This window comes from Asterias amurensis, chromosome 9, assembly GCF_032118995.1.
Source record: "Asterias amurensis chromosome 9, ASM3211899v1".
NCBI classification, from domain to species: domain Eukaryota; kingdom Metazoa; phylum Echinodermata; class Asteroidea; order Forcipulatida; family Asteriidae; genus Asterias; species Asterias amurensis.
In genome coordinates, this window is record NC_092656.1 from 19,096,417 (window position 1) to 19,606,678 (window position 510,262).

The 510,262-nt window shown below is 38.0% G+C and overlaps 17 protein-coding genes, 1 long non-coding RNA gene and 2 pseudogenes across 29 annotated transcripts; 9 read left to right on the forward strand and 11 right to left on the reverse strand.

The window, feature by feature from the left end:
• Positions 1–6,443: 6,443 nt before the first annotated feature.
• On the forward strand, positions 6,444–26,652 carry LOC139941550 (lamin-B1-like). Of its 2 annotated transcripts, none has more exons than XM_071938102.1 (10): positions 6,444–6,942; positions 12,905–13,094; positions 14,489–14,581; positions 15,669–15,839; positions 16,265–16,390; positions 17,580–17,800; positions 19,020–19,212; positions 19,521–19,748; positions 20,225–20,317; positions 23,028–26,652. In XM_071938102.1, the coding sequence occupies exons 1-10, from the start codon at positions 6,554–6,556 to the stop codon at positions 23,058–23,060; spliced, it is 1,737 nt and encodes a 578-aa protein (XP_071794203.1). In that variant the 5' UTR covers positions 6,444–6,553; the 3' UTR covers positions 23,061–26,652. The 2 variants fall into 2 exon arrangements, with proteins under 2 accessions (XP_071794203.1, XP_071794204.1); XM_071938103.1 differs by having other exon boundaries at positions 20,225–20,287.
• Positions 26,653–27,884: 1,232 nt separating this feature from the next.
• On the forward strand, positions 27,885–56,475 carry LOC139942214 (A disintegrin and metalloproteinase with thrombospondin motifs 7-like). The gene is made up of 22 exons (XM_071938993.1): positions 27,885–28,369; positions 32,970–33,331; positions 41,451–41,661; positions 42,126–42,325; positions 42,717–42,800; positions 43,292–43,416; positions 45,303–45,452; positions 46,398–46,544; positions 47,262–47,406; positions 47,861–47,956; positions 48,071–48,216; positions 48,983–49,046; positions 49,373–49,478; positions 50,224–50,357; positions 50,850–50,970; positions 51,520–51,764; positions 52,092–52,230; positions 52,729–52,852; positions 53,199–53,424; positions 53,616–54,173; positions 54,416–54,566; positions 55,003–56,475. The coding sequence occupies exons 1-22, from the start codon at positions 28,252–28,254 to the stop codon at positions 55,140–55,142; spliced, it is 3,792 nt and encodes a 1,263-aa protein (XP_071795094.1). The 5' UTR covers positions 27,885–28,251; the 3' UTR covers positions 55,143–56,475.
• A 4,765-nt stretch (positions 56,476–61,240) lies between these two features.
• Positions 61,241–62,596, reverse strand: LOC139942079 (uncharacterized; annotated as a pseudogene).
• A 3,323-nt stretch (positions 62,597–65,919) lies between these two features.
• LOC139941886 (uncharacterized) lies at positions 65,920–71,276 on the reverse strand. Its single transcript, XM_071938533.1, has 4 exons — positions 71,173–71,276; positions 69,389–70,207; positions 68,235–68,291; positions 65,920–67,059 (listed from the first exon to the last, which is right to left on the reverse strand). Exons 1-3 carry the CDS (start codon positions 71,234–71,236, stop codon positions 68,254–68,256), a joined length of 921 nt encoding a protein of 306 aa, XP_071794634.1. The 5' UTR covers positions 71,237–71,276; the 3' UTR covers positions 65,920–67,059; positions 68,235–68,253.
• A 2,304-nt stretch (positions 71,277–73,580) lies between these two features.
• Positions 73,581–81,598, forward strand: LOC139942268 (dynactin subunit 3-like). Its single transcript, XM_071939064.1, has 7 exons — positions 73,581–73,708; positions 75,388–75,472; positions 75,878–75,964; positions 76,715–76,798; positions 77,508–77,566; positions 78,231–78,290; positions 79,407–81,598. The coding sequence occupies exons 1-7, from the start codon at positions 73,598–73,600 to the stop codon at positions 79,497–79,499; spliced, it is 579 nt and encodes a 192-aa protein (XP_071795165.1). The 5' UTR covers positions 73,581–73,597; the 3' UTR covers positions 79,500–81,598.
• A 1,376-nt stretch (positions 81,599–82,974) lies between these two features.
• Positions 82,975–89,351, forward strand: LOC139942056 (la-related protein 6-like). The gene is made up of 2 exons (XM_071938740.1): positions 82,975–83,270; positions 83,837–89,351. The coding sequence occupies exons 1-2, from the start codon at positions 83,103–83,105 to the stop codon at positions 85,259–85,261; spliced, it is 1,593 nt and encodes a 530-aa protein (XP_071794841.1). The 5' UTR covers positions 82,975–83,102; the 3' UTR covers positions 85,262–89,351.
• A 4,225-nt stretch (positions 89,352–93,576) lies between these two features.
• Positions 93,577–95,625, reverse strand: LOC139942127 (transmembrane protein 53-like). Its single transcript, XM_071938847.1, has 3 exons — positions 95,504–95,625; positions 94,850–94,925; positions 93,577–94,350 (listed from the first exon to the last, which is right to left on the reverse strand). The coding sequence occupies exons 2-3, from the start codon at positions 94,908–94,910 to the stop codon at positions 93,599–93,601; spliced, it is 813 nt and encodes a 270-aa protein (XP_071794948.1). The 5' UTR covers positions 94,911–94,925; positions 95,504–95,625; the 3' UTR covers positions 93,577–93,598.
• Positions 95,626–97,584: 1,959 nt separating this feature from the next.
• LOC139941962 (uncharacterized) lies at positions 97,585–116,789 on the reverse strand. The gene is made up of 11 exons (XM_071938610.1): positions 116,416–116,789; positions 111,018–112,324; positions 109,347–109,487; positions 108,197–108,400; positions 106,818–106,898; positions 105,086–105,295; positions 104,571–104,708; positions 103,981–104,115; positions 103,382–103,530; positions 102,016–102,175; positions 97,585–101,431 (listed from the first exon to the last, which is right to left on the reverse strand). The coding sequence occupies exons 1-11, from the start codon at positions 116,513–116,515 to the stop codon at positions 101,357–101,359; spliced, it is 2,700 nt and encodes an 899-aa protein (XP_071794711.1). The 5' UTR covers positions 116,516–116,789; the 3' UTR covers positions 97,585–101,356.
• On the reverse strand, positions 102,420–103,188 carry LOC139941762 (uncharacterized; annotated as a pseudogene).
• A 3,989-nt stretch (positions 116,790–120,778) lies between the features above and the next one.
• Positions 120,779–134,531, reverse strand: LOC139942093 (major facilitator superfamily domain-containing protein 12-like). The gene is made up of 12 exons (XM_071938785.1): positions 134,408–134,531; positions 132,748–132,976; positions 131,197–131,327; positions 130,220–130,427; positions 129,786–129,894; positions 128,401–128,592; positions 127,374–127,466; positions 126,544–126,636; positions 126,101–126,268; positions 124,238–124,332; positions 122,708–122,838; positions 120,779–122,180 (listed from the first exon to the last, which is right to left on the reverse strand). Exons 2-12 carry the CDS (start codon positions 132,921–132,923, stop codon positions 122,023–122,025), a joined length of 1,554 nt encoding a protein of 517 aa, XP_071794886.1. The 5' UTR covers positions 132,924–132,976; positions 134,408–134,531; the 3' UTR covers positions 120,779–122,022.
• Positions 134,532–137,567: 3,036 nt separating this feature from the next.
• Positions 137,568–140,748, forward strand: LOC139941969 (uncharacterized). The gene is made up of 4 exons (XR_011786637.1): positions 137,568–137,779; positions 138,646–138,758; positions 139,159–139,270; positions 140,017–140,748. It is a non-coding gene; the product is annotated as an uncharacterized lncRNA (long non-coding RNA).
• Positions 140,749–143,858: 3,110 nt separating this feature from the next.
• Positions 143,859–171,529, reverse strand: LOC139942223 (pregnancy zone protein-like). 3 transcript variants are annotated; one of them, XM_071939006.1, is made up of 32 exons: positions 171,168–171,529; positions 169,290–169,485; positions 168,178–168,352; positions 167,882–167,934; positions 167,322–167,508; positions 166,943–167,027; positions 166,409–166,499; positions 165,898–166,018; positions 164,862–164,971; positions 164,030–164,200; positions 163,247–163,480; positions 162,587–162,713; positions 161,798–162,003; positions 161,078–161,227; positions 159,909–160,046; positions 159,484–159,556; positions 158,297–158,498; positions 156,656–156,884; positions 156,053–156,194; positions 155,722–155,825; positions 154,898–154,949; positions 154,024–154,119; positions 153,490–153,609; positions 152,086–152,381; positions 151,505–151,579; positions 150,993–151,149; positions 150,164–150,390; positions 149,236–149,457; positions 147,856–147,986; positions 147,078–147,240; positions 146,048–146,150; positions 143,859–145,107 (listed from the first exon to the last, which is right to left on the reverse strand). In XM_071939006.1, exons 1-32 carry the CDS (start codon positions 171,398–171,400, stop codon positions 145,064–145,066), a joined length of 4,713 nt encoding a protein of 1,570 aa, XP_071795107.1. In that variant the 5' UTR covers positions 171,401–171,529; the 3' UTR covers positions 143,859–145,063. The 3 variants fall into 3 exon arrangements, with proteins under 3 accessions (XP_071795107.1, XP_071795109.1, XP_071795110.1); XM_071939008.1 differs by lacking the exon at positions 171,168–171,529 and adding an exon at positions 170,319–170,444; XM_071939009.1 differs by lacking the exons at positions 167,882–167,934; positions 171,168–171,529 and having other exon boundaries at positions 169,290–169,428.
• A 1,768-nt stretch (positions 171,530–173,297) lies between these two features.
• LOC139941972 (activating signal cointegrator 1-like) lies at positions 173,298–183,273 on the reverse strand. 2 transcript variants are annotated; one of them, XM_071938620.1, is made up of 12 exons: positions 183,083–183,273; positions 182,246–182,373; positions 181,784–181,925; positions 181,089–181,235; positions 179,726–179,983; positions 179,074–179,288; positions 177,928–178,261; positions 177,217–177,401; positions 176,449–176,570; positions 175,631–175,728; positions 175,272–175,368; positions 173,298–174,752 (listed from the first exon to the last, which is right to left on the reverse strand). In XM_071938620.1, exons 2-12 carry the CDS (start codon positions 182,329–182,331, stop codon positions 174,688–174,690), a joined length of 1,749 nt encoding a protein of 582 aa, XP_071794721.1. In that variant the 5' UTR covers positions 182,332–182,373; positions 183,083–183,273; the 3' UTR covers positions 173,298–174,687. The 2 variants fall into 2 exon arrangements, with proteins under 2 accessions (XP_071794721.1, XP_071794722.1); XM_071938621.1 differs by lacking the exon at positions 183,083–183,273 and adding an exon at positions 182,696–182,715.
• Positions 183,274–183,356: 83 nt separating this feature from the next.
• Positions 183,357–186,912, forward strand: LOC139941973 (PCNA-associated factor-like). Its single transcript, XM_071938622.1, has 4 exons — positions 183,357–183,517; positions 184,310–184,393; positions 184,620–184,800; positions 185,242–186,912. Exons 1-4 carry the CDS (start codon positions 183,481–183,483, stop codon positions 185,429–185,431), a joined length of 492 nt encoding a protein of 163 aa, XP_071794723.1. The 5' UTR covers positions 183,357–183,480; the 3' UTR covers positions 185,432–186,912.
• A 763-nt stretch (positions 186,913–187,675) lies between these two features.
• LOC139942362 (casein kinase I-like) lies at positions 187,676–253,494 on the reverse strand. Of its 2 annotated transcripts, none has more exons than XM_071939218.1 (12): positions 253,439–253,494; positions 249,923–250,450; positions 244,274–244,314; positions 227,536–227,605; positions 209,376–209,524; positions 207,323–207,557; positions 203,790–203,875; positions 196,575–196,659; positions 195,519–195,667; positions 194,989–195,087; positions 193,577–193,755; positions 187,676–193,022 (listed from the first exon to the last, which is right to left on the reverse strand). In XM_071939218.1, exons 2-12 carry the CDS (start codon positions 250,098–250,100, stop codon positions 192,968–192,970), a joined length of 1,326 nt encoding a protein of 441 aa, XP_071795319.1. In that variant the 5' UTR covers positions 250,101–250,450; positions 253,439–253,494; the 3' UTR covers positions 187,676–192,967. The 2 variants fall into 2 exon arrangements, with proteins under 2 accessions (XP_071795319.1, XP_071795318.1); XM_071939217.1 differs by having other exon boundaries at positions 209,376–209,527.
• A 57-nt stretch (positions 253,495–253,551) lies between these two features.
• On the forward strand, positions 253,552–268,741 carry LOC139942361 (centrosomal protein of 120 kDa-like). Its single transcript, XM_071939216.1, has 18 exons — positions 253,552–253,708; positions 254,702–254,829; positions 255,325–255,489; positions 255,913–256,054; positions 256,690–256,850; positions 258,334–258,531; positions 258,880–259,116; positions 259,524–259,779; positions 260,127–260,340; positions 261,246–261,395; positions 262,053–262,167; positions 262,616–262,783; positions 263,844–264,020; positions 264,420–264,509; positions 264,765–264,970; positions 265,562–265,733; positions 266,458–266,702; positions 267,090–268,741. The coding sequence occupies exons 1-18, from the start codon at positions 253,663–253,665 to the stop codon at positions 267,352–267,354; spliced, it is 3,135 nt and encodes a 1,044-aa protein (XP_071795317.1). The 5' UTR covers positions 253,552–253,662; the 3' UTR covers positions 267,355–268,741.
• Positions 268,742–268,848: 107 nt separating this feature from the next.
• LOC139941467 (uncharacterized) lies at positions 268,849–437,135 on the forward strand. Of its 5 annotated transcripts, XM_071937985.1 has the most exons (10): positions 268,849–268,949; positions 278,039–278,137; positions 322,528–322,666; positions 366,521–366,652; positions 420,674–421,769; positions 428,505–428,634; positions 429,077–429,164; positions 429,547–433,526; positions 434,372–434,441; positions 434,957–437,135. In XM_071937985.1, exons 5-10 carry the CDS (start codon positions 420,888–420,890, stop codon positions 434,961–434,963), a joined length of 5,157 nt encoding a protein of 1,718 aa, XP_071794086.1. In that variant the 5' UTR covers positions 268,849–268,949; positions 278,039–278,137; positions 322,528–322,666; positions 366,521–366,652; positions 420,674–420,887; the 3' UTR covers positions 434,964–437,135. The 5 variants fall into 5 exon arrangements, with proteins under 5 accessions (XP_071794086.1, XP_071794085.1, XP_071794088.1 ...); XM_071937984.1 differs by lacking the exon at positions 268,849–268,949 and having other exon boundaries at positions 278,028–278,137; XM_071937987.1 differs by lacking the exons at positions 268,849–268,949; positions 278,039–278,137; positions 322,528–322,666; positions 366,521–366,652 and adding an exon at positions 401,332–401,815.
• On the reverse strand, positions 289,796–290,281 carry LOC139941920 (C-type lectin domain family 4 member E-like). Its single transcript, XM_071938564.1, has one exon. The coding sequence runs from the start codon at positions 290,279–290,281 to the stop codon at positions 289,796–289,798; it is 486 nt and encodes a 161-aa protein (XP_071794665.1).
• LOC139941921 (hepatic lectin-like) lies at positions 293,332–293,817 on the reverse strand. Its single transcript, XM_071938565.1, has one exon. The coding sequence runs from the start codon at positions 293,815–293,817 to the stop codon at positions 293,332–293,334; it is 486 nt and encodes a 161-aa protein (XP_071794666.1).
• Positions 437,136–439,980: 2,845 nt separating the features above from the next.
• On the forward strand, positions 439,981–507,016 carry LOC139942280 (protein Wnt-7b-like). Of its 3 annotated transcripts, none has more exons than XM_071939081.1 (4): positions 439,981–440,760; positions 450,433–450,698; positions 490,480–490,769; positions 504,458–507,016. In XM_071939081.1, exons 1-4 carry the CDS (start codon positions 440,675–440,677, stop codon positions 504,917–504,919), a joined length of 1,104 nt encoding a protein of 367 aa, XP_071795182.1. In that variant the 5' UTR covers positions 439,981–440,674; the 3' UTR covers positions 504,920–507,016. The 3 variants fall into 3 exon arrangements, with proteins under 3 accessions (XP_071795182.1, XP_071795185.1, XP_071795183.1); XM_071939084.1 differs by lacking the exon at positions 439,981–440,760 and adding an exon at positions 449,891–449,973; XM_071939082.1 differs by lacking the exon at positions 439,981–440,760 and adding an exon at positions 450,161–450,220.
• Positions 507,017–510,262: the final 3,246 nt, after the last annotated feature.

Consider the following 510,262-nt stretch of genomic DNA (forward strand, 5'->3'; position numbering starts at 1 on the left):
CCGTCAGTTACTTTGAAAACGTGTGCTTTTTTAACGGAGCTTCACACAGCCAGACGGAGCTTCAGCTAAAGCCCGACGAGAAAAACGTGGTTTCGAAAATGGCCAAAGAAATAATTACACCAGCTGTAATAAAGGTTGGCCTTGCACTGGCGTGAGAGGCTCAGTCGGTTACATAACTTGGTCTCAAATTCTGTGAAGCGAATCTGGTGCCAATTTAGAAAAGTAAAGAGTGTAATATAGATATAGTATACGGAATATATGCAACCAAAGTGAGGTTGGTAGAGAACATAGTCAGTCTCCTGTATATGGAAGAGTTTTGGTATCCCTCACTTTCCTCTCTCTAAATGTAAAAGAGTGAAAAACACCACTCTTTACATTTCGAGCTGTCCGTCATAAATAATGGCTCTTCAAAAAAGAGTGGTGGTCATTTCAATCTTTTAGAGGGGTTTCACTCCAGGACAGAGTGAAAAATCACTCCAAAAGATGCAAAATTCAATCTAAAAGAGTAGGCCAGTCGAAAAAGAGTTGTCCTTCATATGGCTCTTCAAAGAGTGCCTTTTCACTCTTTTGCATTAAGAGAGCAGGTCTCTGGGAGCCCAACAAAGAAGGCGGTTGAAGCATAAGCAGATACTAGTATTTAATGAACAACCACCAGTTAACCCATGGAGCAGTAAACTAGTTGCTCCATGGTTAACCCATGGAGGTAGGATTAATCCTACCTCCATGGTTAACCCAACTAATAAATATATATGCATTGGAATGGTCTATAGATGAGTATGAGTAATGAGTATTCATTGAAATTGTATAAATAGCTGCACTTAGATTGTCTTTTTCGTTTAACTATTTTGTTTAACTTTTACTAGGTTTGGGTCTACTAGGCTGAGTTAAATGTGTTCATGTTGACGCCATTTTTAGAAATGTTTTCTGGAATAATACTTTACTTCAAACAACAGTGAATTTTTTACCTCCATGATTTCACCAAAAATAATGTGAGTTGCACATTGTTGTTGTTTTGGCAAATAATTGAGCAAGTCATTTTACATCATAACATTTTGACCACACTTACCTTTGGTTGTGATTATCGAGATCGACAGACAGAAAGCTTTCAAACCGAACCCGGAGCTGAGATTTGACGGCACCCAGACCACCATGCCGTCAGGGAGTCCATCCACACCGTCAGGCTAGCTCATGAGCGGCGACACGTCGTCCGGTGATGTGGTCGCGAACCAAGTGTCTTCTTTGTTACGACGACAGACGACAACCGAACTCCTTGATCAAATCATGCAAAAGCAACCTTCGTATTTCCCGCCCAATCGTCATCAAAGATCATAAAACAAAACTATCCCCTTTCGTTTGATTCAAACTGAGCCTCTCCATGAAATCGAAAAATATGATTTAGCGACTCATCTAAACAGTCAATTTGGATGTGAATTATCAGTTCTCTTTTTCGCAAATAACTGTGGTTGGTTAATCTGAAAACTCCGTGATGGGGACGTGTGTACGGTCGGTAGAGACAGCAGTACTTCGAGAGCGCTGGGACTACGGGGGTCGGTACGGGTCATAAAAGTCGTAAAACCAGGGACGGCCGTCGTCTGTCTCGGCTATCTCTTGGTTCTAACATAGAGTAAGGACAGATCTCTGTCCTTTCTCTATGGTCCTAACAAAGAAACAGACTGTACGGTCGGTGACTGTCTAGCCACAGGGTACATCAACAAAATTTCATTGAATATTCTGTAGATGAGACAGAATATGCTATATGGGAAGTTAGTGTGAATCGAGGTTCGGAATGAACCGAACCGAACTGTTTAACCCGAAAATTTATCATTTGAAAACAAAACAACAACAACGGAGATGCGTACCATGACCCCATTTTGGTCATTCATCTTTTTCAACAAAAAAAATGCATTTATTAAGCTTTTTTGGGCTATCCAGGGTTGGGCCATCATTGGCTTTCTGTTGAGTGCTTTAGACACCCAGCATTCCGGAATCAACAGCGCCCTCTTCACTTCCTTCTTGTGGTATTTTAGAAAACCAGGGTCCTACTATATACAGGGCTTGGCATTCGCTCGTGATTTTGCAGTCGCCTGTCAGCGGCGTGCAGTTAGTTGTGCAATTTGTTTTAGAGATGCAGTCGAAACCGGGATTTGGAAAATGCACATAACAAAATTGTGATGATGGCATTAGATCCAACCGTGTATAGGAGGCTTGCACAAGGGAACAGCTTCAGGATTTCATTAGATATATATATCATTATTTTTGTCTGTAACAAAATATTTCCTTCTGTTGTTTGTTATTTTTTTCCCATAGTTTTGCCCTTAGCCGCGATGGAAAATGTACTTTTGGCGGATTTTAATAAACATATATGAATTATCCAACTGTCATCTTTACGACTCCCATCCTTAAAGGCAGTGGACACTATTGGTAATTACTCAAAATAATTATTAGCATTAAACCTCACTTGGTAAAGAGTAATGGGGGTAGGTTGGCAGTATAAAACATTGTGAGAAACGGCTCCCTCTGAAGTGGAGTAGTTTTCGAGATAGAAGTAATTTTCCACGAATTTGATTTCGAGACCTCAAGTTTAGAACTTGAGGTCTCGAAATCAACCATCTAAACGCACACAACTTCGCGTGACTAGCGTGTTTTCTTCTTTCATTATTATCTCGCAACTTTGATGACCGATTGAGCTCAAATTTTCACAGGTTAGTTATTTAAAGCGTATGTTGAGATACACCAACTGTGAAGGCTAGTCTTTGACAATTACCAATAGTGTCCACTGCCTTTAACCCCACTTCCCTTTAGCTTTTGCTATTGGCCCCTTCACACACAAAATACCCTTAAAACGATATACAGAGGAGGAGGAGGATCAAATATGATGAATGGTTTGCCAAACTAGAGTAAGGTGTAACAGGAACTTGGAAACAATGATAGGATGAGTCTACCGACTAAACGGACTCCCACAGCCAGGTCATGGGACGTATACATCAACCATCTAAGCCCTGATGCTTAAGGCTTGACGCCAAGGGAACTGCCGTACAATACAACCCCATACCCTCGATACAATCAGATATTGAACAAAATATTGTGTATGAATGTTCCGCACGGTTAGGTCACCCCCAGGGTAGATAGAGCTGGGACAAGGTGGGTATGAATTCAATTTTTGGTTTATTCAAATGTTTTTTCTTTCATTCTTTATAACATATTCAGTGATTCGAAAAGCTGCAGCTGCTTTTAACCTTCCAAAGGATAGGCAGTGAATCCACACAATGATCCTGCATTAAAAACACCTTTTTTTCTTCTATCGACACATTGCTAATGACTTGTGCTTTTGAGTGGGTTGTTTTTTCTCGTAAATGGAGAGCTTTATCAGAGTTCAGAACGAGATCGGGACTTTCCGGTTCACTTCTTTTCGTCTGATGCTGATGGGAGTCGGGATTTTTATCTAAAAGGCAGGGTTCAACATGTTGGAAACAAGATATTTAATTTTCCACAAGCAAAACAAAAATACTGTGTGATATGGCGGCCCTGCTATTCTGGGGTTTCAGCTCTGGGTGAAACGTCAGTTTTTCAAACTTCAATTCCCTCGATTATGTGCTGTTGTTTTTGTAGTCTTCCAAACCTGTGGTATAATTACTTTATTGATGTTCCACAGTTTTTGGTCTGTAACCTAAGTATTATGAGTAGGAAAAAAAAATCAACAAAAGTGGAGATCCTCCGCCCCCCCCCTCCCCTCCCCTCAGCAAAAAAAGAAATCACATCACTGCAAGTTTCCGACTTTTTCCCACCGCCAACAACTTCGTATAGGTGACATTCTTTGCCACTTGAGGGCGCTAGTGAAGTGTTTGGCACATGATTTTGCAAAGCAACACATTTTTGTTTTACCTTTTTTTTTTTTTACTTTGATCACCATATTTATGCTTATCACGTCTACCAATAACTTCGATGTTTTTGCTGTTGTTGTCATAAACCAACCAAGTTTTCTTTGATATGCCTACAGTATAAAGTGATACCCACTTTGATTCAAACTCAATACGATTTTATTCTTTTGGTCAAAGGCAAAAAGCAAACGATAATGTTATTTCTGAATTTTGTCATTGACGTGCCTTCAAACAAAAATTATGCCTATTAATTATTTCACTTTCCCGCAGGAGTGAATGCCTCTCTAAAAATAATAACCATTTCACACTTCATCGGTCATATCACATCATAGCAGCTTCACTGGCAGGGCTAGACAGTTTGTTGACTTTTTATTGTTATAGACACTTTGCCATCAAGTTGTTCAGCACACCTGTGACCTTGTAAACATTGTGTGAACCAATATTTCACATACAAAAAAAGGTACTTCTTCCCCTTCTCATTAACGAGGAATAAGCTGATCAACTTAATTCCACCCCCCGCATACCTCGCAGTATTTCACCAGAACCAAAGGAGGGCGCTATTGTAAAGAAGCAGTAGGCCTATGTCTCCCATCTCCCACCCTCGATCTCTTGATAGTGAAGTGATTCTATTTGAAGAAATTGAGTAAGCCTTCATCAAGTGATTATGTTGACCTTTGATATTACACACAACCTGCTGTGCTTAATGCTCAGAAATTGTGCAGGAATGTCACAAAATATTCACCAAAAAAGTATCCTCTACATAACTCACGCGGAAAATGTGTAAAATTCTTTGGAGGAGTGTTGGCTCTGAAAAGAACATGTGTGGTCTCGACGTTTCGATAAGTATTACTGTATTGGTCATCAGGTCATGGTTCAAGTAAGAAGTAATCAATTTGAAATAAGTCGTTCTGCTGATTTCACAAGCCTTAGATGTGACTTTTCACTTCCGGTGACTCATGCGTCACGGTTTGCCAAAGTGACGAAACAAAATGGTAGACCTACATAATTATCTTGTACCATACGTGTTAGAAAGCAGAAATATACTTCCTCATTTTACTAGAAAATGCACAGCTTCCCGTACTCCATTTTGGTTTCCCACATTGTTTTAGAGGCCGGTAGTGACGTATTACACCACATTACAAACGGACATGATGTGTACTACATAAGGACCAGAATGTGTTCGAGAGGGGATGTAAGATCATGTTGTACACCTTTCGTTTGCAAGACTTTCCAAACACCTTTAAAGTCAATCTTTAGGGCCCATCACAGTCGGACACTGTTGATGGTTGGCCCATGGTTTACCCATGGTGGAAGCTGTTAAATATTTGTGTATACCTGAACTATTTACGACTGGGCTGGGACACAACTCGGATAGCTTGAAACTTTCTCCAAAAATGTATGCAACAAAGGAATTAACATTCTAAAATCGGCCAAAACGGAAGGCCTTATGTGACGTATGCTGAAATACATGGGCCATAGTAAAAAAAAAAAAAAAAAAAAAAAAAAAGTTACTGGGGAGGCGAAGCCGTCAATGCTATGCGTCGTATGTGTAGGCCATACAATGGTCATTAGACAGACATCTTATACAACACATGCGATTAAAATGCAGAAAAGAAGACGGTGGTACCAAAAAAAATATTTTAAAAGAATAATTAAAACAGACAACCGCCTCCTCTCAAAACTCGTGGAGACTCATAATCCACCTTTGAATCTCCCTTGTTCAACTCGTTCCCTGACATAGGGGTTTGTGTAGGCTAGGCCTTTCCCCTATATAATAAAATCAGCTTGGTGTATTGATTTTACCATTTATATTGATGCGATGAGAACCGGATTTAGAGGAAGTAACGATCGAATGCCTCAACTTGATAGGGGGTGTTTGAACTCCCGGCTAGCGACCCGCTGAGGCCATTTTGGACTGTGGTTCTAAAAGTTGCGTAGAAGAGCCGTTAAATGGATGATGGCCTAAAGGCCAGCTAATTTGAGTCGGCTAGGCCTAGCCTATGTCTACACGAGCCTAAGGAAAATGGTGGGACTTGTCGCTATAGGGAAGACTTTTACACAAGGAAGTTACCGAAAGCCAGTGTGACAAGAAAATTCAGTTCAAAGATAACTTATCATAGACCCACTTACAGTAGGCCGCCTTCAAAACCAGCTATCGATAGGGTTTGGATGGGGCCACTACAATCATAAACAAAAAGCGCTTTAAAGCCGTGTCAAAAATAACGTTGTTACATGCCTATGATTTCAGCAACCCCCAACTGCTGAACAACTGCTATAGAAAAGGGAATTAATTAATGATATGAATTATGAAGTCGCAAGTTGTTGTTCCACACACAGTACACACATGGAATTCTACCTCCATGGTACACACCACCGTTTCCTGTAAAACTTAATTTGGCGGTTTGTAAACTAAACACGTGTAATTGATTGGTGTATAGTTACCACGTGACATACCCACGCTAGCCAGCTTGTACAGACTTCCGGGCTTGTGTAGTGAAGTACCAAAAAAACATGTGCATTGTATGCGGATGTACTTATACATTATAGTATACATCTTTTGTATACGGTGTACCCGTGCCGCCGTCTGTTCGCTTTCGTCCTTGTGCTGCTGTTTGTATGCCGTGTACAAACATTGCATTTTTGTCTGAATTCTAGCAAGGAATTCTCCAGCAAAAATGGCGACTCCCTTAACATCCCAACGCACCAGTCGCTCTAGTAAGACGGTGAAACATGTGGTCAGCAGCAGCAGTGCTAGGTCCTCTGGTGCACGGAGTCCTACGTCCATTACTCGCCACCAAGAAAAAGAAGAGTTGATGGACTTGAATGACCGGCTGGCTATCTACATTGATCGAGTCCGTTCATTGGAGTCCGAAAACAGCCGACTGACTCTCCAGCTGACCACCGTGGAAGACTCCCAGACACAGGAGATTGACAACCTCAAATACTTGTATGAGAAAGAACTAGCTGATATGAGAAAACTTCTGGATGATACGGCAAAAGATAAAGCAAGACTACAAATTGAGGTCGGCAAGAATAGAGCTGATTTGGATGAAATAAAACCAAAGTGAGTGCAAGCTAGCTTGACAAATTTACATATTTATTTTGTCATTACAAATCTAATAAATGTATTTTTATTTGTTTACATTAAAAAGTTTATTTATTGAGATGTTAATTGACTGGCAATTCGTCAAATCATGTTAAAATAAATGCAGTGAGTGTATATTTTTACCATTCTCTCTTTGTTATTTTAACTTATTGTTTATGTTTACATAATAATAAAATGTAGTAAACAATAATTAAGCTGGAATGGTGCTGCCGCAGATTTCACAAAACTTGATGCAATTGCGTATGTCCACTACAGGACAAAAATCATAGCCATTGAGGAAGTGGACTTACTCTACTTTTGCGTAAAATGTCATTAAAATTGGCTGCTAACTAAACATGCGCAGCCAGTCAGTCACTTTACTAAAGTGCTGAACCAAACCAAAAATAAAACTCACAACAACATTCTTCATTCATTTTAATTCAACTGACTTTATTATCCCAAATGGGAAATTCATTGCAGACTGTACATCAACAAGTTTATATGAATAAGTTTCAGAAAAACAATGCACAAAATATTATTATTGCATACAAATACACCAGAAAGCATCATAAAGGAATACACTCTTAAGATAAACAAATATTTGAAATTGCATTTAATTATTGTTCAAATTGCTTAATAAAAGCTTGGACAGCTGATTGGACAAAAAGAGTTTGTCTTCTGCTGTACTTTGACAATAGAACAAATATAAGGTTTCAAAAGCTATCGGCTATTGCAAATGTGAAAACTACACAAATCAACAATATGAAACAAAGAGTTTTACACTCCCTCATTTTTGTAAAAATATTGCATGAACTGAGAAATTTGTAATTCAAATTTTCCTTTAAACATTTACGTTAAAAAAATTCTTTATCAAAAGATTCATTCATACTTTGAGTGAGTGAAAGTTTACAAAATGGACTTGTTATATTAAAGCAGTTTACAAATATGCCCTGCATTGTACATGGGGTAAAATCTATTAGTATTAGCACTGTTTGTGCATGTCAAAATAATCAATCAGAAATGGAATTTAAGTAGGCCCTACCTCAAAAATTATTTCCAACTGACTTCTTCTATGCCTTTTATGAAAGGACCTTCATATTTTAAATTCAAAACGAAATTTGCATTTACCGACATTGTGTTTCTTATATCAAGCATGATGGTTCAACTTTTTTTCCGCATTGTACTTAGAAAGGCCAAGCGTCTGGTGAATAGAGCCTGTTTTCCCCCCCATAAAGTCTCAAAAGATGCTTCTACAATTTACACCAACCCACGCTAAACCAAGGCCATAAGTGTTACCTGAATATGCATGGTGTCCAGGGAACAAATAAACAGGATCATTGGTGTTGGTATTGTAATGGGCTTGGTTGTTGTAATGGTTGAATGAGGACAGTTTCTGTAGGGCTCCCTTGTCACACAACTCAGTGATTTTGAAGGAAAAAAACCTCAATTATGAGATGTTTGTGTAATTGAATTTTTTGTGAATTTGTACCCCAGCCCTTGACTTGCAGAGGCAGGTTTTGGCCCTGCTGCTCTTCAAACCTTACCCATAAACTAAAGAGTATCCAATGGACTTAGCCTGTTTGAATGATGAATATTGGCCTCAGAGAAAAAAAAGGTTTTTGGTGTTGATCTATCTTATAGTGATGAATGTCTTGTGTATCTACCTACATTTTATTTTTAGTATTCAAGACTTTAAAAAAATTTCAGACAAATATTAGTCTTGCTGAAAAAGGATGTCCCAGTGGGTTTTTTCTTCTTTAAATAGTTTGAAAACATTGGCAATATCTAAACAAAAATGACTGCAGTTTGATTGTTTTTCTGAAAAATTATAATCATGAGGAAGGAAGTGTAAGGTTTTAGTTCATTGTAGTTCAGGCTAAAGGCCCTTTGTACTAAGAATGCGTTGCCATGGAGGCGTGGCTAGATTATTACGGCAGAATCCGGATGTCCGTTTATAGTTCATACATTTCTGTGAACGATAGACAATGATTAAAGCGCGGTTCATACTTCCTGCGAATGCGATACCAATTTTTACCAAACAAATTTGCAAAGAATAATTCGCAACAGTTGAACTGTGCTCAACTGCTGCAACACATTTGCTCCAAAAACACCCATTTGACGTCGAAATATGATTTGCATTCGCAGGAAGTATGAACTGGGCTTTACATATTGGTTCAACCATTCCCCTGCATACACATACAACATGGTGCTAGCACTGACCGACAATGTCCTATGAAAGAACAGGAAGGAAATAGTGTGGATCCCCCAAACCTTTAAACTAATTTGGTTTTGTCAACTCCTGTTTGACCCAAATAAGGAGATAGATTGTGTGTGGTGGATGACGTCTGACGCGATGCACATCACATTGTTGGTGTCACATTATACGACAAACATTAAATACAAAATTATGTTGTTATTTCTCATATTTTGCAAAAAATATTGAAAAAAAAAGCACAATAAAAAGAATCCCACCCGAGTAACATGCCTGTGATATTTTTTCACAGGACTCGGGGAAAGTACTGAGTATACAGTGCTAACACACATCGTAGTATGGGTAAAAAAAACAAAATTAATATTCTTTATCCCCAATGCAAATTTAACATCTCTTACAATAAAAAGAGTTCAATGTTTTATGTTTTTCTGTATATTAATTTAAAGGCTCTTCCTGGTACAAAACAATTACTTCATGTTTTGAGTCGAGCACGGATACCACCATGAAATATTAAAGTCTTTCAGTAAATAAATGGTTTTTTTTTTGTGTTATAATACAAAGCACATGAACCTAATGCTTTGTGGATTGTGGCCTGTTTTATTAATTTATTTTATCCTTACATTGTAAGTAAATAGTGCATAATTAAAGATACACCATGTGACAATCAACACAAAGGCCCAACATGAAAATTGTACAACAAATTTATCTGTTAAAAAAGTGGGCAAGTTTTATGTACACATTTGACTAGCAATAGCACTACAATATTCAGCTTTGTACACGTTTGACTAGCAATAGCACTGCAATACTCAGCTTTGTACACGTTTGACTAGCAATAGCACTACAATATTCAGCTTTCCACGTGGTAAATACAGGGAGTGGCCATTACCACAGCACAATGACATTGACATTTGAACTCTCTCAGTAATGCCATGCACTGATGGTAAAGCTGTATGTAGCTGAACACTCCAGACATTGTATATAAACCAATAGAGCTAGGACAACCCTACACTGCAAAATTGAAGACAGTGTTGTGGGTATGGTTACATACAAGTACCGTGGGTTGAAAGGCAAGAAAATTACCAATTTGGGTCAAGTGTAACTTAACTGGACTATCAATAATTTTCCATGACCAAATAATGTTCTTTTGGGGATGGTGGACAAGACTTTGGACTTTGAATGCTCTTTGTGTACACAAATGTTTGGAAAAACACTTTCTGGCCAGTAGTTTATTTGGGTGTTTTTAGTGCCAAATCTGACTACTAACTTGCACATTGTACTGAAAGTAAAAGGATTGTGTCCAGTACAGGTCCACTGTGGGTAGACAGACGATTTGCACAGACTGAATATTATACACCTCCTCAGTACAGTATGACAATTATTTAAAAATCCCATCCCATTGCTATGGAACAACAACAAAAACGACTGGCACAATGAAGCGTGATCAGTGTAAAATATTTCATAAATCGGTTAAACAAAATGTATCCAGCCAGGGTACAAAGTTCCACAACCTAATCATAATATTGTGACCTTTCCAGAAATCCAGGCATAAACAGCTTGAACAACATACTGCATAATATAATGGGTACTCTTTATATTGATGCACCCCCTCTGCATGTGGTACTTTTTTCTTTTGACATGGAAATGTTTTCAGACGACCTATGGACATGTTATTGTCAGCTGAGGTCTCAAATTGTTTTGAGCTTAGCTGGGATTATTACCAGCAGTTTGTTGATTCAATAAATGGGATGGTTTTCTGCTGGGTTGAGATCGGCTGAGGATTTACATACTGCTCCACAAAGGGGAACTCTGCTAAAATTTAAGCTGGTGGTAGCAGAACTGTGGGCTCTTCTGTGAAAGACATAAAAGGGATTTACACTTAGCAGTACAGTCCCTGCTAAATGTTACTTACGCTTACATTTTAAAGCCATTATACACGTTCGGAACAGAAATCAAAATAAAAGTTCACAGATTTACAAATAACTTACACGGTTTACAGAAGGTAATGGTGAAAGACTTCTCTTGAAATATTATTCCTTGAAATGCTTTACTTTTTGAGAAAACATTAAAACAATTATCAGTTCTCGATATCGAGAATTACGGATTTATTTTGAACACATGTCTTAACACGGCGAAACGTGCGGAAACAAGGGTGGGTTTTCCCATTATTTTCTCCCGACTCAGATGACCGATTGAGCCTAAGTTTTCACTGATTTGTTATTTTTTGTATAAGTTGTGATACACGAAGTGTGGGCCTTTGGACAATTCTGTTTTAATGAAAGTGTCCAATGGCTTTAAGAAGAGTGCATAATTCGATAAGTAGGTTGCATGAGATGGTGAAAAAAATCACACTTTCCCAATATCAAATCAAATTTTATAGCAAAGCTTTTTGAAAATTTTGCTTCCTATTCCTGACATCATGTAGGTTCTTTTGGCCTTGGCTGGTAACCACTAATTCTATTTTCTGTTATCTCATAAACCTCCATTGTATACAGTTAAATTATTGACCTAACTGTTAATCCCTACATGTAGCTTATTATAATAATAACCATGAACCACTGTGTTAGGGTAAACATGAACTGTAGGTTATTAACTGTTATCAATCTATAGATGTTTACTGAGTTTGGTTGTAGAGTGCAATGCAAACAATTAACCCATGAGATATCAAGGTTGTCTTCTAAAGCCAATTAAAAAGGATAACAGGTACCATGCTGCTGTACATGTATCTGTAGTGTAATAACAATGTGTATGGTAAAGGTTCTGTGATGTGATGTATGCATTACTGTATGCATTCAAACCATTGCTCCATGTTCAAACCAAAGACAATTGGGACGTCGCTGAAAAAAAATATCAAGTCCAAAACATAGGAGAACAATGGGGTGTCCTCGGTTTACATCAATGTGTAGAGTGTGTTGAATACTCAAGTACACACAAGGCCTCATGACCCAGGATTCTTGCTTGACAACAATTTACTGAACCAGACTTTGTGAAGTTAAAGGAACATGTTGCCTTGGATCGGACGAGTTGGTCTATAAAAAGCGTATGTAACCCTTTTTTATAAAATGCATATGGTTGGAAAGATGTTTTAAAAGTAGAATACAATGATCCACACAAGTTTGCCTCGAAATTGCATGGTTTTCCTTTAACTGTGCGAACTAACACGGTCGGCCATTTATTGGAGTCAAAAATTTGACTCCCATAAATGGCCGACCGTGTTAGTCGACGAGGTAAAAGGAAAACCGTGCAATTTCGAGGCATGTTTGTGTGGATCATTGTATTCTACTTTTACAACATCTTTCTACCCATGCATTTTATAAAAAACGGTTACAAACGCTTTTCAAAGACCGACTCGACCGATCCAAGGCAACGTGTTCCTTCAACTGTTTTGCATTCAGTGCAGTTGACTCAAGTGACTTTGTGCACATGTAACAAGGGGTTTATGTCAAAATATCAAAAATTAATGAAATGGCAAAATCAGAAAAGAATAAAAACATTTTAAAATATATACTGAAATTTGTTAAAATCAGAAAAGAATGTTATTTTAGTAAGCAAAATAAAAATGTTTGTAAAATCCTTCTGAAGGATTTTTAATGAATTTGTGAATTCTCAAATACAACAATTATTTCAAACTATATTACTATCAGTGCACTCGATTAGAGTCGTTTGTGGCAGACTGTGATACCTATAAAGTGCAGTACTAAAAGTGTTTTTACAATCATCTTGTTTTTAAAGATGGCGACGAGCAGAGAAAGATCTGGATGCGGCCTTCAAGCGTATCCAAGCATTAGAAGCTTCACTGGGAGAGAAAGATGGCCGCATCAACGCTCTGCTCAGTCAGAAACAGCAGCTTGAGGAAACCGTTAATGATCTGAGGAAAACATTGGCCAGCAAAGAGAAGCAGCTAACAGCCGCTAAGAAACAGGTTCGTAAGTCAGGAAATTGTAAATTTCTACTGGAGCATTTCAAGGGCACCGAGGCAGTGACCATCGGGCATGGAGGCAATCGCCTTTGTTCCCATCGTGAAGTACCAGGCCTGAGTTTTTCACCAAAAGTCAAAAATTACATCGTCCAATATTTGGCTATGCTTACTTTGTTAGTACATTTTTTATGTAGCTTGAAAAAAAAGCTGCTTCTAGCTATTGGGCAATCTAATTGGTTTTGATGGTAAGACATCTGCTCTAAGATGGCAAAGGTTGTTGGTTCGAATCCCACCCAAGTAATTTGCCGGTGAATTTTTTTTTTTTCACAGAACTCTGGGAAAGTACTGAGTATACAGTGCTTACATTTTCTATATCAGTGTATGGGTAAAATCAAATTCAATATATACTCGCTCACATACTAATATTAGTAAGAAATTTGTTATCTCTAAACTCATTTTGAAAGAATGTTTCTGAAAAAGACATGACAAACAAACTTTAAGTTTGTTGTGATTAACCGATTGGCCTGTCATTCCTGATATGAAGAAAAAATCAATGTAAAAAAAACAGTGGGGGGGGGGGGGCGACTACAAGACTTGAAATTTTACTAACTTGAAGGTCAGAAATTTTACTGGACCAACTTAAGGTATTTTACTCTTGATGTGTGTATTAAGCACTGTATACTGTAAACAGTTCTGATCACAGGTGAGACATCTGTTATGGGTTCGAATCCCACCCGAGTAACATGCCTGTGATTTTTGTTATCACAGGGAAAGTACCGAAGGTACAGTGCTTAGACACATCGGTGTAAAGGTTAAAACCGAATAATATTCTTTATCACTGGGTACAATTGTAGAAAGCAGGTCCACTCCAGGGTTAGGGTAATTGGGTTAGGGGTAGGGTTAGGGTTAGGGATGTCGCAGAGTGTGGCCCTGGGGTGGATTTCACAAAGGTAGTCTTAACTTAGGACTAGTCCTAGGCAATGCTAAGAGATAGGACCAGTCCTAAGTTAGGATGAGTTACTGGTCCTAACTTAGGACTGGTCCTATCTCTAAGCATTGCCTAGGACTGGTCCTAAGTTAGGATGAGTTTACTGGGGTGGATTTCACAAAGGTAGTCCTAACTTAGGACTAGTCCTAGGCAATGCTAAGAGATAGGACCAGTCCTAAGTTAGGATGAGTTACTGGTCCTAACTTAGGACTGGTCCTATCTCTTAGCATTGCCTAGGACTAGTCCTAAGTTAGGACTACCTTTGTGAAATCCACCCCAGTATTCTATACATGTAGTTGCTCCTATCCCTGATGCATATTTTACATCTTTCAAACCCACAGTGAATGATATCGAATATAAGTCAATCAGTAGTGTAATATTTTTGTTGTCTTTGTCTTTTTAATTTCAGGTGGAGGAGGAAACAGTGATGCGAGTGGATCTTGAGAATCGTCTGCAGAGCCTGAAGGAGGAACTTGCTTTTAAGAAGTCGCTGTATGATGAGGTAGGAACCAAGCCTGTTAGAATTGAGCCAAACCTAACATAATACCCAAACCTACATTAGACCCAAACCTACATTAGACCCAAACCTACCTTGGAACCAAACCTAACACTGAACTGGTCCTTTTTCTTGACATTAGAACCAAACCTTACATTGGAACCAGACCTATCCTTGGAACCAAACCTAACACTGAACTGGTCCTTTTTCTTGACATTAGAACCAAACCTAGCAATGAACTGTACACAACACAACACAACACTCAACTCTTAAATCTCACAACAATGGAACCAAACTTCACATCTCACAACATTGAAACCAAACCAAGCCCGTATGCTTCAGTTTTTGAAAGGACAGCAGGGGCACCCTATGAGAAAATTGATAATTTCTACTGGAGCATTGCCAGGGCACCAAGGCAATGACCGGGGGGGTCCTGCAGGCAATCACCCTTCATTGCCTCCGTGTAGTATCAGGCCTGGCAAACATAAACCAGAACTGTCAAATCTCACAATTGAACCAAACACATAACTGTTAAATCTCATTCATAAATACCTCAGACAGTTTCGCTATTCCTATTGGTGGAGAGCACGTCATAATGACCAGTTGATAATGACCAGCTGGAGCTCTGTTTATAACCGGTTAGTCTTGGTGCAAGACGTTTCTTGTTACGGGCGATGCAGGCGCTGTGAGGTCAGTTTGCTGCGCTGTGCTTGAAAGGCAAATGAGAACGCCTTGAACCAAGACTACAATGCGCCTGAAAGGATATAATTCAGAAACTGGGCGTCTCAGTCATAACAGTGCAACACGGACGTCGTACATACAGAGCTCAAGCACATCGGAAACAGATAAGTTTCTTACTTTATTACGCCTTTTCACCAAAGAGGCATTTATGAACGGGAATAAAAGAGTAGTGACTCGTTCTTTAACATCCGTTTAAAACTTTGCAGAGTCGTTGCCGAGTGATAAAGGCCCTCACTTTCGGCTCGGGCCGTTATACGGCAATGACCCTGCCGATTTAAAACAGCCGTTAAAGAACTCGTCAATACCCTTTTATTCCCTTATTTATAACAATGTTCATTATTTTAACTTGAAGGAACTGAAGGAGGTACGCAGCAAGACCACTATTGACTTCACTGAGATTGACAGCCGAGCTCGCTCAGACTATGAGAGTAAGCTGATTGAGAGCCTTCAAGAACTGCGAGAGGAACACATGTTGCAGAGCACCATGCTCCGTGAGGAAACGGAGACTCTCTTTGAATCCAAGGTAACAATCGTGTACTGACTTGTATAGATCATAACGAATAACCCCTTTGTTGCTATGAAAGTGGCCATATCATATCATAGGACAGGCTGTATGGGCGTCTAAACGGGTAAATCAATGAAGCCCACAACATGCAGCGTTACTGGTTTGATTTTAATGGCTCACATACGCCATGTTGTGGGCAGGTATTTGAATGATAATGTCATATCCGGAATGGTCTACTCATACATAATGATGTCAGTTTAGTTCTGGGATTTTTACGCCAGAAATATCACTATGTGACAGAAATTGCACATTATAAGTCTCCATTATTAATACTTATTTAAAGGTCACAGATTCTCTTTATCTCTGATGCAACTATACATCACTTTTATAACTACATATAATCCAGAAAGCCATATTTTGACTGTGTTTTTGGTGTATTTTAGTTGAGTGATCTGAAGGCCCTTGCAGAGCGTCATCGCAACACGGCAGTAGCCAGCCATGATGAGTTAAGGATAATGCGTACCAAGGTGGACAACCTTCAGTCTGAGCTCACCTCCATCAAATCTCAGGTATGTGCTCTTGTGTATTGTGTCCATTTTTATATATACCACAGGCCTCAAAATAACGAAAGGCATCGCTAGCCATTGACCCTTCCCATGAAATATGTAAATTGCACACAGACTCTGTAGACTCTACACTTTTGAAGCATGTAGAGTCAGTGTAGAACGAGACAAGAGAACTCGCCGTAAAGCAAGTGCCTCCATTCCACCCTCAAATAGTGACTTCACTTGCATTTTCTGCAACAAGATCTATAGGTCAAGAATTGGCTCAACATCCCACATAAGATGACCTCAGCCTAGGCAGTGATCGTTACACCGTATTTTTGCTAAACACTTTGCTGAACACTCATCCGTTGAAGCGTCGAGAGAATCCATCATATAGACCACATGCCTCGCAGTAACCTACAGCGATGGACAGCTCCGGCTTTCCACTAAGCTCCGCCCACCGCGTACGTGAGCAAGACACGTGTACGAACACTCCCAATGACATTCTGCACGATTCTGCCGCGCGTGCAAAATATACGCGCACGCATGACCGAGTTTGTCCGACCACAATCATTGCTGTGATTGGTCAAATGGGTGAACGCGCACAGTTTGATTGATAGGCCGGATCGGTCCATTGCCATGTCGCCCCGACTTTTGCTGTGGTGCCCCGTCCATGGTTCCTGTACAAATTCACATTTTCCTTATATGGAAGTGCCCCTTACTAGAGGGAAATTCTATGCCCCTTCTAGAGCGAAGTTTAAGCCTTGTTTGTATAATACTGAGCTTAAAGGCAGTGGACACTATTGGTAATTGTCAAAGACGAGCCTTCACAGTTGGTGTATCTCAACATATGCATAAAATAACTAACCTGTGAAAATTTGAGCTCAATCGGTCATCGAACTTGGGAGATAGTAATGAAAGAAAAAACACCCTTGTCACACAAAGTTGTGTGTGTTTAGATGGTTGATTTCGAGACCTCAAGTTCTAAACTTGAGGTCTCGAAATCAAATTCGTGGAAAATTACTTCTTTCTCGAAAACTATGGCACTTCAGAGGGAGCCGTTTCTCACAATGTTTTATACCATCAACCTCTCCTCATTACTCGTCACCAAGAAAGGTTTTATGTTAATAATTATTTTGAGTAATTACCAATAGTGTCCACTGCCTTCAAAGCAAGACTTTCCTCAACTGGCGTGTTGTTTTTTATTTGACAGAATGATGCTCTGATCAGTCGTATCAAGGATCTTGAGAACCAGCTGAAGATGGAGCAAGACAGCCACTTCGAGGCTCTGAATGATCGCGACAAGGAGCTTCAACAGCTCCGTGACGCTATGGCTAACCAGCTGATGGAGTATGAGGAACTGATGAACATCAAGCTGTCCCTGGATACTGAGATCAGTGCTTACCGTAAACTCCTTGAAGGAGAGGAGGGCAGGTGGGTCAAGAAGGAAGATTTGCTCATGAGAAAGATAGTTATTATTATTATCATCATTGGTATCTTTATCATTTATGTTCTACTTGTCTGTCTTTGTTCTACTTGTCTGTCTTTGTTCTACTTTTCTGTCTTTGTTCTACTAGTCTGTCTTTGTTCTACTTGTCTGTCTTTGTTCTACTTGTCTGTCTTTGTTCTACTAGTCTGTCTTTGTTCTACTAGTCTGTCTTTGTTCTGCTAGTCTGTCTTTGTTCTACTAGTCTGTCTTTGTTCTACTAGTCTGTCTTTGTTCTGCTAGTCTGTCTTTGTTCTACCAGTCGGTCTTTGTTCTACTTGTCTGTCCATACGTTCTTATTCCTGTTTATGATGTGTTTGTACGTCCATCAGACATCTCACCACAAGCTTCGGCATCTACAGTAGATGATGCCTTGATACTTTATTAATATGTTTTTGTGCCTGGTAAAAGAGCTTTGTTTATTGGTTACTTCTTAATAACATTTCTCCCTTTTTTGCCAAGTACTGTGTTCATGAAGTCTGAAAATAAATGTTTGAATTGAATTGAATATATTTTGTGTTAACCCTTATTTCTCATGTGATTTCATTTGTTTTTACCCATATTTTTACCGTAAGCTGCATCTACATTTATTATTGCTGTTAACTTTAAAAATGTATTATCAAAAACCATATTTATAATGCTGCATTTTAGTTTGTTTATATGGTTTAGTTCTTTTAGTTTGTTTATATGGTTTAGTTCTTTTAATGTCTTTTGTTTGTCTTTTTTTTCTATTCTTACTTTGCCTAGTCACTTGTGTTGATTTAGAGGTGTCTGTCTCCTATAAAGATCCAAACATTACCGATGCCAGCAGGGATAGGCCTATATATATAAAGTAACTTTTAGTTCTCTGTTGGCGAGACAGACATATCCCCACGTGGTTTGGGCACTGGCCTGGTGACCAGTCTTGTTTCTTTATCTTTTTCTTTAATTCTGTGCATTTTATTAAGTGTTGTGCCCTTTTAATAATTTGTATGTAATAAAGTATAATTTGTTTTTTATTTACATATTGATTGTTATTAACTTTCACTCCTGAGTCTGATTCTATGGTAGATATTCTTGAGAGAAATTGTTGTAGCTTCATAAATTAGTAAAAAAAACACATATTACACCTAATACACCAAAGTGCTCGAATTGAAAATATTTCCTATTTCCTACTTTCCTAACTAGGCTGAAAATCACTCCGTCCCCACCACGTAATAAATCTCGATCCTTCACCCAACGCCAAGTCCGTCAGGCCAAGCGACGCAGGATTGATGATACATCCAGCACTACGCAGAGCTCCACCACGACTGGTCTGGTTGCCATTCTGGAGAGTGATCTGCTTGGTAACTTCATCAAGCTGCAGAATACTGCAGATCAGGTCAGTTGTTCATTGACCCCTTCCACCAGTGACTACTGTCAGCTGTGCTTACCTTTGTAGGAGGTCACTCATAAGCCAGTTAGCCTGTGCCGCCAAAATGCTCACCACACTTGCTTTTGGCTGCTGAATGCGCCACAGCACCTTGTAATAGGCATGATATTCTTTTAGTCTTATTTTCAATGGTTTTGCCCTTTGAAAAATTGGCAAAATTATGATTAAATACCCTGAAATGTATAAGTGCACATTCCTACAGCATAGAGGGGCCTTGATTTGGTTCTCATGTGATTTGATATTACTTACCTCTTCAGGATCAACCCCTCGGTGGATGGTTGCTCAAACGTCAAGTTGACGGTGGAGAGGAGCTCAACTACAAGTTTTCCTCCAAGTACGTCTTGAAGTCTGGCAAGGAAGTTACGGTGTGGGCGTCTGGTAGCGGCCACCCCCACAGCCCTCCCACTGACATGGTGTTCAAGAACCAATCTACTTGGGGCGTTGGCAAGGAGGTTGTGAATACACTTACAGATGCTTCTGGGGAGGTGAGTCAAGGAACCAGACATGACTGCACTTGACATATTTAGTTTTTATTGTGGAAAAGTAATTTTGAAGGTCATTTAGTTGACCTCAGGCAGTCAAACGCCAGTTAAAACACCTGAGGACCATTGAAAATTCTCTCCAAGTTGTCTGGCTGGCTAGTGAAGGGTTTGGTTGGAAAGCATCCCGATTTCATTTGAAATAATTGTGGACTTTTGGAAAAGCTGAGAAAAGCTGACAAACTCAGGAAATGATGAGCTTACTAGTCCAGGGGTCGATTTCAAACATAATTAGGACTAGTCCTAACTTAAGACTAGTCCTAAGAGATATCAAAAACATACAGCTAGTCCTAAGTTAGGACTAGTAACTCATCCTAACTCGAGATAAGAAATCCACCCCGGCTGGCTAGTCACTAAACAAACTAGGCAAACTCTGTTAATTATATTCCTTTTTTTTTGTTGCTTTGTTTTGTTTTGTCTAGGTGATGGCCACTCGTACCATCAGTACTTCTACAGTCAGCTACGATTCTGGAGAAACTCAGGAGGTGGGCAATGAAGAATTATTTCATCAGCAGGTTAGGGGGGCTTAAAAAAAAGGCTTCTTTTATTACATGGTGGTTGGGCTAAAATGCTGTACACTTCACATTATTTCAGCAGCTAGGGGGGCTTAAGGCTGTACACACAAAAATGCTGTATGCTTCACTATGTTTCAGCAGGTTCGGGGGGCTTTTGCTGTACCCAAAAAATTGCTAATTGATTTGATGGTTGCTGGGAAAATAGCTGTTCATTTTAACTAATCTCAGCAGGTTAGTGGGGGGGGGGGGCTCGTGCTGTACCAAATAAAGCTTAATTTACTACCTGGTTACTTGGCTAATATGCTGTACACCTCGCATTATTTTAGCAAGTTAGGGGAGGGGGGTGTTGGTGTACAGAAAGGGGCTTATTTATTTGATGGTGGCTTGGCTAAAATGCTGTACATTTCTCATTATTTCAGCAGCTTAGGGGGGCCTATTCTGTAACATAAACGGCTCAATCTACTGTTGCTAGGCTAAAATGCTAAACACTTGACCTTATCACGGCAGATTAGGAGGCCGTAATGCTGTAACATAGGGGCTTATGCTGTGTGTGTGCGTACATTAACAGTTCATGTACACGTAGTATGGAGGTCCTTGATGCTTAAAGCCAATATACACTTTCAGTAAACAGTATTGTCCAAGTCCCACACTTCGCGTATCACGACTTATATATAAAATAACAAACTTGTGAAAATTTAGGCTCAATCGGTCATCAGAGTCGGGAGGAAATAAACGGAAAACCCACTCTTGTTTCGTCGTGTCATGACATGTGTTTCAAATAAATGTGTAATTCATGCTAACAAGAATTTATATTGTTTTAATGTTTTCTCAAAAAGTGAAGCATTTCATGGAACAATATTTCAAGAGAAGTCTTTCACCATTACTTTCTGTAAACCCTGTAAATTGTTTATAAATCTGTGAACTTTTTTTTTTTGTTACCGAAAGTGTATAATCATTGGCTTTGGGGTTTTCTATGCACACAAAATGTACCATTTCATTTGCGGTTTTCTTCTACACATTTAAACCAAACCTATTTCATCTAAGTGCTTTAAAGGCAGTGGACACTATTGGTAATTGTCAAAGACACGAAGTTGTGTGCTTTTAAATGCTTGATTTCGAGACCTCAAATTCTAAACTTGAGGTCTCAAAATCAAATTCGTGGAAAATTACTTCTTTCTCGAAAAACTTTGTCACTTCAGAGGAAACCGTTTCTCACAGTGTTTTATACTATCAACCTCTCCCCATAACTCGTTACCAAGTGAAGTTTTATGACAATAATAATTTTGAGTAATTACCAATAGTGTCCACTGCCTTTAAGCTGTGTTGTCTTTGTCATGCTACCAACTTGTGTGCTTCTTATGGTCCATATAGTCTATGCTCTATTACCTTTAAGGACCACTTTGCATTGTCTGTCAATGTCTGTCTTTTTCTTTGTCATTAGCGCTCCCCATGTGAATGCAATGTCTGCTAAAAAAAAGTCATTCGCAAAATGTTTTAGCTACTGAAGGTAGGTTTTTGTACTAAAACATTGATTTATGTCATGCTGCTAAAAAGTTGTTTTATCCTAGCACAGCAAAACAGTTTTTATTGGGTTGGGTATATATATATATATATATATATATATATATCAAATAATAAACCACAAGGGAAACTGACTGGGTACATTTTAAAATGATTTTGGATTGAACAAAGAAAAATTGACTAGAGCAGGATTTGAACCAACGACCTCCGGATTAACGTGCCGGCGCTCTACCAACTGAGCTATCTAGCCCTATATTGGTGGTCTCCCAATTTTGTCAATATCTTTGTTCGGGGGGTGCCTGTCAGAAGCCGTTAAATCTCAAACTGCTGTGTAGCCAGGGATCACACCCAGGTAACGATACAACCTGGGAAGCGGCAGACAGGGGATCACCTTAAGGGGATGTGACTTTTTATATCAGATATCAAATAATAAACCACAAGGGAAACTTGATTGGGTACATTTTTAAATGGTTTAGGATTGGACAAAGAAAAATTGACTGGAGCGGGATTTGAACCAATAACCTCCGGTTTAACGTGCCGTTAATATATATATATATATATATATATATATATATATTTTTTTTTTACATGCAAGAACAACAAATATTCACAAGTTTTTCAAAGTAATTCTCTGAACTAAAATCTGACAAATGACTGAATGAAGTATTTTACACTCATTTTTTAATTTTTCATAACATCAATGTCAGTATTTCATCATCATGTTTCTTTTGGCAATGTTTATATTACACAGCGTAATTGAAATGTTTTCCCATTCCCAAAACTTCTTGTTAGGCTCCTTTTAAGGCACACACACAACAAAATTATATTTATCCTGGATTAGTCTGTATGTTTGTTTTTTATTTTTTGTTGGAGTGTTTGTTTGGTTGTTTGTTTGTTGGTTTCTTTGTTTGTTTCTTTGTTTGTTTAGATGACATTCCCTTCAAGGGAACTCCAGGAGATGGCAACGGCCAATCTCTCTCATACAAACACTGGTTTATTGTCTATGGTTATGATTATGAATTGCACACGCCAAGAATTAATTATTCAGTAACTAGACGACAATACTTATTCATTGTGGAATTAGCGGTAAGCTTGGGGATTCGAACCCACAACCTTGTAATTGCAAGTCCTGCAGTGGAGTCCTTTTGAAATAACATCATTTATTTTAATTGATTTGATTCTGATGCAGGGGGATCCAAACAAGACATGCAGTGTGATGTAAAACGATGACGGTGCCGTGATGTCTCAGGTACAACTGCTACATCCGAGGAATGGTTTAAATTGCTTGCTTGCTGGGAAGACCGTAAATAAACAAGTATTTCCTTTAAAATAGTTGATGCTCTCTCAAGAAAAAAGATTGACTTGTATTATAAAGTCATTGCATTGCGAAATAGAAAAAGAAAAGTTACATTTGTTGTGAAAGTACTTTGAGGTTAAAGATGTGGAACTATTAGATTTGATGACGGTTATGGGTGCATGCGATAATAGGCCTTAAGCCTGCTCACAAGAGGGAGCCCTTGTGGTAACACCGTGAAAGTTATCCGCATAAAAATAACATGATGAAAAGAGGTGCACAGCAGGCGCCGACCTAGTCGTGGTCAGCATTTCCCGGGTTCTATTTCTGTGAAATAAGCATTTCAATAATACATTTTTGTATTCAATAGTTTGTGCTTTCTGTTTGATATCTACAGGTTACAGTGTGGACTGTATTTTTGGTATTATACCTAAGACATTTTTAATAAGCATATACACAAATACAACCAAAGCATTATTATTTTGTGCAGTGGTACTTATTAGTTGTATAGACGACCGTCCACACACTCGAAGACGAAGCTTTTCTTAATTCCACCTTTGCCGAACGGAAAAACCAATTCAACTTGATATATAAATTATGTGACGGCAGCTGAGAAAAAAACTCAATAAATAATGTTATGGAAAACATTTTTTCCAGTTTATTTTTTGAAGAAAAAGTTAACTTTAAAGTGTTCTATTTCGTATAACAATGAAAAAATTGTTTTGGGAATTGTTGGTGGTGGCAGACTTTCCAGGTTCATGTAAATCCAAAAGTTCTAAAAAATTAACATAACTGGTTTTATCTGCCGTCAGCTACTGCTAGCAACCCAGACTCCAAGATTGATACTTATATAATATATCTGCAACACTTGAAAACGATTCTTTGAAATTCACCATGTAGTTTTTGCGAACTACAACTTGAAGTGTGGAGTACGTTATTTAAGCCTACCTGACTATAATGTGAACTGGTGCTTAAGGATCAAGGTGTTTGGGCTCAAGGGGTTTAGAGTGGCTTGTGATTGGTTAGCCTTACCGGCATCACCCACCGATACCCAGAAGGTTTAGATTAGTCCTTTCTTCTCTTACTTGCGGTCGATTGCCTTAAAGGCAGTGGGCACTATTGGTAATGCCTCAAAATAATTATTAGCATGAAACCTTTCTTGGTGACAAGTAATGGGGAGAGGTTGGTGGTATAAAACATTGTGAGAAACAGCTCCCTCTGAAGTGCCATAGTTTTGGAGAAAGAAGTAATTTTCCATGAATTTGATTTCGAGACCTCAAGTTTAGAAATTTGAGGTCTCGAAATCAACCATCTAAACGCACACAACTTGGTGTGACAAGGGTGTTTACTTCTTTCATTATTATCTTGCAACTTTGATGACCGATTGAGCTGAAATTTTCACAGGTTTGTTATTTCATGCATATGTTGAGATACACCAACTGTGAAGATTAGTCTTTGACAATTACCAATAGTGTCCACTGCCTTTAAAGGAAAAGCTCTCTGGGATTGGTTAATGGGTTATCAATCCCAATGAAACAGGTTACACCACGGATGAAATAAGGCCATGTGCAAACTGGCAACTATGGCTAAGCCATAGGCATCGGTACAATTATGAAGGAAGAAGTAGATTTCTTATAATGTGTCTTGAAATCTCATTTGTATCCATTGATTATGAAATAATCCGAGTTGCCCACACTCCAAATCAATGTTAAGAAATTATCCTTTATTCTTGTCAAAACCTTTGCAGTTATTGCCTACATTTCAAGTTAAACTTAGATCACTGATATTTGTTGATTTCAAAGACTTTCAAGTTTAGTTGTGTATTCCTGTTATAATATGCATGAGATCATGCTGAAGTAATGACCAATGATTTATTGCAAATGTAACATCTATTAGTTCAATGATTTATTATAAACCTTTGATATTATAGCAGGATAGCATCATGACGTTGTGATGTAGCACAAAGGGGTAACAATGGTCTCAGAGGTCAAATTTGAGTTCTGTGATGCACTCATTTTCCAACAGGAGATTTTCAGGGACGATAGGTGGCAGCAGACTTACCAGGTAAATCCATTGTTCTCTGAATTATGCGCATGTTCACAACTACGTAAACAATGGACATTTACCCGTTAACCATGCTGCCACCTACCGCTGGAAAGGCTCCCATAGAGTCGTCATGATATGGAGAGGAGAAATGACAAGTTGCTTTCGTAAGGACTTCTTATTGGAAAATGAGTGGAACACAAAACTGAATTTGACCTTGCAGCCACATTCTGAATTGGGGTCATATTGTCTCCATCTAATTGCTTTGTAAATTTGAGCTTCATAAAAAAAAGGTATTTTTGTTGTATCTTGAGACAATCCTATAGGCCTATAGGAATGAAAAACTTCTAGAGTAACAACACTTAAAGGGCTAGTAGTCGTAGTTTTTGTTAACATGTTTTCTTTTTTAATGATAGATTATATCGATTTTGAGTAGCTTGTTTTTTTAAACTAGAAGCGATTTACAGGGCTGAACTTTAAGTTTAATTTTTTGCTGGTCGTAGTTCGTTATATATTTATGGAGTACCTATAATCTTTATTACATATTACTAACATCTAACACTTGCTTTTATAATTCCAATAACTTACTACTTTTCTTTGCCAGGGTTTACAATAAGTAGATGGCAATCAAAAAGAGAGACTACTATTTCAGGGTTGAAGCTAAACAACTTTTTTTTTTTTTTTACAAAAGCATTAGGCCTATTTAGTGCTTTTCACTTGCCAGAGTCTTGTTTTATTTGAAGTCAAACTTAAACAATATTATATTCCATACCGAAATATAAAATGCCCAAACTTTGCTCATTTAAAGAACAATCTAATGTTTAATGAAAAATATACATTTTAGAAAATGTGCATATTGTTTGTATTTTTTGCGTACATTAAACAATAAAAGTCCAACAAAATTTATAAACAAAAGATAAATCTAATCCACAAAAAAAGTATTTAATATTTTGTGTCATTAACTAGAGTAAAAGCAAATAATAAAATCTCTCCACGAAATACAGTAAAGTTGTTATTTCCTGATAACGTTAATAAAAAATAATGATGATAAACAACACAACGTTCTCATTATTTTATTAGTAATATTCTTTTATGTATTCAAATATCAAAAACTTTATTAAAAGCTTTAGTTCAGTAGCACCTGTGACGGCTAATTCAACTAACTTTTATAGTTGTACTAAAAAAGAATAATTGACTATGTAAACCTTAAAACTCCAAATTTATAATTGTATCTGAAATTCAATAACACCCCTGTATTTATTTTATTTCCTTTCTATTCATTATCAATACTGAATGGTTAACAGTTTTCTTTGTTTGTTAAGATGTTAGGTAATGTCTGTTATTATGCAATTCATAATCGAGGTAGAACAGACGCAAGTCCAAATTTTGACTTTTGGAGATGGCCTTGTTGGAGTTGTGAATTGTTTTCTGATGTTTTGATATGAATAAAATGCTTTTAGAACGTGCCTGCCCAAAACACGTGTATGCGTCTATTTATTTATTCCTATGGTGTGATTGGCAGTTAGTCAATACTAGTTTGGAAGATTGAAAGTAACTTACAAGGTGTAAAGACTATCATGGTATTACGTGCCCTCTTGAACCTTTTCGCTTGAAATGCTACATTTATTTGAGAAGTGAGAAGTGTTTTTTTTTTTTCTCAAGTAGGATTTGAAACTTTGCATGGTGGGAGTATTAGGTGCTGTTTGCGTAGCACTTTGTGTAAATTTCTTTGAGTAGTGTTGGTTCTGAAAAAACCGGTGGTTGACAACTCAATGTTCACGACACATTCTGTGTGTAGTGTTTTCAAGCAATGCTTTTAGCTTCTGATTTTAAAATATCGAAAGAACAAACGCATGGCCAACCCAAATTGGCTCTCATGTTCGTTGTTTGACCACTAGAGGGCGCACCGTTAAGGAGAAGGAGTTCTTGGAACTCTAAGCAGACACCGACAACGGAACAAGTTATTCACCTCTCAGTTGTGACGTCCAAAGTTACAACAGTTCCTCCTGAGAACAGGATGTTTTCCTTTACTTGTGCTTTCGTGAATGTAATTTCAAGCGGCTCTGGCGTGTAACCTATATAGACAAAATATCGCCATTTCATTGGAAGTGAAATGAACCGTCGAGTTCAAGGAAACAAACAGTGTGTTTTACTCCGACCAGATTTACAACTAGAACCAATAGAGGTAGAAATATTCATGGCAGAACGGATATCTCCCGATGATACCATTGCTCTGTGGTACGCAAGAAAGATAATAACATGTCTTTGCTAGATCTGTACCATGTGTTTCCCCACCCTAAATTGAGCTTCGAACATGCTTCAACAATAAAGCAAAAGTATCGCTTCAACATCCTTGAATAATAGAGCGAGGCTTGAATACAATCAATGGACACCCCGTGTTCGTTTACCAGGGCCAACAACAATTATTAATACCCACTGATCTCCATTGTTTTTCATGCAACTAGAAGCAACTAGAAGTAACCAGCACCTTTCCTATAGTCTTTAGATCTGGTGTTGATTTGTATGTGCAGCCTTGGCTACTACTTCGTATCAAATACCAAGCATGCCAAGAACCCTTGTGGACAGCGTGTATAACTTCAATCAACTATCCAAACCATGACGTCACACGATGCAGTGATGACAAGATCGTCCCCCCGCTGGTGGAGTTCTACTACGCCTCCATTCATACCCAGCACTGAACAGCAACAGTTAGCCCCATCATCACTGGGGGTTGTACCATTTATCAAGCTGTGATGTTTGTTTGGGTCCTAACGTTGTTCCCACATTTTGACAGTTAACCAGTTTGAGATCGCGGTGTCGAAGGGGTGAATTTGAGGCTCGCACAGCGCCGCATAAGACAGGGTGATTACCGACTGTGGTGTAGTATCATTAGGTGATGCTCGCTCAGTGAGGAAACTCCACGGACCGAGCCATGCCATAGGATATCAACTAGCCACCAAACACTTTAAAATTTCATCGCAGTTCCATCACCGGGAAGGTTTTTCTTGCAAATCTGTTTCGACTAATGTATTTATTGGCGTCTGGATAACACAACTCATTTGATTGGTGAAAAACAATGTTTGTCTGCTTATCAAGAAAGATGTTGCCAACTTGCTACTTATTGTTGATGGTTCTATGCATCTGCAGGACTATGCCGACGAAAAACAACTTCAAATTAAATCATCCAAAACAAGGTATGAGTGTCAAATAGAATTTGTTTAAATAGAGTTATGCATTTTGTTTGTTGACTTTTGTTTGCCAAATTTAAAAGGGCATAATATTTTGATGGTGTGTTTTGTCTCCAAAGTACACCAGAAGGGTGCATGGTGCGTTCTTATTGCTAACTTCCTTTTTTCCATCCAACGGGGAGTACTGTTTGAGCTGAAGTGTGCCGCGGGCGTAAGATGGGTATCTCTGACTGAGTTGAGAATATTATGTGCACGGGACGCCATTTCAGTAAGCAACTCTTTTGACGCAGCAAGACATCAGTGCATACGAGGACCACTGTTACCAATGATAAAACAAATTATGCTTGCTGAAATGCTGCCACATGTAATTTACCTTTCAACGAAAGAGACTATGTTCCATAATGTGCCGTCCGTACAATCTTTTGTGTTAAATTTGCATCTTGTCATTCTTTTCAACATGACACTGTAATCTTATTGTATTGCCTGGTAACCTATGACGTATCATGTAGGCCTATAGCCTTTATTTGGATCCAATGAAACCAGGAATAGAAATTGTTAAGAAATTTCACATAGATAATAATACACTTTTCATACCAAACGGAATTCAAATCATAGCACGCACCTCTCACTCCCATTTAAGTATTTTCTTCGTTGAACAATCCCAATGTTTTGTTATCTCCAAAAGTTCACCCTTTGGTAAGTTGCCAATTGGAATGTACACAAATACCCTGAATGTGCGTATTATAAACAATACCCCCAATGGTCCAATGTTGAACTGTCATATTAGTATATAAAAAACACTATTCCAATGTTGAACCATGACATGTCATGGTACAATATAAACAGCACTTTGGTCCAATGTTGAACTGTCATGTTAGAGTACATATAAACAATATGGTCCAATGTTGAACTGTCATGTTATACATAAACAACACTGTGGTTCAATGTTGAACTGTCATGTTAGAACATAAACAACACTATACGGTTCAATGTTGAACTCATGTATACATAAACAGCACTATGGTCAAAAGTTGAACTGTGATGTTAGTACATAAACATCACTACGGTTCAATGTTGAACTGTCATGTTAGTACATAAACAACATGGTCCAATGTTAAACTGTCATGAAAGTGGAAAGTGAAATCAGCAGTAAATTTGGTAGGATTCGAACCCACAACCTTGTTTCTGTCAAATCAACTCACACAGGCTTAGAAGTTGAACTATGGTCTTCATTTATTAAGAGAGGCCATCAGTAAAGTGGTATACTAACAAGATGGTAGATCGCGGCTAGAAGTAAATCTCAAAGGCCCGTCGACTTGGCAAGTGATTTCCTCCCAATTGGGTGGTATGCCACAGGTTGTTATGTTGTTTTTCGATTCACACTTTTAGCCCGCTAGGCAATTGGGGATGGGATAGGAGGAGAAAAAACATCAGCTGCGCGACCTTGGAGGAATGAAGACGATGAGTCTAAAGAGGCTAAAGATGTGGTGTAAGACCATTAGTCTCTCTTTTTGTAACAAGAACATTCCATGGCATTTTCTGGCAGGCAAGATACACGTGGTTGTAAGGGAAATTTTACATTATGTGTCATAATTTCCACATAAACTTAGCAGCTTTATATGCGACTCTAGTTTTAAGTGTTCTCCAATCTAAGTATGTGCAGAGATGTCATTGCTCCATCCTAATTAAACCCGCCCGGCAACAACCCAGCCGTTGTCCCTGAATTTATAAACTCATTATTTTCTAAAATGGCAGCTAACTCTTTCAATGTGTTTCGCCATTTCAATTGTGCTAGCCAGCGGTGGTATCGTCTGGTATCGTTTAGGCATCCTATCTGGAATCAATGATACCTTACACTCTCCGTTTATCTGTAATCACATTGTGGATCAGTAATTCGGACAGTCCCTTCTGGTGGATTTGTGACCCTTCTTTCCGACCTCTGTGGCGGTTTCAACTTTCCGCCGTGTTCAGGTTCCCGAATGACCAAAAACGGTAACATTACGTCATGCGACACCTGCGCGCACAGCAAGCGAAAGTAGTCAATGTTAGTGCCGTAGTCCCGGAAAATTGAACACGGCGGAAGACTGAAACCGCCACACCTCCAACACCTAACTCATTTCCTTTTTCATTTTGTCACTCCTAGTTCACAACCCTCACGACAAAAACAAAAAGGCGCCTTTTAAAATATCCCCCATTTGGGAGACCCACTTCTTTTGTTTTCCGTCACCTTCCGATCACCGAATACCTGGCTCGGACACAATATTGTGATGAATTTCGTAGACATTTTAAATATTTTGTTCCCTAAAAGAAAACAAAAAAATACAATGAAAACGTTTACCATGCTGTGTCTCCTTTACAACTGATATAACTGACAAGGTTTTAATGCAGTCGCATCCAAGTGACATCAGGTTGTACAAAAACAAATAGTGCTCCACTTTTTTCAAGTCGTGGATGGAGGTTGCAGGCCATGCCCACCCGAACAGCCAATACGTGTTTAAAGGCACTGGACACTATTGGGAATTACTCAAAACAATTGTTACCTACTTCGCAACAAGCAATGGAGAGCTGTTGACAGTAAACAACATTGTGAGAAACAGCTATCTCTGGATAGTTTTTTGGGGGAAATCTGAAATCACACAGCTTGTGCAAAAAGGGTGTTTTTCTTCCATTATTCTCTCGTAACTTTAAAGGGTGTTTTTCTTCCATTATTCTCTCGTAACTTCGAGGAACAATCGAGTTCAAGTTTTCACAGGTTTATCATTTTATGCATAAGTTGAGATAGGCCCCTACACCAAGTGAGAAGACTGTTTTTTGACAATTACTAAAGGTGTCCAGTGCCTTTAATGGGGGACTCAAGAACATCAAGTCATAATGTGTTTGAAATCGACTTGACCCACTGGCCTAAAAACAACAGGGGCACACAGTGCAGTTGTACCATCGTCATCTTGACATTGCTCTGCAAGCCCCTGAAGCACTGGGCGGTATAGACCTGATATTGGCGTTATCCTTTTAACTAGACGGTAATTTTCTTTTGAGGGTCGGGAGTTTTCGGGACTTGCTGTTGGGTTTGAGGACTGGAAGCAGTTGAACCTTATAGCCCGATAGTTGAACCAAGTAGAAAGGTTTTTTAGTATTCTTAGTTATTTAGTTTAAAAAAAAATTATGACAGGGGGCTTGTGGAAGACACCTCTTTTTTTAAGACAGTTTTAAACCTTTGTACTTTCATCGACTCCAGCTGGACATGTTTTCATTGTCAGAATATTTAAAATAAAATAAATCAGTTAATATCCACAAAGAAATGTTGAATATAGATTTTCTCGGTATAATTCAGAAAATGAGCAGCCAATTTCATTTTCATGCGTTCGAAATAAAGCTGTTTTGCCTCTCCAGTTGTTACTGCGTTTCAAATTCAGAATTCGGCCTTTCAATTTCGTTTGGAGTCGAGTCAAATTCCTTTAGCACTCTGTTCAATTTACCGTATCGTCATTCTTCACGTGACGCACACGCAGCAAGAAGCGTCTGCGAATTTGAATGCTGCTTTGATGAAATGTTAAGTTTAATTAACATTTTGTTAAATCGAATGACGCAACATTACATTTGATTAATCATGAAACGAAATCGATTGACCCTTTTCAGTAGCATTCGATTTCTCGCAAAATAGAATAGCTAGGTGGTTAAATTGGCTGCTCATTTACCGAACTTGTCCGATAAAACCTATATTTTGAAACAAATGTATATTGGTAGAGAGACAAACAAACCAGAACAAGTTTTAGAAAAGTCAATATAAGTTTTTTTTCCTGCGAATTTGAATGCAGCTAGCTTCGATGAATTGTTAAATTGAATGATTATTTTGTTTAATCGAATGAGTAAAAGTACATTTGACTAGTCTTAAAAAGAAATCGAATGACCCTTTTCAGTAGCATTTGATTTCGTGCGAAATAGAATAGGCTGATGGTTAAATCGGCTGCTCATTTTCCGAAATTGACCGAAAAAACCTATATATATAAAGAGTATTGAGTTCGTGTTGTTAATTCGTTGTGTAAACTGACATAGGAATATCTCAGAGAATGTGTTCCTAAACGCCTTGCCACGTCTCAGAAGCACACACCATAGAGCAAGGAAAAGCTGTCGTCGATTTCACAAAACTCTTCCTAACTTAAGACTAATCTTAGGACTTAGGACGAGTCCCAACCCTGCACTGTAGCATGCATACCTTAAGATTAATCCGAAGTTAGGAAGAGTTACTCGTCCTAACTCGAGATAAGACGAGTCCTAACTCTTTGTGAAATCAACGGCAACGTCTTTGATACATCAAGCTAGAATTCATTGTAATACTTCATGATTCATTTCGTTTTACAATGGTTTATGGAATAAGTCAGTGAACTCATGCAGTAGTCATATAAGACAACTCAACACTCACATATTGTTCCAATGTGGCGTTATTAATTACGTATTCATCATTTGGACTTGTGGCATTATGATTATGCATCCGTATGTGTATGGGTTTCTGTTTTTAATTTAAATTTGATTCATTCAACACTGAATTCAAATGGGTGGAAATCATCATATTTCCAATTTCTTTAAGCAATTTCGTCTTTCTTCACAGCCGAGTTTCTAGAGACACTCGAGGATTATGAGATAGTTATTCCATCCCTGATTGATAACTCCGGTGAATTCATCTCCCATGATGTCAACTTAAAACACACCCCGGAAAACAGGCAAATCAACGGCGATGAAGACCCGGTGACCACCAGACACTACCGGATTATTCTTCTGGACAAAGACCTCCACCTTCAATTAGTGCGAAGTCATCGTCTTATAGCACCGGGTTTCATCTTAGAGAGACGGGGGAGGAACATATCAGAGTCCAGCATGAGGAAGGTAGACCACGCCCACCATTGTCATTTCAACGGTCACGTGCGCGGGCACAGAGATTCAAAAGTTGCAGTCAGCACGTGCGACGGTGTGGTACGTATTGTCGTTTCTATTTTCACGCTGTGTTACATGACAGCTGTGTTTTGTTTATCTTGCAATACCCCTAATATTCAAAGATGTCTTTTTAAAGGTTGTTGTTTAAGATTTAACTTCCTTGTCCTGAAAGATTCAAAAGTGGTTCCAATTCACATTGTCTGGTGTGTTTATGTTCTTTACTGGAAGATTTACATTTGTTGTGTGCTTACACCGCTTTGTTTAAAAGGTAATGACTTTCGTCTCGTAATTCATTTGTTACTTTTGTGTATGCGTGTTTATTTCGGTCAATACCGCAGTTTGCCTTTACACATGTTTCCATAATTATACGAACAGATATGTAAACAGTTGGTGCAATTCTGAAGATTTGTTGTCGTGCTGGGGGGGGGGGGGGGGGTGGTGAGTGCACAGAGACAAAAACCAGACCTGACAAAGTGAGATTGCGGTTAGTCACTTATAGGAATGGATAGGAATGTCAACTGACAATGGGTGTTTCGGTCGAAAAGCCGAAATGTGGTTCCTATAAAAAAGGTGATGAGTGTTGTGATGATATATTGGGCTCTGATCTCTGAAACAATTTTAAAATAAAATTCCACTTTTTCTAAGGTACGGGCCTACCACTCAGCTGCCTATCAGCTATGTTCTTATTGTTTTCCACAAAATATTGCTCTTTTCAGTTCACAATTTGTCATCTGATTATGGTTGTTACATGGGAAAACTTCATTCACAATTGGAAGGGCAATAAGTAAAGTGTTAACTTTTGGGAAAACCAGGGATTTGCCTTAAAGGCAGGAAGAAAGGACTCGAAGTCTGTCAAAATATTAAAGGTAAACTTACAACAGAAAATCTCCCGCCGCAATCATAAGGTTTTATTCTCGTCGAGGATGCAATTGCGGGGTCTATTTCAAACGAGTAGGCCTACTAGACATTACCAGAAAGAAAACAACTTTCAAGTTTATAACTACAACTTCCGCTGACCAAGTCAGTGAACGATATGATCATCTTACGTATCTGTTTACCCTGACAGAACGTGCCAACAAAAAATGCTCTCCCCTGAGAAACTTCCTACAAATTGGTTCCGTAATAAAGATTTATGGGCTACAATGTTATCGAAAAGAAACAGTTATTCTAGCATGACCCCCCTGAGTAATGAACGCTGGTTTACTGTTGTTGTTACACGCCACTGTTTCGTGACCTAAACCCCTTTCACACGATAGCAATCCCTTGCTTTATTTTAGCATGGTTGCGAAATTTTACCAAATGCACCTCGTGTGAAAAGGACAATAATGTTTATTCTGTCCAAGGCAGTGGACACTATTGGTAAATACTAAAAATAATTATTGGCATGAAATCTTTCTTGGTGACGAGTAATGGGGAGAGGTTGATGGTAGAAAACATTGTGAGAAACGGCTCCCTCTGAAGAGCCATAGTTTTCGAGAGAGAAGTAATTTTTCATGAATTTGATTTCGAGACCTCAGATTTAGAATTTGAGGTCTCGAAATCAACCATCTAAACGCACACAACTTCGTGTGACAAGGGTGTTTTTTTCTTTCATTATTATCTCGCAACTTCGATGACCGATTGAGCTCAAATTTTTCACAGGTTTGTTATTTTATGCATATGTTGAGATACACTAACTGTGAAGGCTAGTCTTTGCCAATTACCAATAGTGTCCACTGCCTTTAAAGGATGGACAGCTTGTTAAGATTTCACCAGAGAACCTTGGACAGTCCAAACATTTGTGTCACATGAAATGCAACTTGTAAAATGTTACGACCTTGCTCTCAAATTAGGCAAGGTAAATTGCTGTCGTGTGAAAAGGGCTTACGGGTATTACCAGCTTGTAAGTTTAACCTGACATGTAATCAGTTAGAGCAAAGGGTATAATGATCAATTATACAATTGTAGTCAGTTCCAGAATGAGGTCAACATGTTTAGAGTCAACTTAAGGTCTGTTATGAGTTTGGTGAACGGTGTTGAAGGGAAACACCTTCGTTTCACAAGGTTAGAGCGGTTAAATGTACGTCATAGCATGCCAAATGTTGATGACCCCTTTCCACGGGACATCCAACCAGCAATTTTGTATGACACGGCTTAACCTTTGTTTTGAAATTGTTTTGAAATTATGTTATTATTATTATCATATTTGTAATGGGATTTCTCAATACCGTATTCGCACATGTGACCCAACGTACAAATATAATTTCAGTCGGTCATTGAAATATTGAAATAACGAGAAAATAATCAACAAAAACACAAATATGTTTTCACTGTTCTTGCAAGATCCAAACTTACTGTTTTACTCATTTTAAAAGACACAAAATAATAGCATTCCAATCAAAATATATGCAAAGGGATTTTGATTTTGAGTCTGAACGTTTTGTTTCCCGATAGTCACCTTAACATTGTGTTGAAATGATTGGTTTATTAACTCAGATTAGTGGGTGTTTTGTTTTTAAGAGAGAATATTATTTGGAAAATGAAGGTTATCTGTCAGACAGAAGGAGTCACGACTTACTCTCAGCATGTAGGAATCATACTCTCAGTTGTCCAGGGACTAATTTGGGAAATAGTCATTTTAGTCAAAAACTAAATGAACTGAACCCACCTGTTTCCTGTAGTTGGATATTCAGAGTCTCGTGAGAAGTATTGAGACATAATAAATTATGATTGATGTTATTTTTCCGTGAACTAGAATCGGGGAAAAATTCATTAGAAAGAGGGGAACCGAATAGTCAATCTATAAGACACGCATAACAAGAAACGAGAGCGGATGGAAACCATGTCGTTGAGACCCATCCTCCCCAACCCCCCCATACAAAATATCAGAGAATTCAGAATGCACACAGGCCTACCCCCCCCCCCCCTAAAAATATATGACGCTAGACAGAAGTCTGCTCGTTTGATTGCTTCGTAAACAAAGTTGAGGCGTGACGAGGTCTCTCATCCTCCCACCCCACCACGCCCACCAAAGACCTAGCAGGTGTCACCATTGATAGATTATTGAAACTTGATTTCACAAATCTGCCCTGATTCGGCAATACAGCGTACAGAGACTAACTGTTCTGTTTTCGTTTGTTCTTATTTAGGCCTATGTCTTGAAAACAAACAAACAAAACAAACGGCATTTCAGATGGCAAGCCAATCACCTTTTGAGTTCGAAAGAAATCACGGTTGTAGTTTATACTATTAGTTTACTTCGATGTTATCTCAGCTTCGATACAAACCAACAGGGACATTATTTTACTACACACAGATGTGTTTCATTTGTCCCTTGGCACAATGTTGACGGTTTCACCACAAATCCAGAAAACTTGTTGCAATCTTCCAATAAACCACTGAAGTTGAACTTGAGTGGAAAAAGGCCCGAGGCGTCGGAACAAGTCTATTCGTCCCATGGGGTGCTAACCCTCAGCATACCTGATACACATTCACAAACAAGTCCATTGCTTTTTAGTGAGACAAATAGCTGCCTTGATATATTGAGCAACACATTGAAAGAAGAAGTGATTCTGCGGTGCTGCGACAGTAAAAACCTTGTAATATGCTTCACATTTCCCGAGTGAGAAGCAAATTTGTTTGTCAAGATTGATAGTCGTACTTTCCACTTAAGTCTTGCGACACTTTCGAATAATAGAAGTAGATATCTGAGGTCTCCAAATACCTTCTTAAATTACATCCTAAATTTACAGAAAAACTTTGTACGTGTGTCTAATGAAGTAGTTGTTGATGTGAAAGCTCGAGTAGATTTTTGGTTGTTTGATTTTTGGTTGTTTGCTTTATTAAATAGGAACCATTTCTTTACATAATAACACCATAAAGTGCTATTGCGCAATCATCGGCCAATCTATACCAGAAAACGCTTTCTTTTAACAGTTATTGTAACTGACCGATCCTTTTTTTATTCATCTCTTTTTGTTGAATCCTCGTTTGGTTTGTTCCTTCTTGTTTATATGGCAGTACTTAATCCGGCGTTCCCAATCTTCTTGCCATAGAGAACGAGTTTTCCTTAAACCCATGTCACACACCGTAATTTACAGGTAACCCGTTCCATCCAGGCAGTCTCCAAGAAGTGGAGACATTCACATTTGAATGTTCCCTCTATTTTCTAGGGGAATTGTAAGACATTGTTTGAAACATGTGCTTACAAAGTAGTTCTGATGTAGCATGCGCTGCAGTTGGTTGCCTCCAAATTTCCTGTAAAAGTTTACCTCATGTGACATTTATTCTTCAAATAGAATGTTTGACTCGTCTGCTATTGAAGTTATCCGAACTCCAACTGTACAGGTTACATATTTCACATCGAGAAATATTTCACAATGTCAAAGTGGATCTGTCCGTGGGGTCATTTCAGACACTTATCAGTCTCCACTTTGAAAGAATTGATAAGAATTTTCATCAATTCTGGATAAACATACAATGATTTCACATCGCACACACTTTACCAGTCTGATGACATCGGAGAAAAGGTTATCATGTGTCACTAGGGGTTGAAAAACACAATGGTACTTTCCACTGGTACCTGGTACTCCTCAGAAGAACATAACATGGATATAGTGGGATGCAAACGCAAGATGTATAACAACATTACCCTTAAAGGTGAAGACGTTTGGTTTTTTAAACTGTTTGATTGCAAATCTAGACACATTAAACTAGCCTGTGAAAATTCCATTTCAAAATGTGTCACGTTTTTGACAAATCAAGAGCGAATATGTCCTTGCTGGAAGAATAATCCGTAAATTGGAAGACACAATTTGAGAATAGTTACTAGCAGTTAACAGCATGGTGGGAGATATGAATTGATATGACTTTAAATCTACTGAAATGACTTTACTAACTACATGTTAATTATGTATCAGCTTTCCATCAGCAACGTACGTGGGCTTGGAGAAACGCTCACAATTTGAAGGAAAACAAAATCTTGATCAGATTAAAACCACACAGGAAGGGAAGTTCACTTTCCGCGAACTTCATATACATTCTTCGCTTTTTATAAGAGATAGCAAGATGTTATGAAGCAACGAAGCGACAAATATTCACCCGCCTTCTCACACTGACCCCGGCATGCTACAAAAATGTAGCAACTTCACGGGTGAACTCAAACTTGTGGGGTATTTTCACACGTTGAAATATTCGTTGGCATAGCTCGGAGTCCTCGTGCCTCATTTGAATGTGGCGAACCAAACGGTATTTCCTCCTTCGAAAGGTGAAGATGTTTTTGCTCATGCTAGACAAATTTATCGCCGGTATTATCATGGGTATCATGACGTTCGGAAGTCTCAAGCTGAGGTTGTAAATTAAAATGCCCGAGTGTACGAACAGCGCATTTAAGATAGATGACCTTGGCCGTCTATAAAGTTGAACCGAAAAATGTGGTATCCTGACCCGTTAAGACGTAAATTACTGACAATAACACGTGTACTAAATTACACTGCTTCCAGATTTCACGGGAAAATTGTGCCATGTAGGAGAAGAAAAGAACAGTAGGCCCTAAGCAGGTTTTGTTTACCTCTTTGTTGATTGGGTTGAGGGGAGATAATAGCCTAGCCAGGTGCAGGGGCGGGGTGGGCACCCGCCCAACCGGAAAGGATCTGTAAGCATGGGCCAAATTTCATAGAGCTGCTTAAAGGAACACGTTGCCTTGGATCGGACGACTTGGTCTATAAAAAAGCGTTTGCAACCATTTGTTATAAACTGCATATGGTTGGGAAGATGTTGTAAAAGTAGAATACAATGATCCACACAAGTTTACCTCGAAATTGCGTGGTTTTCCTTTTACTTTGCAAACTAACACGGTCGGCCATTTATGGGAGTCAGAAATTTGACTCCCATAAATGGCCGACCGTGTTAGTCGAAGAGATGAAAGGAAAACCGTGCAATTTCGAGGCATGTTTGTGTGGATCATTGTGTTCTACTTTTACAGCATCTGTCTACCCATATGCATTTTATAACAAACGCTTTTCAAAGACCAACTCGACCGATCTAAGGCAACGTGTTCCTTTAAGCAGAACAAGAAGCTAAGCACAACACCATTTTACTTACCAGAATAAGGTTACCATGCAGCCAAACTATCATTTCACATATGTACAATTTGTAACTTTTATCTGCTCATTTCTGCTTAGCAGACAATTATTAAGCAACATTTTCTGCTTATGCAGCTCTATGAAATTGGGCCATGTTGGTGATGTTTGGCGATATTTTAGAATCTGGCGAACATGACTCGAATAATGTTCTTCAACTCTGATAGCTTTACATGTCTTCATCTACAAGTAAATGTTTCAAAGCCAATGCACATTGCACATTTGGCAAAACCATTATCGAATGAATTAAGGTTGTGGAATGCCGCAGCGGCAGATAAAACAATTTCTCTTAGACTATGGTGATGAAACATTAATGACTTGGACCAGTTTTACATGTGGCGTTCTGAGAATTCGCGTGGAAATGTTTGTTGACTGACATTCGTTTTATTCGATTACTGTGACTGCTTCCGTCACAAACTCTGAGTCACTAAAGGTGTTCGGCCAAACAAAGTGAAAGTATAAAGAAACGTGCACACTATTCGTGGTTAATTATGACAAATGTATCCCGTGACTTGTTTCGCAGATTGTGTTCCAATCACGGATTTTTCTTCCTGCGTACCGCTCCGGATTTTTGCCGATATATCAAAAAACGCTTTATCCACCTTTTAAAATGACATGTGTAGGTCCTACGTCTACTTTTATTTATGACTAAAACAACCGAGTGGTATACTTTTCATTTTTTAACTTAGACCCCCAGTTTCAGTCGTAAGACACTACAATTAAAAAAAAATTACTTTCACTTTTAGAAACTGTTTTTAAATACTGGTCTTATGATGAACTTGAACAGCTTTCATACTTTTGCACGAGGACATTTCTTTTAGACAAAGTAGTCAAAATTCAAGAACAAGAAAAATATGACAACCTTGTAATAATGTCCCGGAAGCATTAACACAAACTAAGGAAGTTGTGTATGGTTTCCTCATTTCATTATTTCCTTATTTCATTTTCCTCATTTCATCATCCTTATTAATATTACTATACGTCATGTTTGGATCCAGAAAACTGTTGAGCTTAAAAAACAAAGTACTTGGACCCACTTCTATTTCCTCCCATTCGTCATACACTAAACACTTCCACCTGTTCATGTCAAATTGGGCAGGTGTGTCTAAACTTTCTGGACACTTTTGAATTTCGACTCTTTTCAGGTATTTAGAAAATATCCAAGGGGTTGATTTGGCGGGTCTTAGGGGACAAACATATTTACCAATTACCTCACCGTCGGTGGTTGTTTCTAATCTAGAAGTTGATTTAACCACTTCGCGCTCTCTGTTTGTGAGCGTGAACAATTACTGCAGCCACTCATGTGCCTTTTGAAGTACTCCATTTGGGGGTTTAGGGGATCATCAGCGAGACTGAGTCTGGTGCCTGGCAAGACTCATGATCATATCCTGTTGTTGAAGGTAAATGCACGTCATTTTGCAGCAATTTAGGACTCTCGAGGGCACGTTGTTCCCCCCGGAGGTGGCACTAGAAATTGGCTCACCGCAGGAGCTTCGCACCGGTCGGACGCGAGAGAAAACCCCCTCTAACCTTTATGTATTTAGGGCACACCTTCACTGTAAAGAGGTTGACCTACAGTTCATTATGGGTGACATCGGTAACCAAACACAAAATCATAGAAGTACACATAACCAAGGTCAACTCTAGCAGCCCCAAACCATCGCGGCCTTCCTTTCTGTTGTTAATAAACTGGTTGCTTTAACTGGGATGATTGAATGAAGCTTTGTTTATATTCTTCTTTCCACGGTATCTGCTTGAATAATGTCATTATTTCTCTTTTGAAATGCTTTTGACCATTCCCTTGGACATAGAGCTTTTAGCAGAAACAGTAGCACCGAGAGCATTTGGGGCACCGTTGGTCCCAGTGTCTTTTTCAAAAAAAATAAAAAAAATTGTAAAAGCATTTGTAATGGTATATCAGTTGTTATAAGAGTTCATTTTGAGTTCCAGTACTATTCAACAAACCAGCGAATCTTATGTTGAAAAAAAAAGATATAATTCCTAATTGGGCGTGTTTGGTTTCATTGTTCTCGTACCAGGTTGGAATGATCCGACTGACAGACGAGGAATTCTTCATCGAACCAATTAGGAATTACACCAAGTCCCAATCCACAGACCGTCACCCTCATGTTGTGTACAAACGATCTGCGTTACCACCAGACAAAGGCAGGGATGGATCGCCTCGCCTGGCGAGACGGGACACGACTGCCACGGGGGATCGAGACGATTTCTGCGGCGTCAATGACAAAGGTTAGTCGGCGTCTAAAAAGGATATCGATAAATTATCGGCAACACAGAGCTTACATTTTATAAGTTAACTGAATGTGGTTGAATTTTATTTCCAATTTTCCAGATCCTGGTTTCAAAAAAGTATGAGTTGTTTAAATGTAAGGTTTCAAGACAAAAAGTTTCATAAATAAACTCATGGAACATATCTTATATAGTTTTTCCTTTTTTTAATGTGTTATTTTTTTTTGTCATTTAATTCATTTATTGAATTATTTATTTATTTATTTAAATTTTTTTTTCTCTTCTTTCTTAAAAAAAATATTTTCGTTTAAAATTCATATCCATTGTCACTTTGAAATCTGATTTGTGTATAATTAAAGAGACAATAAATTGTTTAGTTTGAAACTTGAAGCGAAAGTATTAAAAAGACTTTTCTGCGACAAAATGTGTAAAATTATTTTTAATTCTACACATTCCCCTAACAGTTTCCGAAGAGCAGCCGGACATTTCAACGAAGAAAGCGAAGCTTGGTAAATCAGATGTCGACGGGAGTCGATCACGACGTCGACGGCGATCGACCAGCAAGGAGCGAAACGTAGAGCTGCTTGTAGTTGTCGACAAACACATGGTGCAATATTACAAGGATCAAGATATTGAAACATATGTACTGACAATTATGAATATTGTAAGTCACTAAAAATGTTGTTTTTTTTAAATGTTGTTTTTCAATGATTTAACCTTAAATTTCCACTAACTATTGTTATAAACTCAGGTATTTAATGGTTTGAAATAAAATTCGGAACTAAGTTTATGCTAGAGAGACGCAGATTAGGCCTGACTCTTTCTGGTATATCCTTGCAACCGCCGCTTCGCGCCTCTCAGAACGGAACTTTGGAGACGCTCCGAACGCTCCTCGACGGCCTCCCCAAGGCGATATTTGTAAAAAGACCTATGTCTAGTCTTGCCTGACCAAACTCAAAGTGAGTCATATTGATCCCAAAACTATCTCATGATCATTTCTTGAAATTCCTCTGTAGAAATGTAGTATTACACTTGTCTATCTTCTTCAAATGTAGGTGGCGGCTATTTACCATGACGTCACCATTGGAAACTACATCAACATCGTCATGGTACGGTTGCTGTTTCTTGAAGACGATGAGGTAAAGGTGCTGAAACGCGCTGCATGCTAAAACCGAATCCAGTCGGAATCAATCTAGAGCAAAACAACATCTATTTAAAGTTCTCTGTTGCTGATTCTTATACTGTAGAGCGCTTTGAGGCCATGCATAAGGCGCTTTAATGTTCCTTTATTGTTATTTTGTAATTTCTCCGGATGTGGTTTGTTTGCGCATAACCGATCTCATACGAGGCGTAAAGGGTGTGGGGGTAAGGAGGGAACCTTCGGGCCGGAGAGTTTTTAGACTTGACTCAAGTCTAAATCCCGTGCTATTCTCGGGACCGCAGTATACTAGCTACAATTGACGGTTGACGCTTTAGGGACCTCTCTAGGAAAACGGGACTTGAATCAAGTCTGGTGAGTTTCGGTAGTGGTGGCATACTATTCTCACAGCTATAATTACCACTTTTCAGCTTGATTTGGGGTTCTTTACTTCGGACTATTTTGAGACAATTTACTTGTTTCCAACTTCAGGAAGGTTTATCCATAGAGCACGATGCAGATAAGACGCTGAGTAGTTTCTGTCGATGGCAACAGACGATTAACCCTGGTGATGATACACATCCCAACCATCATGATGCTGCTGTACTGCTCACTAGGTAAGACGGTCTTCTTTAATAAGTTCATGTTCTCAAAAGAAAGAGATTAAGTGATGGTGTTGCGTCTTTGCTGTTTGCCAAAGCTATAGCTTGGTAAGGATTAACAAAACCCAAAATTAAATGGAGCCAATGACAATTACACAAGCAAGGTTTTATTTCTACTAAAATCTGATTTTATATTATAGGTTTTCTCGGTCGAATTCGGCAAATGGGCAGTAAATTTTATTTTCATGCGTTCGAATTTAAGCTGTTTTGCCTCTCCGGTCGATACTGCGTTTCAAATTCAGAATTCGGCCATTCAATTTCATCTTAAGTCGAGTCAAATTCCTTTAGCACTCTGTTCAATTTAGCGAACCGTCATTCTTTTTTCGTGATAAACACGCCTCAAGAAACGTCTGCGAATTTGAATGCTGCTTCGATGAATTGTTAAATTGAATGATTATTTTGTTAAATCGAATGACGCAACATTACATTTGACTAATCACAAAACGAAATCGAATGACCCTTTTCAGTAGAATTCGATTTCGTGCGAAATAGAACAGCTTGCTGGTTAAATTGGCTGCTCATTTCCCGAAATTGACCGAGAAAACCTATATTATGTTTTTAAATGTTTCAAAACCATAGGCCCACTTGGAAGGGAATCCTTTCTCAAAAAAAGTTTGCTGTATCAACAGCTGCGGTGCTTCTCATCAAAGTTGTTTTGGTCATTCATTTTTTTGATGAGGTACCAATGACCCTACCTAACTTTAAAGGGAATGTAAAGGTTTGGTCAATGCTACCACCTTTCGTATAGACCTTATGCACATGACGTCATTTCAGTAGGGCGCCCTCACCTAGAGGTCAAAAGGAGGTTGTTCATTGGCCAATCCTGTGCGCCGCGCGTACAGATCTGTGCGTTTCGATTGTTTCGTCACCGTTTTTCCACTAAGATTGCCTGGATGACGTCAATGCATAAGGTCTATTGACATTATCTGAGGTTTAGTTTCATTTGTGTATAGGATTAAAACAATCAATCAGTCCCCCAAAAAAATAAAGGTATAGACTTCCCTTTAAGTGAACTAGTTTGTTATTTACCAGGTGTAAATCAGCTGGCAAGTAATAAAGGGTGAAAATCTATGGAATGTTTCTCAAACACAGGTCCAATCACGAATTTCCCACAAGACTGTCATGGCCAAAATGTAAACACGATAATTCAAAAACCAAACGATCTGAAACAAACAATTTAAAATTCAATCAAGAGACATTATTGGCGCATACCACAGAATATTTCTCTCTGTTCTATTTCTCTCAACACATTAGTAACGAACTGGAATACATTTGCATTGACCCCGCAGTTTGGAAATAATAATTGACAAATTAATTTGGATGTTTATGCTACCCAAAGAAGTCGTCCTTTGACAAGGGGCAGGTCTATGTAGCCTTTTGTCGAGGTCTTCGTGGCTTGGATACTTTCCTAAAGAGCCGCGATCCCTCGCAAGCGACACGAAGGGGAGACCATTGACTCGCGCTCGTGGTCTCCACTTCCAGTCGCTTGGGCTCGCTGCTCTACGAAGCTGACCAAACCAAGGCCCAATTTCATAGAGCTGCTAAGCACAAAAATGTGCTTAGCATGACATTTCTTCCTTAAAAAAAAACAGAATTACCAACCAAATTTCCATTTGTTACATATTGATTGCTACTGGTATCCAGCTGTTGTTTGCTTATCCTGAAAATCATTGCGTAGAAATTTGGTTGGTAACCCTGTTTTTTTTATCAAGGAAGAAATTTCATGCGAAGCAAATTTTTGTGCTTAACAGCTCTATGAAATTGGGCCCTGGCCTTTACAAAAGGCTCGGGTTTATGAAGCCTTCCTTCGCCTCCTTGTAAAAATGTTTGATGTTTTTCAGGAAGGACTTATGCAAGGGATTTGATGCTCCTTGCGGCACCCTCGGTCTGGCTCAAGTATCTGGGATGTGTCAACAAGATTGGAGTTGTAATATAAATGAAGACACAGGTTTAGCATTGGCCTATACTGTCGCACACGAACTTGGGCACAGGTAAGCTGGCTTAGGTAAAAATTAAATTGACTGGATTACGTGGAAGCTTTTTGTCTCTGTTTTCAAGTTGTTTGTCTGAATGATACATTTTTGGTCTGCTTCACAGTAGCCATACGTTGGCCACTGTTCAACCGACTGGTCGGTATTGTTTGGTTTTCTAACATCGTCCTTTGTATGGGACTTCGGTTTGAATTGCACATTCCAAGAAGGCATTGGAAAGCATTGAACTGGCCAGCAGGACCAAATTTGACTGCGCATTGGAATTTATGACTTGCATTTGGCCAACGGACTGTTAAGGGAGACAAATCAGACAATGCTTTAATTGTACTTCACACGTTTGGTATAGGCTATGGACACTCAAACCATGGAGGAAGGAAATTTCCTTTCTTCATGATCAAACAACTTTACTTCGTAACGAGCAACAGAGAGCTGATGAGAAACGACTCCCTCTGAAGTAACGTAGTTTTTGAGAAATGAAAAAATCTGGAAACAAATTTGTGCAACATTGTTGTTTTCTTTCATTGTTTTCTTGTAACTTCGATGCCCATTTTTGGGATTATATAGTGAGAATCATGGTTTGACAATACAACCGTCCAACGCCTTTAAGATTGTACTTATTCTCCCATGCCTATTGTTTTAACCGAACGAAGAACCAATTACCATGTTGACCAGGTCAGGGTCGAAGTGTAAGTATACGGTCAACCTGCCCTAACTTATTGTGCCCTTGGAACGGATTTATTAATATTAAACTTGACAACCAAATTTGAGCTAAATTTTACATTAATTTTGCTAATCAAGTTTGTTTTCCTCACTGCGAAAATTGGGATGTTAAATTAACACCATGGGAATTGCCACATATATATCCAAACAAAGGTATCAACATTTACACCATTGCTGTCAACGCAGTGTTTTCACCATTTTTTTTTTTTTTTATTTTTTTTTAAGTTTTGGCATGCAACATGACGGACTGGACAATTCCTGTATGAAAACCAACGACTCCCAGATCCATGTAATGTCATCGCAGCTAACTGGTGTGTACGGAGCGTTGACATGGTCGCCATGCAGCAGTAATTATGTCACACGGTTCCTAGAGTAAGTAAACTTGTCATTCAGTATTGGAGAATGGCTTTTGCTCCGAAAGATCCTGGGGAGGTTTACACCCAAATTTTGGGTGGAGCGGCCTTTACATTCATTGCAATCCTTGTACAAAAAGCTTTTGAAAAGGGGGGGGGTATGTTGAGCTGTATGGACCCTCTATACGAAAGTGAAAGGCCGTCAGGGCTAGTAGGTGCATTCTTGAAGCCCATCATCATCATCATCATCATCATCATCATCAAGGGCCGACTTCTTGGAAGAATAGAATGTAATCTTTAATGATCATCCGCATCTCTGTCATGTGATGCAACATTCCAAGTACCCCATATAGTCAACTACCGTCATGTGCCACGACTGTCGCTCTTACTGATTTCATCAACGGGATCTGAAATTATGACATATAGGTTTATATTTTAAGTTCGTGTCTGAGACGTGATATTGGATCTTCAATCATCAGAGATGATCTACAGTTTTAGCTTTATGTTTGATTGCTGAAAGCCTAAAAGAAGTTATCATGTGATGTGAAGTGAACGGACGCGTGCACGCGCGTAAGCACCGCGCATCTCTCAGCCGATGAAAGGTCTTCATTGACTCGGGAGGGCGCTGTAGGGGTTTCTGACGTCATATTCCAGCAGGTTTATTAAAATCTTATGAACGTAGAAGCATTTTCTCAATTAGTCGACTTAATTAAACCCTTGATCTTTTTTTATTTAGCCAAGGATTTGGTGATTGTTTGAATGACGAACCAACTCGACATGATTTCAATTTTCCGCTGGTGCCCCCTGGTGTGATGTACACAGCAGAGCACCAGTGTAGACTTCAGTATGGCGTTAATGCATCAGTTTGCTCGCTGCTTGAGGTATGTGCTCTTCTATGGTGCGAACATTTTTATTTAGTCCAAAAATAATCACCGATTTGTGTTTGTTTCGTTTAACTAAACAGAGGTGCTTTGTTCAGAAGAACCTACGTGATCGGGGGAAAGGGTCATGGGTGAATTCTTGGTCTAAGATTAACCGGCCAACATGGCGCACTGTATTTGAAGCAATGTACGCAAAACCCACCATAGTTTTGTTAACTACATACAGTATGTCGTCCATCTTGGTTTTCCAAGATGCATTGAAGTTCATTTATAAGAAGGGGCATGCGCATAATTTATGGACTACTGGGCTGTGAGTTTATTATGAGCCAACTGAGCAGGGACGGTAAAAATGTGAATATTATTTTATGGGCACTTAGATCTCCCCGATCAACAACAACAGTTATTCGTATGTCTCACTTTGATTTTTAAATGGTCTTTTTTTATTTGTTCACAGCCAGATCAATGCTCTACACTGTGGTGTAAGTCGGGTAGTCATTGCCACTCCAAACTGTCTGCCGCTGCACCAGGGACAAGCTGTGGAAGGGATAAGGTCAGTTTTAATACAAAAACATAGATCATCGTCAATCCCAAATCAATTACTATAGTCTTGTACCATGTTATTTTTTGGAGTTTGTTTTATGAAAAAAATCCGTTTAATTTACAGTGGTGTAGAGATGGTGAATGTGTAGATATCAAAGATTCACCGAGACCTATTCACGGAGACTGGGGTCCATGGAGTGAGTGGTCTGCTTGCTCCTTTAGCTGTGGAGGTGGCGTGGCTATCAAAGAACGACATTGCGATAACCCAAGGTAAATATTATATACACAGTCTTTCACTCTCACAAAATGTTGTCAGTTACTGCTGTTTTTCGCTCGTCCCCAGTGCATTGCTTTAACCAAAAGCGCTAGGATGGGCAAACGTATCATGCACTGTAATTGGTTTAACAATGCGCAGTCCCATCATGCATCACACTCACACTTCATTATATTTTTATGCACTGTACGCATGACGTACTTCCTGAACAAGAATCTGTGCAAGCGATTAGCCCATCCCACTGCTGTTTATGCTTGAAAGTTCATTTTAAATTGGATTGGTATTTCCAAAAACAGGTTGGTTCGATGTGTAGCCAGTTGTTGTAAAGTTTGATTTTGTGCCGCGAAATACATTGTCGTCAACATTATTTCAATGGGAGACTTTTGGGACGCTTGGTGGCAGCAGACTTACCAGGTAAAATCTATTGTTCTTGGTAATGTGCGCATGCTCAGAACTACGCAAACAATGGCAATTTACCTGGTAAGTCTGCTGCCACCTAGCGTTCCAAAGTCACCCATTGAATGCGAGGTCCAGTGGTATTATTTGTGTATTTTAAATATGATATCATGCAGATTGTTATTAAAATTATGCTTTCTTTTTAATTTCGGTGTTTTTGTAACTTAAGTTGTTGTCAAGTGTTTCTTGAAAATAACTTGAACTCAATACTTAATCCATTCGTTAACCTGTACTTTTTATCATTATTTGCCGAGATTTCTTTCTTTCGATACTTTTGATTTTTTGTATGTACTTCTTGACGTGAAGACCTACCAATGGTGGCCGATATTGTGTTGGGGTCCGCAAAAAGTATGCCATATGTAACCGTCAGGTACGTACGAAGGGCGTCTTCATTAACTGATCACAGACGCTTAATAAAACTGTGCCTTTTTTATTTACAATACAAAATGTCGCATTTTTCTAACGCATAATATTGGTTCCTCTGTAGACCTTTTCCTGCACTGTTTTAACCCATTGATGTTTCAGGTTTGTGTTTTTTGTTCTCACCTTTTATTGATTTTGGTTTTGTTCGGGTTTTTTTTCTGGAGAACCACACCCTGTAGAAGTTTTGCAACTATTTTATCTGTGTACTCTAAGTATTTAGTGCACTGTTTTCATTGTTTGGTTATTGTTGTTGTTTATTTTGTGTTTATAAAGGACTGTCCAGAAGGAAGCCCAAGTCCTCGTGAGGCACAGTGTAATAGCTACAATGGGCTCGCTCACCAAGGCAACTATTTCCATTGGATACCATACTACAAAGAAAGTGAGTTTGCTATTTGCTTCAACGTTACTATTGCAGTCAATAAGTTTACCTTTGATGATGAAAAAACGCTAAATTGCCGGTTTGGGGTTTTATTAAGTGAAAAGGGGTGTGGCAAGAGATTCTGTCCCTCGGAATTTCTGTCCCCATACGGCGAATTGTGTGCAAACTTCTTCTGATAGCGCCCTCTGTTGAATCAACCTCATTCACCTCAAGTGAATTTTCCATAAGGGAGAGGGAATCTCCAGGGAACAGATTTTCCTACAACACTATATTTTGAATTATCATTATTTCGATTAAAGGCAGTGGACACTATTGGTAATTGTCAAAGACTAGCCTTCACAGTTGGTGCATCTCAACATATTATGCATAAAAAACCAAACCTGTGAAAATTTGAGCTCAATCGGTCATCGAACTTGCGAGATAACAATGAAAGAAAAAACACCCTTGTCACACGAAGTTGTGCGCGTTTAGATGGTGGATTTCGAGACTTTAAGTTCTAAATCTGAAGTCTCGAAATCAAATTGGTGGAAAATTACTTCTTTCTCAAAAACTATGGCACTTCAGAGGGTGCCGTTTCTCACAATGTTTTATACTACCAACCTCTCCCCATTACTCGTCAGCGAGAAAGGTTTTATGCTAATAATTATTTTGAGTAATTACCAACAGTGTCCATTACCTTTAACGTACATAAAAATGCGTGTCCATTTTGAACATTAATTTGTTTATGAATTGACTTTTACTGCAGACGCATTGTGTGAGCTTCACTGCAGACCCCTCCAAAAGAACTTTATGCTACCGATTAAATTCTCTGCTATGGTGAAGGATGGCACGCCGTGCACTGATGATTCAAGAGATATCTGCATTGGTGGAATATGCTACGTAAGAATTTAACAATATTCGTAATAGCGACTATGCTGAAGACAATCAGAGCATACTGATCGAAACGTTTAGTTGTCAACCACTGCTTCTTCTTTAGAACAAACACTACTCATGGTGCTACCACAAACCTCACCTTACTGCACTCCCACCCACGCAAAGTTTCACAACCAACCGGTTTATTTAGAAACAAATGTTTTTTAAACTAGAACGTTCGCTTTGTAAATAATGTCTTGAAGTTAATGAAATAATTTTTATTTTGTTGCAATGGGAAACGGTAGTACGAGAAGAAAAGGGTGTGTTAAAGTATGGGAAGATTTGGGCTATATCACTAGTACTATGGTGCATACATTTTATTCCAATAAAGGGCGTTGTATTTAACTCGCTTTAGCGTGCCCTCTCATGTATTATTATAGACATTATTATAATATTTGTTAACTGTTTGTGGTACCAGAAGCATCTTTATCATGAAGATCCTGTGTCATTCACCAACAGACGGTGGGTTGTGATCTCCAGATTAATTCCAATGCAGTAGAGGATCGGTGTGGTGTTTGCCACGGAGATGGATCATCATGTGAAACGGTGAAAGATCAACTCATTAAACAGTCCGGCTTCGGTGAGACAAATTACATACTCAGTTGTTACTTCTAGAAACTATAAGGCTCTCACGGGGGCCTTATAGTTTCTAGAGGTAATCAGTTGTCTTGTTCTTGTCGTTTCTAGAACACTTATGTTTTTTTTAATATAGAGAAGGTGTGTTCCTAAACTATGTTTGTGCTGAAAGTGTTTGCATGATGAAGACTTGAATATGTTGCTGTTTTCGCCAAAAGAAATCAATCATGCTTTTTTAGTCTGTTCCAAAATGGGGAATTTTAACAAACCCCTAAAGTTTAGATTCTGGTTTCAGACTTTTTTTGCCGGCATTGACTCTCAGCCACGACGTCTATCTTGCACATTGATATTGTACATTGGAAATTCAACATTGATATTCGCTGTACAAACCTATTCGAATGTTCAAAAATGTCCCATGTCAAAGTAACTTTGGTATACAAGAAACATCTTCGAAATCCCTGTCTGTAGTACAAACCTGTTTGATTGTTCAATGTTCAATCTTTAACAATAACTGTGATATAAGTTCCTACATCTTTAAAATCCCACTTCTCAGGTTACGTTGAGGCAATGGTGATACCTCGAGGCGCAAGAAACATTCGCGTTGAGGAGGTAGCAGAATCCACAAACTTCCTTGCCTTGATGAATCCTTCGGGCCACTACTACCTGAATGGTGGCTGGGATATCAAATGGAGCGGGAAATATGAAGCTGCTGGTACTGTAGTGAGGTACGAGAGAGACGACCAGAATAAAGAGACATTTGAAGCTAAGGGACCACTTGAGGAACCTCTACACGTTATGGTAAGAAATTGGGAGGTATCGGTTGTAGGAGGGGTACACGCAAAAGCCCTCATTTTTCAATTACTTCAAGTGAAGGGTGCACTACACCGGTCGCCTCAGCGCCAACACTCACAGTAAAAGAGTTTTACTGTTATAGTTTTTCTTTTGGCCAGTTTTTGACGAGTGCAAAAGAAACATATATACTTCGCTTTCAAAAAAAGGTTACGAAAGCATGCAAGTTATTTTACATTTTTGGGGTCTTTTGAAGTCTTTTCTTTTACAAATTCATAATTAAAAACGTTCGTTTACTTGGAAGTAGTGTATATCTTTCTTGGTTTTGTTTTGCAGCTATTGTTTCAATCCAAGACGGCCGGAGTGGCCTACGAGTATACCGTTCCTAAACCTGGCAACACGACAGTAACGATACCCAAACAGTTCCACTGGCAAATCTCGGGATGGTCGCCCTGCACAGCAACGTGTGGATCTGGTATGTGTGTATTTAAAGGCAGTGGACACTATTGGTATATACTCAAAATGATTGTCATCATAAAACCTTTCTTGATTACGAGTAATGGGGAGAGGTTGATAGTATAAAACATTGTGAGAAACGGCTCCCTCTGAAGTGTGACGTAGTTTTCGAGAAAGAAGTAATTTTCCCTGAATTTGATTTCGATACCTCAACTTTAGAATTTGAGGTCTCGAAATCAAGCATCAGAAAACACACAACTTCATGTGACCAGGGTGTTTTTTCTTTCATTAATATCTCGCAACTTCGACGACCAGTTCACAGGTTTGTTATTTTATGTATATGTTGAGATACACCAACTGTGACGGCTAGTCTTTGACAATTACCAATAGTGTCCACTGCCTTTAATGACTATTATTATAATGTTTTGACATAAATGTTTTGAAAACAATAATTTTGTTGAGATACCTTTTTAACCAATAATTTTAACCACTGGTTTATAAATATCCTTCGTTACAGGCCTGCAACGGATGACAATTTTCTGTGTTGAGCGAGTAGCAGGGATGGTTGATGATAAATATTGCAATGGCACCAGACCTAACGATGAGCAACGGAAATGTAACGTTCATCAGTGCCCCGCTAAGTAAGTACCGTAGACAAAATAGTTGTGTCCGTTCACTTTGTTCTTCTAACTGTCCCTTCTTACCGAACCCTAGTGGTTGCTTCTTAACTCCAAGGTGACTTTATGGGGTAAATAAAAGATCATCGACAGGAAATGTGCTGATGTATGTTTAATTAACAACTCGATTTCGTTCTCTGATCTCTTGGTGGTTCTACTTTCACAGCTTTTGACATGTGTATAAAGCAATATTAAAGCATAGATTGTGCTCTTCTCAAAATGAAAAAAATAACACCATTTGTCGCAACATCACACATTGCAGAGATCCATTGTATAAACAAATAATAATGACGATTGTATGTTCTGATAGTTGGTGGATTGGTCCGTGGCAGCACTGCTCAGTCACCTGTGGACTGGGTGGAAGTCGCAGTCGGTCGGTGTTCTGCATTCGAAGTCTCGGTCAAGATGAACAAGTAGCCCTGGTCGATGAACAGTGCGTTCGTCTTGGGCTGGTAAAGCCACGAACGACAGAAAGTTGCCGAGTAGAGAAAAATTGCCCACTGGAAGCTAATTGGATCGCGGGAGAGTGGTCAGAGGTGAGTCTTTAAAACATTAATTGCTGGCTCGTTTTGACCAATTAATAAACAGTTTCTCAAATTAATGATCTTCAAATGGTTGAGATTTAAAATGGCCGCCCAAACTGAAGTTTGCCTCTAGTCTGCCTTTTCTGGTAGTTTTGTTTGATGTACTTTGTCATGCATAGGTTTCTGTTTTCTTTGTGTTTTAGTGTCTCTTTGTAAGTGGTCGAGCTGAGCAGACAAGAACTGTTCATTGCAGCAGAACGGATACCTTCTGTGACTATGCAAGTCGACCTACAACACGTCAGCCATGTGACCTTTATGAATATTCATATGATTACTATGGAGATTACAGTGTCAAAAGAGACGAAACACCAATCAGCTTCGGGGAATGGGAACGCCTAAAGGAAAAAGGCTTGCTTGAACCGGTGAATGGCCACACCATGACAACCATTGGACCAATAGGGAGGCCTTCAAACGTTGTAGCCAATCAAGTCCCAGACTCTCTGGCACGTAGTTATATACCACCACCCGACACCACTGACGAGTCTCTCCTTGGTTTAGGAAGAGATGACGTCGTTTTAGAAATTGCAAATCAACAAGTTGACCCGGATGGTGATTGGGTGGAGCCCATCAAACCTGGTCACGTGACTGGTAACTCTAAAGTGGCTGATGAATTACCAGAGGGTAATGGTGATTCACCGGTGAGAGATCCCCCTGGGGTGGAAGGACAGACACTCTGGTGGGTTCCTACTCCGTGGTCAGAGGTAAATAAAGGAATGTCATAAAAACAAGCAAATAAATGAAAAAGATCAAGTGTATAGACCAATCCGACGAAACAAAATTGGTAGCGCCCTCTATTGAAAATTACCAACTACGGTGGTATGCGTTTATTCAATTTAGTATGAGTTTCATAAAACTGCTTTGTTTTTTTTAACATAACTTTATTCTCACCAATCATCACTGTTTTAGTTTTAACCGAAATTTGTGTGTCATTTTGAATTTTCAGTGTTCTGTGAGTTGTGGGGATGGAGTTAAACATAGAACCGTGGAGTGTTTGGAAGTTAAAACAGGCCTACATCATCGAGGCTGCGACCAGACCACAAAGCCTTTACTTACTCAATCATGTCAAAATACTGAGTGTAAAGATAGCAATGCACGTACGTAAAGAGCTAATTATTTGTTTAACAATAAGTCATTCTTACACTTGAGTGTGCCAAACATAATTATGTGTTTTCGACTTCTAGCTCTTGGCTAAATAGGGCTCTTGAATTTAACCCAGGCCTACATGTAGCCACCGTGGTATCACATAGTGTTGGTATAACATACATAGAAAATATTCTAAAGTCATCTTAGCAATAATTTAAGAAAATAAACTAATTGTTGTTTCAAATTACAAACACTTTTTCGGCTACTGCTCAGTGATGCATAATGCAACCCACAATGACAATCGTGAATAATTAAATTTAACGTTATGTTATACTGTATAATGAAAGTAAGTTGTCATTTGAAGGTGCCATGCCCTACTAACAATTCTTTTATTCATTTGGATGTTTGTTTATTCTTTCTTTCTTTTTTCCCCTTTTTTTTTTGCAGTTTCAAATAGCTGTGATGGAAATAAACAAACCAACACATGGTGTCGCCTCGTGCTTGTTATGGGAAACTGTGGCAAGTATCCCTACAATGATCTGTGCTGCGAAACATGCATCGCCTATGCAGCTCAGTACAACGTATAGGCTAGGCCTGCGATTTATAGGCTAGGCCCAGTTCACTTAGTCAACGCCTTTCCCGCCAAAACTGACTAAATAATATTTGGTCCAACTGGCTTCTTTTAACTTTACTAAGGTGTAACCCTTAAATTATTGATTGCAATTAAATCAATTCAACTCAAATCTTGATTGTCTTTGACTTAAAACGTTGTTCTTAATTTGTTTATTAATCTCTTTTTTCCACCGACATGGAAATAACTGTTGGTTTGTATTGAATTTGGAATTGAGAGCAAAAATCGCCATACAAATATTGTTCTGTTTTCATACTAACGGGAATTTCTTCAAGGTTTTGAATTGTAATAATGTACCAATGTATAATTTCTACTATATTTTTTGTTAAATTATTTATGTAAAAATAAAACCATATTTCACTTTGTGTTTTTATATCGAAAAATATTGTTTACGATTTTACATAAAACCGACATAACGAAGCACAGGAAGAGTAAAATTTAAGACAGCTTGATGACTTAACAAATTTTCCTTTCGTACTGCGCTTCGGCAACCGATCTGGTAGAAGTTGACTCATGACGTCGCTTGCTAACAAAAATATTTATGTTATAAGCAAATTGTCCATATTTGTTTTAAAGGGTGTGCCTAACATTGGTAAGATTGAACATAATATATAAATGTTTACAGTTTTGCACTAAAGGTATGTTGTATAAAGATGGGAATAGTGAAAACTGTTCTTTTAATATTTTTGTTTAAAATGTTGTTCCTTTTAAAGGCAGTGGACAATATTGGTAATTACTCAAAATAATTATCAGCATTTAACCTCACTTGGTAACAAGTAATGGGGAGAGGTTGATAGTATAAAACATTGTGAGAAACGGCTCCCTCTGAAGTGACTTAGTTTTCGAGAAAGAAGTAATTTCCAACGAATTTGATTTCGAGACCTTAAGTTTTTAATTTGAGGTCTTGAAATCAAGCATCTGAAAGCACACACCTTTGTATGACAAAGATGTTTTTTATTTCACTCATATCTCGCAAATTCGACGACCAATTGATCTCAGATTTTCACAGGTTTGTTATTGTATGCATATGTTGAGATACACTAAGTGAGAACACTGGTCTTTGACAATTATCAACAGTGTTCACTGTCTTTAAGAAATAAGTTGAACAGTTTCAAGGTTTGATGTCGAAACAACTGCCTTTCGCCGAAAACAATGTTGTTTCATGTGCACGCTATAGTCACTATTGTCTCGTGTATTCGGACGTCTTGGGACCATGTTTAGTATTCTGGTGCTAAAAATGTCAACGAGGTGAAGTCATATGACAAATGCTTCCTATGCATGGATAGCTAAACAAATAAAGTTAAAAAAATAAAAGATGCCTCTTTGTTATGCGGTATTTTTATTGAGTTGATGATTTGCGCGTGTAATATACCAGCCACAGTAACTTGTCCAAGTGATCCTTCCGCTACAATGTTTTTAATTTCTTTTATAGACATGTATTTTGTTTAGCACTATTTTGACTAATCCTTGTCTTGACACATGGTGTATTCTCTCTCTAGTACCAATAGACATAGGCATTTGCCGGCGATCTCCTCCTCAAGTTGTAGCCTTCTTGAATCAGTAATACTGCTCCAACCACAGCCCGTCGTGCCGGTGTCAGGTGAAATTGTGTCCGCTTTGCAATACTGTCCGCTCCGGACACTTTTGCATATGCAATCGTGTCCGGGGCTATGCGAAAACCGTCCGGTGGACACGTACATGACTGTACATGTATTGTGCGCGCTTAAGCGAGCATGCATGCACTAAACCTACGTGTACATGCAGCATGAATATTCACGTATATTATTTTATGATTGCAGCGGATACCCAACGGCCGAACATTTCCCATATGCACTAAGCTTGTAAAAAACAAATGGCGAACGTGTTCCGTCGACCAAGGGCGTTTAATTTACTACATGGACGGTTTTGCACGGGGAGGACACAACTGCCTATGCAAATGTGTCCGGGCGGACACAATTGCATATGCAAAACCGTCCGGATGACGTTATTGCTTAGTATTTGCATAGAGGACACAATTGCATGCCGGTGCTGCTGCTGTATCAGTGATATCACAACCTGACCATTCTCAGATGTTGTCTACCCAGCGCATCAATAGACCTTTTCGCAAATACTGGGGCGCGCGCGTAAAGCTTGGAATTAGATGCATTGTGGTCTAGCTGGTAGCAAAATATGACTCATGTCTATCCCACAATGCACCTCATTCAACAGTCTGCGCTTGCGCATTGGTATTTTCGATAAGGTCTATGGTTGGCCCATGAAATGGTGGCATCCCTCTAGCATCCAATCTACAATGGCTGCTGTTGGGTGGATTTCAATTTTTTTTCTGGGGTAAAAATTCCTTTAAAAGAATTGTATCCTGATTTTTTTGTTTACTGATTTCCTTTTTATTTTAAATCGATTTAGAAGGGAAAAAATGAAAAGCTCCGTACAGACAAAATTCGTGCGGAATGCAGTTATTTCAGGGATGATAACAAAACGACTTCCATTTTTTTTACTGAATTAACTATTATCATAGGGGCACAGACTTGCAGCAGGTTTGAGGAGGTTTTTGACACTTTTTTGGCAATTTGAAAACAAAGCACAAACTAGATATAGTGTTTGTAGAAACAAACACTAGGTGTTCGGCTATTGTTGGGTCAGTGTTTGAATAAATGAAACAAGTATTGTCAAATTACAAAGAAATCAAAACCAAACAGTTTTCTCGATGTGTAATAATTTTATGGAAAAAGCATCAAAAAGTGTACATTTCAACCTAAAAGCCTTTAAATAATGCCTTTTCAAAGCATTTTACAGGCTTTTCCAGCTTAAAAAAGTCAAAAAAGTCAAGAGAAGGTCACCAACATACCCATTTTTGTGGAATACGTTAGGCCTTTCATATGATGTATAGATTGTCAAAATAGCTTTTGTATTTGAGGAAACGTGAACTGATGAATAATGGCGACTGGAGAAGAGACTAACTAACCAGAAGGGAAATGTTTGTTGAAAAAGCCTTGAAAACAGACTACGTACGTAGAGCCCTTTCATTTCATGTACAGGTTGTCAAAATAGCTTTTGTGGTTTAGGACATAGGAACTATGCATAATGACGACTGGAGAAGAGACTAACTAACCGGAAGGGAAGTGTTTGTTGAAAACACCTTGAAAACAGACTACATACGTAAAGCCCTTTCATATGATGTATAGATTGTCAAATTAGCTTTTGTGGTTGAGGATATAGGAGCTTAATGCATAATGACGACTGGAGAAGAGACTAACTAACCGGAAGGGAAATGTATGTTGAAAACGCCTTGAAAACAGACTTAAAACGAGGCTATTTATAGGAGAAAAAAAAATTAAATACAAAAATAAATAGTACAAATCTTGGTCGCCACGTGGTCTCCCATCGAATTTCTGACTGGGACCGATTTTGCTTAACCTCAGTGACCGGACGAGAACCGGTGTTATCAACGCAGTATAGTCGTAGATAAAACCAAGTAATTACTTTTGAAGAAAATTGACATTGTGTTGAGAACGCCTCGAACGCAGACTAAAACGATCAACACGTGGTGCAGAGCGTGGTTATGCTCCTCAATGCACCGCATACTTACACGTGGTGACCGCAATGCACCGCATGCTTACACGTGGTGACAAAGTACGTGTACATATAATCGTAAAATTTTTACGCGCAATCAATGGGGAATTTTGTAGTTCTTTATACATGAATTTTGAAATTTTCAACCTCTCTTTTGAGCCGGAAGACAAAATCAAAATGGAGTCATGTCTGTGAGGCGTTTACGGAGTTTTTAATGCCCTTTCTGATGATGTATTGATTGTAAACATCCCTCATGTAGATCTAAAGTTATGATTTTTTTGAAATAATAAACTTTGAATGAGTGTATCTCGTCAACTGATGACGTCGTCGTGACGTAACAACTTTTGTATCATATACTGGTTATCGTCTACCTGTGTGCAAAGTTTCAACTTAATGCAAGCTTCGCATCTATGCTTTTTCTTGCGGACAATCGACGAGAAGAAGAATAAGAAAAACCAAAAAAAAAAAAAAAAAAACCGAACAAAATCAAAGAGTTGTTCGGGCTGTTGCCCGAACACCTAACAAAACAGAAAAAGAATCTGATGTTGCAATGCAGACTTATGATTTATTGACGGCCCAAAATAACACCGATATATTACTTACTTTAAGCCAACACCACGAAGAAGAAAAGAAGCCATATCTGGCAACCAAATAACTATCAAAACGTCAGCTTATGACCCCAAATAGCTGTTAAAGCTGGTTATAATTTATGGCAAGAAGTTCTAGTCAAATAAATAATTATTAATTTAATAAACTTGGAAACTTTAAAGATTTGAAGCGTTATCGTAGACCTATTTTCAATAATGAAACTTTTTGAAAAATCTATAAATTAGGATTTTTATTATAGAGTTTGACGACTTAGCTGTTTTGAATTCTCTTTTTATTTGCCTTTGAAATACTTAATAGTATAAACATTTGTTTATTTACCTCATAATTATGTTCTATTTGCTGGACTGTGCGCCCTTTGCAACATATTTAAGACCATTCTTCAAACTTTCTCAGTTCATTTCTAATGCGTTGTTGCAGAAAATCTGAAGCAGTTAATTCCGCGCATAAAGAATAATCTGTGATTGGAATAGACAATCTGATAAACGTTTCATGCAGAAATGTTAAAGGAACACGTTGCCTTGGATCGGTCGAGTTGGTCTATAATTGTTATGAAATGCATATGGTTAGAAAGATATTTTAAAGGTAGAATACAATGATCCACACAAATTTTCCTCAAAAATGCGCGGTTTTCGTTTTACTTTGCGAACTAACACGGTCGGCCAATTATGGGGAGTCAAGAATTTGACTCCCATAAAACACGGTCGGCCATTTAAAGGGAGTCAAAAATTTTACTCCCATAAATGGCCGACCGTTTTAGTCAACGAGGTAAAATGAAAACCGTGCAATTTCGAGGCATGTTTGTGTGAAACATTGTATTCTACTTTTACGACATCTCTCTATCCATATGCATTTTATAACAAACGGTTACAAACGCTTTTCAAAGGCCAACTCGACCGACCCAAGGCAATGTTTTCCTTTGTAAACCCCTCTCTCTAAAACTACAATCTTTTGACAATAATTGTTTCTCAAAAATGTATACCTTATCATCAACTGCAGTGCTTCAATACTAAGTCAGTTTTTATATCCGTTAATTAATTTTTTGAGTAATTACCAAAGGTATATCTCCCTTTTTTAATTCAATATTTTTAAATTAAATACCCTTCACCAAAAAACACTAAATAGTGTAGACATAATGGTGACGTCACTGTTACATCTTCTCACGTGATGCGTGTTGACAATCAGTCAGCTGGTTCTGGATTGGGACAAAAGAAAACGGTTTTTTTTTGCACAATATTTACTAAAACAATGCATTGCGCTCAATCTGATGCAAGAATTAAAACTACGTGGCAACTACGGAAATTGGGAAGGTGTGCCCCGTTTGGCTTCCTTAGATCATGGAGCAATAAACTAGTTTATTGCTCCATGCTTAGATGTAGACTGGGCCCCTGTCTTTATCCGCAAGGATAAAGACAGGTACCAGCTGTTCAGATCCAGTGATTCCATTGGGTATAATGATACCATTGGATAAATGCAGTGACTGAAAGCTACCGTAGCTGGGTTGTTTTGATTGGTCTGAGGTCACCTCGGTTGGCCAATTAAAACACATGTATGGAAAGCCTACTTTCGGTCGTCTGCACGTGTGTGCCCACGTGTGTGGCTATGTATACAGTACATGCATGGTGAATACGGTATAATACTTGCTTGGTAATGTTGGTGTAGAATTTGTGCGTATCTCTATGAGAGGTCAAAGGTCAAACCACACGCCGGTTTTTGGCCGGTCTCTGGCGTTATTCACGAGCCTCGAAGAATGACGTCAGACGTTCAGGCTACCTTTTAGATGGCACTTTTTCGCCACGGTGAGGGCGCTTTTTGAGAGTGTGACGTCATATGCAAAGGGTCCTATAACGACTATAAACGATACTTACCTTTATCGGCTAGACTTGTTTGAAGTAAGCTCTAAATTAAGAGAGATAGAGAACAATTATTATTCACAAATTTTCAGCGAGTTGTCAACAACCGGCCAGATTTCCGCTTCGTTTTGACCCGCTGAAATCCCTTCTAATTTTCTTTGAAAATAATTAGTATATAAATCCAGGAAATAAATTCAAATACTTCCTACTCATTTTTGGCTTCTACCTTCATGGCTTGCGTGTTTCCCCCAACCCTCATCATCTTCCTCTTCTTCTCTCCAAACCTACCTTTGTTATTCTTCTAACACCTGCTGATGAGATCTTGTTTGCACGGGAACACTTCCTCGATCAGGCTAAACAGTTTGGGGTCGTATTCAGACAAAGCATCACGGGTTGACACATGATTATGTACGGTATCTGTGCGATCCCGATGGGTCTGACAGTTGAAGTAGGACTGGACACCTTCCGCAAAGTACTCGGTGTATTGCCAGATGGCGTAGGTGCTCTGCCAAAGACCTGCTGCTTTCGCCTCGTTCCAGACCGCCTTCAGTCTAGCGTCGAATGTCAGATCCACTTTACTCATGGAAATAAGGTGGATTGAATGCGCGAATTCGTGGACTAAAACGTCCTCCTCAAACCAGGGATCTTCCCAGGAGCGCCAACAGAGGAGGTTCTCTTCACCATCCGTAGCGATGGGTCTGGACGCGGTACCTCCATAACCTCTTGCTCGATCGTTCCACCAAGACGGAAAGTGGCTATACTCAGGGATGTCTGTGAGTTTCTCATCGTAGCCGATCACACCAACTCGCCCGTAAGAACATGGAGTCTCGGACATCTTTTCGATCGGCCAGCATGAAACGTACCACGTAACAGGCGCGAATGAGAGCATCATCATTTGGCTGATTGGACGACACTATAGGGATGCCGTAGGCATGGGTGTACTTCTGGTAGAAATTGTCGAGTGGTATCTCTGCCCGTAAGTCGTCTGGAATGGGTGAGACGTTCATGCAGTCACTGGTATCCAATGCCTGGCCCCTTCCAACTTTACGGGTAGATTCATCCCGGAATTCCCCATCACCCGGAACCACGTCATGGTCAAAATCTTCAAAGTGAGAGAGAATGCCGCTTAGAATGACATTGGAAAAGAATGAGTTGTTCATGTTAAGATTGCATAAACTGCTATACCTAATATATTATACTATCACTCAAAAAAATATTAAGTTTGGGTAAAGTTTAAAACAGAACAGTTTTTATTTTGTGTAATTTAAAAATGATGTTTAATTACTCACAGAATACATGTGCAGATACAGATGATGTGGCAACCAACATGACCAGGAGGGAAACTGCACCCATAGCTTCAATCGGGGATGGATGATCGCAGAGAAATCAGAAATGGTTCTGATTTTGAGTTTGAAATTGTTGGGTTTTTATAGACATTATAGACCAAATAATTTTACATTTGATTCCAAATTACGGATTTAAAGAATCCATAATCAAATGTGACGGGCTTTCGAGTCTTTTCTCGCTTAGCGTATTTCCACATTCGGGGTGTTCGAAATCGTGAGGGTGACAAATATTATGGCTTATTTTTTCATGTTTCATTCCTATTTTTATGTTCATGTTTAGTTAATAGAAATTATTACTTTGATTGATCTAGTGGACTTAGTTACGGTTTTGAGTGTTCTTTTGTTTTCGTTTGTACAATTTCAATGCGCTGTATTGCTTTAAAAAAATGTCTCTATCGTGCTTAGCAAAGCACTAGTACACCCCTCCGTCTACTAATGGTATCGACTGCAAGCTGAGCTCTTTATCTGTCCATTAATGATGTCATGAATGTATGCAGTATGTGTTGCTTTTGAACCATACTGCCTGCTTTTGGGGGATTAGTTTACATAAAATGTCTTTCAATAGGGGATTACAAATTAATTGATGGTCTACTTGTAGAGGTAGCTTTATAGGATAAGGAGATTTCAGGCAGATATCGTTTCAACTTTTTAAAACAAAATTTTACTGGTGGTCTAATAGTTTACTCATTAATTTGCATTATTCACTTCATAACTATGAATGTTGTCCGTTTCTGTAGGAATAATTATTTTCAAAGTTTTTAAGTTAGTTGAACTTTTACAAAAAGTTTAACAATAATGACTATGTCTTATAGGCCCTATATTACAGCTATATTTTCTTTTTGTACAACATCGTATCAATGCGCTTTAGTACTCTTGTCATTTGGCCGATCACATTAATTTTTTTTATTGAATCTTTCTCAGCTCCCTGTGGAGTATGCAGCCTCAGGCTGCCGTTGTGCTCCTTCTTCTTCCTCTCAATGAATGACAGGCTTTACCTTTGCATACTTGCCATTTTTACCCGTGAGTAAAAAGAAGCAAAGCATCTTGCTCAAGTACAGAAGTGTCATGACAGGGATTCGAACTCACATCTCGATGACTTAACCACCGGGTCGAATTCCATAGTGCCTTTTAAGCAGACTAAATTTGCTCACTGAGAATTTTCTGCTAAGCAGAAATGAGCAGGATACAGTCACAGGTACATGAAATCCTGTACTTTTGGCTGGTAACCTCATTGTGCTAAGCATAATTTTGTTGAGCTTAGCTACTTTTTGTGCTGAGCAGCTCTTTGAAATTGAGCCAAAGGAATCTCGATCACGACACAAAGCTATGAGGCGCTTGCTAAAGAACCAATATAGCTGGGGACCGATGAGTCAGAGTCTGGAATAATCTGGTTTCTTCGAGAAAAACATGTCCAACACAAAAATTGTATCCCTTATTAATTCCTTCACTCAGAAGGTTGAGTTTTCCCACTACTATATATTTCTTTCATAAGTTAAAGACTGCAGGGGTCGATTTCACAAAGAGTTATAGGACATTACTTAGGACTAGTCATGTAGGAGATATAAAAAAAAAAGTATGGCTAAGTTAGGTTAGGACGAGTAACTCATCCTAACTCGAGATAAGACTAGTCCTAACTCTTTGTGAAAATCCACCCCTGGACACCTTTGGTAATTGTCAAAGACCAGTCTTCTGAATTGGTGGATCTCAACATATGCATAAAATAACAAACATGTGAACATTTGAAGTCAAAAGTAAATAAAAACACCTTTGTCACACAGAGTTGTGTGCGTCCAGATGCTTGAATTCGAGAGCTCAGCGATGGACTCGAGATCAATTCAAATGTTTTAGTGAGAAATTACATTTTCTCAAAAACTACGTTACTTCAGAGGGAGCCGTTTCTCACAATGTTTTAAACTATAAACAGCTCTCCGTTGCTTGTTACCAAGTAAGTTTTTTTACTAACAATTATTTTAAGTGTATTGTGCCTTTAAAGAAACTCTTGTGAGAAAACGAAGATCAAGGTCATGTGACTTGAATCTCATTTGGTACAGGTCATATTTTGAGACTTATAACTTACAATGACCGAGACTTAATTGGCATGAGGTCATGAGTTATGCTAAAATTATGGTAACATTTATAGTCATAAGTATGTCTTATTTATTTCTTAGCTAACTGATTCTGAAATGCAAAACAAAAGTTCCATGAAGTCGTATATTATTAATATCAGACCGGGTATTCGCATTGAGCACCCCGCAATTAGTTACCTTGATCGGGTTAGGGGGATAAGTGTCCCATATAAATTTATTTATCTTTGTATTATTATCATAACCGATATTGTTGACATTGAGTTATGACGTCACGTGTTTCAAAAAAATAATTATGTTTTAAATGGTGTGCCTAACATTGGTAAGATTGAACATAACGTCAGCGTTTACACGAAGTAGCACTCTACGTGCTGATAATGCACGAACACCTATAATTCCATAATGTTTCGAAGCTCAGACAGCTTTACTTTTTTAATTAAGCTAATTAGTGTTTTCAATTTTGACACAAACGGTGGCATTTTTTGTTTTCACGAAGTAGCACCCGAACCTCTGTTTACCGTTGGATGCATGGCACGCACTCGAGTCAAGTGTGGTAAAAACGTTTTCACGAAGTAGCACGCAAGTTGTGTGAGCGCGCGCGCGCTGACCTAGTTTCAAAAATCAATACAAAATGCTGTGTTGTTTGTTTTTTGCTGGTATAGCAGTGAGTGCTACTTCGTGAAACCGCTGACGATAATATATAAATGTTTACAGTTTGCACTTAAAGACACTGGACAACTTTGGTAATCAACACAAGCACATAATGAAAAACCTGTGGAATTGGTCGTCAAAGTTGCGAGATATTAATGGAAAAAACACACTGGCCACGCGAAGTTGTGTGCTTTATGATTCTTGATTTCGAAACCTCAAATCTTAATTCTGAGGTATCGAAATTAAATTCGTATAAAAGTTTATACTTCTTTCTCGAAAATGACGTTACTACAGAGGGAGCCGTTTCTCACAATGTTTTATACTATCAACAGCTCTCCGATGCTCGTAATTACCAATAGTGTCCGGTACCTTTAAGGTATGTTGTAAATTGAAAATATTGGGAAACTGCTCTTTAAATAGAGGAGGCACCACGATGGTTAATGCTTCTCAGGCATGGAAAGCTAAACAACTGAAGCTTTTTTTTTTAAATGTGTCTCTTTGGGGGGGTTATTAGTTTTTGACCGTTGGATATGCAATTTGAAAACACAAAACACAAACAAAAGAGGAAAACCATCCGAATGTTTGAGACTTAAAATTTATTAAAGACACAAAATGACGCCAATATATTATTAATTTAACACCAACGCCATGAACAAGATAATAAGCTGAACCAAACAACTAAAATTACCGCTAAACACGTCTGCTTTTATCCCAAATAGCTACAGTTATAGCTGCTTATTTAAGTGTATTTTCAAATTACCCCCGGTAATTGGTAGAAGCCAAAAATGAATTGGAAGTACTTGAATTAATTGCTGGATTTATATTCGTTATTATTTTCAAAGATAACTAAAAGTGATTTGAGCTGGACAAACGAAGCGAAATCTGGGCGGCATGCATGTTTGCAGCTCGCTGTGACAACTTTCATAAATTGTAGTTTGAGCATGTTTTGAGCGACCCTGACCAGTCACGAAAGTACGAATCTTCTAAATGAGTTTTATTTCATTCTCTCTTCATAGGAACGAGATAGGTCTATACTTCGATAGTTTTAATCCTCTATGAATGCAGATGAGTGTACAATAACTTGTGGAAATAAATTACTTTCTTTTGGTGGTAGCATTTTTGCTGAAAATCTGGACGGTAGTCTGAATAATGTGAAGAATAGTCCGTGTTTCTCAGAGCAAGTTCGAGTGCGCACATTTAGTCCACCAGTGGTCGACCACAGACTAGCAACGCACATGCGCAGTGACGTACTCACCCGAACGACTCGTTTGGTAGTCTAGCCAACCTTCCACCTTTTCGCTAAAGTGTCACTGGTTCCCCTCTGCGCTTAACACATGTTAGAATGGAACATGCTGTTGGGACCAGTGAAGAAACCATGGGCTCGAGGCTGGTTCCAAATGGTCGATCACAGTAGTCAACCAATGGTCGACCAGCCTGGGTTCGAGTCAAAATAATCAACCTTTAGTTAACCATTGTGCACACTCGAACTTGCTCTCAGATTGAAATGTTTTCAAATCCCTCGCTCTAAAACCACAATTCCTTTGGACGTAATTCATTTTCAAAATTGTATACATTATCATCTACCAAGTCAGTTGTTATGACCATTAATTTTGGGAGTAACTACCGAAGGTATATCTCCCTTTTTAATTCAATATTTCTTAAAGATACCCTTCACCAAAAAACAGTAAATAGTGTAGACATAATGGTGACGTCATTGCACATCTTCTCACGTGATGCGTAGTTGACAATAGAGTCAGCTGGTTCTGGATTGGGACAAAAGAAAACGTTTTTTATCTGCACATACTTCTTACAATACATTGCGTTCAATCTGATGCAAGTATAAAAAGGAGAGTGGCAACTACGAAAATTGAGAAACAGTAAGATCTTGACTCAAATATTGACTGCTTCAAGTAGCGCAACTACGAAAATTGAGAAACAGTAAGATCTTGACCCAAATATTGACTGCTTCAAGTAGCCTACTGTCTGCCAAGGCTCAGGAAACAGAACGCCATTAGCCCCTTTGAGGTATGGTGGCCGCTATAGGAGTCGCACTGTTTGGTGTATGTGTATACAGAGAAATTTACCCACACCATAGTGTTATCGAAGGTAAATGTCTTCACAATATCTCAAAATGGCTCATGGTTTTTAACACAGCACGAGTAAGAGCAGACGTTGTTTTATAACTCCCCGAATAATGTTCATCAAAGACGCAAAGAAGCTGCAGCTGTATCAGTTGGATATGAGCACTGGTGGGTACATCGCCTATAGCCCGCTGGCGGACTTTTACTTTGGTATTATACTGTGCACAGTACGATTCATGTTTGGGGCTTATTTGTTTTCCATGGGTGCATATATAGTTCATTTGTTGCTAAAGGGCCTGTTTTTGCCGAGTGTAAAACGCGGTGGCGTTTCGTCAAAATCTTAGACTTTTGGTAAAGGGTAAGACATTTATAGACGCCGCATCTCTAAACCAACCAAAGAGCAGAATCCTGGTTTAAGGGGTTGTTATAATAAGTGGACACATTACAATTTCACTATGTTACTAATCGCTTAAATCTGTCAGTGTATACACCCGGACAGTGAACTCCATAAAGGTGTCCGCCATCTTCAAAATTGGCTGATAGACACAATATGTATAACCCGAAACGCTACAGGAAAGCTTAAAGTAGAACAGTCACTTGGTCTCCTCGTAGCGGGCGCTACTATGGGTGCGTTCGTTTAGCTTCCCTGGGTCGACCCCGGTGTGTGGCAGGGGGTGTTTTTTTCAGGACGAACGTGGGTTATTATCTGCACACGTTCGTCCTGGAAACAAAAAACGTCACACACCGGGGTCGACCCGGGGAAGCTAAACGAACGCACCCTATGCCTCAGTAAGGGGTGCTTCTTTGAGAGTGTGACGTCATATGCAAAGGGTCCTATAACGACTGGCGATACTTACCTCTATCGGCTAGACTTGTTTAGCAGTCCATCATTAGCTCATGACCTGTAGTAAGCTCTGTGTGTGAGAGAGAGCGAAAAATTCACAAATTTCATTAGAGTGTGACTCTGCTATAGGGGTCGAAACGTCAGGTCATTAAGGCAGTGGACACTATTGGTAATTACTCAAAAATAGTTATTAGCATAAAACCTTACTTGGTAATAAGTAATGGGGAAAGGTTGATATTATAAACATTGTAAGAAATGGCTCTCTCTCTCTGAAGTGACATAGTTTTCGAGAAGGAAGTAATTTTCCACGAATTTGATTTCGAGACCTCAGATTTAGAATTTGAGGTCTCGAAATCAACCATCTAAGCACACAGCTTCGTGTGACAAGGGTGTTGTCTTTCATTATTATCTTGCAACTTCGACGACCAATTGAGCTCAAGTTTTCACAGGTTTGTTATTTTATGCATATGCTGAGATAAATCAAGTGAGAACACTGGTCTTTGACAGTTAGTGTCCAGTGTCTTTAACTCAAGATAAATCACTAATAATCACTTTGTAAATGTTAAATGATTCTCTGGAGATAAGCGGAGGAAACTTCAGCTGGTGCGGTTATCCCATTCCATTGTAAACATGACATGACGTTTGCAAGTCTCTCTAAAACAAAACTTCACTGGAGGGTATTTGTTTGCGATATAAACAATGTCGAAATGAAAACCGTGAAACCACGGAACCTCTCTAACACGCAAATCAAAAACATTAACAGGTAACAAACAATTACAAATTATGTTGTTCCCTTGTTCATACCCTCCATTCATGTTTTGGTTTCCTCGAAATGTGAAAAAAAAATGCGATTCCTAAAAAAAAACCAGTGTTTCCTCGAAATAATGCTTTGTTCCCTCGAAATAGTTCGCTGCAACAATCCAAATGATGATTCGAGACGAATGAAGTGATTTCGAGGGAGCCACAAATTATTGTGAGGAACGAATTGTTATTAAAAAAAAGTTGAGGGAACGATGTAATAATATGACCTATGTTCTGGGCTTGCGTGTTTTTTCTTCGCAGCCCTCCCAATGGTCTGTCCCCTTTTCCCAACCCTGTGGCTTCTTCAGTCTTCTTTTCTTCGTCATCTACTTCTTCTTAACCATCTCTTCTTCTCTTCAAACCTACCTTTATTATTCTCCTCACACCTATTGATGAGAACTTTTTTGCAGGGGAATACTTCCTCGATCAGGCTAAACAGCTTGGGGTCGTATTCAGACAAAGCATTTCGGTTGGATATACCATTATGTATGCGATCGACGAAATCCCGATGGGTCTGACAGTTGTAGTAGGACTGAATTCCTTCCGCAAAATACTCCTCATATCGCGTGATGGCGTAGGTGTTCAGCCAAAGACCGGCTGCTTTTGCTTCGTTCCAGGCCGCCTTCAGTCTAGCGTCGAATGTCAGATCCACTTTTCTCATGGCAACAAGATGGATTGAATGCGCGAATTCGTGGACTAAAACGTCTTCCTCAAACCACCGATCCTTCCAGAAGTCCCAACAGAGGATGTTCTCTTCACCATCCGTAGCGATGGGTCTGGACGGGGTACCTCCAAGACCTCTTGCTCGATCGTTCCACCAAGACGGCAAGTAGCTATGCTCAGGGATGTCTAAGGTTTTCTCACGGTATCCGATCACACCGACTCGCCCGTAAGAATCAAACATGGAGTCTCGGACATCTTTTCGATCGGCCAGCATGAAACGTACCACGTAACAGGCGCGGGTGAGAGCATCATCATTTGGCTGATTGGACGACACTATAGGGATGCCGTAGGCATGGGTGTACTTCTGGTAGAAATTGTCGAGTGGTATCTCGGCCCGTAAGTCGTCTGGAATGGGTGAGACGTTCATGCAGTCACTGGTATTCAATGCCTGGCCCCTTCCAATTTTACGGGTAGATTCATCCCGGAATTCCCCATCACCCGGAACCACGTCATGGTCAAAATCTTCAAAGTGAAAGAGAAAACGGAAAAGACTGGTTTGTTTACTGTTTTGTTTATCAAGCCTGTATATGCTTCATTTATTAAAGGGGCAAGGGCACCAAAGCTTGTTCTTCTTTGATAAAGATAATAAATGCCTATTTTAACTTTAAAGTCACCTGGAAGTGGTATTTTTTCAAAATAAAGCTTTTGTCACTAATATATGTGTTATGATGAGTGGAATGTGAATAAAAAGTTAACTAAGGTTTTAAAAAAATCAGTTATTAAGTTATTTACAAATTTAAGAGTAGACCCCGACCCGAGAGGGCGCTGTTCGTGACGTCAATCGAGGCAGACTTTGCCTGTAATGCGTAGAGTAAACACAATTGCAAAGTACATGTACGGACCAATTCGTGAGTTTGTACGTTTCAAAAAAAAGAAATTTTGTTTTTTTTCCGGCAATGCCGACCAGGTGTATTGCTGCTGAATGCAGAAAAACACTTTTAGAAATGTACAAACTCACGACTTGGACGTACATGTACTTTGCATGTGTGTTTACCATACGCATTGCAGGCAAAGTCTGCCTCGATTGACGTCACAAAAGGGGTAGGCGGAGTCAGCCCCCCAAACAACTTTATATATTTTTTAGACATATAAATCGTGACAAACAATTACTAAAACAAATGTTTTATTGTTCGTCAGCATATACTCTTATGTTTGAAAGAAAAAAAATTCTATTTCCAGATGACTATAAACCACAAGGGAAACTGGCTAGGTTAAATTTAAATGATTTTCTAAAAAGTCTACCGACTGAGCTATCAAACATAGCCCTATATTGGCAGTGGGGTAACAGTCTGACGCTATAAAACTGTTAACTAACGTGTATGCAGGGATCACACCCAAGTTTACGATAACAACCTTGGCAGTAAAGGATGTAATACTTCTGACGGGCACCCGAGAAAAAAATTAAGTGTCTTATTAATTTTACTCACAGAATACATGTGCAGATACAGATGATGTGGCAACCAACATGACCAGGAGGAAAACCGCACCCATGGTTTCAATCGGGGATGGATGATCGCAGAGAAATCAGAAATGGTTCTGATTTTGAGTTTGAAATTGTTGGGTTTTTATAGACATTATAGACCAAATAATTTTACATGTGATTCCAAATAACGGATTTTAAATAATCCATATTAATGTGACGGGCTTTCACAACTGAGTCGTTTCTCGCACAGTGTATTTCTATGTTAGGGGTGTTCGAATGTGTGGGGTGAACAATTGTCTGATTATGGTTTATTTTACTTGTTTGGATCATTTACTTTTCATTTTTAGATTTAGGGACTGATATTTTGATTGATACAAATTAATAAGGTTTTTGGGTGTTACTTTGTTTCATGTTCAGTTTCAACGCGCAATAATGGGCCTATCATGTTTTGCAAAAAGAAAATACATTTGTATGTGACACCCCTCCGTCTAATGATGGTACCGACTACAAAGAGAGCTCTTCATCTGCCCAAATAATGTCATTAATTGAGACATGCAGTATGTTCTACTCTTGAACCATATTGCTTGCTTTAAGGGATCTACATAAATTGTCTTTTAATAGAGGATTATAAAATAATTGGTGGTCAACTTGTACAGGTAGCTCTAGGATGAGGAGATTTCATGCAGATATCGTTTAAACTTTTTGAAATATATTTTTATTCGTGTTATTAGCTACTTAATTCGATACTATTTAATTTATTGTCTTTTAATGAGGAATTCAAACTTGATTGATGGTCAACCGTGTAGGCCTACCGGTAGCTCAAAGGAGATTTCATGCAGATATTTCATTTGTTTCAAACAGCTTTTCAGTAGTTTATTTCTTTTGTTTTCCCGATGTTCCCTCTTCCTTCTGTTGATTTGTTTCTGTTTTCTGTTTTCTTCTTTTCATGCGCTTTGAGCACCTTATTGGGTGGATACATGCGCAATATAAATTTCCTTTTTATATTATTATATTAAAACCTTGTGAAATAATAGTTTACATGGTTTTAAAGACACTGGACAATATTGGTAATATTGTCAAAGACCAGTCTTCTCACTTGCTGTATCTCAACATATGCATCTCTGTTGAGATACACCAAGTGAGAAGACTGGTCATTGACAATTTCCAATGAATAACTATTTTCAAAATTAGTAAGTTGTCTGACCTTTTGAAGAAAGTTTAATAATGACTATTGACTAGGCCCTATTACATCTATTTTTACAATAACGTATCAATGTGCTTAGTTCTCCTGTCATCACCAGGCCGATCACATTCAATTAATTTTTCTCAGCTCCTTGTTGAGTATAAAGCCCAGGGGTGGATTTCACAAAGGTAGTCCTAACTTACTAGGATTAGTCCTAGGCAATGCTAAGAGAGAGGACTGGTCCTAAGTTATAGGACCAGTAACCCATCCTAACTTGTGACTGGTCCTATCTCTTAGCATTGCCTAGGACTAGTCCTAAGTTAGGACCACCTTTGTGAAATCCACCTCTGGGCTGCCGGCCATGTTGCTCCTTCTTCAAAATCAGTCTTTACCTCCGCATGATTTTCCATGGGTTTTCGTGGGTGGAGAAGAGCAAAGCATCCGCAAGAACACACGTGTCATGACATGTCAGGGATTCGAACCCACCGATAACTCCATTACCAGTGCCAGGGCCAAATTTCATAGAGCTGCTAAACAGAAAGAAAAAAATTGCCTATCAATTTCCTGCTAAGCAAAAACAAGCAGGACGGTGACACATTGTACACGTGCAATTGTTGCTAAAAAAAGACAATGTCCCTTGTGGTTTATATTGATAATGTAACCAGTCATAACATCGTCAGGCAGGCCGGTGTCAGATGCAATTGTGTCCGCCACGCAATACTGTCCGCTCCAGACACTTTTTTGCATATGCAATCGTGTCCGGGGCTGTGCGCGCGTGAGCGAGCGTGCATGCACTGAACTCGTACGTAATGCAGCATGAATATTCTCGTATTTTTATGATTGCAGTGAATACCCCACGGCCGAGCATTTCCCTGTCATATAAAAAATTATTCTTTACATGCACTTAGCTAGCTTGTAAAAGAAACGGCAATCGTGTTCCGTCGACCAAGGGCGTTTAATTTACTGCACGGACGGTTTTGCACGAGGGCGGACACAACTGCATATGAAAATGTGTCCGGGCGGACACAATTGCATTATGCAGCAGCGTCCGGGCGGACACGATTGCATATGCAAAACCGTCCGGCACACATTATTGCATATGCAATAATGTCCTCCGGATAGTGATAGAGGACATAATGCGACACCTGATCTGCTGACAAGGATTTTTCGGTACACAACGCGTTGAAGCAAACAGCGCCCTCTGTTGAGAGGGGCGCGGATGATGAATGAACAACAACACTGCAAAATGGCGACCACCTCGGATGTCTTGAAAGTGTTGGACACACGAATACAAATCCTTGAAGAGCTTATCTACAGTAAAGACAGCAGTGTTAATAGCGAATCAAGCACACTTAAGGTAAAATCAGTGATTAAAATGGAAATTGTGAAAGTTTTTATTTTGATCTAATCGTGTTAATTAATGATATGAGAAAAGTCAGAGAGCAGAGACTCATGTCGAAACCGAAGTCCCAACTATAGTTGGGACGATTATCAAGTTGGGGGCGTAACAAAGGCAAGGAGCAAGCCGTCTTGTCTCTCAACCGCTCATTCTCAGATCTAAGGGTAAGGGATGTTCTCTGTTCGTTGACGGAAGTTTTCAGGCAAGATAACTTTTCGTATGGCGCCACCACTTTTTCACAAATTTATACAAAAAGGTAGACCCAGTAACTGGGGCGCTGTACTCCTTTTAAAACAATTTTTGACTTCATCTGTCGTACTAGCGCCCCAGGGAACGGCACAGAATTTTAACATCGCCCCCCCCCCAAAAAAAAAAAAAAAAAAAAACGAAAAAAAAGGGGAAAAAAGATGATAAATAAATAAAAACCGCTGTACTTCATCTAGGCCTACGATTTTTGTGCATGGTTAAATTGCTTCTTATAATGTTTAGTGCTGCCAGTGTCACTGTAGAAAAAAATGGCGTTCAATACAGATACATACCAGGATTTGCTGGAACGGTACCCTCAATTTAACCATGCACAAAAATCGTAGGCCTAGATGAAGTACAGCGGTTTTTATTTATTTATCATCTTTTTTCCCCTTTTTTTTTTTTTTTTTTTTTTTTGGGGGGGGGGGGGCGATGACCAGAAAAATCCAGACCAGCAGACTTCATCCCCCTCTTTCAGACAATATTCCCTTTCTGAGAACCTTTCACCCCCTTTCTGATAATTTTCCAACAACCCGGCACCGTGTAAGTTACGTTGCTCATGATTGAACGCACGTGGGCACTCGCTAGCTGCAGCGCCTGTACCCATCCCAGTGTACAATGTATAGCATTCGCTGCAACGCCTGTAACAAGTGTAGCATTAAACAGCCGTTGATGGACATCCACCCACAACGCGTCACCAGCAAACCGAAGACACGTGATGCGACTACCACCTGATCTATACACCGCGACGCCATGTTTCGTTATCATACACATCCGAAAATTGCAGACTTGTCAATCGCTCCACGATGTGGAGTTAAAAATCATCGATTTGGAGTTTAAAAAAATGATCGTGAGTACAATTAAATGCCTGATGTTACATCCTAGACGTATCGAGAATAGAGTAGGCGATTTTTGAGCTATTTTTTTTTTTTTTTTTTTCATTTTGAGGCATTTTTTGTGGCTGGGTGTCGCGAAAAACAGGGTATTTGTTAAAATCCTGTGCCGTTCCCTGGGGCGCTAGTACGACAGATGAAGTCAAAAATTGTTTTAAAAGGAGTACAGTGCCCCAGTTACTGGGTCTAACAAAAAGGGATATCAATCAGTGATATCTCATCTCTCATCCATTAATCATTGAGGTAAATTTCTAATTACATTAGTTTATGCTATATTATTTCATGTTTCATATCGAATGAAAAAGTGGTGGCGCCATACGGAAACTTTTCCAACCGAGCATCACTTCACAGGTCTCATTAAATTGATTGAGGCTTAATAATAATAAAAATGTGCCACAATGGGTCAGACACATTTTTTCATGAAAAAAAATAACCATGCCTAACTAGCAACAAATTCATATTTAATAATTCTTGATGTTTTTGTCTCTTTATTTTTAGGTTGTGGATTCCCTGAGTAGTGTAAAGCAATCTCTATCCGGTCTGGCTACGGGAAAGGAACGTATCCAGGCACTGTGGAAAATAAGTATGCACAACCAAGAAATGAACGGGGGCAGTTTGGGGTACAATGAAAATATGTATAGAAAAGTTAACTTTGTTTGCAGAGGGGAGGCCTAGAGTTTTATCTTTAAAGGGCAATGCTACTTTCGTTTTGAAAAGGGTAGGCCTACACTGGAAAAAAAAAATTCTTTGAAAAGCTTCTGAAGAGGAGACTAAAGCCAAGACCAGGGCCAAATTTGAAATTTGAAAATATTTATAAATGTATCTGAATTGCATTTACATTATCAAATTTAAATAAACTGGGTCACATTTTGCAAAGTATCATGTTTGGTTTTATTATTTTATAGATGGAAATTTGCGTCCGAGATAAAGAATGTTAGTTTGTAGTATTAAAAATAGTATTTTTCCTTTTGTATTCTTCCTTTTGCAGCTGATGAATTGAACAGTAACCTTACTCCTGAAGCTGTCAGCAAGTTGGTGCTGACTGAAAATGCTAAAGCAGACATCATTTTAGCTGGTGGGTTGGCCTAATTTTGTTGTGATCCAAGTTGCTAGAAAACAAACTGTCAGCAATGTGTACTACGTGAATTAGTGAATTAAACAATTTGCTAAGAGCTAGAGAGCCGGCCCATATTCATAGAGCTGCTTCGGGTCTGGATTTTCACAGGGGCAAAGGCCTCCGTTGCCCTATTCTTGGCCTTGGTGCCCCTTGAAAAGCTTCCCGCGTCCTTAAAGATTTTCAAAGGGAAGTGTCCTTCTCAAAATGAAAATGACATTGCCCTTTTAAAGATGAAATTCCAGGCCTGCTGCTTAAGCACACAAAAAATTAGCTAAGCACAACAAAATTGTGCTTGACCAGAATAAGGTAACCTGCAAACACAATTGGTATGTCACAAGTACAATTTGTGACTGGTACCCTGCTTATTTCTGAATCAGTATTTACTGCTTAAGCAGTTCTATTTAAATTGGGCCCTGGTGAAGGTGAAGGCATTCGTGAATGGACACCAACCCTCTGATGAATCAGTTCTCAAATCCAAATGTCCTGGGGGGAAGAAAAATTATCCAAAATATTTTACTTCAAAAGGGAAATACTTCAAAGGGAGTCCTTTCACGAAATGGTTTATACTAGCAACAGCTGCAGTCCTTCTCTACGAGTAATTTCTAACGGTAATTCATTTTTGGAGTATTTACTGATTAATGACCCTACCTTTGAATATGAACCAACATTAATATTTCAAAGTAAAAGAATTCTGTTATTTATGTGCAGAAGAGGATCAGCTGAAAAGTCTCGCTGTACTACTGGAGAAAATGAAAGGGATGACCGATGTACTAGATAGCCAACATACCAAAGGTAATTTTATGATTTTATGATTGACAATGTTGAGTTGAAGTTAGTGTGATATGCCACCTACTCCTAGGGCTGAAACAGGGTTACCCCTTTTACAGTCGATACGGATGTAGGCTTGGGTATCATCAGTCCGAAGCCTGGCCGGTAGAGCAGAAAGCACTACCTCCCCAATTTTATGTAGCAAGTGTTGCGACTGGGATTCGAACCTACACTCTGCTGATCAAACACTAGAGCTTGAATCTGGTGCTCTTAACCGCTCGGCCATGACACGTCATTACCTAGCATAATTGCCAGTTACTTATGACCCTCTTTGTACTGACAAAATGACACGTATCGCAGTTGGGCAGTTGGTGCAAGCTGCACAATGGAACAGCCGGGTGTGGTTTCATGCCATCTTTAGTCTGCAAGCAAAATTGCTCTGAAGTTGTTCAGTTTGTAATTAACTATCCTCCGCAGGCTAGTCCTGAACAATTGACGTGTTTTTCTCCAGATAAAATAAATCCTGCTCTATGATCTACTTCTCTAGCACTGAGGATTCTGTTCCCAAAAGCTCCTTGGAATCTAGAACTCCAGGAGTTTATCAAAAGGTGGAAATGCCAAAATCTCAATATACCTCCTAAGATCTGCATCCCAGTTTCAGACTTTTTTGTCAGGACTGACTCTCACCCTTGTGTTTTCATAACAGTAATTTTAATTGATTGTTTTTCTCTAGGAGCGCCAGCTGTTCAGGAGAAGCTACAACCTCTGACCGTGATACAACTTGGCCAACAGGTAAGTGTGTCTTTAACTCAAATTGCTTCACACAAACCTCAATTTATAATGGGTGCGTTCGTTTAGCTTCCCTGGGTAACCCCGGTCTGCCCCGGTACGTTCGAATAGCTTTGACGGAGCTCACCTGGGTCAACCCCCAGTGCCCTGCCCTGGAGTGGGTCACTTGGGGGTGACCTGAGATGCATGCCGTCACCACGAGAGGGCGAGTGTTATCGTTCGATTAGCTCTTGTCAGGGGCTCACCCGAGTAAGCACCGAGGGGTAGACCCAGGGAAGCTAAACGAACGCACCCTTTGTCTGCTTGCTGATAAAAAGGAGCTTTTTATGTCTTCTGATTTTCAGGAATATACTTTTGTATATAGAAACATTTTCACCTAACAAGTAGGCGCTTTATAAGGCTCAACAATTTACAGAAAGAAAGCAAAATTAATGTGTAGGCAACTATCATGATGCGGGTTTGAGGGAAGTTTGAGAAAGAAGTGAGTGATGGAACAGAGCGAATGTTTTGAAGAAGGCTATTCCAAAGATTAGGGGTATTAATGTGGAAAGATCTACCTCCCCAGGAACCATAACATTTCAGTTTTTCAGATCTCATTTTCACGATGGAGCAATTTTCCAAACCTTGTCTCTGCTTATGATTATCATGTTATCTTGTTATTCTCTAGGAGCGTGCCGACCAGCAGAGTCAGGAGACCAAGCAACTTCTGGAATCCTATAACAACATTGTATCCTTTCAAAATAATCAGACAAAATATTTGTTTTGAAGCTAGTTCATGATCATGAAAACTCTTGCTCAACTTAATATCTTGCTTTTTATTGACAAAATTTGGAGACCACCCACATTGGGCTAGATAGCTCAGTTGGTAGAGCGCCGGCACGTTAAACCGGAGGTCATTGGTTCAAATCCCGCTCTAGTCAATTTTTCTTTGTTCAACCCAAAATCATTTAAAGCCATTATACACTTTCGGTACAGAAAAACAAACAAAAGTTCACAGATTTACAAATAATTTACAGGGTTTACTGAAGGTAATGGTGAAAGACTTCTCTTGAAATATTGTTCCATGAAATGCTTTACTTATTGAGAAAACATTAAAACAATATAAATTCTCGTTAGCGAGAATTACGGATTTATTTTAAACACATGTCATGACACGGCAAAACGCGCGGAAACAAGAGTGGGTTTTCCCATTATTTTCACCGGACTCCGATGACCGATTGAGCCTAAATTTTCACAGGTTTGTTATTTTATATAGAAGTTGTGATACACTTGGACAGAAGTGTGGGACTTGGACAATACTGTTTGCCGAAAGTGTATAATGGCTTTAAGTTTCAAAGCTCACATTTTAGCAAGATTTAGCCAAATCATTTACAGGAAGGCCTCAAATTTGTCACAAGGCAATTAAGAGTGCCTGTACAGTTTTCCCACCAAGAGGTTATATCTGCAGCGCATCATGGAAAAAGATTAATGTCCTAACACGACTAGCTATTTTATCTACTCCCCAAGCATTGAGGACACTGTTTGCTAAATCTCCTCCAAATTTCCAGCGATAACCAAAAGGTGTAAAAGTAATTATTTTAGTCTACCTCTTAAAGAGCCACTTTGGAGCCAAGTCTTGGACCTTTCTGTTCTTTCACCTCTGAATTGAGAACTTTTGGGATGCTAGGTGGCAGCAGACTTACCAGGTAAGTCCAGTGTACTCGGAAATGTGCGCATGCTAAGAACTGTGTAAACAATGAACATTTACCTGGTAAGTCTGCTGCCACCTAGCGTTCTAAAGTATCCCACTGTCAGGTATTTGGTGACCTCTACATGCCCTTTGACCTTAACTTGTCTATATCAGGTCTTGTTGCTGTCACAGCAGTTTGTACAATGGGATGCAGTGATGACACGCTATGAGATAGCTGCTAAAGTACGGGAGCCAAACGAGTACTAGAAGTCTCTCCTTTTACTAGGACTTTAAGAAAACTTCCAGCATGTCATCATTACTTTTTTTTCCGAATCGATGTTTGTTTTGGTTAGTTTCCCAGGTTGTATCGTACACTTGGGTGTGATCCCTGGTTAAATGGCAAATACAGGTTGAATGGCATCTAACAGGCACCCTTGAACAAAGAAATTTACAAAATAGGGATACCACCAACATAAGATAGCTCAGCTGGTAGAGCTCTGGTATGTTGATCTGGATGTCACAGCTTCAAACCCTACTTTTGTTCAACCCATGGTTAAAGGCAGTGGACACTATTGGTAATTACTCAAAATAATTATTGGCACAAAACCTTTCTTGGTGACGAGTAATGGGGAGAGGTTGATGGTATAAAACATTGTGCGAAACGGCTCTCTCTGAAGTGCCCATAGTTTTCGAGAAAGAAGTAATTTTCCACGAATTTGATTTCGAGACCTCAGATTTAGAACTTGAGGTCTCGAAATCAACCATCTAAACACACAAAACTTTGTGTGGCAAGGTTTTTTTTTTCTTACATTATTATCTCGCAAGTTCGATGACCGATTGAGCTCAAATTTTCACTGGTTTGTTATTTTTTACATATGTTCAGATACACCAACTGTGAAGGCTAGTCTTTGACAATTACCAATAGTGTCCACTGACTTTAATTTAAAATGGTACCCAGTCGTTTGTCTTTATTGTTTATTCCTTGAAAATTTACTTTCTGCTAACTTGGGTTTGACTTCAACAAGGCCTCTTTTCAAAAATCTTTACAAACTTTTAAGAATTTTCTTTTAAGTGGAGGGTCATTTTTAAAGTTTTAAAGTGCAATATTATAATAAATGCCGTTTGGAAGTAAGTAGGTGACAGTTGCATAAACGTAGCTCGAAAGGGTCAATGGACATTGGGGTTAGGTTAAAAAAACTAATTCAATCATTTTACTTTAATTTATTTTATTACTTTTTATTGGAGATAAAAAATTTGCATAAGTCATTGGGACTCCTTTTGTGCATTTACGTGTAGCTATTTGGGGGTATTTCTTTTTGCTTTGAACATTAATTTCCCCACTTATTTTTTATTTATAGCAGCCAGCAGTTTTATCAAACAGAAGTTAATGCAATGCAGAGGTTTAAAGGAGCAAACAAACTAATTAAATACATAAAATATTAATTAATATAAAAACTCTTCAGGTCAAACCAAAACAATTTACATGTACCAACTCCTGACAAAATGTTTTGATTGCCAAGAAATCAAATAATTTGCATCTGGAATTACAGAGGCCATGGTCTTTGTTGCCCTGGTCTTGGCCTTTTGGTGCCCCTTCAAAAGTTTCAAATATACTTTCAGATTTTCCAAGTACATGTACCCTATTTAAAATGAAAATGACCTTAGCCCTCTCAAAGAATTTGGGTCATCTCGTACCCAAGTCAACTCGTACCCAAGTCAACTCGTACCCAAGTCAACTCGTACCTGAGTCAACACGTACCCAAGTCAACTCGCACCCAAATAAATGTTTACAATTTTCTTTTACTCGTCCTGATAAATATTGTAGTTTAATTTATTTATTTATATTGTTAATCATACATTTAGCTATTCATTGTTGCAATGATTTTGTTTTCTTGTTTTTTTTTCATGTTGCAGTTTTTTTTTTACTTAGGCCCTATCGGTGGGGAAAATTAATCAGAGAACTTTTTTTTAATATAGGCTTGTTAGAATGAATTTTTTGGGTTTTTTTATTCGGAAAAAGATAATAAGAATTTACGCAAAGTGTTTTGGTTGGAAAAAGTGGAACAGTATATTTGTTAAAATGTACGAGTTGACTTTGGTACGAGTTGACTTGGGTACAATATTTTGGGTACGAGTTGACTTGGGTACGAGTTGACTTGGGTACGAGTTGACTTGGGTACGAGTTGACCTGTTTCTCAAATACAAAAATCCAGACCTGACATATAAATCATTCATTAGGGGTGAAACATGATGTCGTTGAAATACTTACTAAAATGCATCGGTCAGTTTCTTAACTTATTTTTTCCCGCACCGTGTTATTTTTTTAATGCGAAAATTAAAATATGCATTTACTGTTGAATCAGTAATTTGGTGTCCTTAAACATGGATTTCTTTCTGAGTTTATTGTCACTGTGTGTCAAGCCCATCCATCACTATCAGTTTACTGCTTCAATCTGTATGACCTTTTTATAAAGGAGTGACCATCATCTGATTACAGGATTGGACGCACTTTAGAAAAGGCTAATCTTTTATTATACAGTTCACTGCTTTTATTCAATTCTCACCTTGGTCCAGATATGCGCAAGAAGAGATTGGTACAAAGTTCACACCTGGGCCCAATTTCATAGAGCTGCTAAGCACAAAATTTGCTTAGCATGAGATTTCTTCCTTGATAAAAACAGGATCACCATCTGAATTTCTATTCGTTGCATATTGCTTGGTACTGGTATTCAGCTGTTTTTTCTAATCCTGAAAATCAAGTGGAAATTCGGTAGATAATCCTGTTTTTATCAAGGAAAAAATTCATGCTAAGCAAATTTTTTGTGCTTAGCAGCTCTATGAAATTGGGCTCTGTACAAATTATTATTACTCTTGGGCCATAGTAGTAGAGCAAGTGTGTAGTCATTTAGTTGTGACTGCATATCTTGCTTGATTGACCTAAAATTTGCTTGTTCTTAAAATGCTCACACCCCAAGCTTCCGACACCCCTAACCTGTTTCTGATATATTTGTTTACCCTCAGAAAAGTTAGGAATTGTTTCGTTTATGTCAGCCGTTTGAAACAATTTGTCCATGGCATTTTCCCAACTTCCCAACTTGAACCCCCTCGTAAAGTAATACCCGCCCCCTCTGGGCGCCGTAACGCGTTATTTTGCAGGGGACAGTTTTTGTAAATGTAATTTGTCAGTTACTCTCCAAGTTGATTGGTTATCTGCAGATGTTTCCAGGAAATATTAATGGAATAAACGTATGGTTTTGTTTCGGTTGTTATGAAAAGTAAACGTAGGGTTTATTAATGGAATCACACTAAAATGTAAAACGTATGGTTTTGTTTCGGTTGTTATGAAAAGTAAACGTAGGGTTTATTTCGTCATCTCCCACCCCCCCCCCCCCCCCACCTCCCCGTACATTCCAAAACAACTCATCATTTTAGCCAGTTATTCTTGTGAAATGCCCCACGTGGTTGAATCATCAACGCCCGGTGGTTCACCCGGAACTTCCGCTAACTTTCTTGGTAAAGGACACGTGGGCCTTAAAATTTAGTAATAATAAAGTAATAAATAAGATATGCGACTGTGGGGTGGGGGCGCTTTTTCTCACTTCAAAGAATGATTTCGCTTTCGTTTCTCGATGAACAAAATCTGCATCAAGAGATAGCGAGAACCAGTGAGTTTTGTGCGGTGGTTTGTGGCGTATTAACGGTCGGGAACCATTTCTGTTTATGTGCTATTTTGCTACCCCTCGTGCCTCTCGTCAACTACACGGAAGGGTGCGGATTCGGGTGAAATTTCGACATTCCCTCCTCGGTTTCAGTTGCGTGGAGTAGTTCGTCCAGAGGTTTTGGAGACATCAGTCCAACTCCTGGGACATAATGAGCGAATCTGCGGCATTGGAAACGACTGAGAACGGCTCATGCAGCCCGGTAATGTCGGAGCATCTGGTGATCGAAAAGCCGGTATCGGTGTCGGAAATCGGGTCTTTATCGCCTACTGCTAGTTCAGTATCAACCGCACGCAGTAGCCCTCCATCATGTCCATTGGTAAATAAATATTGACATCAAAATCACATCAAATATTAAATTAAATACTCCTGATTGGCTCCTAGCTTAGGGAAGTACCAAGTACTAAACTAGTTGTCCAGTTAGTAGTGAATTTTAATTTGTCTGTCAACATCTTCATCTTTTTTATTCAATTTCAACAAGAGAAGAGTGACTGGAAGTGCTGCCTTTTTTACTTGGAATAATTTCATTTTCTCATTCTGATCTGAGCAAAAGTTTCCGCATGGTGCCACCACTTTTTCATTCGATATGAAATAATATAGTATCTAATTTACCTCAATGAGATATCCCTTTTTGTTAAAATGAGTGAAAAGGTGGTGGCGCCATACGGAAAGTTATCCTGATCTGATTCTGTATCCATCATCTTGCTACAGTGCTACCACTTTTGCACTTATTTTTACCATTTTACCAGCAAAAGGAATATCTCCCTTGAGTAAAACAAAACCATCAAATCAAAATTGTTACCTAAAAGTTTATGAAACTCTTATTATTTCATGCATATACATGTATTTCAACTTGTTGTCGTTTTGGTTTACACCTAACTGTAGGTTCAAATTTCCAGACCACCCGAGCAAGAACCTACCGGTGAAGATGCCTATCCTGAGTCTGCTGACAATTCCAGCAACAGCTCCCTCAGTGAAGATGCTGACACACCCATCAAGAAGGCAAGTAAATCCGATGACGGAGGAGTGGAGAGTACGGGAGAGAGAGAATGGACGCCCCCTGATGAAGCCCTACAGGCCAAGATCATCAAACAGGTAGAGTTTTATTTCTCCGATGCCAATATCACCAAAGATGCATTCTTGTTAAAGCATGTGCGGCGAAATAAAGAGGGCTATGTCAGTCTTAAACTTATCACATCGTTTAAGAAGGTCAAGAGCCTGACTAAGGATTGGAGAACTGTACGGCATAGCCTTCAGAGCTCAACAACGTTGGAGGTTAACGATGAGGGAACCAAAGTGAAGCGGAAGGCCCCTCTACCAGACTACGATGAGACCACTCCATCAAGAACAGTCGTGGTGGTTAATCTACCCACAGAAAACCCATCTATTGAAAGCATTGCTGAGCTGTTCAAGCATTGCGGTGACATTTCTTTGGTGAGAATCCTACGCCCTGGTAAAGCTTTCCCACAGGATGTCCGTAAGCACATAGAGAGGCACAGTGAAGTCCGTAATAAAGTCTGCGCTCTGGTGGAGTTTGAAACTGGACAGGCCGCCCTGAAGGCTGCCAAGCAAATGAGCGATAAGGACAACTGGCGCACTGGGATGGTCGTGACAGTACTATCAAAGGAGAAGAGAAAAGAGAAAATCAAAGATAAAGAGTCTCACCAACAAAGCAATAATCGCAGGAGTACTGAGGGACTCTCTCCGTCACAAGGTGGCGACCTGACAGGCTCTGACGGTGGCGAAGGTGGAGACTCAGCCAAGAAAAAGAAACGTCAACGGAAAAAGAAGAATGCCAGGATTGATGAACTGGCTGCAGACCGTGTAGAGACCCCAGGTACACCCAGCTCCTCCGATGTAGAGAATTCCCCTTTACCAAGCCGCAGGCACATCAGCAAGCCCGTCATTGTCCCCCTAGGTAAGAGCCCGGTCCATCTTAGCCCGAGCAACACACCCAAAGGAAGTCCCAACCCAAGTCCTCATGGTAGCCCTCGACAACAGAGGAAAGTCGGCCGATCGCCACTCGCTAATTCTCGTAATAGCCCAAGGAATAGCCCAAGAGCTAGCCCAGAGTTGGGTCGCAAAATGTATGATAGTTTGTCGGATCACAGTAATACATCAAGTCCTTGGGTGCAGCGTCGTAAACTTCTTGCGGCATCATCTGAGGCAAGTCCAGTGGGTAGCCCCTTAATGGCTCGAAGGAGCTTAACCCACGCTAATGAGCTAGAGTCATTAGTGAGATTGCCTGCAGGTCCAGACGGTACCAAAGGATTCTCTGTAGGTAGAGGGCGCGGTATCCCTAGGAACTGATCCCAACAAATAAAATTAACATTCTCTGATTAGATAATCAGTGATTTTAGATGGAATGTTTTCAGTATACAATTGTTGCATGCTGTGATGGGTTCCATGGCGTTTTGTACACCTGATGGGGAAAACGGCACCCGTTCGCCTCGGGTGCCGTTTCCCCTTGAGGGTGTACAAAATCCATGGACCCCAGTCACAGCGTGCAACAATTATTTTGTTGTACCTTTGTTTAATTGTTATTCCTCTTTTCGAAGTTCTGTTGTCATCTTCAAACATTATCACGACGGTCTATTCATTGTTTAATAAGCAGACGAACAAGAAACAATTCCCTCGAACCCGCGGTTGTTTCGTATACAGCACTGGAAATCGACCAATGCTAGGAACAATCAAGGTGATGTACACCGGTGTACATCACTTTTCATGTTACCCGGCCCGTCGAGCCATGTAACATGCGTTTTTGTTGCACGTCACATGATTGGTTCTCGACCAATCAAACTTCACAGTTTGTTACAGAGGTATAACAATTACAAATGAAACTTATTAACCTCCTTTCATAGGGATGCCGCTTGGCCCAATTTCATGACATGTTGAAACCCTTGTTCCAATAAAATGTAGGCTACTTTTTTCCAGAGCCAAAACGTATGCCTGGTACTATATTTGTTACAATTGGGTTTTTGAGGCATGTTTATCAATACACATATCACAGACCTATCCACCTTCATGGATTCAATGTAATGGGATTTAACGATAGAAGTGCCCAGCCTCTGAAATGGGCGCAACAAAAACCCTTTGTTCCATCCCGTTATCTCTGGTGCATTTAAAATCCATGGTTTCACTCTCATACAATGATGTACACAAGCTACAAATCAAAGATTGGATAGCTTAGAAATGACAGGTTTGCAAAGGTTGTACATTTTAGAACATTTAATCCGGGCCCGATTTGCAAAAAGCATGTAAGGAAGCACAAAAACTTGCTTAACACAGAAAACTCTTGCTTAGCAAAAATAGGGTTACCAGCCAAAGTACTGTACATTTACCATTCCTGTGACTGGTTCCCAAGTCGTTTCTTGCTTAGCAATGGCATTTGTTCACAGCTTTATGAAATTGGGCCGTGACCTTTTCACTGACTTATTAAATGATATTTTGTGTTCAAAGTAGATTTTTTTATAGAATTCTTTCCAATCAAAGAAATCATTTTTTTGAGGGTTTTTTTGGTCCGTTATGTAAAATGAATTGCAATGCCCTTTCAGGCAAAGGTTATTTGTATATAGTTTATGTTGTTGGATGCAGACTACAGAGGTGTGATTCTCAAATTTTTGTTTATATTATTTTATAGTGTATTTATATTTATGACTATTTGTTTTAATGTAGGATTTCAGGGTATCTGAGTTCATTAGAGAGAACAATTTCATAGAGCTGCTTAAAGGCAGTGGACACTATTGGTAATTACTCAAAAGAAATATAAGAATAAAACCTTACTTGGTAACGAGTAATGGGGAGAGGTTGATAGTATAAAACGTTGTGAGAAATGGCTCCCTCTGAAGTGACGTAGTTTTCTGGAAAAGAAGTAATTTTCCGCAATTTTGATTTCGAGACCTCAGATTTAGAATTTGAGGTCTCAAAATCAAGCATCTGAAAGCACACAACTTCGTGTGACAGGGGTGGGTGTTTTTTCTTTCATTATTATCTCGCAACTTCGACGACCAATTGAGCTCAAATTTTCACAGGTTTGTTATTTCATGCATATGTTGAGATACACCAAGTGAGAAGACTGGTCTTTGACAATTACCAATAGTGTCCACTGTCTTTTAGCAACCCAGTGGAATTGGACTTACAATGTAGGTGACATTTCCACATTTCCATTGACATAATAACAGCTGTACTTACTGTACTTGTACATATATAGTTAGTGTTCAAAATGTAAACACAAACAAATCAAGGTCTGGAATTTCATCTTTGGAAAAGGCAAGACTGGACCATTTTTAATTTAACAAGGGCACTTAACTCTACGGGATACTTTTAAAGGAGGAGTACTTGGGAAAAACAGAGGTCATTGCCTCCAATGACCTCTGTGTAATTCCAGGCATAACAAAATAATATATTGTGTACAAATGCTCATACTGTATGTACATCTAGCCGTATTTTTATGAGTGACTTTTTGGATTGTAAGGACAGGTTTAGTACTAATTTTGTTAACGCTTTTGAGAGAGACAGTGAAAAATCCCATCTAATTCAATAATTTAAATTATTTTTTAAATGCCACACTTGTTTATATGCATTGAATGAAAAATTGTGAAAAAGTGGGGCAACTTTGCCTTACTTATGACAATGCAATTTAAATTGTGCCCAGAAGGTTTTTTTTAGTGTCAATCATTCAAATTGGTAAATTAGGAACTGCATATTATCCTTTAAAGGCAGTGGACACTATTGGTAATTACTCAAAATAATTATTAGCGTAAAACCTTTCTTGGTGACGAGTAATGGGGAGATGTTGGTAGTATAAAACATTGTGAGAAACGGCTCCCTCTGAAGTGCCATAGTTTTCGAGAAAGAAGTAATTTTCCACAAATTTGATTTCGAGACCTCAGATTTAGAACTTGAGGTCTCGAAATCAACCATCTAAACGCACACAACTTCGTGTGACAGGGGTGTTTTTTCTTTCATTATTATCTCGCAAGTTCGATGACCGTTTGAGCTCAAATTTTCACAGGTTTGTTATTTTGTGCGTATGTTGAGATACACCAAGTGAGAAGACTTGTCTTTGACATTTACCAATAGTGTCCACTGCCTTTAAATGAAGCTTACAAAATGCTGAGCGTACATGTACGCGCAGTGTGGTAGTACATAGCTTTTTGTAAGTTATTGAGAACACTGGCTTCCATACAACATCCCTGGAAAGGGAATGGCAATCGGCAAACTGGCTTTCATACACCCCTGGGAAGAGAATGGCAATTGGCAAATTGGCTTCCAACACAACCTCCCCCACCCCTGCCTCATTCATGATGTAGTTCTTTTTTCTTTATTGGTACACTATAAACCCAGAGTTTCAATGCAAGGTGTAAATTTATTATTGTTGTTATTATTTTTGTTCGATATGGTAAGCTGGAATATGCAGCTTGTTCGTATGTAAATACTTCAAAAACTTATTATGTGTATAATTGACTTTTGGTAGCATCGATGGTGTCATTTGGTGCTCGCTATGTGGCATGGTGTACCCCTCCCCTTTTTTTTATTTTGTCACTTCAATAGTCAGCCAGCTGTTTCGCTGGTCCACATCCTGTCCGTTTTTTTTTTTTTGTTTTTTTTACGGTTAGGATTCTAACCGACTCTAGCTTCAGAGCAATCTTGGCGGTCTAGTTGGTAAGACACTGCTCTAGAGTTCCAAAGGTCATGGGTTCAAATCCCACCTGGGTAATATGCCGATGGATTTTTTTTCACAGAATTCAGGAAAGTACAGAATACAGTGCTCAAAAACATATGTGTAAGGGTAAAAGAAAAAAAGTATTTTTTTCTAGTTCATGAATACATTAATGGTAAACTGTGGTTTCATTTCGATTCTTGTACATGTATTTCTTGTATTTTCTCTTGATTCTGGCCTTGCAATCAAAATTTAGGGTTCAGCGAAAATTTCGCCGAAATGTTTTATCAAAAAGCCTTGCGATCTTGTGGACTTTCCCAAGTTCAAGCCCTGAATGAAAGGCTACATAGCAGATGGGCTGAAAACTAGATACATGTATGATGACTATGAGATCTTTGAATAATTTATCGCTATAAGATTGTTGAAAGTAAAAGTTTAATCAAGGCTGTACACACTATGCACATGTAGCTTTCTGACACACATGTACATATTGTGTTTACATACATGTAGTATATAGGAAGTTACAATTGGGGTTTTGATTGCAAAGGTCTAGCAAATAGCAATACAGTTAAGTTATATAATAAGTACTGTAGTGCTGTAGAAATAAGCCAGCTACGTGCGACGACTTGATGAAATAGAGAAATTAGAAGCATAGCCTAAATGCTTTTCATTTATGTACAGAAAATAGAATTTAAAATATCCTTACAACATAATTATTGGGTATCCCTGCCCCCCCCCCCCCCAAAAAAAAGAGAGTATTTTTGGGAGGTACTTAAGGGTTTTAAAGGAACACGTTGCCTTGGATCGGTTGAGTTGGTCTTTGAAAAGCGTTTGTAACCGTTTTTTATAAAATGCATATGGGTAGAAAGATGTTGTAAAAGTAGAATACAATGATCCACACAAACATGCCTCGAAATTGCGTGGTTTTCCTTTTACCTCGTTGACTAACACGTTTGCCATTTATGGGGGGTCAAAATTTTGACTCCCATAAATGGCCGACCGTGTTAGTTCGCAAAGTAAAAGGAAAACCACGCAATTTCGAGGCAAACTTGTGTGGATCATTGTATTCTACTTTTAAAACATCTTTCCAACCATATGCATTATATACAAAACGGTTACAAACGCTTTTGTTTTGACCAACTCGTCCGATCGAAGGCAACGTGTTCCTTTAAGGGTTCAGTATAAACCCTGAAAAGAGTCTGTAAATTTGTATTTATTTGTTTTAATCTACAAATATTGTGTAGCCTAAATGCAAGGGGGAGGTCAAATTTGTTTTCATTTTCAGCAAGGCACAACAGTGTTTAATATAACATTCCGACAGTGTAGTTTTTGTGATCTTTGAGTTTTTGGCGGGAATTCACAATGTTCCATTGAGCCCCAAAAATGTTGCAAGGCCTGTGAAGCTTAGCAAATGTTTTTGGACCTTATGCTTTAACATCATTGCGCTGCCATCTTAGGTGTAAAACGGGGACAAAATAATGAAAACGTACAGCTACATGCGCCAGGCGCACATGAACGGCCCATGAACAATCTCCTTATTACCTCTAGCCAATGGGGCCCTGTTAAACGATGTCATGTGCATAGCTCCTATTGCTTTATTTTGACCTTTTTTTTATTAAACCTAGTGCATTTAAAAACACTTTACTTTTATATGTGTTCATCCAACCCAAATATTTGTACAATTTGTATCCTGTAAATAGTATGTAAAATATTATTTGAATGCATCATTTATCTTGAATTCATTAACAAAAAGTTTGAAACCACTGGTGTATGTTTAGAACCCTTGGAGATACGTCAACAGTTGCCCTGTCGGCCATTTTGGATTGATCAATATCAACAAGAAAAGGTGAATCAGAACCTCCCCCCCCCCCAAACACACACCCACAACTCTGTGTTGCAGTTGCTATGTGGACATTCCTTTTCCTATTCTTCAACACTGTGAATAACACTGTGTGGACGTGTGTAAGTCCACATAGTGTTAAAAGGTCCCTATGTTATGTGGACTTCTTTTATTCTCAGGTCCGCACTTCGTATGTAGCGTAAAACTCACTTAGCAGGAGGCTAGTCATTTTTTATCATTCACTGTTAAAACATCCAGATCAGAGTTGACACAGATTCTTTGTCAAACTGACCCAAAACTGTGTCAAACTGATAATTCAAGTCAAAATCCCATTTTTTTATCAGTTTCCTGGTCAGCCTGACCCTCAAAGGAGTCAGGCCCCCTACATGGTGAGTCTGGAATCCGGGTCAATTCCTTGGGGGGGGGGGGGGGGGGGGCTTTTAGAGTCTAGCCAGTACATTTCCAGTATCCACTGTCTAGTGACAAGAAAGAGAAAGTATTTCTTACTCTTAGGGATAGACCCTGAAAGCTAATATGGGAATATTTTCTGTTTATTCTGCCACCACTTTTTCACTCATTTTTACCAAAAGGCATATCTCTTTTGTGGAAATTAAATTCTAAATTGTTACGTAACAAATGAAAAAGGGGTGGCAGGATAGGAAAACTTCAGAAAATATGACCTGACTGTATTTAATCATGCACACTGCAGAGTCTAGTCTAGACTTGATGACAAGACGTTAGGCGCTGCCTATTTGTCTGCCTTTCATGCAACAGTCACAGTGCGATGTTACACATGCAACAGTCCTAGGTAGCGCAAGGCAGCTCTAATTGCGACTGACTCACACACACATACTGGGATCGAGGGTGTGTGTATCGTCCCCGTAGCTACACCGCGCTTTAACTACACACCGCGCTTACCAATTACCTTCTTGACTTCAAGACTAAGTCTAGTCTGACAGCAACATTTGTCCCAAGACAGTGGATGATGATTTGAGGACGTTATTTGCAAGGGTTCTTTACTGCGACCATGGATTCCCAACTACATAAAGGGAATCCATGCCTTTATAGTGACAGATTCATTTTCATAAAGTTTTATTTGATATAATGAAGTATTACTTGAATATATTTTATTGTATTGTATCATTGAGTAGATATATTTGCATTCAACTTTTTAATACGTTTTAATATACGGTATATTTCAATTGACAAATACTTCTTTGTGAAGTTTCAAATGGTCTTCAAAGAATTGAAGTAGCTTTGAAGTTTCAAAGAAAATCTTTATTTTCAAAATATTTTTGTTTTGTTGATTGATTTTTGTGATTATGGGGCCGTTGTTACTATTATTTGTTTTCATTGATTTATTATAATTTTTATTGCCCTATCCCTTATTCCAAAAACATGCCAGTTTTTTTTACTTGCCTTTAGAATTCCTCCTCACTTTGAATACATTTATTGAGGTTCCCCTTAATTTAAAAAGGTTAAAAAAAAAAGCTGTCATATTATTTGTTTCTTATTGACAACAGATTTTGTTCTTACCGTACTTCGTTTCAAAGAAATCATGAGATGTATACTTAATATGTAGTTGTACTTTCAGCGATAGGGAAAGTAGATATTTGATGTGAAAATGTTTGAAGCGGTTCTTGAAGATGTTCAAAAGAATAGAAAGTACAAATGAAAGCTGCTATTGCAGTAATGTAATTCAATTTCAAACCATTAAGGTTTTTTTCCAGTATCAATACAATTTTTTGTAAAATCCCTATTACAAATACCTGCCACGTTCACATTTAATTGGATTCGTCCAGATTTGTTTTTATTAGAGGCTGCACAAAAATTCCTATTTCTCACAAGATAAGAGTAAGCAATAAACAAGATCAAAATTTCAAAAGTTCGGGTTTTCGAGATATCGCTAAAAACCTGAGCGAATATGTCCACACAGGAATACCCCTAAAAGGAATCCACAATCTGCAAAACATACCTGGGCCCAATTTCATGGCCCTGCTTACTGCCGAATTCTGCGCTTTCGATCGCGATTCCCCGCTTACGTGCAAGCGCCAAATTTCTGCGCTAGCCTTGTAAGCGCAGAATGCCTAGTAACGTGAAGTACGCACACGCAGAAGCCAAAATTCGCCGCTAACCTGTGAAATACGCTTGCCGTAAGCACAGAATTCCCTGCTTCCGTAAGCGTCGATTCTGTGCTTACGGTAAGCAGATTTGAAATTGGGCCCTGATAGTAACGCTTCTCAGATTCCAATTTTGGGGGCAAAAAACTGATATCTTGTGTTCAAAACAAGATTACTTTGAAGTGAAATTTTTCTCTAAATGCTTTATACTATCAAGCTCCCTTAGGCTTGTAACCATAAGTAATTTATTGCCATTACTCTTATTAGTAATTACCAAAGGTGTACCTTTCCTTTAAAGACCTTTATCATGGTGCGGCCATCTTGTTTTTGTCCCCAATCCAAATCAATGTAACCAAACCGAGACTGCGAGAAAAAATAGTCTGGTTACTTTCTTGTGCAATGAGTGTTAGCATTGATTACTACTACTGGACACAGGGAACAATACCAAAATGGTGGCTGTATGGTAAAGGTGTATACCATACCCTATTTAATACATTCCAACTTGAATACATCAGGCACATACAGAGTACACTGTTAATATTAAACCTTGTATTCGTCCATAAGACTTTATTTTCTGACAAAGTACTGTACTAAAACTGTTTCGTTTGACTGAATGAATAAATAGGCATTTAATAAGTTTGCAATGATACCAAGATTGAGCTGTGTCGTGTTATTTGTATAAGTATAAACAAAGGTTTGGTTTCATATGCTTACAGGAGTGAATAGTCATGCATGTATAGAAACATGTATGTTTAGCATGCTAGGATGAATTGTCAGTATCACTATTGTAATTTGTGGTGTTATATTACACTTTGCTTAGCTATTGAGATTGATCTGCACTTTAGATCATCCTCAGCTCTTTATGAAATTAAGCTCAGGGCTGCATTTTCTGGTAACTAGTGTCAAACAAACTATGGGTAGCCCCCCCCCCCCCCCCCCCTCACCCTGAGATTCTGTGTGTGTCCCCCCCCTTCCCCCCATAATTTGGCAAATCGTGTAAAGAAATTCCGTCTGATAGCGAAATATTAAAGCTTGGATGGATGGTTTTGAGCACCCTTCAGCTCCAAACTGTCCATGTATTTAAACAAAGTCTTGGTGTATTCTTCTGGGTATTTCTGAAGCCCTCCAGCGTGAGGTGCATCGTCCCAAGCCTTGAGATGCGCAAGTTGTCCAGTGCGGTCGGCCCAGCACCTGACGAAGTCTTCCATGGTTTTAGTTTTACACATTGGATCAACAGCCGAGTAGAACACCAAGAGAGGAGTTTGAAATGGATTCTTATACATAGCTTCTTTGGCCTCGTTCATTACTCTCTGAGTATACTTGTACGTCAGTAGATAGTACACATGAGCTACAGAGAATATTAACTGCTGCATCAACCAACGACTTGAGAGGATGTGTGCCACGCCCTTCACCCTGTCCCATGGTCCCTCAATGATCATGCTATCGAAGACGTGCCCAACGATGCGGTCTTGAAGCTCGCCGATTTCCTTACTGTTCTCTGCAAGCATCTGAGATAGTAGGATGGAGTACACTACTGAACCGATAGAGAAAGCATGCACGATGATGGGTGATGCTGCCACGTCTGTATGAGTCAGGAGAATATGAATGATTTCCCTGGCGATGACTTTGGCACTGCTCGGCCAGTAGTAGTAGGATGACTTGGGGAAGAGGGTCAAGACATTGTAGCCCCTTCTGGCGTAGAGTTGCCTGTAGCGTTCAACTGCTTTCTCGGTGCATGTCATCCATGGCATCAGAAGAACCAGTGGTGTTTCAGCATCTTCAAGTGAGAGTTGGAAACTATTAAAGAAACTGTTCAAGAAACTGTACAGACTCTAGAAAGGCTTGGTCGGAATTAGACGGGAGAAGGGTGACAGGGAGCCAGACCACTTCTGAATCTGAATCTGAATTACATGTACATAGTCAGCAAAGCATGCTATGGAAACATATAACACCAACTTGTTGAAGAAGCCAATTAAGAAATTTAAGTTTAAGACATGGGAGCAGGTAGGGACTGAAAACCCCAATCCATCCAAGGCTCTGGTCCAGGGCATCGAACCAGGGTCCGTAGAGGTGAATGGCAGGGACAGAAATCACTGAATTATCCCGACTGGCTGCCCAGAATCAAGGACTCAGAAACTGACTTTATTCCTGGTCAATCAGTACAAAGGGAAACCGATCAGAAATGAATGTTTGTTTTATAGAGGTACATTAGTTAATGATGTTTACCTAGTCAGTTTCCCTGGTGGTTTATTACCTTACATTTTTGGTATACTTACGTGTTTTGTATTTATGTAATCTTAGAGAAGGAGACACATCTATGACGTCAGCAGCTTCCATACTGATTCAAGGAACCTAAAATCAGCAACCAATTCAAAATTTACCACAAGTTCATGTAACAAATTGGTTATTTTTCAAAGAGTTGCAGGATTTTTAATGGGATTTGTCTATGTTTGGCAATTGAAACCCACTGTTTTATTTATTTTGATCCTTTTCTTATAGATGTAGATACCATAAAACTAACCTGTGCAAAATTTCATTTCAAAAGGTGGTAGTGTTTTTGAGATATCGCTGAATATCTGCAGGAAGAATAATCTACAATTTGCAATACACAATCTAAGAAGCGTTACTGTCAGTAATGCTTCCCAGATTCAATTTTGGTGGATAACAAGATATATCTTTTTCTACAACCAGTACTTTGAAGTGACAAGTTTCTCAAAATGCATTGTACTCTCCAAAGCTGTGTAAAAAAATAAAACTTAAAAAAAGAAATTGTAGGAGCTAAATAAATCTGCTCATCTGAAGCACAGTTCCATTCTTTTTGATACAAGTTTAAGTACAATACTAAACACACATGTTTTTATAGTTTTCATTTTACATAAACAGTTATCATTAATACGATGTTTAAAAAAATGATTGCTAAGTCTACTTACAGAAATGATTATGATGACTCTGCTTTTGTTCTTCGTCTTTGTTTGACGGTGATCATTCTGAATACACCATCTCACAAGGTAAGGTTAAGTTATCATAATATATTCATGCTGCAGATTTTATTTGTATTGTTGGAAATGGATTATCATCCGATTCAGGAACGCACGACCGGTGTGTTTGCAGAATAGCTCACGCCATCCCTGGTCAAAGTACGTTTGGAGGGGGGGGGGGGTGTATGTGACAGAACATTTCAAGGACTAGACCAAATCAGTTTGACCATTAATATCTTTTGTCCACAGTAATTGAAAATATAATAGTGTGTGAAGAGATCAATGCCCACTGAGTGGGACCTTTGGAATCTTTTTAATATGTTTTAAAAAAAATGTTTCTGATGTAATAGGCTCAATTTGATTAAAATTCTGGACTTGCCCAATGTGATTTGTTTGACTTCTGACCCATACTTTGATAAAAACGATGGACTTATCCACCCCCTTGTGGTTTTTTTCATGTTTGACCCATATTTTGATAAAAATGCTGGACTTACCCCTTGTGATTTTTTTCATTTTTGACCCATATTTTGATCAAAATGCTGGACTTACCCCTTGTGGTTTTTTTTCATTTTTGACCCATATTTTGATAAAAATGCTGGACTTACCCCTTGTGATTTTTTTCATTTTTGTCCCATATTTTGATAAAAATGCTGGACTTACCCCTTGTGATTTTTTTCATTTTGGACCCATATTTTGATGAAAAAGCTGGACTTACCCCTTGTGATTTTTTCATGTTTGACCCATATTTTGATAAAAATGCTGGACTTACCCCTTGTGATTTTTTTCATTTTTGACCCATATTTTGATAAAAATGCTGGACTTACCCCTTGTGATTTTTTCATGTTTGACCCATATTTTGATCAAAATGCTGGACTTACCCCTTGTGATTTTTTTCATTTTTGACCCATATTTTGATAAAAATGCTGGACTTACCCCTTGTGATTTTTTTCATTTTTGTCCCATATTTTGATAAAAATGCTGGACTTACCCCTTGTGATTTTTTTCATTTTTGACCCATATTTTGATAAAAATGCTGGACTTACCCCTTGTGATATTTTTCATTTTTGACCCATATTTTTATAAAAATGCCCCTTGTGATTTTTTTTTCGTTTTTGTCCCATATTTTGATAAAAATGCTGGACTTACCCCTTGTGATTTTTTCATGTTTGACCCATATTTTGATAAAAATGCTGGACTTACCCCTTGTGATTTTTTTCATTTTTGACCCATATTTTGATAAAAATGCTGGACTTACCCCTTGTGATTTTTTTCATTTTTGACCCCTATTTTGATAAAAATGCTGGACAAACCCCTTGTGATATTTTTAATTTTTGACCCATATTTGATAAAAACGCTGGACTTACCCCCTTGTGATTTTTTTCATTTTGGACCCATATTTTGATGAAAATGCTGGACTTACCCCTTGTGGTTGAGTTCATTTTTGACCCATATTTTGATAAAAATGCTGGACTTACCCCTTGTGATTTTTTCATGTTTGACCCATATTTTGATAAAAATGCTGGATTTACCCCTTGTGATTTTTTTCATTTTTGACCCATATTTTGATAAAAATGCTGGACTTACCCCTTGTGATTTTTTCATGTTTGACCCATATTTTGATAAAAATGCTGGACTTACCCCTTGTGATTTTTTTCATTTTTGACCCATATTTTGATAAAAATGCTGGACTTACCCCTTGTGATTTTTTTCATTTTTGACCCCTATTTTGATAAAAATGCTAGACGAACCCCTTGTGATATTTTTAATTTTTGACCCATATTTGATAAAAACGCTGGACTTACCCCCTTGTGATTTTTTTCTTTTTGGACCCATATTTTGATGAAAATGCTGGACTTACCCCTTGTGGTTGAGTTCATTTTTGACCCCTATTTTGATAAAAATGCTGGACGAACCCCTTGTGATATTTTTCATTTTTGACCCTTATTTTGAAGGAAAAAAAACATGTATTTTGGGGTTATAAATAGAGACAAAATAAGTTAACAGATCAAAGAAATACACGAAATCATGGCAGATTTAAAATTTACAGAATGTTGCATTGAATTTTAATTGTGATTAAAAAATATATATCATGGTGCTGTTGAACAAAACATTCTAGACCAAAGATCTGAATTTGTTTTAATATCCCTTCTAGTGGAATGTTGAATACATTAACTTCCTGTTAGATATCTGAATTTGGAATTGCAAAATGAATTACAAACACAAAATACAACTTTTAAAGATGAAGTACTCTACAGAAAAATAATTAAAAATACACAATTTCTGTTTAGCTTACCTACAAAAAAAGGTGGCTCTGTTCCATTAAACAAGCTTAGATTTATCTTAGCATAAACAAGAAAAATAGGCCTATGTTGTAGTTTAGTACTACCAGCCAATTTATAAAGTACTGCAGAGTACTATGTAGTAGAGTAATGTAGTACTAAAGCACAAGTACTAAGGCAATAGAGTACTTGTGCAGGTGGCCTAGTACCGAGTATTCTGATATCCGAGTACCGATTCCCCTGCCGAGTACCAAGTACTCGGATCTCAATGTATGAGTACCAGTACCAGTTTCCGAGTACCAAATACTCTGATATCTGAGTACCGAGTCCAACAGCCGAGTACCAAGTACTCGGATCTCAATGTATGAGTACCAGTACCAGTTTCCGAGTACCAAATACTCTGATATCTGAGTACCGAGTCCAACAGCCGAGTACCAAGTACTTGGATCTCAATGTATGAGTACCAGTACCAGTTTCCGAGTACCAAATACTCTGATATCTGAGTACCGAGTCCAACAGCCGAGTACCAAGTACTTGGATCTCTGAGTGACCCTAAGAGTCACATGTCTGTTACATTGGGTGCGTTCGTTTAGCTTCCCTGGGTCTACCCCGGTGCGTGGCGTTTTTTTTTTCCAGGATGATCGTGGGTAATTTTCTGCACACGCTCGTCCTGGGGGAAAAAAACGCCACACGTCGGGGTCGACCCAGGGAAGCTAAACGAATACACCCATTACAAGTTGTACATATAAAATGAATTTCCTTTGATTTCATTTACAAATAAAGCTAGTGTATAAAAAATGATATAAAGTTGCATTTATGAAATATTAGCATGGAACATTAATGTGACTGAACTCTAAGTGGCAGTTGACTTACCAGGTAAATTTCCATAGACCTTTTCGCAAATACTCGGTGCAAGCAGCAATTAGGTGTGGAATGAGGTGCATGCTGGTCTAGCTAGTGATCAGGTTTAATTACTAGCTAGACCAGCATGCACCTCATTCAACAATTTGCGCGTGCGCAATGGGTATTTGCGAAAAGGTCTATTGTTTAGTTCTGAGCATGTGCACATTTCCAAAGAACAATGAATTTACCTGATAAGTCTGCTGCCACCTAGCATTCCAAAGATCTCCTACTGTATGCAATGTTCTTTTGTCATTCCGCATTGTGTTGACTCAGTTTGGAGAAAGGAATATTTCTAGTACTCAAACAAAAAATACATTTAATTTGAATCCCTCACAATCGATTTTGCATGTAACTCCAAGGATAATTAAGAAAGACACTGTGGTGAAGTGTAAAAACATACACCTTTGTAATTGCAAAAATCACTTTGATATTTACAAACACAAACAACTGTTTTTCAGTTTTCCATAGTGATATTTATTTTTTTTCAAAGAGGAAATCAGCTGATTCTCTGAAAAGTTTCAAGCCTTGGTTCAGGAAAATCTGCTAGAAATGAAAACATATCTTGATACGAATTGGTTAAACCGAGGCATGCATTTTACAACAATTTAATTAGGATATAGATCTCTTTAAAGGCAGTGGACACTATTGGTAATTGTCAAAGACTAGCCTACACAGTTGGTGTATCTCAACATATGCATTAAATAATAAACCTGTGAAAATTTGAGCCCAATCAGTCATCAAAGTTGCGAGATAATAATGAAAGAAGAAAACACCCTTGTCACACGAAGTTGTGTGCGTTTAGATGGTTGATTTTGAGTCCTCAAGTTCTAAACCTGAGGTCTCGAAATAAAATTCGTGGAAAATTACTTCTTTTTTGAAAACTATGTCACTTTAGAGGGAGCCGATTCTCACAATGTTTTATACCACCAACTTCTCCCCATTACTCGTTACCAAGTAAGGTTTTGTGCTAATAATTATTTTGAGTAATTACCAATAGTGTCCACTGCCTTTAAAAAACAAAACAAAATTGTAGCAGAAGACAGTCAGTGTGAGTAATAAACAAACTGATTAAAATAAGATTAAAATACAAATCTTATTCAAGTAAGTAACATTTGCAAGTACACTATAAAAATTATCAATTACTTTGAACTGAATTTTAAAAAATGATAAAATCTGTAAAAAATAACTGTAAAAAACGTGGCACTTTGTTTATTTATTTATTTATTTTGTTTATCTGAATATAAAATATTTTGTATCAAAATAATGTGGCAAGGATTGATCAGAAGTACGTGTCTATATAAAAAAGTTACTGATATAAAAAATTATATGAAATATTAACATGGAAGAGTTTGAAAACTTTGAATGTTTTTTTTAATTTTTACAGATTATAGGATTATATATTTTTTTTACACTAAAGTTGAGCTGCTTATTATAGATTTATATAATTTGTTTAATGTAAAATATTGGCAATTGATCTTTTAAAGAGGCAAAAAGGATGTTTGTCAGGAGTGATGGAGGAGAGGTTAAGTTTTTGCCTCATCACTTGATTTAAATTGAGATTTTCTTTAGTCAAGAAAATCTAAATGAACAAAATTCTAGTTTGCTGAAATGGTTATCCAAACTGGAATACAAAAGTACTTTCTGTACCAAAACCTGTTAATCTGACCATAGTTGGGTCAACTAACAACTAACTTAGTCTCTGAAGGGTCAACCATACCACAAAGCAGGGGTAGAGTTTCCCAGGTATTTACAAGGGTTAAATAATCATGTGTGAATAGTTTTCCTGTGCCCAGTGTGAAGGGTGATTAGAATCCCTAGGTTGTACTGTTATCAGTTACTGTTCGATTAAATCAACCATAATTAGCAGTCCAACTTACTGAACGGTGACTGGGTAGCTTAGCACTGTAGCTAAACGGTGACTGGGTAGCTTAGCACTGTAGCTAAACGGTGACTGGGTAGCTTAGCACTGTAGCTAAACGGTGACTGGGTAGCTTAGCACTGTAGCTAAACGGTGACTGGGTAGCTTAGCACTGTAGCTAAACGGTGACTGGGTAGCTTAGCACTGTAGCTAAACGGTGACTGGGTAGCTTAGCACTGTAGCTAAACGGTGACTGGGTAGCTTAGCACTGTAGCTAAACGGTGACTGGGTAGCTTAGCACTGTAGCTAAACGGTGACGTGGTAGCTTAGCACTGTAGCTAAATGGTGACTGGGTAGCTTAGCACTGTAGCTAAACGGTGACTGGGTAGCTTAGCACTGTAGCTAAACGGTGACTGGGTAGCTTAGCACTGTAGCTAAACGGTGACTGGGTAGCTTAGCACTGTAGCTAAACGGTGACTGGGTAGCTTAGCACTGTAGCTAAACGGTGACTGGGTAGCTTAGCACTGTAGCTAAACGGTGACTGGGTAGCTTAGCACTGTAGCTAAACGGTGACTGGGTAGCTTAGCACTGTAGCTAAACGGTGACGTGGTAGCTTAGCACTGTAGCTAAATGGTGACTGGGTAGCTTAGCACTGTAGCTAAACGGTGACGTGGTAGCTTAGCACTGTAGCTAAATGGTGACTGGGTAGCTTAGCACTGTCGCTAAACGGTGACTGGGAAGCTTAGCACTCAACGAACGCAACCTCTAACACAAGCTGATGTCTGCATCAATGTTAGCAGTCAAACCGCGAGTGAGCATGACGGAATACTCGTACAACACCTGTGAATCAACAGAGAAAGAAATCAGCAAATTGGAGGTAGGGTCATACAATTCCAACTACTCCAAAAATTAATGACCGTAAAAAAACTTACAATTTGTTTTTACCCTTACACCAATGCGTATTCAGTAATTTAGAAAAAAACACAACTCTACTCACATATGGCCCTAGCAAAGAATCGAACCAGGGCACAGTGAGGTCAAAGGTTACGGTAAGGCCATCTCCGAATTAGTGGCTACAGCTAGGGCTACAGCTAGGGCTACAGCTATATTACTGCACCATCATGCGTTTGGGTACAGCATGTCCTTAGCAACACCCTTAGCAACAGCCGTAGCCAGAGCTGTACACGCTAAATCGGATAAAGCCTTAAGCCCGGTTTATACTTCCTTGGAATGCGAATGCGAAGCGAATTTGACGTAAATTTGACGTCACAACCCTCCTTTCGCAGCGATATTCGCAGGTGAGCTGGTCAAAGTTGAACTGCTGCGAATTATTTGTTGCGAATTTGTGACGTCAACATTCGTATCGCATTCGCATTCGCAGGAAGTATGAACCGGGCTTCAGTCTTCTTGCAGGCAAGTCCTACCTTATAAATGAAAGCATAATGTTCCCTCAGTAGCACTGCGGCCCCTCTGTCATGTCTGATGCTACAAACAATAGATGGTACATCCACGGTACACAGGTCCTCTAAGCTACGCATACCACTGTCCATGGCGAGTAGGGTACCAGTCCTACCACAGCCGTCACTGAACAAAAGAATAAGCAAATAAACTGGGTCAATAGCTGGCTACTTTGCTGAGACAGTTAACTCTGTTATTTATTTCAATTCAAAGGGAACAAAATTGGAGGGCCAAAGTTTAACCAAAAAAAATTAGATCTTAACCATCACCACCAGGCACTAGGTGAGGTTTGGGTAGCACCATGTGTAAATTCTCTTTTGAGTTGTGTTGGTTCTGAGAAAAACCGGTGGATTACAACTCAACGTTTTGATCAGTATGCTCTGATCATATAGGACAAGTAGTGGTACTTCCGACGTCCATGTGTGGGCAGATTTGCCTTCATTTGCCGCCAGTGTCCCTCAATCTTGTTTGTGTGTGACCCAAACTCGTTCACAAACTCCTTGGAATGGTTGACGGTTTCATGTGTCTAACCGTGTTTGTCCAAGTTAACGTAAGCTTTCCAGCAGGCGGAAATTATAGTTGTGCCGGGAGCAATCCAGTCCTTAATGATGGGTTAGAGCGAATCCTAAGTACGTGTTTCTACAGTCACAATGAAGCATTTCCTAGATTCCTCTTCGATGCCCCCAAACACCCATTGCCCCTCCACATAATGTCCCTTGTAATATTTTCTCTTGCCGATTTTGCTCTGGTCAATCTGGCCGCGCTTTCCTTCAACACCAATTTGCTCCTTCCCCAGATTGAACATGACGTACGACGACAACCTCAACAGGTGTTTGTACGGAGACCAATACAGATACAGATACAGACTTCCTCACACGTCTCGCGGCAAAACATGTCCCAACAGACCCCCGTGTGCTCTCCCAGCTGTAATTGTTGCTGTATTTGTTTCTGACAAAGGTCACAGCACCACCAATAAGTGAACTTCAAAACTTCCTCTATTGCAAGATTACTGTTGGGAAAACCAACTTGCTCCTGATGGATTTCTCGCATCAATGTTTCTTGCCAGGCCTCCTTCTTCGGCACTCCCATTTCATTTTGTCCAGTCTGTCACTGCACTCGATGTGTTCTCCACCTCTCATAACTATTGAACAAGAACAACCAACCTACAGAATCAGATCGTAGAGGCGGCGCATTTATGCGAACATACCAACAGCAACTTTCTGAAGTCATGAATTTTTGTACTGACTTGAATCAGCTCCACCAAGTCTATTAAAATGCCGAACAGTGGAAACAAAAACTTGACACAGACGTCACCATGATGATGATGCTTACCTACAATGGGCTACGATAGGACCGTAGGATTCTTGTACAGTCTGTCTAACTTGTAGTAAGAATGATATCATAACTGCACTGCTAGCTGGAACATCAGACGTCGGCCATTGCGTAAACCAAAAGTGGGTGATTGGACGACACAGATTCTTCTGTTGAGGGGCAACAAAATAAATACAGGCTATGATTCAAGTAATTTCAGAAATATTGTATATTACCCTCGTATATTTGGTTTGCGGTAACGTATCTGTTAACTTCACTAGCACAGAGTGAATTTCTCTTTGGTCTTAACGTTTTGAATAGCTTGCTCTAGTCATCGCGAGGAGATTGAAGAGTGTGAGACACATTGATCGATTTATAGGGGTTCAGGAGCTTAACTTCATAGACCTGCAAAGCATAAAATATTGATTATACATTTTCTGCTAAGTAACAAGGAGCTGGATACCAGTCATAAATTGTACATGAGACATGGTACTTTGGCTGGACATCTTGTTCTAGTAAGCATAATTATTTCTGGCTTAGCTACCTTTTGTGCTAAAGCAGCTCTATGAAATCGAGCCCAGATTGGTTCGCTGATTTTGAACTTCATCTAAGTATCTTACCTGGATATTCTTAACAAGGAGTGTTGACATACAGTAGTTCTCAGTCAAGATACATCCTTGTCTCATCACCAAGATGTCACCGTAGAGCTGAGCTGCTTGGATGCCTTCCTCCCTCGGCCAGTACCACGGACACACCTGATGATAATCAATTAAGTACTTTAAAATACAGGTGCTTCAAAGCACTGACCAATAACCCTCTAATATACTGGTGCCAGAGACTGCCAGAGGAAAGGCCCAGGCACAGCAAAACTATCAACAACAAAAAACTGAATCTGAATCAACTTTGAGTTAAGCCATATCCGAATTAGCAGTGGCTACAGTTTCAACTGTTACTAAGGGTGTTGCTATAAGGACATGCTAAACATCAACACAAGCTGAAGCAGATATCCAGCCAGACACATAGCTGTAGTCACTGATTTGGACACAGCTTTAGGACGTGTCCGAAACGGTGACTTTTGCTACAGCTACGGCTAGATCGTGCACGTCCCTGCCTATCCTTTAAAACTGGAAGACGCGCTGATCTAGCAGTAGCTGTAGCAAAAGTCGCAGTTTCGTATCTGGCCCTACATTGTGCTCGTCGTTTGACTTACCACTCCCATCTCTTCAGGTGAACAGAGACAGATCAGGGTTCTAGACTGCTGCTCCCATACCATCTCCCAGAAATCAGCTAGACTGGTACCCCATGGAGCTGCAGTGGCAATGTAACAATAGCCACCTTTACCATACCCCTGGAAATACCAAACACGCAAAATTGGTATGACGGAAAACTGATGTTATTTGTCTTTGTTCAAACCCAAATAGTTTAAACTAACTTACAAGAACTTAACAATAGTGGGTTATAGCTTTCATCAACATTCAGGGCTAGAGCTTCTCCTTTCTCCTAGAGCGAATCCCTTCTCTTTTGGATAATTGCACAGGGTTCTTTTATTTGAATAACATAACACACAAGACCAATGGCTTAATGTCCCATCCGAAGGATGCAGCAAATGGTTAAAATAGTGGTAACTTAAATAGTGGTTCAAGTATCTTGCCTAAAGTGTCCGGTGTTCTCATCCGCTCAGCCACGACATGCCAACTTCAATGACTAAGTAGACTTTTGTTTTACCTTGACTAAGTTTGCATTGAGGAATCCATTCGCGTTGCTAGGGGAGACTTTCTCCAGAGTGATTCTCGACTTGGGTGGAGGGTGAAACAGACTGCCTGAATTGCCGCCGTGACCGTGGGCCTGGCTGTGTCCATGACCAGGAAGGCTCAAGAAATGCTTGGGAGAACTTTGAGATTTGTTCAAGGCACTGTTCTGAAAGTCAACTAGTGTCTGATGGAAAAATAGAAAGATAAGACGTATAAATCAAAACAGATTTGAGAATATATCTATATACCGGTATACAATTCAATTCAATTCAATTCAATTGTTTATTGTCACACATATAAATACATATACAGTGAAATTCACTTCGGCTTGCGAGTCTAAAAATATTAACAATCAAAAATTACAAAAAATACAGAAAACCCTAAAACCACATAGGCATACAATAACGAACAAATAAACAGTATGCGCACAATATGCAGAGAGACAATAACAGTAACAAAATTGCAAACCCCCAAAACAAATTAAAAAGTATTAATCATTAAGTAACCTTATTGCACTGGGATAAAAACTATTGCGAGTACGGTTGGAGTCGGCTCTGATCGCTCTATATCGCTTACCTGATCTCATTAATTCAAACAAACTATTCGCAGGGTGAAATTCATCCGAAATAATAGATCTAGATTTCTTCAGAACCCGAGCAGTATAAAGTTTATCCAAAGCAGGAAGCTCACGACCAATGATAAAGCTAGCAGTACCGACTACACGATTGAGGCGTTTTCGGTCATCTGCCGTGGTGTTGCCATACCAGACAGTGATCGAGAGTGTCAAAATACTCTCAACAACTGCCCGATAAAACTTTACCAGCAAATCTTGGCTGACACGAAAACTCCTCAATCTTCTAAGAAAGAACAACCGTTGCTGGGCCTTCCTAACAATGGAATCAACATGAGTCACCCACTTAAGATCGTTTGATATGTGCACTCCTAGAAATTTAAAAGAGTCGACAATTTCCACTTCGGATCCATTAATATTTAGCGGCTCAACTTTGTCTGGATTTCTTCTGAAGTCTACAATAATTTCCTTAGTCTTTTGAACATTTAATTCTAAGTTATTGTCGTGACACCATTGAACTAAATGATTAACTTCATCACGATACATGGAATCGTCCTTAAAAATTAGTCCACCTAATGTAGTGTCGTCAGCATATTTTACCATAAAATTATTAACAGAGTTTACTTCACAATCATGCGTAAACAATGAGTACAGCATTGGAGATAAAATACATCCTTGTGGCGCTCCTGTACTTAGGACAAGTGACTTAGAGAAACATTGACCAATTCTAACCTTCTGTGAGCCTAATATAGGCCTGTTACCCAAGGAACTGCGTTACAGCCGCCTTTACCAATTACCGGAGAGAAATTGTCCTAATATCAACATTAACAAAACAATTTGTGAATACAACATTATATATAATAAAGGCCTATTCACTGTACACATGTATACACTGTTAGTTCTGTACACAGTTGTGTCGCCATACACAACTCATGCTGTAGGTCAACTGGCTGAAAAATGGCACCAAGAGTAGGAGGGTTAATTAATTAAAATAGTTTATTTAGTAAGGTTTGCAGTAACACCATGTAATGATTAAACCTACATGTTGGTTCGACAATGAGCGTACCGATCAAAACGTCGAGTTGAAACCTCTGGTTCGTTTCTAGTCCTAATATAGTTAAGTCTAGTTCCTTACCTCGTATTCCTCTACAATAGCCTCAACGTAGCTATAGAACTGAGACAAGGCGTGCATACTCAACACATGGGATGGATACATCTGAAATTTAACAAGTCAAAATATTCAGTTCAATGTTGCAAACGATGAAGCTTGTATTTTATTTGTGTTCAAAATAAATCATAAGCAATGAATGTCTTACAATTACTCAAAATCGGGAACAGGTGGAGTAAAAATGGGTGCAACTTAAGTTAAGAGGTCACATGGAGTGCTAAGGAGGGGAAACGGTACTGGTTGGAGTAAAGTATGAACCTGTAAGACTAAAGGGGACATATATATGGGGTAGCTAGTATCCTAGACATATGGATGAAAGTGAGGGAACAGGAACAAGCTTAAGTTACAGCTGCAAGTGGGATAAATATGGCACAAAGGCGGCACCCAGAAGAGAACCCAGTTGGGATAACAAGCCGAGGTGCCCAGTATGTAAAGGTAAGTGGGCATAAGAGAAGGGGATAGGCCCTCAAGAAGTGAGTAAACAGGGACAAGCTTAACAGCTGCAAGTGGGATAAAGATGGCACAAAGGCGGCACCCAGAAGAGAACCCAGTTGGGATAACAAGCCAAGGTGCCCAGGATTTAAAGGTAAGTGGGCGTAAGAGAAAGGGGACAGACCCTTCAATCTTCAATGCTGGAATCCTTATCCAGCTATTTATAGCTAAACTAGGATGGTTCAGAAGTGACGTCACAGGCAAAGTGCATAAGAAATAAGGTGAAGTTAAGGTGTCAACAAAACAAAAAGACTGATAGCAAAAGACGATAACTTAGGGTGCGTAAAAACTGACGGATGATTTAGAGGAGATGTGAGCCTACTGGTAGCCTCATCCCTCTAATAGCTGGTAGGGCAGTTTCCTTCAAGGCTGCTATTGAAGGAGACATTACAGTGGCTGCGGGGAGCTGGTTCCATAGTCGGATGGATCGAGGGAAGAAGGAGTATTTGTACGGATCTATGGATGTGACTGGTATGGTGAACTTTAACTGATGGAAGTGAGGAAACAGGGACAAGCTTAACAGCTGCAAGTGGGATAAATATGGCACAAAGGTAGCACCTAGAAGGAGAACCCAGTGGGTATATCCAGCTACGGTACCCTGTATGTACCTAGGCAAGTGGGCGTAACAGAAGGGGAAAGACCCTTCAGTAGTGTGGAGATTGGGTACATACATGTATGCCACTCACAGAGAGCGCGCATGGGAAAAGTCAAGGTGCAAATAATCTGAAAAAGAATTGAAACGCAACTTCTTAAAATAAAAAGTAGGATTCTAGACACATATATAGGGCTGCTGGTTCGAGTCCTACTCTAGTCAATTTTCTTTGTTCGACCCCAAGACATATAAACAAACTCACATCAGAAGATTCTATCTCCTCATCATCCATGACCAGTCCTTCATTAACGGCGGGCATGAGCTGATGGATAGTGGCAGGCATACTAGAGATGGTATGAAGAGGACTCAACTGATGAGACTCATTCAACGTGTCATGTAGTACTTTGCCGTCAAAGTAGTATCGGTTATGAATGGTGCGTCGCTTGGCTAGACGAGATCTATAGATCTAAAACAATGAGAAATCTGGATTATAGTTAGTGGAACTGTCTGATCATTCATTATCATTCACTAACAGATAAACTATGCCAATTCATGTGGTGATATCACACAGGACAACAATTACCCTCCTACTGTCTGACCATTCAATATCATCCACTATAGTTTTATGATGCAATATGATGCAAGATGATATGTGTTGAATGTATTTACTCAGAACACAGTCAACCCTCCTACTGTCTGACCATTCAATATCATCCACTATAGTTTTATGATGCAATATGATGCAAGATGATATGTGTTGAATGTATTTACTCAGAACACAGTCAACCCTCCTACTGTCTGACCATTCAATATCATCCACTATAGTTTTATGATGCAATATGATGCAAGATGATATGTGTTGAATGTATTTACTCAGAACACAGTCAACCCTCCTACTGTCTGACTGTTAAATATCATCATCCACTGTGGTCTTGAATGATAGATAAACTATACCAGCCGGCAGTAAGCTATCATGTGGTGAATGAATCTACTCTGTGCACAGTAAGTTTAATAGTGCACAGTCAAAGATTACCCTCCTACTATCTGACCATTCAATATCATCCACCTTGGTTTTGAATGACAGAACTATAAACTATACCATTATGCATTACAATATCATGTGGTGAATTAATTGCACAGTACACAGTCAACCCTCCTACTGTTCTACCATTCAGTACCATCCACTGTGGGTTTTAAACAAAGAGTGAATGATTTTTCACGGTACAGTCAACCCTCCTACCTATCTTGCCATTATCATCCACTCTGGTTTTGAATGATAGATAAACTATAGCTTCACAGTACACTGACCGTCAGCCCTCCTACTGTCCGACCAATCAGCATCATCCACATTGGTTTTGATCACATTCTTATTGAATTAATATAAAATTAAGATCATGACAATATGCACTTACCCTGTAGGCGAGAACTGTACCAATCACAACAGCAAGTAGTGTTGTTATACTCAGACCTGTTGCTATGCCAACTTGTGGTTTGTCGCTTTTATTGGGGTAGGCAGTTGTTTGGGTCGGTTTGTAAACATGTACTGATAACACCTAGAAAAAACATACACTCAATTTGAATTCTAATAAAACGGACAGCCGACACTAGGGCTTGATGGCTCAGTGGGTAGAGCGCCATCATGTTAATGGGAAGGTACACGATTGGTAATTGTCAAAGACCAGTCTTCCCACTTGGTGTATCCCATCATAACCATAAAATAATAAGCCTGTGAAAATTTGGGCTCAATTGGTCATCGTAGTTACGAGAAAATGATGAATGAAAAAACGCCCTTAGGGGACGAATTTGTGTGCTTTCAGATAGGAATAAAATACTTCTAGCTAGAAGTCTTTTACTATTTTAGTGAGGAATTACCTCTTTCTCAAAAACTTCAGAGGGAGTCGTTTCCCACAATGTTTTATACTATCAACAGCTCTCCAATGCTCGTTACCAAGTCAGTTTTTAAGTTAATATTTGTTTTGAGTCATTGCCAAACGTGTACTTTCCCTTTAAACCAGAGGGCATTGGTTCAAATATTGCTCTAGTCACTTTTCTTTGTTCAACCACAAAACATAATAATATAATAATAATTGGGAAGGCTAACCAATCTTAACCCGATCTGAAAAGCTGAATTGCAAAGGACGGGGCTCTGTGTTTGAGCTGCAAGGATGCAAAGCCATTTTAGGCAGCCAGCCACCTCAACTCATAAACACAATGCACAGACAAAGATTGAAAGACGAAAAAAATACACCTGTGGAATTCAAGAGAGCCAGTGCACAACTCTACTCAAACATGCGCTAGCGAGGAATGGAACCAGGGTCACATTGGTGAGAGAGGAGTGCTTTGCACACTAAGCCACCCATGCCAGTAGAATAATGATCAAAACAAGTGATTTTCTAAGAGAGGTTTGCAGCACCCCGTGTAAATCTCTTTTGAGTATTGCCTCCTGAAAACGATCGTGGGTATACTGGTCGAAACCTTGAGTCTTTAACCAACACTTCTTTTCTGAGACAACACTACACAAAAGAGATGTTCACATGGTGTTACCAAAAACCTCTCTTAGTTATACCTCCACCATGCAAAGTTTCAAATCCGACTTGCGTCTACGTGACTTTCTACATGTATATTGTTTGATATTGATGAAACAACATACCTTTACCTTTGTGGGAGTGTCGTGGCCGAGCGGTTAAGAGCACCGAATTCAAACTCTGGTGTTTCTGATCAGCAGAGTGTGGGTTCGAATCCCCAGCCAGAACACTTGTGTCCTTAAGCAAGACACAAAACCATTGTTTCGTCCTTTGGACGGGATGTAAAGCCGTTGGTCCCATGTGTTGTGTAAACACATGTAAAAGAATCCAGTGTACTTATCGAAAAGAGAAGGGGGTCGCCCCGGTGTTCCTGGCTGGATTGGCAGCATATTGCGCCATAGCACCTTGTAAACCATTACATGGTGCTTAAGGATTAGGTCTTATATCTCAAAAATTCGCCCTACTCCTTGCAGTAATAATACCTGGCGCTTTGTATCCTTTGGCAAAAGGCGCGTTATAAATACGATTATTATTATTTATTATTATTATTATTATTACCTTTGGTTCTAGATAGGTCTGTAATTGAGTAATGTCTCCCTGCATGCTAAGACCCACACTCTCAGTAAGTGGAGAATCACACCTTCCTTTAGACACAATACAAAAATCCACCTGTACCACTGTCAAAGGGTTTCCTTTCATTTTAAGACGTTTCTTTAACGGACAATGAAGAGTGTCATTCAGGAGCTCCACATCGGGCGGGCTGGAACGATTTAGAACCACACCGGCAAACTTTGAGATGGAGGAGCGAAGCTTGGCGACGTCGGGACAGAGTTCAGTCCAGGATATTTGAAGAATTAGTTGAACAGCAGTGTCTTGGTGAGGACTATGGGTGTTGGGTATCTGTGTGGCTGGAACTGCTGTCCATCTTGGAGTCTTTGGATTTTCAGACGGTACAGGAATTACTTTGGTTGCTGGATGAGATGACGCTTGGGGGTTTCTGGTTGTGATGGGTTGGGATTGGGTTGTGATGGGTTGGGATTGGGTTGTGATGGGTTGGGATTGGGTTGTGATGGGTTGGGATTGGGTTGTCATGGGTTGGGATTGGGTTGTGATGGGTTGGGATTGGGTTGTCATGGGTTGGGATTGGGTTGTCATGGGTTGGGATTGGGTTGTCATGGGTTGGGATTGGGTTGTCATGGGTTGGGATTGGGTTGTGATGGGTTGGGATTGGGTTGTGATGGGTTGGGCTTGGGTTATGGTGGGTTGGGATTGGGTTGTGGTGGGAGGGTGTGGTGTTGGTTTTTGCGACTTTACTGGTTCTTCAGTGGGAGGGGGTTTCCCAGTGTCATGATGGTGCTCCTCAGTGGGTCTAACCTCAGTAGGGTTAGGGCGAATGTGTCGGGTAGTAGGGTGACGAATGTGTCGGGTAGTAGGGTGATGCACCTCTGTAAAATGAGGCAGGGTATCTGATTGGGTAGTCTGTGCCCTGGTCGATCGTCTTTGAGTTTGAGGAGCTGGTGTCGACTGCTCAGGGTGAGGAGAGGTAGTGCTTAACTGAGGAAGGCTGCTGGTTACCAGACTAGGTGTGGTTGGATGGATAGGTTCAGCAGTTAACGAAGACCCAGTGTCTAAGTGACTCGTGGTGTGTCGCAGCAGTGTGGTGGTGTCGTCAGTTGTAATATCTATTGAGGATGTGGTCTCCGGATGGAAAAGCTTCAAAGTGGATCTTCCTCCCATAACTGGGGTTGTTTGCTTGGGTAAATACCCATGAGGTCGGGTCATATGTCGTATCCATGGTGTTGTGAGCCGATATTTGATGGGAGATGTCGAATAATCATCGTCCATATCTTTACTGGCAGCTAATCCTATAAAGAAAGTTAAAATACATACTTTTAGATTAGATTTCCTTTTCATGTACAATGTCAAAGTCATTTGGAAAACAACTAGATAGCTTAAGGTGACAATCACACTGTAAGCAAAACAAATGTACTTGATAACGAGCAATGGGGAGCTGTTGATAGTATTAAAGGCAGTGGGCACTATTGGTAATTTCTGAAAATAATTATCATGCATAAAACCTTTCTTGGTGACAGTTAATGGGGAGAGGTTTTAGTATAAAACATTGTGAGAAACGGCTCCCTCTGAAGTGCCATAGTTTTCGAAAAAGAAGTAATTTTCTACGAATTTGATTTCGAGACCTCAAGTTTAGAACTTCAGGTCTCGAAATCAACCATCTAAACGCACACAACTTCGTGTGAGAAGGGTTATTTTTCTTTCATTATTATCTCACAACTTCGATGACCGATTGAGCTCAAATTTTCACAGGTTTGTTATTTTATGCATATGTTGAGATACACCAACTGTGAAGGCTAGTCTTTGACAATTACCAATAGTGTTCACTGCCTTTAAACATTGTGAGAAACAACTCCCTCTGAAGTAATGTTGTTTTGAAAAAGAGGTAATTTCACAAAAGAATTTTAATTTTTTTAAAAAAGACTTCAGACCTAAAGCCTTTTAATACGATCTGAAATCACACAAATTTGTGCAACAAGGGTGTTTTTGTTCTTTATTATTTTCTTGTAACTTCCAGTTTTCCATAGATCCCATTGAATCCAAACTTTTGAAGATTTGTTATTTTAATGCATGTTGAGATACACCAAGTGAGAATACTGGTCTCTTTCACAGTTACAAAAGGTGTCCAGGGGTGGATTTCACAAAGAGTTAGGACTAGTCTTATCTCGAGTTAGGACCAGTTACTCGTCCAAACTTAGGACTATCCATGCAATATGTATATCTACTAGGACTAAGTTAGGTCTAGTCCTAAAATAGGACTAGTCCTAACTCTTTGTGAAATCGACCCCTGTGCCTTTAAAGTAAATAATAACTTATATATTATCACACAACCACACCTTTAATCATAAACGGTTCATTCACTCCAGCAGTTACCTGAAAAGGCACTTAACAAATAACAAGCAATAACTACGTATCCTGCTTCCACGCAAGGCCAACAGTCAAGTGTGCACAAAGTAAACACTGACTACTACCTGTACAATTATGGGGATTTCAGAGATAGCTCCCACCCAGAAATCAACCAGTGTAAACATATTTTACAAGCACTTCAAAATATGGAGAGTTTCGGAGGCTGTTGGGGTTGTGAATCATACAAGAACAAAAATTATGTCATTCTAAAATTACATACACAGCAAGATAAAGGTTGTAGTTGTTGCTACAAGCTCGTTTTCAATGTAAATATAGTTAGTCTTGAAAATAAGCTGAAGTGCTACCACCACTACCTGGGCTGTATGCTTCGTTTTTGAAAGGGCAAGGGCACCAAGGCATTTTCTCTTTGGCAAAGGGCACCCTTTGAGGAAATTGTAAATTTTTACAGGAGCATTTCAAGGGCACCAAGGCAATGGCAAGGGGCAACGGAGGCAATCGCCTCCATTGCCTCCGTGAAGTATCAGGCCTGACCTTCCTTGTTTTATGCACAGGCCTCAAAAGAACCCACAGCGCCCACAACAATTGCCGTGGTGCCCTGTGCTTTTGGTGTTTTGCCCTCTGCAAAGTTCCAATACACAAGCTAACATTTCCCGTCAGAGTGCCCCTTACTATAGAGGACAATTCAGGACGTTATAAATGTATGAAGCTCTTATTTGTGCATTGTATGTAAATGTAAATGTACCCATGTGCAACTCAGCATAGTCTTATCAATTTAGCATCGGCCAATGACCCCAAATCAAAACAAGTCTGAACCCCTAGCATTTTCCCCAACCATTCCTTTATGTTACTTTTTAAAACTAAAAACTTTCAAGATCCAAACCTTCTCCAAAAAGGAGGAATATTATAAATATTTAATGGCCTGACATTTCAAACCTGTCATGACTATTCATTTTGTCACAGGTGTGCAGATCTGACGCACTCCCAAAGTTTTCGGTATTTCCAGTGAACAAAGCTGACCAGTATTAGTTTGTGTTTTTACAAAAACTCATCTGTTTTTCATCGATCAATTAAGCATAGTTCATATAAATTGACATAAATTCTCAATCTGAGAAGACCTTTCAAGAATTGTAAAATACTAGCGATTATTAAGTTATTATGGGTTGTGAGGCATTGCATGGTGAGGTATCAATGTAGTGTTCAGGTTTAATTAGGAGTACTACCATGTGTATGTAGTTGACATGGTGTTACCGCAAACTGAAATAAACCTGTCTCGCAAAAAAACATGGAAGAAATAAAGTACAATTGGTAACAAACAAATACATTATTGTTTTATCCTTTTTACTTCAGATTCTAAATTGAACATTAAGAGAACCCCAAGTTGATAAACCTGGGTTTAGTGAAAGTTTAATTTTGGGTGAATCCGTTTAGCTTCCCTGGGTCGACCCCGGTGTGTGGCGGTTGTTTTTTCCAGGACAAACGTGTGCAGATAATTACCCACGTTTGTCCTGGGGGGAAAAACCGTCACACACCGGGGTCGACCCAGGGAAGCTAAACAAACGCACCCATAAGTGTGTGTCTGTGGTTTTGTTATTATCCTCCGGAATGACTGAATGTCTCTGTGCAAATGTCAAACATTTCCAAATTGTACAATTTGAGTTTTCATCAGCCTATTTGGGGACTTTGGATGGACCACAGCCAAGACAATTAAATCAACAAGAACAATTAGTTTGTGAATCTCTATCTTTGCACAAATGTTTAAAAAAAAACGTTTTAAAATAAATTATTTCAAAATAAATGTTTTAAAATAATAAAGTAAAGGGAGGAGAAACACAGCTGTTGCACAATTTGTCAACTCGTTTGTGATCTGACATTATATGGAAACAATAATAACAAGATGATATCATTCTCCGGGAAGTGGATGAACAGTGTATTGTTTTGGGTACAGGAACAAAGCTAATTGTGGGGTGGGGGAAACTTCACGAAGATAATAATTCACTTCCAGGATTCTCCGCAGTATTTCTAGACCCAAACACCCAAGTTTGGAGGTTTGAATTGAAATAGAGTCATCAGAATGTTTTTTACTAAAAAAACATCTTTGCAATCTGGAGTTTCCTTTCTATTTCTGGATAATTTTCCGTATGCCGCCACCACTTTTTCACTCATTTTTACAAAAAGGGATATATCAATGAGGTAAATTAGATACTATATTATTTTATTTCGAATGAAAAAGTGGTGGCGCCATACGGAAACTTTTCCCTATTTCTAAAAGGTTAAATTATCTTGATTGATTTTTGTAAACTTAATCTGAAGAGTGAGTATTTAACCATGTGGACCGGACAACTACATGTATTGGATGGTCTTCATGAAGTTGCATTTCACTTTGTAGTAAAAGTAGCAGAGTCTTTCTCCTTTAGCCGCTATTCGAGCACACATCTGTCTGAAAAGCTAGCTAATACGTGTAGTAAACTATAGTATTGCTATTAGTACTAGTACGTAGTGCATTGTTAAGAACCGTTTCTCTTATGTAAATTAAAAGACAAGTTCATTAAGTATCTATCTATCTATATGGTGAAGTACATTCCTCTTGTAGTAGAGTATAGTCGTACTGTGAAAGCTGCAAAATGCGCGACCAGGAACACGACATCCTCTATTTACAAGTGGAAAAAAGTGCAACTCAAGTAAAAAACGCCACCCATCTGTGGCGTATCATTAAAGTAGACTGGCCCTACTATTAAAATAGGGCTACCTGTCAGATCACAAACACAGCATGTTTCCTTTTAAATATGTTTTCTCAGTCTAACTCTTTGGTCTACTCAACCTCAATGACACAACTTACTCATGGTGGAAATGAAGATGCACAGTAGATTGTGTAGTGTACTCCCACTACCACTACTCACTTGACTAATTATTTATGCTAAAAAGTTTGCTTTTATCACATTCACAACCAAACAAATACCTTGAAATTAAACCAACAAGAGTTTCAATAAATGTTTTTACAATAGAGGCTAAAACTTACCAATCAAGTGGCAAACCGATAAGCTCATCAGAAGGAGTTGAACTGCAGCTGTCGGTGACACTGATGACAGCCTACTGTTGGACCACAACACAGCCACCATGATTGGCGGTTTTCAGCACGATGCAGATCACCACCAAGCACGACCGAACACCTCTTTTTACACAACACACTGAACCCCCCAAAAACTTCAGCAGACAACTGTTTACCAAATACACATCTTCCTGTCAGACATTGTTAGTGAGCATGCATGTTCATGTTCCACTAGTAGCTCAAGATGAAGTTCACATTCTCACTGTTTCGTAGAGGACTTAAATTTGTTGTTCAGTGACGATCGAATAAATATAGAAATCGAGGCCAAATGGGTCGTGACCAAGTTTTTATTTACTTTAAAGTGTAGTCTGGTAACATTATTCTCCGTATGTAAATGGTTTTCACTTAACAAGGTACCATACACCAAACTTTGCTTCAATTACACAAGTTGGTGCCGTGTGCATTTTTCGGGGTTAAAATAATGAGTTTGGGTTTTGTATTGGGTCATAAATGTATTTCAATATGAAACCAAAGCAAATGCGTTCAAGTGGAAGTGGAAATAAATAAGTAGTCTGACAAAAGAAAACAACTTGAATCAGTTGTGTCAGTCACTTTTATTATAAATTTTTTTCATTTAGTTAATTAATAATCAGTGAACCGTACACTGACAATATAAATTTTCTACGAGAACTTTTAAAATACCTGGGGAAAATTTATGATCTGTGCGTAGTTGTAAAGAAATTTAAACAATAAAGCTATAACTAATTCAACATATTCTAAAAACTATTTACATTTTGTCCTTAACAATTAAGCACCCCCTGTAAACTCTGTGTAATACTGAGTTCAAATGTTGAATTTGAGTCTGATAGAATACCTTTCATTTCTATTTATTAATGAAGAATTTTAATGAAATCTAACTGTTCTTTACATGTCTAAGAACTTGATCCAATACAAATGCATGTTAAAATATAGGTTATTCTGTGTCAGGACTTTATAATAATAATAATAATAATAATAATAATAATAATAATAATAATAATAATAATAATAATAATAATAATAATAATAATAATAATAATAATAATAATAATAATAATAATAATAATAATAATAATAATAATAATAATAATAATAATAATAATAATAATAATAATAATAATAATAATAATAATAATAATAATAATAATAATAATAATAATAATAATAATAATAATAATAATAATAATAATAATAATAATAATAATAATAATAATAATAATAATAATAATAATAATAATAATAATAATAATAATAATAATAATAATAATAATAATAATAATAATAATAATAATAATAATAATAATAATAATAATAATAATAATAATAATAATAATAATAATAATAATAATAATAATAATAATAATAATAATAATAATAATAATAATAATAATAATAATAATAATAATAATAATAATAATAATAATAATAATAATAATAATAATAATAATAATAATAATAATAATAATAATAATAATAATAATAATAATAATAATAATAATAATAATAATAATAATAATAATAATAATAATAATAATAATAATAATAATAATAATAATAATAATAATAATAATAATAATAATAATAATAATAATAATAATAATAATAATAATAATAATAATAATAATAATAATAATAATAATAATAATAATAATAATAATAATAATAATAATGGTAATAATAATAATAATAATAATAATAATAATAATAATAATAATAATAATAATAATAATAATAATAATAATAATAATAATAATAATAATAATAATAATAATAATAATAATAATAATAATAATAATAATAATAATAATAATAATAATAATAATAATAATAATAATAATAATAATAATAATAATAATAATAATAATAATAATAATAATAATAATAATAATAATAATAATAATAATAATAATAATAATAATAATAATAATAATAATAATAATAATAATAATAATAATAATAATAATAATAATAATAATAATAATAATAATAATAATAATAATAATAATAATAATAATAATAATAATAATAATAATAATAATAATAATAATAATAATAATAATAATAATAATAATAATAATAATAATATTAATAATGATAATAATAATTATGATAATAATAATTATGATAATAATAATAATGATAATAATAATAATAATAATAATAATAATAATAATAATAATAATAATAATAATAATAATAATAATAATAATAATAATAATAATAATAATAATAATAATAATAATAATAATAATAATAATAATAATAATAATAATAATAATAATAATAATAATAATAATAATAATAATAATAATAATAATAATAATAATATTAATAATAATAATAATAATAACTTTGGTTTTTGTCACAGCATTCTCTATCGAGAAAACATTTTAACTCTTCACCACCCAATTAAAGTCTATATATTCTAGAAAACAATTCATGATGGCAAAAATACTCTGTGTATTCTACGTAAATGTGAAAAACAAAATCATTCAATTACCATAATTTTTAATTGACTATAAAAGAAAAGTACTTCTTATACATATGCATTATTTTCTTAAATTAACAGAAACAATATTCAGAAAAAAATACATTTAAATAACAATTACCTGAAAAACAGCTACTTTGGTTTTCATCCTGTCACTTTGAAAAAAATATATATCATTTGTTTACATAATTTGTTTACATATATGCTCTATTAAACATAAACATTTTTTCTGATCACAGCCACAGCAAAATTTGAGGTAAAGAGCGTTATTAATAACGGGCAAATGTTTGTGCTGAAACACTACTAGACTTGTGAACAAGTCGTTAAAGGTTTGACGTGGTGACAGTCTAACGATACTCTCATGAGATTGCTCGTCAAGCTCACCTACTGCTCTTGCGACTTCGGCTGCATTTACATCAGGCAGAAGTCGGGAGGCAGCAATATCACCAGAGCAGTACAGAGACCTGAGAGCATTTACTAAACAAACATTTAATGACTTGTCCACAAGTTTACTCAAACACAAGCACAATTTCGTAAACTGTTAAGTGCAACAAAATATGACCAGCACAGAAACATTTTGCTCAGCCAAAAAAACAAATTGTGTCAAAAATTATACGATTTCTGGTACCCTGCAAATTATTTTGCTAAACATTTGCAAACTACTATTTTCTGCTTAACAGCTTTAGGAAATTGGACTCTGCTTAAAACATTCTTCACCGACGCCGGTTTTTCGCTTGAACCAACCCACGTCCACGTGCATACATTTATCATCCCGCTCATCAAGCAAACCATTTTATCAGTTAATAAAAAGGCCAAAAGTTTACAGGTACGATTTGAATCTTTGCAGAGTGGGAATACGATCAAGTGAGGTTTGTGGAGACGCCATGTAATTTACAATATACTCTCTCTATGAGCTGAGGTGGTTCTGAAAAGAACCAAAGAGTACTTAACGACTGGTTCTTCTCAGAAACAACGGTTCTTCTCAGAACCAATGGTTCTTCCCAGAACCACCACTACTCGTATTCAGAATTATTGTACATGGTGCCTCTGTAAAACCCATAGAGTTATATATTAGAACTAGAGGGCGCACTGGCCTATATACGCGCTCCGGCATGCGTGCAGGCGGCCATTTTCTAAGTTGACAAAACTGGCATCTCACAGCGTGTGTTTGTGCGGCCATTTTGTAATTTAAACAGCATCGCGTGAGCGTTCAATAAAAAAAAAAAAAAACGTGTATTTCATATTCAATGCGCGTGCAGAATGATGTGCTTGTCATCTTGCAATCCTGTGGCGTTTGTGCACGAAGCATCACTCGTGCGCCCTCTAGTTCTTATATATAACTCTATGGTAAAACCTCTCTTGATTTTACAAGCCATTACGCTGATAATATCAACGCAAAAAGAGTCAGTTAGACACTTTGAAATACAACTACATGTACCTGAGTGGTAGATTCGATAGCACACATATTCCTTTGTCAAATATGGAACAAGTAACGTGCAGCTACATCCCATATCCAATTCTTCTTCGGTCTTGTTGACTGTGGGATGCTGAATCGCTAATACTTTTTCCGTATACCACTTAGGCGTGTGTGGTGACTTTTTATAGTGTTACTGGCCAATCAATACAAGAATTTATATATTGGAAAATAAAGATGGAAATAAAGAGGGAAATGTTTCAAAGGATGAATACAAAAATGTATATACATGTAAATGATCAACAGTCCCTCATTATTCGTTTTTTTGATCATTATCTATAACTTATTGTTTTGTTCTACTTCTGAAGACAAGCAGAGACACATCAGCTTGACACATCAAGACCACCCGAGTAACATGCATGTGATATTTTTGCACAGGACTCGGGAAAGTACCGAGTATACAGTGCTAACACACATCGGTGTATGGGTAAAAACCAACAAATTAATAAAGACCACACTGGCTCTTTCAGAGCCAACACTCCCTCAAAAGAGATTGTACACAAGGTAGTACCTGCAAGTTTACTATTTATAGTGAATTCTTATCTTTTACTTTTTTACTTGTTAAGTGTAAGTCAACAAGAGATTCTACAATTAGACTCCTTGCGTTAGCAGCCAAGAGACATGTGCCTAATGTTAAGTGAGTCAGTGTGGTACTGCTGAGAAACCTCTAATTCTGAAAAGATGAGGCAATTACTATTCAATAGTTAATGAGTTGACTCAATAGCAGAATCTTTCTTGAATGCTGAATGACAACAAAACTCACATCAACAAGTATACTGGTGAATCAGACGCAGTATAGCAATACAAATTAGATATAGACAACACACTACAATAACTAAGTTTCAAATCATATTAATAAATAATACATTTAATTCCCAAACTAAAAAACTCAATCGCAATCGTTCAATTCAAACCCTGACAAGATACTTTTCAATAGATGTTAAATTTGCATCGGAGATGAAGAACATTACATTTTTACCCTTACACTGATATGTGTTAGCACTGTATACTCAGTACTTTCCCAAGTTCCGTGAAAAAAGGCATTGTTTGCAATGCTAGAGCAGTGTCTTAAAGGCAGTGGACACTGGTCTTTGACAATTACCAATAGTGTCCACTTTGACAATTACCAATAGTGTCCACTGGACACTATTGGTAATTGTCAAAGACCAGTCTTCTCACTTGGTGTATCTAAACATATGCATAAAATAACAAACCTGTGAAAACTTGAGCTCAATCGCTCATCAAACTTGGGAGATAATAATGAAAGAAAAAACACCCTTGTCACACGACACGAAGTTGTGTGCGTTTCGATGGTTGATTTTGAGACCTCAAGTTCTAAATCTAAGATCTCGAGATCAAATTCGTGGAAAATTACTTCTTTCTCGAAAACTATGGCGCTTCAGAGGGAGCCGGTTCCCACAATGTTTTATACCACCAACCTCTCCCCATTACTCATCACCAAGAACGGTTTTATGCTAATATTTATTTTGATTAATTACCAATAGTGTCCACTGCCTTTAAAAAACGATCATTAGTCCAAGACTAGCGGAGTACATCGCTGATTGAGTTCATATCTTTAGGAAGAGCTGCCTGTGTGCACACTTCTTGTACTCCCATAGCCGTTGATTGACGTTGGCTCTTCCTTGTCAATAGGAGACAGTCTTTTGCATTCACTACATTGTTCTGAGCGGTAGTCACTCTCACTTTCGATACTGTTTGTGGTAAACGAACGGGCTAAAGAAGAAGTAGAAAAATAAGTTACAGAAATCACAGACATGGATTGATGTCTTATAAAAACAAAATCAATAATAATAGTGGCTTCTAATATAGAACTCAAAGGAGCACTTCGCTAGCACAAGAGACATTCTTCTAGCTGTTACTCACTATCCACAAGAAACTGATAAGAAACCTCAAGTGAGGATGAATTTTTCTTCTTGGAGATTGCCTTGAAATGGTTGCCTGTAAAATGCCTCGTGTGACATGACCTTTGGTCTTGAAAGTTTTAAGTAAAGATTTAAAATTAAATTCACAGCGACCAAATTTATGGTGCTGATGTTATGGGATTTTCTGCAAATACTCAAGAGTTAAAAATTTATATTTGCATTGCAGCAAATCAATCCAAATCAACAACAATGAAACCATCATCACAGCTATAGCCCAATCCATGCCAATCCCCCCAAAAATTCATAACTTCTGATGAATTTTTTTCTTCTCAACTTTACTACTGGGTCCTGTTTGATAAAGAATGAAATAATACTTACGTGGGTTTTTCCGAACGCCAACCGTTACAGGGATAAGAGTAAGAAGTACTATTAGGGAAAGAACGGCAGCCCCACCCGGAACAAAGACCTGGACATCCCGGTAGAACCAAACACAGGCTGGACAACAATTCCTAAATGGACAACAACAATTAATCGAATCAATTTTTGATTTTTGGGGTTGAACAAAGAATTGACTAGAGTGGGATTCGATTAACGTGCCGGCGCTCTACCAACTGAGCTATCTAGCCCTATATTGGCGGTGTCCCTATTTTGTCAATATCTTTGTTCGGGGGTGCCATGAATTTTTAACACCTATTCTCCTGACACTGTTGTGTTGTTGAGCAAGACACTACAATGTAATACATTTGTTCCGTGGATGGGCCACTATGGACTCGGGCTATGGAGCGTTTCAAAGGGTCTAGGTACTTTTTGTAGGACAAAAAAACACAATGTCCACAGATTTACACTAAACTAACACAGTTTGAAGATAATGATAGTAGAAAGCTTCCCTGAAAATATTACTTGCTGAGGCGCTGTAGTTTTTTGAGAAATGGGTAAAACAATGTCATGAAAATAATTTTCGTCTCAGTGATCATGAGACGAAAATTATTTTAGCATGTAAAAAACGTATTTTCATGACACTGTTTTACTAATTCCTCAAAAACTACAGCACCTCAGCAACTAATATTTTAAGGTACGTTTTCTACTATCATTATCTTCAAACTGTGTAAGTTTAGTGTAAATCTATGGACATTGTGTTTTGTGTTACAAAAAGTACCCAAACCCTTTAAACAAAAGGATGCAAAGTTTTAAGTGTCCAACGGGGCAATGCCATTTCCATTTTGCAAAGGGCACTTCCACTAGAAAATCTTTAAGTCTATGGGAAATATTTGAAGGAGCACCAAGGCCAAGACCAGAAAAACAGAGGCTACGACCTCCGTTTAAAATTCTAAGACTGTTGCTTCCCAATAATAAATATAATTCCAGAGGTGGATTTCACAAAGAGTTAAGACCAGCCTTATCTCCAGTTAGGACGAGTTACCTAGCCTTAAAGACAGTGGACACTATTGGTAATTGTCAAAGACTAGTCTTCTCACTTGGTGTATCTCAACATATACATAAAATAACCAACCTGTGAAAATTTGAGCTCAATCGGTCGTCGAAGTTGCGAGATAATAATGAAAGAAAAAACACCCTTGTCACACGAAGTTGTGTGCTTTTGGATTCTTGATTTCGAGACCTCAAATTCTGAATCAAATTCGTGGAAAATTACTTCTTTCTTTCACTTCAGAGGGAGCTGTTTCTCAAAATGTTTTATACCATCAACCTCTCCCCATTACTCGTTACCAAGAAAGGTTTTATGCTAATAATTATTTTGAGTAATTACCAATAGTGTCCACTGCCTTTAAGTTTTTAAAAACTCCTAGGACTAGTCCTAAGTTAGGACTATCATTGTGACATCGACCCCTGAACTGTAAAAATACACGTTTGGAAAAATACACAGTATTTTACGTCTAAACATGAACTTACACACAAGGATGTAGGTACTGGATAATCATCACAGCAACTCCGTTCGACAGCTTGTCAGTGAAGCTCATCGCTCCATACACAAATGCTCCAGATTCCTATACAAAACATTACACAAAATAAAAGTATGTTCTTGTTGTCATTCCTTGAAAGTGTTGTGCAGAAACATCTCATTAAAAAAATTATATAGTGGACACTAGTGGTAACTACTCAAAATAATTGTTAGCATAAAAAATAACGTGGTAAAAAGCAATGGAGAGCTGTTGATAGTATAAAACATTGTAAGAAACGGCTCCCTCTCAAGTAACTTAGTATTCGAGAAAGAAGTAATATCCAAGAATTTGATTTCGAGACCTCAGATTTAGAATTTGAGCTACCGAAATCAAGCATCTGAAAGCACACAACTTGTTTTCTTCCATTATTATCTCGCAGCTTCGACGACCTAATGAGTTCAAATTTACACAGGTTTGTTGTTTTGTGCATATGTTGAGACACACCAAGTGAGAAGATTGGTCTTTGACAATTACCAATAGTGTCCAGTGTCTTTAACTCCTCCCTTAAAAAAAAAACTATTTCTCAATGCTGAGTTTACACTTTGTGTCAAATGACGACAGTGTAGTGAAAGACAATCCAACCTGATGCAATCTTTCATTTGAAGTTGGAGATTTTACAAGTCTTCACTGAAAACAAAATAAGTTTTTTTGGACTTCCACAAAAAGGCAGAAGAATCTCATCACTGATGCTTAGAAAGACATGGAATGAAGTATCGGACTTTGATAGTATTCACTGTGTGAAATCAGCGACCAAGATAAAATAGCAAAAAAATGGTTAGTGGCCTGACATTTTGATCCTACCAGTGTCTTTCTTGAAGGCTAAAGTAAAGACAGGCACGATATTTTGTTTCTAGAAAAAAGTAGGATTATTGGTAGTTGAGTACAAGGGCCGACTTCCATGTACACATGGTGTAGTCTCTAATAGACCCTTCCCATGGAATATGTAAATTGCACGTAGCGCGTGCGCACTAACGTTTTGGTTGGCAAAATGAGGGAACATCGCGCTGTTTTGTACACGGCTAATGGGTGCGCGACGCAGACGCGACTGCGAGTCTGCTTAGTGCACAACTCTATGGCGTTTGCCAACCAACAGGGTCTGTACGCATGCGTGAATGTAATTAGCATATTTCATGGGAAGGGTCCATTGACTTTTCAGGCTATTTTATCAGAAATTTTCTGATTTTTCCAAAGGGCAAACAAGAATCGGAAACCAGACTGAAGTAGGAAGAATATCATGCATGTAAAGACTCTACTAGGGTGAAAACTTCAGGCCATAAACTATTTTGTTTTTAATCCATACCAAGTCTTTTGGTTGGTGAGCAGTTTGCAACTGCTAATTCTATTTTCTAAGCAATGAAAATTGTAGGAACTACAAATTATTATACAAGTCGAATTCGTGGAAGTGTCGTGGCCGAGTGGTTAAGAGCACCGAATTCAAACTCTGGTGTTTCTGATCAGCAGAGTGTGGGTTCGAATCCCCAGCCGTGACACTGTGTCCTTGAGCAAGACACTTTACCATTGCTTCGTCCTTCGGATGGGACGTAAAGCCGTTGGTCCCATGTGTTGTGTAACGCATGTAAAAGAACCCAGTGCACTTATCGAAAAGAGAAGGGGTTCGCCCTGGTGTTCCTGGTTGTGGCTGCTTAATGCGCCGTAGCACCTCGTAAACCCTTATAAGGTGCTAAATAATTGGGTCTCAGAATTCATCACTGCAATAACCTATCTTTCTGAAAGTTTGTATATACTCAGCGCCTTGATTACCTTGTTTGGTAGATACGTGCGCTATATAAGACTTCGATATTATTATACTCACGGTGTTATGTGCAATGAGGTCTGATGTTAACGCAAGAGATGTTACAAGTAGTGTTGAGCCTCCAGCACCTATGAGTACTGCAGCACCGTAGACTTGTTTATCGATGTCTGGAAACCACAGCCAAGTACAGCCTCCAGAGAACACTAAAACGCTCAAGAAATATGTCAGCTATGGGAAGAAAGAGAGTACGGTTTTCTATCAATTCCTTCTACCTTCTTCAAATTGAAAGCGCTCAAAATAGTTGCTGGTTTGTTTGTTTGCTTGTGTTTATTTGTCAAATAGATTATGTGTAGTCGATTGTAAGATGCTTGCAATGGAATCAAACAACAACAAATTAGTAGAAACAAAAGGTGTCAAACAAAATCCTAACAAGAACAATTTAACAACATCCTAGCCTTTTTTTTGTGTGAAACAGACGTTTTAAGATCTCAGAAAATGCTTACCTTTCGTCCGAGCTTTTTATTTACTAAACTGACAAGGAACGAAGAGATGAATCCACTGACGTACATCACCAATGGTACAATTGCAATAGATGTCTGCGAAAAATTAACAAGAAATTAGGGATCAGAATAAACTTAGTGAGGTTTATAATTGTTTTTTTTGTTTTTTTACCCATACACCGATGTGTGTTAGCACTGTATACTCAGTACTTTCCCGAGTCCTGTGAAAAAATATCACAGGCATACATGTACTACTCGGGTGGGATTCGAATCGACAACCTTTGCAATTCTAGAGCAGTGTCTTACCAACTAGACTACCGAAGTTGCCCGGCAGCTAGAGGCAGTTCGAATCCTATGTTCGAATCCTATGTTTAGTGAGGTTTGACAACCATGTAGTGATTTAACAAAATAAAGGCACTGGACACATTTGGTAATTGTAATAGACCATTCTTCTCACTAGGTGTATCACAACATATGCATAAAATAACAAACCTGTAACTAAATCAGGCTCAATTGGTCATCGAAGTTGCAAGAAAATAATGAAAGAAAAAAAAATACCATTGTTGCACAAATTTGTGTGCTTTCAGATCAGATGCCTAAGAAAGGCTTCAGGCCCTGAAGTCTTTCTCAGATTCAATTATTTAAGTGAGAAATTACCTCTTTCTCAAAAAAATAAGTTACTTCAGAGGGAGTTGTTTCTCACAACGTTTTATACTTTCAACAGCTCTCCTTCGCTTATTGCCAAATAAGTTTTTATGCTAATATATTTGTTTAGTAATTACCAGCTGTGTCCAGTGCTTTTAAAACCATATCATTATGGTGTAGAATCTCACCTTAGATAGTTTTAATGTCTCCGTTATGTACATGGAAATATAAACTTGGGAGATGTTGACCATCAGACGACTGCACATGTATATCAATGCAACCTAGAGGTCAAAACACAACAAATCGATGACAAAATGAAAAATGTGAACACAAAAGAATTGCTCAAAAAAAAAAAAAAAAACGACTGCTAGCCTTCGACCATTATCCATCCCGTTCTTCCCTAAAATCCCATCCCCAAAGACCTTTGGGTTATGTATATTATTTAAAAAGTAAATAATAAATAATAATAACTAGTTCTTTCTTGTATATCATATTTTACATAGCGTATTAACACACTTTCATAAGTGCCATGGTCATTGAGCCAATAATTTTCCTGTAAATAAATCAAACTCAGCTCACTGGGGAGTATACAGCGCCCCCCCCTCCCCCCCCCCCCCCAAGCTGACATGGCACTCCAAGGTTTTTTTTCATACACAATATCAACCTCTACCCTCGCAGGTACCCATTTATACCACTGGGTGATACGAAGCAACTATAGTAAAACATCCTGCTCAAGTCAAGGACGAAAGTGTCATGAACCCACACCCTGATGACTTAACCACCAGAACTTGAATTTGATGATTCTAAACTGCTCGGTAATGACACCTTGTATATTTGGTCACTTCTAGATTTCAACTACCTATAAGAACATCAATTTTGTACTCTTACATCTTATCGGACGTGAACTGGGACTGGTCAATCAATGTCCAATGAGCACAAACAGAGATTGAATTTATTAATCAATGGTCATTGAGAATCAAAGGAATAGGTCAAATGTTGGTAAACAAAAACAATAATTGGTAAATGAGCACTAAGTTTGTTCGATCAATACTCAATGAAAATGTGAACTTCATCCAATCAATACCTAATAAAACTGTTAACTGTGTTAGATCAATACTTGATAAAGCTGTGAGCTACATTCAATCAATAACAAATATAACTGTGAACTATGGTCGATCAATGAAAAGTAAACCATGAACTGTATTTAAGCATTACCTGATAAAACTGTGATTCAAACAGCCAATCTTTCCATGTCATCTTGCATCGTTCGTCAAGATTAAGGTACTTCTTCCTGTTCTTGATGCAACAAGGCATATCTTGTGTCCTCGACTTTAAGGGTTCTCTAGTCCCACAGTGGAAGATTAAGGAGAATACAGCGCCAGTTCCAACAACAATAATCGCAAGGTACTAAAACCAGAAGGAAAAATAGCATCAAATAATTCACAGAAATTTACAAAGTAATCATTTTAAGAAATACACTCATAATCACAGTTATTTACAATTTTTACAAAAGTACTATGTTGGCATCTTGAAACGAAAATTAAGAAAATGTTGATGGTGGAGATACAGTCCTGTATGGTTTGCGGTAACACCATGTGCACGATTAGGATTTGAAACTTTGCATGGTGGCGAAAAAATCTAGTAAGCTTTGCAGAAACATCCTTTAGACAAAGAACCTGGTTACCAGCCTAAAGACCTAGTTATTCATATTGCTGTGACTGGTGCCCGACATTTAACCCAAAATCTCCTCAACGGCTTTCTGAAATTGCAACCAGATGAGGCTGTATCCAATTTGGCATCAACAGCCACACCTACGGCTTTCGCTGTTGCTAAGGGTGTTGCTAAGGATGTCCTATACCTCAACGCATGATGGCAGAAATCTAGCCGTAGCCGTAGCTGTAGCCACCAATTTGGACACGGTCCAAGTTTGATGTGTAACCATTCAAGGCAATGGACACTACTGGTAATTACTCAAAATAATTATTAGCATAAAACCTTACTTGGTGATTAGTAATAGGGAGAGGTTGATGGTATAAAACATTCTGGGAAACGGCTCCCTCTGAAGTGAAGTAGTTTTTGAGAAAGAAGTAATTTTCCACAAATTTGATTTTGAGACGTCAGATTTAGAACTTGAGGTCTCAAAATCAAGCATCTGAAAGCACAAAACTACGTATGACAAGGGAGTTTTTTCTTTCATTAAAATCTCGCAACTTCAACGACCGATTGAGCTCAAATTTTCACAGGTTGGTTAGTTTATGCATATGCTGAAACACAGCAAACAAGAAGACATGGCCCAATTTCTTAGAGCTGCTTAAGCACAAAATTCTGCAAAATAATCCATGCTTAGTAAAATCAGACTACCGGCCAAGAATCCACTCAATTGTTATGCTAAGTAAACAACAGCCCAATACCAGTCACAAGCAATGTATATTGGCATGACATTTTGGCCAGTAATATGTGTAAAATAAGCAAGCTATTTTCGTGCTTAAGCAAGTTTTGTGCTTAAGCAGCTCTATGAAATTGGTCCCTGGTCTTTGACAATTACCAATAGTGTCCAGTGTCTTTAACAATGATAGTTGTTACTAACTAAACCTACATACCCTGAACTGTGGTATATCAGCAGGGGTGAGAACTGGAGTCCCCGTTGCATCCAACAGTACCCAGCAGATTGCGAAGACACAGATATTGGAAAGAACTGTAAATGTATACCTACAACAAAATATCATTATGGTTATAAATTATGTAAACTTACTAATTTTTTAGAACAGTGTACATTCAAACGTTGTTTCCAAAATCAAAGAAAGTCCAGAGATGAAACCTACAGCCAGGTTCATACTTCCTGCGAGTGCGATCCCAATTTTAATGTCACAGGGCTATTTTCGCAGTTGAAAGTTTCAAAGGAGTGGAGCACAAGTTAACTGTTGCGAACTATTCGTTCTGACGTTAAAATCGGTATCGCATTTGCATTTGCATTTGCAAGAAGTATGAGCCGAGCTTAAGCCGAGGTTTCGGAAAAACCTCCAAGGACTGTTACCTTATGGCGTTGAGTGCTACTCTCTCAGCATCCAGAGGGGTTAGCTCCGGTATAAGAGATAAATGAGATATCTGGGTTGACGCCCATCCAAACTGGAAGATGATAATGAAGGGGGCGAAGTAGATAATCTTAGCCCACTGAGAGGCGTCGTCAACACCGATGACTGGACTGAAGATGAACACAAATGTGCTCATCACACATATCGTACCTAGTGGTGGATTGACATTTAAAAAATTTAGTATCAGTAAATCTGAGATCAGTTAAAAAAAAAAACCTGCCAAGCAGCACAGCTTTGCAGTTTAGGTTTTTATTTCATTAAAGTAGGTTAAGTCATGCCAGTGCTGTAATGGGTTATGTTAACATTAGCAAAACATTTTGACATTACACTCAAGTAGATTGTTGTCCTTTGATTGGATAAATGGAGGCCACAAGATTTCATTCATTTATCAAACCATCACATGACCTACGCCATAAACCCTGCAAGAGGAAATTTTTTTTAAAAGCACATTACAAAGTTTTGAGTAATACTTTATGGCTTCTAGAGGATGTTTACTTCATGCTAACCTACTCACGACTAGCAGGTTTTACTTTCAAATTGGTTCTAAGTGGCAAACTGGCCAGGGTGCATAAAATACATTAACTTTTAAACACTTACATGTACCTAGCTTCCTTGAAAGCACTTAGTGATACTTTGTTACTTCTAAAGGATGTTTTCTACTGCTAATGAACTTCAAAAGACCCAGTTTTACTTTCAAATTGGTTCTAAGTTGCAAACTGGCCAGGGTACATAAAATACCTCAACTTTTAAACACTTACATGTACCTAGCTTCCTTGAAAGCACTTAGTGATACTTCATTTCTTCTAAAGGATGTTTTCTACTGCTAATGAACTTCAAACGACCCAGTTTTACTTTCAAATTGGTTCTAAGTTGCAAACTGGCCAGGGCACATGACATACCTCATATTTTAAACACTTACCTAAAAGGTGCCATGACTTCCGTTTCCCATATCGACATGCCAGCGATTTGTCAGACTCGTAGCCAATGAGGGGTGTGCACAAGGCATCACTAACCTGACCAATCAGCATTAAGTATCCAGCGTAAACATTGCTATCAAGATAGGGGGGAGTGGAGAGTGAGATAAAAAAAATAAAACACAAATAAAACAGATCCAAACGAATTAAAAAATGCTCACCGCAAAACATTTGAAATCTGAAAAACAATTTTTGCATGAATCATTTTCTCAGATTTCTGAGGTATGGTGTAGGTTGTGAATGCTGGAGCCATGAGATGCGGTTGATACCCTCAGTCACTTTGCTATTGTGGATTGATTCAACGTTCCTGTGAAAATACAGTGACAATTCTGTTTTCTCAACAAGAGGACTTTTACTGTTACTTTCTTTATAAGTTTGCCAATAAATCAGCGCGACTTTTACATAAAAAAATAAAAACCTGTAACTGTCAAGTGCATGGAATACAAGCATGAAATGACAATCTTACTATTAAGGAAATCAAGGAAGAGTCTATGAGTCTATATATAAAGATTGAACAATGAAATATTAGGATTGCCCATTAGCTATATCCTTGGCAAAATCATTATCATAACATCCTGTTGTAGCACCACAAGTCTCTGTACTTGGGGTGGGTGAGGGGGATTGTTCTAAGGCAGGGTAGATTAAACTTCAAATAGTAATCTGGCCTTGAAATGACAATGTTAATGAGGAATTCAAGGAAGAGTCTAGTAGATACAAAGATCGAACAATGACAAAAAAACATTGTCTGCTAGCCATATCCTCTTATCTAGACACAATCATTGTCATACCATCCTGTTATATAACACTGTACCTAGCGGTGGGGTGAGGGGGGGGGGTGGACCTATGGCATTGTAAACTCAACTTCAATTAATAAGCAGGCTCCGAAATAACCAACAGCACCCACAGTGATTGCCAGGGTGCCCTGTACTTTTGCTGTTGTGCCCATTGTAAAGTTCAAATTTTCCTCATAGGAACAGCCCCTTACTAGAGAAAAATTGCTGTCTGTGCCCCTCCAAGAAAGATGTTCAAGGCCCGAATAATGCTCACTAACATGGCTAATATTTTACCACTTTAGAGAACACACATGTTATCATTTATAATTTAGGGATGTTTATGAATCATGAAAATCATACAAGATTTATTCAGGTTTGTTGTTGTTGCTGATTTAAGTAATTCACAAACTGTTGTATAATACTAAACAATGGAGACTTTGGAACGCCTCATGTAGGTGGCAGCAGACTTACCAGTGAGGTAAATTCCATTGTGTAGGCCAATTTCGAAGCGGCGACTTCGGTTACAGCTACAGCTAGATGCATCTGCCAATGTTGAAGAATAGGCAGACGCGCACGATCCAGCCGTAGCTGTAGCCGAAGTTGCCGTTTTGGACACGGCCTTACATAGTTCTGGGCATGCGCAAATTAAGAACAATAAATTTAGCTGGTAAGCTGGAAACACTGCTGCCACCTAGCATCCTAAAAGTCCCAGATAACACTTACTTAAAAAGAAGAACTTTGTGATAGAAAATGAGCAAGTAGCTGAACCACATTGAAGCACATAGGTCGTTGAGAACGTGGCCGACACCGTATGCATACCGTCGAGGTAGACTTAAGACATACTCTATTTGTGGTTCGGTTCGGACTGCCTCCCGTTGTTCTTCATCACTATCCGACATCTTGGATGTTTATTTATTGTTAGCACACTTTTTTAACTTTGTTTTTTTTGTACCTAGTGACAAATGAAACAGTTATTACAATAAGGATTTAGAACTTCATTTTTTATGAGACAACATTGGTTAATAAGCCATTGCGAGTTAGATTTGATTACAACGACTTGCTTAGTCACACTCACAAGTCATCGCTTGCATTTGAATTCCTCAGAACATGGAGGAACTATTAGGCCACTACTTGCTACAGATGAATGGAGGAGGAAGGTCCAAGGAGCACATCTATGGTCAGTTTGATCCGGCCATTGGGGGTCCTTCTTGTCTTTATTTATTTCATTATATACAACAATTTGTCATACATACATTTTGAAATTCACATGTAGGATGTCTCAAGTGAAATAGGTAACATTTCAATTCACATTTTTTTACTACACATCATCTGAATAGTGAAATTCACAGGTTCAAATGTCAAATGCACCCTACGCATTGCCACGAACTACACGTCACACACGTAGAGCCGAAGCTCCGCCCCACGCAGGTTCGACATTTGAACCTGTGAATTTCACTCCGGTTCTGGTAAGTTTTTGTCCATTTTTTTTCGAAATATTTCCTCAATGGTGTTTTGTTTTGAGTATTATGGCAGGCTGCATTAGACATTGCGGATTAAATTCGTACCCTCAGAATTTGTGTCATGATTTTTGAAAGTGGCAAAAATGGGGCAAATCTGGTGACTAGCTGTCAAAATTGTACGTGTTGGACCAGATCAACCATTTCCGCTCGAAACAGACTCGTAACCCTCCGGCCTGGGCGGCCGTCGGGAGGAGGGTTACGTTATCGCAACTAATTAAACGTATGACAAAATAGTTAAACATAATAACAAAATAGATAAAAAAATAGCCCAGGTTGGACTCCTCCGTTGCAGGCAACGCTAGCCCAGGTTGGACTTCTCAGTTGCAGGACGTCCTACCAGGGCTAATAAAAAAATAGACAAAAAAAAGAAGGACCCCAATGGCCGGGTCAAAATTACAATGGATGTGTTCCTTGGACCCTCCTTTACACATCTGTACCAAGTAGTGCCCGGCCAAAAGGGTGATTACCCTAGGAAATGAATGATTTCTATTTCCGTATAGAACATGCACTTAATTAAGACGAACGTCACACCGGTAACTGTTTTACTCGTTTGATATTGAACGTCAAACGTCAAATAAGTAACCAACTTCACGCCGGTTATATTATAATACTCAATAATAAAGAAGAAGAAGCAAGTCAGTCCGGGCGTACCACATACGGAAAGCAAAGGGGGTGAGGTACTTCTAAAAACTGAGCGGGGGGAGCCAATAGTTCCTAGATAGAAGTAGAAGTAGGGCCGAGGTTTGTGCGCCAAACCAAACATAACTTAAAACATCGTTAACCTGGCCATTGCCAAGACCACTGGTCCTTGCTCTATTTATTATGCCAAAACAAAGGAGAAATTCAAGAAATCTAAAACTTACCAAATGTTACCTCTCGATGACCATCTTTACACGGTTCATACTACAGACAGCAACAAAATCTCAGTGTTCGCACCACCACAAAATAAACGTCGAACTATTTTGACGCTGCCACACACGGTTCGTCACGTGCTGCTGTTTTTCTGTCTAATGAATGAACTACATGTAGTGCAGGAAAAAATGTCGCTGCAGTGAGACATAATTTCCTGAACAGTTCTGACGTTGGATTTGATATTATTTATAGGAAACTCCGTCGTCTAAAAAAGGTTATTTCTGCGCGACTAAACTTCCCGTGTGATTACAATAGAGGGTGATTGTTTGTCATTTTGCTCAGTCGCAGGATTGATAAAAAACAACAATGGGGTCACGAGATATTGACTGGAAATAGAGGCCAGTGATAACTGAACTTATGATTGATGCAAAAACTTTAGTTATGCCACAGTGCCAGGACGTTAAACGGTTCCAATGAGCGGTTGAAGGCACGTGGGGTCCTACTAGTGTTCAGCCCCCCCCACCCCCGCGGCCAGTACAGTGCATGCACCCTCCCCCCCCCCCACACACAAACATGTTCGATCCTCCCCCGATGTTCGACCCCCACCAACCCACTTGAAACTGGACATTATGAGATTAAAAATAACTAACCCTAGAGTAATTAAATGGCATACTGAAGAAGAGATAAAATCTCACAATTAATGTCTGTAAACCTTCTGTTGTTGTTGCTTTTAAGAAAAAACTTAAAACTTATCTCTTTCCTAAATAGTAGATTAATGAATTAATTCTTGCAAGTTTTAATTTATCCATTTTTTGGTTATGCGCTTTATCATATATTGGAAAAGCGCAATATAAATACCTTTTATTATTTTTTATTATTAAACAGAAACTACACTGTCCCCTTGTGCCCAATGTTTCCGAGAGTCAATATCCCAAGTTCCTCAACCAAGCAAAATGGTCCTTCATTCACTTTGCTCGTAAAACCAAAATACAGTTGGGTTAAATTTTATCAAATGTTTATCAAATTTGATCAAATTTTTTGTGCATTCATGCCTACAGTTTCTTCTCCTTGTTAAGTCAGAGTTTGTTGTCTTTTGTAATTTTTAATAATAATGAATTATCAGTTTTATCAAATGTTTATCAAATTTAATCAAATTTTTATCTTTTTGTGTGCATTCATGCCTGGAGCTTTTCTTCTCTTCTTTTAAGTCAGTGTTTTTTGTTTTTTGTCATTGTTAACAATAATGAATGTAAACACGCCAATTTAAGAGTCAGTTCAGGTAAATAATTGACATAGTTGCTCACGGTCAAAAAATGAATTTTTTTTATACTTTGTGGGTGGAAGGGCCTTGGGGTGCAAGTTAACAAAATTGCATTTTCAATTTTATATATAGCCCGTTGCCATGTTTACGGCTCATTTTGTTTTTTGGCCATTTTAGGCCGATTTTGGGGTCTGAAAAACTGGTTTTTAGCTCATATTTACTACTCCACCCCACCAAAATGCAACATTATTTCAAAAAACCTTTTATATCACTACAAAGTATCATCCTTGGCCTTCCTTGAGAAAAAAAATTATTGCTTTAAATATCACCCTTGTGCTATTTTTGCATCATGCATTACAGTATGTTTTTAGAACTTGCAAAATCGACATTTTTACCCTATTTTTGGACCCCAAAATGTCAACTTGCCAGAGGTCTCAGAACATTTTCCTTTCGGCTGTGATTAGGGCCAAATTTGGTCTTGCCTTTTTAAGGGTCTTTTCACATAATATCGACATACGTGTCCACGGTAAAAAAAAGGAATTCTTTTCTTATACTTTGTGGATGGTAGGGACTTGGGGTCCACATAAACAACATTTACATTTCAAATCATAATAAAACACGTTGCCATGGTAACGGTTCATTTGTGTTTAGGCCACTTTAGGCCGATTTTGGGGTCTGAAAAACCGTTTTTTTTGTTAATATTTACAACTCCACCCCACCAAAAAACAAAAATATTTCATAAAACCTTTTCCATCGCTAAAAATTATCATCCTTGGTTTTACTTGAGACAAAAAAATATTTCTATAAATTTCACCCTTGTGCTATTTTTAGAACGTGCATTAGAGTATGTTTTTAGAACTTGCAAAATCAACATTTTTACCATATTTTTTTCCCTCAAAATTTCATTTATTCAGGGGTCTCAGAATATTTTCCTTTCGGTTTTGATCAGGGCCAAAATTTTTTCTTTTTATTTCTGGCAAGAAAAACTCGGGCAATTGTATCCTGATGTAACAGAACTGTCTCAAAAATAGACCTATTTCCCCGAAAACATAGAGAAATGCATTTTGAAATATTTGCTTCATTTTGAATTTATAACATTAAGAAGTTAGTAATAATTCCATCAATCTGGCAGCTTTTCATAAGAACTCTGTAGGCTTAGTGCATTACCAAACATTGATCAGGACTTGTTGATGACCTAAATCTTAGAATTTGAGGCCCCGGCCCCACCCCGGCCCCGGCCCAATCATATTTCTTGACATTGCATAAAAAAAAAAAAAGTTTTGTGAACAGCGCTTTTTTTTTTGAAAGTCACATTTTTTAATTCCCCTTGCACATCAAGAAAGTTTGTACTGTCTTAATTTGTTATTGGTTCGCAGAGTATTTCCCTTTTGGTTGTGATTGGGTTATCATTATGGTTTCCATGTCTGCTGGGGAGAAACACTTTGGTTTATTGTATCCTGTTGTGACACTTCTGCCTCAAACATGGTAATTTTTCCAAAAACAATAAAAATGCATTTTGAAGTTATCCCTTAGTTTGAATTGATAAAAAACAAAAACGAGCATGCTTGTTAAAAAAATATGGCACTGTTTCCATGCTCTTTAAGTAACAAATAAAAAGTTTATAACCATGCTTTGCCACTGAGAGTTCTTGTTTTGTCATGACTACTTTTCCTAGTTGTACAGGTACACTCTAAATTACAGAGATTTAAATTTAAATCTTTTATAGGATTAAAATAAAAATAAGTCCTAAAGATTTATTTTTAGTCCAAATCGATTTAATAAATCAACAATTATCCGCAGAGTCTATTTTGTTTTTCAATCCTCCGAACGATTAAAAAAGGACGCCAACTTTATGGACAGTGGACCAATCAGCGTGACGCGATTTCGTGACGTATTGCACAAACGTACAACTCAAAACTTTGTCGGCAGCCATTAAAATAAACCGACTGTGTGTGCGCTGTTGGCTACACAACTACTGCTGTCTGCTGCATGCTCTAAACGCGCACGTTCAATTACAAATGTAAACGTACATGAACGATGATCAGTCATTCATAGTCACACAAGTTTCTTCGGTCAGAACAGTCGGCAGTAAGGAGGCAAAACTTCAATATTATTTCATGAGGTAGGTGAATCCAATCGTATGTAGGACGTAGTATATTGGATAGGATATGGATAGGTTTTTGCAATGATTGTTTACACGACGATAGTGGTAAAAATTATATCTCGACGAAATTATGTTAATGTTATACATTTTATACAACGTCCACGTATATTTTGGTGTTGTATTAAAGTCAGTGTGAACATCGTTGTTTTAACTAAATAAACCAAACATTAACCATTCCATGGAGAAACGTTATCATGTCCATGGCCATGACCATACTCCGCATAGACAGAGACAACGAACTTGAATTGAAGAGGAAAAGAGTGAATTCAAGACCGATTTTCACTCAGTTTCCCCCACCAAGTTCATTTTTTCCCAGCGACGGCGGCGGACCAGACTTCAGCTCCCCGTTGCATAGGCCCTATAGTCATATTCTCTCTACAGTTCACGAACGGAAGTGTTTTACTGTTTGGTGTTGCTTTTGAGTTTTGTTGGTCACCCAACATGATAATTAATATATGTAGATAGGGCAATATTTTACAATAGAAACGTGTCTAATTTATAGACTATGTGCTCTCTAAAAATGAAGAAAGAACGATTTCGATAGGCTAGCAAATTTAAATTAGTTAGAGAATCATGTTTCTTTTTAATAACATATCTTGAGTGAACTCACATAAATAATTTAAGAAAATGTAGTTTTAAATCCTAGAAAATATAATGCACAGATTTTTTGCGAGTCGAAAAAAACAAAACATGACACAATTTTGTTCGACCAAATTGTCTCTAGTTAAAGCTTTGTTTGAAGTTCCATAGGCTATTACTAAAACTCTTCATAATAATGTGAGGTTTTTCTTAATTGTTATCGTCTGAATGTTTCCATTTTTCAGGTGACCTGTCTTCCTTCTGGTCGCTGTTTACAGTTTTCTTCGTTCAGGCAAAGTCAAGAGATTTCAATTGTATCTGATGCAAATTCCAACGTTATTCCAGTCAGATCAAGCTGGTAAGCATGTCTTGTGTTTTTTTCGTTGATATATTGTTCCAATGTAATACAATTAAGATACAATTAAAATTTTGCATTTGTTGGCATGGTTGCTATAAAGGAAAGCAATACTTTTTACGATATGGTGGGAGATATAATTTAATACAAAGCTGTTTTTAAAAACGAGTGGCTTGTTTGTATATGGCCACATGGAGCCCTATTGCAAGAGCCTCATAACATAAACTAAAAAATAGGGACTGACATGTTTTTTATATTCAACGATTGTGTGCTGGTCAACAGAAAAACAACCGTAAATTACAGTGACATATACTTTACAGTTAGTTAATGCTACCATTTTCCATGGTAATGATGTGGAGGGTTTGTTAACACTAACAGTCGTCAGGATGTTTTCATGTTCCAGGTGACCCTTGTTCCAATAGTGTTTGCTGTTTACAGTTTCCTTCATCCAGTGTAGAGGTCAAGAGGTTTCAATTGTAGCTGTTGAGGTTCAGAACATTATTCAGAACAAGCTGGTAAGTACTATTTCCCCTAGATGGAGGTTGTTTAAAATTGTGTTTCCTTTACTGAAATGTAACAGTGGTCCATTTCACTAAGCAATAACATTCATTGCAAGACAAATTGTCAGTATTACCTTGCTAATTTGTATAGTGACATCACACTTTACTTAGCAACTGCGATTGATTTGCAGCTAAAATCAAACTTAGCTCTTTGTGAAACCTGGGCCTACTAATTCCACTTTAAGCCACAATGTTGTTTAATCAACTCTATCAGAAATAACTCACATTTATTTAGAACTTGATTTCTTTGATGCGATTCCTTTTGCTTTAAACAAGGAGTGAGTTTATAATAATATCATTTGAAAAACAATCACATATCCACGTTTGAGGGGCCCCTATAATAGCTGATAGCTGATAATTTGAAAGTATTTAATCTTGCAAAAAATAGTTAATGGCCTGACGTTTCGACCCTAGCAGAGTCTTTCTCGCAGAGTCTTTTTAATCTTGTCACATAAACATGCGGATTCACCTATATCAAGGTCACATTCACATACAGGTCCAGGGTCACGTTTGTGTTTGTTGTATTATACATACATGTTTTTTATCATGGTTATGTAGACCAGGGACAGAATTCTTCAAAGACGTTTCTTTGGGACTTAAACAGCCCCCCCCCCCTTTTTCCAAACCGGTCAAGAAAAAACTGTGCATTTCAAATGAGAACATTTCATTATCACGAGCATGTTTTGTTTTTTCAAATACAGAATGGGAGTAGCACACACATCGATGAAGCAGTTACAAACTTGACATCTATAGAGATACAGCAACCTGAACAACTTTCCTGAGAGAAAGCTGAAGCAGTTTGTCTTTTGTATGGATTGCATTCCCGTTAGTGTGGGGGGGGGGGTCGTCAGTAGTTGAAACTTTTGATAAGTTCTTAAAATCCGTTATTTTGAGTGTGGGTCAGACTATTCTGAAAAACCAACAACTTTGGAGATCCTTGCTGCAATGAAATCCGGTTATCCAACTGATATCAAACATAATTCACAAATTTAATTTGAAGTGGCATTCCCTTTGATACAGCATACAGTTTTGCTTAAAATAAATTATTTGTAGGAGAAAGGTAGTTCATCAGTTAATTCAAAAGCATTTAACAAATTGTGGCAATGTCTTTTTTTTAAAACAAGTTATTTGAAATAAAGTTAGTGTCGTTACTAGACTGTCCATGTTCACCCTATCTAGGAAACAAACAAATTGTTTTGTTTTAAAATAAATCTCTCAAATGTGCCCAGAGGCTGTAAACAACTGGTTAACAACCACTCGAATCTTCTTAGAATTGTTGAATGAAATTGCAGATTTAAACCTTGAGTGATAAACATGTAGCTACAAAATAGAACTTTTCATGTTTATGGACAACATAGGTCAAATGTATGTCGAGGTTTATTGTCGAAACTATGTGTATTATTTAACTTGTATATTTGAAAATAAAATTTCGAAGGCAAACATTTTAAAACTGTTGTTTTTACTTTGTTTTGTTTTGCCTGCTGGTTCAGAAATCGTGTTTACTGTTTTAATCCCAAGGAAGATTAGAAATGAATCCGAAAAGATTGCTAGCATTTAGGTTTAAATCATTCAATGGGTGAAGGTTAAATCTGTAAAGATTTGGAAAAATAAATCCACTGGGATTGATTTAATTAATCCTCCACAGACTTAATTGTTTTAATCTTTTGAAAGATTAATTTTAAATCCACGCTGATTGGTCCCTAACGACAATCCTTGAAAGATTTAAAGTTTAATCCTGTGGATTTAAATTTAAATCCTTGTAATTTAGAGTGTATGGTTCACATTGCAAGAAGAGAAATAGTGCGATGAGCATTCTTTACTCTTCTTGTCTATACATGGCCTTATAACAGTCTTCTTGGTCCCCTGCCCGCTACCAAACTAAACATTTTCATCCCTATCAGAACAAAGAGGCTCTAAAAGTGAGCAAGTACTGTATCCAAAGTATCTAAATGGTCATTCACCTGCTTTGGCCTTCTGTAAGCAGTTCCCCCATCCATGGTGGGGTTCCTTTCAATTGTACTGTTGCAAACAATAAAAGAGTTGGTTTATTTAACGTGATAAACAATTCAGCAGGTAATGTTTGACAATGTTTTTTGTTGATCGTTCTCAGAGACATATATAATAATTATGAATTAGTAAGATAGTGAATGGAAAAAATAATCAAACTAGCCTGAATAAACTTTTGTCACTGCAGATGCATCTTACTTATTTTTGTTGAGCAGGTGCAAGTATTTACAATTTCTTTTAATGTTGTTTCATTAAAGGAACACGTTGCCTTGGATCGGTCGAGTTGGTCTTTGAAAAGCGTTTGTAAACGTTTATTACAAAATGCATATGATTAGAAAGATATTTTAAAAGTAGAATATAATGATCCACACAAGTATCACTCAAAAACATCTTTCTAACCATGCATTTTATAACAAACGGTTACAAACGCATTTCAAAGACCAAATTGACCGATTCCAGGCAACGTGTTCCTTTTAAATGATCTCTTACGCTCATCTTGCAAATCGTTAGTATCATTGTTTTTAATAAGATCTTGGCAAACTTTTCCAACACTTTTAAGCGGGCTTTTTAATTTCCCACATTTGTGTTGGACATGATTGGATGCTCCAAACCATCTGCCTCAAGCACAGACAGTATAGATGTTGTTTATGATCTCTATCTCTATGAAAAGTTTTACATTTGGTAGCAGGCAGAGACCAAGGAGAGTAGGCCCTGTATTAAAGACAACTTGTAAAGAATGCTCATCGCACTCTACTTGCAATGGGAATCATACCTGTACAATAGGTAAAGTAGCCAAATCAAGAACTCTCAGTGGCAAAGCATTGGTTATGGTTTGGTTGGATACCATTATGTTTAAATAAAAACTTTGTATTCATTACTCAAAGGGCATGGAAACAGTGCCAGATTTTTAACAAGCATGCATTGTTTTTGGAAAAACTATTATAATTAAGGCATGATCAGTCACAACAGGATACAATAAACACAGTGTTTCTACCCAGAAGACATGAAAACACCAATAACAACCGAAAGGGAACACTTTCAAAAAAAGAGGCGCTATTCACAAAACATTGTTTTATGCAACGTCAAGAAATATGATTGGGGCTGGGCCGGGCAAATTCTAAAATTAAGGTCATGAACAGTTCCTGATCAATGTTGGGTAATCCACTAGTGCTTAGGAAAAGCTGCAAGATTGATAGAATTATTACTTTTTAATGTTAGAAATTCAATATGAAGAAAAAAACAGTTCAAAATGCATTTTTCTGTTTGGGGAAAAAAGCCTATTTTTGAGACAATACTGTTAACATCAGGATACACTTGCCCAACTTTTTCTTACCAGAAATAAAAAGACAAATTTTGGCCCTGATCAAAACCGAAAGGAAAATATTCTGAGACCCCTGAAAAAATGAAATTTTGAGGGAAAAAAATATGGTAAAAATGTTGATTTTGCAAGTTCTAAAAACATACTCTAATGCACGTTCTAAAAATAGCACAAGGGTGAAATTTATAGCAATATTTTTTTTGTCTCAAGTAAAGCCAAGGATAATACTTTGTAGTGATGTAAAAGGTTTTATGAAATATTTTTGTTTTTTGGTGGGGTGGAGTTGTAAATATTAACAAAAAAACGGTTTTCAGACCCCAAAAGTCGCCTAAACACAAATGAACCGTTACCATGGCAACGTGTTATATTATGATTTGAAATGTAAATGTTGTTTATTTGGACCCCAAGTCCCTACCATCCACAAAGTATAAGAAAAATACTCCTAATTTTTTTTCCGTGGACACGTATGTCGATATTATGTGAAAAGACCCTTAAAAAGGCATTTTTCACGTTTTGGGGAAAAAATTCTAGTTTTGAGGCAGCACTGTCACAACAGGATACAATTGCCCAAGTTTTTGACACCAGATATGAAAAGACCAATGTTGGCCCTAATCACAGCCGAAAGGACAATTTTTCTTAGACCCCTGGCAAGTTGACATTCTGGGGTCCAAAAATAGGGTAAAAATGTCGATTTTGCAAGTTCTAAAAACATACTGTAATGCATGATGCAAAAATAGCACAAGGGTGTTATTTAAAGCAATAATGTTTTTTCTCAAGGAAGGCCAAGGATGATACTTTGTAGTGATATAAAAGGTTTTTTGAAATAATTTTGCATTTTGGTGGAGTGGAGTTGTAAACATGAGCTAAAAACCAGTTTTTCAAACCCCCAAATCAGCCTAAAATGGCCAAAAAACAAAATGAGCCGTAACCATGGCAACGGGCTATATATAGAATTGAAAATGCAATTTTGTTTACTTGCACCCTGAAGGCCCTTCCACCAACAAAGTATTACAAAAATTCATTTTTTGACCGTGAGCAACTATGTCAATTATTTACCTGAACTGACTCTTAAGTCTTTTTAACTTCTGTCGTGTATTTTGTGGTATTTTTAATAAACCTTAATGAATTAAATTGAAATTGAAATTGAATTAAAAAAAAGTGAAGCAAATGATCGCCACCATTAAAAAGGAAACTCTTCTTGATACATAATGATTACCCAAATACCAAGAATAGTTTATTCAAACAATAATATATTCGACAATACTTAACAACAAAATTCTTTTAAGGAATTGCACTGAAAATTGTGTATTGCACTTATTGAACCAAAAAAACACAACTTTTTGCCTGGGTCATCAAAATCCGCTTGCATGAAACAGGCTTTAACTGTGGAATGAGGTGCATGCACGTAGTCTAGTTCCATCACACACTTTCCAAGTATTCGCAAAGTCTAGAATTGCTCCGAATAATCAAAGGTTTAATTTGTTAAATAGTTTTTTTCCCTTCAAATTTATTTGATCCACCCATCCGCCACTCCAGCGTAACCACTCGACCAAATTTCACTTTTAAGATAACTAACAAATGTAGTTAACACCACAATTTGAATTATGATTGTCAAATGGTTTGCACAAATTCTTATTTAATTCAAAATCTACAAGCAATTTTTAAATTGAACAATAATACCTACATATTCCTCATACTTACCACTCACTACAATCAAGTTAAGATTAGGGCGTGAATTCCTTTGTAAATTTCAGGATTATAAAGGAAAAAATCTTAAGAATAAATATTTACGGAATTAAATTGTACCAGTATACTTTTACTCCCCTTAATAAAATTTGCTTAAACTGTAACTTTAATTATAGGCCTACTTACGTTCAAACATTATTAATGACACTAATAATAATAACAATAATAGGTTCTTATTTATTATTTCTTTATTAATATTACCAAGGTAGGTTCTTATTTATTATTTCTTTATTAATATTACCAAGGAATATTTGTTTGTTAAATGTTGAATAATTTAGACGGGAATGTGCAGTACTGGAACCAGGAATTTTGTTCCGTTGTACGAAGGATCGGTATTCTATAATTAAATGCAGGGGGAAAATCTAAACTTTAAATAATTTTAATTCTATGCAAATCAGTTACAGATTATGAGCTAAAACTACAGGGCCCAATTTCGTATAACTGTTTATAAGCATAAAAAAAGCTTGAACATTTTTTGCAAAGCAGAAATGAGCAAAGTACCAGTCAAAGTTTGTACATGTGACGTGCTAGTTTGACTGGTAATCTTATAAGCATAGTTTTGTTAGTGCTTAGCTTCTTTTTGTGTTTTACTAGCTCTATGAAATTGGACCCAAATGTGGAGCATGCTCCACTGCTGAAGGGAACCGACTAGATCCATTAAATTTAATGAATCCGCCCTATCGTTTACACTCCAGGTCGTACAGTTCAGACACGGAAAGACCTGTTAAGACAGAACAAAATAAAAACAATTTAATTTAATTCATAAGGTATCAGCTATTGGGTTTGAACTCATCCTTACCAGGCATGCTCAGTGGTCTAGTGAACATGTCTACTTTGAATGGGGGTTGATGGTTCGAATCCCACCCTGTGGATTTATTTCTTAAAACACTCCAAAAAGCACCGAGTAGGGCCTTCAAAGCAACTACACATTGGTGTAATAATAATAATAACAACAATAATCGTTTTTCATATCGCGCTTTTCACACCCGAAGACCTTCACTAAGCGCTCGCACCATCATTACCCCTGGTCACTGGGCCATTTAATTGATTCCTTAAACCATCTCAGCTCCTGGGATGGGGAGTATACAGCCTGTGCAACATTAATGTGTGCTACTCGGCTAAATCAATCCCAAGAACCACCTATGCCATCATAAGTAAGCATTTCCCCTGGGGTGGAGAGAAGCAAGTTATAGTAAATTGTCTTCCTCAGGGACACAACTGTCCAACCGGGACTCAAGTGTCACGACCGAGACTCAAACCAACACTCTGCTGAACAGAAACACTAGAGCTTGAGTGAGTAAGGTGTTCTTATCTGCTCGACCAAGACACCTCGAGAAAGAAGAAAAAAAAGAAAAAAAAGAGAAAAAAGCTATTTCCGTCTCTAGGAACCCAGACTATAATCTGAATTGAGTCACCTTGAACTGACACTGTTGTATGAACTTAACCCTTTGGGGCTCAGAACAAACGAGCCAAATGAAACACCTTGATGTAAAAGAACTTCTGTTTGTATACCTGATGTTTCCTCAATTGTTATTTGGCAAAGCACTGACCCAACTCCTGTGATTCGCTCTTTCAGAGACTGTACAAATCTCATCTTTGCTTGAACATTCTTTGAAAAATCTCAGGTCCCCGTCCTTAAATTATTGTTTAGAATGTCTTACTCTTTTCATAGTAGTCGAAGACGGTTACAATACCCTTCCTTGGCTCCTTGACAAATTCTTCTCGAGTCACCATGAAACTGACACAGGTGTCCTCTTTCTCAAGCTGTCATGAAGAAAGAATGGAGCATACAATGAGGTTTATTACTTGAAATTAACTGATGCGAAGAACAAGAGTCTATGGTGGCCTCTGTGTTACTACAAGCCTTAAGCTTACATTTAAACCGACAAAGTTGAGGTTTACAGTTTAATTGTTGCTTGGTATGTTTTCCATATTTCCTCCTCTTTTTTGGTAATTTTAATGTTTGTTTGTGAGTGCATATATTGTATGTAAAAAAAAAGTGCTTGTACTTAAAAAAACAAGACTAATTTTTAAACTCTTAAAGTAAAAACAGCCTGGTTGGACGAATTTGTGTGCTTTCAGATAAGAATAAAAGACTTCTGGCTAGAAGTCTTTTATTATTTTAGTGAGAAATTACCTCTTTCTCAAAAACTACGCTACTTCAGAGGGAGTCGTTTCCCACAATGTTTTATACTATCAACAGCTCTCCAATGCTTGTTACCAAGTCAGTTTTTAAGTTAATATTTGTTTTGAATAATCACCAAACATGTACCTTCCCTTTAATGGTGCACTGGTGTTATGAACCCAAAGAATGATATAAAAGAATCATTTCACAGTTCGACCTTTACCTATACTCTCGTCTTTTAAAGGGACACATTGCCTTGGATCGGCGAGTTGGTCTATGACAAGTGTTTGAAACCGTTTGTTATGAAATGCTTATGGTTAGAAAGATGTTTTAAAAGTAGAATATAATGATCCACACAAATATGCCTTGATTTGCACCGTTTTCCCAAAATTTGACTCAACCAAATGGTGTGCCGCGTTAGTTAACTTCTAGACATTTTTGTGTGGATCACTATATTCTACTTTTAAAACAGCTTTCCAACCATATGCATTTTATAACAAAAGCTCTTCAAACGCTCTTCAACGTCCAACTTGCCCGCTCCAAGGCAACGTGTCCCTTTAATCTACCTGATCATAGTAGAAGTTAACTTCCTTTCCTTCGTGTTCGACCATCTTAGGACCTGCTTCCTCTTGTTCCAGTGCTTGCAGACTGTTTGATTCCGGTTCAAACCCAGACACCATACGCACTTGTATGACTGCCATATTGGAAAATTCATCTTCACCATTGTAGCTAATTTTAAACAAGAATAAAAACATAAAATCTCATAATCAAGTATTCTGTACTCTGTGAATAACATACTATCACCAGTTTACCTTGGCTGAACTTGTTTTATAACTTTGCCGCAAGATCAGTGTTTTGGTTTGGTTTTTTCTGTGACAATGTAAGTTTGACTGGAGAGCAATAAAACATCATCCCGAGGATAATAAAAAAAAATAAAAAAAATTCAAAATAAATAAGTACTCTCTCGATCAAAAAAACATACAAGGTCATTACTTCCTCACTTTCATAACCAAAAATAGATCCAAATGTTTCCTGCTGTCTATGAATCCTATATGCAAATTTTCACAAGGCAACTTCCCAACAATACCTTAGACTACATCTGACATACTTTTCAACATTTAGGCCGTGTTCGAAACAACTGACATATTGTCGTACTTTTCCACTTTTTAGGCAGTGTTCGAACGGCAACTTCAGCTAGATTATCTGTAGCCAAAGTCGCCATTTCCCACCAAACACTCCAAAATGTTTCCACACTGTAAAATGTGATGTCACAATACAAATCACTATTGTGTGCCATTGAGTGTGTAATAAAAATAAAAAAATGTAAAATATAAAAAGACTAACTGTGCACAGATGGTCATGCTGTATGAAGTACATGGTAACTGTCTAGGAATCTGATTGTCGGCTGAAGAGATATCGATGGTAAATGGCGGTTCAGCTGACACCTCAGGTATGATGTTATATGTCACTATCACCTGTCAAGAACAGCAAAAATAATAACTCAATGTTTAGCCATTGATCAGCTGCCATGAAGTTTTATTTGTAATGATAAACAGTGTGCCACTACAATACTAGTAGACATAATAGCGCCGGTGTCCACCAATTTTAGGCAGTCATGGTCAGGACTGGAATTTCATCTTTGACAGGGCAAGGCAATTTTCACTTTGTAAATGGCACTTCCATAGGGCCATTTGAAAGTAAATGGGAAACTTTTGATGGGGCACCAAGAACATGGGCAACGGGGGGCCATGGCCATACGAAGCCCTGCACGATTCCCAATAATGACCCGGGAGCCGCAAGGAGTCTCGTGGGGTCTCGAAACCCATCGCACACTACTTGCAAACCCATTGCAACGTCATCATGACTGAGATATTAATTCTGAAGACTGATCAGTTTCTTGGCGAGTATGCAGCCTGTTTGTCCAAGTAAAGTGGTACACCAAGCTAAATCAGTCTGTGACAGGTGAAACCTGTCATGGTTTTGTTTTCTCTGCTTAATTGGTTAATTTCCTTTGATTTTAACAAAGAGGTGATCTCCATGGTTTTACTCTATTATATATATTTACTTCGTCCAGTACACTGTATATTGCATCTGTGGGAATGTTCTTCTGTTCTTCAGCCAATCTTAATCTTAATCTTTGCACCCCATGGTCATTGTTTGTTGGGACCTGAAACCACAAGTAGCACTAGTCTCATTTGCATACTCCTTGTATTGATAGTTGTTTCATGTTTATTCATTAGCTTAGTCATAGCCCAGGAATGCAGTACACTGGTTCCTGTGGGTCTTTTTTCATAATCTTAATTCAGTTGTTCATAAGACACCATTCTGTAAGGAGTAGTTTTTATAGAGATAGTTTTGTACAGCGCTGGCTGCGCGCGGTTTCCACTGTTGGAAAATAAAACACATTATCTTCATCACAATGTTGTTTCCAGACTTGATAAAGAACTCTCTGTGTCACATTTTCTCGGTGTCACAAGTCACAAGGACCATCTCTACCCTCGTATAACAAAATAGTCTGGTTCCTATTTTCAAAATTACTATTATAGCATTCATTATTGTTATTTGATACAAGGTACATGACCAAGATGGAGACAGCATGATAAATGTGTTCTGTTTTAAGGATACAACTGTCATGACATGATGTTCAGCTGCAGGCAAGTATTTTCAAATCGACAAAGACTGGATCTGAACCCAGTACAGCAAAGATGAGGGATAAGTAGTTACCTGAGTCAAGGCACAGCCGGACCCGGTAGCAGTCATCTTGATTTCTTCTGGAACCTTGGGTATCTGCTCAATCTGTAGAAGAAGACTGTTTTCTTGGGTGACGCGAAGATTTCTTATGTCATCATCGCAAGAGAACTTAATCCCTAGTGATATGTCTAGGTTACCGCCTGAGTACGCCATCATGCTGTAGTCAGCCAAAGCTTGTAAGGCCATCACTGTGTCCTGTGAAAACAACATGTTATAAAATAGGTCTAGTTTGGTTTGAGTGGAAGGCGCTAACTTTGATTTACGAGGTAAAGACAAATGTGGATTAAATGTTTGGATACGGGTTAGAGTAAAAGAAAGGGGTTAAGGGGTATGGTTAGGGTTTGGTTAATGCCCAGGGCTGGGGTTTAGGGTTAGGTTAATGTTATGGTCTGGGGTTTAGTGTTAGGTTAAGGGTAAGGGCTGGGGTTAAGGGTTAGGTTATTGTTTAGGGCTGGGGTTTAAGTTTAGGTTAAGGTTATGGTCTGGGGTTTAGGGTTAGGTTAATGTTATGGACTGGGGTTTAGGTTAGGTTAATGTTATGTCTGGGGTTTAGGTTAGGTTAATATTATGGTCTGGGGTTTAGGGTTAGGTTATTGTTAAGGGCTGGGGTTTAAGGTTAGGTTAAGGTTATGGTCTAGGGTTTAGGGTTAAGTTAATGTTATGGTCTGGGGTTTAGGGTTAGGTTAATGTTATGTCTGGGGTTTAGGTTAGTTTATATGTTATGGTCTGGGGTTTAGGTTAGGTTAATGTTATGGTCTGGGGTTTAGGTTAGGATAAGGTTAAGTGCGGGGGTTAAGGGTAAGGTTAACGTTATCTGGGGTTTAGGGTAAGGTTAACGTTGGGGTCTGGGGTTTAGGTTTAGATTAAGGTCTATGGCTGGGGTTCAGGGTTAGTGTTATACCTGAGTGGAAGAGAACCCTCCCTCAGCATTACGTTGCCCGACAATCCAGCGAGCCACGGGGTTACCCTTGACTAGGGCTTGCGATTTGTCATAAGACCTGACGTAGGTGAGAAGCACGTAAGATGTAATCTCAATGTTCTGGGACGACGCTTGACGATGGAGATATGGGGATCGTTTGTCTGTGTTGAGAACCTCCGCCCCTTCCCAATGCATCAAGCCTTCAGATTCTGTGAAACAAAAGGTTCATTTTTGAAACGATCTTGAAGTCTAAAAGAAACTAAGGTTTGCTGAGGCTCTGAACAGAACCAGAGGTGTGACAATTGTCTTTGTTTTGACCAGTATAAAGGTCTCGATTGAAAATGTCAAAATGTTTAGATAATATTTAAAATGTGAAGCTCTAACAAACATAGAGTTACCGCAATTCTTAGTTTCTATAGTTTTGCCACCATGTTAAAGACAAAATATCAATACACCGCAATTGAAAAAATACAAAAAAAAATTGGTAGATCTATATTTTGACCTATTGAACTCTTTCACAATGCAGAATGCACCTCAGCACAAATCATGCCTACTATTTCCACCATTTCACGAGTCGATTCTTTGGCGCCACAAAATGGCAGACTGGGGCCAATTTTACAAACCCAAAAAATGTATCCAAGAAAAATTGTCAGTATTACTATAGTGATTTGTATTGTGACATCACACTTTTCTTAGCCACTACTACTTGTAGTTAAGATCAACCTTAGCTCTTTGTGAAATCGGTCCCAGAATAGGTGGGTGTAAACAAGTGGGCTGGGCACAATGAAATGAGTAAGTAGAAAACACTCACCCACTGCAAGCTCATTCAGTCTTTCCAATAGAGTATTTGTGTGAGGACTTCCAGCCAAGATGTAAGCATACGTTGCTAAAGCCAATGTGTACATGTCTGCCGATTGGATGTCCACTTCCTTGTTCAGACACTGCACACCTTTTCGGATATGTTCAGCCTGGGAAAAACAAATCAGGGTTTACAGCAACGTGGCAAACAAATCAGGCTCTTTTGGAAAAGTGGAAAGAAAATCAGGCCCTTTTAAAAGAGCGGAGAGGAAATCAGGCACTTCAAAAGAGTGGAAAGAAAATCAGATACTTGTTAAAAAGTTGAAAGAAAATCAAGCACTTTTAAAAGAGTTGAAAGAAAATCAGATACTTTTTAAAGAGTTGAAAGAAAATCAAGCACTTTTAAAAAGAGTTGAAAGAAAATCAAGCACTTTTAGAAGAGCGGAGGGCAACTGAGCACACACTTAACCTCCTCCCCCTTGGGTGCGCCACCGACTGACAACATGGGTACACTTCTAGGCTTACCTCACTTGCGTCTCCTGCTTCAATGAGTGATATCATAACATAAGCAGTGAGTGTTGCTTGGTCGTTAACATTCCCCTGTGAAGAAAAAAAGACCAAGAGGAAATGTTATAAGTACAATTATCGGCTAAATCTTTGATAATGTTAAAAGAAGCTACCTGCCCCCAACTGTTTTACACTGACCAATCAGAGGGTGTGTTAAAGGCACTGAACACTGATTACCTAAAATATGAAACTGATTTATTAAGGAGCAAAAAGAGATGATGGTATGAAAAACATTGTGACCCTACCATTGCAACGTCACATCCCAAGTTTTTGTAAACAAAGGTTGGAAAACTATGGAAAGCCACAAATGCACAGCAACAACAGGTAGATGCAGTTTGCAAAAAATGTTACACAACTATTTAAAAAATAGTAATGGATTTGCTGGAAACACAGCAACAAACTTTTTTTAAATGGAAGTTTTCAAAAAAGTTGAATTTGGTCATTTGTCTGTAAAAACGATTAACTTCATTCGGTCGGACGTGCCAACCAGAGCAGTTTGTTTCTTGACCTTGGAAGGGTCTATAGCACTTCAATCTTACCATCATATCTTTATGGATGACCTTGCCGACAGATTTAAAACATCCATCCTTCTGTTGAAGACTCAACAACCAAACTTTACTCTTTGCCAACTCCTCGGGATCAATAAAGATATACTTGGACGCCTGCGCAAATGACCGTACGACAAACGCCGTCAGCCACGTACTTCCGGACGGGTCACTCATACCAAAAGCTGAGTAGGATCCATCGGTGTGTTGGTACGTTAACTCTCGCTGGTAGCCAATCTCCATGTGTTGCTTTGCTTTAGCTTCAACGCCTGGTGTTAGCTTGTTGATCCCTTAACAATAATAATAATAATAATAATATTAGTGCTTCTTATATAGTGTACATATCCAACGGCTTTACATCCCATCAGAAGGACGAAGCATCATAGTTAAATGTCTTGCTTAAGGACACAGGCGTCACGACTGGGACTTGAACCAACACTCTACTGATCAAAAACACCAGAGCTTGAATCTGGTGCTCTTAACCGCTCGGCTATGAAACGTCACACCCTTGGGTGTAGAGATGTGGAAACTCAAGGTAAGGATGATGAGGTGACCAAGCCGCAGCCACAGTGGTAGCCGCTAACTCAAAAAGGGGCCTTCATAAAAGGTCTTAAAGGCAGTGGACACTATTGGTAATTGTCAAAGACTAGCCTTCACAGTTGGTGTATCTCAACATATGCATGAAATAACAAACCTGTGAAAATTTGAACTCAATCGGTCATCGAAGTTGCGAGATAATAATGAAAGAAAAAAACACCCTTGTCACACGAAGTTGTGTGCGTTTAGATGGTTGATTTCGAGACCTCAAGTTCTAAATCTGAGGTCTCAAAATCAAATTTGTGGAAAGTTACTTCTTTCTCGAAGACTATGGCACTTCAGAGGGAGCCGTTTCTCACAATGTTTTATACCACCAACCTCTCCCCATTACTCGTCACCAAGAAAGGTTTTATGCTAATAAATATTTTGAGTAATTACCAACAGTGTCCACTGCCTTTAAAGTACACTGCCTAGTCTTTTGCTATGGACTACTCCAAACATAAGGTCTGATGATCAGGCCCACTTCAGGGGATCGTATACAATTAGTAACTGGAACCCACTTTACGTTTCAATCAAATATAGTTGTAGATATATACCATAAAATTAACCTGTGACAGGTTTTAAAAAGATGGTAGGGTTTTTGAGATACTGTCGAAAATCTGGAGAGGTTAAGTCCACGCAGGAAGAATAAACTTTCCAAGAAAGAGGTCAATACAATCAGAGAAATGTTACAGTCAGTAATAATTTTCAGATTGAATTTTGGGGGAGTTTTCCCGTAGCTGGGAAGGCATCGAGTTCATGTATTTTCCTGTGACTTAACTTAAAAAAAAAAAAATTTAAAAAAAGATCAGTTCAGTCTACCTGTAAGATAGTGCAAGACAAAGATGTTGGGAACGAAACCGATCATATTTTGTTCACCGCATCCAGTTGGCATACGCAGAAGCTGATCCAGGTTGCTGATTGAAGGACCCATCATATCACCTAAAAATAAACAACGAAAACAGAAATAAGAGAACAAAAATAACAAATATTTCCAGAAAAAATAATTCCAACCACTTGTATCTATATGAAAATTGGCATGGTAAGGTATTACATGTAATATACATTTGGTTTGCGGTAACACCATGTGTGTATCTTCTTGCCAGGTAGAGTTTGTTCTTTTGAGAACCCTTGCCTTATCTTCTACTACCGCGGAGTAGATTTGTGGAATTCGGGAGACTTCTCAGTTCTGAAAAGAACTGTCCTGCTTTTCAACTATTACCTGGGCACTCATATCTGCTCAAATCCACATCATAACTTACCAATGATGGCAAGAACTTAGAAGATTCGTTCAACCTGAAAGAAACTTCTCAGGCTAAATTTTGAGGAATGTTTAAAAGCACAAAAAGGTCTTACCTGTGAGAGTGATGATTCCTCTTTCAGAGCCAGACACAAAGTTCTCAGGTAGACCTTTCAGAATAATGTCCTCAATATAGACGCCGTTCTCATAGTCTAAATCAATCACAAATACAAGATTTAGTTTAGAGATTTTGTAAATTATTCTTGATATTGTTATTAAGATTATGGGATTTGAGGCATTGCATGGGTTGGGCATCAATGTATGTTTGGTTTTGCGGTAACACCACGTGTATATCTACTTGATTGGCAGATTATGTTCTGCAGAGAACTTATCTTACTGGATATCGAACCCACACTCTGCTGCTGACAACACCAGAGCTTGGGTCCGGGGAGCTAGACAGCTCCGCCACACACGCCACAATCGTGATCATCTTGTTGATTTTGGACTATAAATTAAAGACAATGGACACTATTGGTAATTGTCAAAGACCAGTCTTCTCACTTGGTGTACCTCAACATATGCATAAAATAACAAACCTGTGAAAAGTTGAGCTCGATCGGTCATCAAACTTGCGAGATAATAATGGAAAAAAAAAAACTTATCTCACGAAGTTGTGTGCGTCTAGATGGTTAATTTTGAGACCTCAAGTTCTAAATCTGAGGTCTTGAAATCAAATTCATGGAAAATTACTTCTTTCTCGAAAACTATGGCACTTCAGAGGGAGCCGTTTCTCAGGTTTAATGCTAAACATTGTTTTGAGTAATTACCAATAGTGTCCACTGCCTTTAAGTTTACTCAACAAATTTATTGGCTCTGCAAGCTAACCACGGAATTCCATGCTTACATCCAACAGAGTTAAGAGCTGTACAGGATGCGTGAGCGCAAAATTAAGCGGTAGGCAGAAACATTAAAGTGACCCTGAATACTTACCGACAGGACAGAAGAATGTGCTGAAAACTTGTTCAGTTTCTATACCCTCAGGCTGAAGAGCAAAAAATAATTAAAATTTTTATACTTTTCATTTTTGATTAGTCATCCCAAATTATGTTAATCTAAAAGATGAGATATATCCAAGGTAAGAATGCTTCCAATTTGGTTTGTTGTTTAAAGGCTATATGTACTTTTTCCTAACAATTAACACAATGTCCACAGATTTACATTAAACTTACACAGTTTGAAAATTATGATAGTAGAAAGCTTCCCTTGAAATTTTACTTACTGAGGTGCTGCAGTTTTTGAGAAATGAGTAAAAGTAATAATTTTCGTCTCAGTTTTAGCATGTAAAAACGTATTAACCAGTTATGCTATGGTTTTGGTATAATATCATAACTGGTTAATGGGATTTTACATGCTAAAATCATTTTGGTCTCATGAGACCAAAATGATTTTGTTACTTGTTTTACTCATTTCTCTAAAACTACACAACCTTAGTTAGTAATATTTGAAGGGAAGCTTTACACTATCATTATCTTCAAACCCTGTAAGTTTTATGTAAATCTGTGGACATTTTGAAAAAGTACCCGAATCCTTTAATCAGGCAAATGTAGCATCAAAACAAATGTGACTATTGTTACAGACGCTAATACTGAATGAAGAAGATTATATATACTTATAAGGCATGCTTTATCTGAGTTTGAGGCAATGTTCTTGTAGTAGCCATCACAGCCAAAGTTGCTTTATTCTGACGCGTCTTATGAAACCTTCTCAGAGTTCCTTTGGGTGGGGATCTACATATTACACAATGAAATACAAACCTTGACTAGTAACTTCTTTAAGACGGTATCAGAAACTCCAAGCAGAGAGTCGTCCATTTCTCGTCCTACACAAGCACCAGATGCCTCTACGGAAACAGCTGCCACTGTAAAAGATTAGACGGTCAGAGGTCAAGGTCAGTAACTTCAGAGACATATACTAGTATACTGGTATACAAACTAAACCTTTTTAAATAAACTGGAAAAGGCCAGTTTTCTCACTTGGTGTATCCCAACATATGCATTAAATTACAAATCTGTGAAAATTTTGACTCAATTGCTCATCGATATTGCAAGAGAATAATCAAAGGAAAAATACTTTTCTTTAGTTTACCTTGAATGGGAATATCTCCAAGTTCGATAGCCTTGACGTAGAATGAAACTGATTGAGACTCGCCAGCACATACACAAAGCTTCTCCACTCGATTCTGATCGTCAATCTCGTAGCTACTTGACGCTTCTAAAGTGAGCTCAACCTAAAGAGATTGAAAAACAATGACACATTGTCTTCTATTATCAGGGCCCAATTTCATAGAGTTGCTTAAGCAACAAAAAAAAGCTAAGCAAAACAAATTATGCTAACCAGAATTAGGTTACCAGCCACAATACCATGTTACATGTGCAACTTGTGACTGGTATCCTGCACAATATTGCTAAACAAGGGTTTTCTGCTTAAGCGACTCTATGAAATTGGGCGCAGGCACCATGCTTGGCCCTTGGGAAACAAGTAGGAACATTTTATTGAGTGCAGGGCTGATCGTACGGATTCATGGTGTAAGCTTTCACAGGTTTTTTTTTTCAGGTGATTCAACAACACTTTTGCTGACATTTCTAATGGCCCAACAAAATCAGAAATCAGATCGAAGTAGAAAGATTATCATGCCTATTCTATTTAACATAACCTAAAAAAGTTTGATCATTTCATAGTTATGCTCACCATTAGACATTCAGATATGTAGTTGAAAACTACCACAGTGACTGGTACAAGCTCATAGCGAATAACGGAGTAAGGTAATCTCATATCAATGAAGAACGCTTGGAAGGCTGTGATGCTGGTCAAATCGGACACTCCAGCCCCGTACTTGGTGGAGGTACAGAATCCATGGCCAATCCACTCCGTGATGGTGTGTGGAACATGTACATTGATGTCCTTGTGGCCGCTATCGCTGTTAGCAATTTGAGGAAAAATAAATGTTACAAAATCATAAAGCTGTATTCTATTTAACACTACTAGTAACTTTTTTTTTAGTTGCATTGGGGGATTCAAAGAAGTTTACCTCAAACGAGGCAAAATGTCACTCTTGGTAAGGGGCTACATGAAGAAAAATATCTAAAATGAAAACAACTAAGAAGAGGAGAATTGATATTCCTCTTAAAACAGTCTAGATTGTAGGATGGAGGGAAACATGCACCAGGCAAGGAGTGCCAGAGAGAATAAGTAAGTGGAACAAAGCTGTTGGAATGGCTCTTTGTTCTACATCTCAGCAAATCAAAGAGTGAGAAGAAGCGGAAAGTCTGGTTTCATGCTCAACCAATCCTGATAAGAGGAACAAAGAAAAAGGGAGATGAATGTACAAAATTGTGTCTCAAGAAAGCCGAGTGCAAAAGTTTGATTGGGTTTCTGCCATTCTTAAGCCATTGTAGGAAGGTTCAACTCTACATAGGAATGAAAAAAACTTGTCTTTGGGGTAATTCTAGCCCCAAAAAATGCAACATATATTTTTGTTGGGAGCCATTTTGTTGCCCTCGACCTTCTGCTACTGTGACCCCCAAAAAAACTTTATGTGCCTGGGAGAAAGTGTGGAGCTCCATGCCCTTCTTCTGGGCAAGCAAATAAATGAAGTACTATATGTCTTATAATAAGTGGAAGTTCTAACGATTCGTTCTGGCTCCTCACCAGTCCTAGTTGGTGACCGGGCCTTTTCACACAGTGACATTGGTCATGTTCTCTGGAATAAACTACCTGATTCCATCTGGAACATTGATTCGTTTGAAACTTTAAAAACAGAACTGAAGACACTACTCTTTACATGACTGTATTTTTGTTTCTTAGTAATAAGTTTGCACAATGCTTAATCATTGTACATCTATTTTCGTCTTTCTGTAGCACCATGAGAAACATAGTTTAGAAAGTGCGCTTTAAAGCCATTATACACTTTCGGAACAGAAAAAAAAAAAAGTAGACAGGTTTACAAATAACTTACAGGGTTTACAGAAGGCAATGGAAAAGACCTCTCTTAAAATATTATTCAATGAAATGCTTTACTTTTTGAGAAAACATTAAAACAATTATCAATTCTCAACATCGAGAATTACGGATTTGTAGTAAACACACGTCATAACACGGCGAAACGTGCAGAAACAAGGGTGGGTTTTCCCGTTATTTTCTCCCGACTCCAATGACCGATTGAGCCTAAATTTTCACAGGTTTGTTATTTCATATAGAAGTTGTGATACACGCAGTGTGGGCCTCTGGACAATACTGTTTACCGAAAGTGTCCAATGGCTTTTAACTCATATGTAAAACTAAATTAATTAGCTCTTTTGTAATATCACAGCTCTCTGGTATTGTACTTACTCAATTTCAACAAGTTGATACAACCAAGTCTCTGGAAAGTAGGATCTGATAGTCGGCCCAGCAGCATCACTTTCAGCTCCTTTCATCACAGCCCCTTCTATAGCAGAGTCCTCCATCATCGCCATCGCCATCATCGGCATCGCCATCATTGGCATTGCCATCATCACTTCACCACCATCATTTTGAGCTTCCCCTCTAAAATCTGAGGAGGAATTCATCATTTAATCTCTTTTAGGGCTCATTTATTTTTTTTACGACACACAACACAATGTCCACAGATTTACTTCTTACACGGATAATGAAGATAGAAAGCTCTCCTTTAAATATTACTTGCGGAGGTGCTGTAGTTTTTGAGAAACGAGTAAAGCAATGTCCCAAAGAAAAAAATTCACCTTAGGAGATGAAAATTATTTCAGCATATACAACGTATTTACCAGTACTGGTATTTTTGCAACTATCCATAAAACATCACTTTGTGGTTTTTGCTTTTTTTTTTTCAAAAACTTCATGACTAATGAAGCTGAAACTTCTACAGTTAAATTATATTACGTACATCTTCATTTACAGTAAGTAGGGATTCATGTCATGGCCAAACAACTTGATTTAAGCCGTGACACTTGTGTCCTATAAGCAAGACACTTGACCATTGCTTCGTCCTTCGGATGGGATGTAAAGCCGTTGGTCCCATGTGTTGTGTAACGCATGTAAAAGAATCCAGTGCACTTGTCGACAAGAGAAGGGGTTCGCCCCGGTGTTCCTGGCTGTGGCTGCTTAATGCGCCGTAGCACCTTGTAAACCCTTATAAGGTGCTCAATAATTGGGTCTCCTAATTCATTACTGCAATAACCTATCTTTCTGAGAGTTTGTATATACTCAGCGCCTTGAGTACCTTGTTTGGTAGATACGTGCGCTATATAAGACTTCGATATTATTATTATTAATATTATTTTTTACAAATGTATCAAAACCCACTAAAGGCACTGGATCTGTTTGATAGATGTCAAAAGAACAGTCTTCTCACTTGGTGTATCCCAACATATGCATAAAACAACAAATATGTGAATATCTGGGCTCAATTGGTCATCGGAAGCTCCAAGAAAATAACGAAAGAATGTGCACAAATTGTTGTGCTTTCAGATGCATGAGAAAGGCTTTAGGTCTGACATATTAAAATAATCTAAACTTACACATGTACGGGTTAACCTCAGGACAAGGTGCAGTGTCTACTTTGAGGTTGGTCAGATACACAACACCTAAATCCTGAAAAAAAAATCACAAAAAGACAAGCTTTGGCAAAAGTTTACTGACACTTGAACGTTTCTAAAATGAAGTATTAAAGGGCCCAGCAGCCGATTTCACGAACGCTAGGATTAATCCTATCTCGAGTTAGGACGAGTAACCCGTCCTAACTTAGGATGGATTTTATGCATCCTAACGTCTTCGGATACGAAAACTGAACTCGTCCTAAGATTTATCCTCAGTTAGGAGAAATGGTGAAATCGACGGCTGGCAAATCAGGTCAGTTGAAAAAATATCAATTTAGAAGCGATGTAAAGGGGCCAGAGGTCAAATATGCCAGAAATACATAACAGAGAAAGATGAAATGTCTCACTTTAAAAGCCTGAGAGGCGTCGTTGAGATTTTGCGGTGGCATATAACCTCTAAACATTCCCCCTCCGCTGCTACATCTTGAAGGTTCCGCAGAGCCACCCTCCGATGAGAGTTGTAGCCCCTCAAGTGCCTCAAACACCTACAAATAAAGAGACAGTCATATCTAAATACTTTCATTCTCTTCAGGGCCTAATTTCACAAAACTGTTAAGCAGAAGATACTGCTTAGCAAATTTCTATGCTAAGCAAAAGATTGGGGTGGGGCACCAGTCACAACAATAATATAGACTTTATGGACTCTACGCCAGTACCAGTTTCTGCTAACACATATTTGTCTGTGCTTAGCAGGGTTTTTGTGCTTACAGGCTTTATGTAATTGGGCCCATGTGTGAGACCACTTTGTCTGGGGGTACGGGAGAAGGAGCAGAGAGGGTGAGGGGGGCCTTCTTTGGGGAACAGGGAGTGAAGAAGGGGGTCACAAACTCTCCCACAACTTCCTCAATCTGCCCTTCTTAAATATTATACAAACTCATATTTCAATCTTGGCAGACCATTATGCGATGCCTTCAAACAGCTGTTCTGACTCTGTCAGAGTTCTGCTTACGAGCATTACACAACACACAGGACGTACTGCTTTACGTTTCATCCAAAAGACAAAGCAATCATGGTTAAAGACAGTGGACACTATTGGTAATTGTCAAAGACCAGTCTTCTCACTTGGTGTATCTCAACATGTGCATAAAATAACAAACCTGTGAGCTCAATCGGTCGTCGAAGTTGCGAGATATTAATGAAAGAAAAAAAACCTTGTCACATGAAGTTGTGTGCGTTTAGATGCTTGATTTCGAGACCTCAAATTCTAAACTTGAGGTCTCGAAATCAAATTCGTTGAAAATTACTCCTTTCTCGAAAACTATGCCACTTCAGAGGGAGCCATTTCTCACAATGTTTTATGCCATCAACCTCTCCCCATTACTCGTCACCAAGTAAGGTTTTATGCTAATAATTATTTTGAGTAATTACCAATAGTGTCCACTGCCTTTAAGTGTCCAACTTAACGATACATGTTTCAATACAAGGACTCAAACCCACACTCTGCTAATCAGAAACATCAGAGCTTGAGTTCGGTGCTCTTGACTGCAAAGCAATGACCCTCCCAACGAAGAATTACCTTCTTTTTTGTAAGTCGGTTGTCACCGCCCAAAAGATGGACGCTCTTATCAACGACACCGAACGCACATAGGGAGGACGCTTTGGCTCGGACCGACAAGACGGCACTATCTCCAGGTGCTGCTGTCTCTTCATCGAACGAAACATCCACCTAAACGACAGAGAAATTCATCAAACAAAACACTGAAATAAATTTTAATAATATTAATCATAATAACTACTTTTTATAAAGAGCATTTAACAGTAACTGTATCAATGCATTTCACATTAGTGCCCTGCTCTTTGCTAGACAGACTCATGCATGTGGTTTCACAAATTCTTCAATCCCCACCCGATACTGTTTTTTTCCTAGTTGGAGGTTATCCCAAACCAAAATCTAAAACTGACATTCCATTTACTCTTTGGGGGGGGGGGAGATTAAGCGTATCCTGGCAGGTGCCTGCCTTTGCACGATACACAATGGAAAGTTAAGGTGCATAAAAAGTCAGTGGCCTAACAAACACCAACAAAATTGAAAACAAACTTAAGTTATTCTGGCTTTTAAAATATGCCAAAATATGTTGTGCAGGTAAACATCCGACGTGTTGAACACATATCATTATGAATTGAGGGGGGGGTGGTCAGTGTCTCCATAAAATGATGCTTCTTTTGGCTCTTCCATTTTCGAGCCCGAACTTAAAATGAATCCACCAGAAAGAAAAAAACTTTCCCCTAAATATACCTCATTCTGAAACACTTCCTCCACGGAAATCGTAATGGTATCTGCTACGACCTCTCCATCTTCCCTTATATAATAAACCATGACAGAAACAGCGGGTGCCATCTCATATAAGATTCGGATCTTGCGTCTCGTGGTCTTGGACTGCCCCTTGTTTAGGATGTTGACTGGGATGTCTGTTACTTCCATGTTGGTCCGAGTAGGATACTCTGCAAATAATAACAAAGAAATACTCTTCAAAGTTTGACAAATATTTCTAATAACTAGAATCTGCTGCAAATAAAAACAAAAAAAATGCTCTTAAAATTTTCACTATTATTTCTAAGAACTAAGATATTCTGCAAATACAAACAAAGAAATGCACAAAGTTTTACAATTCTTTATATTTACTATGATATTCTGCAGAAAAATATAAAAATTCTCTTCAAAGTTTTACAACTATGTCTAAAAATACGGACATTCTGCACACACAAAAATCAAGCGAGAATAAGTGGTATGTCAACCTGGGTCGTTTTTCATTTTTATGTTTTTTTTTTTAATTTGAAAAGAGCATAATCTATGACTAAATACTCTTAGTATAAGTTGTTTTAAAATCGAGTTGCTCCTTGAAAATAAATCTGCATGTTTTCTTTCAATGCAATTTTAACCCATTTTTGGTGACATCGTTCAAACTATAGTGACTTTTGAGGCATTCTTCACTTCACTACCAAAGAGTATAACCAAAATAACAACATTGAAGATACGAGGTCCTTTATTAGAGCTTTAAGAACACATCATAATCTCTTGTCTGACCTTTCCTGCCATATTTATCAGTATCTACGGGGTACACGCCTTGGGTTCCTGGGCGTCTGAAGCCATCAATGTCCTCTGGTGGAATAATGGACTCAACAGAAAGCAGAATGTTTCCACGAGACATCATCTAAAGACAGCAACAACAAAATCAATCAATTACATCTATATCAGAGATAAGTAAACAGAACAACCAAACATCTTTTTCCCGCTTTCTCCAATCGAAAAGGCACTTTCACTTACAACAAATTTTGACACTGCATAGCGTTACTTTGGAATCAGTTATGATAAGTGCGCAAGTATACTTCAAATCATTAAACATTCATGGCTTACAAATCTAGCCAGTCTACTCTAATCATGGTGATAACCATCAAGCAAACACTGGTTTAATGAAAACATGGACTTCAACCAACCTCTCCTCCCCCCCCCCACCCCCACCCCCCTAGTTCTCACAAAATCAGAATTTAGCTAAAGTAAGGCCATGTAAGAAGTGCCGGCTACAGCTAGGACTATGGCTAGATTTCCGCATCATCATGCGTTGAGGTATAGGACATCCTTATAGCAACACCCTTTTAGCAACAGCCGTAGCCGTAGCTGTAGACGCTAATTCGGATACTGCCTAAGATGTGTATTAGTTGAGATGGATTGTCTTTAAGAACTGACCACAGTGTGCAAGTAGACTCCATTATATTCTGGTTTATCACTAGTCAGATGAATGGTAAGAGACTGGAAACTGTTGACTCCAGCCGTCTCCAGAACGGGATCAATGTGAAGGAAGCTGTTCGAAGGTGAGATTTGCGGCTGTGCAGAATCGTAGGCAGTGGGGTCTTCGATGCCGTGAGTTCCACCATTCTTTGGATGCCATGTTGATTGGCGGAAGTAGCCTTTTGAAACAGCCTAGTGTCAAGAGAGAATCAGGGTAAAGACAGGGTCATTGTTTGGTTTTTATCACCAAAACTCACATTTTTGTGCAAAATTATAAAGAAAGATACCATCTATTTACTTGTGAAAGTTTCAGTAGAATATGGTGTGTACCTGTTCACTGATTATAAAGATCAAAGCATGAGAATTATCTTCTCAACAAAGATTGTATACGCTTTTTGTTTAAGCTTGCAAACAAAAATTATTTATAAATTATTTGGTTTTTGGATGTACTTGTGGCTGGCTCTGACCAAACCCTAAACTTTGATCCAATTTTCGAAAGTAACATTTTGTTATAGTTTAATTCATTTGATTTTCTTTACTGCATTCTGCCTGACAATTATTCCCACATCACTCCAGTGTTTTATACTTTATGAGGATTAAGTGACAGGCATATATACCCCAGTGCCCAAGAGCTTCTTAGTTTCTCCACGGAGCAGAGAACCATTAAGAATCTAATATTGTTCAAACTTAACACTTAACCGAAAGAAATTACATTAACCAACAGATTACAGCTTTACTCACCTTAAGATTGACGCTCTTTGAACCGCTAGGAATTGTCGTGACTGAGAAGAAAGCCATTCCTTTGGCATCACTGATGACCGTCTCCTTAAAGATACTCACACCGTCTGCTTCTATATTGATTTCTGATTTAGTATCAGCGAGAGGTTTATCACTAGGGTCGGTGAACAAAAGCTACAAATTCAAAGGAATGAGAGTCATTAATTCATCATTTTAAAACGCATGAGGCTTGGGTAAGCTTTAAGCATGCGTACGTACGACACCAATATTGAATTTCTATGATTGATTCGTAAAGCGCATACGTATTAGACTATTGCATGCGTGTACCATGGGACGGTCTTTTAGGCATGCACTTCACAAAGCAATCATGGATCTGTATGCGTATTTACACAGTGCGTGAATACTTGCGCTTGCTAAACGGCAAAAATGGACCAGTAAGAAATCAGCTCTCAATCATGAATCAGGCATGCAACTGCCCGGTGGAAAAAAAAAAGGGCGAAAGATTCACAGGCACACTGCAAATGCAGAGCGAGGCAGCCGAAACGCCATGGGACATGAGACCCACAAGGGTACCCTAGAAAATGTTGAGGTTTATTATTCTCTGAGGTGCATTGTTAGCATGTACTAGGCTTATTTTACATTATTGTAATTGTACATTGTTGTTGCCAGGCATGTAATAGGATACAATAAAATATATGTAAAAATGTTTTTTTTTTTCTTTTGTTCTTATTATTATTTTAGCGCCAATCAATTTAACTCAAACAGAAACGCGGAAAAGTTGCATGCCTGATGAATATGTAAAAACATTGAAGACATTTTAAAACTTTATACTCACCGCTCCAGAGTACGAAAGTCCTGGCTTGAACGTTGAAGGTGCAGAGAACTCCAGATTAAAAGGTTTTTTAACAATCTTAGTTGAGTCACTCGTTTTCAACATTATATGCTCTGAAATCAAAATGCATTTTAAAGTTTTGTTGTAAAATTCAACTACAGTATTTATTGTTTTCAACATGGTAAGAGTTGAAGGGCCATGAGAGATGTATTTTAGAATGTGAGCTTTATAAACCCATACTTTATTATTATTTTGTTATATATTATATATCAAAGTTAACCATGAACTTAATGTAAGGGGAGCCGAGGGCACTACAATATTTAGTTGGCACAGGTTCAATTTTTTAGGCAGATGGCTCATTGATTTGTCTTAGCTTGAACTGTCAGCAACAGTCAGTTATTCACATAAGAAGATGAGAAACATTAATGACATTGATAAATATCAATACAGGAAAATTATACATGATAAAAACAACACTTAGTTCAGAATGCACAAGCCTTAAAGGTCTCCTCACATTAAGATTCCGGTACAAATTCAAATGGCCTTGCCCTTTCCTCATGAGCACCTTAGCAACAGTCAGAGTCAAAGCTGCAGCCATAGCCTTAACTGCTACTCCGGACCCGACTTTAAACAATACTAGTCACCATTGTGTTAAAGGCACTGGACACTATTGGTAAATTCTCAAAATAGTTGTCATCATAACAGAGCAATAGAGAGCTGTTGATAGTATACAACATAGTGAGAAACGGCTCCCTCTGAAGAATCAAAGTTTTTGAGAAAGAAGTAATTTCTCACTAAAATATTTCAATTAAATTCGAGACCTCAGCTGAGGTCTCGAATTCAAGCATCTGAAAGCACACAACTTGTGCGACAAGGGTGTTTTTTGCTTCAAGTATTCTCTCGCAGCTTCGACGACCAATTAAGTTTTCAGAGGATGGTTATTTCATACACTTTGTTATAATACACCAAGCGAGAAGACTGGTCTTTGACAATCACCAAAGGTGTCCAGTGCCTTTAGCGGACAAACCAACACACTTACCTGTTGAAGCCTCCTCAAACGTTGCTTCTAGATGTAGTTTAGCGTTCCAGATACTATAACTACTTGACATCAAGTCCAGTTTAGTCATGTCTACCTCAAACGTGAAACATCCGTCTTTGGCCTAGAAAGTTAATTCAGTCCAAATCAATCACATTAAAATGGAGTAGTAACTACATTTAAAAACTAATTGCGAGTTCGAGTCTGAGAGTTTACTTGTGTTTCTGAGCAAGACACTTTACTGAAATTGCTTCTCTCCACCCAGAGGAAAATGGGTACCTGTGAGGGCAGAGATGGTTTTTGTGGTTGGTTTAGCTTAGTGCGCTACATGTTTGATGGCACAGGCTGTATACTCCACAGGGAGCACAGATGGTTTAAGGAATGAAATGGTCCAGTGATCAGGGTAATAATGTTGGAAGCGCTTTGAGACATGGTGTATCAAGCGCTATATAAAACCGCATAACATTATTATCATTAAATCACTTGTCAAAATAATAACTTCTTCTGCCTTTACCTCAGCAGATGTTTCCACACTCTTGTCTGGGTAGTTAAGTACGCCAACTTTCAAAATAATGGAACCAACCACCGGCTGGCCATGGGTATACCTGATGGGTGAAAAAATCAAGTCCTTCATTAAAAACATGTTAATAAATCCAAAAACAATGAAGCATTGTGACAGAGCAGTCAAGCGCATCAGACTCAACATCTGGAGCATCTGATCAGCAGAGTGGATGGTCAGAAAAATGCTTCGGAAATATTTATTGGGGCATGTATCCAAGTTTTCCATCGACAAGATATTTTATTACAAAAACAGGGTTTGAATAGACAAATCTTTCTGATCAGCGAGTGAGACCAATTTCATAGAGCTGCTTAAGAAAAAAAATAAGCTAAGCTCAAATCAATTATGCTTACCAAGGTTCAATGTCACATGTACCATCTGTGCCAAGTCCTGATCATTTCTGCTTACTAAGAAACAGTCAATCAATATTTTCTACTGAAGCAGAGCTATAAAATTGGCCCCTGAACATGAATAAAAATGGCTGATTACCTTCCACAGACTACAACACTAATCTGCTCAACATCCACCACAACGTAGTCAGGTCCTTGTACCATCACTTCATACTTGGGTAAAACTGAAATAATACATAAAAAGGAAAACAGTTAATCTTAATTACGTCATATTATTAAATTTAATTTTATTGCTTTCTTAGATTTCAATTATGGATTATATTTTCTGCTTGGACACAACCGTTCCAGATTTTCAAAAATGCTTCCCCCTATTTGAAATGAAATTTTCACGGGTTATTTTTATTATATTATCCAAATTTATGTGCAAAAAAATCAAACGGTTAAAATATAATACGGTCCAAGGGCATGCCTTTAAGAAAACTTTGGTAAGTCAGTCAGTCCCACCGTTAATAACTCACCGTACTCTCCAACCGTAAATTTCTGACTGAAATCTCTGTTATGATGAAGAACTTTAATCGTCCACTCTCCTTGAGTGGGATTGGTTGATAGTTTCATCGTCTCATCGATCAGTCCCTGGTTTGTTTCGACACCTAACCACTGGGCCATATGAACGCCTCCTGGTGCCTCAATCCAAATCTTATCCACCTGAGCGGGACATTGATGTCAAGATTAATAACAGCTAGAGTTAGAGTAAGAGTTAAAAATTTATTGTCCACATAAAAAAAACAGTTTGGTTTCCAAGAGTAGACCAACATTTAGTTAGAAAAAATCATTTATCAACAACGAAACACAGATTAAAAGGACAGAAACATCACATTGATGTCAAGATTAATTACAGCTAGAGTTAGAGTTAAGATTTTATTGTCCACATCAAAAAACAATCTAGAAGTTTGGTTTCCAAGAGTAGAACAAATATTTAGTTTAAAAAAAATAATTAATCAACAACGAAACACAGATTAGAAGGACCGAAACATCACCCTCAAATAAAACATCCGCCTATAAAGCCTTGACAACTCACCTCACTTATGTCAGGTCGAAGGTCAGGATGCAAAGTCAGAACTCGGAAATGTACTATACACAAATAATATGGAGAATGAAGAGGAAGAAAGTAATTGGATAGAACATTAAAGGTATCAACTTTCATACTCTAATTTGGGGAAATTTCCTCATTATACCAATCTGTCCAAGAATGATATTAAAAGATCACCAACTTCAAATTTGATTACACCAAGTTTGACCATAGTACAGTTGGTTGCGTCAGTTCGTGAAACCTGCGACGATGTGATACCTAGGCTAGAATTTTCTCAGTCTTACCATTTTGGCCTGCCTTGTACATCGGCTTGTCTGTCTCGATGAAGGTCTCAGTGTAGCAAGCATCTAGGTATACCTTGATCTTCTTGACGATTTCAAACTCCTCGCATTGCATGAGGGTTCTCTTGGCATACATGACCAGGGTGACGGTCTTCCGGGGTGAATCACTGGGTTTAAGCTGTGTCAGTTCAAACAATTAATTAGACCAAATAAGAATTCAAATCACTGAAAGGTATGACAAGTACAAATACTCAAGGTTCGAACCTTGCATTTTGCCTTTAAAGGAACACGTTGCCTTGGATCGGTTGAGTTGGTCTTTGAAAAGCGTTCGTAACCGTTTTTTTATATAATGCATATGGGTAGAAAGATGTTGTAAAAGTAGAATACAATGATCCACACAAACATGCCTCAAAATTGCACGGTTTTCCTTTTACCTCGTCGACTAACACGGTCGGCCATTTATGGTTTGACTCCCATAAATGGCCGACCGTGTTAGTTCGCACAGTAAAAGGAAAACCACAAAACTTGTGTGGATCATTGTATTCTACTTTTAAAACATCTTTCCAACCATATGCATTTTATAACAAACGGTTACAAACGCTTTTTATAGACCAACTCGACCGATCCAAGGCAACGTGTTCCTTTAAATACAGCGTTCCGCCGGCTGAACGCCAGTTAAAACACCTAAGGACCGGTGTAATTTCACTTCATATGGCATAAAGCAGGTGCATGCCTTTCTCACTGTCAAATAAAATAAATCACACCTCCTTCCTTTATAAGTATGGAAGTTTTTGAAATTGAGAAAATAGAAGTAGCTGTTGCAAACAACTTACCAATTAAATGGACCGGTGGTATAAATGCAAACAGTAGTTCATGACCTGATGTTTCGACCCTAGCAGAGTCTTTCTCAAAGGCTGAACGACAACACAACAAACATGAACAGGTAACTATAGTGATTGCTTTGTTTCACTTAGTTGCCTGTTCATGTTTGTTGTGTTGTCATTTTAGCCTTCGAGAAAGACTCTGCTTGGGTCGAAACGTCAGGCCTTTACAAAAAAAAATATAAAAAATGTTTTCTTCCAGAAATGTATTTACATTTGTAGCCTACTACTCACATGAACATCCAAGCAGCCACATGGAGTACTGAAAGTCTCCAGCTTAGAAGTGCCAACAGATTTATCATCCTTGTCCAAAACAGAAAATTGGACGTCAACTGGCTGTGTGAAATTGGTAAAGGTGAGGAAGACTTTCTCGTGACCGCCGGCACACATTACTTTGGGAGCAATGGCCAAATAACCTGCTCCGAAAGCTCTGAAATTAAGCAGAGAAGTTTAGAAGTTAAATTTATCATTTTCAAGTTGTTGTTTTTTTACAATCAGGTCTTGTAGTAAACGCCTGTCTTTCCCTTCCTGGCCTCTTCCTGATAACAAATTTGGTCTTACTGAAGTTTACTCCTAGATTCCTAGAACTATAGTATGAGATTCCTTCCGCTATCGTCTCCAAACAGAACAGAACCACATATACCATAGTTCTAGGAGTAACTGAACTGAAGTTGTCTTACTTTGTACTTTAACTAATCTACCATTTATTTACAGGATATTTTCATTTGTAGGCTAGCCACGTCCATGTGGCCTCAGGAACCTTCATAAATGTATACTGTACAGTGTGAAAAGAATTCAAAGACAAGCAGCTCGCTTCACCATAAATAATTACAGCAGAACACCAGGTACAGCCACGTACGACCAGTATACTCAAAGAACTTGGCTGGAAATCACTAGAAATTAGAAGGGAAGCTAGAAGACTAGCTGTGGATAACTTTCCGTATGGCGCCACCACTCATTTTTACAAAAACTCATCACTCATTTTTACAAAAAGGGATATATCAATCAGATACTACATTATTTTATTTCGAATGAAAAAGTGGTGGCGCCATACGGAAACTTTTCCCTAGCTGTTCTACAAACTTGTCAATAATTTAGTTGAAATCACTCTTCAAGACTTTGCATAACATTCCACTCGACCCTCCAGAAAACACAATCTCCAATTCCATCAAATTCGTCACGCAACCAAAATCTACAGTTTGTCATCCATGCGACAGGCTACCTTAATTGCTACAAAAACTAAGAAACAAATGAAGTCCTCACATTAGCCATGTCGTATTTCATTATCTTTCAAAGATCACTTTCGTCTTAGACCGTCTGCACTGGTGGTGGTGACAGTGGAAACATTTTTACTAGTGTGTGTACAAAAAATTATGTTTATGTCCGCCGCCATGATTTTTACCTCAATGCTTTTACGAATGAGCCAATGGAGGGCGCTTTGCACAAACTAAAGTTTCCGGGTGGTTTTTGTTTTTGTTTTTTTTTGGGGGGGTGCGGGCGGCTCCACATCATGCAACTATTGAATGACAGCTAAACTTTGGCCGTAACTAGTGTTACCAACGGCGAACTCCTAATTAATGGTTTAAATGCTTTTTATTTTGTTTGCCAAGGGGTGGGGGTATGATTAAAAATGCCCACCCAAGCGGTGGCAAGCTCCTAAAAACTTAACACGCCCCCCCCCCTCCCGCCTGCCCGAGACCCAAGGCCTCAAGTTATAGGCATAGGCCTAGCCTAGGCTGGAGGATTTATCCACGGGAAGCTAGGCCCACTGGAGCTACCGTCCATGAGGACTCTAGGAGGTCATGTCACTTTCAAAAAAAGTAATAAAGATTCGGCCTATTTGTTTTCTCATTATTTAAAAATGATTTTTGGGGTTGAACAAAGAATTGACTAGAGTGGGGTTCGAACCAACGACCTCCGGATTAACGTAAATTTACCCAGTCAGTTTCCCTTGTGTATATTGATATTATTTAAAAAACTTACAAAATCAAATTGTTGTTTTTCACCAAATAGGCCTATGCCACACCAGCCTACAATGGATAATCAATATGCAAAGGCTGTTTGAGACCCGTGTATAGGCTACGTTTATAACAAGAAGAAAAACGTGTTTACCGGTTTCTTATTTCTGCCTGTTTCTCCAACGCAATTTTCTCTTCAGCTTCCTCGTTGGCGATGTCGACAGGTGGAACGGGAACGGGAGGCATAGGCGCAGGCAGTCCCGGCATAATGAGTGGTTCATCAATAACGGGCTGAATCTTCAAGTTCTGCCCGGTCGCATACGGCAAAACATAGATGACACAGACAACAACAATCCAAACACGGGTTCCACTTTTGCTGAGCCCCATGGTGGTGCCGCGATGACACAATCCTCAAAGAATAATCTTCAACTCTCTATCTCTCTCTCTCTTCTTGCTATGAATTTTTGTAGCAAAAAAAAATAATATGTTCGTATTCTTGCCAGTTAACATAAACGACTACTTTCGTCATCCGATTTTGCTTGTCCTTTTGGTGTTCATAGCAAAGGCAGGGCGTGACGTCCTCTAACTATGAGTTGTGAAATTCTTTTGTTAAGGTGTGGAAAAGTTATTGATTCGACCTTCTCTCCAATTGTTTGCCTTGAATTAGTCTGATTATTTGAAAATATAATAACGAGGATTAACTGGTAATAATTTAGACATTAATGCATGCTGTTGTTACATAAGTTGTTGTCCCGTTTGTACTTTTGAATCCCCCCGACCTACATAACTCATAGAATTGATTAATTTAAGAAAGAAAAAAAACAACAAAAAGTGATTTTGTTTTTCTCCGGGCATAAAAATAAAACCTGGGTCTTATATTAATCTATAAAGGGATTAAAATGAGGGGCCATGGTCAATTTGTTTTTGCAGTTTGCACGCAGAAGTAGAACCTTTTATGTGGGTCACCTATCTGGCCGCGGGGTAGGTTTAGGCCTACACAAGTTCTCCATGGTTTTTTTTTTTAAAATGGTCTAATGCAAATTGTTTGCAAAAATAATATAATAAGAGGAATCCTTCTGATTGATCGATTTTTTCTTAGTGCTGTTTGTTTGTTTGTTTGTTTGTTTGTTTGTTGGGGTGTTTGTTTGCTTGCTTGTTGGGGTGTTTGTTTGTAAGTTGTTTGTTTGTTTGTTTGTTTGTTTGTTTGTTTGTTTGTTTGTTTGTTTGTTTGTTTATTGTCTGTCTATTTGTTTGTTCTGAGCTCTTAAATTTCGTTCCAGTAGTTCTTAACTTAAAGATTTTCAGAATGGAACGTTTACTTTTGCCTTTGGAACCGTTCGAATTGTTTTATAATGGTAAAACCGACCTGCGAAAATTAAAAAAAAAAAGAGATAAAAACTTAGTGTTCAGGACTCGAAATGATTCTCAAAATGCTTTATATCGGCCCCCCCCCCCCCTAAAATGAACCTGAGAATACAAACAACTTTTCCTTTTTCAAAATAACCCTGTACACAATTGAACTAGCATGTTCATTTATGGGGTGATAGACTTCGCAGCATCATGACAAAACATCTCTTATAATCATGACAAAAGTTATGAACATTATAGTTTTGCAAAAATTTATCCTCACATAATTTGCATATCGGCATGCATGCAGGTTTTTTTTTGACAGACAGTTCAAATGGATTAAATTCCACTACGTAAGAGAATTTTTCCTCATCTGTTAAAATATCGATTGAGAACCATGTACTCGTCATTGTTTTATCCGGTAAATGAAAGAGAAACGGAAAACAGCTGGTCTGGAAAAACAACAACTGACATGGACGGGAATATGGATTATTTTTGGAATAGAATAGTGGTGGGAAAATCGGGCCCAGAGTAAAAAAGGTAACGAGAGGGCGCTTTACCAGATTTGGTTGGAATGGCTCACATTTCGCTCGGTCCGTTTTAAATAATGTGTAATGTTTGGAAGGGCTCACATTTCGCTCGGTCCGTTTTAAATAATTTGTAATGTGATATGGCAAACACGACTAGCAGTGAATAATTGTAATTCTTGCAATGGATGCAGAAGAACAAAAAGGTCACAGTGATGTCTGTTGGGGGTTTTGTTTGTGGGGTTTTCTTGGAGGTGCATACAGAGGGGAAAAAATACAAAAAGAAGGGAAACTAGATAAGAAAAAGATTGTCACAATCATACTTGGGCTTTGAGTGAAACTAATTAAATGAAATACAACTCACCATTGACTAATATACTATATCATTATTTTAATACTTTTTTCTTTCTAGCAATAAACCTTTCGCCTTCTTAGCACCTTAAACATTTAATTCTTTGTGCACCTTATAATAAATTATGGAAAGAAGAAACTAAATGGCATAATCGTAAGAATGAGCATTATGCAGTACCCATCATCCATACAAATACCAAATGTACAACACAAAGTAAAACTTGTTTATCTCCTTGAATCACAAGACAAGTTTGAGGGCCAACATTTGTAAAAACCCATTTTCTCCTTTGAAATAAAAATCAATAGACCTTTTTGCAAATTATGTCACTTGAGAAGTGTGCTCTCGGCTGATGGTCAAAAGAAGGTTGCTGATTGGCCATACCTATGCGCAGCGCATACATGTGCAATTTGTTCCGTCATCATTGCCTGACCTCCAAGATGGCATCAATGCATATGGTTCATTTGGGAATTTTGTCGACATGAAAGTCTTGTTGCTAAACTGCATTATTTTAAACATCATAAAATCTTGTGCAAAATACTGTTTTGATAAACTTTGAAGTTTGCTACATCAAGAATCTCTGAAAGAACAGCATATTGTAGAGTTGTTTAACATTCGAAAATCAAAGGATTTTACATGAACTGACAACATTTATGTCCAAAATAAATATATTCTTTACAATCCACAGTTGATTTATTTTATACCGTTTCAAAAAATTAAAGTGCAAAGTGTGCCTTTTTTGTTTTTGGTATTTCTCCAAATTTGTAATTACTTTTTAGCAGCCATATCAACCATTTCTTTAAATATTTGTTCATTTCATTAAAATGTACTTTGATAATTTTTAACAATGTTATTGAAAAATTGTTTAAGAGGGGAGTCAATGTATAATTTTTTTTTTTATTGAAGATGCGCTTGTTTATGTAAGACTGAGAAAAATCCTGACTTTTGGAGCATAAAGCCTTCACTGTTTTACAGACGTATTGATCATCACCCAGTGATTAACAAATAAGGCAATGTTTACAGGCAACTTGAAGGCAACCAACTGCACTGTATGTAAAAGGAACACTTCGCTAGCACAACTTACAGACATTTTCCAAAAGTTTCTTCATTCTATCACAGGGTTTCAATTTCAGGACGGCCTCCACTGGCTTTTTGTGTCTCAAAACGTTCGCCGTACCAAGAAATAATCTTTTAAAAACATTTCATCCTTTATGGTATTTAATTAAGATAAAGATATCCTTGCCACTTATCTGGACATTGAAACATAAACCTTACTTCTTTGAGATTGCTTGAGAGCAGTGATGTGCACATTGTCTCATAAGACATGGTTCTTAAGATGTGATTAATAGTTGGTTAATAATGGCAATATACCCCAAACAACTTCTGTATTGCACGTTGGAGAGTGTGGCTAATTGGTAAGGCGAAAGGGGGGGGGGGGCAGATGGTCTTTGTCAATGATCCTTGGGTCTTCTTAAACCTTTCTTCGCTGCCTTCAAGATCTGACCATCAAGCTTCCCTGCAAACAAAATTTATAAACATGAATCAGAGAGATAGTTTTACATTTTGCAAATCTGAACAAAAAAAAGTGGAAAATTTTGACCGTCACATCAAAGCTCAAAGTGATGTTCAACCGCGTGCAAAATGTTTAGCTTTGTTTTCTTGAAATAAACTCAAGTTTTAAAAGTTCTGCATGTGGAATCGAACCCTGCCCTGATCAGTCGTGACATTTGGGTCCTTGAGCAAGGAACTTCATCTTGATTGATTCTCTCCACCCAGGAGTACTAATTGGTACCGAGGAGAGCTGGGTGTAACCTTGGGATTTTGCGCTAGTTCATCTCGTTTCAAGCTCAATCAAAATTAGACCTGATTGAGGGGTCACTTTGCATACATTTACATGGCAGTACTTCAACCAAAATGTTCAAGTATACTGAACTAGAGTTTTCCGTTTAAAAAAATTGTCATTATTAGTTCAAATATCACAAGTCATGGATTGTACTTTGTAAAATTAAGATATAAATACATTTAATTCACTCACATATTTTATGTTTTCCTTTTAACGGGAATCTCACCACCAGTTCTTGTGGATTTTCACATATAAAGACATAAGGTGATGAGCTGTCGCCATGGGAATACTGTAAACAAAGAATACAACATTCAAGGTTACAGCAAAACAAGAAAAAATGGAATTTGCACCAAGGAGCAAATTGAAATAATCAATGAGGAAAACCTCTACAGGAAAAACGCACGCAGTCAAGTAGGAACTAAAAAACCCAATCCACATGCAAGGTTCTGGTCCGGGCTCGAACCGGGGTCCATAGAGGTGAAAGGCAGGGACAGAAACCACTGAGCCAACCCGACTACCAACGTCTCAAGACACTCTCATTGTTTACCCACCTGTTCTTGGTATTGTTCTTGTGAGAGACAGTCCCTCATGTCTACACAGCCAAGAAGACAAGCTACTGGGTACTCCTCAGGGAAATGAATATCCTCATCTAAAATATTAAGAAGGAGACGAAGTTTAAGAGTCATGAAGAGTGTATTGACCCAATTCAAAAGGGCAAAGTGTCATAGAGCTTCCTAACAACACTGGACACCTTTTGGTAATTGTCGAATATCAGTCTTCTCACTTGGTGTATCTCAATGTATGCATAAAATAACAAACCTGTGAACATTTTGACTCAATTGGTCATCAAAGTTGCAAGAGAATAATGAAAGAAAAAACACCCTTGTTGCACCTATTTGTGTGCTTTCCAGGTGCCCAAAGTCTTATATATTTTAGTGAAAAATTACCTCTTTCTCAAAAACTGCGTAAACTCAGAGGGAGCCGTTTCTAACAATGTTTTACTATCAACAGCTCTCCGTAGCTCGTTACCAAGTTTTAACGCTAACAATTATTTTGAGTAATTACCGATAAGTGTCCATTGCCTGTAAGCAAAACATATGGCTTAAATTGTTTGCTATGTACAAATTAGCAGGATACCAGTCACAGATGGTTCATGAGAGATGGTATTTTGACTGGAACCATTTTATGGTAAGCATAATTTTGTTTTGCTTATTTTTTTCAAATTAGCAGGATACCAGTCACAGATGGATCATGAGAGATGGTATTTTGACTGGAACCATTTTCTGGTAAGCATAATTTTCTTTTGCTCATTTTTTTCGTTTGTGCTTAATGAAATTGGGCATTGAGTAGAATCAGTAGAGGCCCTTACCACTGTGTGATAATCGGTGAAACTTTTCTACTTCGGAGATTTCTTCAGGAGTTGGTTGATGTGATGCGGCCGAGATCCATAACCTGCCTCTATGAGACGAGTACCACGTCCTACCTTCATGCCTGAAAAAATGATAAGACAACGGTCAAAGAATATGGACCACAACTACCTGGATTCCAAAATTATAGTTACAAGGAACTTGTAAGGCAGTGGACACTATTGGTAATTAATAAAAAATAATTATTATCATAAAACCTTTCTTGATTACGAGCAATGGGGAGAGGCTGATGGTACAGAACACTGTGAGAATCGGCTCCCTCTGAAGTGCCATAGTTTTTGAGAAAGAAGTAATTTTCCATGAATTTGATTTCAAGACCTCAAGTTTAGAACTTGAGGTCTCGAAATCAACCATCTAAACACACACAACTTCGTGTGACAAGGGTGTTTTTTCTTTCATTATTATCTCGCAAGTTTGATGACCGATTGAGCTCAAACTTTCACAGGTTTGTTATTTAATGCATATGTTGAGATACACCAACTGTGAAGGCTAGTCTTTGACAATTACCAATAGTGTCCACTGCCTTTAAATATTGAGGTATAATTTTGGGGGGAAATGAATTAAAAAAATCTCTTAACAACATACAACAAGGACTAGACCGATAAAAAGTTATAATACTTTCCCAAGTTCTGTAAACGATTTTATTTAAATCACAGGCATTAATCAGGTCGGATTCGAACCCACGACAGGTGATTTTTTTTGTTTCTTACGTTTTGATTCCAGATATAAGAAGTGATGCCCAAGGTTGATGCATACTTAGACAGAATCCCTCATCAGACATCTCCATTAATTCTCGATCCTGGATCCGTAACGTCCCTTTTGCCGCCTGTGAGAGTTTCTCTGATTTCTGATGTGATGTCTGTATCCTAAACCTATCCTTCTCACTCTGGACAAACTATAAAAAACACAAAATATATCATAATTTGCAATAATTAAACTTATTTTTCAAGAGAGTAGATGTTAAAATTGTATTAGGGATAAAGAATATTATTTGGTTCTACACTACCGATGTGTGTAAAGCACTGTACACTCAGTACCCCTCCCCCTCCCCCGAATCCTGAAACCACCGGCAAAATACTTGGGTGGGGTTATAACCCACAACCCTTGCTATTCTACAGCAAATATCCTACCACCAGACCACTGAGCTTGCGTGGTAGCTAGAGACAGTTTGAATCCCACATTTGAAGAGCGGACGCTGCAACAATCTAATATTCGTTAAGAATATTATTATACTCTTACTATCTAAGTGCAATAAGTACTGAAGTACTTTCCTGATTCCTGTGAAAAAAAGGTATATTACTCGGGTGGGATAAGAACTTGTGTTTGTAGTGGTCAGCAAAACCGCACCTTCTTTGCATAACAATTCACAAAGAGTTTTCAAATGATTCATTTTCATGATTCAAAATGAGTAATTTTCTTACGTGTGGTGCATCTTGAACTATATTTGGATTGATGATGTCAATGTCTCCTACAGTTCCTTTTTGACTCTTGACCTTTTGGCCAGTCTTGCCATAGTTCACAGCTTGTACAACCTCATCTTTACCGTCGTACATATTAATCTTTCCAGAGTCCTCAACGACTTTACGACCGGCAAAGTCCAGAGTAAATGTTTTCTTAAGACGTGAGCCATGCTTGAGTTCTCGGAGTTCATCTCTGCGTTTGCGGAGTTTCTCCCGATCTTCTTTGGTAAGCCACTTGTTGGAGTCAGTGGAGAAATAGTCAGATTCGTCGTCAATGACTTGCGTACGTCGGGCGCTATGAATAGAGTTACAGTTAAAATCAAGTAACAATATATCATCTTCACACTCAACACTCCTACTCGGCCCTTCCATGGCAAAACAGTCATCCCCCCAAAAATTACATTTTGAAAAAAGCAAGTACAGAGATAAGCTGTTTTGTCATTCATTCATTCATTCAGTCGATGCGGAGCATCGGATGATGGCCTTCTAAACACGTTGGTCCTCCATTGCTGTACGCAGCTCTTCCCGACGCAGTCCAGAGTTCCGGCACAAGGTGTCCACACAGGTGGTTTGTGGTCTACCTCGGGAACAATGACCTTGAGTAGGGGCCCAAAGCACAAGCTTGCTCGCTGCCAGCTCAGCATGTCTGAGACAGTGACCTGCTAGTCTCAGCCTTCTTGCCCTAATCTTGGTGCTAACTCTCGGTAGCCCACCGTAGAGCTCCAGGTTTGTGACATGCCTCTCCCAATGAATTTGTTTAACACAGCGAAGCATTCTCGTTTTTGTCATAAAAACAAGATGAAAGTGTAAAAAGAGGCAGAGATAGGATATGTTACATATTCCATGAAAATAAAAAACGCTCTCAATTTACCCAGTATTTTTCAGTTAGTTTTGCCATGGAGGAGCGGTAACTGTTGGTAATATTTTCCAGCATGTAACTAGTATGGTAGCACAACTGTGTACAGTGAACCGTGTAGATGAATTCACCGCTATCCAAAACTGCTGTAGGTTTCTGACCAAAAGTTTTGATCACCACTACTTTTACGAGTAATTACCAAACCTACACCTTCCCTTAAACATTTATTCAGAAAAGAAATATTGCTTTACCTGGACTGGTCATACTCCATGAGTTTGTCCTTGTGTTGAAGAGCCTTCTCTAGTCCTGATTGCTTTTTAGAGGAGGCATAAGGTAAAGAGACATCCCCATTAGAGGTCGGCCCACCCCCAGCTCCGTGCTTCCCTTCACCCATCAACTTCTGTAACAGCTTCTTGCTTGCATTGGAATTACGGGCCAGGACTTCTTGCTCTGCCTTTGTGCAAACCTGCAGACAAAAAAAGAAAGAATTGTTAATCATTATGCCGCTATCCCAAAACACCTGAAAAATAAAATTATAAAAAATTCCCCAAATTCAACCCAAGTTTGATGGTTTTGGTACTGCACAGACAAAACAATCCAAAAGCTTCATATTAACAATGGGCTTGTTCACTAGTTCAGTATTCTTTGGATTTTTATTGATATAAATGTGACGGACCAACTGACCTGAGGTCAGGGTGGTCAGGTGAGGTTGGTCAGTCAGGTCAGTTGGTTGGTCAGGTCAGGCAGGTTGGTGAGGTCAGGTCAGTCTGACTGACCAGATCATCCTAACTTGACCACCTAACTTGACCAATAGACATGGTGTTCACAGACTATATTTAACCAAGATATACTTTAATGTCAGCCCCCATGATGAACACAACATATAATGACGTATGAACTGACCATTGAACCACAGAATAGGCAGGGACCAGAGCCCTCTTGACTGCAAACTACCCGGCCACATTTCAGACAGTTTGCCACAAGGCTGTGTTTCTGAGCTTGACACTCGCACCAGTGTCTTCCAGTGAGATGAATCTCGCTCCGTGCCTCCCCTTCCTTGCTGTACAGAGCCACGTACTTCTGTTTTCGTTTGGCACCTTGTTTGTGAGCCTGGTCCTCGGTCAGTTGCTGGGACACAGGGGTTACAGAGGCTGGAAGAGGCTATGCAAAAGAAAGAGCAAGTTATTGATTCATTTTGTGTGAGCGAAGAAAACTTTACTAGAGCGGACTTGTACCTGGGATGCCCTTAATTTGTCCAGCTACCATCCACCAGTAACCTCTTCCTTTAACTAGCCCATTGGTTTTTTCACTAGTCCATATTTCATATTAAATAGTAAAGCTTTAAATAGTGAAGCTTTTCAACACCAAGTTAGCCAGTCGGACCACTTGAACTGAATTCTAACAGGTACTCATGTGTTTGGCCTTGGGACCACAGTCAAGGGAGAACTCTTTTTTTTTCTTTCTATCTAAAACCTCCAAATCTATACAATATCATTAAAAGACACAAAAGAAAACAATTTACTTCATCAAACTATTTGCTATTCACGCAAACAATGTGTACTTTTTGACTCCCATCAATGGCCGACTGTGTTAGTTCACAAAGTAAAAGAAAAAACCACGCAATTTTCGAGGCATATTTGTGTGGATCATTCTATTCTACTTTGAAAACATCTTTCCAATCATGTGCATTTTATAACAAACGGTTACAAACGCTTTTTATAGACCAACTCATCCGATCCAAGGCAACGTGTTCCTTTAAGAACTACAGGCAGTAAATTACATTCTGAATAGTAATAATCACAAAACGTATACAGCGCCTTAAAGCCATTGGACCCTTTCGGTACAGACAAAAAAATAAAAGTTCACAGATTTACAAATAACTTACAGGGTTTACAGAAGGTAGTGGTGAAAGACTTCTCTTGAAATATTATTCCATGAAATGCTTTACTTTTTGAGAAAACAGTAAAACAATATCAATTCTCGATAACGAGAATTACGGATTTATTTTAAACGCATGTCCTGACACGGCGAAATGTGTGGATACAAGGGTGCAAGGGTGGGTTTTTTTCGTTATTTTCTCCCGACTCCGATGACAGATTGAGCCTATTTTTTCACAGGTTTGTTATTTGATATAGAAGTTGTGATACACGAAGTGTGGGCCTTGGACAATACTGTGTACCGAAAGGGTCCAATGGCTTTAATCATATTGACATGCTCTAGGACGCTGAATTCTGAGAGTTAAAAAAACAATTTGAAGTTGACTCACGTCTCCTGGCATGCGAGGTTCGGAGTTGACAGTCGACAGATTAACTTTGGAGAATCCACCTGGCTTTTTCTCTTTGACCTTTGACCTGCTTTGTGACTTGCTGGGTTTAGATACATGGTCTCTGTCTCCAGTAGGCTTCTTGTAGACCTACAATAGGAACATATCCACAAGGGCTGGGTAAATAGGTTAATGGGATTGTCGTGGCCGAGCGTTTAAGGGCATCGAATTCAAACTCTGGTGTTTCTGATCAGCAGAGTGTGGGTTTGAATTCCCAGCCGTGACACTTGTGTCCTTAAGCAAGACACATAACCATTGCTTCATCCTTCGGATGGGACGTAAAGCCGTTGGTCCCATGTGTTGTGTAACAGCATGTAAAAGAACCCAGTGCACTTATCGAAAAGAGAAGGGGTTCGCCCCGGTGTTCCTGGCTGGATTGGCAGCATATTGCGCCACAGCACCTTGTAAACCATTACATGGTGCTTAAGGATTAGGTCTTATATCTCAACAATTCGCTCACTCCTTGCAGTTATAATACCTGGCGCTTTGTATCCTTTAGCAAAAGGCGCGTTATAAATACAGTTATTATTATTATTATTATTATTACTATTATTATTATTATGTCATCAGGCTGGAAATAAGGCTACAAGTCTGAATTAGACAGGCCTAATCTGCTAAAGGATGTGTGTTTTTCTTACAGTGATATTTTCTGGTAGCGCTGTTCCTTGTTTCTTCTGTAGCAGTTCTTGAATGAACCTGCTAGCCTTGGGGTCATTGACATCAAGTAACCCCTGCAGGTAATCCTCAAGGTCCTTGGGGTCATCTATGGACAGGAGATATCTGCAGGTCAAAGAGAAGACAGCATTACCAACAAATATATTGCTAAGTTATCAAATAAGTAATCGATGTTCACATAACCCTGACTGCGTGGGTTTTCCCTGGATTATTAATTCTGTTGGGTTTTCGTCCCACATCTAAAACTGAACTGTCCTTCTTTGTCTTCTCTCCACTTGGTTCTTGGCTAGTACAGTGATTAAGTTTGCTTATCTAAGAGTCATTGGGTTCACAACCAGAATTAGTTAAATTAAATTCAACTTACCACTTTAAAGATAGAACATTTCATTAATTTTTTCAACACAACAAATTAATTTTTCTCTTACTTTGCAAAGTCTTCACTTGCATCCGCACCAAGGAGAATTGATAACTCATTACTGCACCATTGAATCAACGGACCCATAGACACCATCTTAAATCTCTGCTGTTTAAAAAATTTACTGCAGTGCTACGTCTGAGAGTAATAGACAGAAAAAATGAAATGATTTTAAATCAGGTGAAAACATGGAAAAAAAACACAATTTTTAACATTAAATTTTATTTGCATTGAAGAGAAGCTTCATCCTAGTCATACTCAAGTAATTGTAAGTGACACCGCAGTGCAAAGGAGATTCACGTCCTGGCTGGCTTTGTTTTTAAATGTACGAACTCTAGACTATAATTTTAATTTGAGTGCTGTAAGTTGTAACAACATTCTGTAGATCCTGCCACTACTTTGTCAAATAAAACAGTATTTAATGTAGAATAATAATACTCAAATGAGATATTCCTTTTACTTTTTAGAAAACTAAAAATGGATGAAAAGGTAGTGGCAGGATACAGTTACAGACAGTTTCCCTGGCGAACTGGTGGGAAGACATGGAATTCTTATTCTAACCCGGCCTAGCCCCACTTAAACCCGGCCTACCCCCTTCACCCATCATGCCTATGCCCCGCCCATGTGACTGACACTGGTCCAAATCATGCACTGCTCAGCTGCTGCCACACACACAGTGCAGTGCAGTGTCCACTGACCAGTGACTGACCATGGACTCTGGAGGTAGAACTATATATGGAGTGACTGACCGACAGACACTGCTACAGTGCTAGCTGACGACCCACAGCAGACACAACACAGATGGTGGAAAAATAGAAGAACGCATGTGCCCATTATAAGTGCTTACCTTTCTCTTTGAAAATTGAGCTGATTTTGCAGCCACGTACGCATCTACAGCTCTACGAGTACGTCGTTATTGCACAAGTAAGGGAAATCCCACGACCGTTCATGGGAGCTGCCATGTTATTACCGAAAGTTAACGAACTATCGCGGTGTTTTCCGAAGTACCTTGCTGGTATGTCGCGCAACATTCTCATACAACAGAAAATGCGGAACCAGTCAATTGACCTCACTCTCAGTGACCTTTTCAGTGGCGCGCCAAATTTTGAGATTGGCGCGATCTCATTTCATTCATAAAGCCTACGTTGATCAGTGAACACGTACAATCAGAGAGTTACTCACGTCGTCAAATTAACAGTTTTGTTGTTTATCAGTCTATTATAGTAAATTGTAAAATTAGTAAAAATGGTCCGGACAAAGGCAGATAATTGCAGTAGGAAAGGTGAGTTTACATGTTGGTTTGGCGAGTATTTATAAAAAAAAATATATTCCAAAGTAATCAAATCTGAACGAACTGTGACTCTCTGTGACTCGTGAGCTGGTGAGAGTGTGGTGGTCCTTCTCTCAGTTGCATACAAAAACTAGATATAGAAAAGTGACCATGCAGTGTAATGTGTGACCGAGTCTGTAGTGAATTATGTAGAGAGTGATAAACTTAGTATTAAAACAATATAATTAATTTGTGGCATATTGTTTTACCAAAAGCAGAATCTAATTTGAGTAAAAAGTGTACTACTGGTACTATTTTTGTTCATAATCATCAATCAATGAATCACGACAAAAAAGTGGCGGCGGAATACAGATATTTTCCTATATTTGATAAAATAATTGATTTTATGTATTATTAAACATTCTGACCCACATTGCTACCTTAATTATGATAAATTAAATCATATTTTTATTCAATTCATAGCTTGCTCAAATTTTGTTTGTGATTTGAATATGCGAACTGTCCTCACTCCAATCCATAGGGACACGAAATGTCAGTGAATATTGCAGAGCGATTTTTCTGCATGCGCCCGAACTGTAACAGAAATAATATGATGTACACGGAATCAGACAGCAACTGCGTACGCAGGCGTAACAGTGCCATTATTATTTGGCGTAACTACTACTTTGGTCAGGGAAGACTCATCATGTGACTGTTTAAGTGTTTACAAAAAAAAGTAAACAAATTGTAATTGAAGATATTATTTAATAACGTTTGCCTTTTTTCTTGTATTTCTTCATATAGCTGTCGCCGCAAAGGCACCCCGCAAGAATCTTGGCGCAAGTAGCAGCGGAGTAATGAGGGGCAGTAATTCAATGAAGTCACCAGGTATAAAGAAAATAAGTCTTGTTTGTTTAGTTTTTTTTAGATGATCGCCCAAGGAGAGAATCAGCAAACTGCCATTAGCGTGAACGAACGGCAAGCTGGCAACCAGCCAATCTCTCTCATAAAAAAGGTTGACTCGTCCAGGGGGCGAGTGGAAACAAAGTTAAAGAAAACCCCTGCTGAATGCTGTGTTCGTTTTACCAATACCTTTCACCTTTTTTTTGTTCAGCTGGCAAGAAAAGCAAATATGCAGGTGGAAACTCCGTCTGTCCGAGACCAACACCAGAATGGCAGAAAGAAATCACAAACTTCTTGATCAAGTCGCCGAGGAGTGCCTCAAAACAAAAAGAGAATGAAGACCCTGAAAATGAAGAGGAAGACGAAACAGCAGGATGCAGCAGGGAGGAAAGGTGAGGATTAAATTTTATTTTTAAATTTCTTGAAAAAAAAGCAAGGATTTTATAGTTGTTCAATATCATTTAGCAATTATGCAGTAATGTGTCTGCAAACTCATTCTACCACATAAACTTTGTGGAGTTAAACATTTTGCTTTCTTCAAATACATACCAGCGTTACATGATTGTAAAAACGGCCTCTCCCTCTTAGCTCCCTGTGGAAAAGCTACAGATCATTCCCTCACACTGCCCCCCCCCCCCCCCCCCCCCCAGCGATAAATCAGCTTAATCAGAGCCTTTTGAACTCTTGGTAAGGGGCTACAAGAAGACAAATGTCTTAACGGTGAAGATTATTGCAGCTCTTCTTGGGAGACGCAAGGACAGTTGTTGAAATTGAAAACCATCACTTGTATGCCTGGTCAAGTCTGAATTCATTCTCTTCGTTTTTTTCCTAAGGATAAAAGATGCTGCAGGAAGCAGTAGTTCCAGCAGAGTAGAGGAGGACATCGAAGAAGAAAAAGAAGAAGAAGAAGAAGAAGAGGAGGAGGAGGAGGAGGAGGTGAAAGTCGGTTCTTCGTCATCCTCATCCTCAAGACAAAAATTTGTCAAGAACAAATGCATTAGTGATAGCGAAGATGATTATTGATAGATAAATGAAACAAATTGTGTAAGAAATAAATGTAAATATTTATAATCCCACAACCTGGAACACTAGTGCGTCCTTCCTTGTAAGTTTCTCCGCAGTCAATGAGAATCCTGAAGCAGTGTGAAGGAAATTCCTGTGTCAATAGACCAATTAAGTCGAACAGGTACTCAAACATTTGTGGTTATGTTTGAATCCCACGTACATTCCTTGTTTGAAAGAAAACAATGTGGCCCTTTAACAGAGCTCAACATTCCAATGGCACAGGAAGGAACTTTGTTAAAAAAACTTTTGCAGATTGTGGGAACTTTTTTCATGTGACTTTTTCAAAATGTACAAATACATGTATGTATTTACTCTTCTTAAAATGGATGTTATGTTTAAAATACTTGCGCTACTTTTGCAACCTAAATGAGCTTACTGTTGAAATTCAATTTATATGTCTATGGGAAATCAAATGGGGATGTGAAAGACTATTCTGTCTTTCAGAACATTTCAAACCACTTTCTGATTAAAGGCAGTGGACACTATTGGTAATTGTCAAAGACTAGCCTTCACAGTTGGTGTATCTCAACATATAAAATAACAAACCTGTGAAAACTTGAGCTCAATCGAAGTTGCGAGATAATAATGAAAGAAAAAACACCCTTGTCACACGAAGTTGTGTGCGTTTAGATGGTTGATTTCGAGACCTCAAGTTCTAAATCTGAGGTCTCGAAATCAAATTCGTGGAAAATTACTTCTTTCTCGAAAACTATGGCATTTCAGAGGGAGCCGTTTCTCACAATGTTTTGTACCATCAACTTCTCCAAATTACTCGTCACCAAGAAAGGTTTTGTGCTAATAATTATTTTGAGTAATTGCCAATAGTGTCCACTGCCTTTAATGTGCCTAATCTAAGGGAACAAAGTATGTGCAACCTCAAACTGCATTTTTGGCTGAAAACATTCAAGCCTCGAATGTCATGTGAAAAAATGAGGTTACTTTCTCAAAGGAAGAAAAGTGACATTCAATTAATTTAAAATGAGAATGTCCACAATATTAGAGACAAAGTATCATCCTCTGAAAAGCTTCAAGTCTGATCACGAGTATGATCATCATCATACAATATTTCTTTGTCCTGCAGATGCTCATGTATTTAAGACAACCAATGTGGTTATATATCAAAGTTGAATATTGATCTACAAAGGATCTTGAAATAAACTCATTTAGGAAAATAAATATCAAATCAAATGTTTGTTTTGCCTCAGGAATACCTCTGTAAATTATATAATATATATGAAATGTCAAAAAAACAATATTGAGTTGATTTGATGCACGTGTTAATTGTAGTTCATTTTAGACGGAAGAGGTCGTACTAGGAAGAGAGGTTCAGTCTAGATTTAGAAACTTTAGACTTGTTGGATTTTATCTTGTTTTGAATTACAGTTATTAGATTTTGTACTTGTATCAATAAATAAATACTAATTCTTTTTTGAAAAAAATATGATGCTTATTCTGATACTTATTAATCTCTGTTGTTGGATTAGTCTAAACTTCCTTGGGAGTATGCGGCCCAAACATCCTTAGGTGTTCTTGTCTTAGATCATAGCTCTACTTTACCAAAAGCAACAAATCAGCGCTTACAGAAGCAGGGAATTGCACACTTACGTCAGGCGTATTTCACGGGTTAGCGGGGAAGTTTTGCTTGTGTCAGTGCGTACTTAAAGGGTCTATGTAACTTTTGTAGGACAAAAAACACAATGTCCACAGATTTACACTAAACTTACACAGTTTGAAGATAATGATAGCAGAAAGCTTCCCTGAAAATATTACATGCTGAGGTGCTGTAGTTTTTGGGAAATGAGTAAAACAATGTCATGAAAATAATTTTTGTCTCATCATTTCGTCTCATCAGACGAAAATTATTTTAATCATCTACAAACATATTTTCATGACATTGTTTTACTCATTTCTCAAAAACTACGGCACCTCAGTAAGTAATATTTGAAGGGAAGCTTTCTACTATCATTATCTTCAAACCCTGTAAATCTAATGTTAATCTATGGACATTTTGAAAAAGTACCCAAATTCTTTAACGAAACTAGGCATTCTTTGCTTAATACACTGCTAGCATGGAAATTCAGCGCTTGCGCATAAGCAGAAAATGGTGATCGTAAGCGCAGAATTCTGCGGTAAGCAGAGCCATGAATTTGTTTGATACAGCAGTCTTACTCTAGTTGACACCAGCAAATACACTCGGACATATACGTTTTTCAGTGACTTCCAAATCACTTGCATCGTTTTTATTAAAACATCCACAAAAGTTTTGATAATTAATCATTATTACCTTTTTAAATAAACCACAGTTTTTTCATACTATAATAAACAGGATTGATTTTTTTATTTCTTAAAGTTTAAGACAATTTGCTTTTGTGGAAATAGTATGCTGAGATAGAGGGCCAAATTTCCACTGATGAAAGGAAAGGGTGAGAGTAGATTGGCAAAGGTCTGCAACAAGGCTCAAAGGAGGTATGATGAAATGATAATTTCAACCTTCAAGGAACCTTGTGACTTCAAGGAACTTTCGGAGCAGTATCCTCAAAACTAGAAAAGTAGATAAAAGAGCAGGATTTCTTCATATTAGGGCACAGTTTCTTACAGCTGCTTAAGCACAAACAGAATTTGCTTACCAGAGTAAGGTTACCAGCTCAAATACATGTACCATTTGTGACTGGTGTCCTGCTAATTCTTTCTAAGCGTAAATTTGTCTGTTTTAAGCAGCTATATGAAATTGGGCCCTAGAGAAAATAATGGCAAATTTTCTACAGAACAGAAATCTGGCATTTCTCTTCCCTGAAAGGTTTGAATTTGCTTTGGATTTCCCAGTTGGGATCAATTAAGTGATAAAAAATTTTGAGAGCCAGTGCAGAGTCAGATATTCCTTCTTTTTGTGACACATTTCAAACTGCTTGTTTTGACTACCCTCCCCAGCAGCAAATTTCATTATTATCCAAAGATAAATATACATAAACCTTTCACCAGTGGAAATTTTTCACTTCCGGGACACAAACTAAAATTTAATAATCTAAATTCCTTCAATGTATTTCATAAGGTTGTTTTGTTATTCTCCATTAAAACTACAGGGCACCTTCACTGCATACTATGGTACAACATGTACCAAATGAAAATGTGTGTGAATGAAATATGTACACACAATTTTCCAGAGTTTAAACCTGGATCAAAGTTTGCTTCTTTGCCACATTCCTACCCCAAAAAGTAAAATAAATAAAGCTGGACCAAACACTCACATTACAAAACAGCAAGAGATGTAGGTTTTGTATACAAGGTTTTATCCATTGATCTCCATTATACTTCAGTATAATGGAGATCAATGGTTTTACCACAATGCAGCCATCTTTGTTTAATGCCCTGACCCCCAATTCCACACACAGTCAATGTGGTTGGGATTTTTGATAGGTGTCCGACTATATTTGTGTAACAAGTCATAGGCATGATCACAATCTATTACCCGAAGACAAAAACCTTAAATGTGTACACTGGCTGTATCTTAAAGCATATGTGATCAAAGACATTTTAAGGACACTAATAATTGACATCAGACTTGGCAAACAACCCGGCTTCAGCACTGGCTGTGACTTGTTCTACTGTGCTTTTAACATTGTTTAAGTCAAAATGGCTGACATTACATAAGCCACAGCAGTAGAAGAAGTCAAAGAAGGGCTGTTGTAAAAATCATCTGGTTTTCAACAATTATCCCACTTTGGCTTGGAACAAAAAGATGAAAGGCAAGCTCCATAAATTCATATCAGAGTCAAGTTAAGCAGTTTAGTGTCCGGACACTTTTTACATTTCCCAAACCAAACCCACAGGGTCTTGATATTTAGGAAGAAGAACAAAAATACCTGGAGTTTTTTTTTCGACCAAACTGAAATTTCTGGGTAAACACAAGTTATCATTTACAATCTTTTATTAACAACAAAAGTAATAAAAAAGGGATAAAAATGTGGCCAAAAAGTCTTGTTAACTTTTTTACTAGGTACTTAAACCTTTTGGAAGTAATATGTACAAGTAGAAAGATTCATTTGTTTATATTAACAAAGGGAGAAACTTACAGAGAAATGATCTCCAAGGATTTGTTTTGTTTAACTTACAGCTATTTATACATTCAACAAAGAAAAACATTGCGTCTTTGTTTCTCCCATTTTTTTATTTTATTTATTATTTTTTTTTACAAAGATTTTAAATTTTCCTTAGAAGTATTATCGTAGCTACATGTTTTGAGGACACAATTTCTTGTATTGGTGCAAATTAAATTGACTTTAATTTTCTTGAGTGAAACCAAGCGACACGTTGAAGCGCAAATAAATGCGGACACTTGGAAACTAACAGAAACCAAATTGGGTCAATTCATAACCTCTTGTGGTAACACAACCCCACCACAACAACGGAAAACACAGGGCGACATGCTGGTAGTGTGGCACAAAAAGTACATAACGTTGCAACATTTAAATCTGGTGTATTCGGGTTTACATTCCTTTCAAACTCAAATGACAGGTGCAAACATAAGTACATATACAAAAAAAACCAAAAAAACAGTTGCCTACAAATTTGACAAATAACGGACAAACACGGGGAGCAAAACAATCTCCATAAAATAAAAATGTTGTGAATTTCAGCTTGGCAATTTTTCTAGAGAATAAGCAGAAAACTAACCCAAACCAAGGGTTTAGATTGTTGGAGTTGCAGGGCAATGACGTTTGCTTTCATGTATAACACCACGCAATTATGCAAAAACTAGCAAGTGGCACAACGTTCAACCCTAGCAGAGTCTTTCTCAAAGGATTTTTTTTTTTTCAAGAGAGACTCTGCTAGGGTCAAAACAATTAGGTCATTAGCTATTTTTTTGCATTTGTACCATGGGTCATTTTTGTTGGTAAGCTGTTTGAATCGCTAATCTATTTTCTCAACTTGCAGTTATCCCTAATTTTAAAAAGCTGACTATTTGAGAATGTTTTGAAGATTAAGTTTTTGGCATCAAAGAATTTGAATAAACCAGTACTCTACTTGACATCATTTAATTAACCCTGCCTCTAACCTGAATACAAATTAACTAATCAGATGTGGGAACGGTGGAACCGTAGGGGAAACAAATTATTAAAATAGAATGGGCTGATTACTAGTAACAGAAAAACACTGAATGTCACAATAAACTTGTAGCAGTTATAACATTTGGGACTAGGGCCACCAAGTTCTATCTTCCATTGGTAGATATCTCTTTAGAAGACCTATGCAGAGTTGGTTCACTTTGAAACATAACGGGGAACAAGATTTATGGTTCGTGACTTTGTTTAGATATGTGGTTACGTCAACAATAAATGTACATTCAGAAACTTAAAACGTACAAAATAACAGACAGCAGGCATTTGTAGCGTGACCTTTTGCAGACATGTGTCATCCATTATTCTCACATTACAAGAACAAGTTAAACAATCAAAATTGCCTTCCTACGTTTTTTTTCTCAGACATTTTCTGCCTTTTTCAAAGCACTGAAAAACTTTTCCCCAAGAAGCACAGTAGAAAACTAATCAAGGAACGTTTCTAATTATTTCTAATGAGGTACAACTGTCTTTCCACTTGTTTTCATATAAAAAACACTCTTTGAATAAATATGCATACATTCAGTCCAGTACAAAAAGTTATGCAAAGGTATGTAAATTAGACAAGGTCAAGGGTCAGGTGGGGTCAAAGTGCATGACATTGGCTTGACAATGTCAGTGCAGAATATAGATTGATTGCTCTTTATTTGCATTGAAGTAAATTCACAACACAAGGTTTCAATGAAAAATATTACTCTGTGAGGAATTACCAGTTGAGATTATTGAAATTATTCGACTCCGCTTCATACTTGACGCGACTTGCAAAAGCGAATTTGCCAGCGACAAAATTGTTTGCATCATGTAATTTGCTTCGCATTTGCTTTCGCGTGAAGTATAAACCCAGGCTTCATCTTTTCATATTCCTACAAGTGTGGTTCTGAATACGGCCAACCTACATCTTCATGGAATTTTGTGTACTTCAATTCAAATATATACAGGCAGTAGATTGAAGTAGACAGAAAAGGTGAGGTGTGAGGTTCTGGAGGGGGTGGGGTAGGGGTGTTAAGGAGTGGCGTTTTGGAGGTGGTGGGGTAGCGGGATTGAGGAGCTGGGTTCGGGAGGGGTGTGGGGTATTGGGGAATTGGTTGACATCAAAAACATTTGGACAAGAATAGGGGCGGGGTAGTATTTTGATGGAGTTACAAATTGGGTTTTTTTTCCCTGGAGGGCGAGTCTGAAGTCTTTGCTTCAACCCGAGATGGAAATACTCAAGATTGAAGTTTTGGACAATGTGTAAGTAGAGTTGAAGGAAATATCAATATCATACAATCCAGGGCTTGCCCATCACTTTTTCAGTGACTGGCGAGCAAAATCAGTTAGCTTTACATGTCACTAGTCCATCAGCTATTTCACTTGTACTTTATATTAAAATGAGATGCTCTTCAACACTGAACTAGCCAGCCTGACCACTTGGAGAGAGTTTTGGCTGGTCCTCGGGCGTTTCAACTGGCATCTGGCCAGCGGACCACAATCCATACCCAGTGATACATAGGAAATGTTGGAACACCACCTTGTTACTGGAGGAAACCAAATAATGAATTATCCGTAATTCACTTGAAGCAGTTATTTTCTTGCATTTTGAAGAAGCCTCAAAGTTTGCCTTGTGTCGTACCCCACCTATATACCCCATGTCAATTCAAAAAGGATATAACTGCATACCTATAGGTGTAATTTTAAAACGACTCTTTTCAACATATTCTATTGCAACTGGTAAGACAGTATATGTACATAGTTTGCTCGGATTCACGTTCCCTTTTTTTTCCATTTTGTTAAAATCAATATGTCCATTTACTATACAAACAATTCTGCAGATCAAAGTAGTAGAGAAAAAACCAAAAATAAAGCTTTGAAATTTCAAAATCCTTCTCTGATAAAACCCCTGATGAATGTCGACAGCAAAACGATCCCAGACGACGAAAAAACAATAACAGCAAAAATATTGTACAAATGGGGCTTTCACACTCTGAATTCATCTTGGTCAAATCATCCTCCTCCTCCTGCTACTTTCTTGAATCAATCTTGATGATCAAATGCTAGCCTGGAGTGAGGGTCAAGCTGCTGTCAGCTGTTTGCCCATCCCCTTTTCCGGGGATACCCAGGCTAGTTTCATCTCAGATGAAGCATCTGTTCAGTTCTGTCTTATGGAGCAACATCTCCCAATATATCAACCTGTCGACTTCAAAGACAAACTGGGGTTCTCAATAGCAGATAAAGCTTCTTGTAGCCATGAACAAGAGGAGGTTTTATTCCATTGATCATTTTGGTCTCCAGTCTTAGAGTAGAGAGTCAGTGAAGCATCATTCAGCAGACATCACCAGAGAAGTAAAGCAAGACATCAGACTGGGTGGGGTTGTAGGCGTGGCAGGAGACAGGGATGGGGCTATTTACGACATGATGGACGCTTCTTCTTTTTCCTCTTGAAGAAGCAACAACACCTGGGTAAAGAAAATAAGGAATTCATCATTTAAGACGTTAAGTCTAGTTTATGGGAAGATCCTGCCTTTGATTTATTGATGAAAATAACCTAAACGTGGTGTAAAGAGTATACATTTCATTAAAAAGGTTAACTTGTCATAACCGTTTTGGAGTTTATATGACCTTTCTGATAATGATTTTACAGCAAGTTGTATAAATATAAATTTTGTCAAATTTGTTATACACCTTAATAACAAATGAGGAATTGATAATTCAAAATGGACATGATGGTCATGCTTCCTGTCTGCGATAATGAACACTGATGCCCATCATACTAAAGGTACCAGACTTTATTCTTACAAGCCTCAATTTGGATGAAACTAATAGAAAAGAAGGAAAGATAAACAAACTGTTTCACATTACATACATAAACCCAAATTAATAATACATGACACAATAATGTATATACACTGGGCTTTTACATGTAGATAGCGCCATTCCATTTAGACCACAGCGCTTTGGCAAACAGATAATACAACATTAACAATGAACTAGTTCTGTAGTTATAACTTACTTTGTGTCATCAGGTGAGTCGATTTCAGGCTGGGGTGCAATAGGCACCTCTGAGCGTCGATCCTCTGGTCCAAGCTCCCCATTGGTGGAGCTCATGACCTGTACAGACCCACGCTGGTCTGCCATTGGCGGTGCTAGCTTGGCCGCCTGCTCGGGCCAGGCACGTGCGGTTGTTGGTTGCTGGTGGGAGAAAGATTATGAATATCCGTTAAGAAAGAAAAGAACACCAGACTCAAGCTCTTTTGTTTCTGATCAGAAGAGTGTGGGTTAGAGTCCATGTCATAACCTTTGTGTCCGTCAGCAATGTCCTTCGGATGAGACATAAAGCTGTAGGTCCTGTGTGTTGTGTAATGCAAGTAAAATAAGCCAGTGCACATATCGAAAAGGGGGTCGCAGGTTTAGTGGAAGCAGGTCGATCTTGCAACCGTTTACAACCGCTATGGGCATTTTCCGGCTACTATGCTCTCCAAAGGGTTAAGCAGGGTTTTCATTTTAAGGTATTTAGCAGGGTGCCTAGAAAACACCTTTGGTTTGGTTGTAAGGTCGATGAATCAAAAACCTACCCAACCTGGGGTGCGTTTTGGCGCTTGTAACCAAAAACTGTTTCAAATATTGGCCAGTGATTAAAGATATTGGTTCTGACCACCAAAACACACCCCTGTCCTCCTCCCCCCTACACCCCTGTCCTCCTCCCCCCTACACCCCTGTCCTCCTCCCCCCTACACCCCTGTCCTCCTCCCCCCTACACCCCTGTCCTCCTCCCCCCTACACCCCTGTCCTCCTCCCCTCTACACCCCTGTCCTCCTCCCCCCTACACCCCTGTCCTCCTCCCCCCTACACCCCTGTCCTCCTCCCCCCCTACACCCCTGTCCTCCTCCCCTCTACACCCCTGTCCTCCTCCCCCCTACACCCCTGTCCTCCTCCCCCCTACACCCCTGTCCTCCTCCCCCCTACACCCCTGTCCTCCTCCCCCCTACACCCCTGTCCTCCTCCCCTCTACACCCCTGTCCTCCTCCCCCCTACACCCCTGTCCTCCTCCCCTCTACACCCCTGTCCTCCTCCCCTCTACACCCCTGTCCTCCTCCCCCTACACCCCTGTCCTCCTCCCCCCTACACCCCTGTCCTCCTCCCCTCTACACCCCTGTCCTCCTCCCCCCTACACCCCTGTCCTCCTCCCCCCCTACACCCCTGTCCTCCTCCCCCCTACACCCCTGTCCTCCTCCCCCCTACACCCCTGTCCTCCTCCCCCCTACACCCCTGTCCTCCTCCCCCCTACACCCCTGTCCTCCTCCCCCCTACACCCCTATCCTCCTCCCCCATGGGGTGGGGTTGGGAACCAGGCCATGGAAGAGTGTAGATCTGAACATAATCATATACATCAAAGTGGACCAATGAAGTACCATAGTAACTTACCTTGCTTTGAGCATAGCGTTGCTTGTCCCTATCCCTCCCTGTAGGATTGGCATCTTTAGATTGTGACACATCACTTGATGTGGCTGAAACATGTGAAGTCTGCAACAACAAAACCACAACACAAACAAGCAATCAGAATAATAAATCAGCAAGAAATGACGTTTGTAATAATCCTGGTGTGTAGTTGGTGATGACTGCCAAGTAAAAACGATTGATAGTTACATGAGTAATCAAGCATGTATCCCCTGGGACTCCCCTCAGTTACTTCCCCTGGATCTTCCCTGGGTCTCCCTCTGGTCCAACAGATGACCCTCCTAAGTGTTTAAATACAAGAAAGGCTAGATCTCATCTTCCCATGTAGCAGGTACTTTCAAGAAACTTCCTGCGACAGGAGGCTTGTTATCAAAACCCTGCCATCTGAAAAATGATGGGATGACATCTCATAACTTAATTCGGGTATAGAAAAGGATATTGCTGGCGAAAAATATGGAAACGTTTGACTAATTATTTTTTCTAGACTTGTTACTCACAAGCTGCTTGCCCGTCCAATCAAACTCAGACTCGTGGCCGTAGGTTTTCCTATCATATAGGTCCTGGAAGAGCTTCCTTAAGTAGTTGTAGTCTGGCGTCTCAAAGAAGTCAAGTCTGCGGACATATCGAAGGTAGGTCGCCATCTCATCTGTAATTATCACAGATACATGTAAAAAATACTTAGAGGTATTCACAAAACACAAGCCAAACTAGCCTTGCTCAAGGCAGTCGCATTATTCGCTCCGAAAAGACGCAGCTGTAAACCCACCCGCCGTATACCCTGTGCATGGTGTGTGCGATCACACCGAATGACTCACCCGTATACACACTGTCACATCGCCAAATACTGTTCACACAAGTCATCGCACTCGTACACCACTAACCGCATGCGGAGGCCGTCAGGTCGACAGCCTTGTCGGGTCTGTATCTTCCCGTTTAAATGTGTTGTATTGAAAAAATTCCAATAGTGGACGAAATTGGGGGGGCTCTAGGATATGCTAGTATGCAGCTCATGAATATGTATATCGTTCGTCAGACCTATCAGACAACACAGGATGTGAGGCAAATGAATTATTCATTTTGACGTCCAATCACACACGCCTATCATGCTCGCTGAGCGTCCGTGTGTGATGATGTAGACATGTCTCATCTTTCGCGGGCATTATGGTAATGAGCTGACCGTGGGAACTCTTCGCTTATTATAGTAATGAGGTCAGTGGCTTCAACACAGACCCTACAAGGCTGTCGGCCTGACGGCCTCCGCATGCGGATAGTGTACGGGGGCATCGTGTCGTGCGATGTTATGCACAGTGAATACGGGTGGGTTTTACGCACAGTGAATACGGGTGGGTTTTATACAGCGGCGGTTTTTTTTCGGAGTGAATAATTCGACTGCCTTGAGCAAGGCTAAAGCCAAACTGACAATACAAAAACATTTAACAGTATATTCTCTCTTGCTGATGAATGGCTCAATGTCTTGATTAGACAGGACTGGCCATGATGTCTGTTGCCCTGATCTTGGCCTTGGTGCCCCCTCAATGGAAGTGCCAACTTACCGACATAGCTTTCACATAAGACTTCAATGGGTGTTGCCCTCTTTGTGTCTCCAATTTTTTGATATCTCTCTTTCAGTGTGTCAGCCTGCAATGAATCCAACACAACATCATTCGTTACTTCAATTGTATAATTTTTTAAATAAATCACATTCCCTATATTTTTTTTTAGTAAATAAATATCAGGCGAGATACTTTATGATGGCAACAGAGGTAAACAGCCTTCTTGCCCCTGGTCAATGCCTAAATGCCCTCTATAAGAGCTAGGTATCAGGCCTAGAATATTGTCATTTGCACTGCCCAAACATGAGCTCCTTTGACACCTTCCTTGTTTCTGATAAACACCTTCTAATCTTGGACACCTTTCTGCACAGAAACTCAATCAATCTCCCCCACACATGATCCTTCGTGAAGATGAAATATACCAAACTCTCTTTCATTTGTAAATTCCTAATTGTTGCTTGTTACAATGGAATTATAAAAACTAACTAGACTGCAAATGTCAAATGTCAGATTGTTGTTTAATTTCATTTTTTTTAATGGCTTGACATTTCAACCTTGGTAGGCTCAAAGCCTTTGAGAAAGACTATCTTAGGATCAAAATGTCAGGTCATTAACAATGATTGGTGAATAAGTCATTTAAGTTTGTAAACATTTTGCAAAAGCTAATTTGTTACTTTAATGGCTTGTTGAATTTCAGTCATCCAACAAAAGTGAATGCATTGAATAATTTGCAGTTAATCTGAGGTAAACATTTCTTCATTTTGATAATTACAGATGGAGACAAGAACGGGTTATTTTCTGTTGAAATTTCCATTGGAAGTACCCCTTCCAGGTCAACCTGGCATCTTGACAAGAGTACTTTCCAGCAAGGTCACAACGGCAATGAAAGCATGCTAAGCTCAGAGGTTTATAAGGGCATTGTACTCTACTGGTAAAAGTCACAGGCTGCGAACCGGGTTGTCTCCTAATTACACTTAAGAAAAGAATTGCGTCCGTGTCTGAATACGGGGCCAAAAGCTGCGACTGAATCTATCCAGGCACCTGGGGGCCTCTAAATCTATGCTAAGTGATAAGCTCTCGGGTTCATTTGAATGATTCACTCTTAATAAAGCATGTAATTATACAAGTACATATTCTGATTTTAAGTCACACAGGTCATTTTCATTATGGTGAAATTTGGCTTGTCTGAAACTTGGGTGTCATAAATTTAACTGGTTATGAGCTCTGATTGTTTTTTTCCCCCTAGCTACATGTAGGTTGGAAACGGACAAATAGACAGGTCCCTTTTTGGTGTATTATGATCAAGGAATATGACCAAGATGGCCGCCAGCATAGGAGACAGTATAGTGAGATTTATGTGTCACCGTTGAGGTTGATCACATTATTACACCGTGCCTGCTGACACTGAATGAAGAGATGTGAGTTAGGCTCTTGCTTGCTTCATTCAGTCTAGGTGAATACACAATCAGTTTCTTGAGACACAACGGCTTACCATTATAAGCAGGTGCCTACTGTCTCAGAGTCCCATAATGACAAAATTGCTTAGCCGAAAACGGAGTTTTAAGCAAATATTACCATCAAATCATTAGGGTCTCAATTTAAAAGCCATGTAAAGCAGAATGCTTGATAATTTCATCTGCTTAGCATACAATCTGCAGGGTACCAATTAGAAGCAATATGTTAAGTCCATATAAATTTAGCTGGTAACCAGTTCTAATTTAGCAGAATATCTTCTGTGCTTAACAGATGCTAGCTTTGTATGACCAGGGCACTAGTTAACTAAGTGTGTACTCTGTTAAGCACATTGTAAGCTAAGCTTCAGTGGGTATATCAAATTACAAAAAGCAGGTTCCAAAGGAAAGCTGTCGCACCCAAAATGCCTGATGCCATAACCGGCCACTATCTCTACACTCTCATGCACTTAAGTTTACACCTACATCATGTACATGTAGACTGTATTCCTACAATACAGACGGCAGCGTGCACGTTATAAAGTGGGTCATCACATTCATGCACTGTATGGACATAAAACCTACAATGTACATACACAGGGAATGTACTGAACACTTGAATGAGCATAGGGCCCCCAGCGCAGTGAAAATAGATGATGCAAAGCGTCAAGGTGCTTAAAAGATTATGGGCAAATAAATCAAAGCGCGGACTTCGTCTTTCAGCAGCTTGTAGATTTATTACCACAGAGGAGATGTTGAATATCGGAGCGGATTAAGTTCATGTAAATAGCGCCTGATGCATCTCAAATGGTTACACTGCGTGTTCTAGATTTGGAAATTGTTTGATAAGAAACGCAATCCATCTATGAAAATGTTGCCTTTTGGCTATTGGACACTATGCACACTTGGTATTCACAGCTAGTTCCCAAAGCACACATAAATGAGGAAAATTTGATAAACAGGCTAACAGGTGTGCAAACTGATAACATATCCACTCAAAACCTGACATTTTTAGGGGTCTGGGCCCAATTTCATAAAATCTGTAAGCATAACAACTTGCTAAGCACAAAAAATCTTGCTTTAAGAAACTGATAACCAGCCAAAATTCCCCCAAATTTACACAGCTAGAACTGGTGCCCATTCATTTTATGCTAAGCAAAGATATTTTCTGCTTATCAGCTTCATGAAATTGGGCCTTGGTCAGCACAAACATTCGCTTACTACATACAGAATACTTTTTTGCTTACAGAGAAACAGATTGCCAGCCAAACTGCCATGCATTCACATGCTGTGGCTGTTATCTCAATAGAAATGTGCTGAGCAATGTTTATGCAGAAATTTCCGCTTAAGAGCTGCATGAAATGAGCCTACAGCCTCCTATACACTACTGTTGAGTAGAGATGAAAGAATCCAGTGTGAATAATAAGACATCATGTGTGTCTGGTTTATTTTCTTCTTGCTAAGAGAAAATCTTCGACCTACATCTTTATAAAACGATGTCCTTCAAAGGTCTTCGTCTAAATTATGACCCATTTTGATCACATCCATTGTAATTAGTTATTTGTCTATCTGAGCTTTTAAGGTTAAATTCAGCGTAATAGATCTATTCCTTCTTCATTCTCCCTCATCTTGAATTTATTTATAAAGATGAATATATATTTTAAAGGTGTGAGAAATTGTTTTCAGATGAGTGATGTAAAGTTTTATAAGTTTGAAAGGCAAGAGTTTTATAGTTATTTGATAAGACTTAATTAATTTAAGAATGAAACCGTGGAATATGTTCCCATATGTTTTGAGAGCACAGTGTGTATCCATTGCTTATTACGATCGTATTACAGTGCATTTTTCCACACTTTATCGAAGGAAACATCAAGTTTTCTTCGAATTCCCAGTACCTTACCCAGCATTGTTCAAAATATTTACCAATTACCAACTGTTAATTTGTTTTTGTGCTGATTACTCTCCGGCCATAGCACGCCTTGACGACGCTAGGCTGTTGATAGTGATATGTTATGATTGAAAGCTCAGATACACGAGATGCAACACGGCTGCAACACGGCTCCAACATCTTCGTAAACCGATACTATAATCAATGGATCACGCTTTGTATCGGCGGAGAAGGAGCGAGACGCGCTGGCGATCATGATCAAAATGCATCAACAAGAACGCATAATAACATTCTCGCTTTCGCAGAGCGGGTACTAGGACTATCTGGGCCAAATTTTGTAACGATGCTTTGACTTAGAAAGATAAAAGAAACGAAGCAATTAATTGCTTATTACAGATGGATCTTTGTCCTAAAACAATTTGATAATATAAAAAAGCGATAGACTCCCCCCCCCCCCTCTATCTGCCATATGGCCTCACATTCTGACAATTAAAAATATTTCCATTCAATCTAGAATTGCCGCAAAATGCAAATTCATCTTAATAGATGCTAAATTACTTTACTCAATACATTCTGATATATACGCAAATCCCCTTTTCCCCGAGGAAAGACAGGTGTCCCTATCAATAAAAAAAATCCAAAACCCAAAGATAGTAAACAGGAAGTGCATATTATAATCAATCTGAGAGAGAGAAAGAGAAAGAATAAACAAGTTGAAATAAACAAATCACAAACTAATAAATCAAAACACTGACAATGGAAACATCATAATTCGTACTATGGATTGGATCTCAAAGTATATCCACCTCTACATCTCCCAACGTCCAAAGCCCACACCGCTTATCACTAATTCAAAATCCACCATGCCGATCGATCAAACACTTTCAACAAACTGTACCAAGCTGAAAACAACTGGGCAAGAGAAGCTTGGTTTCTGTGAAACACCCCTACCCATGAGAGCTATCCACAAGGCACATCGCTCAATCCAATGTCTCATCGTTAAACAGAGAAAGAATATCAAACGTTGAGTGACCCTCTTAACGCTAAAAAGCTGACCCTAAACTCCTTGTCAAAACACATCTGCCTTCCTGCCTACCTCCCTTGATACATAACAAGAGAAGGAGATTTGTTAAGACAGTGTCTTAAAGACACAGTAGCTTGGGTCAGCATCTGGAGATACAGGAACATCTTTAATCAACCTTTCCATGGCAGCCTAACTTGAAAATTTGGTTTCTTATATAAGATCATTGCTGAGTAAATTGAGGGTGTTGTTGTTGTTTTTTTTTGTGTTGTTTTTTCATTTCAAAGTTTTAAAGGCATACTATATGCTCGACTTTAACACGTCCCATATTTTTATGTCAACTTCTTTTCACACTTTCAGACAGCTCTAGGGCAAAACAGCTTATATCTGTACTTGCTTTTCTCAAAACTCCTTTTTTGAGTTGGAATCAGACTGGCGTCTATTATTCTGAAAAGGGTACTTCCATCAAAACAGGATCTTATTTCTCTTTATGCCAGATAAAGCAATAAAATCAACATGTACAAAAACATGGAACCTTTATCAGGTATGGTGTTTAGTTCCTGGAATAGAAGTAGGACAATTTTATTGGGCACGAGACCTGACCTACATGTAGATATAGTGTGTAGGCGTGAATAGACTATTCTGGCTTCTTAATACAGATTTTTCTGAGGAAAACAAAATCAGAAATCAAATTTCTGAAAGAATATCACGCCTGCTTTGTATGTGTCTAAAAAAGAACAGCCTTTGAAAAAAAAAAACTCAGACCATTAACTATTTTTTGGCTTGTAAACAAGAACACCTAACTAAATGTACTTCAATGAAACTTTCAAAGATGATTTGGAGGTTTATTTCCTAAACCAATAAAAGGATGACTTGGATAAATTTGCTCTTCCGAGGATATGACTCTTTATTATTAACCGATTAGTCTCCTCAATCCTAAGATGTCCCATCATCATGTTTAAGAAAGTGTACTTTGCCCGGACACTGACGTTACCATTGAGTACACAGCATTACTGACAACTCAACCCAGCGTTGCCTTTGAGATGTCCCATCATCATGTTTAAGAAAGTGTACTTTGCCCGGACACTGACGTTACCATTGAGTACACAGCATTACTGACAACTCAACCCAGCGTTGCCTTTGAGATGTCCCATCATCATGTTTAAGAAAGTGTACTTTGCCCGGACACTGACGTTACCATTGAGTACACAGCATTACTGACAACTTAACCCAGCGTTGCCTTTGAGATGTCCCATCATCATGTTTAAGAAAGTGTACTTTGCCCGGACACTGACGTTACCATTGAGTACACAGCATTACTGACAACTCAACCCAGCGCTGCCTTTGAGATGTCCCATCATCATGTTTAAGAAAGTGTACTTTGCCATGACACTGACGTTACCATTGAGTACACAGCATTACTGACAACTCAACCCAGCGCTGCCTTTGATGTCTATCGGTAGATTACGATCACCACTACGTGTCAGGCTTTTAGAAAGGATTCAACTCTATATGCATGTCTGATTGAGACTCCCCTTAATGTTAATATTCTACTTGGGCTACTTTAAACTTGGCATTATACTAGACTATTGAGAAGATGAGAGGAATTTCAAATTTAAGATAATCCAGATGGATTTTTTCTTTATAACTGATCGCCTGTTTCCTGCATGCATGTATATTATATACTTGTAGGTATTCAACACACAAACAAGAAGATTCGTGAGAAGAAAAAAGAAAAAATTAACTTCAGACATTTATCTCGCAGATTTGATTCTAACTGCCCACAAATTCACCTGGGTCTAATTTCGTTAAGCCTGTAAGCACAAAAACTTGCTAAGCCAAACTCGCTTAACAGAAAATGGTTACCAGGCCAAATTACTTTAAGTTTTGTTGTGACTGGTGCCCCACTCAATTGTTTTGTGCTTAAAAGCAAATAAATTTGTCAAGCAGTATTTGCTGCTTAAAGGAACACGTTGCCTTGGATCAGTCGAATTGGTCTTTGAAAAGTGTTTGTAACCGTTTGTTATAAAATGCATATGAGTAGAAAGATGTTGTAAAAGTAGAATACAATGATCCACACAAGTTTGCCTCGAAATTGCACAGTTTTCCTTTTACATCGTCGACTAACCAGTCGGCCATCCATAATAAATGGCCATCCATAAATGGCCGACCGTGTTAGATCACAAAGTAAAAGGAAAACCACGTGTTCCTTTAACAACTTTTTGAAAGTGGGCTCTGGTCAGTGTCCAAATGTTAAAAAACAAAACCACACATTCTTTTCTTTTTTTCCATCTGAGAATGAAAATCAGTAATTCTAAGAGGCATATGACCCTTGTGCGTAACTAGACTTTCCAAATGGCCATGAACATCGTTCGTCCCCACTCCAACCCTATCATTATGCCCTCAAGTGATGACAAAATGATCGTAAGTAACGTCGAGCTTTATATTTGTGAGCCACAACTCTTCCCGGCTCTTGGGACGATCGTTTTCCTTGAGAACTAATGACGTACTGTGTATAGTACATCTGGGTCTTTAGCTTTTCTCAAAACGTGGAACATTCCATATTGAGAAAAAGATGGGCCGAGTGTGAGTGGAATAAAAACAAACAAAGCTCTTGTCGTGTCAAGCACTACAGCTTTTAATTTGAACCTTCGTCACGGAGGTTTGTTCGCTGGAACAGGGTTTGGGAGGGTTGACAGAGACAAGTTTACATGTTGAGATGAAGTTGGGAGTTATTTTGATTATGTTTTACTCAACTGTTTTCATAAGGTAGTTATTTAGAGGGTGCTCAATGTGGGCGGACTGAAAAAAATTAGGAGCTGGGATGAAAGATTTTTTCTTCAAGAAGTGCTTACCTTTAAACCCTGCCAAGGTAAACTACCTCTAAGGAAGTACATGAACATGTGACCCATGGCCTCCAAGTCATCTCGCCGACTTTGCTCTGAAAGAAGAAGACAGGGAAAATAAACTTTAAACACCTAGTTTTTAATACTACAATGGCCCGCATAAAAAAATAATGGGTACAGGTTTCTTGCCTTTAAAACAATACCCTGACAATAAATTAACAGAATCAAATACATTTTTGAGAGACATTGTTGTCTTCAGAAAACAATAGCAAACATTTCTCATTTATGATTGACGTTTAAGAATATACACCAAGGTGTAGTGAAAACAAAAAAAATCCATTTTGGTTGCTCGTTGAATCAAACATGCTGCTTTAACGATGCCCTTTACACCTCAATGCCAAAGCCAGGAAAATAACACTGTATCAAGAAATCCTAGCCAAACACGTCAACAAAAACCAGCAGCACGATTCTTAAAATGTCACAGCAACAAAAGGTACCCCCCCCCTATTGGCTTCCCTGGATGGTATGACAATGACATTCTGTCCTTCCGAGCTTCAACTGATCAAATTACTCCAAAGAAACTTGGGGGGATAATCAGATAATCCCCACCCCTCGCGGAATTGTCGTTAAACGAGCAAACCCTTAACAGTATCGTGTATTTGTTTGAATTAAATTAAAGATGTGTTTTCCAGAAATTAAAAACCAAAACGGATAAAGTTTGAAATGTGCTGCCTTTAGTCCTTAGAGAGGAGGATTTCCGAGAGAGGACGATTTTTAAAAGGATGATGAAAGAAAAGATGAGGAGTTGGTAATTACTGATGTTTTTATTTGTTTTAAATAGACTAGAAATTCAATAGACTATGCAAGTCTCGCACTCTGATAAGGTATGCAATTTTGTTTCCTTTGCATCTTAAAAGCAATCTTCCTGGAAACCCAAGGTTCCCCAAAGATGTTCAAATACACATGAGGCTTGCTTTCGGTTTACAAACTCTAATCATCTTGAAAACCAGAAGCTGTTTCCGGCTTCATGCATCCGTCATAATTTTTAAAACTGTAAACAAACCCAATCGTATTTCTCTTACAATTCAAGGCTAAGACAAATTTAATTACCGGTATAACAGATTTAACCTGTCACCTTCAACAAAATTTTACTGGCTAGTTGTAAGAAACCGTCTCAAGAACAAAAAAAGTGTGAATAAATGAGCTAATTTAACAAACCAATTCAAAACATTCTCATTAATTGTAAAATCAAAACTTTTGGAACACGTATTTTATATGTGATTTTTTCTTTTCTTTTTTTCCCTACTGTACAATTTTTTTTAGTGAGAGCAAATTTTGTTCTGCCACTACAGATAAACGTTTCCCGCTTTGCTATTAGAGTCTTAAAGAAAGGGGTGTGACAACTTTAATAGTCCTTGCCTCCTCTCTCGTTATTGATTAAACATTCAGATGAAATATCGCATGAATTTGCTCGCTTTCGTCGCTTCGCATCCCTTGTCTTTACCATTCCTTGTTTTTTGTGATGTGGGAATCTAAGACGGCTAGTGGAAATTGATGTTGTCCGTCTTTACTTTCCTGGAGAGCCAAGAAATTATGAGAGCTCGGGCGTTTGTCTTAATGCTCTCAGAGGAAATCTCCAGCCCAAGGTTTCTTTTGATATTTTATTTCTTCACACGGTACTGTCTGTTGATATGACAACACCTAGGTCTGGAATTATACAGGCTCGTCTTGGCAAGGTTTGTATGACAGGTGTTGGGGAGTTAAAGTGTGTTCAGACGTCTTGGGAGGGTACCCAGAGCGGGATTGAAAGTGCGCCTTTAGCTGAAAAGATTTCTTGACAAGTGAGTCTGCGTTTAACATTTTGCCTTAGAAAACAAATAAACAAAAAACACCACAGATATACAATCGTGATTTGTTTGAGAATCGTTTGAGAATCATATCTCTGGTGCATACCTTGCGATATGTTTGAGAATGGTTTGAGAATCATATCTTTGGTGCATACCTTGCACATTAACAGCACCAATTGGAGACTTTGGGACGCTAGGTGGCAGCAGACTTACCAGGTAAATTTCCATTGTTTACGTAGTTCTGAACGTGCGCACATGACCGAGAACAATGGATTTTACCTGGTAAGTCTGCTGCCACCAAGCGTCCCAAAAGTCTCCCATTGTGTAACACAAGCCGGGAATTTCATCTTTGAGAGGGCAGGGCCATTTTTATTTTGAAAAGGGCACCTCCTTTGGAAAAATTTAAAGTCAATTGAAAACTTTTAAAGGGCACCAACATGACCAAGGTCAGTATATAAAACAAGCTTTTTTTAACAACATCAACACATACTTTCTGAAAATCTGTCCATTCTTTCTAACTGCCTCAAGACAACCTGAGAGACGTCACAAGTCTTAGAATTGGTTCATAACCAAAGTGCAGTAAATATTCAGTATTTGTCTGATTCCAGCGTCGATTTCACCAAACTCTTCCTAACTTAGGATTAATCTTAGGACTTAGGACGGGTTCAGTTCCGTATCCAAATACGTAGGACGAATTGAACCCATCCTAAGTTAGGACGGGTAAACCGTCCTAACTCGAGTTAGGATTAATCCCAGCATTTCGTGAAATCGGCCGCAGCACACATAACCATGCCTGAATGTTTACAGGCCTCCCATCTACCTGTACACCCCAAGCACCTGTTTGTCTGTGGGGTATGAATACATTAGGCACAGGGATAATTAATTGACCTTGAGTCTGCAATCTTTGAGGGCAATGACAGCCATTATAAACTGTAAGTAAACCTAACGGTTATTAATTATCATGAGGTAGACATAGCAAAATAGTCACCATCAAGGTTTGGGGGGGGGGGGGTTACGGATCACCTATTCATTGCTAGTTGAAGAGGTTTGCGTATACAGTGTACTCTTAAATTGATAGATCAGTGCATGTTTGTACCTTCAACCTACATGTTTGTCAATTCAGAAGCACCAGGGATAAACATGGGTTAATGTTGCAGCCGAGGGTTACCCTACTTTTGAAACAACATCAGGCAATCACTTCACTTGCATTTTATCTTACTTGGTCACGTTACACAATAATAGTATCAAGATGGCATGTCATGGCTGAGCGATTTAGCACACTGGTGTTTCTGATCAGAAGAGTATGGGTTCGAGTCCCAGTCTTGACATTTATGTCTTTAGGCAAGACACTTGACCTTTACTGCTTTGTCCTTACCCTTTGAATGGGACACAAAGCCACAAGTCTCATGTGTAGTGTACTGCCAATCAAAGAACCCAGTTCCACTTATTGCTAAGAGAAGGGGGTCTGCCCTGATGTTTCTGGCAGTGTTTGCTAAGTGCACTACACCACCGTATACTGTCTTATATACTGTACATGTACTGTCATATATGGTGCTATACAAATCAATCACCTTATTTAACCCCCCCCCCCCTCCCCCCTCAATAATGTTCCTGATCGTTCAAACGCCTTTAGTAGGCTAACTGGTAGAAACAAGTTAAACTCCGGTATTATTACTTTACACAGTGACAACTCACCTTTCCCTAGATGCGTGTTGATGCTCATGTAGCGCGCTGTACCCGTCAGACTCTTGTGCTCCCTGTAGGGAATGTGCTTGTTGGTCTCGGGGTCTATGTACTCCTTGGCCAGGCCAAAGTCAATGATGTGGATTGTGTTCTGGTGTTTACTGGACTGGCGACCGATGAGAAAGTTCTCTGGTTTAATGTCTCGATAGATCAAGTGCTTACTATGTACATATTCTATTCTGTGCAGCTGTGGACGGTGAAGATACGGGAGAGAAAACATCACACAATTAATTTTGATTTTGTCAATAAGTATCACAAAAGAAATGAAGACAAATAAATAAGCATTGCAAATAAACAGTATTTTGTCAGAACCATAACTTTTCAAAAAGTAACCTCATTTATAGAACAAATCCCCTTTAAGAAACACTATTATTATTATTATTTATTTATTTATTTATTTATTTATTTATTTATTTATTTATTATTTTTTTTCTGGGGGGGGGGGGGGTTCGGTGATGGGTGGTGCGTGTGCGCTGAGTGCAAGCAATGCGTTGTCCACTGCTGGTGGGAATCATTCATATATTGTTTGACTAAATCATGGCTCAGTGTACCGTATGAAAACTGAAAGCTAAAGGTAATATTGAAACTGCATATATTACTCAAAACGAATGAGCGATATAGGTTTCCTCAATGTCCAAAACATCCCCCCTCATCCAATCCTCGACTGACCCACCTGTCAAACACTCCTTACGGCCCAAGCCTAAACAAACACATATCAATATCACATGTCACTATCATCCTTTCCATTCTGAATGCATATTTCGGCCCCAGTGGATGTAATATGTAACGCCCCACTGCCTAGCAATCCATCTTTATGTATTCTTAAAGGAAAGATGGCCCGAGGGGTCCGAAGTGTCCAGAAAAATAATGGCTTCCGCTTGTCTATCAAATTCTTAAAGGGCAATATTTGTAGAGCTTCTACGTGGAGAGACGGAATATTCCGCAGATCTTAGAGGTGGGGTAAAAGTATTTTTGTTTCAGACAAATTATTTATTTTTAAAATGGCACTGAAAACAATCTCATCTTCTACAATACTTGGCGTAGTTTCATAAATGTACATCCACTTTGTAAACTCAACAATGCTGCTACTCAAAAATCACAATTCGCTAGTCAATAGTGGCATTCAGTGTGCGAAAATAAGCTCAGTCTGAATGTTTTGCTACACAAGACTGCTTGACGATATCTTTCCCTGCTACATAACCCTAGATACATCATCAATACTGAAGATCCGCTGATGATGAATTCCAGTCAGTAATGACAGGAGATGATGATGATACATTCTAAGGAGGAAGCATAGCTCTCAATTATCTCACAGACGGTAAAGTCTTCCCATTAGCGGTTACATATCCAGGCAAGTATGCACAATGACTAACCCCTACGCCATAGATATTGAGTACGAACATGCACATCAAATACAACATGTGGAAATATCTTTCATTGACAGTCAGTAACTATGACTGATAATGGGAGACGCACCATAATATGTTACACATCGCTAAGGGGAACCGCAGAACTGTTTCTTCATTTGCTGAAGAGACCATGATGAGACAAATGATTCATGCTTAGTGATGCGTGCTTAGCATAAAGTGGTTTTTTAAAAAACTTGCTTTGAAAACAGACATCTCTTCCTCAGCAGAAACAAGGCAAAATTTCATTAAGCTGTTGAGCAGAAATGGAGCTTAGCAAATGACCATTCTGAGCAAAAGATAGGAGGGAACCAGTTGCAAAATATACGATAAGTTGTGTTAGGGCTGGTAACAAATTTCTGCTAACCAAACATTTTCAGTGTTAACCAATTTCTTGTGCTTAACAGCTTTGTAAAGTTGGGTTCAGGTCGCCTGCTGTAATGCAACGTAATATAGTTAGTAACATGAAGTTTGCGTATTTATTGCTTATCTGTGAAATACGCATGTTGAAGAGTGAATTTTTCTGCTAATGCATTACGCGGCAGATTTGTACTTACTGAACTAACAGTAAGTGCGATAGAATCAGGCCATGTACTTACCAATTGGATTGCTATAAGAAGGACTGTCCTTAATGAGAATTGGCGGTCACAGATGTCAAACAGGTCCTCCAAGCTGGGTCCCATCAATTCCATCACCATTGCATTGTATTTACCACAAGGGCCAAAATAGTACACCTGGGGCACTCCCTCTGCTGGTGAAGAAAAAAGGAAAGTGGAAAATAAATACATTTGCATCATGGTTTGTGAAAGGGCGAAAAGGGCGAAAGCTCAAGATCTGGGTACACATTACACAAGAACATGTGCCCAACCTGCAATACACTGGTTTACTATATACAGCTGATTACAATTCAATATTAAACTTTTGATTACAACACTTGGGAAATTTGTCTATACCTGCCATTTTAAACAGCTTATTAAATTGTTTCATTGTCATTGGATTTAATCTTTAATTAACATAATAACGAGATTTCACAACTTAATGTTAACTACAAAAACAAAGCAGTTCCATCAAAGTAGAATGTCAGAGAAAAACTTAAATCTTCCACAATTTTGTATAATTGGAATTTCCCTTGGATTTGACCAATCAGTGAGGGAGATTCCTGAAACCAACGGGTCAATATCCAATCAAACTAGGCTTCAGTGAAGCCATCTACAAGAGAATATGAGAACAATCAAGAAGAGTTGTTTGAAATAAAAAGCTTTTGTTAAAGGAACACGTTGCCTTTGATCGGTCGAGTTGGTCTTTGAAAAGCGTTTGTAACCGTTTTTTATAAAATGCATATGGGTAGAAAGATATTGTAAAAGTAGAATACAACGATTCACACAAACATGCCTCGAAATTGCGTGGTTTTCCTTTTACCTCGTCGACTAACACGTCGGCCATTTATGGGGGTCAAAATTTTGACTCCCATAAATGGCCGACCGTCTTAGTTCGCACAAGTAGAAGGGAAACCACGCAATTTCGAGGCAAACTTGTGTGGATCATTGTATTCTACTTTTGCAACATCTTTCCAACCATCTGCATTATTTAAAAAACGGTTACAAAAGCTTTTGTTTTTACCAACTCGTCCGAATCCAAGGCAACGTGTTCCTTTAATGCAATATGTTGATGAGCATTTGTATTGGGCCAGGTATAAATATTTATCATAATCCTAATTCCTTATTCACCAATCCATTGAATATTCACCAGCTTTTAAATTTACAAATTTGAATAATATGATAAATTTAATTTCCACATTGAGAAGCAGTCCTTCTTTCAAGGAATTTTCTGTCTTCATTATACAGTGAAGATATACAGGCATGGATCTTGCGTTACATGTTTATGCGTGTGACAAACACATTGCATAGGATTCTCTAACACTAACGCAGCCAGCCACAAAAACTCACGCTTTCAGCAAAACTATTGCATTATGCGAAAACATCACGCCTCTGGATGACAAAGAACGCCGCGAGCCTGACAGACTAAATATTCACATTCCTTACCCTGTAAGATTGAGTATCTTATGTATATGATCAAACCACTTTACAGTGGGAAAAAACTCGTGTAATTTCTAGCTTGAACTGGGCATTTAACTAGCCCAAATCCCATACAGTAAATCAGACTGTGTAAGCCATTTGAAGCTGGGAGCTGACCAAACCAGGATGTTTTTCTGATCATAATAACTACCGCCATGCATACACAGGTTGTCTGTGTTTGCTGCTGTAGTATTTGACGAGGTAGAGGATTCTCCCTAGGGTTTCTAAAAACTAGGAAGCATTCTGGACCCAATTGTTTGGGATGTTTGGCCAAAGCATGCTGATTTCTATCTATGATCTATTATCTATCTTCCAACACGTACATCCCTCCAGATGAGTATTGGTTTGTTAAATCCTTCTGTGCAATCTGAAGCACTCTGGTTGTCATTTTGTTGATTTTTATGAAGGTTATATATATTTTGTCCCGTAGTCGTCTGAAATAAGAACGTATCCGCGAGCAATTCTTGCGTATCTGCCCGATGCGCTAGCTTGTATATATGGGAAGAACCCTGATGTATATCTTTTATGCTTTTAACCGAGGGGTGGTCAAATGCCCCTACAATCTATGGCTTCAAAAAATCTTTGCAACTTTGCATGGATAAAATGTGTCTCATCCTGCAGGTAGACCCTGTAATTTATGTCATATTGAGGGTCAGAAGGCTAGTTATGATCAGCAGTATCCGGTTTAGACCACCGCTTCTCCGTCACTTCCATTAGACACGGCATTGCTCTTTGACAGTCAGACTTACAGTCCTTTCACCACATTCCTACACATTTATCATGAGTATTTGCATCCCCATCCCTAAGGTCATTCCAGAGCTCCCGAGACTACGGGACAAAACGCACCGCAAATCAACTTTGCTTCCAACAGCTAATTAAGCATCACTTGCTGTTCTCTTTTGCAGAGACTTAAAAAAAAAAAAATCCCCTACAGCAACCAGACGCTACTGCTGAGAGGCGAGCAGGGACGTTTGTTATGCCAACAACGTACCGGCTCTGAATAGCATTAATCCCTTGACGCTGATAGTATTGGGGATTCCGCTCGCCCCCGGGCGACCGACCAAATGAGATTACAACACACTATACGAGCTGGCCTCCACGCCCTGGGAATGAGGATGAGGTCAAAGTTTAACTGATTAACGGGACAAGATATTAGATTAAGGGTTGTCACAGTATGTTAACTGTGGCACGTATTGAGCAACCGCAAATAGAGCCAATGGGCCAATCAGCCTGCCGTGCACTTCTCAATCTGAAATGCCTTGGAGCATCAACCAGTCATAACACCGGAAATCATTTTCATTATCATAAATGAATGTGAAAATGACCTGGTTATTAAAAAAAAAGGAATTAAGATTCAATTACATTTATTAGTGATTGCTAAACACACTTTCTTCATTAGAATCTTCCATTTTGAAGCGGGTAAATCAAGAATGATACAGCAATGCGTTAGCAAATCTACCCATTAAAAACAACAAAGGGCTATTTGCAATGTTCATTATTTTCTACTAATAAGAAAAATCAAAATTTATAAAGATTTTTGCCCTTCTGTAGTAAAAGGGCAAATATACTCCATTGATGTAGTAGAAGGACTTATCAATTCCTAATTACCAACCAGTTCTGCTTGGTTACCAGTGCGAACTAGCTTATGATCTAGCCTCGCTAAGCTTCTTTCTTTCCAAATTTGTTTAACGCTACTGTTAATTTCCCATGCATAAAAATTGCGTGCTACGGAAAAGTTTTGCCTAGAAGAAAATGGTTGCCAATCCTACAATTGTCTTGCTTAGAAAACAAGAATATTTCACAAATGATTGGCTGTGGCTAAAGCCAATTTATGCTTCAATGCATGTTTATGTAGTGATCCAGTCGTAGCCATATCCACTAATTCAGCAAACAACCCACGTCTGCTGGCAAACATTTCTGCTGAGCAGCTGTGCCAATGTTCTGGTAAGCTAAATCATATGTATAATTATCAGTCTACACCGGTAGCACAGACAACTCTCATTTTGCTATCCATTGCTTGAAGGGAACCAGTTTCATATTTCTCTTAAGTACTGCATAATCATGCAGCACGTGTTATGCTTAACCAGCATGGCGTTGGTAATTCACCCACTACACTATGGCATGATGTCATAATCCAAACGTGCTGTAAGGGTACAGTGGCCATGAACCGATAACAAGCAGATATTTTATAAAGGATTGTACGCCGCCGTTCTTAGTGTAATTATGCTGGCTGTCAAAGTCTATATAGAGACATTCGTGCCTGGCGAATGATGTGGGGTTTTATTTTGTTTTGTTTTTTTCATCACAAAGGAGAGACGGCGGCACACAATGTGTTTGTCATTTTAATCGTATTACAGAAATATTCGTCTGTGCAATCTCAATGGTCCAATATGGTAAATGTATTAGACCAAACATGTACAAGTTTGTATGTGTATAACAGTATCAGACATTTTATTTTGACAAAAATTGTTTTTATGATAAAAATAAAGAAGTTTATTTAGTATATCTGAGCCAACATCTGACGTTGTTTATAATCATTTTAATATTCTGAAGTGATTGTGTATTTTTTGCTACTCTTTTCAAATAAATAAAAACATCACAAACAGTATGTAAAAAAATTGTATTTGGAAGAGAAACATCTTGAAAAATTAATTTTATTTTTTTTTCTCCAGGAAAAAATACCCCATATTTAGGAACTCTTGTTTCAGTATGTAAAATTTCAACCTGTAACAGGTTGAGAAGAGAGAAAAAAAAGAAAATACAGGGAAAACAATTTATAAAAACATACCACATAGACTCTCCTTCAATGTCAGGTAAACAAGTTTTCAAAATATTGCAAGATAAACACACCTCAGAGTAATTTCTTGGAAAGATCGATACAATTATGTGAATAAATCACAATGAAATAGAAATCTTAGCTCACAAAAAGCACTCATCCACATTTTAACACTGAGCTGCTTTTTTAAATTTTCCACTTTCGGGTGGAACTCGGTGTATATTCATTTACATAATAATATCAGATTCACGGGAGGATTCCAATCCCAGCGTGCATGCGGTCTTTATAGGCTTTGTTGGGCTACTCGTATCACGGCGGTGTGACCTTTCCTGTCTGACCTAATTGCAACAAAAGCTTGCGCTGGTTCAGCACAGGATGTAACATAAGTCATCTATCTCGGATTCCTTGACAATTGTAATGATCGTATTACGATCATCAGAATCAACGGCACTATGACTAATTGCTATTCATATCGAACTAATTAAAGAATTTCTTCTTGGCCAGGAGCAAGACTGAACACAAATGACAAATCTTGAAAAGGCGGTGAAACTCTTCTTGAAAAATGAAATCATCTGAAATACCAAGATGTTACATTTCAATAGAGGTTTACAGACTCTTCATTATCATAAATTTGAAACTTAGTTAATAAGAGCTGTATTTTTCTACCTTTTAAAGTCAGATTATCAGGAATTACCAGTGATATTGCCCCTTGTCTTGGCCTCGGTGCCCCTTTAAGAGTTTCCCATAAGATTCTCCAAAGGAATTACCCTTTGCAAAATGAAAATGTCCTTGCCCTCTCAACAGTGAGACTATTGCCTGCTTAATTTCTTTCAAGACATCTTGAGCGCAAAGATAGACAAAGCAGCTTCAAACTAAGTGACCCTGACGACAAAAAACCTGTTTTAAATTTAATTTCCTCTTCTTCAACAGGCTGGTTTTTCATGTATACATTTTTCAGATATTCTACAAACAGCCTATTAATGTTTTCCTGTAGTGTACAAAATGTACTTTGAAAGCAGAAATGATGAAAAGATGCGTCACTATTCTTATAGTTTTTTGGCGCCAATAGTCTCAGTTCCTTGGGGCAAACATCTGCATCAAACCCAATGTAAATAGTGAGAGGACCTGCTCAGGGGAACCATTGACCTTTGATTCTGTGATGTAAGAATATTTCACAACGATTTCCCATAAATTGATGGGGCCAGTACAGAATCTATCCCTTTCATAAAACAAATGTTAAGATTTGTTATCAAGTGTCAGGTTTGTTTAGTATTGAGTGAAGTATTCCTTGAAAAACATCAGCATTTTGGTTTGATGTGAAGACGATTTTGTTGTAATTCAAAATAAAAGTAAAGGGCTACCCGATGGTTTCAAAAACGACCTAGTACTCACAATATTTGGTCCCTGTAGTTCAATCATCAGACTATTAGATATCAAGACTGAAGCAAGTCTAATTATTTCCTCTTCTCCCCCCCCCCCCCCCCCCCCCCCGGCTTTCTATAATATGTAAACTATTGAACCCCTCTATTATCATCAGACACTTGAGTGATCATAACAATTAATACGAAAAAAGGGTTGACAAGTCACCACCTTGTCCATGACCTACACACAATAATTGGTCCCTGTAGTTCAATCATCAGACTATTAGATATCAAGACTGAAGCAAGTCTAATTATTTCCTCTTCCCCCCCCCCCCCCCCCCGGCTTACTATAATATGTAAACTATTGAACCCCTCTATTATCATCAGACACTTGAGTGATCATAACAATTAATACGAAAAAAGGGTTGACAAGTCACCACCTTGTTCATGACCTACACACAATAATTGGTCCCTGTAGTTCAATCATCAGACTATTAGATATCAAGACTGAAGCAAGTCTAATTATTTCCTCTTCTCCCCCCCCCCTGGCTTTCTATAATATGTAAACCATTGAACCCCTCTATTATCATCAGACACTTGAGTGATCATAACAATTAATACCAAAAGGGTTGACAAGTCACCACATTGTTCATGACTAATTTTTTGACAAGTGTCCTGCTGTTGTAGTAAACTGCCTGGTCGCATCTACTTTCATGTATAAAATCAAACGATGATGATGGATGAACTGTACAAACACATGCACGCCCCATTGTGAACAGATAGACTCATAATAATATCGAAGTCTTATATATAGCGCACATATCTACCAAACAAGGTATTCAAGGCGCTGAGTATACACAAACTTTCAGAAAGATAGGTTATTGCAGTGATGAATTTTGAGACCCAATAAGTTAGCACCTTATAAGGGTTTACAAGGTGCTACGGCGCATTAAGCAGCCACAGCCAGGAACACCGGGGCGAACCCCTTCTCTTTTCGAATAAGTGCACTGGGTTCTTTAACATGCGTTACACAACACATGTGACCAACGGCTTTACGTCCCATCCGAAGGACGAAGCAATGGTCAAGTGTCTTGCTTATAGGACACAAGTGTCACGGCTTAGATCAAGTTTTTTGGCCATGACATGAATCCCTACTCACTGTATAAGACTTCGATATTATTATTAGATAGACTCATATGAGCACACACAACATGAAAATTAGAAAACAGAAATGCACTTTAAGGTGGTCATATTATGGTATTATGCTTAGGATCATTGCCACATATTTTAACAAAATGAGCTAAAACTACAAACATCTCTTGACCTTCATTTCCGTATCATTTGATGTTAATAAAACTTGGATACGAAATGTCCACAGTCCATTTAGGCTAATGCCCCAATTTCATAGAACTGCCACAAAAATGTTTATAAAGAGAAAAAATATTACTTTAACAGCAGAATTAGAAAACCAGCCAACGTATCATGCAATGTACACTGCTCTTAGCTGGTGGTCTGCTTATTTATTAGGTGCTAAGCATGCTCATTAAGCATGCTCATTAGGTAAGCATTGTTTTCTGAGTAGCAGCTCTTAGACACAAATGTTAACACTTCTAGAAGATACATTTTAACACCTGGTAAAAATAGGTGAAAAATAAAATAACAGACATAATGAAACTGTTGCCAGTGATGTACATTCCCATTACATTTAGGCTGGTGCAGCGCCTCCATGCATCACCTTGCACCAAGGGGAGACAGGGAACTACGAGACATGCGTCTCACATGGCTGATCACGAAAGATCCTTACGTGAATTTAAGATGGGGATGATTTGTTGCATTCAAGGCCATGATACCCCCCATCCCCTGACCCACCAACCATAACTGATGCAACGTACAGGTTAGATTCAAACCCTTGTTATTCCATCTCTGTATCAATCCGTAAACACATCTGGTCATTTCCCCCCCCCCCCCCCACATATCTTGTCCCACATTTTTGACAGGGTTTTGGTTGCTTCATAGTAAATAATCGTGTTTCAGAACACACCCGATACATGTACCGGATTAGTAATTTTCTTTTGATGCGAACACCACATGACATGGATCTTATTTTAATTTAAAGGTACACGTTTGGTATTCGCTCTTAAAAATAATGGCAATAAAAACTTACTTTTTATGAAGTATGGTAATAAAGTATTTTGAATAGGCCTATATTTTGAGGAGATGTAAGCATTTGGACATTAGGAACTGTTTAAAGCCATTGGACCCTTTCGGTAAACAGTATTGTCCAAGGCCCACACTTCGTGTATCACAACTTATATATCAAATAACAAATCTGTGAAAATTTAGGCTCAATCGGACATCGGAGTCGGGAGAAAATAACGGGAAAGCCCACTCCTGTTTTCGCGCGTTTCGCCGTGTCATGACATGTGTTTATAACAAATCCGTAATTCTCGCTAACGAGAATTTATATTGTTTTACCGTTTTCTCAAAAAGTAAAGCATTTCATGGACTAATATTTCAAGAGAAGTCTTTCACCATTACCTTCTATAAACCCTGTAAATTATTTGTAAATCTGTGAACTTTTTTTTTTTGGGGGGTACCGAAAGGGTCCAATGGCTTTAATGGAAGGACTTGACCAGTCTCCTTATAAAATTACAGCATTATTGGATGTCCCCCCCCCAAATATACATGCAGCCAAATGCCCTTCACTCTGATTGGACAGATCTCTCCAAAAATAGGTCCAAATACATGATCTTGTTATTAATAGGTTGTACAATGGGAAAGGTGGCATTGTAGTGAATGTTTTAATTATTATACACAAATCCATATATGAGACAATATTGAATCCAATTTCATAGAGCTGCTTAGCTAAGCACATAAAGTACCTCAAAATAGGATCCAATTTCATAGAGCTGCTTAGCTAAGCACATAAAGTACCTCAATATAGGATCCAATTTCATGGAGCTGCTTAGCTAAGCACATAAAGTACCTCAATATAGGATCCAATTTCATAGAGCTGCTTAGCTAAGCACATCAAGTACCTCAATATAGGATCCAATTTCATGGAGCTGCTTAGCTAAGCACATAAAGTACCTCAATATAGGATCCAATTTCATAGAGCTGCTTAGCTAAGCACATAAAGTACCTCAATATAGGATCCAATTTCATGGAGCTGCTTAGCTAAGCACATAAAGTACCTCAATATAGGATCCAATTTCATAAGCACATAAAGTACCTTAATATAGGATCCAATTTCATAGAGCTGCTTAGCTAAGCACATAAAGTACCTCAGCACAAACAAATTTTTGGTTTGCCTAACAGATATGGATTACCAGCCAAAAATACCATGTCACATGTACCATTTCTGACTGGTTTCCTGCTAGTTTTTTTCTTAGCAGATATTTGTTATGCAATATTGTCGGCTTTGGGCCTAGTTTTTTTAATGATTAAAGGCAGTGGACACTATTGGTAATTACTCAACACAAAACCTCCCTTGGTAACGAGTAATGGGGAGAGGTTGATGGTATAAAACATTGTGAGAAACGGCTCTCTCTGAATTGACATAGTTTTTGAGAAAGAAGTAATTTTCCACGAATTTGATTTCGAGACCTCAAGTTTAGAACTTTGAGGTCTCGAAATCAAGCATCTAAAAGCACACAACTTCATGTGACTAGGGTGTTTTTTTCTTTCATCAGATCTCCCAACTCCGACGACCAATCGAGCTCAAATTTTCACAGGCTTGTTATTTTGTGCATATGATAAGATACACCAAGTGAGAAGACTGGTCTTTGACATTTACCAATAGTCTCCAGTGTCTTTAAAGGGAGGGGAGTGAGGCAGCCTTCCTTGGCACAACCCTGTAAGCACAAAACATTGCTTAGCACCAACAAGTTCTGCTTTAAAACAGCTTTATGGGCCCTGGTACCCTTTTACAACAACAACCCAATTAACCAATGGTTATTGTACGGTACATACTGTATGTCAAAGGGTTTCATGTGTACTATTGCTCAAGGATGGAAAAATGCCTAGTCATACATAGCTTACAAAACAAAAGAGCTCTACACAGTACCCTGTATGAAAAAAATGCAGAAAACTACTGAAATTGGCATGATTGGACAATAATTCTACCATGTCCATATGGTGTCATTAAATCCCATATTCTCAACATTATTCAATTACAAATCCAACTTCTATCTTAATGTGATGACTTGCAAATATCACAACAAATCCTAATTTCAGTTGACATTAATAAACAGTATAGGAGCAGCTAGTGCTTCATTTTTGAAAGGGCAAGGGCACCAAGGCATTTTCTCCTCGGTTAAGAGCACTCTATATGTACTTGTATGAGGACACTTATTTTGTATCATTTCAAGGGCACCAAGGCAAAGACCAGAGGTATGGAGGCAATTGCCTCCGTGAAGTATCAGGCCTGCAGAAAGTAACAGTTTAAAATAAAATCACCACAAAAAATCACAAAGTAATCAGTGCCCCTTTAACACTGTCCTGTGTACACAACAGAAGCAGCAACTGGCATTCTCCGATTTCTAATCCAATGAATTTTTGAATATATTCTGCTGGATCGAACGCATAAGACATGAGTTATGTCAACATTTGAAAGCAGCGTCTCTAGGCAATATCCACGCGGCAATCCGACGACAACGTTGTCGCTCACTTCCTGTTTATTTGTAGCCAGCTTTTTTTGTAGGTGTGAACAAATAATGATTGTAATCAATTCCTTTAAGTTCAAAGAATTTCTTGATGTTAGCGCAGACTACTTGTAACAACAAGGTGATTAGTTTTTTTTATTTTGTACCATGCTAAAGCTTAAATCAATATACATGTATTTGGAATTTGGGTAAGATGTGTTTACGGTAAAACAGAGCTGTATATTTTCTTACCAAGGAAGCTTTCTTTCCTCTGTTTTAAATTGTGGATAAAAGGGCAGAAGTAGTGGACATCATTAAAGGTACAATGGTATTTTTTTTTAACAGAGATATTGGAAAGAACTCCTCTAAGTTTTTGTCTTGTTTTTAAGGACATTTATTGAGGTGTTAAAAGATCAAATGATAATTCACACCATTTAAACATGGGTAGAGACGAAAAGCATTTACTCAATTTTAATTTCCTAAACAAACAAAAAAGGGTGCGGCAGTAATAGATTATTTATCCCGATCCCTTTTCTTTTTACTTTAATGTGTCCAAGATTTCACCTCAGGATAATGGGAATTATCAATGAATGTGTCATCAGCCTTTCCCAGGAGTAAAAAATATGAACGGTTAAAACACCTGTTTTGAGCCGAGGCAAATGTGAAATCCTATGCACAAGAATCTGTAAGAGCTTTCATCATGTCAGGAATAAACAGTTGGAGCAAAAAAAGAGAAGGAATTTCTTGAGGCTCCGACCAATTCCAAAAATGTTTCCCCTGATAGGAATTTTAATTCATGATGGAAACATGGGATTGTTGATGGAATTGGGAAGCAGAGGGCCAATGCATTGTAACTAGGACTTAAAGTACTTGATGAAAATCAATGAGCCGACAGATATTCTTTTTCTGAAGTTAAAGACAAAATAACATAAACTATCAATAAAAAAGGGGTTTATCAGGTAATTTTGTTTTAATTGATAAAAACTGGTACAGGTAGCTTTCTTTTATTTCTGTTAAAAACATCCTCCAAAAATTGCAGTAAACCACTGACAAAAAATAATGTAAAAAATAAATAAAGAGAAGAAAATAAAACAGTTGGGTTGGTTTCCATCTCAATTAAGATGAAGTTACAATTCCTCGTCAGAAGCAGATCGTTTGCACAAGTACTTGACTGGTTGACATTTTGTCTTTGCACATAATAATAATAATTGCATCTTCGATCTTTTGAAGAAGAAGGGTTCAGTCACCGCAGCTTCTCAGTAAAAAACATCTCGCTGCAGTAATTTCTCAATCTTATGGCTTGATCGAACTAATTTGATCGATGGGTCCTACACATGGCAGGAAATATATGTTATTGCGGGTTCCTACATCTGACAATAAATCCCAGCCGGGGGTCGACTGAATTTTTTAACCTTCTCAGTTGCTATTCTGAAATATACATTTTCACTGCAATTTAGGTGACTTTATGGCAGAGTTTAACTCTAAACTAAATCTTGGTGCATGGAAATTGATAGAAAAGATCAAACACAGAAATTTATGTCTAACTTTGATTTTCTCATTTCAGTTGTGTGCAAGATAATTAAAGTCACCTGGAAGTGGTATTTTTTCAAAATAAAGCTTTTGTCACTAATATATATGTGTTTTGATGAGTGGAATGTGAATAAACAGTTAACTACGGTTTTAAAAAATCAGTTCTTATGTCATTTACAAATTTAAGAGTAGACTCCGACCCAAGAGGGCGCTGTTCGTGACGTCAATCGAGGCAGACTTTGTCTGTAATGCGTAGAGTAAACACAATTGCAAAGTACATGTACGGACCAAGTCGTGAGTTTGTACGTTTCAAAAAAAATTGTTTTTTATTTTTTCCGGCAATGCCGACCAGGTGTATTGCTGCTAAATGCAGAAAAACACTTTTTGAAATGTACCAACTCACGACTTGGACGTACATGTACTTTGCATGTGTGTTTACCATACGCATTGCAGGCAAAGTCTGCCTCGATTGACGTCACAAAAGGGGTAGGCAGAGTCAGCCCCCCAAACAACTTTATATATTTTTTAAACATATAAATCGTGACAAACAATTACTAAAAAAATTGTTTTATTGTTCGTAAGCATATACTCTTATGTTTGAAAGAAAAACAATTATATTTCCAGGTGACTTTAAATAAAAATTAAATTGAAGAAAACACTGAGGCTTTAATTGTTAAACATATTTTACAAGGGGGAACAAATAAATAAAACAAAAACTTGCTCTGGTAACTTATTTCATTGTCATATCTAAATAAAATTTCTTTTAAATAAGCTGCCTTTCTAATTTATACCTTGTTTCTGCTTTAAACTCTTATTAAGAATCAAACCAATATTAAATGAAAACTACACATCTGGAACAAAGATCATCATGTCCCCCTGAAAAACGTTACAGATATTAATTTGTTGTCCGAGTGTAAGAGAAAACTTCATGGATATGCCTCCAGCCATCTCATTGAAACATGAAACATGAGCAATTCTCCTGAGAGATAAAACACACAACACATCTTCATCAGTAAAGCGTTTAACACAAAGCCAACAACAAGACAATAGATACAGACGAGTATTACTTGAAGCTGCTGACAACAAGATCGACAAGGCTTTCGGATCAGATGACTGCATCCAGTTTCTGGCAAAACGAGCAGTCTTTTTCGGCAATCGCATACTTAAATGTTTTAGGAATTTACAACAAAAGTTTAGATTGAACTGAATCCAATATTTTCAGAACAAAAGAACTTGTTTATGAGTACCTAAAATGTTCTGCACTATATCGAAGCAGGTTTTATGCCTTAAAATTCGACAATAAGTTGAAAGGCACCTTAGACGGGAAATATTGCTAGTAGCAGAAAAAAGCTTACGCAAAATTGCAGTGTAGTAACTTGAGGCAGGCCTCTTCCGATTTGTTTTGCAATGGAGATCCATTTTGAAGCACAATATTCTACTTCGTTTCAAGGAGTTTAGCATTCAAAGGGTTAATCATGTACCTTGCAGCAATGCGATTGTTGTTGATGAAGGGATGAGTTGTAGACGGGTGGGTGGGGGGGGGGTGTATAATGTGTCTCCGCTTGTACAATCATAGAGCTATAATGAACAAACCACCTTTACTGTCCATATCAACAGCATGGCGATAACATTATTAGGTATGATCCTATTACACTAATAGTATTCCTCACTCTTCTGTGTACCCGGTCATGTGTTTACTGCATCAGTGTGTTGCTAGTCTTGGCTCAAGGCGTTACAACATGATTCAGCGTTTTTTATGTCAGTACTTTATTAATCAATCCATAAGATATGAGTTATCAACAGAGGGCGCAATTTTAACAATTTGAATTGTTCAAATGATTAGTCTTCAGCAACATCCTTGACATTTTGTGGTGGTGGTGGGGGGGGGGGGGGGGGCTGGCTGACCATGTACACAGCGGAAATCAAGAAAGGCCTTGCTTGACCTTATGATTGGTTCAAGCATAGAGCAAGGGTTCAAGTTAGGCTCCTTTGTAAACATGCACAAGTTTAAGGGAAGTCAATTATACAGCTGTGTTGCAAACAAACTGCTAACGTGCAAAGTCGAGTGTTCAAAACACAGGATTATGAACATATGAACATGTAAAGGATTATGGTATAAATTATTCATATCTCACTTGAACTGCTTTGATGATTGGTTACCCGATAAAGTGTAAACAAGATGGCAGATGAAAAGTTAGCATAGATCTATGTAGAAATGGACACAATTGTGATGTTGTTACAATGTCCAACATAAAAACAGCGAGTCCAAACTACACCCATACACCCCTACAGGTTTAAATAAAACCTATGATAATTATCAATAAAACTAATTAATAAAATCCTTCCATCATTGCATCTAATTAAGTTTTTGAGATGAGGGGAAGCTAATAACCGTTAATAATCAATTGTCAGGTCTACTCAGGAAACTCAAAAAATCAGGCTCTTTTCTGTACATCATCAATACGACAAGGTTACAACTATCATGAATGGTATCAATACCGACCCCCCCTCCCCCACCCCGAAAAAACACCTGTAGTGGCCCTTTAGAAATCTACTATAGAATAGGAACAAGTAAAGCCTGGTTCATACTTACTGCGAATGCGAATGTGATACAAATTTTGCATCACAAATTCGCAACAGTTGAAATGTGCTCAACTCCTGTGAAAAAAATTGCTGAAAAACAGCCATGTGACATCATTCGCATTCACAGGAGGTATGAACCAGGCTTTAGAGATGAAATCTGTGATGTCAATCATTATGCATGTATGTTCAATGCACACAGGGTGTTAGTACAGTAATTATAGACTACAGTATGTCAAACTATTACTCTAAGAGTAAAGACTACTTATTATTTCCCCAAGCTAATCCAGACACTAACAAACCTCGTCAAAACCAGAATGAGAGACCTAAGGAGAGAAGCCTTCCAATCAAGAAATCACATGGCGGGTATGATGCGGCACAGCGTATGAAGCAAGAGCTATAATCAAATGAGACGGGTTCGGAAAGCCTCAGCTCTAATAAGGTCGGACTTATTCCTCCTCACGAGTCGCCTGGCATTGGACATTGGGTCGCTTGCAAAGGCCTCTAAGCCAAATAGAAGATGTTGTGGGTAAGCGGTGTCAGTTTGAGCAGAGAAATTGCCAATTGATGCACTCTCTCTTTGAATGCCTTGGTTTCTAAGATGAAAGTGTAGCGGCAATACGTCTTTATTAAGTATGCGAGGAGGACAGGCCTGGAAGAATGTCTCTAAATATATGCATTCATACTTTGCTTGAAACAAGACGTTTGAGGCCATTAGGTATGCATGTAGATCAACTAATGATTAAGGACGTTATTAACTTGAGGCACTTCAATATGTCACGGTGCCCTTGGGGAGAGAATAATGTTTTCAACAACATGTAGAGCCCTGCATTTTTAATTTTATGATAATCATGTCATAAAATTGAGGTGAGGATAGAAGAACAGACATCAGTGGTGGAAAAAGGCCCAAAACAGAAGCCAGGAAATTGTATTTATCTATTACAATTTTTTTTTTTTTCATTATGCAAAAAGGATGAACTAAAAAAAAGGGGACATGTCAACAATAGGATGCAAAAGAATCTCATCAGGAAATGTCCCCAACTTCAGAGAAGTTAACTTGTAACACCAGTTTTGGCATTTCAAAATATTGACATGTTTTACAGAGAAACTGTGCTGTTTGTTTTTCTGATCAGCAGGAACGGGAAATGTGGTGGTCTCTGCTGGAAGTACAGATCTCTCACTTCCCCTGAAGCGGACCACGGGATGTCAAAGCTCAGTTGCAATCGGAACTAAAAGAATCTAAATAACAACATACGGTTACTGTAGGTCAGTCTTACTCCAATTAAACTGACACAGAATAGGACAATTAACACAGGTTTAAAAAATGTATATGTTTAGTAAGTAGGATTTGAAACTTTGCATGGTGGAGATAAGATATAGAAGAGTTTGCGGTAACACCATGTAATAACAATCTCTAAATGAGTTGGGGTGGTTCTGAAAAGAACCGTTGGGTTAACTCGACGTTTCGATCAGTATGCTCAGTATTCTCCAGAAGACGATCAGAGCATACTGATCGAAACGTCGAGTTAACCCAACGGTTCTTTTCAGAACCACCCCAACTCATTTAGAGATTGTTATTACATGGTGTTACCGCAAACTCTTCTATATATATGTTTAGTAATCACTCTTAAAATTAATGGCAACATGGTTAGAAGCCTACAAAGTATCGAAGTAATGTGGTTTTACATGAAAAGATAACAGTTTTTACGCCCCAAATTTGAATCGAGAAATGTTGCTGGTAGTGTCAGATTGTGTATTCCTATTGGGGATTTTCCTTTCAACATAGACATACAAATTATTGCTCTGGTTTTTCGGTGTTATCTCTAAAACCGCGACCACATTTCGAAATGAAACTTTCAGATGTTTTATAGTATACATCTTTTTACATATATGATAAAAACAATCGAATGCTCCTAAAAACTAAAGGTATACTTTGCCTTTAACTGTTACATGGGACATACATGTCATTGGATAATCAGCCTATCACTCATGGTCGAATTTAATAACCTGCATCAAAGCATTCCGATTTCGCAGATGGTAGTTATTTTGAATTATGCCAGTCTGCTTCATATTTGCCTCTGACTCTCCAGCTCCCCTATGCAGTATTTGACGTTAATAAGCCAGCAATGCAAAAGCAATCTCAAAGTCACCTCAGCTCTAATTAGGTATTCAGAGGTCAGGTTGTATTGACTTAAACAATTTAAGTCATCCCGTCTGAATGTCACTGCGATTTAAAAAAAAATGGCTCTCATTCCCCCCAGAGAACTGTATATCATGAAGATTATACTTTCCTTGAGGCAAGAGATATTAAAAACTTGATCTTGTGATATATTATCTTGTTTTAAGTTCTTTTGGATGATAATGAATGATACAATAAGCTTCTTGACAGAGACGCAATTTATTTCTATCCACAGCCATTGATTAACAATTCTTAGAAACCTTTCCGACTCCACAGGGGATCAAAACAACATGCAGTCTTAAAGCACTCTCATCAGCACTAGCATCTTATTATCCATTTAAGACCTCTCAAGTGCTCAGTTATTTTCCTAGGTGGAGTGAAGCAATTAATGATTAAGTGTCTTGTTAAGCAAATTTTGTCTGGGTAGCCATTTTAGAGTGTCAGTAAATTGCTGTAAACCATACATGTGCGACATTAATAGTTGAAGCCTGAATAAATTAAGACAAATTAGCCAACCTTTTGTGTTGGCAATTTAGTGCCAATAAATTTGGCCTTGTTGGGTGTTCTATTATTATGGAAGACTGTGAACATCTAGTTGTGGAGTTATTAGTGCACCGGGAAAAAGAACAATATAATTTTGCCCTAATACCCAAACAGTGCTGTAACATGTACGTGAAATAGGCCTCTATGCTTAATTTTTGAAAGGGCAAGGTTTTCTCCTTGGTCAAGGGGACCCTAAGAGGACATTGTAAATGTAAATTTATACAGTAGCGTTTCAAGGGCGCCAAGGCAATGACCAGGGGGCATGGATGCAATCACCCTTGTTGCCTCTGTGAAGTATCAGACCTGATGAAGAATGTCTTGTCATTGGGCTTGGGAGTCAATGTAACAATTATGAGCATCAAGTATACAGGGTACACATACCCCCTACAAATCCCTCACGATCAAAACAAATTGGATGTGCTAGATCAAAGGGCCCAGAGCACATGTTGGTTTTAGTATGTGTGTCGTCTCACTCCCAGGTGAGAGAAACCCACCCCCAGTGAGATACTATAATTCCACGGAATATCTCCGTCTGACAAATTATTGGATATTTTGTGGTATCAACATGAATGGGTTATGGGTGAGTTGGGAGCTGTGTACCACACAGGAGCAAGGACCACAGAGCCAGTCTCAGTTATTGTTCATAAATACTCATTGATCGAGTTCGGGAGGTGTGTTCTTAGATGCTCAAGAACACGTAGAATTGCTGTTCGTATATCTTCCACCTAATCGACGATGATGTGCCGCCATTTTGTACAGTGTTGTTCTTGATACCGGCTGAAAAGTGGTGTGTGATCTTGTTCCGAGTGCATTGTTCTCTGATTGTGTTCTCATCGTTCGGGCGTGTGGACAGCGCACTCGGGCAAAGAACACACAGCCGAACTCAGCCAATGAGATAAATATTAGTTGACATCGTTGGTGACTTGATTAAGAGATCCAGTCAGACTTGAGTCAAACTCAAAGACTTGACTAACTGGAGACATGAAACTTGCCCAGAAAGATTGGATGACAATTTTTTCTCATGTGAAACGTAAGATGATAAATCTGAATTGTGGTAGTATATATAACAAACCTGCTTGTCCGAGCATCTTGTAAAATCTGTACTCTAGATGGAGCTGTGGTGCTCTTGACTTCATGGGTTCCTGGGAGAAAAAAAAGGAACGAAATACAGATATATTAAGTGACATTTTGAAATATTCTATAAAACAAATGTGTGTCCTCAACAAGTGTTGAGGAGAAGATTTTCAGATTATGGCAAGCAAAGTTTGAGGTTTGCACCAGCACCAACCATTCCAAGTAGTTTCGTCTTCATATCAGGAGATGAAGATTGAAGAAGCTGAATCAAAAACATGGCTTTCAATTCAGGTAAACACCCAGTCATGTTTTCAGGCCTTGAACTTTGCTCTTGAAGGGGCACAGCAATTTTCCTCTGGTAAGGGTAAATTCTATGGGGGAACCTGTAAGTTTGTATTGGACTCTTACAGAGGGCACCACAGCAAAAGCATGTTTCACCACAACCATTGCTGTGGGTGCCATGGGCTATTTTCAGGCATATATTTTTTTATTAAGGGTGCACCACTTTAAAAGGACTTGGGTACTTTTTCAAAATGTCCATAGATTTACATTAAACTTACAGGGTTTTAAGATAATGATAGTTGAAAGCTTCCCTTCAAATATTACTTACTGAGGTGCTGTAGTTTTTGAGAAATGAGTAAAACAATATCATGAATATCTGTTTGTAAATGATTAAAATTATTTTCATGACATTGTTTTACTCATTTCCCAAAAACTACAGCACCTAGGCACATAACATTTTCAGGGAAGCTTTCTACTATCATTATCTTTAAACTGTGTAAGTTTAGTGTAAATCTGTGGACATTGTGTTTTTTTGTCCAACAAAAGTTACATAGACCCTTTGATGTTATCGTTTGTTGGAGATTTGTGTACATTAATCATCCAACTGCAGCCTGTTGACCAACTATTAGAAACCATTCAACGGCAAGGATGGAGTATGGATGATGGCACAACTGTACTGTGTATTCACCACCTGGTCACGTAGCTTTATCAATCATTTACATTTATTGAATGGCCAGACAGCAGGAGGGATTTATATTAATATAATGTACTTTCTTAAGATTAGCAGCAAAAAACTATCTTTCTCGTGTTTGGTTCATCTCGATGGACTTGTAAGTACATCAACCATGCTTGACATGAGGCTAGTCATCCTCATACCAATCCTTCCAGAACTGAATTGTTATAAGGCCTTGAACTTCGCTCATGAAGGGGCACCACATGTTTCATTTGGTAAGGGGCACTTTTATGAGGAAAATGTGAATTTGTATTGAACCTTGCAAAGGGCACCACAGCAAAAGCACAGGGCACCTCAGCAAAAAGCACAGGGCACCACAGCAAAAGCACAGGGCACCTCAGCAAAAGCACAGGGCACCGCAGCAATTACTGTGGGTGTCTTGGTCTATTTTGAGGCCTGTGTTATGATGCAGGTTTTGTTGTGCGATTGTCTCTCGGATAAAAAAAGAAAATGCAGAGTTAACCTGTCTTTAGATTATTTTCAGGATCTGCAAAAAACCGTACAATCTAGACGACTGAAATGAATATTTCTTCCAAGCATTTAGAAAGGACCACGATTCCAAATGTACATATACTATTCCTAGCTTCCTACTAACTTCCCAGCGTTTAAGTGGCTTTCTCAGATCACAGAGGTCAATCATGAGCAAGTGGTTGCTTTTTTGACATCTTCCTTTCTCACTTTAAGCTGGCTTAGTAACTCTAGACCAGCAATATAGGGCATAAGATTCAGGTTTTATCTGTTGAGTTGTTGTAGAGAAAGTAGGCAAGTAGAGTAAATGTTACACTTCACCAATGCCTCTCCTTTGCCTTACCGTGACGCCTTGTAAGCAGATGGACATTAGGGGCCAACAGCGAGAATGGATCAATAAGGTACTCCATATACACTGGTCTGACTTCAGTTAGTAGGAAACCGTGCATCAGAATGAGGAATACATCATTTAAGTATGACTACAAGGTCCTTGTCATAATTAAGATCCACTGAAAATGCGGTTATGCAATTTTTTGAACTCCTGATAAAATTGAGTTTATAGGTGATACGCCATTATGAAAGTATTTATGCAACAAAAAACATGGGTTTCATAGTGGACATTTATTTGCTGTTTTGTGTTTTATCCCATGATTTAGGGTCATTTAAGTTCGAGCCCGTTGATTCTTATGTGAAATTGCAAATAAGGAGCTTTTCTCACCGAGATGACAAATTGTGAATAATCAAGAGCTATCAAATACATGATATTACAGTTTTATTATTACAGTTTTATTAAAACTGTGAAGTGGTTATTAAAAACCAACACCAGTGATTTACAACTCTTATCTTTATTAAACAGAAATCACATTTGGATAATCCTACATTTATTATGAGGAGATAACGGTAGCATGATAGAGATATATCCTAATTAGGAAAGGCTGAGCGATAGCAACCACATTGGAGTTACAATAACAGTGTAGACATGGCAGACAATATAATATGACTGTGTTATTCTGAAGGACACAATACAGGGTGTGGTTTTAACAGCAATTCAACCATGATTCAATCAACAAACACACATTCATTGCTCAGGGCCACCTTTCATATAGCTGCACATTTATTGTCAGTACATTATGATAGTTGAAATCTACACTAGTGTCTATGGATCTGTGTCCACGTTCCTGGCAACCTGGACCAAACTTTATGACAAATTACAAAGGAATTCTGCATTTATGCAAACACTTTACAGTGTATGGTAAGGGGCCATTCAAAATAGTCAATGTAAAAAAAAAAAAAATGATATTTTGCAAAATTGTTTTTAAACACACCACCCTCCCCACACTGAAGAACAAAGCCTTAGTTTTTAGTTTTTGATAAAAATACTTTTTCAATGGCTTTTTTTTTTCAATGGCTTTTTCCTGGCTTAAAGGCAGTGGACACTATTGGTAATTACTCAAAATAATTATCAACAGAAAACATTACTTGGTAACAAGTAATGGGGAGAGGTTGATGGTACAAAACATTGTGAGAAACGGCTCCCTCTGAAGTGCCATAGTTTTCGGGAAAGAAGTAATTTTCCACGAATTTGATTTCAAGACCTCAAGTTTAAAATTTGAGGTCTCAAAATCAAGCATCTGAAAGCACACAACTTCGTGTGACAAGGGTGTTTATTTTCTGTCATAGTTATCGCGCAACTTCGACGACCGATTGAGCTCAAATTTTCACAGGTTTGTTATTTTATGCATATATTGAGATACACCAAGCGGGAAGACTGGTCTTTGACAATTACCAAGTGTGTCCATTGTCTTTAAAGAAACAAATTTTACTTTACACAGTTTAATCAGAAACGAAATTTACGATCTTGGCCACCTGAATATTTTCTTTTTCGATTGTGAGTTGGTTATTTCTTTGGACTATCCCACAATTGCGAGAAAAAAAACCCCCAAAATAAATCTTTTTTAAACATTGACAAGCTCAATGGCGATGAAATCAGTGGTAAGCAGAAGCTTGGAACTGGACCATCATTCCTTTTCAAACTGGCCCCAGAGACACAAGTGCAGCACTTGGAGTCCTACTGTTTTTTAGGGTACATAATTGGCAAGTGTGATGGAGCCAGATTAACAAAGGCATCGGTTCTATTAAAATCAGTGACCTCAAGAAAAATCAATGCGAGTGAGAGCAATGGTGGGGAGTGTGCAAGGCTGTACACTTCTAGTGTTTATAACATGGCCAAGATTGCCCAAGGTAATGGCCCCATTTTATCATGTATAATATGAAATACGTGTCTGTGTGTCTGGACATGTTTCACTGCGAGGACAGACTTAGCAGGAAACTAATTATGCAGTTGTTAATAACAAGATGTTGGTTGGTTACCTGTTATCTGTAAGGTTAATTTTGTTCAAAGGCAGTGGACACTATTGGTAATTACTCAAAATAATTATTAGCATAAAACCTTCCTTGGTAACGAGTAATGGGGAGAGGTTGGTAGTACAAAACATTGTGATAAACGACTCCCTCTGAAGTGGAGTAAGTAATTTTCCACAAATTTGATTTTGAGACCTCAAGTTTAGAATTTGAGGTCACGAAATCAAGCATCTGAAAGCACACATCTTCGTGTGACAAGGGTGTTTTTTTCTTTCATAGTTATCTCGCAACTCCGACGACCAATCAAGCTCAAATTTTCACAGGTTTGTTATTTTATGCTTATATATGTTGAGATACAGCAAGTGAGAAGACTGGTCTTTGACAATTATCAATAGCGTCCACTGGCTTTAAGGGTGTCCAGGAAATTGTTAAACTGGGTGTAGTAATTATTTATTTACAATACATTTACAACATGTAAATGACAGGGGGGAAAAGGGTGCCCAAAAGACACACAGACACTCCTCTGGCTAACACTAGGGTTTTAGCCAAACTTTTCAATCTTTAGTAAATATTTGTATTTTGTAATGATGGCCTTGTAAATTGGGCTTACATAATAAAACATAATAAAACACACTACAATCTAAAAAAAAACACTCCAACTCTTGAGATAAAGCTCATGTGGTTAAAATAAAAATGTGTTTCCAAAACACGCGAATTTAACTTCTCATCACTTTATCTATAGTGTAAATATAACATAACAAGTTGCAGTTGTTTGTTATAAATGTGGACAAGTGTGCACACTTGTACTTAATTTCTTTTACTAAGAATTTAATCAATACGGTTCTTTGAGAAGGCGTAAACCTCTAAGCACACATGGTGGCCTGACTGTGTTTTGTATAGAGGGCCAGACCTCTCTTATTATGGAAACCTAACTATCAGTCTACCTTGGATACAATCAACACAGCTTGCAGATGGTCAACATAAACTTGCTTAAGCCCTTCCTTCATCTACACAGGCATGGGCTACTTGGGCCCCTCCTAGATCTACACAGGCATACCTGTACATGTAGGCTACTTCCTTAAGAAATAAAAAATAATTTTGTTATTCCTATATCAAAAATATAAAGTGGACTCATAATCTTGTACAAACATTTTGGTCAGACAATGGAGTCATCGAGCGGTTAACATGTTTAGAATAGATTTGTACAAGTCTAATTTAGCTGCGGTTTCCATAGTCAGTAAAGGAGGCAACTGGTGTTATCCTAAACCATAGAAGCTACATGTAAACCCACAGGGGTATTCAGGATAAAAACTACCCACACATTATGAATACAATCTGGGGTAAGGTTTCATCTTTGGCTGATGTTTATGTTGTCTGGAACACGGCAGGGTACCTAGACTTCACTGAACATTGCCTTTGGGCATTTTTAAGGTAAAAAGTGAAACCTTGGTTTATAGGAAAACTAATGACTTATTTCAATCTCAACTTGTGATACTAAAGTTACTTACATTTACAAGCCTCAGCAGGATAAACAAAGATTTGTTTCGGAATGGCCGATTAAAAGGTAGTTATTTAATCTCTGGTTGGCTTTCCAAAATGAGACATCTTGGGCAAAAAAACACGGAACAATACATGTATTGTTTGTGTGTTTTATATATCAATCAAGCAAAATATTTAAAAATTGACCTTTAGACCTAACAAGCAGAAAAAACCACACGTGTAACAACAGAGAATCAGATTGAATAAAAGTTTTATCTTGTTGTTATGTTTTCATGGTCTGTCTTGTTTTAAGAGAGAACACAAAAACAAACCAAAACTGCTCACTAGTCATTTTCTCTCTTCAAATAAAGTATGATAATATGTGTTTATATTTAAAAAAAAGAATAAACACGGTGGCAGAACATACCCATCTTTTGTTGGGTTTGAACTTTGAACGTCTGTAGATTGGGTCTTTGCTCAGCAAATGAAGTACAACAATAAGCGATGTTCAATTTCTTTTTTCGAAAACAAAAGTGTAGCGGATTCTGTCTGAAATTAGGGCTCTGGCGCCACTTCTGGGGCACTCAAATGGGGAAAACAAATAAGCGCGCAAAGATGTTTTCATCATACTATTTGTCCAAAATGACAATTATTGGAGATACAAATTCATTTATGGTTTACTCAAAAAGCACCCTAAAATAAAATGAAAACAGCGATATCTGACAATTTTATTACTTCAGCAAGAGTATATTTCTGCCAAAAAATATTACGTTTTTGTGTGTGCTATAAGAATTCAAACATAAATTTATTTGGTTTACACTGCAATGTCATATAGCAATTTTGAAATCCAATTTAATCCTCTCAATTAATGGATGTCCCTGCACATGACTTCTGCTCTGATCTTTGCTAATCTTTGCAAGTGATGTTTACATGCCGCAAACTGTGAGATCATTTATGTTTGTTCATCGTATCCTTACACAAATTGAACCCGTTTGTTGTCTCTAGTCTTAGAAGCTTCAAGGAGACATTGACTGTTAATGTTTGTACGCCTTGTGGAAACACTTTAATTTCCTCAACCAATGTAGTTTCCATTCAACAATGTGTGCATAGTACCTGGACTCATTTGTGAATGGAACCAACCTTATATATGCAAATGTCACTGAACATTAGATCTAATCACCTGGACTCATTTGTGAATGGAACCAACCTTATATATGCAAATGTCACTGAACATTAGATCTAATCATAAACATTTGAGAACTTTATATAGAAGGACATTACTGCCTGTGGCCGCCTCTCCTGCCAATATAAATTTTCTAAATCATTTGCAAGGCTCTGTTTCAGGGCCCTTAGAATCTAGGCGACAAATTGTCTAGAATCTTCAAAAGATAAAGCAAACCTTTCCCTGACAGGTTGTGAATGCTACTTGAGTCCGAAAGACTTCGTATTCATGGCATGTACAGTTCTGAACCATTTACACTTACATGTACATGATACATGAAACGCCTTCCAATACATTCAAAACATGCCGATCCATAATAATAGTGATAAAAGTTTTTATATAGCGCAAAATTACAATTAAGTCCCAAAGCCCTTTTTTCCGTCACTTGTAATACAAAGAAAAATGTGCATGAATTGGTTTCGCGGATAATTACTACATCGTGATGCAACAATAACAAACTTTCAATGTTATGACTAGGCCTAGTTATGACATCACTGAGAACAAAGCCCTACCCATTTATGCATTTAATTAGTTTTCATAAATACTTGCAGAAATTCTAAAGCTCGAGACGGAAAGTGCTCAAACCTGTTTGTTTTCATTGTAATGTAGTATTGATGTAATAATCCTGTGTTCAAAATAATATTTATAACAAATATATTTCAAAGTTTCTTTGGGTATCTTTAGACTTGTTTGAAATATATTATAACATAAAGAAGACAAAATAACAGATATTTATAAACAAAAGCAAGTGTAGATTGATTTGATCAGATTGATTTGATCATATTGATTTGATCAGACCGAGTTGATAAGACTGACTTGATCAGACTGATTTGATCAGAATCCTTAAGTTGATTAAACCCTACTTAATAAACATCATAATAAAAATGCAACATGGTATTGACAAAGCTCTCAACATGTATCTCCAGCAAGATGCCGGGTCTCGATTTATTCCCAAACCCACTCATTTTCTATTTGATCGAAATCCCTGGTCTTTACCCCTCGATCCATTCAGAGAGAATCTACCTGATGTTTGACTGTCTACTGTTGAATGGTCTTTGACCTTTCCACATGAAGAACGTGCCTGTCCTTTTTCTCGTTAACATTTTAACGACCTCATTGCACAAGTTGATGTTTAATTGAGTCTGTAGGGGACTAGTTAAAGTCTCATAGAACAGAATTTTCTGTTAAGATCGGAAAAGTGTCCCGAATTCCAAAAAATCTACTCCACGGTAGTAGAATACATGTTTTAGCAAGAAAAGTTCTCAAAAGAACATATTCCTAATCTATTTAGCAAGTGGATACACACCGCTCAAATATACATTAACACCCTCACCATGCAATGCCTCAAATCCCATTTTAGATGAGGATTTTTCAAGAATGACAAGATTTTAATGGGAACAAAAATTGCCCCCCCCCCTCAAATTTTAAAACAGAAAAAAATGAAGTTCAAAATTGTTTTAATTACAATTACAAATGAATTGTTGATAAAATCTCCTTTGCAAATGTGTGCAAATGTAATCAAATTTTAAGATGACAGCCAAAACGTTTGCTACTTTTTTCAAAACTTACACGGAAATGCTGCATTTATTCCCTCCGGTATCTAACCATATAAGACCTACAATGTAGGAACATGCAATTTTAGCTTCACCACGAACTGTGACCTTCCCCATTCAAATTGGCCACCTGTGTAACTCAATGTATTCCAACCCAATACACAAATCTGTTTCATTTAGCCTTGGGGCATTGTTGACTTCAGATCATGTAAACATTTCACTTGGATTTAAAGGTTACAAAAAATTTCAATACAACCCCCCCCCCCCAAAAAAAAAAAAAACCCAAAACCAAAACCCCCCAATAACCCATCAAACACTCACAACCTTTAAACTTGACAGCTTGTTAACTTGCTACGTATACAAAATTGCCACTGAGAAACATTTCCGTCTGAAATTGTCCGAAATACCGCATTTATGTGCAATGAAATTCGCCAAGCAGGAAAGCACCCACATTTACTAAAATTTAGAAAATAGCAAAGACATAATTTAAAAATAATGACACTCCACTATTAACAAATAAACACATGATGTAAATAATAAAAGTTAAGTGGACTTTTGTCAGTTAAGTCTTTATTTTTTAAGGTAAAATATTTCAAATGTCTCTTGCAGGATTAATGAGATGATCGTTTCTTTTCCTAAAAACTCACGATAAAAAACTCTTCGTGTCTTTCCTGAGGATCACTCTTACAAATTCATCCAACAACAGACAATTTAACCACCGTGAACTATGAACTGGTTAAGAAAGACCGTCAACAAGATATCATCACCATGGAAACAGATAAAATCAACCCCCGCTCCAATTGATAAAAGACTACTCTTTGGATGTGTATTGTAGGATGCAAAGTACGGGTCATGTGTGTCAGTCCTACAGTAGTTATCAGTCATTATCTCATACTAATTATATAAATTCATGGTTATTTGACTTCAGTTTTTTAGCTCATTTTCTGCTAGGACATGCACATTTTTTTCCCCCTGTAATTGTTGTCCCGAGTTAAAGGTAAAAAATGGCAAATTCATAGTTACTTAGTTCTTGTTTCACAACATCAGATTTGTGGTTCAGCATTTGCACAAAAATTTCCAGTTTTGTACTCCCGAAAAAACAATAACATCACAATGGTTAATTATGTATCTTGGGGTATTTGTGAGTGGGCACAATGAGATTGTCATAAACAACAAATAAAGCCAAAATACCAAACAAAGAGTGTGTTTTCATGCTTTTAAAACATACAAATTGTTAGATAACATATTTTCTATTCATCAGATTTATGAATTTGGCCCCCGTCTCTGCAGACCAAAATATGATAATTAGTCAGCAAATATGGGTGGGTAAGAGAAGGGTCACAAACATTGCCTAGCTACAAGAGCCACAGATCATTTTCTTACGCCACACCGTTTCTTTGGAATAGTCTTCCTGTGCATATTCGTCATGCTAGTTCTTTACACTGTTTTAGTCTACCCTAACAAAAGCTCATTTGTTTGAAGCTGCCTATTTGTAATCTGCTTATTTGTAATTTGTATCTTTCTCTCATTGTATATTTTATTGTTCTCTTTATGCGCTTAGAGACTTTTGAATTAGGTGCTTTACAAATGTCTTTATTATTATTATTATTATTATTATTATTATTATTATTATACAATTTGTGTAAGCAATAGTTCTTTAAAAAATGTTCTTTCGATAATGCGACATGATCTATCAAAACAATTTTCTTTCACATTAAAAATGTTTTACTGTTTGTGAGTCCACAGTATCTCTTGCACAAGAAAACACAAACGCTAATTTACATTTACATTTATATACACAAACACAGACATCTTTTGGGTCTCATTCTAAGGAATGTTGACTTAACTTGTTTTCATAACTCGATCGGATTCTGTCGGCATGTATGAGCAAAATATGGGTCAATCCAATCACAAATATCACATTACTTTATACCCACACATGAAATATTGGTGTGTTAGATATAATCTTTTAGTGCATGCTCAATTGAATCTTACCATCAAAGGAACACGTTGCCTCAGATCGGTCGAGTTGGTCTTTGAAAAGCGTTTGTAACCGTTTGTTATAAAATGCATATGGTAGAAAGATGTTTGTAAAAGTATAATACAATGATCCACACAAACATGCCTCGAAATTGCACAGTTTTCTTTTAAACTCGTTGACTCCCATAAATGGCCGACCGTGTTCGTTAGCAAAGTAAAAGGAAAACCATGCAATTTCGAAGCAAATTTGTGTGGATCATTGTATTCTACCATATGCATTTCATAACAAACTGTTACAAAAGATTTTTTTTAGACCAACTCGTCTAATCAAAGGCAATGTGTTCCTCAAATGGTTGGACAAAGCAGCTATAGATGAACAGTATATATTGGCATAATCCTACATTTTTGCTTTACAATAATTGTTTAATAATTACTTAAATTTTGACATGTGAAGTGATATAAAGGAAAATTGCCAGCAGGAAAGAGTTCTGGAAATCTGTGTCTCTATGTTTATTTTCCCCATTGTTTCTTGAGCGGATATCATTAATTCTTAATTTGGATTATTTTGGCAATTAGGACATCAAGACAGCCTGGTGAATTCAGACTGAGCTCATTAAAATAAGCTTCAGGGAATGGGACCAAACAAAAACAAAGGACCCAGTGACAGTCACATGGGAACCTTGTAAAACAAGACAACATAAATTAATAAATATGAGCCTTTTTTGAGTGAGTAAACTGCTTGCGCAAAAGGTAAAGGTTTCTTTTCGAAGCAAAATGTTACTAAAAAACCACACAGCTTTTTTTTTTCAAGGGGTTATTTAAGCAGAAACTATTGCTTAAACAAATTTCTGCTGAGTAAATCGACTAAGTAGGAATTACCTGTCACAGATGGGGACATACATACTATTTTGGTTGGTAACATTTTAGTGGTAAGCGAAATCATTCTTTGAAACTGTTCTTCTACATAACATTGCATATATGTTGGACATACTTGACTACATCTGGACATACATAATCCAATAACCAAAGGAATGAAATAAAAAAATAAAAATATTAATGAGTATTTCATTTTATTCATATTGCATTAATTTATTAGTTTTCCTCAGGCGAATCTGTTTTTCAGTGCAAGTATTTTAATTGCAAAGCATCAAATGAATAATAGCGTATTCAATGAAAGGCTTACACACAAAGCTATGCTGGTATCTCATCTCAACAAAGCCCTTACTGTCTACACCTACTTAAATGTGCTTAAATGACGTTTTTTTTTTAAAGTGTTTGTGAAATAAAAACTCAAAATGTAACAGCAACTCTGTTCTTCTAGAAAAATTTAATGAATGAGCAACAGTACTGATGAACAACCACTGAGATAAATATTTTCATAGGTGCACTCTCTTTTTTTAATTTATTTGAAACTTGGAGTTCAAAATTTCTGCCTAAAGCCACTGTTGAAACATTCCATTTGCTAATTTAGAAGTGTACTCATGCCTTATTTTTACCAAGCGTGATATTATAAATTTTACAGTATGCATAGTGACAAACAACATGTTTTTAATAATTAATTGAATATCTTGCCTTGGACTTTAATGAGCCCAACAGCCATGGTTGGATTGAACCTTGGTCTGTCAATTCTCTCTCTCACTGTAGTAGATGGCTTATAACCTTTATTTAATACAATGGAAAGTATGCATTCATCACAAAACAATATTCAAAGACAATATTCATCATACCCTCTCTTTTGTTGTGCTTGCCAAATTATCTACTCCAAATGTCATTTGCAAATGAGCAAAATGTAGATCGGTTTAAAGTTGTCATCTAAAGTTTATCACAAGTTACAGGAAAGGTTTGTCATTCATCATTTGGAAATTAAAAACATATCATTGAATACTTTAGGGAACAAATTTGACATTGAAATAACACTCCTTGCCAAGAATTTTTAATTTTCATGCACGATCTCACTCACGTAGTCTTTCTTTTTTAAACAAGCATACAGAAATTATTCAAGAGGCACTTGAAGAATTACTGTATTCTTCTTGAAGAATTACTGTATATGTAAGAAAATACACAGTAAAAAAAGCACAATGAGTCTTCTATTTTATCTGTAATGTCAAGGTTTTCCTAATCCCTATACACCATTCAGCCTGGAATAATTAGAGCTCTCTTGACATGGGACCTTGACTTCAGTAGTGCTTTATAGTGTAACATGAAAGGGTCACCTTCTAACAACTCCCTGCAGAGCATCCTTTGTGAAGATAGTGACACAAGGTTGAATGATACCGATTCAACGGATCCTTTTATTGGTAATTCACAAGCCAGGGCTGGAAAACATCAAACTCTAACACAGCCAAACAAAGAGCACCAAAAGGCTGGCTCTGGGTTTAGTCTTTCTTTTTTTTTCAGGAGAAAAAGAGAGTTCATTCAGAATAGGAATTGCAAAAGTAATTAATGTAATCTGTATCTCTTGAGTTAAAGGAACACGTTGCCTTGGATCGGTCGAGTTGGTCTTTGAAAAGCGTTTGTAACCAATTTTTATAAAATGCATATGGGTAGAAAGATGTTGTAAAAGTAGAATACAATGATCCACACAAACATGCCTCGAAATTGCGTGGTTTTCCGTTTACCTCGTCGACTAACACGTCGGCCATTTATGGGGGTCAAAATTTTGACTCCCTTAAATGGCCGACCGTGTTAGTTCGCACAGTAGAAGGAAAACCACGCAATTTCGAGGCAAACTTGTGTGGATCATTGTATTCTACTTTTACAACATCTTTCTACCCATATGCATTTTATAAAAAACGGTTACAAACGCTTTTGTTTTGACCAACTCGTCCGATCCAAGGCAACGTGTTCCTTTAATACCCACCAAAATGTTAAAGGTCTTTTCGAAAATACACTCAAAATTTTACCTTTGAATTTAAAGTCAGAATTCACAAATTATAAATGTCATTTTTCATTTTAATTTACCAATCAAGCATTGTTTTTCCTTTTCAATAGTCAGTCTGATGTCTACTACAGTTTATGTCCATTCCGTTTGTTTGTCTGTTTTTGTTTCATTGGTTTGTTTTGTCTTTTGTATTTTGTTTTGCTTGTTCTTTATTGTTTACGTAAGTCTATTTTTTGTATGTTTACATGTAAGGCATTCCGTTTATAAGCTTCGGCTTCCTGGGTAATGCCTCCACGTATTAGTTTTATTGTATCTATTGTTTTGTTTTCTTATTAAGTGATTACCCTTTGTGGAAATAAATGTTTATTGAATTGAATTGAATTGAATTGAATAGATACATAAAGGTAAGCGTTAGAAATATTTTTAATCATCATTACTCCTGCCAGGCATCTTTATAAAAAAATATATTAAAAAATTTTTTAAAAAAATCTGAGATCTCAAAGAATCTTGGATTATGAATCTCAATTCATAAGCTCTTTGATGTAATCCACACAAGCAACCTTCATCATTGAAACACAGTCTCCAGAGAGCATACTGGAAATCAATAAGCTCTTATTAATCAGGGATAGTTTGTACAGCTTTCTTGCCATTTTCAGCATACCTGGCACAGTGTAGCAAAATTATCAATGGACTACCTCGGATGGTGCCATGATGCCATTTTACAGGGCTCGAGTTTAGGGGTGGGGGAACCTACTACCGGTAGATCCAATGCCTTGCATCTCCAAATAATTACAAGACCAGGAATTTTTGTGTACAAAACCAGAATTGAAATGAGAATTTTTTTTTACCAACACAGTTCTAACAATTCAACTGTTTGAATTGTAAACTTTTTTTAGGTATATAAGATCAGATTTACCTCATTTGTTTCGTGGGTTTAAAATACGCTTCAACAATCAACACGTTAATCAGACTCAGGTAAAAGACAACATTTTGAACACAAACACAAGACCATCGAACTTATCCAGTCATGAGTGTACAGGCTTGATGCTAAAATCACTGGCTTCCTTCGGGGTTGTGGTCCAGTGTAAGATTCAAACCCTATTTCACGCGGTGCAACTTCATGTAGCCTGTAGACTAGATGCCCTAGCAGGTAGTGAGCATTCTACAATATGTTTCATTTTGTTCTCTTGTTGTTGTTTCCCGTCTATTTGTGAGGGGGTTGGGGGCGCACACCAATCTTCATATTTTTGTTACCCTCCAAGAAAAATGCCAGCTGTAAATTTGGGACAATCTTACACAGCACTCAAGGGAAGTACTTTTTCATATATTTGTGCAAGAATATAAAATATGCTGGAGGGGAGGAGGGGGTGGGTTCTCTACAAACTCGGTATACAAAATTGTTGAGGCAGAATTTTTTTCGACAAATTGTCGCTTCAGTTAACAAGCAGTTTTGAAGGAAAAGGAAGTTAAACTGCCAGGTCTGTTTTATTCTTTTTGCAAGATCTTAAACTGGTACATCAACTATGTGAACTGTACACTTAACTTGTTAAAATGAATCAGATATTTTCATTTTTACAATACGTGTCTAAATTTAAAGTTACGTAACTAATATACTTTTTGAATGGTACATACGCTAAAGGTGTTTTATTTTAACTGATGGACTAAATGTTAAGTAAGAGATATGACAAAAGCCTTCAATTACACATAGACTTTAAAGTCTGCATTACATACAAGACCATGGCCTTGATGCATTACATTACAAGATCGTAGTTTGGATGCTTAAGACCAACAGCATTCACATAATACGCAGGCCCTTTAAATATCTCTGCAATTCTTCCAGTTCCAGGCCATTAGGCAACAGCAGCACCCTTAGGATAATGGGAATTTGTTTCACAACTGCATGAAATGATTATTAAATTAAAATACACTTGTTCCCAAGAGCCTCCAATCTACTCACTTCTATGCAAAGTGCAACACCAAAGAACAAAACAAAATAAGGAGGGGGCGGGGGAGCATGTGTGTGTGTGTTAACAACTCTCCTAGTGAGCTCGGCCATTTACCCACGTTCTTACACCACTTGTGGGCAACTTAGGACGACACACTAGATCTTTAAATGTCAGTGCAGGCCTTTTTTGAGGGTGAAAGTACATTTGATCGATCACTCAAACTGTGTGTCGAATAGAAATTTGCCACATGGTTGGCAGAAGAACGAGGTAAAGGTACGGTGTACTTCATGCAGAAACAATACGGGACAATTCGGCCCGAGAAAATTTCTACTAAGTCTTGGGGTGACTTGAAATTGGGTAATGCGGCAAGGAACTTTGTTTCAAGCTTTATTAAATGTTATTGACGAATTTGTGCATCAATGCGGGAACATCAAGTAGATTTCAGTTTGTTACTTGTAAAGATGTCTAAGCTTTGAGCCATGTTTAGAAATATCCCTGATTCTACAGAATTCTTTTGAAACATATGTCGTATACGGCTAAAGTATTGCGGTTTAAACTTACCATTCTACCACGTCCTCATGTTAATTTTTTTGAAAACTTAATTGAGAAAAGAAGCTAGACCAATTAAGCTTAAGTGACATGTCAGAACCTATCCATTTTCCCTCCTCAGTAACACAAGTAATTTAAGAGCCACGATTTTAATGGAAGCGATTTAGTAATCACTGCAAAGAGTAGGCTTGGTTCAAGGCTCTCCCTCTATTCATACTTCACAACCCATTGCTGAAAGAGGGTGTTATGGATCTTGGAACACGAGCAATCATCTTGAACCAAGACTACACAAAGAAGGGGCAGATGATTGAAACGTCTATGTGGCTTCTAGTCTAACAATCTGTGATCTAGTGGTTCAATAGAAAGGAAACAGCATATCAAAGTGTGCTTCCTTTTCTTGCCTGGTCACTGCAGGGAAATGTTACCACACAGGAAATCATTAACAATGTAAGAATGGACATGCCGACCATGGGGTTCTTCCTATTATGAGAGTCTTATATTGAATTTACCCCAAGCTTAAAGGTGGAAGTTTAAAAAAAAAATAGGCAAAACCCCTTTTCACATGACAGCAGCTTAACAGGGATCCTTTGCTTATTGTAAGCAAGGTTGTGAAATTGTAAACAATGCAACTAATGTAAAAGGAAAACAGTGTTTCTCTCCATACAGGACAGTCCAAACATTGTTGTTCTTTCATACAAAGTGCAATTTGTAAAATTTCACAACATGCTCAAATTGCAGCAAGGGACCCCAGCCATGGATAGCTGTCTTAAAGGGTGTATGTACTTTTTTGTAGGACAAAAAACACAATGTCCACAGATTTACACTAAACTTACACAGTTCGAAGATAATGATAGTAGAAAGCTTCCCTGAAAATATTACGTGCCGAGGTGGTGTAGTTTTTCGGAAATGAGTAAAACAATGTCATGAAAATAAATTTTGTCTCATGAGACGAAAATTATTTTAAGCATGTACAAACGTATTTTCATGACATTGCTTTACTCATTTTCTCAAAAACTACAGCACCTCAGTAAGTAATATTTAAAGGGAATCTTTCTTATCTTCAAACCCTGTAAGTTTAATGTAAATCTATGGACATTTTGAAAAAGTACCCAAATCCTTTAATACAGTAGAACTGGATACAATACAAAAGTATTGTGTTGCTGTACAGTAGAGCTTGGGGATATTTACCTTGAATAATAATCAGGAAAAAAAAATTGTTTAAAATTAAACAAATATTACAAATATTGGAAGGTTTGGACTACAGACAACATTATGTACTTACCAATTTGATGGCCACATGTTCATTGTTGTATAAATTTTTACCTGTAAAAGATGAACAAGAGATTATATTAGAGTTTTTTAAAAGGTTTGAAGAAAGAATATGTATACAATAAAGCTTTATCTTAACCATTGTGTCTCTCACTCATCCTGAGCTACAATGTAGACTTCTTTACAGAGTGTTTTTTGTTTGGATTCAGTTGCGAGTAGACTACAAACTACACACAGTCACACTATTTACTGTTTATAAGAAGAGCTTCTAAAGTTCGTGGTATTGTTTTAAAATACGAGTAGGTTAATATTATTGATATGAGTTGAATATCACCAGAACTATCAAATAATTCAAAATATCAAAACAGTGATTGATATCAAAACAGTAATTGATATCAATACTGATCACCCTCTGCACCATTTCGAGGTCACTTCAATGGGCGTACTATGGGTGTACTCCCGCTGTTCCACACTATAGTTCCACCCCATGTTGTCTGTCTACTCATTGTTGTTAACCAGACACACGGAGAAGCAAAGAGGTTAACACTCAAGCAGAAAATACTGATTCGTTCATACAATACAACAATAAGTCTCTTAGGCACCACCTGAACGTTTACATTGAAAAACGTACTTGAAACTGCTTATTATTGTACAAAAGTACTTGGCTGGATTGTACTCGTCAAGAAGCGTTTAAACAAAAGCCTTAAAACACAAGCCTTTAAGGGTTGTTCAATATTGATAAAAATTTATATTAAAAGTTAAAAAACACAGAACTTTCTGACTAAACACTTGTAAAGTGGTTCGCTTTAGTAGAGTGCACTAAATGGACAGCCTCAATAACAAGTATGCATCTGTACTTGACAAAGATATCCACTGGAAATTCTTTATCAAAAGAGCAAGGTTACGTTTCCTTGATAAATGGCAAAGTTGTCATCAATTCTAATGTGGGTAGCTTTATTAGGAGAACCAAGGACATGGTCCAGACAATATCATCCTTGATTTCCATAATATGTCATAAGAACCCAACACAACAACAGTGAGGGGTCGATGAGTCAAGGAGCGTTCATTCATGACTTTTTGTGAGTCAAAAACATCTTATTTCCCACTGTTGGGTTATTTTTTACAGTTGTGTTGCTTTATTTGTTAATTTTGTATTAGTTTTAAGATTATGTGTTACCATAAATAAGGTCTTTGGAAGTAAGACTAGACTTCTGAAATAAGAACACTCTAAAGAAAAAGTGGATGACTGAAATTCATGCAAACTTTTTAAACAATCTTTATTATCATTGTACCCAGCTACTGACACTGTACTGCATATAGTCTGTATCCCTGGAGTGTATTATATTTATGGGAGTCATAGTCACCTGATATTTTGATAAATAAACCATGACTGGGTCATGCAATATGAATGGAAACTTTCAACACAATGCCTGATTCATTCTCACCAACAAAACCTATAAATTTGTGCTCACTCAAGCAAATTACTCATGGGTTGTTGGTTTCATAAAATACACGCCGCCATATGCCAAGAGCAACAACAATAATATATTCCCTCTCATTCACATTAGAGTAATTATTATCATTTCTACTTTCAATGCTGTGACATGTGAAACACATAAAACCCAATCCCGCCACCCCAACTACCATGATACAATCTGTTGTCATTGTCAATGGGAAATCTAGACCAGGTACCAACTAGTGATATACCGGCGTCCCGCCTCGCTTATCGCGTCCTCTAAACAAACCAACACCCAGGCAAAGTTCACCTCCAGAAGGCAATAATGAAAACATAGCCTGGTGCTTTTATGAGTGGTTGGTAATGATTCAAAAGCCAGTCATAAAAGATGACAAACAATAATGGTCCATGGTGCCATGTACTGACCAAGCATTTCTGTCAACAAATCATCTGCATGAAATCTTACATCATCAACTATATTTTAGTATGGATCCATATTTGTTTGAATTCTAATAATACACCTAGGTTTTATAGTGTTGGTCAATAACATTGTTAATCAAATCATGCAAACTCATTTACATAAATTTTACCAATGTTATGAAAAAACAGCAAATATGATATTTGCTGTTTATCCATGGTAGCACCACTTGTTACCAAATTAAATGGGATGCAACTTTTTATAATCGATTGTATTCTACAGTCTACATGTTGGACACACTCGGTTAAAACCAAAACAAATTCCCTGAAACCTACCAAGTGCTAGGGACTGACTCACTATAAATGATACTATTTTTATAAATAACCAGGGGTTGCCCTTAAATTGTTCAGTCACTAGCAGTCCTTTTTAGTTCAATTTTGTGTTGCTGCAAGCTAATTAGATGCCTCCTCCACCAATAAAATAATTATTATTAAGTTATAGGCCTAATTTTTTATTTATTTTTTAAAAACTAATTAACAATTAAAAATCAAATAAAAATGATGCAAGCACAACAAACAAAAAATCTTAAAAAACGTTTCTTTTCAATAATAGATTTTTGAGAAATGAATTCTTGTTTTGGAAGTGGGTTGTTTACTTGTTAAAAAGTGTATTTATCTAATCTGTGGATTGATCCCGTATGCTATACATGCTCTAATTAAATCTTGCTTGATACATGGAAACAGAGGTGCTGCAGCTCATTTTGTGTGCATGGGTTTACTGTCATGTCACAGCGGTGGATGGTGTGGTACAAAATCTAGGCTTCGATATTCAACAGGCATCAATCTCTACAGAGGAGGGACATGCATACTGATCAAGGGCAAAGAGGAGTGTTTACTGACCAAATAATCCAATCGCAATACAGCAACATAAATACAATCAGTAGGATTGTACACGTATTAACTTTCATTTGTTTTAATTAGCATATTCATGATTCATAGGTCATTGGTTTCTTAAAACTTCACCATGAAATTCATTAGGAATTATGAGATTAGACACTTGAAATCCTTAATTTTAGACGCATTGACCACAACTTTGAAGAAAAACGTCCCATGTTGGCTGAGTGCTAGTGTCTTTCTGAACTGTTAGCATCAGATCTGTTCATGTACTGCACATGAGACAGTGGGAAAGCCGTTATAGTGGCGAAAGCTGTTGTAATTGGTGTGTCCTTATTATTGGGATCAACCCTAATTATTGATCTACTTCGCTGTATTCTATATTTTACTAATCAATCTGCTTAGCACTATGCCGCTAGTAAGCTCCATGACATTGGACTATCGCTGTCTGGCCAGATCTAGCAGGTGAAAGGGAAAATAGACTGAACAACAATATTTTGACAATCCTGTAGATGGATTGTACATGACGTCATTGACGACCATCTTTGATGAAAAGTGCATGCGTGAAAGGCTATCATTGGCTGAGAGTTGTGCGCAGCGCGTATAGGCACTTTTCCATTGTTTACTTCAAATATGGTGGTCGATGATGCTACGTGGAATCCATCTATTGGACAGATACTAATATTTAAGCAAATTAAATGTCAAAGGGCAAGCAAGTAAGTTTTTCATCAATTGAGAAAAATGTTAAATTCTACATTTCAAAGGACACTAAGGCAATGACAAGGCAATTGACTCCATATCAATGCATGTTCTGGTACCATATGTCAGGAAACTTCATGATTTATGCCGCTTGGATTTTGGCTGAATTATTCTCATCATACAAACCGGGTACAGGAAACGGACCATTTATAATTAGACACGGTTGAGTTGTTTTGAACTTCTGTTGTCTATTAATAATCATGTGCATTATGTTTGCATTCTGTCTAGATGCTTAATATTCAAAAATCTGCCTAGAGAATGATCCCTAAATAAGCTCCGGTGCAGTTGTGTGTGTATATTTATCACAGATCACTGAGCACCGCAGGGGGTAAGAGACACTCACTTATATTACACCCGTTGACCTGTGGGTTTAAGGTTAGGAAACGATCATCAAATTTTATGAATGACTCTCCTTTATGTGTGAAAAGAGACTCTCAAATTAAGTATGTGCAGATGTGAATCTCATCTGCTGATGCTACACGCTGTGTGGATAGATACACGTCTCATACATTTATGACACAAAACAATGTTGTTTTCATGTAAAAATGTGAAAAATAAATTTACATCTGTTCAGATATTTGAAGAACACAATGTTTTAAACAAGAAAACAATCTTAATTTGCGAATAAGCTGCATCCTGGATTGTTGTATCCCTACATGTACATTTCAAACTTGTTTGTGGTCTGTGAATTTGACATTGTTTTGTTCTCGTTGCCTGCACCTATACCCAAACACATCCAAGCTTATTGTGTTAAATGGGAACACTGGGATAGGGTGTTGTCAACAGTAGATAATAATGTGGGTTTCCTGTTTGTTCAGTCATCGTCAACTGGTAAAGATTCTGTACCAGACCCTAGGCTTAAGGACACAATGTACTTCATGTGGCAGTTGTACATGACCCACAGTGATTTCAATCCACAATCTGACCATAGAGCACGGTCCTTGCTCTATTATGGTCCGACCAACTGACCAATATGTTTTTACAATGAACTCAACCACACTAGGATAATGGACACTACAATCTACCAGGCCTGTATGCTTCGTTTTTGAAAGGGCAAGGGCACCAAGACATTTTCTCCTTGGTAAAGGGCACCCTATGAGGAAATTGTAAATTTGTACTGTAGCATTTCAAGGGCACCACGGCAATGACCAGGGGCCACGGAGGCAATCGCCTTTGTTGCCTCCGTGAAGTATCAGACCTGATCTACAATGTAGAAGTATATTTTGTGGTGGACCCATGTATGGGAATAAACATGAATCACATGCAGAGCTTTTGGTGTATAGACCATTATCCATGATTCTGTGTGAAAACCATTGGTTTCTAAACGTAGGTTCATGGTTAATGTGTCACGCTACAAACTAATTTAGATTTTTTGTTAAATAACAAACGCAACTTACAGTAATACTATGTATCCCTTTACCCAAAAATTAGAGTGACTTCATCACTTCCGTGTAAACATGTTTTCATGCAAACTGTACGAGTCAAGGAAAAGCCAGGAAGTACCTACCTGCAATTTGAATCATTGTTGGTTGTTCGTGTAACCTTCAAAGATTTAATTTTACTCATAAAAGTAGTTTCATATCCTTGATGGAACCCATGAAAATCATGTACAAATCCCACTGAATCTTAGAGGCAGTGGACACTATCGGTAATTACTCAAAATAATTATTAGCATAAAACCTTTCTGGGTATTAAGTAATGGGGAGATGTTGATAGTATAAAACATTGTGAAAAACGACTCCCTCTGAAGTAATGTAGTTGTTAAGAAAGAAGTAATTTTCCAAGAATTTGATTTTAAGACTTCAGAATTAGAATTTGAGGTCTCGAAATCAAGCATCTGAAAAAACACAAATTTGTGTGACAAGGGTGGTTTTTCTTTTATTGTTATCTCGCAACTTCGACGACTGATTGAGCTCAGATTTTCACAGGTTTGTTATTTTATGCGTATGTGGAGATACACCAACTGTGATCTTATTTTGACTAGTCTTTGAAATTACCAATAGTGTGAAGTGTCTTTAAGCTGGGTCATATTACTTAATTTCTACCAAGCAGAAAGTTTGCAGAAAATGTTGTGTGCTCAAATTCAAAAATACATTGACTATGTATTCTCACTATCCTCACAATAGCCTTACTCACCTAATCTCAGCTCGCCAAAGTTTCCGCAGCCTATCTTCTTTCCAACTCTGAAATTGGGTCCAACCATGAGCACACCAGAGTTGGGTGGATTGCCGGAGCGACCAGCAGAGCTCCGACTCCCAGTCTTTGGTTTGCGCTTTGCGTCATGGTCAAGTTTTTCTCTATCTCTTGTCTGCATATTGGCAGTTCTGTTACCTGTTCACTTCTTAAAGAAGTTTCCACCCGAATCAAGGGTGTGGTCGTCTGTAAATCCAGTCGGAGGTCAACAATGGGGGCAGGATAGGTTTATCAATGATAACCCATCCAGCCAGCCATCACGCGTAATTCACTCCAAACTGTCACAGATTTAGTCGTTATCACATAGACCATTTCTTGTGTCCGTAGAAATGAGAAGAGAAAATTCCAAGATGTCCGAGTTTCTTTCAAAATCCGATGAAGTATAATCCAGGGGATATCCACGTCATGTCCAAGGAAAAGGAAGGGTTATAATATATCCATGGGGGTTAAGCTACATGTAGCAGAGGGGCCCTGTAATGGAAATATAAAAATGGTAAATGAATGAAAGTAAATAACGTTCAACGAAAGAGGACACTAGACACATTCAAATCAAACAGTCAAAGAACCAACCTGTGGAAAAGAAACAAAACCCAACAGTGAGGAGTAAATGGACACGAACATTTGTATTCTTCATGGAGTTTCCCAGATAAACAGTTTCACAACTATTTCATCGAATTAATAGCATCAGCAGTCAGTACATGTACCACAGACACGAACCCTGCCGATGCCCGTATTAACTCTGTCAGCAGTGTTTTCATAGTTTGGGCTACTTAGTTAAAGTTTTCATAATTTACAAACACTTTACTGCGTTTCCGTTGTTTTACTATCTTTTAAAAGTTGCTGTTGGTTTCCTTATGGATTAGCTTAAATTGACTTGCTTTATATTGTTAATTGGTGTTAATATTTTGATTGAACTACCAATAATTCATGTCAAGCATAAAGAGCCCAAATAGAGTTACATGTACAGTACATGTAGATATTGAACCAACTGCTCTTAAAGAAAAAGTAAACAGTGCGACTACAAAACTTCCTTTTTTTACACAGAAGCAACAAAAGAAAGAACTGCACTCTCATGAACTATTGATGAGAAAGAAAGTTGTCAACTCATCTTGGGTGTGTGATTTCATGACATCCTTTCATTCTTTTCTTTCCTAAATTTCTAAATCCAAAGACCCTGGGTTGACCCTTCAGGGTAAGTCTCCAATCATGAGAATGAATCATAGTATTAACAAATCCCATCAACTTTTCATCAATTGTGATTTCCCCATGTGTGGATGTCCCAGTGGCGGATAATTATACCAATTCATGGAGCAGACAATAACAATTAAAGTCTTGTGGTTTAGGTGCCAGTAGCATTGAACCACAAACAAACATAGACAAAGCAGTTTGGCCTCTCTGCTGATCATTGTCTCTAACAATAGACTCGACACTCTTAATAAATCGTCACCTGGTTGTTCACAATGGCCTTTAGTCAGATTCAACGAGGGATAAAATGGGCGGAAAAGGGGAACCACAAAAAAACAATCACTCACAAAATGACAAGAGACTGACTGCACTCTGACAAAGCCAAATCTGACCGACCTATATTAAAATATTCATCACTCAGTTCATGTGTAGATTGAAAATATGTATACAGCATCTTCATAAACATCTACTTTATCGCAAAGGAAGGAAATAGATGTTTTTACAGTCATTTTAATACTTTCATATCTTATTGTGTGTTGATGAAAGACAAGTTTGAATTCACTGAACTCTGTAATTTGAGTAATGTGCAAAGATACAAATATTTAATTTGTCTTTCCTGGTTAGATAAAAATGGCGTAAAGTTATTGTATCTTCAATAAAAAATATTTCAAAAGGAATACATGAAAGTAATAATTTATGGCCCAAAGTTTATACCTGAGAAAAAAAAAAATTCCTTTCAGGGATTACTTTCGATGATATCTCAAAAATGCAACCACAATCAAAACAATCCAACGGTTCTTATAACCAATAGTAAACTTTGCCACTAAGTATAATCTGGTGAAGATGTTGACTGGTGCAGCTTAAATTTTTTGGTGCCATGACGATCTCAAGTTTATAAAAAAAATGAGCAAAATAACAAAATCTCCATTTTAACTTGAAAGGTTGTGAAAAGGTTTAGAAAAATTGACTAAAACAAATTTGAAGATCGTCGCTCATTTAAAATATAAGCAGATGAAACTACGACCGCCCAAAATTGCAACTGTGGCTAAAGCTGCAGTTGTTGCTAAGGGCACATTGTCTTGATGCGGTGATCCAGCCAAAGCCTTATCCACAGGGCTCCGCCAATTCAGTGTTTGTTGAATATGGCACCAGTCGGTACTGAGTACAAGTTGACTTAGGCACGAGTTGACTACGATTTGACTTGGATACGAGTTGACTCAAGTACAAGAAGTCATCCTGCGGCAGCATCAGACACTGAAGACTGTATTGCTATGCTTTTTATGCAGTCTTGCTTGCATTGCTTGAATAAGGTTTATCGCGAACAGCAAAGTATCAAGAGAGGGTGCAGTTGAACCCACACAAAGGTATAGGCGCTGCGTGTGCGAGCCTTGCATGACAACATACACTGCGTAGCAAACTGCCCCATCTTATTACCCACAACGCATTGCGGTTCTGATTCGCGATAAACCTTATGAAACTGCATTGTTTGGTTTGTTGTTTTTTCAATGAATTGAATGATCAAATCAAAGAAAATTTTAAGATATTTTTTTGTCAATAAATGACATAAATAATTAAAAAGATACATTTAAGAAGTTTGATCAACAATTGACTGTAGGTGCGTTCGTTTAGCTTCCCTGGGTCGACCCCGTGTGTGAATGGTTTTTTTCCCGGAACGAACGTGTGCAGATAATTACCCACGTTCGTCCTGGAATAAAAACCCTCCACACACCGGGGTCGACCCAGGGAAGCTAAACGAACGCACCCTGTAAATGAATAAATATTTGTTAAAACCTTCGCTTCGGCCACAGCTCATGATGGATGGGCAAAGTTTCCTCAACCAACAACACAAATGTGGTGTCAATCAATTTAATTTTCGCCCTGACCTTACCTCGGCCATATGCTTTAGTGTACACTTTTGTGTATCATTCTGTTATCTCGACTTTGTAAAACCTTAGACGGTACAAAACACCGTACATTTTTGCATAGTTTTGGGTAAAATTCGACACGAATTGAAGCTAAATAGTGTTGGCATACAAATGGCAAGTAAACTCCCACAGCACAGCACACGGCGAACGACCCCGATATGGTACCGACATGACCGATCAAATGACGAGATACTTCCTGTTGCCATGGGCGGACATCCTCTTTAACGGATTCCAATCCTTCCATTTTACCCTCAAATCAATGCTTGATAACTCTATAACCATGTTCTCTGAAATTAACAGCAATATTTATCCCATTAATACGCTAAAATTTGAGATTTTGTAAACCTACCTTTTTCGTTAGCTCGCCCAAGTTGAAAATTGCACTCCCAAATCGGGCGAGATGACGTCATATCCTAAAGGTCAAACCGACTCGGTGAGGTCATAGTGCATGCGTTTGCGCATTTTGATCGTCTCAACAAATATGGCGGCTGTTTTCAAACGGAGTTTAGAGTTGGGCTTTGGTGTTTCAGACTGAAATATCTTGGCGTCAGCAGATCTGTGTCATTTCACACCATGGTGACGAAGGAGAAGTTTCTCGTTGTTGTCTCGATTCTGGAAGGTAAATAGGAAAATAGTGTCTTCGTTATTACGAAAACTGTAAAAAGTGTAACGTTGGTGAGGAGTCAACTCAGCAGAACGCATTGGGGGCGCTGTTTCATTGAAATTTGTATTGATCTACAATGTAATGTTTTATGTCTAGTATTTTTACTACTTGACACTTTACTCTACTAACTATTACTAAAATGTCTAAGTCTAAGCTGCCAAAACTGAACTGAACAAATACAAGTTCCACCAAATATTTGTGATTAATCATCGGGGATTTTTGTTTGAAGATCTCCACCAACCATCCACCATTCATTCATTATTTAATTTTTAAGATTTAATTAATATTAAAAAATAATAAAATTAAGATTAAGAAATAAAAACATAAAAAAGTATGATAAACAAACATGAATGAAGATAAAGCTGATGAGCTGAGTGATCTGAGTTTGCGTTCAGCTGTCTTTTACTAAAAATTATTTGCCTAGTAATTTATACTTTCTGTATAAAATAATCTCAAACATGATCTTTTCATTTGAATTTGATCTTAATAATGAATTGATTGATAATATTTTTACTGATGGAAAATTATAAATGGTTTTGTAAGGGATTCAGTCCCCTATCGTCTCCACCATGTCCACGCTATCCCTGGAGACGGTACGGTAGCGAAACGAACCGCATATACGGTAGTTCTTGGAGTAGGTGGTCTATATAGCTCATAACTGGTTGCGACCACCACAACTGCCTGAACTGGTTTACAACCAGAACTTTAGGATGGCAAATTAAACCTCCTCATTACTGGATTGTATTGTAGCCTGCGGTGGCGGAATAAGTGAAATTTATTTTAACAAACACTGATTCAGCCTTCAGGTTGAATACTTACGAATAGACACAAGGAAACAAATATTTTTCATTTAAATTTTAAAATGAAATTTGTTGATGTTGTCCAAATTCTTCAGGTGTATTTTTATATGAATGTCTTGTAATAATAGTATTTTATTTATCTGGCCAGGGAGGAAATTCCCCAAGAGATCTCGTCACCAACTATTGATAGAAACCCGTTTTGATGGAGAGTTACTTGCCACGGATCCTGTATCTCACGGCGAAACACCTGAACTCTGCACGGAATTGGCATGGGAGGTGTGTGTTTCAAACTATGGACATACAATGTATTGTGCATCCACTCATCAAACATTTGAAGTCTTTACTACTAGACGAGCAAACATTTTGGCAGAAAAACTACGCATTCAAATGCGAAGTATAACTTAGGTTTTTGGAACTATTCAATTGTTTTAATACTACAGTGTATACATAAATGTAGATACAAAAAAACTAGGTGAAATTTCATTTCATAAGGTGGTTTTCTATTTTTTTTTATGAAAAATCCAGAGCAACTTTGTCTCCGCAGGGAAAAAAAAATCAGTGATTTGAATTCATAATCTGAGAGACGTTAGCTTCAGTTAGACTTCTCAGATTGAAATTTGGGGGGTAAAAACCGATTCATCCCTAACCAAATTACTTCAAAGTGATTCTCAAAATGACTCATCGAAAGCTGAGCACTGTGCTTCTTACCGAGTGATTACCAAATGTATACCTTCCCTTTAAACAAATTTGTTTCTCTCTGTCTCCTTTTAGTTGAGCAAGAAAGCTCTACATCAGCATCGTCTGCAGAGAACTCCAATAAAGCTGGTGTGTTATGCCGTAGACACCAGCACTAATGCCAGGGAAAGCATTGGATATGTGATGCTTGACCTTAGGACAGCTATCCTTCAAGAAGCTTCACCTGCTAAAGTTCCTGTGGTATGTTGTGGTTTACCATCGGCCGAGTGAAAAATATCTATTCACAATCCTTGTTATTCATGCATAAAGGCCGGTTTATAGTCGGTCGCGCGTAGGTCGCGCGATGGAAATCTTGCGCACAATCCTAAGACTGAGGCCTAAAAACTGTGCCTTTTTGTGATCGCGCGTCAAGATTTCCATCACGCTACCATCGCGCGACCGACTATTACTCGGCCTTAACCCTGACTTTAAATCAAGACTACTTCATTTTATTTTGCTCAAGTTTGACTTGCATTTAGGCAGTACCTTAAAAAATTTGGGAAACTATAGATCTTGCAATATGCAATTTTTCTAGCAACATTCTGAATGGTTATTTTGTCAAAATAATGAGTACCAATTTGTTGACGTTTGATTTTTTTTTCGACGTTTGATATTGATCTACAGACAAGCAAGTGGTATCCATTACTAAACTCAAAGTACAACCGTCATAAACCCCAACTGAAGGTTGGAGTAGCCCTAGAGGCCGACACACAAGCCAAAGATGAAAGCTTCAGAGCAAAAGCAGCTCCTCCGAGATCAGCCATGGGTAAGTAAAACTCAGCAGGGTGGATAAGTGCACATTACAATTCTTTATATTATTATTATTACTTTTATCAATATAAACCACAAGGGAAACTGACTGGGTAAACAATGATATTGACAAAATAGGGACACCGCCAATATAGGGCTAGAGAGCTCAGTTGGTAGAGCGCCGGCACGTTAGTCCGGAGGTCGTTGGTTCGAATCCCACTCTAGTCAATTCTTTGTTCAACCCCAAAAATAAATAAAAAATTATTATTATTTTTATAACACCCAAGCAGATCCTTGCCATTTGATTGGAGGATTATCCATCACGTGATAGCAAATAAAAGTACTATTGCTCGCTATGTCACTCGCTGTGCATAGACTGTTAAAAATTCTGAGTGAACAACCGATTCCTAATAATAATATACAAATAATAAATGTTTTTCAGTAAGAATATTTTCATTCAGTGAAAGGTTGAATGTTCCATTCAACTTGGCTCTGCCATGTTGAATAAAACATTCTGTCTTTCAACTCTTGAAAATATTCGCACCATTGCACTCATAAACATTAATTATTTGTATATTATTATTAGGAATTGGTGGTTTACTGAGCATTTTTAAAAGTCTGCTCGTACTTGACTTTATTTTCATGACCTAGGTCTTCCTGAAGATGAAGTACCCCAACATGAGATTCCTCCAAGCTCTCTTAAACCAATCCTGAATGATGCTGAAGGTTGTTATCAGATTGGTCCTGCTGATTCATGCACAGAAAGCTTTGTCCTGTCTGTTACCATCGCCTATGCTGCCAATCTTGCACAGGTATTTAATCATTTGAATTGGATCTTAAAGACAGTGGACACTATTGGTAATTGTCAAAGACCAGTCTTCTCACTTGGTGTATCTCAACATATGCATGAAATAACAAACCTGTGAAAATTTGAGCTCAATTGGTCGTCGAAGTTGCTAGATAATAATGAAAGAAAAAACACAAAGTTGTGTGCGTTTAGATGGTTGATTTCGAGACCTCAAGTTCTAAACTTGAAGTCTCGAAATCAATCTTGTGGAAAATTACTTCTTTCTCGAAAACTACTCCACTTCAGAGGGAGCCGTTTCTCACAATGTTTTATACTACCAACCTCTCCCCATTACTCGTTACCAAGTAAGGTTTCGTGCTGATAATTATTTCGAGTAATTACCAATAGTGTCCACTGCCTTTAAACTTTATATTGATCTCAGGGCATCATTTCATGTCACTGCTGACTGTTGAATTGTTCGCTTATGGCCAGTAGAAGTACATGGTTTACAGGGCAACATAAGTACAGAAGTCAATGGTAATCATTGGCATGAAACTGGGCCCAGGTTGAAAGAGTAATCAATAAGCATGCAAATCTTAGTTGGAAAGCTATAATTTAAAGGTTGTTTTTTGGAAGAGTAAGGTCGTATCCGGGGAAATGGCTGTTGCTAAAGCTGTTCTCAATGTACATATTACAACCAACCAATGAACCGATCCGGCCTGTCAATCAAACTGTGCGCGTTCACCCATTTGACCAATCACAGCAATGATTGTGGTCGGACAAACTCTGTCATGCGTGCGCGTATATTTGGCACGCGCGGCAGAATCGTGCAGAATATCATTGGGAGTGCTCGTACACGTGTCTTGCTCACGTGCGCGGTGGGTGGAGCTTAGTGGAAAGCCGGAACGGTCCATTGAAGTTTCACTGCATTAACTGTTCAGGTTTTATTTACTGACACTAATGAAATCGATTTAGGTTTTGTCAGAGATTTTTTTGTGATCACTTCACTTAAATTGATAATTTTGATTTGTGGGGATTTTCAAATGCAATTCTCTTGCCTTTGACAGTATTTCAGAAGGAAATATTTCTCTTGAGGGTTAAAGTTGAATGGTTCCTTTCTTGGGTTCGAATCCCCAGCTGTGACACTTTCGTCCTTAAGCAAGACACTTTACCATTGCTTCGTCCTTCGGATGGGACGTAAAGCCGTTGGTCCCATGTGTTGTGTAATGCATGTAAAAGAACCCAGTGCACTTATCGAAAAGAGAAGGGGTTCGCCCCGGTGTTCCTGATTGTGGCTGCTTCATGCGCTGTAGCACCTTGTAAACCCTTATAAGTGCTACATAACCAAGTCTCAGAATCCATCACTGCAATAACCTATCTTTCTGTAAGTTTGTATATACTCAGCGGCTTGAGTACCTTGTTTGGTAGATATGTGCGCTATATAAGACTTCGATATTATTATTATTATTATTATATTTATGTATTAATTACTGCAACTATGATTCCAGCTTGTTCCGTCCAGCATACCTCTCCCATCCAGAGACAAAGGATTCTTCTTCTTCTATTCTCTCTTTGGGAACGACGTAACCAACGAGCCTTTTCATGATCTCCTCAACCCAAGCTTCACAGCGGAGAGAGCTTCAGTGCGGCTACGTAGCAGTGTACACGCACTCCAGATGATGTTTGCAAGGGAACCAGCTCTTTCGGTGGGTACAAATTCTTTCCCAAACTCAAGCATTATTTGAATTTCAAAGCTTTCCTCATCTTGTGACCTGGGCCCGATTTCATTAAGATGTTAAGCAGAATTAGTGCTTGACAAGTTTCTATGCTTAGCAAAAATTTAGTGGGACACCAGTCAAAGCAGTGTAAACTGAATGTAATTTTGGCTGGTAACCAGCTTCTATTAAGCAATTTCTGTCTGTGCTTAGCAAGATTGTGTGTGCTTACAGGCTTTATGATGGTGGGTCCTGATACTTTGTTCTTAGTAAAGAGCTGATAATATTCTCATTAAATTACCTGTTATGCTTTTCTTATTGAATTCGAATCCTAAACAGATTCACTTGTGTTGTGGTGACCAATCACTCGGCAGTTGTGAGGTACCATGGAGCTCCATGTTACGACCCAACAGTGACGCCATCAATCGTCAACCCCTGATCATAGAGGGCTCTTTCCATCTCAACCCACCTCTACAAGTCAGAGGTGTTTTACCACCAGGAGATAATACAGCCTGTGTAGGAGCGTCAGTTGTCTTGCGCAGAGAAGAAATCCCAATACAACCAGTTATACCAAAGGTATGACGAAAATCTGTTCCCCATGTGGGAAATCAACATGGGCTTGAGGAGGAGGATTTCAACGAGAGCAGTATCAGAAGAATTGTGTACATCGTTCACCATGTTAGCGGACAAAATCTCCTGCCACACAGGCATGCATCTTCTCACACAATTTTAATTTTTAACTCTTCAAAGTATCTTGCACCTGGAAGTTTGCATCTATTTGTAATTTACCCCCTTGCACAACGTGCTGCGCACTTACCTGCGCCATCTTGGGAGTCAAAGTTTACATAAAGGAATCTACTCCCAAGACAGTGGAAATGGCCGACACACATTAATATTATTAAAATCTGGCGTCAGGAGTATGACATAAAAGGCTAATATTTTTTATTTCATAACAATCAAGCCTTCTCTTGACTTTCCTTCAGGTACCCCCTACCTATGGAACAGCACAGCCTACCAGGACACCTCCCCACACCCCACCCCAAATCACCACCCCTCCAAAGCCTCCAGTGGCGGTCCAAGGTAAAGGGAAGAAACCATCTGAGGAAGCAGCAGCTCCTCAGTGTCTGAACTCTCCAGCCGGTAGTCAAGACAGCTACACAATGCCAACAGACAGCAGTAGGACGGATGCTGATATAGGAAGCATCAAAGAGGAGGAAGCTAAGACACGAGACAAGAGAGGTCAGGAGGTCTAAGAGGCTTGTATGAAAACTTAAGATGAAAGATTTGTTTGTTGAACAAATGTTAGTGGATTCTTTAAAATAAATTTGATTTTTACCTTTTCAACAATGTATTCTCAGTACTGTCCTGAGTTCTGTTTAAAAAAATCCACAGCCAAATAAGTTGAGTGGGATTCAAACCCATGTCCTTTTCATTGCTAGAGTAGATGTCTTACCACTAGCCACCCGAGCTAGCTTGATGGCTAGCAGAAGTTTTGTTTCTTAGCAGTGGGTACCGCAATGGTTTAAAAAGTCCTTTTCAACAAGCACAGGAAAAACACTAAGATTTCTGTAAATCTCAACTTGCAGATGGGCCAAGACAAACTACAGCTGCACAAGATGCGCGACGGTTGCCAGACCCCAGAACACAACCCCAGCAACAACCAGTGAGAGATGAAACATCCACCTCCACCACACAGCCACATGTGATGATAGAAGCACCAGCACACCATTTCTCAATGTCCATCGATCTGCGGAGTATAAAGAACATTGAAACAACAACCAATTTAAATATTTATTTAAGGTTGGTGTAGACTTTCGACCCGTATAACCACAAATCAATTGAAAGATATTGCCATGCTTTATTTGACTTTGATGGGTTCAGTACTACATTTTGCAAGAACATGGCTGTTGATCCCAGGCCAGACAAGTATACCACTGGGAGACTTTCTGGGTGCCAAGTAAATCCATGTTCTTGGAAATGTACACATGCTTGGATTAAGAAAACTCATAAAAAGTACCTGGGGTATTCTCCAAACCACGGCTTCAACGCCGACCTCGGCTATGGCTTCAACGTTAATTTGCATTTTGTACGGTGTATCTAACATCAAGACGGAGCCTGGAGACGGAGCCTTAGCTTAGGTGTGGAAAAAAATCCCTTGGCATGTGTGCTGCCGAGCTTCTATGAGCCACCCACTACTCTTTGCTAACTGGAGTATCATATTGAATGATTCCATGGTCATTTATTTTGCATCGGTACCTTCCTAACCTAAGCTTGGGCGATATCACAATATTATCGAATATCGCGATATTAATTTGGACACGATTTCGATATCGGATGGATTTGGTTTTAATCGAAATATAGATATATTGCGATAATCACAATATATCGATACATCGATTAAATATCGCAATGTATTTGCTAGTTGAGACACCTTGCACCCCATAGGTTTGGAGTAAAACCAGAAGAATAGGTCATTAGAACACCTCTCTTATGCTAGGACTGTCTCTTCTACAACTTTCACTTGGAGATTTAAGACTGATGATGTCAAATTTCATTAATCGTGATTATATCGAATATCGCGATATATCGTGAATAAAATAAATCGATATCGCCCCAGCTTATAACCCTAGTTGGCACCCATCTTCTCCCTGGCCCTGTTTACTCCCCACCAGATGATTTACTTGATTATTTTAATCTTTCTCCAGATACCTGTACCCCTTTTTTGGGAGTGTGTCCCCAATCCTGACGCACCCACCCATTGAGGTTCGACGACATACAGAGGTTCTTCTTCCTCACTCGTTCTGCTCCTTCAACCTGGCAGCGACCGTACAGCAACTTCAGGAGACATTACTCAGGTCAGACGTCAACATTGTACTCCCCTTATTCATAAGTCTGTCTGAATTGGGCGACTGTGGGCTGTGGCTATAGACCTTATCGCAAATACTCCGTACGCGCACAATATACGCGGAATGAGGTGCGTGCTGGTCTAGCTAGCTATCAAATTTGATCCCTAGCTAGACCAGCATGCACCTCATTCGACAGTTTGCGCTTGCGCAATGGTATTTGCAAAAAGGTCTATTGACTGTGGCTCTTGCTGTAGCTCTGACGGTTAGCTGCTCCTTTAGCAGATGACTGTGATCTAGCCGTAGCTGTTACCAAAGTATTTCACTTGGACATCGGCTTTTGGAAGCGATTGTACGTTCATCCAAATCTGCAAAAACTTTAATAGTTTGGTCTAAGAAAATAGCTTTAAACAGTTTCTTTTGGAGGACAGAATAACTTGCATAACTGTATGTAGTATGCAGAGTGGTCTTATAAACTGGCATTTGAGTTTCTGTACGTTTTTGGAGGTAGTCATGTCACCATAGCACTTGTAGATATATGTTTATTAACAAGTGCAAAGGTTTCTTAATCAGGATGTTATTTCTGTATATTTCTTTGAAATTTTCTATAAAACTACAATGTAATAAAATGTATTTATCTCATCACTTGATTTCTTTGACCATCTTTAGGGTTCCTTTACTTGTTGAGGTGTGGCATCGAGACAGGATGACTAAAGATCAGCTTCTTGGAGTCGCTAGAGTATCCCTCGCTGGAGTGCTGAGGGCAGAGAAAGCAAGAATAGTGGTGAGACATTTCTTGTTTGGGTTATGGGGGGTTATGGACAGGGTTTTCCTTCAACTTTGTCAGTGACTAGCTAGCAGGACCAGGGCCCAATTTCATAGAGCTGCTTAAGCACAAAATTTTGCTTAAGCGAAAAGAAAAAGTCCTTGCTTAGTAAAATCAGATAACTGGCCAAGACTCCACTCAATTGTTATGCTAAGTAAACAACAGCTAAATACCAGTCACAAGCAATGTATATGGCATGTCATTTTGGCCAGTAACATGTGTAAAACAAGCAAGCTATTTTTGTGCTTAAGCAAACTTTTCGCTGAAGCAGCTCTATGAAATTGGCCCTAGGTGATTCCATCAGCGGACCACTTATAAGGGAGAACACTAAGGGAGTAATTGTACAATTATCAAACCTAGAGAGAGTCAAATGTGTAAAATATCTCTGTTTGTATTTTTTTTTCAGCATCCCAGTGGAACTGGAGCCGAAGGAACTCGTCAAATTCACAGTGAGTCAGTAACAGCTGAGACTACATCAGACGGTAAACCTAACAGGTTGGCAGAGCTACACATAGTACTGGGATTGGAGGATTATGGACCAATCAGGGCTCAGCAAGTTGTCTTGGGTTCAGAGGTCAGTATGTTTTAAACTCCAGGGTCTAAGTTATGTTCCTTTTACTCAATGAGATTGTAGGATGGTTGCACTGCCAGACTTGCAATTACAAAGTTATGGGTTCAAACCCAAAGCTGGCCAATATAGCCATAAAACTGTCATCGATTGTGTCAGTGCCAATACAATGTATCTCCTAAAGTAGCCCTGGCGGCCTTACACTTTCGTATTGTACTACAGTGATGCCCTGGACATCAGGGTACAGTTCTGGGGCGGAAAATTTTCACAGCTTCATAACTCAAATCTTACCTGCAAGAAAGCACCAATTTCAACAGATTCACATTCCATGGCAGCATATGTTTTTCTGCGGTGGGTTTTGATCGTAAGTTAATCTTCACAAATCCGTCATTTTCATGAAATAATGCAGCTCCCAACATTAAGGAATTCCCATTTTTTTTCGTACTCTCACAGTCTGCCGTGTGAACGCAAGACGCACGACGCACAATTTTGAAGTGTGTTGCGTGTTAACGCTGTGCAGTCAAGATACGGTGACCAAGAATTAGTGCGTCTAAGCTTGCATCATGCGTCTTGCACGCGAATGTATACGCGTACGCACAACAACAGACAACACTGTGAGAAAACGATCAAAACGGGAATTTTTTAACGTTGGGAGCTGCATTATTTCACGAAAATGACAGATTTGTGAGGAAAATATGAGGACCAAAACCCACCGCAGAAAAATGTATGCCGCCATGGAATGTGAATCTGTTGAAATTAGTGGCTTGTTGCAGGTATGATTTGAGTTATGAAGCTTTGAAATTTTTCCGCCCCAGAAACGGGCCTTAATAGTTAGGACTCTGTATCTGTGAACAGAGGAAGAGTCCTATATAGGGCTACTCCTAAAGTAGCACTTACGTTACACGGGAGTTTGAAATGTGGTTTTGGGTTACAGGGCTAGATAGTTTAGTTGGTAGAGCACCGGCACGTTAATCTGGAGATGGCACGTTCAAGTACTGCTCAAGACTAATTTTCTTTGTTTAACCCCAGTTTAAATAACTTACATGCAATGTTTGTTTTCTCTTAGGCTACATCGAGTAGTTCCACCCATCCAGTTCCCCATCATCAATCTAGACAACCCCCTCCTCAACCTCCTTCCCCTGAGCCAGTCCCCGCCCCTGACCCTAGGGAGACAGCCGAGTATAAAGCAGCCTTAGAGCTTGAGATGTGGAAGGAGCAACATGTACGCAGCTTTGAGAGTCAGGTACAACTTCTTATCTTGCCTCAACCTCCTACATCCTCCTCTCTTGATGTCAAGACAGTTTCTTGTAGCCAAAAAAGGACTTAAGATGTAATTTTCAGGATTCAAACTGCCTCTAGCCACCGGGCTAGCTCAGTGGTCTATTGGTATGGCATCTAGCAATATGAAGGTTGTGGGTTTTTAGCCGAGTTATTTTTACAGAACTTGGGAAGTACTGAGCATACAGTGCATAGTACACATCGGTGTTAGGGTAAAAACAAATTATATTCAAAAAGTATTGAGGTTGGCAGAGCCCAAATTTTTGTAAACAAGCTTTAACTAGTCAAACTTGGCATTCCTTCACACATTAGTCCTTCATACTGGACGAACATTAATATACTTGATTGATTTTCTTCTCATCAGCTGAAAGACAAGGAGCTTCAGCATCTTAGATCTTTAACTGAAGAGTGGAAGAGGAAAGACAGAGAACGAGAGGCACTCGTCGTTAAAAAGGTGATTAGAATTAAGCAAACAGTCTCTGATTCAAGAATCCCTCAGCAATAATTATGACTTATTGCCCAAACTTATTTTCAAAAAGTTTCAATTTCCTTTCATTATTTCTTGTGCAACTTCGATACCAATTGAGTTCAAATTTTCACAGGTTTGTTATTTTATATGTTGGGATACACCAAGTGAGAATACTGGTCTTTGGCAACTACCAAAGGTGTTCAGTGCATTAAAAGTATATTCCTGGTTTCTCTTGATTAGCTTGAGGAGCATTCTCGTCTTGAGGATCAACTCCGTCACGCCTTTGCCGACATAGAGAAGAGAGAGCAGCAGTTAGCAGCCAATGAGTCTGAAGTGATGCGTCTTCGTACCGACCTACAACGTGAACAAGAAAGACAAGTGACTGAAATGAGGGAAGTGTCTCGACGTATGAAGGAAGATCACATCAGTCAGATGGAGATAGAGAAGTAAGCAACAAAGTCAAAAGAATTTTCTCTTTAGACCAATCACAAAGATTTAAAAATTTTCTTTTGAATGGGTTGCTGTTATTTTTAGAAGACTGTTGGGTTGCTGTTATTTTTTAGAAGAATCTTGTTACTTGTGTATAGCTTATGTGGCATTATGCCTTAGTTGTGCCAAATTTCATAGAGCTTAATCAGAAAGTAATGCTTAAATAAGTTCTGCTGTTGGAAAAAAATCGGCAGTATACCAGTCACCGATGGTACATTTGTGACATGATATGGTGGCTGGTAACTTTATTCAGAGTAAGCATAATGTTATTGTGCTTAGCAATTTTTTGTACTAACCAGCTCTATGAAATTGGGTCCAGAGTGTGCTACATTTTTGGTTTAAGTGTAGTTATATTTATTGCAATTTTTACAAGAAATTAATCTCTCCACCCAAAATAGATGAATTGTCTCACACTTCCCTCGTTTTTCAGAGAAAAAAGAAAACCCATGATTGTGCAGTAATGTATAAAATGCTCAGTCAGTATGTATCAATGTTTTTCCCCCAATGTGACATCCCCTGAATTAAGAGAGTTCTACCTTCCTGTCTAGGTCAAAGGTCAGACTACTGGAAGAGGAGAAACAACATTTGTCTAAGCTGTTATCCCAGAGTCAGACTCAACTCCAGGAGAAAGATCGTGAGTTTCAGTCCTTCAGAGATCAGCTGAACAACAAACCGGAGATCAGGCTGCAGTCCGACCTGAGTTTACTTACTCTGGAAAAGGTGATTATCCAATGGCGTGGATGATCCCTTGATTAATCCAGGATTATCCCCAAGAGAGGTTTGCGGTAGCACCATGTGAAAATCTCTCTTGAGTTGTGTTGGTTTTCGGAAAAGAACCAGTGGTTAGAACCAACACTACTTAAAAGAGAAAAGAGATATTCACATGGTGTTTTTGCAAACCCCTCTTAGTGTTTTAAAATGTTTTAAAAGTTTGTTTACTATAACTTCTTTGCAGTTCTATTAAAGCCGTTGGACACTTTCGGAAACAGTATTGTCCAAAGGCCCACACTTTGTGTATCACAACTTATATATAAAATAGCAAACTTGTGAAAATTTAGGCTCAATCGGTCATCGGAGTCGGGAGAAAATAACAGGGAAAACCCACCCTTGTTTCCGCACGTTTCGCCGTGTCATGACATGTGTTTAAAATAAATCCGTAATTCTTGATATCGAGAATTGATAATTGTTATAATGTTTTCTCAAAAAGTAAAGCATTTCATGGAATAATATTTCAAGGGAAGTCTTTCACACCATTACCTTTTGTAAACCCTGTAAGTTATTTGTAAATCTGTGAATTTTTGTTTTTCTGTTCCGAAAGTGTATAATTGCTTTTAACAAATGTGTAAGCCTTTTTTTTATTTTTTATTTTTTTTATTTTTATTTATAGATTTGTGACATTAATGTGTAGCATTGATTTTTTTTGGTCATTTAAATCATTCAATAGGTGGAGTTGGAGAGGAAACTTGAATCCGTCACCAAATCTAAGATTCACTACAAGCAGCAGTGGGGTCGTGCCTTGAAGGAACTAGCGAGACTCAAACAACGGGAACAGAGCGAGGCCAAGGCGAGGTTGAAACGAGAACAACAAGAACTGGAGCATATGAGATTGAGGTATCTAGCTGCTGAGGAGAAGGAGGTTGTCAAATCGGAGAGACAACAATTAGATGAAATCAAAGGAGAGCTGAATAGGTGAGGAGAGGTTTTGATACCTTGAGGTTGGGGCAAGCTTGGCATGTCATGTCTTATTTTGGACAGAGATGTCTTATTGAAGACAGGAGTTTATAGTTGAGCTTGGTTCATACTTCCCGTGAATGCAAATGCGATACAAACTTTGACATCGCAAATTCGCAACAGTTGAAATGTGTTCAACTCCTGCGAAACATTCACTTTGTAAATAGCCATGTGATGTCAAAATTTGTGATTAGCATTTGCAGGAAGTATGAACCATTCAACTCAGGATTATTATAGCCTCAATACATTGTATAGATGTGTCACCTCTGATCGATATTAATTCATGTGAAACTCGGTCAATTTGTTTTCAAAACAAATAAACTTTTCAAGTTTTGTCTTTCTTAGGTTAAAGCAGCAAGAGGTTGACAAAGAACAGAAGACTCATCAGCAACAGACGCCATCTCCTCGTGAAACTAATCCAGAACACAAGGAGAATACGCAACCTCAAGGGGTAGGACACATTGACCCAGGGATTGAGGCCCACGTAGCACGTCTCATTGAAGAGAGGGATACGTTACTGAGGACCGGAGTTTATACTCACCAAGATCGGATTATTAGTGAACTAGATCGTCAGATTAGAGAGTCTATAGCACAGGGTCATGTAGTTTAATCTGCGGCCATCTTGGTGTAATTCCCTTTATATTTACAGTGACTACAGACCTCGAATGTACCCACTGCACCCACATCAATAGACCCTTCCCGCACTAACGTTTTGGTTGGCAAAATGAGGGAACATCGCGCTGTTTTGTACACGGCTAATGGCTGCGTGACGCAGACGCGATTGCGCGTCTGCTTAGTGCACAACTCTATGGCGTTTGCCAACCAACAGGGTCTGTATGCATGTGTGAATGTAATTAGCATATTTCATTGGAAGGGTCCATTGCTGTGGTGCCCTGTGCTTTTGCTGTGGTGCCCTCTTCAGGGTTCTAGTACAAACTTACCCTAAACTTATAGAAGTGCCCATTACTAGAGGGAAATTGCTGTGCCCCCTCAAGAGCGAAGTTCAAGGCCTGTGACTATTTACATGTCAAGGAATTCGGACAAATTTAGCCAGTTTTTTTATTGACCTCATTGAGCAAAATGTAATATAGATTATTTATTCAAGTTTGTATGCAAAGTTGTAAATGAGATTTGTATAAAAAAATATAAAGTAATAAACCACAAGGGAAACTGACTGTGGAAATTGTAAATAATTTTGGGATAAACAAAGACAAATTTACCAGCGGGAATTGAATCAAGCCTCACCAACATTAGGGCTAGATAGTTCAGTTGGTAGAACACTGGATGATTCAGGTTCAAATCTCGCTCCAGTCCATTTTTCTTTGTTTAACCTAAACTTTTATAAATCTGCGCTTTGTTTACAAAATTTTGAAAGCTGAAAAACTACCGTACTTGTAATCGGAAGGTACTTTTCTTCGCTACAAAAAAAAACTTTGCAGGACATCTTCTAACTCCAAAGTTTTCTAACTTTTCAAGTTTTGGTGAAGTATGAGACTACAGTCTATACATTATCATTATGAGTTGCGTTGGCCCATTCATTATAGAAAAATGGGGTTGTTTGTCTTTTGGGACTAACATATTTTGCCTTTACTGGAATAAATTATTATATTAATACTTTGTCATAAACAAAAGTAAATAAAATTGGTATTCATCTAGTAATGGAAGCAGCAATGCAATGCCCTCCCAGGAGGAAACAAAAAGAATTTCCTGTCAGAAATAACATAATGGGCATCATCAGAAGCATACATGTACATTTAATTCATTTACAGACATTTTAGGCAGTAAAACCTCAAAAGATTAGTACAATATTTCAACCCATGTGCCTGAACTTTTAGATTATAACCACAAACTTGACTTGTTATTTTGTGACAAAGATGTGCCTATTTGTTGAGTGCCTCACCCATTCCTTCTTGCTCAAAAATAATATTATATTGTACGTAAGTGTCTTTATATTTAAATTATGAAGCTTTGTGAATAAAAAGTACATGTATTGTAAACAGCAGAAAACCAGAAAGTGGCGCGCCGTGTTCATTATTTAAATTTTATGTTTGGAGTCTGCTGTAAAGTGGTGGGGCGCCCTCAAGTGGCAGGATTAGAACGTGTTCGTACGCGATCGCTTCGCCGATCTTTAAAAAGGACAGACATGACAGAGGTTTGTTGACAAGCAATTGCCACTGGAATCCTCTCTTCATTACAGAGCACTGGGTAAGAATTCTATTAAGATATGGGCATTCATTTTGGTGCGCTTTTTACGAGAGAAAACTGTATTTTCAGGGTTTAATTCCCTGCAAAGAATCAACAGCGATGTGCAGTGGGGGAGCTTTCGGATCACATTGAGGGCGCTGGATGAAGGCATAATTTCGTGTAAACATAAAACAAATTGAACTTTAATTAAAGTTTTTACACGTGCATGCCTGCCTGTCACATTTTATCTACTGTAAATGTCCCCCCCCCCCTTTTTCCTTTCTCTGGATGGTTCAGTGTAACTTGAGCTTATTTATTTAGGGCGGATGAATCGGTGGTGAGGTGAGGACAATTTGCCAATTGTCTTAATTAATAAGTTAACTTAGGTGAAGCGGAATTGTCCTGACACACACTGAATGTTTTTCCTAATCTAGATCCTAACTGTAGAATGTATGTCTGTAGAGGGGTTATTGGAACATTGTTGGATTGTGGTAGAGGCTACAGATACAGCAGTCGACCAACGTCTAAAAAGTATGTCCCTAGACCCAGTAACTGGGGCGATGTATTCTTTTTTTTGAAATTTTGAGATTATCTGTTGTAGAATGTCAAAATTTCGAAAAAAGGAGTACAGCGCCCCAGTTACTGCGTCTAGTATGTCCCTTGTCTTGTGGACGATATTCTTGTGCCACAAGTTGTGGACAATTGAACACAATTTAAATAAATGTTTTTTTTTCATATTTGTACCTAGTTTTAGCAGCTGCAAATCTTTTCAATGTTCTTGTGTGCTATAGAACTACGAAAATCTATGGGTGACTTTATTCCATCACAGATACACTTCAGTGGAAACATCATGTGTCAATTGGTGTGTGAGTGTGCGCTACTTCTAGAAACTATAAGGCTCCCCTGTGAGCCTTATAGGGGTCTCATATTTAGCAGAAAATTGTATTTTTTGACGATGTTTTTTAATTTCACTCAACAAAAAGGAAATTATGCAAGCATTATGAATGTATATTGAGTAGGTTGAGGAAAGCTTTAGGTGTACAGTTCACAGGAAACTTCAGTTCTGGCTGGCTAACGGTCGTAAAACTTTCACCCATAAACGCTTATTTGAAAAATGTATAGCGTTAAGGAGGCCCTAAGCCTTATAGTTTCTAGAAGTAAGCGTGCGCATAGCAACTCTGATCGATTTAATCGCGATTCTGAACTGCAATGCATTGTGGGTAGGCAGAGGGGGCATTCGACGACCGCGGTGTATGTTGTCATGCAGGACGTGCGCACGCATGGCCTATATCTCTGTGTGGGTTCAACAGCGCCCTCTCTTGATATTTGACTATTCTGACAAACCTATGCATACCTATTTGGGGCCTACTCTCTCATGGCACTACAATTACTAATATTGTGGGCATTTGTGCTAATTTTTACACACAGACTCGGTACAGATTCAGTGAGTAGGCCTACATAAATTGTTCAATTTCTGAAACAATGTCAAGGATAAAAATAACAAGGACTTAAAGGAACACGTTGCCTTAAATCGGTTGAGTTGGTCTTTGAAAAGCGTTTGAAACCGTTTTTTATAAAATGCATATGGGTAGAAAGATGTTGTAAAAGTAGAATACAATGATCCACACAAACTTGCCTCGAAATTGCGTGGTTTTCCTTTTACCTCGTCGACTAACACGTCGGCCATTTATGGGGGTAAAAATTTTGACTCCCATAAATGGCCGACCGTGTTAGTTCTCACAGTAGAAGGAAAACCACGCAATTTCGAGGCAAACTTGTGTGGATCATTGTATTCTACTTTTAAAACATCTTTCCAACCATATGCATTACATACAAAACGGTTACAAACGCTTTTGTTTTGACCAACTCGTCCGATTCAAGGCAACGTGAGTTCCTTTAAAATCAGAAGTCTTGTAAATTCTGGACATAAGCAAATGAAGGAAGCTGCAGCTTCCACCATTGGGTATTTGTTTTATAAATTGTCCTAAAATTTGTATCACCATAAAATATAAAAGCACTCATTCAAGTTTGGACAATTATAAATGTCACTTCTTATTTGGCACTATTTATGGGGCTAGCCTAACTTGCTGTGTACATGCCTAAATACCCCCTTATTTTCAACCTTCCTGACCCCCTCTGTCCTTTCCGAATGGGAAATTGTACTCTTGGTCACAATAATATGAACTATGTGTTTTATCTTGTGGTTTCTTTTTAAAACAACTTTTATTTCAATGACATTACTCACAGTTCATAGTGCAAGAAAAGAAAAAAATGATCTAAACTCTGTCGATTATAATATCAAGTTGCCTGAAGTTTCATTGATAGCTAACTAGGCCATGCGTAACAAATTGCTAGTTGCATTTTTACACGTAGTGGCATGCATACCCACGTACAGGAAGATGCATTTGTGACTGCATTAGGGGTGACTCAATGGGCTGCCATATGCACTATGGAGATCAAAGCGCTAATTTAAATGACGCTTCAGCCGGGCCACGGCTACTTCATTTAGAGCTTGTAATGAAATAGGCAATAAAAAGTAGCATGGTGACTGGAATGTGTTTATTGACGATCATGGATGGTGACCAATCAGCTAGGTGTGACTCTTTTGCTTACTTGTCCACCCTCGGATCTCTGCTGTAGGCCAAATTGAAAAAAGAAAATGTTTAGCGTTTCCGCTCGCTTTCTTTTTTGAGGCCGCCGGGTTTTTTTTAAGGAAAAACAACATGAAAAAAAAAGATCCTTTTTTCCAAAAGCATGTTTCTTTTTTATTTGGCCTTAACTGTCAGCACTTGGATTGGTAATTGGTATCCTATATGCCTACTCGGTGTGTGACAAATGTTAGTTACAACTATTAAAGTTTGTGGACATGCCAAATATGAAATCAAGAATAAAGAAATCATCACAATCACTATTAAACAGAGGGTTTGTGTGTTTTTGATGTTTTCAATAGTTTTGTCAAACAAATTTAACTCCTAGATGACATTTTCTGTAAACTTTTTCAAACAACCATGGAGGAAAAGCACAGTGTAGTCCAAGTATTAAATATTTGAAGAATTGTTCTTGCTTTGCCAACATGAATAAAAAACTTCTTTAAACATCTTTTCAAACCTGTACATTTTGAAAAAAATATCAGCTGAAAAATCTGGGCAGTAAAAGTATTTAGAGATATCCAGACATGTTTTTTATGATAACAAAAATGGGGTCGTGGGGGTTTTGAACGGTCGGGCAGGGACGATCAACAATTTTTTTTATGTGGCCTTGCGTTGTTTTTATTGAGTCTGAATTTTGTATGCCCTCATGTGTAGACGTGGTTTTTAATTCTTTTTCTATTTTTCTTGTTTTTGTTCCGGGGGGGGGGGGGGGGGGGGGCTGTGAGCAAATTTTAGCCTGCTCATGTAAGCAAATTTTTGTTTTATGAACTACACAAAGTAAAATGATATGAAAAATGGCAGTCAGACCATAAAGACAGACAGTACCTGCATATGACAGCAGTTCAAGGGGTCGTTAAACATAATGTTTTGTTCTTTCAGTCTGAAAAGTCTTGCAATAAATCATTTGTAGTTTTGGTATTTTGGCTGGTGATCTTTTTCTACGAATCAAGCGAGCTACCTGTGCTGACCAATTTGATGAAATATGGTCTTCGGTTCTGGACCCCATTTCATGTAGGGGGAAACTTGGCCTATTTCTTCTGTGTTGAAACTCCCAAAAAATGAAATATTGTATCTTTCCAAAGTATTTCTGCCATTCACTTGTATTGATTCTTATTGTGGATGCATTTGAATGGAACATGACATTTAACCAAAAACTAAATTGGCTTAAAAGCCTTCAGGTTGTTTCACCAACTATGTGTTTATCGCAATGCCTGTAAGACAGGTTGCCAACAGGCACTTAACGTCAAACCAGGCTTTGAAAATCACTTCAACCACAATCCGTCACCATTTGAAAAACAATTTAACCATATTATCGAATTTAGAGCTGCTGTTTTTCAAACATTCTCAGTTGGAAAAAGAGTACCTTAAGAAATCAATGTCTTGGGAGGTAATCCCGCGTGAAAATGTGACAGGTTTTTGGCCATCTTCCCTGACAGCTTTGAAGCAATTTTTCAATATGGTTGAGAGGTCTTTGTGATGGTGTTTAGTCCGCGTCAATGGTAATCATCGACAGTTGATGGCTTTTAGTATGGACTGCCTGGCCAGATTGTGAATCAATCGCATCTTATAAGCCTTCAAATTAGCCGCGATGTCTAGCGGTGAGTGAAAATCTGTGCCACGCTGAGATTCCTTGTTGGGGTTGTGTTTAGAGGTGGACCCTGTTTGTATCGCTCAAATTTTGTCTTGAGGAAAGGACCTATTTTCTCTTTGGGTGTAAAAATACACATTTCTAATTTTGTTTGAGTATTATATTTGGGTTTCCAATGAATTTACAGTAAACAAGTGGTGGGTAGTAATGTTAGTCAGGTAATTGCAGACAGGAAAATAAAACGTAGCACTTTAATGACTAACTAGTAATAAATAAGTATCTACATTTACAGTGAACTGCATCATGCATCGCTCAGCTCAGTGCTGAAGTATAGGGGGAAATCAAAAAGACCGTAGGGCCTGTAAATAATACACTTCAAAGTGTTAAAGGCAGTGGACACTATTGGCAATTACTCAAAATAATTATTAGCATAAAACCTTACTTGGTTACTGATAATGGGGAGAGGTTGGTAATGTAAAACTTGGTGAGAAACAGCTCCCTCTGAAGTGGAGTAGTTTTCGAGAAAAGTAATTTTCCGCGAATTTGATTTCGAGACCTCAGATTTAGAATTTGAGGTCTCGAAATCAAGCATCTGAAAGCACACAACTTTGTGTGACGAGGGTGTATTTTCTTTCAGTATTCTCTCGCAACTTCGATGACCTATTTAGCTCAAATTTTCACAGGTTTGTTATTTTATGCATTGAGTTACACCAAGTGAGAACTGGTCTTTGACAATTACCAAGTATCTTTAACTGGTAGACCAGAGATGTTGGTACAAGACCAGCATTGAAAGTTGTAGGAGAGAAACAAAAACTACAGTTTTAACATTTGAACCATTCTATTTGAACTAGCCCTAAGAGAAGCTTGATCTCTGTTGCATTCTGACTAAAGTATTCTTCAATACTCAATGGAATTGGAAGAAAAAAAAGGCATACTGAAAGTCTAACGTTTGAACAAATATACAAGATTGCCGTACTATTCAGTCGTGAGGTTATGAGCCTGATGCTTCGCTGGCCTAAGGCCTGTTGTTCAGTGTAAATTTCAAGCCCTGATGATCTGTTTTACTCCTGCATGCCATTGATGTTTTTTTACAAACTCAAATAAATGCTATTCTCGAGGAAATCTCGGAAGAAGTCTTAAAGGAGTTAGGAGTAAAACAAGAAGCTCTAGATTGCTGTTTTCATTTCTGCGTATGATTTCCAAGACTGATTACCCAACCTATGTAATTTATGTTACATGGGTGTTTGGTTTGGGCTCAACGAGCATACCTGTTTGAGGCTCACGTTTATAAGCTTTGCTTCTTAGTAAGCTTCCCTGTGCACAAAATCATAAAAGTGTATTTATTTCCACTTGGCTTAAAGGCAGTGGACACTATTGGTAATTGTCAAAGACTAGCCTTCACAGTTGGTGTATCTCAACATATGCATAAAATAACAAACCTGTGAAAATTTGAGCTCAATCGGTCATCGAACTTGCGAGATAATAAAGCAAGAAAAAACACCCTTGTCACACGAAGTTGTGTGCATTTAGATGGTTGATTTCGAGACCTCAAGTTCTAAACCTGAGGTCTCGAAATCAAATTTGTGGAAAATTACTTCTTTCTCAAAAGCTATGGCACTTCAGAGGGAGCCGTTTCTCACAATGTTAATACCATCAACCTCTCCCCATTACTCGTCACCAAGTAAGGTTTTATGCTAATAAATATGTCGAGTAATTACCAATAGTGTCCACTGCCTTTAACTGTATTATTTGGAACATGTACGTACTATTGCCTGTATTGCATTACTTACTTTGGAAACAAGAAGCCTTGGAACCTTGAAACCTAGTAGATAAAAGCCATGCAATCATCAGTCCAATTACTCAGTATTCATTAAAGCCATTTGACCCTTTCGGTAAACAGTATTTTCCAAGGAACACACTTCGTGTATCACAACTTCTATATAAAATAACAAACCTGTGAAAATTTAGGCTCAATCGGTCGTCGGAGTCGGGAGAATATAACGGGAAAACCCACCCTTGTTTGCGCACGTTTCGCCGTGTCATGACATGTGTTTACTTTAATATGTAATTCTCGTTGTCGAGAATTGATAATTGTTTTAATGTTTTCTCAAAAAGTAAAGCATTTCATGGAATAATATTTCAAGAGAAGTCTTTTACCATTACCTTCTGTAAACCCAGTAAGTTATTTGTAAATCTGTGAACTTTTATAGTTTTTCTGTTCCGAAAGTGTATAATATTGGCTTTAACTGTATCATTTGGAACATTATTATTGCCTGTATTGCATTTCTTACTGTGGAAACAATAAACCTTGAAACCTAGTAGGTAAAAGCCATGGAATCGTCAGTCCAATTACTCGGTGTTCACTAACAAGCTAAAGAGGACATTATTTCACGATGGGCGTACTTTAACCATACTTTGTTCGTAAATTGAACATGGTTTATAGCCTTGCCTCCCACGCGGATGCTTCTTCAAGGTGAAATGTAATGAAACTATTCATTACTCTCCAAGAGGTGGGCAGTTATTTTTGTGATCATTCAAACCAATTTGTTTTTAGGAAACTTTAAAAGGAAAACAGTGAGGAAAATGTTCAGAGTAGATATCTATCAATTTATTTGTTTTCAAATATCAATGATTAGGCCTACATATATGTTTGATGTGTGTTGACATGATAACAAAAGGAGAATATTATTTACAATGAATGCCCTTTACTGAGGAGAAATTGCCTTGATGCCTTTGCCCTTTCAAAAATGAAGCATACAGGCCTACTGGGATAATTCCCAAGTCTGCGCGATACAACATGGGAAGCGGACGGTAGAAGAGGGATCAAATTATGCTGTCATTTCTCTTGACATTAATGGAGTGGAAATGTGGAACTTTCAGAATGTTGTGGCTTCGGGAAACAAAAATCCACTGAGTCCTTGTAGGTTGATTTATTTAGTCTATCTCTGTCATCACTAGAGTTTCCTGGAGTTAAGGAAATGAAAAGGGGGGAAAAAACATTGATTGAAACCCATGATAATCGTTTAAAAATATGCATTGAATTGAGTTACAATTACCAAAAATAGATTGGAATGGGACATTATGCTGTGTAGATTCACATGGAGTATTTGGTTACTTGAATATTTACTAACTGAAAGAATTTCAAATGCCGTGTAACCCAAACCACTCAAAATTCTTCATAATCCATTGCATAGTTTTACTTTCAATTTGATGGATTTGGTGCACTGTATTTGATGACCAAGTTGCCTATACACAGTGTAGAGTAAAACTGCCATCAGTGTATCAATGTTTTTCCGACGAAATAAAATATTGGTAGCGCCCTCTATTGAAAAATAAACAACTGCGGTGTCTTTCCTGTGCATAATCTAGGCACTGAAGACACCGCAGCAAATAGCGCGCAGTGCTCAACACTTGCGGCCCGGGTGCGCGTCGGATTGGTCTATATGAAGCACCGGATTCTGGTATAAAACTTTCAGTTTTTGCAGCTATACATTTTTGTTCTTATGACCATTGATATCCCATTTGAATTTGGACAGGTCCTAACAGTCCCCAAATCAAATTGAGTAGATGATAAAAGTTCAAGAGTCAATGATTGAATAATTTTCCTTTTACTGTAAAAAGCTGTGAGACTTCTAAGTATTTTTGTGTGTTTTTGAGTATTTAGCATTTTTGTACTGAACGCTTAGAGAGTTTATTTAGTTGGTTGCACCCTGGATGTAGTCCAGGTTGAGAGGAGTGCGCCCTCTATAGTCATAAATAATCACAGTTCAGATGCCTTGATATCAAAGTCCATTTCTTAAGAGGAAAGGCTGTGGGATTTGTGTCAGAAAATGATGTTAATGCCACATTTACCTGGCATATAAATTGCATCTGGTGTAATACCGCGGAGGTCAAATGAGTAAACAACTGTCTGGAAAACAAATTGATAAAAGTATGACCTTAAGAGAGTATAGTTCAAGGTGGATGGTGAAGTAAGAATTGAAAAAGCCTGTTTGTTTGAGAATGATCTTAAAAAAGAAATGAGACTTTGACTTCTTTTGTCTCCTAAATATACAGGCATAACACTTATGCTACTTACATCTGATTTGCACCTTTATGGCCCATAGAAAACTAAGCATCATTGTCCTTAAAGACACTGGACACTATTGGTAATTGTCAACGACCAGTCTTGTCACTTGCTGTATCTCAACATATGCATATAATCAGAAACCTGTGAAAATTTTAGCTCAATCGGTCATAGAAATTGCGAGATAATAATGAAAGAAAAAACACCCTTGTCACACGAATTTATGTGTTTTCACATGCTTGATTTTGAGACGTCAATATTTTAAATCTGAGGTCCCGAAATCAAGTTCGTGGAAAATTACTTCTGTTTCGAAAACTACTTCAGATGGAGTCGATTCTCACAATGTTTTATACTATCAACCTCTCCCCATTACTCGTTACCAAGTAAGGTTTCATGCTAATAATTATTTTGCGTAATTACCAATAGTGTCCACTGCCTTTAAAAAGGTCTACCTTTAAAGTAGGTCTACTTTTGTTTTTCCAAGAGCCAAATAGAATGCCTGAATACAATAACAAATTGTTATGAAACTTTCAAGGATTAATTTGGCATAAATAGTTATTGAAAACATGTTTTCTTGTGACAGGATTTTGTTGTTAAACATCTATAGTATTTTATCAACTGCTAAAATTGTAGAACTTTATACAATCCCACTTAAAAACTGAATACTAGTCTAGGATGATAAAACTACCTTTAGGGCGCCACGCTGTTATTTGGGTTTACTGTTGTTATGACAATCAAATGAATTAAACATAAACACTACCCAGAGTCTTATGAAATGTTTCTTATTCTATGGTTGGCATTACAGGATTGGAAACCATGATAGATCGACCATTTTATCTCGGACACTCAAAAGGAGCTATATAGGCGGCATACAACAGGTGGTGGGATAGGAACTGCAAACCTGGTAAGTTGTATTCAAATAATACTTTTCATGGGAAATGTCCTGTTTTCATTTCTACTTTAATTTGGATTACATTTAAAGACTCAGGACACTATTGGTAATAAGCTTGGGCGATATCACGATATTATCGAATATCTCGATATTAATTTGGAAACGATTTCGATATCGGATGGATTTGTTTTTAATCGAAATATCGATATATCGGGATATATCGCGATAATCGCGATAATCGCGGTATATCGCGATATCGATTAAATATCGCGCTGTATTTGCTAGCTGAGACATCTCGCACCCCATAGGTTTGGAGTAAAACCAGAAGAATAGGTCATTAGAACACCTCTCTTATGCTATGACTGTCTCTTCTACAACTTTCACTTGGAGTTTGAAGACTGATGATGTCAAATTTAATTAATCGCGATTATATCGAATATCGCGATATATAATGTCGGCGATATATCGTGAATAAAATAAATCGATATCGCCCAAGCTTAATTGGTAATTGTCAAAGACCAGTCTTCTCGCTTGGTTTATCTCAATACTATGCATAAAATAACAAACCTATGAAAATTTGAGCTCAATTGGTCATCAAAGTTGCGAGATAATAATGAAAGAAAAAAAAAACCCTTGTCACACACAGTTGTGTGCTTTCAGATGCTTGATTTCGAGACCTCAAAATCTAAATCTGAGGTCTCAAAATCAATCTGTGGAAAATTACTTCTTTCTCGAAAATTACGTTACATCAGAGGGAGCTTTTTCTAAGAATGTTTCATACTATCAACCTCTCCCCATTACTCGTTACCAAGTAAGGTTTTATGCTAATAATTATTTTGAGTAATTACCAATTAGTGTCCAAGCCTTTAATAAGGCATAAGGTCATGCACTTACCTAAGAAAGAGCACGTGACGTGACTAAATGTTAATAATTTAGGCATTGCGTGTGTTAGCAGAGGGAGGGGAAGGGGGAACGGACTCATAAAACTGAAAGGTAAAGTTGCTGAAATTGAGTTGCAGCTGTACTCCAAACACCCTGCAGACAGTTCTTCACGGGTTGACGATGGTGTGCTTGGTTGTCTCTAATCTACCCCTTCCTGTTATTGCCATAGAGAGACGGAGGGAGAGCTAGGGGAGCGAAGGGGGGGGGGGTTAGAGGATCTCCAGGATTCATCCTCTACAGTGTCACGACGGCCACCTGGAGACTCACATCATTTCCTCCGTAATTAATACATGATCTTCAGTTCAATTCACTCATATTGTTGTTTTCTCATCGATGTTTTTTTTTCTGCGCTGTAAAGGCGTAGTTTTTCAAGCGCTTCCATTATTTTATTAGTATCTGGCGTGTACATCAATTTTTTTTCAATGGGAATCCTTTTATCAATGTAATCATGGAAAGGGGATATGGATTATGAAACATTCATGAAGTATAATTTGATTTTGGAAGGTACAAAGTAGCCTTGAATGGACAGAAAGTATGCTCTTCACAGGCAAGATATATGCTTTCATCTTTAATCTGATTTCTAATTAGGTTAGGTTGCACTCAGAGTGTAGTAGAGCTGGAATGAAAAGTCTTATATGGGTCAAATATAATGCCTGATCATCTTTGTGAGGAACATCTTAGTATCTATTCTTAATGTGGAAGGCAAGACGCTTCTGCCAGATGCACTTATTATATTCATCCCCCGATTAGCAAAAGGTCGTAAGCGATCAAAATTAGTTTGATATCAAATAATAAACCACAAGGGAAACTGACTGGGTACATTTTTAAAAATTGGGAGACCACCAACATAGGGATAGATAGCTCAGTTGGTAGAGCACAGGCACGTTAAACCGGAGGTCTTTGGTTCAAATCCCGCTCTAGTCAAGTTTTCCTTGTTCAATCCAAAATCTTTCAAAATTAGTTTGGGTAACAACAATTTGTAAAAAATACCATGTCGATTTTGCTCATACATAGTTCATGTTCTCTGAAACAACAATTTTATATTTTTCAAATCCTTTGCTAAATTTGAAATTCATTAACAATGAGTGGCTTGGTTTTTCCCGAAGCACATTTATTTCCCCCATTATGTGTAATTGCTTGAAACCCTTTTCCGTTACACTTCCTGTACTGTGTCCTTGTACCATGGAACGCAAGGAGTAGAAGAATCAATGAACTGCCGCTAATTGCTCCAGAAAACCCTTTCGTGTGAAATGCTGTCATCTCCGATCAAAAGATATCAGAATGTGATCTTTTGAAGTTCTCTTGCCTTGAAAATGAAAATGTAAGGAACCGTGTTAAGAAGGAGGTGTGCAGTCACACCGTATTGATCTCTTTTTTAATCATTTCGTAAAAGTATGTTGTGTTGTGAAGATAATTATTCAATAGTAGATGCTTTAGATGCTTTGTAAGAATGTTCTATTTACAATTATTAATGACAACGTTCTTAAATAGAGCTTTATCACACCCGAAGTGCTCATTATTTTTCTACGAGGTCTTTGTTACTAACCCCCAAATTATATAATAGCACCGTCTTACTTACTTACTCTGCAGCCAACCATACCAGAAGACTTCAAGACCCCTTCCGTGTACGATAAGCATACTCTGCTCTTTTATGTGCATTACGCAACACACATGACCTACCGCTTGACCCTCCGAAGGACAAGCGATAATGGTTAAGGACACAAGCAGGACTCGAACCCACACCCTGCTGATCAGCTGCTGATCAGACACACCAGAGCTTGAGTCTTGTGCACTTTACCGCTAGTTAATTCAACTCTAAATATATTTAAACCAAAAGCGCAGCCACACACAACGAACAACAACAATTTATTAGCATCCTATCTGTTTTTAAAGTGTTGGTTTGTGTAAACTTTCCCCTTGTTTTTTTGTTGTTGTCTTTTTTCTTTGATTGGGGAGGGGGTCGGTCTACATAAATTGCTTCAACTTCATAATGATGACGAGAACGTCCGTTGCATGGTCCCGAGTGCTGAGTTTCCTGGTATAATTTCCACTCGGATCCCAAGTTCCACTCGGCGTTAATCATTAGCTGTGTGTTGTCTTGCCACAGTACCTTGCTAAAGAAATAACTGATTTCCTAGAGTGTGGCTCAGTCCTCACCAACGACCCCCCCCCCTCCCCTCTCCGACCCCCCCCCCCCCCCACAATAGCAGGTAGACTGATGACACTCAACGATCAGTCTACCCCTCTGGCGCAGAATGGATTATTTTCAGCTCATGTGACGCTGTGCATTCAGCACACCTGCCCTCAGCTTTGGACATCTCTTAAAAATCTTAGGTCAACTCTGCTTTTGCAAAAAGTAGATAACTGGTAGATATTCTGTGTGTAATCACGATGAAGTCCCATCCTCATAAGGGGCTTCCAAGATTGCATGGTCAATTTACCCAATTGGGTGTGATCCCTGGCTTTACAGCAGTATACAGGTTGAATGGGTTTTGACTGGCACCCTGAAGGAAGATTTTGACAAAATAGGGAAACCAGCAACTTTGGGGCTGGCTCAGTTGGAAGAGCACCGGCAAATTAAGCAGGAGGTTGCAGGTTCATGTCCCACTCCAGAAAGTTTTTCTTTGTTCAACCCTAATAAACAAATAAAAAATGTCTGAAAAGTGTTGAACTTTAGGTTGAAATTTAAGCTTTAAAATTATGTTTAAGTGACTAAAAGCTTGTACTTAATATTCTCTCTGTCATAGCTTGAGAAAGTCCTGAAGGTGTGAGGAAAACGTACCTGAAAAGTCTAATGCTTAATTTGAATATCACACAAAGAGAGTTAACTATCGAGGGAATTAAACCAAGTTTTTCCTTTTGGAAGGAAATTGGGAAAGACTTAACTAGGGTCAAAACAGGAGGCAATAAAATGATTGACAACTTCATTTCAGTTACACCAAAGGTCATTTTGGTTGCTAAAGCAGTTTACTACAGCTTATTATTTTGTCTTTTTCTTTGAATTTGAAATAACTTACTAGGGCCCCATTTCATGGCTCTGCTTAATCAAAGAATCAGCACTTACAGAAGTTTCTTGTGTGAACACATGGGATCTTCAGTGCAAGGTGGGTGCTTTGTTTTTTGTTCAGCGGTTTAGCAGAGAAATTTTGCTTTGGGCATGCGTACTCCTTGTTAAAAGGCATTCTTTGCTTACACAGCTAGCGTAGTAACTTCGGCGCTTGCACCTTCATGTAAGTGGAAAATGATGATCGACTTGATCCTAAGCGCAGAATTTAGGGGTAAGCAGAGCCATGAATTAGGCCCAGATGGAAGAATAACATCAGTGGTGAGCTGATCAGTGTATCGCTCAGTCCTATAAATAGTTCAGCTCTGGCTAGCTGTCATTTTATAAGAAGGGAGGAAATAATTTCCTGTTTGAGTTTAGTCAAGAAAGCCTTTGACGATATATTGAGTATCCATGCATCAGGTTGCGAGACGTCTTGAATAATCCAAACCCAGATTACATGTGTGTCATACGCTATGGCCAGTCTGGCTATGGCTACGGCTGGGCTGCTACATCTTTATGCGTTGAAGTAAAGGATGTCCTTAACAACACCCTTAGCAACAGTCAAAGCCGTAGCTGTAGTCACCAATTCAGACAATACTGTATTCTGAACATGGCCAGTTTAAGACAAGGTGTTCTTATGGATCCCAAATGAAAGCCCCATGTTTCCTTTAACTACACAACTACCACTAGTTTAGTCATCAGTTCCTTACAGGACTGGTAAAATAACGTCGGGTAGAAATAACTGGGAATTTTTTTTACTTTTATGAAAGTATGCAGAATTTGGTCAACTTGGTCAATAAATGTAAGTGATATTCCACAGTATCTACAACATAAAAGCCAATAGCCTCATCTTCCTGACACTCAGAAACCTAAAATATCTGATTGCTATGCTAGACAGCGTCTTAGAATAATATTCCAGTACTAGCCTAAATAGCTAGAAGTTATCCACGAACACCCTGGAAATCTCCAACGCAAGAGCATTTAGTTTGGTTCCCATGAATATTCAACTACATGAAATCCTGAGCTGTTTTAATGCATCCATTTCCCGTTTTTTGCTGCGCTGGTAGAATTCCTGCTTCTCCCCATGAGGCATTTACTGATGCTGGTGCAGAGTGGACATCATTTCCATATCGACTTGCCGCTAGGAACACCGAGATGACACGATCTTAAAGATGATATTTTTTTATTTAAAAAATTTTTTTTTTTTACTCTATAGCCTACCTCGGTCTTTTCCACACAAAAAAGGAACTCCTATTATACTGAAAAAATTGTTCAATTCTTTAACTATTGAAAAGGTGTGATATTTTCTTGGGTTAAAACAGTGTTTTTTTACACATCTTTAAATAGTATGAACTATGAATACTTTCTGCGAAGAGGACTGAGGTTAAAAATAGTACCATCATTAACACTAAATAAATATATACTGGGGGGGGGGGGTCATAGGAAGAAAGAAAGAAATTAATTTAAAGATGGTAATCTCATCAAGTAAAACATGTATAAAAATCTTGCTCTTTTCCAAAATGTACAAAAATAAAAATTAAAAAATTAAAAAAGCACCCATTCCATTAGTTAATAAATAAAGGATTACATTCTGATTAATGAATTTTTTAAATTATATTTGCCAACAGGGTATACATGTTTTCAAAATAAAACCATCTCCCGTGCATAAAATTATTCCCTACTCAAGTAAAAGGCACATTTCAAAAACGTTCTTTGTCTCCAAATTACACAGAATGTCAAACCTCCAAAGACAAGAGGTAGGGATTCTATCTTCGTACAAGAGAGCTCCACGGTACAACCATGATAACCCATGCATCTTTAATACTCCACACCACTTGTGCATTTTTTATAACCCCCCCCCCCCCCCACTCTTCCATAATCTTGTATTTTGATAAGCAGAAACAAGATCAGTCGCCACTGATAAAATATTGTTAAAAGCATATCTGTAGCCTGAGCCGTTAGACAGCCAGCGTTAGACAGCGGGGGTTGTAGCAGTCCTCAGACTAGACCAGACCAGGCACCATGTTCACGGGGACTGCATACAAATTGCTTTGCTTGCAGGCACTCCCGAGCTGGAGTCAGATGCCTGTGTGTTTACTCAATGTTGTATTGATTGCTATATGTAATGGGCTACTTTGTTATACAGCTGCCTGACCATATCCAATATAATACGGGCACATAAGTACCAGATACGCTGATACACGCGCAGCATTGCAGATATCACATCTTTTATTCTTTGTCTGAATTCTCTGGCGAAAATATTGGAGAAATTTTTTTCTGGTTGCGTGCTTTGTTGCTGTTGTTGTGATTATCTGTGATAATACTCGAACATGGACGTTTTCATTTTGGGTTTTATGAGTATGATCGACTGTGTTATTTTGCTAATGTAGTATGAGTTAAATGGTAACACAATGTCTTTGTTTGTAATGCGTGTTTCATTTCAGTATCCCGCAATGCTCTGAATTACGATGACTAATTAGATAATTACTAATCAATTAATTTGTTTGAAAATTAATACCAAAATGCCAGGTTTTCCAATAAATAAAAGACCAACCAATAAATTAATATGGTTAAAAAATAGTTTATGAAGAAATGCTTTGTGTGACAAAAGTAAATAAATTTGCTTTTAATATAACAATTGTTTTTTAATATAATAGTAACATGTGCAATTTAGCCTAATTTTCCACTACCTTTTGACCCAGCTAAAAAAATTTTTGGTTCCCAGACCTTCTCATATTAAAAAATAATAAATAAGTCGTTCATTTTGAAAGGCGCTTTGTTATTTGTGAGATCAATATTGTGTGGATGCGCATAGAGCGCCGTGTGTCACTTTATGATAACAAATATACAAAGGCAACACTCGGACAAAGCAGTACTTGTCATAGTTTGGACTCCGGGAGTCTGTCTGTTGTAGGAGAGGTAACTGGCTGCTGTGTGAATGGACCATCGGTTTTTTCCACCACTTTATTTGGGGCAGAAGAGGCTGAAAGAGTAATGAGTTATTAACAACGCCGTCATATGTTTTATGAGTTGAGCTCTGTACGCTCTACTGGTTTCTATTGTTCTCCGTGCTGGGTGATGCTGGTAAGAGCTTTTGTCATTGAGTACAAAAGGCAGCTGATGTTTATTCATTGAGGCATGAAGGGGACAAAGACTCTGTAATTGAAATATCAACATTTTCAATAGCCTAATTAAAATTATTCAAATTGAAAAGTGCTCCATTGTGAAATAATGCTGATTGGAGCTTATTTTTAAATTGCAAAATTGAATTTTAAAATGACCTTTTGATGCGTTTGTTTAATATTGGAATTTATAAATACTAATTTGTGAAATAGTTGGTTTCCATACTGCTTTTAGATGATATTTCACTCACTATGGCTGGAGTTTTGCTGATGAAATCATCATCATTTTATATAATGTCATAGTTTAGACCTCAGATGACTGTGGAGTAAATTGATGGATCGTTTCTAACCTAAAAAGGTTAACAGGGCACTGATACCCTCATGAGAAATATTCCAGAGTGATAGGATTTTTTCTTCAACAAAATTTGGTTTCGATCTGAAGTTACTGTCTTACTGTTAATGTTTACTATAATTATGTGCAGTGTACATTCCAAAACTATCACAAGATACAATTATCTTATGTTCTCTTGCACAAATTTGTTGAGGTTGAAATACAAATTTTACATTTTCATAATATAGAGGTGTCCCTTACTAGCGGAAAATTACTATGCCCCTTCAAGATCGAATTTTGAAGAAAAACAAATCTAAATGTTTAAGTATTGATTATGAATGGCTCAAAGGTGTGAGGCTTAGATTCTTTTCCATTGACATTTTTTTTAAAGCCATTGGACCCTTTCGGTAAACAGTGTTGTCCAAGGCCCACACTTTGTGTACCACAACTTCTATATCAAATAACAAACCTGTGAAAATTTAGGCTCAATCAGTCATCGGAGTCAGGAGAAAACAACGGAAAAACCCACTCTTGTTTCAGCGCGTTTCGCCGTGTCATGACATGTGTTTAAAATAAATCCATAATTCTCGTTAACGAGAATTTATATTGTTTTGCTGTTTTCTCAAAAAGTAAAGCATTTCATGGAATAATATTTCAAGAGAAGTCTTTCACCATTGCCTTCTGTAAACCCTGTAAGTTATTTGTAAATCTGTGAACTTTTTCTGAACCGACAGGGTCCAATGGCTTTAAATCTAGCTGTGAGTACTGATAAAAACTTTTCCTCTGTTCGGTATGCATGCACATATCCATCACAGCTGGCCTCAAAGCCTTTTCCCCTCCTCCGTTATTTATTTATTTATAGTGCACAGCATGACGAATGCATATATTTATGATTGATTTATGGAGGCAAATTCTGTTTTGGATCAGATGGATTTGTTATACTGTTTGTACAACAGTTGTGCTTGTACAAATGCTGTACTTTTTTTTCTTCAATCCGAACTGTGCAAATTTTTCAGTTAGATTTTACTTTCTTAAATGAGATTTAAAATGGAGCAAAAAGTAATTTGGGGTTGAACAAAGAGAATTTGACTTGACCTGGACTTAAACCTACCAACATAAGAGATAAACACTGTAGGTAACGTGCCGACACGTTTAATCCTGAGGTCACATGTTCAAGTCCCACTCTAGTCAATTTTTGGTTGACCCCAAGATATTTAAGATTTACCTAGTCAGTCATTTGTGGTTTTATATCTTGATATAAAAATAAGTAACTATAGAAACATTTTGAGTACACCATACACACATCTTTATTTGTTTATTGATTTTAAAGGTAAGCATAAAGTCCAATGACTAAAAAAAAAACCTTTTTTTATTTTTATTTTTTTACATAAGTTGTAAAACATTGTTTTTTTGTTTGTTAAATTAGTTAATGAATCCATAGTGTTAGCCAGAGGGGTGTCTGGGTGTCTTTTGGACACCCTGTTTTTAATTTGGACACCCTGTTTCATCTGTCATTTACATGTAAACTTATTGTAAGTGAACAATTTGGACACCCAGTTTTAAAATTTCCAGCAAATTTGGACACCCTTTTACCAAATTCTGGCTAAAACCTTGAATGAATCAAATTAATTTCCATTCTCTAAGAGTTTTCAGTAACCATATTATCCACCACCCTGATGGTTCTGTTTAAGGGACAATGGTTCTTGCATTGCCAAAGTTTCATTAGCATAAGTTCATTAGCATATCGAGACAATTTTAGTAGCCGTCGACAAAAGAATCAATGGTGATTTTGGTGGGAATATATGAAGGAAATATATGAGGGAATTGTGCCTTTGATGACTCAAGCTCGGAATCTGGCACAAAATGTATGTTTGTCATGAGATAAATATTAGGCTACAGGGCCATCACAAAGTTGTTCTTTGATAAAATAAGGGTAGAAAAACAAGCATCTTGCTAAATTTTCAAAATGGCTGCCATTTCTTATTATTCTACCAGATTTTCTCAAAGGACAAATCTGCAACTGCCTATAATAGCCAAAATATCTTTCTAATGGTGTATGCTGACTGCGTGCCAAATTAAATTCTTGTATCATCAAAAGCACTATCCCATCACCTATCTGCCGTTCTGCTCGCAGTGATTATGTTTCTCAAGAGAATTGGTCTGGTACAAAGTTTATAATCAATGTCTCAGCAGTGAGCTTTCAGATACAACCTGCTATATTTTGCTTGTTAATATCACCAATCCAGACATTGTCTTTAAGTTCTCTGTTACGATCATCGATAACACGCTTGCTTCGTGTGATGAAATGTGCTACCTGTTCCAATTTTATGCTGCATTTGATTCTATGACCCAATTTTATAGCGCAAGTGAAGAATCAGCTGATTTGCAGTTGCACTTCAGTTTCTTCAGTGAGTCTACATGCACACTTTATGTGAGGTTGCCCAGCTTTTAAATAGGGCAGATTTTCTTTAATCTTCCTTTAAGCAGAGATGATTTGAGCGCATACTATCACAGGAAGCAGAGCCATGATGATGGGTTCAGATGTCTATGGGCTATAGTAATCGAATAATTTTAAATCCATTTTATATACGTCATGTTGTTTATTTTCATAATAGTATGTGGACATCGATCGTACAACTGTTTCTTCTGCCACAAACATTACAAACGCAACAAACAATCCTGCCTTGAAAAGATATAATAATAATAATAATAATAATAATAATAATAATAATAATAATAATAATAATAATATCGAAGTCTTATATAGCGCACGTATCTACCAAACAAGGTACTCAAGGCGCTGAGTGTATACAAACTTTCAGAAAGAAAGGTTATTGCAGTGATGAATTCTGAGACCCAATTATTTAGCACCTTATTTAAGGGTTTACAAGGTGCTACAGCGCATAGAGCAGCCACAACCAGGAACCCTGGGGCGAACCCCTTCACTTTTCGATAAGTGCACTGGGTTCTTTTACATGCGTTACACAACACATGGGACCAACGGCTTTACGTCCCATCCGAAATACGAAGCAATGGTTAAGTGTCTTGCTCAAGGACACAAGTGTCACGGCTGGGGATTCAAACCCACACTCTGCTGATCAGAAACACCAGAGTTTGAATTCGGTGGTTTTAACCGGTCAGCCATGACACTTCTAGAGTTAAAGTTTTCATTAAATCTTCCACTGTCAAAATACATTCTTACTACAGACCTGGAATTACACGAAGGCCTTGGAGACCATGGCTTCTGTTGCCCATGGTCTTGGCCTTGGTGCCCCTTCAAAAGTTTCCCATTGACTTTGATTTTCTAATGGAAGTGCCCTTTGAAAAATGAAAATGGCCTTGCCCTTTCAAAGACAAAATTCCAGGCCCGTACTAACAAATTTATTTTCAGTAATGAATGTGACATTTACAAATTTGTATATTTCTATCACACAATTGAAATAAACTAGATTTTAAAACTTTTATATGAACACCAAGAAAAAAATATTTAGTCAAATATTACAACTTCAGTCAATCCTAGCACACACTGAAAATATCTACGTAAAATATCAATAATTACTAACAAAATGTTGTTGCTGGCTGCTTAACATTTCTTGTCACTAGATTTTTACAATAACATCAAAAGTTTCACAGACGGAAACTTCTATTTAAAATAGCAATATTTAATAACAAGATAAACTTCATATAATAGATGTTAAATTTGCATCAGGATTAAAGAATATTAATTTTGGTTTTTACCCATACATATCCAACCCGAGTAACATGCCTGTGATATTTTTTCACAGGACTCGGGGAAAGTACTGAGTATACAGTGCTAACACACATTGGTTTATGGGTAAAAACCAAAATTAATAAGATAAACTTCCTTGCAGCTCGACTTTTCTATTGCTTCTAGATTTTTACGATAACATCAAAAGTTTGTTTTTACAGATGAATCAGGATGAATTGTCCTGTCTGATTCAGTAAGTGTTGAGTTTTGCGCTTGTTCGGTGAGCAAAGGATCAAAGAGGGGTCCCTCGTTTCTATCCATGGTTGCTCTGTAAATGGTTCGAGTCATTTTGAGATTGTTGTGATTGTTCTTGCAGATACTTTCTTATGATTTTCAGTACCTTGGTGTGTTTTAAGAAAAAGAGAGCCTCATTAGAATTAGATGATTGTTATCGAGACAGATTTCTCAATTGAGTTGAGTTATAGATTGAGGATTGGTGTAGACATCTCTCAGATTCCATCTAGACATGAAGGGTAGGTGTAGCAGGTTTCTTACAAATCGCTGCAACTTCCAAACTGCAGGGAGCGTCATGCCATTTTCCTTCTATGAAAGACAAGGGAAGACCCCTCTGTAGGATGGTGCATGACTCTCCAAACAACCCACCGTTAGGCTGTGTGTCATCCCAGTTCCAAACTTTGACTGCTTTACCTCCATCGAAGCATTGCCATTCGGTACTCAAAGTGCAGTTGATCCAACCAGCTTCAGTGTTGTCAAGAAATTGCAAATATTGGTGGTTTTCCAACGGAACCAGATCTAAGATGAAATTTGTCTCTTCCCAAGATTGTGGGACCATGACCCCACCTCCAAGATCTTGGCAATGTTGCTTTGCCTCTTCAAACACAAAGACCGCATCTGTGACGATGTAACAGCCACCACGCCAAAAGCTCCATTCAGGAGGACATGGTCCTCCTCGCCGGTTGGCAAAGCACATCTCTTCATTTGCCATCGAAGAAACTATCAAGTTTCCCCAAAATGCTAGAGGTATGAATTGCTCTAAATACATTGTCGGAGTGTGTACAAAATCAAACTTGTTTTGCTGATGTAGAAATGATAACTGAAGTTGGTATTGAGGTTATGAATTCCACACACACTTGTTGTTTGAGCGCATCGTTGAAGTTGACAGCTAAAAGTGAATTCTGTGCAACACGTACTGACCCGTTTTAAAATCATCAACAATGAACCTGGCTCAATAACTTAAATCCGTAGAAACAGCCTTGGTTATGAAACCATCTCCAAGCAACAAGCTTTAAAGTGACAGTTTTTACCATTTCTAGCAAAAAAAGATAACTACCAAATTTGCAGAACTGCAGTTAGATACCAAATTAGATCTTGAGTTTTAACATTGTAATGGAAGGCAAGTCGATAGCCTAAATCAGTTTCCTGCTTATAAAATAAAAACCTGGCCAATCCATTTTATCTGGGTTGAGTTAACTGTTTGTATCAAAGTCTCCTTGGTTCTTGTTTCTAAACCTAAAAAGGTTAACAGGGCACTGATACCCTCATGAGAAATATTCCAGATTGATAGGATTTTTTCTTCAACAAAATTTTGTTTCGATCTGAAGTTACTGTCTTACTGTTTATGTTTACGATAATTATTGTTCTACCAGATTTCCTCAAAGGACAAATCTGCAACTGCCTATAATAGCCAAATATCTTTCTAATGGCGTACTCTGAATGCGTGCCAAATTAAATGCTTAATGTATCATCAAAGGAAGAATCCCATCACCTATCCGCTTTTCTACTCACAGTGATTATGTTTCTCAAGAGAATTGGTCTGGTACAAAATTTATAATCATTGTCTCAGCAGTGAGCTTTCAGATACAACCTGCTATATTTTGCTTGTTGATATCACCAATCCAGACATTGTCTTTAAGCTCTCTGTTACGATCATCGATAACACGCTTGCTTTGTGTGATGAAATGCGCTACCTGTTCAAATTTTATGCTGCATTTGATTCCATGACCCAATTTTATAGCGCTGTGTGCAGCAAGTGAAGAATCAGCTAGTTTGCAGTTGCACTTCAGTTTCTACAGCGAGTCCACATGCACACTTTATGTGAGGTTGCCCAGCTTTTAGATAGGGCAGATTTTCTTTAAAGGAACACGTTGCCTTGGATCGGTCGAGTTGGTCTTTGAAAAGCTTTTGTTAAAATATGCATATGGGTAGAAAGATGCTGTAAAAGTAGAATACAATGATCCACACAAACATGCCTCGAAATTGTACGGTTTTTCTTTTACCTCGTCGACTAACACGATCGGCCATTAATGGGAGTCAAATTTTTGACTCCCATAAATGGCCGACCGTGTTGTTCGCACAGTAAAAGGAAAACCACGCAATTTTGAGGCAAACTTGTGTGGATCATTGTATTCTACTTTTAAATTATCTTTCCAACCATATGCATTTTATAACAAACAGTTACAAACACTTTTTTATAGACCAACTCGTCCGATCCGAGGCAACGTGTTCCTTTAATAGTCCTGTAAGCAGAGACGATTTGAGCGCATACTATCACAGGAAGCAGGGCCACGATGATGGGTTCAGATGTCTATGGGCTATAGTAATCGGATAATTTTAAATCCATTTTATATATGTCATGTTGTTTATTTTCATAATAGTATGTGGACATCCATAGTACAACTGTTTCTTCTACCACAAACATTACAAACGCAACAAACAATCCTGCCTTCAAAAGATATAATAATAATAATAATAATAATATCGAAGTCTTATATAGCGCACGTATCTACCAAACAAGGTACTCAAGGCGCTGAGTATATACAAACTTTCAGAAAGAAAGGTTATTGCAGTGATGAATTCTGAGACCCAATTATTTAGCACCTTATTTAAGGTGCTACGGCGCATAGAGCAGCCACAACCAGGAACCCTGGGGCGAACCCCTTCATTTTTCGATAAGTGCACTGGGTTCTTTTACATGCGTTACACAACACATGGGACCAACGGCTTTACGTCCCATCCGAAGGACGAAGCAATGGTTAAGTGTCTTGCTCAAGGACACAGTGTCACAGCTGGGGATTCGAACCCACACTCTGCTGATCAGAAACACCAGAGTTTGAATTCGGTGGTTTTAACCGGTCAGCCACGACACTTCTAGAGTTAAAGTTTTCATTAAATCTTCCACTATCAAAATACATTCTTACTACAGACCTGGAATTTTACGCAGGCCATGGAGACCATGGCATCTGTTGCCCCGGTCTTGACCTTTGTGCCCCTTCAAAAGTTCCCCATTGACTTTAAGATTTTCCAATGGAAGTGCCCTTTGAAAAATGAAATCAGCCTTGCCCTTTCAAAGACAAAATTCCAGGCCCGTACTAACAAATTTATTTTCAGTAATGAATGTGACATTTACAAAATTTGTATATTTCTATCACACAATTTAAATAAACTAGATTTTTAATATTTTTAATGAACACCAAGAAAAACATATTTTGTCAAATATTACAACTTCAATCTAACACAAACAGAAAATATCTATTTAAAATATCAATAATTAGTAACAAAATATTCTTGCTGTTTAACATTTCTTGTCACTAGATTTTTACAATAACATCAAAAGTTTCACAGACTGAAAACTTCTAATTAAAATAGCAATATTTAATAACAAGATAATCTTCCTTGCAGCTGGACTTTTCTATTGCTGCTAGATTTTTATGATAACATCAAAAGTTTGTTTTTACAGATGAATCAGGATTAATTGTCCTGTCTGATTCAGTAAGTGTTGAGTTTTACGCTTGTTCGATGAGTAAAGGATCAAAGAGTGGTCCCTCGTTTCTATCCATGGTTGCTCTGTAAATGACTCAAGTCATTTTGAGATTGTTGTGATTGTTCTTGCAGATACTTTCTTATGATTTTCAGTACCTTGGTGTGTTTTAAGAAAAAGAGAGCCTCATTAGAATTAGATGATTGTTATCGAGACAGATTTCTCAATTGAGTTGAGTTATAGATTGAGGATTGGTGTAGACATCTCTCAGATTCCATCTAGACATGAAGGGTAGGTGTAGCAGGTTTCTTACAAATCGCTGCAATTTTCCAACTGCAGGGAGCGTCATGCCATTTTCCTTCTATGAAAGACAAGGGAAGACCCCTCTGTAGGATGGTGCATGACTCTCCAAACAACCCACCGTTAGGCTGTTTGTCATCCCAGTTCCAAACTTTGACTGCTTTACCTCCATCGAAGCATTGCCATTCGGTACTCAAAGTGCAGTTGATCCAACCAGCTTCAGTGTTGTCAAAAAATTGCAAATATTGGTGGTTTCCCAACGAAACCAGATCTAAGATGAAATTTGTCTCTTCCCAAGATTGTGGGACCATGACCCCACTTCCAAGATCCTGGCAATGTGTCTTTGCTTCTTCAAACACAAAGACCTCATCTGTGACGATGTAACAGCCACCACGCCAAAAGCTCCATTCAGGAGGACATGGTCCTCCTCGACGGTTGGCAAAGCACATCTCTTCATTTGCCATCGAAGAAACTATCAAGTTTCCCCAAAATGCTAGAGGTATGAATTGCTCTAAATACATTGTCGGGGCGTGTACAAAATCAAAGTTTTTTTGCTGATGTAGAATTGATAACTGAAGTTGGTACCGAGGTTGGTTATGAATTGCACACACACTTATTGTTTGAGCGCATCGTTGAAGTTGGCAGCTAAAAGTGATTTCTGTGCAGCACCTACTGACCCGTTTTAAAATCATCAACAATGAGCCTGGCTCAACAACTTAATTAAGTAGGAACAGCCTTGGTTATGAAACTCATCTCCAAGCAACGAGCTTTAAAGTGACAGTTTTTACCATTTCTAGCAAAAAAAGATAAATACCAAATTTGCAGAACTGCAGTTGCAGATACCAAATTAGATCTTGAGTTTTAACATTGTAATGGAAGGCAAGTCGATAGCCTAAATCAGTTTCCTGCTTATAAAATAAAAACCTGGCCAATCCATTTTATCTGGGTTTAGTTAACTGTTTGTATCAAAGTCTCCTTGGTTCTTGTTGGTGGTTTATATAGGCCCTACACCTCATATTTTCCACCACTGCCTTTAAATTAACGCTATTGTTCAGGCAATAAAACGGCATACAGCTAGAAGTGGTGTTAATGTTTGGTATTAAATTCTGAGTCTCTTAAAGGCAGTGGACACTATTGGTAATTACTCAAAATAATTATCATCATAAAACCTTACTTGATTACGAGTAATGGGGAGAGGTTGATGGTATGAAACATTGTGAGAAACAGCTCCCTCTGAAGTGACGTAGTTTTCGAGAAAGTAGTAATTTTCCACGAATTTGATTTCGAGACCTCAAGTTTAGAATTTGAGGTCTCGAAATCAAGCATCAGAAAGCACACAACTTCGTGACACAAGGGTTTTTTCTTTCATTATTATCTCGCAAATTCGGCGACCGATTGAGCTCAAATTTTCACAGGTTTGTTATTTTATGCATATGTTGAGATACACCAACTGAGAAGACTAGTCTTTGACAATTACCAATAGTGTCCACTGCCTTTAATCACAATGCCCGTGAGTTTTTTCTTTTGTTCATTACTGAGAAGTAACACTTGGACTTGTAATTTGGGTAGGGATTTTAGGGGAAAGAAAAGGAGAGATTAATTTGGGGGTGAAAACTGACCAGTGAGAATCATCATTTGTTTTAGTGAAATTATTATAAAATTATAGAAATTTCTGTCAAAATATGTATCCCTTTTAGTTTCTGTGTTTTGGGTTATGTGTAATGTGTCCAAAACATACTACATAATTTGAATATTTGAAACCTGGTATCATTGCTTCCAACTGAATGTGGAGACACAAATTTGATTTATTTTTTTCGCTTTTGTCGGTCATGGTTGTTTTGTTGGAGTTTATACAAAGTAAAGCATCGTATTCCTAGAAAAGTGTGATGATGAAGTATCTCATTCTGTAAGTTTGTTGTTCCTTCTCTTTGGGAACTAAATATTCAAGTTGATTTTCTTCCTCCATGGTTGCACTAAGCTCAGCCCATCGGTGTTGTAATAAATGGTTGCAAACAAACCACAGACTATAAGTTTTACTAATTTGTACTTACCACTAACTAAAAGATGTCTCACTGTTTATGAAATGTTGCTATACTTTTATTTTCTAGTTTGTATTTTGTTCCCCATCAAGCGTCACAATTTGCCGGATACAGGCGCATTATAAGTGTTCTTATTATTATTAATAAAAACAGTCATTACTGGGCAAATCTCAACATGATTCCGACCTTGATCGACTAGAGAGAGAGTGGGGGTGGGTGGGGGGGGGGTGAGAGAGAGGGGGAGACTATATTTGAGTGTGCCTCTGCCTTTAAGTTGCAACCAAACATTCCTAGTTGTTGGATGATGTGTGAATAATACGAACCTTGTGATATCATATTGAATGCATTTGTTCAAACTGATTAGTGCCAGTTGAGTTCCCTGTAGCTGATACACAGAAGCAGCCCTAAGGCTCATGGGTCCTAAAATATGGCACACTCAACTAAAAATGTTCAAGTGCCAGCAATGACATTTGAAATTTTTGGAAAACTAAAAGCCAGCAAATTTCTGTGTTCGGTTTATGTTCCCTGCATGCGTCAGACATGCAGAGTGAATATATATATCAATGTTTCCTAGAAAATAACCTGGTCATACCATTATCAGAGTAGAATTTGTTCAATTTGTCATCCATCCCGAACCAGTGCCAACGCAACTGTGATTCCAATTTCATTGTTTAATTCATCTGCTATCAAACACTGTTTTATCACTCCATGGTTATTCACAGTCAGTGAAAATACTGACTGCAATACCAGTTAGAGTATCAGGGAAAACGGCCAAGTCAAATTTCTGGAATGTTTCACACGAATTGAGCTGAAGTTGATAAAAATCAATGTAATTCAGTGCTTACGCCATCTGTGTTTCTTAAACAGCATTTGCGATCTTTACAAGTGGTCTGGAGAAAGAGTTCTTCTTCTTGACTCCTTCAGTCATGGCTAGAGGGCAAACCTATATTTATATCGATGCACACTTTCGCTAGATGCCGAGGGTTTCGCTTTAGTCTTTAATCATGATAAAGTTCAAGCTTTCAGACTGAGGGGAATTGAGTACATACTGATGTGAACAATCTCTAGCGAACCTAGCCTGAGATAAGAGTGTACCATGACTTCATAACAGTGGTCGTGAGTGCTAGAATGTCACCTTGCCATCCACATAGAGCATCTGTCAGGCTAGGCTCCGGGCAAACACCCAGTACAGGTTTCTGAATTACTGATACAGTCGGGCCCCGGACTGTGTTGCTGCAGGTAACTGCCTAGCCAATCTCCTGCTAAAATATTTGCTTTGGCGAAAGTGAATTCAACCTGGGTTTGTCTGTCTGTGCTCCATGGAAGAAAAACAAAATAGTGTGAGGAATGAAGATGAATATAGATATGTAGGTCTCCTTAGAAAGTGTCTTGGGTTGTTAGATGAGAATTCAGGGTTCAAGTGTCCAGGATTTAAGTGTGTCAGTTTGTCTTTAGTGCAATCATTGGAGTTGAATCTAAACAAACTTTGGTTTACTTAGAACTTTATGAAGAAATGGTAATCGTAGTTGATGATGGCTTGGCATTTCAAATTGTAGGAAGATTGCCTTTTGATTTTTCAGCATTCACCAGGCAGGACACAGAAAGTATTGAAAGAGCGATGCTAACTGAAGGAGAATAGCGTTTCAGCAAAAATTCAGGTTGGTTTACAAAAAAAACTGTAGAGGCTGAAGGATGGAATGTTCCAGTCATTGAAACGCAAACTATTTTACCTCAACAGTCACAGAATTAAAACTAAAGATGTGATGTGCATACTCAAGTTATTATGTAAGATCCATTCTGGCTGTTGTTTACCTTCTTTATCATCTCCTTTTTAAAGGCAAAGCAAACATTTGGTTATTGGAACTGCTTGATTGTTTTAATCCTAAATAAAAAATGTAGATGTAAACAAAAACAAATCTCGTCTGAATTTTTTTTCTTCAAAATGTAGTCCGGTTTTCTCAGATTCAAGATTTGTGGCGTAAAAACTGTTACCAAAAGCTGCTGTATGTCCAACCAAGTAAGCTTTTTTTGCCATGATTTTTATGAGTGATTACCAAATGTATACCTTCCCTTTAAAGACACTGGACACTGTTTGTAATTGTCAAAGACCAGTCTTCTCACTTGCTGTATCTCAACGTATGCATAAAATAACAAGGCTGTGAACATTTGAGCTCAATCGGTTGTCGAAGCTGCGAGATAATATTGAAAGAAAAAACACACTTGTCACACGAAGTTGTGTGCTTTCTGATGCTTGATTTCGAGACCTCAAATTCTAAATCTGAAGTCTCGAATTACTTCTTTCTCGAAAAGTACTCCACTTCAGAGGGAGCCGTTTCTCACAATGTTTTATACTACCAACCACTCCCCATTACTCGTTACCAAGTAAGGTTTTAGGCTAATAATTATTTTGAGTAATTACCAATAGTGTCAACTGCCTTTAAGAGACAAGAATCCAATGATTCATGGTTGTATTAAGATGGATCTACAGTTGACTGCACCATTGCTCAACAAATTATGTATTCATTTGGATTTAATCTACCAGTCTATATGCAACGATGCTTGTGGCGTTTGTTGGCACAGCATGACCATAACATTATCGCAAGCTTACATATAAGCTACTCTCTTTTCATGGGAGACACAAACTGACCCTTGGGGTCATGGAAAGAAGATCAGACTTTAAGAAGATGGACTTTCTAATGCAATGATTAAGATCTTTAGTCCATGGCAATGTAAATGATGTACGGTTTGTACGGTTAGTGTCGAGACTGTTAGAGTAGCCAAACTAAAACATTTCAAGAGAGGGTAGATTTCCTGATAGGTGAAGCGAAGTCACCTTTTGTGTAAAAACACTAACTGATTTTCCTCTTAAACTTCATATGTCTTACTCGAGAGACACAAGTCACACTTGACGATGAGACTCCTTGGGGAAAAAGGATGTAGCTAATTATTCAGTTTCTGTGGCCTTTGATAGAGTTGTGTGAAATCATTAATTTTTATCAAGTATCATGAGATTTCAAGTCGGAACTGTGTAATTTGAAGTGACAAATCAAAAGTGGTTGAAAATCTTGGATTAATCTCAACATTAAACAAATAAACAAAATGTATGTGTTTCAAAGGTCCTACAGGATGCGCAAACTCATAAAAGCCTCGCTCCAAGTCTTCTAAGGGCCTAGATGATGAGTACATTCATAAAAGCCCTGAGTTTTCTCAGGTCCTAAATAATGAGTAAACTCATTAAAGCCTAGAGTCTTCCAAGGTCCTAGATGATGAGTAAAAAGCTCAAAATCCTTGTACGTCCTAGATGAGTAAACTCATTTAAGCCCCCAGTCTTCTCAGGTCCTAGATGATGAGTAAACTCATTAAAGCCCTCAGTCTTCTCTGGTCCTAGATGAGTAAACTCATTCAAGCCCTTGGTCATCTCAGGTTCTAGATGATGAGTAAAGTCAGGTCCTAGATGATGAGTAAACTCATTAAAGCCCTCAGTCTTCTCTGGTCCAAGATGAGTAAACTCATTCAAGCCCTTGGTCATCTCTGGTCCTAGATGATGAGTAAACTCAAGTCCTAGATGATGAGTAACCTCAGTAAAGACCCAAGTCTTCTCAGGTCCTAGATGATGAGTAAAGCCCTGATTCTTCTCAGGTCCTAAATGATCAGTGTATGGAGAGCCTGAGAAAACTCATCAAACCCCCGAGTCTTCTCAGGTCCTAGATAATGAGTAAACTCAAGTCCTAGATGATTAGTTAACTCAATAACGACCTGATTCTTCTCAGGTCCTGATCAGTGTTTGGAGAGCCTGAGAAAACTCATCAAAGCCCTGAGTCTTCTCAGGTCCTAGATAATGAGTAGACTGAAGTCCTAGATGATGAGTTTACTAACGAAAGACCTGAGTCTTCTCAAGTCCTAGATGATGATTAAAGCCCTGATTCTTTTCGGGTCATAGATGATCAGTGAATGGAGAGCCCGAGAAAACTCATCAAACCCCTGAGTCTTCTCAGGTCCTAGATAATGAGTAAACTCAAGTCCGAGATGATTAGTTAACTCAATAACGACCTGATTCTTCTCAGGTCCTGATCAGTGTTTGGAGAGCCTGAGAAAACTCATCAAAGCCCTGAGTCTTCTCAGGTCCTAGATAATGAGTAGACTGAAGTCCTAGATGATGAGTTTACTAACGAAAGACCTGAGTCTTCTCAAGTCCTAGATGATGATTAAAGCCCTGATTCTTTTCGGGTCATAGATGATCAGTGAATGGAGAGCCTGAGAAAACTCATCAAACCCCTGAGTCTTCTCAGGTCCTAGATAATGAGTAAACTCAAGTCCGAGATGATTAGTTAACTCATGAAAGACCTGAGTCTTCTCAAGTCCTAGATGATGATTAAAGCCCTGATTCTTTTCGGGTCATAGATGATCAGTGAATGGAGAGCCTGAGAAAACTCATCAAACCCCTGAGTCTTCTCAGGTCCTAGATAATGAGTAAACTCAAGTCCTAGATGATTAGTTAACTCAATAAAAACCTGATTCTTCTCAGGTCCTAAATGATCAGTGTTTGGAGAGCCTGAGAAAACTTAACAAAGCCATGAGTCTTCTCATGTCCTCCTAGATAATGAGTAAACTCAAGTCCTAGATGATTAGTTAACTCATTAAAGACCTGAGTCTTCTCAAGTCCTAGATGATGAGTAAAGCCCTGATACTTCTTAGGTCCTTATGATGATCATTGTATGGAGAGCCTGAGAAGACTCATTGAGTCTCCTTGGGTTCTAGTGTATGCAGAGTCTCGGTTATGGCTGACGCAGCGTGTGGTAGAGTGCTGATTAGGATTGAATCTGAGCAGGATGTTCATTGTGACGCTACATGTAAAGCTCAGACGGCTTAAGCGTCTTTTAGCCTCTGGTGTGCCCATTGATCACGCCAAACAGTAATTGCTTCATTTATATGTACGGTGAGCGTAGCAGGGGGTCAGGGGATGTTAGGGGGCATGGAGCGATGATGGTGCATAGGGTGATGGCTTTAGTTGAGTCTACTTACATGCTGTCTTAAAGTTAAAATCATTGGTTTAAATGAGTTCTTGGCTTTATTTTCACAAGATTTACTGTGATACAGAACTTAAGCCAAAATACTATTACCGCCAGGTGTAGGTTGTTCCTAAATACTTGTTAGTTTTCATTTATGGCTCACTGCTTAATTTGCTCAGCTAATACATGTGGTGGGTGCTTTCTTAAGAAGAACAAAATACGAGAAAATTCACTTTGATTGTGGACGCTCTACTTACCAGCAAAAGGCCAGTATAATTTTCCTAGGAAAATGACTGGATGAAAGTACTGGATTATAGGAAATAAACATTCAAAATGTCTTCCAATTAGTGTAGTTCCTTCAAATTTAAAGGTCTGCAGATAATACTAACTCAAGATGACATTGTCTGGATATTTTGTTGATAAGACTTTGATAACAGAGCTTCTTAATTTCTCTGTCATGATTGTCCCTGCATCCATGAGGTACATTTATTACTTTGCAGATAATACAATACAATAATACAATATCAAAGTCTTCTATAGCGCACGTATCTACCAAACAAGGTACTCAAGGCGCTGAGTATATACAAACTTTCAGAAAGATAGGTTATTGCAGTGATGAATTTTGAGACCCAATTAGTTAGCACTAATTTATAAGGGTTTACAAGGTGCTACGGCGCATTAAGCAGCCACAGCCAGGAACACCGGGGCGAACCCCTTCTCTTTTCGATAAGTGCACTGGGTTCTTTTACATGCGCTACACAACACATGGGACCAACGGCTTTACGACCCATCCGAAGGACGAAGCAATGGTTAAGTGTCTTGCTTAAGGACACAAATGTCACGGCTGGGGATTCGAACCCACGCTCTGCTGATCAGAAACACCAGAGTTTGAATTCGGTGATCTTATCCGCTCGGCCACGACACTTCAAGATATCATTCTCCATCTCAGATTCCCCTTTTTGGTTTCTCTAATCACTAAGGACTGAAGGCCCGACTGCACTCCATTGGCTTCACCATCCATTGTCTGCACTCTAATAAGACTCCAATTATTGTAAGGTTAAACTCATTTGGCCAGTTGTTCTGGAAGATATTCGGGCAGCATCTGAAGACATTCATTATCAATCTGAAAATTGACTTGTTAAATGAAGTGGTATCCGTCTTCCAGAGAAACCTTTCAGTCTGAAATGATGTGCTTTTCATGGACGTTGTGTCGTGTAAAACGTGACTTAGACACAGGATTTCAACAAATATATTAAAATGTCCGGAAACCACAAAAGAATCTGCTTTCTTTAAAAACAAAATGTGAGCCCTCTTTTGTGATTTCTTCAAAATTGTTTGAATGAATATAGGTCTTTAATTGCTTTGAACACTGCAACTGATTTTGTATTAATTGCAAAGAACTTATTTTCATGCACAAAATTGAAACCAAGATATGATAACAATTGAAGGTGATTACTTCTCTTATATTCCTTTTAGTCTATTTTCCCCATTTAAGATTTGACCACATGTTTTCAAACTTCCATTTTTCTGAAGATGAGCACCTAGGCCTGTACAGCCATTATAAATGATGTCATAGTGCCATACAGACATAAGCTACATGTACCTCACGTCTCTAAGCAATGTTCAAGCTGCTATAGGGCATTTAGAACTGGTCTGGAAAGTCTTTAAGACTTAACGCCATCATGATTAAGTCATCATGATAATTTCATCTAGTCTTCCATTTATCCATTGACTGAAATTGAGGCTGGATGGTTAAATAGTCTGGGCCCAATTTCATGGCTCTGCTTACCGTAAGCACAGAATCGGCACTTACGGAAGCAGGAAATTCTGTGCTTACAGCAAGCTTATTTCACGGGTTAGCGGCGAATTTTGGCTTCTGCGCGTGCGGACTCCACGTTATTAGGCATTCTACGCTTACAAGGCTAGCAGTAGCACAGAAATTCGGCGCTTGCACGTAAGTAAGCGGGGAATCATGATCGTAAGCGCAGAATTCGGCGGTAAGCAGAGCCATGAAATTGGGCCCAGGTCTCATTGTGAGAAGTGAGAATTCAAACATGTTCAAGAAAATCAATATTCAGTATTCAATATCAATATCATGTTTAAATATCATTTTTATCAATATTTTTACCTTCTATAATAATGACACATAATTCAGCTCTGTGCTGCCAGTTGGTTTGTATTGAAAATGAATGAATGAATGTTTTGGTCTTGTGTATGCAGGGAGCTTGAGAACATTTATCATACATCATTAGAAATTAATCATGTTTAGGTAATTTTGTAAAGTAGTGGATTCACATCCAGCAAAAGTACACATTATCACCTGTTCACTCATAAAGCAAAAACATGATGAGTATTAGGCTGACTGGCTAGCTGAGAGTTTCTAGTTCAAATTAATTCTACGACGTGATGGAGATGAGTTGCTTGACTACAAATTTATAGTAACAGCAGCGGCCAGTGATCAATTTATATCCACCCACCACCGTTGCCGTAAGCTACTTGAGCATGTCACCAGCGCTTGTCACAAATGACTGTTTTCTACATGCTGTTTTCGGCTTCATATTTACCGTGAATTTATGGCGTGAGATTGATAGAGCCAGGGTCTATTGATGTTGATGATATTTCTGGCAGCTGTGGGGTGGGTGTCGTTTCCTTCTCATTACCATAATGACTTTTGATTAATTTCAGAAATTGGTTGGTCCACTTTGGGTCGGTGTGTGATGTGGATGGGAGCTGCAGTTTAGAATGTTGGTAACAGATGGATCTTTGTAATGAAACGTGTAGATCCATGTAGGGTCCGTGCTGGATTAGCCGTGACCAGGGCCCAATTTCATAGAGCTGCTTAATCTGGTTTGCGTATTCAAAATAACAAATTCAACCTAAAAGAAAAATAAGAGATTTGTACAAAAATACAGCATATCAAGCAACAACAAATCCTTTTTTCAGAGAAGTCTTCCTCATGGGATATAAAATACACATTTAAAATAAAAAAAATAAAAACTATAGATGTATAACTGACTGGATTCCTTTTCAGTGAAGTGGTACAAATTTGAATTACATTTCTCAAATCTTCAGTTTATTTGTGTTTTAAATTTTGTCTTAATCACATAAATATGTTGAGCTAACGTGATATCTTTAAGACACTTAACCCATTGTTATTTTAATTATCTTTTCACAAACATTAATTTGCTGCTCATTAGTGTATGATTCATGCTTTGTTACTATTTCAAGCATCGCATTATTCACTTGCTTCATCCTAGAAGAAAAGAGAATAATAAGGAGCGACGGTGGGGGGGGGGGGGTGGTTCTGAGACACTTCCGATACCTTGATAATGGTTTATCACACCAGATCATATCCGGTCGAGCGTAGTCTCATGATTGGCTGATCAACCCAACCCAGCCTGCTGATTCGCTGATTGGTCCTAGGTAATCCAAGAAGCTTTTAATGGCCTGCTAGTCTCAAGTATCTATCAAGCGTTAGGGAGAAATGCAGCACCAGCGACGTCGTCCTGAATGAATCATGGCTCGGCCCGAGCTGCCGGCCCTGCGTATTATAAAACACACTGTTGTGAACGACGGAAGCTCGCTTTAGCCCGCGGCTTTAGGAGCGAGAGACTCAATATAATTATGCCATACCTGGAGACTGATTTCTTTGTTAATCAGCGTGTAGCGCAGTAATTGCATCCAGGCTTTTTACAAACTGACTCAAGGACTACGGCTTGAAAATTAGCAAATATCTACTTAAAAACGACAGAGGGAAGTCTATTTAACCTCACCTCTGCAAACACTCTGGTTGAAGAAAGCTTTGGGTTCGGGGTTTTATGTTAGATAGAGAGGACTGGATGGCAAGTTCGTTATTAGTCTCGGTATTTACTTGCAGCAACGGGAGCTGAATATTGGTTTTGTAATGCGAGACGGTTTGGGTACCCAACGCAAAAAAAATGTAGATTGATCATGAGACCAACTGGGAATGTTGACATATTTCATTTGAAATGAATCTGAGTGTAATACCAAAAGTAGTTTACCAGTACAACCTTCTGTTCATTTCAGTTGAGTTTTAAATACAAAGTGAGAAATAAGATTTATTCTGTCTACTTTTTGCTTGGGTTAATAATTGCCTTTTTTAACTGGGGCAATATATTAAACAAACATCTTCTTTAAACCATCTTCTTCTAAAAGTAGCATTAAAAAAACACTACAGGAATTTTTTATTATGGACAGGAACATTTTGTGATTAAAATCATGTAACAATTAAATGACTTTATAAACATCAAATCAAATGGATAAATGAACAAAGTCTACATAATATAATTTATGTGTTAAATTGTTCTTGATGAGACTAGTATTTTTTGTTCATCATTTGAATACAAATCATCTTCACATGGCCAACATTTGGAAACACCGGACGATCAATCCCACTTAAGATATGAACTTGATCCTAACAATAAATCACAAGACAACTACACCAGCTGCCATCGTACAATCGTTATATCTAATTGAATAAGCCATTAGTGGAGTAAGTAGAGAGAGGCAAGGCATCTAGATGTTTTCATTGCCGAGCCTTGCAGGCCCATCTCTCACAGTCCAACCCATCTACCCTAATTAAGTTAATAACTCATTTTATAGTCATTGGTTTTTTATATCGTGACAGACCAATTTAATGTTTCTTTGTTAGGTTAAAGGAGCAGTTTTGGATCGGAGTTGTAGAGAGAGGTGTTACATCTTGTGTGATTTATCACACTTTACGTAGAACTGTCACAGCATTTATTACAACCCAGATTTTTTATTTTAAAAAAGCTCTTATATAACTCAGTCATGTTAGCAGTATATCTTTTTCCTGATTTTGAATTGTAACTTAGTAGTGTTTTTTTTTTTTTTAGCATCTGTAAAGCTTAAAGGCACTTGCCTTTGAAGTAATATAGTTTTTTGAGAAAGAGGTAATTTCTCACTAAAATATTTGAATCTGAGAAAGACTTCAGGCCTGAAGCCTTTCTCGGGCATCTGAAAGTGAAAGCACACAAACTTGTACAACAAGGGTGCGTTTTTTCTTCCGATTGAGCCCAAATTTTCACAGATTTGTTATTTGATGCACATGTTGGACTACACCAAGTGAGACAACTGGTCTTTGACAATAACCAGCTTAGGAAATGTGACTTTTTATTATCTTGCCTGGAAAACATTAGAGAGTTGATGAAATTGTCACTTCAATGGACGTTTAGTATCAAGATCTGTCATCTTTAGACGTACCATTTCTAATTTATTTCCTGCGCAAACTGTTTTTTAGTGAAACAAGGAAATCTAAGGAGTTGGACTTTATCTGTGGTTTGCTCGAGGGATGTGACTCACAGTAAACCATACGGCCCTTGGCCCCTGTAGAGTAGACAAAACCTTCTTCTGTAAAATGAGACCCTAAACATTATTACATTACTTGCTTGCAACATGACCACAGTTTGGGCTTCTGTATTAGGTTTCTGGTATCTACTGCTACACATGTTTTCAGCATCCGGTTTGTTTGAATAATAATTTCATGCTACCTCCAGCTTCTCAGAAATAATAATAACAATAACGGAGTCTTATATAGCGCCGGTATCCGCCACAAAAAAAACGCTCATGGCGCTTGCTCATGATACCAAAAAAAAAAAAAAAAAAAAAGTGCTCAAGTAGTTTGTATTCTTTGAATTTACATTAACCTGTTCTCACACTTGAAGTGTTTTTGTACTTATTATGGAACACTTCTCTGAAGGATTGATTTTGTCATAAACTTTATAATCAGTGAGCTCTCAGATTAAATCTTATGATTTATTTCCTGAGGGATAAGAAACCCAAACCTGTACTTTGTGGACAGAGGCCAGCTATTTGTAGGTCACATCCATAGTGTCAAAGCGGTACGTTAAGTTATTATCTAAGAGCTTATGGGATGGTTATAATTGATTGGTTGGATTCTGTGGAGGTCACTAGGAGGATCTCCGTAAAGCTTATAGTGTGTGGATAATGCTACCCATCCACAGTAAACCAAGCACACCATGCATGACCTAAGGATACTCTCACTAACCCATTTATGTATTCCTAATTCATCAAAGAATTTTGGTTGGAGCAGTTTTTGTTTTTCCCTTCCCCAACTTCTGTGGACCCGGGTTCAAATCCTACCTTGACCTGTACAGTTTCATTAATCAGATAAACAGAAAACACTGCTTAGAGTGGGGTACCAGTTGCAACAAATAAACTTGATGGAAATTCGGCTGGTTGACCAGTTTCTGTTAAGCAAGATTTGTATGTGCTTAGCAAGAGTTTGTGCTTACAGGCTTTTGTGAAAGTTGGCTCTGAAGCCTGGCAATATTGACTGGATTTCAACTTAAATAATTGCGGTTGGAGACGAGGTTGTCATATTAGTGTGGCCTAATTGTTATAGCAAAAAAATAACCAAGAGCCAAGAGCTAATAGTGAGAGATTTTAGCAGATTCAAAGAAGATGCAATCACAAGTGTCTCGGGATGGGAAGGCTATTTATAGTGACTTGAAGATGTTCTGAACTTCTTATCCTAGCGCCGTTAACAACAAGTTACAAAGTTATGATGTCATACTAGGAGACCCCTTTTCACACCCTAAACAGCTCTTATGGAGCAACTATTGAACTTGCCATCCCATAATACTGATCGGCTACAGCCCTCAGAGAAGCAGCGACAAGTTTCCTGTTAATGGATTTCGGCAAAATGCGTCATTGACATTTTTCACATTGGTCTTAAGGCCCAGAGCTTAAGCTGGAAATTTGATATTGTTGGTAATTGGTGATAAACTTGTTGAAGGATTAAGGGAAGGAAGTATAGGGGTAAGGATCTAGTTTTTAAACGGTACCATAAGAGAGTTGAATTGAGTTTCAGGCATGTAGTGACGACTAAAGTCATGTATACCATGGCCTCTGTTACTCTGGGGCCAATTTCATAGGGCTGCTTAAGCAAAAAATTTGCTTAAGCAGGAAAATAGCATGCTTATTTTTCACATGTTACTGGCAAAAATGTAATGCCATATAAATTGCTTGTGACTGGTATTTAGCTGTTGTTTACTTAGCATAACAATTTAGTTGAGTCTTGGCCGGTAATCTGATTTTACTAAGCAAGGATTTTTTTGCTGAAGCAAAATTTTGTGCTTAAGCAGCTCTATGAAATTGGGCCCTGATCTTGACCTTAAGATTCCCCTTCAAAAGATTCCTCAGTGAGTTTAAGATTTTTCCAACAAGTGTGCCCTTTGCAAAATGAAAATGGCACTGCCCTGGTCAAGATAAAATTCCAAGTTTGGTCAGCTTATGCGGGACTCTACTGTAAGAATCCTTTTAAAAAACGTTTGCTGTTCTGCGATGCTGTATGGATTGTTGTAGAGTCTAGTAATTTAACCTTTCCTAAAAATTCAGTAAATCAAGAGAAAAAGAAACTATACGAGCTATAAGACCTAGTCTATAATGGAGATTTTGTTTATTTTATAGTAGATCAGTACACTGACCCTAAACTTGAACACATGATCACATTCCACTCTCAAAATCCTCAGCATGATCGATTAAGAAAAGAGAAAAGTGTTTTTAATAGCTCTTCCTTTTTCTAAATGTAAACTTTGTTTTACCTTTTTACTTTGATGGCTGTAGTTTTCAAAGCACGCACAAAGTCAACATTGTCAAAGACATACGTGACTTGCGAACCAACATACCAATAATGCTCTCGGCATGGTGTACTTGGCTATAAAAACAAAGTAAAAACACTATCCGATGGAATTTCAAATTCGTTTGGTGTACATGCTTTTTGTTATTTCACAAAAATTTATAATGCATCATAAACTAAATTAGCATCCAGTCAAAGGCGGAATATCATTTTAGATTTTTTTATTCTCATCAAAGTGTTTTAAATAATTGTGTAACTTGTATATATTTTTTTTTTCAAGAAGGAAAGAGCCATACTAAAAATATGCCGGCTTTACAGAACTTAGAAATCTGAAAGGATAAAGCCCGGTTCATACTTCCTGCGAATGCGAAGCGAATTTGACGTGAATTTGACGTGAATTTGACGTCACACCCTCCTTTCGCAGCAATTATTTGTAAAGGAGTAGAGCAGAGGGCAACTGCTGCGAATTGTTCATTGCGAATTTGTGACGTCAAGATTCGCTTTGCATTCGCATTCGCAGGAAGTATGAACTGGGCTTAATGGTCTGAAAATGGGATGAACTATTATCAACGTTTTACTTGGCCTTACAACAGGTATAATATATCACAGAGGCAACTAAATGGCTCTGTACAATGCCTTGTTGCCCCTTGAAAATGTTTCCAGTGCAATGTTTCTCATTGGAGTGCCCTTTAATAAGAGAAACCGCCTTGCCCTTCAAGGTTGAGAATCAGACCTTCAGGAACCAAAGTACATCATACATAGTGACCTTAAGATTCTTACTTGCAGACAGTCAAGAGTAATGCCTTAAGCAGAGATATCAAATTGTTGACTCAAATCATTTCAAAGACAGCTAAGATTCCATATTAAAGGTATGGTACATCATCGATTTTGATTTGTTTATTTTAAATTATTTTGTTAAAGAAGAAATTCATTCCGATCGCAATGTTTTCAGTCATACAGCCAGCCTAAAGAAATGTCATGAAAGAAGATGTATGTTTAAAAGAAAAAAATATCGTGAACATCCATGTGTGTGTTTTGTTGTTCGGCAAAAAGACCAGTTCAGTTGGAGTTTGTCCTTAATGGTTTTGCTTTTTAACCAAAAATGTATTTATAAATGGCCATTTAAAACTTAGGGTTGTGGCTGTGTGATGAGGACCTGGCCATTAAAGAGCTCGCTAATGATCACCATTCTTTTATCCCTGTCTTTAATTTGTCCTATCAATATGACCAACATTCACAGAAAACTGTCCTTGCTCGCTGATACTTGATACTGAAGGTTAATGATATATTTTACATAACAGTCCCTTATTGGAAAGAAACATAGTAATCAACTTAAAATATAACAAAAATTCTAAGATACATTTCCAGAAAATTGTGCCTTTAGGCTTGGGTTTATAGACTGTCAACTTCTCAAGCAAAGGGTAGTGCGATGACGACAGGCAAGTTATATCAACCTTGCCCTGATACTACTGGGTTTAATATGTTGTAATCTGCTTCCTGTGAGGGACATACATTTCCCAGTAACCCACAAAATGAAAAGTCATCTTCAATCAGCTCATCTGTAGAGTCGGTAGATCGAACAGCTTGGGGATTGTTGTCTCAGTTTGGGGGAGGGATATAGGGAGGGTCCAAGAGAGACCTGGGTTTAAAGGGAAGGTATAGAAACATTTGGTAATCACTCGTCAAATTCATGGCAATAAAAACTAACTTGCGTACAGCAGCTTTCAATAGTTTAATAGATTTTTAAAACCATTTCACTTTGATATAATGTGGTAATGGAAAAATGTATCAGATTTGATCCCCCGAAATTTGAATCCAAAAAGCGCTACTGATAGTAACTGTGTGCTCTCGTGTACATCTCAAAGGCAACACAAACTATTTTATTATTATTTTTTTTTTTTTACCCATACACCGATGTGTGTTAGCACTGTATACTCAGTACTTTCCCGAGTCTTGTGAAAAAATATCACAGGCATGTTACTCGGGTGGGATTCGAACCCACAACCCTTGCAATTCTAGAGCAGTGTCTTACCAACTAGACTACCGAGGTTGCCCGGCAGCTAGAGGCAGTTCGAATCCTATGTTTTGGCAGCGGGTACCGCAACGATAAAAACTATTTTGCATGTTTTTAAATATTTATGTTAAAAGGTATTTTTTATTTAGTGGATGATGACCCATTCTTCACTGCCCAATAATGACCTGCAGTCCTTCATGGTCATTCACAGCGGCTACTCTAAAAGTAGGTCATTAACAAGGACTCAAGAAGGTCATGAAATTATTGTTACATGATTAACTTGCCTCTTATTTATTGCATTGTAACTTATAGTGTTTTTTTTTCTTCTTTTTTAATTAAAGTTCAGCCTTGGAGAAAGACTCTGCTAGGGTCAAAACGTCAGGCCACTATTAAGTGATTTTTTTGCCTAACTTAAAATTAACTACACATCTTTGATCACTGAGTTTTTGGATCTGTGCTTACTGTATAAGAATAAACAAAGGAGATTATGGTAGCTTTCTCCCCTATCTCTCAGCTAATTGTTGAAGGATGAAGCTGGATGTAAAATGACAACCATAATGGGTATTTTTTATCTTACAATATACTCCAAATGAACAACAGATAAGGATTGAGTAACTCCTTGCAGATCTTGTATTGTATTTGACAAAATCAAGCACTTTTTATTCATCATTAACACTTTGATTGTTAATTGATATATAAATAACATTGAAATAACTGCTGCTAAATCAGTGGTTTTCAAATGTTGTGGTTATGCAAACTGAACATGGAAAAATGTGTACCCATGATTGTGGCTGTGCACAAGAGAAACGTGAACTAAAGTGGATTAAAAACATGTATGTCTACATCACTGTCAGCTGAAGTGTGCATAGCACTCTCTGGCAATGAATTGAAAGAGAACATTGTCCATTCGGATGTTCTCTTCCAGTCAACTTGTTCAGTTTGATGAGCCGTAATTTAAGAATTGATCAGTTGAAATCGGAGCAACCTGACAGTAACGAATGTCAGGATGATGGCAACTCGTCTTCTAACATCAATGGTTAGTTTGTCTTCATCAACTCCAGCTGATGGCTGCCAGTCTATTGCACTCTCTTCTGTCAGCCATGTTGTTTTACGGGGTTGTAATAACCAAAATACATTCAAGAAGCAACTCACTATGTTGGCTCAAGTTTTCTAGACATGTTTTAAGTTGATAAATGGATGTCAAATCGGTGACTCTTGTGAAAAGTTAGGAACAGCGGTTTTGGGAAGAAAATGTTCATACAAAACCTATGTAGTTTTGGGAAGAAAATGTTCATACAAAACCTATGTAGTTTTGGGAAGAAAATGTTCATACAAAACCTATGCAGTTTTCAAGAACACACCATGAGCAAATTTGAAAAGTTTTTAATAAAAAATATCTAAATATTTTTCTGTTGAAGTAAGCTGTGTTCTGTCCATTGTTAGAGTGAATGTTCTTTCAAACAGTAAGTCTTTACTTAAAATGCAGTTAGGCAATTTAGAGTTTTAAAGAAAAAACATTGTACTGAGCGTTAATATTTTGTTAACGGCTATGGCTGTCTGTTATTCTCAGCTGCAGTATTGAAGTATAGTCAGATGCATTGATTAGCCATAGCCAAAGCCACTACTAGACTTGATAGCATTCATCACATGCTTCACTCCCTGCAGTGTTGAAAGGGTCTATGCACTTTGTGTATGACAAAAAACACAATGTCCACGGATTTACATTAAATGTACACAGTTTGAAGAAAATGTTGATAGAAAGCTTCCCTGAAAATACTGCTTGCTGAGGTGCTGTAGTTTTTGAGAAATGAGTAATAAAAAAAAATCATTGAAATAAAATTGTCCCCGTGATCATGAGACGAAAATTATTTCAGCATGTAAAAACGTATTTTCACAACATTGTTTTTACACATTTCTTAAAAAATACAGCACCTCAGCAACTAAAGGTACGCTTTCTGCTATTATTATCTTCAAACGGTGTAAGTTTTTAAAATGTAAATCTGTGGACATTGTGTTTTGTGTTACAAAAAGTACCTAAATCCTTTAGTGTAATTTGCTATGCCATGCCAGTTCATAACTCAACTGTTTTTTTCCATTTCTATAAGAGGTGATCCGGAAATTACAGTGTTGAAACCTCATCCTCCAATCTGTCAACTGTGACTATTAAAGAGTCTGAAGTTAATTTGTATCAACCCAAAAGATGTTCTGTAGATTATCACCTGTGATCTTAGATGTTGTTGAGAGCTGGTGATGAAAAACACATTCATAGGAGAATTCATCTGTCTTTCGTTTTTTGGCGTTTTGAAAACAGATCTTTGTGTTAGTTCTGAAACATGTTGTCAGTATCATCAATGGACACTATTGGTAATTACTCAAAATAATTATTAGCATAAACCCTTTCTTGGTGACGAGTAATGGGGAGAGGTTGATGGTAAAAAACATTGTGAGAAACGGCTCCCTCTGAAATGCCATAGTTTTTGAGAAAGAAGTAATTTTCCACAAATTTGATTTGGAGACCTCAGATTTAGAACTTGAGGTCTCGAAATCAACCATCTAAACGCACACAACTTAGTATGACAAGGGTGATTTTTCTTTCATTATTATCTCTTAAGTTCGATGACCGATTGAGCTCAAATTTTCACAGGTTAGTTATTTTATGCATATGTTGAGATACACCAACTGTGAAGGCTAGTCTTTGACAATTACCAATAGTGTCCACTGCCTTTAGAATAAAAGAAAATCAGGATCACACTATTCAAGTTTGGAACTTCATTTGTTGGAAGGTTGCAGCTAGTTTTCCTGAGAAAAATCTTCCTGAGAAAAACTCACTACCGGAGACAAAAATCATGTTTCTTTTTAAATCTTAAATTATTCTTCCATTTCGTTTTCAAGAACCATCAAGACAAAGTTCCATGCTATTATAGAGGTTCGGCATCAAGGTGTCTGTACAATTCCGTACCTGCACACCGAGTGCCTACAAATTGCTAATAAATAATATAGACTTGTGTAAAAGGCACATACATCCACACAGCTACATAAACAAAAGAGCATCAAGCCAGTTGAAAGAGACAAAATACATATTTGAACAGCTGGAAGTAGGGGTATTAAGTGTTTCTTTTCATGTTTTTTTTTGTAGTGGTTTGATATTTTTATTTTCTACCCATGCACATTCACGCAGAGCTACCTTAAAGGCAAGGTGAACCATTCGATTGTGGTAATCTTTTATAAAATGTAGAAATATATATTAAACTTCAATTCAAAAGTTGGTAGGCCTAGGAGTGTTTTTGAGATTTTGTTGAAAATCTCGAGCAGCTATGTCAGTCCATGCTGGAGGAATAATCCATAGTTGGAAGACTTAATCTGAGAATATTTCTTTCTCAGATTGACAATCTTTTGAACCCCTTTCTGTAAAACCACATTCCTTTAGGGTGGAATTGTTTCTCAAAGTGTAACACATTATCAACATCTGCAGTGCTTCTTACCGAGTAAGTTTTTATGGTCATTCATTTTGGGAAGATTTATTATACCCTCCCTTTAAAGGGATGGTAACACGTTTGGTAATTGTCAAAGACCAGTCTTCTCACTTGGTGTATCTCAACGCATGCACAAAATAACAAACCTGTGAAAATTTGAGCTCAATTGGTCACTGAAGTTGGAAGAAAATGATGAGAGAAAAAATACCCTTGTTGGACGAATTTGTGTGTCGAATAGGAATAAAAGACTTCTAGCGAGAAGTCTTTAACTATTTTAGTGAGAAATTATCTCTTTCTCAAAATTTATGCTACTTCAGAGGGAGCCGTTTCTCACAATGTTTTATACTATCAACAGCTCTCCAATGCTCGTTACCAACACAGATTTTAAGTTAATACTTGTTTTGAGTAATTACCAAACGTGTACCTGCCCTTTAAGGGGTTTTAACTTAGAAATTTATGTTGAAATTAGCTGTGCAAGCAAGGAAAAAAAAGTCCTTGAATTGTCATCACTGGCTTGTGTTTATCACAGACGGTTGGTTTTAGATTCTCTATTGTGACTTTGCTCTACATGTAAACCAATTTTTCCTTTAAAGGCAGTGGACACTATTGGTAATTACTCAAAATAATTATTAGCATAAAAACTTACTTGGTAACGAGTAATGGGGAAAGCATTGTGAGAAATGGCTCCCTCTGAAGTGGAGCAGTTTTCGAAAAGAAAAAAAAAGTAATTTTCCACGCATTTGATTTCGAGACCTCAGATTTGAGGTTTCGAAATCAAGCATCTGAAAGCACTCAACTCTGTTCGACAATGGTGTTTTTTTCTTTCATTATTATCTCGCAACTTCGATGACTGATTGAGCTCAAATTTTCACAGGTTTGTTATTTTATGGATATGTTGAGAAACACCAAGTGAGAAGACTGGTCTTTGACAATTACCGATAATGTCCAGTGTCTTAAAAAAAAACTGTTCGTTTGTGCAACATCCAGAACTTACAGCCCGGTAGCCCAATACGACCTCTGAGGTGTAACTACACACAGCAAACCTCCTTTATTTTATAACAACCATCCCAGTGCGTTACTATAAGGGTCACATCACAAACCCTATGGTCATACCACTGTATTCATAACCACTCATAATAATACAGTCGAATGTTGACTTACAAAAAAAAACCTTATTTCCTCGGAGTGAGACCCGCGACTATAAACCTAACCCGTGGCAGTTTCCCAGGAGGAGAGCGATACCTCGTTGCAAGGCCGAGTTACTCAGCGGTAAGTTTTGAATTACCAATATGTGTCCAATTTCTCACGATACATGAGCTGTAGATGTGTAAGGAAAAGAACAATATTGGCAATGCACTGGGGCTCAATTTTGTCCGAGCTGGTGAACAGAAAAATATTGCTCGATAAATTTTGTTCTCCAGCAATTATGAAAGCTGTCTGATATTTAGGCTTGCTTCCTGCTGCTACTGTTTCCGTTCGTTTTATATTTACTCGTCAAACTTTTTCATCTGATTGAAAGTGGTTCAATTCATCACCATTACTGACTTAATTTATTGACAATATTATGGCTGAATATTTTAACAAAAGGAGACATTAATTATTTTACAATAATTCTGAGAAACATTTCCTTTGCATCATTTAAAAAATAGCTGTGGCGCATTATTTCCTCAGGAGAAATTGATTGAGAAATGTTTATCAAGTAATAAAACCAACATAGGGCAACTAGCTCAGTTAGTAAAGGGCACGCGTGTAGTAATACAACACACAACATTGTCTGTACTCTTTGAAGAAGAAAAAAAAACACTTTATGCCCCGTGGGCTCCCAGTGTCAACATTCCAAACGATCTCATTTTGTTTTTCAAAGGAATCTATTTTTTTTATTTATCACTTTTGATAGTTATTTTCTTACATAAAAAAATGTGAAGTGCATTTACGTGCAGAAGTACTCTTATAGTTCGCTTTGTGTTTGCCCTCTTTTGTTTGACAGAGCTACCACCTCTGGATCAATAAAAGTAAGATAACTGTTTACTTTATCTACCTGCAACTTAAAAATAACACTGTACAACGAGACAACTACTAAAGCACTATATTAAGTGACATGACACTTCTCGTCAAAACGAATGCTTCAATATATTTCAACCATAGAGTTATATATAAGAACCTGGCATGCGCCCAGGCGGCCATTTTCTAAATTGACAAAACTGGCATCTCACAGCGTCAGAGATGCCAAGTCCAAAGGCCAGCTATGCGTGAGTTTTTTCAAAGCTCAACCCCCCACCCCCCTCCCCCGGAAAAAATAAAATAAATTGCCAGTTTTAGAAGGCCTTTCGAAATCGCCGCCCAACTTCTTTTCTTTTTTTTATAAAATCAACATAAAGCTCAACCCCCCACCCCCCTCCCCCGGAAAAAATAAAATAAATTGCCAGTTTTAGAAGGCCTTTCGAAATCGCTGCCCAACTTCTTTTCTTTTTTTATAAAATCAACAAAAAATCAGACATTTAATTGTGGACAAAAGAGTGTTTCAAAATGCATCAAAAACCTCTTCAGAATAACTAAAACTCAACTGAGGTACACAGGAGATGTTGATTGTGAATGTGGAGGTACGATTGTGTCAGATTATTTCCTTCCAAACTAAAAAATAAATCGACTAAAAATGATGTCCAAATCCTCCGCTCACTTCCTCTGCCTGTTGTGTCTTCGCTAGTGGAGCGCATTTAACGAATTTGCTAAACGAATCGGGAAAAACTTGTGCGCAATAAGCGTTTTGCGCTATGCCGAATTTTAGCTGAACCTGCTGGAAGAGCAAAAGCGTGCGCAATCTGCAAATTTGCGCTCTGTTTGTACAAGAATGATGATTCTGATAAACTGCGTGCAATCTGAAGATTGTGCAAACATTGTAGATTGCGTTTTTTGTACACACGAGCGCGATTTGGCGATGCATGTCGTTAATTTTTATTTTTTTCCCGGTCTGCTTGAGAAAATGGTTGCTGTGCGTGTGAGCGTGAGACAGAGCCCAAATGTGTGAGTCTCACGCCTAATGCGTGAGACTTGGTAGGTCTGCAGCGTGTGTTTGTGCGGCCATTTGGTAAGTTGAACAAACAGCATCGCGTGAGCGTTCAATAAAAAAAAACTCAAACGTGTATTTCATATTCAACGCGCGTGCAGAATGACGCGCTTGTCATCTTGCGGTTCCGTGGCATTTGTGCACGAAGCATCACTCGTGCACCCTCTAGTTCTTATATATAACTCTATGATTTCAACCTCCATGGTTCTAGGAAGTAGGAAACACACTGCTGACTGACGCAAGAGCGTCTGAAATAGATCCCCATCTGTCTAATTAAGACATCTTGACACATTTGTCATGTTTTCTTCGAAAAGATTCCACATTTTTGACACATCCAGATTTTCTTTTTGCCGAGTCCCAAATTATAATTTGTATTAATGAGTTTGACACCATCTGTATAGCCTGTCACTAAACCTGTTATCTCTAAATTAGAAGATTATCTTCTGAAATCTTTTACTGTAACAACATTATCTGAGCAGTAGTGTGTGTCCCCCCCCCCCCCCCCCCCCTCCGTGCTAGATCTGGAGTCAATGTGATTATGCACTCCTGTGAGAATGACAGGGGAAACATTTGTCTGAACACATTAGTGGATAATGTTATTCGGTTTAATGATAAATCAACCATGACAGCTGCACCTGGCAAGGTCTTGTAACCTTGGGAAACATTTCAAATAATGGTCTTCTAAAAATGACTTGATGCCTTAATAAATAAATTTATTTAAAAAAATACTGACTGGTTGATTGTTAAGTACCAGATGTATTGTTATGGGGGGGGGACACCACTTCAAGATGTTTAGTCAAGTGTTGTGATGTTTCAATGATGGTTATATTTTCGTTGATTTTGACACGTATGTATTTAGCATTGAATGGAAGTTTGTTAAATCTGATTTGAGATGCCTTGCAGGTGCGTTATTCATCAGTTACTTGTATATTTATTGTCAATGGACTTTTGACTTGGTCTTAGTCATTTTAAAAAGGAGCAAAAGTGATTATGTGAAGCTGAAATATTAACCCATGGTTTACTCTATCAATGTAAATGCCAACATGTTTAGTTTTTGTTGCTGTTACCTTTTTATAATCATAACATTGACATTGCAAAGCAAGGAACAAACCTCAGTTTGCATGTGTTAGAGGTCCTCAAAAATGTAGTTTCTTGATCAAGAGTAGTCTCCAAAGTAATTGTCTGGCAAATATAAACAATCTTTTTTGAAAAAAAAAAAACACTTATTGGTGGATTTGATGATTTTCTTTTTCAACTATAGCCACCCCCCTATGCATTTTTTATTTAACATATTTTCATCATTAGGGATAAGACATTTGCCATTAGCCTCCTTATTATAGCACTGAGCCAACGATATGATAAGATTTAGGTCATTCATTTTGGTTTTTACCCATACACCGATGTGTGTTAGCACTGTATACTCAGTACTTTCCTGAGCCATGTGACATTTAGGTCATTAATTTGGGAGCTTGTCACTTTTTATAAATGTTGATATTTACAGTGAACTTTTCATAAATAGGGCAGAATGTATAGTGACCTTCAGGGTGTTCTTTGTGCTTGCTAACTGGTAAATGTGTTAATTGTCTGATCTTATTCTTAGATTTTCAAAAACTGGTTAAATTTCTTTCCTGTAGCCCTTATTCCTCTCTGCTTTTCTGGCCTCAAATTTTCTGTTGCCCTTTTCTGCTCTAAATATGCCTCTACGGTGCCTATCAAACTGGGGAAAAAACTAAATAACATTCACGATGCATTTATTTCATTAAAGAAACTGTGCTTTCTTTTCTACCCCTTCATGTTTTTCACTGTAAGCATAAAATAGAGTTTGATTTTCACCTCCCTCTTCCCCCCTCTCCCCCCATGGGGATACGTAGCCAACATTGCCTTCATAATAAATCAGCTTATCCGTTGGTGCAAATGATGTGGCATTCCAAAAGGTGAACTTGTTTCCCATTCAGATTTTTCCAGTCATTGGCAAATTCCTGCAATCCATATAAGTTTGGCCTATTGACATGCTTGATCACTGTCAGCACCATGCATTGCCATGGGAAGCATTCCTAGCCTGTGTTGGGTTCAGCCCAAGAGGGGTTGACCTTTTCAACTGACTCACTAGACTTTATTGACAAAACATTCACTCCGTTTTCTCTTTAAAGACACATATCACAGCTGGACCTCACAAAGAACTGTCTGAAAACAAAACTAAATGGTCATTGATAAAAGTAACACGTTCAACCTTTCCGAATCAGTTTCAGTTCATTGCCAATTGTAGTATTAAGAATTGAGTTTCTGTGTTTTGGAGATCAAAGCAACTCTAGCTCGCTAACTTGTCAATACTCTCAAGTTCTTTTAAGATCTTTCAGACTATTCATTTTGGTTTTACCTATACACACCGATGTGTGTTAGCACACTCAGTACTTTCCTAAGCTCTGTGAAAAATCACAGGTATATTACTTGGGTGGGATTCAAACCCACGACCTTTGCAATTCTAGAGCAGTGTCTTGCCAACTGGACCACCAAGATTTCCCGGTAGCTAGGTCTAGAGGCAGTTCGAATCTTTTCTTTCTTTTTTTCCATCTGTTAAACTTTCAGATTAGTTCATGTTTTCAATAATGACAGTTTTATCGTATCTTTACTTAAAAACATCACTTCATTTGGCAGATATTTTTTTCTCATTTTTTTGTACTCACGTGTAAGTAATAATAATTACAAATTACTAATAACATATTATCTGTTGTTGCTATTGTTTGCTCAAATAAACAAACACACAGACTATACTAACAAACTACACTGTTGACGGCCTCTATTTGATTTGATGTATCACATACTATTTTGTTTGCATACATTTGTACAACATTGTACTTGAGGCTTTGAGGTTTATGTCTACATGATGTAGTGTATGTGACTATTTATCAAAGTCTGCATTTATGAATTCCATAGCTACATGATAGCACCTTTCCATCTCTAGAGTAGAATGTCCGAACCTCTTGCAGAGAGCCAGGCAGATTTCTTTACACAAAATGTAAAAGGATCCAGAGTCGGGCAGAAAACAAAAACTGTCACCTTTGTTTAATCCAATCCAGATGACGAACCACAGGAAACATGTGGAGCAGCTGTAATTGAGCCGCGGAAATTCTTTTAATATCTGTTATGTTCACATACATGAGCGTTTTGAGAGACACTTCCTGTATTGAAGTAGGCGGGGCTTCCCACCTCTACATCCCGGGAACATTGCAAAACAATAACACCATGTCATCAGTGACTATAGAAAAGGAAAAAAAATCCCCAGCAAAAAAAATGAAGATAAAAAAAAGAGTGTGAAATCTCTCAGGATTTCAATCCCGGAGGTTGTTTTCTACATGAATGTTTCCTGAATCTTGCAAGGTTTTTAGGCCGTGAGCCAATATGAGTGTTGAACGCTTCCCCCCGTGTAGTTTCACTAGGGAGCTGGGTTTGTTTTCTCACGCTAAGCAAATAGCCTATGTTTGGCTATGCAAAGAAAACTCTGCCTACTGGCCCCGAGCAATGTTTATTTCAAAATCTTTGACCATCAGTAAGCAGTTTCAAAATGAACCGGCTGTGTACAAAAACTACACCTCTTTTTTATTAGAAAGTGAGATTTGTGCCTTTGTTCCGAAGGACTATCTTTGTATATTCCCTGTTAAGATTAATACAAAAAGTTAACAGTAATTGTTTGGGGACTGGTAGCATTGTATCTGCTGCCACTTTGTAATTTTGTAATATTATAAATGGGGAAGGTTTTTCAAAAACATTTTTTAATGCCCTGCGAACGATTTGAAAAATTCACAGTAAGGTAAAACAAGATTTGCTTTTGAGAAATGAAAACACATTGAGAAAAAGGTCCTTCAATCTAATATTGTATTGCAGGCCTGATACTTCATGGAGGCAACGAAGACGATTGCCTCTGTTGCCCCTGGTCATTGCGTTGGTGCCCTTGAAATGCTCCAGTACAAATTTGCATTTTCATCATAGGATGCCCTTTACCTAGAAGAAAACGCCTTGGTGCCATTGCCCTTTCAAAAACGAAGCATACAGCCCTGGTATTGCAAAAAAAAAGTACATTTTATTGGAAAATGTTCGTAGTAAATATGTGGGGAATATTTTGAAAGGGCAAGGACAAGACCCATGGCAACCACAAAGGCAATCACCTCTATGGCCTTTGATTAATTCAGCTCTAAAAGTCAACATTGGTTTATTTTTGTTACTACGACATTCTACCCAACTATTACTTAATTATTCAAACCTTATCAAATAGAGTACTTTGTTTATTGCCTTGACATTTTCTTAGACTGTAATTGAGTGATGTAAAATTTGTATCGAGTGGACTAGAAAGACAAAACATGTTTTGATTGCAGTATTGAATGTCATTAAAAACAAACTTCATCCAATTTACACAAAGAACTTGCAGAGTTTTCAGTTTTTGCTGAAGGGTAATTAACCCTATGGCAATTTCATCTGAAGTCAAAACATACCCAACATCGAAGAAAAGTTAGGTTTTAGTTATTCAGTGAATCGACTAATTTTAATGGATTGTTTTAGTGTTTCCTTGGAACTTAATTTGAATGAATTGTGAAACCTTTTAGCCATGACTAAGTTCTTGTTTTCATTCGACAAATGTTTTAAAAACAAGGAGAAGCAAAATGTGTGGGTTTGTAAAAATAAAATAAAATGTGTTCATGCAACTTAGAGGGTGTATGTACTTTTTGTAGGACAAAAAACACAATGTCCACAGATTTACACTAAACTTACACAGTTTGAAGATAATGATAGTAGAAAGCTTCCGTAAAAATATTACGTGCTGAGGTGCTGTAGTTTTTGGGAAATGAGTAAAACAATGTCATGAAAAAAAATTTTGTCTCATGAGGCGAAAATTATTTTAAGCATTTACAAACGTATTTTCATGACATTGTTTTACTCATTTCTCAAAAACTACAGCACCTCAGTAAGTAATATTTGAAGGGAAGCTTTCCACTATCATTGTCTTCAAACCTTGTAAGTTTACCCAAACCCTTTAAACAACTCAAACAAGGCTAAAAGCCACTCTTGGTGTGGTATTAATTGTAGGCCCTTTAGTTTTATGGTTGTACTACTCAACAAGAATGTCTTGCTTCATGGTACTAATATTTTGTTTAAGCAGTCATCAACTCTTTTGGCCTCCAAATTGTTATGCAAGTCAATAAAACTAGAATTGTTGCTGGTATCTCTGATTTCACCAAAGATAAAGTTATTATGCCATTATGTAATCAATGGTTTTGAAATAACTTTTTATTATTACCAAATAAATCCATCTTAGCCTGTAACTCTACCTTGGAATTATCACACTTTCTCCTGACACTAGGATGTAGCTATTTTTTTTTTTTTTAAGAACTCAAATGAACGCCTCTATATTTCTCAAGAGAGATCTCTTCTTTTTTGAGGAAAAGGAATAAATAAACCACTTATTTCATAACATGTTTGTCAGTCTAGGAGTTTGATGGAAAAGTTTCTTTTAGGACTCATGATAAAAGAGTAATAGAATAGAATAGAATAGAAATAGTGTTATAAATAACGATGAAACCCTGTAATTATAAGCACTGGTGTAAACGTGACATAAGATCTTGTTCAGTGGTCACGATAAAAGTGCAGGATCTCAATCCACCTTTCTGGATTGAGTGTAAACGCGATAGTCTTTGATACTTCCTGCGAATCCCAATGCGAATGCGATAAAAATTTTGGCGTCACTAATTCCCAACAAATAATTTGCAATAGTTGACTTTGCAATAGCTCAACTCCTGCGAAACATTCGCTGCAAAAACATCCCTGTGATGTCAAAATTTGCTTCGCATTAGCATTCGCAGGAAGTATATGAACTGGGTTTAAAATTATTCTTGAGAATACAGAACTTATTGCAAGCCTTGATGTTATTTCTCTGTCGGCAGGTGCATTCCTCCTTCCAATAGAGAGCAAGAGAGAGAGCCACTTTAGTAACCAAGACTCCCTTGCCTGCCAAGCAGCCAAGACACACCCCCTCTGGCCCTCAAGCAGCCTCTGATCTAACAAGGATTAATATCTCCTAAGGTAAGGTTGACCTCCGATCCTGCCTGTTTCGTTTTTTAATTTCTACTGAGTAGGTCTTAATGAAAACATGTCAGGTCAGAAACGCACAAAGCAGAGCCTTGGATGTGGAAGGCAAGTGTGGAAGTGACTGTGGATTATGGCGTGTTACCTAATTGTAAGCTTGTATCCAGCATGGGTGCTTAGCGCTAAACTATTAACGCTAATTGTAAAGATATATTTGTTCTGGTTATGGATCAGGGTAAGAGCAAATTTGTTCAGTCGTTGACAAGTTGGCAATTGCACTTTATTTGGTACGTATTTTATGTCTAAAGCTGAAATAACAGAACTGCAGCAAATGTTGACTCATAAAACCTTCTTTTTTTATTTGTAATTGGATCAACCTGAAGATCCGTTGGAAAGCTGTTATTTATTTACATTAATAAATATAAATACATATAAATGTATCTGTTATGAAACTGAAATCAGGAAGATGTTTTTCCCCCAAGTAAAAATTGACAAATGTGAAGTTGTAAAATTTTTGAGTAATACGCCTTACCCTTTGATCCTGATCTTATGAAATATTGATAACTAATCATAAATTTCCTTGGAGAAAGGGAGTTTGGCCACCTACCCACAATGACTCCCCTCCCCTTTACCCCTCCCCCCTCCTCCATTCCCAGTAATATTCTCAATGCCTGTCTCTTGTTTTATGCTAAATCCCAACGCTACATAATGAACCACTCCAAGACCTTACTCAGCAGAACAGCTCGCTCTATGGTTCTAATATGACTCTTCAGTCTCGCAGGGCAGGTGGCACCCCTGTGGCACTCTTACCCACGGAACAAAAGAGAGTCAGCACACAGACGGACGGACGAATCAAACTCACTCGCTCGCTCTCTCTCTCGCCAAAAAAGATTCTCTATTAAATGAACAATCATTGACATGATCGGAGAAATTCAATATTAATTTACATGTGAGATGTAGTGTAAGTCATCGGTTACTGTATCTGGGAATGGGTTTGTGTTAGACACGGTTGTAGAGTATTTTAGGCTCTTTTATTTGGACGGTTATTTCATTAATATATCAACGGTTTTGTGCTATCGTTTTGGTGGGGTTTTTTTTCTTTTCGATCCAGAGTTGATATAAATATAGTCTGTTTGAAAAAAGAAATTATCATCTGGCAATAGGGGCAAATGAGTAATCAGGTTTTTAAAGGCTGGATCTTTTTTTTATTATGATAAATATAGCATTTTTTGTTAGATTTCAGTAATTTTTTTTTACTCTGACCCAACTTTATTGAGCTGCCTGAACAACAAATATTGCTTAACATTTGGTCTGCTCAGTAAAAAATAAGCAGGATACTATAGTCACATATGGTACATGTGGAATGGTAGTTTGCTGGTTACCCTATTCTGGTTAGCATAATTTTCTTATGCTTAGCTTTTTTCTTGTGTTTTGTGGTCAACATCTCTATAAAATTGGTCTGGTTGTAGAAGGGGTAGGAATTGATTTTTTTCCCCTTCTCTCTGGCACATTGTTCTGCTAGTGCCTGACTAATCCTTGTGAAAAATTGTTTTTCAATGCTCTAATCATTATTTTCTATCATTTTCTATCAAAAAGAAGCACTTTCCGGTGATAATTTCCGTAATTACAATCTTTAGTTACTGACTGCTCTCTTTACTGGTATCATTTGTTGTGTAATTAGCACGCTTCAGCCGTTCCAAATCCCCCCAAACCAGAACAGAATTTAGTTTCATCAGACATGGAGACTGAGTGAATTTGCAGCACAGAGAGAAAGGATGTACATGGCGCCAATATCACTCTGTGAATTAGTATACAGTCCCCGCCCCCCCCCCCCCCCCCCGGGCCATTATCAATCTTTTTAGATGTCCATACGTATATGCATTGTGTATTGCCTTGATTGATATATTATCAATGTTTAAAGCCCATTGGTTTTGACATCTCATCAAAAATCAATTATAATTAGTTGAGTATATTAAAGGTAAACTATTATTGTGAATTTAAAGAGCAGTTTTGAGAGAGTGCAAATTTGTTTGCAGAAATGTTCGTCTGTGTTGCCGTTAGACAAAATGGGCAAATTAATTCTTTGTCAATTTTTGACGTGCAGTTGTGTTTGTGTTACTGACACAAATAGTAAACAAGTTTTTCTTTGGCTTGGTATGGCCACAAGTCTGCTTACCACAAAAGTCTTTCAGTGTTTAAGTTGATCAACATCAAGTTAAAGTCACTTGTTTTATGGGTTACACTGTCACATAGCATAGACAGATGTATTTAAAGGTAAATGTAAAAAAAATCGTCTGAATAAGACTAGATTTTTTAGCCAAACAATTTGTGCAAACAATTTAGGCCTCCATGAATATTCTCTACAGTCAGTATTCATGGAGCAGTCTACTTGTTGGAGGACAAATAAAGGCAATAAACCAGCAGAAAATTTATAGGAAAACAAATTCTGAAATTATCTGTTTTTGTGTAATCATCGCTGCTGTACTTGCTGGTTTAGTTATGACCAAACAGCTACACTTAAAGACACTAGACACTATTGGTAATTGTCAAAGACCAGTCTTCTCACTTGCTGTATCTCAACATATGCATAAGATAACAAACCTGTGAAAATTTGAGCTCAATTGGTCTTAGAAGTTGCAAGCTAATAATGAAAGAAAAAACACCATTGTCGCACCATGGTCACACGAAGTTGTGTGCTTTCTGATGCTTGATTTTGAGACCTCAAATTCTAAATCTGAGGTCTCGAAATCAAATTCGAGGAAAATTACTTTTTTCTTGAAAACTACGTTACTTCAGAGGGAGCCGTTTCTCACAAAGTTTTATACCATCAACCTCTCCCAATTACTCGTCACCAAGTACGTTTTTATGCTAATAATTAGTTTGGGTCATTACCAATAGTGTCCACTGCCTTTAAACTTCTATACACCCTCTTATATGTATGTAGCTTTCCCTTGAAAGCCCAACTTGTAATCCGTTGCATATTGGCTGATTAGGGACTGTCACCAACAGATTCCCCGGTGCCCTGACCAAGTCAAGCTGATCTACCGATGTTATTTTTTCCTGGTCTGGTGCCGTGAGTCAGGCATGGAAGTCATGCTTGCCTGACCGTGGCTAGACTCCGCCCGCTCCAGCAGAAATTATGCGCTAGTGTTACCGATTCAGTGGGTACAGAGCCAGATAGGTTTCAGGTGGCTGGGCATTTATTTCCATTTCCATCTTCGTGTATTTGGGTTATTTTTCATCTGGGTAAATTCATCATATTTGGAGGGAAATATTAGACGACTGTTTCAACAGATAAGGCTCGGGCTAAAGTTACATGTGTACTTTTCCTGAATTGAAATCTGAAGATGAATTTGGTTATGTTTTCAGATTGCCAGTGAAAACTGTTCTCTCAAACTGGGTTTCTGTATTAATGAATTATGCCATCACCGTAGGCCATGTTGGGGTGTGGATTAGAAAAAATAATTATTAATGATTTGCTTTGGGGAAACTTGGCGTGTCAACTAGTTCAGCACACATCTAGAACAATTTTGTGTTGATTCTGATATTTGCTTTTGTAAATTTAGCTGAAGAATTTATCAAAGAGAAAAAGAGATGCCATTTAAATGAATAGTAACATGGATTTGAATGAAAAGATAAAGAGGTGCACTTTGTAGTTAAAGGAAGAGTTTACCTTTTTTTCTTCTCTTTTTTTTCCAACCGTTTGATTGATTTAATCCTGTATAAATGAAGAAACAACAAACAATTAACAATTTTTTTTTGAAATTTCATTCCTAGTGAGATATTGCCACCAATCTGAAGGGGTATGCCCACACAGAATCCGAAATTGAAATACACAGTCTGAGAAACATTTCATGCAGAATTGTTTCTCAGATTGAAATGGTTTTTTTTTCAATCCCTCTCTCTTTAACCACATTTCCTTGAAGAAAATCGTTTCTTAAAATGTCATCAGCTGCAGCGCTTCTTACCAAGTGAGTTTTAAAGACACTGGACACTATTGGTAATTGTCAAAGACCAGTCTTCTCACTTGCTGTATCTCAACATAAGCATAAAATAACAAACCTGTGAAAATTTGAGCTAAATCGGTCATCAAAGCTGGAAGATAATACTGAAAGAAAAAACACCCTTGTCACACAGAGTTGTGCGCCTTCAGATGCTTGATTTCGAGACCTCAAAATCTAAATCTGATGAGGTCTCGAAATCAAATTCGATGAAAATTACTTCTTTCTCGAAAACTACATCACTTCATGGGAGGGAGTCGATTCTCACAATGTTTTATACTATCAACCTCTCCCCATTACTCGTTACCAAGTAAGGTTTTGTGCTAATAATTATTTTGAGTAATTACCAATAGTGTCCACTACTGCCTTTAAAGCCATTGGACCCTTTCGGTAAACAGTATTGTCCAAGGCCCACACTTCGTGTATCACAACTTCTATATAAAATAACAAACCTGTGACAATTTAGGCTCAATCGGACATCGGAGTCGGGAGAAAATAACGGGAACTTGTATCTGCACGTTTCGCCGTGTCATGACATGTGTTTAAAATAAATCCGTAATTCTCGATATCGAGAATTCATATTGTTTTACCGTTTTCTCAAAAAGTAAAGCATTTCATGGAATATAATTTCAAGAGAAGTCTTTCACCACTACCTTCTGTAAACCATGTAAGTTATTTGTAAATCTGTGAACTTTTTTTTTTTTTTTCTGTACCGAAAGGGTCCAATGGCTTTAATGCCCATATTTTTAGAGCAATTTCCAAAGGATACCCTCACTTTAATCGTGCATAAGGGTCAGACCATAAAGGAGTTTGTCAGTCCCATGATTAATCAAACCAGGCAGGAAATACAAACTACCCTCATAAATATTTGTTTTCATCAAACATTTTTTTTGTTATCTTTAGTGTTGTTCAAGTGAGAAATAATTGCCTTTAATTGGCCAAGCAAAAGGCATCAATAACATAAAATGCGTGGGTTGCAAATTAAGTGCAGGTATAATTATGACAACCATATTGAGTGCATTATGCTTGTTGAACATGTGTTTTTTATATGAATGTGGTTTGGATATGAATATACAACCAGTCTCATTACATTACATACTTGTGTACATCCTCTCTGCATATTGTTTCTTATTCTAATTCCATTTTCCTGTTCCTTGAATTTTGTCGCCATCTGATATGCTTCTCTTAAAGGCAGTGGACACTATTGGTAATTACTCAAAATATTTATTAGCATAAAACCTTACTTGGTAACGAGTAATGGGGGAGAGGTTGATAGTATAAAACACTGTGAGAAACGGCTCCCTCTGAAGTAACATAGTTTTCGAGAAAGAAGTAATTTTCCACGAATTTGATTTCGAGACCTCAGAATTAGATGAGGTCTCGAAATCAACTTGCATCTGAAAGCACACAACTTCGTGTGACACGGTTGTTTTTTCTTTCATTATTATCTCGTAACTTCAACAACCAATTGAGCTCAAATTTTCACAGGTTTGTTATTTTATGTATATGTTGAGATACACCAAGTGAGAAGACTGGTCTTTGAAAATTACCAATAGTGTCCACTGTCTTTAAAGGCGCAGTATGCATATACTTTTGGTTGTTGGCAAAGACCAGCATCCTCATTTGGTGTATCCCAACATATGCATGAAATAACAAATGGCAAGCAATTTTGGCTCAATTGGTCATTGAAGGTTGCAAGAAAGTAATTGGAAAAAAAACACCCTCGTTGCATAGCATTGTGTGCCAACAGATGCCTGAGAGAGGCTTCATGCTTTAAAAATCTTTAAAACCTTAAACGGGACTACAGTTATTCTTGTTCTTATTTATTGAATTCCATTGGAGAGTGAAGTAAATTTAAAGGATCATGTTGTTATGGGCGGCATGATGTTCTAGTTAAATAAATTATTCTACATGTCAAACTTTGACTACAAACTAAATGGAACACATGAAACAAGTTTAGTCTCATATAGCCAGGATTTAAGTTTTTGTAAAAAAAAAAAACCCACAACCTCACTAGCAGGAGTGTGCCGAACAAATAAATAAAGCAGAGCTACTTTCTTTGAGTGGTTTTTACACACCACGGGGGAAACGTTCAAAACACTTTTGTAAAGACAGACCCAAAATGTCACCGTGGATTGCCGTACAGTCCTTTTTGTATCAGGCATTGTACGTCCTCTAAAGGTTTGCCCCTTTTTATGTCATCAAGGCATAAGCCCATAAGCCCCTCTCGCTTCCTTTGAAGAGAAACAACATCATTGCAACTCCCAGATTGACACAAAATAGTGCATTGGCGATTTCCCCAACGGAAAGCCAGCCAGATCAGCACACCCTAATCCTGCCTGTCACCCAGTAACCACACTCCAGATAGATTCTATAGACCTGACTTTATATACACACACAAAAAAGGAGGAAGGGGGGGTGATAATTTTGATCAGACTTCATCAAAAAGCTGACGGAAACAGGCTCAATGTGGCGCCATCAAAAAGAAAAATACTTTCTACCAAATACTATTTGTTCTATTGCTGACTTACCAGTCAACATGGATCAGTAAACTAATTGACATCCCCCCCCCCCCCCCCCGCACCCCCCTTCTTCTTCAACAGTGCCCCGCGTAACCCATGTTACTCTTATGGTAAGAGACAGCTTGAAGTGACGTGATCGGAGGCAAATGCCTAGATGCGGTAAGATGAACAAACAAGATAAATTTGCACTTAACTGGCATTGGAGGATGTGTAGGCTCCCGCTCCAGGGCCTTCCATCGGAGAAGGCAAGATTCTCAAGTAGGGATTTTTTTTTATTGATGATATTTTGTTAATGCGGTGTGGACTGTGTGTGTGGAGATAATTTCAGTGGCTTGGCAGGAGATTTGAGAACTGTAAGGGGTGATTGTATGACTAGTACAGTGCCCCGTAGCCCTGTTTTTACCTGCAGTGATTTGAACTGATGACGAGGGTGCAATAACCTTTCTACAAATGTCCCGTGAATTCAGACAAACATGTGTTTAGTCAAATCATGGTAAATAATGCAAACTGTGATTCAGGGGAAAGTCTAATGTAATATACATGGAGTGCAATATATGGGAATTAAAAGTGTTTCCTCAAGCAAATTGACCGTTTCTAAGTAGCTGTTAAGGTACAGGATGTTTCTCACTAAATCAACTCTTCTTCTTTCTTGATGTTATTTAAAAGTGAACGCTGGAAACAAACTGCAGTTCATTTTTCTAGCGATCATTTCAGAAACTGCAGTGACTTAAGTATCATTTCAGAAACTGCATGGTGACTAAACCAGATTGATATAGTGCAGCTTGCGTTTTGCCTGAAAGTTAATTTGGTGTTAGGTTGCCACTGGTACTAACTGCCCTTAGGAATATTTGTCATATTAACCATAACTGGAGAAAAGACATATGTACAAAAAAAAATGAAACTGTTTGCACCAGAACAGGTTTTCATGACATATTTAGTTTCTTGAAAACAGAACGACTGTTGAGAATGGGAGTGAACGCACTTCCCCCCCAAAAAAAATAAAACGGAGAAGGGAAATATTTTAAGATGGAGAACCAACCCTACTGTAGTATCCCCTTGCAAACAGACAACGTTAGTCTGGTTACCTTAAAGACACAGGATACTTTTGGTAATTGTCAAAGACCTGAGTCTTCTCACTTGCTGTATCTCAACATATGCATAAAATAACAAACCTGTGAAAATTTGAGCTCAATCGGTCGTCGAAGTTGCGAGATAATAATGAAAGAAAAAAACACCCTTGTCACACGAAGTTTGTGTGCTTTGATTTCAAGACCTCAAATTCTAAATTTGAGGTCTCGAAATCAAATTCGTGGAAAAATACTTCTTTCTCGAAAACTACGTCACTTCAGAGGGAGCCATTTCTCACAGTGTTTTATACTATCAACCTATCCCCATTGCTCGTTACCAAGTATGGTTTTATGATAGTAAATATTTTGAGTAATTACCAATAGTGTACCATTAGGATTGCCTGCGTTTAAAACCTTTGTAATTCCGGGTATAAGACTCAAGATATAAAACTTGTGAATAAAACCTGTGCAAGAAGTTAAACAATGTCTTAAATAAGAATGTAACAGAAAAGTGTGGAGCGTGGAGTGTGGAGTGCTCTTAGGGGCATGAAGTTACATTGCAATCAGTCCTTAAGTTGCTTAGTTTTAAAGTCAATTTTAAAAAGCAGTTATCTTGTGTCCTTTGGCAAGCGTTCATCCTTGCCCCTCAATGTTTTTGCAAATTAAGTTGTTGTTGTAAAGTGCTATTATTTTTAAAGTGGAGTGGGAGTCCTTTTTTTACATTTCCTGACTTTAAGGGAGATAATTGTCATATTTGCCTGCGGGGAAGTTTTGTCAGAGTAATTGGTAATTAAAACCGGCTCCCAGTTTTGGGGAGTTCGCAAACCGTTTGGGAATTCTTGTTAATTGGAAATGCTGATTACATCAGAGTTAGAATAAGTTTTTATGATTACCAATGAGTTCCTGAATGAATTTGTTTATAATTGATTTGAAGTTTTATCTTTTGATGTTGAATTGATTCAATCATCAGATCCATGAGGTAAACATTTTGTAGTATTTTGATTCTTTTTTTCACCTGAAGTCGAAGAAAACCCTGTCAAGGGAACTGGATTACTGGTCAGTAATCCACAAAAACAAATCCCGCTGTCAGGAATTGAATTTCTTTTTTAATTGTACAGAGTGGTGTGTGGTAATGTGGTTAATGTATTTGTGTTTGTAAGTAGGATTAGAAACTTTGCATGGTGTAAATACGATATAGAAAGGTTTGCGGTAACACCATGTAATGACTATCTCTAATGAGTTTGGGTGGTTCTGAAAAGAACCGTTGGTTTAAACTCAACGTTTCGATTAGTATGCTCTGATCGTCTTCAAGACTGTGATCGTCTTCAAGATGATCAGAGCATACTGATCGAAACGTCGCGTTGAAACCAACGGTTCTTTTCCGAACCACCCCAAAGCATTAGATATAGTCATTACATGGTGTTACCGTAAACCTTTCTATAATTGTGTTTGTGTTTAATTTTAAAGCCAGGAAATCAAAGATTTAATGTACTTTTTAACATGACTAACACATATTGAATTTAATTTAATTGGAGATACTTTTGCATATGATACTTCTAGTTCCAGACTTCCTTCTAAAAAAGAAGCAAACATAACGGAGAAAAAAAAGTTATTTTTTTAAGACATGTTAAATTAATTCTGGTCATGTAAAAATTGTGAGTTACAAGACGTTTGATTATAGTGGAGATTTTCTTGAAATTTGAGTTGAGATACCCCTATCTTATATTCACTGGGACAGGTCATAGAAACTTCTTAAGCCCTTTTCACACGGCCAAAATGTAGCCAGGGTCCCTTGCTACAAAATTTACGAGCGTGGATTGTTTATTTGTTATCACCGTGTGTGACTGATCTTGTGAGCTTTCCCACTGCAAAGTTAAAAAACTAACAACCCTTGTGTGACATGAGAGTGATATGACGAATTGGTAATCCAGATCACCTTGATTGGACAAGATAGCACCCACAATAGCATGCGCTGTATGGGCATTTTCACCTAGGACGTCGTTCAATAAACAAGGATTCCTTTCACACGATGATGTAGCCCACGTCCTTGGTCAAAACTTCCGCTAGTGTAAGATTTTGTCGTAGGTCCGGACCTCCGACAAAATGTAGCAATGTTGGACAAGATTTGACAAGGGACCCTGGACACTCCAAAAATTATTGTCCTTTCACACGAGGTGCATTTTGTAAAATGTTACAACCATGCTACAATTTAGCAAGGGGCCCTTGCTAAATTGCTCTCGTGTGAAAGGGGCTTAAGTAACCGGACATAGATACACTATCTCACTGTCAGGTTGTCTTTGTTCATTCATAGCAGAGATAGGTTCATCCTAGGTTCATCCTGTCTTACAGTTCAGAGCTGTCTCACGTTAACCTGGATATCGTAGATTCAAATATCACACTCGTCAACTTGTCTTTGTTAAAGGAACACGTTGCCTTGGATCGGTCGAGTTGGTCTTTGAAAAGCGTCCTGTAACCGTTCGTTATAAGATCGATATGGTTAGAAAGATATTGTAAAAGTAGAATACAATGATCTACACAAATATGCCTCGAAATTGCGTGGTTTTCGTTTTACCTCGTCGACAAACACGGTCGGCCATTTATGGGAGTCAAAACTTTGACTCCCATACATGGCCGACCGTGTTAGTTGAAAACCGTGCAATTTTGAATGATACTTGTGTGGATCATTATATTCTACTTTGAAAATATCTTTCTAACCATATATATGCATTTCATAACAAACGGTTACAAACACTTTTCATAGACCAACTCGTCCGATCCAAGGCAACGTGTTCCTTTAAGTCTAAGTTGGTCTCAATCCACTTCTGATCGTCTGTATCTTATGAAGTACGGATGTATTTATGAAATACGGATGTATTTACATCATTTTTCAGACAGTTCACCAACTGCGTATAAAGATTTTTCCCGTTGATAACATCTGTTTCCTCTAAAGAAACGTTGTCTCAGAATCACGTCGTGGACCCGTATACATGGACCTGTATACGCCAATTTGATAGAATAATCAAACGTCTGATACACCTCCAGTCACTCAATCACCACGTCAGTCTTACCCCTCAACTTCAGATGTTTGTATGGTCAGAGACCATAGGCTAGGTCACTATGTAGTCTTTAATGAATAAATGTGTAGAGTAAATGAGTGGTGACAGGGAAGGAACCTGGTTCCTGTTAGCTTATCATGGCACTGCTGGATCACCAGAAATCCAAACGGGAAGTTGCGGCCAGGCTCCTTTCCCGTCTCCCAAACTCTTCCCATATTTCTCCTCTGGATGTTACCCTCTTTTTATTCTTTCCCGTAATGACACACCTGGAGTTAGTTTCTGAGATAGGGTTTGGTGAATCCTCTTGTCGGGGCTAGCGGGGGGAAGGGGTGATGGCGGGGGGGGCCCAGGGTAAAGTCAGAGGAGGGATTCTGAGTTTTGGATTCTCTTTTTTAAAGGACATCTTGCAAAAATATTGTTTTTCTTTTTTTCTTTTAAATATTAAGTTTTTCAGAAAAAGGTTGATCAGGGTGTGCCATTTTTCTATCTTGTTGTTTTTCATAGAATTTTGATATCTCGTGCCTTTTGTCTAATTTTTTTGGGTTTGTACTTATGAAATTATAAATGAAATGGAATGAATAGTCGCTCCAGCTAACCTTGTGATGTGAAGATATTACACAGCCGATAATCAGGCAGTGAAATTGGCCCCAGGTGCCCACGGATTAGTAGACAACGGTAGCATTAACGCAGACGACGTCCACTCAGTGTCACAAACACTCCAGATATGTCTTTATCTCTATATCAGATAGACGCACCGTATACAGATGGTAAGGTTAGAATTCAAATCTAGCTGAGACAACCAAAAACCCCTGGAGGCCCTCTATAATGAAAGATAAATATACATAAATGAAGTATGAAATTCTGGTCTATGTTAGTTATAGAAAGACTATGGGTGTTTGTAGAGGACGATGTTATCAAACATCAGGCGTTATTTGGTTTTGGTCCATGCACAATTTTATCCAGCTAGAATGCAATTAAAAATGGTGCTTAGCTAAAGTGGATTTGCTTAGCAAGTAAGCAGAGACCTTTAGCCTTTTCTAAATGCTTCTGGCTTAGGCTTGGTGTGCCTGCTTGAAGCATTGTATCCAAAGCACATGTTTTTGGAACTGTTTGATTTTTTTAATCCTAGATATGTCGATTTTCTAGATTGGCAAGATTTTCTTTCAAAAGGTGGTCACAACTTTGAGATATTTTCTTTCAAAAGGTGGTCACAACTTTGAGATATATCGCCAAAATATGTAAAGGTTACGCAGGAAGAATAATCCCTAAAATAGGAATTTTTACAATTTTAGATTAAAACTTTAGCCCATAAAAAACTGAGATTCTTTTTACATAACCACATTACTTTGAAATGAAATGTTTCTCAAAATGCTTTGTACTATCCAAAGCTGCTCTAGGTTTCTCACAATAAGTAAATGTTGCCATTTTTTAAGAGTGATTAACAAACATATATTGTATACCTTTAAAGACACTGGACACTATTGGTAATTGTCAAATACCAGTCTTCCCACTTGGTGTATCTCAGCATATATGCATGAAATAACAAACCTGTGAAAATTTGAGCCCAATTGGTCGTCGAAGTTGCGAGATAATAATGAAAGAAAAAACTCCCTCGTCAAACGAGTTGTGTGCTTTCAGATGCTTGATTTCGAGCCCTCAAAATCTAATTCTGAGGTCTGTAAATCAAATTTGTGGAAAATTACTTCTTTCACGAAAACTACAATACTTCAGAGGGAGCTGTTTCTCACAATGTTTTATATTATCGACAGCTCTCCATTACTCTTTACCATGTAGGTTTTTATGCTAATAATTATTTTGAGTAATTACCAATAGTGTCCACTGCCTTTTATGGCTTCATGGAATTGATCAGAGAAAGGATATTATTTACCAAAGTGAACTGACATTCAACCTGATGACCCTTATCCAATAACATATTTTTCACTGGTTTTATTTCCTTCAGCTAAAAGGACAAAACATATTTACTGAAATAAAGTAGAGAAGATACCCTTGCCCTATGAAGATAGTTACACTGAGTATCAAGAGGAGGTCCTTGATCTATGGACTTTAAGGATTAGAAGAGACAGTTTCCTTATTCATAATTTACAAAATGTCCTTGGGTCTTGTTTGTTGAAGAGAAGTGTTAACATTTCACGGAGCTGTTGTTAGTGGATCCTTAGTATTTAATTATACTTCCTCTCTGATGATGACCTATGCCCAGCCCCAATCTAATCACAAGAATATTTAAACTGAACTGTCTTTTGAACAGATTCTCTTTTTAAATGGAAGGAATATGTTTGGTAATCAGTCTTAAAATTAATGACAATAAAAAATATTGATTAGAAGCCTTAACTGCAGCTTTTGATAGTGCAAAGCATTTTGAGAAACACTTCAAAAGGATGTGGTTATGTAAAAAGAGATCAAAATTTTAATCTTGATTTTGTTTTATTTTTTATTATTTTTTATTATATATATAAATATATCTCCACTTAGAATGGTTTATTTGTTTTAAAATGCCATTGTAGCATACCGCATATTCACTCCCATTTTCTGCGATATCTCACAACGCGACCACATTTTGAAATGAAATCTTCAGATGTTACTTCATTGTATACATCTACATTTATACATAATTATTAAAATACGGTTCCAAAAACCAAAGGTATTCTTTGCTTTTAGTGGACATACTCCATTTTTTAATGGAGTAAAAATTAAGAGTTCTACAGTTATGTTTATATATAAGCGAATCAATACAGGCGTAATATTTTGCCCCTTTTTGTATGAAAGCTCATTTACAGAGAAAGACAGCCTGTTTAAACAGCTGTCTGTGCAAAGCATCGGTTCATAAACCATACAAGAGGAAGCCCGGGACTCCAATCACAAGGATCCTGTCTGAATGAAGCAGGATTTGTACATGACGAATGGCCTCAGCTTATGATTATAACGGCTCTCAGTACAAATACAGCCAGCGCTAGATTACACAAGTTCCTCTCCTAGTGTTGGAGGCGGAAATGAACACAGCCCATGAGGTTGCCGGATAAAATGGCGCTAGGCAATGGTGGGTGAGATGTCGATTAAGTATTGCAACAACAAATAACAAGGACAGTCGTTATTGATAATCGTTGTACAGTTTTTCCAGTTCTGTAGTTTGTCTACCTTCATGAAAAAAGGGTGCTATTGTGACGTTTTTTTCCCTTTTTTTTTTTCTTTTTGTTTTTTCCCGTTTTTTGAGTGGGGAGTTGCCTTTTGCAAAAAAAAAAAAAAAAAAAACTTATCGTGTCCATATGGTCAATTTATCACTAAAAGAAACGTCGCTTGAAAGGGTTAAACCCAAAGCAAGGGACTTAGGTTAAGAGTTAAGTAACTCGACTCTTTTAATTTTTGTGAACTACACCAGAGGCTAGAGTTTCAGCTTTAATTTCGGCTGAGGTTGTATCCATTCCTTTAATGCACCGCTGGTTGATGGTCAACTGGTATTATTTGACCAGATATAATATATGGAGGTGCGTAGGATTGATTGAGAGACCACAGCTGTCCGTCGCTGACCGACCCTGTATTGATTACACAGTACGACTTGTTTGTTATCAAGCAATATGTTATGTGTTAATTTTCAGCTGCTGAACAACTTTTATTTAGCGATGCGGATACAAAATTGAAGTGGGGTTTACAATATTGGATAGCTCCATGGTAACTGGAAATCACAGAGGCAGTTTGTTGGACGGAGCACTTGATTAAGTTATTGTGCGGGGAAGGTGAAGGTATTTATCTGAGTTTTGGTGAATTCAAATTACGTTTGATTCTGTTTGCTCGAATAGATTGTCAGATTTATTTTATTTATTTCTTGATAACCAACAGCAGTAATCGCTACTAACAGGTTTCTAAGAAATAAGAAAGCATTGGAGACATTCATTGAAGTGAATGTATAAATATTTAAGAAAATCATGAAAATATAATGATGTACAAATTACAATTTTTTAGAATTACAATTAAGCTTGGGCGATATCACGATATTATCGAATATCGCGATATTAATTTGGAAACGATTTTGATATCGGATGGATTTGGTTTTAATCGAAATATCGATATATCGCGATATATCACGATAATCGCGATAATCGTGATAATCGTGATATATCGCAATATTGATTAAATATCGCAATGCATTTGCTAGCTGAGACATCTTGCACCCCATAGGTTTGGAGTAAAACCAGAAGAATAGGTCATTAGAACACCTCTCTTATGCTATGACTGTCTCTTCTACAACTTTCACTTGGAGTTTGAAGACTGATGATGTCAAATTTAATTAATCGCGATTATATCGAATATCGCGATATATTGTCGGCGATATATCGTGAATAAAATAAATCGATATCGCCCAAGCTTAATTACAATCAATCTTTTTTTTAATAATAAATAACAGTGTAAGAAATTCAACAACGTGCAAATTAACCTCGACATTTCCTATAAACAAGAAGATTCACAGCATAAACTAGAAGGGGAAACAAATAAATCATTAGGTAGAATAAAAATGTAGACTACCCTAGCATAGGCCTACGGAACGGAATCACATTAATGGAATATGTTTTAGATGGATCCCTAATGTGCAACCAGAGGCCGATGCCTTGAAGCATGTTTTATTAGATAAGTTGATAAGGTCTTATTGTTACGTAATCTTGGTGATGGAAGATGATATAAGGTGATATAAGATGTGATATAAGATAATGGAGGAAGGAGTTCTTGATATAAGAAGCAATTTTCATGTTTTTTTTCCTGTACACTGTCCTTTCTTCAGTCTGCTTTTCTTCATTGTTTTTGTCTCAAGGTTTTGTAAATTGTTGGAGTCTAGCTCTGTCTGTTTAACTTTCTTTTTCTTTTTTATCTTTAATAACTGTATCCTGTTTTGATCTGTTAAATCATATAAAAAAATTTAAGAGATCTATTTTTCTATGGACTTTATGCATTTTTTAAACATGATTTTAGTGGTCCAGCATAAATTTACAGTTTGTCATTCTTGATGTGCATTGTGCAAACCTTGATTTACCATCATCTGTGCATTACAATCCATCCCTTCAACTATCTCTACCCAACTCAAACTGATCTAGATCACAACAATTCTATCAGGAGATGTATTTTTCCCATGGACTCTCTGCATTTTTTTAAAGTGATTTTAGTGGTCCAGCATAAATTTTGTCAGCCTTGATGTGGATTGTGCAAAACTTGATTTGCCATCATCTGTGCGTTCCAATCCATCCCTTCATCTATCTCTACTCGACACAAAGCGACTTAGCTAGGAACCACACTGAGCCAATCTCCTCAAACGCCATCCATCCTGCTCTGCGCCGCTATTGATGTCAAACCCATAGCATCAAGCCTTAATTGTAACGTAACCAATACTCGGTGAGCTGTGGCAAGCTCAAACTCATTTCAGACGAGGCATTGTCGATCGCTGGCTGGCGGAGCCTCGGCTGAATTCAGTGAGTGGTTCTCATTAAGGCGATATAAATAGTTCTCTCATGGCCACTCGTATACTTTGGATATTTGGTTTGGCAAACAGGAGGCAGGAGAATCATGGAGGTTTGGTTTAGAGCGGTAGGCTCATCATAGCTTAGATATTTTGAATCATCAAAAGACATTTTCTGAAGTTCAGATTCAATTGTTATTAAAAACTAGACAGCAGTATTCTTTAACCTAGTCAACCTCCTAAAACTGGAATGATAAATAGAAGTCTAAATGTTAAATTTCCATTTGGGATAAAGAATTTTTTGGGAGGGAGGGGGGTGGGGGGGGGTTTACCTTTAGATCAATGTGTGTTAGAACTGTATACTATCACAGTGTTTACACACATCCACGTGAGAGTAAAAAAAAAAAAAAAAAAAAGTCTAGAGTTTAATAAGACTGTTAAATTGCACAATTACAGAAAATTATTTGCATTTTGGAAAGATCTCTTTTGAGCTGTGTCACAGAACACCACTTTAGAGAAGGGGGCCTAATAAAGAAGGGTCTTGTTTCTCATGTTTCAAATTCCACTTGTTAAAATAAAATCATAGAAAACTAGTAGTTTGTTGATTCTGTTTGTCATTTCCATGCAAGAAAAAGAGATTTGAGGTAATCTTAACCCTTGTATTTTTGAGGAACGTCTTTGTATTTGAACAAGACCCCAGTTCTTAGTTGACAGGCTTTACCCCCCTTTGTGTTCTCCTGCGCCCTGGTGTGGTCTCCTGCGCGCCTGGGTGTTTAAATGACATGGCAGGTCCTTCAGACTGCGCACAATGCCCTGGTATACCGGGCAATATTAAAGCAAGCCTTGGGTATCACATGACATGAGGTAAAGGAAGAGCAGGTAATGAAAGGAGGAGGGTGATTAATGGAGGCCTTTGGTCATCAATTGCCGCGTGTGCGTCTGCAAGATAAAACCTACACCCAGGCAGGCATCTTATTTATCATTCTACTTAGAGATTGCCAAGCAATGAAGAGGAGCAAGAAATAGAGAAGAGTGCTTGGCATTCTTGCAAATTGTATAGTCTGTGAGGATACTTTTAAGGTGCATTGAAGCATTTGGTAATGCTCTGATTTATCTAAGCCTTTGATCTGTTTTATTATCGGGAGAATTGATGGAGAATTGGGCTCAGAATATGAAGATATATGACCAGTTATCTTTCTCATGAGCCGAGAATAAAAAATGAATCTTAAAGTCAAACAAAATGCTCTCTTTCCGTTTGTTAGCCATGGACCATTCTACTTTTATAAGATTGTTTATTTTATTGAATGTTTTATTGTCAAGTTAGTTAGTATACTAGAGCTACACCAGTCATGTGGTATTGTATAGAACAAGTAATGATGAATATTTGAAAAGTTTGTGTAACAGCTTAAAATTTCTTTCCTTTTTTTTTTCCCCTTTCATTTATGAAGCTAAATTATATTTAGGCAGTCAATACATCAATGAAAATAGACATTTATGAAAATCTCAACTCCGAGACTTATAAAACACCATAAAACATCGGTTACTGGGAACACTTTCTGGTTGCTCACTCTTGCTTCATGCTGACTCGCTTGTATAGTCTTTTAAGGACTACTTTTGGTTTATAACCAGTACTTTCAGTGACGATGCTTATTATGTTCTTTCATCCCCGCAAGCACTTTTCTTACGAAACAACCTTTAAAACTTAATTTAAATTCATGAAAACCACTTACAAATCGTCCTATTCAAAACCCCCTTCAAATGAATTACTACAAACTGATTACCAACTCAAATGGCTTGTAATGTAAATGCTAAAGAGGCAGTTGCCTCCTGTTTTGACATTAGAATCTTTCTCAAAGGCTAAAAGTGTTTACTAATTATTTATTTAGTTTGCAGTATGTATTTTGTCTTTATCCACATAATAAGTGTAAACATCAGTGGTTTGTAAATTTTGTGCAGTTTATGTTGTTTAAAAAGTGGAACTGTTAGAGAAAGTGGAGTTTACCCTCAAAGATGAACAATCAAAAAGTATATTCACAAATTAATTGAAACAAGCTAAATCACCCCCTGCATTAAGGCATAAAAAATGGTTTGGTGACTTCAGTTACCATGATTGTCTTTACACTATGTTGAATTAGGGAATAAGACATGAGATGAGTTACTGAAGGGTAGCATTGACGACGTCGGCACTGACCGTGTCTGACTTGCCTGTAGGCCCAGGGAGCCCCGGAACGACATCTCGGGGGAATCTTACCCTCTTGTCGCCAGCATACAACCATCCTCGCAATCACTCGACACTCGTAGCTTCTTTCCAGGGGGTTCTTGTAGATTTCTAGCTCTTCTAGCATAGAGGACAGCATCTGATGTTGAAGTGGACAAGACCTCAAGAACCCAAGTTACCCTCGTTGTGTGCTGCGCATAAATGTTTTAGCAAGTGGGGAAATATGTTTAGATTTTTTTATAAATAAAAAGGAGGGTTATTTTGACAAGTGGGAAAACAGATTTAATTAAAAAAGGTGATTAATAATTGTTAGTTTTATTGTCTGTAGGTTCACTGGATCAATATCTGAGGTTTATCAATCATGATTTTTTTCAAGACAGTCAGTGTTAAAAAACAGTTTGTTTAAATTGAGTGGAGTGAAATCTCGTAAATGCTTATAAAATGCTTATAAAAGGGTATTTGGTATTTTTTTAAGAAGATGTATTAACTGTGCTTACTTTATGAGAAATCATATGGAATTGTACAAAACACTTTTTTTTCATGTAAGAAATCAGACTAGAATATCATCAAAACTTGCTTACTCAAACATGCCCTCTTTTCAAACAAGAAAATTAAACATTTATTCGAAACAGTTTTGAACTGCTTTAAGGCTTTTGCTCTCATACTATTCAGAAAGGGGTACTCCAGTCTTTACCCAAACAGATGCATTGGAAATTCCAGTTGTTTCAAATAAATAAACTCGATCCAATTTGATTTCCAGGAAATTAAAAACAGTAAGGATTAACCTCAACTTCATTTTACTTTCAAATTCATCCAGTCTTTGTCCTGATCCTAGTTGTTGTTTGCAAGTACTGACTTGTTTTTATGAAACCGCGACAAGTGGAATAGATTTAAAGAACTGCATAGATTTAAACCAAACCGAATCAAGAGTTGTTTTTTTAATGTCCAGTAAGTTAATCATTCAATGCAGCATGTGTGTATTTGTACAGATGCTTTGTGTAACCAGCCCAACTACTCTCTCTACATGTGTAATACACATTTGTAAAAGCATGCACTAGCCGCGCAAGTGCCACCCTAAACTGCTTATAAATGGCTACAGTGCATTTTCAGTCCGAAGCGAGCGAGCGAGCGAGGTCCCGTCGTTAAGACTAGCTCAGGGCTACCCAACCCGTATTGATATGTATCGGGAATATTTGCATACACACAAGACTTGGCGGATGTGTCCAGACTCCAGGAAAAGAAAGAGAAGGGGGGGTCGGAGCGAGGCAAAATGGGACATGTAGTCCTTTCAATAATGCATGGAGCAACTCATTCCCAATCGGTGGCTCTTTGCTGGGAAATTAAAGCCGAAGCAAGGGATCTTGCATTTCCTGTGTGCTAGGCATAATGTGTTGGCTCTCGGCTAATTCTACAAAGACACAAGAGAGAGATTGCACTGAGAGATGGGGACCTCCAACAGTAACTGCAAAACGTTTTGTGTTTTTTATTATTTTTCTTTCTTCCCCTGTTTTTTTTGTCTTGTCTGTCCGTTATTAAGAGTGGATGTAAAATCACACTGTTATGCCTGAGGATTTAGAAAGGAAAAGTGTATGAGGGGAAACTACAAGTGAAATTCAAAAGCTTGGATTTCAAGATATTTTATATTGCTTAAAAAGAAGTGTTATTATATTATATATTATTTTTAATCAATTAGTGTGTTCATTTATACATTGTTTTTGTTTATTTATGTACTTGGTTTTTTATTGGATATTCATTTTATAATTTTTATTTTATTTTATTTTTTACTGTTATGTCTCTTTTTCCCCTCTTTTTTTGCGAGGGGGGTGGAATGCCTGGTAATTAGGATCAAATCCCAAGGAGACGTCCAAGATGAACAATTTGCAAATGACTTTTTTGTTGCGTCACACTGTTTTTTGCCTTAAGAGGCAGGAACTGCTGAGAGGGTTGTTGGCGAAAAATCAGGTGGAAATTTACAAGCTGAAATATCAGGAATGGAGGCAGTTTAGAAAAACAGTCCAAAATGAGTGAATGACCTTTTGAGCATAACTTCTTCTTCAAAGTTGCTAATATTTTTTTTTATGTCTTCTCCTTATTAAAATATCACAATGACGTGACTGACGAACACGCACTTGAAGATTTGTCACAGTAATCTCAAATCATGCTTCAATTTTTGTCCAAACACCCTTGTCCTTGTGAGGTTTGTGCATTTTCTTTTTGTGGACACAAACCTTTGAGATCACAGCTTTGCACATTGGGGTATCATTCCAAGGATTGTATTTCTTTCGTACTTATCTCGTGGTGTGTAACTTAAAGACACTGGACACTATTGGTAATTGTCAAAGACCAGTCTTTTCTCTTAGTGTATTTTAACATATGCATGAAATAACAAACCTGTGAAAATTTGAGCTCAATTGGTCATCGAACTTGCGAGATAATAATACAAAAAAAAACACCCTTGTCACACGAGGTTGTGTGCTTTCAGATGCTTGATTTTGAGACCTCAAATTCTAAATCTGAGGTCTCGAAATCAAATTCATGGAAAATTACTTCTTTCTCAAAAACTGCTTTACTTCAGAGGGAGCCGTTTCTAACAATGTTTTTTACTACCAACCTCTCCCCATTGCTCGTTACCAAGTAAGGCTTTATGCTAATAATTATTTTGAGTAATTACCAATAGTGTCCACTGCCTTTAAAGTCAGGAAGTGTAGATGGCGTCATTATACATTCTTGACGTTGATGTTATTTGCCCCCTCAGATGTACGCATGTGAATCATTGTGAATGATTGATAGGTTTCAGTCAGTACATTGCCCACATTCGTGTTGTCAAAAAATCAACTTGTGATAGTTCTAAAGCGGTGATGTCCACGCAGGAAGAATAATCCTTAAAGGCAGTGGACACTATTGGTAATTACTGAAAATAATTATTAGCATAAAACCCTATCTTGGTGACGAGTAATGGGGAGACGTTGATGGTATAAAACAATGTGAGAAACGGCTCCCTCTGAAGTGCTATAGTTTTCGAGAAAGAAGCAATTTTCCACGAATTTGATTTCGAGACCTCAAGTTTAGAACTTGAGGTCTCGAAATCAAACATCTAAACGCACACAACTTTGTGTGACAAGTGTGATTTTTTCTTTCATTATTATCTCGCAACTTTGATGACCGATTGAGCTCAAATTTTCACAGGTTAGTTATTTTATGCATATGTTGAGGTACACCAACTGTGAAAGGAACACGTTGCCTTGGATCGGTCGAGTTGGTCTTTGAAAATCGTTCTGTAACCGTTTGTTGTAAAATTTATATGGTTAGAAAGATATTGTAAAAGTAGAATACAATGATCTACACATATATGCCTCGAAATTGCGTGGTTTTCTTTTTACCCTGTCGACTAACACGGTCGGCCATTTATGGGAGTCAAAATTTTGACTCCCATAAATGGCCGACCGTGATAGTTCGCGACGTAAAAGGAAAACCGTGCAGTTTCGAGTGATACTTGTGTGGATCATTATATTCTACTTTTAAAACATCTTTCTAACCATATGCATTTCATAACAAACGGTTTCAAATGCTTTTAATAGACCAACTCGACCGATCCAAGGCAACGTGTTCCTTGACGGCTAGTCTTTGACAATTACCAATAGTGTCCACTGTCTTTAATTGGAATACATAGTCTGAGAAACAAGTCTGACAGTAACGTTTCTCAGATTCCAATGTTTGGGCATTCAAAACCGATATCTTTTGCCATGAACACATTATCTCAAAATGAAATTTGTATACTGTCCAAAGATGCTCTACTTCTAACCAATTATGGTTTTTTGCCATTTTTTTCAAGAGTGAAAATCAAACGTATACATTTCCCTTTAAGGCTACAAAGTGTTTAGTAACTCATTAACACTGTGCTTCAGTAATATTTTCCTGTTGATCTGTTAAAAAAAAAATTGTTTTAAAATTATTTCTAAATAGTCTGCACAGATGTAAACTTCCAAATACCTCCTTGATAGAATTGAGAAATATTCAGTATAATAGTTAGATCACCTGATATCAACAAGCAGATCCTCTCAACTACTGACATTAAACAAAATTATTATTATTAACAATTTACACACAAGAAAAAAAACATAATTGGGTCAACTTTTTTTTTTTACAACAGCATGGTCTTGGAGTGGGGTTAGTTGATAATTATCTAATGCTGATCTATCCAGGGGCGAAGGTTGTTTGTCAGTTTGCACGAGTATTTCCAGAGATTATTATACTGTAAGGGTATTTCTGCTTAATCAAGCATGATTTATGTAACTTAATCTTCTAATGCATTTTGCCAACTGAATCATTGAAGTGTTTTTGTTGTGCACAGCTGTGATGTTTTAGCCTGCGTCAAATCTGATGAAAGGAGCGCACAGTTTGGTTGATTTATCAATGTTGATTTGTATCATTGAAGAGGTTTTTTTTCTTCTTCATCAAATGAATTGACAATTTTATAGTTGAGGTTTTTTCTTAGGTGCGGTACTTGTTGTGATGGGTGAGGCTCTGTGATGCAGCTCTTGAATGCAATCTGTTTGTTACATTTCAAAGCACGTCCAGTTGAAAAGGGCACAGTGTGCAAACTTGCTGGTTGTTTTTGTAGTGAACGAGGGCTGACACAATCATTCAAATTCACAATGAAACATTTTGACTTCAGCTTATTGGATTTGTGGCTGCAATGTTTCACAGCATTATTCGGCTTCATGCACATGAAGCATCATATCTGCTTCTCACCGAACTGTAAAGTTTAAATTGGTTAAAATTCAGTTCAACGTATCTAGCGGCAACCAATCCTCCTTAAGACGATCAGAGCATACTGATTGAAACATCGAGTTGTCAAATAGCGGTTATTTTTAAAACCAACACTACTCAAATGAAATTTACGCATGGTACTATTCCACAAACTTCACCTGATTAAACTCCCACCATGCGAAGTTTTAAATCCTACTTAAAGGCAGTGGACACTATTGGTAGTTACTCAAAATAATTATCATCATAAAACTTTTCTTGATTACAAGTAATGGGGAAAGGTTGATAGTATAAAACATTGTGAGAAACAGCTCCCTCTGAAGTGACGTAGTTTTCGAGAAAGAAGTAATTTTCCACGAAGTTGATTTCGAGACCTCAAGTTTAGAAGTTGAGGTCTCGAAATCAAGCATCAGAAAGCACACAACTTCGTGTGACAAGGGTGTTTTATCTTTCATTATTATCTCGCAACTTCTACGACCGATTGAGCTCAAATTTCTACATGTTTGTTATTTTATGCATATGTTGAGATACATCAAGTGAGAACACTGGTCTTTGACATTTACCAATAGTGTCCACTGCCTTTAACCAAACAAGTGTGTTTTGGTTAAAACCGTGAAATCGGACCCCAATGACTTGCTCTAAGGCCAGAATTCAAATCTAGAAATCTAGCCATAGCCCTTGCTCTGAGAGCCGCATTGAAACCTATCAATCTAGTCTTAACCACTCTGGAAGACATTAATTCAGACATGGCTTAATAATAATAGAACAATTGCTTTTTGTGTTTTCTTTTTAAAAAAACATGACGTGACAAATATAATCCCTTTATTTTGCTAAGTTCTCCTGTGAACACATTATGACATCAAGACCTTCTACCTCGTATTAAAACAGCTCAAAGTTTTCTCATTTTTGAACATGGATAATTGTCCATTTCCTAGGATGCAGCTAGATGTGTTTTCCCATTACCTGGATGATGAAGCCATTGCAATTTCCTGTTTTCTTGAAAATAATGAGGAGGAGAAATACACCATCGGTTGACAATAATAATATTTTTTAAGAATATTGTCACGAAGGTGTTTCTTGTTTTCTATGAATCGTTTGAAAAAGTCAATCATTATTACTTTTGTGAGTGTATTCTATTCAATTATTGTTTATAGTCTTTGAAGATGATTCGCAAATTCACTAGTTGTGTGAAGAACATCTATATATTGCTAATAAAAGCTCATCCAAACCCATGTCTCAGACACTAAATGTCAAATTTCCCAAACAAAGTACATATCCAAGTTTTATGTTAACTGGCGTGTATATGGTCTGGTGCACTGATGATTTTTGTCTGACACCTGACTATTTTAAGCAAGCGTTACATCATTAGTGCAGAGTGCTTCTATAAAATCTACTGGTATTATTGGGCCTACAGTCAATATAAACCACTGCAGGTGAAAATAGTAATACAGTTGGTTTAATTTTCTAGCTCCAGATTTCGTGTTGAATTTGTTTCCTCTTTGGCATTGAAATTAGTTGATAAACACCTTTTAGTTTGGCCAAAGTTATCACTGCTACACAATTTTTTTTCTCAGACAGCTAGGGTTAGGGTTAGGGTTAGGGTTAGGGTTAGGGTTAGGGTTAGGGTTAGGGCAGGAACTATGCACTCGTTCTGTAAGCGGAGAATGGTGAGCATTTTGCAGTAAGCAGAGTCATTGAGTTAGGCCCAAATCTATAAACGGAACTAAATATCACGCGTGTCATATTTCATTAACTCCTACCTGGCAGTCATACGTGAGGAATTCTTGTTTCTATCTTTGTCAGAAACTCCGGAGACTCATTTAGGATGATTCTAAATAAGAGCACTTTACTTACAGGCGCTAGACACGTTTGGTAATTACTCAAAATAGTTATTAGCATAAAAACTTACTTGGTAACGAGCATTGGTGAGCTATTGATGATATAAAACATTGTGAGAAACAGCTCCCTCTGAAGTAACGTCACTTTTGAGAAAGAGGTAATTTCTCACTGACGTAATAAAAGACTTCAGCTGAAGCCTTTTATTATGCATATGAAAGCACAAACATTTGAGCAGCAAGGGTGTTTTTTCGTTCTTTATTCTCTTGCAACTTCGTTGGGATACACCAAGTGTGAATACTAGTCTTTGACTACCAAAGGTGTCCAGGGGTGGATTTCACAAAGAGTTAGGACTAGTCTTATCTCGAGTTAGGACCAGTTACTGGTCCTAACTTAGGACTGTCCATGCAATTTGTATATCTCCTAGGACTAGTCCTAAGTTAGGACTAGTCCTAACTCTTTGTGAAATCGACCCCAGGGGTGGATTTCACAAAGAGTTAGGACTAGTCTTATCTCGAGTTAGGGCGAGTTACTAGTCCTAACTTAGGACTGTCCATGCAATTTGTATATCTCCTAGGACTAGTCCTAAGTTAGGACTAGCCCTAACTCTTTGTGAAATCGACCCCAGGGGTGGATTTCACAAAGAGCTAGGACTAGTCTTATCTCGAGTTAGGACGAGTTACTAGTCCTAACTTAGGACTGTCCATGCAATTTGTATATCTCCTAGGACTAGTCCTAAGTTAGGACTAGTCCTAACTCTTTGTGAAATCGACCCCAGGGGTGGATTTCACAAAGAGCTAGGACTAGTCTTATCTCGAGTTAGGACGAGTTACTAGTCCTAACTTAGGACTGTCCATGCAATTTGTATATCTCCTAGGACTAGTCCTAAGTTAGGACTAGTCCTAACTCTTTGTGAAATCGACCCCAGGGGTGGATTTCACAAAGAGCTAGGACTAGTCTTATCTCGAGTTAGGACGAGTTACTAGTCCTAACTTAGGACTGTCCATGCAATTTGTATATCTCCTAGGACTAGTCCTAAGTTAGGACTAGTCCTAACTCTTTGTGAAATCGACCCCAGGGGTGGATTTCACAAAGAGCTAGGACTAGTCTTATCTCGAGTTAGGACAAGTTACTAGTCCTAACTTAGGACTAGCCATACATTTTTTCATATCTCCTAGGACTAGTCCTAAGTTAGGACTAGTCCTAACTCTTTCGGAAATCGACCCCAGGGGTGGATTTCACAAAGAGTTAGGACTAGTCTTATCTCGAGTTAGGACGAGTTACTCGTCCTAACTTAGGACTTTCCATGGGGGACCATGCCATTTGTATATCTCCTAGGACTAGTCCTAAGTTAGGACTAGTCCTAACTCTTTGTGAAATCGACCCCAGTGCCCTTTAATTCAATGCAATAATTTTTGCCATATCTCCAGTGTATGGATTATATAGGGAGTGAATTACAACAGTCGGTTGCTTTGTTATCTTCGGTCATTTTAAACAAATCAAAAGAATCTGCTGAAAAGAGTATCCGGTGCCATTAAGTTCAATGGACCAAAAAAGTGTTTAGATTGAAATTTTATCGTGGCAATTATTTGATAGAATAAGAGGTTTTACCGGGTCAATTTGAGCAACACTAGACCCCTGGGCGGCATGTATTATCTTAAAGTACTGTTTTGAAAACTCATCTATTGGTTATTGAGTCGGGTTCTTATCTCTAAAATTACATGTTGGGAATAGACTCCACTGGTACATCATCGCTAGGCAACACATTTATTGACAGACAAAACTTGTAATATTGACGAGCATGGTTGAGATTGGGGTGATAACAAGAATGATTGATTGGTTTTGGGGAAAATATCATAATTTCAATCCACTGTGTAGTGATATAAGGAAACACATCAGTGAACATCAAAAAGGAAAAGCTGGCTATCTTTTTTTCCTGGGGGATTTAGGCCAAGTATTCTTTTTATGTACTAAGTTGAATCAAAATTTAGTTTTGTGGGACATTTTTCTTGTGTCTGGCAGTGTTCCACACTGAAATATTTTTCATGCCAACTGCCAATAAAAGTAACTTGTCAGACGCATGATGTTTTCCTTTTGAAATACCAATTAATAATATTGTAAACATATTGTATTTAACTTTTTTTAAACTGATAGAGGTACCGTTTTTTAAACCTTTGTGGCTCTTGCCAATTTTACAATTTGTTTTTTTTTATGTTTCTTTATTGCTGGTTTAGTTTATTATTTGCCTGATGGGAGGGGGTGGGGCTTTTTTGCATTTTTACTCATGCTTTTAATCATCTTTCTGTTTTTGTCTTAATGTTCTTAATGTCTTTATAGATTTATTGTAAATAATTATAGATTTTTAATATATGGTCAGGGATATTGGAATTGAAGGCCTTCGGGCTACGTTTTTTAGGTAAACTTTTTAAATTCCAGGCATATGTCCCTGGCTTTTTGTTTTGTACTGTATATGTTGGTACTATGTATGTGTTTTTATGCCGAATAAATAATAATGATAATAAGTCTGGTCTGGATGCCATGAATTTAGCTTAGAATTAGGTGCTTATCCTATAATACATGTGAAGCACACTCCATGAGCAGATAAGCCCGGTACTCTGGTCTTGTTATGATGTCAAGATTTTCTGTGTTACAAATTCTCTTCAATTAATGTTTATTGAGTAATTCATACAAAATGAACATCTGAATTTTTTGGGGGTTACATTTCAAAATATTACTTAAATGAGCAGATAGAATTTATACCAAGTAGTATTATGATTGATGGGCTGTGTTGTATTCATAGGATCAGAATCGTTATCTAATTGATCAATCAATCAATCTGATCAATCAATCGATCGGATCAATTAGTAGGTAAATTTGTTTGACAACCCGTGCATAAATTCTATCTTTTAGAAATAAACATTTGCGAGTACAATGAACAATCTGATCAATCAATCAATCGGAGCAATCAATATGTAAATTTGTTTGACAACCCTTGCATAAATTCTATCATCTAGAAATAAACATTTGCAAGTACAATGAACAGATTTGCAAATGCTTGTCTTTGTTAAAATAACAGTGTATGTGTGTATAGTCCTACATGGCCTAATGCTAATAATAGAGGTACCTAGTCTCCACTGGTAATGTTCTCCAACCCCCGGTACCCTAGGGTTCCCCACTTAATTCTTTTAATGCATATTACCAAGCAGTCTTTGCATTACAATGTCCCTGGTAACTATTGAGCGGTCGTGTCAACCCCTGCTGCAGTCAATATGCCATTGATTGGAGCGAAGCTTTTCCTGTGTGCTGGAGCAATGAGGTCATTTCTGGATTGCACGTCAAACCATCCATGCCCCCCCCCCCCTCCCTACACGGTCACAGGGCGCTGTACGAACGAACGAGTGTTATAAACTGCCTGTATATTGTGTACAGATGAGCCCGGCGATCGCATAATGACAAGGAAGGGTTTCTGTTTTTTTCTTTTTGTGCAGAGGGATGATATACTGAGTGCAGCTGACAGGGCTGGAATCGGTCGTTATTGCATCGCGGCGAATGAATGAAGATAACAAAAATCACAAGTGGGGAAATGAATCTAGCGTCATGGCTTTTGTGAATAATTTGAAAAGGGCTGAAGCAGATAATGCTGAATATAAATACTGTAAATGAAACAGGATAATTTTTTTATTGAAAGCAACAAAATTTAGCTTTTGATTTTTCTTTTCTAACAATCTTTTAAAATCTTTATTTCTTCAATATATTTCTTTGATGTGATTGCCACTGCGTTACTCTGTTTATGGAACAAAATATTCGTGGATGTTTTGTCTTATAATTCCAAACGTATAGCCTATGTAAAAACAAAATAAAAAACAGATGAATTGAGTGAATGTAATTAACTCTTGCCTTTAATACACATTTGTAACCTAACCTTTATTCAAAATCTATTATGTCATCAGCAACTAATATAAAACAAGGGGCAACAAACATGTTTGTCTTTTTGCAAGCTGCGACTTGTTGTCTCACCTCTGTAGAGAAGCAAAGTAATTAACTTTGAGGCGGATCTAGGGTCTTCCCACGCACTGTCTTACATTGAGGTTTCTTACCTTCATCTGCTTCCAAGCTACTTACAATCTGTCACAGTTAAAACACAACTCAGTTAGCTTCTCTCTTCTTTGACAAGTACCAGTACTCTTTCTTCATTTCAATTTAAATTGTTATCTCTGGACCTAAAAGGGTCTATGTAACTTTTGTAGAACAAAAAAATACAATGTCCACAGATATACACTAAACTTACACAGTTTGAAAATAATGATAGTAGAAAGATTCCCTGAAAATATTACGAGCTGAGGTGCTGTAGTTTTTGGGAAATGAGTAAAACAATGTCATGAAAATAATTTTCGTCTCATGAGACGAAAATTATTTTAATCATTTACAAACGTATTTTCATGACATTGTTTTACTCATTTCTCAAAAACTACAGCACCTCAGTAAGTAATATTTGAAGGGAAGCTTTCCACTATCATTATCTTCAAACCCTGTAAGTTTAATGTAAATCTGTGAACATTTTGAAAAAGTACCCAAATCCTTTAACCTCAGACAGCACTTCAGCTCATGATGGGTAATCGCCATCATTTTTTCCAAATGAAAACTTCTATTTCTCTTCCAATGACAACAGTCATGAAGAAGTTATAATTTGTGTCTTTTTTTTTTTTGCATGATATTTAATTCAACTCCACTATCATTCTGCGTTTGCATATTCAACATTTGTTTTTATTTACGTTTTTTAGTTTTTGCGTTGATCAATTTCATGCGAGATATTTTACAGGATGGTTCACAATATTTACAGCCATTTTCTGACAGTGACTTTGTGCTTAGTTCACTTTGGTGTAGGATTTAATTAATTGATTTAATTAACTACTCGTTGACTATTAAGTTTGTGTCTGAGAGACAGACACTGTGGTTATTATTCAAATGTTTTAATTTGTGGTGTGGGCGATTATCGAGCTCTGGTGTTTCTGATCAGCAGAGTGTGGATTCAAATCACAGTGGCACTTATATAAAGATATTAATTTTGGTTTTAAACTATATTCAATTTGGGCCCATGTACTGGGATTGGCAGTAAATATAACAGAACCAAGAACACTAATCATGGAAGATTGGAGTTATCCCCGCTGATCGTGGTTCACTTCATCCTTGTTTACCTTGCTTACAAGTTTTCTCAGGCTTTCAAGCTACAGTTATTAAATTCACTTATGAGGCATCCTTGGTTTCATTATTAGATTTGAGTTGAGATGTAAGAAGAAGAAGAAGAACAATAACAATAACTGTCGGGTAAAATCTCTGAAGTAGTTGTCGCCATACTTGAAGCAAAATGTGTCTTCACATGATTGTTGACGTGACATGTCAATTATGTGCTCACCACTTTACATTGTCGTGTGTTCCCCCCCCCCCCCCTACAGTGACGCCCATGTCATTTTCTTCAGATCGAATCCTTAAGTGGAAGCTACTTTTTTTTTCAAGTCAATTCAGTCTGAGGTAGAGAGTAGAGAGAAAGGACTTGTAATCTCCAGCGAGCCATGGAGGCATTCAAATGGAATGACTCAGTAAGCACTCTGACATTCTTTGATCAGCTTCTAATACTCAGGTTATTGACATTTATCTCTGTGTTTGCCTCAGGTTTTTTTTTTTCCTGTCCCCTCTTTCCGCCGTCAGTGTTTCCTGTGATTCAAAGAACACTGCTTTCTCTAAATCCAAGGAAAGCCCAGTCGGAGTTTGTGTTTTCTTTGTCAATATGTTCTGAGGAGACGGGCGAGAGGGAATGGTGGGAATATTCTTGTTCATTTTGTTGATTAGGTACTTATTCAGGGTGGTTTACGAGCTCGTAAAGAGACTCTCTTATTAAAGGAAAACCCAATCACCATTTTGCTTTCTTTGTATTCTTTTTAAATGATGGGTTATTGGGTACTGAGGAATAGTTATTTTTTTAATTTAACCTCCCTAACCCCAGCACAAAGATATTGACTAAGAGACCACCAACATAGGGGTAGATAACTCAGTTGGTAGAGCATGGGTATGTAAATCTGGAGGTCGTTGGTTCAAATCCCGCTCCAGACAATTTTGTTTTCAAAGCCAACTTGTTAAAAAATTTTTTATTTAGAACAGTCATAGTTCTGTAGCCTTGTGGTGAGTTTAAGGGCAAGAGGATCTTAAGTTTCTGTTAATTATGCTCAAATTTCAATGTACTTGACGACAGACACATGTCTCATCTAATTAAGAAGCTCAACCTAAGGAGCAGCTCGTCTTGCCTTCTCTAAATCGTGCCTGGATTTGTAAAGACGAACATATGGGAAGCCCCACCCAGTGTACTTAATGTATGGCGCCATGAGCAATATTGGTTGGAATAGCGTATTTTAAATGTGATGATTGATTGATTTAGATTACCGCTGCAGTGCTGATAAGGGCTGTGCGTGCTAACTGATGGCAGTTGCCACGCTGCGAGAAAAAACCCTAGGTAGTACACAACACCACATCTAGCATAAACCTCATCTGCCCCTGTAAACCTAAACCAACCTCACTGCATGGCTAACCCCAAGCAATAAACCTCATCCTCCTTAACCCTAACCAACGTCACTGCCTCCCTAACCCTAACCAAACCTCGTCCCCCCTAAACCCAAACCAACCACACTTACCTTAGGCAAACCTCATCCTTCCTAAACCCAAGCCAACCTCACTGCCTCCCTAAACCCTAAACAAACCTCATCCTCCTTAAACCCAAGTTAACCTCACCACCTCCCTATAAACCCATATAAACCTCACTGCCTCCCTAAACCCTAACCGAACCTCGTCCCCCCTAAACCCAAGCCAACCTCACTGCCTCCCTAAACCCAAGCCAACCTCACTGTCTCCCTAAACCCAAACCAACCTCAATGCCTCCCTAAACCCTAAGCAAACCTCATCCCCCCTAAACCCAAGCCAACCTCACTGTCTCCCTAAACCCAAACCAACCTCACTGCCTTCCTAAACCCCAAACGAACCTCATCCCCTCTAAACTCAAACCAACCTTCAGTCAAACACTTCTCTCCTGCTCCTGTTTTAGAACTAAGGAGGCAATTTATACCGGGAGTGAAATGCCTCACAGTCCATCTGTCAATCAATTATCCTGGTTTTCTTTCTGTCCATGGTTTGATCATGTTTTGATTGACCTTTAATTCCCTTGGTTGTCCTTGCCCTCCTGCTCCATAGCATTGCCCACTCTCTCTAACACAATAAGCACACAGTGTTGCAACACTAGCTACTGAATGATTTTATCCAGCCATTTGGCAAAGCAAAATGGTTTGAGGTTTGACCATAGAGAAAGGGATTGGTTTTGGGATGTTGGTGACATGAATGTTTATATTGAGTAGGAAACCATGACTTTTGAGTATAATTGATACCGCCGTGTATCTGGAATATTGGGCAGGCGTTTTCCATGATAATGGATACAGTTTTGATTCAAGAAATCTAAGGAAGGTTAAATCTTCTCAGGAAGGTTAAATTCCGCATGGGAATGGGAAAACATCTCTTTGGGGTAATTCTAGCCTCCTTATCTGTGATGCCTCATGCCCATCACAGAAATATTGAAATTAAAAGTGAAGCCATCCAAAACGGCAACCATCAATGTGATGCGTCTTGAATGTTCTATATGTCAAGAAATTCTTAATTAGGTGTGAAAGCTCCTACCTAATTGACGAGCAAATAAAACCCAGTTTGGAGTTTTGGCAGGAAGTCTCTGGTTTTGCACCAAGAGTAAGTTTCCTAGTCCTTTTAGTGTGACATTTTAACATAACAGTTTCAACAGGGATAAAAAAAAAACCTGATTACTGACATTTTCGTAACTCATTAGTTTTTGAACAGAAACAAGATTTTATTTTGTCATGGTACTCTAATTGCACCTGGTCATCACCACATCCTGGGTCCTTTCAAGCTTGGTATAGCATCATGTAGGAAGAAATGTGCAAAGGCACGTGTGGTGAATGCTCATCAGATGCTTCATGGTGGAAGGCTTCGGCTTTTTACATGAGATCAGTGTGTGACTTTTGTGTTGTGTGGTGTCATCACCAAATAAATCTCTCCTAAACTAATTATAATGAATAGGGTAGATGGCCTTAGCTTTCGATCCAATCCGGACCTTCTTCAGAGGCATAAAACAAGTACAAACAAATACATACCCATTTATAGAAAAAGAGAGGGGGAAAGGGATTAAGGAAAGGATCCAAAAGAAGCGGGAAAATAACAGCCAATCAAAGTTTCTATTTCAGAGACAATATTGGTGGCTATGAACCAATAGGAGTGAAGTGGCGAGGACAAAGGATGTTTAGAATGAAAGGATGGGTTACTGGACCATAAAAGTGGTAAATGTATCGTTCAACAACAATGCAGGAAGACATGAAAGGGTAGGATTAGAGAGCAAGTTGCATCATGATGCAACTAACAATGGTCAATTAATAAGAATAGCAAGATCAAAGGTTTCCTAAACTAATTAAGTACTTTGTGTGGCATTGTTCTCCGTGATGAGTTTTAATCAGATTAAATAAATCAAAGTTGTTTGGGATGTATCTTTAGTCGAAGCATGGAGGATTTTACAAGTAATGTTTCTGGGAAAAGGGTGTTAAGTTATTTCCTGATAGCCATTAAAACTGTCAAATGTCGTTAGTATTGAAAAGAATACTAAAAGAGCACAACATCATCCCTGCTAGAGTTGTTAAGTCAGAAGGGCTTCTGGTTGGGCATCATGTAGGGACTTCAAACAAAATGGACAATATGTCCATGACCACAAAGGAAAACAATCGGGATGTTTTTCCATGTTTGTCAGGAAGAGAAGCCCGTTCACACAACAGAGCAAATTCCCAGTATTAAATAGAGACTAGAAGATTCCTGGCCACTGCGCCTCTCACATTTTATGAAATTGAGCCCAGGGATACAAAATATATTTCTGTCAAACCTACGAGGCCATTAGCGGATGGTATATTACCTATGAATACAAACAAACACTAATGCCGTAAGGTGCTTGCTGCACTGTAATATTAATAGCTTCATGTGATTTGTTTCACTTGCATAATTCCTTTGAGCATATTTACCTTGTGCAAAGTGTACAGCTGATGTCGTCGCCGGACTTCGTCATGCAATTATTATATGTGATCAGCGATGCATATTTTTATTTGTTGCAATTAGGCGGCGTCTGTGGTACGATGTGTCATTGAACCATTCTGTGTAATTATTGCTAATCATAATGTCATGCGTATACATTTGGTTGCTGTTTGTGATCACACAGACGCAAAATGTTATTGTTATACTATTTCTGTGAATGAAACCAAGCATGCCTCATAAAAAAGAACTTGGCTGGCAAGCATGATGAAACCTGTAAACAAGGGTGCTTGCTATGTGAACCAAGAGACTGGGGTTAAAGGAACACGTTGCCTTGGATCGGACGAAAAGTAGAATATAAAGTTCCACACAAGTATCACTCAAAATTGCACGGTTTTCATTTTACGTCGCGAACTAACATGGTCGGCCATTTATGGGAGTCAAAGTTTTGACTCCCATAAATGGCCAACCGTGTTTGTTGACGAGGTTAAACGAAAACCACGCAATTTCGAGGCATATTTGTGTAGATCATTGTATTCTACTTTTACAACATCTTTCTAACCATATCGATGTTATAACAAACGGTCACAGGACGCTTTTCTAAGACCAACTCGACCGATCCAAGGCAACGTGTTCCTTTAACTCAAACTCATTGACAATAAGTGCTCACGTGCATATTGCCAATCCAAGTACACAATAACACATGACCGTCCGGACCCATCCAAAGAACCTAATGCAATTATGGTAAAGTATCTTACTCAAGGACACAAGTGTCATGACTGGGATTCGAACCCAAACTCTGCTGATCAGAAACACCAGAGCTTGAGTCCAGTGCTCTTAGCCACTCATCCGTTACAACACGCCACAAACTTGTTTTGCTGTGTGTGTTAAATTGTCGTAAAGAGTGTTCTCCTACACTACCCCTGAAGCCCTAAATCTAAATCATGTTCAGTCACTTCTACCACTGTAAGGAAATGATGAATGGCGTCTAGATCATCACAGCATCTGTTGATTAACAATCTCCACACTGCTTTGGGTACCAGTCTCTATATGCTGGAACAAGGCTGTATCCGAATTGGCGGCTACAGCTATGGATACTACTATTGCTGAGGGTGTTGCTAACGACGATGTGGAAATCTAGCCATAGCTGTAGCTGTTTCTGCACGTTTCGCCGTGTCATGACATGTGTTTAAAATAAATCTGTTTTTCTCGTTATTGAGAATTGATAATTGTTTTAATGTTTTCTCAAAAAGTGAAGCATTTCGTGGAATAATATTTCAAGGGAGGTCTTTCACCATTACCTTCTGTAAAGTTATTTGTAAATCTGTGAACTTTTAATTTTTGTTCTGCTCAGAAAGTGTCTAATGGCTTTAATGGGTTTATAATATTTGTACTCAGAATCCAGCAGTTTTCCTCTTTTTGTAAAGGAATGAAAATGTAACTGCGCATTGGTTTGACGGATTTCACAACAAACATACGGTGCATAAACCTAGTGTACTAATCGCATGAAAGTGCAACAAGCAGGCACATTGGCAATGTTCAAAGGTCATTCATTAAAGTGACTCATGCATGACTTTAAATGAACTCTTATGTTAACATTTAACATGAAAGGTTGTTTTTTTACGGATCATTAAACCTGTTTCTGACTACTTTAATTGGAAACCCTAAAGTTTATTATGGACACAAATCTGGAAAACAATTTACTTAGAGGATATGTGATTTTAATCTGCACAGTGGGGATGATATTTTTTAAAGACTTCCTAGAATTTTATTGATGACAATGAAAGTCTTGACTCCAATCCTGGCGTATGTTTTTATCATCAATCAACAAATGATGGAAAAGTTACATGTCAATCAAACTGCGCTGACTGACTAATAAAGTTGTTATACCATATAAAGACCTTGTAACATAACAAGCTTTACAAAAGAGCCACAGAACCTGCACTTCCTGCAGGCACAATTTGTACACAGCTCAGTCCTAGAAAAAAACATCAAATCTAATATATGGAGATTAAACTGTCTGACTGTATAGTGTTATCAACTTTTGATATGAAGAAGTAGGGGACACATCTCAAAACTTGTTTTGCTCTTTTTTGTATAGCTCAAAAATAAATCACACTCACAGAGTTCCTGACAAAACTCAAACATTTGGCCTTCCACATTGGTTGGTGTGATTTTTGAAAACTACAGAGTGGATAAGAATTTATTCTTTAAAAAAACCACAAAAAACAATAATGTATTTATTATCCTTTGGAAGAGATGGTGAATACATTCTTTGCTTTAACCCGACTATTTTCGACAAACAACTTTTAACATATGACAAAGTTGTTTGCTACAAACATCTTATTCAAGGGATACAAAACAATAAATCATTCCACACACAATTTTTTCAATGACGAAAACATTCCAAACACAAACTACCAACCAGTCAAAGGGCAATACCGAGAAAGCTTTAAATTCCAATTTGTCAATTTAAGAATCTGTATCACGTCTCTTGGGGAAAGATTTGATTAGCTAGTTTGGTCACGGAGGAAACATTCCTTTTAGGGCTTGGGTTAGTACATTAATAACTTGTCCATTCCAATTGACTGGTTTTCAAGAATAACATTAAGAATGTAATTGAGGGAATTTGTTTCGCAACGGAATCACATGAAACTGTTTCTCATGTTTACATGTTCGACAGAAAGTACCCAGATGGTAGTTATTTCATGAACATTCTTCTATTTTCATTAGAATAATTGATGAAGTTTTTCAAGATGACGGTGCATCAAATTGGCTTTTTACTCTAGAGGATCAAGTCTTGGCGTATTTTTAAGCCTTTCATCTGAATCTTAATTGTGAGTAAAAGACTGATTTATCAAAATTTTAAATGTTATTGGTACAGTTGTTTTGCCATCCATGAAACTGGGTCGGTTCATCGTCGTACAAGAACAGTTTTGTCATATATGGTGTGAGTCCGTTTTGTGCCCACAGCTGTCAAAAGACACACAAACAAAAATCTGGATCAGCAAAAACAGGTTCCTGACCAAAAAATCCCACGTGATATAGATCACTTGGGACTGTTTCTACACAGATTTATGCTCAGCAAAAAACAATTTATTGAGCACTTTATAATTTCATGAAAAAAATACCGTACAGTTGCAACCTATTTTTTCCCCGTAAGTGTAAGTCCCTCGATTGCAATGTTTTTGAAGAAAAAACGGCCAGGGAGATTTAATTTAGAAGTCAAATTAAATTTGAGATGTGTCACCGATCTGCTTTAACGGTAACTATTGCTGAATTACCCTTGTTTTGGAGGGTTTTTAAGGATGTCAGTCCAATTTACGTCACAATTAGTTGGTCACTAATTCAAGAGTTACAGCAACAAATCAGTTTAAAACGGCAATTTGTTCTGTATCTGTTCCAGCGTGGTGATCTGTCAGTAGTTATAGCAGATTGATTGGAGATAAGAATGGGATTGTGATTTCCAAACAGGAAAGAAAATCTTTGTCCATGGTCAAACGAGGCCGAGAACATAGAGAATGGTTCTTACTACACCATGAATGATTAACCCAAAGTGGCACGCTAGGAGCTGCGGTTAATGGGTTAATGTAGGGTGGCGTGATGCAGTACAGAGAAATCCCGACCACCAGGGCCCAATTCATAAAGCCTGTAAGCACACAAACTCACTTATCACAGTGCTTACCAGAATCAGGTTACCAGCCAAAATTACAAAATGTTTGCATTGTTGTTGCTGGTGCCCGACTCAATTTTTGCTTTGGCAAAGAAATTTGTCAAACAGTATTTTCTGCTTAACAGCTTCATGAAATTTGGCCCTGGCCCTTCCATGGCAAGCAGCCTAACTCAAAGATTTTGGTTCCTATATATACAATCATATCTAGGTGAATTGAGGATGTTTTTTTCTCTTCAAAGTTTCAAATGCATACTATGTGTGGATGTGAATATAAAATGTCTTAACTCTTTTAACACTTTCATCCTGGTGTATGGCAAAACAGCTTTTCTCTTCGTGCTTTTCTTGAAAAGGTCATTTTTCAAGTAAGGTGCTGTATTTCCATGGTAGGGCTGTGCAACCCCTAGGGGGCTTGGTAGGGAGAACCTTCACAAGACCCCCCCCCCCCCCGGAAGCAGAATGGCTTAGAATGGCTTACAATTCTGCTACAAAACTCTACTGTACAAAAATAAACACAATCATACAATCATAAAGATCAATCAAGCATAAAGCATTTATTTTGTTCTTTTTAATGAAAATTTAATACAGAAATAAATGAAAGCGAAAACAAGTTGTTTTCTGATTGATGTGTTTAACACGTCTATTAAACGTGGTGGGGGATCTATCACTGTTATTCCAATTATGTTTGGGAGTTAAAACCTTAAAGGCAGTGGACACTACTGGTAATTCCTCAAAATAATTATTAGCATAAAACCTCACTTGGTAACGAGTAATGAGGAGAGGTTGATAGTATAAAGCATTGTGAGAAATGGCTCCCTCTGAAGTGACATAGTTTTTGAGAAAGAAGTTTTTTTTTCCACGAATTTGATTTCAGATTAAGAATTTGAGGTCGCGAAATCAAGCATCTGAAAGCACACAACTTCATGTGACAAGGGTGTTTTTTCTTTCATTATTATCTCACAACTTCGACGACCAATTGAGCTCAAATTTTCACAGGTTTGTTATGTTATGCATAATATGTTGAGATACACCAAGTGAGAAGACTGGTCTTTGACAATTACCATTAGTGTCCAGTGACTTTAAATAAACCTTTTGAATAAACCTTATTTTACCTGCCTTGGTTTTGGGTCGGGTTGGTTTTATTTTTTTCTAGGGGAGGTGGGCAGTTTATGTTTTTGTCAATACACCTGCAAGGACAGCACATTGACTGTTCTTGTGTTTTGTTTTTCATTCCTTGCAAGTCCTCAGTTAACACCAAAAATGCCTTCTCCATGTCAAAAGAAAGGTCTTGGTTGAAATTCATCCCATCAATGTTTTTCTCAGAAGATAAGACCCTGGTAAATGGAGACATTTCTCGCGACGATTTTATACTTCCAAGTAAAAAACATCAAGTGAGATCATTCAAGTAGTCGTTTATGCAGAATGCTTTCCCAGCTAGATCCTATCGGTTTTGTTGTCGTCTGACTTTTGCAGACCACGGTTCGCTGTGATTACAGAGAGGGATGATGGGGCGCCGCAGAGTGTCTTACTCACAATTTGCAACAGGGGAAGATTTCAACGATAGGCTCCCCTGTCGCTGACTGTTCACGGTTTATTAAGGTTTATTTTTGTCAATGTTGACATGCAAATGTTATAAGATCTGTGAATAGAGTATAGAATGGTTTCAGACACTGTTGTTATATTTTGTTAGATCACATCAACTGTATTGGTTTAGGTTATAGCCATAGCAAGGGAAATGCGTTTATTGCAATGATTTTAAAATAAATCAAATTAAGTAGCAAAAAAAATCCTCAAATTGTTGAGGAAATATAGAATGAATATTTTTTTATACTCTGGACATGTTATAGTGCATATGTTTAGGTCTCAATTGATTATAGGGGAATACAATATTGATAAGACCAGAAATTGAAATACAATTTTCGTAAGTGATGTTTGAAGCTTTGCATGGTGTGGAAAATAAGGAGTAACTGTAAATTTGTGGGTACAACCGTGTGTGAAATCTCTTTTGGGAGGAGTGTTGGCTCCGAAAAGAGCTGATGTGGTCTTGATGTTTCAAACAGTTTACTCATGCAGAATCCTCAAACATTATGCCTTTTGGGTATTGTTTACAGGACTCGGGTAAACTACTGACACTAAAGCCCTGTTGGCATTGGACTTAATTTGGGTAAACTAACCGAGCCAATGGGTAACTTACCCATTTTAAGTCCAATGCGAACAGCCCAGGAAGTTTTCCTCCCAGGTAATTTACCCGACCCGAATGGGTAGTTTAACCGTGCCAAAGGTGCCCAGGAAGATTGACCAGGTCAGTTTAACCGAGCCAGAAAGTCCAATGTGGACGCGACGACTCGGTTAATTCTCCCATCCGCCCGTGGCCCGAAGAAGCTTACATGTTTTGTCATGGAAGAGTAACATTTTTGTGATAATCAAACTATTCAATGTCACACAGGGGGCCAGCTCGGTTAGTTTACCCACGGTCTCGGTTAGTTTACCCAAGTCAAATAAATACAAGTGCGGACGCTCGTGCGTTTCCCCTTTTGGAATGTTAATCACTGTCTCGGTAAAACGTTAGTCCAATGCGAACACAGCTTTACAGTGCTTTACATAGATAATATATTATTTTTGTTATTTAATCATCAGCCATTTTCCAAAGTACAGGCATTTAATATTCAAACTAGTCTCAATGTACACAACAAAATATCACATGATCTCAAAATGTAATACATTTTAAAACAGGGCTGGCATGTATCAAGCTGGCAAGGAATGAGTTAACTTCCTTGACTTATGCCGTCCACATGCAGGGGACCCCATGATGGCTTATGTATGGTGATGGTGTGCAAGATTGGTCTATCTGGAGACCAGTATAAATGGAACAAGGAATGAGTACATGTGCCCGTTAAAGGCTGTGGACACTATTGGTAATTACTCAAAATATTTATCATCATAAAACCTTTCTTGATTACGAGTAATGTGGAGAGATGGATGGTATAAAACATTGTGAGAAACAGCTCCCTCTGAAGTGACGTAGTTTTCGAGAAAGACGTAATTTTCCACGAATTTTATTTTGAGACCTCAAGTTTAGAAATTGAGGTCTCGAAATAAAGCATCAGAAAGCACACAACTTCGTGTGACAAGGGTGTGTTTTTTTTCTTTCATGATTATCTCGCAAATTTGACGACCGATTGAGCTCAAATTTTCACAGGTTTGTTACTTTATGCATATGTTGAGATACACCAACTGCGAAGACTAGTCTTTGACAATTACCAATAGTGTCCACTGCCTTTAATGTGACTAATGTTCCTTTACTCTTCATGCATGTCCCTGGTCAGGAATAAAGATAGTATCCTATGATTACTCATATCCCTCTGATTAAACCATTGTGTAATTTCAGATCTTTTAAAATCAAAGGTCCTCTAAGGTTAAATGCATCAACTGTCTAAAATATACAGTTCTTGTCAAAGTAGAACAAATTACAAGTCTATTATTTTTGTTTTAAAGGCGGTGGACACTATTGGTAATTACTCAAAATAATTATTAGCGTAAAACCATTCTTGGTGACGAGTAATGGGGAGAGGTTGATGGTATAAAACATTGTGAGAAATGGCTCCCTCTGAAGTGCCATAGTTCTCGAGAAAGAAGTAATTTTCCACGAATTTGATTTCAAGACCTCAGATTTTGAACTTGAGGTCTCGAAATCGAAATCAACGAAATCAAACGAACACAACTTCGTGTGACAAGGGTATTTTTTCTTTCATTATTATCTCGCAAGTTCGATGACCGATTGAGCTCAAATTTTCACATTTCTGAAGCTGGCAAGCAATAACAATAAGATTTATAGCAATAACACAAAACCAGCCCCAAAAAAGTATCTGATTTAGGCTGGTTTTGTGTTGTTGCTATCAATCTTATTGTTATTGCTGGATGGCTTAAGAAAGAATAAACTCAACTAAAACTCAATTTACTTTTGATGGTAAAGTGAAAATTGCAGCATTATGTCCGCATTGATTAGCCAACTTATCACTAACACATGTTTGTTGACTTTGCAATTAATGTATAATTTATGCTGCATCACCCCCAGTGTTCTCTGACGCTGGTTCCAAGGTGTTGACGTAATTACAAACCATTGAAAGTGTTTACGTAATCTAAACCATTTAAAGGATATTAATAAGCATTTGTGAAATATAATGATGCATTTAATTCGGGGAGTGTGTTTTGGAAGTGAGACGTCTCTTTGGTTGGAGAATATTTTAATGGATTTAGCAAAATTATGATTTAATTTTATATGTCATGGTTGAGATTTGATGATTGTGAAAATTCATGAAACGTCTTGCTGGCCTAGGTTTTCCCTTCTTCTAGACCCTGAACCTCCTAGGAGGTCTACAGAGTCTTTGCACCACAAGAAATACAAAACTACATGTTTGGACACAATTGGGACTGTTTCTTTCTCCCTTTGGTGACTGCTTTACTTCTTTCAAGAAAATTGTAACAATTTGAGATTTTTTTTAGAAAATCCTAAATTCAGGAGAAATCTTGAAAAATCACATGCCTGATATGTTTTGAAGAAGTTATGGTAAACACAAACAGATATCCCTTAAAATAAAACACAAATATTTTTGAATCAGAGTGAATGACTTGTGATTTTGTGTGTGTCTGTAAACAAAAAGAAGCCTTCCAGAAAGACTCTGCTATGGTCGAAACATCAGGCCATCAACATCGGGCCATCAACTTTTGTTTGCATAAACAACAACAAAAAATACGAAGCAGTAATTGGGCCCCGATTCAGGGTTGTGTAAACTTGTGGTTGTTGTGACTTCAATTTCATCATACTGTTTACTCATTTAAGCATGCTTAAACTGAACTGGTAACTACTCCCCTTCAGCCACGTCCTTTTCTCAAGGCATTTGTGATGGGTACCAAATGTTGTATCATGTTTTGTCAAGGAGGCTTTACATGTCTCGGTTCTAGTGGATAGGATTAACTGTAATGATAAGTTAGTGAGTATGTTAGTTTTGTTGACATAAAGCTTGCGGTCTTTCCCTTTGTATTCATGATGGGCTGATGAGTGTGCCATTATTTTCTACTAGAAGGCTTTACTTTTGATCTTGCCAACAGCCTCTCATGCATTACTATGGGCCGCTACAAAATAAAACGTTGTTTCTTGTGCACAATGGTAGATTTTATTAACTAAGGAAACGTGTGGCTGTTTTTTATTTTGTTTTAAAAATTGACAAAGTCTTCTTTGTTCAACCAAGAGTTAATTAAGTTTTACCCAATTGGTATCCCTTGTGGTTGATACTTGTTCCAAATTCAAAAATCATCTCAAAACATATCTATTTTGGAAACAATAGCCTTCAAACTTTAAGTTGTCTTGTGTCATTGTGTATTAGCAGAGTTCTTGTTTTTTGCGCCAGGAGTGTCATCATCGACAGACATGGCGCACTAGTATTGTTCAACATATTTATTATAACTATTATTGATTACTTGTTATTTGAAATAAAAAGTTGTTTCCCCTGAAGGTGATCCCCTCTGGCTGCCACTTCCCAGGTTGTATCATAAATGTTGATGTGATCTCTGGCTAAACGGCCGCAAATGGTTGAATAGATTCTAACTGGCACCCTTAACAATATCAGAAGACCGCCAACATGGAGGCTTATAAAATAGCTCAGTGCGTAGAGCACCAGTACTTTAATCTGGAGGTTGCCGGTTAAAATCCCACTTAACCAAATTCCATTTGTTCAACGCAAAGTTAGTTCAGATTTACCCGTTCAGTTTTCCTTGTCGTTTGTTACTTGATGGCGTTTTGTTTTGATAAAAATACAGCAATGTCAAATAGCCAAATCATTATTGAAGGAAAATACCAATTATGAAACAGGATATTTTATTGTTTTTATAATTTTGTTTAAGGTATAGTTTGTTACAACTCCATACATGCATTGTACTGTAAATTACTATTTTGTGACTTTCGGGTATTGAGCAATAAAATGTCTCCATATTGCAGAATTAGTATAAGGTATTAAAGTTTTTGACTGCTCATTTGAAATTATGGCGCTAACACACTTTACACCACCTTCTCTTCTATTTGAGACTTTTAACTTTTAATGTTTGTAAATTGGTCTCCTTTTTTCAAATCTTTTTCTTCTAGGAATTCCAAGAGTATACGAAAGATAAACTTCAGAATTCTCAGACGAAACATGATCTCAGTTATGCAGCACATCAATATAGTCATTAATGATAACGGAGTCATCATTAAGCCCCACCTGTCAGGAATATTTGGGTAAGTTTGTTTACATTCCTTCCAATTCTTTGCCCACATGTGTTAACAATTTCCACTGAGAAAATATTTTCACTTTGGAATTGAGTTGATTTTAAATAGCCTGGGAAGTATATAGCTTATCATAATGTAAGCTGGCCCTAATTGTACTTGATTAAACGTTGCTATTTTTTCAAAGGGCGAGATATCATCTGCTGATACTTCATTTTTGTAGGCCTAGGGCAAAACATTGGTTAATTACTCAAAATAATTATTAGCATAAAACCTGTCTTGGTGACAAGTAATGGGGAGAGGTTGGTGGTATAAAACATTGTGAGAAACTGCTCCCTCCGAAGTGCCATAGTTTTGGAGAAAGAAGTAATTTTCCACGAATTTGATTTCGAGACCTCAGATTTAGAACTTGAGGTCTCGAAATCAACCATCTAAACGCACACAACTTTGTGTGACAAGGGTGTTTTCTTCTTTCATTATTATCTCGCAACTTTGATGACCGATTGAGCTCAAATTTTCACAGGTTTGTTATTTTATGCATCTATGTTGAGATACACCAACTATAAAGGCTAGTCTTTGACAATTACCAATCGTGTCCACTGCCTTTAAGGGCACCTCTGGATAAGAACAATTTTATTTTTTACTGGAACACTGTAAGGGGCCCCAAGGCAATGACCAAAAGCTAGGAGGCAGTTGCCTCTGTAGTCCTGACGCCCAGTTTCCATTTCCAATTTTCTGCATTTGTCGTCTTTTGGGCAAGGACCTTGCTTTAATAGACTTTTCAGGCTATTTAAATATCAGATTGTTCAGATTATACCTCTGGAGTATGCTTATCACTAATTATTTAGTTAAAGCCATTGGACACTTTCGGTAAACAGTAATGTCCAAGGCCAACTCTTTGTGTATCACAACTTTTATATAAAATAACAAACCCTGTGAAAATTTAGGCTCAATCGGTCATCGGAGTCGGGAGAAAATATCGGGGAAAACCCACCCTTGTTTCCGCACGTTTCGCAGTGTCATGACACATGTTTAAAATAAATCCGTAATTCTCGCTATCGAGAATTGATATTGTTTTAATGTTTTCTCGAAAAGTAAAGCATTTCATGGAATAATATTTCAAGAGAAGTCTTTCACCATTACCTTCTGTAAACCCTGTAAGTTGTTTGTAAATCTGTGAACTTTTATTTTTTGTTCTGTTCCGAAAGTGTATAATGGCTTTAACTGATGGAAGTGCTGATTGGCTATCTTTGTCTAGCGTCAATGAATCCACTGTTTTTGAATGGAGAAAGGGATAACAATTAGCTAAACAGCTAAATTCATTGCAGCACTAAGTCCCCAATGCACTGCGGAAATGGCTAGGCAATTACTGCTGATCCATTTAAAATTCTTCACACGTTTATCACAGCAGGCTGGAATGACTTTTCAGGAAGTTTGTTATTTTATCGTTCCGTTTGCAACCTAGTGAAAAGATAATTGTTGACGAACCGTTGCATAGCGGATTCGGTTCAAATAGTGTGAAGACCTGTCATTTGTAGATTTTATCATGACTGATGGGTTTTAAGTTTTTGTGGTTATAGAGGGAATTTGTATACAATACTCCCTGTTTTTTTAAACAGTTTACAAAACTGTAAGTTAAATATTACCTTTTGTTGGCAACATTGCCTGTGCAATATCAAGTCTCGTTTTAAACCGGACGTCCTTGGTCCATGTCACTCTAGTCAATTTGTTTTTGTTCAATCACAAGTTATTTTAATTCTACCCAGTCAGTTTTCCTTGTGGTTTATAACTTGATTTCAAAAGAGAAAAATGCCCTCAAGTTTTTTTAAAGTGTTTTCATAAGAATTAGTCTAGTGAGGTTTGCAGAGACATCAAAATGTGCATAAATTCTCTTAATGAGTTGTGGTTGTTTTAAACCAAACCAGTCATTGACAACTCAACATTTCAATCAGTATGCTCTGATCGTCTCCAAGAAAAAGATGATCAGACTTTATTGTACTTAATAAATAAAATAATTGATGCTGTACCCTATCTTGATTCAAAGAGAGTAAACAATACAGACAGTCCAGTAACTTCCCCAGCATTTCCATTACAGGTTATTACCCGCCATTTTCGTTGTAGATACATTTTGTTTATTTCATTTCATTGTCACATTTGCATTCAGCTGTCTACGATCGCACTGTTCAGCTCGGCTTAGTGCTTGTTTATTCTTGCACTATAAATTGCTTTGTCATTGTCCTTCACTGTGTGTTTTTCCCCCGCCTCAAATAATTCCAAGATCAATATTACCCTAAATAAATAATGAAGTTGATTGAAAACTCGATAATGCAATCTATGGAGACATCCAATAAAAAAAAGGCGCAGAGAGAAACACGGCATGACATCGGAAATGAAAACATTATCTTTGTAGGTTTCCTGTTTTTATTATTATGCATTGATTAAAATGATCTTGGTGTATAGATTCACCTGTATAAAGACAACTGCATATCCCCCTAATGGAGTACTGTTGTCACATTTGGGCCACTGCCTGTCATTTATCGTTATTAGATAGAGTGCAGAAGCGTTTTGTTAATCTTGTTGGTGAAAGGGTTGGGATATACGCTACAACCTCTTTCCCATCGTATAGGTCTGCAGCCAGCCTCTGTCTTTTCTAAAGACGTGTTCATGGTAATGTGCCTCAAGTGTATCAACCTGATTCCTCCTGATTAGGATGTTGGAACGTGAAACCATTTCTTTTCCTGCTTTTTCTCACCCATACACTCATCATGTTTCTGAGATGATGAACAAAGAGCCATTCCAACAGCTTTATAACAAGTACTGCATCTCTTTAGAACTCCTTGCCTGGTGCATGTTTCCCTCCATCCTACAATCTAGACTGTTTTAAGAGGAATATCAATTCCTGCCTTCAACTCTCCTGAGTTTCTCTCTTTAGAACTACTTGCCTGGTGCATGTTTTCCTCCATCCTACAATCTGGACTGTTTTAAGAGGAATATAAATTCCTGCCTTCAACTCTCATGAGTTTCTCTCTTTGGAACTCCTTGCCTGGTGCATGTTTCCCTCCATCCTTCAATCTAGACTGTTTTAAGAGGAATATTGATTCCTACCTTCAGCTCCCCTGAGTTTTGTTCATCTTGAATGTGTTCTTCTTACATCCCCTATATACAAATAGTGGCTTTTAGCCTTGTTTGTGGTGAACTTCCCTGAAAAAATAATGGAATAAAATGAAAAAGATACAAAAGTCACAATGATCAGTGAGATGTTTATTAGCGAGAAATATGTTGAAACATTAGTTATTCTGAATGTAAAGGTCTTTTATGAGGCAGTGTCTTCTCAGAACATTTGAAGTTGTTTTCATAGCTCCCAGATCTTTCATTAGATCCATTGAGTCACAATTTCATCCTACTTTCAAAAGATCTTCGAAAAAGGAAATTTTCCAACAGCTATTTCTTAACATCCAATTTGAGTGTGGGCTTCAAATTGCATTGAGAGGTATCATGTATGGAAGTCTAGTACATCGGTAAGGTAACAGCTTTAGGCTCTTGTGTCATTTCTTTATACCTGGGACGGCAGCGGACGACGGGCCGTGTTTCTTGCAGACGGTGGTTTGCATCCACCAGAGAGATCAATAGAATAACTGCTTCTTGAGTTTGTATGTCCCTCCTTGACATTTAAACAGCTCCTACCCTTTAAAGGTGTGTTGCAGGGCCCAATTTCATAGCGATGCTTAAAGGGTCTGGGTACTTTTGTAGGACATCAAACACAATGTCCACAGATTTACATTAAACTTACACAGTTTGAAGATAATGATAGTAGAAAGCTTCCCTTAAAATATTACTTGCTGAGGTGCTGTAGTTTTTGAGAAATGAGTGCATCACGGAAATACGTTTTACATGCTAAAATATTTTTTTTGTGACGTGTTTCCCTTTAAAGGTGTGTTGTTGGACAAACAAGACAAACGACATGTACCATAAGGACTTTACTGACAGTCATGTCAAAACATGTACCATAAGGACTGTACTGACAATCATGTCAAAACAACAAAACTTGTAGATAATTACTGACTGTTTCAGCGTGTAAAATCTTGGTGTTGGTGTTGTTTTCACTTTCTTAAGTTTGTTTTTTCATGTGGAGTTTTTGTTTCGGTTAAGGAAGACCAAGTTGGTAGTGATTGATTCAACCTTGTTTTATGGGCAGCTGAGGGTCAACATGAAAGTTGTTTTAGGGGATATTTAGTTTGTTAGGTTTATTCCCCTGTGAGTGTTAATCGCTCATTCTGTATTTTACATAACTTGAATTACACAGCTTTGATATTTATCACCCAATTGCTCATCAATATTAACTAAGTTTGTTTACAAATCCCATTGTTGGCCAGACACTGCAAAATAAAGGCCCATTTCTTGCAACAAAAGCTTTATGCTTTGATTATTACCAAGACAAAACTAGATAGACAGAATACGGACAACAAATCTTCTTTAAAAACTATGCTTTAAAGGCAATGGACACTATTGGTAATTACTCAAAATAGTTATGGGCATAAAACCTTACTTGGTGACGAGTAATGGGGAGAGGTTGATGGTATAAAACATTGTGAGAAACGGCTCCCTCTGAAGTGCCATAGTTTGAGAGAAAGACGTAATTTTCCACGAATTTGATTTCGAGACCTCAGATTTAGAACTTGAGTTCTCGAAATCAACCATCTAAACGCACACAACCTTGTGTGACAATGGTGTTTTTTTCTTTCATTATTATCTCGCAAGTTCGATGACCGATTGAGCTCAAATTTTCACAGGTTGTTATTTTATGCTTATGTTGAGATACACTAACTGTGAAGGCTAGTCTTTGACAATTACCAATAGTGTCCACTATTAAATTAAATATGCTTTTACTTTGAAGGGTCCATTGCTGTTATTAACTTGTACAATATATTCACCTATGAGTACACTAATTTACCCTAGTTGTACCAAGAGTTTGTACCAAGTATTTGGTTGCCTATTCCCACTTTTGCCCTCCTTTACCCAGTGGGTGCGTTCGTTAAGCTTCCCCGTGTTGACCCTGGTGTGTGGTGTGGCGTTTTCTTTTTCCAGGACGAACGTGTGCAGATATCACCCACGTTCGTCCTGGTGAAGAAAAAAAAAAGCCACACACCGGGGTCGACCCAGGGAAGCAGCTAAACGAACGCACCCTGTATATGCGATAATTTTCAAAAATGCACCTAACTGTTTTCTTCTCTCAAATTGTAATGAAGATTCCCTTATGTCTGTCTATTATTTATATTTCCAAACCTTCATCTACTGTACATCAATCTTTGTGCTTTCTGGGTATGTCATATACCCATGATCACCCAATCTCCACCCATCAGTTACCTTACAATTTGCCCAGCATTAACCAAGTTTACGCCCAGCTGCAACTGACCTTTAATTCACAGCTGCCTATTGATCCCCCTTGTGCACAGTGAAATAACAGGATATGATGAAGCATCTATACTTTCACTGATGGGGAAAGTTGGGTTTCTCCCATCAGGATCTTTACTCCCTAAGCTCTCTCTAAACTTTGTAGTTTGTTACAAAGCAGACGCTGAATTCTCGCAGGAATGATGAGTTTTATGACACTGTTGTTTCCGACAGGAAGAGGCTGGCTTGTTATCATTATTTGACACTTTGTTCGGGGAGGTAATGTCTGTTACTTGCTAATATTTACATGGTTTAGGAGCGGTGAGTTAATGTGAAGATTTTTTTTTTTTTTTTTTTAAGAGTAAATTATAGTGTATGGAAACTCTTCACCTTACAGGTAAATATGATTAACTGCTTCCATGTGGACAATTTTGATTAGCTAATTTCTTCAAGTTATGATGTTTGTTCAGTTTATAGAATGAGAAACACATGATACAAGGATAATGATGGAGCATTCATACTCTTTTCAGGGCTATAAATTCTCTGGATTAAGACGGGGAGTTTTTTTGTTAAATTTTCTCTTGTAACTTTGTGCCTCAGAGCTTCTCTTTGTTTTTCCTAAAATGGGTTTCTACTAATTTACTTAGCAACGCCACTGCTCTTGAATTTGACACACACAATCGAAGCAAAATTTGTCCATGCACAAGAACCCTTAACTGGAATCTTTACATTATGTACGAACTATCTTCATTCAAGGTGTGAATAATGCACACACATTTCTCAGCACTATCCGTAATAGCATACATAAATGTCAACGTGTATATTAATTAAATTTACTTCCCCTGGAAAAAGGCATACAGTATAATTGAGAGAGTGCACTTTACACTCACCGCAGTGAAATCCCAAAATGAAAATAAATTGTCTATTTGGAGGGTCGTCAACAATCGGTATTACCGCCGACGATGTTTGCATTAACCCCTAGCGAGTGATTCAAAGCAAGCCAGGCTACCTTTTTCCTCTTTTCTCTCTCCCTCTGTCTTGTCTTGTCTGTACCCCCCCCCCCCTCCACCTCATCGACACACTCTCCCCTCTCCCCCGCTATCTCTGTCCCTCCCGCCCGATCTCGTTTCCCTCTATTCTGTGTCTCTGCATGAGTGAGTTACCCAGTCAATTATTATTGATTGTCACTTATGCCATGCTACACACTACCCATGTGTAGAAGCCTAAAATATATGCATATACATAGACATTGCCGCGGCCTGTCCAATTTTGAATGTTAGCATATTGACATCTGCAGCGCGGGATAATCATGGACGAGTGTGGCTGCTTGTCGGCGCAGAGAGTGCGAGCATGTATGGAACGTCAGCTACCTTAAATAAATGCGCATATCATATGCATGTGTGGTTATTATCTGGGGTAGATTTTGTAAACTAATGTTGGATGGTTTTCTGCGTGTGTATTTACCGATATAATAAATTGAGGTTTTGGATATCGAGTGGGTAGAGGCATGGAATCGATGCTTACTCACTTTCGCCATGTGCTTTGTAAAATGAAAAAACTCTGGTTTGTCATGAGAGTGATGTCTTGGGTGGCTTTAGGCAGTACTTTTCTTCTTCATATTTTATTGGACAAAACAGCGCAATATAAGTTAATAATAATAACAACAACAATACAAAGAACAAAGTGCCTAACAAAGGGAGGGAAACAAATGGACAAAAACTCAAGGAAAATGAAGCTATTTGTTCTCTAAGATGGATGATAAAACTCAAGCAATGTGTTCCCTGCTAGAATAGTTTGCACCAGAATAATAAGAACATAGTATTCACAATATATTGTGTGTGAGGCAAACATTGATTAAATTTTATGAAAAGCACAAAGCTATAATACTGAGAGTGTTACATAGAGTTATATATAAGAACTAGAGGGCGCACTGGCCTATATACGCGACCCAGCATGCGCGCAGGCGGCCATTTTCTAAGTTGACAAAACAGGCATTGCTTAGTGTGTGTTTGTGCAGCCATTTTGTAAGTTGAAAAAACAGCATCGCGTAGCGGTCAATAAACACAAACTCCAACGTGATATTCAACGCGCGTACAGAATGGAGCCCGCATGTCTCCTCGCGGTCCCGTAGGTTTGTGCAAGAAGCATCACCAGTGCGCCTTCTAGTTCTTATATATAACTCTATGGAGTGTTACAATAACTTGTGTGTTCAGGTTGTGCGCTGTTTGTAAATGGGTTATGCTCTGCTTGTTTCCTATTTAGCACTGAACGCTCTTTGCTCCAAGCAATTAAAGTTTCTTCAGTAAATAGCAGCCATTTTTAAATTGCTCATTTATTATTGAATTTAGCATCACAACTTCACTTTGACTAAAAAGCAAAGTACCTAGGCCTGTATACATCTCTGTACATGTAATTAAAATTAGACCCTTGTGGTTTATGACTTAAAATTAGACTAAATGGTTTTGCCATTTCCCCAAGGTATCCCGAGGTAGATCCACCCATTGATTGATGAGTTATTAAGTGCTTCAACCATTTACTCCCGCCTACAAACACAAAACTGACCAGTCTAAAGATGATAGGGTGGCCATGACGTGAGTCACAGTCAACCCCTGCGGTAATGGTTCAATCTAGACGCTAAAAATAAGAAGTTAAGTTATCAAAAATAAAAACTCGTCACTCAAACACATTTAGATCTTTAGCCTCCCGTAGCAATAGTGACAAATTAGATTGGAATATTTGAGAAGGTTCTTGATACAGGAGGAGTATCTTTTCAAGCAATGTGTGAAATCTTGTAACATCTTACAGGCATCTCTGACAATCTGATGGGAAATGCAAGCATTTATAAAATGCGCTCTTACATTCCTGGTCCATATCTTTGTTTGAAAGCATGTGCGGAAAATAATTTTTAATGTTTTGTGTTTGGTGACTCCGCTACCAAGATAGACTTGTGGAAAAGTCGTTAATGTCGGGAATGTGTAATACACTAAGTAGCTCTCTGCGATTAAAGAATGCTCGTGCGAGATCATTGCTGCTCTGCGCGAGGCAACTAGCTCCAGAGTCCCGACTGTTACTCTTCATTATATGAAACCGTAGTTGCGAGAGCAGTTGTCTCGCAGGGGCTAGCAGTCTCGCAGAGTCGGAACGCTATATCATCGACGAACATTTAATGACTTGTTCACAAGTCTACTTTCAAGAAAGCTTTGTATTCAATTTAGAAAAACAGTTATAAGTCATGCAGGCCTGGAATTTCATCAAAGCCGTTTTCATTTTGCATTGGCAGTTCCATTGGAAAATCTTAAAGTCTATGGGAAACTTTTGAAGGGGCACAAAGGCCAAGACCAGGGCAACGGAGGCCATGACCTTCATGATTTTCCAGCCCTTCTCATGTGTATGAACTGCTGCCTCTTCTGTGAAGAGGCCCAAACCTACACGTAGGGACATCTTACTTCTTTTCACTCATGTTTTAAAGTGTGACTACTGACGTCATAAAGAACCCAGTAAGAAAAAGCAACTGAGTAGTTGCCCCCCTGTTTGTTTTTCTCACTGTGACCTTAACCTTTAGGTTGAAGTGATGTCGGGTTCCGTGTCTCCGCCCCACAGGTGATAGGGCTGACTAATGGTCGCTAATCCAGCACTTCTTATGTGTGGAGCCAAAGAATCTAAAGTCTAAACAAGGAAACAAGAGTTACACTAAAAGGGCAACTACCTGAGACCCAAGGGGTACATCCCCGGGGGTTGGTTTGGTGAGGGAGTGAGCCTTAATCAGAAGGAAAGGGGACTTGCACTATCCAATGCTTAGAGCCCACAGAAAGCTAGGTTAAAGAGCTAGAGCAATTACTAACAGCTATAAATATACAAACAAGTGTAAGAAGGCAATTACTTGCAGCCCAGTTTAGTACTGGTGGAATCAAGGGGTTGGGGATTAAGGTTACGGGAATGGGAACGGTCATGTAAAACAGAAGTCACAGATGAAAATGTAGTTCAAACTTTTTAAAAAGAAATCAAGTTCACTTTGGATAGAAGCAAAACCAGGGGTATAGGTTTCAATTTTTAGTTTTAGTATTTTGAGGAAACATTATGTACAGTTATATAAACACAAAACAAAAAGGTACATCAATCATCAATCACTTGTTTTGATAATATGGGAAAGTTCATGATAATTATTTCCTTTAAAAGAAGCGGAAATTTCTACACATTTCGTTCAAATCAAACTAACATTTCAAAAAAAAGTTGTTATTCTTCACTTGAACCTTTCACAGAAGTTTTTTATTTAGACAGTTACTATCCACAAAACATATTCAATTCCATGTAGGCAATGCCATGGCAACCAAATTAGTGGAATAATTTCAAGCGAACCTGGCTTTCCCTGTAGAGTGTAAGTTCTGAAACTCACACTGTAAACTTATCCCCTCGCTTGACAGCTACATGGTTCTTTTCTTTCAGGGCGTTAGTTTCAATTCCAGGTGCTGGACAATTTAAAGCCAACATCCAATTAAAGCCGAACTGCGGTTTCACCATGCCTTGCTTGGATTGTCAAAAATGTTCTTAAAATAAATATTATCTATTTAACAGTTTAGGGGTCACTGGTCTCCTTTATATAATTTTTCGTATGGATTGTTCATTTTATTTCAATGAAGTCTGAAATATTTTTTCATGAAATCAATATGCCCTCTACTAATGCAATTTTATGGAGTATCATTTCTTAGATGGAGAACGGCAGCTTTAGTAATGATCTTTTTGATACTGTGCAAAATCACCAGAATGTCACATGTTTTTCTCATAATAAATAGACAGCTTTGAACTGCTGTGTGATTTGTTTTTGAGCGTATGTAAAGCACCAAGCTTCAGGAAACTTTGACATCCTCGTTGTACTCCATTTAAATTGAGCTTGTTTTCCCCTCTAGCTGTTGGCTGCAGCACAAGCTACTATAGGCAGAATCAGTGATTTTAGACTTTTTTTTTTTATCATTTGAAAAAAGTATTAGCTGTTGCAAACTGGTTGCTATCAAAAAGGACCTATGGTATAAATGCAAATAAAAATGGTTAGTGGCCTGACATTGCGACCCTAGCAGAATCTTTCTCAAGGCTAAATCATAATTTAAAGAAAAATACTTTGTTTCTTCCTCGCGGACTAGAACCATAGTGCTGGATCTAGCTCAACCCTAGTCTTTGTTCAAGATGTTGTTACTCAATATCACTCAACTATCGCAATAAACTTCTAGATAACCCCACCACACCACACTCAACTGGCGCGATTACGGCTTACAGAATCGCCCTCTGTCAGTGGAATAGTCACGACGTGTGTAGCGTTGAGTGTATGGGGTCTATATGGTATTACCATAGAGGTTAACCAACTCAACATAAAACGGCTTGCACCAAGACTAGTACTGTTGTTGCTGGCGGGTTGCAGCTTACAGAATCGCCCTCTATCGGTGGAATAGTCACGGCGTGTGTAGCGTTGAGTGTATGGGGCCTATACAGTATTACCATAGAGGTTGTTAACCAACTCAGCATTGAGCGTCTTGTACCAAGACTAGCTCAACCCTGACTATGGGGCGGTTCAAGTGCAGCCTGAGTTTGCCACTTGAATGCTATGTGCAGTATGCAAGAATATGACAAGAGTATAAGTGCCATGTCTAGCAAACCATATGACCATGATTAAATATTTAGAATACTTATTGCCAGCCAACCATACTAGTTATTCCCACTGACGTGTTAGGGGGGGGGGGGCTGGAAGAGACTTGAGATAATCCAGACTCTTGGGCCCAATTTCATGGCTCTGCTTGCCGTAAGCAAATAATCGGCACTTACGGAAGCAGGGAATTCCTTGCTTACGGCAAGCGTATTTCACGGGTAAGCGGCGAATTTTGGCTTATGCGCATGCGTACTCCACATTACTAGGGATTCTACGCTTCTAGCGCAGAAATTCGGCGCTTGCACGTAAGCGGGGAATCTTGATCGTAAACGCAGAATTCCGCGGTAAGCAGAGCCATGAAATTGGGCCCTGGTGGTTATGGAAGGTCAATTGTAACTTCGATTTTAAGAAGGTTGGTTTTGAGTTCCTTTCTCTTTTGTTGAATCCAAACTTTCAGGAAGGAAGGAAGGCATGGGTCTAATTTCATAAAACCAGTAAGCATAACTGCTAAGCACAGAAAAATAATGCTTAACAACTTTATGAATTGGGACTCTGGTGAATACTTGATCGTAGGAAGTTTATGGAAGTGAAGAAATTACTGCATCACAATTTTAATTGTTGCTGATCTTTCCCTTCACAAGTATTGTATTTGCGTTGACTTTCGGGGTTGAGTTCAAACTTACTAGGTCTTGTCTTCCATTGACCCCACCCGTCTGTTTGTTATTACTCATTGAGTATACAGATATGATATGGTTTGGATGCATTCATATTTTTGTTGCAAATTATCATAATTCAGGGCCCAGATTGATCACCATGGATGATATATTGCATATGTCCTAGTTATTTTTGTTATTCTGTTCCGTGTGTTTCAGACATAGATATATAGATTGGTCGAGTGGTGTAATCAAATACAATGCATCTAGCAGCTGGTAAAAGAGCATTGTCATTTCCATTCTTTTATGTTGCATAGGAAGGGAGGGTTCACACAAGGTGTGTAATGTTGTCCTTTCAGGAAGCAAGGTTTGCTGTAAAGCATTCTTATTGCTGTGCTGCTATGCTAACTTGTTTAAAGGCAGTGGACACTATTGGTAATTACTCAAAATAATTATAATCATAAAACCTTTCTTGATTACAAGTAATGAGGAGAGGTTGATAGCATAAAACACTGTGGGAAACAGCTCCCTCTGAAGTGACGTAGTTTTCAAGAAAGAAGTAATTTTCCACAAATTTGATTTCGAGACCTCAAGTTTAGAATTTGAGGTCTCAAAATCAAGCATCAGAAAGAACGCAACTTCGTGTGACAAGGGTGTTTTTTCTTTCATTATTATCTCGCAACTTCGACAACCGATTGAGCTCAAATTTTCACAGGTTTGTTATTTTATGCATATGTTGAGATACAGTAAGTAAGAAGACTGGTCTTTGACAATTACCAATAGTGTCCACTGTCTTTAATATGTCTGTCCGTTTGTGGTCGTTGTTTTGATTGTCATTTCCATTCTTTTATGTTGCGTAGGAAAGGAGGGTTCATACTCAAAGAGTTTCCTGTGACTGTGAGCATTCAGAGAAAACTCAAAATCTCTGTAACATTTTACTGAAGCTGCATTTTGAATGCGTTCCGGTCCTACTATTTTGTTGTGCTTGTCATCGAAAAAGTCTCTACATGACGCACATTTATTTGTAAAACATCAGAAAGTCTTTTGGGGTCACACTATTCAACTCATCTCTTAGTCTGTTTGCACAGGGCTACATGTATGATTGCACTTTCCCCTTACACACGTGTTTTGTTGTCCTTTGTGGCAGCAAGTATTGCTGTGCTGCTAGTGCTATGCTAACTTGTTTCATGTTTGTCAGTCTGTAGTCGTTGTTTTGATTGTGAGAAAGAGTTTCAATGGGGGATTTTAAAAACAGCTTCAGGTAAATGTCACTAGGGTCGCTATTATTCCACTAACTACATCGATATTTTGGCTTTGTGAACAACTGGGTCATATCCTGTTGAAATCTTTGCCGTAACTTGATCTCCAAAACACTTTTAGACATTTCTTGTAGACTGTCTGTACCAAGTTGTTCTGTTTGTCGTTGAATCAATCAAATTCAGACAAAATGAGAAGAGAATTCTTGTTTAGCCATGGAGAAAGACTTTGCTAGGGTCAAAACATCAGGGCATTAAGTATTTTTTGTAAACTTCAAAAACAATTTCATAATGATGATGAGGAAGATTTCTTGTCTCCTCTCTCATCTTCCGCTTCCTTGTGAAGAGCCAGTAATCATCACATATATCCTCCTCCTTTCACTTCGCAAATAAATAAATTAAGAGAGTGATGAAGCACTTAAGTAATTAAAGTCTACGGGATGTGAAACCCTGCACTCAGGATAGCACAAGACACCGTCCGTGATGACTGTCAGAGGGTGAAAGAGTTATCACAAGTAACTCACCCTAATTCAATTGTACTATGTAGTCATTTATCTTCTCTTTAAGAGCCAATCTCCATCATTACCAACGGACCCAAAATAAAAACTCTTTTTATCGGAAAGCCTATATCCTGATAAATTAGTCCGACTGACATGTTGTTATTTTTTTCCAAGACTTATTATCGAGACTTGGTTATCAACTTCCACTCTGTAATGTTCCTTATTTTAATAAGATTTAAAGTGCAGTGCACTAACTGAAATTAGCCATTAGTTTTTTTGTTATCTTTGTTAAAGTTGATACACAGTTTTTAAAAAGTATTCCTGAGTTGCAGAACTCTGTTTGTGAGTTGTCAGTGCTTGACTTCTCTGTAGGAATGTTGTCTTATGCTTTCATTTCTTATTTATTTATTTATTTATTTATTTGTTTGTTGTCCTCTCCCCCTTTCAGGATTAGTGGAGGAGAAGGTTTTTGTTTATTTATGAAATAGAACAGTCACTTATCATATAAAAGAGGCAACTTTGATGACCAACTTAGCTCAAATTTTCACAGCCTTGTTATTTTATGCTTATGTTGGGATACACCAAGTAAGAAGACTGGACTTTGACAATTAACAAAACGTGTACCTTCCCTTTAAAAGTATAAACGGGTACCCTTCCTTTAAGAAAGATTGATGAAATTTCATGACCAGGGGATAGGACTTACAAATTGAAGCAGCACAGAGAAGGAATCTTGGGTAAATATTCATAAGCATGTCCCTTGGAGTCATTAAGCATGTACTCCACGTCAGCTTTTGAATACTAATCTGATCATTTGGAATTCTCGTCATTTCTTGGTTATTTTGTGTTATCTTCTTTTTTCCACTTTGTAGAGGTGGTGCAGTCACCTTTAAAGGCAGTGGACGCTATTGGTAATTACTCAAGATAATTATTAGCATAAAACCTTACTTGGCCACGAGTAATGGGGAGTGGTTGGTAGTATAAAACATTGTGAGAAACGGCTCCCTCTGAAGTGGAGAAGTTTTTCGAGAAAGAAGTAATTCTCCACAAATTTGTTTTTGAGACCTCAAGTTTAGAATTTGAGGTCTCGAAATCAAGCATCTGAAAGCACACAACTTCGTGTGACAAGGTTTTTTTTCTTTCATAGTTATCTCGCAACTCCGACGACCAATCGAGCTCAAATTTTCACAGGATTGTTATTTTATGCATGTTGAGATACAGCAAGTGAGAAAACTGGTCTTTGACAATTACCAATAGTGTCCACTGGCTTTAAGGGAAGGTATACAATTGGTAATACTCTTTAAATTAATGGCAAAATGAAAATCTTTTGTTTGAAGCACACAACAGTATTTGATAGTATAAATAAAGCATCTTGAGAAACTAATTACTTCACTTCAAAGTAATGATGTTATGCAAAAAGATGACAGTTTTGATGCCCTTAAATCTTGAATCTGAGAATCGTACTTAAACGCTTCTCAGATTGTGTTTTCCAATTGCAAATTATTCTTCCTGCAAAGCCGAACCGCTCTAGATTTTTCCGCAACATCTCAAAAACACGACCACCTTATGAAAGAAATTTTCACAGGTTAGTTTTATTGTATCTATCTATATTTATATAGGATTAAAACAATCGGGACAGTTCCCAAAACGTATACTTTCCCTTTAACGACTACCCAGCAACAATAATGAGACATCTCAGTGACACAGGATGACAATGTTATCCAGAATGACTTGTGATAATTCAATTGTGTTTTTCGTCTCTTCTTTCCCACCACGCGTTGGCCATCGTTGGATCATCGTTGGCCATCCGTTGCAGGATATACACTCACCAGAGTCCTCTTATTTGTTGGCCATTGTTAACACTTACCTGGAGAGGATTCTAAACACCAGGTGTCTTTCAATAAGGCCAAATAAATCAAAAAACATGTTTAACGTCCCCGCAAGCTTCCTTTTTAGAGGCCGCCTTCTCTTTTTTTTTTTCTTTTTCTTTTTTTTAACAGAAAAAATATGACATATTTTAACAATCTCAGATATAAGAAAAATTGGTAAGTAGCCCAGCTGGTTGTCTTTATGAATTGTGGGACGACCATTTTTAAGAAAGAGAAAAAGAGGTCCTCCTTGCTTTTTCTTCTTCAAATAGGCAGGATGCTAACCATGTTTTTTTATTTTTATTTGGCCTAATGTGTAGATCATCTCAGCTAAACGTGATGTCTGCTTATTTCACGATTCCCTTTCCGGAAACTGGATAACAATCCTGGTGTTTCTTACGATACAACGGAGTTTGTTCCTCACTTTTAACTCACGTTGTTGCATTTTTTTGTTAAACTGATTTGTTTTTTCTTTTTCTTAAGCTGTGCAGATTGTCACCTAGGAATATCTAAGGTAAATTGTAGGGTAGCAATACAACCTGGAATATACCACAAAATTTAATATATTTAATGCCATATTTGCATTTTTTTTATTATTTACTTAAAGAGGTTGTTAATTGCTTACCAATTTTTAACAACCATATTGAGCCATGATTGTCCCTTGCGCTTGTTGAACAATCGACAAACACAAACAGCGAAGATTTTGTTTCTGTTGTCTGCTCTTTGAAGAGAGCTGCGGAGAGCTCTCTGATCACCATATGGGCAATATGGTTACAGACTCTACAGACTGGAGTGCACCTTTTGCATTCATAATCACTTGATTATTTAGGTACTAGCTTTTGTTGATTAGCATCGCACCCGGCCCTTCATGGCTGAATAGATTATGCAGAATCTAAAGCAGGTTCTGATCACCAGCTCTTCATTTTGCTCTTCAAACAAAAATACCCGATGGTTGCATAAATACCCAGATCATTGTTGATTTTTTTATTTAACAGCAAATGTTCACCTCGTATAATTTATTTATTTATTTATTTATTTCAACAAAACCTCAAAATTGGAGAAGATGTAAATACATTATATTTACAATAAAAGGTACAAATGGTACTAACATTGCGACAAAAGTGATATTTTGATTGCATTTGTAACAGAGCAAAGCTCAAATTTGCTTTGAATAATTAAATTGTTGGTTAAGTCATCATTATCAGCAGAGATATTTACTATTAGAGAGTTTTTTTGGGTAATTTGTTGGGAGATTGGATGGGCAATTGAGGGAAGCTTTTGAAAAGCATAATCAAAAGACAGAAATTATTGTATTGAAATATAAATGTATATATAATTCTCAAAAGAACTTAATCTACCCAGCAAGTAGATATGTTATATACACACTTATGACTGGAAACGAAACATTGATACCTCACCATGCAATGCCTTAAGTCTGATATATTTGTTAAGGTTTTCAAATCAATTTCATTCAGAGTGGATTTATTTTAAACATAAAAATAATAATAATCAAATCATGATGTGGTGATGTGGTTAAACTTCTAATGTATTCCAATCCAAATCCAATCCCATGATTTATTCGGATCCAACCTCAATCTGACAGACCCACTTTATAAGCCATTCCTGTATCAAAATTGTAAATCACCGAATACAGTCCGAAAGCAAAGTCAAAACAGAATTGATGGGGAAAAAATAAAGCCTGATCACTTAGGATCCAAAGCATAAGCCCCAGTTTCGCAAATATCATTAGAGCAGCATGCAGTCCTGAAGCAAAGGTTAGTTATTAGGAGAGAGAGAGCATGACAAAAAAACTGCCAGCCCGTTTTAGCTGCATTGGATAGAGTAGATGCTATTGATAAGGCGATTGTGCACGCATGATGGTCAGCTGAAGAGATCATTATCCACCTAGTATAGGATCTTATTATCTACTTATAAAGCCGCATATTATTTTTTATGTACACGTTTCTGATGACATGTACGGAACGTGATTCACTCGTTAGATACCGGGCTAACTGAACACAATTGAAGTCTTCAGTCTTCACCACGTCAATGTTTAGCATAGCGCAGGGGTGTCCTTGCCTCTAGATGTCTGTGGTCACACTGCAAGCTGTTCATATTTTTTTAAAGAAGTAATCAGTAATTGTATGTGTTGAAGAAAACTTAAATTTGTTTTTGCCAGTCAATTTGAGTCAAAATATCTCCCCCACATAATCTGTGGATTTTGTTCCTTTGAAAGCCAAGATACATACACGTGGTATTTCCTCCTTTGTTTATCTGTAATGTGATGATTTATTTGCCATTATCTTCAGTGAGTAAAGTTCTTTGTAAACAACCTTGGGGTTATATTCATAATAACTATTATTAAAAGATACCCAAACAATAGCTACTTCTCACTATTTTTTTTTTTTTTTTCTTAAATCTTAAATCTCATATAGTCCTGGTTAAACAAATATTTTGAAAATTATTTAAAAAAATAGTCTGTATGAATTGAGTCACTGCTTTGACTACACATCACTGTTGGTTTCAGATAGAAATATTCATCTTTTTTAATGAATCAGTTGGTTATTAATAAATGTTGGTTATTATTGAGACTTAAAATAAACAAAATTTCAAATCAATTTCAGATTATACTTTCCGATTGTTGCCAGGTATTAACATTACGTGTAATACCCTCTAAAGGTCCAAGATTTTGTAATAATGAGCACGGTTTCCATGCAGATGGCGAGCATTGTTCCGTGACAAACGGCTCGTTCCAAACCAAATAATGGTTACAATATGAACAGCCTTAACGCTTATTGTGCCGAGGTCGAGCGCTCCATTGTGTGGTTAAAAAAAACAGCTGAAGACTGCCGGCACAAAACTCTCACAAGAGTAGCCCTTTTTCCCACTTTAAGTGGCTTCCGCTTGCATTTATATCACATTATATATATTTTTGTGTTTATCTGTGGTGTTTGCTGGCAGCGGGCGTGTAGCAAGTGCACAAGAGGGGAAATTATTGGTTTACAGTTATATGCCAGAGTGCGTCACAAGTATTGACGTTGTGTTGTTACAAAAGCAACCTTTTAAAGTCCATGCTGTGTTCATGCGATGACCTTCTCAAGCATGTTTTGTAAAACATTTATTTGCTTCTGGATTATTTAGTGCGAATCCTGTGCCAAAATATATCAAATTTTCACTTTAAAATGTGGCTTTTGAAAAATGAAGGCACTTTAATACATGTGGTCTATCAGCAGTGTTGTGTTTATGTTTACAGGACATTTAACACAGTAACTGGGATTGTTTAATGATTGATAGATTATCGAAGTAAACTGGTCAACTAAATACATCTGACCTTAAAATCTGTTTATTTCGCTATAGTGGAACACTGACCTTAAAATGTGTTTATTATGGTGTAGTGGAAGACTGGTTGGCTTATAACGCATTATATTTGATTAAAAGCCTGATATCGTTTAAGTTGAAGGTGAACTGACTAATAAGAATATCTGATTCTACGAATCGTTTAAGGATTTGGGTACTTTTTCAAAATGTCCATAGATTTACATTAAATTTACAGGGTTTGAAGATAATGATAGTGGAAAGCTTCCCTTCAAATATTACTTACTGAGGTGCTGTAGTTTTTGATAAATGAGTAAAACAATGTCATGAAAATACGTTTGTAAATGCTTAAAATAATTTTGGTCTCATGAGACCAAAATTATTTTCGTGACATTGTTTTACTCATTTCCCAAAAACTACAGCACCTCAGCATGTAATATTTTCAGGGAAGCTCTCTACTATCATTATCTTCAAACTGTGTAAGTTTAGTGTAAATCTGTGGACATTGTGTTTTTGTCCTACAAAAAGTACATACACCCTTTAAAGCAACTGTTTCAAACATTTTGTACATCAGCGATTGCCATCAAACTTTAATTTGACAGTTTTTAAAAAGGTTTTTGACTTGTCAATAACATGGTGCTTAATGGTTTGATTAGCTTTCCATTTTGTAATCATTGCCCTTATTTAAATATTTACAGCAATTACTGTTGCACTATCAACCCACACAGTTTACCAACAGAGTATAATGGCTTTAAGTGTTGTAATAAAAAGGTGCCTTTTGTGAATGAGTGAAAATTAACATAAAAGGGCAACACTTTTTTTTCTAAATAGAGTATTACACGATTCATGTGACAGGCCATGTGACAGCTGCTCCCCTGTGACACTCTACTCCAGTCAGAAGATATTAGCTTGATTTCCCCCCAACTGAATTTCCAGCGAGTGAATTCATTACGTGAAATGTTGATCAGCGTTTGACGACAGTGTGTGGCATGGTCTCCATCTCTGCATGATAGGAAGGGAAAGAAATGCGTGTTGAGATCGTATATATGCAGTCAGATAGACAGCGCTTGATCCCGAGTCTGTGAGAAAATATCTCCCAATTATTAAAGATGCTGTTTTAAAGATGCACACTTCAGAAAACCTGCCAGTTTTTCAAGATATATACAATATATTTTTTAACAAAAAGAACACTTTTGAATTATTGAAGATGGTTGTTGAGGCAGATTTATCAAACAAACTACCCTTGTTATTAAAGGTGCATTTCCACATTATTCCTTTTTTCTTTCTTACTTTAACACCTCATCTATAATGATTCAAATTTAGCATGGTCACAGATTTGTTCACGTGCTGAGTAACATTTACATGAGAAAATACTGCCAATAATGATCAGAGGTTTATGTTAAGCATTGTTGCTTGTTGAGGTGTGTTTTGTGATGTCAGTGATTAAGAAGTTGTTACAAATATTCCAACTGCTTTGATGTGTTTTAAAACTATCTTACTGATCCTTTGAAAGTATGGTGCATTCGCCTCCCAGAAACCATAGTTACACCTTTTCCTTTTGGATGTCCATCTCTTCTGAGCTTTAGGCACTTGTCAACTGTTCTTGAATTCACAACCTTTATCCTTTAAGTCCTCGCCTTGGGGACTTCATGGCACAAAGTCTTAGGATGCAATTGGAAAACAGCCAAAGTGTGATATTTTCTCAATTTGGGACTCACTCTGTACTAATAATTGCTGAGCAATTTATTTGTGAAGCAGAAATTTATACAACAAATTGAGCACTTCTTTTTAGTGACTGTTTTGCATCTTTGAGGAATGTCAACTCTCAGCCTGCCCAATATTATGAAAGAACTTTCAACTTGCAATCTTCATTGTCAATTTATCAATATCTGGATTACACACAAAATGTAATCTTGGAAGATTAATCTTTAAGACGGATCCATCATTTATAGAATGTTAGGAATGTTGAAGTAGGAGTCGATTCCTGTCTAGCCATAGATTGATATGTGGCAGTGATGGGTCTCTCGTAGTCAAGACATGGCTGGGGTTGTTCGGCTCGACTGGCTCCTTAGTCAGGATTTTCAGCTCCAATTTCCTTTTGAAATGTCTACAATTTGGGTAATTGCAAAACGTGTATTTTCATAAAAAATGAATACCTGGCTGATTCTCATGAGACAAATTAAGTCTGCTCTTTTTTCTTTACATGTATTTGAATTTGTCAAGAAAGGTACTTAACAATATATGGAATTACAGTGAAAACCAACTTACATGGAATCAACTTCAAGTGATGTTTTGACATCACACTCTCATATGCTTTAATTCAAAGACACTTTGGTGGAAAGTTTTTCTCACTGTTTGTCAATAATTTAATTTATTTCTCTCCTTTTTTTAAAACGCCCCTTATATATGATATGGATGAATTACATGCAGGTTGTATTTAACTATTTTGGACCCGCTGGTGTTAAATGCAATGTTGCACTTTTCTGCAAAGGGAAACACTTTTAAGCACCGACAAATTCAATATTATCCTTTTTTTCTAGCCAAAGAATTGTTATGGCTACTTAGCAAAATATGGTCAACCTACTAGATGAGTTCAGTGATAAAAGAGGCACTTTTTTGTTTGGGAATAATTTTGTATGTTGCATATTTTTCAATAAAACTGAGAATGTTACTGTTAGAGAGAACTCCTGTACACTCCACTCAGCTCATTGGGCACATCACGGCCATTAAATCCCCGACCTCAAGCCAATTAAACCCACCACGGTTAAATTGATTGAAGCGTTAAATTGCTTTTTTTTCTTGTCAAAGGAAAGTGATATTTTTCATTATGCGCTGATCAGAGATAAAAACTCATAATATTTAATGAAAAATTGATGAGTAGAAATTCCTTTCAATATCATAAATTTTGCAGGTAATGACAAATTTAAAGAGGCTCAACTCCATTCAGTAATTATAGATTCATAAATGCACACATGTAAAAGCGCTGTCATTAACAAAACAGCGTCAGATGCTCTTTAGCACATGTAATTGTCAGCGCTCTTTAATTAAAAATGTATGGTCTGTCAATCACCTTATTAGAAAAGCAATTATCTGTACATCCTAAAAAAGTATAAAGCGTTATTCTTTAATGACTGTATTTTAAAAACATGGGTAAAGAGCGATGTAATCCTCTACTCAGTGGAAGTGGAGTCAGTTAAGCTTTATGATGCAAATTGTGGAGCAAAATAATTGTTTTCATTAAAATTTTAGCAGAGCAAACGTTTATAAAAGTTAAGAATCTAAAATATGTCGACCTGGGTGATTCTCAGCAGCAATAATTCCCACAAAACATATTTTTGTCACATGGTGGCTTTTTCCCTTGTACTGCATCTCTTTGGAACCTCCTTGCCTGGTGCGTGTTTCCCTTCATCCTATGATCTTCCATCTTTGAAGAGGAATGTCAATTCCTACCTTCAGCTCCTCTGAGTTTCTGCATGTCTATGTTTTCTTCCTTGTAGCCCTTAACCTAGAGTGGCTTTTAGCCTTGTTTTGGGCGACTTGCATAAAAATAATAAAAACAAAATAAAATATAAAAAAATTGTTGTTACCTGTCAATCTACTCAGTTTTCAGTTAAACTTCTGGGAAATTTTCAGGGCTGAAAGTTAACACTGAACCTGAGGCAAGTGATTTTAGCATCTGGGCAGTAAGCTTACGACCGGTACTGGGGCGGATTGCAATAAAACGGTCTTAGTCAGCAGTATAAGACCAGTCAGTTACAGCCGGCTATCTGCCTTAGACGGTGTTAGCTTAGTCAGTCATTAAGCCTGTTGCAATAAGCCGGTCTTAGATAAGTCGGTGAAAAGTAATGAAATACGAACAAATGTCCCATAATACTCTGCAGGCACTGGCGGTATGGCTTTGTTCTTATTGCTTTGGTTTAAATCATCGGATATCAAATCTGTGAGTTGTATCATTTTTACTTTTGGGAACACACATTTACGATACAGTGACCTTGATCATCATCATAATGCCTCCCATGGATGTAATCTATTTAAAAATAAAATACAGTCTCATCCTAGAGCTCTTTTTATCAAATCATCTACAACTAACAAATGCAGCGCCATCTTTAAAAACCAAAACAAAGACTGATTATAGCCAGCTCAGAGCAGGCTTAAGATTTAAGACTGGCTATAATTATAGACCACGCTATTGCAATCGGTCTATAATTAAAGACTGTCTAAGCGCGTCTCAAGTTAGCCTGCTATAGCACATAGACTGGTTTAAGACCGCTTGGTGCAATCCGCCCCCGGTCTTGTGTTTTTGAATAATAACACCTTACTGCATTTTCAATTTTAACTGATAAATACAAATAATATCTTTCAACTCTGAAATAGTATTGAAGTGTTAACCACAAGAAATTATAGATAAATATTCTCTAACTGCTTGTTCCAAAAACATCTCAAATATGAAACTGTATAAACAGCGTTCTTCTCATTTTGATTGGGTCTTGCAACAAATTCTCTGGTCCAGTAAAAGGTTTGAGCTAACCCCGACAGTCTTGTGGAATCTTCCCACAGATTCGAGCCCTGCTTTTGTATACTGTTGTATATATCGGAAGGACTTAATAAATAGTAGAAATATTAAGAAAAACAGTAACGACTTGAAGAATGGAGAAAGTTTTACTGCAATCAAGGAAAACAAAAGCTGTGTCTAATCTGTCTTGATAAAACCCAATGTCCTGTTGGAATTTGTCGGCGGTAAATATATTACCAATGTAAAAACCTGACAACCACATCCTTATTATCATGAGGATTCTTTTCCTCTAAAGGTTGTTTTTTTAACGGGTTGAGTTTAACAACAGATTTTTTATTTATTTTAGTGGTCTGTGGGATCTGTATTTCAGTTTCCTTTTCTTCTCACTTGAAATGTCTTTGCGAAAGTCATCGCTGGCAATACATGTACTTCGGTAAATAAATTCTGTTGATTATTTGCTGTATTCCTAAACAAATGATTAACTACCCATTGCTCATCCTTCATAACATTACATTTCAAACAAAGTTTATGTTTCACAATAATCCTTGGTTTAGTTTCCTTTTCTTCTCACTTGAAATATAAATCATCACCAGTCACATTGTAAGTTGATAAATGCATAACGCAAATCTGTTTGCTGTCTTCTCAAACAAATTATAAATTGTGTGATGAAACCTTCACAACATTCCATTTTAAAACCCATTTTTGCTTTTTTCCCAAGAATCCTCGGTTTAGGAATACCTAACTTCCCAGCCAGACCTATCCACCCATTCACCCAAAGAAAAAAAAAGGCTTACAGAAACTACACCTATAAATAACACTTTCTTGTCTGACCCTGTCAGTTATGGATTGACCCCTGGGGGTCAGCAGGGGCTGTTACCATTCCTTCAATTGCTTGGTATTGAATACAATGTCAGTCAATGCAGACACTTTTGTTATGTGAGCCATTAAGGGTAGTGAGTCAAAACACCTTTCAGACACCCCCCCCCCCCCTTTCCAACCACGGAACAGCATGCTGTGTTCGCAGCTGTAGAACAGGCGTGAAAGTCTCCTGTACCTCTTTTGGGGATATTTCCTCTATTGAAGCGGAGTATTGACTGCTCCAATCTGTTTACCAACTATCCGGAACCAGCAGCGTAAATACTGAAATGGTTGGTGGCCTCATGCATCAACTCCACAGGGTCCTTTTCCCACAAATCTGTGCCAGAATTAAATTCTCACCAGAGTTCTGAATGTGACGCCAAATCCAAAACTTTGTCAAGTTTCTCTGATGATTCGGTTTCCCACACAATGAGATGTTGTTCAAGGCCCATTTGTTTTTATGGATGTGGTTTTTGAAAACGTTCCATTCCACACACCCACTTCTTTCTTTTGGTTTTTGAGGTGATCATTTCGTCAGCGTTTTCACGAAGTAGCACTCTACGTGCTTAAGGATTTTTGTACACATTTTTATTTTTTTTACATTTCTGTTGATAATGCACGAAGACCTACAATTCTATAATGTTTCGAAGCTCAGACAGCTTTACTTTTTTAATTAAGCTAATTAGTGTTTTCAATTTTGGCACAAACGTGGCATTTTTTGTTTTCACGAAGTAGCACCCGAACCTCTGTTTACCGTTGTATGCATGGCACGCACTCGAGTCGAAGTGTGGTAAAAACGTTTTCACGAAGTAGCACGCAAGTTGTGTGAGCGTGGCGCGCTGACCTAGTTTCAAAAATCAATACAAAATGCTGTGTTGTAGCATAGGCGAGTGCTACTTCCTGAAAACGCAAAAAGACATATTTTGCACTTTTGGGGTTTCACAAAGTAGCACGCATCTTCTCTTGTGTCTAGTTTCATAATTAATTATGCAAATGAGTCAAAATAAGACTAATTGATAAATTCAAGTCATCAAGTATCTACATTGAAAAATTTAAATGGAAATACTTTGAAGTTTTGAAGGGAGGCGGGTTTCTAAAAAGTATTCAACTTCAGAGGCCGTTTTCTTTGATTGTTGTTTTTTGCTGGTATAGCAGTGAGTGCTACTTCGTGAAACCGCTGACGATTTATATCCAAGGATGAAGTTTTCTTCTCATGAGACCACAATGATTAAAGGCAGTGGACACTATTGGTAATTACTCAAAATGATTATTAGCATAAAACCTCACTTGGTAACGAGTAATGGGGAGAGGTTGATGGTAAAAAGCATTGTGAGAAACAGCTCCCTGAAGTAATTTTCCATGAATTTGATTTCGAGACCTCAAGTTTAGAACTTGAGGTCTCGAAATCAACCATCTAAACACACACAACTTCGTGTGACAAGGGTGTTTTCTTCTTTCATTCTTATCTCGCAAGTTCGATGACCGATTGGGCTCAAATTTTCACAGGTTTGTTATTTTATGAATATGTTGAGATACACCAACTGTAAAGGCTAGTCTTTGACAATTACCGATAGTGTCCACTGCCTTTAAATACCAAGCATCAATGAATAACAAATATTCAAATTACTGAAATAAAAATTAAAAAATGTTTTTCTTTCTTTCTTGTGGTCGAATTCTTTGATGTGGTGAAAAAGATTAAATGTTGGCTCTGAAAAGACACCAGCTGTTTCCAGACCAAACACTCAAAATAGATTTACACAGTGTTTGTTCCCACATGATGTGTTACATAGCATGGTTAGTTACTTCTTATTTTCTACACCATGCAAAGCTTCAAACGTCACTGTTTTTAAGCTATTGGTTGGAATCATGTATTATCCCTGTATTAGTTTTTGTGTTACTTGTACAAAATTAGGAACAATTAGGAAACCAACATTCTGTAACAATAACTTGCTTTTAAATCCTTCAGAATGGCTTAACTTTCGCTCACTCCCACCCGCTGCTTTCTTCTCTTATTTAATTTTTTGTCCAACTCCACTCCATTCATCTTGTTATCCATGTTTTGATATCCACACACAAACCTGTGTCTGTTTATTCAAAAAACATTTGTCATGTGAAGGATAAGATTTATTTTGTTCACAAGAGGCGCAAGGTCAGTAGAGATTACTGAGGTCTACGCCCCATTCCACTCCCCTCAATCCTGGAGGTCCTGACTGACGGTAGAGAGCATAATCCAGAAGGAAAAGGCTGTTGTGCGGTAAGGTATGACACACAACCTGTCCTGGTATGAGTCTCGCTGATTGAATTTGACGTGTTGGGTTCCTTGGGTGTAGACTACCACCCCATGCACTGGTATTCCCAGATCACTGTCGTGATTAAATTGAAAGCGTTTTTAATTTTGGCTTGCATTATGGATACGCTAAATTCTTCATTTTAAGAGATGGATTGATTAATTATTCATTTACATGATGATTTTGATACATTCCAACTGATTGATTTTAGGAAATGTCTAACCATAAAGATAAAAAAAGAAAGTGATTTCATCTTCTGACAAAACACCTTCTAACATTGGTTGAGCCTTAACTCAAGATAGCTACATCATGAAATGGGTCAACAAGAAACTTGTGTAGAATGAAGACCTAGAGTTGCCAATTATAAAGAGATAACTCCACAAATAGCTTTAAAGATGTTTTAGGGGATCAGTCAGTAACAGTCATTGACGTCAAACAACAACACATCAATTTGTAGTAATTCAGTGTGGTTTCTGTTCACACAAAAGCATAGCTGATGATACTTCCTAAAGCAGAGTCAGTGATGGTGCAATATACAATTTTGGCCAGTATCTGTCTAAGCTGAGTACACTTTGGCTAAATTCTGTTCTACGGAACTTTGTGTCCTTTTTTGACTGAACTGAAAGGCAAACCATAAATATTATATGATCAGCATAAGTTACGTGGATACAAGTTTCCTATAATTTATGTTACAATTAGTCCAGTGACCGTTTCTGCATCACGAAACATTGAACTGCCCATATTTGTGGTTGGTGGTATATTTCCTTTAAAGCCTTGTGGATGTACCAGTACAGCAGACATACCTTTGGCCACACTCAATCCGCCATACATGCCTGCTCTCTGACCTTGCGCTCATTGCAATACCATATTTATTTAATAGGTGCTACACTTTCCTATGTCAGCATGAATCAAGCTGGTTATAGATAGATTATTATCTCGCTTAAAGGGGAAAAAACATTGGTGTCAATATTAGGATCACAAAATCTATGTGTATTACTTCCTCCATTTTACCAAGTCATCTAACTGCAGTTGAATAGTTGTGAAAAAGCTTGGGAAACTTTAAGGCAGTGGACACTTTTGGTAATTACTCAAAATAATTATTAGCATAAAATTTATTCTTGGTGACGAGTAATGGGGAGAGGTTGATGGTGTAAAACATTGCGACAAATGGCTCCCTCTGAAGTGCCATAGTTTTCGAGAAAGAAGTAATTTTCCACGAATTTGATTTCGAGACCTCAGATTTAGAACTTGAGGTCTCGAAATCAACCATCTAAACATACACAACTTCGTGTGACAAGGGTGTTTTTTTCTCCATTAATATCTCGCAACTTCGACGACTGATTGAGCTCAAATTTTCACAGGTTTGTTATTTTATGCTTATGTTGAGATACACCAACTGTGAAGGCTAGTCTTTGACAATTACCAAAAGTGTCCACTGCCGTTAATAGGAACAACAAGAAAACTGTTTGAAATGCTTTGTTGCTGAATAAATTATGGTATGTTTACCAAAATAATATATGACTGGTATCAAAAAGTGTGGTGTCGACAAACCACAAGGTTGAATAATTTTGATACAACTTGTGCTCCAGGCTTGAATTTAATTGCATGCCACACCAACAGCAACGTTGGTACACCCTTTAAAGTCAGTCCACATATTTTCTGCTTGAAATCTATATTGGCCCTTATCACCAAGGAATTTGTTGGGTCAAAAATGATATGAAAAGTCTGTGAGGTTCCCAGAGTATCTAAGACGAGACATCAGGCGGAGAGATACTCCTAAGTGCAGGGCTGGAATTTCAAGGGGCAAGGACATTTATTGGAAATAGTGCATCCATCAGAAACTGATTATAGTAAATGGGGCATATGAAGGGTGAGGAGGGTCATTCTCAGAGTACATCAAGATCTAGGAAGTCAACCACGATCGCTGTCAATCACTCCTTCATGTTGTTCTAATAGACCTTATGCACATGACGTCATTTCAGTAGGGCGCCCTCACCTAGAGGTCAAAAAGAGGTTGTTCATTGGCCAATCCTGTGCGCCGCGCGTACAAATCTGTGCGTTTTGATTGTTTCGTCACCGTTTTTCCACTAAGATGGCCGCTGGATGACGTCAATGCATAAGGCCTATTCTTTCTTTATCACAAATGAGAGATGTTTTGAGTTGGTTTTAAAATGTTCAACATTTATTAAATTTATTGTTTTAGAAAAAAATAAAATATATAAATTGATTTAGTTTTCATTGACCTAATAAATTTACTAGATAGCAAGTTACAAATTTAATCTTGTAATGTTTGCCTCATTTCATTGGGCATACCATGGAACTCCATGCTCATACATTTATATGAGGTGATAAGCATAAAAAAAAAGGCTAGTTTATATTTAAAGCCATTAAACACTTTCGGAACAGAAAAAAAAAAAAAGTTCACAGGTTTACAAATAACTTACAGGGTTAAAAGAAGGTAATGGTAAAAAAGACTTCTCTTTAAATATTATTCCATGAAATGCTTTACTTTTTGAGAAAGCATTGAAACAATTATCAATTGTCGACATCGAGAATTACGGATTTATAGTAAACGCATGTCATGACACGGCAAAACGTGCGAAAACAAGAGTGGGTTTTCCCGTTATTTTCTCCCGACTCCCATGACTGATTGAGCCTAAATTTTCACAGGTTTGTTGTTTTATATATAAGTTGTGATACACGAAGTGTGGGCCTTGGGACAATATTGTTTACCGAAAGTGACCAATGGCTTTAAAGCGGATGGGAGTCAAAGTAAATTTACAAGTTGACATTGTTTTCCAATTGTGGCGCAAAAATAAATTGCTTCACTTTCGCAATTTGCATGATGTTGAACCAAGCTCTAGAAGAATAAAAAGGACGTCTTCTTCAAAATAATTTTATTTTGGTTTTTACAAACATAGTACTCTTTACTGAAGGAAGGAAACTACAGTTCCCCTTCTTTAATGGCTATACCATGCAAAGCTCTTTTATCTAGTTAGAGGTTGTTTCAACAAATTTACTCACCACAAATATTTCCCAATCGATCTTTGTCCTGTGAAACATGATGTGGTTGTTTGTTTAATGATGATGGAAAATGTAATAGCAACCATTCTTGATAAGGAACCAGAAATAACTTTAAAGTTCATGTAGAAATTCATTCGCTAAATATTATTACATACATCTGGCAATGAAACCCACATGATGGTAGAAATCTATTTCAATACCTCCGTGATGAAACCAAATGCCTTGTAAGTGAACTTGATCACAGGAGTTCAAAGCCTGAGGAAACCTGTAAACAAGGATGCTTGCTATGTGAACCAGAATCACAAGGGTTGACCCCTACACTCTTCAAGGATTATTTATTCTGGGTTGTTTCTAATGTAAAAGAAACACGTTGCCTTGGATCGGTCGAGTTGGAAAGCGTTTTGAAAAGCGTTTGTAACCGTTGGTTTTAAAATGCAATGATCCACACAAACATGCCTCGATATTGCATGGTTTTCCTTTTACCTCGTCGACTAACATAACACGGTCAGCCATATATGGGAGTCAAAATTTTGACTCCCATAAATGGCCTACCGTGTTAGTTCGCACAGTAAAAGGAAAACCGCGTAATTTCGAGGCAAACTTGTGTGGATCATTGTATTCTACTTTTAAAACATCTTTCTACCCATATGCATTGTATAAAAAAAACGGTTACAAACGCTTTTTATAGACCAACTCGTCCGATGCAAGGCAACGTGTTCCTTTAATGTCCCTTCGAAGGACAAAACAGCTACAGTTAAGTATATTGCTGAAGGACACAAGTGCCATGACCTGGGCTTGAACCAGCACCCTGCTGATCGGAAACACCCAAACTTGTGTTCAAAAGCAACTTCTTTTAAAACCAATTCAGTCACAATTTCAAAATCTACACATGTTAGTAATTGCCCAATATCTGACACGTTTTGGTGGGGGTTTTTTTCTTTGTTTTTTTTAATTTATAACCAAAAACATTTTGTGCAAATTAACTTTTGCACAATATTCTTAACCTGAAAGTCATGAACATCAGCGGACTTTGAACAGGAAATTAATTTTTCATTTCTATCAACAAGGGATTCAAAATGCCATCACATGAGGTTTAGTCTCTCGATAACTGTTTTGAATCACGGAGGAATTCAAGGAATAAATCGTTTTCAATGACTACTGGCTATTGGCCAATGCTTTAAAGGAACGTTACAGAATTGGTAAGAAACAAAAATCGTGAAGATCACAGATTTACATGAAACTTACACAGTCTATGATGATGATAGTTGAAAACATCCCTTGCAATATTTTTGTCTGAAATGTCATATTTGATGAGAAATAAATAATCTAACTTTGCGTTTGGAGTTTATCGCTCAGTGAGCGTTTTATTCATTTTTATTTTGGCATCGATGCAATGCAAAATTTGCAATCGGTTTTTCACTATTCTCTCGTGACCCAGACGGCCGATCGATCTTAAACTTCTACAGGTTTGTCAGTTTATGTATGTATGGTGGATTACATAAAGTGCTTACACTGCAAGCAACTGTTTTGTTAGCAAAAACCAATTCAGTAATGTTCCTTTAAAGAAAATCATTTAATGTTGGAGGGAATGACTAGATCGTTCAGTAGATATCCTTTTTAAATAACGACTCATTATTTTAAAAGTGCATCTACGAACTCTTTACCCTCATCAAATGATTATTCACAAAAGTGCAAATGTGAAAAATCATAGTGGATTATTAAATGATATTAATGACAAAAGGTGTTTTAACAAATCAAGTAATTAAGAAAGTCTCTGTTTATGTCAAAGTGATCAATCATGTCCCTATTAACAGGACGAATCAACTGTTTACAATTACGATCTTGTACTTAAATTTATTTTTAATGACCATTGTTCTAAGCTTTCCTTTACCAGCCATACACTGAGTCTAGATCCACATTTCAAACAAGCTTCCCATAAAATGAATTTAAAGGAAGTAACATTGTGTGAAAGACGGAAATACAATCAAACATCTGGATTTAATGGTGTGGTACTGACCCTAATCACATACCAATCTCTCTCAACAAAAATCTCCTGACAGATATTAAAGAGGAAAGATGTCAGAAGAGAATTAAGTTTTTCAGGAGGAAGATAGTTCCGGGTGTTTAATGCTTGATCAGGGTTTAACTTAAAGGGCAAGATATTCCTGCTTCTTTAGTCTGATTTCAGATTTTTTTCATTTTTTGCCCTTGGGAAAATCAGAAAAACTGTGATCAAATGGCCTGAAAAGTCTATTAAAGCATATACCACATGTACATGTAGGTCAGCCGGTGTACAAAATGCAATGTTTCTACTTTTCTCCGAGGATCTCATGCCTGTTTAAATGTTTAAAGGCAGTGGACACTATTGGTAATTACTCAAAATAGTTATTAGCATAAAACCTTACTTGGTAATGAGTAATGGGGAGAGGTTGATGGTATAAAACATTGTGAGAAACGGCTCCCTCTGAAATGCCATAGTTTTTGAGAAAGAAGTAATTTTCCACGGATTTGATTTTGAGACCTCAGATTTAGAACTTGAGGTCCCGAAATCAACCATCTAAATGCACACAACTTCGTATGACAAGGTTTTTTTTTTTCTTTCATTGTTATCTCGCAACTTCGATGACCGATTGAGCTCAAATTTTCACAGGTTTGTTATTTTATGCATATGTTGAGATACACCAACTGCGAAGGCTAGTCTTTGACAATTACCAATAGTGTCCACTGCCTTTAAATGATTTAAAGTAGGAAGTTGGTATTGAGTGGAATGCTACATTTCAATTTGTTGCCAATTTTACAGACAATAAATTTGTTTGAAGGCTGGTAAAAGGCTGGTAAACTTCTACAATTGGAGTTGTTATATATTTCCTGTTTGCAACAAGAAATATTTGTTATTCCAAGAGTAATAATAATAATTTAAGATTTATATTGCCCGCCCCCCCCCCCCCTCCATACAATTGAAAGTCACTGGTCAGTTACACTTATGTAAAAGAGATCAGATTTAAGAAAGCAATGCAAACAACTTACAATTGACATATAAATAATATTGGGTGCATTCGTTTAGCTTCCCTGGGTCGACCGCGGTGTGTGGCAGGTTTTTTTCCCAGGAGGAACGTGGGTAATGATCAGCACACGTTCGTCCTGGAGGAAAAAAAACGCCACACACCGGGGTCGACCCAGGGAAGCTAAACGAACGCACCCATTATATGTGTCAATTGTAATGAACTCTGCTTGTAACTAGAGAGAGTCTAAACTAGTTCAAATATAGAAACATTTCCCTGGTGTATTCTTCAATATTTCCTGCGAGTAACATTTCAGATTATAACTAATATTTTATAACCTTGGCAAAATTTTCTTAAAATGTGAAGCAGAACATTCGTGGTTGTCAGTTATGATTAATACTAATTGGGCACTGGTTACAAGGGGGCGTTTTGACATTAGCTCTGATCTTTGCCTTCAGCAAATTTGTAACATTTGGCCGAAGTTGTTAACACTGCTTCCTGAAATCTGAACTGTGTTGCATAAGAGAATTTTTTATTGACCGGTTGTTACTTTAATTTAAGAATCCAACTTGTAGCCTATAACATTACCATTCAGTTTAATTGTGATAATTACCCTATTTCCTGGTCCATAAAGAATTCCATTAATCTTTCAATATCTCAGTTGGGAGTGATTCACTTCCTGGATAAATAAAAAAAAATCAGCTGTTTTTGTTGATGTTATCTTTTCCTGGATAAAGTTGTTGAGAAGTTGCAGAAACCTCTAATTCAAGTATGATGATGGGTTCTTCTGGTCGAGATTGAGGGGGACTTTTTTTGCGAAGGAAGCGTTTTTAAAACATTTATATTTTTGTTTTCCCCTGATGTCATTTAGAAGTTATTTGATCAAATCATGTGAGGTTCATGTATGTTATTGTTTAGATATTGTTTCTGTGATGTGATGTTATCTTTTAAAGGTGGGGTCATACTTTGGTATTGACCCCTGGAAAAAAAAAACATTATTATTAATTTTTTAGTAGTATGCATCCTGCCAAATTATTCTGTCTGATGTGTCCTCATTGCTTAGAAATTAATAAAGCATGTCGTCAAATTTAAATCTCCAAAGATTGATGCAGTTGACTTGTGGAAATTTCAATGGTGTCCATTTAAATGCTGCCCTCAATACAGCCAGAGATGCGGTTAGTACTCATTGTCACTTTACTTCACTCCGATGAAATTGACATTTTTTTTTTTTTTTTTTTATTTTTGCAGTTTTCTCAATTAATAGTCAGCACTGTTTTTATTCAACTTTAACTTTCACATGTGACTATATTTTATGGTATCTTTCTAGATCATTTTGCCGGTAAATCAGAATTACATTGAAAAACAAAAATACGATGACTACCTTTAAACACATATATGCTAGGATAGGAAATATTCTAGATAAATAAATGGACCACTTAGTGGGACAATTTATTTTCACTCTCAGATGCCGTACAAGGAAATGAAATAGTTAATTTCAAATTGACATTAGGATTGATGTCAAACGAACAGTTACATTTTCCTTTGTTAGCTTTTTGTTTCGCGGAGGGCAGCAGCTGTTTTAATTTTGTAAATAAACAAAGGAAATTAACTTCACTGCAGCGGAGCGAGTTCTTAATTGGTCTTAATGTTTCAACTAGCTTGCTCTAGTCATTGTCAGGTAGAATACTATAGTAAGACAAGTTCTCAAAAGAACATAATATACGGCATGGTGTTTATACCGCAAACCGAATATAAATTGATACCTCACCATGCAACGCCTCAAATCCCATAAACAAAGGAAATGTTGTAAAATTATTTCATTGTGTGATAATAAACCTGTGAAATTATTGTAATTACAAAGTGACAAACAGTGGTTTTAATTGCACAAAGACAGGCAGTAGTTTTAATCATTGAGGTTTTTTTTAACACAACTGAATTGCCACAGCAGTAGTCAGTGTAGCATGGCTTGTTATTACAAGCTGAAGCACTTTGCACTGCTGTCTTGCAGCACAGATATGACCTGGGTTGGGTCCAGTGTGTAACAATCATTGTTGATCAGGCAAGACTTAGGGTGTCACATACTCTACTTTGTGTTGATGTGAATGGCCATTATGTGGACAATAGTGTAAGAAGCTCCTTTGCGTGGGGCCCTATCCTGTCTACTTTGCATTCACACACACTGCATGCGTTAGTAGTACAACACAACCCCATATCGAGAGCTCTAAGCCGAGGTTGTGATTGGCCAGCTAGCCATGCAAAGCTGGCTTGTGATTGGTGGATACAGGGCCTGGGATGTAGGCAGTGTATAGCCACACAGTGCAGAGTGCCTCTCTCTAGAGTGATTATGTGCAGTGCATGTGTTTGCTATGCCCATTGTGAGAAAGGCTTCTCTACTCTGTACACTTGGTACACTGTGAAGCACATCATCCAGTGAGGGATTATACAGTAACCTGCGTAGTGTGTTGCATCGCATATGGACTGAATTCGATTCACATTGTGTGATACCGTAGAGATCTTCGTATTATGCACAGGTAGCGAATGACTAAGGGAGCTAGCTAGGCCGGGCTGCGGAGTGAGTTGAAGCAGAGAGTTATCACCCAGTCTCTAGTTAACAATGCCAACGTACTGATCATGTGGATAAGCTTTACAATCAGATCGCCAGTTGAAGAGGAATGATTTTCTAAATTCTCTTGTTGAAGTCTTTCTCGGCATATCTGAATCTCATGGAATATTACAACCGTGGATTTTATAGTTGCGTGGCGCACTGCCTGGCAGTGAGTTGGCCCTTTATTTCAAGGGGAGTGGAACATAACCCAGACAGGACACACAGCGTGTAGGCCGGTGTTTTTTGTCATGAACCACTGACCCCCTACATGTAAGTATTATTGTTTTGATGGACAGGGAGCCAGTGGCTGGCAGTGCAGCTAGTCACTGTGCCTTGAACTCGGAGAGACTTCTGGCTCTGGGGGAGCTGTGTACAGTGCACTAAACAAAGGGTCTCTCTGTACATGAGCTTGTGTGACTGGCAGCAGGGCACGGTGTGATCACACAGGGCAAAGATTTGATGTTTTCTTTAGCTCCTGGAGTGTGCTAGCACCGTATCATCTTTGTCTTCATTCATATAAATAGTCTTCTCTTTTTTTCCCCTTTTTTAGAGCAGACAGTGTACGTGGAGTGGTGTCCTTTGTTGATAGAGACGATGCAAATCATTTAAACTTAATAGTGTGAATTTTCTTGAGACTTTGTTTATCACCTCATGAAATTTTTTTTGTCATTCACAGCTTGATTTGTTGAGTGACGAATCGTCACTGATTCGGGCTTGTGATTTTTTTTTTATTTTTTTTTTTAGAAACTGCTATGCTGCCGGTTACCTTTGTTCTGTATTTTGTCATTTTAACTCCCAGTAATTTTGTATTGTGAATCTGACTCTGTAATATAATTTGTTTTATACTTTTCATTTCAGTTGATTTAGAGTGAACGAATGTTTCCCAAATGTTGACAATCTAAAACATTGTACTTATCCGCTTCCTACTGTACTAGACAAACACACTTCACTGCTTATTATAAACGCCAATCAAGCGCGCACTTCCCTCTCCAATTTATTAACAGAACCGACACGGTCTACATGACAACATTTTTAACACTCCTTTTAATTTCCGTTTTAATAAAAATGAAGCCAGTCACATATTTCATGTTATTCATGCTTCGGTACAGGTGAGAAATAATCCTAAAAAAATCATTGTCGATAGTTTTGACGGCCAATGGGGAATTGAAATTCTCCCGTAACTTGATCATCTATTGATATTTATTTTTCCTTCAGTTTACTTTCTTTGTTTTCATTCTTAAAAAAATCTTGTTTTTAAAAACAAAAACATTGGGTATACTGTCAATGAAAAAATTTGACAACTCAGATTTTATGAGATAAAAAAAAAATTAGCTGTTGCAAACAATTACCAACCAAAAGGACTGATGGTATAAATGCAAAAAGCAACTCAGATTATATGTTAATTTCTAACAGTATAAAATGTCTTTTGTCGATTCGGAGGTTCGTTTGTTACCCAATAAACCACACTGCGCCTGAAATCAATCACATTTTACTAACAGGTTTTAGACCACTGAGGTAGAATGGGAAAACCCTGCGCTAATACTGCAAATCAATCATGCTTAGCAAGAGCACAAGGACTACCAGTTAGGCTTAGATCATTGTGAAACTGGATTAAGTGTCCTACATTTATTAGATTCTAAAAGATAAAAACATTAGTTAAAACATATAGGAGAAGGTTTTAAGGGTCAAAGGTTTAGATAACATCCCTCTTTATCATCTTAATCTGCATTCCCAAATCCATCCAAACACATTTTTTACACCAACCATAAAAAAAACTGTTTCATTTTAGGTGTCAGTCAAAGCATTCAAAATTGTTCAGGCCAAACAAAGCGTACTGCTTTGTGAGAACTCCCCCACAACAAAATGGTACTTATCCAAAAGTCTTGTTCAAATTAGTAATAGTAACAATGTACTGTACATGACTATTCAAAAATGAAAGGGGGGTGGGAAAAACAGCATTAATTCATGTGTATCGATGCCTGTTAAACTTATATTTTTCAGTATTTTTCCTGCCAATAGTTGTTTTCTCTGTTAAATCTAGTAAATCTAACTTCAGAAACATCAACAGTTTACAGTTTTTAATTTTTAAGAGTGGGCAGGAAAAATCAGAAACTGACCTGACCTATATTTGTTTTAATCTCATCATTATTGCTTGATATCCCCTGTCACTATAAATTACCTGAGCTGTGTATTATATTTAAACAAGATGTAACCATGGCTTGTTTCCCCGCAGTGAAAGGGGGAGGAACAACCCACCCCCTTCCCCCAAATCTGGACTTGACCTTAAGCTATGCTAAAGTTGAATCTTCATAATTAAATTAGCACCACTATTTGGATTTTTACAAATTGGAACTCCTTCTCTGCGTTTAGAAGTGAAGTCGTTGCAGGAGATCATTTTGTTGTTTTGTTACTGTGTAGCAGCTTGCAGTAAAAGGTCATTTTCTTTATTACCCTAGGGGCTGTTGGGTACGGTCACTTCCTGCTTAAGAATCCAGGCGCTCTGCCGTGCTTTGCGCAAAGAGACGTCCCCCAGTTTAATCTGACCACTCAGGCATGGTTCACAAATCATTTGTCATAATTTCTGTCAGTTGTAAAAAAATACTCTTTCTTTGTGAATGGAGTCGTACTTAATATGTGTTTCTTGTGAGGGTTGGGAGACGAACCGTAACTGAACAACTGATTGTAGAGAGGGACACTGGTGCTTTTTATTGTTTTGTTAGGAAGGAATTCAATTGTTGATTTGGAATAACTAGATTGCCTGTGAATAAAGTCAATCTCTTAAAGTTGTTTTGGCAGGTGAAGCTTTCATGGAATGAGTTCAGTGGAATATGAAATTGGAAATAGTTTGTTTTTCAGTCTGTTTTGTTAACCTCCGTGAGGGAAGGAAATTTACTGACTGACAAGGAAGTTAAGGTGAAATGATTACGATCAGAATCCGCTTGAGCGTTTCAGAATATATAATGTGGTCGGCACCCATGTTGTACTTTAACTTAAAAAGGGTTTTAAATCATGTGGCTGATCTACAAAGTTCAAAGAAACCTTCAGATATACCGTTACATGTTGCTGCACCTAATTTGACTGCATTAGCGCTGGTGCCATGGTTGGGCAGGCGTAGAACGGTCTGGCAGATCTCTTCAGCATATCTCTGTAGTTCAGATCGGTAGACACAAATTATTGCAATTGATTAGCTCATTTACTGAGCTGTCTGGCGGGAAAAGTACATGTAATACTGGAGTTCCACACTGGAGTAATTGGCCCTCCTGCAATACATTGTGTCTGCATGTTTACTTATCATTGAATAGACCATGCCCCATTTATGTCCATCCTCTTAACCCAAGCAAAAATGTGTAACTTTGGCCAGATGGAAAAAAGGTTATGTCTCCCATTTATCACAAGTGTACTTGATCAACCTTTTTTTTTTTTTTCAGTGCATAATTGAGGAGGTGGTTGTTATAAATATGGGCCAGATTTTCAAAGGTTACGTGTGGGTTCAAATCCCCAGCCGTGACACTTTTGTCCTTAAGCAAGACACTTAACCATTGCTTCGTCCTTCGGATGGGACGTAAAGCCGTCAGTCCCATGTGTTAATGTGTAACGCATGTAAAAGAACCCAGTGCACTTATCGAAAAGAGAAGGGGTTCACCCCGGTGTTCCTGGTTGTGGCTGCTTCATGCGCCGTAGCACCTTGTAAACCCTTATAAGTGCTACATAATTGGGTCTCGGAATCCATCACTGCAATAACCTATCTTTCTGAAAGTTATACTCAGCGCCTTGAGTACCTTGTTTGGTAAATACGTGCGCTATATAAGACTTGTTATTATAACGTTTCTCATGTGTTGTTGATGGGGTTGCCAACTTTGTATTTGATTGAGTGGGAAAATGCAGTTCTTCGGCATTTCGCATGAAGTATGATTATGAACCAGGCTTAGCTTACTTAAAGGAACACGTTGCCTTGGATCGGTCGAGTTGGTCTTTGAAAAGCTTTTGTTATGAATGCATATGGGTAGAAAGATGCTGTAAAAGTAGAATACAATGATCCACACAAACATGCCTCGAAATTGTACGGTTTTCCTTTTACCTCGTCGACTAACACGGTCGGCCATTTATGGGAGTCAAATTTTTGACTCCCATAAATGTCCGACCGTGGTAGTTCACACAGTAAAAGGAAAACCACGCAATTTTGAGGCAAACTTGTGTGGATCATTGTATTCTACTTTTAAATTATCTTTCTACCCATATCTTTCCAACCATATGCATTTTATAACAAACGGTTACAAACACTTTTTTATAGACCAACTCGTCCGATCCAAGGCAACGTGTTCCTTTAACTTTGTTCATTTCAATTTTTCAACCTATGGTTGAAATAGCCTTGCTACATGTATATGTCCTAACTTAGCTTGACTTCAAGGGATTTGTGTTTTATCTAAATGAAATAATAGTATTTGAGTTATGCTGGTATCCTTGTTGTCTACACTTACTAAAGGGAACAATATGACTTTTGTGTTTTTTGAGTCATAAAGTAAACTTGATTCCTAACAAATGTTTACATTCCTAAGGCAACCTATCGACAAACAAACACTATGTTACAATATAAGAATTTCCAACAAGATAAAATGATCAACATTTTAAACCTGCAATGAGGCATTGTTTGATTCTAGTCCAGACTGATGAACTTTTTAAAATAAACTGCAAAATTAATCAAATTACCTCAATTACAGAATAACATGAATGATTACACATTCACTGGGCTTCCTTCCTTCCTTCCTGCGGGTTCAATGTCAAAATGCAAGTCATTATGAATGAATAATTATCTTTAGCGTCAAAATGTTTAATTTTATAGAAGCGCTGTCGTTGTACCCATGAGTTAACATAATTCAGAGGATGATAAATGACCTGTTAAAGTAACAACACATCAGTTGTGACACTTACATTAAAGGGAAGGTATACGTTTGGTAATTGTCAAAGACCAGTCTTCTCACTTGGTGTATCCCATCATAACCATAAAATAACAAGCCTGTGAAAATTTGGGCTCAATTGATCATCGAAGTTACGAGAAATTGATGAATGAAAAAAACACCCTTGTTGGACAAATTAATTAGTGAGAAATTACCTCTTTCTCAAAAACTACGTTACTTCAGAGGGAGTCGTTTTCCACAATGTTTTATACTATCAACAGCTCTCCAATGCTTGTAAACAAGTCTGTCAGTTTTAAGTAAATGTTTGTTTTTGAGTAATTACCAAACGTGTACCTTCCCTTTAACCCTCATTGATTTATGGATATCAAGCCCTTGGTATCTTCCTTTGCATTTATAATTACACTATCATAGTATACTGGTAGAGCTTACAGGGTTATGTATTTGCTGTAATTCTGATATTGTGTATGCCATATGCTTTAATTGGTACTGTGGTGCTTACACCCTTTTATCAAAATGCTGGTCAAACTGACTGATTGTAAAAAGGAACATGTTGCCTTGGATCGGTCGAGTTGGTCTTTGAAAAGCGTTTGTAACCGTTTAAAAAAAAATGCATATGGGTAGATAAGAAAGATGTTATAAAAGTAGAATACAATGATCTACACAAATATGCCTCGAAATTGCACGGTTTTCCTTTTACCTTGTCGACTAACACGGTCGGCCAACCGTGTTTGTTCGCACAGTAAAAGGAAAACCACGCAATTTCGATGCAAACTTGTGTGGATCATTGTATTCTACTTTTAAAACATCTTTCCAACCATATGTATTTTATAAAAAAGGGTTACGAATGCTTTTTATAGACAAACTTGTCTGATTCAAGGGACGTGTTCCTTTAACTAAGGGTAGCTGTTTTATGAGATACACTTGCTCTAAAATGAGATATCGTCCTTTCCCTGAAATTATTGAATATTTTCAAAGATGTTCCTTCCTCCATGGTGAGGATTATACATGTAGGAGTTTTAATTTTATGGTTTTTTCCGGCGATTGATGTTGCAGGTTTTTTTTTTTATAAGATCATTTATCTTGAGCTACTTATCTGTGGTTTTTTAATCCAACATGTTCAAACAAACTGAATATTAACAGAATTAATTGAATTAATTCAAACACTACAGCTCGCCATATGGAATGGTTTCCACCAGTATTTATATAGAAGAAGCCATGTTAAAAGAAAGCATCATCATTAAAATTGATAAACATGTGGTATTGTTTTTGTTTCTCCTGGAGGTAGAAATATCATGCCACATTTTCTAGACAAGTAAGAAGTCTCTCTTCCTCCATGCTATAATAACGAGACAGTCAGCCCCAAGTGGTTTTGATTAGTGGGGTGGTCAAGAAGTGGCAAATGGCTTTTCCTTATAGTCTCTGATTGGCCTTGATGATAGACGATAAATCATATTAGGAATAATGTGCCGGTATGTAAGTCTTGAAGCTTTTAATGCTCGGAGGAACGGTTGGAGTTGATGGTTTGCAATATTATTCCTTGTGGATGTGTGACATGGACAGATGAGTATTTCTGTAGGATCATATATCATCGGCGACGCGAGGGACTGTTTTTATGTCAATTTCATTCCAGAAGAGATTAAATGCTCATTCATTCACTGAGTAGCAGACAATAGTTCAGAATTCATATTGTTTTCATAATTGCTGTTTTACTGTTTTAACAATTCATTGCGATGCATTGTTTGGTCCGTTTGAGTGCATTTTCCCAAAATGTTTATATCAAATATTAAGGGGTGTGTCAACCTCTAGTCTTATCCACAACCTCAATCTTTGTAAATCTGGGTCGTGCGCATCACAAAGAACCAAGTTTGGTTAAATGTTCGCCAGCATAAATCAACCTGGAAATCAGCCGTTGGAAGTGAACGTATCAGGGGACGGTAATATATCTCTCTCGCCCTGTGTCTGCTCAATTCTTTTCAAACCTAGCATCAATCGTTTCCCTGAAGAGCCTTTTCTTCAAATATCTTATATTTATATCATATAACATTCTCTTCTGAGATATCATTTCTACAATATTCATATTCATACATCGTTAATGCTTTGTACGGTTCATTATATTTGCAACATAATCTAAACCTGATCAAACTTTCATAACGTAGCGTGATAAACTGCACCATTAATTAATCATTCATATAGCATAGTACATTGCATTGGACGTTTAGCAGAAACACTCTGTTTCCCGGGCAATGCAACAATGAAAAGCAACATGGCGGAAGAAAACACATCTGTTTATGAGGAATGCGGATTGATTTTTGATTTATTTAGAACAAATTTGGTTGTCAATACATTCTATAAATCATCTATACCCTCTGCTCAGTATGTTTTCTGTATTGATTAGTGTATGCATTGCACATTGCATTGATTATGGTATTAAAGGCAGCAATTTTGGTAATTACTCCACACAGTAATGATCATAAAAAAAAAACTTACTCTGTAAAGAGCATTGTAGGGCTGTTGATATTTAAAAAAAAACATTGTTAGAAACGTTCCCCTGTGTAGTAATGCAGTTTTAGAGAAAAACAGGAAAAGAGGTAACAAACAATCTGTTTAGTCAAAATGTTGTTAAGCAGAAGATTGGGCCAATTTGTGAATGTCTTCAAAAATAAAAAGCCTTTAAAGAAAAAAAAAGTTTCAAAGTTATGAAGCCAAATGACTTTTCGCAATATTTATGAATCATCAATGAAGATTGCATGATTGACAAATGTAAGCCAATATTAATAGGTAGGCCTATGTGCCTCCGAAATACAGAAGAAATAGGATTGATGGAATGACATTGTGAGTTGACCAAATCAATTTTAATCAAATCTACTGTCAAAAATATTTCCCTTCCCAGTATAAATCAGAATGTAGGTCAGTAATTCTAAAATGAAATTTCAGTCTTAAAATGCTTGGGGCGTAGACACTAACTGATCCAAAACTTCACTCGACAATTTCAACACATATCATGTATTTCCTGAATCAAGACTCTTTGAAGTGCAGAAACAACAAGCCACATGTCTTTTTTGTTGGTACCCTGCTGTCTGAGACCTTTAATGGTGTCCTCCCGATGAAGCTTGGAGATTGCAGGCTCTTGTTTCTTTATTCGATCGGCAGTCTTGACAATGTGCACTGGGGCTGGATCTATTCATGGCATACTAGTGAAGGATTATAGGCCAATGATAGAAGCATTATTTACCCTGTTGAGTAGAATACATTGAGGAGGTAGGCACTTACAAGACACTGACTCATCTCATGTTAAAGCCATCCTGTAGTTACTTTAAGACATGTCTGTTTTCAGATCAATACTTGAGATTAGGTACACACCCAGTCAATTCTCTATTGTGTGGTTGAATCATGATGAGAAGAAAAGAACGACAAATATACTCATCATATGTTGTTTGTATGTTTTGTGAATTAGCAGCCGAGGCTCAATATTTTTTTTGAACTAATTATGTCACCCCAAGCCTCCCCTGCCTGCCATCATGGTTTTTGGTGAAAATTGACAAAAGTTGTCATTTTAGGTTTTCTGTTGTGGTTTGTCCACTAATAACTAGCCTTTTGGGGTAAGTGAGCACAGGAAATGATGATTGTTCTAAGAGTAAGATACATTTTTAGCCAAGAAATGATGATTTTTCGTGGAGTAAAAGACCTGTTCAGCCAAGAAATTATGATTATTGGTAGAGTAAGGGACGTTTTCAGCCAACGAATTATGATTGTTCTTAGAGTAAAAGACCTTTGTGGAATCCACATTACCGCTAATGACAGAATGGGATTGTAATCTTTATGGTCTATGTCACAAATGGCGCTATACAACGATATCTTTAATCAAGCATCCACTGCCATTAATTGCAAAAACTGCCGACAGACCATCGATTGTAATCTCGATTTTTAGTTGATACGCGATCCTCTGCCTCATCGACCATCACCACCCAGTGGCTGACGATGATTATCCTAGTGACTGCTTCACTATAATCTAGAAGCAGTCAGCAACTGGGGATTTCAATCCCGGAATCTTCCAACATCATGTACATGCATTAATCAGTATATATGCCCTTTATGCTAGCCATTCTAATTATTTATTAAGTCTCCCTGTAAAGTACACCATTGGTTGAGTGTCAATATGCATGAATTATTCATTAGAAGCAATCCAGTCTTGTCTGCAAACATACCTGTGAATGAGTTTCATTATTTCTCATATTCTTTCCAGGATATTATGCATACTGCTTCGACATTAGATAATACTTTAAAGCAAATTGTCCTCCTGATATGATATCTTTTTTATTTTTTATTTAATGCCAACCGACTTATTTGAATTCAGCTACTCTGATTTTGCAGATTAAATTATCAGGTTTTTACAAGAATAAATAAAAATTTAGTGTAAATAGCAAATTTACCTCTTTATAGCTTGAATTGAAGAACTAAATGCAGAGCATGTGATTTTGGTTAATGTCTTTATTATTACAAAGCTTAAATTTACAACTCATTGTTGGTATTATGAGAGCATTATGAGATAATTTACTGTTATTATTTTCCTCAAGGGGAAACATAATTTTATTTCTGAATGGACAGGGCACATTTGTAGGCCTTGATTTTTCTGGGGCAAAGTAAATGGACAATTGAAGGATGCAAGTCACTATATATGATTGTAGGTTAATAAATGTGTGTATGACTCTGTAACTGTTTCTGATAATTCAAGCATCAACTCTTGGACGAATTTCTTTGTAACCTTCATTATTATCCTCGCAGATACTGAAATTATTAATAGTCATTCAGTTTTCAGTTTTTGTCGCATTTTTAACAGTTCTCATATCTCAATTTCCTTCTTAAAATTTGCCCTCAGAAGTTCACTTGGTTTATCTCATCATCTTGAGCATACCAAGACATAATTAAGTCTGGCAGGTTATCGGGTTATCTCTGGGATCAAGATTGGAAATAATAAATGAAAAATGGAGCACTGCCATGTCACTTTTAGTTCTACCATAAAGCTAGCTCTATGGTTATACATTGGAAAACAAACTACAGTTGGCTAGGGCTGCGGAGACACTTGAGGATTTGATTTTGTCTTGGAAGCAGCAACTTTGCTTAGTGGATTTGGTTTTTTCTTGGAAGCTGGAGTAACTTTGCCTAGTGGATTTGGGTTTTTCTTGGAAGCTGGAGCAACTTTGCTTAGTGGATTTGGGTTTTTCTTGGAAGCTGGAGCAACTTTGCCTAGTGGATTTGCTTAGTGTCTAACAATAGCCTAAGCATGTATGCTTTTTATTTAGAGTTGAAGAAGACTTAAGTGATGGGTAGATGGAAGAACCAATGCAAAAAAAATGCATTGAAAAGTTGTACCATCAAATAGATTCTGAAATGCAAAACATGTACCAATTGCAGACATTTTCCCCAGTTTTAACTAGAAAGTAGTTTCTTTTTCAAGTGTTTCATTTTCAATTCAAAGGAAATTGAGTATAAAGCTAGTCAACACTTTTCCTCCAAAATGTAGCTTGCATCCCTTGCAGGATAAATACTGTAGCACTTAGAAATGTAGTATTAAGTGCAGTATAAATGTAAAGTACTGTAATGACAAGATGACTTACAGATTAGTGCAATGTGTGGATGGAAATTAACACATGCATCAGTAGTTTAAAGGCAGTGGACACTATTGGTAATTACTCAAAATAATTATTAGCATAAAACCTTTCTTGGTGACGAGTAATGGGGAGAGGTTGATGGTAAAACTCATTTTGAGAAACGGCTCCCTCTAAAGTGCCATAGTTTTCGAGAAAGAAGTAATTTTCCACGAATTTGATTTTGAGACCTCGGATTTAGAACTTGAGGTCTCAAAATCAACCATCTCAATGCACACAACTTTGTGTGACAAGTGTTTTTTTTTCTCTTCCATTACTATATCGCAAGTTCGATAACCGATTGAGCTCAAAATTTCACAGGTTTGTTTGTTTATGCAGGGCTGTATGCTTCGTTTTTGAAAGGGCAAGGGCACCAAGGCAATTTCTCTCTGGAAAGGGGCACCCTATGAGGAAATTGTAAATTTCCACTGGAGCATTTCAAGGGCACCAAGGCAATGACAAGGGGCAACGGAGGCAATTGCCTCCGTTGCCTTCGTGAAGTATCAGGCCTGTTTATGCATATGTTGAGATACACCAACTGTGAAGGCTAGTCTTTGACAATTACCAATAGTGTCCACTGCCTTTAACACATGCATCTGTAGTTTACGCTTCCTTTCAGTAGGGCAGTCCTTAATTTAGATGGAATTTATGGACATGTAATGCCACAGAAGGAAGTGAGACTGAAGAGTTCTGAGAACTCTCAACAAGGAGCCAGGGCAATAATCCATGTTGTCTCACTTCCCTTGACATTGAATGTGCGCATTATTCTTTGACTATTATAAACCAGGATTTCCTGTCACAGTCAGTGAGCTTAAATTACAGCATCAAGTCACCCACCTTTTGTTATACAGGAAAACACCTTCCTCAACTTTGGGGATGGTTTGTCCATTTTGTCAACACCTACCAGTTGGTAATCTTGTGGTTGGGGGATTAGGGTTTAGAGGTTATCAATTAGCTATTGTCAACAGGCTAATCCTTAAACAGGACCCCACCTCTGTATAATCTTTTAAAATTGTTAACTTTATCACCTCATATCTGAAGGCCCCATACTTTGTGAAAATTAAAGATATCTATATAAAATGTCCACAAGGGAAACTGACTCTGGGTAATTTTGGTTGAACAAAGGTAAATTGACTAGAACGGGACTTGATCTTGCGACTTTCAGATTAACAAATTACCAGTGCTCAACTAACTGAGCTATCTATCTATCTTGTCCTTATGCTAGTGGTCTCCTTTTCTGCTGAGCTTAATCTAAAATGCACATCTCTTAAGCTTTCTAAATGACAGTTAATGAAAAAGTTTTTAAATATCGTTGTTGGATGAACCTATTACTTTATTGCATTCTAACTACATCTGTCTTGATCATTTAGCTAATTAATTGTTTAATTGATTTGTTTAAAGTCTCAATAGGGAATTTTTTTGTAAACGTCTTTTTGTTGTTGTCATTTTGCCTTTGGTTGAGAAAGACTCGGCTAGATTCCAAACGTGAAACCATTAGAACTTTTCACAACTTTTAAACATAGAGTAAGGACCATTCACCTGTTTACCAACTTTGCAAATTCTTAGTTTTGTTGATGCATGGTGAAGCATTCGAATCCTAAGAATGTGTTTGTGGCACTGCAGTTTTATGGTGTGTCCCCCCCCCCCATTCATCTCCCCCAATAAGCCACAACAGGCTGTTTACAAAGTTTCCATAATGCCACTGAGATGTGGTAATTGTCCACAAGTGAATGGCCAGGTTTTCCAGGGGGGATTGGAAGGAGAACAATTAAATTGGTAGACATTCCTTCCTGTTGGGTCTGGTGTGATCTACACCAAGGTCACTCACACCACACTCTAGCACCAAAGCAAGCAGACAACATGGGAAATCTATGTAGGAAGGCCTTTTGTGTTCACCTTATGAATAATCATAAGGTTGTGTTAAGTCCCGCCCCTTTCGCTTGTCTGCCTTGTTTTGATTGGTCGGCAGTGACAAGTGGCCAGGTGCATGCAGCCGGCCCAGGGGGGATGCGCTTTGAGTATGTTATCGTCACTGGCTATTTGTTGTCATTGATCACTTCTCTAAACACCAGGATATTAAAAAAAAGTTGGCTGATAAAAGAGGAGGCCAATGTTTGTAGCCAGGAAGCCAGGTGGTATCTTTGTGGTAAAGATGGGGCCATGTGATGGTTAAGAGCTACTCATCATTTTGGACTCGGAGGATTAAAAGAGAATATGCAGCCACTATTGAGGAAGCTGTGATCAATTATAGCAATGCATCATTCATAATTGAGGAGTTATTCATCAGAGGTTTCAAGCAGATTGGTTAACAATTACAACTTGTTGATGAGTTTGTGTGGGAAGGTACACAATTGGTTTTTGTTTCAAAGTGCGGTTTGTCATTTGTTTGGTTTTAATTAACCATGAAGTCACCTAACCTTTGTGTGGTTTTTGTTTCATTATATCTTAGAAATGAAAGGAAACAGTTTGTCATTCCATATCGTTCACCTTACAATGTTATGTTGGCGATGGATTTTCAATAAAGTAAAAAACAAATTTTGTTAGGTTGCTGAATGTATTCAGACAATATTTTTGATCTCCATAAAGAAACTGTTATCTTTTCTGAGAAAAACATACAACAGTGCTTTTGAAACAGCTTTAAAATTCATCATCACTAAGTGATTTGGTTTCTGATATCACACTTTGCTTAGCAGTAAAGATCAGTCTTGGCCTTTTGTGAAATCGAGATCCAGATTTCCCTTTAAACTATGTTGTGATTTCTCTTTAAATTATGTTGTGATTTCTCTATATAAAGAGAAAATAGTCTGGTCCTAGATCATGTTTTGACAATCAGCAAACAGACTTTACAGCATCCGTAGTACAGGTATTATCAATGTCTACAGGGTACTAGTCATTTGCCACTCAAGCATCACAAAGAGCCAAAGGTGTACAGTGATGGCCATTGTGTGATAGGAAGCCTTTTAGATCAATGTGGTACAATGACAAATAACACAACCAAGAGTGCATTCAGAGAATGAATGACTCGCAATGTTTGATCACAGTTATACAAAAACAAAGTAGGCAAACCACCCTGGGGTAAACAGATTGTTTTGTTAACACCCAGTGGTGGTCACATGGTCAGGTCGATCAGGTTAAGCAGCAGACTGTACTTCTGGTAGAGGAGTCTGGAATGCTGTGTCCTCTTAAACTGGGGTTTAAAGTTGGTGGCGTGAGTTGTAAATAAGCCAGCAGGGTCATGGAATGAGTCAATAATGGAGCCGGCTATGGCCGAGTTGCGCTTCAAGCTTTTCGTTTTGTTCCAACTGGATTAAATATGCTGAATATCATGCTGTGAGTTTGACTTTGGTGAACTGAAAGAGTGTAATGGAGACTTTTGGCATGCCCTTTGTTGAAGCATAGAGCAAGGGTTGAAGTTAGGGTAGGTAGATGAAATGTGGCTAGCTATGCGGTGGGTTGAATTGTTGCCAATGGGTTGGATGTTGGGGATGTATTGTATAGCTCATCAATAACATGTTATTTGTTTGGGAATTGGCCTTTGTGTCTGGAGCATCTGAGTGCACACGTTTTTCTTTTATGAAGCTATGTTATTAACCTATGTACAGCATTATGGTGGTAACATTATACCGATGTTTGTGACTACGACTGCATTGTTTGATTTGTACTCCTGCTGATATTATTACCATGAGGGTGCTAGGAAGGGAACTTTGTACTGGATGAACAACCTGTCCCAAGCCTCCAATGGGAAAATTGCCTTGAACTATTATGGTATGAACAAACACAGTCGAGGATCGTGCCTTTTCCATTGCTGCACCAAGGATGTGGAATTATTTATGAAGTATGTTTGTATCAACACTAACCACTGTTTCCTTTCGATCAAGTGTTTACAATGCAGTTTTGTTTGCACTAGTACAAAATAATAAGTTCTGCTTTCGATTCTAACACATGATCTCAAGAGTTGTTCAAAGCATGTGTTCAAAGTGACAATTTAAAGTAACTAGATGCGTACTTTGAGTGACATACATGAAAAACAAACATGTAAAATTTTATGCTTAATCAGTCAGCAGAGTCACAAGAACGCAGTGAAAAAGAAAAAAAAAACGTTTTCAATTATCAGATTTCAGACTTGCGAGATCGAAAAACTATTGCATTTCAGTCAAAGGGAGTTCCACCGAACCAATTTTTATATGATGTTAATCGATGAATTTTTTTTTTTAAATCCTAGTAATAGTTAAGTTATGTTTTTCCCACCCTAAACCTTGGAAATACTCTATAATTAAATCCTGAAGTATTTACAGAGTGTTTTGTAACACCTTACCGTTTATTGGAGGCTTTTATTCAATCCTGAAGAATGTCAAGGTGAGTGATTGTTCTCCAGCCTAGACAGGAAGTAAGCCACTTCATTATGTCACTTCATGCATTCAGTGCACATTCCATTCAAATGGAAACACAAGTAATTCCCTTAAAGGAACACGTTGCCTTGGATCGGACGAGTTGGTCTATAAAAAGCGTTTGAAACCGTTTGTTATAAAATGCATATGGGTAGAAAGATGTTGTAAAAGTAGAATACAATGATCCACACAAACATGCCTCGAAATTGCACGGTTTTCCTTTTACCTCGTCGACTAACACGGTCGGCCATTTATGGGAGTCAAATTTTTGACTCCCATAAATGGCCGACTGTGTTAGTTCGCACTGTAAAAGGAAAACCACGCAATTTCGAGGCAAACTTGTGTGGATCATTGTATACTACTTTTACAACATCTTTCCAACCATATGCATTTTATAAAAAAGGGTTGCAAACGCTTTTTATAGACCAACTCGTCCGATCCGAGGCAACGTGTTCCTTTAACAGCCTATTGGTGGTGTCACCTTGCCGTATTGTTTGGTAATGTATGTACTAAGGGCATTGCCAAGTGAATGGGTATTTTCTTTTTGTACACCTCTAAAAGAAACAAAGAAGTGCGTGTTTTCACCATGAGATGTATTCCACTTTGTTAAAAATTTGATTTAAAGTATACCAGTTAATCTCTGGGTGCGTTCGTTTAGCTTCCCTGGGTCGACCCCGGTGTGTGGCGTTTTTTTTTTCCAGGACGAACGTGGGTAATTACGTGCACACGTTGGTCCTGGAAAAAAAAAAACGCCACACACCGGGGTCGACCCAGGGAAGCTAAACGAACGCACCCATAATGTCATGTAGCAATAGCAACATCACGTAATGTTTAACAACATGTATTGTTCATTTGTTTTGTTGATTTTGGCAAGGCTAGTGGCTTACCTTCTTTTGTGTTGGAACTTTGCTGGAATGAAACGTCGGACAACTTTGTACTTTTCAGAGTATGAAGTATTGGAATTATGAATGTCTAGACTACTTATTTAGGATTTATTTTCTCAATAAAGAGAGGGGCAAGGTCGAAGAATGACTTGAACTCGCTCCTTGATTTTTTTTTTCGGGAGGGGGTGTTTGGTTGTCCTTCCATTTCATGTGAGAATCAACAGCTATTTCCTGTTTCAAAATATTGTCTTGCAACACATTCAATTACCACAGTTATCAATAGGCTAGTTATCAAAAGTGCACGAAACATTGAATCAATTCAAGGTAACTTATACATTATGCATGCCGATTGTGGCTTTTCTTTTATTTCCAAGCGGAACTGCTGTGTATTCAATCAATTGTTATATCACTTGTTGTTATAGATTTATTTGACTGTTGTTGTTTTTTTGCTCATTATGTCGATGGTGTTCTTGGAACTACGAATCAATTTCAAGTGCTGTTTTTATGGGTTTTTTTAACTGAGTGCTACACATGAACGCATAATTCAAACAAACAATATTGTAACAATACAACCCTTTCAATTCGTCGTAAATATCTTTAACCTGTTCCAGGCTCAATGTTGAACCGTTTCAATAATAGCGTTGATGAAAGGATTTAGTTCAGACTTTTGGAATACAGGGTTAATTCTAAAACCCACTGTGGCATAGCAAACTTGTTGACCAAACACACCCACCTAATTATTCATTCAAATAACTCCAATCTTATCGTCAGAGATTAAACTCAAATCCCGATACAGCTTTTGGACCTCAAGTTTTTTTATAATATAAGGATCTTACGACACCTCTGTTTAAAAAAAAAAACATTTGGGATTTGATTATTTTCCTTTTGGGTGGCCCGACATTTTCTGTTGCATTGTTCAGGGTGCCAATAACACTGAAGCTGTATTTCTGTTTGATATTTGATCAGATTAAAATCTCCTTATTGTATTTGCTGTTCAGATGGTCAGCCAATATAAGGGTTTTGAAGTGGTAACCCAGTTGTGTACAAAACTGAAGTAGCCTTGATTGTTAAGCATCTATGGTAATTATTCCCTGTGTGGCTTTTTTTTTATCAATATTGGTGATGAATCATTCACAGTGAGCACAGTGCCTCAAGGGGTTCCTGGCCTGGGTCAGTTGGTTGGGTTGAAACACGGAGGAAGAAAAGTAGAGGAATAATAGAAAACTGTTTGACGCTGGTGTTTGATGAACGGCTCACTTGGAATAGGGTTTAGTGTTGTGTCAACACTGTGTTGTCTGGTGGGAAGTGTACCTGATGGTAGTGCCTATATTGACCAATCAGAGATGGTGTAAGTTGAGGAAATGGAGTGGCAATTAGTGAGTGGCCAATCAGATGATTCCTACTATATAGATAACACTCAAAAAGTGTCATACACAGAAGAAATTTATCCAACCAATTTGATTATTTCCAGTTTTGGTTGGCAGGTTTTGACACAAAGTCTGAGTGATTGATTATTGTTTTACTTTTATCTTTTGTTTATATTGCTTTTATATTTTTTCCGTAAAATTCTTAAATATTTACGTAATTTTTATATCGTAATTTTATCATGTGATTTTATGTTTACTTTAAACATGTTAGTTTGTTCGCAGGGCCCAAATGGAAACAAGTTTTTTACTGACTTGGATCACCCTGGGTAAATAAAGGAAATAAGTGATTCTTAGTAGGACAATTCACCATGTTACCCATACACCAACAAAATATTGAAGGCATTCTGTGCCATAAACATGGAAATAAAATAACAATCAGTTTGTCTTCTTCAGACGATAATACCACTGGTTTACATTCCTTGCTTTCATTGTTATGATGTTCCAGTCGGGAAAACCTATTCTCATATTCAGTTTCACAGCTCGTTAAACAGCAGTTGAGCACGACACCCATTAAACCTAAACCTAGGAATCTTTCCATTCATTTTATGTGGATACTGAAACCTCGCCATCGTGGGAAATCTTCCTTTCTCTAAATCAAGCTTTAAAGGAACAATCAAACTTTTGTAAACAACCTGCTGTCTTGTTGCAATTTTAAAGGTCTAAGTTTGCCACTCCGATGTATGTGATATTTTTAAAGACCTGCTACGGAGGCAATTGTCTCTAGGAACCTAGGAATCTTTCCATTCAATTAATGTGGATACTGAAACCTCGCCATCGTGGGAAATCTTCCTTTCTCTAAATCAAGCTTTAAAGGAACAATCAAACTTTTGTAAACAACCTGCTGTTTTGTTGCAATTTTAAAGGTCTAAGTTTGCCACTCCGATGTATGTCATATTAAAAAGGCTACTTGCTACAGAGGCAATTGTCTGCCCACAAACTGTCATCACCCTTGTAATGTTCCGCCAGTGTTAAGCCGGTGGCAATAGCAGTTTTCACTCGATAGCAGACATGTTTTTTGTCAACTTGGACATATTAAATTCTCTGATTAACCTTGTTGAAATCATGTCATTGTAGTTGTGAGCACATGAATTGTATAAATGTTGTTTACAGAGGGTAGTGAGTTGAGTAGTTTTAAAAATCATCACAGAAATTGTCAGTTATCTATTTAAAAAAAGATTTACTGAGTTGAGTAGTTTTAAAAATCATCACAGAAATTGTCAGTTATCTATTTAAAAAAAGATTTACTGAGTTGAGTAGTTTTAAAAATCATCACAGAAATTGTCAGTTATCTATTTAAAAAAAAGATTTACTGAGGCTGATTGATAAAGGCATCAACAACTTTTCACTGATTACAACATGTATACTAGCTGTTTTAGAACTCAATAAATTATTCATAATGACTTTCACACCATGATTGTTGGACATGCACAGCTATAGCTGTTACTTTTAAGCTCATCTTTGGCAATATATTCTGTCTTTGTGTGTTGAGTCTGATTGCTTTGTAGTATTTAAACACTCAGTTTCCCTTAGCTCAAATTTCAGTGCGTTGTAAATCCCCCAACTGTTACCTGAACTGGTCCGAGAGTCTCCGGTATGGTCAGAAATCACACCATGCCTTTTGCTAGTCTTGTCAATACGAGGTTACCTCGTATTGACAAGACTAGCAACCCAGGTTTTCTTCTATTAACTTGTGACTTTCATTTCCTTTTGAAGTTAATGAAGGTTGTCAGATTGTGAGATGAAGATGGATGTTTGCGGTGAAGCAAGCGAGAAAGAGACCCAGGGAGAATTGTAAGAATAAACCACAGAATCACTCATGTCTTAGTCCGATGCTTAACTTCGTTCTCCTGTTTATTTATTATCTACAGATTGTGGAGATCTCACATCACCAGCAATGCAAGATTCTTGGCGTAAACTTGTTGACAGCCTATAACCTTTGACCTGTGTGCCGTGACCTGCTGACCTTTTTTGGCTGTTATTATCTCATCCTGGCAGGGGAGGAAAGTTTGAGTTTGTGTGTGCCTCTCCTCAGTTTAAGGGGCCTTGTAGGGGCAGCCTGCGTGCCTTTAATGTCGCGCCAAGATGGACACTAGCATCATCAGCCCCGACCCAGCAACCAAAGAGGAGGTTACACCACAGTACGATAGCAGTGAAGAATGGGAGATTGGGCTTGGCAACCTGATCATTGACCTGGACGCTGACCTAGAGAAGGACCGGCAGGATGTCCCTTCAGCAGACTCCAGTCCAATGAGAATTGGCAAGATGAAAATTAAACGCAAAGTCAGTAGCTCTAAGGGTGATACGGCCGCCGCGTCACCCCGTAAAGATCAAGCTGCGAACAACATCGATGAATCTATCCTTCCAACGGCCACGACGACAGTGCCAGTGCACCAAGCATCACCTGAGAGACCCGTATTAAAACAGGACGTAGTTGCTAAATCACGAATGGTGGTCCAACATAAGAAAGACTTGAACCTCAAACAAGATAAGACATTTATAAACCCAACAGGGAACAATGCTTCCAAAGGGCCTGTTATAGTGTCCCTGACGTCAGCGACAACGCCAACAACGTTGAATACACCTAACCCCACCGTTCTATTAAACACTTCCATCGCCTCTTCCACATCGGCCACACCTCTTCCTCCGCCATTACAGCAGCAACCAAAACATGCAGAGAACCAAAATCATAGTATCGCACACAGCGTGGCCATTGCTGGCAATCCTATGAAGATGTTGACCATCAACGCTGTCAAACTCCCCGAGATCAAGGACTCTGACAAGAAACCAAGTAAAATGGAGAGTCGAGGAGCGGAAGAGGAGGTGAAAGTGAAAGAGGAAGTGAACGTCGTCGTGAACAAGAAGAAGGAAGAGAAAGAGGTCAAAGTGGAGACAAATAGTAAGAAGGAAGGATCGCACAGTGGTGGAGCAAAGAAACATGGAGGGAAGAAAGGCAAAAACGAGAAGGTGAGGAATATATTAATGAAAATTGTTCATTATTTTGCTGTATATGTGACTTTTTAAAGGTGGAATTCTGAAGAGAAAAAAAGTCTGGGGTAACTTTCGTGAGCAAATTGTACATTGTTTTGATAAAAATCAAAATTAAAGCCATTGGACCCTTTCGGTAGAGAAAAAAAAAAAAAAGTTCACAGATTTACAAATAATTTACAGGATTTACAGAAGGTAATGGTGAAAGACTTCTCTTGAAATATTAGTCCATGAAATGCTTTACTTTTTGAGAAAACGGTAAAACAATATAAATTCTCGTTAACGAGAATTACGGAGTTGTTAGAAACACATGTCATGACACGGCGAAACGCGCGAAAACAGGAGTGGGTTTTCCCGTTATTTTCTCCCGACTCCGATGTCCGATTGAGCCTAAATTTCCACAGGATTGTTATTTTATATATAAGTTGTGATACACGAAGTGTGGGCCTTGGACAATACTGTTTACCGAAAGTGTATAATGGCTTTAAGAAACTGGGTGGTCATCATCCACAGATTTATGATCGATTTCTTTGTACATTGTTCTATCAATGCCCTATCATAAAGCAGGACCAGATGGAGTAGCTGTTGAAAAGTTCTGGGTAGATAAAACAGCTGTCTTGTGTAGTCTTTGCTCTGTGGTTTTATTGACATGCCGTGAGTTTGTGGCACATGATTCACTCGGCTTCAAATGTGATCAAGTTCTGCAAATCATTCCTCAAATCCTCAGGTTTTTCATGCCAGGATTTGCCTCAGGATTTACCTGTCCATTTCGTCAGATGTTGTTCCGTGGGAAACTTGGAGCTCTATAACTTCAAAAGTAGCTCATTTGCTGGGTAGTCTCTTGTACTTTTACAGCTGTCCATTTTGCTATCAGTTTGGTTCACATCAAGGGCAGATCAGAACATCACGGAGCTGACATGACAAAGCTACTTGTGCTTGTTGTCATGGGAGATTAATCATAGAAGCCATTGTGGTTTGAATCCACCATAAATGCTAAAACTCAGTATTGAACACAGACCCTTTTCAGCCAAGCAGAATTACTGTTATAAAGCCACTCTTGCCTATATATCGTATTTTGATGTGTTTTAGCTATGGTTGATCAGACTGTTCTTGCATCATATATGAAAGAAACACTCTGGTTGGCTGGTGCAGAAAACTGAGAAGTACTTCAGTGTAATACAAGCTTGAATAATTTAAAGTCCTTGACAGCTTATAGGCTGAGTGCTTGTACACAGCTTGCAGCTGTGCAAAGGTCAGAGTGTAAGGGTTAAGGTCCAAGGCAATTTTGTTCTGGTCAAATTGGATCTTGCATTTTCCCTCGATCATCCCAATAATTTGTCAAATTCATCAAATATTAAAAAACTATTTCTTGGAAGTTAATATGCCAAGCAAGAAAATAAATTGGTACCAGTCACATTGATGTGAATTGAAGGGTCATTTCCGGTTGGCTACTGGCTACCGGTTTTTGCAAAGTTGGTCAGAGTTGGATTTGGTGGCTGCGGCTGCAGCTATTGCTACTAGGGGTGTTGTCTTTGCTTCACTACATGTAATTATCATGGCGTTCAAGCCACAGCTGCGTGATCAGATACAGCTCATGTTCCTGAAAGTCATTATCTTTATGAAATCTGGCCCCAGGGCACTTCCAGAGTTAAATGCAGACATTTTTATTAACTCCCACTTTCTGGGTATGTTTGATTCATATAAGGTAATTTTTTCTACCTAAAGTGTAGTTGGCCTTCAGTGGGTGTGTTCACTCTTGGTAATTGCTGTAAAATGATTTGCCAATTATAAGCTTAACATTTAATTGGTTGAAAGACACGCACTGGGACCAAACATCCTGAGAGGTGAGTCCACCTGGTGCACGTGTCGACTGAAAACACACCAAGACATTGCCGTCTACCTGAACTAGCCTCACAAACTTTGATTTAAGAAAACTATTATTTATTGCAACTTCAGCCATGGTCTAAATAATTGAGTAGTTTCCAAATGAACAGTGATTTATTCCTAATTGGACAGTAACCTATTCTTACTTGGACAGGTTGATCAGTTTGTAATTTGACCATAACCAAAATGATCATTCAAAGTGTTTATTTTTCTTTTTTGAACAAATTTCTGTTCTCAAGTTTCCTTTGACATAGGATTGAAGGTGAATGTTTAACTTCATTCCTTTCTTGGAAACTACTCAAGTCAAGTGTTAAAATAAGAAGAGAAGAGTGGCAAGTTGTGTGATTTAATTGGGCAGTGGGCAGTTCCAAATTGGTTATCAGCCAGTTCCTAATCGGACAGTCTATGATCATTGAGCTTGGTGATTGAATGTAGTGGCCCTGGGGCTAAACTGTTTAGCCTTGTTGGGCGGCACCCTTTATGTCACTAGAGATATGTATCAGTGATTGATATGCAAGAGCACCAGACTATTATGTTGCCTTATCAATGAGGTACTCAAAGTCAGGCGCCTCGACTGTAATCATTTTCTGTAAAAAGAATTGTACAAAATATTCTCTGTTTGTAAATGTTTTGATTCAAGATTCACTATAATTTAGGGTATTAGAAGTCACTATCGCTAATAACCTCTGTGTGTAATACATTTACCGGTTCCTCGGGGACAGAGTTGAAAAGAAAAAAAAAAAGATAAATTTTAAAAATATTTATGAAAAGAATTATGATTAGGTTAGCAACTAGCACCAGCATCAAGAAGACAAATTGTACAACATTTAAGTGGAGTTTTCGAGTAATATACTAGTGAAGTACCATTTCTTACGTGCCATAAATGTTCGTTTCTGGATCTTTTTGGAGGTGTAATGTTCAAAATCTGGACAAGATTGAAGGAACAAAGAGTAATTACAGCATTTGCATCCCTGTTTCCTGTCTTAAGATACTGTACTTATTCCTCATATTTAACAGCAGCCTTTTGTTTGCTGTTCAGTCATGCCTTTTTTTCCTATATTGATTTTGCCTGTGTGCTTATTGATTAAGTCTCATGGCTGATTATACACCAAGATGAATCACACATCGTGTCCAGTTGGCTTTACATGGTAGGCATTAAGGAAGGTTGATCCATTGTTCACCACTAACCAGACTTGTTTTGCCATGGGAGGAAACCCAAGTCCCACAGGACCCCCCCCCCCTGTATACTCTGAAAATGCACAAAGCAAGTGATCCAGCATTGCTTCAAGTCTGGATGTTTCAAGGGAAATTATTTTCTAAACGGCCCTCTTGACAAGATGCCCTAAAGTAGTTTCTTTGTTGCTGGAAATATTGTTTGCCTAGTTGGGATTTCTCAAGCTTGAAACAACGATCTTGTTTCACTGTTTTTAAGGAAGTGAAAATGGCTCACTGTATGATGGAATGATCCATTGGATCATGATTGGATGTTCAAAAAAATTGAGAAACCAAATAAGGTTACAACAACATGTCAGTGTTTGAGCTCTTAAGTCTCCAAAGTAAGGCTATCCATGGGCTATCTAAGAAGATAATCTATAAACAGTTTGGGTTATTTCCAATTCCGTAAACACATCCAAACTTTCAAAAACAAGATACATGTAGTCTTCATCTTTAAAATCCACTTCCTTCTCTCACAGAGTAAAGACAGAGATGCTTCTCCTAAAAAAAAAAAGTTATCCTTCAAAAGTATGAACTCATTGTTTTTGGCTGTGATGAAAAAAAACCTCAAAGATTATGAAAGCCCTGTAAATTCACGTAGGGGTTGGGGGAGAAAATTCTGGCGATAGAGCACTGTAATAATAAACGTGATACTCTTAATGCAAATTTAAATTCATGTGGAGGAGCTAGGGGAGGTCCATTAGCCATAGGTCGATGCCCGGTTTAAATTTACCGTCTCATTCTCTGTCCAGAAAGGTCACTTTATGCGGGAACAAAATCCCTTTGCCTTTAACTCTTCACCCTTTTCTATTCACACCGGAGAGTTATTTCTTCATTTCGGTCCCTTCCTGCCTGCGATCCAAACAGCATGAGTCTGTTACCTTTTGTCACACTCTGTCATAAATCTAATTTCTGGCGTCCCAGGTATGCCACCCCTATTCTGACAGAGTGGTTCCTTCCGTATCTATCATCACCTCATACGATCCCTATTGGGTAGACTGGTTCAGTTCTGAAAGGGGGGGATGAAGGTATTATATTGCATTAGCTTTGGGGGGGAAGGCAAACAGGCATTTAAATTGTTCCCAGGAAACTAGATTGGAATGAAAGGGCAGTGTGGTGATTGTGCCCAAATGTAATGTTTGTATCAATTGCCAAGTGCTGATCGGCCTAAAGCAAGGAGATATTTTGTACTTAGAGGGGTTTTTATTTTCTCATTTCCATCCCATTGTATTCTTTTCCTTAATCGGTTTTAGTCAAGAGGCATAAACCCAGCAGATGTTTTCAAGGGATGATGTTCGGCGTCGATTTATTGGGTGTCTGATTTTGATGTATTAGAGGAAAAAAACTGGTAATGATGTACTATTGGCTGGAAATACCTGTGATAGAAAATTCCTTCACATATTTCTTTCAACTTTGGACGATTAGGTGTTCCACTTGAGATCTCAGTGGGTGTTGGCCGACATTCCTGCCGGCAAGGATGGCTCTGTGCTGAGGTACATGGGGCATTCTGGGCCTGCATTGTCCGCTAAGGGGGGCCAACCAAAAAGCAGTCAGACGTTCAGTAAACATGGGAGGTTACAATTCATCAAGTTTTAATCTCCTGTATGATATATTAACGACCAAAGATATGGACTTACTAAAGACCAAAGATATGGACTTACGGGAGTGAGCAATGGGCTTTTTGTTTCGGAAAGAGGGGGGGGGGGAAGGGGGGTTAAAGTTCAACAGAAGGATAAATATTGGTACAACCACCTATGGGCTAGGCTGCAAAGTGTGATAGAGTAGACTGGTGTCAATTCTATCACTCTGTTATTATCCTTTTTCACATCATGTTGATAATAAGGTCTATTTTGGGTAGTTTGGATCTTCTGTGAACTTGTCCTTGCAATGTGAAGGCACAACTAATATGACTGAAGAAACAAATTATATAAACCCTGCCAGTCGCTCTTTTCATAAAGCTGTTAAACAGAAAATACTGCGTGACAAATTTCTTTGCTATATGCAAAAATTAAGTGGGGCACCACTCACAACAATGCTAACTTTATTTAATTTGGGCTGGTAACTTTTACTTTTTGTGCTTAGCAAGTTTTTATGCAAGACTTTATGAAATTAAGCCCTGCAGTCATGTATCTTGCAGTTTCTATGGACGGACGAATCCTTGGTCAAAATGGAGTAATTGTTCCCAATCAACCAAGCTGTTTCTTTACTTGCCAACGGACCCAAATACACCCATGACAGCCTAACGCCATCACCCCTTGAGGCTGTACATGCCCTTCGCCACTTCCCACCAATTATAGTGTGGGGTATTTCCTTTGGGGGGGGGGCGTTAGGGCTATGGCCATCAACTCTGTCATTCTCTATTTTTTCATCGCCTGCAGCTTTTTCAAAAAATAAAAATGACTGCTTATATGAGCGGAACGTGGCCTGTAATCTTAGTCAGATAATATTCCACTGTTTTTCTGAACTAGTGGGAAGTCGGACTCGTTTAAACACGTGAAGCGAAGAACGTTCTAAATTTGTAGTGGAAATTTCTCGCCTGTTTTTCTTTTCCGGGATAACCTGTGATATTTTCACATATAGTCCCTTGACCAGAGCAGATTATTACTTAGTCCAAGTAATGATCTCTTCGCCTGATGTTTGAAGCTTAACATCCCGCAGATGTTCCACTGATGAAATTAATAAATTCTGACAACTTTGGTTCTCCTGTAAAACCAGTCAATCCACAACAGTCACATTCTTAAGACATTCCCAAGGATGTGCTCAACACTAACATTTTTTTCCCCCGGCTTGAAAGCTCAATTCCCTCTGCTGCATAGTGCGTAATTGCAATCATGGACTCCTTTAGGGCAGCCCAAGGTTTGTTGTGACAGCGCTAGTGGAGACTCTTGATGGAAATATTTGTTGGCTAAGCAGTGTCGGGTGGGAGGAGTGGAAGAGTGAGGATATCAGAGCTGTGAGGTCATAGGTCAAATTGTCAATCTGGAATGCATTTAGGATTATTACGATTGAATTGAATGTGTGTTGCACTTTGGAGTTGTTGTTTCTTGAATCTGGACTTCTGTTCTAGGTTATTTTTTAGGACTTTTGTTCTAGGTTTTTCTTTCTTGCATACTTTTGTTTTTTATATTTGCCAACTCAAATCAGCTAATGACAGTCAATGTTGTCTTAATTGTTTTTTGCAGATGAGTGTTCTTTTTTTACCTCCATGGTTCTTTACAGTTTAAACATACTGTATTGTTTGGAGATAGCTGACAAACCTCAATTTAAAATTCATATACATTTTTTTTTTGTAAATGCATTATTTCAGGCAAGACCTTTTAAAATAAATTTGTGATTTGTTTAAAATCGTAATTGAGTCATAACTTCATTAAACGCATTACTTCAATATTCATTGTAAACAGAGCTGTCTGTATAGAGCAAGAACAGCATCAAGAGAAATTGTAAACTGGCTCTAAACAGCCACAAGAGGGCAGCAAGCAAGTTTAACAGAGAGAATTTCTCAGATTTCATACCTGATTAATGTTCTCTTTATCATGTTTGAGGGTACAGCAACATGATGTATTTGACCTTTTCTTCTAACCTTTTCCCATTGTTTTCTGTTTCTATTCTTGACAGGCGACCACTCACTCTGTTGCCGTAGACACCTGTGACATGTCCACACTCACTGACCCTGATTGTCTAGGGCCTTGTGAACCAGGAACTTCAGTCAACCTGGAGGGCATTGTGTGGCATGAAACTGACCAGGGTAAGGTCCTCTCCTTCTAAATACTTACTTCCTGGGGGGTCGTTAGGGGGTCAATATGTTAAGGGTTTGTTTCTTGTTGTTCTTTCAAGAAGCGATCTCCATACAAAGAATTTTTATTTGGGAAGTAACATTTGCAAATTGTGTCTGTCACATGTTATATCTTAAACAGTCTTGAGAGATGATCATGATTATGGTCAATTTAAGTTTCCATAAAATGTTTGTAGGGACAAGAAGCTGATTTTCAGTATTTCATGTATAAAATATAAGTAATTTCAATTTCAACAGACTCCCATGACTGGTGCTTTGTAATATAGACCAATCTAACTCCCAAGATTCTGAACCTTTTGATGAAAACTAACGGACTGTAATAAGTCTTTGCTCTGATAAATTGTACACTTTCCATTAACCCTCCTGCAAACTATTTGCTTTTTTGTCTATGTAGGTGTGCTTGTGGTGAATGTTACTTGGAGAAACAAGACCTATGTTGGGACACTACTTGACTGCACAAAGCATGACTGGGCACCACCAAGGTATGTAAACCCATCCTTTTCCTCTGTTAAAAGATTTGCAATATTATAACAGAAATTACAATTTGAACCAGGGATTTTTCTTTTGAATGGGGGGGGAAGCAGTTGTTACTGATTATAAGGTGGTTTTCTTGATTAGAATGTCTCAAAATATATGAGAGGATTGCAAGACTAGGTCATGTACTTGTCTTGAATGTAAACCAAGGATAATTTATTTTTGTTGCCAGGTAATTTTTTTATCCGAATAAGGAGTATTGTGTAAATGTACATTTATATAGCATAATCTTGATTCATCAAGGACATCTTGACTACAAATTGTAACCTTGTAAAAATATTGCCAAGGTTTTTACCATTTGTTTCTTCTTTTTATTTTTTTCTGATTTAGGTTCTGCGATTCACCCACCAGCGATATGGAAAATAGGAACGCAAAAACACCAGGGAGACCCAAGCGAGGGCGTAGCAGCTCTTCCACAACAAATAGTGACCTCAGCAACTTCACAGAGACACGTTCTTCCATTCACAGTAAACTTCGCAACTCTACCACAATCAAAGGGCGACGGGGCAGCGGTGCATCCAATGGCAGTCGCACGCCCCCGAACGCCATCGATCGGAACCAGGGTAAACGGAAAATCCGCCCCACGGACATTGACTTGAGCTCCGGGGAAGATAGTAATAAAGCGGCCAAGAGGATGAAAACGGCCAGGAATACACCGACACCAAATTCATCTGAGGGTGCAACTTCACCGGTTTTTATTGAGTGCCCAGAACCAAACTGCAATAAAAAGTACAAACATATAAATGGATTAAGATACCACCAGACACATGCCCACCAAGATAATCCGAGACCGGAAGCGATAACTCCGGATGAGTCAGACAATCCAGAATCAACCAAAGCTGTGACTGACGAAGTCCCTGATTTGAGCCTCTCCAAGGAAGAGAAGACTCAAATGTCTTCAGAGCTTCCTCAAGGAGCTTTACCTAGTACTCCCTGTCCACCCAAGGTGGCGGCCAGTACGGCGGACAAATCCAAAGACACCAAAACATCTCCCTCGACGTTGACGACCCCAACTGAGAAGAGGGAAGATAGTTTACCGCCTTGTTCACCGACAGGAAGTACATCAACTGACTCATCGTGCAAAGACTCTATTACTAAAGACAGCACTGTCAAAGGAAAAGTGGATGTAGCCCGTAGCCCTAAAGGTGGGCAGCATAAAATTCCAGCCGAAAAGTCAAGTCCAAGTAAGCTCCTTCATGGTGTAAACAAAAGCAAAGACTCTGTTAGTGCCGTCAAAACAAAGACTGATTCTCACTCAAACGATAAGTCGAACAACAAGCACAAGAAAGCAGTTACGAGTCTAGCTGCGACTAGCAATCAAAAGGATATGTCAGTGTTTGATTTTAACTCTACGGCTGAAGCTGATGATCATTCTAAAAAGATGAATGCAAACATTGCTGAGAAACCAACTGGTGTGAGTGTTATACGATCTAATCCAGAGCAAATTACGATCAAGACTGAGCCTCTCAGTCCACCAGCTGTGGGGGTTCCTAAAACTCCAGATATGCTTAAGATGCCCACGACGCCTCAGCATAGTGACGATGCGCAAAAACATTCTAAGAGTAAAGAAAAGGAGAAGGCAAAAGGAGGCTCGGAAAAGAAAAAGTCAAAACAGGACAAAACGGTCCAGAAGCCCAAATCGGCCCGGCCGATTGCCCCTGCTCCGCCCCATCCCCAACCACCACAACTCATTGCAATACCAGCCATTGTCGCCACAAGCAGTACAACAACTCCAACGCCTTTGACGATACCGTCAGTGACAACCAAACCTACAGGGTCATCACCTAGTACTGGCCTAGCACTCAAACCAATCCAACCAAAGCCTTCCGTGGCAGACAACTCCACTGTGAATACATCCATAGCGAATCTTAAAGATAAGAAATCCAAACCGAAGAAAAAATCAAAGACTGATAAAGAGAAACATACATCAGGTACTACCCCAAAGGAAGGGACCAAAGTAGACTCTAAAGATAACAGTAAACCAAAAGAGGCAAAGCCAAAGGATTCTCCGCCAACCAGTCGGCCAGATCAACTCACTGAAGCATCGATAGCAGCCGCGTTGTTAGAGAATAACATTCTCAAACAGGCTCTTACAGCATCGGGTATTGGTCCAGAGGATGCTGGTAGGAACTCTCCATATGTTGCTGGGAGTAGTTCGGACAATCAGGCCAAAGGGACTGACCAACCACCCAAAGAGACCCCAAAGGAGCTTCATTCACTAATCCCTAGCAGGCTGATGGCTAATCCCACCATGCCAGAAATGCCAAAGCTTATCCCTACGAGTAGTATATTGAACTCAGCCAATAGACCACCACACCATGGACCAATGCAGCCTCAGCAACAACAGCAACCACCACCTCCCCCTCCCACAAAACCAATCATCCCATCCTCCCCAGAGGCCATGAAAACTGAGTTTCAAGGACTCCCACCAACTACCCAAACCAAGTCCAACACCTTGCCCTCAGAACACCCTGTGCCGACCTTGACTGTGCCACAAAGTACCGAGGACGGTCGAGCAGGAAGTCCAGCCTACTCTGATATCTCAGATGCAAACGACGATCCCCCGATTGTCGCAGCTAAACCAAGAGAGGACAGAGATCCTTATGCTTTTCACGACACTCCGATATCCAGAGCGCAGCAGGCTAACAAGCCAGTCCCAGAAGATCTACGTAGGGTTGAGCGAGAACAACTAGCTGTACCGATGTTCTCACCACTAACGGAGGTAGCGCGAGAACGCGGTGTTAGCAATGAATCATTGGCAAAGTCACTAGACACGATGAGATCAACTCCTACTCAATCAATTAAATTAGAGACTACTCGCGAACCCATCAAGGAAGGACCTGAAGCTAAGAAGGCAAGGAAAGACACTCCGAGTCCATCAACTGACTCAAGCTACAGGCCTCAAGCTCCACCAGGAGCTGTGTTTGGAGGACAGTATTCCTTTGTACCTGGATATGTAGCAATGGACCCTTCTTATCACCAAAGACTAATATCCACTGATCCCCATTATAGACAACAACATGAGCAGTTCATGGGTGAGCAACGCAAACGTGCTGAGGCAGAAAGGATAGAACGAGAGAAACGGGAACAGGAGACGAGCAAAGACAAACCTGCTGAGAGCTCTGAACCCAGACCAATCCCAAAGATCAAAACAGAACCAGTGACCCCCACTAAAAGGGACCCTATATGTGAATCAAAGGGAATGAGACCTGAAAAGGATCATCACCATCTCAAGAGAAAGGGGGAGGTTTCTGCTGAAGCAATTCGTGGTAAACAATTAGACTTTAATAAACCAGGATCTGAGAGTCCTGACTTGAATGCCGCAAATGGTGCCTCAAAAAGTACAGAGGGACGGACCCTACAGGAACAGCAGAGGGAAGAGATGAGGTTGTACTCCTTGTATGATACTAAACAGAGGGAGTTGCAAAGGCAGGAAGAAGAGCAACGGAAAGTCAAAGAGCAAGAGGGGAGGCATAGGTCAGAGTCTAGTGAGTCGCGGAAAGAGAATCGACGAACGCCTGATCATGAGCATTCCAGGAGAGCAAGTGTTTCTCCACGACGTGACGCCTCTAAGGAGCAAGGTTCTTCTGCAACATCTTCGAAAGTACCCACTGATGAGAAGAAGCATAGAGAATCTCCACTTGGTAAGAGTCAGTCTCCTCATGATAAGTCTAGGGGTCCTGGCCCTCCTTCTAGAAGAGTACTTGAGACCTACCCAGCTTACCTTCATCAGCAGGGGTTTGTCCACACAGCCTTTGGACCAATGCCATTTGATCCCAACCACCCAGCCTATCAGGCTGTGAATCCAATGGTGGCATACCCTACTTATATCCCACATGAGTTACACTACCCACCGCCTGCTGGCCCTCGTGTTATCAGCCCCATTTGGAAGTCATCTGAAGAACGGGGTCGTTATGAACTTGAACGTGAGTCCAGGCCAACGTCTCCTCCTTCAAGCTCTAGTAGTAAAAGCCGAGACTCCTCGCGAGAGCGACCAACCAAAGCCCTAGACGTTCTACAACAGCACGCAAACCAGTATTTCAGCTCGCACAAAAATGAGCGACCAACAAGATCACCAGAACCTGAGAGGGAACGGAGACCGTCGACATCTCCGCATCGAGCAGCTTCTCCAGCTGGGAGGAAGACCCCAGCAACACCCACGACGAGAGCCGAGTCTCCACGGTATGATGCGACAAGGAGACACGGACCACCTTTTCCACCTGGTCATCTACTACATCAACATATGCACACACACCAGCATACACACCTAGGCATGGGATATCCAGTATTACAGCCCTATGATCACTTCGGTAAGCAGTTCTACTTCTCACTAATTTATCTTATTGAAGTAACAAAAGTTAACTTGGCTCAAATAATTTGTGAATCCATCTTAAAAGTTTTTGTTTCATGTTTTTTATTAGTTTGTCTTAAAAGAGAACAAACTTAAGGCCAGGGCCGAATAAGCCAATTGTGAGTAAGGCCGTGTCCGAATTGATGGCTACGGCTGCAGCTACGACCGTTGCCAGGGGTGTTGCTAAGGGCGTCCTATACTTCAATGCATGACAACGCGGCGATCCGGCCGTAGCCGTAGCCGTAGCCGCCAATTTGGATACGTCCTTAGATTTGAATAATGTCTTGTACAATGACTTGCTCAGTCACAAGTTACTGCTTAAATTTGAATTCCTTGCACTTTAGAGACGGTTGCTATGTCAAATGATTCGGGGCAAGCTTTTGCATAGTTGCATAAAAGAACACCCATGCACAAATTTGAACGAATGTGTATGGCACAATGGTACCAGAGTTTGCTCATTAGAGGTTCCTTTACAAAAGCTTTCCCCAAATAAACTGTCTCTATAGTATGATGGAAATTCATGGGAAAAAAGAGATTGGGAAAATGGCAACTCTACTAAAGCCCCTTGTATATCAATGTCCGTACAAAAAAAAACACATTTTTGATTGAAATTTCAAAGTTAACACTGATCTTAAAACTGTCCCGTGTGAAAAATTCTACTTTCATAGTTTTCTCAGGTGTGTTTTGAGATTGCTGTAGTTTTTTAAATTATAGCTCCACATACATGTACTGTCTATATAAACCTTGTACTACAGCCAATTGTCATAGTTCTTAAAAGTTCTTCTCCATTTTTTTCGTCTTCAGTTCTTGCAAGTCACCAGCAAGCAGCAGCAGCTGCAGCAGCGTCGGGTGTGAATCCTTACGCAGTAAGAAGGTAAGCCAGTTATTCTTTCATTATTGGTGCTGTACCTGGGGTGGATTTCACAAAGAGTTGAGACTAGTCTTATATCGAGCTAGGAGCCCTAACTTAGGACTAGCCATAAGTTTTTAATAGCTCCTAGGACTAGTCATAAGTTAGGACTAGTCCTAACTCTTTGTGAAATCATAGGTGTCATAGGTAGGGTTAACCCATGTGACACGCCTGTGAGGCAAAATTAACCACATCATTTAATGGGAAGGTTGGAATTTGCCATACAGCTAAAATGGCAGCATGCTTGAATTGCCTTAAAGCAGGTACACACATGAACTACATACGCATTTTCTACACTCTGTTTCTGCTGACCTTGTCACTCAACTATGACACTGCTGGTGCAGCCAAAACAGAACCCACTGCAGCCGTGGTGTATTTTTATACATTGACAAGCTTTTTTATTTGTTTGACTGACAAAACTAACCCTATATGTATCAAATTCTAACTCAGAGTATCCTTTCTTTTTCTCTATATTGCAGGGAATAAACGGTACCTTTCCAAAGTGACTGCATCGTGAAATCCACTTTGTGTTTTCTGCATTGTATCAAAACCAAAGAGTCTGCGCCCCATGTATGTATCTCTACCCAGATTGACTGTGCTGCTGATCAATGGATACTTCCTTGCTTTTGTGATAGAACATTAGGCACCAGACTGTATTGAGTCAGGTCAATGACATTGGTAATCAAGAGAGAATGTGTGCTGGATTATCACCATGGAGATGGAATAAACAGACACCTCGGTCACAACATGAATCTTGAAGTTGCGATATTCGTCGATGACTGATTCATCAACTTACTGTTGGGGGATTTAAGCTCATTTTTTCATCGTCATGGTTGGAGAGAAGACGACTGTTGGAGTAACAGACTAAATATTGTATATATAGAACGATAGGTGTGGATTGTTTAGCACTATTGTTGCCTTGCAACTGAAGAAGGACCTGCAAAGGCTTGTGAATATTTGACAGGCAGGACATTTTTTATACTTTTAAAAATACAATTAAAAAAACAAGCATTTGATGATAATGAGTTTTGATGGAATCAGAGTTTGTTTGTTTTTAACAGTGAAGCTGTACAGTCTGGCACTTACATGTGTTAAATCTTCACTTAAAAATATGGGCTTCGGGCAGTGTTGTTCAGTTTGCTGGCACCAGACTTAAGATGGATGTATCACCCACATTAAGACTAGTTGAAACTTGATCAGCTTCTGTTCTTTATGGCTTCTGAATATTCAACCAATCAACTGGCTTACATACTACGAAGTCATGTGAATTATTTTGCCATATACCATGAACAAAGAAATCGTTTCGAGTAAAACTGGTAGTCTTTGATCTTAAAGTAGACTTGCAGCAGACGCAGATGCGCAAATTGTACATGAAAAACGTTCTCTCTTTTTTAACGGCTCTATTTACCAAGAGCTTCAAGAGAGATTTTATACTAAAAGTACTGTCATGTACATGTGCTACTACGTTATACTAAACTTTTTTCCAAAGATGCCAAAATAGAGCTTTTAATTTGGGTGCAAATAGGCAGAACAGGAAGTTGTTTGTTCTTTTCTTTCCTTTATTTTTAAAATAATAGCTTTATAGCAAGTTTTGAATGTTAATTCGTGTTTCTTGTTGAGGATCTCTAAGAGAGCTTCTTAAATTTGTTTTTATTCAATATTTTTAAAGTTGGCAGTGTCCAGTGCTTATTATGAGAGGAATGGGTTTTGGGATCAGATATACTTTTATAAATAAAACAAAAGTTTGGGGGCTTTTGTATTCCGGGTATTTGCATTGTTTTTATCTGCATTTAAATATACATGATTACTCACTCATCGTTTAGTAACCATTCTATGTTAAGCCTTGATTGTTTATTATGCTCAGAGTTCATTAAGCATAGAAAAATCTCGTTTAGCAGAAACAGATTACCACTCAATATGTCATGTAGTTAACACTGGTCAGATTTTGCTGAGGAAACAAATTTGCTAAAGCAATATTTGCTGGCTTCACAGCTTTTATGAAATTTTGCTCAGATGGTTGAACATGAAACCTTTTGTGTGAAATCCACCAGTTTAATTTGATTATGACTCTCTGATCGCTAAGAAAAAAAATTAAGTAGTAAACTTTAGGGTACAAGTAGGTATACAAACTTATTTGGGGGAAATGTTGGTACTGAGAAGAACTGTGTGGTCTTGACGTTTCAAACAGAATACTCAGCCTGTCTTCAAAGAGTATACTGTTCAAAGCCTCAAGACCACACTGGGTCTTCTCGGAACCAACTTCTTCTCAGAACCAACACTCCTCCCAAAAGAGGACTATGTACTTATGCTGAATGGTTGAAGAATGTCTTACAAGATTGCTGAAAGATGTCTAGTGCTATTTATGCGTTGAATCATTTGAGCATTGGACATTGCTAAAGAAAAAAAACACAGAAAAATAGCCTGTTCTTCCTAGATACATAACAGAAACCTATATTTTGATTTTTGATTTTTGTTAGATATTTTTTGATGTTTGGAGTTGATGTGTTCCTGCGGAAGACGTTTTGACCAATGATATATTAATGAGTTTATCTTTAACAATGTGCCGCGAGTTATTCAACATAAAGCACACCACTTTGTATTTTACTGTATCTTATTAAATAGTAGACATTTGCCGCCAAACTGTGACGGGAAAAAACAGTTTCTGCTTTTTGTTTGTCTGATCTTTTTTTGAATAGTTTGTGTTTTAATAGTAAACAAAAAGTAAGAGACAGGGAACTTTATCCTTAAAGGCAGTGGACACTATTGGTAATTGTCAAAGACTAGTCTTCACAGTTGGTGTATCTCAAGATATGCATAAAATAACAAACCTGTGAAAATTTGAGCTCAATCGGTCATCGAACTTGCGAGATAATAATGAAAGAAAAAATACCCTAGTCGCACGAAGTTGTGTGCGTTTAGATGGTTGATTTCGAGACCTCAAGTTCTAAACTTGAGGTCTCGAAATCAAATTCGTGGAAAATTACTTCTTTCTCGAAAACTATGGCACTTCAGAGGGAGCCATTTCTCACAATGTTTTATACTATCAACCTCTCCCCATTACTCGTCACCAAGGAAGGTTTTATGCTAATAATTATTTTGAGTAATTACCAATAGTGTCCCCTGCCTTTAATTGGTGTCCAAATTAGCGACTAAGGCTGTTGACAGCAGTCTTCAATCAGTCACTTTTTGGGAAATGACCAAACCTGGTTGGTAAACAAATAACATTTGAAAAAGATGTGTTAATGGCCTCACCATTTGACACTAGCCAAGTCTTTCTCAAGGGCTAAATGGTTAAAATTTAAAAAAAACATTTTGGAAGGAAGTGATTTGGTGAGGAATCTCACTTCCCATAAAATTTGGTTTTGCAAACCCTGATGCTTAGAACCAATTCAATTCCCTCATTTCAGAAACTGTCTCAAATAAGTTGGTTGTTTTCTTGGTCTGGATTCCTTGAAAATGATAATACAATGAAAAAAGCTTTTGCTCAGTAAGGGGGAACATTTTGTACCAGGCAATTTCTAGATTTGTGCATGGCTTCTCTGATGCGAATATCAATTATGCAGTCAACAAATCAGCCTGGAAAAACAGTACCAATTTCCCTTACTACCCATGCATGCCCTTGGCAAATGGCTGTATAAAAAAAAAACAGATTTACATGATCCCCTCAAAATCAGCCAAGAAAACAAAACATAGTTATATTCAAACACATCATCGGATTATAATTTTCTAGAAACTTTTTCAATCAAGTTCATTATGTGTGGAGATTGTGGGTTCTGCCAAAAGAAATATAGGCCTAATTTGTTTCACCGACTGTTTTTGTAAAACAACTATAGAGGGCGCTATAACGATTGAATGGTCAGAATTCTGTGAAGGGTGTGCACCCTACCATACAGGGAGAAACGGAGCGTCGGGCTGGCACATAATTTACAGGCCCTCGAAAATTCTCTGCTACTGACAGATTTTGGAGAACAAGAAAAGGAATACAGTTTAAACACTTTGCCCATCGTGGTTGGGATTAGATACATCTGACTTGAGGTATTTTGGATGACACCATCAAGAACTAAGTAATCCCAAGTTGTTACTCCCCCCAATCTTTTCAGTTTATCTGATTCTGATTGGAAGGCTATTACAAACAAAATATAGGCCTATGTTCTAATGTCCTGCTTTCCAAATGTGTTGTTTTTGTTTGTTAGCTTGCTTGTTTGTCCTGACTTTCATTTTTCTTCGTACTTCTTTTGGTCATCCCCGAAGTAGGCCTACATGGTCAAACAGGCGTTTTATCTTTGTACACACAAAGTTTGTGAGATGAAAGTTTGAACAGCGCCACCTTGCGTTGTAAATATCACAGACGGGACCAAGTTATGCACCGCACGTCCAGAAAGTGGTGTAGGTTCACCCAGGCGTGTGTCTGCACCCCCACTTCACCTGGGCTCAGACACCGATCTGGCCCCGAGGCTAGGGCCGCGCTGTCCCGGTTCGGTGTCACTTCACAGGGATCGTAATCTTTCAAGCGTAACTGTAAACGATACAGTAACCAGAGCCTTTGTATCTAGGGAATAATAAATCGCCAAGATTATAACGGCACTGCAGTTTTTCTGGATTGGAAGCTGGTGAGATGGAGTTAATGGTCTTAAAAACAAACCAACTTTGGTAGAGGGTAGATAGTTGATCTGACTATTATTACATCTACTTCTGTGGTTTCTTTGCACAGTCTGACCATGGTCTGACCATGAATGAAGAAATACAGACTGAGAACTGTTCAGTGTATTTATGAATAGAATAACAATGGTCACTGGTAGTCTGGTACTCAATTGGACACACGTTTCATTTACTGAAATGTATCATTGTTTCGACGATTAAGAAACAAGATGGAAGGAAAAGAATGAATACTAATGGAGCTAACCTTCAGTTACACCAGAGCATAGTCAAACCATGGAGCTAATTCTACCTCCATGGTCAAACAGAAATAAAGTAAAGAAAGGTTTTGTTTATATATCTTTCAATGTGTGTGTTAAAATGTTTGTTTTGTTTGTACTTTGAGAAATTTGCCAGATATTGTTTTGATTTTTAACACCAGAAGTGAAAAGTTTCACCGGCATACCATTATTCGAAGCCACAGCAACGCAAGGTACATGTGCCGCCCAAAACAAACAAGACAAGAAAAAAAAATAGAGGCTAACCGATGTTTCCTCAAAAATTACACCAATTACTGAAAGCCACTTAGCCTGTGATAAGAAGATAATCAGTACTCAAACACGATCCTTCAGTGATGTGGTACATTACTGTCAGGATTAGCAATGATAACATTATTGACCGTAGTCATGTATCATCGGTCAAAATCTACCGAGAGATTGTAGCTGGGAAATGAGTTGGTCTAAATGAAGTGACCGTTGGCCCTGTTGACTTCAATACGCTGAGTGACCAAAAGAATTGGATTGAAGCAACAAATTGTATATAAGTGAAGTCATTCACACTCAGACATCACTGGCTCTAGCACCGCGAAGTGTTCATTCAAAAGCAACCATTTGCAAGGACCTTCAGTCTTTTCAGAGTTTTGGCACTTGTTGCACAGAAGCAACACGGACACCGAAGAGGTCGACACATTGGGGGAAGAAAACTTTGTGTATGCAAGTTGACAATGATACATAGACTGTGAGCCACGCACAGTACGCGCCGCCCAGTACACCCTACTCATAAGTCGAAGTGACTTCGTCAATCCCGTTGATCCCACTTCTGTGGCAGCTTTAAGTGGGAAGTTTGATAATCCATCTCAACCGCCTCGGTATAAACCGCCAGAGCAAGCCCAGTCATAAATTTTACGGGGTGGAAGTCTGACTTTGGGATTTGGGGAGACATAATCTAGGCTCCGGTGATTGTGGGATTCATACGCCATGATCGGGACAGTAGTATTGGTACGGGAGGACTGCTTTATCACCGAGACCATCAGCAGCTGAAGTTCAGTGGGAGCTATCTACACTATTACACCGGTGCTCATCTCGTCAACACTTCGGTACCATCCTCGGAGTTTACTACAAAAATATTCCTCCGGTTTCTAACCTCGCCATAATGATGAAAAACTCTTCAGAAACTCCACAACGTCGAACAGCATTTTGAAGTCTGCTTTAAAATTGTTTTATATATTGAAGACAAACTCAGACGATAATTTGGTGATAATTTGTTTAACTGATTCCAAGGAAATGGATATAATTACTGCATCTCAACCGGGCGTAGCATCCGCCAGAAGATGTCTTTGCTCTTTGCATATTTTCTTGGCGGTTCTGTGGTGAGTGAAAAGAGTCCAACTCATTTGAGTATTTTCACATAATTTCACTTTTTTCTTTTCTGTTTATTGTTGAGAGATTTTGCATCTCGGTCATGTCGGTTAAGGTGTACGCTCCTACCTCCACGGTTTACGGGATACCGCATTGTCTTGAGAATTCTGCCTCACCGCTGAGTGGGGGTTTCGAGACGAGATGTGGTTATCGTTGCTAGGTGGTGTTCCCGCCGTTTCAAGTTATCTGATTTTGTCTGTCCTTGGCCCTATTTTTTGTTGTAAAATGATGTGGGTCGTGGATACATGATGTGGGAAGTTGACTTTATACGTTTTATTGTAAATGTAAAGTCTCACTTTGCTAAACTTTATGTTACGCCAACCAGCAATGAAAATCCGACTGGCCAGTTGGCAGTCGCCTCCTCAAAAACTCAGAATCGCCTGAAAAACTATTTTACACGTAAAAGTTAACACCTACCATTTGGGGCTTTATCTCTTTTGTTTGTCGTTTTATGTCTTTGTCGAACATCGGTAGTCAGGTTAGATCCAAATGACTTTTATAATTATTTTGATTTGAGGAATTTTTGTTCTGGACAAGTAGCACTGGTAGATTTTCGGGAATTTACTGTAGTTTTTGTTTCATTTAAAAACCGTATACCAAGTGCTCTGTTTTCGTATAATTTAAAGTTGTATCACTTGGTTTGTCACTGTGGTTACACACATAAATAGTCAAGCTAAAGTTTGTTTGTATCTGCTGGTCTTAAGTTTATACGCGCATATAAAAAAATACACGATTATAAAAAGGTAAAGAACAATGGCATGTTCATGTTTTACCAGATTATGCAAAACCGGTTGAGAAGCACATGTTTATCAATTCCTCATAAATAGCAACAAGCCATCACAACAAACTGGCAATCATCCACACAAAAAAGTCAAGCACAAAAAAACGTCACCTTGGTTGATCGTTCCGTCTTATTGTTTTCTGTTACTGACCTCTGTAGGCCACATTTTTAGTTCAAACTTAGGATGACAATTGCGCAATTAATAGTACCTGATTGCACGATCGGTCGGCTAATGTTCTGTATCATTCAAAGAACCCGTGTTCATTTAAACGTGAAATACAAAAGGTCACAAGACAATAGCCTGGACGGTTAACTCCTTTTAAATAAAACCAACACAACTTAACAAGAAGAAGGGCCCGATTGTTGGAGAGCTATTTCTTCGTAGTACTTGAGGATTAGTCTTTACATGTTGGTTTCAGGAACTTAGAATCATGTTTGTGATGACGTGTTATGATGCAATTGTCACGGACTCATCGGTAAGGAGAGTAACATGAATGTAAAGATTCTTGCGACAAAAGGGATCATGGACAGGGAAAGTATTTCGTCACAAAGTTTCCTCTTTTTTTTCTCTCTAAACACCTTTTTATCACAGTGCGTCAAAGACAGTGGACACTATTGGTAATTGTCATAGCCTAGCCTTCACAGTTGGTGTATCTCAACATATGCATTAAAAAACAAACCTGTGAAAATTTGAGCTCAGTCGGTCATCGAAGTTGCGAGATAGTAATGAAAGAAAAAATACCCTTGTCATACGAAGTTGTGTGCGTTTAGATGGTTGATTTCGAGACCTCAAGTTCTAAATCCGAGGTTTCGAAATCAAATTCGTGGAAAATTACTTCTTTCTCAAAAACTATGGCGCTTTAGAGGTAGCCGTTTCTCACAATGTTTATACCATCAACCTCTCCCCATTACTCGTCACTAAGAAAGGTTTTATGCTGATAATTATTTTGAGTGATTACCAATAGTGTCCACTGCCTTTAATATCAAATCTTTGATGTTTGACGTAGGGAGAAGACAACTTAAAACAAACTACTTCAGGTCTTACTTGTTATTTCTGTGGCAATTGTAAGCAAAAATTATCTTGATCTGTGGTAGGAATGAGTTCAATTTCTACAGATTTATTCCTTTGTAACAAAGTTTTCAATGTGTAAGTTTTAAAAGCTGTTAAACATTTGGTGTGAAGACAATAACCGAATGTTATTTGCAATAAATCAATATTGGTTTCGATAGTAATGAATCAATGTTTGCTTCCACAGCGCCCTTTAAAAAATAAAGCAAAAGGCGTCTATACAACTTCTGGATCTAATACTAAAGAAAGACCTGAGGCCATTGCCACATCATCTTAAAATTTTTCTTGAACTCAATTTACCTTTTGAAAGAGCCGCTTCTATGGCTCGACATTAGAGAATTATTCCAGTCTTAACTGCCCGAAACAACCCCAGGCAACAAAGGTAATGTTGAAAACCAACAGTAAAAGCTTTGGCTACAAATGTTTTGTCTGACCTACTAATTATTATTCATAGTGAGTAAATAGGAAAGGAATTTTGATAACGAAACGCTAGTCAACTACACGAGGTTAATTTACTCAAGTTGCAGAATTACTCTCGTGTATGTTTGCGGTCAGAAAGTAGACCTTTGCATTGTATGTGTTTTTATCGGTTTCAGTTAGTCTCCAGGAGCCAGAAATTATATCCAAGATTCTGACTTTTCTTTTTGTCTGAAGTCCATTGCCACAAAATGAGAGTGACTGAAAGGGAGAACAGGGACAGTTTTGTTCGTTCTGTCACGCAATCTATTCTTATTCGATTAGTTTAATTGTGGTGAGACAGTTGTCTGCGATCGAATCATTCAGAAATCTTGTCCGTTATTTTTTTTGAGATACAGAACGATTGAGAAATATCATTTAGAACTATCGTGAGGGTACACGGTGCCTTGAGTAATGTATGCCTTTACACGGAATCACAAGACATTAGAGTCAGAGATTTTGTTTCCCTGTCCCGAATTGATGGTTTCAGTAGTGACTCTGGCTAGAACGCCAAAAAGTCATATTATTTCAACACTGTCGCTGCAGCTATACTGCCATAGCCATATTGCCAAAGTCGCTTGATTTGGAAAACAATTCGGAAGGAAAATAATTGTGGTTTTGACGTCACGCCTCAAACTCTAATCTTGGCAAAGTAGAGCTGATGTAAATAACAAAAAGGAAATATTTCGACCAGACGCCTTGGTTGAATTAAGCGCGTAATTATCTCCATAATTCCCCAGCATATCATTGCAGATAACGGCAGCGATTTCGTACCATTACTAATGACACACGAAATGAGAACTCCATCATAGACAACGTAAGGCTCGAAACAATTGCTACTAATTTTACCGTCACATTCCCTGTACCGATATCCATTAGGCCTACCAGTAATACCTACCTATTTTCATCATATACATAAAGGGACCAGCTATTTTCCCCCTAAAATAACCTCTTGGGTTTAGTGATTTGAATGAGAAAAAAAAATAAAAAATGGTTGCTTCGTGGTGAAGGTCTTAAACCCTGACTCTTTGTTCTCCTTGTTTCGGTGCAGTTGGGCGGGTTCTCCCACCTTGATTTGCCAGGTGACCTTTATAATGCACAGGGATACCCATGGCGGGAAAATTAGCATAGGCGCTGTCTTTGAAATGCTTTTTGTCTCGCAAACTCTTACAAACGTTTTAAAATCAGTGATAAAGGATGCTTTAGATTTAGGCTTTTCTAAACCAAAGATGGAAATCTGTGGAAAAGGGCCACTTTGACTTAATTCACGGTAGGATATTAATTGGTTTAGACATTTTGTACTCGTAGTGGCAATACTACAATATTGGCATGTTTCTCTACTTTTTTGTTACTAATATGGGTCAAGAAGTTTTGTGAATGTTTGTTGTTGGATAGGCCTATGAGTTGTTGGAAATATAAAATGGTTTAGTTTCGTAGATCATTAAGGTGGTACGAAATCGCATGCTGTTATCTGCATTGATATACTGTGGTATTATGGAGATAATAATATGCTTAGTTCCACAAAGGCGTCTGGTCGAAATGTTTCCTGCGTTAATATTTACATCAGCTTATACTTAACTTAGATAAGGGTCTGGACACAATTTCATAAAGCAAATACTGCTTAACCAATTTTTCCTATAAGCAGAAATGTGCAGGATACCAGTCACAAATTGTACACGTAAAATGGTAGTTTGGCTGGTTACCTTGTTCTAGTAAGTATAGTTTTGGTTTGCTAAGCTACTTTTTGGGCTTAACTATGAAATTGGGCCCTGGTAACGTATCATCACTGAGCGATCAGACGACGATGCTTGTTGAGATTTATCGGGGGGGGGGGATGTAGCATTTTTCATGATAGTCGTTTTGGTCTCTGCGGATTTCTTCATCTGAAAAAAGGAGTCCTTGCAACTTGACAAGTAGACGGGCTCTGTCATCATGTCCCTGGTCAAACCTAAATCATCCACTTACAATGCATATTCTCGCCTCGACGGACCAAACACTGCTCCTTGGGGAGCACCACTCAGTGAAGCCACGCATGCGCGACGGAACTTACTTGAAATATCCTTCCTCTTTGAGAAGTGGGGAAATAGACAGACTGTTTAACCGAAAGTGACAACTTCGCCCATTGCTTGAAAGGTTTCCGAAAAATCACCTTAGGAATTGTTAAGTATCTTTGTTAACTCTCTGTGTCGATGCACGCCTTGTGAATTTGCCTTAATTTCGAGTGAATTAAGTTTGTGTGGCCTGAAATTAAGTGCAAACAACTTACACTTTCCCCGAGGTGATAGGGATGGATTTACTTACAAAAACACGGCTAGAGAAAGGGATTTTATCCGCAGATTATACAAGTCCTTAAAGTCTTGAGATTGAGGGTCAAAAGTCACTATTGTAGTAGAATATTTGCACTAGAAATGGTAAACTTTGTGTCAATTAGACCTTAGGTCGGATCTGTGTAACCTATATTACCTCAGAGGCAAAATGTGATAAAGTTCGCTCATGTTTTACCAAGAAAGCTCTTAGTTTTGTAAATGTACCACCATGAGTTAACCGAGACCCCAGATCGAGACCCCACGACTGAACTGCCTAAGAAGTTGTCTTGATGCTGCTGGATGAATGAACTTTCTTCTACATATCTCTTGATTCTTACAAAATTTAAAATTTAGGTCGTGGATAAATACAAGGATTTGGGATTTTACGGTGTTTTCAGACTGTCGTTATAAGCTACCAGTCAGCCATGCCTGGGGGTTGCGCTATACTCACTCTCATTGGGTTCGATTCGCTCAGACACAATCTGTATGGAGTTTGTTTTTTGTTATGAAAGTAAGCATGGTCTCTTGTTTTCGCGCAAAATAAGCTGGTCTTAACTTTAAAAAGGTAATTGGAAAACTAGGCACGTTCTTTGTGATTGAATCAGCGTACGGGTCATTTAGACTTCTGGCTGTTTAGCGTTTTGGGCCAGTGGGTTTAGAGGGTTCTGGATGGTGTCTTAGAGACCCAAGTCACTTAAATCACGCTCCGAGAGGTTCTTATAAAACACTTAAGACTTATTTGCATCGATTCCCTGGGATAGGATAAGACAGTTTTTCTTTTGTAGAAATCACCATCCTATTAAAATGAGAACTTCATTCTCGTTGACTGGATTGATTTAATGGGGATTACGAAACAAGCTTAGGCCGTTGTGATCGAGCTGTGGACGGTAGACCCGTTCAACAAGTCCCCGGTTGAGGGAAAGCTATTATCATTGCTAGGTAACTAAACAGCATGTCTTTAAAAAAAAATTGCAGCTTGGCCCCTGGGTGAACAAGTATCGAGCCAGTATTTTTTTCCGGATCCATGAAAGCGAGCCGACTTCGGTGTGAAGGAGACAGTCGGGCGCCGGGTGGGAGCAAAGAATTGCCCGTTGATCAGAAGCGATTGATCGCCTTAATGCCTCGACTCTACGTTGGACAAAATGTAATTGTTGGAATTGACGTTGAGTTCGACTGGACTATTTAATCTTCAAGATATTAGGAGGCCTTATGAAGCATTGGTTGCAATGAATGTATTCTCATTTAAATTTTCCCTGTTTGTTGTAGGCCCTATCAACATCTAATGTACCTGTGGTGTAATTTTACTTTATTGACAAAAACAAACTGACATGTCACAATCAAAATTTAACTTGGTTTTAAAATGCAAAATTGAGCAAAATTTTTACCTTCAAAACGTTGTTTCTTAATCTCACACCAACTTAACAAGATAGACCTTGGCTTTTTCTAGGGTGTCAATTTATGAAAGTTTTCAATGTATCGAACTATATAATTATAAAACCCACGCACTAACAAGAAATAAGACAAACAAAATATGTTTGGTTTACCATTACGACTTTTTTTGCATTGAAAAGTACACTGCGTGAAAAGAACAGACAGAAGAGGGTCATGTACTGATATAATCCTTTCTGAAGAATGTTTTCAACGAGTTTTAAATGTTGGTCTTGCACCAACTTTTCTCTAACGAAGCATTGGTTCGGTTTGGACTCGCAATCCTTCACATCGTCAGCCAACCTTCATACGGGATGACCCGAACGTGTTTACAAAGTCTGACAGCAGAACCGATTGTGGAACCCTTAGAAATATAAATAACCATTGTGTTCTGTGAGAGAAAATCACACAAACATTTGACCAAGGTATCATTTTAAACGCTGGAGTTGGTCAGCTGACAAAAAGTCCTCAACATGGAAGGATGGTGGAAGGGTTCTTTTTGTGGATGTGTTGTTTTTACAGACTGGAAAAAAGGGGGCAATTTGCGTTTGAGTTGGAGTAACGTTGTTGCCAAATTAAAGGCAGCGGACACTATTGGTAATTACTCAAAATAGTTATCAGCAAAAAACCTCACTTGGTGACGAGTAATGGGGAGAGGTTGCATGATAGTATAAAACATTGTGAGAAACGGCTCCCTCTGAAATGACGTAGTTTTCGAGACAGAAGTAATTTTCCACGAATTTGATTTCGAGACCTCAAGTTTAGAATTTGAGGTCTCGAAATCAAGCATCTGAAAGCACACGCAACCTCCTGTGACAAGGGTGTTTGTTTATTTCATTCTTATCTCGCAACTTCGACGACCAATTATTTTTACTATTTATGTTTGCTATTTTAAGCATGTTTAGATACACCAAGTGAGAAGAATGGTCTTTGACAATTACCAATAGTGTCCAGTCCAGTGTCTTTAAATCATATTATTCAGCTTGCTTGAGTGGTGAGTAACCTTATAGCTTTTTGTTAATCTTATATTGGCGTGTAGCCTAATCAGGCCAAACAGCAAAGTGGACAGTCAACTACCCCTGGTTTTAGTTCATGTGTACACCATGTATCTAATGCGTTGATTGTCTGCATTATATTCCTGAGGGCAAGAAACCAAATTGCCTGTCCTTGTTAAGGAAGTGAAGGAGGGGACAGTCAGACATTTCTTTTGTATCTGACTGACAAATTACTACCAATGTTTGACTGGTTCAGACCATGGAGTTAATGGCTAACAATGTCCTCATAGAGGAGCCCAAGAGCAGAATGTTTTCAAGCTGGCTCAAGTAATAAATAAAGACTTGTTGAGAAACCCAGACACGATCTGGGTCTAATTTCATGGCTCTGCTTACCGTGGAATTAGGCGCCTTATGGCGCCCTGGAAAGCACATTTTGAGCGCAGATTATTGCACGGTAAATATAGAACCATGATGACCTACCCTTATAGGTACTTTATTTCATATATTACTGTTTTTAATGTCGCTGGTTTTCTAGGGACGTTAAAAAATAGTCTAGGCATGCTCTGCTAATCTAAAATGAAATGTTGTCACCGTTGGTCACTGGCGAAGGTGTAGGCCGAAATCAGGAACAACAAGACAAGTGTCAAAAAAGCAAACGGGATGCTCTCTCTCTCTCAATCTAGACCACTCACCTATGGCCTGGTCACCCCCCCCTCCTCAAGGTCACACCGCCCCCTCCTCATCCATGCCACTCCCCCATTGCCAGGACACCTGTGGTCCTTTCTCAATGGTCAGATCAACCGTCCACATTGGGGGATAACGTTCACGAAACTATACCTGAAGTAAACTTTAACAAAAATGAGGTTGTAAATAAATGAAACAAAACCTCACGCAAGCCGTAGCCTATCCTCAAGGGTTTGAAAATAAATCCTCAAAAAATCACAAATTTGCTGTCATTTTAATCTCAACCTTGGACCCACTATGGTTTGGAAATTATGCAGATGGCCCGTCAAACATTCCCGAAGTGGGCTGACGTCCTGCCGCGACCGGCCCGCCAGTTGAATCTTCAGTATGCTTGAGGGGAGAACGTGGCCCAAATCCTCGCCAAGTAAACCCTTGTTGCAACCCCTCGCACGTGAAGCGCTAATTTACGAGGCATGCTCCACGGAGCGTTGTTTTGCCGCCATTTTATGCGATCATACTTCACTGCCACGGGCCAGAAATTTATATACAAATCATAAAAAAAAACGCGGCAAACATTGGTGACCGGATTGCCAAAGTTTCTCCGCACCTCAAAGTTAGATTTATTTACAGTTGACGATCACTACCATCACTGACTGGGGTTTGAGCTGTTGCTGTGTAGAATCACTGGTTGCGCATTGATGTAAATAAAGATCGACTACAGAAAAGTGGTAATTTATGCCTTCTTCGGATATGTGTCCTTTGTTTACAATTAGACATTGCGTCTCATATCAAACTATTCATTATGTAAACACATTTTGAAATTGACTGAAGAGAAATGAACACGCGATGATCATAGTGGCAGCGGATTTATATCCTGGTGCATTATTTAGGAGAAACAATGTCAAGGCTAGATTACATCAACACCTCATATTCGAGAATTTACGGTTTGCTTTTGGCATACATGAACATAAAATAATATTAGCTTTTGTTGACTAAGTAGACATTTGGTGCCTCTCTTTATGGACTGTTGTGTGAGGTTGCACAGATTCTTTCATCAGACAACAGTAAATAAAGGGACCTCCCACCAAGTCTGACCAAATAATTAAAATTGTTAATATTAGTCCCGAAGTAAGCAAACCGTTAAAAAAGAATATATATCTATCATTGTAGTTGGTCTAGACACGTAGGTTATTTTTAAAGGAACTTTTAATTCGCGTTATCATAGCTACGGTATGCCTAATCGTCATTTTAAACATAAACTACGGGTTGCAAGTTCTGGATGAGACACCGTAGTTTTCTTAGGATGTGCGCTTGGTGGCGCTGCGATGCAAGTGCACTGATGATGTCATGAATTACAGAATCGCACATGGCATGCATGGTGGCGACAAACGAGGAGGGAAATCTGGTAAAATTGTCAATTAAAGCATGGCATTAGAGTAAGAAAGGTAATTGTTTCTGTAGGGAAATTTTGATGTACAAATTACATTATTCTCTTATAGAATGGAATGCAAAGAGTATAAGACAGTTATTTGTCGGCAGTGCAAGGAACTTTCAAGTTACAAGCTGTTTTGTGCATTCCAAGAATAAGTTCGTATTTTTGCACCAGCTCAACATTTCTCCATAGTTCATGTAGTTCAACCGTGCACAAAATTGTATTTGACTGACTGTTTCCATGAAGATTATTATTTATTGGTATGCTACCTAGTGTGGACCGGGCATAACTTTCCGTATCACGCCACCACTTTTCCACTCATTTTTACAGAAAGGGATATCTCATTGAGGTAAATTATTCCATATTGATCGAATGAAAAAGTGGTGGCGTTATACAGAAACTTTTCCATAATTTTTTTAACGATTGGATTTTTTCCCTAAATGTTAACCAATAACTCTCTCTATTTCCACAGGTCCCTGTCCCTCGTCCATGGGTCCCCAAAGATGGACAGCCTCGGTGATTGGCAATCTCCGGAGACTAAACGCTACTGTCACTCACAGAATTGGCTGAGTATGAGGCAAAGAAAGCTTTGTGAGCTCCACCCTGACCTCATCCCAAGTCTTACAGAGGGCATCTTAGCTGGCATCGGGGAATGCAAACGCAATTTCAAGGATAGACGCTGGAATTGCCCTGTTAGTAATGTCACTGCGGTATTTGGGCCAAGTAGGCTGAGGACAAGTAAGTATATACACACATTTTATTCAATTTTGGATACCATCCTTTCCAAGTATCAAAATACTAAATATTGGTGTTGACAATGATGTTCTCTTTTAGGAAAAACCAGGTTCATCCCAACAGTTTTTTTTTTCTTTCTAGTATATCTGAAAAAATTATTATTATTTTTGTTTTTTTGCTGAGAGGGGCCATGGCTACCTAAACTTGATCAAAGCCTCAAAATTCATAATCCCCTGCCAATTTAGATGCTTCCATGGCTTTGTAAAGTTCTGTTACTGTATCATTCTCAATGTCCGAGAATCGCAAAGATACAATCGTATTATCTTCTTACCTGAATGGTGTAGGTGTGGATTACGTTCTTTCTTCATTCTGTAAATAGTGTCTTGTGAAATTCACTGTCTTCCTGATAAACAAACCTTTGAACATTTTGATTCAGTGACACAATTGTGGTTTCTTCTAGGAAGTTATCAGGGACTTTTAGCTTTCAATTTGATAAGAATTGATAAGAATTGCAGAGATTTGTACATAGCTGCCCTCAAAGTAGTAGAGATGAGGAATGGAAATAGTTGACAATTTTAACGGTTGTAACTTATTATTAATTTTATGAAGTGTAACTTATTATTAATTTTATGAAGTTTATGTCATTTGAAACGTGTTCTGAAATGTGATGAAGAAGTAAATTCATTGTCAAAATTCTTTATTTTGTCACAATTGTAACTAGTTGTCCATTTGATGAAATCTATTCCAAGCAAGAGTTTTAAAAAGTGAGTTCCTTTTAATTTCAAGGAGGAGTAAATCTGTAGGAAGACAGAAATTTACCTGCAATTTCCTTTGTGATTGGATGTTATGGGAAGGGCTTACCCATGGAAGGGCTTGGCCATCCCATGAGAACTGGTTGTATTTGTACAAGATTTGGCATTCTCACGTAACCAACGTTCTCAGATCCTAGCCATCTTCCATTCTTCATCTCTACTACAGTAATATTTCATCCATTGTCCTTGCTTGCTGTTATTTAATCCATGGGCATTTTGAATTGCGTTTGAAGAGAATAAATCAAAGTAGAAGGGGAAGGGGCAGGCAGATGCCCAAGTCTGACCATAAATGCTTCACCTGCATTGCTGTAATTCTTTGCATTTTGTGGAAACCACAAACTGATCAGGTGTTGATTGTCTTATTAATGTGGAAGAATGAGATTGTTATAATTGATGGATGTGTAGGGTTGTCTGAAGTCATGATTTCGTCAACGCAAGACGATTTACAGCTCACTGTATCTTTACATAGCATTTGACTCTCGAAATGTTAGACTATGCAGGGTTCTTTCCGTGCTCTTGTAAGCTAAAGTATCGGGCTGATACACGCGAATTGTGTGCCGATGCGCACTTATTTCGGCCAAATTGCAAACAAAACTTTGTATTACTAAAAAGTGAGAGCAGGCGGTTATACAGCTAAGTCTACACTTTTGATGCTGGGCAGTGATCAAATTTTGGATGAAGAGTTACTTACACTGTCTTTTCGGGCTGATCTTCTAAGGCAACCTGTTTCTGAATAACCGAAGCACAGCAATTGCTAATGAGCCTAAAAATGTCATAGTTTTTACAATCACATCTTTGTAGAAGTCCAAATAATCAGGCTCCGCTCTTTAAAAGTGAAAAGTTTGACATCTGTGTTTTCTCATAAATAAAGCTGTCAAGATTTCATATACAGGATTGGGACAAATTAGAAAAATGTGTACATTATTTAAAAAGTATGTGGAAACAGCTGAACAGTATGCTTGGACCGAAGTAGTGCAATTTACGAATTCTCTTGTGTACTTATCAATCAGAATCGGTGGCAGAAACCTTTGCAACGAGGATATCCCTACACTATGACATTTTGATTTGGCCTTTGATAAAAAGAGATATTGTGTGTGAGTCATTCCATGTTAGAGACTGGGAGTGTCTCTCGGAAGGGGGTAGGCCTGCCGCATTGATACCTACGACACGTTGGTTCGAGGCGGCACGGAAATTTCATACCATTGGTGTGCAGCATTTCACAAACATGGTTCATCTACCCCAGCCATGCCTATTTCCTGACCTATTTATTTCTGGTAGGTGAGATAGTGGCGGGATATGGAAGAAACAGCTAAAGCCGTGTTTCCGCTGTTTTATCGTGCTATCACTTGGTTTGTTACAAAATGGTAGTAGTGCATCAGGATTTACTGGAAAAGTTTCAAGCAAAGAAATGGCTTATAAGAGAAGTTTATTTTAAAGTGAAGCTGAAATGTTTCACTAACAATTTAAAAGTTTGTTTTAAAGTAAAGTTATCTATCACCCAGGTAATAACACCTGGGTATTAAGTGTCCAATGTTTGGTAAAGTGTAATCATACACATTTCTCTTTTGGATCCCCCTCCTGTTTTGGACAAACCATCTGGGTGACTTTAAGACACCCCCTCTGCAGTGTTGTATGTAGTAGAAGAAACTATTTGATGTACAATTCAGGGTTTAACTTACTGCTTACTTGTGTTACCTTTTCCAAAGTCTTGGTAAAGTCTTTGGAGTTTGATTGCATCATTTTAGTTTAAGAATAACCGTTATTGGTCTAGGATGTCATTAATATGGAGGTAAACGCTTGATTTATTACATACAAATGTTTGTTTAAGCTCTATACAGTCAAACCAGTTACCAATACGAAGATAAATACCTAGCCATAAGGCCCTATAAATTACCTTGTTTATTCTTGTTTATTCACAGTAGTTTAAAAAAATAAAAGAATGCTGATTCGAACAATGACATAGTAACCTTGAACATTCCTGCGTTACGACAGAGGTCAAATTGTGAGGTCAGACCTAGGGGGGTTAAACATAGAATGTACTTGGGCCTTAAAAACCCATTGGGTCCTTCTTTACTGGTGCTTCATGAGTGTTTCATATTTTGTGAATGTTATAAAGACATCATGAAAATTGTCAAAAATGAAACATTTTAGAGGCTTGATCTTTGGAATCTTCTTCATCAAACATTTGTTGTTAAAAAAACTTTTTGTTTACAAGAACACCCATAGTTATGTGAACATTGGAATTAGAGGCAAGTGTGACTTTAAAAAATATGTGTGTTTTTGGTTTAAGATTGAGCTTAAAATTGTAAAGAGGGCTCAGAGAAATTAAATCCTAATTTGATTCAAAAGGTAAATATTAAACATAATTTGTTCAGTGCAGATAATGATAGAATGTATATTGGAATAGTAAATGACGAGTCATTTCAAAGTCAAGCTATCCTTCACTCTAGAAGGTTATCTCAGGGGTCGAAATTAAGTGTATTTCCATGGTAGTCAGCAGGGCTAGTGACCAATAATTTTTAGTAGCCCTGATTAGATTTTGGTAGCCCGAAAGACACATTATGTCCCGCGTCATGGCTCAAACTTTACAATACACCAATAACATAGTTCTTTATTGTTTGTGATGATGATTTTTGCATTATTTTTCCACTAGCCCGTCGGGCTATCAAGCTGGAAAAATGAGTAGCCCGGCTGTAAATCTGGTAGTCCCGGGCTAGCGGGCTAGTGGCAATTTCGACCCCTGTTATCTGCTGGACAGAAGTGCAGTCTTGGAGTGATTATCAAATTTGATTGTAAACAGTTGTCATGGAAAAACAAAACAAACTAAAACTGCATTTCTAAGGTTCTTCACATCAGTGGCAGTAGCTTTTACCTTAGTTGGCAACATCTGTCCTTCGTTTTTACAACCTTTTCTACTATTATTTGATTCAGTAGAAAGCTGATAAAAGACAATGTCATTCTGAGAAACCATGATTTAAAAAAAGAGTGTCTATTACACTACAAGCAAAGCCAGGACCTTCTTCTCTTTGAATCTGCATTTATATTGACGTCTTGAAGATTGTTCTATTGAAGAGAACGCTGTTAAGGCTGTCAACATGAGGCAAGAGGAAGAAAGAGTGGGGGTGGGGTAGCTTTTTAGCTGGCTTACCTCAAAGAAACCTGGTAGTTTCTAATGAGAAAGACTTTGAAAGGATGAAGGCTGAATGCAAATCCGTCTTCAATGAAAGTTTTGCTTACTGTTACCTTTTTAATGGAAGGGTTTACTTTGATGACGTTTGTGCTGTGGGAGCTTTTGTAACAGACAAAATACAAATGTTTTAAGTGCTGAGAATAAGTGGAAAAGTCACATTTTCAAGAGCATTTGAATGGAAGAGATGCTGTTGTGGAGTTTGTTTCGCGTAGATGTGTTGTCTGCGAGGAACAAATGATCTGCTTTCTTAAGTTTGATTCTGTGGAATTGTTCGGAGCATCACTAACAGTAACTTATCTAACCTTTTTTTTTAATTCGTCTGTTTAGTATCACACTGAAAGGTCTACAAATGAATGGATTTCTCCATACAATCATCATCTGACAGGGGCTAGTTTTATGTTTCTGCTTACTGCCAATTTCTGCACTTAAAGATCATCATTCTGCACTAACAGGGCTAGTGCCGAGTTATGGCATTGCCTGTAAGCGAAGAATGCCCAGTAACGTGGAGCAAGCACGCACACACGCAAAAATTCCCTGTGAACCTGTAGCATACACTATATGTAAGCGTGCTTAATGTAAGCATGCTTCCATTCAAGCTGCCTTTCACCCCTGTGGACATTTGAAATCCAACCTCAAATCGTAGCCTCGCATGTGGATTGGATTTTCAGTCCCTACCTGATTGCGTGGGTATTCCCCATTGGTGTTTCCCTCCCACATCTAAAACTGATAATTTTGTTCCATTTCATATTCATCCTGTTTCTGGCACTAATTGTGCTGTTAAATGTGTAAATGTCGGGAAACAAATTCTCATTTTGATTCTGGTCCAATAAAAATATATATTTCTTGTCCAGCGAAAATATTCAGCTAAGAGCCATGCGGTCTTGCGAATTTTCTCCCCAAAAACTTGAGTCATGTTCAGTAGTTTACCCCTTCCGAAGCAAATAGCTTTTGTGTCTCAAGCTTTGTAAGTTTACGCTAAAGTCAGTGGTTTGACAGGGAAACAATGCAGGATGTCAGAGAAGTCGTTTCATCTTCTCTTAGGTGGGGTTGATAATCCCAATCACCCCCCCCCCCTGAAAACCAACATTTGGTAACAAGTAGATCAAGGGATATAGAATAGGAGATTTACTTCGCTGAGGTAAAGAAAGGTTCTGAAGGGAAACAGAAACAGTTCCCAACCGGATGGGAATAATTTACTTTTTTTCTCAGTTGAATTGTCGGGGGATGCCAATACAATTCATTGCGTTTGATCAACCTAGGGGTTAGTGTGCTCTACGTCTTGAGATTTGGAAATTTGTGCTTTGGGACCTTAAAGGAACACGTTGCCTTGGATCGGTCGAGTTGGTCTTTGAAAATCGTTCTGTAACCGTTTGTTGTAAAATGTATATGGTTAGAAAGATATTGTAAAAGTAGAATACAATGATCTACATAAATATGCCTCGAAATTGCGTGGTTTTCTTTTTAGTCTATCGACTAACACGGTCGGCCATTTATGGGAGTCAAAATTTTGACTCCCATAAATGGCCGACCGTGATAGTTCGCGACGTAAAAGGAAAACCGTGCAATTTCGAGTGATACTTGTGTGGATCTTTATATTATACTTTTAAAACATCTTTCTAACCATATGCATTTCATAACAAACGGTTTTAAACGCTTTTAATAGACCAACTCGTCCGATCCAAGGCAACGTGTTCCTTTAAACAACAAAATAGTAGTTGTGTGAAATAGTCCTCAGAAGTTGGAAGTGTCTTGAGTTGGTGGTGGAGAGTGGAACTGTTTGATTATTTAGGGTGTTTTAAAATCAGTGTAAGGAGATTGTTTGTTGCTGGAAGAGGAGAGATCAAAGAGAGTTCCTTGTGGCTGCCGGATTTCAAAAGGGTTAAATATGTCTTGAACTGGTCCAGTTTCTTTAGTTTCTGTCACTGTAGTAAATGATTATCACTCTTGGGTAAAAGAGAGTGACAGTTATTCGAAACATAAGAAGTGTTTTATGAGGCACGCTATTGTCTTGGTTTCGTCTTCACATTACATGTCCGGTACATCATCCTACATGTGTTTTACTAATATATTTCATATGGACACCCAACTTTTCTTTCCTGTATTTTTAATATCTTCCTGTGAAACTTCATAACAGAGGGACATTCATAACATCTGTGTTAGGACGAATCGTCGAAGATATTTTAGCGATATGTCATCGTGAGTCACAGTGAAGCTTAGTCCAAACATTGTCTGAGTTTATGTTTAGGAGGCATAGCCTAAGATATACGATGAAAGAAATTACTCATGGGTTTATATTCAAGTCTATAGACATAAACCGGGACTTTCTTATTATTATTTTGCTGTGTCTAGTCAGTTCCTTGAAGTGATGTAGCTGTATCTTTTCTTGAAAAGTCACAAATTTAGGTCAAGAAATTGATCTTGTTCTAGTTGCAAATTGAAAGAATTTGGGCAGGACTTATTCTCGGGTGATCCATGTGGTTAAAAACTTTGTCTATATCCCACGGGTAGAGTGGGCTTTGGAAATCCCTTAAGCTGCCCAGCCTAGTGTCCAGGGCAATCCGGTGTCATGGCACCTAGTTTATGTATTTTGGCTTGTTTTTATGACAAACCTTTATGATTCCTAAAAGAAAAATAATGGAGCTAGAAAGTGAGACGGGAATCAAATGAGAGAAGATAAGATGTTCTTATCCACAAGCTTGTGTGAATGTGAATTCTTGAGGAATTTTTCTTAAAATCTTTAAGAGCCTTCAAACTTTTTTTCAGATACATCCTAAATATTGTGTTTTATGAGTCTGCATTTAGATTCTAAAACTGCAGGAGTTTGTAGTGTTAAAGTTGGAATTATTACTACGTGATTTGAAGGGAATGAAGAATCATTCCCTTCATCTCTGAAGCTATTTTTTGCTGCATCATTGCCTCCAGATGAACCTAGTTTACTGCCCGAGTGCACCACAAAGTGTGCAATATCTTCCCTAATCCATAACATACCTGAAACTCACCCATAGTGGCATATTCAGTTACTCACTACCTGTTCTCTCGGACCAATGCTGGGTTGATGAATGAATCTATGCTTGACTAGGAAACACTATGTGGCTCAATACCAGAGATGTTAATAGTGTTTGACAGCAACCACTTACAAGACACTAGTGATGGGCACTGTGGGTCCCTTGTGGCTCACAGAAAAGGGAAAAAGAAGGTAGCTGGAGACAGAGAACAATAAGGAAGGATGACAATAGAGTCTTGACAATGATACCAGCTCCCATGGTGGGTGATGAAATGGTAGTGTGTCAATCAGAGACCTGGAGGGCTGGAGTAGTTGGTAGTTGAGTTTCATCGGAGGTACTCTCTTAAAGTAAAAGAGTAAAAAAGCACTCTTTGAAGAGCCATGTGAAGGACAACTCTTTTTCCAGTGGTCTTCCACTCATTTAGATTGAATTTTGCATCTTTATGAGTGATTTTTCACTCTGTCCTGGAGTGAAACCCCTCTAAAAGAGTGAAATAACCACCACTCTTTTTGAAGAGCCGTAGTGAGGACAGCTCGAAATGTAAAGAGAGGTGTTTTTCACTCTTTTACATTTAGAGAGAATGGGTGTGTCATAAAAAAAACAAATGTGCCTAAATGTACAATAAGGTGAGGTTTGCCGTAGCACCATGTGTAGATTCTCTTTGGAGTAGCATTGGTTCTGAAAAGAACCGGTAGTTGACAACTCAATGTTTTGATCAGTACGCTCTAATCAACTCCATGCCATAGAAGCAACTTCATCTTGCATTAATGATAAAAGTTTGATTTTACTGCTGATTAAATCTTGAAAACTGAAAACTTGTAAAAGGGCTGTGTCATCATCATCAAAGCGGGTCTGTGGCTGTAGAAGGAATTGTGAATTCTTGACCCAGTAACTGCATGCACCCTGCCTTCTATAGATTTCATGCAGAGGGAGGGCCCGAACGTGCAGTAATTAAAGGAACACGTTGCCTTGGATTGGACGAGTTGGTCTATAAAAAGTGTTTGTAACCATTTTTTATAAAATGCATATGGTTGGAAAGATGTTTTAAAAGTAGAATACAATGATCCACACAAGTTTGTCGGTCGAGGTAAAACGAAAACCACGCAATTTCGAGGCATGTTTGTGTGGATCATTGTATTCTACTTTTACAACATCTTTCTGCACAAACGCTTTTCAAAGACCAACTCAACCGATCCAAGGCAACGTGTTCCTTTAAGTGAGAGTTCATTCATGTTCAGCCACATTTGCCTGTTTTGATCATAATGATAAAGCTCACTTAGTTAAAAAAGTGAAGGCTAAATCATGATGTCTTCCCATGCACCCCATCCTGTTTCAATAGCTATTTGACCATTATTGGTATAAAAACAGGGCTGGTCTATGTCGGTCAAGGTATATATTTTTTTAATAGGGTCTGAAGTGGCAAATACATAATAGGGCATTTTTATTGTCCACTATTTTTTCAAAGAATTCCATAAATTCACTGAAACTTCAAATTCACTACTTTTAAGGACATCCTGTTGACTTCATTGTTTCTTTAGGGACCATAAAGTTATGGCCATAAAATGGGACACCTACTTGACCCATGGTGTCACATTCAATGATCAATAATAAAAATCTTGACTTCTCCCAATAGCCTCTTGAAGCCCAGGTGATGAATTTGTCCCTGGTGGTGCTTCTTGGTCAAGTTTTATTTCAAGTGCTTCGGGAGATATATTTTTCTAGACTAGGAGGAGAGACCAAGGTCTGTTTCAACAACGACATCAAGTAATGTTTTCAAAAGATTGATTTGTGTTTCATGGGTCTAAAAATGTAATGAAATCAACATTTGGATTAAAGTGTGTTTTGCTCAGGACAGATTTATATTCACATGGATGCCTTCGAAAACGTGGAAAAGCTCCCTCAAATTACCAAGATATGATCTTACACAAAAAACACAAATTTCGAGGCTGTTTTGGAGGCCATGGAAGGGCCGAGAGGAGACAGAGCAAAAATGAGTTTTACAACTGGGACTTTTCAAGAATGACAGACACAGATATCGATTCTTATTGCATATCAGGATATTAACCCATTCAACCATGAGGCATGAAGGCGACTTGCCCCAGGCTATCCTTAGAGAATCTATAACATTAGGAGATACATAGTATAGCAATTTATCCCCAATGTGCCTTACTTTAATCACGGGCACAGGTGCCAAACCTCCTGGGGACGATTCGACTCTCTATCCACCCACGACTTGCCTCTCTGGATCCCCCTGATTTAAGAAACTGTTTCTGGTGACCTGGTGTCAGAACGGAAGTTCTCTGAATAATATACGGCATGTCGCTCCGCCCTTCCCCCTGTCACTAAGAACACCTTTATGCCGGCCACTCAACCCCCTGCTCCCCTTCCTGTGTTTATAACACAATAATTCTGCAGCCACACCTGAAGGTAGTTTGTGTTTCTCTTTTGTTTTAAAGGGAAAAGCTATGAGGATAACAACATTGGGTCTGGGTTGGGGTTAATTAGGGCACCCTCTGAGGTCAATACAATGGCCAATACACTTCGCTGCGCATAAATAGATGCGGGTTTCCATTGTTTTACATCATAGATGACAGTGTGATGATGTCAAAACAAAAGGTCAATACAAATATAGGACAAGAGAAACCTTAGGTTTGTATCACATTGGGGGGGGGGGGGTTAAGGTTAGTCTGGGAGTAGGTGTAAGTGAAAAGTTAAATGCCTACAACTTCTTCTTCAAAAGTGATGCAATGATGTGATAAGTGATAATAGAGCAGTTATTACAAGTGAACAACAATTGTATTTAGATCTTGTTTTGATACGTGCCTTTTTAAACTTACCCGATAGAACTTTGCTCAAAGCGTCACTTTGCTAAAAAGTGTTGACGCCTCGGCGTCAGTCTGAAATTAAGATTAATATTTTCAAAATAAACTTCTTCCTTCATGCAGCTCACCTGTTGTTTGTCAAGTTGCCAAAATGCAAAGTCACACTCTTTCACCAGCGTTTTTGTTCACTACATTCTGCTGATCTTCATCAACAACAAAATGATTGTCATTAACAGCTTCAGTTTGATAGTAATTTGTTTTTCCGATAAAATTAGTGTTTAAAGAGGATTCCGAATGTAGTCTGATTTTGGGTTTAGTATACTTACTGTTATCTGAGGGAAATTTTTGTTGAGAAGTTTATAAAACTGCAGAACTTTCAAATTTGAGAAGTCACGTGAATCTCAAGGTGTACTTCTGCAATTTGATACTTGGTTAAGGATTACATCAAATAGAAACAGTATTTGAAAACGACATATCTAATTACCATGGAATTGGAGAAGATTACCTCTTCATTTCCCGCAGCGCCAAAACACTTGTCCACTCTGTCATTACCTTTGCACAGACAGAGTTCAGTATCAAACTCAAATATTTGTTTGCCAACCTTTGCTGCATCCATTCTAAGGTTGTGATGATCAAAAGTGTTTTTTGTTTTTTGAAGATGTTTTTGTGTCCGAAACGGCGACTTTGGCTACAGCTACGGCTAGATCGCGCGCGTCTGCCTATTTTTCAACACTGATGGACGTGCTGATCTAGATGTAGCTGTAGCCGAAGTCGTCGTTTCGGACACGGCCTGATACTACTTCAAACTGATGTATGGATAGTTTCAATTCAGAAATTATTTCATTTCAGGCCTCTTCTTCTCGACGAGTTTGGGTGGGTGTTCCAATAAAATGTCTGTCCCTCTGAGTCGTACTATTTGTCAAAACTTTTTGGAATACTTTGTTAAAAACTGTTCGCAGTAAGCCAATTAGACAAATTTGATAGATATACACTTCATCTGACGTTAAGGTGTTAAGAGTCATGACTCAAAATGAAATAACATCAAAAAACACATTTTCTGTGTTTGTCTAACACTTTTGACAGTTTTTCAAATGGTTTTAATGAAAACAATTTTGATACTTTTACTGACTATTTAAAAATTGAAAACACAATAGATGCTTGTAGAAAAAGAGGTGCATAAGTCATCAGCATTTTAAAACTTGAACCTTGTCTTTGTGTTAAGTGTTCATATTCAACATTGAGATGGAAATCAAACTGAGAGGAAGTCGGTAGGTCAGAGCCTTTTGTGTTACTCAGATCGCAACGTTGCCGGCATAAAGTCACTTGGGATATTAGGGGTGTGGGTGTGTCAAGAGGCTAGGCTAGTCTAAACTTACTACACTTTTATCAGATAGGAGAAGGGGGGAAACATGCTGAAAGAATTAGCTCACCCGTAAGCATGTTTTTATCAAACCCAGCTTGGGAATAGTTTGCTTGAATCAAAGTGATGACATATGAGAACAAATTCTAATTTGTAGGGTACACTTGTGTGCTCCTGTTCGTTGCCCATGTTTTTTCATGAGTTAGCGTTTTGATGGGAGTGAGCTTAAGCTTGTATTTGGATGTTTTGGGTTTACTTTAACTAAAAAACAAAGCTCTCTATATAGACATAGGTTACCATCCATTGTTTATAATGGGCACATAAAGAAAATCATTGTTGATCATCCCCGCCCGACCGTTCAAAACCCCCGACCCCATTTTTTTTCTTCTTTTCCTCCCATCTCTGGATTATCTCTTTTACTGCCCCGATTTTTCAGCTGATATTTTTTTCAAAATGTACAGGTTTGAAAAGATGTTTAAAGAAGGTTTTATTCATGTTGGCAAAGCAAGAACAATTCTTCAAATATTTACTTGGGCTACACTGTGCTTAGTTGTTTGAAAAAGTTTACAGAAAATGTCATCTAGAGTTAAATTTGTTTGACAAAACTATTGAAAACACACAAAACCCTCTGTTTTACAGTGATTGTGATGATTTCTTTAGTCTTGATTTCATATTTGGCATGTCAAAAAAGAAAAAAAGAAGAAAAAAAAGCTCCCTCCCTCCCCCCCCCCCCCCATCCGCAAAAAAAAAAGGGCGATTTATTTATTTATTTGGCCTAATGAAGACCTCAAAATAACCCACAACACCCACTGCAATTGCCGTGGTGCCCTGTGCTGTTGCTTTGGTGCCCTTTGCAAAGTTCCAACAAAATTTTCCTTTGAGAGGTGCCCCTAAAGCCCAGTTCATACTTCCTGGGAATGCGAATGCGATACGAATTTGACGTCACAAGTTTGCAACGAATCGTTCAGAAGAGTTGTGCTCAACTCTTGCGAAACATTCGCAGCGAAAAACAGGGTTGTGACATCCGATTTTATATTGCATTCGCACTTTCAGGAAGTATGAACCGGGCTTTACCAGAGCAATATTGCTGTGCTCCCTTCAAGATGAATGGCATGAGTTGAATAACACTCCCCAATGGGTCCATTCCTCCTCACCTCTTCTACTGACCCAAGCAAGTTAAGAATAACACCCTCTCAAAGAACCATAACTCAAGTGAATGTCAGAGTTTACTTAACAGTTCAAGTGGAAAGGATTGTGTAGCTTTTTTTTATGGCGAAGCCATTTTGTTTTTCGTCTATGCACCATAAGCCCAGACAGACGCTGGGGAAAAATATGAAGGTTTCTCAAAATAAATTGCCTGAACTTGTGCCTGTTAGATCCAGTGAATGTATTGTGTTGTGCACAGATTTGATTTGGAGTTGAACAAAGAAAAATTGACTAGTGTGGGATTTGAACTAAGGACCTCCGGATTAACGTGCCGTTGCTCTACCAACTGAGCTATCGTGCCCTATGTTGACGGTCTCCCTATTTGTCAATATCCTTTGTACAGATTTGCACATATACTTCAATGACATGGAAATTGTTTTTAATAGTCGCCCGCAGTACCCGCTCCTAAAAAATATTAGATTCACACTGCCTCTAGCCACTGGGTAAGCTTGGTGGTCTAGTGGTAAAACATCGGCTCTATCATAGCGAAGGTTGTTGGTTCGAATCCCACCAGAGTGATACCTGTGGATATTTCACAGGACCGTGGGTAAGTGCCGAGTATGCAGTGCTTAATACACATTGGTGTTAAGGCTAAAGTCAAGTCATAAACAATATTGTACTAGTTGTGATGTCAGCTGCACTGGATAATAAATTAGATCAAGAAACCTAAATTCCAATGCTTTTAATGACATTCTTAGAGTAACAACTTTCCAAGCAATTCTTGTGAACCTTACTGCAATTTTAATCCATTTGGAATAATAGAAATTGAACAAATTTGTGTAACTGTTCTCCATTTGGATTAATGGCATTCTATTCGCATTTTTATACAAACCACAAATTAAAAATTAAAACAAATTAATTATTTAAATGTTTTTGAAATTAAATAGAAAGCCCAAAACAACTATCCTACCAGTCATTGTCCTCTATTTGGCATTTTCTATTTGATACCAATTACAGAAGTGGGTATTTTTTTAAAACCCATCCGGTCATGATAAATCAAGACTCGTTGTTGCTTTTGGCATTCCTGGAGAGAAACATGGTTTAAAATATTGCCCAGTGCAGTCAGGGGTCATTTGACCAGGCTCTTACCACCAACAAGATATTCCAGGATGGTCTCTAGGTTCTTATTTTGTTTGACAAATGGATTTGTGAACTAATGGTCCATTCCATGAACAGCAATCCGTTATGACTTATGAACAACATCATTAGTCATTCTGATCAGTTATTCAGGCAGTACAAATGATACCTATTTTCATTGAAATGTTGGCAATAACTTTCCAAAACAAAGTCCTCCTTCGTCCTCCAGTGATTCGTTTAGTTTCTGATTATGTCCCCATCAGTCTTCAACCAATGGGCTGCAAATCTGGGCCTAATTTCACAAAGTTGCTTAAGCAGAAAATTTGGCTTGGCGATTTTTTGCTAAGCAGAAATGAGAAGGAAACCAGTCACAGAATGTACATGTTATGACATGTAGTATTTGGACTGGTAACCTTCTGCTCAGCATAATATTTGTTGGGTTGGCTACATTTTGTACCCAGGCCCTGGGTTAAATACGGAAAAAGAAATATCACTCTACGATATTTGGTAGTTTCTCTGATATTTTCCAGCTACTTTCCGTTGTTTATTCCCATCATGTACCACCACGTACAGGTAGATAAGTCTTTTCTAAAGCCTTGCCGAGACACACCCCCAGTCCCTCATCAATCATAAACACCTGTACAGGTAACAATCCTTGTTTTCTCTACCAATTGGTCCACCTCTGAATCTTGTTTATGTCACTCACATCCATAAATTAAATCACCTAAACCACCTATTAATACTGGCGATCATCGTTGTCACGAAAACAAGCGATAAATTACTGTGGTAAGAGTGACGTTTTGGGGCAACCGGTAAGTCTGGGTGGTTTGTTGCTCTGGCTTGTTTCAACTCTCGCCCCTCCAACAAATTGTTGACATTGATTTTGGGAATGAATATCTCATCATGGATTTTATTTGTATTTTGTGGCAGTTTATAAATGCTGTCGATTCAATGTTCTGGTAATGCCTGGCTTCAAACACAATTCTGGATTTTTTAATTTTGTTTTTACATTTGTTCAATGTAACTGTGTAAACCATATAACAGCAGCAATTATAAAGGCATCAGACTACCTACCCTACAGCAAACAAGTTGATTTATTGAATTGCTTAAGTCGCCAAGAACACCCAGAATGTCAATGGGTGTTCATTTATGTTAAACCCTACATCAAAGGTGTGGCCTATAGTGGTCGCAATTGAGGTGGATCAAGGAATGTACCACAATCCTCATCCTCTTTCGAATACCCTTCTCCCACCTCCACACCGGCCCTACACTACCCCCACACTACACCCACCAAGATTCACCTGAACTCCAAACGTTAAGTTCCCTCTAACTTCCTAGAAAGGTACAATAAATTCAGAATGGCATTCCAGTTTCACTTGGATTAACCTTTCAGACTACAAAGTGAGATATATCAAATCTCTGTAGATTTATCAATTAATAAATCTATCAAAACAACTTTGGGTGAGTGCACTTTTTTAATGGATGCATAGACTTTTCAGACAAGTCCTGACAGAAGAAAGCATTTGTTTGGGAAAAAGTATTAGACCACCCTATTTGCATAATGCTGCTTACAATGCTCCTTATTCATATGAAGAATGTTTGTGGTTTGTCATTAGTCAGAAAGTTTATATAATTCAAGACTCGGCATAAAAGTGGTCAGGAGTATTTGGTTCCCAATTTGCATAATATTATAATGAGGCTTTGATTCTTGATTTTCATTGGGCAGAGAGTTTAGAGTTGATTTGCATAATGTTTCTTGGTAACTCATGCATACCTTGTACGAGCCTTTCTATTGGTTGAAAGTATTTAGACCTATTCAGGTTATTTTACCCGATGATGTTGTGTTTTTGATGCATTGTATGTTCTGTGGAGTCATAATTCTTTTTGTAAAGCATTCAATACAAGTAGTCCATAACTTGCTTTTGTTGCGTGAAAACAAAATATTTTTACATCACTTTTTTTCCTCAAAACCGAATAAATCTTCTCAGAAACACAGAGCATAAATTCCTTTGTGGTCAAAACATTTAAAGTTATGTCAACCACAAACATATACATTTATGAATGGTGTTTCCGCTTGAGGTCTCTTCTAATAAACGTCTTGTGTATCAGTTTTTTTATGATCATGTCAGAAAAGTTGGACAGAATAAACTAGCTCCCAAGTTTGAAACAATTTGACACAAGTGTGTCAGCCTGAAAAGTGACAAACGGTTGAAAACCGCAGTCATAAGTATTATTTACTGTTTCCTGTTAGCTGAACAATATTTGCCTATTTCCGGCTGTTAACTCTCATCAAAGCCTACTCCTAAATCTGTCTTGACATTTCAGTTGGATGACAAAGCTTGTGAAAATTGACGAAAAAGGGGTGAAAATTGAGAAATAGTGAAGAACGGTCATGTAATGGGAATGACCATTTAAATTTAACATAAGGAAGTGGACTTGTTGGCGTTTGTTACAATTTTTAGTGAGTCAGCATAGTTTATATGGGATTTTCAAAAAGTTTGTGCGATTTATCCGATAGATAGGGCTCTTTAATGAAAAACATCCCATAGTAGGTCAGGTTGGATTAATATAACGGGGGAGGAAGGATTTGACGTCGGTCACACCCTTGTAACGTGCTCAGTCTACATGGTATAAAATCGGCACGTATCCGTCCGGCTTCAAAATAAAGAGCATCCAACAAGGACGAGGGAGCAATTTTGTTATGAGATGAAAGAGGAGGTTACACAATACCAAGCAGATTCATGGTGCTAGATTTGGCTGGCACTTGATAACACCCAGTAGATTTCTTCATGGGGGGAGGGGGGTGAGGGGGGCGGCTGGGGGGTGGGGGAGGGGGCGGCTGGGGGAGGGGGGGGGACGGGCTGGGGGAGACTTTATCCAGGTGCTTTTACAGACCTTGCACAAAGAAGACAAGACTTTGGTTGAGGTTTTACTCTCCGCCATTTGTGGAACACCTAGGCTGATGTGGGCAGGGATGGTTACAGCACCCACCCTGGCTGCACCACTGTGTCTTTTTAAGATTTGGAGGAGGAAGGGGAAGCTTGTGTTGGAGGTCTGTTTCGACCCATGATTCCTCAAATATCTAAATGAACACATTGGCTGGAGTTCATAAAAAGTCTTCTATTGCAGCTTTCTTGAACCATAAGCGTCTAAATTGTACAAATCTTACATGTTTTGACTAATAAAATATGACTGTGATTGATGGAAGAACAAATTATGTAAGATTTATGTCGCCGGATTCATATTAATATAATCTTCTATTTCTGATGTTAATTGGTTTATTTGGCTGTTGAATTACCCTTCAGGAAACGCAGCTTTTCACCAAGAATCTTTGAGAAATGTTCCCAAGGTCGTTTTGTCGGGTATGGTATTGGACACTTGACTGTGTGTTCTTGACAAGAACATACAACTGGATACTCTTCATTTTATGCGAGTCATTCCACAACAGCTAAATCTGGAAAAGGGTAAAAGTTCAAACAATTGGAAATCATAGTTTGTGTTATCGACTCGTCATGACTTTTGGCACCGAGTTCTCTCTTGCTGTATTAGTACAGTATAGACAGGTGCAGTCATTGTAGAAGTCATTGTCAGAACACAGCCGAGCCAAAATCCATGTAACTTCTTAAAAACAAATCGGATCAGAAACTTTGTGAAAGAGAACAATTGTTACTGATGTTGAGGCATGGCATGGTGAGGTATCAATGTATGTTCAGTCTTTCTCAAAATTAGGACTTAACTGCCACCATTTATAAATTTTTGATAATAACTCCATTTTAGAAATGGCATAATCTATGCATGTATTTATCTTAAAGGCAGTGGACACTATTGATAATTACTCAAAATAATTATTAGCATAAAACCTTTCTTGGTGACAAGTAATGGGGAGAGGTTGGTGGTATAAAACATTGTGAGAAACAGCTCCCTCTGAAGTGCCATAGTTTTGGAGAAAGAAGTAATTTTCCACGAATTTGATTTCGAGACCTCAAGTTTAGAACTTGAGGTCTCAAATCAACCATCTAAACGCACACAACTTCGTGTGACAAGAGTGTTTTCTACTTTCAATATTATCTCGCAACTTTGATGACCGATTGAGCTCAAATTTTCACAGGTTTGTTATTTTATGCATATGTTGAGATACACCAACTGTGAAGGCTAGTCTTTGACATTTACCAATAGTGTCCACTGCCTTTAAATGTCTCTGTTCATACACAATTAGAAAATAAAGATTGCTGTTCAAAATCATATTTTTGAAGAAAAAAAAACAAAAACAAAAAACCCCAAAACAAAACCCCAAAACAACTGTCCATACCTTCCTGCAAAGATCAGAAGCTCAGCTGTGGAAATATAGTTTGACATACATGTAAGGGAAAAAAATGTAGCTTGAATTTTTTTCCTGTAAAGATATAAAATTCTCTGAATCTTTAGGGAGGAGTAGCAGCGGGACCCCCAGGTCACCCCTGCCCCTAAAACTCCCTCTCGAAATGGGGGTCCATTATTCATCTGGAGTGTAACAGGTTCAAAGTCTTTGTCACAAAGGGGCAAGTGGGTCAGGTCAGGGGGGTTAGTCTCTGAGCGGAAACAGTGAATGGAGACTAATTAAGGGCTGCTTGGGTCTCGGAGAGAAGGGTACCGTAAGGGTCTTATATCTAGGGTCACGTCAAGTGCAAGTTGCTGCAGATCAAGTGAAAAATGAGCAATGGTTGGAGAGTTCTCTGAAGCTCTTAACAGACTCGGACAGTTTAATGCTTGTTTCAACCACATTGTATATGCCATATGATTAACTCTGGTATCTCTTTACACTGTGTTTATTTATTGAACCTTAAGATTTAGGAGAGAATGTCTGGAAGACTGAGAGTCAGAAACTCATTAATCCTGAGAAGAAGTGTGTATGTTCTTCAACTTGGCATCGTTTGCGATTCAAGAAACTGGAGATATTGGTTTGCACGCGAACGGTTGGCCTTATGCACAAGCATGGTCTGGAAAGATACTGCAATGCATCTTTGGAAGCCGGGTAGTTAACAAAACGTTTAAATCAAGCTGCTAAGATTGACACCATGCTGTAGTTTACATACAGTTCTGCTAAACAGCTTGAAATTGCATTAAGCTGTTTAGCAGAAAATTTTGCTTAGCAAGAAATGAGTGGGGTATCAGTCATGGCAATGGTTATCAAGTACGGTAGTTTAGCTTGTAACCTATTTTTCCTAAGCAAGCATTTTCTGTGCTTAGAAAGTTTTTGTGCTTGGCAAGTTTTTGTGCTAACATGCTTTTGAAATTGTGCCAAAATTTTATAGTTGCGTACAGCGTTGCTTTAAAACCAGCGCGCCATCATGGTTGCTGGTTTGGTTGGAATCAGATTTCATTTAGAATCCTTTGTGCGCCAATCATGCGCATTGGGACATGTATTTTAGGGTATTATGCCAATCATTTTGGAGAATTCGTTGTTTAAGATCTCAGGAGGAATAAAGGGAAGGAGTGATAGCTCCCCACCTCCCATATCCTTCAGTCATAATCAGTTATCGCTCACACTGTACATAGATTTTGCTATCATTACAACCACTGGGACGTTCCAAATTACATTTCCCATGGATCCAAGGCGGGATTTTTTTCGTCATTTTTTCAAGCTCTGTTGGGATTGCCAGGAAGCTTTCCCCGATCAATCTTTAACGGTGGGCTTGGCTGAAGTATTTCTATTATCTCAAGTATTATATTACAAGAAAAGTGAAGGATCTAAATCCCCTTTTGGACTCAATATCCTGGTCTGGGGTTTGAACGTATCAAAAAAATCTTGGAATATTTACCAGTGGGGGAAGTGTTTAGTCCAGGGTGTCAACGGGATTTATTAGGATGCGTAATTCTTGAGTCAGGGTTGTCGGTTTTATATACCGTTAGTAGTTGTAATTGTACAAACTGTGAGTATTACGGACATTCCTTTTCACAATCCAAGATGGAGTTGACCAAACTCTTTTAGCTTCTTGTAAGTGCGGAATTCCCTGCTTCCGTAACACGGGTTCATTGCTTTTTACAAAGAGCAAAGTCAAATTGGACCCAGAACATTTTCCCAAGATAAAAAGGGGTCAAATTATGTCTTTTGAATCACGCTTCTTTCCAAATTGTTAGAAGCGTATTTGTTACCATGTCATAACTGCACCGAATTCTGAGAAACCGAGTTGGAACAAAGTAAGGTTACTCAAAGGAGTGTTGGATTTCCTGGTAATGTAGAGTTGTTGTAACAGTTAACATCTCCACTGATTTGCATCGCACGCAAGTCAATTTTAATAAATAAACCCCCCGAGGGAACGCAACGTCCATAATTTCCCCGGTTACCTAACCAACCATGAGCAACTTGGCATTATAAGAGCCATGTCAGAGGAAACGAGACACAGCCGGCTTAATTGTGAAGAAGTTCCGTCCTGGTTCACGTCATCATCAGCCGGTGCGTTTCCTGATAGAGGCAGACACCTGTAACCCATGGACTAACCAATTAGATGTCTGAGATCTCATACAGGATGATGGGGGAGGGGGTAGTGGATCATGGAGGGGTACTTGGACCTACAGGTGTCATTAAAGTTTGATGCTTTCATGTTTAACGAACAGAGTAAACTGTTTATAAACGCATCTTCTCAGTTGTGCAAAAACTCGAGAGAGAGAGAGAGAGAGAGAGAGAGAGAGAGAGAGAGAGAGCTAATTTATAGAAGGTCTTAAACTTGGCTCTTGAAGGGGCACAGCAATTTATCTCTGGTAAGGGGCACTTCAATGAGGAAAAAGTGAATTTTTGTTGGAACTTTGCAAAGGGTACCTCGGCAAAAGCACAGGGCATCTCAACAAAAGCACAGGGCACCGCAGCAAAAGCACAGGGCACCGCAGCAAAAGCACAGGGCACCGCAGCAAAAGCACAGGGCACCGCAGCAAAAGCACAGGGCACCGCAGCAAAAGCACAGGGCACCTCGGCAAAAGCACAGGGCACCGCAGCAAAAGCACAGGGCACCTCAGCAAAAGCACAGGGCACCGCAGCAAAAGCACAGGGCACCACAGCAAAAGCACAGGGCACCTCAGCAAAAGCACAGGGCACCACAGCAAAAGCACAGGGCACCGCAGCAAAAGCACAGGGCACCTCAACAAAAGCACAGGGCACCACAGCAAAAGCACAGGGCACCACAGCAAAAGCACAGGGCACCCCGGCAATTGCTGTGGGTGCCGTGGGTTATTTGGAGGCCTGCATATAGTATGGTAATGTTGAGAAGGAGGTTGTCGGTTTTAAGGACACGTTTCTCAGAGTATGCTCGACATAAAATTTAAGTGATGCAATAGTTAATAATCCGTCTAGATCAGGTATTTTCCCACCTGAAACCGATAATTGATCGTATTACCGCTGATTTCCTTCCACAAATAATGGCTACCTGCACAATGGAGCGCTGGGGGGAATATTCGTATGGTCCACATTATTCCCAGGTTTGCTTCCAAATTTTTAATCTATCGGTACAAGCGGTAAGATCCCGTTGGGCATGCATTGTCAGCTTACAGGAACATGCCTCCCTTTGACGGAACTTCTCCACATTGAACCCGTCGGCAACGATCTGTTGTCAAGATTACAGGAGGAGTGGCTCATGGCGCTAAATTTGAAGGTGGTTTTGTAATTTGACCTCCGAACTTCATTAAAAAAAGGAAAAAATAAAAAGAGTATAATTTAAGATACACAGACTGTGTTGATGAGTGAGCGGACGGAGATAGAGTTATGGTTTGAGGAGACTTTAAGAAGGATTCAGGTTAGGAACTAAAAATCAAGAATTTAGAAAAGAGGAACTTAAGAGACACTGGTTTGTTCTCCATTGCTTCTCTCACAGTTGTACACATGCCTATGAGGAGATTTTAAGAAGGTTTCAGGTTAGGAACTAGATGACCAAGAGTTTAGAAAAGATGAACTTGAGAAACTGGGGTGGACTTCTCTTAGAGTTAAGACTTGCCTTAAGTTTTTAATAACGCCAGGACGTGATCCAAAGTTAGGGCTATCTTTGTGCAATAAACCCATGGTTCATTTGCCAATGATTCTCCCAGACTTGTACAAACGCCTGTTTCGGTTCAAACGTGTCTTATTCCCTCTTTTCTTATCTTTGACCTACATTTATGTAAAGTTCTTAGATGAAAGCTGACTAAGTCATGTGTAGCTACAGGCCACCGGAAAAAAAAAAAGATTTCAAACTTCACATTTTAGTTGTCTGCATTTTGATTGATATTTGAGTGAAGTGTTACTGATGTCTTGACGTTGACTTTCCCTCGACGCTTTTATCTTATTCCGGAGCAAGTCAGATATAGTTTGGTTTTATGTATCAATGAGTGATTTTCACATCATCATTGGTTGGTATTGAAGAGTAAGGGTGGATAGATAAATGATTGACTTTAGGAAGAGCATTAAGCTTGGTCATCGGTCACAGGAAAAGAACTACATGTGTGTTCTCATTTCAGATTCTGTGGTTTCTGAACAGACGTTGGGTTTTCATTTCTGCAAAGTTGTTGGACATTCACCGGTTTCTTTCGGAATTTCAGCTTTGTTTTTGTCTAGGTTTAAAAAATTTTTTTTTTTTAAGGGTGGGAGGGGGGTATTGGGCTTGTTGGTTCGCAATGACACAAATCTGTCCAAAAGTAGATTTCATGTGATCGCCTTATAATGTGTTTTTCGCTCTGTGTTTTACTAAAACAACATAACCTTTTCATGCTATTATAAGCGAGGGGCAAGCAGTTAGTGATTCTCTTCTTGAAAGCCTAGACAACTTTGTCTCTGTGTAGCTTACCACAACATCACAACGGTTCTCCCAACTATTTTCCAGACATTGGCTATTTACAAGACACATTTTAAGACATTTGCTATAATCCCATTCCATATTTATATACTCTAATAACTTGAACAGGGCACGTAGTTGAAAGACATGCACCAAGCTGGTCATGGTATGGTTGAGGTACACACCACCAACGTCTGTGGTCGTCATCGTCAGGTAACAGGACTACTTATTGTGGTATTTAGGCTGTGATGATAGGTTCTATTGGCGGTTTACATAAGATGTGTGAGCTTGTGTATTTTCAAAGCATTTTTCTTCAGGTCCATGTGAGTAAAACAATGTTCAGTCGAGACATAAGGGATGGTTGCATTTTGACTGTTCCCATTTTGTGTGCGACTGGTAACATTTGTTGCTTTGAGGGCCGATTGCAGACAGGCTTGATGTGTCATAATTGTCGAGACAGGTGCATCATGCAGTGGGTGACATTCACCTCAAATTTCTTTCAAAATGACAAATGAATATTGTAGCTATTGAAAAACCTGAGATTTGATGGCAGGTGTGACAACCTTCTGGTGATAAATGGAATGGTACCGGAGTGTGTGAAAAGTCTTCTATTTATTTTAGTTTATACACATTTGAATATTCCAATTGCCCTTAATCATCACAAATACTGAAGATGAAAAACTTCTTTAAAGCAATTTTTTGTTACTTGATTAGTGGAGCTATAACGTATCTTGCCCATCATAAGCCTACAAAGGCAGCTCTGCCTTATGATATTTGTACAAAAGTCCTGCCAGATAAAGTTCTCCAAACTAACAAAATATTTCAAGCGCCACTCCCCTGGTATAGTATGAATAACACCCTTGTGACCGGAATATTAAAACCGTACCAAGCCTACCTATAAAAAGCAAATTACCAACATATTTTCCCCCATTTATAGTTTCCTATAAATTCCAGCGTTGCCAATTTATTGGTCCCGTTTGTAGAAAAACCTGACCTAGGCAAACCTATCATTTGGGCATTAAAACAAAATTGATGGGAGATCGTCAATAAACTGTTGCGAGTTCAGATGTGATTGATTTGAAATACAGAGGGCTGACGAGTAATATCACAGCTTTCAGTTTGAAATAAAAGACGAAGAAGTCAAAACGAACGTCAGGTTTGTAAATATTCTCAAGTAATAAATCTTTGGTGATATTGTCCCATGGGATCGGCTGTTAGTATTGCAACGAGGTACCACACACCCTGAGAAAATTTGTTTTCAAGTTGAATTTTTATTGCCCCGGGCTTCAAGTGTTAATATTTTGGGATGCTGTCAGCAAGTTAGGGGTTCAGGAACTGAGAGTTACTCCTGAAAGAGATCTTGATAGATTTGGTGTTGAAATGTCGCTTGGAGTTTGCTCAGGCCAGAGGCTTCATGTCACCAATTGCCCCGTTGCCTCTGGTCATTGCCATGGTGCCCTTAGAAATAAGAACACATTTCCTGCAAAGAGGTGCCCATAAGCGCTGTAACTCTTTTCTCTCCAAACACAACATTTCAACCATCCGTTCTTGTCTTGAACCACAAAGTTCAAGAATGATTATTTACATTCCAAGGTAGGGCATTAAAGGCAGTGGACACTATTGGTAATTACTCAAAATAATTATGAGCATAAAGCCATACTTGGTAACGAGTAATGGGGAGAGGTTGATGGTATAAAACATTGTGAGAAACAGCTCCCTCTGAAGTGCCATAGTTTTGGAGAAAGAAGTAATTTTCCACGAATTTGATTTCGAGACCTCAAGTTTAGAACTTGAGGTCTCGAAATCAACCATCTAAACGCACACAACTTCGTGTGACCATGGAGGTAGGGTGTTTTCTTCTTTCATTATTATCTCGCAACTTTGATGACCAATTGAGCTCAAATTTTCACAGGTTTGTTATTTTATGCATATGTTGAGATACACCAACTGTGAAGGCTAGTCTTTGACAATTACCAATAGTGTCCACTGCCTTTAAGAAAACTCTAGGCCTACATACATGTACGTTTTCTTCCACCATGTCTTAAACTTTTTGGGCGTAGCTTTTTATTCAAATGTGTTGTCTTCCACGAGAACATTAATACAAGATAATTTATGTACATTAAGGAAGAGTGAGGTGACCAGAGATGTTAAGAATGGTGGTCCTATTCTAACGATATTCATCTGACTCCATCAGAATCTTTTTAAGTTTCCCACAAAATGGCTGCAGTCACACTCCAACACCTTCTATACACATCAAACAATTTGGGCTCAAGGTGATCGTAAATGTTGAGTGAGCCGCGGATATGACCTCGCTCTCTTCATAGTCAAAGTTATGATCAATATAGGGCTCTGGAGAAAAAGTATTCCAACATCACCTGATGATAAGGCTTGCCGGATAATGACAAGAAAACCACAACAAATATGACTAATACGTATTTCAAAGTGGTTTTATTTGTCTGTCAACAGTTTCATTAAAGTATTATATTGAATATTTCTTATTTTTATGTATGTCCTAACCTGATATTGGTGTTGTAAGGAGCTTTTTCTAAATATCTAGGCTAGAAATTTACAATTTTAGGCAAAGGTTGGGAATGAAATTGTCGACTGAAAGCAGTAAATACATTTTTGTAAGTTTTTGGAAATATTAAAGTTTGAAGGATGATGTCGTCTGTCACCATCACAAAGTCATTACTGTTGGATCTAATAAAAGTGATGTTTATTTAAAAAAAAAAAAAAGTCAGTTGTGGGCTAATTCTGACACAGTTTTGGGACTTGAGTCTAAGGAATTTCAAGTCAAAATAAAGTCTATTACAGTTTACAATAAATGTAAAGCACACAACAGGATCTGTTTAATTTAAATGGAGAACTATTAATTTTTAAGCACATGAGTTGGTGGTTGATAACATTGAGAGCAATTCATAGAGGGTTTTTTCTCTCTGACAAAATGTCAAACTGCAATCAACTAATTAACTGATAACATGCAAAGTTTCCTGTACTTTCAGTATTTCTAGTTATATGCTAATCAGACTTGGCAGAATGTTTTTAACTAGATGCGTAAATGAATCTACAAGGCTACGTGCTACTGATGGAGTGTTGAAAGTAAAAAAGGAAAAAAAAAATCATCTTCTGTGTCCGTTATGATAAGTAAAAGCCCCAAACTCCCCAAAAAGTTGATTCAAGATGAGTGTTTTAAAAGTGAATTTACTGAAAACGAATAATTAGTTGAGGTTTGCGGTATTACGCCATGTGAAAATCTCTTTTTTAAGTAGTGTTGGTTCTGAGAAGAACTGGTGGTTGATAACTCAACGTTTCGATCAGTTTGCTCTGATCGTCTTCAGGAGAGAAACAAATAAGATAGAAGGGAGACAGTCGGTGAGACAGTCCCAAAAATATTTTATTTATGATCTATGGTATTTTCCTAAATACTAACGCACTAAATGTTATCTCGAATCCTAGAATTTAAGCAGGAAACAAGTCACAAATCCAACCATAAATTGACTCACTATAGCGAAAGTTTTCTATGCTAAAATAATTTGGAGACATTTCCCCTATCATTAAATGAATCAAATAAATCTCTCACTATTCCTCACAACATCATACAGATAAAAAGTAGAAATTTAAGTTACTGATGCAAGATTTTAAAAGCATATTTCATATTTCATAAGTAGTCAAATTGCCTGACTTTATCCCAAAGTTCTCCCCAAACAGTACATTGACTGTCTGGCATTGCTCCCGACTACAACAGACGACTCCAACGCACGCATTTCCCTCCCTCGTCCTCTCCTAACAAAAATATCAAATTTCTTTTATGACCCACGCCTATTTTCTCATTTCCTTCCAATTTTCACCATCACCTGAGATGAATTAGACCTATCCTTTCATCTTTCTTCACGCTCTGTTGATTTTTTTGCAAAATATGAACAACCCCATTACACCTGTGTAACACCTTGGGACTTGGGCAGAGTGTTGGGGGATAGTAACACTACGAAACAGTCCGATAGTGCAGAGAGATTTGCGAGACATTAGTTTCCTCCAGTGTCTAAATCATTTTGGTGAAAATATTTACTGGTTGATCATTTTTGCTGCCCCCTGTACATGATTTGGAGTAAGGGCCCTTAAGGCGGTGTTTGTTTTGCACCTGTTGTATTCATCTTGTCTTCTTTAAGAAACAGATCTATTCCTTTGTCTATACAACTCACAGGTGTAGAGCTGCCTTTTGTTTCTTATTTTGTTTTATGGTTTTCAATTTGATGACATCGTTTTTGCACTAACCACTTAATTTTAAAAAAAAATTAGTACCTATAAATGGGGTTCAAGATTTTGCCGCAACACAAGATTAGTGTTATGATGCAAACTGAAATGGGAGCCCAGCCCCCCCCCCCTTCCCCAAAATGTCATTCGTCTTTTCTCCATGTGTACAGTTATCCTAGATCTGCGCCAAGTATGTGAGAAACTCAAAATCTATTTATGAGCGAGCGTAGTCAGTCTTCTTTTCTTCCAATTAAACAAATCTGCCTCTTCTTCTTGAAGCTACCGTTGCAAGGAAGTAAGATGCCAGGTTTTCCACCTGTTGATCAGTCCAGACATTGATGGATGTGTTTATTATGTCAATGTAAAATATATCTTTTCAGACTCGTCAAGGCTGATATCTACATGCATACTTCACATCAATTTTAAAGTCTGCTTCCCTTTTCTTTAAGTAGAATTTGAAAACTTTGCATGGTGGAAGTATAACTAAGAGAGGTTTGCTGTAACACGATGTGAATATCTTTTCTGAGTTCTGGGCCCAATTTCATAGAGCTGCCTAAGCAAAAATATTTGCTTAAGCAGAAACATCCTTGCTTAGTAAAATCAGAGTAACGGCCAAGACTCAACCCAATTGTTATGCTAAGTAAACAACAGCTAAATACCATTCACAAGCAATGTATATGGCATGACATTTTGGCCAGTAACATGTGTAAAATAAGCAAGCTATTTTTGTGCTTAAGCAATTTTTTTGCTTAAGCAGCTCTATGAAATTGGCCCCTGTTGGTTGTGAAAAGAACGTGTGGTTAACGACTCTTCCTTTCCTTTTACATACCGGTTATAGTTTGGATATATAGCAAGTCTACAGTTCTTATAAGGAAAATGAAAATGTTGCTTGTGTGATGATCTAAAGAGAGTGTTTTTCTTTGTGAAGTTATGTCTAAAAAAACAAAAAGAAATTTGAATATAATAACAAACTTGCAAACATATAAAAGTTAATTGTTTTAATCAATTAAATCAAGTAGGCATCAAGTAGTTTTTGAGGTTTCTCAGAACATACAAGATTTTCCACATTTTACTCTGGGTTTAATTTCACTATACCTTGATACAGAAAATAGTTCCCTACTTCCTAAGTTTTTCCTGGGTTAGAGAGAGTTTTTTGTGTGAAGTTATGTCTAAAGAAACAAAAAGAAATTTTAGTATAATAACAAACTTGCAAACATATAAAAGTAATTTTTTTTATTCAATTAAATCAAGTAGGCATCAAGTAGTTTTTGAGGTTTCTCAGAACATACAATATTTTCCACAATTTACTCTGGGTTTAATTTCACTACCTGGATCCAGACAACAGTTCCCTACTTTCAGTTTTCCCTGGGTTAGCAAGAAACACTTTAAGATACTTTCTGTATTTCCATGTTACAAGTTGTATAACGATGGTTTCCTTGACTTAAGAATTGCAAGTTTTATGGAATAGTTATTTCTAAAAACCACTGCCGAAAGCAGGATTTTTGCAAAATGGTAAAAATAATGAAATAGTTGTAATGTAGAGGCCTACTAGGGGGCAATATAGGAATTCATGAGCCAGCAAGACTCCACCATTGAAACCCAAGTTCCATTTAGAAGGACAAAGCATCAATAAAACATGTTTACAAAATGTAATTTATGACCCATTCCGACCAAGGACTCTTGCATAATTCTAAAGATTCTTAAGTGAAGTTTTAACGTTGTTTTTGTCTCGCCTATCAATTTTATCTGTGAGAGTGAAACAACTAACTTTACGAGTTTTGATTGAAATGAATGGATGGAATGTACTCCAAATGACAAGGAGTGCTGGTTTTGTTAAATCAACAATTTACAAGTTATCTGGCAAATGCTTTGAAGCTTTGCGAACAAATTCATGCAGAGTTGTGCTGGCCTCGAGCCTTTTGAGTGTTGGGGTGAGTTGGGAAATGTGGAAGGAAAACGCGGAAGGAATAGACAGGCTTGGAATTTCATCCTCGCGAGGGCAAGACCATTCTCATTTTGACAGGGCACTTTAACTAGAAAATCTTATAAGTCTAGGCCTATGGTGAACTCTTGATGGGGCACCATGGCCAAGACCAGGGCAACAGAGATTATGGCCTCAATTGCCTCTGTGAAATTCCAGGCCTGAATAGATGAACGTTTTCTCATTTGTAGTTTTCACATTTTATTTAAACAATTTGAATTGGAAGGCTAGGGATTTGACCTTCATCATCTTGACTTGTATTCACTCAAATGAAATATCTTCCTTTCTGACTCCTTAAAATTTGCTTCATCCTTCACCCCTCAACTCCCCCTCTCCTTGCTCAGCTTAAAAGGATTGATGATAGTTTCTGGAACAAAAATTCCTCCTCCTCAAAAAGAGAAGTCCTGTCTGTTATCAAACTATATTTTATCTTTCCATTCGGTGACTGAGCTATGTCAATGTTACATCAGGGCAGTTAGCAGCCTGTAACCAGAGTTTGGGTGTCAAATGTTTTGAAAGAACTTGTTCGGTTGTATAACAAATCTCAGCCCGGATCCAAGGAAAACTTTTCAATTTTCAAGCTGCACTAATAGATGTGGACCAAAGATTTTTTTAAAAGCTTTCCCATTGCATGAGTACACCTTGAGAATTAAGCTAGCAAATTAACTCGCAATGATTAATGATAACTTGCATTTTATTGACAAACAGTGACTCATTAATCAAGGGTTTAGGGTAAGCTTGGTTCATTGGATCCGAAGGCATGATGCGCTCAGATGGATTAGGCTAATCCTCAGGAGCCTTCCCAGAGGGCGGGGTATGAAGATGATCTTAGGGGTTTGGACAAAACTTTCAAAGCACACCCAAGGGAAATGCGATTGTAGTACACTGAAAACTCCAGTGTGTCTAAGTTACGATTGAATGATAAGGTCTTGATAAGTTGTCTTGCTTTGGTTGAGAGGGGATGGTGGAAGTAATTTTCTAGGCCTTTTAGAATAATATTTTAGAAAATAGTCACCATTTTATTCTATTGTTTTGAGAGATTTGTTTATTGTTGTTGAGAAAGGTTGGGGGAAATCATTTTTTTTTTGTCTACGCACAAATTCACTCCTAGGTTGTATCACCAATTTAGGTGGAATCCCTTGCTACACAATCTCCCTATATGATTTTTTATGAAACACTGTTCTGAAAATATAAATGTTAATGGCAGGGAAACGTGACTCGTTGCCATAATCAAGGAAGAATAATAAGTTAGAAAGATCTGGACAGGTCAGATTGTTAAGGAAATACATGTGTACTTCACATTCCTTCATGTTCTTAACATGACAAATATAATGTGGTTTAGTTGTCAAAGCTGAAAAATCCTCCTGTGAAAATATAGAAGACCAACAAAAGCCAGACAGAATCTAGAGCTGGGGTCACTTTTACTGCTCTGTACTGTTGAAAGGGTTTAGCTGAAAACAGGTGGCATCTTGATAGTAAGTCTCCCAAATAAATTATAAAATGATTACCTTCAGATGAGGGATTTATTTCAAGTCCATATTTGTACAGAAGACTTAGTTTTTCACACCTTCATGATAGCCTTACTCCTTAGCATCAGGGAGAAAGATTGGTAGACATTTTTCACATCAACCCCCCCCCCCCCCCCACTAACCCCACAGGAGTGGTATAACAACACCTTGTGACTGCGGGTTACACCTGGATCCTAATTGGTCAGTTAACACCTACCAGACAGGCCAAATGGTTCTAATTGGTCAATGAAGAATTTGGTATTCAGGGGAACAGGTGTTTCGTGTGAGCTGAATTTGTTTGGGTAATTTTGTTACAGGGTAGCAATGTTTGGGCATAGCGTAATCATGGTATGATGGATCAACTTGGACTGCTAGGTAAACTCAAAGGTCATATATCTCACATTTTGACCTTGCGTAAGGTATACCAGTAGGTGAGGTTTATATTGCTTCAAAGTTTCATCTTGTTGCACCCTTCTGGGATTTTTGTTATGACTGCGTTATTTGAAAGGGTGTAGGGAATGATCCTTTAAACTTGTTGAAAATTTAGTAGATATTGAAACTTCTTTCTTTCTATGATTATAAAGTTTTCTTTGAACAATTATATTTTGTTGGAGAATAAACTTGAAGGCAGTGAACAACACTATTGGTAATTACTCAAAATAATTATTAGCATGAAACCTTTCTTGGTGACGAGTAATAGGGAGAGGTTGATGGTATAACACATTGTGAGAAACGGCACCCTCTGAAGTGCCATAGTTTTCGAGATAGAAGTAATTTTCCACGAATTTGATTTAGAGACCTCAGATTTAGAACTTGAGGTCTCAAAATCAACCATCTAAACGCACACATCTTCGTGTGACAATGGTGTTTTTTCTTTCATTTATATCTCGCAAGTCCGATGACCGATTGAGCTAAAATTTTCACAGGTTCGTTGTTTTATGCATATCTTGAGATACACCAACTGTGAAGGCTAGTCTTTGACAATTACCAATAGTGTCCCCGGCCTTTAATATCAATTGTGACTTTGCGGTAAAGTTGAGCTTGGTAGCATTCAGGATGTATTCTGGGTTAAGAATACAAATTCTGAATAGTTATTCGTGCAAAGTTTTTATTTTAACTGTAGCATTTTAAGTTTGGCGAAGTACAGCCGAGAGACCAAACAGCTGCTTACCATTATGGGAGATTTGCTTAAGGATACCAACCGTAATGAATGCCATGTTATGTGTGACTGGTTTCCTGCTAGAAGTTGTGCTTAGTAAGTTCATAAGGAATATTTTCTTTTTCGGAAGCTCTTTGAAGTTGAGCTCAGGTTGATTCCAAACTTCATGGTACTGCTTTGTTAATTGTAAGGCGGACAGCTACGGCTGTGGCTAGATCTCCGTATGATCACCGTGTGTTGAATAGTACCTCCACAGCAGCACCCTTTAGCAAAAGATGTAGCCGTAGCTGTAACCGCGAATTAGGATACAGGCTTACTTCAAAGCACATGTTAGATGAACATTCCACTCTTCAGTAAGCATAATTCATGTTAGCAAGAATTATTGCATAACTTTGACATACAAATAAAATCATCTCAATCATTGTGAATGAGAATGGTAACTGTGAACGCAAAATACTACAGCAGACAGTGCCATAAAATTGGGCCCAGAGCTACCAACTTGTAGCCAACATGTAACTTTTTCCAGACAATGTGCATTCAGCCAGCGTCAGACTCTTTATTTTCTCAGTGAGTTCATTTATTGAGCCCTGGGAGAAATAAACATTACACATTTTCTGGAGAAAGCTTTTCTGGAGAAACCTTGGTTTTTTTTTAGACGGGTGTCACTGACCTGATTATAAGAGCTGTGAGGTTGAAATAAATATAAACGACACAGACTGTCTGAGGTGAGATAAACTCAAGGAAGGAAAGTTTTAAGAAGATTTTGAAAGAGGAAGTTGGATTCTGAAGAAATGTAAAAATAAAAAAAAGCAACAACAGACTTTCTTGTTCACTCGGTTAAACATTTTGAACGCCGTTAAGTTTGAAGACATTGATTCGTCTTGGTGTGAATTTAAACTCTTACAAGTGGGTTTCTATTTTAGAATACGAAGGACAAACCCTAATTTATGTTTCTGGTCATGTTGTTATTGTCAATCAGACTCGATTAGACAGAAACACAGGTTCACAGCTTGTAAAGGGCAAGCATCACCCATGGCATTGCCTCCTTCCCCTAGTCCCCCATCCAGCCTTAGATTCAAGGATAACACCTCCTTAGAGATACCTCTCATCACCCCAATGGGACTGTACACAAACATCAAAGACAAAATTAGAAGGAAAAAATCCCCACCCCCCTCCCCTGGCCTTATCACCGCAGCTTAAGTCACCGCACTGTGCATCGCAAACCCTGTGAAATCCCACTTCCTGCCTGAGTTGACATCCCATTGGCTCATCCTAGATAGAACACTAAGAACCTATCTTACTTATTGGGAATAGGAATGGGATGACCAACAGGTTTGATAGTTCAAGGGGGAATTAAGGGGGATTAATGACCCCAGGGAGAGCATCAGGGTGTGGGGGGAGATTCACCCGGTTCTAGGCAATTATTGAAGAGAGCAGTGTGGTAAGATTCTTGAGGCTCTGTAGGCACGCAATGTAGAAACGGGAAGACGTGGCAAGGAGCCAAAGATGTGTACAGAAGAAAGTAGGTCTTGGACTTGATAAATCCGGTTACAAATTTAATGAGTGACTTGTAGAGGGGTAAGGGTACGGGGGTTTGGGGGTGACACTTGTAATTATGATATATTTTATGGGGAAGTTTATTTGTAAGTTTGTCACCTCACCTTAAATTAGTCGGGACAAGTCTTGAGGTCATGTTGATAAATATTTCCATCATCCTTGGAAAGTGGAATTCCTATCGGAGCAGCTAGGGGTAGTCAGTTCTAGGTCTTCAGTTCATAAAGCATTGTTCACACAAGGGAATCATAAAGCTCATGAGGGATTTCAACCCCACCACACCCCATGTAACCCTGGGATTACCTCGCTTAACTAAGCGGGGGTGGCTAATTCCTGGGGCAGCCTCTTGAGTTTGCCAGGGTGAGCCAAAACTTCACAGAAGTTTGTTCTGAACTTGTCTAAATTTCTCACACACTCGGGATGTTTAATTCAAGACACTTTAGAGAACGAGATCAAAATGTTTTAAACTGACTGATTGTATTGTACATTTTGTAAGTATTGTTTTAACAGTTGTAACAAATATTTGACCATTTCATAATTTGAAGACCTCAGTTAACAGTGGGTGTATTGTTGAACTTACTTCATCAGACCAACGGGAAGAAAAGTGGGTCTGTCCACACTAATGGGTCTTTTTGGTTCAAAAAGATAACTTTTTGGACTGTGACTGGGAGGGTACACAAAATACAACATTTTTCCCAATTCTCTGCTGATAGTGAGTGTGCTTACCAAACAGTATAACAAATGTCTTATTATTTAAGAAGTTATGCAGTTTTCTTTAAGACACATTGTTTGTAACGAGGACAGACATTTTGTATTGGAATTGACTAGAAATGGATGACACAAATAATTAATTAATTGATTTACTCAAAGGTTAATTAAGTTAGACCCATTGCCCTTATTTTGATGGTTATCTGTAAAAACCAAGAGTACCTTGAGGTTTTTCAGCTGGTATGAATGTTTGTTTTTAACATGGACAGACATATTGTGACAAATATCTGTCCATGTTACAAACCTAATATCTTCAAGATAATTCTCTGTAGTTTCTTGAGTACCCACGCAGATGTCTTGGTTTTGCCTGGAAACATTCTTTGCAGGAACAGCATTGTAGGGGACAACATTTTTTGCAATCTGTTTATATTATTATGCCTTTCTCACCATTTATGTACGAAATGTCTGTCCAACATTCCCCTGTTACAAACATAATCATATTGAAGATGATCCCCAGTTATTGCTAAAATACAGATAAATGTGTCTTGCTCTTTGCAAACAAAAACCTTGAAGTGATTTGGAATGTGCATGGGAAACAAGCTTGACAAAACTCTTCTTGTTTATTTTTGTCACCCATTTATAAAAAAAAGTCACATCAAAATGGTCCCATTGACAGACCCACGTATCAAATCAGTTGCATGTCTAAAACGATAAAGTAACTTTAGCTTTATGTTGTGGGGAGTAAGAGAAGGCGAGACCCAAATAAAAATATATCATTCATCGTCCACCCAGAGTGAAACAATACCCAGTCCAATCCCTAACTTGTTTTTCAGAGAACATGACTATGTCGTTCCTCTTTGCTACCCTACTTGGATCCGTCATTACCTATCTTCTCTCCTCGCCGCTGTGTCACTAACAGATAAAGTACCAAGTCCTGTCACTCCCTTAACGAAGGAATTATCTACGATTTGGCTAGCGAAGAATTTGCGAAGGTGGCACAGGGCCGGTTTCGATTAGATGTGGTGTCGAATGAACGGGGTTTGCTTAAGTCATCGCTGTCATCAAAGGATGACGGATGGTGAAGATAAAAGGCTGTACTTGGAGTTTCTTGTGGACCCTCCGTCTGTTTCTCCCACTTCCAAAAGGACTTTTTATACAAATAATTAGTGGACTGATTATACAATGTCAAAACAAGCTTTTAAAAGATCCTTTGCCCATTTTCGTGACCTTGCTCTCCTGTATTTATTTTGTCTTTTAACCCAAAACACATTCTGTAAGAATTTCCTGATCATCATTTTTGTAACTTTTTTTCAGAGGAGTTGTTTTTTCAGTACTGATGGTTCAACCGATAATAATTTCAACAGTTTTCAAGTTTTAAAATTGCATTTAATATCAGTTTTATACAAGATTTATCATCAAACAGTTGTGAAAAAAACATCAATAACCACAAATTGTCACTTGGTCTTTGATAATCGAAAGTACCAACTTTTTTGTTTATTCAGTGACTTTCCTTTCATTACTTTTACACTCTGGTGGAATGTTTACCCCCGACACCCCAAACCTCCTTAACTTTTTTATCTTACACAAAGTGTTTGATCTCTCACCACTTGGCAATTATTACAAAAGTTTAAACAGCTAGGACAATCACATTTAGAATACAACAATCAAAATGTGTTTACTTTGTATCTATGTGTCTTGCTGTAAGTGCGTAAACTATTTGTAATAGATGAAGCAAAAATTAAATGCAAGGAAAATGACTTTTACAGAAAATCAACCGCAGAGAGTCAAGTAGGTAAAGTCTATCGCTTTTTTCTGGCCTACTGACCCACATTCGGTATCGCTGGCGAAGATCTTTTACTTTCAGGTTTTTAAAAGAAGAAAAAAGTACTTTTGTGCCATTGGCAACGGGGCGGGATAGATTATATCATAATTTGTGAAACTTTTGAAAATTGTTTGTGGCCCTTTATAAACTGTTTGTGCCCCCCTGGCTGTAAGTCATGATGTATTGAACAGAGGTTTAAAAGGGTCACCGGCAAAGAATAGTTTGAAAAACTTCATTTTATCAATACCCTTCTCTTCTCAGCCTTGTAAATAACTTCTTTGCCAGAAACTTTTTTCCTTGGCGGAATTCAGAAACCTTATTTTGCAACAAATTACAATTTTTTTTGGGGGGTGTACGAGTCTGTCTGGGGATTTACGCGAGACTCGACCGAGTCTGACATTTTCATTTGTCTGAAAACTGTTTTTGTCAGTCGGGTATTTGTTACAGTGTATCTGTCAGTACTACTTTGTCAGTTCGTCTTTGTAACTATTTACTAATAATTGGGGGGAAAGAGTTTTTGGATGTCTATCTGTAGTTTTTTTTCAGCTCGTGGGAACGGGTTTCGGTGAGAAAAAGTGTTGGGAAAATTGCTTAATGAAAAAAAAAAAAAAAAGGGTAAACTCAAAACATGACCTAAATTTATTGATTGGTTTTTAAAGTGAAGAAACAAATATTGGCTGCAATATAGACTGTATAATATGACTTTCAGTAAAAAAAAGAGACGTCTTAACACTTCATTATGAGAAAATGTGAAAATTTAGACTTATTTTGTAGATTTTAAATTAAAAACTCCTTAATATCTCTCAGTCATAATATGTGCTTCAGAAAGTCGGGAGTAGATGTTCACCAAAGTTCCAAGTTTGCACACAGACCAATTGTAGTCTTGAGGCAGATATTGCCTGGTACCTAGTACATGTTTTTAGGATGACTATCAGTTAATTTCAGACTCTAGTTCCCAAATATTCCTTGTGCGAACTTGGCCTAGCTTTTAAGAGATGACTGGGAGAAGACCGACGTCAAATTTGTAAAAACAGTTTCCTCGCTTAGAATTTCAGCTTTTGGTTGTCTATTATTTTGAAGGCAATCATCAATTGTCCTTTTTTTTATTCAAAATATTGATTTACAGTTGAATTTAGCCTTTTTTAAAGTAACAAAAGCGTTGTAAAACTTTTGAAAGCGTTGTAAAACTTTTGTAAAGCTTTAAAACTTTTGAATTCCAACTCAAGTCATGAGAAACGATCTCAGACTGATTTTTCTCTCCCGGCAAAATCTAAGATCTTATCAATTTCAAAATATCCAGAGGGGAACAAAAGTGATTGTTGCAAAATCTTGGGAAAGTCCGCAAGAGCACTTTCTGTAATTTGGAGCCGTGGAGGTTTAATAATGCCTCTCTGATAAAATCAGTGTCGCGTGACAATTACTTGAATAAACCACAACATTTGAAGGAAAGTCAACTTGGCAAGTTCATGACCTGGGTGAGTGCAGTGGTTGTGTGGACGAAAAGTTCACTTACTTTTCAAGAGGATTTTCTTTGATTTCCTCTAAATTTCCAGCGGGAGTCGGTGAGAAAACTTACAATGTTAATAAAAGAGGAACTCTTTTAAATTGTCTGGAGAATGTTTGGTGAGCTGATTAGTTGGACAGTTGTGTGGTTAGTTTGTGGTGACGTGGTGGATTGCGAAGCCGGATCCAGGTGGGGGAGGGGGGGGGGGGGGGATGAGGGTGAATGGGATTCACATTAAAAACAGTTTTTTTATAAGCTGTATAAAATTAAATTTAACATTGATAACAAGAGGTTATTTGCTTTTGTAAGGTTCAAGGTTTCGTTGCTTCTAACAACAGATGACGGAAGAATGTCCTTGAGAAATTTAATGAGACTTTTGTGAGTGTTTTCTTAAACTATTTTAAGTCAAAATAACTATTTATTGGGGATATAATCATATGTGAGGTTTAAGGTAGCACCATGTGTAAATCTCTTTTGAGTAGTAATTTTGGTTTTGTGAAGAACTGGTGGTTGACAACTCAATTTTGTTGATCAACTTTACGATTAAGTAGCATCTAGCAACCTCCAGCATCCTCCTGAAGGCGATCAGAGCATACCGATCAAAACGTTGAGTTGTCAACCAACGGTTCATCTCGAGAACCAACACTATTTTTATCAAAAAAGATTTACACATGGTGCTATCTCAAAGCATATGAAATTGTGACACTTGTGAAAGCAAGTGACCCACTATTTAAAAACATCTGAACACTTACTTTTACAAATCTGATGCTTGATTCTGATGCAAACAGGCCGATTTCTGAGAAAACAGTCTGGTCTATAACTTGACTGTTTCTCTCACAAACATTCCAGATGAATGAGCGTAGAAGTCTTGTACAAGTTTATGACTTGAGTTTTGTCTGCACCTGCTTGTTGCTATGTGTGAGTACACGTCGGAGGAGGTTGCTGCAAAGTAACGGAAGATGATGAATTTCTTGAGAACAAATCTACACATCAAAGTACGTGTAGATGTATACACATGGTGTTACCGCAAACTGAATATATACAGAAGTCATGCTGTGACAAAAGTAAAGTCCTTTCATGCACTCATTACTTCATTCATGGTTTATTAACAGAATTACAAATTGCGGCATCAGCCGAATTGCAAGTAAATTTATAGTAAAATTATTTTTAAATCTTCGACAGCACAATGGAAAAAACAACAAATTGTTTAAAGATGTGACGTTGAGCTTGAGCCCGAGTCCAGGAGGTAACACTAGTGGCTTCAGTCTGCCTGGTCCATCCAGGAGATTTGGTCTGTCTGCCCGTAATTCCTGCCCAGTCTAATCTGGTGACCGTAGAGACTGTATTATGATCCTCAAGACGCAGGCTGTAGGGTAGGAACAAACATTCAACGGTCAATCCAATAACATCGCAACTTTGTTGGGATCATAAGTTTCCTGAAAATTTTAAACTGTTTTCCTCAATTTGTCTCAAAAGGTGATGACAAATGCTCTGAAATCCCTGTTTCTATGTCATTTTGTTTTTCTACTCAAGTGTGTTTCCACATCATTGCAAAAGATAAATGGGTCGGAGACAGTGGGAAATAAGAAGCGATTAAGTTAAAGGGGTACAGTTATAGTAGTGTTCCCCCACCTGTCTCCATGATATTATTGGATCAGCTCCTTTGAGAAAAGAATTCTATTTTTAAGAATCTATGATAAGAGTCGTCTTAGAGTCCGACTTTGACTTTAAAAGAATGTTTTTGTTAAATGTGATACCATCATCATGTGTAGTTCGTTCAAGTGTAGTGTACAAAGACCTGAAATAACTATCTCTAGCTATCGGGCAATCTTGATGGCCTAGTGGGTTCGAATCCCACCTGAGTAATATGCCAGTGATTTTTGTCACAGTAGAGCTCGGGAAAGTTGTAGGTATACAGTGTTTCCATCTATGTTTACTTATTTAAATCTTTCAGACGTTGTGACTACTTCATGGCCAAGTTGATCTTCTTCTTTGTGTTTTAAGCTCCCAGGATTAAACCCGTTTCATGATAAATCCCATGGATTACCATGGCGATAGCTCGGATTTAACGATTAACCCATCCTGATGTATATCAACTCAAATTGTTTGCGTTCTGTAACCAGAACTCTTCCCCAACGCAAGGACGCATTGACATTTTGTTGTAATAAAAAAGAAGAAGAACGTGTTGATATGGCCGCGTGTCTCCACTTTGTGGCTTAACACCTTCGCGGCTTGTTAAGGAAACCATCATCATCCTTGTCTTGAGTCTTGTAATTATTGAAGGGAAGGAAGCTCCCTTGAGGACATCGGCAATCTCATATCAAGCAGTCTCAATGCCATTCTACTGACATGTCAGAGTCTGTTCGGGGTTCGTTCGGGAGATGGGTCGGACAGTCGTTGTCAATGACTTGCTACCGGACAACTTAGCAATTTCCTTGATCAAGATACATTGCTGGAGCCAATTTGGGTGAAAACGCTGTGAATTTCCCTTTGATTAATGAACGCTATTTATAAAGAATGACCAATTGTTGAGCTTTCTGTTTATCACTTGACCCTTTTTTGGCACAAACAATGAAAAGTGTTTTTCCAGTACATTTTGTTTGATCACATTAGGGAAAAAAGTACAAATTTTCGTTTTAGTCTTGTCCGGATTGAAATCTTTATCTTACAACTTGGTTTTTTGTTCTGACTCCCCTTGTGAAACACAAGTATGTCTCTACCCATGGCTTTTTTTCTTGGCGCTTTCTGAATCTCTCTCTCGCTATTTATGTATTCCACTTCACTGCTTATGTTACACTTAGTTACCTGTTCATGTTTGTTGTGTTGTCATTTAGCCTCTGAGAAAGACTCAGCTAGGGTTGAAATGTCAGGCCATGAATTTTTTTTTTTGAAACATTTTTTGTGTGAATCTTGTTTTTGAAAAGAACCTAAGTCTCCCCAAGTGTGTCTGGATCGAGGGATAATGAGGAGCATGGTGTTTGGATTTTCCTTTACTGATGAAATACATAAATTCCTTTTCCTTTCTTTTTTACCATTCTTTTTTACCACTAGGAAACCCCGAGATGGCATTTCTTCAAGGAATGACCTCAGCCAGTATAACCTTCCACGTCACCAGAGCCTGTGGTAGCGGAGAGGTTGTAGAATGTGGATGCGCCCAAAGTAAAGGGCGTAAACACAGTAAGAATAGTGGCATAGAGGACTGGGCATGGGGTGGCTGCTCGGATAATATCCGCTATGGTATGTACTTCACCAGAGATTTCATCGATACAACGGACAACGGTGCAAGCGATAATTCCGGTGCCAACCTGATGATGCAACATAATTACGAGTCAGGTCTGAGGGTAAGATTTAATTTATAATTTCCTTTAAAAAAAAAAAGAGTTAGTGGCCTGCCGTCGATCTCACAAAACTCTTCCTACTTAAGACTAATCTTAAGACTAAGGACGAATCCTAACCCTGCACTGTAGCATGCACACCTTAAGATTAATCCTAAGTTAGGACGAGTTACTCGTCCTAACTCGTCTTAACTCGAGATAAGACGAGTCCTAACTCTTTGTGAAATCGACGGCAGAACATGGACATACAAGCAGTCCATTGAAAGACTGTTGTCATCTTCAAGTTGATGAAAACCAGTCGATACTTTCCTTTTGAAAGTACAGAAAAAAACCCAAATTGAATGGCTTGGTATGAAAAAGGCACGGCTCTTACATCCAATTGTTGAAAAGTTGCAACATTGTTGCCAAATTGTTTATTGTAAACAAAGTTTCAATTATAGTTACTCGTCTTAACTCGTCTTAACTCGAGATAAGACGAGTCCTAACTCTTTGTGAAATCGACGGTTGATGTTTTGACTTTATCTGAGTCTTTCTCTCCTTCAAGAAAGACTCTGCTAGGGCCAAAAGGTAAGGTCATAAACTATTTTTTTCTCCATTTATGCCTTTTGGTTTGTAAGCAGTTTGCAACTAATTCTATTCTCTCAAAAAATTCTTGTGACTGTTTTATCTTTCTGTTTTATTTTCTAAATTTCTCCATAGTGCATTTTAAGTGTTGCAAACAATTTGTTTGATTGATGTTTTTAAACTTGAAATATTTTCTGTATTTTTCTATGTTTTGTACATTGAAATGTGTTGCTTTTTTAAAATTTTGTGTACATTGAATTGTGTATTTTTTTCCATTTTTTGTTCATTGAATTGTGTATTTTTTTTAATTTTTTACATTGAATTGTGTATTCTTCTATATTTTTTACATGAATTGTGTATATTGAATTGCTTTTGACATGTTGGAATATTAACCATGCTTTATGTTAAACATAAAACATGACATATTATTTTTTTTGTATTTTTTATGTTTCAAATATTGTTGTGCATTGAATTCCTTTTGACATTACTTGGTCACTCGATTTCAGTTAAATGATGTGAATGAAATATTAACCAGTTACTGAATAAGTTTGTTTTATTTCGATTGCTTTGTTTACCAACTGCTTTTCCTCCTTCTCATTACTAGCTGCCCAATGCTGGATTGCGGTGTTGGTTAGGTATTGCCCAGGCTAGGTAGCGTTTCCCCGGGTAGATGGGTTGCCATGCCTAGGCTTGGTGAGGGTGCCCAGACTGGGGATGGAGATGCCCAGGCTGGGTTGGGGAACCACAAGCTGGGTTGGGTACCCAGGCTAGGTGGGGGTGCCCAGGCTGCATGGGTGGGGGTGCCCAGGCTGGACGGGATTCTCAGGCTGGGTGGGATTGCCCGGTCTGGGTGGAGGTGCCAAGGGTGGATGGGGTGCCCAGGCTGGTATGGGGGACCACAGGCTGGGTGGGATTGCCCAGTCTGGGTGGAGGTGCCAAAGGTGGATGGGGTGCCCAGGCTGGGTTGGGGGACCACAGGCTGGGTGGGATTGCCCGGTCTGGGTGGAGGTGCCAAGGGTGGATGGGGTGCCCAGGCTGGGTTGGGGAACCACAGGCTGGGTGGGATTGCCCAGTCTGGGTGGAGGTGCCGAGGGTGGATGGGGTGCCCAGGCTGGGTTGGGGAACCACAGGCTGGGTGGGATTGCCCAGTCTGGGTGGAGGTGCCGAGGCTGGATAGATAGATAGATAGATAGATAGATAAAAGGTTTATTGACAATAGCCATCACAGCATAAAACTGAATTGCAACTATGATACAATATTTTAAAAAGATTAAAAGGACATCATTAAGAGAACAACAATGTGGATGGGGTGCCCAGGCTGGGTTGGAGTGTCCAGGATGAATGTGCTTAGCCTGGGTGGGGATTCCCAGGGTGAGAGGGAATGCCCAGCTTGGAAGGGGTGTATTATTTTTAACAGTTTTGTTTAAGATTACATCTTAGTCTCACTGAACATTGGCTTAAATACAAATTGGCCCTGAGATTTAAATAGACAACCTTACCAGCATTAGTTACCAATGCCTACAGTTCTCTTTCTTGTTGTTGAATCAATTTACAAACTCTGGTAACCATACCGACCCTTCCAAGGCCAGGGGTCATTGTCCTATATCTTATTGAGACTTCTCCATTAAACATTTTCCCTGGAGGACAAGACTCCGAGACAACGGAGAGGTATCCTTTCTTATCCAACATGTGAACATAATTCTTAATCCCATATAACGGAGACTCATTAATCTCCCCCACCCTATAGGATCATCTCGGTTGGATGATAAATCTACTTCCCCATCACAAGGTGGAGATTAAGGAAGTGGTTTGAGATAAAAGAATCTTATTGTCTTTTATGTCCCTGAGTTTTTAGGCGGTGCATGGATGGGTTACTGTAGACCCCCCCTTTTCACATAACGCACCAATTCATATCTATTGTGATATTGACCTTGTGTTATATGATGTTTGACCTTTTGCTTGCTAGAAAAAACAAGATTAGACTGCTCCTAATGCTCTGTCATTATTTCTTTTGTCCCATTGTTCCTTTTTGTTTTATATTACGATGCTTTTTCCAGGGAAAGTCCAATGTTTTCTTAAGACTATTTTGGTTAAGTTGTTAAGTCAGTGACATCCCAATGACACCAATACATGTCCTCTGCTTGGACCAATGATTATTAGCTAGGCATGGGCTAAGAAGCCATGTCCAAACGATACAAAGAGTCTACTTAACACAGTTTCTTCGGAGACTATGTCTTGGTTTAAATTGTGCCATTTTTATGAAGTATTTTCATCATGTTGTGATTAGATAAAAAAGTCTGCTAAAGCTTGTAAGCTTTAGCAGACTAAACACCATGTGTACTAGTTCAGTCCTTGTACTTAAAGCCAGTGGACACTATTGGTAATTGTCGAAGACCAGTCTTCTCACTTGCTGTATCTCAACATATGCATAAAATAACAAACCTGTGAAAATTTCAGCTCGATTGGTTCCGAGATAACTATGAAAGACAAAAACACCCTTGTCACACGAAGTTGTGTGCGTTTAGATGGTTGATTTCGGGACCTCAAATTCTTAACTTGAGGTCTCGAAATCAAATTAGTGGAAAATTACTTCTTTCTCGAAAACCACTCCACTTTAGAGGGAGCCGTTTCTCACAATGTCTTATACTACCAACCTCTCCCCATTACTCGTTACCAAGTAAGGTTTTACGCTAATAATTATTTTGAGTAATTACCAATAGTGTCCACTGCCTTTAATGAAGTGTTCCTACGTTTGTTTTCTTAGACAAAATATTATGCCTGAATTAAAGAGAAGTGCACTATTAACAGCACTGTATGTAATTGCCATTCGCTGTTTGTTTTGCCATATTGTGAGTGACATGCTTCATAATGCGATTATCAATAAGATATTGTTATTGACACATGTCAGTTATTGTTACAATTCACAGCATGTTTATCCTTTGACAATGTCATGTTGACAAATCTTCAAACAAAGATTACAAGTAATCTTTAAACACATAATTGCAACACAGTGTGATCAAGAATAAACTATAACTAAAAGTAAACTTGTGGGTACAGCCATGTAATAATTCTCTGTCACCGACACATTTTCAGTAATTTTTAAAATGCAGAAAATGCCATTTTGATGTCGGAAGCAGTGCATTTATAGTTTGAACTTAAAAATTATAGGTTGATTTTTGAAAGGAAAAAGATTACTTGTGCCTTTCTGAAAATAAACATTGACAAATGTTTTAAAAGGCAACTACCAGACAATGTGCAAACAGGTTGACACATCTTTCACTGAAAGTACTTCTTAATTTATCAGCAAAATCCTTTAGGAGACATTTAATTTATGGTGCAAATTGTTTGTACCACTTCCAGACAGTCACTGGAGTTCAAGCACTTATACCAGACAACTCTTGTAAAAGTCAAGAATCTTGTTATTTGTGAGAACAATCTTGTAAAGAGTCTTGTTATTTTCTTGATACAATTGTCTGATCTTTATTTCTGTGCAGACAGGAACCTCTTCATTTGTCTGTATTGTTACAACCGAGTCTTAGAGAGAACTTCTACAAAGATTGATGATGGTTTTTTCCTGTATCTTAGCTTCCTTTGAAGACTCTTTCCGACGTGTGAACCACTCCTCCTTCTGATGTGACGATGGTCATGAAATGAGAACAATGTAATGTTCTTTGAGCCAAGACGTCTCGTGCAATGATTGATATTGAAGTCTGTCATCTTCAGTTTCCTCATCTTCTGCTTTAGATTTCGGCCTAGAAAGCCACACCCTCTATTATGATGTAATGAGTGGTATGGCCTAGCTGTAAAGAGCACCAAACTCAAGCTCCAGTGTTTCTGATCGTCAGATTGTTGGTTCGAGTCCCAGTCCTGACACCTGTGTCCTTAAGCCAGACCCTTAACCATGATGCTTCGTCCTTGATGATGTAATGAGTGGTAAGGAGAGAGGATTACTTCTCTCGGCAAAGAGTTTGACTCTGCAATTGTATGAATCTTTCATTGCTGTTATCTTTCCGGCCTGCAGATAAACTGCCCTCTTGTGATATCAGAATTTGATATTTCTGCCCATACTCATTCTTGACTTGACAGCATTTGGTCCATTCAAAGAGTGGTCAGTCCTTTTTCTGGTGATATTGATGGCAAGCTATTTGACTGATTAATATTGACATTTTCCGGTGGCCTTTTTACTTATCTTTCTAGCAGTCTCGCCCTCTTCTTGTGATGAAAGAAAGTTCCAGATGAGCCTCCCTTCAGTCTTTCTTTACCTCACTTGTCGATCACATCCCCTCTTGTTGATTCGAGTGACGACGTAGAAAATCTAGAATCTGTTAAATATATTCACCATCGTTAATTCTTTCCTTTAATCTGGAGGTGACAACAAAGGGATTAGGACCAGGCTCTGTTCCTTGAGGAACGAACCTACACTGTAAAGGGTGTTTCTGTTTTGTGAGTGAACTCACAGGGTCTGCACTTTGTTCCTTTTCTAAGTGATGATGGGTGATGGGGAGGGGGACCACACAAATTGTCTTTATTGGGCTAGAAAAGTCTTGAATCTGTTCCATATCACCATTCCTTCCCTTACTCAATCTGGAAGCATCAATCTGGAAGCGACAACAAAGGAATTGGGACCAAGTACAGTTCCTTGAGGAACCTATACTGTAAAGGGTACTTCTATTATTGAATGAGCACATTGACTCAAAGGGTTCGAAAAGAAGTTTAGTTTGCCCATTCTTATTCTAACAATAATCAAAATTATTGTTTAGCAGACAGATTTAAAGGAACACGTTGCCTTGGATCGGACGAGTTGGTCTATAAAAAGCGTTTGAAACCGTTTGTTATAAAATGCATATGGTTAGAAAGATGTTGCAAAAGTAGAATACAATAATCCACACAAACATGCCTCGAAATTGCACGGTTTTCCTTTTACCTCGTCGACTAACACGGGCGGCCAAATATGGGAGTCAAATTTTTGACTCCCATAAATGGCCGACCGTGGTAGTTTGCCCAGTAAATGGAAAACCACGCAATTTCGAAGCAAATTTGTGTGGATCATTGTATTCTACTTTTGAAAACTCTTTCCAATCATATACATTTTATAACAAACGGTTACATACACTTTTCGAACACCAACTCGTCCAATCAAAGGCAACGTGTTCCTTTAAAACATGGCCTAAGTTTTCTTGTGGGAATCAGTAAGTTCTAGTGGTGGTTGTGGTGGGGGGGGGGGGATTGGCGGAGGGGGCAGAATGAATGCACCTAGCTTTAACAGAACCATCAAACTGAATCGACCCCCACTTGAGTTGTAACTGATACTGACTTGTAGAGGTTACTGGGAGCCATTGAGGGAACAATAGCACCTCTGCAGCACAGTACAGTCAATAGTCGGTACCCGGTAATCCTTCAAAAGAGAATCAACTATGGCTAATAATAGGTAGCGTGGCACTACTCTGGTAATCCACTGGTTGTCTCTTTAAGTTAAGGCAATATTTTTCACTGGTAGCTTTTGTTTGGGGTTCTTGAGGGAGGATGAAGAAACCTAAGAAATGATGTAGAGCAAAAGGAGATTAAAGAATGGAATGTTTTCTGAATCAAACTCAATTGATGTTCATTTTAGACGGACCTGTCTGGTTTGTGGGTGTGTACTTTTTATCCTGTTTTCATAAGAAATGTTTTTCTGTTTGGATTAATGGAATCAAAGCTCTGCTTTCCGCCGTGAATGTTATTTAATCCTAGAAATCTAGGTAGCCATTTTGCTGGCAGGGTACCAATGAGTGTGTGTTTTTTTCACTGATGATGTTTCTCCTGATAAGTTTGAAGGTCTAGTCGCTGACTCAAAGGGGCGGCAGCGTTATAAGACGACTAACAACGAAACAAACACGTTAAAATGACATTTATCGGTTACCCTCGTCACAAACACAATTGCTGCCGATCTAATCTTGGGTACTTCAGCGGCCAGTGTTTTTCGCTCAGGAAACGTGGATTTGTTCAATTGTGGATGTTTCCCAAACACACGCACCCAAGTTGTCAGTCTTGCTTCGGGTGGGTGGGGGATGTCTGTTCTGGGGGAGGATCCAGTCTAAAAATATCTGATGGGAGGGGAAGCGGTCGGTAATTGCAGGATTAGGCTTTTGTGAAAACATATGTTTTGTCACTCAGCTTTTGTCTTCCTTCAACGCTGCACTTGGCTTTCGAAACACTCTATGAAACAACGTCATTCTGTTTGTCTATTCTTTAATCGCTTGATGCAGTTTCCTGGAGGTGGGAGGCGATTATAAAGATCACAATGTGAAAATGATTCAGCAACATTTTGGGAAACATTTAACCCTTTGAAGGTCCGTGGTTGTGAATGTTTTGGCACAGGTTACAATTTTTTTTTAGCAGAATATCATCAAGGATCATTTGATGAAGTGAAAAAAAATGCATTGTTTGAAAATCTCTTAGTGGTACTTTAAATAGTTGAGATTCAAATTTCAAAGGTGGTTGTTTGTTTGTTTGTTTGTTTGTTTGTTTGTTTGTTTGTTTGTTTGTTTGTTTGTTTGTTTGTTTGTTTGTTTGTTTGTTTGTTTGTTTGTTTGTTTGTTTGTTTTTTTGCTTTTGTCTAGGTGGTGTGTGGATATGGTGCATCTTGAAAATGTTGCTACAATGTTTAGTTAGGTGAGGTTTGTGATAGCACCATGTGTAAATTGCTTTTGAGTAGTGGTTCTGAAAGAACTGGGCTCAATTTCATAGCGCTGTTAAGCACAAAAATTTGCTTGGCATGAAATTTCTTCATTGATAAAAACAGGATTACCAACAGAATTTCCATGAGATTTCCAGGATAAGCAGCAACAACAGCTGAATACCAGTAACAAGCAGTATGCAACAGATTGAAATTTGGTTGGTAATCCTGTTTTTATCAAAGAAGAAATGTCATGCTAAGCAAATTTGTCTGCTTAGCAACTCTATGGAATTGGGCCCTGGTGGTTGACAACTCTCGATCAATATGCTCTGATTGTCTCCGATTGTCTCCAATCTTCAGAGACGGTTTTTATGTCGGGGTTCTTAATGATGACAAGAATGTGAACTGAACAATGGGTATAAGGTATATCGAAACAGGGAGCTCCGTAGGGGGTCCATGAAGATTGAGAGGTCTCTATGAATCAATGAAACCCTGAAACAACCTTATCCTGATCCACCTACCTGTAGGGCTTCAATTCCACAATATCATTTTATTCACTTGAACACCTCTGAAGAATTTGTGATTTCTGATCTATTGGATGGCCATGATGGTGGATATTACAGCCCTGGTTTTAGACAGTGAGTCCCTGTCAGTCCTTGTGGTGGATTCGGGTCCGATATGTAATGTCTCGAAATCCATGATGATATAAATTGGAGATATATCACAAGGGGTGACTGCTCATAGAAATAGCAGTCTAATTGGATGATTGGCAATCGGTGGTGTTTTGTTAGTGTCCGAGTGTTTGAGCCGTTTTTCTGGATTGTCCCTAGCGGTTTTTCTCAATTGTCTGAAGTCCTTGTGGTCTACCAAGAGTTGAATGATGTTGACATAACAGGTTGTCTATTCAAAGCTTCCCTTTGAATGAATTCCTATTCCATTTTCCACTTTATTTAACTCCGCTTAACGGACCATCTGCAGCATTTAAGATGATCAATCATTTTGGAGTTTTTTTCTTTTCATCTGAAGAAGGAAACATTCTTTGCTTTCTTGAGCTTTGCTTTCTTGAGTTGACAGTGTTGTCGCGATACCCCTCTATTTATCCTGAGATGTGGACCTTGTTTGTGTCATCTTCAAGAATGGTGCAATTAACATGTGAAGAAAAGGCAGAGTTATTTTGATCTCAATGAATGACGTTTGAGACAGTGAGATTATCTTCGCTGCATTCTGCAAACCAACATTTTTGTCGATACAAACCCTCAAACCATCTCATTTTTCCTGTTATGGATTTAACAAAACTTTAAAAATCAAACCTCAAACTGTGACTGTAGAAAATACTTGCCATTCAATGTAATAACAATAAATACAAGCCCAGCCGTCGATTTCACAAAACTCTTCCTAACTTAAGACTAATCTTAGGACTTAGGACGAGTCCCAACCATGCACTGTAGCATGCAGACCTTAAGATTAATCCTAACTTAGGTCGAGTTACTCGTCTTAACTCGAGATAAGAGGAGTCCTAACTCTTTGTGAAATCGACGGCAGAACATGGACATACAAGCAGTCCATTGAAAGACTGTTGTCATCTTAAAGTTGATGAAAACCAGTCGATACTTTCCTTTTGAAAGTACAGAAAAAAAAACAAATTGAATGGCTTGGTATGAAAAAGGCATAAAGGCTCTTACATCCAATTGTTGAAAAGTTGCAACATTGTTGCCAAATTGTTTATTGTATACAAAGTTTCAATTATAAACAGTCCAGTGCAATTGAATTGAAATTGCTTTTAAGGTTTTGTTGGGTTTGGAGATAGATTGTAGCGATAAACCATTAGGACTTGGGTTCCTCAAGGTTGCGGCGACTTCAAACAGAACGCTATATTTTTCGCATACAATTAATAGCTATGGACAGGTCATTTGATACCTTCTTTTCAATTGGACAGGACATCTGGTGCTCTGGTTAAATAATAATATTAGTTTGTATATTGAGATGTTTTTTTATGCTTAATTTTCAAAAGTATTTTTGTTAAAAAGGAATAAAAAGGTGGCTGCAAAGAAAAGAATCCTGGTGTAAAACTCAAAAATAAAAAGACAACAATCCTGTCTTTGCTAACCCAAGTTTCATACAGTCTCAGTCTCTATCTTCAAGTAAACCTGAATCCTCAATTCTGATTGGTCAATCTATAGCAACAAGAGTGTGGTATAAGCATATATTGCATGGCACATATAAAACCCCGTTGTATCGAACAGTTCTTTTAGAAGATAAATTTGTTGCTGCTGTATTCCACTTGCAATTTGGTTGAAAAAAATATTCCTAAATTCCTCGTGTCATTTTTGTTATTATTAGAGAAAATGATCGGAAGTGCACTGTAGTAGGCCAAGTTTCAGGGAATTTTTTACCTCTACCAAAACTGTTACAGAAACATGCAGTGCACCTGTACATGATTAGGGTCATAGGTGGCAGTGATGGGGGAAAGGGGGAGTGGGTTAGGGTGCCTCAAGGGTCACTCCTGTGGTGCTATAACCTACACCTCTTCAGTGGGTACAAAGAGGCCCTAGATAAACACCCAATGAAAACTCATGATAAATTGACACTTCGCTCAGGTGTAACTTCCCTCATTCTAGTTTAAAGCCATTATACACTTTCGGTAAACAGTATTGTCCAAGTCCCACACTTCGTGTATCACAACTTATATATAAAACAACAAACCTGTGAAAATTTAGGCTCAATCGGTCATCGGAGTCGGGAGAAAATAACGGGAAAACCCACTCTTGTTTCCGCGCGTTTCGCCGTGTCATGACATGTGTTTAAAATAAATCCAGAATTCTCGCTAACGAGAATTTATATTGTTTTACCGTTTTCTCAAAAAGTAAAGCATTTCATGGACTAATATTTCAAGAGAAGCCTTTCACCATTACCTTCTGTAAACCCTGTAAATTATTTGTAAATCTGTGAACTTTTTTTTTTTTTTTTTTTCTGTACCGAAAGGGTCCAATGGCTTTAAAACTAGTTTTAGATCCTAGCATCCTAACAGGTTGTTATAGCATCCTCTCCACCTGATTGCTGATGATCATGAGACTAGTCAAACAGGACTCCTGTTTCTTCTCTTTATGGTATCAAAAGTTGTTAACCTTACAGAAGTAGTGACAACCGTTGATCTTGGATTTCAGCAACATTTTTATGATTTTGTGTTGTCTTCATCAGAGTTTTGTCATTCAGTGAATTAGACTGGAAACTTATTAAGTGATTTTGTTTACTTTATTGCAACCTTTCTTCTACCTAATGTACACAATTGATTGCAGGGGTTCTTTGCTTTATTTTAGCATAGGTCCCTATAGTGAAACCTTCTAAATTGTATGTTCTTCGGACAGTTCAAACAGTGCTGTTCTTTTCCAAGAGGTGAAGTTCTGTAAAATTGTGCAACCAGGCTCAAGTTCAGCAAGAGACCCTTGTATTGCTAAATTGCTCTCGTGTGAATTGACAGGCTCGTATAAAGATGACTTCCTGTGTTATTTTGAATCAAATACTAAAAACGCCTTCCATCCAGTCGCGTGTTGGGCTGCTCAATATTCTCTCTGTATTAATCAATCACTTCTTAGTCTCGTCAACCTTTCAGATCTTCAGTTGCTCATTTCATTCATGTAGGATCGCAACAGTTGTTTCTAGTCACGTAATGGTTGTATAATTAGACAACAACAACAACTGTTCTTCTACTTACCTGTTGTCAGGCTGTAGATGTAGAGGGATTACTTATTGTCGCCAGATTAATTTGCGATTCATCATCTCACCCGACAATATGGCGCCAACGAGAAAAATACTTTTTATTTTGATTTCATCATCTGCTTGGAGACTTGTTTGTTATTTAAGTAAAGTTTGTACAAAGTTTGTTTGTGGACAGGATGGAATTGGAGGGGGTTGGTTAACTCGTGGATGAGAATGTTTTGACTTGTTACTAATTTCAGACCTGTTTTTAGGTGAGCTTGGTCACGGTAGCTGTTATTTTCATGAAGAAATTCTACGCTTTGATCTACTTCTCAGTCCTGGCACTTCAACCTTCTGCTAAGTTAGCAAATAACAACAATTTTTATTGGAGCTGAGAAGTCCAAAGCAGAACAAATTGTGTGCTTATTTGATGTGGGGCAAAACGGTTATATATTTATAGCCAGAAGTGCTTGAATGCATGGATTTCCAATCTCATGCAGAACTTATAGATTCCTTTATTGATTTATAAATTGCATAAAACAATCAAACTTTCAAACTCTGTTTTATTAAAACACAGTTTTTCACATTAATTACATCTGGCCTCCAGCAGCAGACTTCCATTATTTCTTTCTGTCTCCACCCATCAGCATTGATGTATAGGATCTTTTCTTGGAACAAGTCAAAACCGTGCAAATAACTGTTCTAAACTTGCTTACTTTTGAAGAAAATCACCTTTGCAATCCATCAACAACTTCTATCCTAATGAGTTTCTGTTGACACGCAATGATCCTCTCTTCTTGGAACCTTTAAAAACAACTCCATTGTTTCCAAAGTTATTTACTTTTGTGCATTAGTAGGAATCCCCCTTTATCAACCATCAACAGTTTCTATCCTAATGAGTTTAGAAGGCAAAGTGTCTGAGCTTTATCACTTTTTAACGAGGTAATTTGAAAGACTTTTACATCTGGCAAAGTGTGGCCGTAGTCATCTGCCCAATAAGACGTCATTTCCTTTGAAATTATAGTCTCAGACAAATACGTTCCTTTTAGAGTGATAAACAGGTATCTGACCATCTCCCTTAGGAAATATTAAGTCAGTTATATGGGGGCCAACAGAGTAAAATTGACAAAGTCGGGAAGAAACTTTTGAAAAATCATTGATTTTTCAAACTTCAGCAGATGCCCATAAAACAAAATTTCTTGAAAAAAGGGTAAAATCACTGCTGAAACTTAACTCCTCTTCTTAAAGTACCCATTAGCTAATTAAGAAACTCGTTTTTATCCTTGGAAAATAAGGTGCGTTTTCAGAGATTCCTTGTTTGTTAGTGTTTCTGTTGTGTGACGTTCATAGAGGGGCCTGAGACACCTAAATGGTTGACTCACCCCAGGTCCACTAGCTTCCTAGTTTCTGCTTACTGTCAACTCCATCTGACAGACTCAATGGGGTTTAACCATTAACCATCTAGTCTCAAAAGTAAGATGAACTATTACAACTGACAGACTCGGCAGACAGATCGTACCCTCTTAAGACCTGGCCAGCCACCTGTCTTGACTAGTTGACCCTCGCTGACCCCGACGGAGATAATTCATTCCCAATTAAGACGTTTCCTCCGTTCATACCTTATGATTTGTCATTTTATTAAAAGAAACACTTGTTAGGTTGGCTTAACAAGTTCCCGTTTGTATAATTTACCTGACCACTGCCCATTGGGGGATCGAGTTTTGAGCTGTCTGACATGCAAGGAAGCACGGATGAAGGTTGTTTGGCGAGGGGCTCAAACTAGGGGCTCAAACTAGAGGCCAAAGAGTGATTCATGGACCAAGTCTTTTCTTCAAAGATTCAAATATTCTTAAAGATTTCTACAACTTCAGGTGGTTTTGGAAGGAGATGGTTAGGAAGGGGGCGGGGGAAAAGATGGGAGGTGGGGGTGGAGTGGATGAGGAGATGATAATTTAATAATAATAAATGTACAACATTTCTCTGTATTATTGAAAGTAAATGTTCTCGAAGACTGAATAGGTTGTGGTCAAAACTGGGGGACATTCCTCATTTCCACTTTTGTCCATACATATAACCATTTTTTATTGCTTCTTTTTATTCCCTCCTCCCAATTTCAAATTGTGTACTTTATAGCCAACCTACAGGCATAACTTGATAATAAAAGTATTTAAGGTTAATGTTATTAAGTCAGTTCACCAGTAGAGTAAATAAAAAATAAAAAAAATATGTAGGCCTATCAGTTAAAAACTTACAGCCTTTTTCAAAATCAGGACTTTGGCTGCGGCCTGGACTCTGGCTTAGACTCTGTCTGCCTGTCTGAAGCCCCATACTGAAAGCACACATTTTCATTAAACTATTAGAGCCATAGCCGTAGCCTAAGCCTAAGCCGTGGTTTGGAAAATGCTGTATAGGTATCCTGGCATACTAGTAATTTGAATACATACGTCTCGTTTTTAGTTTTAGAAGGATGTAGTCATCTTGGTCGCTGTCTGGTTATAAGAAGTGAAAATGTACTTTTAATTTCAATTTTTTTTTGTAAATAAAAAAAAAAAATGCAAAAAATAGTTGATGGCCTGACGTTTCGACCCTAGCAGAGTCTTTCTCGAAGGCTAAATAAAAAATAAAAAATAATCTATACAATTTCCCTTTGAATTATTGCTGTATCATTGAATTTTTGACTCTTGTAACAATTCTTTCTCTCTATCTCTATAAGTGATCTTAGATGAGATTAAAGAGAATATTGATGTAATCTTCGGTTTTGTTTGAATTTCACCCCCAGACTATTGACACCAACATGCAAGTCAAATGTAAATGCCACGGCGTGTCTGGCTCCTGCACTTCAAAAGTCTGCTGGAACACAATGCCCAAACTCAACGAGATCGGAAAAATTGTTTTTGAGCGCTACACGGAGTCCAAGTTCATGGTGTACTCGAGGAAACGCCGTCGGCTACGTCCGAGCAAGGATCAGCCCAAGAAGCCTTCTAACCTAGAGTTAGTCTACCTCCAGAGGGCCATGGATTACTGTGAACCAAACAAGAAACATGGATCTGTAGGGACCCATGGTAGACTCTGCAATAAGACCAGCCTAGAGGAAGATGGCTGTCCGTTACTCTGCTGCGGTAGGGGTTACCAGACTATGGTACGTACATCTAAAGGAAACTGTAACTGCAGATTTGAGTGGTGCTGCGAAGTAGTATGTGAAACCTGCAAAAAGAGCGAAGAACTCCATATTTGTAACTGATGAGCTCCTACTGACTGAAATTGACATGGATTGATACGGCACGTATATCCTCAACAGCTTTTATAATGTAACTCTGTGACGACTGATTGGAGAAAATGGGAATGAAGAGGTGGCGGAAAAAGATATCTTTGAGATATCAATAAACAGATACTTTCTACTGCAGTATTTCAGCATGCACTTTATACAAGTGATTGGATGATAAGGTTGGGGCTGCTATTACATTATAACTTCCTATGGGCACTCGGGATTGAATGATGCTGTGTTTGCATGGGAAAAACAAACCTGCAGTCAAATCAAGAATTTCCTTTTTGCAGTATGGAAGTCAGTGTCCAATTTTAACTCTTAACGATGTTCTACTGGTGCCAGTAGCTCTGGTTCTGCCAGGTTTTAAGGCCTAAGACTCCACAATGTGTTAAATGTGACAACAACTGCTGGTAACTAATGCAAGATGTATGAGACTTTCTATAAAAAGTGGTCTAAAATAAACATAATTATGTGCCTTCTAATCAAATTTTTTATCAACTTTGAACACACAAAAAAAACAAGGTAATAGGAAATCTATTTTTATGAGACTTTTGATAGAATGTTTTTTGAGGGAAACAGATGCAAAGAGAAGGCATTGCATGTCACCCCAATGTAGGGCTGAAATATTTCTGAATATATATTAATTTGTATTAATGTTGTCTGATTTGGAGGTGACTTGCAGCTTTGTTGTCTTTGCCAATTCAAAGCTGAATAGAAGTGACCAATCACAAGTCGTTACCACCAGTGACTCATCAGCATGTGACTGTCCTGATCCAATCAAAATAAAGCAAAGTGTCAATGCTACAATCATGCATTGGGGGATCAAATTTCAAGACAGCCCTTTACGAACATTCATGCTCCAGCTACAAATGTGCATCGCGTAAAACACTCCCCATATGTAGTGTCTGTGAACGGGTTGCCTAAGGGGCGTGGCTACATCCCATGGCAGGGAGGTTGCAATGGGTCATTAACCGAGAACATTACTAAACAATGATGACGAAGATAAGTTTTCTCCCCTGATGTGTTTTCTGCTGACTCAGTGAATATAATAAACTCTAAACCTCCCTGTGTACCATCCTATAGACAGTGGCCTTGTCTTGCGTAGTCCTAGGTGAATAAAACAACAGACTGAACCATCAAAAAGTTGTTCAACCATTTTTCCTGTCATTTTTAAGCTGTCATTCTTAAAAAGGCTACCGGTACTGTGAAACAAACGCAACAGCATTTTTGATGTAGAGGATTTTCGTTATTGAGAGTTAAGTTTATCAGGGTACAGTAGCAGACAAACTTTTATGATGTTTACTTTTCTTGTTTGGTATATTTGAGGGTTGTATGTTTTCAAATGTTTGTTTGTTTTACTTCTGAAAATATTATGTTTTATATTGGACTATAGCCTTATGAAAAAAATGGTTAATTGTTTGATTAAATATCAAGACTTTATAAAAGTAACTTGGCACAGTATTTACACCAAAATAGATTGAAGATATTTTGGTTGGGAATATTTTAGCAAACGTTGGTCTGTACCTTAAAATAGTCTTGGTCATATTTATAGTTTGATGTCTTTTTAAAGAAACTTTAATAAATCTTGGGAAGAACAATTTCTCACAGAATGATCAGTAACAGTTAAATCCTCCCCCCCCTCCCCAAATACTCTTGACTTATGAATGGATTCCTCTTGATGAAATAATGAATTTATTATCGAATTTGCAAGAAGTCATTATGGTATAATTCTTCAACTCTAATACAGAGTTCATCTCAAAGAATACAGGCCTATTTAGCCTTAGAGAATATCCCTGTGTACAGTGCTTTATACACATCGGTGTAAGTGTACAAATAAATTATATTCTTTATCCCCCGATGCAAAACTAACATCTATTAAAGTCACCTGGAAATAGAATTTTTTTCCTTTCAAACATAATAGTATATGCTTACGAACAATAAAACAATTTTTTTAGTAATTGTTTGTCACGATTTATATGTTTAAAATATATAAAGTTGTTTGGGGGGCTGACTCCGCCTACCCCTTTTGTGACGTCAATCGAGGCAGACTTTGCCTGCAATGCGTATAGTAAACACACGTGCAAAGTACATGTACGTCCAAGTCGTGAGTTGGTACATTTCAAAAAGTGTTTTTTTTTTTTTTTTTTTTAAAGGTACAAACTCACGACTTGGTCCGTACATGTACTTTGCAGTTGTGTTTACTCTACGCATTACAGGCAAAGTCTGCCTCGATTGACGTCACTAACAGCGCCCTCTCGGGTCGGGGTCTACTCTTAAATTTGTAAATAACATAAGAACTGATTTTTTAAAACCTTAGTTAACTGTTTATTCACATTCCACTCATCAAAACACATATATTAGTGACAAAAGCTTTATTTTGAAAAAATACCACTTCCAGGTGACTTTAAATCATTACGGTACCCGCTGCTATATAACAACAAGGATTTGAACTCCCTCCAGTCATCGAGCAAGCTCAGTGGTCTGGTGGGTAAGACAGGCAAAACTAACATCTAGTAAACTCCGAGAGGGTTGAAACTGTAGTATATTTAAAGTTAAATTGGCTTATAAATCACAGGTCAATTGTTTGGTCAGTTTGCAACAACTTTGCAAAAGTTTGCAAAAAAGTGTGTTTTTTTTTACTTCTAAGAAATGTTCAGCCTAATTTTAACAACCTCTTGGAAGCCCTCTTGGCCTTCAGCCTTTTTTTTTTTTAAGATAATCCCTTCCTGTAAGATTATCCCTTCCTTTAAGATAATCTCTTCCGAGATACATCTCTTCTTGAAGGATAATCTTCATGTGGTGTGGAATACACACTACTGACCAACTTGATCTAGAAGGAATTTAGTTGGGAAGTTGCATTACTAACAGTTAACAGTAAAGTAAACTAGCAGGAATGTTTTTAAAGAATGTTCAGCCCAATTGAAAATCTTTAATCCAATTGAAAATATCAAGACCAATTGAAAATCTCCAGTCCAATAGAAAATCTCCAGTCCAATTGAAAATCTCAAGGCCAATTAAAGATCCTCACTCCAACTAAAAATCTAAAGTGAATTTTTTTTAATTTGAGTTAATGGTACCCTATGGTTATCTGTATTGGCTTTTTTACGTTCTTTAAAATGTGACTCGCTTGAAATTTGTTTTGGCATAGGTTTTAATATGGGCACTTCTTGATGAAAATTATTATGCGGTTGTTTGTTCTTGTCGAACAAATTGCTTTCTTTCAAAGTTGAACGAACCTCTTGGTGGTTTTAAAATTAATTCATTTTCCTTATCCCACTAACTGGTTCTGATAGTAAGCATTCATTCCCCGATGGTTCATCCCTATTTCAATACTGTATTCAACCACAGGCGTCTCTCATAAACTTGTATATATATATAAAAATATGTATTTTATTGTATGATTGGTATTCATTATACAAATTAAATTACGGTAAAAAATATTGTAAATATAACGAATATTTGTCAAGCATGTATAAAAACCGTATTAATAATGGGTTGCTGTAGAGATGCATGGATTCCGATTTCAGAAAATGCGTTTGTGGTCCCTTGACATTTCAGAATAAATTTGTGAATTGTAAAGTCATTTGTAAAACCACACTGATATTAATATGCTAATCTCATGCAAATGAGCTCATGGATAGTAAATTATAATTGCATGTGATAAGCTACATAGCTGCTGATTGATTGGTCGACAATATAAAAGCTGAATGTTGATTTTGAAATGTGTTTTCAGAGCTTCTGCTGGTGCATGAAAAAAAGTAATGCCCATGCCTAGTATCCTATTAAAAGAAAATCAACACCTTTTCTCTGCTTAAATAAGCAATCCACTGGATTTCCTCTCAAAACTGACTTTGGCGCAATTTGAAAAATTAAAACTACAAGGGATAATTGGGGATATTTATTTAGAGCATTTTTTGTAATGCACTCAATTTTAAGTAAATCAATCCTTAATCCATACCTTATCTCATTTGATCCACATGCAGTTGTTGATCCATCAGGCTTAACATATTAACGATCCACTTGAAAATTGTTGATCAGCTAATCAGCTAAAAGATACTATCCACTCATCAAAAACTGACATCCACAAAAGGTAAAAGTTAGTTGATTTTTATCAGACAAAACCAGTTTTGAAATATTTGTTGACTGACACAAGGTATAAGTTCATGCATTTCTGTAAATATACGCTTTATGTAACTATTTAAGTATTATCATTAATCAATATATGTAGGTAAGGCAAGAGCATCCCAAGTATTACCGTTAAGGCCGAGTTATAGTCGGTCGCGCGATGGTCGGGCGTCGGAAATCTTGACGCGCGATCATAAAAAGACGCGGTTTTTAGGGCCTCAGTCTTAGGGCCATGTCACACGAGGCAATTTACTGGCAACCAGTTCCAGGCAATCTCCAAGAAGAGAATCCATTCTCAATTGAATGTTCACATAATTTTCTTGGGAGTCATAAGACATTGTTCGAGAAATGACTCGTAAAGCTACCAAAGTGGTCCTGTAGCATGCCCTGCAGTTGGTTGCCTCCAAGCTGCCTGTAAAAGTTCCCTCGTGTAACAAGGCCCTTTGGATTGCGTGCAAGATTTCCATCGCGCGACCATCGCGCGACCGACTATAAACCGGCCTTTATATTCCGCAACTATTTTGGACTATATTAAACCGGCTGCTAATGTACATTCTTGCCTAGAAAGCCTTAACTATGATTGATGCCCAAACGGAGTGCTATTAATGCAAGAGATATGTAAAATTTTGAAATAGCATTTATTGTTAAGATGACATTGTTATGGGCGAATAATACAATAAATTAATGCTACATCTTTAAAGATTTTGTGATTGTTTCAAGCAAGTTATTCTTGATTAAATTGGATTAATTGGATTATCTTTCTCTGACAGTCTTACAGGCTTTTAGAAGGACTTGCATTCAGATGTTCCATGAAGGAGCAGGGCGCCAGCTGCTTAGAGCGAAAGTTAGGAAGGGAACCAGTCACAATTACTATACAGTGTATGATATTTTGGCTGGTAACCTGTCTCTACTAAGCGAGATTGATCTATGCTTACCCACTCTATGACATTGGCCCTATGTTGAATGGTTCAGTTTGTAAACAGATCTGGCTGAAGACTTGCACTGAAGCATTTTTGGACATCATTTGGAAGCCCTCCAAAAAAAGTTGTCTTGAGTCTTAGCCATCAGAGCTAACATCAGAGAATTAAAGGAACATTACAGAATTGGTTTAGCTAACAAAACAGTTGCTGACAGTGTAAGCACTTTATGTAATCCACCATAAACATAAACTGACAAACCTTTAGAAGTTTGAGA

Bases quoted from the DNA above. Each gene is read 5' to 3' on its own strand.
- LOC139942280 (XM_071939081.1), top strand. From the start codon at position 440,675: ATGGATATAATTACTGCATCTCAACCGGGCGTAGCATCCGCCAGAAGA. The intron at 440,761-450,432 runs GTGAGTGAAAAG...CTATTTCCACAG, and splicing joins ATTTTCTTGGCGGTTCTGTG to GTCCCTGTCCCTCGTCCATG. The intron at 450,699-490,479 runs GTAAGTATATAC...TTTTACCACTAG, and splicing joins GCCAAGTAGGCTGAGGACAA to GAAACCCCGAGATGGCATTT.
- LOC139941550 (XM_071938102.1), top strand. From the start codon at position 6,554: ATGGCGACTCCCTTAACATCCCAACGCACCAGTCGCTCTAGTAAGACG. The intron at 6,943-12,904 runs GTGAGTGCAAGC...TTGTTTTTAAAG, and splicing joins TTGGATGAAATAAAACCAAA to ATGGCGACGAGCAGAGAAAG. The intron at 16,391-17,579 runs GTATGTGCTCTT...TTTATTTGACAG, and splicing joins TCACCTCCATCAAATCTCAG to AATGATGCTCTGATCAGTCG.
- LOC139941921 (XM_071938565.1), bottom strand. From the start codon at position 293,817: ATGGCAAATGAAGAGATGTGCTTTGCCAACCGTCGAGGAGGACCATGT.
- LOC139941973 (XM_071938622.1), top strand. From the start codon at position 183,481: ATGGTCCGGACAAAGGCAGATAATTGCAGTAGGAAAG. The intron at 184,394-184,619 runs GTATAAAGAAAA...TTTTTTGTTCAG, and splicing joins TAATTCAATGAAGTCACCAG to CTGGCAAGAAAAGCAAATAT. The intron at 184,801-185,241 runs GTGAGGATTAAA...TTTTTTCCTAAG, and splicing joins GGATGCAGCAGGGAGGAAAG to GATAAAAGATGCTGCAGGAA.
- LOC139941467 (XM_071937985.1), top strand. From the start codon at position 420,888: ATGGACACTAGCATCATCAGCCCCGACCCAGCAACCAAAGAGGAGGTT. The intron at 421,770-428,504 runs GTGAGGAATATA...TATTCTTGACAG, and splicing joins AGAAAGGCAAAAACGAGAAG to GCGACCACTCACTCTGTTGC. The intron at 433,527-434,371 runs GTAAGCAGTTCT...TTTCGTCTTCAG, and splicing joins ACAGCCCTATGATCACTTCG to TTCTTGCAAGTCACCAGCAA.
- LOC139942127 (XM_071938847.1), bottom strand. From the start codon at position 94,910: ATGGAAGCTGCTGACGTCATAGATGTGTCTCCTTCTCTAAGATTACAT. The intron at 94,351-94,849 runs GTAAGTATACCA...TCTCACTTGAAG, and splicing joins ATTACATAAATACAAAACAC to ATGCTGAAACACCACTGGTT.
- LOC139942056 (XM_071938740.1), top strand. From the start codon at position 83,103: ATGAGCGAATCTGCGGCATTGGAAACGACTGAGAACGGCTCATGCAGC. The intron at 83,271-83,836 runs GTAAATAAATAT...ACCTAACTGTAG, and splicing joins GCCCTCCATCATGTCCATTG to GTTCAAATTTCCAGACCACC.
- LOC139942214 (XM_071938993.1), top strand. From the start codon at position 28,252: ATGTTTGTCTGCTTATCAAGAAAGATGTTGCCAACTTGCTACTTATTG. The intron at 42,801-43,291 runs GTAAAGGTGCTG...TTCCAACTTCAG, and splicing joins TGTTTCTTGAAGACGATGAG to GAAGGTTTATCCATAGAGCA. The intron at 45,453-46,397 runs GTAAGCTGGCTT...TTTTTTTTTAAG, and splicing joins GCACACGAACTTGGGCACAG to TTTTGGCATGCAACATGACG.
- LOC139942268 (XM_071939064.1), top strand. From the start codon at position 73,598: ATGGCGACCACCTCGGATGTCTTGAAAGTGTTGGACACACGAATACAA. The intron at 75,473-75,877 runs GTATGCACAACC...TTCCTTTTGCAG, and splicing joins CCAGGCACTGTGGAAAATAA to CTGATGAATTGAACAGTAAC. The intron at 77,567-78,230 runs GTAAGTGTGTCT...GTTATTCTCTAG, and splicing joins TGATACAACTTGGCCAACAG to GAGCGTGCCGACCAGCAGAG.
- LOC139942361 (XM_071939216.1), top strand. From the start codon at position 253,663: ATGGTGACGAAGGAGAAGTTTCTCGTTGTTGTCTCGATTCTGGAAG. The intron at 256,851-258,333 runs GTATTTAATCAT...CTATGATTCCAG, and splicing joins ATGCTGCCAATCTTGCACAG to CTTGTTCCGTCCAGCATACC. The intron at 265,734-266,457 runs GTGATTATCCAA...ATCATTCAATAG, and splicing joins GTTTACTTACTCTGGAAAAG to GTGGAGTTGGAGAGGAAACT.
- LOC139942223 (XM_071939006.1), bottom strand. From the start codon at position 171,400: ATGGGGCTCAGCAAAAGTGGAACCCGTGTTTGGATTGTTGTTGTCTGT. The intron at 167,509-167,881 runs GTGAGTTGTCAA...TGTCCCGCTCAG, and splicing joins TTCGACCTGACATAAGTGAG to GTGGATAAGATTTGGATTGA. The intron at 161,228-161,797 runs GTATATTTAGGG...TCTGTCGTTTAG, and splicing joins AGGAAGTGTTTCAGAATGAG to GTGGATGTTTCGTTCGATGA.
- LOC139941920 (XM_071938564.1), bottom strand. From the start codon at position 290,281: ATGGCAAATGAAGAGATGTGCTTTGCCAACCGGCGAGGAGGACCATGT.
- LOC139941886 (XM_071938533.1), bottom strand. From the start codon at position 71,236: ATGGGTGCGGTTTTCCTCCTGGTCATGTTGGTTGCCACATCATCTGTA. The intron at 70,208-71,172 runs GTGAGTAAAATT...TTCACTTTGAAG, and splicing joins TGTATCTGCACATGTATTCT to ATTTTGACCATGACGTGGTT. The intron at 68,292-69,388 runs GTAGGTTTGAAG...TCTCACACACAG, and splicing joins GTGTGAGGAGAATAATAAAG to AGCTTACTACAGGTCATGAG.
- LOC139942093 (XM_071938785.1), bottom strand. From the start codon at position 132,923: ATGTCGGATAGTGATGAAGAACAACGGGAGGCAGTCCGAACCGAACCA. The intron at 130,428-131,196 runs GTAAGTGTTTAA...ATCCACCACTAG, and splicing joins GAAGTCATGGCACCTTTTAG to GTACGATATGTGTGATGAGC. The intron at 126,269-126,543 runs GTAAGCATTTTC...TTCTTCCCATAG, and splicing joins ATAAAAAGCTCGGACGAAAG to CTGACATATTTCTTGAGCGT.
- LOC139941962 (XM_071938610.1), bottom strand. From the start codon at position 116,515: ATGGTGGCTGTGTTGTGGTCCAACAGTAGGCTGTCATCAGTGTCACCG. The intron at 104,116-104,570 runs GTAAGTCAAACG...GATTATCATCAG, and splicing joins CACCTGAAGAGATGGGAGTG to GTGTGTCCGTGGTACTGGCC. The intron at 101,432-102,015 runs GTAGGACTTGCC...GTTGATTCACAG, and splicing joins ATTATGCTTTCATTTATAAG to GTGTTGTACGAGTATTCCGT.
- LOC139941972 (XM_071938620.1), bottom strand. From the start codon at position 182,331: ATGGTGTCTATGGGTCCGTTGATTCAATGGTGCAGTAATGAGTTATCA. The intron at 175,369-175,630 runs GTGGGTAAACAA...CTTTGTTTACAG, and splicing joins AAGAACAATACCAAGAACAG to TATTCCCATGGCGACAGCTC. The intron at 174,753-175,271 runs GTGAGTGAATTA...TTTTGTTTGCAG, and splicing joins AAAAGGAAAACATAAAATAT to GGAAGCTTGATGGTCAGATC.
- LOC139942362 (XM_071939217.1), bottom strand. From the start codon at position 250,100: ATGCAGACAAGAGATAGAGAAAAACTTGACCATGACGCAAAGCGCAAA. The intron at 227,606-244,273 runs GTAAGTACATAA...TTTTTCTCCCAG, and splicing joins AACATGTGGCCATCAAATTG to GAACCCATGAAGTCAAGAGC. The intron at 195,088-195,518 runs GTGAGTAACAAG...TTGTTGTTGCAG, and splicing joins ATTGGACGGGCAAGCAGCTT to ACTTCACATGTTTCAGCCAC.